General features: G+C 44.7%; 2 protein-coding genes and 1 long non-coding RNA gene across 9 annotated transcripts; 1 reads left to right on the top strand and 2 right to left on the bottom strand.

Annotated features, from left to right (window-relative positions):
* Positions 1–14,527: 14,527 nt before the first annotated feature.
* Positions 14,528–151,448, bottom strand: SNX9 (sorting nexin 9). Of its 4 annotated transcripts, none has more exons than XM_060283783.1 (18): positions 151,428–151,448; positions 67,420–67,506; positions 64,264–64,338; positions 62,919–63,041; positions 47,417–47,582; positions 45,460–45,610; positions 41,944–42,028; positions 39,773–39,898; positions 39,542–39,659; positions 33,530–33,660; positions 29,988–30,091; positions 28,443–28,546; positions 25,859–25,936; positions 22,853–22,929; positions 21,636–21,725; positions 19,663–19,777; positions 17,500–17,591; positions 14,528–16,188 (listed from the first exon to the last, which is right to left on the bottom strand). In XM_060283783.1, exons 1-18 carry the CDS (start codon positions 151,431–151,433, stop codon positions 16,141–16,143), a joined length of 1,776 nt encoding a protein of 591 aa, XP_060139766.1. In that variant the 5' UTR covers positions 151,434–151,448; the 3' UTR covers positions 14,528–16,140. The 4 variants fall into 4 exon arrangements, with proteins under 4 accessions (XP_060139766.1, XP_030708925.1, XP_060139767.1 ...); XM_030853065.3 differs by lacking the exon at positions 151,428–151,448 and adding an exon at positions 105,927–106,676; XM_060283784.2 differs by lacking the exon at positions 151,428–151,448 and adding an exon at positions 105,423–105,441.
* A 47,210-nt stretch (positions 151,449–198,658) lies between these two features.
* On the bottom strand, positions 198,659–475,535 carry ZDHHC14 (zinc finger DHHC-type palmitoyltransferase 14). Of its 4 annotated transcripts, none has more exons than XM_060283944.2 (9): positions 474,356–475,535; positions 302,762–302,934; positions 267,592–267,750; positions 238,644–238,781; positions 235,373–235,421; positions 220,523–220,625; positions 219,130–219,239; positions 214,228–214,330; positions 198,659–200,146 (listed from the first exon to the last, which is right to left on the bottom strand). In XM_060283944.2, the coding sequence occupies exons 1-9, from the start codon at positions 474,598–474,600 to the stop codon at positions 199,793–199,795; spliced, it is 1,434 nt and encodes a 477-aa protein (XP_060139927.1). In that variant the 5' UTR covers positions 474,601–475,535; the 3' UTR covers positions 198,659–199,792. The 4 variants fall into 4 exon arrangements, with proteins under 4 accessions (XP_060139927.1, XP_060139926.1, XP_030708930.1 ...); XM_060283943.2 differs by having other exon boundaries at positions 198,661–200,191; positions 474,356–475,533; XM_030853070.3 differs by having other exon boundaries at positions 198,663–200,146; positions 302,774–302,934; positions 474,356–475,532.
* Positions 475,536–476,514: 979 nt separating this feature from the next.
* LOC115851213 (uncharacterized) lies at positions 476,515–489,348 on the top strand. Its single transcript, XR_009558852.2, has 3 exons — positions 476,515–476,809; positions 477,704–477,872; positions 489,170–489,348. It is a non-coding gene; the product is annotated as an uncharacterized lncRNA (long non-coding RNA).
* Positions 489,349–510,988: the final 21,640 nt, after the last annotated feature.

Genomic DNA, 510,988 nt, shown 5'->3' with positions numbered 1-510,988 from the left:
GAGTCATTTTGAGCTCAGTGAATTGGTCCATTAACATCCTCCAATGGAGACCAATTCGTTTTTTCATTTTTCACTTTCATTATGAACTCATATTTGAGTTTAAACGGACTTGATGTGTCCCAGTCCGTCGCAGTCTTATCTTTATTGATGCTCAAAACGTTCCCTCTTTGGCCAGTGGGAGCATCTTTGTGGGATGGAACCAACCCCAGCGGGAGTTGGTTCCAGGGTCCTCTTGACAGGACCCCAGTTGGTTGGGATTGATTGGTTCCTTGCCTTCTCATGTGACCATATCAAGCTCATCTTGTACATTTTTTACTCCTAAGACCTGGAATTAATCGTTTCTTCAAGAAGCCCTGATTCTTTTTGGTGGAAAAAGGAATCTCAAGACCACAGTTGGTCATTTATAAATTTTAGCCTCATGATCTCATAACTTAACTACCTGTTAATCCAGGACAGTTTCACCCAGTTAAGCTCATTTCCTCTAAGACAATTGTTTCAACCTTCTCCTCCCTCACACACCCCATCTCCTTCCCTCCCTACTCTCAGCAGTTTAGGCCTCAATACCTCCTAGAGAGAGTAGAGCCACGAGAAGAGAATCCCCTCATCTTCCATCACCGAAGCTTCCCCATCGTCTTCTTTCCTGCAGTGACAGGGAGGAAAACTTGAACTTACGTCCTTCTCAATAAGCTCTGCAGGACGGAAAATATACGAACTTCAAACAGCTGCAAAAATAGTGTCTTGGGGGGAAAACAGAGTTTCTACATCAATACAAGTCCCTGCTTCCCTCCATGTGCTCAGACCCCGTCCACCTTCCCTTCCCAAGGACTCTGTTCCTTCTCTTAGCCCTACGGTCCCAGGTCACCCATCTCCCCTTCTCTCCTGGATCGTTCCCTGCAGGGTGCAAATGCGCTCCAGTGTCTCCCACTGTAAAGAGGAGACCCTCCCTCCACCCCACGTCTCCCTTACCACGGCCCTTCTCAGAGGTCATGAACTTCGAACGAAGCCAGTCTGCAGGATTTGGGTGGGTGGGGGGGTTCCCAGCACGGTTCAGGGGTGTTGAAGCAAGCTGGAGCTGTCCAGCTTCCACAGGTAAGTCTCACCTGGGCCCACCTCTCCTCCGGACCACTGCGACCACCCTTCCCTGGACTATGGCAGTAACCGGCCTGCTTCCTCACCCCACCTCCAGCATGCAGGGTGAGGCGTGTCACCCCCTCGTCCTGGCTTCTGACGGCACTTGAGTGTGGTCCCCCCTCTGCCCCTGCCGTCCTCCCACCCATGCCCCTCCTCCCCCGAGGAGGCATGCCACCCTCGAGCGGTCCCCTGACCACACCAAGCCCCAAGTCAAGGAGCCAGTGTGAACTGTCGTCCACTGTCTGCGTCCTTCTCAGCTTGCTTTCTTCAGCCTCCACGGGACCCCTCAGGAGGAGCCCACGACACTATTACCCTCCCTAGCAGGTGTCCCTATTCTTTCCCTCGGTAGCAGGGATTCACGTCTGAATCCTTCACACATCTGTGCTTTACCTGGTTACTGTCACTCCGACAGAATCCTGTAGGAGTTAAACGCCAGGACTCGGCAGCCTGACGGCCTGGGTTCGAATCCTGGAGCCACGCTTTCCACGCCGGGCGACCTTGAGCAATTTAATACGTAACTTGCTGCCTCAGATTCCTCACGTTTTATATGTGAGACTGAAGGACACTGTGGGCATTAAGATACACGTAAAGGGTGCAGGGCAGCGCCTGCCCCGCGGCGGGACTACGCTGGCGTTAGTCACCACCCCGCTCTCCCACTGTCCCACAGGCTTCAGGGCCACGTCTGTAGAGTTACTGTTGGATGTCCAGCACCTGGCATCCTGGAGTCCTTGTTGAGTGAGGGAATGAAGGACATGTGGACACCTGTGTGGAGCCGGCCGGGAAACTGAGCCTCTTACGCAGACACTGGGCCAACGGCAGCTCGGGTGATACAGGCCTTCCCTTTCGTTCCCAGAGGCTAGAACTGAAATACACAAGAGAAAGACAGAGCAGACACAGTCATGGGAGGAGTGGGAGGTTGGTCTGTGTTCTCTGTGGCCGGCAGCTCCCCGCCCAGGAGAACAGGGCTGCCCAGCTGTGAGGCCCTTTCTAGCTCTCTGGTGTCACCATCACAGAAACAGCTATGTGTTGGCCGCTGTCCATCCTGCCGGGGTTGGGAAGCCCCGCGGTGCAGGTGAGGTCTGCAGTCACCTGGCTCAGCTCCCCGGGGAAGCTTGCCTGGCTCTGCTGGCCTGGGCTGCGTGGCGGGTGTTGGGCACCATTAATAGGGGGGTGGCCTTGAAGTTCATTTTATTAAGGAATTTCTTTTGTAAACAAGGAGCATGAGGCACCGATATGTGTATCTACACACACACACACGCACGCACACACACACACACACACAAACACAAACACACACACACGACTGGACTTACGACCTCAGGTCGGGATAACTGGGTCCAGGCTCTCATCAGCTTTCCTCATAACCCAAGACCATGACCTCTTGGAGGGCTGCACCCGAGTCTCCCAGGCACCAACTGAACGCCCAGCAGAGTGTGCCCAGCAGCTGGGCGACCCCGCAGACGTGGCGAGCTCAGCAGCTCCAGCAGCCGCAGTGATGCAGGATCTCGCGTGTGTCTGTGTGGCGCCTGCCCTTCCTCCTGGTCTCCTACTGAAAGCCAGCGACCCCTGATGTTAGATGGGTGGATACAAAGATGGTTCGTGGGGGCACCTGTGGCCCTGGGGGTCAGGGAGCTTTATTCACTCCTGTGGCCAAGACCAAGCTCCACACACAGGTGTGGCAGCTGCCAGCCGGGCCTTGGGCCGCACCCAGCGCCCCAACTGTAAAAACAACCCAAGGCACAGCTGTCACAGGTCAGGGGCGGGGCCTTTCCCATGCCAAGAACAGTTAGGGCCTGCTGGTCCGTTGTTCAGTTCAATTCCACACTCAGGGAGAACCTACCAGGGGTGGGATGATTGCTCAGACTAATGAATAATCTGGCTGTCCGGCCACCTAAACAAGCTCTGACGGCGAAGCTCTGTCCCCCGCACGCCCCAGCCCTGCACAAGAGCTGGGCCAATAGATGAGCGGGGGCGGGGGCGCGGGGGCATGGCTGCCAAGCCCCTCCTCCCCAGCGTTCCTGCACGAGAGGAAGAGCAGGCCTCCCGAATGGGCTCCCACTTCAGGATGGGGAGGCCTGTTTCCCCTTCTATCCTTGACTCTTCTCCAGAAATACCCCTTTGCTGAGTGGGTTACTACAGGGGTCCCCAACCCCCGGGGCAGCAGACCGGTAGCGGTCCTAACGCTCGCCCCCCATCGCTCGCATTACCACCTGGACCATCCCACCCCCCCGCCATCTGTGGAAAAACTGTCTTCCACGAAACCGGCCCCTGGTGCCAAAAAGGCTGGGGACCACTGGTACAAGACCCATCGATGGAGAAAATGCCAAGTGTTTAATAGTAAGATTTGTACATTGTCACTCCAGAGAGCAGAGAAAAAAGTTACAGAGGGGTGAGTTTTGGTTCCACATCCAGAAGACCTTTATAGCAACTAGATGTGTGTAATAGTTTTGTCTTTTCTGTGTGTGTTTTTTTAAAAAGGCTGCCTGTGTAAATGTAAGCTCCCCATCCTTGGAGGGATGCAGGCAGAGGCTGGATACTGAACCCATCCTGTGGAAGTGTGAGAAAGGAGATACTTTCTTTATGTTTCTATTTTTCTGTATATTTGAAAACTTTCAAAATATAAATTTTTAATGGAATTAAAAATATAATAAAATATAACTTTTAAATAAAATACAAATTTTACAAATAAAATATACATCTAAAATAAACTGTTCTTTCAACTTTTCTGAATGCTTAAAAATTATCAAAATACAAATTTAAAAAAATTTGCTCTTAAATTTTGCTTTTTTATATAGTTTTAAAAATTAAAGTAAATTACTACATGGTGATTCCCTTTCGAATAAAATTAACTTAGTTAAATCTCTTAGTAACAACGTATTATAGCCAGTGTATCATAGGTACTTAGGAATGCTTTGGCTGGAAGTAAGAGAAAACTCAACTATAAAAGTCTTAAATAAACAAGAAGTCTCAAGGTAGGTCATCTAGAGCTGGGGTAGCAGCTCAGCAATGTCATCAAAGATCAAGGCAAGGTCCTTCTTTCTCTTCCATCATTCTTAACGTGTTGCCCTGTTGTCTCACAATCACAAAATGGTTGCTTCAGCTCCAGGCATTGCACCAATATTCAAGGTAGAAAGAAGAGAGGAATCTAGGTCAGCTGCATGTGTCCCTTTTATTGAAAAAAACAAAAAACAAAAAACGGCAAAAGCTTCTCCAGACACCCTGAACAAATTTCCACTTAAGACTCACTGGTCAGAGCTGTGTCACGTGAACCCCATTAGCTACAATAGAGACTTTTCCAGTCTCTTCAGTTGAAATGGACAAGACAGAAAGGGGCTGGGAAGGAACAGGTTTTGGGTTGGATGACCAGCAATGTCTGCCATGTCTAGCACAGCCAGCATCTGATTGTCTTGTTGTTTTAGCACAAGGCTTAATGCTGCCTAGAAAGTTATAAATTATTTTAATTTTTCCTTATGTCATGTATCTCCTCCCAAGGCAATCATGGTGAAATAGAAAGGACAGGAAAGTGACTTGCTCACTGAATACTGAAGTCCCGATAGGACTTGCTATTAGATACCAGGTCTCCAAACTTCTCACCCACAGTTTTTTCTGTTGGCTACACTGCCTCTGACTCTCTAATTTCATATTTTATCTATTTGAGTGAACTTGTTTTTCCACTAGGCTGCTGACAAATTTAGCAGGCTTAGGTGGTTTTCCTTGTCTGCTGAGAAACGCACAGATCACCGGTATTTTCAGCATAGCTCTGGAGCCTGGAGGCCAACTTGTCGCTGTCCCCATGGACAGGTTTCCACAGGGAGTGTAGAAGAAAAAGGGGGAGTCACATAAAAAGCTGACAGCAACCGAAAAAATATCACAGCATTTTTGCAGATCAAGCTGTGTGACTATTTCAACCACAAAAGTGAACACGAATCTACGTAAGACGTGACAAAAAACGGTAACTAAAAATGGACCTGCCACGGTTTAGTGAGCACAATAGAAAGAATAAAGGAGCTGTCACCTCTGGTCACCTGGCTCATCCCCATCTTAGGAGTCCTTACTTCTGTGGCTTCCTGGTGAATTGAGATTCTTCTGTGAGGCACCATCTGTCTTTGATCCTCTTCTTTTCCATGAGGTTAGCTCTGCATTTTTTTAGTGCCAGAGGAAATGTCTTTGTAGTTAAGTTTCCCCACCACTATTTTATTGAGATAGAATTGACAGATACCATTATATGACTTTAAGATTAGAAAAGGTATTCTGCTTGATTCTCCATGAGGACATGGCTCTTGTACTACGAAAATGTCCCAGTGTTTTGTTTTTAGGCGTATTTGTGATGTGTGGGCAGAAGGCTCCGAAGTCACCTCCAAGGGAACAGAGGGTCTTCAGTCACAGTGGCTATTTTCAGCTGGACTTGCTGGACTGCTGCCTCCTGATGCCCTGCGGACCCCCAGGGGCCCGCACGTAGTTATTTAGACAATAATATTGACTGGACAGCCAGACTTTTTTCAGTCTCTTTCTATCCGGAAGTTTGCTCACAGTTAGTCTAATAAGCTTTCTCTGCCTCTCAGTGCCAGGACTCGCCGGGAAGTAGTGAGGATATATTTATAACTTCCTCTCTCCTCTCTTTTCATTCTCTCTGCCACAACTTCTGCCCATTCCAAAACGCTTTATACAAAAATCTAAAACTCCACACTGAACCAAATAGGGCAGTCAGCTGTGAGAGGAAGGACTTCCTCTCCTCTCTCCTCAAGGCTCGGTGACTTTCCATTTCTCCCCTCCTTTGGCCAAAGGGTGACAGTAGGTCTTTGCTCTGCCATCACCTACCACGGTGGTTCTGAGTTTCAAGAGCCCCTGAGGACTTTGCACGACGATGGCTCGGATTAAAATCCTGTGTCCCGCTCAGACAGCTGACCTGGGTGATCAGCCTGAACCTCGACGGCTAAGTGGAAACTACCTCCCGTCCACTTGTGAAACTACTCATCCCTCCCTCTTCAGGACATTCCTTCATTTCCTGTATTATAAGAAAAACGAAAGAGAAGGAGAATCAATTACAAGAAAAAGAACAGGACTCGGCTGATGAAATGTGGGATGAGATTCTGTTTAGGTGAGGAAATTGATTTTGTCTTTAAAGTGAGTCACCTAGACCTTTAAGAATCTGAGGAGAGGTGCAAATCCTGTTCCCCAGAAAAAATGTAAAATACACACATAATATGCCTCCAATCGCATGTGATTCACTGACACACGCACCCCAGTAATACATGGACCAAAGGTTAAGAATTCCTCTTTCGGAAGCAAGTTAGAAGAAGCTGCTACCAAAAGTATCTCTTAAAAGTTCTCATTACAAGAAAAATAAAAAACAAATTGGTAACTATGTGAGGTGATGGATGTTAGCTAAACGTATTTTGGTGATGGTTTCACAATATACACGTTTATCAATCATTCTGCTGTACACCTTAAACTCATACGGTGTTATGTGTCAATTATATCTCAATATAACTGGGGGAAAAAGCACCTCTACAGGTGGTTGGGAAGTAAATCTTAACCACGAAGGCATTTCCTCTGGCGCCTGAAAAAGGCAAAGCTAACCTCATGTAATAGAAGAGGGTCAAAGACAGATGGTGCCTCACAGAAAAATTTCAGTTCACCAGGGTCAAGTCTCCTGTTGTAGACAAATACCTATAGTTTATGCTAATTTGTTTTCCATTCTGTTTAGATTTGTGGCAAGGGAAGTAGAAATCCTTCTGAATTACGATGGATTGATCCGTCTGGAAGTGATTTAAACACATCAACCAAAGAACTCAATCTCAAAACAATGGTCTGTTTCCTTTTGCAGTTTTGCTTGGTTTTGCTTCCTCTGGCTCCTCATTTTCCGGTGGACTGATAGTTTTCCAAAGGGTACGTTTTCAAAAACTCCTGCTTCATTCAACCAACATATTTGTAGACACGTGTCTAGGGTCAGGGTGGACGCATATTCCGGCTCAATAAAGAGGGATTATCTCAGGCAGGACAGGCTGGTGTAGTTCATGCTGCACAAAAAACAGCTCCAGACCTCAGTGGCTCCACGTGGAGGAGTCTCCTCCTTGCTCGTGCAAATTCTGCTGTGGGTCCCAGCCGCTCTCCAGACCACCTCTCCTCTGTGTGCTTCAACTTTTCCTCCCCCTCATGTCAACACTTACTCCCGCTGTCATAGCATGACGGAAAATAGGAGCTGAGAGATGAGCAGTAGGAAGTGTCCTCGATGCTCCCAACTACGTTTCTGTGGCTAAAGCAAGTCACACAGTGATGCCTAATTCTACGGAGATGGGGAAACGTGATCCCTCAGCGGGCGCAGAGGAAGATGAGAACAAAATGATGATGCAGGTGTAACGTGCAGGGACCGCTAGAACATGGCTGAAAATTAAAGTACATTTTGAGGAACGTGTGCTGAGATGTTCTCCGTGGATGGGGAACTACCCTCACCTCAGACTTTAAAAATAAATGACAGGCTTTCCACTTCCAGCCTTGATGAAGTAACAGAGGGCAGGTTACCTCTCCTTAAATAGAGAAAAACAGAATATATGAAAAATGGGTTCAGACTTTAGACAACAGGCATCACGGGACTCTGACCACTGAAAGAAGAGAAATAGGTGAGCCCCGTTATGGCCCCAAATTCTGCCTGAATGCAGAGTCTAGGCTCAGTACAGGGAGGGGGAAACCACATAGAGTTCTGTGGTCTCACTGAGTTGAAGAGACAGATCGGAGTTCTGGGAGAGGAAGGCTGCTAGGATTAGACGGGCGGAGTTCAGGAGAGAAGGGAGCTACAGAGAGAGACTGTGTTCTGGAGAGCTGCAGAACGGCTGCAGCTGTTAGCCGTCTCCAGCCCCTAGAGACAAGGCTCTCGCTGAACGTTGCCCCACGCGCCCCTGTGAGGACACCACGTGAGAACAGTGATGCAACCAGCAGAAATCAATGGGCCAAATGATTCCCAGGACTCACACGGGGCTGGGAATAGGTCAGAGAGGCAGCAGCTGCAGTGGGACGACATCCTGCCTCAGGCATCTGGCAGGGTCCTCAGAAAGGCACCCCCTCAGCAGGGGCTCACGCGCGTCCTCCACGACCAGTCTCCCATCTGGACTGGAGGGAGTGTCAAAAACGCAAGTCCACTCAGCGCTCCGGTTACTGCAGAAGCAAGGCCGGGGTGGTCAGCCCGGAGCCGGGCCATGTGTCGTCCCTCTGCTCACAGCCTTTCGGTTCTGTGCGTCCAGCCTGCTCTGCCTGCCTGCGGCCTCTCTGCTTGCTGTCCCTTGGCCTGACCGAGGTCCTCGAGGGCTAAGGCACAGCATCTCCTCGAGGTCCAGGTGAATCAGTAATCACAGCAGCCAACGTTATTAAACGAAGGAGTGAACTGAATGCAGCCTGAGATGTTTCTGTATCTGCGTGGGAAGGAGCTGGGGAGCAGGTTGACCTGGACCAAGGGGACATCCTACGTGCAACTCCAGGGGCAGCCCTGAGTCCAGACTTTCCATTATTAACTGCGCCCCTTCCCCTCTTCACTTGAGAATGAGCTACATCTGATGGCTAAAAAGCAAAATAGAAAGTCACTATTAGCCAAAAACGTATGGGTGCCACTCGGAGAACAGAATCGATTTAAAGAACAATCCACATTAGGCAGCAGGAGTGAGAAGCGGTGAGCTGACCGCTCGGCCGGCAGGAGGGATGGGCCCTGCCCCCAGCCGCGGGCTCGATTTCAACAAGGCCGCAGGCCTCACTCCAGGCCTGTCACATGCCTCACGTTAGCTTTCCAGCCAAAGTGCATCACATGATATTGGATTTAATGTTCAAATAATAAGCTCACAGTGTCTCCAAGATTCTCTGAGAGACAGTGCTGCTTAGAAGGAAGCTGCATGCCGAAGCACCAGCAATAACTTTTAAAGCCTTGGAGACAACCAGTCTCCTCTCTCGTAGCCAAACTAACACCCACACTAGGAAACAGAAAGATTACAGAACTCCCTCATTAGTTTAGAGGCTCATCATTTCATGAAGGCTCAGGGTTTGTCGAGGCAAAGGGCGCGAGTGAGTGCTGACTGATACTCGGAACTCAGAACGTGCTTGGCAGGTATGGGGCAGAGGGGGGTCACTCCTGCACTTCAATGGACCCATGTGTGACGACAGTGACAATGACCATTACAGAAGACAGAATCGACATCTGCACCTCCCCTCACCAACTGCTGTGGAGTCGATTCGCGCTGGCTGACCACTTTGAGATCAAGAAGGTTTGTAGGAAAAAAAGAGGGTAATCCGACACTCACCCTGGATCGCATCTGCTCATGAGCTCACCTCTGTCTCCTGCCAGGTGAGATGTGCCTAGAGCAGCAGGTGGAAGTTGGGGCCAGGTCCTGCTTTTGAATTGGCAGGGTTGATGAGTGATGAAGTTTGGGACACACGCTGCTCTGCCCTTAAACTCACTGGGACTGGGTCCCAAAGGGTCACTCGGGAGCCAGTCCAGGGGTGGCTGACCCCACTGAAGCCACGGGGTTGTGGGCCCACGCCCACACCCTGCCCTCGTGTGGGCGACTCAAGAAGGGCCCAGGGCTGGGAAGGGCTCTGGGACACATCTGTTCTTAGCCCAGCCACTCCGTGGCTGAGGGGACTAGGGTCCAAGAGAGCTCACATGACTTGTTCAAGGTGACAGATGTGTCAGACACAGCCCAGGGATCCGACTCATAATTCAGACCTCTTTCCGTTACCAAGGGTTTCCTTCACCAGGAGGAAGGTCTTCAAATTTTCGATGATTCCCACCTCACAAGGTTGAACTAGCAGATGAACTGAGGTCTGCACATACAGCGAGAATCAGCCCATTTCTAATGGGTGGTGCTAATACTGCCCAGGAAACAGATGGTTTAGGAAACTAGATCATTCTAACAGCTTACAAAAAAAATTTTTTTAGTAATGTCAAATAAATTTTTATTCATTTTCCCAGTTTTACAGAAAAATAATTGACCCACATCACTGTATAAGTTTGAAGTGTACAGCCTGATTTACACATATTATGAAATGATTATAATAGGTTCAGCTGACATCCATCATCTCATATGGACACGATAAAAAGAAAAGAAAAAAGGAAAAAACTTTCTCCTTGTGATGAGAACTCTCTGGATCTACTCTCTTTGACAGCCTTCTGGTATATCATACAGCAGTGTTAGCTAGAGCTACCATGTGGTTCACTACATTGTTTTGAATTATAATACAAGATCATCGTTAAAAAACTCAGAAAAATGTAATCTTATATAAAGATCACTCATCGTCTTACCCCCAAAGAACCACTGGAGAAGCTCAGTCTCAGCCCATGTGCTGCTTCCTGGTTCAGGTTTTGCATTCTCGGCCTTAAAGCCTCTCTGGGCACGCTCTATTCCAGCACTACCCTGGGCACTCCTAGATTTTATTGATAATAGGTTTTTATCCTCATCCACATGCATTTGTTGAGTGCCATCTCTGTGTCCTGAAAACACCTATCGGTCCCAAGGCAAATCACAGTTGTGTCTGCTTTAAAGCAGCGTTTCTCAGTTTGCGTACCGTTGACACTTTGGGTGGATAATTTTTCATGGGGGCTGTTCTGTGCATTGGAGGGTGTTCAGCAGTCGCTCTGGCTTCTACCCACCAGATGACAGTAAGTCCTCAGTAAATGTCCCCAGGAACTGCCAATGTCTCCTGAGGGCAATGTTACCTATGACTGAGAACCGATGCTCTCAGGACAAGTGGCAGGGCTATGTGTTCCCTCTGGGCCCAGGCATCTGACCGTGGGCGGCCGCCATGTCCATGCTCACCACCACATGCCCCGACACTGTTTTATACCCAGAGAAGTGCAGGACTCTGGCTTTCTGGTGAACCAACATCATTTTCAGTTATGTCAGTGGCTTTTCTCTGGAATTGATGACTCACCACCAACCCCACCTCCTGGGCCTCCCCAACTTTGCTCCAGGCACTCCCTCTACAGGGCAGCTCCCAGACATGAGCCAGGTGAGAAGCCCTCAACCATTAAAAAAATCCCAAAACCACAAACACCAGTGCTTCAAACTTAAAAGCAGTTGGTCGTGCATGGCCCAGGTTCCTGCTTCATGGCACACACATCTCTCTCTCTCCCCCTCAAAGAGTTCTGAAAACCCTACAAACTGATTGCTTAATTGAACTTTATCACTTTTTTTTTTGGCTTAAGATACGGATGTGTATTCCCACCTAAAGACCTTTGAACTTACTCTTGACTCAGAAGCTAAAAAATCTCACCCACTGTTGGCCTTTGAATTGTCAACAGCATTCACACAGCATGGGTACAGTTAAAATACTGTGTTATATATATGAAAGCTATATAAGAGGGCAGATCTTAAAACTTCTCACCTCACACACGCACAAGTATAACTATGTGAGGTGATCGATGTGTTCACTAACCTTACTAAGCTTGGCAATCATTTGCAGATATACACACATATCAAATCATGACGTTGTACACCTTAAGCTCACACAAGGTTATATGTCAATTATAGCTCAATAAAGCTAGGGAAAAAATCTCCTTCTGCTTTGCTAAAACTGTAGTTTGTTCCCAACTGCACCAATTTACATTCCCACCAACAGCGGAGGAGGGTTCCCTTTTCTCCATACCTTCTCCAGCATTTGTTATTTGTAGACTTGTTAATGATGGCCATTTTGACCAGTGTGAGGTGATACCTCATTGTAGTTCTCATTTGCATTTCTCTAATAATTAGCGATGATGAACATCTTTTCATGTGCCTCTTGGCCCTCTACATGTCTTCTTTGGAGAAATGTCTGTTTAGGTCTTTTGCCCATTTTTTGATTGGGTTTCTTATTCTTTGTTTTTAAAAATGTTTTACATTGGTGCAGCCACTATGGAAAACAGTATGGAGGTTCCTCAAAAAGCTAAAACTAGAGTTGCCATATGACCCAGCAATCCCACTCCTGGGCATATATCTGGACAAAACTATAATTCAAAAAGATACATGCACCCCTATGTTCATAGCAGCACTATTCACAATAGCTGAGACATGGAAACAACCTAAATGTCCACAGACAGATGAACGGATAAAGAAGATGTGGTTTATATATACAATGGAATATTACTCAGCCATAAAAAAGAATGAAATAATGCCATTTGCAGCAACATGGATGGACCTGGAGATGATCATACTAAGTGAAGTCAGAAAAACAAATACCATATGATATCATTTATATGTGGAATCTAAAATACGACACAAATGAATTTATCTACAAAACAGAAACAGACTCACATAGAGAACAGACGTGTGGTTGCCAACGGGGAGATGGGTGCGGGAGGGATGGACTGGGGGTTTGGGGTTAGCAGATGCAAACTACTGTATATAAAATATATAGACAACAAGGTCCTACTGTACAGCACAGGGAACTATATTCAATATCCTGTGATAAACCATAATGGAAAAGAATATGAAAAAGAATGTATATATGTATAACTGAATCACTTTGCTGTACAGCAGAAATTAACACATTGTAAATCAACTATACTTCAATAAATTAAAAAAAAAAGTTTTCCTACAGAAGTAACTGCTGGGTCTGGGATTTGATTTTGTTCTATTTACAAGCAAATTAGTTAGTCTGTTGCTGTTTCATGGATGCCCGCAGAAGAATGAAACCCCTGAGTGAGAGACAATGGGTAATTCAATTTCCAGCGGCACAGCCGGCCGGGGAGCTTCAGCTGACAGGCTGGTTCTCCCCTTCCTGCCTTGCAAGTCCATCAGGGGCAACTAGGGGGCGCCTGAGGGACGCCTTCTTGTGGAAAGGAACCTGGAGCTTGGGAAACCCGCATTTTATAGCAAGCAGTAGGAACACCTGCTCTTCTTCCTAGAAGACCTTTACCTCATCCACCAAGGCTGTTTGCTGCCAACAGTGCTGACCATCAGGCTAGGTGAAAAGCAGTGAGGACTCTGCATTCTTGGCATAGCTGGCAAAGCCAGCTGGAGAGCAAGAGGACCTTGGGAAAGGAACTCAAATTCTTCTTACTTTCTTGGAGAAAAGGATTTTAAATCAAACAGGCTGAAAAAAATTAAGAAACACACATAGGAAAAAAGTACCTTCCTCCCTCATTATTGTCATTAGTTCCACTCAGCAATTACTCAGCCATAAACATAGTCACTCGAGTGCTTTTACTACTTTAAACAATGGACATTCATAGTTTGGATTCCCAACCTTTAAGACAGGATCTCTTGAGTCCCTCCACTGCGGATGTGGACAGGAGTGTGGGGAAAGGCAGAGTCTCCCGGGCACAGTCTTTCCACTCCTGCGTGGCCACAAGAGAGTGAGCCTGGAACATCGCCATACATGGAGATAAAGAGCCCTCAGAGCCTGGGCAAGCCTCTTTACTCAGGAATGTCTTACCCTGTTCCGGGCTGGACGTGTGCTTCTTTGTTCTGCTCAATCGCCTGGCCAGTCCCACTGCTCCAGCTGTTCCCAGTGAGGAGGGTTGGAGTCCGTCACCTGCTGCAGTAGAGGGGTGGGTACAGACCATCTCCCGCTGGTCATGGGGACCAACGCTCATCACTGAGGCTGGTCTTACTCTGTCTCTTCTTTACATTCCATCCAGAGCCTGTGTGAGTTGTGTGTTTCTTGGTGACCTCAACACCTGCAAACCTTACAGGGGGTTGACATCCTGGACCTGGTGCTTCTGGGGATGGGCAACCAGTGTCACACGATCGACAAGTGGACTGACCTTTTCCTCCACCATGCCTTTACCTCTCCTCTCCAGACATTTATCTACTAGTTTTACATTGTCAAGATTTATAAAAATTATAAATAATTCTATAGTTAAAGCTCTTCTGTGATAGCTAAAGGCCCTGAAGGCTCAAGTGACACGAGGAAGTGGCCGAATGCCGCGGCCCCCACTCCCGCAACACTGCCTTCTCCTCCCAGCCCACACCTAAGGCCTCACGGGGAGCTCCCCGCGATGAGCGGCCGAGGAAGAGAAGACGGGCCTGGGCTCTGCCCGATGTGCGGACACCGCCCCCCCAGTGGACAGCTGCAGAGCCACAGCCCCTCCCTGGACACCCCTGAAGGACAAGGTGACGGAATTTACACCACAGAATTAAGATATGGAGTATCAAGAGAAGTAAACCTCACGTAAAGAATGAATACACACACGCCGTAGGTGCTGTGTCTCTAGAGAACCCTAACACACTGGGCAGCAGTAAGCAGTGTCCTTACTGCTCTCCAGGTGACTGTGACATGCTTCCCAGGTTGATAACTCTGATTTAAGGAACTAGCATTATTAATTCATGTCAGGAGCAATAAGTTTTAGGGCAAAACTCATTGCCTGCACTCTTTTCAGCAGCCGGCAGCAAGAAACAATTATCAAAAAAAAAAAACACACGAAAACACCAAAAAGTGTTTTGAAAAAGTGCTTGAGAATTTACTGTACAGTTTTTTAACAATTTATTTATATGTTGGCTTCTACATGCTCTTACATTTGTGTAAAACATTTATACATATTCTTTACAATTTGTACATACATTAAATGGCTGTAACATAAACACTGTTCTATGAGATTTTATAAAAGAAAAATCAAGTAGGGAAAATTTCTTATAAAACATTAACAAAAAACCCGTGATATTGAAGAGCAAGAAGTTCTCATATTCCTGTTCATTTGTTTTCCTCTGGTATTTATTTTTTGGTTTCACTTTATTTGTGCTGGCCCAAAATTTCCATTTTCTATCATGTAACTATCAGGTCAGAAGAGTGAAAGCAGGTGGAGAGGAGGCAGTAAGGCAGCTGTGCAGGACGCCGACATCTGCAGGAGTGAGACCGTGTCTGCGAGTGTCCAGAGTTAAAGCTGACGCTTTGCAAAGATCCTGTTTGGCTTTATGCCATTCAGGGAAGTATTAGTGATCAGGAAAATTCTGTCTGAAGTTTAGGGTACCGTCGGGAATAACATCGCTCTGTGCTTTTTCTCAAACATAAAAGCTCGGGATGACCGCACATTATGCGGGCTGCCGCCCTCCTCAGCCCCTAAACTCCTTCCATTTGGGGGGCCGGGAGAGGTTTGCTAACCTGTGCTTTATCTTTTCAGATAATTCCCACTGGCCCGCTAGTCTAAATCAGGTCAAGCGGCAAATCTCGCTTTCCCTGGCATGTTTCACGAGGTCTCACCGAACACCTCGAGACTTAAAAATGAGTGGAAAGCTCGGGAGGTACGTCTGCCCACAGGGCCGGCCCTCCCGGGTGCAGGGTCAGCACGGCCGCTCCTTCCCCGGGAGCAGAGGCAGAGGGCGTCCCCAGCTTTCTCGGCGAATTCTTCCAGCCTTGCCGGGGCTCGGGAAGAAGCCTGAGGAGGGAGGCGCTCCTCCCAGCAGACGGCACTTTAGGGTAGTGGGCACAGGGGCTCTGATCCCGGGGTTCGGCCAAGCTTTGTCCTCTGAAGGGACACGTGCGTCACGGGCATGTGAGGGGCCGCAGCCCCGGGAGCCCCTCTTTGCTTTCTCTCTCCAGAAAATGTAAGCACTTGAGTCATAAATATCTCAGCGAAAGGCATGTAGATCTTCCTAAATAGACAGGAATCCCAAAGGGCTGAAAAGAGTTATAAAAATATACAAACATATATATTTTTTACTCTGGCATATTTCCTATTTTTAAGAAAGCAATTAGTAATTATCTGACATTGGGCAAGAACTGGAAGGTCGTGGGTGACTCATCGATTACATTTTTATGTAAAATATCCCTGGGGAAACCCCTAATTTTCCATTCAAAATTCTGACAAACTTTAAGTACTTTCCAAAAATAGACAATTTCCTTCCATTGGTTTAAATAATGGATGTGGAAGTGAACAAAAGACTATCCCTAAAGCACTGATGCATTTAGGCGCTTAAAGGAAATGCAGTTTTTTCCAACTCTATTTCTTTTTGGTTTTCTTTCTTTCTTTTTGGATGACGGAGGGAGAAAATTAAACTGCGTCGCCCCGAGTCAGAAGGAAGCACTTCGGCGTTTCTTCACGCTCGTTCTGTTCTACATCACCGGGAAGCGAGCGAGGGCCTGCCTCAGCTTTTCCGCAATCTGGTGAAAAACAGAACAACTGTGAGACATCCCCCACCGTGACTTCATGGCACTCTATCATTTCCACGTCTTCTGAGTTAAACACGGCAAAAGTTTCAAATCCTTGAACTGGTCGATGCTCCTAGTCTCTCCAGCACCAACCCAGCCTCCGGGCAGTGGAGAGGCCTTCCTAAACCCCGGTCGCGGTGGTGCCCGGCTTGCAGGAAGCCCCGCTCCTTCCTTCCCACAGCGCAGCTGCTGCCACGCTGTGCAGCATCGTTCCTAGACCATCCGCCTGTCCTCCAGGGATCCGGGGGATCCGGTCTCCGTGCTGGCCCAGACTCCCCTGCCCTTGCGGACACCTGTGAACTCCTGAGACTCGGCGGGCGAGCGGCTCCCCACGGGGCCCAGCTGCTGCTACACAGTGTGGAGACAGGATGCGCCTTCAGCTCGTCTCGGAAACCAACTGTTTCCAACACGCAATGGACAATATGCACAGAGCACATCAGCCACAGCTCCCTTCCAAGAATGACTGTTGGAGAGACACGTGTGGCAGTGTCCACCCAAAGATAAGATGGCGCGTGCATGGATGTGGGCCTGGGGCTTGCCTATCATTATCCCTGAACATACATGAGATGACACCATGGAAACAGTGGAAAACTTAGTAAGAAACATGGCAGCCAACACACGGTCACTGTGTAAGTTACAGAACTTGTCTTCGATGTCTGAGTTTCCATTTATTCAATACATGCCAGATCTCTGTTTTCTGTACACTCTGGTAAATAACAGAATTGCTATGCTGAGGCACAAAAGTTAACATTTTCATTACTGGTTCCTAAGTGAAAATATCTATGGTTTCACCCTCCCTCTCGTTTTCGTTTTCTTTCTGAGATTCCTCTGGTACACTGCGAAAACCTCACTCACAAACAAAGCCAGTCTGTGCTGTCCTGCAATGGTGCCAGGCTCCTTCCCCAGCTGAGAGCCGGCAGGGACGGCAGGGTGACCTCATCTCATTCACAGTGTTCCCTGTGCACAGAGGGGCTGGAGGGAGGGAAAGGGACCACACAATAAGGGCTTCTTGGGGCCTCACAACCAGCATCCAATAATCTTCTTCTTAAAAAAATAAACCCCCTTTTAACCCAGTGTTACTCAAAGGAAAAGGCGGATTTGATTAAAAGAGATTGGAAAAACCCCTGCCCAATATTTAGCCACCTTTGGTTTATTAGTTAGGGTTAAAAAATACAAGCAGATTAACTTCATAGGGTCAACGTACGTGAGCAGGAACCCTGCCCTCCCCGTGTGCACAGAGGCCTGGGAGCAGGGCTGACTCACCGTCTCGTAGAACTGCACCTGCTGCTCCAGGTACAGGCGGATGACGCTGTTGTAGTCATAGATCCGGTTACTGTGGAAGTGATTCATCTCAGCTACAACCAAAACCAAGACAACAGTCAGTGCCCCCCGGACTTCAAACGGCCACAACTGGTGTCTCTGCTTGGTTATGATTAATCATCAACCGATTTAATCCGGTTGGCCCGTGACAGTTCCTGACAAAATGCTAGAGAGAGCCTAGAAAAACAATTTGAACAGTTAATGGCAAACAACGCTTTCCAGTAGATGGACAATTACTGTTGATTGGCACGTTAATAAAATCCTATAAAGCCCAATACAGATAATCACCCAAATGGCAACTCCTGTTTGAGCAGGAAACCGACTTGGTCTCACCGTCTACAGATGGCTGCAGCTCAGAACGTCAAGTCTGTTTACAGTGGACCTAGCGAGGCGCCCGCTGGCTGCCATGTCCCCTCCTGCACAGAGACTGCCCAGGCAGGTCTCCTGAGGGACTCTGAAAAGCTGGGCAGAGGAGTGAGACGTGAGCAAGGCCCTCTTCAGAGTGGAGCCTGGTGCCGCTGAGCACCAGGGCTGCCAGAACTCAGGCTCTCTCCAGGCAGAGGGTCACACGCCCATCCTTCCTGTTTGCTGAATGTACCGATTCAGCAAATGAATCCCGTCTCTAACTTTGCCTCTCAGCACCCTCACCCCATCACCAACTCTGGAGACGCCTCCTTATCAGGGCTCCTGATCGCCTACCCCCCTGCACCCCGTCTTTTCCCTTACTTATACTCCACACCTACAAAGCCAACCGCCTGCATAAATTCCTACAAAAAGCTCACTGTTCTGAGTTTTATGTTGTTACAAAAGTTGTACAAAGCCTCTCGTTTATTTATTTGGATAACCCCAAACACAAGTTCAAAACCAACTGCCCCGTTCAAAACCCTTCAAAGCCCAAAGCTTCAGTCAGGCTTCCCTGTTTACTTCTGGACGCCTTTCACACATTCTTCCCTTCTCCCACACCTTCCTTAGTCCCGAAGGATGTCCTTTAGAAAAACCCACAAATATCCTTCATTCTCTCCCCTAGCACCTCATCTTCTTCGGGTTCTCAAAATCTCAGATGGCAGGAGTCAGGTCTCTGGTCGGGCTGTCCGACTAACGTCAGCCCCCGATTTGCACACGCCCTCCCCCACTCACTAGCAAACCCTCTCCCTTGAGCAGTGCTTTTTTGTTTGTTTCATTTTTCCATCAAAACCTTTTAATGGCTTCTTAATGCCCACAGCAAGCCTAGACTCTTCCGCCTGGCTTTCGAGGCCCTCCACAATCACCAGAATTTTTCCCCTAATACTCTCCAAGTGTGTTTCATTCCCAAAGGCCAATGACCTAATCTGGTACCATTATTTTGTGTGCTTTTGTTCATACTGGAACATCCTTCCCCTTCCTCCTTTGCCCATGTATGTTCTATCCATCCACCAAAAGAAAAATCCATTCACTGCTCCTATCTGCTGGAAAACACTCAAAACATTAATATTTTCTCTTTATTTACAGTCAAACTATGCCAAAAATGCCATGTTCAAACTCCCTTCACATTCTATGGTCTCAGGAGGTTACATGCTGCTGAAAGCTGAACGCTGGAATCTAATCTGGATAGGGGCTGATATTAAAGGTTATGAAAGGAATCTTCAAGGTCTCCAAGAAATAATAAAAATGTACAGGTTTAATCAAGCTGTCATTCATAGTTATGTCACGTAAATGCGTGAAAAAGTAAATAAATATTACAGCTTTTCATTAACACTGGGATCCTGCAAACAACAGGCTTATGAAGATATTTTGAATCAGTTCTTATTAATTTTTTTTTTTTGCGGTACGCGGGCCTTTCACTGCTGTGGCGTCTCCCGTTGCGGAGCACAGGCTCCGGATGCGCAGGCCCAGCGGCCATGGCTCACGGGCCCAGCTGCTCCGTAGCATGTGGGATCCTGCCGGACCGGGGTATGAACCCGTGTCCCCTGCATCGGCAGGCGGACTCTCAACCACTGCGCCACCAGGGAAGCCCAGTTCTTATTAATTTAACTGCTGTTCACATTTGAGTTTCTCTCCAGCAAGGAAGATAGAAAATTTGCTGAGGAAAAAACCTCCACTAGTTAGCCACAGACCTTTCCTTCTTACCTTGCAAAGCATAAGACATTGTCCCAACACGCTTCACCATGTTCTGTTTGTCCTGTGGGGTGATCTTACTGGTTGCAACGAGTTTATCACTTTCTTTCACTTTTTCTATTGCTCCCTGTGAAATACAAAATGCAGTGGTATCAATAAAACAAATCTAAAAAGATCAATTATTAGTTTAAAATATAACAAAGCTAACATATTCTATAACTGACTTGCTACTGAATAGGAAAATGTCCCCACAAAATAAGAACATAAGGTAAGCATCTATATGTAACTTCCTGTAAGTCATTTGGAGACAAAAATGTTGCTATTCTTGCAAAATATAACTTAGCTGAAAGCTACAATTTTATGCTAGCACACAGCAGAAAACTAAACAGCACTCTCTTCTGTAATACGTATAAGCCACTGCCATGATACGAGTAGTACATGATGGGAAAACAGGCACTAGGTTCAGGAAGTCATCCGATCCAGGTGAGTCTAGCATAGGCACTGGGGCACTGTGTCTCTGTTACAAGGTAGAATACTTCATAAGCTGGTGCCTAAGTGGGCTGATCATAAGCTTTACTGTGATTTCTGTAAGAGGCACTGAACTAATTTTAAATTAATACTTAGACGGAAACAAGTGTAAAAGTTGCCGAACGTTTCCCACGCCCGTCTCAGCGCACTGCTTGCTGGCACTGTCTGGAGAGTATTAGCCAGGCTCCCTGCCTAGAATTCGGATGGCAGGCGCAAACTCCTACAACATGCTGACTGTTCTCAGATTTTTCCTGAGTTTCCGTTTTCATTTTATTTATTTTATCCCCTTCCCCCCGCCGCCAGTCTTACTGCAGTATAATTGGCAAATAACACTGTATTAGTTTAAGATGTACAGCATCATGAATGTGACACATATTTATAATGCAAAACGATTACTACGGCAAGTATGTTAACATCCATCACCTCACTGAGTCACAAACGTCTTTTTTCTTGTGATGAGAATTTTTAAGATCTACTTTCCCTGCAACTCCACTTCTGGGTATATATCCAAAGAAAACAAAATCACTATCTCAAAGAGATATCTTGCACTCCCATGGTCATGGCAGCATTACTCACAATAGCCAAGATATGGGAACAACCTAAGTGTCCGTTGATGAATCAGTGGATAAAGAAGATGTTCTGAGTTCTATACTAAGCTATTTGAAGTTGCATAAAGCTTACTTACCTATGCTACCCCTTCATGATACTTCAATTACAAAGCCAAATGCTAAAATGCCCACTTGCCAGCACTGTTAGGATCACAGACCAGGCCTTTGTAGAGAATCTCTTAATAAACCCAAGTGTATCACAATACTCTAGAGTACTGCAGTTGATAAAATACCCACAGTAATGAAGTAGTACACAGATTTTGAAAGAGAGAAAAATTCACAAGAATCAAAATCTGAGGACACCCCAAACCAATCTTTTATTTAGTTTTAAAAAACCTTTATGATGGGAATGATATAGTTTCCTTTTTATTAATATAAACATATAAAATTGATATTGACCATTTTGATTTTAATTGGGAGACCCTTCGTCAGGCTCGGGGACAGAACAACTTACTTCATCTGGACAGGAAAGGACCTTTGAGGACCTGCCCACCCAGCACACAGGGTCTCACTGATGAGGGAAAGTACCATTCCTGACACTGACTTGAATACCAAACACCACGATGATTATGCTGGATACCTGACCCAAGTATATCCATAAAGGAATATTTATCAGACTTTAGGTTCTCTCAAAATAATCTTTTTACGGAATAAAAGAAACTAAAAAACTATCCATGTATCTAAACATGTTAGGACCTCACTATTTATAAACACTCCAAGCCGTTCCAGCTGGTTCAGAGACCAGCTCCTGACTGCGGGGCACTGAAGGGTCAGCCTCAGGCAGGTGGCGGTGCGCCTGGGTTCTGATTCACCCGGGATGTCATCTGTGAACTTCTATGATCAAGTTACCTTGTGAGCGCCAATAATGTCAGGGAAGCAGCCAAGGAAACCTTTATATTCATGATTACATTCCATCAGGAAATGGAGATCTTTCTTTGGCTGTAACAAGACACAGACTGGTTATTATTGGCGGAGGAATTCAGACAATCAAGGAAGAGAAAACTGTTATATCTGAGGACTGTATCAGCCAAATCCACCAGGCACTACATTAAGTTACTGAGTGTCAAGCATTCAGCTTAGTCTTCCTATAAGAAAATAATCCCCGAGAACTATACTCTCATCACAGGTTGTGAAGAAAATGATAAAACAGAAAATTTTTAGGTTGGTTGGTAAAATTAGCTATTTTGAGGTGGCCCAAAATACAACACTGTGAGACAAAAAAAAAACTGGTTAATACTGTACGTTTACATACGAGCAAATAAGACCTTAGATAGTTTAATGTCTAAATTTTAGCAGAGAATAAAAATAATTATTAAAAATGTGGTAACCATTAAAAGTGGCAACTTTAAATTTTTCTATTTTTCTAGATTTAATTTTTAATAGTTATGGTATGCACAATTCTAAAAATGTATCTTTTTTTTTTTTTTTTTACAAGTATCAGGAGAGTAGTTAATGACCACATGAATGTACGTGCATACAAACATATATTTCAAGTCATCATCTGAAAAAAAGGTTTTTAAATTTAGGGATTTGAAACAACTTGGATGGTTATTCTCCTTAAGGAAACTTATTATCTGTTATCGATGAACATAATTGAAATCAGGCTATTAAAAGCTCCAATGAAAGCCGTGTGTCTGTAACAAAAACCTGCTCCATACTGGGAACTGCACCAGGGGCTTTCTCTTTATTAGCTGTTGGAGCCTGAGATCCTTTCCAGGTAGGTGCTGCCATCGTCATTTACCAGACCAGGAAACCAAGGCTCAGACAGTCTGAGCAAGAGTCCAAACAGGGACTTGAGCAAAGCTTTCCTGTATGTTTTAATCCCCTCATGGCTGAGAATGGATTCAAACCATCAACACTGGAAGGTATTTAGGTTTCATGATGATGAATTTATCCATCACTTTAGCTTGGCCTAAGAAATACTATTACCCAATGTAATTAACAAAGATACACAGGGATAGAAGAGAACAGCCATTTGGAAACTTTGCCTTAAAACAGGTTTTAAATTAAATATGTGGATGAGGTAGCATAAAGTCTTAATTGGAACTGTGGGGTTATGTCAATACCTGTTCTGCCACAAGACTGGCAATTTCTTCGTAAGTCTTTCCTGCTTCTGTTATTGCGTCATTGAGATCTGTTTCACCTGAAAATCATTACAGTTATATGAGTGGTTATAACTTATATTTCCTTTTCATTTATTTTATTTTAAAAATTTATTATGGAAAACTTCAAACTTTTAAAATCTACAGAATAGTATAACGAGCCCCCATTTACCCATCACCCGACGTCCCATTTACCCATCACCGACGTCCCAATTAACGGCTCACGGCCAAGCTTTTAGTCTCCTCCCTACCTCTCCCTTTCACTGGTCATTTAACACTTCATCCATACATTTTACCTAAAAGATAAGGACTCTTTAAAAAATAAGGACAGGGCTTCCCTGGTGGCGCAGTGGTTGAGAGTCCACCTGCCGATGCAGGGGACACGGGTTCGTGCCCCGGTCTGGGAAGATCCCACATGCCGCGGAGCGGCTGGGCCCGTGAGCCATGGCCACTGAGCCTGCGCGTCCGTAGCCTGTGCTCCGCAACGGGGAGAGGCCACAACAGTGAGAGGCCCGCGTACCACAAAAAAATAAAAAATAAAAAAAAATAAGGACGATACCAACCTCACACCTAAGAAAAGAAAATTGTTCCTGGTATAAACTGTCCAGCCAGTGTGTAGCTGCTTGGTATCTCCAATCAAGTTGGCTGCTTGAATCAAGATGCAAAGACAGCCCACATGGCACAGAGCTGATGTGTTTCCTACATAAGTTCTTTCTCCTCCATCCTTTTTTCTTGCAAATTTCTTTTTGGGAGGTGTATAAGCCAGGTCGTGTACCTTGGTACCACAGTCTGGGTTTTGCTGACTGAGTCTCGGTGGTGATAACACAATCCTCTGCTCCCTGTATTGCCTAGCTCTTTTATTTTGGTACAGGTCTGCAAACTGGTGCTATTCTACTTCTATCACTCCTTCTTTATTAGTTGAAATACTTCTATAGAGAGAAACTTCCCTTTATCAACTTTTTGGTTACCTTCAGGTATAGCAATAGGAAGAGCAGGTTAAATGCTTTTTCCTCTCTACAGTTTTCAGAATAGTAAGTTGATTCTCTCCTATCCTCCAAATGTAACTGAGATTAGCGTTTTAAAAAAGTATCATTGCAAAGTCTGAATTTAAACATATTTGATATGCTACATTCCACAGCAGTTATTATTTTCACTAATGCTCAAATTTTCTCTTCATTGGACAGCAGAAGGCTCTTCAAACTGACATCTGAGTTCTGCTAGGAGCTCTCGTTTATTTCAGGGGAACATAATGTTTAGAAACCGCCATGTGGGTGGTGCTAGGGGTGCTTCTCGTTACTGGATTGGATAATTGTTTCTAAGCCTTTCCAGTGAACACAGCCAAGCGTGTATCTGTTAATCCCAAAGTCCTAATTTATCCCCTCACCTCTCCCCTTTGGTAACCATAAGTTTGATTTCTATGTGTGTGAGTCTGTTTCTGTTTTGTGAATAAGTTCGTTTGTATTGCTTTTTTAGATTCCACATATAAGTGATATCATATGATGTTTGTCTTTGTCTGTCTGACTTACTTAGTATGATAATCTCTAGGCCCATCCATGTTGCTGCAAATGGCATTATTTCATTCTTTTTTATGGCTGAGTAATATTCCATTGTATATATGTACCACATCTTCTTTATCCATTCATCTGTCGATGGACACTTAGGTTGTTTCCATGACCTGGCTATTGTAAACAGTGCTGCTATGAACACTGCTGCTATGAACACTGGGGTACATGTATCTTTCTGAACTAGAATTTTCGTCTTTTTTGGATATATGCCCAGGAGTGGGATTGCTGGATCATATGGTAACTCTATTTTTAGTTTTTTAAGGAACCTCCATACTGTTCTCCACAGTGGCTGCACCAATTTACATTCCCACCAACAGTGCAAGAGGGTTCCCTTTTCTCCACACCCTCTCCAGCATTTATTATTTGTAGACTTTTTGATGATGGCCATTCTGACTGGTGTGAAGTGATACCTCATTGTAGTTTTGATTTCTCTAATTTTCTGATTTTTCATTTCTCTAATTAGTGATGTTGAACATCTTTTCATGTGCCTGTTGGCCACAAGATATGCTTATCTTTCTAGGCCTGGGGTTCCTCATCTCGAAAATGAGGGACCAGGCTAACGAATCCTCTAAACTCCCACCCAGACTAAAAGTTCTGATTATAAGACACAGTTCAGCCAGGCCAACAAGAAATATTCATATATGGGAGCCCCAGATCTTACATTTTGGTTAGAGACTAACTTCTTCTTCCTGAAAATACTCAGACACTGACCTCCAAAGACATGCCTTCTCTGGGTATCAGGATAAACACTACGGTGAAAATACTAAGTCTATCATTTCTGTAAGTGATAGGATGCCCTCAAATTGAATAGGTGTCACTCACCTGGCAAATACTTTTACTTCCTATCTGCTCCACAGGCCAAATTAAGAAAACATAAACCAAAATATAAAAGAAAACAGCTAACTTCTTCTTATAAGTGTTGTCAATGGAAATGCACAATGAACTCAAAATACCACAAGTAAGACATACGATATGGGATAAGTTGAAAGCAATTATGAGTTATGGAGAGACAAAAAGCAACATGAACTTGTTACTCAGTAAAAATTTTTCCTCCAAATACCTTGATAAGATCTGGCTTTTGACAGTCAGACTTGACTTCAGAGTTTGGCAGAGAGACGAAGCAAGGGCAGAGTGTCACATACCATAGTGGCCTGTTTTACTAAAACACAAGAGCTATCTGAGCCCAAGAAAGGCAAAGAAGCTAGTAAGAAAAAACAAAGTATAACAACCCACCACTTTTCTCAAAAGTAGTAAGGTGAGGTTGCAAAAGTCCTCAGTGGAGCAGATGAAACTTCATTGACGAGGGTGCTTAACTGCAGTTACTGTTTGTTTACAAGAGCCTGAGGAGGCCAGTCTGTGTGGATAAGACACTCAAGGCCCAAAGAATAAATAAATAAAGATGTACCTTGATAACCACTAGAGCTGAAGACTGTTGCTAAACTCTGTAAGGCCTTGCCTATCTTCTGATATTCCTTGGGTAATGCTGAAAGAGAAAAAGGAATAAATCATTAACTAGTCCTCTGAGCAAAATGAAATGGATCCAATTATTTTCTAAAAGTACTATTACAATAAAAGAAATTTGAAACGATTCAAAATAGTCTATATTCTTAATAAAATATTGATGTAAAATGATTGTTTTTAAAAATTAATGATTGTTTCTTCAATTAATGTTTTTAGTTTTAAATTAATCAATTGTTCAATTAATGGCGGACACTATTATTATGAACACCACCACCACCCACATTCTCATTCACTGAATGAACTCAAAGTGCACCAGGAGCTCACTTAGAAGATGACGTCTAGGTTAGAGTCCTTTCACGTATACCACCCCAGCTTGATCGTCACAACAACCTCCTCTACCAACGCAGGTACACCATCTTCATTTCATGGGTTAGAAGAATAAGGGTCATATGGCTAAATGGTGCATCTGGCACTTGTGATTCCTAATCCATTGCTTTTCCCACTCTGCTATGTACGTATGAATGATTATTTGCAAAACAAAAACAAAACTGAAAGCAATGGGGTGTGCAGAAAAATGGCAGTGGCACCTCACAGGATCAGGGAGGAGGGATTTCAGTTTTCTCATCTGTATAATAATAAGATTAACTAAATCATCTCTAAGGTTCTTTCTAGTGCTAAAATTCTAGGCTTCTGGGATCACTTTGGAGGACTTCCTAGAGAAGAGTCTCGTATCTTAGGCTACCTTTTTTGCATCTATACATAGTCCCCTGAAACACATCTGCTGCCTTTCAAAAGAAACCATTACTTTCATTTGAAGATAGTGTTATATTAATAAAGAAAAATGATTCAAATGTTTCTTTAAAAGAATCTAGGCCAGAGAAACTTGACATATAGTCTATAAGCTGTAATAATCAGGAAACACAAATTCAAACTATATCAGCTTGATTTTAACAAATTGTTCACCCTTTTGTAACTCAGCTTTTGTCTCCATACCAGGGGTTAAAAAATACTTGTCATGTGCTTCACCATGTGTGTGCTAGAGTTCTTCTTCACCAGAGTGTGTGCTACATTTCTCACTTCACAGATTAGGAATTTTAAAAAATTCTTTTGTGAGAAAGAAGAAATTATGCCTGAATCAAATTCTAAACAAAATACTTCCACCCCCTTTCCCCGCAAAAGAGAGCAGCCTAGAGTTACTACTATTTCATAAATTTGGCCCATGGATTTTACAGGACATGGAGCTGACCAGATGTTAGACATAAGGGATTTGATTCTTTAAAAGAAGCCATAATCCCAGATTTTTTGTGATCTCCTTAAAAAAATCTTATTGTAATATTTGCACTCACTTAAATTTTTCTTAAAAACAGGGAAACACATTGTAAAGCAATTATACTCCAATAAAGATGTTTAAAAAAAAAAGGGAAACAGCTGAGTTTACAGTTAAAATTATTTTAAAAATTAAATTACTTCATTTACATTTTAGAGAAGTGTCACTCCCCTTTTGGCCCATGAGTTATTCCCTGTGACCAAAGGCTTGAAACGGATTTTGTTTTCTGCTATTGCATTTGTCTACGTTATGTTTTCAGGCTCAGTTCTATTTTTAGTATTTCTTTGCCTTGGGAAAGGAGCAACTGTTATTACTCCTGGTGTCTGCCCCTCAAGCATGAACAGCTGGTACACGACAAATGGTTCTGTTGATATAAAATGTCATGTGAATGGTGGAGGGCCATTCAGTGTAAGGCCTGGCTTTATCCTCCAAAGGGCCAGATAGGAAATATTTTAGGCTTTGCCAGGTGGCAGGTTTCTGTTGAAAGTACTCAACTCAGCCACCCTCAACATGACAGTAGCCAAGGCCTGATCCCCACAGCTGGACACCTGACTGTGTGCGCTTCTCTCCCGGCCTATCTGACGCCAGGGCGGCGTGGGTTTGGGGAATACAGGAAACCAGTTCAGCAGAATGACGGTCTGCAAACAAAGGGAAGGGAGGGAGGACAGGAAGTTCTTGAGGATGTGGAACGGCAGGCAGAAAGCAAGGGTGACAGCGCCACTTTCTTCTCAGCAGTGTGCGAGTCTGACCCATGTACGCACTTTCTGCTATCACCTACCACTGGTTTTGCCTAAAAATTAGAGCTTTAGTCAAATATACAACTTACTAACATTCATCCATCTTACCAAACGGATGAATATTAAAAACTAAAATCATGAGATTAAAAATAACCACAGGCACTTTCTAAACATGCAGAAAAGATTAATCTTCCACAGACGACAAACCCCAAATAACTGGAAATCTTTAAGTGAACATGGTGTTTTCCACAGGAGCTCCTGAACTGGCTTTGCTTGAGCCAGTTTTCTGTCGTTTAACGAGGGCTGAGAAGTGAGGTTCCTCCAAGAGCTGTGGGTACGACGTGACTTTGGCTCACTAAGCGCATTTCTGTTTGAGGTGGTCAGCTTCCCCAGGGTGACAAAGGCCGTGGCGGAGGCCGCACCCCCACCTACAGAAGCCAGCCGCGGCCCAGGGTGGCACTTACGTCCCGTGCACCGCTTCCAGTGCTCCTGCCCCACGGTTAGCAGCTCCTTCACGCCATCATCCATGGCTTTGGTGAATTTTCCGACAGCATCACACTTCTGTTCTCTGTGGGGCAAAAACATGAGGAGGTGGGTCCTTGACTTCACTATCAAACATCCAAACCGTATGAGGTGTAAGGAGAAAAGTTCATGTGGTCAGGGGAGTTCACACCAAACGTGACCACGGGTACTTGTTTCTTGCTTTATAACAACTGCACTTTAACTAAATCAGTCTTAAAAACAGGCTGGGGCTTCCCTGGTGGCGCAGTGGTTGAGAGTCCGCCTGCCGATGCAGGGGACACGGGTTCGTGCCCCGGTCCGGGAAGATCCCACATGCCGCAGAGCGGCTGGGCCCGTGAGCCATGGCCGCTGAGCCTGCGCGTCCGGAGCCTGTGCTCTGCAATGGGAGAGGCCACGGCAGTGAGAGGCCGGCGTACCGCAAAAAAACAAACAAACAAAAAAACAGGCTGGATTTGGTTTTTAATGAACTACTTCAAAATCTGCCATTTATATTTTAACTCTGCTTCCTTCCCCCTTCAATTCCTTGTGAATTTTAACTAAAATTATTCTAAAGTAAATAAAATCTTCATTTCTTGAATATCTTTCTTAGTGAAATTCAATCACTGCAGGTACCACTGAATCTATAAAAACATAGTACAGGTTGCTAATGGTAGTTGTTCATTCATTCCAACAAGTACTTTAATGAGTCAGAGAAAATACCCCAGACGCATAGCATCTAAGTGATACTGAACATATCAGGTACTTAAGGATGTAAAAAGTTTTCACGAACTTGAAAAAATCATCACAATATACTTTTAAATGAAAAAAGCAGATTATAAAAGAGAATGCATAGTGTGAGGTCACTTTCGTTTAAACAAACAATTTTTCCTTCAGATACAAATGAACAGAGGAAGGTTTGGAAGACCACAGACCTAGGTCAACATATTAGCATTGATTTTTCTCTCTGGGTAGTTATAAGACTATCTATATATTTGGTAACACATAAGCAATGATTTTACATTAAGAAAAAAGCTTCTTAAAATTAAAAAAAAAAGCCTAAGATTTCTTTTTAGTCTTTACGCAGCAAAGGAACTACTCCAGATTTTCAACCAAGCCTACATTAAAAAGAAGATGACAAGATTAAAAACAGGATAGGAAAAAAACAGAAAAATCAGGTTTGGGATTGCCCCCTTCAAGGCGATGTTCAGAGAGATTTCTGTCTCGTGGACCATTCTGTGGGTGCCACCCTGTCTCATCATACTTTATTGGAAATAACTCCTAACCACAATGTCAACTATGAAATCACTGACTTCAAGGTCAAAGGGAAGCAGACTTTAACTGATGTTATGGTTAGAGAGACAGTGTTTCATGAACAAACGATGCTCTCCTGTCATCTGACTACAAGCCCCACTCATTTTACACACTCTAGTCTGACGACTGGCCGAGACCTGTAAGCAAAGGAGGCGGACTCAGTTTGGGGAGAAGGGAAGTTTGGCAGCATCTCTTACATTTCTACTAAGTCCAGGTCAGGTGCCTCTGGCTCCATGGTGGAAAATATCATAACTCCCACCAGCTCATCTTTCTCAGCCTTCCTTTTCCCGGTTTTCCATTCCTGTAAATAGGAACATTGTAATGTTAAAGTGCAGAGCAGAGCCACACTGGTCTTTCAAACTTCCCGCCTAGGATCGGCTCACTGTCATCTTTATCCTTCTAACTTTCAGGAAGCAGCGCCCACACCACCTCCCTCTGCAAACGCGCCAGGCACCTATACATCTCCAACGTCATCTCATACGTAAACAGTGTCACTGCACAGAACGGTCCTTATGAACCCAAGTCCTTCCAGAGTGAGGTGACCCAGCACCTTTCCTTTCCCAAGGCCCACCCATATAAACACATCCACGAATGCGACGAAGTGCCTCAAGTTTTTAGGTCGTTTTTAAAAAAAGATTAAAGCTTTTCTATAATATAAGATAGGAACCAATATTATAAACTATTAAAAAATTATTGCAAGTTATACACACACACTAAAGTACCCAAAGCAGAAATACGCACTGCAACGAATTCTCACAGAGTGAATTCCTGTGTAACTACCACCAAAGCCAAGAAAGAGAAAAGAGCTAGCATCTCCGAAGCCCCCGTCCTGTCCCTTCCCAATCACTACCCCTTCCGTCCCCTACGAGGGTGACCATGATCCACTCCTTTCTGGTTATCATTTCCTCACTTTATAGAGTTTCACCATCTGAGCCCCTACACCATGGTTTTGCTAGTTTTATTAACTAGCTAAGACGCTACCCTAAGCATTCTTTCGTGTCTGGCCTCTTTTGCTCAGCCTACGCTGAGACGCTACGTTCACACTGTTGTTACACTGCAGTTCATTCATTTCACTGCTGTATAATATTCCATCGAATGACTGTTCCCCGATTTATTTACCCCATTCTACTACTGGTAGCCACCCCCACTCCTGGCCAAGTTACGGATGAAGCTGCTGTGTACGTGTCTCCTGGTGCATGTGTGCATGCGTTTCTGTAGGCATTTACCCAGGAGTGGAAAGTTGTTCAAGTTTAAATAGATAATGCCAAACTGTTTTCCAAGCTTGTCTCATCAGCTTTCACACCCACCGGCAGTGTGCGTGAGTCCCAGAAACTCCTCATCTCACCAAGAAGACAATTGGTACAGTCAGTCTTTCTAATTTTAGCCTTCTGGCAAGTGTATTCACTGTGGTTTTAATTTGCATTTCTTATTACTCATGAGATAGGTACTTTTCTATACATTTATTGGTGATTCAGATTCTTTTGTGAGGTACGTTACCAAACCCCTATTTTTCTACTGGTGTACCTTTCTTATCAGTTTGTATGGGTTTGCCCATCTTCTAAAATCCAGCCCTTTGCTCGTTATACGTGTTCATATCTTTGACTTGTTTTTCTTTTTTAATGACTTACTGTGATAAACAGAAGTTCCTAATTTTAATGTAGTCTAATTTGTCAGTCTCTTCTTGTACCGTTAGTCAGTTTTGTGCCTTATTTCAGAAATCCTTCCCTACACTAGGGGTATGAAGATTTTCTCCTACGTTACCTTCTAGAAGCTCGATTGTGTTGTCTTTCACATTTAGACTTGTGAACCATCTGGAATTAATTTTTTTTTAAACTTAATACAATGGAAACTTTCCAGAAAAAAAAATAGAAAGAAAAGTACTTTAATAAACCCCTATAGATTCAGCTTCAAAAATTATCAACTTTTTACCAATCTTGTTTTATCTAGTCTCCCCCATCCTACTTTTTTTTCTTGTTTATTTTAATGCAAATCTCAGATATAATATCATTTTACCTGTAAATACTTCATTATATATCTTTAACAGATAAGGCCATGTTTTAAAAACATAACCACAATATCAAACCTAACAAAATCAACAGACTGTTGTGAGGCAGTGACCACATTTCATTCTTCCCAGTGATGCCATCCAACTGACTGAGCACCGCTGACTCAATAGGCTGAGCAAAAGAGGCCCGACACGAAAGAATGCTTAGGGTGGGTTCTCAGCTAGTTCACAAAACGAGCAAAACCATGGTGCAGGGGCTCACATGCTGAAACTCTATAAAGTGAGGAAATGATAACCAGAAAGGAGGGGATCATGGTCACCCTTGTAGGGGACGGAAGGGGTAGTGATTGGGAAGGGTCAGGACAGGGGCTTCGGAAATGCTAGCTCTTTTCTCTTCCCCCATTGTACTGAGCACCATCTTTGTCATAAATCAAGTGTCCATTCTATTCGGTTCTATTGGTCTGCTTTTAAAATTATTTTAGCTTTATAATGAGTCTTAATATCCAAAAAAGTCCTCTTCCCACTTCATCCTTTTTTAAGAGTAGCTTGGCTATTCTTGGAGCTTTAATTTTCTACATATGACATCTTTTCAGTTCTTCAATCCACGAAACACAGTATTGGAACACTTATTTAGGTCTTCTTTTATTTCTCTCAACAGTGTTTCATAGTTTTTTATGTAGATCTACATTTTCCTGTAGATTCTTTGGGATTTTCTACGTCCAACCATCTATGTGAGCTACCGTTGCCCAGAGAATCACAAGTTTTCATAACTTCCTAGTTTTATACTGTCATTTAGCAGATGAGGAAACTGTGGCCCAAAGACATTAAATGCTTTGGTCAAGGTCACAGAGGTAGTTAGAAGCAAACCCAAGACTAAAACTGAGTGCCCTGGCCCCAAGTTCGTTCTTTCTTCTCTTATATCAAAAACACCAAAAAAGGTCTAGATTTATTATTTTTAATAATAATATTCTGCATAAAACACAACCTTTAGAATTGCTTCCTAAATAGAATCCTTGACAAATCAATCGAACAAGCCCTTGTTAAAGAGCTATGGGTAAGCAGTAAGGCACCAACTTGGACAGGGTTCCCCGTAGTTCTTGTAACTCTATTACTTTTTCACATGTATCATTCACCACGAAATGCAAAAAGACTACAAATGTTTACGTGGAATGATCTCTAACCTATAAATTACACCAGGCATGACCAAACAAATGATCACATACAGTGGAAGACTAAGGTGACACACGGCTATTTCCAAAGCAGATAACATCAGTGAGGTGACAAGCAGCCAATTTCTTGCCGATTTGCAAAAAAGAACAGATAACTACTGGCAGAATGACTGCCCATGGGGCCGGGGCCGGGGCAGGGGCAGACTTGGACTGGAAAAACAACGTGGCTCTGAGAAAGCTGGTTCAATTCTGAATCTACCTTTCCCTTCATTACACTATTTACACCGCAAGGTCAAAATGTGACCATAGGAAATCATTCACACTATTTCCCTGACTTCACGCTGATAATATGCTACACAGTTTTGGGTCTATCCTATTTTTAAAAGCATCTAGGAAAAAGTCCCTTATTCTATCATATCCTTCAGCCCCGCCTTCACTGGGCTGATTTCCTATTATTTAGAAACAACCAACTAACCAACACAACTTAACTCCTTTTAGACAAAAAATTGGTGTGAATGTGATAATTCTCAACATCCTCTAAGATGATCACAACAAAATGTCCTACCTTTTCATCTCGGAAATTTAGAAATTGCTGGAAAACCTCACTTTCTGAGATTACTGGGTGACGACACATCCTGGTCATCCAGGCCTGAAGCCTCTCCATGCGCATCTTGATGAACTCTTCTTCAAAGCGACCTGCAAGAGACACGCCCGAGAGTGATGTGCAGCTCTGTCAAAGACGAATCGCTGTTACCCCAACTGAAAGACTGTTTATGTAGCTGCTGGCCACTTGTAGAGAGTTATTCAGTAAAAGATAAATCATGGCAATGTTTCACTAAGCTAAAAACACACAACACAGTGGAGCTCTAAGGCCCACAGGAAAGGTAACCAACAAATTTGAAAGAAAATTTTATCTCAATATGAAAACGTTTCTTTCTTATAAACTAACAAGCCAGTGCCTATGTGGCCACATGAAGCCTTATAGGCAAGAAAGGGGTGATAAAAATGGGAATTAATAAGCAATTCTTACAAAGTACGTGAAATCTCTACAGTTATAAAAATGTGTCTAAATGCAACATAATCTCAGATATACAAATTTAAATTCAGTATTTCTGAAAAGTAACTCAGAACTGTAGGTTTTTTTTTCCTGTTTTGTTTTTTAAACTACTTAAATGAAAAACAGAAAAAGCAATTTTTCCATGAATGCAAAAACGAAAGTGATCCCAGAACTTAATGACCATCGTAAAAACGGAGCTTAATGGGTGATATTTCTGTTCTAAAAGTGGAAAATCGGCTTAACAAACCTGACATACCAAACATCAAGAGAACAATGAGAATTTTTATAAGCCTAACAAACAAAATCACTATCAGTTAAAAGGCTTCTGGAGGTGGAAATACTGGCTACAGCTGAGTGCAGAGCAGGGGCAAGACAGGTTCCACCCACTTTCATGAGTTTGATCAAACACTGGACCTACTCAAGGGTAGAGAGAGAAGGCAACTTTCAAAGAGGAGCATATTCGCTACCAAATGTAAAATAGATAGCTAGTGGAAAGCAGCCACACAGCACAGGGAGATCAGCTCGGTGCTTTGAGACCACCTAGAGGGGTGGGATAGGGAGGGTGGGAGGGAGACACAAGAGCGAGGAGATATGGGGATATACGTAAGCATATAGCTGATTCACTTTGTTATGCAGCAGAAACTAACACACCATTGTAAAGCAATTATACTCCAATAAATATGTTGAAGAAAAAAAAAGGGGTATATTATTAAATGAGGCGTTTACTACACTCCTTCCTAAGAGCACCAGGTGGGGAACACGTTTTCTAAACTAGATCTAGGAAGTGGAATGTGGAATCAATCCGTCCTCTTCCCCTTAAGGGCTGTCCAATGGTTAATGAATTAAAAGAACGACTAAATGAAAGCAAATCCCACACACACTCCCCTGCCCCCCCCAAAAAAAAGGAAAAAAAAAAAACCCTAGAGATCCCAGATTACTGGACAGAGTGGAACCCAGGAGCAGCTTCAACAACCCAAATTAGTCTGTTACAGAGTCATCACAAGCATGCCTTGCTTTTAAACAAAATAATAATTTTTTTAAAACAAAAACTAATTTAGCTAATTGCTAAACCTAGTCCCCAGAAGCAACTATAAAGCTGGACAAAATCCACAAATATAAGGCTCTGGAAATCAACCAAAGGCAAACAGCCACGTGAGAAGTGTATACGCTCCCAAACAGCTGAACTTCAGGCCAGAACAGTGGGAATCTGTGGTGTTCTGGCCTGGGGCTGCACCCCTCTCCCCCTATTCCATTCTATTCCATTTACAGGAGAACCTTCCCCATGAAATTCTTACATATTAATCTAGGAGAACACGTGCAGAATCTGTACGCTGAAAACTACAAAACCCTATATGAAAATCAAATACGATATATGTATGTTCTTGGATTAGAAGAATGCACATTGTTTTCAATTCTCCCAAAATTGGTCTACAGAATCAATGCAACTCCAGTAAAAATCCCAGCATGATTATTAATAGATATCTGACTAGAAACAATCATGCTGACTCTTAAATTTACACGGAAAGGCAAAAGAAAAAGAACAGCCAAAAACGATTTTGAAATAGAACCAAGTTGAAGGATTTACACTACCTGATTTCAAGACTTACTGTACTATAAAGCTACACTAATCAAGACCGTGTGGTACTGGCAAAAGGACGGACACATGTATCAATGGAACAGAGTCCAGAAATAAACCCACACAAATGTGTTCGACTGATTTTTTAATAAAATGCAAAGTAAACTCAATAAAGAAAGGATACGCTCTTCAACAGATAGTGCAAGAACCACTAGACAACCAGACGTATTATAACATATACCTCTACCACCTCACATCTTATACAAACCTTGACTCAAAATGTATCGTAGACCTAAAACTACAAAACTTTTAGAAGCAAGTATCAGTGTAAACTTGGGTTAGGCAAAGAGGTCTTAATCGTGATGCTTAAAGCACAGTCCATAAAAGAAACAACTGACACGCTGGACTTCATTAAAATTAAAAGGTGTTGTTATGCAAAAGACACTGTTAAAAGAAAGGCCACATCTGGGACAAACTATTCACAAATCACATTATTTGTGAGAGGACATGTTTCCAGAATATATAAAGAATCTTGTTTCAAAATTCGATGATAAGAAAACAACCTAATAAAAAAATGGGCAAAAGATTTGAAAAGATACTTTACCAGAGAAAATTTATGGAAAAGAAATAAGCAAATGAAAAGATGCTCTACACCACCAGTCATTAGGGAAATGCAAATTGAGACCATGAAGAGACAACACCGCTAACATTAGACTATTATACTTACTAAAATAAAGAAAAACAGACACTATCAAAAGTGCAAGTAAGGATGTGGAGCCCCTGACAATCCCATCCATTGCTGGCAGGGATCCCAAAGTGGCACAGCCACTCCGGAAAACAGCCTGGCAATTTCTTAAACGTTCAATAGTATACACCTACCATATGACCCAGTCATTCCACTCCTAGGAATTTATCCAAGAGAAATGAAAACTTATATTGATACAAAAACTTGTATGTAAATGTTTATAGCAGACTTATAAATGGCCAAAACTAGAAACCCAAACATCCTGCAAAGAGTGAGTAGATAAGCAGACTATGGTAGAGCCAATACAGTGAAATACTACTCAGCAATGAAAAGAAACAAACTATTGATACTCACAACGAGAGATGAATCTCAAAGGCATTATGCTAAGTGAAAGAAGCCAGACTCAAAAGACCCAGAAGCCCGACGACACACACACTATCCGCTTCCATTTATAAGGATATTCTAAACAAGGCAAAATTATAGGGACAAAGAGCTGATCAGTGTTGCCATGGGTTAGGACTAGGGGGAGGGGCTGAATATAAAGGAACAGCACAAGGAAATTTGGGGGAGGTGATGGAACTTTCTGTACCTTGAATGTAGTGATAGGCCTGTGGTGGTACCTGTTAAAACTCTTAGAACTGTACACCAAAAGGAGTGAACTTACTATACATAAGTAACAAAAAAACACAGCCTGGATTTTCCCTAAGAAACTGCAAGTACAAATAAGTACAAGTTTCCTTTAATGAGAAGAGTATTATAAATCCACATAAATCAAAAACTCCTGGGCTTCCCTGGTGGCGCAGTGGTTGAGAGTCCGCCTGCCGATGCAGGGGACGCGGGTTCGTGCCCCGGTCCGGGAAGATCCCACATGCCACGGAGCGGCTGGGCCCGTGAGCCATGGCCGCTGAGCCTGCGCGTCCGGAGCCTGTGCCACGGGAGAGGCCACGACAGTGAGAGGCCCACGTACCGCAAAAAAACAAACAAACAAAAAACTCCTAAAAAGTGGCCATCGGACAGTTTCAGGGGTCTAGACCCTCCTGTATACTAAAACACTTCAAATTCTACACTTACTAGGGGTAGAGATTAAGCACTACAGAAGCGTAAGCTGTGCAGAAGATGGCCTACCTCATGGACAGAAAAGACCCTGTAAGTCAGCACGGACCTAAGGGCTATACTGAATTCCCCATTATGAGCAAGTAAATTATACCAAGAGTTTATAACCTACTCATTGGTTGGAATTAATTAATTACTGACTCTTATTCCTCCTGAAGCTTTTTCTGACACAGCTGGTTTATTTACAAACTGTGACTTCAGATGTTACCTTGTGCTTGTTAGGAATTTCCTATCAGGTTCCAGAGAATTAAAAAAAGGGAGAGGAGGGGATTTTTCCCTGGTGGTGCAGTGGTTAAGAATCCACCTGCCAGTGCAGGGGACACGGGTTTGAGCCCTGGTCTGGGAAGATGCCACAGAGCAACTAAGCCCGCGAGCCACAACTACTGAAGCCTGTGCGCCTAGAGCCTGTGCTCCGCAACAAGAGAAGCCACCGCAATGAGAAGCCCACGCACCACAAGGAAGAGCAGCCCCCGCTCACTGCAACTAGAGAAAGTCCGCGTGCTGCAACGAAGACCCAATGCAGCCAAAAAAAAAAAAAAAAAAACATAAAACTAAATAAAAAAGGGAGAAGAGGGATTTCCATCTCCCCATTTTCTAGGACCCTTACTTAGGTTTTCACTAAGTATGGGAATATATCAGTTTGGCAGCCAGAAATAAAACCAGATTCATTCACTATTATTCCACAAAGAACAAAATCTATAAACAAATAAAAAATCTTAGCTGTAAGCTTTTCATGGATGGATTATCAAGTCCACAGAAATGTCATGACATCATCTATTTGGCATTCCTTTTTCTTTTCTCCAGGATTTAAATGAGACAGGAACCTATATAATAATGATCCTGTGGGCATCTCAGGCAGGAGGCAAACAAGAGAAGGGGGAAATAAAGTGGCTCCTGGGCTTTTCAGTTTCCTCGGCACACGTCCCAGTCAGTGAATCAAAGCTCAACTTTCTTCAGACTGAGGAGCTGTTGCTTCCTTGCTTTTCTATGACATCCTCCTGGCTTCAGGCCTGACCTTTTTTTAAAAAAAATACAAACCTTACTGTGGGAGAACTGTGACTCTATGATGCTTTCAGATAGTCCTGGGTTATTTGATTCCGAATAAACAATGTATTAAAACCTAAAAAACAGGAGAAACCTCCACGACTCTAAGACAGCTCATCAATCCATTTATTTAAACACCACGGGGAACATATTATGCTAATCAAGTTGATAAAGGAGAGCTTAAAATTCAGGAGACAGTCTGAAATTTGAAAATGTGGAGAAAGGCAGAACTTAAGTTTTCATGGAAAGAAATCTAAATTTTTAAAAAGGAAGCTGTGACTTAACAATAAGGATGACAGAAAGGAGGGGCAGTGAGTATCTGAACAGAAGCAGGGGTGGGGGTGACACACGAGTGGCAGGAGGCAGCCATCTACGCCAACCCGGCCACCCCGACAGGGCCGCCACTCAGCTGCCCCAGCTCCAAGAGGGACTGCCTGGGAGTCACCCCATCTGAGGGTGAGGATGTGTCTGCCAACCTGGCAACGTAGTCCCCACTCTCCGTTCTGCTACGACACTTTGAAAGTTTTGAAAAGTTTTCTCCACAAAATCAAAATCCAAACAAGTTCTTTAAAAACAAAGTTCCCAGGGCTTCCCTGGTGGCGCAGTGGTTGAGAGTCCGCCTGCTGATGCAGGGGACGCGGGTTCGTGCCCCGGTCCGGGAAGATCCCACATGCCGCGGAGCGGCTGGGCCCGTGAGCCGTGGCCGCTGAGCCTGCGCGTCCGGAGCCTGTGCTCCACAACGGGAGAGGCCACAACAGTGAGAGGCCCACGTACCAAAAAAAAAAAAAAAAAAAAAGATACATATGTATACAGGAACTCTAACAGAAAATTTTATGACATAGTCTTGTTAGGTGTTCAGGTAACTTCCAAATACATGTACAATACATATATATATATATGTATATGGCTATCTTTAGCTGCTGTTTCCAAACCCCTACATCCTGTTCCACTAGAGGATGGACAATGCCGTTTCTGATTTACGTTAGGGTACTCTAACTGGAGTCTTTTTACTTGTCCTGAGTGCAGTGTCGCACATGCTCACCTGTGACTTGCTTATCTGGAAGAGAAGGGATTGGAATGGCTGACCCAAACTTTACCAGCAGACGCTCATATAACCAGTCAAAGTGCTTATACCTGTGGTTTACAGATCGATTAGTGTTCTACAAAATAAGGAAAGAGAAAAACGTTACCAATGCCAACTACAGGAAATGAAAAAAGCAAATTGTTCCTAGCGATGCAAGCATGATTCTGCTTTGAGAACTTGGATACTTACAGTAGGTGTTAACTGATACTCAATGTAGCTCTTCAGACCGTACATTTTGGAGCCTTTCCTGGGGTCTGCTACCACACAGTCGAATGTAGAGGTAGGATAAACCCACATCGGGCCGTAATCTCCAACCTACACAACATTGCGGGGAGAGCTAATTTTGTTACATGGAAAAATAGTAAGTATAATTGATATAAATCATCAAATGATTCTTTTTAGGACTAGAAGTCCCTAGGAGGGTCATTTTTGCTCTTCTTTGAGAAGTTATTTACATAAATGCTCTCTGTTCCTACTAAGGTTATATTTAAAGAAAACACTTAATGGGAGAAGCCATTCTGCTCCCATGTGGGCATCGCAGGCCACAGAGAGATGCCGATCTGCCTTTCCTCTAGAGTGATGGAACACAATCTCTCTCTAGTCCAGCTGTCTTAGTTATATGTAATGAGGGGCTAGTTTTTTAAAATTTCAAATCTACTGCAGACTAAGAGTTCTGTGAGATATAAAATTACACACTTGGATGTCTCAGCCATGCCAAAGTGCCGTCAAACTTCCTCTACACTTCCTCTCATTTTCTGTATACCTAATTCTTTATAGAGTTCTAATTCTTTTTAAAGGTGAAAGGAGAAAAAAGTGAGGTGAGGTATGAAAGTTCAGAGGCTACTAGGTCAGGACGGTAACTGAGGCCCAGAGAATTTTAGTAAGGGACTAAAGATCTCTGACAACAAGTTATTATAATTCTCCAAGAGGGAGCCCAGATCCAGAAAACTCTTTTAAAGCTGCAGAGCAGGAATCTTTAACAGGGGCGTCTTGGGAACCTCCCTTAGTGACTGGGACCAAGAGAGGCGAGTCTGATCAACCAGGGCCCAATACCCACGGGGTCACATTTTATTAGTGGGTAGGGGACTGCACCTTAAAAGCAAAGGACCAGGTCTCTACTTTCTCTTGGTTTTCTGAAGGCTCAATGGCTCTCCTCAGCTTCCTTTTCCACACAGGAAGCCCACACAGGCAAGCCTGCCTATGGGTCCAGTTTCACCTAAAACGTGCGGGACAACTCAAACACGGGGGTCTTTTAGATCTGTTCCAGGACTCTCCTGCTTATGACAAAGTCCCCTGTGAGAATCTGAGGGGCAGGGCCATGGGCTCTTAATTCTGTGGAGTTAAAGGAAAAAACTAAAATAATCTCTAACCTAACTACTCAGAAGATAATTATCCCAAGTTTGCTTTGAGGGAAGAAGGATAAAAGGGCTCTGGGTCACAACCCTTCTCTCTCGAGTTTTCTAGGATTTCAAGCTTTTCAAAGAAGTAGGAACAAGTAATATAAAAAATTCAGTATCATTCTTGAAATTTTATCGAGTTTCCCAGGACCCAAAGATTATAGAATAAGACCAGATCTTTCCTCCTTGTTTGAGTCCGTGGTGATTATATTCAAGGCCGCTTACCCTCCTGCCCTGCCCCCAACTTACAGTTACAGGATTAAATCAACAGGGTCAGAAGATAGCTATAGTTCTCTTTGCCAGAATTTCATCTGGAAATATACAGCTAGATAACATTTAGATAGAAAATCTATCAGCAATCAACATTTAGGTGAAACCACAGAGCCTGTGTCATGTTATGTAATAAGCTATTCAAAGACAGATATACTTAATGGTGCCATTGACTCCCAGCTTTTACGTACTAGCTCCTTATCACAACTCGACAGCTGGTTTATTGAAAGAAAACTATTACCAACATAGTGGAAAAGGCAACTTATTCTGATAACATGCATGTACTTCGCCAAGGTAGAAACCTAAATATTTGAATTGGGTTTTTTAGCTAAATATGTATGGCTAGTAGAAAAACAGCATGTAAAAGATACTTCAAGATAGTTTAGAAAAATTATTAAACATACGTATGTACTATGGGTGTTGTTTGTTCAATTACTAACAGTCTGAAAGGTAAAAGTAAAGAATATCTAAACAATATAATAATGGGCATTAATTCATGCCAATTATTTTTAGTACTCTTAAAATACTAATACACACTGTCAGTTACTTACTTCGAGCATTAAACGTGTTTAAAAATACTTTCCAAAAACAAAAAACTTTCCAAATGACTAATAACCCTCTTAGCTTTAAGGTATTATAAAAGAGCTTAATCAGAAACAAAGCCAAAAAAAAAAAAGAAAAGAACAAACTTACAATGATAGGAATTTTCTCTTTGGGTTTTGCTAGTTGCTTGGCCAACAAATACTGTTCCATTCCAGGTTTTGCAAATCCAGGAAATCTAATCATGAGGATAAATGCTTGTGAGTCTTATGCTTTTCCTTATAAGGATTCTACAGCGCTCATCACATTTACTTAATACGACAGTTTGAACTTGTTCTGTCTTTCACATGTACTAGAACTAGGAAACTCTGGTAAATGAAACCTAATGTAATCAGATTGTTCAATGGCCAATTAGTCATTTAATTAAGCTTTATCTGGTAAGAGGACAGTTTGACTCCAGAAGGTGTGATATTTATGGGCACTCTATTTGCTTGATCTGAGACACTCTATCACCACATGAAGAGTGAAGGGCAGACTAGAAAATGTCCCCCAGGTACAGAGGTAGAAAGTACTGAGCGCATCAATTTGAGGTGACCACATGGGGTGAAGGCCATACGCTGGCATTTTTATATTCAAATTAAAGCTGCCTTTCAACATTCTCCCTCGGGTGGCCACAATTATCCCAAAGAAACCGCCACTGTTCATAAATACTCGTGCCATTTTCTTTGGGAACTGCCTTGAGAACCAGTTTACGAGACACAAACAAAAAAACAGTCTCCTTAGTAAAGAGACTCTAAACATAAGAAACTTGGCCATTTCCAGAAATCAAATCTACATCCGAAGCGAAGTTCTAAAACTGAAGAAAAGCTGAAATAAATGCATGGCCATCCAAAGCGCTACTTCTAAAGAAGACAAGATTAATCTGGGTTTTAGAATTTTTTTTTTTTTAATAAACGGGGAAAAAATCCTCAGAAAGCAAAATACCTAAAATAGGAAAAGAAATCTTATTTCTACAAAAACCAGCTGTCTTACTTCTGATTTCATTCCTATACCAAGTTAAAGGCCAATGTGATGCTCTCAGGGGCTCATATCTTTACCTTCATTCTGGACTGACCTCCCTCCATTCTCTTTTCCCTGGACCTGCTTTAAAACACAGATCCTACAACAGAGTAAAAGGGGTATCTAGGAGCTTGATGGCCTTGGGTTTGAATTTCAAGTCCAACACTTCATAGCTATGTGACTTTTAGAGTGCGTCTTCTTATGTGAAGAATGGGACCAATACGACCTACCTTTAAGGTGGTAAGGGAATTAAATGAAAAGATTTAAGTAAAGAGTTATCTATATAAATCTAAGGGCCCTAGTACGTACTCAGAAATTAAAATGATTTCTAATGCCGCCACCGGCTCTGTGGAAGTGCTCCCTACAGCCTCAGGTGCAGCCTTCTCTGTGCTGCGTCAGTGTTCTGAGCACACTTCTGCTCTTCAGCTTATGGTGCTGCAACTGCCATGATCCATTTGCACATCACAGCAGACGAGAAGCACCTTAGAGAAAGCATTTGTATTTCCAGGACCTAGAGGAATTATGGGAATATACTAAATGCTTAATGAATTAATGGGCTAACCTGGAACACTTTTGTTAAAGAACCTACACTTTTGCTAGAAAACGCTGATGGAGAAGTTGGGGCATTGCACATAGCAACAATTCCTTGACTAGACTGTAAGCTTCCGAGTGCAGAGAGCACATGTCATGTTTCTTTTGGTATCCTAGTGACCACAGCAAAACTCTAGAGCTGACTACGCACGCATTTAATACTTACTGAACAGCAGTGCAACTGATTAATGCTTTCAGTATTATCAAGATGTATTCTTGTAATGCTCAAGTATACTTAAATGTCTGACCTCTGTTTCGAGCATAAGGTTTAGGCTCCATGACTGGAATATAGCTGTCATATAAAATGGATTAACCGCTGAAAAATGTTAATACCAAAAAAATTTTTACAACTGTTATAAGTAAGTCATTTATACATTAGGCTAGTTAAATAAAAATATGTAGGGTATAAACGGCTCCCAGCACCACAGAAAGCGAGGGATGCCTCCAAGGTGCAGGTGCATATTAGGACTCCTTCAATTTGGTTTCAACCTAGACTGAAATTTTAGAGCAGAAAGAATTCTTAATTAAAGCCAATCCTTCACTTTAGAGATGAAGAAAGTTGAGTTTGAAACAGGTCATCCAACTTCCCCACGATCATATAGCAAGCCAGAGAGCAAGCATGGAGCAGTGGAAACCACAGGAAAGTGGAGTCACAGGCCTGGCGCAAGCCAGAACCTCACGAACTGGCTACGAAAACTCAAAAATTCAGCTAGCCGTATTTGTCTCACAGGTCCTGCTTCCTCATTTTCAAAATGGGGCTGAGGGATACATTATATTAAAATGGGTTTTAAATATACTTTGTATTTAGGTTTAAAGAACAACTGAGGGTAAGGTACGTCACTACAGATCATACTGAGAACTTCAAATCTCACTTTAAGAAACAGGATACAGTCAATAATGACTGACTGTACTATGCATGCAACTGAGTACGAAAATACACAATGGAAGAAACTGGAGAGAAATGCAGGAGACGTGTGAGCTAAAAGATAACTCATTTAATTACCAGACGGTATTTAAATACTAAATACTAAAGGAGAACTTGCAGGGCTCATTAAGCTTATACACATGTACATCGAGACCTAGAAACTTGGTATCTAGATATATATCAAACATATTTACAATTTTTTTCCAGACATAGATTAACATTCCTTGATATCTGCTTGGAATCATGAACTTGGAACACTGAGAAAAAGTATGAGTAATTTTAGAAAAACTATTTAAAATATAACTGCTGTAAGAAGAGTACTTAAAGATAAATCATATGGAAGTCACAAACTACATCTCCTTCAAGCTACACTGGTGTAAACTACAGATGCATCCAGAACTCTCTACTAGGGAATTCCATAGGGCTGTGTCCATATTCACCCTTTCCCACATGCTTTCCTGCTAAGCACTGTTTCTACAAGGACCGTTCGAAACATTTTTTAAAAAAATATAAGAATAATCTAAGTGAAAACAAAGTCCTAAACACATTAAACATAGTAGTTGAGAGTGTGCTCAGGAAGCTGAGGGACTGGACTGGAATCCCGACTAGATCACTTACCACCTGTGTGAACTTGGGCAGTTACTTAACCTCTCTGGGCTTCATTTTCCCAGAGAAAACAGAGATTATATGTACCACAAAAGGGATATGAGGGTCGCATGAGAGAATACACACAAACTGCTTTGCACAAAGCCTGGCACATGGTAAAAGATCAATAAACAGTAAAACGTTTAAAAGGAAGCTATCAGGATTATTTTTAGCTTTCCTGTGACATCAGCAATAAAAACCTTAATATGTCATGAGTTAATAAAGGTAAAAAACAGTATTTAGCAGATGATTAAATGGAACATATATTTCACTTTAAAATGAAAAAAAAATTTTTTAAAAGAAGCTTCCAAGCTAGGAGCCAAATAAAAAATAAACGTGATCAAATCGCACCCCAAGCTTTGCAGATCACTGAAAAGAGAAAAAGCCTCTTTGTATCTTGTATCTGTTTCTACAGAGTGTTCACGTTGCCCCAACTCCCTTACACCTACTTGTTAAGCGGCAGCTTCATGGAGGAGCTGCCGGCACGGCTGTTTCCTCGCTGGGCACCGCCTGCTTCCGCTGCCTCTGAATCCTTGAAGTAGGGAGAAGACGACTTGGGCTCATCCCAGTCTTCATCCCAGTCATCATCGTCACCAGTTGCTGTAGGTGGGCACAGAAGATCGTCAGTAAAGAAAGACAAAAGAAAGATGGGATGACTTAATCTTCTGGGGAGGTCAGGATTCAAATAAAGATGTGAAGAATATAGGCTCTATAGTCAGACAGTTTGGGGGCTTGACGATTCGGCCTTTTAGCACAAAAGACAAGTTAGAAACAACTTCAAGAGGGCTGTTAGTCCAAGTAACTTCAGATAAATGCCAACTATAAAAACACTCTGTGGTATATAGGGAAGGCCTTCTAGAGGCCTATACGTTGATAAATCTAGCTTTATACACTTGCAACTAAGCAGATCAAATACACTTTAAGCCAAGAGACTGGGGAGGACAAAAGGGTGATAAGAGTTTTAAAAAGGAATTGTTGGGCTTCCCTGGTGGCGCAGTGGTTGAGGGTCCGCCCACTGATGCAGGGGACACGGGTTCGTGCCCCGGTCCGGGAAGATCCCACATGCCGCGGAGCGGCTGGGCCCGTGAGCCATGGCCGCTGAGCCTGCACGTCCGGAGCCTGTGCTCCGCAGCGGGAGAGGCCACAACAGTGAGAGGCCTGCATACCGCAAAAAAAAAAAGTAATTGTTTGACACTACTAATAATAAAGGTGAGAGAAGGACAAGGGGGTGGAGGAGAAAGAGAAAGAAACGAGAGATAAGTAGTAACTGACCAGCATGAGCAGCCTAATATTCTAACAACAAGCTCTGCGTCAGATGAGGAGCTGCCAGCTTTCCTCCCTCCCTCCTTTCTTCTTCCACTGTTCTGTGCCTCTGTCTCCCACCTCTGATGGCCTGAGGAGTCCCTTTAGCATTAGGCAGGAAATTGCCCTGGGATCTCTGCCCTAAGAGTGCCACCACGAGAAGCCCAGAGACAAATGCCAAAACGAAAAAAAGAAGAGAATAGAAAGTATTAGAAGGATCTGGGCCAAGAGTCCTGGAGCCACGCCAAGTTACTACAGAAGCAGAAGTCAGCAGTCTAGTCTCAACGTTTCTACCCAGCCCACGACTCCTGGTCCTGCAGCAGCCCAGCTCCTGTCCAGGAGTGGGAGCTGGGAACCAGCACCTGTGCCCTTTATGGCTCCTGCATGCAAGTCTCCTGCTGCTTAGCACATTCAGTTCTTGGCAAAATCTGCTCATACAGGGATCATTAAAAAATAACGGGTGGATCTCTTAATTCAGAACAGACATAAATCGCCTTTCTTAATTCCTGAATTGTTTCTCCTTTTAGAAATTCCTCTTTTGCCTCAGTATTTCCATTAAGAACCTGGGAGTCAAACAAGTAGTTAAGGAAAAGACAGAACAGCTACGTTGGAGGTCACCAACCATGTGGCCATAAACCACTGATGAACCATATTCAACCCGTGTGCACATTTTTGGGGCCCAAATGTATGTTAGTAGCTAAGATGTTAAAGTGGGAAGAGGAGATGAAAATCGAGATTTCTACTCTCTCTGGAACTGTGGTGGTCCAGGAGCACTAGCTCAGTTCTCCTGCAACGGCATCGACCCGCCGGCTAGAGCAGAGCTGCCCACCTCCGTCTTCCGCAGCCCCGCCCCACGGGGCTGCGCTGCTGTTCCGCTTTATGAACCTGGCCCCTGCAAGCGTCTGCATTTGGGACTCCTTGACAGGTAACTGAGAGTGGACTAAAGACCATAACTAAAAACTACCTACATTTTGACCCAGAAAAATAAGTTTGCTATTAGTGAATAAGAGCACCTGAGAACAGTTCCTTTGATTAAATCTATTTTAACTCCGATGCCCTTTAAGGGTGGGTGGGCTCCATCACCAGCAGAGCCCTCTTCCTCACCTGGTCCCTGGTAGGCCTGGGGATGACCAAAGGCAGTGTCCCAATTGTTGGAGGTGTTTCTTTGGGCTGCAGTCCCCTCGGGCTTGGCTCCCCAGCCATCCGAGCTTTCCCAGTTTCCAGATTTGGAAGCATTCCAGGCTGACCAGGGGTCATTGCCACTGCTGACCTGATGTTAGGGGTAAAAAAGGAGAGAGTATTCGTGACTTCTAGAAAGCATTACTCAATTCAGTAGGAATCACATAACAATTGAATTGGGGTGCTGAAAAAACTGATAGAAATTTAAAACAATTTACAATTTAAATAATAAAATTTTAGAAACACGTAGGAAAGCACAAAAGACAGGATCAACCGAATTTTATTGTTAACAGTTTGCCATATTTGCTTAGGAACTTTACAACAATAACAAAGAAACTCCCTTTCTTTTTCCTTCCCCCAAGTAACTACTTTTCTGAACCTGTTCTCATTCCTGTGCATGTTCTTATACTTCCACTGCGTATGTAATGGAATATGTACCGTATTCATAAATAACAAATGCTTTATATTTTTCAAACTGACCTGAACAACACTGTACTGTATGTAACTCTTTGCAAGCTGTCTTTTTCTTTCACTTAACATTATGTTTTTGAGATTATACTTGCTGGTAAGAATATGTTTTATTCACTTTAACTGCTTGATAGTAATCAGTTGTATTTTTAACTGTTTTAATTTTTATTTGAAAAGGTAATATGTTCCCAGTAAGAAAAAAATTCAAATAGTATAAAAAGATATGAAATTTAAAAAATATTCCTACCACCTTAAAAGGCCAGTCATTCTCTCAGAGATAATGACTCCTAACAAATTCCTTGTATATACTTAAACATGCCACGCAGAGAGAGCCTTTTTGCTTTTAAACGTATTATGTGAGCCCGAATTATACTTTCTGCTCTGCACTTTTCTTTTGTTTTTCTATTTAATAGCCTAAAACATTCTCCTAGGTACAGCAGCACATGGATGACATCATTCTTTTACATGACTCCCCAGAATTCCACTGTATTTATTTCCCATCATCTAAACAGCATATGCTGATGCTCATTTATCTTGTTTGCCGTATTTTGCTACTGTAAATAATGCTGCAGTGCACAATCTTTCCTCACATGTCCAATAGATGTATGTGAAATTCCCAGAAGAAAAATTGCTGGGCTAACACAAGTGTGCACTTAGAATGGATAGATTCTGTCAAACTGCTTTCCAAGGAGATTGTACAGTCACATTCCTACACTCCTTCTACACGCCAAGGGGTGGTGTCCTGCATAAAATGGGGCTACCATACTCCAAAACTATTTTTAAAATATTTTCTCCCATTATTCCTTAGTATAATTTTATAGTTTAATTATTAATATTATAAAACAATGTTGGAACGGGCACTACGCGGCAGCCAGTGTCAAGGAGCGCTGCAGCAGGGGCACCTGCAACCCACCTCTCACCCCTGGCTCACCCAGCCCTGAGGCAACCAGCTTTTTTTGTTTTTTGTTTCCTTAATTTTTAAATTTTAAATCTTCAACCTATATGGAATGTACTTCAGTATATGAAATAATATAGGAATCCAGCTTAATTTTTTCCTGTAGTCATTCTGTTGTCCTGACATCACTTAATGAACAATCCATTTTCCTCCACTGATCTGAAATTCACCTTTATCGTATACTGGACTTGGGCCTATTTCTGGACTCTATTCCATCCTAGGAATCTATTCATACTAGTACCACGCTACTTTGGAGTCCACTAGACAGAATACCGTTAGTACTTTACCATAACATCTTCTATTGGTTTATTTTTACACGTGAACTTCAGCATCAGCTTCATGTTTTAAAACTAAAACAATCTTTAGTTTTAGCATTAGCATGTCAAGTTTAAAAAATGTGCTGATTTTCATTTGAATCACCTTAAATTTACAGATAAACTCAGGGAAAACAAATAGTGCCTTTAAAATAATTTCAATACTGAATGTATTTATTCAAGAACATGGAATAGCAAATTTTTCTCTTTACTCAGGTCTTCCTTCTCACATAAAAATTTGGGGGTTAGTTAGAGAGAGAGAGAGAGAGAGAGATTGAGATTTGTAAGAAAATTACCCAAACGGCCTCATACACCTCTCTAATGTTTTAGAATGCTATCATGGTTGGTCTTTTTTTCACTCTTCATCAATTGACATACAGGGTGGATAACTGCCTGCCACCTACCAGAAGCATCAAAAACAGTATATGTTTTACAAAAGGAACTATGATTTCATTCTAACATCTCTATACCTTCAAGAAATATTAATGAAGTTACTAGTGATTCTGCCTGAAGTCAAATATTAATAGCAGAAAGACATTCATCCTTATGACTGTGGATTTCTCGAACATACGGCTGATGAGGAGTTACTCTCAAGCCACTCCAGGGCAGACTGGAAATGAAGGCTGCCGTGCTGAGGGCCTGACAATCACGCTTCATTTAAGAGAAGCCCTTCCTTCCATAGTTTTCTTTAAGTAGGGGTGTTTTATTCAGCAATATATATACTCTGTGCTTTCCAAACTAAACTATGAGGTTTTGTTTTTACAATTAAAAACTTCAAAAGGTACAGAAATTTTGGATAGTAAGATGACAGTAAGTACAGGCATTCATTGTCTAGCATTTCTATAAACTACTGAGGAAAAGGAACAGAAGGGCCATAACTAGAACAACAGGATGAGTAAAAGTTCAGCACTGCCATGACAGTAAGATCGTGTTAGCAAACTGTCAAAGAAGGTTTTCATCAATATTGAGGAAGAAATGGGATATGAAATTCATCACCAAGTAACCTTAAAAAACTAAAACTTATTAGGGCAGAAACACGTAACATGATAGTTCTTTTAAAAACTACTTTGTCTATACATTGTTTACAATAATTGCTATCTTATTTGGTTACGTGTACGATCTTAGCTCTCTACCTGGGTTATGAAATCCTTGTTGGCAAATCTAATAACTTTGCTTCTCTGTTTTTTTTCCTGGAACATTCCTTCTACTTTGTTTCCACTTGACTCCTACTGATAAATCTTTCAAACCCTGACCAACTGGCAATCTCTCCAGCTTCTATCATTGACTTTTTACTCACTCTCTCTCTCTCAGGTGACCTCCAGGGTCCCTCCTCTAATATCAATAACTAACAACCAGCTCACAAAGCCTTCATGGTCTGCTTCTCTCTGAACCCACCCTTCCTGCACTTCGGCCTCTGGCTCCTTTGCTTTCAACTCCCAATAACCTGTCTGTCCCTTAACTGCAGGCATCTGGTCACACAATAGTCCACGCCTCTTCTCTACTTTCTTCCAGCTTTCCTTCAATGTCTTCATCCTTTTCTTTCCCCTCCTTTCAGGGCACCAAACCCCTCCCGATTCTATCAACCACTTTAATTAAAAACCATTCATTAGACCTCACTGACCAAACTCCTTAGGCCATCAATTAAGATCCTAACTTTTCCTTCCATGACATTGCCTGTCCTCACTACTTGCCACTAACCCTCACTCTGTGCTTCAGCCCGCAGTTTCCCAGACTTTCCTGTGTCCTTGCCTTTGCTCAGGCTCTGCTCTCCATCTGCATGCAAAGCCTTCTACCTCACCTTCCTAGATTCTGGCCCAGTCCCACCCCACGGAGGGCGCTGGCCTCCGCCTGCTGGCTGACATTCAGTCACATCCTTCCACTTTCTCCCAAAGTTAGCCTTCCGTTAGAGTTATTGGCGTATCGGTTAGTCATTCCCAGTAGCAAGTCACGGGCAAACATCTCCCCTAAAAGATTCTCAAAGTGCCTTACATAAAGTGGCGAAGACTCAAATTTTTTATTTTTCTTAAAGTGGCTAACTGTGATCCTCTTGGTCATTTGTATGAAGTAGGTATTATTCTAATAATAATAGATTATTATATCTATGATTCTTTAGATATGCATCTAACCTTCATGACATTACTATTATTTCACAAAGAGGGAAATCAGATTTTCCTCACGTATACTGACTTGAGTCTCTTCTAGGAAAATAACCACTGTGGACGACCACAGAATAAGTGATTTTCAGCACTGCCATACGCTCTTAAAATAACAGTGCCTTCCCAGTTATGAAAGCTTATCAGTACCCTGTAGAAAAGCTGCAAGATGCTGACAGGTACAGATGGACAGAGGGACGGACATATGTGTGATGAAGAACAGTAACATGTTAATGGTAAAATCTAGAAGGCGCGTATATGATTATTCGCTATGAAGTTCACTTAACTTTCCTATGCTTTAAGTTTTAGCAAATGTTGGAAAATCCAACAAACAAAACTTGCATGTACAAACATCGTCTTCTGAACTCCATGAGGATGCATGCAAGGGACAAGAGAAGGTCTGTGCCCATCAGGCTCACCAGTGCTTTCTTGTTGCCTGTGAACATGGGGCCTACACTTAGTAAGCGTTTAGTAAATTACTTGCTAAATTAAACCACTCACAAACACTCACGTGTTTGTCTGGATCTCTATTATGAATGGATTTTCACCTGCCTTGCACTGGAACTGACTATGTCCGACTCGCCCCCTAACTCCCACTCTAACTAAATTAAATACTCCCTAATGCCAGAAGCCATGCAGTCAACACATTTGCTCCTTTAGCACTCTCATTTTTTTTTTACATCTTTATTGGAGTGTAATTGCTTTACAGTGTCTCGTTAAGTTTGTGCTGTATAACAAAATGAATCAGCCATATGCATACACATGTCCCCATATCCCCTCCCTCTTGCGTTTCCCTCCCACTTTCCCTATCCCACCCCTCTAGGTGGTCACAAAGCGCCATGCGGCTGCTTCCCACTAGCCATCCATTTTACATTTGGTAGCGTATATATGTCAATGCTACTCTCTCACTTCATCCCAGCTTACCCTCCCCACACCGTGTCCTCAAGTCCATTCTCTACGTCTGGCACTCTAAAGTTAAAAGCTATCCTAACCTCATAAGACAAAACAAAGAAATACATTTACATTGTCTTTACATCATGAGACAATCTGAATGTACCCGCTGAAAGGAGCCTGTAGAGCAGAAAGACAGAGAACGGAGTCTGAGCGGCCATGGAGGGGTGGGGAGAGAAGGGTATTCCTAAGATAATCGTAGCAAAGCTGTGCATCTTACAAATACATAGTATGGGGTAAAAGGGGGCAAGGATAAGAACATTGGTCCACTGGTTGAATTTTAAATCCCTTATGAAACTGTAGAAATTTGACTGACGTAAATTTCTCATGGGTGCAACGGTTAAGAGCTGAAGCTCTCGAGGCTGTCTATCCGGGTTTGAATCCCAGCTTTACCACTTACTAGCTGTATGAACTTGGGCAATGTACTCCATTTCTCTTAGTTTCCACTCTTATAGAATGGATATAACATCATAAACTTCCTCATAAGATTTCTGTAGGAATTCAATGACGTAATGCATATAAAGCACCTAACAATATCTGGCACGTGGTATGCATTCAGTAGTGGTTACCTTACGACACGGGGGGCTCATCTAGAGTATACAGAGAAGAATGAAGACTGGTCATCTTTGAGTAAATCCCCATTAGTTTATGCTTTAAAGGAAAAGATCAGTTATATTTCCACATGGCTTCAATGACAGATCACATTAATAGAGAAACTTTTAATTAAATAAGTGATTATAGGCACTTAGGATACTTTCTATTTTAGCCAAAGATCTGTTTCCTTCAGATACATAAGAGAAAGGGGAAGAAGACAGAACTGTTTTGCCATAAAGTTCCAAAGCAACTCATAATTCTTGGGGGTCTTGGCACATTTTCTGTGTGCTAAATGCTGAGATCTTGCTTTTCTTCAAAGCCTAACCCCCACTGCAACAAACTGAGCTACACAACGATTTGGTTTAATGATCCTTCGGCCTCTGACTTCTTTGCCGTCAATTCCAAGAACCCCTTTTGTCCCTCACCTGCAGACATTTGGTCGCACAATAATGCATTATGTCCCTCCGCTAAGGTTTCAAACTCTGAGGGAGCTCTCCTATCCTCTTCTCCCAGCCCCCCCACTCCTTTCTACTGAGCAATGTCATCATTCTCTTCTTTCCCCACCTTTTACGGTACCAAAGCCAACCAGATTCTGTAAACTCCGTGATTAAAAGTCCTTCATTAGACCTTGCTGTCCATGGAATAAATCCATCAATCGAGTCTCATCAAAAGTCTCCAAAGTATAAATCCCAATTGCCCTTCCAACTCCTATACGTCCCACATTCTATGTTGCCATGCCCCCAAGAAGAGCTTTAGTAAGATACTTTAGCTGAAACAATCACCTCACTGGGGAAAAAAAGGATTACTTCTAGGGGTTTTAAATGTTTATTTCCTCTTTCATTCAAGTTTGAATTTTACCTTATTTACGGAAGAAGAAGGAGAAGGAGAAGATGAAGAAGGTGGTGATTGGCTGAGACTTTCAATACAACCAATCTGAGCCAAAATATCCACCTTAAAATAAGAAAAGGTGCTCGGTAAACGAAGGGGAAAAAAAGAGTATATACCAAAGCTAACAGCAGCAAGTGCATAGCAGGGCTAAGTTCACCGGAAAATTCCAGCATGCCACCCATGCACCAAGATTACATGCAAAAAGCAAAGCCCTTCCTGTATAGCAGTGGTTTGTCTTCAGCGCATTAGTATATATTCTAAAGACTCTTGCTGTCATAACACAGTGTCACTGAAGCACTACAAATAATTATAAGCAGCACAGAAGGAATGGAACAAATATCATGCAAGTCATACAGCCAATGAAAAAAAACTCCAGAGGAAAAACATAGCCAAGCTTTTAAAAATGTTAGAATGTTGAACCAGGGCTTTCAAAGCCACCAAACATGTGAGATGAGCAAAGCTTCCTGCAACCACAGAGCCACGGAGAACCTACCAAGACCGGCTAAGAGCACAGAACAGTCCGCGAGGTCGTGAACTCTGTGTGCTCCTGAGCTGACTGCCTTGGTGTGCAGTGTCAACATGAGAACAGATAACTGATACACCCTGTGGAGCTAGGCAATGGCCAAATCAGCATCGCTATTAGGAGGACAACCTTGGAGCCCAATTTCCAGGCTTCGAATCCCAGCCCCACAACTCTCTAGTAGGGAAGTCATTACTATTAACATTTATATAGTGTTACGAGAATGCACTTTTCATGTACAACTTTCTTGTGAAGAAAGTTGTACCATTTGTAGATGTAAATAAACTTGTTTTTGGAAGTCAACTAGTAATACACAAAGAAGACAATCAAGATGGAGTAACTGGGATCCAGTTTACGTTTCCACTTAAAACTAAAAAAGACAAAATATGTGAAACTGTCTTCAGATCATTAGACGTCAGGCAATAAAGGACCTGACCTCTGCCTAGAGAGACTTTCCAGGCCATGGATCAGGGACGGGGAACCCATGCAGAGACCACTGGTCTCTGTGAATTAAGAAGACAGAGCTGGGAGTCTGGGGCAGAGTACTGAGAAGCAGAAAGCTACACAGAGACCTCCGGAGATGAGTGGGGGGCGGGACGGGACCCCGGGCCTTAGGTGAGTACTGATCAGCGTACGCACGTGAGGGAGCTGCCATATGAAAGGTTAAGTATCAACCCCTTAGTAGGATGGTTCTCACCAGCCAAAACGGAAAACCTCATGATTCATAAGGGTGACAGCAGGTACAGCGCTGAAAAGGCTTTTGCTTCAACAGAGGCAAAAATATCCCTAGACTGAGCATTGCTCTGGTCCCACTCTAAAAAGCTTAAACTGAAAGAATTAAACTGTTTCCAAGTAACTTTCTTTTAAAGAAAAACAAAACAAAACAAAACACTAGTCTGCAACTGCTGACCACAAAGACAATAGGTCTGGTTTTGTTATATTTTGCTACTTTGTTGTTACTTTGCTTCTTATATGACATCCTTGGGCCACCAGGATGAGTAAGAATCAAACTCTTACTTCTGACAATAGGCATCAATGAAAATGCAGTAAGACCTGGGCAAGGGCCTGTTTGGAAACGACAGTTAGATCGACTTGATTCACTGGTTTCCCAGTATGTTCTGCTGGTTTCAGGCGAAATAAGTTCTTCTGGTTTCCCAGTTCTTCAAGACATGGTCTAAGAAGAACTTTCACTGCACACATCATGAGACAACACTGGGAGAGGCTGGGGGCAGATGGAGAGATGGGCAACAGATGCCTTTATTTCTCTCTGTGCCCACTTGAACTAGTTCAGACTCCAAGGGTGATCTAGGTCTGAGAATTAATGAGAAAGTTAACTTATATTTCATCAAGGTTGCTTTCTGTTTGGCGTTCTACCAAACCAGCAAACAAGAGTACAAAGAATACATAAAGGTTCAAAAGATACTGATGAGTAGGTAGAGCTCCCGCTGCCCACCTGGTTCCTGACAGAGGATGCCCAAAGTTCAATACAGGTCAACACGGACCATTCGGTTTGACAAATCTACCAGGTAAGAAGAGTTGCTGATCACGGGCTCACTACCTTGCGTATTATCCTCTCAGGGGAAAGGCTCTGGAAGCCTCATTCGAGGGCCCCCCTTATTACCACACAAGGAAATCCTCAGTCACATACATCTACACCCTATCGGTTATGTTGCTACGGTCGATTACACTGCCATTCCCTAATATATACGCTTGGAAGGAAAGAAGGAGGGAAGGAACTTCCAGAGTAAGACTTCGGCCAGGGATAAACAACAAAAATGAATGGAAAGTTACTGGTTTTGTGAAAGCTGAGGTTATGATGTTTTTGTTTGTTTTCTGAACCTTATCTGCATGACTGAGGCATAACTGTCTTTATCTGACATTTCTCATTCATGAAATGTTTAATAACCATGTGCCAATTGTGTTAGGAAGTGGGACTAGAAAGCAAATAATGGGATTCCTCTATAAACCGAGAACATTTCAATCAGTTTCTGACAAAGGTTTCTCGTTCTCAAAAAGGCCTACAGAAGGTATACAATTGTCTTATGTGAAAAGCCTAATTATTTCAGCTCAAAATACAGACAGAATTTGTAAAATTTCCTGTTTTGTTATTTATAGATCTTTTGCTAAAAGCACATCATCTAATTCTACAGATGAACCTCTACTGATTTCAAAAAACCCCTTATAGAAATATAAAACTTGTACATTCTTTAAAAAATAAGGCTAGATCACAACAGATTAAATCAATTTGTAGCCAGTCACATCAATACTACTGACTGGAAATTACTTCCCAAAAAGCTTAAATGACTTAACAGATCCTTTATTAATTCACATTCTGAACCCACAGATGACAATTCCAGGTATTTATTTTTTTAATAGAGAAAACTAAAAGAATAAGATTTGCCTTAAAAAATGGAAAATATTTGTACTAGCTTTGAGAATTTACTTATTTTTTTAGCACAAAGTTTTAAAATAGGTAGCTTTATGTGCCAAACAGGATAATGCTATAAGTAGCAGAAGACAATATGATAGATCTGTCTAATAAAGGTCCACGTGAAATGGGCTTTTATAGACATTCCTCTGATGATGGGTTGGGCGTATAAGAATGCTGACTGGCCCTTCACCAGGGCAGTTATAAGGTAAAAACAAAACAAACCCTTTGCTTTTGTCATTTGTTTCCTGTTAGATAAAGCCAAATAGCAACAAAACATCCTAAAAAATAAATTTCGCCAGTGTGTATTTTTGAATGGGTCCCAGATGCACAAAGCTGTCTTATGTAAGGCAAGGGTCTGGGATCAGGAAAGCATGGAAGGTTAACATCACCAGCCTCATTCAGTTTTGAAGAAAAATGTCAACAAATCCTGTATACAGATGAGCACAACCCTCCTTACAATGCCCTGTAACTGAGTAAAAGGGATTCCTGTGTGGCTGGGAGACAGGGTGGGGAAATGGAGAGAACCTTTGCAACAGGGGTTTTGTAAAGAGAAAGTCTCAGTAAGCAATTATGAGAAGTCCACAGCATTACAGACCTTATTTGAGATAATGAAATAATAAGCCTTTGTGAAGTTTTCTTTTGCTGATTTATTTTTAAATGGACTACAAAATGGCCTAAAAATGGACTTTTTTTTGAGAAATGCGAAAGCAAAATGTAGTTCCAACATAAAATTACTATTTCCTTTCTCATTCCTTAATAAATAAAAGTTCCTTCATAACAAATACCATCACACTGAAAATCTCTACATAATCAAAAAGATGTTATGTCCCTAAATACCCACTTAACTTTGAGCATTTGTTTAATATCCAAACTGTTAAAAATAATTAAACCCCTACTAAGTGCCACGTATTGTTCTAAACACTTCAGAACTTTTTTCCATTTACTCTTTCCAACAATTCTTTGAGGTCTTACAGATGAGGAAACTGAGGCACACAGAAGCTAAGAAGCTCACTGTGAGTCACACAGCAAGTATGAGATCCGGGAATAAAATCTAGGCAAGGTCTGGGATTAAAACCGAGCATTTTCCTGCCCTTACACATCTAAAGGATGCAGGACACTCCTATCAATAACTATGGCTCGCAAAGGCACTCAGGGTTTTAAAGTGGAATGAAAAAGAGAGCATAGAAAAAAAGCAACCTTTCAGAGAAACAGAAATGGGAAAGTCAGGAAGAGAAACTAGATTTGTGGGGAAATAATGAGTGATTCTGTTCATGCAGAGTCTGAGATACAGAGGAGACAGGCAGATAGCGATGCTGAACAAGAAGCTGGAGACTGAGCAAACTGCAGAGAAAATTCAACATTGGAGAGATATTTCTAAGGGAATCTTCTGCACGGTTAGAGAGGGTAGAAGAAGGAGACAGGTTGGAACAAAAAAGGGTAAGTGGATTGAGATTGTTCCATGGAGAGGGAAGAGGTGAAAAAAGAAGGAAATATTTCTTAAATGTCTTCCGTGAGTCTGACACCACTTTATACCAGTGGCCTGGTCCTCCGATAGTTCAGGAAGCAGCCACGACTCTTACGAAGTGCAGCCAGACTGTCAACCCAGCTCTAACACCAAACGTTACACCAGGCTTCCCACCGCACCAACCCACGTGGAGAGGGGGAAGGATGGGATGAGAAACCGTGAAACAGAAGAACAGAGATATAGCTAAGGGCAACTGGGATACAGTGTGATAAGGAAAGCAACAAGAATTTTAACAAAAGGAGAAGCAGTTTATTCCAAGTATGTACACCTTTCTAGTTTAAAAAGCATAGAAAAATAAATCCCTCAAGTCAAAAACCTTCAGAAAAAACATCCAGGTTTATACAACTTTCAATTAATGTTTAAGCCCCATTGTTCTTTTAAAGGTACAAACAAAAACTTCCCATTAATTTCTCAAAAGTAAGTTCTGCAAAGAGGCAGTAATCTAAGAGTCTTTAAAAAAATCTACACTGAGAACCTTTTTATAATCAATGCTATAATTTAAACACTAATAGCTGGGAGAAAACCCAAATGAGGACGGCTATTAACACATTTCCACCAGCGGGTTAATTCATTCTAGCGGCACAGCTACTAACAGGAAATGCTCCTGAAACTGCAAAATATCAGATAAATGCCTAATAATGAAACCAGTAATAACCACTAAAAACCATTCTTCTTTTCTAAAGGTACTGCAATAGCTGTCCTCATCCAACTTAAAATCTGTAATAGAAAAAGAAAACAAGAACCTGACTCATTTCTTGGATATCCTTCAATAATTTTTCTACACAATTTGCATCTGTGGTGTGTATATATTTAAACACAATAAAGATAACATTACACATAGTGATACGCCTTTTTAAAAGCCCATTCATCCATATCTGTATATCTGAAGCTACCCTCATTCTTCTAAAAGCAGCCCTGCTTCCCATGGTGTGGCTGTCCTGTAGTCTATCTGACCAGCCCCTACTGATGAGGCACACATTCTAGGCTTTGTTGTTACAAGAGTGCTGCAGGAAACCTCTTCTGCTGCCCAGATGGCTGTGTTCTGAGAGTAGAGCTGTAAGATCAACTCAGAGTGCTGGGTCAAAGAGCAGATGCACCTCAAATATTAATATATATTATCAACCTGGCCTCCAAAACGCTTCATCGATTTATCCTTTACCAGCTTCATACCAGAATGCCTATTTGAACACGCCTTTCTTCACACTAGGAGTGAAAACATTTTAATTCTCTGCTCATTTGATAGAAGAATTTCAAAATGAGCATTTTCCTATGTTTATTGGTTCTTCGTATTTCTTTTCCAATGAAAAGTCTGTTCATATCCTTTGCCCTTTTCTTCTGAGTTGTTTACCTTTTTCCTACAGATTTACAAGAGTTCTTTGTATATTAACAGAATTAGCTGACATCTCTGGCATGTCAGAAATTTTTTTCCTAGTTGAACATTACTTTTTAAAAAAATTTTTATTTATTTATCTTTGGCCGTGTTGGGTCTTCGTTGCTGCACGCGGGCTTTCTCTAGTTGCGGCGAGCGGGGGCTACTCTTCGTTGCGGTGTATGGGCTTCTCATTGCGGTGGCTTCTCGTTGCAGAGCACAGGCTATAGGCGTGTGGGCTTCAGTAGTTGTGGCACGCGGGCTCAGTAGTTGTGGCTCGCGGGCTCTAGAGTGCAGGCTCAGTAGTTGTGGCGCACAGGCTTAGTTGCTCCGCAGCATGTGGGATCTTCCTGGACCAGGGCCCGAACCCGTGTCCCCTGCACTGGCAGGAGGATTCTTAACCACTGCGCCACCAGGGAAGCCCCTTGCTTTTTGACTTAAATATATCAATTCTTTCCTTAATGGCTGCTAGAAATTGTGCTGTGCTTAGAAAGACCTTCTATATTCCAAAGTTAATGAAAAAAAATGTTACCTATATTTTTTCCAAGTACTTAAAAAAATAAAACAGCTCTATCATTTTTCAAATTAAATTGTTCCAACACATTTAAAGAATAATGCATTATACTCCTTTGACATTTACAGTTCTCGTCTCTACCTTAGCCAAGTGGCTGGACTGTGTTTTACAGGTAAAGGGTTCCCGTACATACTAGAGAGGAAAGAAAGAGATCATAACGGGGGTTGGGATGATGCACCAACATTATCTACCTCTATACCAGTCACTGCACTTACCTCTGTGACTGCTCAGTAAGAAGCTAGAACCAGAAGGTAGCCCAAGCAACCTGAAATTAGGAGTTTTAAGAAAAACAAAAGGAAGTGCTATTTTACATATTAAGTTATAAATAAATGTATGAACTAATTACTGTGAAATGCAGTATAGCTTAAAAATACAAAGTCAGTGAAGACTCAGACAAATCAAAAAATAACAGGCTCAAAATAAGTTATTCAAGAACATCTGCAGACGGATGTTACCTTTTAGAGAGATCTCTCTAAAAAGATACGGTTTAAAAGATACAACAGTCAGAAAGCTGGATAACCAGTAGCTGAATGTGAGGCTTTAACCTGCCTGTGCAGGAAGAAGGCCAAACTGAAAACAAGTGGTGCTGAGGAGACTCAAGGGATACTGACTAGAGAGTGTGCACAGCGTACCGAGCTGAAGGGGGGCCCTGCCTGCCTGACGGCAGAGAGGAGAGGCCTGGCTCCTCTGACACACTTATCTCCAAATAAAACTGTCCTCTGGGAACTAACACAACGCCAGACTAACTAGAAAGGCCCAAGAGGCGTATCCCTGGAACAAAAATAGTATTTTCTTACTGACATTCAGAAAATGAAATAACGGGCACACCTGACAGCCGCATTTCTAAAAGCTGCCAATTAATAATGGCATTTATAGAACGTACCACAGTTTTGGCCCATTTAAGTTGTTCTCACATCCCGGATAACTGAGAGCATAGACGGCTGCTGAAAGTATTTTTATTCAAATGTTTTAATTAATTCATTATGGTCATGCCTTCTGTATTTTGTTACTCCTTGTTTTGGTTCATTTTTTTCTTTGCTTTCAAAGGATCTGATTAGATTTAATGTCAGATTGGATTAGTAAAACCTAACCTCAAAAAAAAGTCAGTTATATTTTCTTCAAGATAACCTGTAAGAAAAAAATTACACTTACGCTGATCAGTTTATATTGTTACATTTAAATACTGAGGAGTCTTCTTCGTAACATAAAATTTGAGCCTGATTTTGAATCTGTGTTTATGAGCTAAAGTACTTCAGTCTACCTTGAGATATTTGCAACAGGTCCCCGAATTAAAATAAGATGAATATTCCCATCTTTTGTTTCCTTCACTTATTCTATGATCATCTCATTATAATTCCATTGAAATGTCATTTTTACTTAATGCAAACCCTTTCACTGATGTTTTTGTAAAACTCAGTGACTCTCAGCTGGGTTGACTTTGCCCATTTGGCAACAACTGGAGACAATTTTGGTGACTGGAACCGGGGTTGGGGCAGCGGTGGGGGGAGGCAGGGAGAGCGGTGAGTGCAGGCCGGAGACGCAGCTAGTCATCACAGGGAGGGAGCATCAGGCCCCAAACGTTAACAGCTCCCAGGCTAAGAATCCCTGGTAAAACGCCAAGTAAGGGTTAGCTACTATTTCTTCACCCTTTATCATAATGGGGGTTGGGATGATGCAGCCACATTATCTACCTCTACCCCAGTCACTGACCAATATCCTTACGTATTACAGATTAACAAAATATGGGAGAATGCTCAACTCTGGTGATAACCTCGCCTCTGAATTTTAAATATCCGAGCCAGACAATGTGTAATTTAGGATGTCCACAAAAGCTATTTAAAAATGTATAAAATCTGCAGTTAACATATGGTAACAGTACTTTGAAAAACTCTCTTAAAAGGTTAAGATATAAATATGCTGTAAGCAAATAATCATAAGTGATATGATTATTAGGCTTTACCTAATTTAAAGCCTTTTATGTAGTTAAAAATGTCAAGAAGTAACATCTCCTAAAGGCCATTCATTTCTAAAGATGTAGGAGGCAGTAACACTTCCATATCCATCTTCTCAATTTTCTTACAGACACTGGCTCTGGATAATCATTGAGCAATAACCGAACCAGGCAGAGTCACCTGAACTGGTCAAATTCCTTAAAACTACTGTGAACTTGCAGCATAGTTTTCTCAAATTATCCCATTCTTCTCAGTTTTCTAGAAGCAGCACCATAACGGTACCAACTGCTGGATCTACAGCCACTTGTACATGCACTGCATCTGCAAGAGGGGGCTCGAGCTGAGAGTGCAAGTAACGTGCCAAGGTCACAGAAATCAGGTCCTGTTCCAGCCAGACCTTTGACCCTGACCGCTGCGCCTCAGCAGAGGACCCTTTTCCTTCCTCGCCCTCAAGTGAGAGGATATTCGCAATCTATGGGGTCTGTATTCATACCATGCCAGACTTTTACAAGCAACTCTCAATGAACACCCCCGCCTTCTAGTTAATCATCAACTCTAAAAACAGTCTTTGTTAAAACCCAGCAAGAAATGCCACACAAATAACACGTCAACAGCTACTCTGTTTACGCTTTCAAGGAATGGCAATAGCTATAATGCAGCACAAGCTTTCACAAACGTGCTTTGCGCTCAGTAAAGCCAGTCGCATCCAGCAGGATGACGGGGTAAGAGTTACCTGGTTGTTACTGGCAGCTGATGAGCTGGCTTGAGCTGTACTTGCTGAGAGGGAATCGAGGAAGGCTTGGTCGGCCACTGAATTTCCACAAGAAAACTGATCTTTTCCATCACTGGGCAAAATCTGAACATGAGAAAGAACCACAGTTATCTTCACAGATGAGAGTTATTTCAGAGTTAGAGCCCCTGAGGGCAAGCAAGAACTGTCAACTAACATGGAAAAGGGATTTCTATTCTTAAAGGGTTAGCAAGCCCAAGAAGATGTCATAATTCCTTTCTGTCAGTATGCAGAATTCTAGAAATGCAACTTATGCCAGTATCAACTTAAATTCTCCCATTTTCCTCATTCTTGTTAATTTTTAGGATCCTGAATGCACAGTGCACAGAGGTCAAACACGACATAAACATGAGACACGTGGACTGGGTTCAGGGGCCTGGGAACCCTCTGAAACTGTCTGGAAAAGGTGGGGTGTCTGAGATTTCATCAGATTCTCCGGAGTGTTCAAAACTCCCCCAGCCAACTCTCAGTCAGGAGCAACAGACAGCCTCCCCATTCTGCAGGCAGTGCCCAGCACACATCCTCCCAGGGCACTATTTCTCTCTACTAGAGGGGAGCTCAAGGCAACTTTGTTCTTCATCTCACTCCAACTTTACTCACAGGGCACCAGACAGTCTTAGTTTCTTTCTATCACCCAGGATGAGAGGCAAGCTCACCATGTACCCAGGACTCAGCTCAGTGACCTCTGGACAACCAGCAGGGGGTGCCAGGAGGCTGACTCAGAGAGGGTTTGTCAGCTGAGTGGGTGTGTCCCAGGCAGGGAGGGCTCATTCAGGGGCTGTGCACTATCCTTGGCATCTATCACAACAGAGCTTAAACCAGGCAATAGCTCACAGCAGCCCATCCAAGACCCTTCGTCCTTGGGAGTGGGAGAAGGAACTGAGAGAGATGTCCTAAATTAGCACAGGGAGAGGAAAGCTACTTCAAACAGTCTGCTACTTAAACTTTGTGAATCAATTCTACAGTAAACAGTATTGTAGGCAGCAGCTGCTACAAAATATTAGCAAAGGGAAAAATAGAGACTTTTATTCAGAATAATTAAAAGTTGCTATCCTTGAAAGGAACTTAATCTAAATATTTGAAGTCACTCTTTGGAGCCTAAGTCTATAGGTAATATTTCTTCTTGGTTCTACTTCAATGTATTTTCTACATTTTATATAATCAGCATGTATTACTCTTACAATGGAATTTTTTCATTATCTTCCAGTCCTGTCCTTTAAGTTGATAATTCATAAAAAGATATATGACAACGACCAGATTTAATTAATAAATGACAGTAAGCTCTTACCTCAACGTAGTCTGTGGGAACAAGCCCTCGTTCTCCTTTGCTGTTTCTTCCTTCCAGCCATCCTCCACCAACATCCTCAAAAAGGTTAAAAAAAAAAAAAAAGATTATAGTTGGAATTTCCTGCAGTTTCTTTTTCTTTTTTTGGGGCCTCTCACTGTTGCGGCCTCTCCCATTGCGAGCGCAGGCTCTGGACGCGCAGGCTCAGCGGCCATGGCTCACGGGCCCAGCCGCTCCGCGGCACGTGGGATCTTCCCGGACCGGGGCACAAACCCATGTCTCCTGCATCGGCAGGCGGACTCTCAACCACTGTGCCACCAGGGAAGCCCTCCTGCAGATATTTTGCTCTGGGAATTGTTATACATAAAAAAGTAGGGACTTCCCTGGTGGCGCAGTGGTTAGGAATCCGCCTGCCAATGTAGGCGACATGGGTTCGAGCCCTGGCCCGGGGGGATCCCACATGCCGCGGAGCAACTAGGCCCATGCGCCACAGCTACTGAGCCTGCGCCATAGAGCCCACGTGCCACAACTACTGAAGCCCACGCGACTGGAGCCCGTGCTCCAAAACAAGAGAGGCCAGCACAATGAGAAGCCTGCACACCCCAGTGAGGAGTGGCCCCCGCTCGCTGCAACTAGAGGGGGCCCACATGCAGCAACAAAGACCCAACGCAGCCAAAAATAAATAAATAAATAAATTTATTTTTTTAAAAAAAGTAATTAATATTAACCTTTTCATTCCTGCAGAGCTAACGTTGTTCAAATTTTTAAATTCTTAAGCCTTCTCTTTACATCAGAAAATGATATAATCTAAAAAGAAAACTCAAACTTGAACAACCGATCAAAAATTGAAAAACAGTCTATTAATAGAACGCCATCATTTTGTAGTTCCTTTCTATTTACTGGTCTGTGGTAGATCACAAAAATGGTTTGCAGCTCTGACTGTCGAGAGGTAGAAAGCAAAGGGGTAGAGGTAGAATGCACACCCCTACTTCTAGAATCTGGGCTGTCCTTTGTGACCTCTTTGGCCAACAGAATGAGGTGGAGATAATATGGGGTGAGTTCAGAGCTGGCCTCTAGAAGCTTTGTACACTTCAGCTCGCTCTTCTTTCCCAAAGAGCTACTATGAGGATAAATGTGAGTTGCCAGATGATGACAGAGACAAGGCCCAATCTCCCCGTTGCCAGCTAACCCCCAGCAGGAGAAATGCCAAACAGATGAGGCCATGTTGGAGTACTCTGCCCCCGCCCTGCACTGGGTGACTGCAGACCCACGGGCGAGCCCAGGTGAGGAGAACCACCCGCTGACTTGTGGATTCCCGAGCAACAGCCATCGATTATCTGTTTAAGCCGCTAAGCTCTGGGATTGCCTGTTGCTTAGGAAAACTAACTGGTCCATACTCCCTTAGCTCTCCTGGATAAGTAATATTAATAAACTAAATATCAGTAATAACATACTCTATAACAGGATTCCCAGTTTTCAACGTTACTTCAGCAAAGTCCTACTTTTTCCTCTTAAAATAGTAAGCGTTATCTTAAATTCATGAATCATACCCTAATTAGTTAATACCTACCTGAATCTAGATGACATATTCTTTTTAAAAGTCATTTTAAGCCACAACTTTGTCCATTTCTTGACCACAACAGCAACTTAAATACTATTTTACCAAGAAATGAAGAATGCTTCTTCATTTAAAAAAAAAAATCAATAGTAGATAAAAGAATCTTTAATCTCTTCTATGATTAAAAATAGAACCTATTTACTTATATATACCTGGCATATTATATAAAACTACGTATACTTTTTATAACCAGTAATTTTTTTTTTAATCTAAAACATACAAAATAGGTCTAAAAAAATACTATCAACATTAAGAAACCGCAATCCTCTTGGTCATTCCTTGTTCTCCTTCCTTGGTCTCTGTGCTGCCATAGTCCCCACTCCCTCCCACCTGGTGGAACAGGTGCATCTCTTCCTTCCTCTTCCAGAGTCTCCTTGGCCTTCCTGGTACCTTTCTTGACATGCTTGCTCAAAGATGTCCAGGGAGCCAGCCTATCTCCAGCCCTCAGCTCTAGCTCTGCAATTCTATTTCTAAACTGATGCAAAGCTATAGGACAGGGTTGATTATTTATTAGTCTTTAAACTCAACATTTAAAAAATAAGCTCTTCTTCCTGACTTACGTACTTTAATAAATTCATTTGCACCATTCTCTTGGGTGTGAAGGCCAAAAACCTCAGGGGGATCCCCGACTATTTCTCACCAATAGTATCTAATGAGGCACCAAGTCCTCCTGGTCTGACTCTCCAGAGCCTCCTGCATCCATCTTCTTTCTACTCCTATCGCTACTACCCAAGGTCATGATCCTAGGCTCCAGCCACACCAATTCATTCAATACACCTCCGCTAGATTAACTTCCTTGAAGTGCAGGTCTCATCATGTCACCTCCCTACAACAATATCAACAATAAAACCAAGCAAAACCCTTAGGTGAATCCACTGCTTCCCAAATGAAATCCAAGGCTGTAGCCTGGCTTCAGGTCCTGTCTGTTTGGCTCTAAGAGCCTGTTTTCTCAGCCCATCTCCTACTGGCGTATATATACCTGTATTCCTGGGACGCTTGTTTACTTGCAGTGTCCCCTGCAGAGAAGAAAAAGCAGGGCTTACAGGCCAGTGGATGTGGTTTTGAATCCCGTTTTGCCACTTACAAGCAGAAGGGTCTTGGTCGAGTTACTTAACCTCTCTAAGGCTCATTACCCTCATTTGTAAAAAGAGATTAAAAATACCTACCTCACACAGTTCACAGAGAAAATACATCAAAAAATATATGCATAGTACTTAGCCAAACACTTGGCTCACAGGCCATGAATAAATGGTAGCTGAGGCTGCTAACCAACACTGGTCACTTTCTGATCCCTATACCTGTGTCCAGCTGGGATCTGTCCCGGATGTCGCTCCAGTTCTGCCTGATGGAGCCCCATCCAGCTTTTTTTAGGGGGTCTTAATTGTTCTCAGTGTTTATGTAATAGATTATTACTTCAATATCAATACTTCACAAGCAACAGGAAAGAAATTCATGTGGGTCTGAATGATCAACCTGTTAAAAAAATAAAATCTTAAAAATAAGTCCTTAAGGGACCGATTTAAACCTAACAGTTCTCTTACCGGATTTGTAATTGTGATGATTTCTCCTTCATTAACTGTCAGTTCATTATTTCCAGGTTCAGCAGCAAAATCATACATAACCCGAGCCTATTGGAAGTAGAGAAGAAAAGAGGAAGTTACAAATGTAAACGTAACAGTCAAAAAAGAACCACCTATACCGTTCACTTCGTAAGTGTGCTGGTGTGAACAACACATCATGACCGTGACTGCAGTTGTTTTGCAAGAAAGGAAGACATAGTACCAAAATGATTCATCAGCCCTATCTGTGAGGAAGAATGAAACCAATGGTGAGAGCCCTGCTCTGCTCTGGAAACAGGGAAGGTTTCTGGTAGCTGCCCACACTGCATTTAGACATCGGCCCCCAACGTACTGAAAATAAACCCATTTCATCAAGCGGAAAAGAGCATGGCCTTTCTTTTAGGAGGTAAGAAGTAGAAATACAGATACTGTTCATTCTGGGAACACGCAATCTCAGGGCCTGAGGGATCTCCACGGACACATAAATAGGTACCCACATCAGATTCATCATCTTCAGATTAATCCCTTGCTATGAAAACTCTCACTGTTCTTTATCTAGGATAAATTTTGAGAGTGCAGCATCCCTGGCCAGCTAAACGCAGAAATGTAAGATGTGGGCAGCAAGATACGTCCATACTCTCCTACCAGAACACTTCCTACTATACGACGGCTTACCTAGGGCTCTTCTACCAGAACACTTCCTACTATACGACGACTTACCTAGGGCTCTTCTACCAGAACACTTCCTACTATACGACGGCTTACCTAGGGCTCTCCTACCAGAACACTTCCTACTATACGACGGCTTACCTAGGGCTCTTCTACCAGAACACTTCCTACTATACGACGACTTACCTAGGGCTCTTCTACCAGAACACTTCCTACTATACGACGGCTTACCTAGGGCTCTGGCATAGTGGTCGGGTAACCTGAGCAGCTGTGATTTTCACACTTCTCCTTGCAATGGAATCTGAATTTCATAGAAAACAGACTAAAGGGAAGCTGTTCTGGTTGATGTGAGGTGGGGTTGCCCTTTCAGGGTCTTCCTGAAGCGGATCCTTGAGGCACCAACCCAGAGATGTGGGTTCCTTGGAATAACTGCCAGGCACGTATTCCAAGAGAGACAACCACTGTTGTAAAAATACAAATACTTTACATATACTTTTATGATATATAACAAATATATTACATATATTTAATCCATTTCAAATTCTAAATAACTGTCTTTCATGGACTATCTTATAGAAGCAAGTCCACCTTATAAATTGGAGGCCACATGAACCTAGCTAACATGGTTTGTTTTAAAAGTAATTGTCCTATGAGGCAAAATGAAGTCTGCCTACAGGGCTAGACAAACTAGCCTAATGGAACTGCATTCCTTTAACAAGTATTTGCTGCACACCGACCATATGGCAAGAACTGTGCTGGCCCTTTTGCTGGCCAGGGCTCTTTCTCCACACCTGCTTAATGAGTCTGAAATCCTTATAACAGGAATCAAGGATTCACCTCCTGTGATAAAAGATTAGGGGGAAAAAATCCCCAATACTAATTTATTTTGAAATACATCAAAAATAATAAGATGAACTGATGGAGGAATATGTGATAAAGCAGGTACAGTAAGTAAAATGTTATTTATAGAGTCTACAAGATAGTGGATTTACAGTGCCCAATGGAAAATGAGTTCAACTTTTCTACATGCTTGAAATTTTTCATAATAAAATGTTGGAAGGAAACAAATGGTAGTGTACAGTCTGTCAGTCAAGAAATAGCATCAGGGATTCCGTGGTGGCGCAGTGGTTGAGAGTCCGCCTGCTGATGCAGGGGACACGGGTTCGTGCCCCGGTCCGGGAAGATCCCACATGCCGCGGAGCGGCTGCGCCCGTGAGCCATGGCCGCTGAGCCTGCGCGTGCGGAGCCTGTGCTCCGCAACGGGAGAGGCCACAACAGTGAGAGGCCCGCGTACCGCAAAAAAAAAAAAAAAAGAAAGAAATAGCATTAGATCCTTTACTGCTATAGGCTGGGAGGCTGGGAAGGGGGACTGAAAGCCAGGCTCAGGGACAGTGAGAATTCTGGAAGCATTCCAGCTTTCCTTAGGTCACTACAAAGGACAACGACACGAAGCCGAGGTATGTTCATCACACAGCTGCAAAAGTAGATAAGAGTTCTGCTTGCCACGTTGGGGACTATTTTTTTAAAACATGCCACACCCACCTCAATCCCTCGTGCAATGAGGGCAGATAGGAGATAAACGCCTGAGGAGGGAGACAGGGGTCCCCAGGCCAGGACTCACCCCCCAGGACAGCGAGCTTCCCGGGGAGGGGCGGGGCCTGGCAAGCTGAGGAGAGCCAGATGAGGAACCTGCTTTTTGTTCCTGTTCCTTAAGAATCCTGGTTAACAACTTTTTTGATCGGGTTAAACCCAACTAACCCGCAGATAGAGAAAACTAAAGCCTCTTTTTACTAAAGTTACAACTTGGTGAAACAGAATGTGAAACAAGCCAAAAATTAAAAAATGGAAACTCCCTTACACATTTAAGTATTACTGAACATTTACCCGTGGAAAATGTCTATAAACACTATAGGTTTATTTAACACGTTGGTTTAGGACTTTTTTTTTTTTAACCTAGAGATGCTTCTTAAGAATTATAACTGAGACTAACTTTGGAGAACAAAAAGATTTAAGGGCTTCCCTGGCGGCGCAGTGGTTGACAGTCCGCCTGCCGATGCAGGGGACACGGGTTTGTGTCCCGGTCTGGGAAGATCCCACATGCCCCGGAGGGGCTGGGCCCGTGAGCCATGGCCGCTGAGCCTGCGCGTCCGGAGCCTGTGCTCCGCAACGGGAGAGGCCACAGCAGTGAGAGGCCCGCGTACCGGAAAAAAAAAAAAAAGCACGTCCCCAAATGAGCGTGAATGTCAACAGGAAGGAAAAAAAAAGGCCATTCAGCCTATAAGAGTAACTCTTCTTACAAAGTTTAGGCCAGACTGGAAACCTCCGGCACCCTCCTATTATCCACTCCTTCTGTCTCCTGTCCCTCCTTGGCTTCCAGGTTTCCTCACCTTCCTGCCTTCACCGCCACTACAGGACCCACACAGATAAAGATGCTGACCTCGACCTCAACTGCCAATCTGCCCAACTATTTTCTGATGTGGTCTTTGAAAGAAAAGGTCATTTTTCTACACCGCCTTTTCCAATGTTAGCTGTACATTAAAAAATGACTCCAAGTATATCCAAGAGCTAAATTTCCACACAGTAGATAACTTCATACCGTATACTGAATACATACCGTCAACCACAATTAATCTCTTCAAACAGCGATTTCAAAAAGTATTACAGAGGAAGCGAATGGCTGGTAGATAGCAATCCTATATATAAGTTATTTTATCTAGATATAGTAAGATAAACAGTGGATTCACAGCTTTAATCTAAGTGTTCCAGGCGCTAAGCGTTCCAGAATTCTAAGTATGCCACACACACCTGTCTGATGTGTGCAGAACCCATCATCCTGAACATACCTCATTCTTTCGGACCCATGCTTTAAACATCTGTTACTTTGCTCCACATCCCTTCCTTTTGGAAACTTCCTGCCTGGCTCCAAATGACTGGTGAGCATATAAGCCAAACAGGGAAAATCAGAATGCGACAGGGATGCTGGGAGAGTGGGTCTTTTTCTCTGAAAATGTTGCCGGCGGCTACAAGTCTGAAGAATGAAGTGGGGGGAATGCAGAATGGAATGAGGAAGAGAAGCAGTATCCTGATGAGAGCACCTGAAGGACAAGCCCAAAGCCATTTCTCCCCTTGTGGACGGTTCACTCACAGTAACGAGTGCATCTCCTTTTGTGCTTATGAGTTCAGACTGTCAGTTGCAATCTAGAGAGTCCAAGTTGATACAAACCAATAATCCCAAACCAAAGAATTTTTTAAGAAAACATCCTAAATAAAAAAACACTGTACATAAGTTCATTGCTGTATTTCCTATTTTGAAGAATAAAACCTAAAATGTACAATAATAGAGAATTAAACAGTTCCAAATAGCAAAAAAACTGGCAGCAAAAAAATTTCATATGGGGGTTAGAAGACAAGCTCCCATTCTTACACATCTGCTTCTTTCACATAAATCACAATTAAATCTTGGGAAAAAGCAGTAAACCTTCCGCGATGCAGCTCTCCCATCTTTAAAGCAGAGACACTCAATCAAAAAAATGAGTAAAATATGTAAACCTTCAGAAATTCGGGGACTGAAGGATCCCTTATTAATCTGACACCCTTGAGAACTGAAGTTTTGCATGTAGGTGATATTTCTATAAAATTAATTTATCTTTTTAAATGGCAAGCTTGTTTTACTTCAAGATACTCTTGACACTTTATATAAAATTTACATATTTAATGACTTCCTATACCTTGTCTCTACCTAATCCACAAGATCATCAGAAGAAACAGAACTCACTCTAACAGACCCTGAGAGCATTATTATACCACTGATATATGTAGATGTATTTGTCTTTTTTATAAGTGGTTAAGGCGTAAATGCTCTTCAGTTTCTATCAATCTGTGATTTCAACAGCCGTTGCTAAATCCTGGCCTGTGCTTGTTCCCTTGTTATTTTGAATCAAATAAAGAATCTTAAATTATCCCCGTAAAATTTCATCTTGTTAGATTCAGCCCATTGCTCCAACCTATTAAGAGTTTTCTGAATTCCTAAACCACCATCCAATTATCCCTTATCCTTTTCTGCTGAGACATTAGAAAGCCTGATAAGCATGCTTTCCATAGTTTCACCTGTGCCATCAGTAAACTGTTAAAATATGGCACGGCTGAGGTCCAAGACAGCTGCACATGATAAAAAAACTCTTTCCAAGGAGACATGGATCAATTAATTATGTTTTGGGCATGTTGCTCTTAAAATTTCCAAGTAAGGAAATAAACTTGGTTTGTTTCCTTAAATGTTTACAAGCAATGTGCTTGATAAACTATTCAGGATTAGAGTGAAGATGATTGAGTTCTACGAAGGTTTTATTTTAACAGTTGTTCTAGTAAAAGATCTTTTCCCAGTAGAAGAATTTTCTAAAAAAGAACCGGTAGCACCCATCGAGAATGGCTGAAAATTAATTTTCTTATGTAAAAATTTCAAGAATAAACTACCAGTAAAATCGATATGTTCTTTTAAAAATGTTTTTCCTAAAATGGGTTTGTATCTGTCATCCTGAAATATGATGCACTTAGAGGAATGTTCTAACTGGTCAACCAGACAAGTAGCTTGAGAAACTTCCAAGGCAAACAGAAATGTAAACAGAAATTCACTGAGTGTAGGAATATATTTCCAAGAAACATTTAGAATAATCTTAAATCTGTGTGTAACAAAGGGCAATTATACAATCGCAAGGGGGAAGAAATCCTGAATACTTACAATAAACCAATCAAATTGTACCATCCACTTCCATGTTACTCCTCCCAGCCTCTATTCCACTCATGCACAACGATTCTCGGAATACTTGGACCAAGGGAATCCTCCGAACTGAGGCCATGCTGTAATCAAGCAGCTGGAGGTTGGGATGATTTTAAGAAACTTTCTACCCAAACTCACCCAGATCAAAGCTTCTTTATGTGTTTTATAGAAGAATAATCAGAAGAAAGCATTAGTTATTTGATGTGGTGGCATCAAACTGGCCATATCACACATACCATCACTTCCACCAAAAATCACTAAATATATAAAACATGAACTACAGAAGAATCTTTGCAATTCCTATCACAAAGTTTTAATCTTAAAAAGCATCTAGAACTCAAGAAAAAGCTCAGCAACCCATCAGAAAAAATGGGCAGAGGAATACACAGCTCATAGAAAAATATAAATGGCCCTTACACCATTTATGTGTGAAAAAAATGCTCAATTCCACACATAAAGGAAGACAAATTAATTTGGTAGATGTAGCCACAGTTCCCTCCACTGGGGACTGTACCATTTAAACCTCTGCCAGCAATATATATGAATGTAATGGTTCTCCGCAGTCTCACAAACAGAATCAATTACCCAACTTTTGCATTTCTGCTCATCTTATAAGTGAGAAATTCTACTTCAACAGAGTTTTCAAGATACATTTACCCTTAGATCCAGAAGTCGCATTTTGCGAATCCATTCTCTAGCTGCACCTGTGCACGTGTGTACAAGGTTATTATTTAGTGCAATATGCAAAAGCAAGGATGATCCTGAAGGACAGTTAATAAATGAAATAAATGAAAAAGGAATAATAGAATTAGAACATCGTTTTTCAATCCTTAATAATTTAATGCATCTAAGCACAGTGCATCCAAAAGACAACCAGACACTACTTGCCTTCTGATGGAATACAATGCCAGTCACATACTTGAAAAAAGAATTCGAATCTTATTGACCCTCTAGATCCTAGTACCAATTTACAAGACATACAAAGGAATATATTACACTCTGCAATGAGGATGCAGTAAGAAAATCCAGACGTAGGAAATCACAGAACCCATTTTCTCTAACAAACAAATCTCAAAGACAAAAACAAGCCCAGGTATGGGGGCAAAGAGGAAGGGAAGTGAGGGAACTTATAAATTGAGAGGCTTAGACAATTGATTATGACTGCTATATATACCTCATTTGGACTCTTATTTTTTTAAATCTATTTCTCTTCATCGTACTCGTTTTTTCATTTTTTAAAATTGCAATACAGTTGATTTACAATGTTTCAGGTGTACAGCAAAGTGATTCAGTTATATAGAGAGATTCTTTTTCATATTATTTTCCATTATAGGTTATTACAAGATATTAAATATAGTTCCTTATGTTATACAGTGGGTCCTGTTGTTTATTTTATATGTGGTGTTGTGTATCTGTTGATCCTAAATTCCTAGTTTGTCCCTCCCCACCTTATTTGGATTCTAAGTCCAACAAAATGCAAAAAAGATGATAATATTTGAGACAATTGAAAATTTGAACACTTAAGGGCTCTGAGATATTTTAAAGTAGTCAATTTTCAAGTATCAAAATAGTATTGTGGTTGTATTTTTAAAGGACTTCCCATCTTTAGAGATACCCATTAAAATATTTACAGATGGAGTGATAAAGTATCTGGCATTTCTTCAAACGTAATGCAAGAGCAAAGGAAGCTGATGGGGTCTAGACAAAACCGGGTGAGTCAACAGTTGCCAAAGCTGGGGGATGGGTACAGAGGCTTCATTATACTATCCTACTTTTGAGTATGTTTGACTTTCTCCATAATAAAAAGGATTTTAAGGAAACTATAAAAAGAACCAAAGGAAATCTTAAGTGAGTTTTTAAAATAATCTTGCAGTGGAGGAGGACTTTAAGTACAGAACAAAATCCTGAAGTCCTTAAAAGAGAGAGATGGAGAAACTCCTCTTCTCCCAAAATAACACATACCTGCCTTGCCCGGCAAGAGCCATTGTGAACAAGATAAAAAACAAATGACAAACCAGGAAAAATATTTACAGTTTTTATCACAGACTAAAGGTTGGTTCTCCTACTCCATGAAGGGTAACTACAAATCAGTGAGAAATAAAGGGCTCTTAAAAATGTAAAACCTCTTATAAAACAAAGACTTCCCATCTATCGACTGGCGAAAAACCAAAGCTCTGATCACAACACTGCGTGGGTGAGGGTGCAGGCGCAGGGAAACAGGAATTCTTACGTAGTGCTGATGGCAGTGAGAGGCAGCCTGGTAACGCCTATCAAAATCACAAACACGCAAACTCTCTTCCTCACAGACTCTACCTCCAGGAATTCCTCCTCTAGAAATACCCATTTGCAAAAGGTTATTCACTGCAGCACTGTTTACAAGAGCAAAGGACCAGGCCCAGCCTGAAAGGTAGGGACTGGTTAGTCAAGTAGGGCACCTCCATGGAACGGAATACCATGTACTCCAACAAAAAAGAAGAAGGGTTTGCTTATTTTTCACATGTGGAATCATCTCTAATGTACATATATTAAGTGAGAAAATAAAGCAAGGTATAACCATTGTGTTAAAAAAAAAAAAAGGAAGAAAATGTACCTGCTTGTGTATGTATAGGATATCTCTGTAAGGATACAGAAGAAATTGATAACACTGCCTCTGAGAAGACAGCTGGCTGCGGGAAGGGAGGAACAGAAGAGGAATTTTCAGTGTTATCCTTTTCATATCAATACCTTTTTAAGTGTGTGTGTTTTCTTAACATGAACTTATTGTTTAGTCAAAAAATAATTAAAAGCACTGCCTTGTATCTTTACCCAGGAAGCTCATAATCTTGTTGAAAATACCACACTCTATTGGAGAATGTTTCCCCAGTTACAACAGAACACAAAATGCTCCAGAGTTTAACTCAAAAGAAGGCAATTCGAGGGCTCCCCTGGTGGTGCAGTGGTTGAGAGTCCGCCTGCCAATGCAGGGGACACGGGTTCGTGCCCCGGTCCAGGAGGATCCCACATGCCGCGGAGCGGCTGGGCCCGTGAGCCATGGCCACTGGGCCTGCGCATCCGGAGCCTGTGCTCCGCAACGGGAGAGGCCACAACAGTGAGAGGCCCGCGTACCGCAAAAAAAAAAAAAAAAAAGGGCAATCCGAATCTGTATTAAAATCTACATATTTCTGGAGTTCTCATTCTGAGTACTGTTATTTCACTATATATATAGATACACACCCACACACACTCACAGGCACTTTTACAACAATAAAAAAAATATAATGAAGTTAAAAAAGGAAAAGTTAGAAAATATTCCTCTTCTCCCCAAAGGGCACAAGTACTAATACATTTGAAAGTATCCTTCAAAATGTTCTGCATTTGACATGTGCATTTGCACACACACACACACACACACACAGAACCCATCAGAACCACAGTACACGTAAGCCTCTATATTTCACGTTCGCCTCTACATTTCATGTTTTATTCAATCTTAGGATTCTTCATATCAGCACATCTACCTTGTTCTTTTTTTTTGTTTTAATTTATTCTTTGGCTGCATTGGGTCTTCGTTGCTGCGCGTGGGCTTTCTCTAGTTGCGGCAAGCGGGGGCTACTCTTTGTTGCAGTGCACAGGCTTCTCATTGTGATGAGCTGTTGCGGAGCACGGGCTCTAGGTGCATGGGCTTCAGCAGTTGTGGCACGAGGGCTCAGCAGTTGTGGCTCACGGGCTCTAGAGTGCAGGCTCAGTACTTGTGGCACGCGGGCTTAGCTGCTCCGCGGCATGTGGGATCTTCCCGAACCAGGGATCGAACCCGTGTCCCCTGCACTGGCAGGCGGATTCTTAACTACTGCGCCACCAAGGAAGTCCCCTACCTTGTTCTTTATCACAGCTGCAAGGTTACCAATCTACTACTCAACTTCCAGGGCAAAGCACAGGAAAACCTACTTAGCTGTGGTTAAGAAAATAACCTCACCCCCACTCCAAATTAAAATAGCTTTACTGTTTTTCCTGATTATAAAATGACATGTGCATTGTAGAAAAAAAGGTAAAAGTTTAACAGCAAACAGTACCCCAAATCCCAAACCTCAGAGACAACAGGTAGGAAACATAAACATTCCCAGGAACTGTGTCTGTCCCTGCCACCCCTGCCGCCCAGCACTGTGTGTTGACAATGTTTTTCATTTCTCCCCCAAAAGGGGGATGAAATGTAATTATTGGCAACACAGCAATTATGAGCTGGCTCTGGAGCCAGACCATGCAGGTTCAACTCCCCACTGTACCGTTTTACCAGCCTTGTAAACTTGGCTCAATTTCTTCAAGTCTCTGTCTCAGATTCCTCAAGAATATGATGAGGCCAACAGCATGTGCCTTGTGACACAAAGGGCTCAATTAATGTTAGCTATCATGACCTTTGGCTTTTTTGAACATTATATATACATTCTGCATGTGCTAAAAATTGTTGCCTAACTGTGTCTTCTTTCCAGCCCACCATGGGTTCTAGAACTGGCCTGAAAGCTCAAAGGAAAGAGCTGAGTGTCAGGTTACTTTTTCCCACAAAAGGCGGTTCTGGAGTCTGTTATTGCACCAGATTATATGAGAACCAGACCCACCTGAGGGGGGTCAACCAGAAACAGCACCCCCCCCATGTGTAATTTGTGTATGAAGGTAGGGGTGATCCAGTAATGCTGATGGTGGTCCACGAGGAATCCCTCAACCCCGAGCATTTGAAAAAATATTAGAATAATGAAATTCAATCAGGAGACCAATTTTAAAATAAAGTGGCAAAAATCAATAGTCTCTCTCTAAATAATAACTTGATTTTAAAAAACATATATATAAAAATATATAAATAATTGGGGGTTATTCCCAAGAGCAACCACAACAAAAAAATACAAAGCAGAAGCGATAACCAAAAGCATGAAGAACCTTAGTAAAGAAAATCTTATCAATAAATCACACCGTGTTCCTGAGAACAAAGGTAAAACACCATAAAGATGTCTGTCTATAAATATAATGCTGTTTCATCTAAAATCCCAAGGGGATTTTTTTTCTGAGAAATTGTGAATGAACTTGTCCCAAATGTATTCTGCTCACTTAAAAAAGGGTACCTGAAACATACCATGACTTGAAAAACAAAGAATGACAAAACTTCATTTTCTGCACTTTAAGGCCACAAACAAAAATCAATAGCCAGAGACCGTATGTTAAAGATTTTAAACTATTTTTTTTTTTTTTTTTTTTTTTTTTGCGGTACGCGGGCCTCTCACTGTTGTGGCCTCTCCCATTGCGGAGCACAGGCTCCGGATGCGCAGGCTCAGTGGCCATGGCTCACGGGCCCAGCCGCTCCACGACATGTGGGATCTTCCCGGACCGGGGCACGAACCCGTGTCCCCTGCATCGGCAGGCGGACTCTCAAACCACTGCGCCACCAGGGAAGCCCAGATTTTTAACATTTTCATCCAGCTCTTTAATACAAACTCAGCATAGTTTCCAAAATGGCACAAAGTACCTTACTTATTTTCCTCATTAGGTTGAAAGATTAAACTGTCCCATAAAACAAATTCCTGCTTTAGCTATTAGTCTCCTTTTTCTTATGCTAGTCATCACCAGCAAGTACTACTTAGCCCTTTACTACACTGATTACTTTGTACTGAATATTCCAACAATCCCATTTAGAAAAAAATACACTATCTCATAAAAGTTAAGAGAAATAAGTCCCCACAAAGGAATCTATCAAAATATTCTATTATACTCAGTGCTTCAAATGCCTTACGTGGACTGAAATTTCCCCTAAATCCATATTTTTCAAACAATACCGAGTCTCAGAAAGCTCGCTTGTGTGCCAGGGAAAGCACAGGAAGGGGGTCCACGCTACAGTGCAGTCTTTACTGCTATCTGGAGACCCTGTGGATAAACTGTGAAACACTGAACATATGCAAAATGGCAAAAAAATAAACTTGTGCCCTAGAACTTCATCATTTTCCTTGTGTAACCTGAATCAACCGAGGGCCTTTTAGGATAAAACTATTAAAAGGAGGGGTTAAAAAGGCTATAGTACAGACCAACTAAAATCAAAAGAGAAGAGAAAAACTAGAACATAAAATGAATAAGTGATACATCAAAATCTAGTAGTGAAAGCAACTAATCACGGGAACTCCCTGGCGGTCCAGTGGTTAGGACTCCATGCTTTCACTGCCAAGGGCCCAGGCTCAAGCCCTGGTCAGGGAGCTAAGATCCCACAAGCCTCACAGCACAGCCAAAACAACAAAGAAAACAACTAATTAAAATCAAAGAGCAAAAGCCACAATGGGGTAACTGGTATTAGACTTGCTCGGTTACCTCATACAGACAAAAACCTCTAGGAAACTGGGAAAAATACACAAAATAACAGGTTCCAGATACTGAGCAAAAGGGCCGCACGGGAGAGGGAACGCTGAGAGAAGGGGAGCATGAGATGAGCCCCATGAAGGCTCCAGCTTTCTGCTTGGTGGCACTCTCTGACACACATGCTGGGAGAAGCAGGGAGCTCCAAGCAGAAAGCATAGGTCCTGCTAACTTGAAGAGACAGAGACCAGAATTCCAGGAGGCTAAGGCAGCTGAAACCTGAGGACAAACTACCAGAAAGGAGCTACTCAGAGAAAAAGCTCTAGACACCTGCACAAAGGTCTCCTTGAGTCTGCTGATAGATACTGAACTGCACACAGTTGGACAAACTGCTTTAAGGCTGAGCAAAGAACAACTCCAGGGGAGCCGCAGGCTGAAAAAATTCTCAGAGGTCAGGCAGAACTGCAAGACACTAGAGCTCTGACTGGCCAGAGTGGGGAAATTCCACTGAATACACCCAAAGCATTCAAGGCAGAGACCCCATTCAGGCTGGGGTAGGGTGAAATGTACCTCAGGGTAAGGCTACTCGGGACCCATCCTAACAAAACTTAAAAGTAAGCCTTGAAAGAATCGAACTGATTCAAAGGTAACTTAATTGCCTACCAAAACACACTTTAACACCCTTTAAAGGGAGACAGCAAAATCCAGACACTCAGCAACATGCCAACACAATGTCTAGTATCAACAAGAAATTAATAGACAAGCCAATAAACAGAAAAATGTAACACAGGACAAAAACATCAGTCAATAGAAACAAACCAAGAAATGACAGACGTAAGAAAACCAGCAGACACTTCAGAATAACTATGATAAATATATTCAGGGACTTAAAGGAACACATGATCATAATAAGGAGAAAAATGCATGTTATAAAAAAGAACCAAATGGAATGACCAGAACTGTAAACTATAATTTCTCAAATGAAAGAATTTTACTGGATGGACTTAAAAGATGATTAGATACTCCATAAGAAATGATCAGTGAACTTGAACAGCAGTTGAAACTATTAGCAGAAAGAAAAGAGGATAAAAACCTGGGCAGTGGCCTGTGAGACAACAGAAAGCAGTCTAACATACATGCAACTGCGATGCCAGAGGGGTGGGGAGGCAGAACAGAAGGAAGAAGTATGATGGCAGAACGTTTTCAGTTTCATGAGAACACAACCCACAGACCCAAGAAGCTGAATAAATCCCACAAAACCCAACAAAAAACGACACAAAGAGATCTAATGAAATTGCAGAACATCAGCGATAAAGAGAAATATCTTAAAAACAGCCAAAGGTGGAGGCGGGAGCTGGCTACATGAACAAAGAATGACTGCAGACTTCTCATCAGAAACAATACAGACAAAATCCACCTTTAAAGTGGTGAAAAACAGCAAAAATATCAACCTAGAATTCTACATCCATCAAAAACATCCTTCAGAACTAAAGGTGACAGAAAGACATTTTCAGACAAACAGAAGCTGAGAGAATCTGTCACCAGCAAACGGACACTACCAGAAATGTTAAAGGAAGCTCTTTAACCAGAAGGAAAATTATACTAGATAAAAACCTGAATCTACACGAAAGAAAGAAGAGCATCAGAAATGAAAGTACGTGGGCCATATAAAAAAAAATGCTTGTTGTTTAATTTCCCTAAAAGATAACTGACTTTAAAAGGATAACTGACTTTTGAAACAAGAATAACAACAGTGTATTGTGGGGTTTATAATATTGAGAAATAAAATGCACAACAAAAAAACAGCACAAAGGACAGGAAAGAGATATATACTGTTACAGAGTTCTTATATGCAAAGTGCTGTAATGTTATTTGAAGTCAGAATGTGTTAAGATAACCAGTTCATTCGATGAACCTCAGGGCACTCATAGGGAGGGAGGGAGGGAGGGAGGGAGGGAGGGAGGGAGAGAGGGAAGGAGGGAGGGAAGAAACATGTATGTGTAAGCCAATGGTGACGACAAAAAGGAATACTATTAACTAATCTAAAAGAAGGCAAGAAAAAAAAGGAACAAAGAATAGATGGGGCAAATAAATAAAAAACAAACAGCAAGAGGGTACACGAACAAAATCAAATCAACAGTTATATTAAACGTAGTCTGAACACTCGAATTAAAAGAGAGATTGTCAACTTGATAAAAAACAAGACCCTGCCTATATGTTATCTGTGAGAAATGCACTTTAAGTATAAGGAGATAGAAGACTTAAAAGTAAAGGAATGAAAGGCGAGAAGAGATGGCAGTACTATTGCTGGGGCTCTAGCTCACATTAGGATACAGGATGGGGCAGCAGAAGGAAGTGGACGCAGACTTTCCACCAGGACTGAACCACCAGCTGGCAGGGTGACTGCATCAAATACATGCCTAATAGTAGAACCAAGATCCAGGATGTCTGAACGCCTGCACAGTTGACTCTGGATGTGCGTGGAAGAAGCAGGCAGGTAGGTGTCACTACAAAACTACCCCACACGAGAGACAGGAAAGGGTGAGCAGTGAAGACGGAAGAAGGACACTGGAGCCCTTTTTTTCTGAAGATAAGTTGGCCTTTTTCTGGGTCCAGTTAACAAAATATATACACTTCAGGAAGTAGACAAAAATTTCATAATAGATAGTGGGCAAAACTTCAATGTCAGAAAAAAATGGTACACCAGGCATTGGATATCCTCTCCAGCTTCAAATGCCTCAAACACTGAGCAAAATCTATGAAACAACAGTTTTCAGGCAATGGACAACAGGCAGCACAGGACAGCGATCCCTGAGAGATGGGGGAAAACCAGGCGAGCCCAAGAACTGCCACAGCTTTCCGGAAGCTCAGGGAAGGGAAACCCAGGCAAAGGCTGTCAACCTCGGCACTGCGGACGCAAAGATGGGAGTGAGGGGAGGCCCAAGAGGTGAGCGCTCACAAGGTAGGAGTGTGGGAGAGGAAAGAGCTGCACAGACACTGTTCTGGAGATCTGCAGAGGGACCCTCCCTCAGAGTCTCCAACTGAGACCTGATCAGCACATGCAGCAAATAAACTGCCCAAGGAAGAACCACCAGAAGGAGCAGGTAGGACAACCTCCACGAGTGTAATTAAGAAATATCTGGGATAACATTAGCATTTCGCAAAACAGAGTTTAGTTTATAAATTCAAGAGATTTATGATTGCCTGTAAAATAGTAAGTTTATGTTATATATATTTTACCATAATTTTTAAAGGTCCATACAAATAAATAATACAATTGTGGAAAAAGAATAATAATGGTACGCTAACTCCACTGGCTTCCTTCTACGGAATTAGCCTTCTGTGGCTGATGGTACACCCAAACACATTCACAGCCACCAGCAGCTAGTAGTAATACGGGTTGAAAAGTCAAAGAAACAAAGATATGATCTCAAAAGTGCTCTGCCAGAAGCCTTAAGCAAAGTAAAATACTTTAAATATAGACGCCAAGCAAACAGAGCAGATGTGATGAGCTTCACATTGTAAAACCACTTTAAATCTGTTGCTTTAGGGCGCTTTGGGGAGTTACATGTAAGCACATGACCTTGGCTCTAACTTCAAAAGACAAAATAGGAACTTCCCTAGCGGTCCAGTGGTTAGGACTCCAAGCTCTCACTGCTGAGGGCGAGGGTCCAATCCCTGGTCGGGGAACTAAGATCCCGCAAGCTTCAGTGTGGCCAAAACAAAAACAAAACAAAAAAAAGAGAAAGAAAGGAGAGAGGCCAGGAGAAAACTCCCTCAGCAAACTACAAAGATAACCACACCCTACACTGTATACTGGGAGGCTCTCAGCCAGATACACTTTCTAACTACTCCATGATTTTAAACTTCTCTGCTCTTTCCTTCCCATTAGCATTTAAACCACTCATGTCCATCACATCTTTAAAAAGAAAAAATTCCTACCTCAACCCCAAATATTCCTTTGACCAATGCCTTCTCTTAACATCTCTAAGAAATTTGAATTTTTTTATTACTTCAATTTATTTTATTTTTTTATTGACATATAGTTGATTTACAATGTTAATTTCTGCCGTACAGAAAAATTCAGTTATACATGATTCAGTTATACATATATATAATTTTTTAATATTCTTTTCCATTATGGCTTATCACAGGACATTGGATATAGTTCCCTGTGCTCTACAGTAGGACCTTGTCATTTATCCATCCTATATGTAATAGTTTGCATCTGCTAACCCCAAACTCCCAATCCATCCCTCTCCTACCCCTCCACCCCCTTGGCAACTGCAAGTCTGTTCTCTCTGTGAGTCTGTTTCTGTTTTGTAGATAAGTTCATTTGTGTCTTATTTTAGATTCCACATATAAGTGATAGCATATGGTCTTTGTCTTTCTCTTCCTGACTGACTTCACTTAGTATGATCATCTCTATCCCGACCATCCATGCTGCTGTAATTGGCATTCTTTCTTTTTCACGGCTGAGTAGTATTCCATTGTATGTATGTACCACATCTTCTTTATCCATTCAAAAGAAATTTCAATGTTAAGAAGCGCTGTCCGCATCCACTGTGTCGACCTCATCTGCTACTCACTCTTCACCCCACAGTAGCTGAGCTTCGCCCGCGTTACCCTGCTGGAATGGCTCTGCCGAGGCCACTAGCAACCCTCCTGTGGGGGCCAACCCAGTGGACCTACGTGGCCCTCAGCTCACTCCACCTCCTGGCTGCAAAGGACACCGCCATCCACTTCTTGTTGAAACACTCTTCCCTTTGTTTCGCCACACGTGACCTCTTCTGGTTTTCTGCCTTCTCTCCTTTCTCAGGCTTCTTTTTGGAGACAGGCCACCCTATAAAAGTTTATGCTCCCCAGGATCCTGTGCTCTTCTTACTGGACACACTCTTCCTGCATGATATTCACCCTGACAACTTCCACTTGCCATCTTTACACTGATGAATCCCAGACCTGTACATATCTTCCCTCTTTCTTCACCTGATCAAATCCTATTCATGTTTCATGCCCCTTAATTCACTTAGATTTCACTTGTAGGAAACATTCTGTGACCTCCGACATCTGCTGTGGATCTCTCCTACAGCCTGCCTTTGGGCCTACGTCGTACTTCCCCATGATTGTACTTACACGGTGTTATTTTTGCTTGTTTACCTGTGGTGCATTCTCTACTAAACTGTAAGTTCCTTCTCTATAGTGTTCAGCACAGTGCCTGACACAGCAATCACTCAAATGCATATTTGTTAAATGAATGAATTACAAATCCATTTACCACATAGTATGGTATCTACTACCTACTAGGTGTCTGATGTTCAAGTTAATGTTCAAGTTAACATTTCCAAATAAATCTCATCTCACTATTTCAGTTTTGAGATTATAGAAATCATAGTTTTCTTGGGATGAAAAACTTCATTTAGTCTAGGTTTACCGCCCCAGCTTAAGAACCAAAAACCATTTAACAGACAATCATACATCTCTTAAGTTTATAAACTAAACTCTGTTTTGCAAAATGCCAATGCTTATCCTGAACGTTTCTTAATTATACTTTTCCTAAATCTCTACCATGACTTTGGGGAAGAATTTCCCTCCAGCATCCTAGGTTTTTCTGCTTAAAGCCATCAGAGGCCATGTTTAGAGTCTGCACTCTCCTGGGATGCTCTGTGTTCGCTAAAGCTGATGGCCGGATACCAGACCGAAGCTAGGGGGCAGGTACGCATTCATTTTGTCAACAGATATGTAACAGGCAGTTACTACCACCGGGCTCCGTCGTAGGTGGACACAGTGGTGAAAAGCCTAAAGGCGCCTACCTTCCCTCAGAAGTGTTTGTTTTAGGAGGAGGAGACAGCCACTCAACACACAAGGTATTTGCAGGTGGTGGCAGGTGCTGGTAAAGAGCTTAGTCAGGTGATGTGATAGAGTAAGGGGCTGGCGGAGGTTACTTTAAATGAGGTTGCTGGGGAAGGTCACCTTGAGGAGGCGTCATGTGACCTGAGACCTACGAATGAGGGTGCCAGCTGGTGAAGAACAGGGACCGTGGGAGGATGCAAGGCCAGGTACGATGGGAGGAGCGGCAAGTGCAAAGGCCCCGAGGAAGCACCATGCAAAGCCAAGGGTAAAAATACAAATCAGAGGTCAAATAATACAAAGGTACATTTACAAAGAGTTTTAAAAATTAACGCTTTGTTTTTAGCAAGGCTTCTCTGCTGTGTCTATGTAAATAAACTAGCATTCAGGAGAAAAAAAAGTATATAATTTATATAAACTATGAATAAAATATACTGAAAAAGAGTTATAGGAATTAAGCACTACTAAAACCAGAGCAGAAGCCGTGTAGTATTATGTAGGCTTCCCTCCTTCTCCCTGGGCCCTTGGTACAAATGACTAATCTATCAGCACTGTCTGTACAGGGCCTCAGTCCCTCCCAGCAATGTCCTCCTAGCAGCTTCTGCTTGCCATCTCTGTCCTAAAAGTTCAATAATCAAAATGGATAAAATTTAAAAAAAATTTTTAAGTTAGAAAACTCCTGAAGACTGTATGCCTCGTGGTGCTTCTTTTATAAGTGTGATACATTTTCCTGGTTTCAAAAAGATTAAAAGTATAATTCATTAAGAAAAGTCTTTTCTTAATGACTTTTCTTAATGACTCAGAGTCTCCGTCCTAACCATGTATTATTGGATAAGACAGAAGACACTGGATACTTATTTTCTAGTTCTAGGTCTCACCTTTCACACATGAAAAATGACAGGACAACCTGCAAGTCCCTTTGGGCCTATTTAAAGAATTTAAATTAACTATCTTAATCTATTTAAAGGACACTACTATACGTAAGTGAAATGTACATATCTTTAAAATTAAACTCCTCAAAATGATGTTTCCTCTTAAAGTCATCTACATAAACACACATACAACTGGGTTACAGGAGGAACATGGGTGTCTGCTTTTAACTGACACTTGGATGAAGGCCAGTACTCTTAACTATGATTTATTTTCATCAGTGGTTCCTCTTCAGGGCAATTTCTCTTCTAAATTCATACAGCTAATATATAACTCACCACAGAACTACAGCTGGTTTTCATGGGATCACAAGTGTAAAGTTAAAGATACAGCAAAGTAAGACTGCCAAGGAGAATTAAGTTAGGGAGATACAATGTAATTTGAAGAGCTGACAGTGTTTATCACACCAAAAAATGGAAGACTGAATCATACTTAGTCAAATGAAGAGATTTAGACTAATCAGCGACCAAGAGACGGGAAAAATGCAGAACGAGGGAGTCATCACATGCGAAAATGGAGAAGCCAGAAACCTTCTAACCAGACACCTTCTATGACACAGGAAATGTACCTCCAACCAGGTTTTTGCTAGCATCCTCTTTTCTCTTTCTAGGTGGTCCTTCCTGCAACCTAAAAAACACTACAAAAAGAGAAAACCAGGCAGATGAGAAAGGTAAGGTGGGACTAACTGTTTCGAGGCAGGAGGTACTTCACATATGTCCTTCCTTAATTTTCAAAGCAACCCTCAATGGTGGTATCACTCAGTTCTGCAGGAGAAACAGCAGCTCATACCAATTACATATATCAAGTAACCTGTCTTGAGGTAGAACGCCCGACAAATGGGAGAAATGGAGTTTTAACCCAGCACTCTGCTCTGCGCCTTCTGTGATGTCAGTTACCCTGGAGTAGGTCGGATCCGCCCCTTAACTGATCTTCCTGCCACAGTCTTTCCTCTCGGCCAGTCAATCCTGCCCACCGCTGCCAGAGGCTCTCTCGATAAAACTGGCATCACGTCACGTATCAAGAAGTCCCAATGATTTCCTGTTCCCTAGGATCAAGTTCAGATCCATTTACCTGGCATTCACCATCCTCCATAATCTAACTCCACCCTAAAAAGCTAACCCTGGCTCCCACTCTGCAACACCAAACCCGTGCCAGTCCACTCTCTTCTCTCACCCAGTAAGACGCCGCTGGAATCAGCACGGTGGAATGCTCGCAACATTCACGCCCTCCGCTTCCCTCTTCACTGGGGGGTTAAAAAACCCCCTTTTGGGCTTCCCTGGTGGCGCAGTGGTTGAGAGTCCGCCTGCCGATGCAGGGGACGTGGGTTCGTGCCCCGGTCTGGGAAGATCACACATGCTGCGGAGCTGCTGGGCCCGTGAGCCATGGCCGCTGAGCCTGCGCGTCCGGAGCCTGTGCTCCGCAACGGGAGAGGCCACAACGGTGAGAGGCCCGCGTACCGCAATAAAACAAAACAAAACAAAACAAAACCCTTTTGTTCAGGTTTTCATCCCTCCCTCTTGTGAGTCAGGTAAGGTAACCCTATGTCTAGCTCTAGGGACTGATCTAGGCCTGATTAGCTGAAGCCAGTGTTTCTCCACAGTGGTGCAGTTAGCACTGGGGCAAGGGGAGGACAATTCTTCACATTGGGACTATCCTGCAAGTCATAAAAAGTTCAATATCCCTGCAAGGGATAAGATAGGCTCTGGCATAATTACAGATGAGGAACCATAGCCTGGAATGGTTAATTTGCTTACGGTCACAGAACCAGATAATAGCAGAGCTGGGACTGCAACCCAGCACTGTCCTTTCCAGTACACCCTGCAGGCTCCCAGCTCTTACTCAAAAAATCATCTACTGAATATCCACTACCAATCACTCCATGAGGATATGAAAACAAACAAGGAAGAGCCACTGCCCTCAAAGGCTAGTCAGAAAGAGCAACAGTTACAACAGCAGCAGTGTGAGACAGAGGACGCACAGGTAGAACAGAAGCACAGCGGGCAGAGAACTCAGCTGTGGGCAGGGCAGGAGGTGTCGGCAGGGAGGCACAGATCCGAGAAAGCCAGAGAGAGGGTATTCTGGGCCTTAAATGATTTGGCCAATATCTTTTATTTTCCCATTGAGTACGTACACTTGTTTTTTAAAACACTAAAACCACGAGGGCCTCAAGAATAGAAGCTACGTTTGTCTTTACTTCTTTTACAGCCTCTATGGTAAACCTAGTTACTTCAGTTGCAAATTATAATAAGCACTGAACATCGGCTAAATTGAAATGCAGAGAAAGATCATGTCCCATTACCACCAGCAGAATATATTGGTTCCGAAGGATTAAGTCTTCCCTACTTCTAGGGTAGAAGGAAAGATTAACAAAGAAACTGTAACTTGTAAGTTCTCCATTCTTGTAAGATCCTCTAAATTTAAAGAGTTATGATACCATTTTCTTTTGTAAAACAGAAACTGGCACATTACTTCAGTAAACTACATTTTGTTATTTTTTAGATAATTGTCTAATATCCATATTCACTGAAAATGTTACAAAAGTACTTCTGATAATTGTTTAAATCGTGATGTGGCACTAGGATACTGATTTACTAAAGGCAGCTGACCAAGTTAAAATAGTAAGGAACAAATACTGAATTCATCACACACCATCAATTCTCCTCAAAGCCAGATGGGTCCATGAGAACCATACTCTAACCTAAGCAATCCCAGGTAACCAGCCACAAATATCAACAATCTGACTTATTAATAGGAGAGTATCATGCAGCCTGTATTCCACACAACCCATGTGCCAGGTTTACTGACACGCTCTGTGCTCTGTATAAAACATGTGTCATGCTGAATGAACTCTTGCACTTAGCAGGCTACTCCCTAATATACAGGGGCAGTTCTGATCCCACCAGTTGCAGCTGTACTTAACTGCTGTAGCCAAGCAACTGAATTATTACATAAGCCAATGAAACAAGAGTGTGAAAAAAGAGTAATTATTTCTAAGAAAACTAAATTGAATGTTTTGAGGAGCCTTGATAAAAAAATAAGTTGCTAAAAAGCTTCCTGTCAAAGTAGGCGCAGCTGAGACAACAGCTGAGACAAATGGGAAGCAACAGGGTTTTTAAATCTAGGATTTCGTCTTCACAGGTACTTCGAAATTGTTTTTAAATTGTTTAAACTCTTTAAAAGAAACGGAAACCACAGGCAATGCATTACAGTATACAAGATGGACCACTCTGAACTAGGTACATACTCAAAGAAAAGACCTTGGCTTCCTATCAAGAATTGATAAATAAATGTATATTTACATATTTTAAGTTAAAATAAGATGGTTAGTATTTCCTTTTCAATCTTCATTTTCATCAACTTTTTAACCAACTACGGGTACCATCTGGAGGCTAAAGGCCAGGTATGTCCTTCTCACCTCTGATAAATGCGTACGTAACCCCATTCTTCTCAGCACTAGTTCTAAGCGTCCTCCAATTGCCCACACCAACCACACTGCACAGACAGGCTTCAGAAGGGCCTTGTCTGCTGAGGATTTTGGTTAAGTGTGTAGTTGGCAAGAGGAAAGCAACACACACACATACCCTAAAACCTTTAGGTACGTTAGCTGTAGTCGTACTACCTATGGCAAGATTCGTCTTACATCAACACTGGCAGATTCATACAAATGCCAATTATTAACAGTTTTAAACATCATCAACTAAGCATCTAACTAAACTAGATGGCACTGTCTTTACCTTAATGCATATCAAGCCACATAAATACAGCAACTATTAATTTATGAAAATGTTTACACTGCATACCATCAGACTGGATATTTCAAGATATTAAAGATTTATTCTGAATTTTTAAGTAGGATAACAGGAATTGTTATGTATTGGTATTTTAAAAATCTTGTTTTTGGAGATATACACTGAAATGTTTATCATGAAACAATATGTCTGGAAGGGGAAAATGGGGGAGGAAGGTTAGAGGAAACAAAATTGGCCAGGAGCTGGTAATTGCTGAGGCTGGTGATGGGTACATAGGGGGTTTACTGTACTATTCTTCTTTTGTCTATGTTGGAATTTTTATAAATAAAAGTTAAAATAAAAAATATTGAATTATGCCAAGCTATCCAGATACTATCTTTAAACCTCCCAGACATGGAGTTTTTAAGCCCAAATAATATGAAATTTCATTAATATATTTCATACCCAAAAAAATCACAAAAAACGGAAACACTTAACGGAACCAGGAAAAGAATAAAGATTCACTGAATCTCGAAATCCTAGGCCAGGACGATGCCGTTTCTTCTAAGCCCATGAGAACATTCTGACCCAATTCTCAGTGTACCAGTTGCTTTCTCACACTATTGTTCTCAAAATTGCTGAGGCTTTGCAAAGTTTACATAAGAAACTGCTTTAGCAAGCAGTGATTCCAGTTAGAAAAGGAATGAAGGGCTTCCCTGGTGGCGCAGTGGTTGAGAGTCCGCCTGCAGATGCAGGGGACGCAGGTTCGTGCCCCGGTCCGGGAAGATCCCATATGCCGCGGAGCGGCTGGGCCCGTGAGCCATGGCCGCTGAGCCTGCGCGTCCGGAGCCTGTGCTCCGCAACGGGAGAGGCCACAACAGTGAGAGGCCCGTGTACCGCAAAAAAAAAAAAAAAGGAATGAAGTTGGCTGTAATTGGTTATGAATATTTTTATACCTGCTTAAAATCTGCCAGTCTGGAACTATTTTACTTAGTCTCTGGGTGAACACCGGTCAAGTCAACAGGATGGTGAAAGCCAAACGAACTGCTTTATAGGCCAAAGGGGCAAATGGTCTGATAGGCGTATGTATTTAATTTCAGTATAACCAGGAGACAAGATAGAATTGAAAATTCAGTATGTTAGAGATGCTCTAAATTTTATTTAAAAATTATTTTCAAATGACTGGATTGGGATATTCATATATATATATATTTATATATACATATATAAAAGGATAATCTACTGATCCTTTTGTGCACTGATTGGCTTAAGTGGAGCACAGGATTTTCCTAGCATGATTTTAATTAGATAAAAATCAATTAAGTTTCAAGAAGGGATCAAATAAGACTTCAGTCCAATGTAAAAGTGAATAGAGCATTAACTCCCTACAGTTAGCTTTGGCTTAATAAAGGTAAGCTCAACTCAAAAAAAAAAGAAACGAAACGAAACGAAAGAAAGGAAGGAAGAAAGAGAGAGAGAAAGGAAAGAAAAGAGTCAGTTGCTCTTGGTGTGTTGGAAACCCTCCAGTGGTCTCACATCTCGTAATAAATGCCAAAGCCCTCCTCATCAGGCACACTCTGTGAGTGTGGACCTGAGGGTCCTCGCCACTCCCACAGCTCAGCTGGCCTCCATGACCTCACTGACCTCCAGGCACACTCTCCCTGAGGGCAATGCTCTTTCCTCAGAGGTGCAACTTACCAACCTTCCCTCAGGTCTGGACTTGAGGGTCACCTTCTCAGAGGCCTCCTTGGCCACCCCATCTAACAGTGTGTGTGCAAGCACATGCGCGCACACACACGTGCACGCGCGCACACACACGTGCACGCACCCCTTAGCAAGGTCTCTTCTCCCAGCTGTATGTTTCTCCTTATTTTATTTTTCTCCTTATTGACCTTGTTTACTTCCATCTCCTCCACTAGAATGCAAGGTCCATGAGAGCAGGGATTTTTGTCTGAGTGCAGGGATTTAAAATTATTTTCTTTAATGCTGTATTCCTAGTGGTCCAACAGTTTCTGGCCCATGATAGGGGCTCAACGATTTACTGAAGGTAACAAAACAACACAATGATCTACCACATGAGGATCCAATGAGATGTATTATCTGTGACCTCAGTAAACAGATCTGCTAAACACATGTAGTGGTTTTATAACACAGACTTTCCAGCAATGCTAAGGTGCTTTTAAATCTCATTCCTTTGTCTACGCCTCTAACATTCTGCCTTGTTTTTATCTTGTTTTCATGTATGAAAGGTAATTTACCAGAAAAAACAAGGCACACTGAGGCAATGGCAGAAAGAATCAAACTCAAATTGCCGGACACCCAGATTTGGAAAAGTAGGTTAACAAAGTCTGGGATAAGTAAGAAGCAGATAGAAAGTTCATCACCTCCGCAAGAGTAACTTGAAATTGGAGAAAGTTGTTACAACTCCGCGAACACAGTTAAGGTAGACCTTAGATCTTGGGGTCTAACAGATCCCAGTTTATAGTTTATTTTTATAATAATACAAATAACACCATCCAACCATAGCTACTATCCCCTGTTGTAAAGTCAGACACATCGGTAAGCCCTTTACATAAATTTTTACTTACTCCTTGAGATAATCTGGTAGAGATAATATTTTTGAAATGTTATTTTTTCATCTTTAGGGGGTTTTCTCCCCTTTTCTCCCACCTCCCCAACCCGAACCAGCAGTGCCCACTGTGTCCACTGTCCCAGGAGAGGTTATGACATGAGAGAACACTGTAAAGGGTTCCTGGCTGTGAGTTCCAAAGGCCCTGAGAATGGAGAGAACTCTGGGCTCCAGACAGAAAGCACTGGTGAGAAATACTGCAATGGGGAGACACAGCGTGGCCTCTGTTTCTCCCACCACCACCTCCACTCTCAAAGCCTGGACCAGAGGAACTGAGCTGGGGGAAAAGACAGTGAGGAAGTGCAGAGCGGAGGCCAGAGGCAATGGCGAGACCTGGAGAGAGCCCTCAGCCCGGTGCCAGAACCCCGGTGAAACAACAAATCGACAGGAGGGGGTACAGCTTGTACTGCATTAGGATGGCAAGTGTCTGGGTTTTGCAGCTTTGTGTCCCACTAGAGCAGGACAACAGCAAAATGGCTCCGGTTCCCTGAGGCACAGCAAGGGAGTGGGACAGAACTCCCCACCTGAGGGCGCAGACTGCAGGAGAGGCGGCTGCAGGGCAAGACACGACCCTCCGCCCAAGGCATTATGTAAGGATCCCCACCCTCAAATTATACCTAACCCTGGGCACGAGGAGGAGGCGGTGAGCTACAGGTTATAGCTGACTTTCCCAGTAGGATAAGGACATAATTCGCTGTAAATAGTTACAGAAAAATAAAATTCTGTTCTTTTGCCCTACCTGGATTGTGAAATGGAACTCACACCTGAGTTCCTATTATTACTTGTATTTTACAGATGAGGAAAACGAAGCATTAAGTAACTTGCCAAAGTGATATAGTTGGATTTGATTGGGATTTGAACCCAGACTCCCATTCTCTGTGCTATTCCACCACTACTGCACTGAAATACATAAATTTAATAATCACATAGAACTAATTTTTTCATTCATTGCATCTCTAATAGAAGACATGACAAAATTTCTTTTCCAAATGTAAAATTCAAGGCAAATCAAACAGCAATAACGGAAATGTAATAGCTTTTATGTAATAGCTAACTTCAATTAAAGAATGCCAACAACCTCAAGATCAATTCATTACATACATACATATGTCGCCCCACAAACAACAGTAAACATATAAAAGTACAACTTATTGAGAAATACTTAATGCCAAAGAGGTACTATGAAGTCATTAGCATTTTGAAATGTATCTGTATTTTATTACTAAAAAAATCTACATATATTTTAAAAACAGTATTGCAAATGTGAGGAAGATAAACAGTCTGTAACAATGTCTGCTCATTTAGATTTAAAGATCCCCTGAAAACTCACCAGCTGGGAATCTCTAATCTAGAATAAACTCTAGGTGTTGCAAGCCAGGCACATGAAACACTCCAAATACTTTAACTGAACTGCTAACCGGGAAATCGAAAGGAGCAGATCCGTTTTAACCATTCGCAGATGCTGTGTCCAAGGCCACAGTGATTTAGAAGGAGCCACGTCATAGAAACATTATCTGCATGGCACGTGTTGTTCACTGGTTCCCAAAAGTGGCTTCGTGTCTAGTCCCAGATAAAATTTTAGATCACAACTAGGCATACTGGAAATGTATGCCTTCTCTGAAATGTACTTTCTGTCCTGCAAGGGCAGTCACTATGATAAGGAACTGTTTGAAAGACCTCAAACTAAATGTGCCCTCACTTATGTAATACTACGCCCTCATCTCAAGCAGAGAAATGATCTTCTACACTATGGCTGACGTATGTCAGAGTAATTAACTAGTTTTTATTTTTACATAAGTTTTTCAAACTGTGGCCTCTTTACTGACATAAACTCAGTTTTACTCTTAAGTTTCCAATGACAGTAAATGCAGCAAAACAGATGAAAGGGTCTCATTTCCAACCCTAGATTCTGTGCCATCACTGGACATCGCATGTACTTCTACCACAGCAACGAGAACTCTGAATTGAAGAGATTCAAGTGCCTGTTTCCCCCATTAGACTACAAATTCTTTCAGAGTAGAAAAATGCATGCTCTGTTCACTTACAGTATTTATAAGTTCTGGAGAGAGACTGTTGAATGAAAAAACATGCTTTTGATTTTTGGTAGCATACTTAACATTTCCCGTAAATAACCCTTGATATTTATGTATAATAATATTCTGATGTTAACGACAGAATGTGAAAATCAAATGTATTCCTTCCATAACAGTGTATGCCATTTATAGACCAACAAAAAGACTCTGAATGGTATAAATGCCAAGAAGGATTTCAAAATATTTTTCTGCATTGTTCATATACAGACATACATTAACTCTTATTGATAGTGCATAGGCAAGTTGCATGAATACAGGCTATTTTCTAAAGCACACCCCTGCCTTCATACATGAGTCCTAGATCAATTTAATTATTCAAAGGTAGGTTCTTCTAGTTTAGGGACTATATTCATTGTTTTCTCTGGCTTTAAAAACGTCTGTCATTTTACTTCTTTGAGGCATCTAAGTGGGCAAACAGGAAAGTTTAATCTGGTGAAATTTAAATTCATCGAAATTAAGTATAGGTGCATACCACACAAGTAAGATAAAAAACTGGATTTACACAAATATCATAGATTATCTAAGTTACAAAATAATTAAAAAACAGGATTCTTTTACATAATAATCTTCCCTAGTGAATTAAAATTGTTCTCAATGGGCTTCCCTGGTGGCGCAGTGGTTGAGAATCTGCCTGTTAATGCAGGGGACACGGGTTCGAGCCCTGGTCTGGGAGGATCCCACATGTTGCGGAGCAACTAGGCCCGTGAGCCACAACTACTGAGCCTGCGCGTCTGGAGCCTGTGCTCCGCAACAAGAGAGGCCGCGATAGTGAGAGGCCCGCACACCGCAATGAAGAGTGGCCCCCGTTTGCCACAACTAGAGAAAGCCCTCGCACAGAAACGAAGACCCAACACAGCAAAAATAAATAAATTAATTAACAAACTCCTACCCCCAATATCTTCTTAAAAAAAAAAAAATTGTTCTCATTATACAACCACTTTAGGAACATGTGATACAAAGCACGTTAAGTCTGGACTGATTACTGTGAACTATAATGATATTCAAAATTGTAGGGCATGTTTTCTGGCTAACCAAAAAGCAACAGGAAAAGTAATAACGAGTCACAGTCACTTCACCACCGTAATAATCAGACTCTACTAGATTAAGCCATTTTGCACGTAACACAAATAACCAATCAATACAACACTGAAAACCACAAGCTGATGAGCAGCTTAACAGTTTTTGAGAATACCAGCTTTTAAAATTTTCAGCATCACTTGAGCTCAGTTAGATTAGAATACTTTAAGCAAGAACGAAGTATTCACTGCACACAGTGTGTCAGAGCCCACCAATTTTATAGTCCACAGATTCCAGAGATGAACCTAGGACCGAACCCAGGTTCTTACTTTCTTTTTCAATCTTCTGCAACATTGGTTCTCCAAGTGTGGTCCCTAGACCAACAGCCTCAGCATCACCTTGAAACTGGCAGAAGTGCATGTTCCGGGCCCACCTCCTGAACTAGAAACTCAGAAATCGCACAGCAATTGTGATTTAACGAGCTCTCCAGGCGGGGGACTGTGATGCAGCTGGGGTACCTCAGCTCCACCATTAATGCCTAAACTCAGGAAACATGATCACCACTCATAAAATAGTGATGCACTTTAGTAAGAGTCCAATTTCTCTCTTAGATGGAAGCTTATTACCATTGCCATCATCTTCCTTATAGCAGAGATTCCTAACGAGTCAGAGAAGAGGGGAGTTTGGGGGAACATATTTAGTACTCAAATTTTAGAGAACCATCTATCACTTGTTAAATACAAACTACAGGAAAAGCATGAGATGTTTTTACTTATCAAAAAGGGGAATGGGTTTTAAAAAACTATAAATATAGTGGTAAAGACTGGAACCAGAAGTAGCTTTAAATATTAGAATTTTAAAAAACAATCTCCATATTTTTTGGTATCATCATGGCTTTAAACGATTAAGATGGATCAATCTGATGTAACTACAGATCTCAGTAGTCGAAAGCCTATTGGTTATAAGAAATTGAATATACCTACTGGTAATAGCAATCACGAGACAAAGTAAGCCTGACACATCAACAAAAAGGCTGTAAAATCTTAAATTCAACTCCTGACTTTAAAATCTTATGAAGGTGGGGAAAGTACAAGAGTGATGAAACTGCTGCTGACTCACGAAGGAGTCCTCTGAGCTCCTGAGGGAACGCGTGCAGAGAGGCAGGTAAAACATAAATGTATTTAAAAGAGCAATTTTCAAGAACTCCAGGTTCAGTGCTGGTTATTCAGTAAGTTTTTAGGTATTTTTAAAAGTTTAAGAAGCATACTTTTTCTCCTTTGGAAGAAGAAAATATGGTGCTGAGGGAAGAAAAATAAATTTTAAGTTTCTTTTTGTAATACTGAATGCATTAGCATTTTCCTATTAAAGTGCCACTTACTATGTATAAGCATTAATTAAAACCTTTTTTTCATCTTAGCATAATTCAAAGGAAATTAACAGAAGATGGATAAATTTAGGAGTCTGCTTGAGAGGCCTGGCTAATGACAATAAGTTTTTGTTTTTGTTTTTGTTTTTTGCGGTACGCGGGCCTCTCATTGTTGTGGCCTCTCCCACTGCGGAGCACAGGCTCCAGACGCGCAGGCTCAGCGACCATGGCTCACGGGCCCAGCCACTCTGCGGCATGTGGGATCTTCCCGGACCGGGGCACGAACCCGTGTCCCCTGCATCAGCAGGCGGACTCTCAACCACTGCGCCACCAGGGAAGCTCAATACGTTTTTAAGTTTAAAAAAAAATTAACTTGTTTTCTTCCTTATTACAAAAGCAATAAATGTTCATTACTCAAAATCTTGAGAATACAAAACAGGCTTAAAGATGAAAAAGAAGTTCCTAAGTGTGAGATAGACAACTACTATTAACACACAAATTTACATTTTTAAGTCCTCTTCTGTGAATTTGCATTAGATATACATTAAAAATGGCATTTAACTGGTACATTTTAAATAGCTCATTAATTTTTGAATGTCTACTCTCTTAGGCAAGGATCCAAATCTTAGCCTTACATCCAGTGTAAGAGAAGCACAGAGGAACCGCTAAAACTGCCAAACTGATTATCGGATCCTACAAGACAAAGTCTGGACTTGCAGACTGTTAAGATGTACTATTTAAGTATTTTTTAAATGACTGATGTGATCAGATAAGGGTTAAAATTCACTCAACGAATTAAAGAAAAAAATATACATTTCAAGACTCAGCTCCTTGGAAAGCCTTGCTGGCCTGAGAAGCTGCAGCAGGAGGCCCCCGCGCCCTGCAGCAGACCTACCTTCAGCTAGAACAATAGAGCTTCAGGGTAAGGACAGGCCTTTCAGACTGACACTCCATCGTGGAGCAGAAGACCCGGCACTGAGCTCATTCGATACTCAAATGAAGCAGTCAGTGAATGATGATGGGTAACGGTTCCCAGAACAAAGTCCATTTTTCGCCTAGTTAACTAATGTCTAAAGTCACATGCCCCTTTGACTTATTGTCCCCCGTGACACAAACGGGTAACTTCTGAATCCTGCCTCTGCAGGTAATACTACTTACTCTATGACTCAGTTTTCAGATACTAAAAATAGCTTAGAAAAATTGAGTCATACTGAATAACATCCGCAAGCACTGTCTTTACAACACCTAAAAATGAATAAGATGGGCTAAATCGATCATGTGTTTCTGATAATCAAAGGGGGAGCAAAAATAAAAATACCAATTGGAAACTGAAATGCCCAGCCTGTTATTTTGATGGCTTAAGGTTTGGTTTCAACTAAAATGCTTAACAACTTTGCTTTTCCACCTTTCTCCCTCCAAAAAACAGATTAACACTTTGTGTGCAGATATTCCATTCCTTCACTTTACAGTCTGTTATAAAGATGCTCTGACTGGGATTTTGTTCCAGCACGTATGGTAGGCTGATACCATGAACCACCACCAGACTGAAACACTGAAGTGCTGAATAAAATATTAAAAGCAAAGACACACCCAAGCACACAAACACCTTTTAACACACACTGCTGAGTTAGCACAAAAGGAAAGGATCTAGAGAGGTCAGAGGATATGAGAGCAGAAACCCTGGAAGGAAAATGTTCTGAGATAGGATTCCACCCCAGGAGTCTCCTCTATGTCCCGGAGAGCCTGAGTTTGGGTCCTGCTCTGCAGGCTGCCCTGGGGAAGGCGGGAGGTGACAGACGAACACTCCTGTATTAAGCTCGAAGCTGGACCCCAAAAGGACCTCAACATAAGGAAAAAGAACACATTGTACAGAAGGGAACAGCAAGGAAACCTGTCTTATCTTTGACCCAAAGTAGGGGAATAAGGGAGATTTCCCCTGAGATCTGAGGTCCATATTTATGCTATAGAGTATGGCTGGAAAAACATTAAGCCAGGAATTAAAGTTACAGTGATCCCAAGGATGTAGTGTCCCCAAGAGACTGGCATAAGCAAGGACAAATTCTCTGTGTACGAATATAACTCAGTTTAGGGATCAAAACCCTTAGATGAAGTTCCAAGGAAAATGAGCAACTCACAGAAGAAAATAAAATCACAAAACGCACAAGAAAACAAGGCACCATGAGTGAGAATGAGTGGAGACAACTGCTGAACTAGACCTCAGACATTAGAACAGACACAAACAATCAATGTTTAATATGCTTAAAAGAAGCTTAAAGATATGAGCAATTAGAGAATATAAAGAATGATCAAGCAGATTTGAAACAAAACCAAATAACAATTTCTAAAAATAGAATATAATTGAAAATTAAATGCATCAAAGAACAGATTAGGCCCAACTAAAGAAAGAATAGTAAACTGAAGGTAGGAGTCAAAGAAATTATCTAGAATGCAGCACAAAGAAAACACAGCAGTTGAAAGTTAGGAAGTTAGATGTCTGTTGGACCTTTTCATGCTAATTAGGGTTCCAGAAAGACAGAACAGGGAAGAGGCAATATTCGTGAAACACAATCACTGGAAATTTTCTACAACTGCACTCCCCACTATGATAGCCAGTAGCCACGTGTGACTATTTAAACTAAAATGAAAAGCACAGTTCCTCAGTCACACTAACCACACTGCAAGTTTTCCTTAGCCATGCGTGGCAGGTGGCTGCCACACGGGACTGCACAGATGTAGGATTATTTCCATTATCACAGGAAGTTTATTTTACGGAACTGCACTGGTGCAGAAGTACTGAAACATCCATCCTAAGATCCAAGCTGCCCATAAATCCCAGGCTATATAAATAAAATCCACACATGAACACACTAAGGTGAAACTGTAAGATACTGAAGACGCGGGGAAGGTCTTAAAAACAGGCAGAGGGAAGTATCAGACTATTCAGGAACAATATTAGATGGCTGACTTCTGCGCAGTAACCCAGTAAGACGGTAGGAAACAGGGGAAATAACAGAACTCCATACCTAGAAAACTATCTTTCAAGCACAGGGCAAAACACATTTTCACACATGAGAGATTTACCAACAAAAAACTCTCCTTAATGGAAATTCCAAAGAATTCATTTCAGGCAAAAGAAAAATTATCCCGGAAAGAACTGAAACGTAAGAAGGAATAGGAAGCAAAGATATGGTAAAAGTTGATTAAATCTAAGTAAACATTAACTGTATAAAAAACAAAAATAATGTCTAATTTGTGGTAGAGAAGACAGAATGAAAATCCTGGGCAGTAACTGTGTTGGGAGAGATGACTGGAGCCGAGCTTCTTAAAGTCCCTGTAACCCAGGAGGAGGGTAATGATAGTGAGGACTTTTGGACTTTAACGTACAAATAGTAACATATACGCTTACGACAACCAATTGAAAAAAGTGACATACAGGCATACCTCCTTTTATTTGCTTTGCATTATTGCACTTTGCAGATATTGCAGTGTTTACAAACTGAAGGTCTGTGGCAACCCTGAGCAGAGCAAGTCCACTGACACACCATTTTTCCAACAGTACCTGCTCACTTTGTGTCTCTGTCACCTTTTGGTAATTCTCCCAATACTACAAACTTTTTCATTATTATTATATGTGTTATGGTGACCAGCGAACTTTGGTGTTACTACTGTGACTCTTAATATTTTTAGCAATAAAGTACTATTTAATCAAGGTATATACATTGTTTTATAGACATAATGCTATTGCACACTTAACAGACTACCATATAGTGTAAACATCACTTTCAAACGCACTGGGGGGCAAAAAGTCCATGCGATTTGTTTTACTGCAGTAGTCTGGAACCAACCCACAACATCTCTGAGGTATGCCTGTAAGGAACTAAACCTTCTAAAAAGTTGAGGGGCGGGAATCCTCAGTGAATCTATACGATGGTAGCCAGAAATCCAAACACATCAATAAACACAAATAAAGCAAACAAAACCCTCTAGCCACAAAGACTGCCAAACAAGACGAAAAGGTAAAATTCAGTTACAGGCTTTTATATACCAGGAAAATATTTACCAAAAGAAAGCTAGTGAAACCACATTAACTTTTAGACAAAACCGTCTTTGAGAAAAAATGCACTATAAAGAGGGTCATTTAATAATGATAAAAAGTTCAATTCACCTGGAAGATAATACTAATCCTAACCTTAGAGAGATTTTTTAAATTCACCATTTTAACATCTCTGTCAAGTAGACCAAAAGACATTAAGATACAACAGATCAAGTAGAATTAGTAAGGATACAGATGGGAACAGCATAGTTAATAAGTGTATATGGACATATACAGAAAATATACATACATTGATTAGGGAATATATATATTCTTTTTATGCACAGGTGGAACATTTATAAAAACTGACTATATACTGGGTACAAAGTTAGCCTCAACAAATTTTCAGGTATGGTTATTAGTAACAATCAGACTCCCTGACCATGATGAAATTAAGTTTGAAATCATTAACAAAAAGATAAATAGAAAAACCCTATACTTTTGGAAATTAAACACATTTCTAACAATTCATGGGTTAAAGATAACTCTTTATTTTATTTATTTATTTAAAATTTATTTATTTATTTTTGGCTGTGTTGGGTCTTCGTTTCTGTGAGAGGGCTTTCTCTACTTGTGGCAAGCAGGGGCCACTCTTCATCGCAGTGCGGGGGCCTCTCATTGTCGTGGCCTCTCGTTGCGGAGCACAGGCTCCAGATGCACAGGCTCAGTAGTTGTGGCTCACGGGCCCAGTTGCTCCGCGGCATGTGGGATCTTCCCAGGCCAGGGCTTGAACCCGTGTCCCCTGCATTGGCAGGCAGATTCTCAACTACTGCGCCACCAGAGAAGCCCAAAGATAACTTTTTTTAAAATCTCAGAAGCATTAAGTTTTTTCCAATTACCTTAAAACATAACCAATTTCTCAAGTAATAATTAGTAAAACTGATTTATTTAAAAAACATTGCCAATAACTGAGCTGTAGATGTCTATTTTCCATTGTGCATGCACACTTTTAAAAAGTTTTTACTAAAATGCACAATTAAAAGAAACAAGCTTACAGGTGGAGCTAAATAGTTTTAACAGCCACCTATCTCAATGGAAAATCTTTTTGCTTTTTCAAACTGGAGAGGGAGGAATAGGGACAAGAAAATCAACATTCATTCATGGAATAACAGTTTATCAAGAGCCTGGTCTGTGCCTGTCACATAAGATACACAGAGGAGCAAACACACAGTCCATCCTCCTGCGGCTGACAGCATCCTAAAGGAGACAGCCACTGGGCAGAGAAACACATGTAAAACGGCAGTCTGCACGTATGATGTGACCCTGTAACAGGGGTCTGGGAGATCAGAAAGCTTTCTGTAGGAAGTAATGCTTTCAGCTGAGACATAATGTGTAAAAGAAGGTATGTAGGGGAAAAGGCCAGAGAACAGCATTCCAGAAAAGAGGAACAGCATATGCAAAGTTACAAAGTTTTTGGTGGGCAATCAGAGTAAAAAACTAATTTTCAGATGGTCAACACAGAAGCAGGGTATAGTAGAAAACTTTGCAGAATTTTTATGCTTTCTCATCTATTCCTTCTTTAATAAGAAATCGGTTGATGTTCCTACTGTCATAGAATTTTTCTGTGACTACAGAAATACTGTCTAGATATTCTATTTATGAAGACACTTAAAAAATATTACTGTTATGCTAAACTGAATGCTACCATTTTCCATACTGTTAAAAAAAACTATCAAAAACAACTTAATCTTTAAGACGCTTTAGAAAGATATTTCTACTCTTTTCTTCAATAAACCTCTTCAAAAAAGAGGTTTTTGCTCAGGAAAGACTACAAAGTATGCTTTCTAAACTCTTCTCGCTAATGTATATCATTGGAACACTCCTGAGCAATTCACTCTTTTCCTACCGCTAATTTCAACATTCCACACTCACTTCATTCAACCAGACAAGCACTATAACACAAATATACAACTTTAGACATTGGAGATGGAAAGAAAAGTTAAAAAAAAAAAAAAGCATCAGGGACTCCTAGAATCTGGTTCTAATGATTACTCCTAAAAGTGACTACCTAAGCACAAAAGGATTTAAATTAGTTACCAAAGGTTAACGGTGACATGGAAATTACAGCTAAATTATATAGCTATGGATTAACTTCGTTAACTAGTTCCTTCCTGTCCCTTTTGCTATATCTAGCCCCCCCAAAAAAAAATTCCTTTCCCAAGACTTAATAAGTAAATAAATAATTTATTCCTAAGTGCACCATATGACAGTGTAAAAATACAACCTGTAGTTCCTATTGGAAGTCAAGGCTACACACTCATATTAGCCTTTCGTTGTTTTTACTAAATGAGACAAGACTGGGACTCAAAGCAAATTCAGCATTCTCCTGAGTAATGATTAGAAACAAAGAACAGATAATTTCTTTAAAATGTGCAGTTACTGATTAACTTTCTTTGGCAGTGAAGAACTACCTAATTCATTTTTCTTCTAAAAGATAATTTCTTTCTATTGTGAATATACCAGTGCAGTTTTTTAAAAAGGATGATAGTTCAAAGATAACTGCATCTTCAAGAAAATATGTAAGAGCAATACATAAGAAAATTATATCTGAAGAGAACTGAAGGTATTTTCTGGTTAATTCAAAGGGAAACCCAACACTACCTAAAATATCCAGATATTGTATTTATTTCTTATCACTTAATGCTTGTAGCAGGAGCCTGAGTGCCATATGAGTCTTCAATTTTAAAAAAAGTTAGATGTTATTACTTACTATATGTATATTCTCTCTTACTAAAAAGTACCTACCCGATTAAATTAAAGAAAAAAACCCAAACTACTCAGATGTTGGTAAGGGCAGGGATGGGAAGTGGGCGGGGGGGGGTGTAACAAAATAAGGACAAATTTACTCTCTGGGAACAATTAAAAAATGAGACTTTGGTTTGATGTAAGAATCATCAGGAAGTAGGAAAACCAGAGAACTGAGAAGGTTCCTATATAAGTGCTTCTCTGCTCTTCCTTTTTTTTAAACCAGAAGTGGTTTGTCACAGTGTAAATATGGAAAGGAGTACCGTGTGGAATAGTGATTATAAAGGTGAAAGAAACCAAGACTCAGAATTACTGGAATCTGCCTTTGGAGGAGCAGACAATAAAGTAGTAAGTGCGGGCTTCCCTGGTGGCGCAGTGGTTGAGAGTCCGCCTGCCGATTCAGGGGACACGGGTTCGTGTCCCGGTCCGGGAAGATCCCACATGCCGCGGAGCGGCTGGGCCCACGAGCCATGGCTGCTGAGCCTGCGCGTCCGGAGCCTGTGCTCTGCAACGGGAGAGGCCACAACAGTGAGAGGCCCGCGTACCGCAAAAAAAAAAAAAAAGTAGGAAGTGCTTACACATGCTTTAAGGCTTGTGCTTAGTGAGGACAGATGCAATTCAAGTTTAGTACAAGAACTATTCTCCTTTCTAATTTTATAGAAAAACTAAGTTCAGGTTTAAGTATCAGATAAAATTTTCATTACATATACCAGCACTAGTTGGTAAGCTGGGTCCCACTCAAAGGACAGTCTATCTAATATGCATCAGTAGATCACGGTGCAAAATACCAAAACACTGACCACCTCTGAATAGGTATCGACCACAAACAGCTTTTAAGGTTGCAAGATGAGTATAAAATAGGATGTGTAACTGGTAATTTCTGGAATGTTTGGCAACAAACCTCAAAATCAAATTTCCTTAGAAATCCCTGGCTTAAGTTTTGTTTTAAAAAATATCAACACAAAATGATATACGTTAAAAAGGCAGCAAGTTCTATCACACCTAATAAAACCAAGGAAGAGCATAGCCAATAATATATTAACAAGAAGGTAATTATTTCAGTAACAGCAGGCAACAGGTTCCCTTAAGAATCTCCACTTTAAAAAAAATAAACACTACACCTAGGCAGATACAGAACAAAATTCCACGGACTGAAATATCAATCTGATCTTTCAAAGGGATTTGAAATTTATCAGCTTTCAAAGTTCTCTCTCTACCAAAAACAAAAACCCAACAACAACAATCTAAGGTTTTCACCAACCCAAGAGAAGCTTCGAGGTTTCAAAAGTAAATATGGTAGAGGGTGCTGATGTTTATAAAGGGGACACTACTAAAACTATTTGCAAAAATCAATCAAATAAAAAAGTCAACTCAAACCCCATCACTGGCTCGTGGAGGGGAGCGTGGCTTTCCCATTACTAGGTGACATCTAGAACTAAAGAAAACGCCCCAGCCCAGGGAGCGGGAGATGGACGCTCCTGCAGACTCAGGTAGCAAGGGGTGACCGCTAATTCCACCGACAATACCGTAAAATAAGCAAATCAGCACTCCTGGCCAATTACCAAGCGCGAGTCAAAGTTCCACCACGTAATTCGGGCCTGGCCCTTTTTTTAAGCAAACACGTAATTGAAAGCAGAGTCATTTCCCTCTTTGCATTTTATTCATGCTGGAAATAACATTCAAACCAAAAAGGTAGCAAAACAAAAGAAAAAAAACAGGAAAACTGAGGGAAGTGGAGGAGCGGGGCGTTCCACTGTCGTTTTCCCTCCCCGGGAACCCTCGTTCACCGACCTGGATTTTAAATTCTCAGTCCTCCCCGGCGGGGGTCGGGCCCCCGAAAGCGGCCCGTGGAGCCGGGGTCCCACCCTCTGCGGAAGGAGGGGACGCTGCTCCCGCGGCGGCCGGACGCGCGGGGAGGTGAGGGGTGGACTCCACTCGGGAAAGAGTCGGGGCTCCCGGCTGTCAGGCGGCTCCTTGGAGCGGGCGCCGGGGCTGCGGGAACTTCTCTCTCTCCCGGCGGCCGCGGCCCACGCTCAGGCGCAAACTTTGCAGACGGAGCCGCAAGCGGCCGGGGTCCCGCCCCGAGACCCTCCCGCGCCGCCAGCCGAGCCCCCGGGCGCCCGAGCCCCGGCCACCCGCCCGCTCCGCGTAACCCGAGCCCTGCGGGGGCCGGGTGGGCCCCGGCGCGACCTCTCGGCCTCCCCGGCGGCGCCGCCGCCCGTGCCCGTGGGCACGACCCTCCCGCGCCGCTGCTGGGCCGACCGGCCGGCCGGGCCTGGGCCGCGCGCCCCTCACCTTGGTGGCCATGGCGGGCGGATCCCTGGCCCGGGACGGCCGGCTCCTCTCCCGCGCCGCGTCTGTCGGCCCGAGTCGGCCGGACGAGGGCGAAGGCAGCGGCGGCTACGGCTGGGCCCCGGCGCGGCGGCGGCGGCGGCGGCGGCTCCGCCTCGGCCCCGAGTCTCGGCTCTGGGCGACTCCAGCCGCCGCCCGCTCCTCCAGTTCCTGAAACTCCCCGGCTGCGCGGCCCCCGCCCCCGCCGGCCGAGCCTCCCATTTACCGCGGCGTGCGCGGCGCGGCCGGCGGAAGCGCGCCCGGTGCCCTCGGCCGGCCCGGCCTCCTCTCCCACTTTCCGCCCCCGCCCGGAGCCTCCGCCCCGGGCCGCGCCTCCGGGCGCCCTTTGTTCCAGCGCTCCGGGCCGCGTCCGCGAGTGGCGGCTGGGGCCGGATCACGGCCCCCGGCCGCTCCCCGCCTGGCCGCCCGTGGGGACGGTGAAGGGGACTGGGGACACGCTTTGAGGGAACGCCTGCCCGGGGAGCCGAGTCCCGCCCGCCTCCGGCCGTCCACCGCGGCTGAAGTTTCGGTGCGAGATGCACGGGGGTGCGACCAGAGCTCTGCGTCCCCCCGCGGGCACGAGTCACCGACGGGATCTTTGTCCCGCGTCGGGATGGCTGTGGGGCCGGTCGAGCTCTGGGCTGAGTGAAGTGAGTGTTCAATAAACAGCCGGCACGGAGCGGAGCAATGGCTTCCTAGTCCGACTGGCCCTCCGAGGAGGATCTGCCTCCAGCCTGCAGCTGACCGCGGGCTGTGGTCCCGGCTGGGGCTTCTGGGCCCGGACGCTTGGGAATTTCGTTCTGAGGCGCCCCATTAACCTCCTTCTGGGCTGTTGATAAATTTAAAAATGTCTCAGGGCCCCAGAGGTTTGGGGGAGACAACAGGTTTCTCGAAATGGAAACGAGAGGTCTAAAATTTTCCATTTTCTTATCAAAAGGTTTCTCTTCAGAGTCGGATGTATGGACTTTATTAATAAATGAATGACTTAAAATGAGCAGCAAGATTTTCACTCAAGTACAAAAGCCATGACTGGAAGACACATCTTGATGGATATATTAGCACAGTAAATCTTGTTTTTATCAACAGGAATATATATACATATATTTTTTAAATAGGCAACTATCAAAAATCAACTTCAGGCCAGGAAAGCGGTATTTAATGTCAAATTGTGTCCTCTCAAAAATACTCTGACTTCCAGAGATTTCATTGGTTATGTCCAACAATGGGGTTTAAAATGGATATGATACTACAATGTTTTCTGTGAATTTTTGTGTTTGCTGAGCTCAGGGCCACAGCTATAATCATCCTAATATTCATAAATAGTTGTCTTTCTAAGTAAAAGTAAAGTTGCAGGCTGACATTTATTGACAACCTACTTGCTATGTAGTAGACTTTTAACATGCCTTAATCTCACTTGATCCTTATAGGAAACCTTTGAGAAAGTCGTTGTTGGTCACTATTTACAGACATGAAGAAATCAAGTCTCACTTAAATAACTTGGCTGATTTGGTAATACTTAACAAAATTAGAAATGACCATAACCTTGGAACTAGCAGCTCTACTTCTAGGAATTTATTCTGCCAGCACACTTGTCTAAGTGAGCAAAGGTGCTTTCAGTAAAGCATTGTTCTATAATAACCCCAAACAGAAAGTAACCTATATGTTTGTTAATCTGACGGTTTCAATAAATATGGTATATCCATACAAATGAAATACTAGGAAGTCCATAAAAATGCTAACATTTTAAGAGGTATTAATAAAAGTAAAAAGAACATTAGGTATAGTACAATCCATTGTGTAAAAAATATGAAAATACATTGTATATGCCTAGGAAATTGCTGAAAAGATTCACCAGAGGCTAATGTCAGAATTTTTGAATATGTATATGTGTTACTTTATCTTAAAAAACAAGTTTATATTTTAACAACTAAATAGATATGTTGACTAAGAGTACACAGTGGTACGTGGGAAAGCCAAGATTTGAACTTGGGTAATAGTGTAAGTAATGAATTTTCCTTATTCTTTTAAATTTGAAAGCTGGCTACAGCTTCCTGCCACAGTTCAACAATGCATTTTTTTTTTAACAATGCATATTTTGATAGGAAGGTGCAAAGTCAGGTTCACTCCTGTGACCTATGCCTTTCTGCATGCAAGTTCTAGACAACCCATCAGCCTAGGCACCCAGCACCAAGAAAGCAGGACCAGGGACATCCCTGGCGGTCCAGTGGTTAAAGCTCCGTGCTTCCAATGCAGGGGGCCAGGGTTTGATCCCTGGCTGGGAACTATGATCCCACATGCTGCACGTGGTGTGGCAAAAAAAAAAAAGAAAAGAAAGAAAGCAGGAGGAGAGTTCAAGCTTTCCCTACTTGAACAATTTCTGTAACCCTGGCTTCATTTTTAGAGGTAACCAGGTTGTAAGTGTCCATCATCGGATGAATGGATAAAGAAGATGTGGCACATATATACAGTGGACTATTACTCAGCCATAAAAAGAAACGAAATTGAGCTATTTGTAATGAGGTGGATAGACCTAGAGTCTGTCATACAGAGTAAAGTAAGTCAGAAAGAGAAAGACAAATACCATATGCTAACACATATATATAGAATTTAAGAAAAAAAAATGTCATGAAGAACCTAGGGGTAAGACAGGAATAAAGACACAGACCTACTGGAGAATGGACTTGAGGACACAGGGAGGGGGAAGGGTAAGCTGTGACAAAGCGAGAGAGAGGCATGGACATATATACACTACCAAACGTAAGGTAGATAGCTAGTGGGAAGCAGCTGCATGGCACAGGGAGATCAGCTCAGTGCTTTGTGACCGCCTGGAGGGGTGGGATAGGGAGGGTGGGAGGGAGGGAGACGCAAGAGGGAAGAGATATGGGAACATATGTATATGTATAACTGATTCACTTTGTTATAAAGCAGAAACTAACACACCATTGTAAAGCAATTATACTCCAATAAAGATGTAAAAAAAAAAAAAGAAGTAACCAGATTGACATCAAACTGAGAATGACCAATGCAAATTAATGTAAGTATTTAAATAAAGGTGAGATCACTACCTGTGTTACTGAGGTGTAGTCACTGACATAATCCTCAAGTGAACCTGATCTCCAGCTCCATCTGCTACCACCCTCCTGGGGCTCTCCTCCGACGCATTGGCCTCTCACTTCCTCCTGACTCCTGACCTTCACACTGCCTTCCACGGAGAGGACCAGGACTGGCTCTGGGGCGTGTGACCTGTGCAGTCTCGCAGGGCCCCATCCTTGCGTTAATGCTCTGCCTGTGCCATCTTTAGATTCTTAATAGTTTTGAACAAGGGGCTTCACATTTCCATTTTGCACTGGGACTCTCAAATTATGTCGCTGATGTTGTTTCTTTGTCTGAAATACCTGCCACCCATCCACCATCCACTCCCCCTCCACCACACCCACACGCCTTGCTAACCTTCCACTCATCCTTCAGAGCTCCCCAGAACTGTCACAGCAGTTAACATTTGTCAGGGACATCTTCGCTGTCCCAAGTCTAAGTTAAGTTCTATTGATAGAAGTTTTCTGATATAAGTTTTCATGGTACTGGTTTCCTTGCCTTTGGAAACATCTCAGTCTGTAATTCGTTAGAGCGACCATTTGCCCGCCTCCCCCATCAGACTGTAAGTTAAGGAGAGGAGGCCCGGTACCCCTGTCTTGCACCTGCCTCTAGCATCACAACAAGCTCATAGTAAGCCCCCACTAATACTTTGTGAAATGAACGAATAAATGAATGGATGAGAGGGGCTGCAAATCACAAATAATAATCACAAATGCCTGCGTTTACTTTCAAACAACTCATAGAATTCTACGAAACATGTTTGAAAACCACCGTCTCTATCATTACCTAAGTTAATGTGAAACATTACACGATACAAGTTTTCTGAAAGTTTTATTACTCGATATCGTGTTTTTTGAAAAAATAGGGCTTCCCTCGTGGCACAGTGATTAAGAATCCACCTGCCAATGCAGGGGACACGGGTTTGAGCCCTGGTCCGGCAAGATCCCACATGCCACGGAGCAGCTAAGCCCGTGCGCCACAACTACTGAGCCTGCGCTCTAGAGCCCTCATGCCACAACTACTGAGCCCGTGCACTACAACTACTGAAGCCTGCGCGCCTAGAGCCCATGCTCCGCAACAAGAGAAGCCACTGCAATGAGAAGCCCGTGCACCGCAACGAAGAGTAGCCCCCGCTCACCACAACTAGAGAAAGCCCGTGCGCAGCAATGAAGACCCAACATAGCCAAAAATAAAAATAAATAAATTCATTTTAAAAAAAAGAAAAAAAATACTCTTCAGAAGTGTTAATCCTCTACGACAATGTTTTATAAGGTAATGTTGATTTTGATTGCTATAATTGAAAATGAAAATGCTAAATTAAGTAGTATTTACTGGAGATGGAGTACCCAATTCATTATTTAAAATGAAATAAATAAAGATTAAATTGTATTCAAGATAATACTCTTTAGATACTCTTTAGTGTGACATCATTGAAGTGCACATCTCCTGTGTACTTTCTAGTTATTGCTTGGCATTTGTCTTGGATGTAATTACCACGTACATGAAATGATAAAATGGCAATCCTCTCACTTATGGGTGTAAAAATGTGACCAGGGCGGTTAAATGACTTACCCATGGCCACAAATTAAGTCAGAGCGGAGACAAGAGCCCAATTCTCTTATCACAGGTCTCCAAAACATGTCATTTTCAAATTAAAAATATTTTAGGTAAGAGGTTTGAAGGGCGTTTTGTGACAGTCAAGGCAGTCACTGCTAAAAACAGGACAAGGACTCCTGAGCTGTGGTAGGAGCCACCCACCCACACTAGCAGGACAGAGGAGGTGTGGCATCCTTTCCTCTCACCTCATGGAGCCCAGCCACCCAGTGGGACAGGAGCTTCTCCCTAACTAGAAAGCTGACTGCACTCAGGATCATCATGAAGAGCCCTGGGCCAAGCTGGGAAGTAGGTGGTTTCCTCTTCTGCTTACCTTGATCACCCATTCATACCTCTTTCTTCTGTCCCTTCCTCCTCCCTAGACAGCCTTCCTCAGAGGTGGTGCCTTACATCCTGGCCCTCAGATCCCAGAACCCTGGCGTTGAGCCTGGCACAGGCCAAGTTCAGTTATTTCCTTTACAGCCAAGTTCAGTTATTTCCTTTACTCCTAGGGATGAGAACACAATTGATTAGTTAAGGAATTTGACTTGCATCTGCGGACGCTTTCAGTTATAACTCGATTGCACCATCAAAAGAAAAAAGAGCTGTAGCCAGAGCAACAGAGCCGCTCTGTTTGGGCTTTGCGCTCTTTTTATTATGCCCAGGAAAAGGGAGTGATAAGTATTCCTAGGAAGCCTGTGCTAGTGACACAGCTGGTGGCGATGGGTTTGTTCAGTAACGGTTGTATGTTATGACTATACACTTAGGAAGTTAAAGCACTTTGTTTTAACTGCAGAAATTAATATTAATTTCCTTGTTGAAGCTCAGAAACTCTCCAGCCCCAAACTCGTTGCTTTTCACATTGAAAGGATCGTTTTTAAAAGTCATCTTTCAAGAACTTGAAGTTTCTTAGATACAACTATGATGATTCAGCAAACCACAAGTACAGTCCCCATCCCACTTCCCTTCTCTCTTTTTTCCTTAGGACCCCAGACTTTGGTGTCAACAGATCTGGATTCTGTTACTTATATACCATGTGACCTTAGGTACATGACTTAACTTCTCTCATCCTCAGTTTCCTGAACTATAAAAAGGGGGTAACAGTAGTACCTACTGCATGGCTTTGTTGTATGGGTTAAACTAGCTAATGAGCTCATAGGACTTAGCAGAATAAGCTCTCAAGAAATATTAGTTATAATTCTTCTTGTTTCTTTCTTATGTCATAATTAGATTGTCCTTATGTTCCAATAACTCAAAGCCCAACTAAGTGCTAGGTCATGTGGAAAGTGAATGTTGCCTGCCATTCCACTAACCAAGGAATGTTACTGCCATCAAGCCTTCAGCCACTGCAGCTGCCCTCACCCCTCCACGATGCGCCCTGGTGGGAATTCAGGATGGAGAACAACAGGAAGCATTCTATGCCCTGGATACTGGCCCAGATAAGACACATATCTAAGGAATAATATCAATGAATCCACACTCTTGCATCTTCCCATACATAAAGCACTAAAATCATTAACTTGATTAACAGATGTTAATCATTAACACCTGTTATTTGTGATTAGCAGTAATTTTTTTTTTCAGTAATCTTTTGATTTTTTTCCCAGCAAAAACTCCTATATATCCTTGTAACCGAACTCAGGTCCAGCTGCTCACCACTCAAAAATCAATACCTGAGGGACAAATGTTGGTAGAAAGGAAAGTTGCTTTTAATCAGAAAGCCAACAATCTGAGGAGAAGGCAGACTCATGTCCCCCAAAAACCAACTCCGAAGATTCTGCTGAGCCATGAAAGTTTTTAAATGGGAAGGGGGAAGTAATCTCAGTTAATCAGTGAGACGGGGGATTAAACTCCTAGCCATTTACCACTGCGTGTGGGCTTGTCGACTCCTCATGATGTTTCTTTAGATGTTATCTTCTTCACACAGTCTGTTCGTGATATTACTGAAGGGGAAGCTAGGGAAGAGATCTGTTAATTACTTATTCTTCATTTCTACTTCTTTGATCTACGGAAAGAACCAACAGGTTAGGCAAGGTATTGTGTGATCCTAAGATTTGAAAAGTGTGCTTGGGCCAGAGATGAGCAGAGCACGGGGTGGGGGGGCGCCTGGTTTGAGGCTAGTTACAATGTAGCTTTGCTGAAGTGACGAGAAAAGGGGCTTCCTTCTGAGAGCAGTTTCCTGCAAAGAGCTGCTTACAAATCCCCCCCATCAGCTATCATTCCATTTCTCTGGGATTAGGGATGAAGGTCCATCTTCTGTAACTGCTTCATGCTGAGAAGGAGCGTGGAGGTCTTAGAGTGAGATATAGAAATGGAGTTGAAGCATCTCTTTGCTGACAGTTTTAGTTGCCTGCTTGCTTACAAATACAGGCAGAACAAGCTACAATTATTTTGATGCTCACAAAGAGATTATTACGAGTGTTAATCCCATACTCTTTTTTTTAGTTAATTAATTTTCTGGCTGAGTTGGGTCCTCGTTGCTGTGTGCGGGCTTTCTCTAGTTGCGGCGAGCGGGGGCTACTCTTCGTTGCGGTGCGCGGGCTTCTCACTGCGGTGGCTTCTCTGGTTGCGGGGCACGGGCTCTAGGCGTGCGGGCTTCAGTAGTTGTGGCACGTGGGCTCAATAGTTGTGGCTCACGGACTCAGTAGCTGTGGTGCACGGGCTTAGTTGCTCCGCGGCATGTGCAATCTTCCCGGACCAGGGCTCGAACCCGTGTCCCCTGCACTGGCAGGCAGATTCTTAACCACTGCGCCACCAGGGAAGCCCTATCCCATTCTCTTAAGGCCAGTTTTTGGACTTGTGCTACCCATGGACTCAGTACTGCTCACAATGGAGCCGCTTATGTCATGGCTGCAGTCTGGTCATCATGCAGTTCGTTTTTTCCCTGTGGCGGCAGTTTCAGTATCTGTAAAACAGTTCAGGAGTGTGCCTCAGACACTGCGTCTGGGACTCTATTGTCCTAATCATTAGCTGCCTGAGCCTGCTCCTTTGGGACTCAGGGAGGCCTGGGAGGCTTCAGTTTTCTACAAACAAGAGGCAGGGGACATGGAGGGCCTTTGTACTTGTCGGGGGAGGGGCACAGGGTTCTGCTCGGTTCCGTCCCAGCTCCTCTCTTACCTCTTCGGAGCAGTTCCTCAGATCTATCTGAGAGGCTCTCTTCCAGGCTATTGTCCTCAGTAAGGTCCCAAATAAAACTTAACTCACAACTTTCTGGTTGTGCAATTTTCTTCAGCCGACAGTCAAATAATGTGAAACTAATGTGGGAATATGAAACTGTGAAAAGTAATGTGAACAGGATGGTCACCTACTGTACATGTTGGAGGATGGGAAGAGTGGAGAATAGTACGGACCGCAGAGTCAGCCTGGGTCCGGCACACGGATATATCTTCTCCCACTTTATGAGTTAAATGAGGTTAAAGTGAACCTCAGGGGTGGCCTTGAAAATAAACAGCAGAAAGGGGTGCAACAGGTGCTTTTCCAATCACAATAAATGTTTTAAGCCTTCACCTTGTACCCAGCGTTGGGCACTGTTACAGGTGTTAGAGATAAAAGTCCCTGCTCCCTTAGAACTTACGCTCTGCAGAGGGTCGGGGAAAACAATAAACTACAAATAAGTATACAACATGTCAGGTGTTTTAGCAAGTCCTTTGAAGAAAAATCAAGCCAGGCAAGGATATAAAGAGAAGTGGGAGAGGTTATTCTATATTGATAGAAGGCTTGCCTTTGGTGTTAGGATAGCCCAAGGTATGAATAAAAATGTTGGGGTTTTGTTTTGGCTGGTTGGCTGATGGGTTGGTTTTAATTTTTGTTTCATTTTGACTACATCACTTCTCTCTCTTCACTGTTCGGAAGACTCAATCCATGCTATAATAATGGGACATAGTGTCCAGAACTGAAGATTTAGTGGGAGTCGGATTGCTAAGATCTGAGCAGGCAGGAAAGGGCAGGAGGTAATGGCGGGAAGAGGCTGGAGGTCGGTGAGGCTGCACAGATGGCAGGGGTGGCACGGGCAGCCAGGGTTGGGCCTCAGCAGGGACTGTTTGCTCTGGGATCTATAAAAGACTGCTCAGTTTGGATAGCCCTGATTCCCAGAAGGAAGGTTGGGACAGAAGAATGAAATCAGGGTAGTAATGGTAAGACTGGCGAACCAGTTGGCTTCCCAAATGAGCTCCTAGCCTCCAGGATCAATGGTGTTCCCTAAAACCTTACCCTAGGATGTCGCTTTGATTTTCTGACCTGTTACGGACGGACTCTGGTGTGAGTCCTCAGAAACAAACTTACACTCAGTGACTGGGCACAAAGTAGACAACAGTGGGAGTAGGAATAGTTGGGTGGCAAAGGACATTTTATTAGCTCATGTGTCATTGCTCAAGTCACAGGCTATGCAGAGTTACTTTAAAGCTAAAGTCCCACCTAACACACTAGCACACACAAACACACACTCTTATATTTCTTCTTTGTGAAAGGCAATTCTAGTGACAGTGGTTGTGAGACACAAGTGCAGGACATTTGCCACTACTACCCTTATTTAGAGTCGGGTGTTGTGAATTACAGCCTCTGTCCCTTGGAGTCCTGTTCTCCCCCAGGCCTTTGATCAGAAAGGCCACCGCTGCTGAGTGCTGAATGGTGAGCACATGGCCCTGGACTTGGACAGTCCTTGGCTTGAAGCTCATTTCTGCTGCTCACCAGCTGTGTGAATTTGAGCAGGTTATTTCATCTCAATCCTGAATTTTCTCATTTATACTGTTACTGCCCTGCAGCTTACTTAGCAGATTCTGTGAAATAGTTATCAATACCTATGCATTTGGTGGTCTTCACTCCTGGGTGTCAATTTCTTATTGTGGTTCTCAGATCTATAATGAATATTCTAATATGCTGACCCACAATGATTACAGCTGTTTTATTAGTCACATCCAGGACCTGTCTTTGTCGACTCCTATAGCACTTCTGTCTTCTTTGCCTTCCCAGTCATTCTTCTCTTTCTTCATCCTCACTGTGTTTCATTTAGTCATGTGATACATTTAATCTCTTCCCTAATGTGTCTAGCATCTCTACCCTAGTTTCTCAGAATTTTTACAGGCACCTCAGCAATTTTCTGCTTCTTAAGATCATTAATCTCTGATTAAGTCAGGAAATGTCAAAATGCAAAATATTCTTTTAAGTAAATAAGTGCACAGAAAAACTCACAATTCTTATAAGCTCTGCGTTAGTTTCAAAATAAGTAACCAGTTTTATGTTATACTTTGTAGGAATGGAGACATTCCAAGCTTAAATTTTTTAAGTATTAAATAAAGAATTGTTCGGAAACACATGTGGTTCTCATAAACAGTCGCTATCTACCAGTCACCTGTCCATGCCAACATCTGTAAAGTAACGGTGTGGCTTTCAGGGGGCGATTGTCAGGTCGTTGACTGGAGTAATGCACACAAGAGGCCAGGCCCAGCGCATGGCACACGCTAGGTGTTCAAGAAGCAGTGGCTCTTTTTAGAGCTAGTTTGGTCTATTAGCTGCTTTTTATTTCATTCAAAAAATATTTATTGAGAGCTATGTGCAAAGAGCTGCGGTAGATAAACTCAAAGTTATGAAAAATGCATTTTGTGCTCCCCTAGAATTTGAAATAGCACAAGGATACACCACAAGAAAGATCACAAGTGCTACCACACTCTGAGGCCCTAACATAGTCCTGGCTCTCTATTCACTCTTACTGGACAAATGTCCTCTGCTCCTTCCTAGAAACAATACTCTCATGTTATTGCCGTGAGAACCACTGGGAGAAATTCCTGTGTTTTAGAGAAGCTGTGGTTTCAGAAGTAAAAAGAGGGGAAAAGTTGTGAAAAGCAGAACAATTTAGGGGAGTCAGTCAAACCACACTGCTCCGACCTCAAACCCTAATACTCTCACTCCAGGGCTGGTGTGCTTTGCAATCATCCCCTGTCTCCCACTGGGACAATGAGAGACTAATTTAGCATGTTGTTTTGAAAATGTAATTGTTTTGGGGGAGGATTAAGGAACTATTGGTAACGTGGGTAAAACCAACCTGATAAATATTCAGTAGATAGAAGTCATTTAAATGAAGGGGAAGTGAATGATTTTGTAACACGGTTACTAACTCTGCTAGAAATCAGGTATCTGTGCTCTGAGCAGGACTGGGTCACCTGAAACAGGCATCCAAGTTCTCTTTCAGTGGGCACTGTTCTTAGGCCTGGCTACATAATTTGCAGGTCCAAGATCAAAAGGAAGATGTTCAAAAATGATTATGAATTTCAAAAGAGGGACTTCCCTGGCAGTCCAGTGGTTAAGACTCCACACTTCCAATGCAGGGGGCGTGGGTTCAGTCCCTGGTTGGGGAACTAAAATCCCATAAGCTTTGCAGCATGGCCAAAAAAATATAAAATAAAATAAAATAAAGAACAGGGACTATATCAAACTGAAAAGCTCTGTACAGCCAAGGAAACTACCAACAAAATGAAAAAGGCAACCTATGAAATGGGAGAAAATATTTGCAAACCATATATATCTGATAAGGCGTTAATATTCAAAATATATAAGGAATTCATGCAACTCAATAGCAAAAAACCAAATAACCTGACTTTAAAATGGACAAAGGGTCTAAGTAGACATTTTTCCAAAGAAGACATGCAAGTGGCCAACAGGTAGATGCAAAGGTGTTTAGCATTGCTAATCATTGGGTAAATTTAAATCAAAACTGCAATGAGATATCACCTCAGACTGTTTAGGGTAGCTATTATCAAAAAGATAAGAAATAACAACTGCTGGTGAAGGTGTAAAGAAAAGGGAACCCTTGTGCACTATTGATGAGAATGTAAATTGGTTCAGCCATTATGCAAAACAGTAATGGAAGCACCTCAAAAAATTAAAATTAGAACTACCATGTGATCCAGCAATCCCACTTCTGAATATACATTTAAAGGAAATGAAATCACGATCCCAAAGAGATATCTGCACTTCCATGTTCATTGTAGCATTATTCTAAATAGGCAAGATATGAAAACAACCCAAATGTTCTTTGACATGTGAAATGTGATATGAAGGAATATTATTCAGCCATAGAAAAGAAGGAAACCCTGACATGTGCAACAACATGGATGAACTTGAAGGACATTATACTACGCAAAATAAGCCAGACACAGAAAAAAAATACTGTATGATCTCACTTACATGTGGAATCTAACAAAGTTGAGCTCATAGAACCACAGAGTAAAATGGTGGTTGCCAGGGGCTGGGGAGGGGTTGGGATGGAGAATGAGGAGATGTTTTAGTTATAAGCTGAATGTGTTCTGTTGTGATCTAATGTACAGCATGGTGACTACAGTTAATGATACTGTATTGTATACTTGAAATTTGCTAATAGAGTAGATCTTAAGTGTTCTCAACACACACACACAAATGGTAACTGTGTGGGGTGATGAATGTGTTAATTAACTTGATTGCAGCACTAATTCACAATGTATACATATATTAAATCATTATGTTGTACATCCTAAATGTAAATAATTTCTATTTGTCAATTACACCTCAATAAAGCTGGAAAAAAATTTTAATTTAAAAATAAAGCTAAAAAAAGAGAGCAAATGTCTCAACAAAAGCACAGGGTGAACAACATCAGAAAATTCAGGACAGATTTAAAAGAAAAGTGGGATGTGATTAAAAAGGGAGTAGAGAGAATGTAGAAAGCAATTGATATTAGAAGTGAAAATCACAAGCATGGTCCAAATTGATGAAAGACATCAATCCACAGATTCAAGTAACTCAGCATCCCCTAAGCAAAGTAAATACACAGGAAACAGTAACGAGCTACACAAACTATGGTCTAAAAACAGAAGATAGCAAGAAAGACTTTAGAGACTACAGAGGGAAAATTAACAAGAAAAAAGCTGATACCTAAGGTCTCAACATAAATAAGACAGCTATCAGTGGAGCGCCATTTTTAAAGTGGCAAAGAAATCGCCTGTTAAAACAGAATTCAATACCCAGCAGCAATACTGTATAGTATAATATTTCCATTTTAACTATTCTTACTTGTTTGATTCAGTGTCATCAATTACATTCACAATGCTGCGCAACCATTACCACTATCTGTTTACAAAACCCTTTCCTAACCTCAAATAGAAACTCTGTACCCATTAAGCAATCTCTCCACATTTTCTTCTCCCCCTCAGTCCCTTGTAAATGCTTATCTGCTTTCTGTCTCTATACATTTGCCTATTCTAGATATTTTATATAAGTGCAGTTATTATACAATATTTGTCCTTTTGTGTCTGGTTTATTTCACTCAGCATAATATTTTTAAGGTCTGCTCAAGTTATAGTGCATACCAGAATTTCATTCTTTTTTATGTCTGGATGACATTTTATTGTATGTATATACATACCACCACATCATTCCATTTTATCTTTAGAATATACAATGGATGTAGTTTCAGAACAATAAATATAGTTCTACAATGATTTTTTTTTGCCTTTTAAAAATGAGAACTGTGTCAGTATGCAAAAGAGCGAGTATAATATATATGTGCATTTTAATTTAAAATATTTTAAAAACCTAAAGAGTTATAGAAATGGATGGCAGTGGTGGTTGCACAACAAGGTGAATGTGTTTAATAGCACTGAACTGTACAACTAAAAATGGTTAAGACAGCTAATTCTATGTTATGTGTATTTTACCACAATAAAAAAAAGAAAATTAAAAAATCCTTAAAAGCTAACACCACGCAGCTTAAGAACAGAGCATTCCCAGCACTCTGAAGCTATGTGCTTCATCCCAAGTACATCCTCTGCTTTCCCTCTTTGGCGTGTAAACACATATGTAAACATATGTGTGCTTTTTATAGTCTCACTCTAGGTAGGTATCTCTAAACAATATATTGTTTATTTTTGCCTGGTTTTTGTACTTTAAATAAATGAAATATATGTTTTCTAATGTGACTTTATTTTTTTAATGTTTTTGAAATTCATTCATAGCTATACCTTATTCATTTTCGCTACTATATGCTGTTCCATTGAATATACCACAATGTATTTATTAACTTTACTGTGAATGGACAAGGGTTGTCTCTAGTTTTGCTGTAATAAACAGTACTATTTTGAACTTTCTTGTACATGTATATACTTAGGCCTGGTACTGTTGGGTTCCAGAATGTGCATATTTTCAATTTTACCAGGAAATACCAATTTTTTTTCCCAAAAGGATTGTATGAGTTCTTATTGCCTCTGACACTTAGTATTGTCCAGTTACTTGATTTTTGCCAATGTGATAGGTATAATACAGTATTATAACTGTGTTTTTCATTTTTCCCTCATACAAATCAGGATAACCATGTTTTTTATTTGTTTATGGGCCATTCATATTTTCTCTTCTGTGAAATTCCTGTTTATTTCTTTGGCCCATTTTTCTGCTGGGATATTTGCTTTTTTCTTATTGATTCACACTAGATCTTTTTACTCTGGGAATCATCTCTTAGTCACATGTGCTACAGATCTCGATCCAAGGTGGGCTTTTTTCTCACTCTATACCTGTGGTTGAATAAAATTTCTTAATTTTAATGTGCTCCAATTATCTGGCTTTTTCATTTACAGTTTATGATTTTTGTGTCTTGTTTGAGAAATTCTTCCTTACTCTGACGTCATAATTTGTATTTTCTCCTAAAAGCTTTAAAGTTTTGCCTCTCATATTTGTGTTTGTCAGGGTATCCTATGCTCCACTGTAATAACAAGTAAGCCCCAATATTTTAGGCATTTACCACAATAAAAGTTTATGTATTGCTCACCCAAAGCCCAGTGTGAAAGATCCTGATTGGGTAGCTCTCCAAGGCATATCTGCTCAAAGTGTGACTCAGGGACCCAGGCTGCTCTCATATTGGGGTTTCTCCCTCTTGTCGCTTTGAGGTCACTATCATCCATCTAACTGATGGGGAGAACAACTGTTGGGGATGCCCACCAAATACTCAACCATCTTGTTAGGAGTGACATATTACTTCTGCTCATGTTCCATTGGCCAGAAATAATTATATGGCCAATCTAATTGCAAGGAAGACGTGGAAAAGTAGATGGGCACACAGATCATTGTGGTCCCTAACAAACAATAGCTGTGCTAACATTTAGGTCACTGTGAGATTGCTTTTGTGCATGGTGGCAGGAATTCATTTTCAATTTCTTAAATATGGTTAATCACCGTTCACTGACTAGGAGATCATTTCCTCTCTGATCTGCAGTGCCAGCTCCATCACACTACATGCATGGGTTTGTTTCTGGCTTCTCTATTCCATTCTCTTGGTGTACTTTCTATCTCTATTTCAATGCCACATTGTCTTAGCTACTCTATTTTTACAATATCATCTCATCTATTGTAGCAAATAACCCCCAAATCTCAGTGGATTAACACAGTTTACTTTCCCCACTCACCAAGATATGGGTTAGTTGGGAGTTTGGGGCACATCTGCTTTGCATAGTCCGTCAGGGACTCAGGCTCTTCTACTGAGTGGGTTTACCGTGCCCACTGGGTCCTCTGCATCTGCCTGGCATGTAGGGGAGGAGGGAACACATTTACACCCACTTTATATTGGCCAAATTCAAGCACTTGGCCTCATGTAATTGCAAGCAAGGCTGGACATGCAGCCGTGTGTGCCCAAGGAAAAAGGAAATGGGTTTGGTAAACTCACAGCCTCTGTCATAATCACATACTGGGACCAAAACAGTATATGCCAACACTGAATACATAACCCATCTTACAAAAATTTCTCCCAGTTTCACTCCCTTTTCTCTATTTCCTACCTTGTTCATTCATTGAACACATATTCATGGAGAATCCACTAGACCTCTAAAATAGCCCCCAGTGATCCCCTTCTCCTAGTATTCATTCCCCCGTATAATCCCCTCCCCTTGAATGTGGGCTGAATTTATTGATTTGCTTTTACTAAACAGAAGAGGACCAAAGGGATGGACGCCACCACGACAGTTAGGTTATAAAAAGTCTGTGGCTTCCATCTTGGGTGCTCTATAGCTCTCTCTCTCTCTTCTGGATTCCAGCTGCTATGTCATGAGGATATCCATGTCTGTGGTGAGTCATTTCCTCCTGTGGTTTATAATTTTTGTTTGTGAGTTCATTTCTTTAAGATTCTGTTTCTAAGCATGTCACTTGCATTTTTGACTAAGAAAATATCCCTGGAGAGTAGTTTGTATTTCTTCTTCTAGGCAACTGGAGATTTAACCAGTCTGAGACAATTTTCATACTAAAAGTTTAGTGTGGAAATTCCCACACAATGGAAGTATTGTAAATTCCAGCTCCACACCCCTGCATGGTGTAGCTTTGGAATTTCAATAGTTCATGGGAGGTGTTTTTCCTCCCAGGACCCTGGGCAGGGTACCCTTTATTGTTGCCTCCTTGGGAAAGCAGGGAGAGAATTTTAGGGCCCCTTTTAATGAAAGAACAGCTCATGCAGGACCTTAGTCTATTTAAGGGTCTAGTTCCAGCTTGTTTCCTCATGTGGGCCCAAGACTATATCTCCTGCCCTTGCGTGAGTGTTAAAATCTCACCCTAATCTTCAGGGCCTGTATCCAGATCAATTCCTGACTTCACGGTATAGTGAGATCTCAAGTTATAAGTTTCCCACTCACTTTGAAACCTGGAGCTTTTGTACCCATTTATGCATTTTAAACATCAGTACTTTTTTGTTATATTGTCTTTAATGGTTGTATGTGTTTGTGGAAATGAGGTAAGTTAGGAGTGGGGTCTACATCAGCTCAATTTGCCATGTTTCTGGAAACTGAGTTTTAGATCTTTCATCCTTCTGGAATTTACAACTGAAGATTTTAAGCCAGAGAGGGACATGATCAAATTTATTTTACAGTAACTCTGGTAGATCTAAGGATGAATTTTAGAAGAAAGTGATTCATGATAGAGGATCAGTTAGAATGATATTGCAAGAGTCAAGATTTAAAGATGGTGAGGTGTTGCAGGAAGAGGGACTCCTTCCAGGGCCCGAGAGTGGGCTGTTGTCTAACACTCGGAAATGAATTGTCCAAGGAGACACACGTGCTGACAAAACAAGAGACTTTATGGGGAAGGGGCACCTGAGCAGAGAGCAGTAGGGTCAGGAAACCCAGGAGGGGCCATGCGGGTCGCAGTCTCCGGTTTTATGGTAATGGGGTTGGTTTCCGGGTTGTCTCTGGCCAATCATTCTGACTCAGGGTCCTTCCTGGTGGCGCATGCATTGCTCAGCCAAGATGGATTCCAGTGAAAATGATTCTGGAAAGTTGGTAGGGGGTGGGGGTGTGGGAAGCTATCAGTTATAAGGGGAATTGATTTCAAGTTGGCTCATTAGTTACCAGGGAAACCAGCAGAGGGGAATGCCCCTCGCCACCCCTTTGATAAGCTATCATAGTGGAGATGTTCTGATCTAAAGCTAGAACAATCATTAGCTGGGGCCTGGGGCAAAGATGTGAGGTCAGTCATGTGAGTAGGTATAGGTGAAGTAAGCGCTGCTTCGGGCAGGACAGACAGAGAGCAAGAAAACAGCCATCTTGAATAGCCTGACCATACAAGGCGGAAAGCAGGGAGCAGTGGAACGTATTTGGAACAACCGTAAAGGAACCCGATTGGAAAGCCTAGTTAATTCTCTATAGAAATTCTCATTGTTGGTGATTATTAACAGCATTTTTGCAGACATTGTACTGGGCTCTGCCAATGCAGAAGCAAAAAAGGATGTTTTGTTTAGATTAACATAAGAAGGCAATTGGGTCCAAAAATTTAGTTGTCCCAATCTTCAGATCATACAAATGTTCTGTTGCCATCACAATCTGAGTTTAAATTTCAGAAAGAGAATAAATGTTTGGCAACTGATTCAAATAACCCACTTCCAACTACATCAAAACAAAGTGTTGGTGTAGTTGCTACCAGCTGCCATTTTTAAAAAATATTTAGTAGAGGGGCTTCCCTGGTGGCACAATGGTTAAGAATCCGGCTGCCAATGCAGAGGACACGGGTTCAAGCCCTGGTCTGGGAAGATCCCACATGCCACAGAGCAACTAAGTACATGCGCCACAACTACTGAGCTCACATGCCACAACTACTTAAGTCTGCACACCTAGAGTCCGTGCTCCACAACAAGAGAAGCCACCACAAAGAGAAGCCTGCACACCGCAACGAAGAGTAGCCCCCACTCTCGGCAACTAGGGAAAGCCCGCATGTAGCAACAAAGGCCCAATGCAGCCAAAAATAAATAAATAAAATAGATACAACATTAAAGAAATAAAAAATGTAAAAAAAAAAAAAAAAAAGGAGGGCTTCCCTGTTGGTGCAGTGGTTAAGAGTCTGGCTGCCAATGCAGGAGACACAGGTTCGAGCCCTGGTCCAGGAAGATCCCACATGGCGCAGAGCAACTAAGCCCGTGTGCCACAACTACTGAGCCTGTGCTCTAGAGCCCGAGCTGCGCAACAAGTCACCGCAATAAGCCCGCGCACTGCAGGGAAGGGTGGCCCCCGCTCGCCGCAACTAGAGGGAGCCAGCGTGCAGCAAAGAAGACCCAATACAGCCAAAATTAAATAAATAAAATAAAGTTTAAAAAAAGAAACTAACATTGTAAATCGACTACACCTCAACTAAGTAAATATTTTTTAAAAGAATATTTAGTAGAGAAGGATGTTTGGTTTGCTTTATATTTCCAAAAGGGAGATTGTTGGGTGTCTAGACAGAAACTTTAGGATATTTTCTTTATTTTTCCCTCTAAAAGTCACATAGCCAAGATTATACCCATGGAATAATGTTTCACAAATGTGCTTGTCTCCACAATTATCAGATATTTTGGAGAGCTTGAGTAATGGCTACATCTGTTGAAGACAAGTGACTCAGTAACCTAGGGCATATGTAGAAATGGAGAAATGAAAATAAGGAGACAGAAAAAAGCCTACATGATGGATTTACCACACTGAGCAGAAAAGGAAGCCAAGAGAAAGAGATGCCTTTTGTTTTTTTCTTTTGAAAATGACGAATAGATACAGAGTAGCTCAATTTTAGGCCGACACTGTTTTGGCTCTTTATCTGTCTTAATTGTCAGATGAAAGAGATAAACATGCCTTTATTAATTTTGTGCGTGTGGAGTTCCAATAAAATGTTTAAATCACAAATTTCAACTCACAGACTACCAGTGAGCTGGGTGTCTATTACCGCAGACACTTAATAGTCTTACCCAATACTGATGTATGTTCTTTGAATGATGTTTTCAGGAAGGTATGTGATAGTGTATTTTTTGAGCCTGTGCCTATTTGAGGCCATCTTTGCTGCTTTCACATAGGAATGACAAGCTGGTTTGCTCAGAGACGTGTTCTCAAGCTATTAATAGGAACTCCTAATGGAGGTGAGTCAGACCCTCCCCACTTTTTTTCCAGCCATCCGTTACTGTGCTGGTTTAGAGGACACAGAGGTGTGATTCAAAGGGGTAATTTTCAACCCAACCTCATCCACTCTGAAGATAGTGGAAATTTCCCCACATCTGGCCATGGTTTTCCCCCTTAATGTCCAGTGGTGTTGCCGGTTCACATATTTTTGGGTACATTCAGAAATATTCTAGTGGGAAGTTCAGAAAGGGTCTCACAAGTAAGCACTGGGATCTGCCACCATATTGCCCCCAACTGCTGGCACTGTGTTAGTCAGCTCTTCTGAATTTCTTAGCCTTATTTTCAGAGGCTATTTTAGATTCTTAGACTTTCTTCATGTGTATTAGTCAAGCTTCGTTGGTTGCAGATAACTAAAACTAACTTGACTTAGCATAAACAAAAAAAAAGGAACTATCATAGAATACAGGAGTTTCATGGAACCCAAGAGTAAAAAGGTAACTGGGTTTTAATACGGAAACGGAGAGTTCTTAGGACTCTCCGTTTCTTATTTCTATTTCTTGATGCAGCTATTCATAATGATTAATAGAAATTGTTGACGTCTACTGATTATTTAGTCTATGCTACAAGAGCCCTTGGAGAAAGTTATTTTTTATCATCTCCACTGTACCTATGAGGGAACTGAGACAGAAGTTAAGTTGTCCCATTGGCACCCCATTTGGAGGTTGCAGGCACAGAATCTGGACCTCAGCAGCCTGGTTCCAGAGCTGATACCCCTAACCTGTACCATACTCAGTCATCCAGATTAAGACGACGTCTCAGGGGTCACCCTCGCTATGGCCTCCAGCATCTATGTGAACATCTTCAAATGTGGCTGGAGGGGGAAGATGATCCCATTTGGGTAGCCTTAACTCAGCAAATCATTCTGTATATTGGGATCAACTCTGCCTCTGACAATTCTCCCACTGGTCAGTCTTCTGTCCCCTGCGGCCACCCTGAGCCCATCTAAACCTCAGTCTGCGCAACTACCTTTGATGTATTTGAGGATCCAACGTTGTGGCTGCTTTGGACTAGGCATCCTCAATTCCCTCAACTGTCCCCCAGTTTTTTAAGTGTCCCCGTCATCCTGCTTCCCATCTTAACAATGTGCCTCAGATGGTGGGAGCCATCTTTGATGTGACAATCAGTTATTTACGGTAGAGTACAATATCTGATCTTTATCAGACCCAATACCCACCTCCTTCTCACCACAAATATTCTGTAACACCTCCCCTACTCTCAATAAATAAAGTTCATATATATATGTATATATATAATATACAGCTGTATATATGAATATATATATGCAGCTATCTACACACATAATTAAAACAAATATAATGTCCTACTTAAATTAAGATTAAGGAGGAATAAAAGGAAAGTAATCTATGAAAAAATAACATGTACATGTTTAGGCATAGCTACATTAGAAGACATAATGAAATGGTTATTTGCACCTCCTTATAATCAGTGTTTGTATTCATAAGGAGTGAGAAGATTAGAAGACCCTCTGCAGAACAAGTACAGAAAATGAAAAAGTAAAGGGACAGGAATGTACTAGACAAATAAAGGCCAAAATTATTTAAATATGATGAAAGAAAGAGGGAAAAGCCTTATTTAAAGTCATGATATGTGGCATAACAAATTATAGACGGGTGAAATTGAGGAAGTATAATATTCTCACGGGCAAGCTGTGAATTTGCCTGTAAGTGTACTGTCAGAATAAACTCCTGCCTTTTGACATGGGACAGTGAATTGCCAAAAATAAATCTCCTATTTTGATCTCCTTAAATTCATTCTGTAGGACATAGAAAGGAAACTTATAGTTACCAAAGGGGGAAGGAGGCGGGAGGGATAAATTAGGAGCTTGGGATTAACAGATACACACTACTATATATGAAACAGATAAACAAGGTATCCTACTGTATAGCACAGGGATCTATATTCAGTATCTTATAATAACCTGTAATGGAAAAGAATCTGAAAAAGAATATATATATATATATATATATGTAACTGAATCACTTTGCTGTACACCTAAAACTAACACAACATTGTGAATCAATTATACTTCAAAATAAATTCACTCTGTAGTAACTGAGCCTTGGAGAACTCAGGCTTCAGTAGACAATGGGTAGGGAGACTGGATTGGAAAGAGAAGCAGTAGAGGGGACAGAGAGGCCCTGAGGTAGATCCCTGGGGACAGTGGGAGAGGGAGACTGAAAAATAATGGGCAGCTAAAGAATAAATCCTCTCAGTATGCAAATCCACAGTGTGTTTATTATCACTGAGTGAAAAAAAAATCAATATACACATGATAAAAATCCCTTGAAATATTCTGAAAGAATCCTTTTAGAGAAATTAAACTGGATCTTTGAATTAATGTCTCTAATTTAATAATGCTTTCGTTGTAAGGCAGTTAAAAGCAGACTCAAGACAGCTCAGTGACATAGCTACATATGAAAATGGCAAAAGCCGAGTGATGGACGTGTGTATATTGGCTACTCCAATACCATGGGCAGGCAGCATTGATATAGGTGACCTCACTTTTCCCAAATAGCAAGCAGCGTCTGGGTAAAGTTTCAAACAAAACATGCACAGTCTTCTCTTAATTTACATGGTGGATGCATGACTGGAAAATTCAGTGAATGTGGAAACTGTGGGGGAAAAGTACTTTGCGTTTATGTGCAAAGTGGAGTTCTAGGCTCAGATATTTACAAAAAGCTTTTTTCTCCTCATGAACACCTGGTGGGACACTTGAGATTCACGGAGACATGGGGGCAATTCTGTATTTCAGGGTGTGGTCCCCACACGGCAGGAAGTCTAGCACCTCCAGCCCTCCCTCCTGAATGCCGGTAATGCACCCCTTCCCCAGTAATAGTGACAACAGAAAAACGTCCCCACAAAATTCCAAACAGCCCTCAAGGGTGATGCTGCCCCAAGGATAACAACTATGTAGGGTAGTTGATTTAACTCCTTCTGCAGGACATGGGCAAGCACCAGCGTGAACAAATCCTTACAAACACACACACACACACACACACACACACACGTGCAATTTTGGTGTGGAGGACAAACTAGTTTGCATTTTAGTCTGAGCAACCATTTTAGTCTCTTTTTCATTTACCATTTTCCTAGCTTTTAAAAAAATATGATAAAATACATATAACATAAAAATTACCTGTTGTAAGTGTACAGTTCAGTGGTATTAAGGACATTCACGTTGTTGTGCAACCATCACCACCGTCTCTAGCTTTTTTATATTTGAAATTTATTTAAATTTAGAGAAAAGTTATAAAAATAGCACAAAGAACTTTTGCTCCTGAACCATTTAAGAGTAAGTTGCTGGGCTTCCCTGGTGGCACAGTGGTTGAGAGTCCGCCTGCCAACGCAGGGGACACGGGCTCGTGCCCCAGTCCGGGAAGATCCCACATGCCGCGGAGCGGCTGGGCCCGTGAGCCATGGCCGCTGAGCCTGCACGTCCAGAGCCTGTGCTCCGCAACAGGAGAGGTCACAACAGTGAGAAGCCCATGTACCACAAAAAAAAAAAAAAAAAAAAGGCAAAATTAGATAACAGTAAAACTGATTTTTCGAGGTTTCCCTGGTGGCGCAGTGGTTGAGAATCTGCCTGCTAATGCAGGGGACACGGGTTCGAGCCCTGGTCTGGGAAGATCCCACATGACACGGAGCAACTGGGCCCGTGAGCCACAACTACTGAGCCTGCGCGTCTGGAGCCTGTGCTCCGCAACAATAGAGGCCGCGACAGTGAGAGGCCCGCGCACCGCGATGAAGAGTGGCCCCCACTTGCCACAACTAGAGAAAGCCCTCACACAGAAACGAAGACCCAACACAGCGATAAATAAATAAAGCAAACTGTCAACAAGTAAAAATAAATAAACACAATTATAAAAAAAAAACCGAACAAACTGATTTTTCAGAGTAAAATACAAGAAAAATATTAAGAATTAATTGTAAACAAAAATTAAAAAAATACATAATCAAATTAAAAAAAAAAGCGCGCGCGAGAGAGAAACATTGTTTGTTTTTAGCAGTCTCTAGAGACAACGTGATAGTGGTAGAAAATAAAATACTGGCAGAGATTTAGAGAGGTAGAAGACCTGGGTTTAGTTCCACCTTTACGATGAACTAATGATTTGAATAAGTACTGTAAGTTCCCTAAGCCATGGTTTCTTTGTAAGGAAGGTTGGCCTAGTTGATAGACAAGCTATACAGGTAACATTCTATAATTTCATAATACCAGGTAACTGACAAACAATGAAACCCTTTTGTCCCTCCAACAAATATATCAGGTCTTAGGCTATCCAATGAGGGTTGTCTTCAGAGCAGGCCCTTTGGAGCCTGAAATGTTTTCCCTGATGCTGCCACTCCTCAAGCATTTCTGTAAATATTCTCAGAATCAGCTTACAAGCCACACAATAAAATAAGCACGACTACCTGGTGGCCATATCTTCTCTTTTACTTAGTGAGCATTATTGCAGATTTGCTGCTTACATGAAGAACTCACCTGGGCGTTGGGGTTGCCAAGGCAGCGTGGGGACTAAGATGAATAAAAGTTCTTGCCTGTTAAGAAACTGGCCATCTGGTTGGAGAGGGGGAAACAAGCACAAAACCATCAAAGGGAATGAACGAAAACTTTGGGGAATGGGAATATCTTCAGCATAGCATTAATATTCCTGAAGCTTGCGGCTTCCCTGGTGGCACAGTGGTTGAGAGTACGCCTGCCGATGCAGGGGACGCGGGTTCGTGCCCCAGTCCGGGAGGATCCCACATGCCGCGGAGCGGCTGGGCCCGTGAGCCATGGCCGGTGAGCCTGCGCGTCCGGAGCCTGTGCTCCGCAACGGGAGAGGCCACAACGGTGAGAGGCCCGCGTACCGCAAAAAAAAGAAAAACAAAAAAAGAAAAGAAAATATTCCTGAAGCTAAGATACGTGGGCTTGAGAAAGGGACCTCTTCGGTATGAAGACCATAACTCAATATTTTGAGGCTGATAAGGCAACTCTTTGATGTTAATCAAAAGTGATACTAGTGTCATCAGGCTAGCACTGGGTGGAGATATGAACAATAGCTGGAAGTTAGAAAGTTCAGAGCATCCTCTTGGCAAGGTTGAAGCCAAAACAAACACATTACACATTCAGTAATTTAAAAAATTAATAAATGCTCTTTTAAGAAGCAGGGACATTGAAGGGTTTATAGCATTAAGGAATTTTTCTACTTTTGTGCTTTCAGATAATCCAAATTAAATAACCTAGTGTTCAGGTGTCTTCAGTTGGGTTAGAGTTCTGTTGGATTATTTTTTCCCAAGACTTTTGTTAAATGATTCCTTCCCAATCATACCAATAAATATCTCTTACGGTGACCGGAAATTTTAGTAATTAGTTACTTGTTGATGTTACATGGTGCTGACTCTCAGCTAAGAAAGTGGAAAGAGAAAAGCCATCACTACCCCATGCGCTGCAGGAGCTTGTCCTGCTGGTCATATCAAGTGTCTCCCTGAAGTGGGCTGATAGTTGTGGACTGACTCCCAGCTGTCACCTTACTGATGTATCACCACAGTTTGTGCCAAGAAGAGAGGTGTCACATCGCCAAATGCTGGACGAGTATTTGTTGAGGAAGACAGGCACAGCTTTTCAAAAACATTAATTAGCATAATCATGATTCTCATTTATTTATTCAAAAAGTTGTTGAAAACCTACTAGGGACCAGGCCTAAGGGCTATGGTTTATGACTATTTCGTTGTTCTCAGTCAATCCAAACAGGAGACTGATTGCATAGTCCCAGAGGGGACTGGCTGACATTCAAAGACAGAGACTAAATTCATTTCTTGCTTCACTACTAGGAAAAGCAATTCCCATTGCATGTACTAAGACTACAGAGATTTCTTCTCAATAGAACAGACAATAGGGATAGAAGATTGTTATCAGTAATTTAGACTCACTGAATTAATTTAAACTGCACATGCAGTTTGGGAAGGTGAAGAATTATAGATGATGTCAAAGTAGTTTGGCAGCATAAGTAAGAACTCATAGATGCTCACTTAAAAAGTCTGTTTGTAAACAAAACAAAATGACAGAGAAAAAAATCTTACTAAAAAACCCACAATCATGGACCTAAAACACATCAAAGTGACTCCAATAAAATGTGTTCTCATCTTATGGTTTCCCAAAGGGATCCAACAATGATTATCGAAAGGATTAGGAGCTAGAACCAACAGAGTTTAAACTGATCTAACTATCCCACCCTTTGAAGCACCTAACTCTGCAAGCTGCTGCCACGCCACGTAGAGAGTGGAGAGAGAGCCAGAAAGGCAGACTTTCCTCCTCACGACCCACCCCCCGCTGCTAGTGGACAGGGACGAGGGGCAGGGCGAGGCGATCGGTGGCACAACTGGCTGGGGGTGGGGTGTGGTTGCAGAGACAAGCCCCAAGTGCACAGTGGAAGGAGAGCTCAGAAACAGGGCCAGGCTGCTCCTCTGAGATCTAGGCCATTCCCTGGAGTCTCCTTGCCGCAGCCACACCCACTCCTGCTTAGCTACTGCCGCCCTGGGTTAGGTCGGGAAGACAGGACCCGCAGCTGGGGAGATGCCAATGTCTCGATGCCAATGTCTCGTACTCCTTTGTAAATGGTGACAGAGAAGGAAGGCTGTTGGACGTGATTCCTGGGCCCCAACCCTCCCTGTCAACCTCACAACAAGCAGACCACAAATGAACAAAGTCCAAGAAACCACCTATGTGGCCTTAGTCTGCCTCTTCTCTTCTTTGTCGTGCTTTTCTTGTTTCAAATTTCCCCTTCTCTATCAGCCACCTTTTTACACTGGCTATGAGGAGATTTTGCTAAATTAAGGGGTTTTATTTTATTTTTAATAATTTTTGAATAGATTTATTTATTTTTATTTATTTATTTTTGGCTGTGTTGGGTCTTTGTTGCTGTGCATGGGCTTTCTCTAGTTGTGGCAAGCAGGGGCTACTCTTCATTGCAGTGCGCGGGCTTCTCATTGCTGTGGCTTCTCTTGTTGCAGAGCACAGGCTCTAGGCATGCAGGCTTCAGTAGTTGTGGCATGCGGGTTCGGCAGTTGTGGCTTGCGGGCTCTAGAGCACAGGCTCAGTAGTTGTAGCACATGGCCTTAGTTGCTCCACGGCATGTGGGATCCTCCTGGACCAGGAGTTGAACCTGTGTCCCCTGCATTGGCAGGTAGATTCTTAACCACTGAGCCACCAGGGAAGTCCAAGGGTTTTGATTTTAATATAGCAGGTTCTAGAAAGCACTGTTGTGTTAGGGACCTCTGGTTTTCCCTCATACATGTTTTTTCTCCTGAGTACTAGAACTCCCAGGGGAAACCCAGAATGACTACAACTCCCAGCACCCCTTGCAGCTCCCTGTGGCCATGTGACTAAGTCCTGGCCAATGGGAAATAAGCGGCAGTGGTGCACGCAACTTCCGGGGAAGTATCTCCAGAGGGAGAGAACATCCCCTTCCTCCCTGCCTTCCTGCTTCCTGCTGGCGGTAATGTGGAATACGGGCAAGATACTAGAACTCAAGCACCAGTGAGACCAGATGTTGAGGCTGGTGAAGCAACAAGCTAGAAGGAGCCTGGGTCCCGGCCAATTGTGGAGCTGCCCTAGCGACTCTGCCATAATTGACCAGAGGGCCAAATAAAGTCTCTCTTATTTCAGCCTTTGTCATTTTGGGTTTTCTGTTACTCAGACCTAATCCTAACTGATATATGTGGTGTAACTGGCTTTAAGTTAACAACTAACATTGTTTGAGCACTTAGTCTGTTCCAGGCAGGGTTGTTTTTTTGTTTTTGTTTTTGTTTTTTGCGGTACGCGGGCCTCTCACTGTTGTGGCCTCTCCCGTTGCGGAGCACAGGCTCTGGACGCGCAGGCTTAGCGGCCATGGCTCACAGGCCCAGCCGCTCCGCGGCATGTGGGATCTTCCCAGACCGGGGCACGAACCCGTGTCCCCTGCATCGGCAGGCGGACTCTCAACCACTGCACCACCAGGGAAGCCCCAGGCAGGGTTTTAAGAGTTTTACGTTTATTAACTCATTTAATACAACAACCCTATGAAGACGTACTATTATTACTCTCATCTCATGGATGAGGGAATGCAGTGATGCTAAGTCACTTGCTCCAGGTCACACAGCTAGTAAATGGCAAAGTCAGAACTTGAACCAAGGCGGTATGGCTCCCAAGCTCGTGCAGTCTAATCTTCTACAACAGAGGTGGCGAACTTCAGCCTGTGGTCAAATCCAGCCCCATGCCTCTTAGTGTAAATATATTTATTGGAACACAGCCACACACCAGACACACACCTCTCACACACACTTGGTGTTACTGTTGAGGTAGATATATATACACGTTAACATGAGCCCCAATAACAGATATTTGTGATCTCTTGAAGGCAGGAGCTGACGGCTGTGATGTCTAAATATCATGGTCCCGAGGTGGTGCTACTAAAACACTGTGAACCCTAGGGTTGCCGGATTTAGCCAAAACAAACAAATGAATTAATTTAAACAGGATGCCCAGTCAAATTTGAATTTCAGATAAACAATAATTTTTTAGTATAAGTGTTTTGCTTCTCTTACAACTATTGTATGAAGCGTACTTATACTAAAAAAATTGTATGGCATTGACCTGAAATTTAAGTTTACCTGAGAGTCCTGGCAAATTTAACTGGCAACTCCATGGTCTCCATTCAGTGCTGCCAAACAGGACAGAATTCTGGCCCTGTAAGGCCACCCTCATAGGGAAATGGGCCTCCAGTTGGATGTTCACAATCCTATTCCTGGGAGGAAGAAGCACACCCAGCTGGGAGGCCAAGTTCATGAGCAACTCGGAGAGTCTCCCCCCAGACGCTAGTCAAGAAAATCTTCCTTCTGAGAGGGCCTATAAAAATAACATTTAGCTTTACCAGGGGCTTTATGTATGAGTGTGCGCTATAATCACTCATTTGTCCATTGCCACAGGACCCTGTTGTGGTTGGTAAACAATTCTACTATCCTCATTTTGCGATGAAGTAAACAGGGACAGAGGGGGAAGCTGACTCACAGGGCAGCCCAGCCAGCAGGGAGAGGCCAGGCAGGAGAGCGCAGGCGGGGCCCGGAGTCTCGTGCTGTGGGTCGGCCGGCAGGCTCACCCACAGCCAGCCCTAGCAACGAGACAGCCCACATAAAAATCAGAGAAGAGGAAGAGAGAAGATGCTCTGAAACCCGTGAAAACTCCACATTCTAAACAGTTCCTTTGCTGTTAAATAAAATAGACCAGAACAAAAAGATGTGGAAAGGGAACTGTTGAAGGCAGATTTTTTTCCCCAGAGGAGGGATCCCTTGCCGACCCTTTGTTTCTCCCCAAGCAGCTGTGAATTTTCTTGTCAGTGCCTGGAAAAGGAAGATAATAAGAGAAGCAAAATTGTCCCATCTGTAATAATGAAGAGCATTAACTGAGTATCTCCTATGTCAGGCAGTCTACATGTTTGACGGAATTTAATTTTTGCAACAAGTCTGCATGTACTGACTGTCCCCACTTTATTGATTGCAAGATTTAAGTTCAGAGGGTCCACGAGATTTCGGAGATGCACACTGCTGTTAAGTGGAGGAGGTGAGATTCAAGCGCAGGCTTTGCCTGACTGTAGTGCATGTACCATTTTCTGAGTAGAACTTTCCACCCACATATGGGGAAAAAAATCAGTACACTCAAGTCTAATTAAATTATTTGACTTTTCTAATACTATTTACTTTTTATTTTTTAAAAAACTAATTAATTTAATTTTGGCTGCGTTGGGTCTTCATTGCTGCGCGTGGGCTTTCTCTAGTTGCGGCGAGCGGGGGCTACTCTTCATTGCGGTGCGCGGGCTTCTCATTGCGGTGGCTTCTCTTTCTTGCTAAGCACGGTCTCTAGGTGCACGGGCTTCAGTGGTTGTGGCTCGCAGGCTCCAGAGTGCAGGCTTAGTAGTGGTAGCGCACGGGCTTAGTTGCTCTGCGGCATGTGGGATCTTCCCGGACCAGGGCTTGAACCTGTGTCCCCTGCACTGGCAGGTGGATTCTCAACCACTGCGCCACCAGGAAAGTCCCTCTAATACTATTTAAGTTAATTTTTGTCTGTTTTGTCTCTTTCGTGAATTCTAAAGCAATCTCAGGGCAAGGGCCACGCACAGCCACCTAGAGAATCTTGCCAAAGCTCCTAGCTGTGTAATAATGCTCCCCAAACATTATCCTGGCAGGTCTCCCAACAAAACCAGTGAGCAGGTGTCATTATCTTCCTTTGAGAGATAGGAAGTTTATCTGCAGAAAAATTAAGGGATTTGCCTGATGTCACAAGGGCCAGAGATGGGACCAGAACACATCTTTTGACTCTAGCCATGTCCTTGTCAAAAGGTTGAGAAAATTACAGCAATTGTCCCGAATCTGCAATTTGAGTAATGCACATTTTTTCTCACATATGTTTTCTACGCCCTGTCCCATGACAGCTGGAGATAAGACTCTCTGCCAATTCACTTTCAGGGGCTCCCTTGTTCTAGCGACTCCTGGTGTGACATGGAAGCCCCCACCACTCTCCTCTGACCAACCCGTCCATCCTCGTTCCCTACCTTCCCTGCAGGAAGCTCTCATTCAGGCCAGACAGGTGGTGTCCATCCTCTACAAAATGCCCACACAACCCACCTCCACACTTCCACCCCGCTGTCTCCTCCTAGGTGCCTGTACAGTGCAGTGGACCAGGCTTGAAGCCAGATTGCTTTTGTATCCGTTGGACCTGGGTTCCAACTCTCTTTGCCACTGCCCAACTGTGTGACTTTGGGAAAGACACTCTATGTGGAGAATGCATTTTCTAATAGAGTAGAGACAGTGGGGGATTGGAGATCATGCATTTAAAACACCCAGCACAGTGCCTGGTGCAGAGCAGGTGATCAATAAATGGTTTTATTATTATGTCCTTAGCCTTATCTCTATTTAATTCCTAACCATGCTTCAAAATCCCCTACTCCTTCAACCAGCTCAAGACAATTTCTCCTTTATCTAGATTTAAAATGAATTTTACCCCTGTGGCACCCAGTCCTTGCTTCCTCGCTTTCTTTTTCGTAAATACAAGACATATTCACTAGGGAGTGTTGTGGGTTGCATTGTGCCCCCACCCCCCAAAAAAAACATATGTTCAAGTCTAACCCCTGGTACCTGTAAATGTGACCTTATTTGGAAATAGAGCCTTTGCAGATGTAATCAAGTTAAGATGAGGTCATACTGGAATAGATTCTAAGTGGATCCAATGACTGGCGTCCTTATAAGAAGAGGAAATTTGGACACAAACACATAGATACACAGGGAGGACACTATGTGATAACAGAGGAAGACACTGGAGGGATGCACCTTCAGGCCAAGGATTGCTGACAACCACCAGAAGATACGGTGAGCCAAGGAAGGAGTCTCCCTTAGAGCCTCCCGAGAGAACGTGACTCTGATGACACCTTGACTTTGGACTTCTGACCCCCAGAACTGTGCAACAGTAAACTTCTGTTGGTTGAAGCCATGGAGGTTGTGGTCATTTGTTATGACAGCAAAAGGAAACGAACACAGGGAGGTGTTTCTTTTATCTCTGCAGCCAGACAACAGGCTCCTTGACTTGGGTAAGGCCTGGCCTCCCCACATGTGGTCGGTGGTTAGCACACCTCCGAACTAGGATGAAACGTGAGCATGACCCTGACAGCTGGGTCCCGAGCTGCCCTGGGAGCCCATCCCACTTCAGAAGGAGACGGGGTGCTGGCCACCGGAGTGCAGACTCAGAGGGGAGTGGGCCCAAGTCTCACAACACCGGCCCTGGCCTGGAGGAGAAAGATTGACCAGTGCAAGCCTGTTTGGGTCCTGATTTTCAAAAAATGTCAAGGTGCTACGTGAAGAGACAGAAACACTCACACTGGAAAAGGCTGTGTGACAATGGAGGCCGAGATCGGAGGGCTGCATTGACAGGCCAAGAAACACCAGAGGCTGGGGGAGCGACAGGGGACAGAGCCTCCCTCAGGGCCTGCAGAAGGAACCAACTCTGCCGCTACCTTGGCTTCAGACTTCTGGCCTCCAGAACTATGGGAGAGTAAATCTCTGCTGTCGTAAGCCCCCTAGTCTGTGGTGCTTTGTTGCAGAAGCCCCAAGAAGCAAATACAGATGTGGTACAAACAGTATCACTTTACCTGTGAGATACATTTAGGGAAACACTGGCTTACATCAAAGAAAGGCAAACGCATCTTGGTCCTGAAAGACCCATGGGCAGCCCGCTTCTCTGGATGTGTCCCAGGCCGCTTCCCCGCCGTGAACCCCGCCGGTGACACCAGGTCACTGGCCCCACTCTCCCTCCCCCGTGCCCCGACCTCGGCCCCTCTCTTTACCTCTTCTCTTCTGAGGGACAGACACCAACTCCTTCACCCTCTGTCATAAGCAGAACAGTACAGCCGATTCCTAGCCTTGCCTCCTGCCCTCAGAGTCACTTGAGTGACGTATCAAAGGAATTGAGGCTGTTTTTAAGGAAATACACAGAGGTTCATGCAGATAACTGCATTTAATCATCCGTTAGCAGCTATTTTAAAAATACAGCTTAAAAAAATACACGTTGTTGAATGACAACAACACGAAAATTACAAACAGCAAGTAGGAATGACCTCCATTTACATGTGGGGAAACTGAGGCTCGGGCAGGTTAAACAACTTTCCCAAGACAGATCCGAGGTTTAAACCGAAACCATCTGACATCAAAGCCCTTCCTTTTAAGCGTATTACTAAGTCAACTTCAAAAGATGTAGCCTTGTAAATATTTGGAAGGGCTTGCCAGATTTCTCCTATTCTTCCTGTAATATTAGTATTTTTTTAGAAATTTGCTGCTGTAAGTGGATATAAGACACCAAAGAAACTCAGAGTGGTGATCTATAGCTCAGTTATTCTTAATACTTTATTTTCTCATTTAATAGTGAAAGTAGAGACTTCCCTGGTGGCGCAGTTAAGAATCCGCCTGCCAATGCAGGGGACGTGGGTTTGATTCCTGGTCCGGGAAGATCCCACATACCTCAGAGCAACTAAGCCCGTGCACCACAACTACTGAGCCTGCGCTCTAGAGCCCGTGAGCCACAACTACTGAGCCTGCGTGCCACAACTACTGAAGCCCGCGCACCTAGAGCCCATGCTCCGCAACAAGAGAAGCCACCGCAATGAGAAGCCCGCGCACCGCAACGAGGAGTAGCCCCTGCTTGCTGCAACTAGAGAAAGCCCGCGCGCAGCAACGAAGACCCAACGCAGCCAAAAATAAATACAATTTTAAAAAATAGTGAAAGTAATAATTATTATTTGGTCCAGAGCCTATAAACTCTCATAGCAATTCTATCTGTAGATGGTTCCTTGAATAATCAGTTAAAGGTGTTATACCTTAAATTTTGTAAAGGACTGCCTTTTTCTTTTTCTTGAAGTTCAAGCATAGGAATATTCATAAATTTTCTTTTAAACCCTTACAATAATAATTTTCTTTTAAGTACAAATTTAGTGTAGCCTGAGACTTTTAGCCAAATAAAATAATAAACCACTCATTTGAAAAACTATTTTCTGCCAAACGGTATACCCATTTAGCTTTGGCTTGAACGGACAGAATTTTTTAGCTTGCATTACTAAACTAAACGAAACTCGGGTGAGGGAAATTCCTGTTTCACTCGAGCAACAAGCTTGGAGCTCACGTTATTAAGATGCCCTCCGTCTCCTGACTGTCTCCAAGGCTCGTACACAGTGTGCCTTCTGTCTTCTCGCTCTCATGAACTTTAACCACAGACCTTTCTTGATGTGCTCGCAGACACAAACTGCACTGACTGGGACCCACCAAGCCTTCTTTAGATTCGTGTCCTGCCTGACTGGATAAATCGACAATCTCGATTTATCTTGGATAAATAGCCTTGGATGGAGTCCAGGTCGCATTAGCCAAGTGAAGATGCTGCACACACATGTAGCAGACATTTAGCCCTCCGTAGGACCGGTGATGTAATCTGAAGGCCTGGTGCAAGATGAAAAGGCAGGGCCCCTTGTGCAAAAATGATTGAAGTATTTCAAGACAGTGACAGCAGAGCCTTCGACCAAGTGCTGGGCCCTTCCAAGCACAGGCTTGTGCCACTGCACAGGCCACATGCCCATGAAGCCAGCCCCGCCTTAGGGGCTGTCCTTCCAGCTTTCAGACCCTTCCTTCTGCAGCCTACCATCTGGGCCCCCTCATCACCATATTCATTCAGTCACCAAGTTCTACTGGTTCTGTCACCTAGATACCTCGCAAACATGCCCATTTCCCCATCTCCCTCTCCAGACTTCTCTTCCCTCCAGTTACCCCCTTCCACACACCCCCGCCCTGCTCTCTGCAGCCCTACCCTGCTCACAGCAGAGGTCCCATCCTGCCCCCATGGACCAGCATGGGGTGGCTTCTCGTTGCTTTTGGTGGAAGCCCCCGAACCAGAACATGGACCTCCAGACCTCACCCATTCTGTCCCTGCTCCTTCCCCAGCATCCGTGGCTCATGCCTCGTTCTCCCTGGCCCTGGGTGGTTTAGTCACCTGGCCCTCTCCCCGCTGCCCCTCAAATAGGACGCCCCCACTTCTGGCCTTCCCACGGGCTGCCCCCTTGGCCTACGTCTTTCCTCCTGTCTTCACCTGCCTCACTCGTAGATGCCATCGAGTCTTGACTTACGTATAACATCCTTAGGAAGATTTCCCTGCCTCTCAGACAAGAGCGATCCCCTGGCTACCCACTCACCCGGCACTCTCTCTGCCAGTTGGCATAATTCATTACACTTGCCCAGTGTATTTTCTGTCCGTGAGGGTGTGGGTCCTCCCCTGCCTTGTTCCCAGGGTACCTGCACCGTCGTAGAAACTTTACAAGTATTTGTTGGTAGATGGGCTCTCACAAATTCAGCATCCTGGAGGAAGAAGACTGTGTACTGTCATTTAGTAACGGGCTTGCTGTTGCTGCTACCGTGTAAAAGGCAGCAGAGAGGAGAATGTTCAGCGCAGCTGGCGGCTCTGTTGAATGACAGTGTGACCCTCCTGAACAATTCCTGCTCATTGAATACATCCACTGTTTGTGTTGCTATTCGGCGTGTTTTAAAAGGTGACGTTCTGGGATTATGTGTGCTTTTTTTATTCGTCCTCTGTTTTTTTAGTTTGTGACAATATGCATGTATTACTTTGATCATCATAAGGAACCACCCCTCTCCAGCAACTTTTGCTTTAAAAAAAAAAAGTATCAGGCAAGAGGAATTTCCTTTGGGGGTTCATGTTCTTTGCAAATCTATTTCCTCTGGTGGGAAAGGGAAGACATCCTTCCGTCTCTGCTCCACACATCACCAAAGAAAGGGTATGAAGAGGAAGTTAACTCTAGTGTCGATGTTGCCAATTTTCTTTTAATAAATTGATGTAAAAGTACATCCATACATGAGTGCTTCTGGTCACCAGGGATGGTGTTTCCTGCTTCTGAGGTCCTGAGCTGTGAGAAAATTGAGGGCAAGTCCCTTCTAGTCCAAGGTCATGGCTATATAAGCAATGGTTAATAGCCTCACTGGTTATCTGTCCTCAAACACTTTCCCCCTCCTGTTATGTTTGTCTTCTGCTCTACAGATAAGAAAAAATAAGGAAGAAAATTTAAGAAAAATCTATGGAACAGATTAGTCAGGGATCAGAATGTCTAGGGAGGCTAAAGGGTTAGATGCATATGAGGCAGGTCAGAGCAGCCCCTGATGGGGTGACCAACGGTCCTGGTTTGCCCAGGACTGAGGAGTTATATGGTCCCTGGGCGTAAAACTGAGGTGGTCCTGGACAAAGCAGGATGAGTTGATCACCCTACCACCACCTGATGGCCTGTGGTTCTAGCATGCATCTCCCAGGCCCGGCTCACTGTGTGAGGCCCCCACTGTGATGCCACGTGGCTCAGTATCCTCCCCAGTCTCCACCTGAGGACCTCACAGCACTGCCACTTTCCAAAGCCATTTTGAGAATCAACTTTGGCCTGAAGTTGGGAACCCAGACCCTAGTTTTATCTTTAGCATGTCATTTGTTTTGTATTTTCTAGAATGAAACCCCTTTAGCTTTGTTTTAAAATGATTTGTGATTAAAGAGAAAATAGGATCCTGGTCTGAACTGAAATTCTAATACATTTGAACTGTCAAAATCGTTCTCTTTAAGTTGCACTGAATGCAAATTTCAGTTCCTAAAAAATCCAAATAATGCAACTCATATTAAGGGAAGGAGGTTTGATTTATCTATTTTCCTAAAATGATGACCTAATAGGAAAATTGCTGAAAAACACGCATGGCTGTCAGAATGATTTTTCTCTTTCTGCTGCTCTAGGTGGAAGATCGGAGAGTTAGGGTAAGTTCTAAGTGAGGACTGTCCTAAAAATAATTTGTGTTGAGTACCACTTCATACCTACTACCTCCAACATTTTCAGGATCCCATGGAGTAGATGACATTGTCATTCTGGTTCTACCAAGATAAAACTCAGAAAGTTAAGTGGCCTGAGGACAGGCATCCAGGCCTGGCCGTGTCCAGAGTCAGCAGCATTCCCGCTATGGCCAGGCTGCAGCTCCTCTTCCTGAGAGGGGAAAACATCTATTTCCTTCCTGTTTTCTAGCTCTCGTGCTAGATCAGCCAATCAGAGCTGGGAAGTTATATTGTCAGAGAGCTGAACACCTCTGGCTGAGTAAGAGAGATGTCAGAAACTGCTTGTTATTTCTCAAGAAAGATTCTCTAAGTATACCCTTTCTTTAGGGAATTGTTCTTTGTAGATTATGGAGAATTTTCACATTCGTTGGGAAGAAGGAGAGCAGGAGTAGTAATAACAGAAATAGTAATAATATAAGTGCCTGTTACACAGGACTTGTCTCATGTCAGGAGCATTTACCTTTTTTTTTTTCCCTAAGTTTTAAAACAATCTAATGAAAACACTGAGGCTCTGAGAAGTGACAGAGCTAGGACTTTAACCCGAGAGTCACCTCAAAGCTCAAGTTTGTTTTTTTTTTTTTTGCGGTACGCGGGCCTCTCACTGTTGTGGCCTCTCCCGTTGCGGAGCACAGGCTCCGGACGCGCAGGCTCAGCGGCCATGGCTCATGGGCCCGGCCACTCCGCAGCATGTGGGATCTTCCCGGACCGGGGCACAAACCCGTGTCCCCTGCATCGGCAGGCGGACTCTCAACCACTGCGCCACCAGGGAAGCCCAAAGCTCAAGATTTGTGTGCTTTATCACATTATCAATGTTTAGTTAGTTTTTCTCATTTTATAGGTGTGGAAACTAAGCTGCACTGAGGCTAGAAGACTTGCTGAGTTCACATCCTTAGAATGAACAGGCCCAGAACTCATACCCAAGTTGCCAGAAGCCTCTGCACAGAGAACTCAGAGGCAGTGACCCTGCGATGCTGCAAAGGCTTTAGATGCAAATCAGCCTGGAGCCCAAAGCCCCATGACATGATGTGATTCCCAGATAGGAATTTGTACCAGCTAGGAATCATTTGGTTGTGTGGGACAGAAATCATCCAGAGTTAAACAAGCAGGGAAAATGTAAGCTTTCAGGAGTGTCAGAGTCAGGAATGAGCTTGCAGCTGGGCCTTGGGGAGGAAGTGCACACAGAGAGAAATCAGGGCTTTCTCTCTGGGTTTTGCAGACCGACTTCCCCTGTTCCTCAGTGCACGGGTGGGACATGGTCCCTGGCTGTACCCACGTTTTATACATTCTAAGTACAGCTAATGGGAAAGATTTCTTTGTTCCATTTCATTTTCCAGGAGAAGGGCCAGGGAGTGAGTAAGCCTATGTGGGGTGGGCACCTCTGGTCCACACTGCTGTGGACAGGGGACGGGGGACATAGGACAAACAAGACCAGCCCAACCCCTTGGACAGGGATGAGGGTTACCAGAGAACTGGGCATCGCTGTAAACTGGACAGATGATCCAGCATGTGTCCAGGTGTCAGAATTCAAATGAAGTTAGGATGAAGCATTATAATAACATCTAGACAATTACCGTGGCACAGTTAAATGGTGCCTGAATTACTGACAAGATACTTAATCAACTATTTATTTCATCCAAATCTTCCAGAAAATATGTACTATAAATATTGTCTTTATTCTTGCCATGAACTGTTTCTAAATTTCACAAAAGTTTTGTAATGATAATATAGTGGGGAAATGTGCTAACCCAACTCACAATCAGCTACGAAGGTGGGCCCAAGACCTTGTGCCAGTTTCTTGGTACAAAGGAGTCTGCCGCGATAGACTTTCCCGGATAAGAGCCGACTTGTTTCCAGAGCTCCCTTGTGAATAAATATTACAGTCTTTTTGCAAGAGAGTCAGGATGGAAGATGAGCAGTTGTGAAATCTTTGTCTCCTGATGGTGGGTGCTGCCCAATCTACCCCAGATCCTCTCCCTCCAGGAAATTACCAAGCTACATTCAAATGATAAACAAATTAGGAAATGAACACCTCAAAGCTCCCACGGTTGTAGCTGTGCACCTCAGTTCATTTCTGCAATGGTTGGACTGGGAATATGGGCAAAAATACGTGCCCTTAGGGATCTCAGATCTAATTCTCTGTGGAGAGAAGGGTCAGAGTTGGAGGGTCAGCTGTCGTTGAATGGAGCAGATCCTAAAGGGCTTATTAGCCCTTGGCCTGACTCCTGGCCCCTTTTCAGAGAATCTATGTCACAGGTTTTACACTGAGCCTTTGTTACTATTTTAAGTTGAGTTGGATTATGTCCAAAGTCTCAAAGCATTGGTATCTGTAATTATATTCTGCAAGAGGTTTTAGGCGCCGCCAGCATGTTTTACAGGTTTAGGGTTGCAAGGCAGGAGCTGTTGGGTTTTGACACGTGGTTATTTAATTCCATACAGTACAGAGAAAGAGACTTAGTCACGTTTGGCCTCCACAAGGAGGTGCCAGGGTCATTCCACTCCAGCAACACTACTGCTCCACCAGGCACATTTATTCACATTTCGTATCTGCCATGTGATGGCCCCACTGATGTCCACAAATGATTCATTTTCAGCTTGAAGGGAAAAGCAGACTGTGTCGGAAGGTACCATATGGTTTTTTCTGCTGTCTACCGGGGAACCCTGACCTTATTATCACACGTTCGAGGTGGAAGTGTGATGTAACTTAACTGATTTACAAAAGCCACATACAGAAACCAGTGTAATTTTTTTAAGCCTCAGTGTGGTTAAGGTTTACTTCCTCTATACATTCATAGCGAAGGTTTTTGGACACGGCTGGGGGAGAGAGCCAGCTTCTGATAGAAGGTCTGTTTTCTGGTTATTGCTTCTGTAATTTACACTTTCCCCTCAGTATCACCAAGGAAAAGTCCTTCTTAGCCTCAGCTAAATGTGAAGGTTGTGTTTCTCTGCGTCCATTGGCCACTCCAACTTTGAAGGCCAATGAGCACGAGCAAAATAATGGTTTGGAAATAGGTTCAGAGAGGGCACAGGGATGGGGAATGCCACAGCACATTATTTCAGACCCAGAATACCAGAACGAAAGCTATCTTGATTCAGTGCAGCAACTGGCTCAAAACAGACCCCAAAATGCATATGCAAAGCAAGTGTAAATTTACATCACATACACATGGCGCTTTAAAGGTAGCCTGGACATGTCAGAGTGCTGATTTTCAGAAAGAGACCAGGGTGAGGTTAATGACCCTTGACACCTGCTTTGTTTTCTTCCTCTGCCGTAAAAATCCTGCCTGGTGAGATTCTGGCGTGCTGCATAGATACTATATTTGGAGAACAAGAAGCAGAGTGGCTGGTTGTTTGTGTAACCCACAAGACCGTGTGAGTCTAGATTTGCTAGTAATTAATTGGGGTACTTGGTCATGTTTCTTAACCTGCAAAGTTTGCCAGGATAAAATTTCATACTGGGCTTCCCTGGTGGCGCAGTGGTTGAGAGTCCGCCTGCCAATGCAGGGGACGCGGGTTCGTGCCCTGGTCCGGGAGGATCCCGCATGTCGTGGAGCGGCTGGGCCCGTGAGCCATGGCCGCTGAGCCTGCGCGTCCGGAGCCTGTGCTCTGCGGTGGGAGAGGCCACAACAGTGAGAGGCCTGTGTACCGCAATAAATAAATAAATAAATAAATAAAATAAATAAAAATTTCATACTACCTCACCTCGGTGTTCTGAGGAATTGCTGGTAATACAGATTGTCAGGCCTGTGGGAAATGTAGGCTGTTAACTGGCACGGTGGGCTGGGCTGCTGGAATCAGGCAGGTGGGTAGAGGGGGGTGACTTGTGGAGAAGGCAGGGTTCCACCTGGGAGCGGATCTTATCTGGTGTCTCTCCAGGTAGGAAAAGTGTGTCACTACTGCCAGGGAGAGGAATGTCCCCCTTTGCCCCTCTTGTGGCTGGACTAATAATAAAATTGACACAAGACTGGTTAACAGGAGAAGAAGGAAATAATTTTAATCACATACAAGGGGGTCTCATAGAAATGGGACCTATGGGAATTTCCTGGCGGTCCCCTGGTTAGGACTCTGTGTTTTCACTGCCAGGCCCGGGTTCAATCCCTGGTAAGGGAACTAAGATCCTGCAATCCGTGCAGTGCAGCAAAAAAAAAAAAAAAGAAAAACAAAAAAGAAATGGGACCTAAGAAGTAACCAGAGAAGGCAGCAGGCAGCTTTTATACTTTTCAGACAAACCATAAATTTGTGAGGAATTGACAGGACAAAGAAACTTAGGTTTTGGATGCTCAATTGGTCAATAATCTAAACAGAGTTTGGGCTGTGGTAGTAAATTAAAGAAGTAACAGGCTTGTTTATATAGGCTTCTGGGCCTGAATTCCCTATCTTTGGCGATAAGAGTGTCCCTCTACCTCCAGATACAGGGAGAGCACCTTTCACATGAGAGATTTATTTTCTGCTTTCAGGGAGAAAAGAAAGGAAGGTCAGAGTGGCCTTCTTGCATTGGCCATTTCTTAAGTAACTTTAATTCTAAATAATCAATATGCCATTGAGGTATACTTTGGGGGCAGCCTGCCCTGGGTCCCAACACTAGATTCACAGCTCTTGGCCTGACCTGCTCCTGGGCCAACCATCTGAAGCCCAGGACCGTCTCAAAGGCTTGTTTCTTCTAATCTGATTTGTCCTGTTCCCTTCTCAGCTTTACCCTGTTTATTAAGCATTAGATAGAAAGGGGAAACCCTTTTCTGTCTTTGCCTTTAGTTATTTAAATTCCACAGAGGAATATTAGAGCTCTACGTGGAAAAGCTCTTTCATGTTGGGAGGGTCTGACCTGGGAGCACTGGGCAGCTTCTCTGGCCCTCCTCCCTCCCTGTCCTATGGCTAAAGACCCCAGCCCCTGCTCAGCATCAAAGTAGGCAGATGGACCACGCCTGGGAGGGGCGACAGTATATCATCCTTCGTCACCGTGCCAACATCAGCACCCTCGGGAAATAACTTTCCATCCCTTTTCAGGTAGTAAAGAAAAAGCCCGTGTTTTACATTGCTGCATATAATCTGTGTAGAGTGAGTTGCAAAGAGGCCACTGGGCATTTTGTTTGTTTTCTTTTCCATTTGATTTGGGAGATTTGGTGGGGTTCATAGGATTTCTACCACCCTCCTTTCTAGGAGAACCATCCACTCTTCAAAAATGCAGCCAAGACAATGAAAAGACAAGAGGCTTCTGGTTCAAATCGAATCTGCCAGTTGGCAAGTGTGTTGGGACTGCTGCTCCCAGAGCCGCTTCTAGACCTGACTTTTCCTTCCCGACCAGACATCGCAGATGTGAGCCGGTGCGAGGTGCTGACCTACTACGTGATCACGGCTGCGTGGGGTGCGTGGGGTGAGCCCCACTCCGGGAGAGCCCTGACCTGTCTCCTTTCCCCACTGACCTGTTTTCCCAGTTTCCAAGTTCCAGTTTTCACTCTGATGTCCCCAGACATTTCTGAGCACACTGTATCTGCAGTGGAAATTGAAGTTGCCGATCTAAACCTCATTTAACCTCCTCAGAGAGGCTCCCTCTGGGCTCCACGCTCCCCCTTCCTGGATCCTGAGGAACTCACGCAGCACCAAGCTTTATGAGGTGCCTCACCCCTTCCTACACCTGGTCTCACCAGCCCCAGGAAGAAGCTGGTCAGGTACTGTTAACCCCATTTTACGAGCAGGAAAACTGAGCCTCAGAGCAATTGAGTAGAATACTTCTAAGGTCACACAGTTGAAATGCAAGAGAGCTTGCTTCTAGGTCAAACCTTCTACATCCTGTTTGCTTATGTCTTTTTAGAAAACCATATTTATGCTTAAAACCTCTTTCTGCTCTGCAGGGCACAATGCTAGAATAATAGGAAAGTGGTGATTCATAACCAACTTCTGACTTATCTTACGGCACATACAAAACAAGGCTGTCTCCCGATTCTTCCGAAGACCATATTACATTGTTCCGAACGCCCTTAAACTCCAAGCGTAACTGACAGCTTCTCAGGGACCCTTGATATATGTTGGTGTCTGAATGGAAAAACAAAACATGCCTCCAACACTCTAAAAATAAGTGATTCTATGAAACAAACACCGCAAAAAAGGAACTAAAGAAGTATGTGTCAGCTGTTCGAATACAATCAACTGATTACATAGAAGGTTCTCAAAAATACATGTGTGGAGGGTGCGTGGGAGGAGTCTGCCCCAAAGGAGGTGTATTTTATCACTGCCGTTGTTTAGAATTGCCACATCTGGCGATAATAATAAGCAGGCCTATGAGTTGGTTTTCCTCTAATTTGTTAATTCTCTACAGACAGTGCACCCCAGCACCCACGGCTCCCCCCGCCCCCCCGGTACACCGCCCAGTGTAACCCGTGATTCATGTTACCCATCAGATGGGATTTTTTTCGGAATTATTTTAATTGGTCTTTTTTCCCCTTAAATAAATAAATCTCACTTCCCCCTGCTTGGCTGCCAGATCCTGCCCTCCCTAGTCTGGTTTCCCCCAGCTGCCCTGAGGCTCCTCTGTCAGCCAGGCCTGAGGCAATGAAAACTGAAAAACCCTCAGGGCTGGGGTCATCTGCACCTGAGCCAGTGTGGGTGACCAGTCGACCATGCGGGCCTCTGCCCCCACCCTGGGTTTTTTCTGGCCCTGAAATCCAGCCCTGAGTGTCAGCACAGTTACTGGCACCCCAATCCCTGCCACCTACTTCCTCCCTGCCCCCAAATCCTCTGAACCCTCTCTGGCTGGCCCCTATACCAACCTGGAGAGAACTCTCTAGAAAGGCGACACGGGCGTCCCCCTGACGCTAAGAACTGTCCTTGTCTAAACACTCTGAGGTCAGCGCCTCCCCTACGCCAGCCTCACTGTGGTGACTGGATCAACGCCACTCCCTGAAGGGGAAGCCCGGGGGCAGGCAGCCGCTGGCCCGGTTTCAGTGGCGTGCTAGTAAGTGGCAACAACCAGCTCTCTGGAAGAAAAGAAGCCAGAACTGTAGCATTTGCACCCGGTATAAATACTTCCACCACGGCCAGTCTCAGGCCATCACCATGACATCACTGAACGTGGGGTAGGGAAGGTATGTACAGCAGCGCGCGGTTATACGGTATTTCTGCCATCCAGATGTCGTAGGTGTTAATAACCTTGACAGCTGAGAAAACAGTAAAATGTAAATAATCAGGAAGTGACGAGTTTTCTGTGTTTATAACTTTTGTTTTTAGTATAATTTATTCAATTTTCAGGTTTATATAATTTAGTTTTTAATAACGGCTATGTTTAATACCAGCTCTCAGAATTCCTGCAAGTGTGGCAGCTGGTTCGCTTGCTCCTGTCCGGGGTCTGCTGCTGCACAGCACTCCCCCGTGCCTGTGGGCCTCACCCTCCCACGGCTCCAGCTGTGCTTCATCTCACCCTGCCAGCAGTCTGCAGAATCTCAGTGTTCCTTCTAGCCAGGGCCATGTGACTTTTGTTCTCCCGGTTGCTAAATTCAAGGCATAAATTCCAGCTGTTATTCTACTTGGCCTTCCAGGGGCCTGTGACACCCCATCCATCTTGAAATTCGACACCATTCTTTCTTGCCATTATTTTTAAAACCTCTTCTGAGGGCTCCTCTTCCTCTGCTGGCCCTTTAACTGTTGATGCTTCTGACCATGATTCCTTTTGGTCTTCCCGTCTCCTTATTCTGAATGTGAATGTGGATGTTTCCCACATCCACACCTTTGGCCCAGATGTCTCTTTTGAACTCCAGTCTTATAGATGTAAATGTCTGCAGCACATCTTTATCTGACCATCTCATAAGCATCTCACACTCAGCATGTACCATCATTCCAACCCCTCCCCCCAAACTACTTGTTCTTTCTTTATATTCCTCACCCAGGCATTCATGCCATCATTCGTTCCGTAAATATTTACTGAACACCTACTACACGCTAGTCACTGTGCCACCTGCTGAATAAGCCACAGTCCTCGTGGAACTTATTCATCTCCATCCACCCAGTGACCTAGGCCAGAACCCTGGAGTCATCTTTGACCCCTGCCTCTCCCGCATCACTTATTTACTATCATTTGGTCAGTAAATCTAACCTCTTCTTCCTCCTAAACAAGTCTGGAACCTGTCCTCCTCTTCCATTCCCACCATGGCTGTCTTCTCAGGTCCTTATCATTTCTCTCCTGGATTATGCAGGGAGCCCCTCCCTGGTCTTTCCATCCAGAGACTTGCTGCATTCGAATCCTTTCTCTGTTACGCTGGCCTAACAATACTTCTGAAACCACACTTATGATATGGCCATTGCCCTGTATAACATTCTCCCAAACACCCTCTTAGCCTGCAGAACAAATCCTATGCTTCTTGGCATCATGAAAAGGCCATGTGACCTGGGCCCTGTCCACCTCTTGGTCTGCTTGTCCCCGTTCCCCTTGGGACATTTCTCAGACCCTTCCCTGTGCTGGCATCCCTCCACCCGCCCATGCCACCCCATCCCCAGTCCCTTCTTTGACGGGCTGCTCTTCCTACTCATCCTTCAAACTTGCTCCGATGCAAGTGTGCCGCTATGGCTGTTCCACAGGGCTGCTCCTGTCACCTCCTCCTGGAGGTGTTCGCTGGCCCTCCCAGGCTGTGTTTGGTGACTCCTCTCTCTGTCAAGTCTGTGTCATGCCATACGGTAATCATCTGTTTACCAGTCTCCATGCTTCTTTGAGAAACGAGCTCTTGCCGGAGGACGCTGTGTCTTTTATCTCTGAATTCCTGGCAACAAGGAGTGTGCAGGGCCCCAGTAAGCGATCAGTAACCTCTTGTTGAATGAACGAGTGTGACAGTGTTAACCCGGTGAGGTGGCCAAGGGCACGGGACCCCAAGTGAACCCTGGTGCAGCCTCTCCCGTGTAGAGTGACTGGGGCACAGCGCCCCACAAAGCAGCTACTTCAGACCATGAGTGTGAGGCTTATGAGACAAAAGTGGTTGTCCAGCGCTCCGCACGTAGGTAATAAACGGCAACTATTATAACGACTGAATATTTTTAGGCACTTAAGTAGCTTCTGTGTTGTGCTTTTCAGTTTACTTTTATGGACTCCTTTCATCGGCGTGTTTGTCATCATCTTAATCTTCCTGATTTTCACTAGAGAAGCGGCATAATCCTGATGTTATAGGTATTTTTAACTGCTGGCTCTTAGGGTGGGGATGGGGGCGGGGTGTGTGTGTGTATGGGGGCGGGGTTGGATGTGTGATTGAGTGTGGTGATGTGTGAGGTAATGTAGCATAGACACGACAGCTAAAAGCCAAGGGAAAGGCCGTCAAAGCACCTGAATTATCCCTCTATTCCCAAGCCTTAGGGCATGGAGCCCGGCCTCATTTGCATATTGGCACCACTTCCGCCATTGCTGAGATGCTCGGCTTCATCGTCGCTGCCCTTTGCTGGCTGCAGCCAGACCTCCCCAATGTGTTTGACTATGTTGCCCCCTTATGGATCAGGCCCAAGTTTCAATAAATATTTCCTCGCTGGCTGGACTATCTCCTACCTGTGCGCTGTTAGAAACTGCAGGGGTACCAAAGTGATGCCTACCCTTAAGGTATGATGTCCACGTTCAAGGCGGCAGGAACTTTGATAATCTTGGAAAAGCATAAATCAGAACCGAAAACCAGAAGAACCCCACCGTACAATGTAGTTATTGTGCCTAGAGGGAGACTGCATGGATCAAAGAATTGTATTCATGTACCACTTTGCAATTAACAGAGAACTGCAGCACACGTTTTCTCATTTAACCCTGTCAACCACACCAGTGAGGATGGTAGAGATAAAATATCATAGACCGACACGCTAGCGTCAGATGTGGCTACTGACAACCGTCTTGTCAGTCAGCTGATGTTACATCTCATCGCAAAGGTCACACACGAGACAGTCTAGTTTCAGAGGAAAAAAAATCCCATGAATATGACTCACCAGCATTATCTTTCCGTAGCACCTGAGCTTTCTACCCGCCTCACCAGGAACATCTGAGATCAAAGCGTGGGGTACAGATAGATGCAATTACTGGAGAGGTTTCCTGTGGGTGATTTTCAATTTGTGTCTTGCAACCAGGATCCTAGAAATTATGAAAGGGCATTTTCAGGATGAAAGGCATTCAGCTTTGCTTCTTCAAAGGAATGGAAAATCAAAATCATTCCGAAGCGTTTTTTTAAGATGTAATACAACTTTTTTCAAGCAACTGCTTTTAAATTCCTCACATTCAAGCTTAAATCACAGTTGACATTTGTCACATTATCATCTATTTGAGTGAGTTAAATCGAAGAGTGGGGAAAGGTCCTTTTCCTCCTTTAATCTTTGACCAAAACAAGGGCAAACTCCGAAATTGTGCCAGTCCGTCAGCAGCCTCTGTTGCTCCACACATTCAAAGAGAAATCGCCACAAAATCTGAGCTGGTGTTTTTCTATCCCAGATGCATTCTCTTCCCTACCAGGAATGACTAACACTCAGGAACACGGTGCCAAGAGAGGCCGCTAGGAAAGAGACAACTGAGAGAGAGAATTTCTCCCTGGAGATTGTGAGATACTCTTAATTTTCAGGAAAGAAATCGCCTTTCCCAGCAGCCCCCCGGCTTCCCTTACATCTCAGTGGTTAGGGCTGCATCACATGTCATTTCATGTCTATTGCTAAACCACCCAGTGGCCAGGGGAAATGGGTTACCGTGAGTGGACTGGACAATTCTTTTGGGGTAGAATGGATATTGGGGAGTTAACCACCATTTTGGATACTGTCTCTGGAAACACTGGTAGCCAGACCAGAAGTTTGTTTGGTTTTAGGCAGATCAGAGAGCTTTCCGCTTCTTATTGAAGGTCTTTGGTGATTAAATGAAAGCCAAAAAAGAGACACAATTACATTCGTACTCCAGATTTGAAGAGCAGGACATACCCTTTATATGCATGTGGACAATTTACGGTCTCATGGGGAAAATCTTCAATTCCAGGAGCCCTCTGGACAACAAGCAGGAGAGAGAATGCTTGCTGGGTTTCTCGCCATGACATGACTCTCCGTAACAGCGGAAAGATCCTCTCAGGGCATCTGGGCAGCCCCTGGGGCTCATAATGATATTGCCCGAATAATCAACCCAGATTTCAACTTTCAGCCAAAATCAAAGTCCTCTGATGTGGGGTCAGAAGAACGTTCTAAGTAAAATGAACCTTTTGACCTTACTTTCCAAGGGGCAGCCGCCGAACGCAGGACAATTAGCGTTTGTTTTCTCCGGGATCCATCTGCCTGGCGAGACAAGCGAGGTCCCTGCGGTTCAGAAGAATCAGGCGCGGGGCAGCACTTCCTTTCCCTGAGACTCTTACTCTTTCCGGAAATGCCTTCGCCTCCTGAACTAATTTCCCGGAAGGAAGCTGTAACTGGAGAACAGTCAGACTAGTGGAGATGTTTAACGCTGGGCAGAAGTGAGGCTTGTCGGCAGCCCAGGTGGGAGATGGGGAAGAAATTCCCTGAGTCTTGCCTCTGGGTCGGTCCTTCCAGTTCTGGTGGTCTTGGGCTTCAGTCTATCAAGGGATGAGCCTTTAAAACAGGCCCCTAGCAGTATGTCTACCTTCTCGGATGGCTGCATGTCCCCTTGTCCCCTTGCACTCTTATTCTGACTACAGCATTTGAAGCTTTGAGGTTCTGACAGCTGTAGAGTTATGAGGCAGAGTTCTTATTCAGAAATTTTGCTATAGATATTCAAATGCATAGGGCAGAGTTATGCCCATTTCACGTAACATTTCACATTTCATGCTATGTATGTATAGGCCCCGTTTCAAGAAAGCACTTTTATGTTTCAACTCAGAGTAGGCATCTGTTAAGTGCAGACATTGTTAGTAAGTAGCCTACCCAACTGCCAACCCTATTTCTTCTTTGCTAAGAGAACTGTGGTTGTGCCCAGGTCTCTGTCCGGTGTTTCCCATTTCCAGCCACAGAAGCAGAATCTTTATGACTCTGGGACAATTACAGTGATCCCAGTGACTGGGTTAGAGTGAATATATGACCAGTTCTGGCCAGTGAGACATGGGGGAAAATCTGGAGGCTTCTGGGAAGGTTAAGAAACAAAGGTTTCTTTGTTTCTTAAAAAACAGACATAGAAAGAGATAAACTCTCATCCTCCTCTAGACTTTGTCATACCTATTTTATTTGTAATCTTAGGATGCGGCAATCATCTTGTGAAGATGAAGGGAACCAGCCCGAGGGCAAAACAGACCTATTGAATATGGCAGACTAGAGAAATGTAAATTACTTGCGTCCTTGAGAATTTTGAGTTGCCGAATCAATCTACCGGCTCTACCTCTGAACTTCTCGTCATACGAGACTAAATATCCTTGTTGAGACTGTACTGAGTTAAATCTGAAAGCTTCCTAAATAATCCATAATTAGCTCTTGTCTCTATTCATAGGTGGCTGTATCCCTCTGCCCCTATATCATTTCTTCTACCCTCCAACACAGCAGTTTTTCTAAGATGTAGGGGTTCTCCACGCCTGAAGCCCACTTGGAAGAACAGAAATACACATGAGCACCACTGTCACCACTAATGGTAACTACTCCCATTTCTTCAGCATATCCTCGGTATGAGACCAGCGCTAAGCCCTTTGCATACACTATCTTAGTTAATTATCGAAAAGACCCCATGAGGTAGGGACTATATATTCCCATTTGATAGACGAGGAAAATGAAGGTCATAAAAGTTAAGTAATTTTCCCAAGGTCTCAAAGCTAGTAAGTGACGGAGCTAAGAGTCAAACCAGACTGGCCACACCCGTGTCCATTACCCTGAACTCTCCCCGACTCACTAATTGTGGGAACACTAGGCCGGCTTGGGGCAGAGGCCCCTTCACCCAGTGGCTTCTCAGACTCAATACACAAGTTCCCCGGGAGATGTGAAATCTAATTAGACTCTAAAGGTAATTAGAGTATATAAACTTCCTAGTTCCACATGAATTCTCTTGTGAGTTTTATCGACCCTCTCTGTACTTTAGAGCCTCTATCTGTGAGGCTGTGACAAAGAGACTTTCCACGGGCTACTTCCTCAGGATATGAGAAGATAAATGTGATAAAATTTATCTAAAAGCGTTTTGTAATATTGAGAGGAAAAGTACTACAGAAAGCCAGGCCACTGTTAATGTGATTTTAATAACTCCTCCCAACTCTTACGCTGTTCATAGTGTAATGGAACATCTTAATTTGTTGAAAAATTTCCATACGGCTCTTTAAACGCTCAGGAGGAAAGGCTCTGTGAAAATGAGAATGAGAAAACAGATGAATTTTCCGCTACTGGCCAAAAGTTCTTTAATGCACAAGATTTTGCACTGGACAGAAGACAAGGCTGTGTGAAGTAAGGGGCCATTGTTCCTACTGTACAGAGGCGTTTGTAAAATGTGTAAAGGATGGACCCTTTCTTAAAGTAAATATTTCTTACAGATATCCTGTGTCAACACAAATTAGTTTTTATTAGGTTACTTAAATATGAACAAATTAAACCTAGGTACAGAGACCTTATATTGGAAGATCTAGTATAATTATAAAACTGAGATAAACTTACAAATTCGGTAAAAATGAAATGACCAAACCAATAAAATTTGGACTACTAACATTAATTTAATATGATGGATGATGTTGTTTTGTTGAAATAAAAGTTTGACAGAGGAAAACTCTTGTTTGACTCTAGAAGTTTTAGAGTTCCAGTTCTAGACTCAGACAGGGTTAAAATCTCAACTCTGTCTCTTACCAGCTATGTGACTGTGGGCAAGTTATTTAATCTGAGATTCTGTTGTTGTTTTTTTTTTAACAGGAAAATGGAGATAATAACAGCAGTCATCGAAGAAAGTTCTAGTGAAGATTAAAGATGATAATGTTGGAGAGGGGGAAATTTCCCTCTCTCTCCCTCTTGAGCTCTGTGGCTGGACTAATAATAGACACCAGACAGATTAACAGGAGAAAAAAAAAATGTTTAATTCGTGCCCACAGAGGTGTCATAGAAATGGGACCTAAGAAGTGGCCAAAGCAGGCAGCTTTTATACTTTTTAGACAAAGAAACAATGAATTTGAGAGGAACCGACAGGACAAAGAAATTGAGGTTTGGGTGCTTAATTAGTAAAGAATTTAAGCAAAGTTTGGGCTTGGGTAATAAATTAGTGAAGAATCGACAAGGTTTGTTTGTAACAAGGATGTCTTTCTACCTCCTAGTACAGGGAGGGCAGCTTTCCCATGGGAGAAAAATATGCCATTGAGGCATATTTTGGGGGCACCTGCCCTGGGCCCTAACAGTAAAATCTATCAACTACTTAGCACAGCGTCTAGTACATAATAGGGGCTCAATAAACGTTAGTTGCTATTACTAATGTTATTTGTCTCACTTCATTAATGCTAATTGAGAAGATTCCTATTTTCCATAAGTGTGCTTTGTATGGAATTAATAATCTCAATACTTTGTTTTCAAATTCAAGATGGTCAACCCCGATATTTAAGCAAACTCTGTTAGCAAATAATCCTTGGGTGCAAATGTTGATGAGGCATCCCTCAGTAACAGTGTAAAACAGCCTTGTCTTCTGAAAATAAGCTAAACTTACAGCAGTATTAAAATTTGCCCTCACTCGAGTAGTTAATACAATTATTGCTGGAATTAATGAAAGAATAACTTTTCATTACCTATTTACTCTTGTACTTAGTGCAAACTGATAAAATGAAGAGGGAACAACAACAAAAAAACAACCCTGGCTGCTTTCAAGGTCGGGGCACCGACCACTGAATTCTACCCTGTGTGCTTGTGAAGGCGGAATTTGTTGACCACTTTTTAAAAAATGTGGAATTGCGATAAGGCATTATTTGGTCAGGTGTGGCTAAGAAATAGACTATTTTTGTTCAGTAAAAATGATGTGTGTGTTCGTTTTTTGTGTGTGTGTGTGGTATGCGGGCCTCTCACTGTTGTGGCCTCTCCCGTTGCGGAGCACAGGCTCCGGACGCACAGGCTCAGCGGCCATGGCTCACGGGCCCAGCCGCTCCGCGGCATGTGGGATCTTCCCGGACCGGGGCACGAACCCGTGTCCCCTGCATCGGCAGGCGGACTCTCAACCACTGCGCCACCAGGGAAGCCCTGTGTGTTCGTTTTGACCAGTTCCCTCAGACCCTTTTCTGTTCTGTGCTAGGACATTACTGTCTTGTAGGTTGGCCTTTATTTTGTGTTTCGGAGAATATGCTTTCTCAGAGTTCAAATGTCAAATAACAGTCTTTATTAATCTAATCACCAAGGAGCCTCTGGCTCCCTCCAAAAACTCTACAGAAATGTCTGCCGCTGTTACGGGTCCACCTGGAAAGGCTCCCCACTCTCCTGCTTGCCAGCCTCCTCCTCACTCTGAGTCTCACCCCGGGCCAAGGATGGGAGGGTGTTTTGTTGTTCTCCATTTGGTAGGAAGAGTAACTTCCTGAAAACAGATTACCCCAATGGGCAGAAACACAGCCCCTTGATACTCAGTATTTGAGGATAATATGAAGCACTGTGCCTGGAGACAGAAGCCCAGGAGGGTGACTGTTAACTGCTTATGCCAGCATTCCGTACTCTCCTTGACTACCACAAACCACCTGTTTTATATATTTGAATTTTTAATGCTTTCTTTTTAAGAAAGAGAAACAACTTGTGCCATAAATATTATATACAAGCGCAATCTTAGAATACTTCAGCTTTTAGGTGAAATGCGCCTCACAGGTTTCAGGGTTTTACAGGTTTATGTTAAAAAAAAAAAAGATATGTAATTGCAAATTAAAAAGTAACTCCCGGGGCTTCCCTGGTGGTGCAGTGGTTGAGAGTCCGCCTGCCGATGCAGGGGACACGGGTTCGTGCCCCGGTCCGGGAGGATCCCACATGCCGCGGAGCGGCTGGGCCCGTGAGCCATGGCCGCTGAGCCTGCGCGTCCGGAGCCTCTGCTCCGCAACGGGAGAGGCCACAACAGTGAGAGGCCCGCGTACCGCAAAAAAAAAAAAAAAAAAAGTAACTCCCAGCACACTGGATTTCCGGATCCCATTTGTTAATTCCGATATTTGGTGCCTTTTTATTGACTCCTGTTTGGGATTCTATATCTGTCTCTCCAGGACATCCTCTCCAGGACCTTGCTTTTTCACTTAGACATTAACACTTGGCAATCATTCCACATTAGTACACGTGAATCTCCCGTAAAAAAAATTTGTTCTAAAGTATGTTTTTGTTTGGGTGTGCCATAAGTTGTTTATCTAGTCCCCTAATGATGCATATATTTAGTTGTTCCCAATCTTTTATTATTAAAAATATATAATATCAATGGATTTACGTGTTTTTGATTTTGATAGTATTGCCAATTGCAACACCACTGCAATCACTTCTATCCTGATGTCCAGATCTCAATCATAGAGCAACATTTAGCTGTAATAGAAGCTTGGAAATGCAGCCTTTATTCCGGGCGGCGACGTGCCTTGTTGAAAAACTTAATTGCAACGGAAGAAAAGAGAACAGATGTTGAGGGTAAGAAACGATCCTCCTGCAAAGGTTAACTTCCTTGACTTTAAAAAACATTCTGTCCTTGTTCTCCTACTTTCTGAGCAAGTCTCTTGATTCTTCTTTGAGGAAGGGTCCTCTGCTTCTATCCTGTCCTTAACTGAGATGCCGGGGTTTCCAGGGCTTGATCTTCACTTCTCATGGTCCATGCTCCCCCTGGGCAGTCCAGGCATCCCCACTGACTTAACTGCCAACTGACTTTACGTCCCAACACACCCTGCCCCCACCAAATCTCATCTTTTTCACTGTCGTTAAATTTCCTTCTCAACTCTCAGATGCTGGCTGGCCCATCTCTGCTTTGAAATCAAATTTAATAAGAATATAACTAAATGCCTGAAAAATATAACATTAATTTTTTAAAAAAATATTTATTTATTATTTAGGCTGCAATGGGTCTTAGTTGTGGCACGCGGGATCTTTATTGTTTTATTTTTTAAATTAATTAATTTATTTTTGGCTGTGTTGGGTCTTCATGGCTGCACACGGGCTTTCTCTAGTTGCGGCGAGCGGAGGCTACTCTTTGTTGCAGCGTGCCAACTTCTCGTTGTGGTGGCTTCTCTTGTTGCAGAGCACGGGCTCTAGGCACACGGGCTTCAGTAGTTGTGACACGTGGGCTCAGTAGTTGTGGCTTGTGGGCTCTAGAGCACGGGCTCAGTAGTTGTGGCATGCAGGCTCAGTAGTTGTGGCTCACGGGCTCTAGAGCACGGGCTCAGTAGTTGTGGCACGCAGGCTCGGTAGTTGTGGCTCGTGGGCTCTAGAGCGCAGGCTCAGTAGTTGTAGCACACGGGCTTAGTTGCTCCGCACCATGTGGGATCTTCCCGGACCAGGGCTTGAACCAGTGTCTCCTGCATTGGCAGGCGGATTCTTAATGATTGCACCACCAGGTAAGCCCTAGCTTAACTTTTTTAGTAGTTAAGTTTAGTGTTTTTGAAGCTCTCAGTACATTAGAAAATTAGTTGTGGGTTAATTTTTTTTTTTTTACTTTGCAGAAATTCCTGAGTATCTAGATGATCTCCAAGAAATGATTGCTGACCCTAAATTAAATAACTTGAGCAAAACAAAAACTTTCAAAGTAATATGATAAAATTCTACTTAAAGTGGGATGTGGGTACATTTCAGTATGTGATGTGGGAAGCTCCAAAACTCAGAGTCTGAGGACCCAGGGTGATCTTAAAATGGCTGGAGCTGTGAGGATTAAGGGCTTTACGTATGTGATAAGTGAACTGTAGAAAAATGCATTAACTACTTGGAAAGATCTACAGAAGAAATGCCATTGACCCCAAAGGCCACCAGCCAGGAACCTCTGGGAACCACGAAATCGGTGGTTCCCAAATCTACTCGATCATTGAAATTGCTGGGGAAGAGAGTCGGGGTGGTGCCTGGGAATGGGTATTTTAACCAGCACTCCAAATGATTCTAACAGACGAGATTTGGCAACCACAGGACTTTAACCAGAGCTCCTCCCCCTCTCATTTCATTTCATTTTGTCCTTGGTTTGCCCTTTTGGAAAAGAACAGCTGAATAAATGTCATTTCTTCATGAACTTGACTGCTGCCAAGTCTTCCTCAGCCAGGTAGGGCAAGCCCAATGCCGTTCATAACAGTCAGACATGGCTTTGTCTCCAGCCCTTTCCTTCTCAAGCCCTCCCAATCCCTAAGAATTTACGTCCCAACACGCCCTTCCCCACCAAATCTTTTGCACTGTCCTTAAATTTCCTGCTCAACTCTCAGATGCTGGCTGGCCCGTCTCTGCTCTTGCCTGCTCTTTTGTTCCAAGTCACAGCTTCTGCAATATGTTTTCTATTCCCGTTTTGCAATAACGGGCAGTAGCAGGGATTTCGGGGTAAGAGCTCTATACTTGCTGGAGGTCAAGAGACTGGAAATAGGAAATAAGCAGTGTTATATCCTGAGACCATCAGCAGAGCCAAAGCTGTTGGGGGTGGGGGGAAGGGAAGAGGGGGAGGGAGAGGTTCGCCTGTGCTCTTCCAGATACTTCACCCTTTCCTGGGCAGGAAGTGAATTGGATGACAGAATTTTAGAGGCAGGTGGGGCCCGACTCTTTACTACTCCAGACCGGAGTTTGGAAGGAGGTTGTCTGCTGGAAATGTGATGCTTGGTAATTTTAGTAAGAGTTTTATTTTGGCTGCAAAGGTCGAGGTGACTGCCTTTCTCCCCTGGGAGAGGACTTCCGCCCTCGAGGTCCTTGTGCTCGGTTGACTTGCGCAAGGAGAATGACTGGAACTATTCAGCCTTTACCAACAGGCCCGTGGCATACCTCAGAAACTGCAGATTTCATTATTTTTAATGGGATGCAGCTAATGTAATGGAATTATAGGTAGATAATTAAAATTAAGATGAATTTTCTTATTGCGTGAGCTACTCAGCATGCTCAGATTTCGCCTTATAACTGCACAAGTAACACCACCGGCCGCGATGTGCTGTGCGCCAGTGATTTCTAGTGTCTGAAAATTGTCAAAACCCATGGCTAAGGCTGCGGCTGGCCCAGAAGAACATTTTGATGCCCCTCCCCTTTTTTGCTTTAAAAAAAATAAGGGATGTGGGTTTGTAAAAAGAAAAGAAAATCTCTCTCTATATATGTATATGTAGAGAGAGAAATACCCCCTGTGGGTCATTTTTAAAAGGCTCCAAACTGGGATCCAGATTTTAAGATTAATGAGGGAATTGTGGGAGGGAAAAACACTACGACAATGCAGATCTTATAAATGTGCAATAAAAGTATTTGTTTAAAAAAAAAACAACATCAGAATCCCCTGGGGTGGTTGTTGAAGATGCAGATTACTGGGCTCAGGTGCCCCTGGAATGTCTGGGGTGTGAGGCCCAGGAATCTGCATGCTTAGCTAGACTTTCAGGTAACTCTTAAGAATTCCAAAGAGTCCTTGACTGAGGACCTATTATGTGCTAGAGACATTATCTTACTAGAAAAAAATTTTCACAACAAGCTTATGAAGTAGATATTATCATCTCCCCTTTTCAACTAAAGCTTAGAGAAGTTGAATAACATTTCGAAGGTCACATAGCTAGGAAGTGGGAAAGCTAGGAGTCAAATCCACATCCACCTAATTCTAAAGCCTGTGCCCTTTCCAAATTGCCCCCGCATTTCCACAGAGGTCCCACGTCTGCCAGGCCACTGAAGTGGCCCGTGATATTTGTGGTCACAGAGACAGCATGGAATGGGGGCGGGAGAGCCCCTTCTAACTTTGTGGGAGGTATGGCAGTTGTGACCTCTCTTCTCTGTATTTTTTTCAGTATTTATTCTCCTTTTAACCGTGGGGGGCTCACACCTCCCAGGAGTCCATGCTCCCTACTGGACAGGGTGCTTTAGCTGACCCCGGACACCCGTCTTTCTCGGAAACTCTGAGGAGTAGAAGCAGAGTGTGCAGATGCTATTGGGAACCCATCCAACCCCCGTCTGCTCCCCTCCCAGTGTCGGGTGACCATGTGCTTCACGGAGGGACAGGGTCCCACCACAGCCCTGGTGCGTCACTCCTAATTAGCTAAATTACACTGGGAATTCTATCCTGCTTGCCAGTGATTCAGCAGTGGGCAAGTGACCCAGTTCTTGTCAGTGAGAGAGAGAGAAAGTCTGCCGGGAGGTTTCTGAGAGGGATTTCTGTTGGCTCTCTTGCCAAAAGCCGTTCGAGCTGCTCCATAGGAAGAGGCTGGGCTACTACGTTGCACAACGCTAGGGGGCGCCAGCACACGGGATTCTATGTGGACAGAGCCCCTTGGGATTGCACGAGGGATACTGCTCAGCCCGAAAGCAAGGCGAAGGGCGCCCCCCTGGAGTTGGGCAGCTTGGCTGTGCGTGGAGAGAGGGTTTCCCTGAAACTTGCATCTCCTGGTATTTCCAATCCCAGGTTTACATGTTAACGTCAACTGAATGAAGATTTGAAAACACAGACTGCGTAGGCACGGTAAGTAGGCCTTCTGGTTCAGCTGTGTTGCTCTCTATGTAACAACTGCCAAGTTCTGGAGTCTCCTACAGTTAGTTTACCCTGAAGCTCTCCTGAGACGACAAACATGTTGCGTTTGGAATCTTTGGGAGGATCTGGCGGGACCCTGGCTGCCCAGCACGGAGCAGTTCCAGGCAGCAAGGCCCACAAGGGAGCAGCTGGGCCCTGGCCGACCGGTCCAGCCTCTGCGGGCAGCGAGCTCAGCTTCCGCCCCAGACTTGCAAACCCCGGCTCTCCGCTTTCCTCATTTCCCCTCGGCCTTTAATTGTCGGCTTCCTCAAGACGTTCATCTTGAAAAGCCAGCTTCCTTGTCAGGGCAGGAGGTCTGCGAATCTCTGTGCCGCCACGGAGAGAACCTTCCCTGACCCCCACCCGACCCTCCACTTCCTGGCAGGCCTCTGCCAGACTGCTGTAGTTTCTCAGCCTGAATCCAGGTTAGAAATTCTTCTGAAAGATGCTGACTGCTTTCCTTGATCATAATACAATGTAGCAAACGATTTTTAAAATGGTTTTTAAAAATACACATTTCCTCTCCCATTAGTGCCAGTATACACGCTTAATGCAGAGAATGAGCAAACCATCAGAGAGGACCCATACGCAAAGGGAATCCCAAACCAAAGTAATCCTGACACCCAGAGGGGACGACTGCTGAGTAGTTACTCATTTATTTTCCATCTCCTCGGTTTAATATTTTATCACCATTAAAGTTGTTACCACTTATGATTATTATGACTATTATTGTTACTCATCATTATTTTTATTATTGTTCTTGTCATAGATAATTAATGAGGTGGTTGTTGTACAACATTAGGTAGAGTTTCTCTGTGCAGAAATGGTACCCGATTTAACAAAGATGATTAGGAGGCTTCCCCTAAGACATAGCTACACATCACGGGTCCCTGTCTGTCACTGTACCAACTGGTGTTCTTTTTGAAGGTTGAGACTCCTGAAATATTCCAGGTTCCTCTGGAGACGGGCCACCTCATGCTTGCAGAAGAGACTTGGGATGCTGTGTCCCTTCCTGAGCCTATGGAAACATTTAGAAGCCCCCTCCCCTCATGATCCTAGCAACTGTATTGTCAAACCAAACAAAACAAAAAGGCCCCCAAATGGCATCACTTGTGCTAAAACCCATGATACAAAACCTAGATTTAATAACCTAACTGCAGTTTTGACCTTCACCAGAAATGTAATCTTATCTAAAAAAAAGAGTGGATAGGTATAACTGACTCACTTTACTGTACAGCAGGGATTAATACAACATCGCAAATCAACTATACTCCAAAATAAATACACAAATAAATAAATAAAACCAATTTCAAAAAACAGAAGAAAGAAAGAAAAAAAGAAATGTAATCTTAATCAGCCAGTCTGGAATTTTCTGGTCGGCACCAATAGAGGAAGAAGAGGCATCTGCATGATAAAATCCTTGCTGTCCGGCGCCCCTACCCTCTGCCCACCCCACATCCCAACCTAAAAACAATTCTTTTCTTTCCCTAACAGCTCCCTTGCCCCTCCCTTCTTCCTGTAAAAACCTTCCACTTTGCATAATCCCTTGGAGTACCTTCTAGTTGCTAGATGGGATGATGCCCAATTGATTCATGAATCACCTAATAAAGACAATTAGATCTTCAAATTTACTCGGTTGAACTTTTTTGTTCGCTTGTATTAAACAGAGTATGCAGGCCTACAAGCCAAAGAGAGGGCCTCCTAGGACAAATCTTTCCAACACAAAATTCCTAGGTCCACTTGGGGCCCAGGAACTGCTCCTGCAGGTTTGGAGGGGTTGTGAATGGTCCCCTTGGCCCTCCTGAGATTCTGCATTTTTTCTAAATAAGCTTGGAGGCAAAGGAACTGCTCTTTATTACCTGGAATAAAGAATGTTACCTACCACCAGCACCTCCAAATATTTTTCTAAGTCAACTTGGAAGCCTGGGAGCAGCCATTGCCCACAAACGTGCACATTGGGTGTCTGTTCTAGGGCAGCCTGAGTCTTAGGAAACTTTCTAAGTCCCCTCAGGGGGCCAGACAGGGTTGGAGCTGTACTGCAAGACACAGGGAGGGCATTGCCCACTTGACCAACTTCAGAACTTTTAAAGTCCTGGAATATTTTCTTTTTAAAATTTTATTTATGTTGGGCTGTGCTGGGTCTTCGTTGCTGTGTGCGGGCTTTCTCTAGTTGCGGCGAGCGGGGGCTACTCTTGGTCGCAGTGCGCGGGCTGCTTGTTGCGGTGGCTTCTCTTGTTGAGGAGCACGGGCTCTAGGTGCGCGGGCTTCAGTAGTTGTGGCACGCGGGCTCTAGAGCTCAGGCTCAGTAGTTGTGGCGCACGGGCTTAGTTGTTCCGCGGCATGTGGGATCTTCCCAGACCTGGGCTCGAACCCGTGTCCCCTACATTGGCAGGCGGATTCTTAACCACTGCGCAACCAGGGAAGTCCCAAGTCCTGGAATTTTTAAAGGAAAACCTGGAACGAATGATGGCCGGGAAACACCAAGGACCATTCCCTCCAGCAGCCCGGGGTGGAGACTGGGGAACCAAGATGTCCCCACCAGGAGAGGCCCAAGAAGACTAGATGGCAGCAAGATTTTATTTCAAAAAAGGTTTGTGTTAGAACAGAAGAGCAGTTTCTTCAGCCTCTATAGTGAACACTTCTCTTTTCTTGTTTAACCAGCAATGACTGCCCCTTGTTTTGGAAACAGCACCCCAGGTCCCTTTTGGGCAGCAAGGCCCCGACCCCCTCTCGGAATTAACAGCCTCAGCTGGACAGGCAGCCCAGCCTCAGTCCCTGAGGATGCTGTAAATACAGAATCTTCAAAGGTGCTAAGTGCTACGAGAACTGCTTTGTGAAGTCCTATATTGCTGCTGAAAGGAACTGGCGACGTTCAGCTGTTGAACATGTGGTGTTTTTGTAGCGATCTGCAACCTGACCTCAGTGCTGGAACTTCTCAGTGGCCTCCCTCCCTCCCTGCATCCAGGCTCACCTGACACCAATCCATCTCTCCACCCAGGAGTCAAGATGGTCTTTTCAAACATAAACAGGACGTCTCTCCTTGAAACCCTTCAGTAGGGCCCTTCTAGCCTAGCTGACAAAGGACAAGGTACACATGTTCACCTTGTCACTCGTGGTGATTGGGTTCCTTCTGTATCTCCACCACACTGAGTTCCTCAAGGTCAGGGATCACAGCTGATTAGATTTCCATCCATAGGACTGAGATTTCCATTAGGAAACCTAGTCGGCCTCCCAGCTGTAAGGGCCCAGTTAAACACAGGACACGGGAAGCATATCTCTGAGAGGGAAGGATATCCTTTCTAGAATTTCACAATAGATGTCACAAAACCTAACATTTAGAAGACGGGTTAAATATAATCCGTGGGATTTAAACCGAATAGGGATCATCCCTAAGTCTAACCACTTGATCTGACCACCAGGTGCATCCCTGGAGGTCCCACTTACACTTCTTGTGAGTAGTAACTTATTCTGAGCGAACAGCTTCTTACAACATCTTGTAAACTGAACATGGAAATCACTCTAGTTGCATGTAAGAACCATGTTCTTTACATGCTTAAAGAAGCATGTTCTTCAACAAAACAAGAAGGTCGTCCTCAGAACCATGAGCGCACTCAGATCAAATTCCCACTTCTTGCTTCTTAGGAAAAGAAACCACCTTCCCTTTCCCCTCCCCCCCTTTCCCTCCCTCCCAATTAACACCTCTTTATTACAGAAAAATTTTGAAAATACTGATAAGTAAAAGGAAAATGAAACTCATCCATGTCCTTTACCCAGAGGTAACCACTACTGATAATCTGGTTTATATCCCACCATTAAAAAGAGCTTAATTGGGATATAATTCATGTACGATGTAGTTGACATTTAAAATGTATAATTCAAATGCTTTTAGTGTATTCAAGAGTTGTGCACCCGTCACCACAATCAAATTTAGAATATTTTCGTTACTGCAAAAAGAAACCCTGCACCCCTTAGCCCTCACCTCCCAACTCCCCACTCCCATCCAATTCTAGGCAAACAATAATCTACTTTCTGTCTCTATAGATTTGCCTATTCTGGACATGTCATGTCAAAAATACATGATGTGCTCCTTTATGGCTGTCTTCTCTCACTTAGCTTGATGTGTTTGAGGTCCATCCATATTGTAGCATTGGGGTGGGGTAGTGAGGTCATGCCTGGAAAGGCCTTCCTCATTCTCAGTTTATTAAAAGAAGCTATTACATTTTCCTCTAACCCTTTCACTGTTTTAGTGTTTAAACCTTTGTTTGACTTAGGAATGCAACTTTGTTTTGATCCATGTAAATAGCCATTTTCCTAACACCTTTGATTCTTTTGTTTTTAAAATTTATTTATTTTTATTTATTTTTGGCTGTGTTGGGTCTTTGTTGCTGCACTAAGGCTTTCTCTAGTTGCGGTGAGCAGGGGCTACTCTTTGTTGCAGTGCGCAGGCTTCTCTTGTTGCGGAGCACAGGCTCTAGGCGTGCAGGCTTCCGTAGTTGTGGCACACGGGCTCAGTAGTTGTGGAGCACGGGCTTAGTTGCTCCGCAGCATGTAGGATCTTCCTTGACCAGGGCTCGAACCCATGTCCCCTGCATTGGCAGGCGGATTTTTAACTACTGCACCACCAGGGAAGTTCCGCACCTTTGATTCTTGAATGATGGGAATTCTATCTTTATTACATTCTAAATTCCAGAATATATATCAACACTCTATGCTATCTCGTTAAGAGAGTTCCCACTTTAAAATTAGAAAGGCAAAGCAGGGAAGGATTTTGCATCGTGTCTTCTGTGCTGGGATTCGAACCACTTCAGCATGAAGGTAGGTTGCTCAAGGCTCAGTAAACACTGGAGTCACTGAAATTGTTTTTTTTTAATAAATTTATTTATTTTTTATTTTTATTTTTGGCTGCATTGGGTCTTCATTGCTGCGCTTGTGCTTTCTCTAGTTGCGGCGAGCGGGGGCTCCTCTTCGTTGCGGTGCGCGGGCGTCTCATTGCGGTGGCTTCTCTTGTTGCGGAGCACGGGCTCTAGGCACGCGGGCTCAGTAGTTGTGGCTCGTGGGCTCTAGAGCACAGGCTCAGTCATTGTGGCGCACGGGCTTAGTTGTTCCGCGGCATGTGGGATCTTCCCGGACCAACGCTCGAACCCGTGTCCCCTGCCTTGGCAGGAGGATTCTTAAGCACTGCGCCACCAGGGAAGCCCCTGAAGTCACTGAAAATTTTAACCTCAGGCTTCTAATAGAGCATTTTAAAGCAATCACCTTTGGAAGGGGTGAGAAGATTAGTAGGCAAGAGGAAGTAGCCTCAACGTCCCTCATCTTCACCAGGAAAAACAACCAAGGGCACAGCTGAAACTTTGTTGCTAGGATCACTGATTAACAGGCAGGAAGACCTTTAAAACCTGCTTGAAGCCCAGCGTCAGCTGTGCCTTCCTTAGAACGCTAAGGGGCTGTGGGGAAGACAACGAAGGTCCCTTTTAGAAGAAACCATTCTGCCTTCTGTAAATAGCAACGCAACATTCTAAACAAATCTCAGTGAATCCAGGACTCGTACTGGAGTGAGGAATTACAGGAGCAATCTAACCATGAGGGAGAAAAGATAATATTGCTGTGCAGGTGTCATATTTGCCGTGCAGAACAGATAACATCATGAATTTATATACTGCAAACGCTAAAAAAACATTCTCAGGGTAGATGCAAAGGCAAAGGTAAAAGTGTCGTTCAGATACAGATTAAGGCAGCCAAACCATGTCAGAGCGACAGATGCTCTCTGATCTCCCACCGCTCATTGCTGAGGCCACTAATTTGAGAATTAATTATGTTTAACCTACAGGTCAACTGGAGATGGCTTTATGCTTAAAGTTTTGAGTGACATTGACTTGTACCTCCATCCCGAGTGTAGTTGGAGACCTAGTATCCCTTTCAGGCTTTTTGAGGAATTCATAGGGTTAGGGCTGTAAGTATTACATTTCCCCTGGTCACCCACAGCTTTGAAATCCCAATGCCACAAAATCAATTCAGTTTATGAAACATCTCTTCATCCCAGCTTGCACCTCCCTGCCCTAACTGGCCGTGATTTGGGTAATTTTGTTTTCCAAAATGCCGTCGACCAAGGCTGTGTATGTAGCTGAATTTTGCTGACAGTTTGAGGTCATTGAGAGATTTATATCAGCATTGAGAGTTTTATATCAGCATCTCAGTCTAAATCTGAAGTCAAATCTAAATTAAATCTAGAACTGAATATAAGACATTCCAGGTTTGGTGTTTTGTCCATTTCATCAAGAGTTCTATGGGCTGTCTCACCACCCATATTTCTCCCCACTTCGGTGCCGTCACCCTTCCCTGACCTTCTCCCCTTGCTGAATTCACTTCTCTCCACTTTATCCAAAAGTCTCCTAACCTCTTACGCAGAGCACTTCGGCTCTGTTTTTTTCACTGCCTCTTCCAGACGAACAACTGAAGCCTCACTTCCCACCTAGAGTAAACTATCAAGGTACTTTGGAGAACAAAGGTACTTAACATTAAAACTATCAAGGTACTTAATTGAAAACTATCAATTCATAGATGCAAGAATTTCAACAAACCTCGAGCACAAAAAAAAAAAAAAGAAGAAAATAAAACACACCATAATCAAATTGCTCAAAACCTGTGATAAAGAGAAAATCCTAAAGCAGCCAGAGAAAAAGACACACTATGTCCAGAGAAGCAACGATAAGATAAAAGTAGATTTCTTGTCAGAAACAATGCGAGCTAGGAGTCAATAGGGCAACATCTAAAGTATTAAATGAAAAAAAAATCTGTCAACCAGAAATCCTATGCCCAGTGAAATATCTTTCAAAAAGGCAGGCAAAACAAAGATTCTTTCAAAGACACAAAAGTAACAGAACTCATCACCAGTGTACCTGTGCTGTGTCAAAGGATATCCTCCAGACAGAAGGGAAAAAAAATACCAGAGGGAAATAGGAACCTACACAAGAATAAAAGTGTAGGTTCTGGGAATGGGATCTATGTGACAGGACATAGGGATGGCTCGTCTCTGCTCCATGATGTCTGGGATCTCAGTATGGAAAACTCAAATGGCTGGGGGCTGGGAATGCTTCTTCACTCCTGTCTTACACCTGAGCTGGGAACGCAGTCTCGGCTCAGGTGGGGCTGTTGGCTGGAGCACCTGCATGTGGCTTCTCACGTGGGTCCTCACAGCCCGGCAGCTGAGGTTCCCAAAGGAAGCATCCCTAACGGAAGGGTGCTGAGAGCAAGCATTCTAAGAGAACGAAGGAGAAGCTGCATCGCTGCTTGTACACTAGCCTTGGAAATAATATCATACTTCCGGGACTCCATTGGTTGAAACAGTCAAAAGTCTACTCAGATTCAATGCATGTAGACCCCACCTCTAATGGGAAGAGTGTCAAATGCTTTTTTTTTTTTTGTGGTACGCGGGCCTCTCACTGTTGTGGCCTCTCCCGTTACGCAGCACAGGCTCCGGACGCGCAGGCTCAGCGGCCATGGCTCACGGGCCCAGCCGCTCTGCGGCATGTGGGATCTTCCCGGACCGGGGCACGAACCCGCGTCCCCTGCATCAGCAGGCGGACTCTCAACCACTGCGCCACCAGGGAAGCCCTTAAAAGGGTTTTTGAGGTGGCTTAAAATATTAAAGCATGTATAAAATAGGGCAGTGAAAACAGAGATAAGAAGAAGCTCAGAAGTCAGGGGCTAAGGGCAAGGTGGATGAATTTAGTGCTCATTCTAGAAGTTACTAATTCAGGACATAAAGGTGTTCATGACAGATTGTGCAGTTCATATAGCCTGATTAGAGAAAACCTTCTGGAGAGATGAATATTTTCCAGGCACTGAATTTTCTGAGGTTTCTTGGGGGGTCTTATTCCTCATATGAGGGGCATTGGAGAGTAGCTTGAATAATGTCATTGCAGCCACTTGGTAAAAGGTATAAAAACTTAAAAAAAGAATAGACAAAGAAAACTTGAGCGAGCCTTGGTGTTAATTTGCAAGATGAACAGATTCTTTCCTTCTCTGAGCTTTTATTCATTCACCCCTGCCAATCTCACAAGGCAAAGAGAAATCCTTTGCTAAAATTGCTGGATGAGAACAACAAAAAAAGGGCTGCAGGAGGAGCTGACAGTAATCCTTGGAGTTAAGAGAACAAGGAGAGAAAAGTGAATTTGTGACAAGTCATTATAGAGGATGTGAAGCCCTGTTACTCCCAGAATACAGATTTAAGATGGTGACCACAGACTCAGGCAAAACTTAAAAGTTTTTTGTCTAGAGAGCTGACACTGATTCCTCTAAAGGAATCCTGGTTAGGGAGCTCATTAGCCAACGGAGGTAACACAAATGGTTTTACCTTCACTTACACCAGCCAGGAAAAAGGAGGTAATTATTGGAGAAATAGATTTGACCTCTGGATAACTAAAAGTATAAGAAAAAATTGACCCTTTGCAGCTCAGGTTATAGGAAGAAAACATCACAATACTTTACCTCTTGAGTCTCAAGCATCATCAGATTCGATGGTTGTAAAGGATTTCCACCAGTGCCCTGTTCCCTGCAGGTGAGCCTTTGAAACTGTGGGCTCGCAGGCACTGCTGCCAGGGAGAGGCTGCAAATTTCAGTGCCTGGAATCACAGCCGTAATTGGGGAGAGCTGATCTGTCCTCCTGGAGAACTTGCAAAGGCTCCACTGAACAGGGAGGGACCACTTTGATCTCTGAAGTTGGGTCTTCCAGGATTTCTGCCGCTGCCTCGGTCTTTGCATTCCTAGGATTCGTTAATTCAATCAGCACATGTGTTTTGAGTATCTCTCTGTGACCAGGCATCGTGCGAGGGGCTCACACCACCAGGAACGAGAACAGACACATCCCTGCTCACTGTCACCACACTGGAGAGCCAAGAGAAGCACTAGGAAGCGCAAGAACGGGGTCCACTGAGTCCTACAGCACAGGAGCCGGAACTGCTGGGGTTGGGCTGGAGGCTGGGGTCCATGGGCAGAACGCCCTGGGGGTGAGGCGCTCCGGCAGGAGGGCTGCTGTAGCGTGAAGGGGAGGTAATGGTGGGAGGGACCGCATTCCCTGCCGAGTGTTCGCAAAGCCCACGGGGAGGATGGAGAGGATAGACTCCCCACAGGGCTTTATGGCTTCATCCCAAGGGTAATGGGACACCGTGGCAGTGTTGTAAGCAGGGGAGGGTATGATCAGATCGGGGTGTTGGAAAGATCACTTTGGCTAAAGTTTGAAGAATGAATTAGAGAAGGGCCTGAATCGGGTTACTTGATTCCTTTGAATACCTCTGATTTTACTTCTTCAAGCTTAAGTGATTTATTTGGATAATGCTGTGGTTTTTATCAGTTAGGGTCAGAGTGACCCTGCATCCCAGTTTGCCTACAGCAGTCCCCGTTTAGATCTGTGGTCCTGGTATGAAGGTTAAGAGTGCCTCTTTTAGTCTCGAAAGTGGATGAGTTTGGGCAATGGATTATATGCTCGCTCTTGGTAGAATGTTTCTAATCGCTGTTACGGAACACCAAACAGACCAGCTTGCCGCCGGCAAGGGCGATTCCTGGCTCTCCTTCCGAGACAGCCAGGGAGAGGGCAGCCGCAAGGTTGGCTGTAACCTGGTCCCATGGTGTCTTCACCATCCTGTGTCTCTACTCTGCCTCGCAGAGGGTGCGCACTGCCCACAGCCTGGCTTCCCTCCGGCTGACAACACTGTCACAGCTGTCTCAGAGTCCCATCCATGCAACACACCATCCAGAAAGACGGTCTCTTCCGGCAAATCTCTGCTCGTGTCTCATTAGCCCAAACTGGGTCACAGGCCACTGCTGAACCAATGCCGTGGTTGTCTGAATGCCACTCTCTGTGCCTGAACCCACAACTGCAGGGCGTGAGATAGAATTGTCCCATTCTCTGTCTCAGACTAATCAGGGCCCTCCTGATTTGGGGGTCCACCTTTCCCAAAGTCCCTGGGCTCCATGAGGTAGGGGAGGCTACCTGGATGAAAATCTGAATTCCCTTAGCAAAAGCAAAAGGGGAGGACGGATTCCAGATGCGATCAACAAAGGTGGCCCGCACAAGACATTAGGACAGGAGGACTCTTCTGTCGTCGAGGAGTTTGGAGGAGCTTGTTTGGAGGTCCTAGCATCTACCCTGGACAGAGGACGGCCCCTCTCTTTCGGCGAAGGTCATCCTCTTTGACTGAGTGCCTTAGGAAGAAGCAAACGGAGCAGGGGGGGAGGGAAGGGACACCTGCAGGCCAGCCAGATCAGCTGAATCAACCCTGGCGACCAACAGGGTGACAGATGTTGCGGCCAGATTGCCCTCACGTCTACTGTAGCGTTTTGGAAGGGGAGAGCTCTTTAAAGGACAACAAAATTCCTCATGATATATCTCGTTAGCAAATCTTTGTGAACAGACATACTCAAGAATATTCAAGAACACTCAAGAACCAGGAGACTTAAGTATCGACTCAGATTCATTTTGGAAGCTGAAATTCACTTCTGCGTTTTTCTTTCTATTGTTTCGGCATCACTGAGCTCCTGACATGGTATATATTTTAGCCCTAATAGTGACTCTGCCTTCACAACGTTATCTTCAATGAATTTTCTTCTCTCGGTCCCAGGAGACACTGAGACTGGGTCAGGAAAAGACAAACCTGAATCAGTATCTAAACGTGTTTGCCTCTGACTCTGAATCCTTGACTTAATTCCAAAATGAAACGTAAGCGCTTCAGGACTGACCATGATTTTGTATCTTCTGACTTTTGGCCCTTGTGCGTTAATACAACAGCTATAACCTCATAATCTGGGGGGAAGAATTAGACAGCTTTACCCTGAGCTTGGAAAAGGTTGAAGGCAATGCTTTTTTCTTGATCCCAGAGCCACTTCTGGAAAATCTTGCCTTATCATCCTTCTAGCTGTGCCCACCTGACATGAACGGCCAGAGGAGGAGAGGTCAACGCTGGGGTCTCTGCTCTCCAGCCAACAGGTGAGCATTTTTGTTGGGTCAAGGGACAACTGAGAGGCAGCCAGACTGGAGCCCTTTTGCTGTTGCCGTGGAAGCAGGAGGCTGCAGGATGTGCCCTGGGGGCAAGGCCTGGGGGGTGGTCCCCAGTGGGCCAAGCCGGGGGGGGGGGGGGCCGGGGGAGGGGGGGCTGGGGGCGAGGAGGCCCTGCAGGACTTCAGAGGAAGCACCGCCACGCAGCAGCCCCGACAGCCAAGGGGGGTTACGGTGGCACCTCTGCCTCTTTCCTCACTTCACAGCCGTTGGAAGAAGACGGGCAAGGCGGTAGGATGGGGAGAGAGCCAGCACTGCCCATCCTCACACCGGATCTCTGAAGTAAGGGCCTTGTCATTACTGGCAAGAAGGAGGTGCAGATGTGAAACAGAAGTGGATTAACTTGGGTCGGACAAGGGAATTCCCTGGTGGTCCAGTGGTTAGGACTCTGTGCTCCCAATGCTCGGGGCCGGGGTTCGATCCCTGGATCTCACAAGCCCCCACCCCCACCAAAAACAAAAACAAAAAAAACATGGGTTGGACAAGAGTTGTGTTTTTTAAAATAACCCTGTATTGGGACTTCCCTGGTGGCACAGTGGTTAAGAATCTGCCTGCCAAAGCAGGGGACATGGGTTCGAGCCCTGGTCCGGGAAGATCCCACATGCCGCGGGGCAACTAAGCCCGTGTGCCACAACTACTGAGCCTGCGTTCTAGAGCCCACGAGCCACAACTAATGAGGCTGCGTGCCACAACTACTGAAGCTCGTGTGCCTAGAGCCCGTGCTCCACAAGAAGAGAAGCCCCCGCAATAAGAAGCCCGTGCACCGCAACGACGAGTAGCCCCTGCTCACCGCACCTAGAGAAAGCCCGCACGCAGCAACAAAGACCCAACGCAGCCAAAAATAAATTAAAAATAAATAAATAAATAAGTAAAATAACCCTGTGTCATCAGAGATATAAGGAATCAGAAGAGTATCATTAAAGGACCGGAAATGTATGAGAAAAATAAAGCAATTCAATTTCATATTTGTTTAGTGTTCAATACTAAGTTAAGTTTGTTCAATGAAACAGTTAGCTACCCATGCCTAGTACGAGTGATGCCAAACCTGTCTAACTTTTATCGGAAACAGGATTTGAGTTCAAAGAAGCCCGTGACAAACTCAAGTGGCATCTCTGTAGCTAAGGCACACAGCTCCATCCCACTCAGCCTCAATTACTTGCATGTGACCTGTTTCTTTTTTTTTTAATTAATTAATTTTATTTTTGGCTTCGTTGGGTCTTCGTTGCTGCGTGCGGGCTTTTCTCTAGTTGTGGCGAGCGGGGGCTACTTTTTGTTGCGGTGCGCGGGCTTCTCATTGCGGTGGCTTCTCTTGTTGCAGAGCACAGGCTCTAGGTGCATAGGCTTCAGTAGTTGTGGCTCACGGGCTCTAGAGCGCAGGCTCAGTAGTTGTGGCACATTGGCTTAGTTGCTCCACAGCATGTGGGATCTTCCCAGACCAGGGCTCGAACCCGTGTCCCCTGCACTGGCAGGCGGATTCTTAACCACTGCGCCACCAGGGAAGCCCTGACCTGTTGTTTTAACAAAACATTTCTGGAGCACCTACTGTGTGCAGGGCTTCACATCAGGCACGACTGTTCCTTGCAAACCTGCTGCCTTCTGGGTGTTCCCCATCTAGGGAGCGCCAGGCGGCAAATGGAATAACAGTGCAAGGATGGAGCGACCACTGAGTCTGTCAGGGGGACAGGGGAGGTGTGGAAGGGGAGAGAAGTGTGTTTCTCCCTCCCCAGGCTGGTGATGGAGAGGAGGGCAGGGCATGCATTTGGACTTAAGGAAGGCCTGCCCTGCAGAGCACAAGCTGCTTTCGCCAAATGAGTAGGAATGATAAAGAGTAACTCCAATACCCTGCCTGCCACAACGGGGGTTCAATCCCCTAAGCTCTCCTCTCGTGAACTCAAGAAAGTGGGCGTTAGTGGATGGACCCCGGCTCGAGCCCTCCGGTCGACCATGTACGTGATGCCTCAGCTATTACTGTTCCGTCAGTGAAACGCCGAGATGGGCCGTGGGGGTGTCGGGCAAGATTCACAAAGACACTGGACATCGGATTCTTTGTGTTGATATTTTTTTCCTTCCTTCCAAAAAGAGGCAATAATGGAAGCACAGCATAAATCACTTACTGGCAAAAGGAGACAAATTTGTAAAATAGGCTGCAGCATGCAACCAATTTCACACCGAAAGCCGCTGCTCCTAAACGCTGAAAAGCCATAAATCAACAAGCTGAATGGATTTGTCCCGTCTATTCGATATCTTCTAGGGCATTGAATTTAGAATGTAAGGCATCAGCAGGGGGAAATCCCTCCAGCAAAGTGCACGAGCTTTGAACATTTTTGAAGTAAAATCCTCCAAGCTGAGAGCTCTCCGTCGTCCTCGTTAGGAGGCCTTGACCACTTGTCTGACGGCTGGTCTCTCCATCATCAGACTCAGAGCTCACCTACAGGAGCAGCGGAAAGGACACGGCTGCCTTGCAGTGACCCGGCTCTGTCTTTGAGCCACAGTTTTCTCATCCATCCAATGGACCAATAAAGGGCAACTGTGATTATGATAAACGTGATAAATGAGAAAAGCTTACAAAGGACTTAAGACAGCCCTTTCCTGAAAACATGGCAGCCATCATGATGGTTGTTTTTAAATTTAGGTCCCCTGCTCCCTTACCCACTTCTTCCTCTTGTCTGGCGAGAGAACAGGGGCAGCCATTGTTGCCTTATTCTTACCTTGCCTTCCCTCCTTTCTATGAGAGGGACAAAACCCACGAAGGAATGTCTCTGCTTCATTAAATAACAAAACACATGATGACTTCCTGTCATTTGCGGAGATATTCCCAGTGGGGAGGGGTCCACCCTGCTCTGGTTTCAGTTACACTTTGGACAGGGGATGGGTTCCCAGCATCCCAGTCTCCTTTTTTGGGAATGGCGGCCTATTCCCTTTGCTGGGTGGGGCTATTTTCCAGGCTGAAACAGCAGAGGTCCGCCCTTGATGCTCAGAGCCCAGGGTTCTCTCTGCAGGGCCTGGCCAGTTTGGTCATGAGGGTTGTTCTAGCTCACTGTTTGGTCCACTCAGCTGTGGAAAACAAAGCTGTGTTGCAAGATTTCTTCATTCCTTGGTCACACACTATCGAGTTACTCATGAATTTAATGTAACTGGAGTTTTTCTCACAGATGAGTCACACGGCAGAAACAGAAGAGCTGACCAAAACCAGACAGGATGCTTACTTTTCAGACTTCATCTTGATTTTTTTCTTCTGTTTATGGGTCATTTATCCCAGAGTCTTGACAAAAGAGAATAACAAAAACAGATACAGATAGGGTTTTTTTTTTTTTTATGGCAGTCGTACCCTAAGGCTTAGAAAGAGGTTTAATGCAGAAAAGCATTCTTTGTTTGTTTTTGTTTTTGTTTTTTTTGCGGTACGCGGGCCTCTCACCGCTGTGGCCTCTCCCGTTGCGGAGCACAGGCTCCGGACGCGCAGGCTCAGCGGCCATGGCTCACTGGCCCAGCCGCTCCGCGGCATGTGGGATCCTCCCGGACCAGGGCACGAACCCGCGTCCCCTGCATCGGCATGCGGACTGTCAACCACTGCGCCACCAGGGAAGCCCCAGAAAAGCATTCTTGATACAGACATTGGGCATGAGAAAAGCATAATGTGGAGAGAACATTTATTCACTGTCACAGTTCCTTCAGTCTTGGCAAGGGTGGTTTCAATGGAAGCCTCTATCCAGCTGGGATATGAGCACCTATTTCCTTTGGCTTAGAATGTACAGTGGAGGCCCATTGAAGGTAGCAGGCTAGACCAGGCATATCAAATTCACGGTATATGCCTTGTTCCTATGCTTTGCTCATGGCAGACATTGCAAATGGCACACAGCACTCTTTCTGGTGCAGCCTCAGAATCCTTCTCAACCCAATCCTTTGGCTAGTCACCAACAGTCCTTCAGTGTAGACATCAGGGATGAATTTCAGTCACTACCCTGAAGGCCAGACCATCATGTGAGCCTGGATTGAGGAGATGTTATCAGCTACCTTGGGGTACAGAATGACCTATTCTCTTCTAATACACAAACCATCAGCTGCTCTCACATAGCAGTTGACCCAGAAAACCATTTTAGAGAGGAGTTGATGAAATTGTTTTCTGAAGTCATGCATTCCCGATTAGTTAGGCCACTACAATTCCAAAGATAATACAGGCCAATCAAAGCAAAGCTCATTCAGGTAGGAAGCAGGCATCTGCTATCATTTGGGATGACGGTGTTGAGGGCTCCCAGGGCTGGGCACTCTGTCCTCTGGCACCGTTTTTAGATTGAGGCTGACCTGGTGGAGCCCTTGGCAGGCAGAACTTCTCTCCCAGGGCTGAGCTTCCACAAGCAATCAGAGGTGAATGGAAGTGTGCATGGGGGGACTACAGGATGAGAGACAGGGAGAGGTGAGCAGGTCCAGGCACAGCATTCCTCGCCCCTCCTGGCACAGCAGGTATTGTGCACAGCACAGCAGCTATGGGTGATGATAACGGGCTTAGTCCCAAGAGTCTGCCAGACCAGTCCCTGACCCTGACATTGCATTCCCTGCCATGAGTGCAAATAACCCGGACCCAGCGGCACTTCTCCTAGGTACAGACCACCCTGCACGGGAGGTCTCTTCTGGTCATCACAAGTTCCTGCTCAGTGACAGGCAACTCCCTTCAGCTTTGAGGCGGCTTCCATGATTGGGCAGCAGACACTGTCAGTCACCTGCCCAACAACCATGCTCCCTCCCTCCTTCCTAACAGAATCCAGTCTCAGAAGAGGATTCTGATAAACCTAATCAATCATGGTAACCCCATGCTGCTTGTCGGTGATTGGTCCATCAATCCAGGCTAGCCAATCAGGGTGCACCATCCAGTGAGATGCTCCTCTAGGGAAGGGATGTTTTGGGGTGAGCTATTTTGAGCAAGGTTTCCCCACTATGCCTCATACTTGCTTTGTCTTTCTTTCCCCCTCCACCAGTGAACAAGAAATGGGCACTAGACAACCTCTTTCTGGTTATCATGGCGTGGGCAGTGTCCGCCATAACCTAGTCTCAAGGTCTCAGAGGTTCCTTTAGTCTTTTATTTTTTTTAAGTTTTGTTTTTATTTATTTATTATTTTTGGCTGCATTGGGTCTTTGTTGCTGTGCGCGGGCTTTCTCTAGTTGCGGCGAGCAGGGGCTACTCTTCGTTGCGGTGTGCGGGCTTCTCATTGTGGTGGCTTCTCTTGTCGTGGAGCACAGGCTCTAGGCGTGCGGGCTTCAGTATTTGTGGCACGTGGGCTCAGTATTTGTGGCACGTGGCTCAGTAATTGTGGCTCACGGGCTCTAGAGTGCAGGCTCAGTAGTTGTGGTGCACGGGCTTCGTTGCTCCATGGCATGTGGGATCTTCCCGGACCAGGGCTTGAACCCGTGTCCCCTGCATTGGCAGGCGGATTCTTAACCCCACTGAAACCACCAGGGAAGCACCTCCTTTAGTCTTTTAAATCTGCAGGAGTTAAGGAAACGTTGGGGAGCCCAGCAGAGTTCAGGAAGGAATGAGTAAGAGAAACACCTCCTTCTTCCCCTGGTTACTTCATGTACAAGTGATTATTCTCCAGTGAGGAACCAACAAAGAGCGTTTGAAATGCAAGAAATGGATGAAGCTGGAGAAGCAGGACCTATATGTTGTCTTAGTTTCAATTACATAACAAACTGTCCCAAAACTTAGTGGCATAAAATAACTATGGTTCATTGTATTTCATAATTCTGTGGGTTGGTCGGGCTCATAAGGCAGGTTCTTCTGCTCCATGTGGTGCTGACTGCCTATAGCTGGGGTCTCAGGTGGAACTGAAACACCTAAATGGCCTCAGTCATGTGCCTGGTACCTTGGCGGGGGGCTGGATTGCTGGGGCTTACTGTGCCTCTCTCTCCATCAGGAAGTCAGTCTCCCGCACGGTGGCTCAGGGCTCCAAGAGAACAAAAGCAGAGCTGCCAGCCCTCCAAAGTTCAAGGTCTGGAATGGGGCAGTGTCCATTTGGGTGCCTTATGTTGGTTAAAGCAAGTCACAGGGTCAGCGCAGACTCAAGGGGAGGTGTGGAAGACCGTGCCTCTTCTTGGGGGAGCTGCTCATGTCAACAGAGGGGAGGGAATGTTCATAGACAATCCCACACACATGTCATCCTGAGGAGTTTGGAATTTGCCCTGTAGATGCCGGGGAGCCAGTGAAGGGCTTTAGAAGGGGAGGAACGTGGTCAGATTTGTGTTCTATGAAACCCATTCTGGCTGTAGTTTGAAGACTAGATTGGAGAGAATAAGATTGTGATGAGAAAGGGCCATGAGGAGGTTGCCATCTATGATTTAGGCAGGAGGTGATGCTGTGGGTTGAATTGTGTCCCTCTAAGATATACTGAAGTCCTAACCTCTGGTTCCTGTAAACGTGACCTTATTTGGAAATAGGGTCTTTGCAGATAATTAGAATCAGGGCTTTAGGATGGGCCCTAATCCAACCTGACTGGTGTCCTTATAAGAAGAGGAAGATGCCATGTGAGGATACAGGCACACAGGGGAGCACCGAGGGACAACAGAGGCAGAGCCGGGAGTGATACAGCTGCAAGCTAAGGAAGGCCACGGACTGATGGCCCCACCAGAAGCTGGGAGAGCCACGGGGGGATTCCACCCAGTGTCTCGGAGGGACACGGCCCTGCTGGCACCTTGATTTCGGACTTCTAGTCTCCAGAACTGTGAGCAGAAATCTCTGTTGTCTTAAGCCTCTAGGTCTGTGGTACTCAGTCACAGCAGCCCTAGGAAACAGATACAGGTGATGAAGGGCTGATTCGGCAGTGGGGGGGGGGATGGAGACGGAAGGACGGACAGCAGAGTTATTTCCGAGGCTGAGAGAACTCAGCGGCTGGCCGAGTGTGAGGGTCAGGGAGGTAGGTGATGCCAGGTTTGGGGCTTGGCTGCTCTGCAGGCTCCTGTTCTTTATTCAGCCCCAGCGTCAGTCTTGGCTAGTCCAAGTTAGACTGGTTAAGCTGCGGCATCCCTGAAGTTTTCTACTCACTAGTATCGCAGCTGTACATAAGGGAGTGCAGGGGACCGTTGCTGTTTTGTCTGCCCCACAGGCAGTGCACCTTGACTTTGCTTTGCTGAACCACTCTGAGAGATGGAAAGAGAGAGAAAGGTTGAGAAATCAAGTCTTTATGATGTCAACTGGGCCCTCAGCTCAAGCTGGTCTGACGCTAGATTATCCCTGTGAAGCAGTAAATCCTTTGATTTTGCTTAAGCAACTCTGCCTTGGGTTTCTGTCAGTTGCAACCAATGAACCTTAACTTACGTCCTGGCTAATGTGCTCACCTTGCTCATAATTGGAGGGAGGAACTGCACATTCCGGGGACCGTGGGGCTCCAAACTGCTCTTTCGGGTTCTTTTCCATCTCTCTAGTTATCTTCTGCAGATCCTTGGGGAGGGAGGGGTTCACCCAGAGGAATTTGCTAGAATCACAGTTCACCTTGTAAAGGCCTTGTTTCTTCATCACGATTTTCCTGTTACTCTACACAACCATTTTATCTTGTTTTGAAGTCAGAGACACTGGATTAGAAATTGAGGCCCACAGAATGAACGTCCGTCCACACACGTGGGTGGTGGTGAACGCACGCAGGGCGGGACCCCCGGTCCTTGAGCCCCACGCGCTCTAAGGGTGGTCTTTTCACGCTGTTGTGGCCTCTGAGAAGCAGGGACTTTCAGGACACGACGGGGGAAGCACAGCACTGGAGGACGTCTTACTCCCTTGCTAGGGATTTAGGAAAATCGAGTCATTTGTAGAAGAGAGTGTATTTCTGTACTACGAAGTTTCTAGAAAAACTGTTCTAAGGAGGCCTAAGTTGCAAAGGGGCAGGAAGGCCCTCACTTCCTCGCGGTCTTTGGAGGTCATCACACACAGAGGCGGGAAGCCTCGGCTCAGTTCCTTCTTCCTCTTGGAGCAATAGAGTCGTCACATTTTCCAAACACATTTCCTCTTAAGATGCCCTGAAGTCCTGCTACATCAGGCAGCTGGATGTACACAAGGCTAAATAGAGCTTTTACTCAGCAAAGGAAACCAAGCGCTGGAGAGTGAGCCTAAAATAGCCTCAACGCGGGAAACCCTGAGCCGATTTTCCTGACTGCTCGCTTATGCGGTGAACGTGTGCAGCTCCCCAGAGAGACACCCCATCCACCAGCCCATCTTCAGACAGGAACTAGGTACTAGCCGGGGGGTGGGGAGACGGGGCTAGTCCATGGGAAACAGAGCCTCTTGGTGCTACTACGGGCCTGACGCAGGACCGAGGCCATCTGATGGGACGTTCGTACCTGCCGTGACTTTGCGTGGAGAGGCCCTCGGGAGTGCCCTTTGCCGGCTTCGTGATTTATCCACTCTGTATATATTTGCTTTGATCACTGATAGCCTATCATTAATTTCTTGAAGATGTGGCCAGTGTTTGTCTTTTTGTCGGTTTTTGGGTTTTGGTTTTTAATTGCTAGACTTTAGTTTTTAGAGCAGTTTTCAATTCATAGCACAATGAGCAGGAAGTACAGAGGCTTTCCGTATCCCTCTGCCCCGACCTCCCCAGCCTCCTCCACTATCAACTTCCGGCCCCAAGTGGTACATTTGTTACAACAGATGAACCTGCGCAGACACGTTAGTAACATCCAAAGTCCATAGTTACCTTAGGGTTCACTCTTTATGTTGTATATCCTGTGGGTTTGGACAAATGTATAATGTCATGTGTCCATCATTATAATATCGTACAGAGTATTTTCACTGCCCTAAGATTCCTCTGTGTTCTATTTTTCCCTCCCTCCCCTCAACCCTTGGGAATCACTGGCTCTTTTACTTTGTCTATAGTTTTGCCTTTTCCAGAATGTCATATAACTGAAACCATACAGTATGTAGCCCTTTCCGATTGTCTTCTTTCACTTAGTACTGTGCATTTAAGTTTCCTCTTTGTCTTTTCACGGCTTGAAAGCGCATTTCTTTTCAGGGCCAAATAATATTCTGGCAATTGTGAGTAAAAATGCTATAAACATATGAGTACAGGTTTTTCCATGGACATAAGTTTAAAATTCATTTGGGTAAATACCAAGGAGCGTAACTGATGAATCCTATGGTAAGGGTATGTTTAGTTTTGTAAGAAATCACCGAACTCTTTTCCAGAGTGGCTGTACAATTTTGCCTTCCCACCAGCAATGCTAAGCGTTCCCGTCGTTCCACATCCTTTCCAGCCTTTGCTGCTGTCAGTGTGTTGGATACTGGCTGTCCTAATAGGTATGAAGAGGAGGCCAGCGTTTCCTCTTAATTACATTTTGGGCAATGTTTCAGGTTCTGACTTTGGATGCTGCAGTGGGATCATCTTGAATAAAAGTGTAAGAGAACTAACTCAGACGTCCATCATTCACTGACTACTCAAATACGGTTTTGAGTGACCTGGCACTGGGGATGCTCAGATAAAGGATGCTTTCTGTGTCCTCAAGCAGCTCACAGCCCAGTGGGGGAGAAGGACCAGAATGGAGTGACAATTAGCACCTAAGGGGTATGTGGCAGGGGAGTGCTGTACTAGCCTCAAAAAGGGGCTATAATCCGAGAAGAGGGGAGGGGACAGGGCGGGCCTGGCAGGAGGCAGCCCAGAGCCCTGAGGGAGGTTAGCGGCTAGAGGCTGGAGGTTGCTATTTCAGGCCTGTTGGAGTTTCCAGTTCGAGGATGCAGAAGCAAGGATTCAAACAGGGAAAGGACGTGGCTGGGTTTGTTCTTCCGGAGCAAGCAGGCAGGGAACTGTAGGTGTGGAGGGTGGGATCTGCAGATCACGGGCCCAGCGTTCCTTATCCAAATGCTTACGAAGCACTAGTCCCTGCCCTGCGAGGGCCTCTGCTCTAGCAGCAGATTATCCAAACTCTGGCTTCAGGGACAATTTAAACCTCTTCTCTTCACTCTCAGAGCTTGGCCAAGAGCTGCTGACAAGCTATTTCTAAGAGGCTGGGTTCGGGTTATTGATTCCACTCTCCCTGACTCACGCTCTGGTGGAGGGTCAATGAGTCGTGAAATGGCCATAAACAGCCGTCATGAGGGACCCACGCGAGGACGATGGCGGGGAGCTTCATCCTGCTTTAGGGTGGGAGATGGCCCCCACTGCCTGCTTGTTTTTGTTTTTTAAACTCGAACTAGCAGCATTTACATACCATTAAGCCCAGCAATTATGATGACTGTGCTAAAAATCCACAAAGGAGAGAAATGTAGAATCTTCCCCCCAGACGCAGGATGTTGTATTTCTCAAACTCTCCTGCAGTCAGTCGGGAAATTATACATTGACGGGCCTTCTGAGGTCAGAGCCAAGGGCAGCGGGACAAACACAGTGAGCGCAGCCTCCGAAGGATGGGCTCTGGGGTCTGTGCTCCTGTGGCTGTGATGTGGCGTTTCCTCCACGTGAAGGCCTTTCAGCCATTTAAAAACATTGAGCGCCTACTACGTGTCCGGCATTGCTGCGGGCACTGGGAATACAGCAGTGGGCAAGACACAGGCCCTGTTTTTATGGAAGTTATGTTCTATCGGGGGAAACAGGATATAAACCACTTCAATATCATATATAACATAACGTCAGGAAGCAAAAACTGCTATGAAAAATTTAAATAGCAAGGCAAGGGGCTGGTGATTGATGGGGTGGGTGTTTTAGAGACAGTGATTTGAGTTGAGGGAGTGGGGTCCCAAGCCCAGGGACCAAGGAGGAGAGGCTGTGTCACCAGAACAAGGCCAGGAGGCAGGGGGTTTGGGCAGGGAGCCTATTCGTCCCTGGGTTGCCCTGCAGCCAGTGAGGCAGCACCTCCACGTGGGGGGGAACCAAGCCCCTCTCTGTGGCAGGTACGGATGCCATAGTCACAAACCGGGGTGTAAGACGGCGAATTTCCAACTTCGAGCCCACAGCGATCCCACTGAAAGTACCTGGAGCTCCTCTAGAATCTGCGCGGCGTTAGTCGCGGGGACCTTGGGAACAAGCCTCTGGTCCTGGATCATGTCTCTGCAGAGATGTGACCCCCCCAACCCACGAGGTGTCTTTGGCGTCTCCAGCAGCAGCAGTGAGGCTGTGGCCCCTGCCTCTGGCTGTATCGGCTCGCGGTCGCCCCATCTGACCATGGGGAGGGCCACTGCCACCCTAGTGTCACGGTCACACCATAAACATTACAGATCCATGTGTTTGCTCAGAAGAATCTGTGGCATATGGCACTAAAACGCTGTCTTCTTGCAAAACCCAGGTTATCAGGAATTTCCCCAACAGATGGAGGAAATGGGTCTTGAAGGCACGTCTCCTGATCTATGCATAGATGCTCCACCTGGCTGGGGGCACAGGACACACCCAGCTGCTTCGCTGTGCTCCAGTGGGGCCTTGGAGTGAGGGCACGGGGCTCTCTCTGTGTCTCTGCTTTTGAGGACCTTCTGCGATTTCCACTAGCTGCTCTTATGCTGACCGGCAGAGACCAGCTGTCTCCTTAGAGCTGACCCAAGGAGCGAGGTTCCGGTCCCCTCTGCCCTCAGATTCCCCCCAAAGCCATGGACAGGGGCAGCTTCCTGTGCTGAGACCCCACCAAGGGTTGCCCTCCACTGCTCAAAAATCTCCCTCCTTCAGTCCAGACAGAATTCTAAACGCTTTTCCTTGTGGTGGAAAAAACTGGCCAGTTGGTATCCTCCTAAACCTTTGTTTATACCTGGACGCAGTGGGTCTTTTTCTTCAAGTTATTTTCTCTGCCTGGCCTTGCGGAAGTCTGTGTAGAAGCTCCAGGATAAGAACTGACTTCTGGGCACTTCCCGGGTGGTCCAGTGGTTAAGACTCCGCGCTTCCACGGCAGGGGACGCGGGGTTGATCCCTGGTCGGGGAACTAAGATCCCACATGCTGCGCACAAGGCGTGGCCAAGAAAAAGACAACAAAAGAATTGACTTCTGTCCTCTGGGCTGTGCCAGGATCCCCTGGAGGGACCATGGACACAATGAGTGGAGGGCGTTGGCACGACAAAGAATTGAGAAGAAAACACTTTGTTTTACACCCTGTAGATCATCTTTGATCTTGCTGTGAATTCTTCCAGGGATGAGTGGGGCACAAAGACATGACTGGTAAATGTAAGTCCTGCTCGCCCAGCACTTGTTGACACCCGATTCATGACGACACAATCTCAGCACACTGGCGACACCGGGTGGAAGCTGTGCTGGCGGTGGGTTTAAGTGGCTTTGGAGTCCATCCCCTTTGCTCTCCTCTCTTCCGTGGACTCCTCATCGCTCTGATTCCTGGCATCCCTCACCCCTTCCCCAGAAACAGACCAACCAGCCAGACTTCAGCGTAGCGGTTCTCAAAGTGTGGTCCAGAGCCATGGCATTCACATCACCTGGAAACTTACTAGAAATGCACATCCTCAGGCTGCACGCCAGACCCAGAGTCAGAAACTCTGAGGGTGGGCTCAGCAGTCTGTGTTCCATCCAGCTCTCCAGGGGATTCTGGTGCCCCCCCGGAAATTTGAGAGGTGCTGCTGTAAAGGACTGTGGCAGCAACTCCGGCTCGGCTCGCTGCCATCAGAGTCGGGCAGAGGGGAGCCAGGAAGTGGTTATACAGAACCAGACTGAGGGAGGTCGCTCCCTCTCCATCACAGGGAGTTCTGAAAGCGCCCCGTGCACTCCCGCCTCACCTGCCTTTACCCTCCGTGTGTCCCCCGTTCCTTGTCGTTGGCGCGTGACCGTCACAACAGAAGTTTTCAGTTCCCGAAGGAGACCCTTGGAATTAGAAGCGGTTCCCTACGCGAGCGGACTGTACAGGTGACACACAGGTCTTCCCCGTGTGCGTCCTGCAAGGTTCCGAGGCGTCATCCACTGAGTGTGGCCCGGCCATCAGTTTACAGCCAAGCAAGCTGCCACGTTTCGGAGCAACAAGAGGAAGACAGGTGTGGTCTGCAAAAAGTGGCCTCAAGGGAACCGACGTGCGGCCCTGGACTCACGGCTGTGGGCCCACCTCCCCCTGCCCAAGTTCGGGATCTGCCCGGACGCAGCCCCTCTGCTCTTTCCTCTCAGCTGACATCTTAAAACGCTAAGGCCTGCAACACCTCTTTACATTGTCAACAATTTATTTTTTTAAAGAGGATTTTATCATTTTCCCTAGAAAACTGGGAGGAAAAACCCCAAACAACTGCCTTTATTCCCCCTACTCTTTTATATTTCTAAATATGTTAAACTTGACAGTTGTTAAAAACAAACCAAGGTACATGCAATGTTTTCATGTGTTTTTTTGTTTTTTTGCGGTACGCGGGCCTCTCACTGCTGTGGCCTCTCCCGTTGCGGAGCACAGGCTCCGGACGCGCAGGCTCAGCGGCCATGGCTCACGGGCCCAGCTGCTCTGCGGCATGTGGGATCTTCCCAGACCGGGGCACGAACCCGTGTCCCCCGCATCAGCAGGCAGACTCTCAACCACTGTGCCACCAGGGAAGCCTTCATGTGTTTCTTTTTAAGCTAACAAATGAGTCTAGGTGTATAAAGGTTTTTAGGGTCAGCATTATGTTTATTTACATTTGCTCTGGGTTTATTTTTTTAATGTTTTTCTTCTCAAAACTCCCAAATTTCTGAAGTCTTACACCTCCAAAAAGTTTATCCTGCCAGGCCCTCATTTTCCTACTAAAACCTATTTGCCCTCTGCATCTTACTCTTTGCCAGTTAATATAATTTAATAAAACGTTTGCTAAAATATTTGTGACTCCTGTCATGGTCAGATAACATATTTGCTCCATGAGAGAGGACATCAGTGTCTGCAACACGGAATTTTAGGTGCTACGGCCTGTGTGCGGGGAGATGTGGTAGGTTTGTGGAGTCATTATGGGGCCCACGGTGAGAAAATATCTATATCGATGTACAGGTCCAGTGCATTGCTTGTTCTTGTTACAGGCAAAGCAATTTGACACTTCCAGGTCTAACCTTTCTAGTCTCATCCATTCCACCTAAAAGAAAAGTGAGTCTGGATCTGTTACTGGACCAGGTTCGTTTTGCCCCACACACAGCAGGCCCAACTGCTGAGATGCCGAGGTTTGCAGCAGAGAGACTTTATTCAAAAGGCAGCCAAGTGCAGAGACAGGGAACATATCTCAGATTCACGTCTCTGAACGCAAAGGGGATTGGGATATTTATGAGATGAAGAACAAAGCAGCAGGGCGATCTGAGGTGTGTGGGGTGCGGGGAGCATGGGGAGTGTAGGAAAAGGTGATTAGAAAAAGGTGCAATAATTGTTATTCTGCGCAGGTGTAACTAAGCTACGGCGGGGGGGGGGCTCTGACGTCAAAAGGTCACCAAGAGGACACTCGCGCATGCCCAGTTGGAGGGTCAGTGGTCCCAACCAGTCTTAACCAGCTCAGCTTGAACTAGACGCAGCTGACTCCAAGTTCCTGGGAAAGGACTCAGGCAAACATCTTATTGTTTCGGCCACTTGCTGCTTGGAGGACATGCAAAGGGACCTTGATTAGTGCAGGCAGGTTACAGGTGAAATCAATTTACCTGATGCTTACCCACGGTTGCAGAGCCACTAAACTGATTCAGTGACCTGCTCATGGAACCCAACGTGAGGTGGGAAACACTGCCTTAGGTGGTCTTTAAAGTGACTTCCTGCCACCACAGGGCCCTTGAACAAGACTCCCCTGTGTCTGAGCTTGGGGCCAAGTGAGCCGAGAAGCGGGAAATGGCTTTCTCGGGGCTGGCTGGGAGAGCTCTGAGGACTAAGACGCTCATAGCTGCTCAGCTCTCTATGACCGCACTGCATGGGAATCTTCTTCCTTTATGCCTTAGAACAAAAATTAAAAACCCAACCTACCTCAACATAATAAAAGCCATATATGACAAACCCACAGCCAACATCATTCTCAATGGTGAAAAACTGAAAGCATTTCCTCTAAGACCAGGAACAAGACAAGGGTGCCCACTCTCACCACTATTAGTCAACATAGTTTTGGAAGTTTTAGCCATGGCAATCAGAGAAGAAGAAAAATAAAAGGAATCCAAATAGGAAAACAAGAAGTAGAACTTTCACTGTTTGCAGATGACATGATACCATACACAGAAAATCCTAAAGATGCCACCAGAAAACTACTAGGGCTAATCAATGAATTTGGTAAAGTAGCAGGATACAAAATTAATACACAGAAATCTATTGCATTCCTATACACTAACAACAAAAAATCAGAAAGAGGAACTAGGGAAACACTCCCATTTACTACTGCAACAAAAAGAATAAAATACCTAGGAATAAACCTACTTAAGGAGCCAAAAGACCTGTATGCAGAAAACTATGAGACACTGATGAAAGAAATCAAAGACGAAGGGCTTCCCTGGTGGCGCAGTGGTTGAGAGTCCGCCTGCCAATGCAGGGGACACGGGTTCGTGCCCCGGTCCGGGAAGATCCCACATACCGCGGAGCGGCTGGGCCCGTGAGCCATGGCTGCTGAGCCTGTGCATCCGCAACGGGAGAGACCACAACAGTGAGAGGCGTAACACACACACACACACACACACACACACACACACACACACAAAGAAATCAAAGACGATACAAACAGATGGAGAGACATACCATGTTCTTGGATTGGAAGAATCAACATTGTGAAAATGACTCTACTACCCAAAGCAATCTACAGATTCAGTGCAATCCCTATCAAACTACCAATGGCATTTTTCACAGAATTAGAACAAAAAATTTTACAATTTGTATGGAAACATGAAAGACGCCGAATAGCCAAAGCAATCTTGAGAAAGAAGAACGAAGCTGGAGGAATCAGGCTCTCTGACTTCAGACTACACTACAAAGCTACAGTAATCAAGATAGTATGGTAGGGACTTCCCTGGTGGTGCAATGGTGAAGAATCCACCTGCCTATAAGCAGCTCATGCAGCTCAATAACAAAAAAAAAACCCAATCCAAAAATGGGCAGAAGACCTAAATAGACATTTCTCCAAAGAAGATATACAGACTGCCAACAAACACATGAAAGAATGTTCAACTTCATTAATCATTAGAGAAATGCAAATCAAAACTACAATGAGATATCATCTCACACCAGTCAGAATGGCCATCATCAAAAAATCTAGAAACAATAAATGCTGGAGAGGGTGTGGAGAAAAGGGAACCCTCTTGCACTGTTGGTGGGAATGTAAATTGATACAGCCACTATGGAGAACAGTATGGAGGTTCCTTAAAAAACTACAAATAGAACTACCATATGACCCAGCAATCCCACTATTGGGCATATACCCTGAGAAAACCATAATTCAAAAAGAGTCATGTACCAAAATGTTCACTGCAGCTCTATTTACAATAGCCCAGAGATGGAAACAACCTAAGTGTCCATCATCGGATGAATGGATAAAGAAGATGTGGCACATATATACAATGGAACATTACTCAGCCATAAAAAGAAACAAAATTGAGCTATTTGTAATGAGGTGGATAGACCTAGAGTCTGTCATACAGAGTGAAGTAAGTCAGAAAAAGAAAGACAAATACCATATACTAACACATATATATGGAATTTAAGAAAAAAAAATGTCATGAAGAACCTAGGGGTAAGACAGGAATAAAGACACAGACCTACTAGAGAATGGACTTGAGGACATGGGGAGGGGGAAGGGTAAGCTGTGACAAAGCGAGAGAGAGGCATGGACATATATACACTACAAAACGTAAGGTAGATAGCTAGTGGGAAGCAGCCGCATAGCACAGGGAGATCAGATTTGTGCTTTGTGACCACCTGGAGGGGTGGGCTAGGGAGGGTGGGGGGGGAGACGCAAGAGGGAAGAGATATGGGAACATATGTGTATGTATAACTGATTCACTTTGTTATAAAGCAGAAACTAACACACCATTGTAAAGCAATTATACTCCAATAAAGATGTAAAAAAAAAGAATCCACCTGCCAATGCAGGAGACACAGGTTTGATCCCTGGTCTGGGAAGATCCCACATGCCATGGAGCAACTAAGCCCGTGCGCCACAACTACTGAGCCTGTGCTCTAGAGCCTGCGAGCCACAACTACTGAACCTGTGTGCCACAACTACTGAAGCCCGCATGCCTAGATCCCGTGCTCCGCAACAAGAGAAGCCACCACAATGAGAAGCCCGTGCACCACAACAAAGAGTAGTCCCTGCTCTCCACAACTAGAGAAAGCCTGCACGCAGTAACGAAGACCCAATGCAGCCAAAAATAAATAAATAAATAAATTAAAAAAACATGATCATCTCAATAGATGCAGAAAAAGCTTTAAAACAATAAAAAAGAGAGTATGGTACAGATCTACAGAAGCTGAGAGTATGGTACAGATCTACAGAGTATAATCTACAGAAACATAGATCAATGGAACAGGATAGAAAGCCCAGAGATAAACCCATGCACATACGGTCACCTTATGTTTGACAAAGGAGGCAAGAATATACAATGGAGAAAAGACAGCCTCTTCAATAAGTGGTGCTGGGAAAACTGGACAGCTACATGTAAAAGAATGAAATTAGAACAGTCCCTAACACCATACACAAAAATACACTCAAAATGGATTAAAGACCTACATGTAAGGCCAGATACTATAAAACTCTTAGAGGAAAACATAGACAGAACACTCTATGGCATAAATCACAGCAAGATCCTTTTTGACCCGCCTCCTAGAGTAATGGAAATAAAAACAAAAATAAACAAATGGGACCTAATGAAACGGAAAAGCTTTTGCACAGCGAGGGAAACCATAAACAAGACGAAAAGACAACCCTCAGAATGGGAGAAAATATTTGCAAATGAAGCAACAGACAAAGGTTTAATCTCCAAAATATATAAGCAGCTCATGCAAGCTCAATATCAAAAAAACAAACAACCCAATCCAAAAATGGGCAGAAGACCTAAATAGACATTTCTCCAAAGAAGATATACAGATTGCCAACAAACACATGAAAAGATACTCAGCATCACTAATCATTAGAGAAATGCTAATCAAAACTACAATGAGGTATCACCTCACCCGGTCAGAATGGCCATCATCAAAAAAATCTAGAAACAATAAATGCTGGAGAGGGTGTGGAGAAAAGGGAACCCTCTTGCACCGTTGGTGGGAATGTAAATTGATACAGCCACTATGGAGAACAGTATGGAGGTTCCTTAAAAAACTAAAAATAGAACCACCATATGATCCAGCAGTCCCACTACTGGGCATATACCCAGAGAAAACCATAATTCAAAAAGAGTCATGCACCCCAATGTTCATTGCAGCACTATTTACAATAGCCATGTCATGGAAGCAACCTAGATGCCCATCGACAGATGAATGGATAAAGAAGATGTGGTACATATATACAATGGAATAGTACTCAGCCATAAAAAGGAACGAAATTGGGTCATTTGTAGAGACGTGGATGGATCTAGAGACTGTCATACAGAGTGAAGTAAGTCAGAAAGAGAAAAACAAATATCGTATATTAACGCATATATGTGGAACCTAGAAAAATGGTACAGATGATCCGGTTTTCAGGGCAGAAGTAGAGACACAGATGTAGAGAACAAACGTATGGACACCAAGGGGGGAAAGTGGTGGGGTCATGGTGGTGGTGTGATGAATTGGGAGATTGGGATTGACATGTATACACTGATGTGTGTAAAATGGATGACTAATGAGAACCTGCTATATAAAAAACTAAGTAAAATAAAATTCAAAAATTCCAAAAAAAAAAAAAAAAAAGAAGAAACTACAAATAGAACTACCATATGACCCAGCAATCCCACTACTGGGCATATACCCTGAGAAAACCATAATTCAAAAAAAGTCATGTAACACAATGTTCATTGCAGCACTATTTACAATAGTCAGGACATGGAAGCAACCTAATATCCATCAATAGATGAATGGATAAAGAAGATGTGGCACATATATACAGTGGAATATTACTCAGCCATAGAAAGGAACAAAATTGAGTTATTTGTAATGAGGTGGATAGACCTAGAGTCTGTCACACAGAGTGAAGTAAGTCAGAAAGAGAAAAACGAACACTGTATGCTAACACATATATATGGAATCTAAAAACACGGTACTGATGAACCTAGTGGCAGGGCAGAAATAAAGACACAGATGTAGAGAATGGACTTGAGGACACAAGAGGGGAAGGGGACGCTTGGATGAAGTGAGAGTAGCATTGACACATATACACTACCCAATGGAAAACAGATAGCTAGTGGGAAGCAGCCGCATAGCACAGGGAGATCAGCTCAGTGCTTTGTCACCACCTAGAGGGGTGGGATAGGGAGGGTGGGAGGGAGACGCAAGAGGGAGGGGATATGGGGATATATGTATACATATAGCTGATTCACTTTGTTGTGCAGCAGAAACTAACACATTATAAAGCAATTATACTCCAATAAAGATAAAAAAAAAAAAACAACCCAAGATATTCACGTGAGATCTTCACTGCTCATCACCACTACGTGTGTGTCAGTGACGTCCCAGGTCTGTGAATTGAGAAAAATTATCAACACTTGATTCTCTCCAAGTGTGCACCTGAGTCTTACTAAGAAAGTTTTCCACTTGGGATGACTTGAGGGCCTCATCCTTGGTTTGCGGCTAACCTAGTCCCCTCAAATGCATTTTCTTCCTTTCTCACCACGCAAATCATCTCCGAATGGAGTCTATTGTCAAACAGCTTCTGAAGCTTCTTGTGGATTACCTGTATACTCAATGGCTTTTCTATAAAACACTGAGAACTGACGCGAGCCTAGCAATGGCTTGGGAAGATTAATTTGCCTGGGTCTTACGGGATGGACAAGCAAAGGAAAAGATTTAAGAGTAGGAGCCCTCTTGGCAGCCATCATAACATTCTGGGGGTAGTCAGCGAAGGTAGAAATGCAGCGGGAAAGAAAATAGATTTGATGGATATTGTAAAGGAAGAGCCGACGGGACTTGATACCTGATTGCATATGGAGAGCACGGAAGAGTCAAAGGCCACTCCAGCGTTTTCAGCCGTGGTCCCTACTAGGAAAGGAGCAACTAAACTAAGGACTGGTTCGGGGCAAAGACGTTGAATTCAGTTTTAGGCATTCTGGGTTTGGGGTGATGAGGAGACACTAAGTGGGCACTGAGCCAACAACAGCATGGCGACGCAGAAGCAGCTCATTCACAGATCTGAAAACTAGGCTCAGAGGCTCTACCCCTTGCCCAAGGTTACAGAGCTAGTTGTAGACACGCTGGAGCCAGAATCACATCTGAAGCTCTCTCTCCTACCAGGCAGCTGGTTCAGATGCGGGGCCAGTGCTCCGGGGGAGGCGAGATGGAGATGCGGAGTTTGGAATCCACAGCAGAGGCGAGAGCAGAGGCGAGAGCAAAAGGCATGGCGGCGGGGAAGTCCCTGCAGGGGAATGACGGGAGAAGGGCAAAGGGCAGAGGGCGGGGACCAAGCCTGCCACGTGTCCTCGTTTAGGGGGCATGAGAAGAAAGCAGAGAGCAAGGAGATGCCGACTGGAATAAAGACAGTCCTGTCACCGAGCCAAAGGGCGGGAGCCCCGTGGAGAAGCACAGAGGGCTTGCGTGAGAAGGAGCCTTGAGATCCTCCCACCGTGTGCTTGCCTTCCCCATGCGGTTCACCCCACTGATGCCGCGCTGAGGTTCAGGGGCCTCCGAGATGTTAGAGAACGCAGACCGAGGCCACTGGGTTTGTCCACTGGAGACCACATCTCAGAAGTGTGCCATGCAGGGAAGCTGCGGATGAGGGTCAAGGAAGAGGTTCTTGGGTGTTTTTTTGGGTTTTGTTTGTTTGTTTTAAAATAAGAGATGATTTGGTGGCGTAGAAAAAGCAACTAATAGAAAGAAATTGAAGATGCAAGAGAGAAGGGGCTGGATCCTAGAGGTCATGGAAGAGAGGGGTCAAGCCTACTTTGTCAAGCAGGAACTCTCTCTAAAGGGAGAGCAAAGTGGATGAAGACAGCTCTTTTTGGTGGAGAAGCATTGAGAGAGCTCAAGCTGGAGGGGGAAGCAAGGTGATCTATTGTGATTATGTAGCAAATACTCATTTCCTCTTCTTCCTTACTAACAGAACCCCAATATTATTTGGGGCAGCCATGTGCCCAGCTGAAAAACCACGTTTCCCAGCCTCTTTTGCAGCTGGGGGTGGTCATGTGACTCAACTTTGGCCATGGGGGAATCAGAGTGGGTTTCTAGTAAAGTTCATTAAAGGGAGCTATCTGAAGTCTCATGTGTCCATTTTGTTCTGCTCCCTCTCTTCTTCTTTCCTTCCTGGAATATGGCTTTGATGGCTGGAGCTGCAGCAGAAATTCTGTGACCACAAGGTGACCTTGAGGCTGAAAGCCAGTGCTAAGAATGGCAAGACAGAAAGAGAAATAAGTCAGGACACTGATGATCTTGTGGAGCCATTACTCTGACCCTGCACTGCCTACCTCTGGACTTATTTTGCATGACAGGAAAGACATCCTTTTGTCTAAGCCACTGTTATTGGGGGGTTTTGTTCCTAAGAGCCAAACACGATTCCTATATGGTGAGTTTGAAAGTTGGTGTATGTGTGTGTGTTAGAAGGTGGAACATTGAACAAGTAGATTACGGGGTTTGAAGTTTGCATCGTTCTAAAGTCATTAGTAAATATAAAAATATGAGAATCACAGCAGTAGGAAACCAATCTGGATATCCATGATCAGAAAACCCCATTACATGTATTATCCAGATGGGTGTCTACACAGTGCAAATTCATTAGTGCAAGTCAATCCTCCTCTCCCATACACTTTGTTGAATACCCAGTGTTTATCCTATGAAGACTGAGGTTTACATTTGATGCCATTAGCAGTTTTTATTGAAGGAGGAAATACTTTCTTAATTCATTTCAGGTTTAAGATCAATTCTGCAAACATTGATTAAAACATGAAAGGCATTTAAATAGGCATAATTATCTCTGAAAACATGCAATGTTGTGTGTTATGTTGTGTTCAACATTGTTTAGATTTAGGGCTTTGAATCCACTAGAGTTTAAACTGCTTTTTTTTTCTTCTTCCATGCCAAAATGTTTGACTACTGTGAAATACTAACCCAGAATGCCCTGGGCAAATGATTAGCAAGGCTTCAACTCTTTTTTTTTTTTTTTTAAACTGCAGGCTAAAACCATCTCCATTTATATAGAACCCAGAAAACATGTCTCTTTAGATATGCCATACAGCCTCTTGATTTAACAATCCATCTTAAAATATCAAGGGCAATTAGAGTTTTTCACTCATATCTTCATAAGCAATACCAAGTACCTTTTAAAAAGTCAACAATTGATGGAAGAAAAGTCTTTGCCTTAGCACAAGATGCTCACTTTCCAATCCATTCTGTATGTAACTCCTGGGGTTTACGAGATTGAAAAAATAAAATAATTCCAGTTGAGGCCATTTATCTAGTTGTGCAGCAGCTGCAAATTCGGTTGCTCCAGAAACAATCCAGTCTCCAACCTCCCAGTTATTTTTAATCGCTGGATTAATGTACTAACCACTTGTATTTGAAAATCCATCTTGGCTGTATTATCAGGACCACGTACAATGGGCAAGTAGACAAGATTTACCGATTTACGAAACTGTTAGTATCTTTGACATTTTTTTTGCAAGAAAACAATGCTTCAGCTTATTTGATATTCCAATGATAACTTATTCTTATAAGACTGAGAGAGACACACATTTCAAGAGAACAAATGAGAGGCAGTTTTTTTTTTAACGAGGTAACATGGAAAACAACACACAACGCCATACACATGCCTCCGGGGCAGGTGCAGGGGGACCAGCAGAATTAAGAATTCGTTTGAAAGGCTCTCTCATTTGGACACGAACATGCAAGACTCACAGGAACTTAATAAAAAATGTAAACATCGATTTGATTTAGGCTCAGCTTCAAAACACTTGTAAGGCATTCATTAGAAAACTATATTTAACATTTATTCCCTTTACTCTCTTCTCTTACCTGATCAAGAACTAAACGGGCTAACCAGTGTAGATAAATAAAAGACAACTAACTTTAGTATATTCCTTATACTATTCGCTCAAACCCCTGACGCCTTTCAGCTAACTCAAAAACCATAAGGCAAGGCGGAGAAGCACGGGGTTGCTGGTGAAGAGTATGGTTTGTGGGCTGAGCTCTGGAAGGGAGCAGTTAAGTTACAGAGAAGTGTTTCTTGGGTGGGGCTCTGGGAGGCTCTGAGACCCACAGGGGAGCCCGTCACCACCTCTGCACCCACCAAAGGGCTGCGCCAGGGACCCCACACGGCTCGGGTTCCAGTATTTCCCTGCAGATACCACCACAAGCCCCAGCGCCGAGGACACCACTGCCAATTTTGGCAAACCCATTTCTCCTGCTGTTGAATCAGAAGACCCAGGCCCAGGGCATGAAGCGCTAAGTGCTTTCAAAGCCACAGGAAGGGCCTGACCCTTTCAGCTCTCAGTAGGAACACGGCTCATAATATGGGGTTTGCTTCTCGTTTTGAACCCTGGTCGACATCCTAAACACCACAGGGGAAGATCACAGTGCACTTAGAGGGGTCGGGCAGTGCTCCGAAAAGATCCGGGACCAGAACAGGTATGGGGCGTTCTGTTGGCACAGTGTGAAAATGTCCCATCGTTCTCACGGGCTGAAATAATTAAATCTGAAAGCTGGAATGAGCATTTTTCGAGTGAGCACAGCACAAATGCTGGGCCGAGTGTCCCGAAGCACAGAGTGACATGTCATCACGCCCTTTCAGATGCAGGCTCCCGGCTGCCCTGATGCTCCATCCCACAGCCTTTCTAGGGACCAGGGCATTCAGGCTAAATTCAGCCTTCAAGGGCCTGGGAAGCCTGAAGTACCCAAGCACTCCCAGGAGGTCGGAAGCAGATGAATTTTTAAACAACACAATGAGTGTGTTTGATAACGGTCCAAGCTTTAATAGCATGGTAAAATACCCAGTTTTTTCTTATAGCTAGCATGCAATCAATCCGTAACACACTGACAGGGTTTAGGAAGGTCAAGGTTTATTCAGCCACAACTAGATGGAACCACTCAATATTAAATATATTTATATATAAGCAGTTAATGGGAAATGCAGACCCATCGCTGGGCAAGTCAGTCTCCTAAGATCAACACTCCATCCATTGGGAAGAAGGAAGATCCTGGGAGCACGACTGTTCAACCTGTAGACTCTCTATTCTTTTTCAAGCCACAGAGGAAAGGGCTATGGGTATCCCTCTGGTTTGGGGTTTTAAGAGGTTAATTGTCTTAGCAAATTGGCCCCTTCAAATTAATCTTCCTCTGGGACCCTGAATAGCTTTGATTGGTGTCACCAATATCCCTAATCCCCTCTTTGATAAATGACATCAAGTGTGTACAGGGGATGGAGTTGAAGATGGGATGGAGGATTGACAATAAATATTAAGAAAATATTCATTATGTAAAGACAAATGAGTGAGGAGCCTTGCTTCTTGGATTTTTTTCACAATGAGGTGGGAAAAGGGCTGGTCATGGGAGGTTGCAGTCATTGAATTAGAGAGTGTTAGAGATGGAAAGGCCACTGTCTTTGTCCTCCAGGTGAAGAAGCCGGGAATGGATGTGGCCACATAGGTAGCAGTGAGAACTGAGCCACCTTTCTCTTCTCACCAGGCCCATTTCTCTCCTTGGGTCCCTGGGGAGCAGATGCAAGGAGGCAAAGTACAGAGAGAATTTGGGAAGTTGTGGAAGGCACACTGTGGGGCTGTCACTTTTTGCTCACAGGCACTGCCTGCAAGGAGAATCCCTACGTGTTGATGACCGTGAGACTGCATGTGTGTGGTCGTGTAAGGAGCTCTGTCCCCTTTAGTATAAGTTCCAAGTGGGTAAGTACTTAGGAGGTCCAGAAAATCAAAAATGGCTGCACATAACTTACCTTTCCAATTTTCTACTCACATATACAGAATGAATCATAAGGATGATTCGAAGATACCATGATGCAAGACTTCTGCAGTTATTTCCAGCACAAATTATTTTTCTACCTACGAAGAATTGGCCTTATTCCAAACAGACTTGAAATTGTGCTTTTCTATTTCTTTTATATAAAATGGCAACTCTTTCCCACGAGAAACAGCCTTTTTTCTTAAATGCAAATCATCCAGGGCTTCTGGTATCACTGATCAGTGTATCCTGCCTTTCATATGGCTGTGAGGAACAGAGCATGATTTCAAACATAAGTCGGTTTGGCTGTTGGGTTTATCATCTGGAAAGAAGGACCGAAGCCAGCTGAGTTCCGGCAGTTGCCTCCAAAGTGACTTACTCCCTAAGTACAGAGCCAGTGAGTTCCCTTCTAGATGATACATGAACATGGATGAAGCGGAAATCTTCTTAATTCCATTCTGGTTAGTGGCTAGGTAAGAATGACAATCTACGTGGTCTCTGCCTAAAATAAGCTGGTTTCTCCTCCTCTTTTCTGATACCTTTACCGGGACCTCAAGTTACCCTTGAGCTTTGGCAACACTCAAACACAACGCAGAGCAGAGCAGAGGCTCCAGAGCCCAGCTTCTCCCTGAGCCCAGCTTCTCCCTGAGCCCTCTCCCTACAACCCGCCGTAGATTCGCTGCCATGGGCCAATCTGTAAACGGGGAGTAAACTCCACTAACACCGTGTCGAAAAGAGATAACTAAAGAAAAGAAAAAAAAAAAAAACTGATGGAAAGTTGCTCTTTTACCTAAGAAATCATCCCATCGTTCCCCCACAATTCAAAGATTTGACGTTTTGACTGTTTGGGGACCATTCCTCCCTAGGGATACTTCAATAAAACTGAACTCCCCTCAGGCCATCTGGGTGACGGTGTTGTCATTTCAGCTGTTAAGGATAACTGTACACAGATCCAAAATAACAGAGGACGTCCTTTTATTGGCTGTCCACAGGAGTTTGGTCACACAAGGAGGTGAAGACTGTGGCAGGTGTGGTACAACACAACACCTTGGCTAACTACTAAACAGAAGGTTAACTGATGCTTGATGGGATAAAACCCCGGCAGCCCTCCGCAGCCCAGGCGCGCCACCTACCCATGTAGAATTAAGCTGAAGAAGCTGGCGACGGATGGCGTGGTCCATTAGTCTTGGTTTGTTGCACTGTCTTCCCATAAAACAGCACTTGAGAATTCACAAAATTAAAGAAAAAAAAAGAAGAAAGAAAGCAGCAGTTGCCTTTCAATACCATCACCACCGTGAACAGACTGCAGCGTGGCATGCAAGTCCACATCTGGTCATTGTTTCCCTTTAGGTTTTTCTTAAATTAACAAATGGAATGGCATGTCTGTTTCAAATATTAGTAGCATAACACTTAAGTGCAATTTCAGTCCGGCCACAAGTGTCATAAACCTTCCGTGTATCTGTCCCAGAACAGCAAGAGGAACGCCCAGGCAGCCTCTTCTCTGCCCAGACTCCGACTGGGGGCCCCCGGAGGCTCCTCCCTCCCCACGCCCACCCTCCATATTCCAAACACCTGAAAACAGCTACGTCTCTGTTTCCACCGTTATCAGAATGGTCAGGGTGGGGCAAAAATTCAAATGGAACCAAGCTGCTAGCCTTTGGGTCCTGCCCTCCTCTGCCATCAGAGGAGGATCCGATTTTTTCTCCCAGGGCTCTTCCTGCCTCAGGACCTGGAGTCGTCGTGGCCACCCCGGCACTGGGTCGCCGGAAGTCGCGGTGGGGCCGTCCGTCCGTCGCTCCTGCTGTCTGCAGCCCCCGGGCCGGGGCCCCGCGGTCACACGGAGCTGAGCTTCACCAGGCCGCGCACCGAATCCTCGTGCAGAGAGTCCTGGCTGGCGAGGCCCAGGACGTGCATGGTGCGGCTGTGTGCCAGCGGGCTGCCCGCCAACATCCCGGGCGGCGAGGGCGCTTCCTCCGGGGTCAGGAACTGGTGGCCCACGTGCTCCTCTTTCAGGGGCAGTATGTCTGTGAGCGCGGCCTCGGCGGCGAGGTTGGGCATGGAGGAGGGCGGCGTGGGCTGCCCCAGCGTCAGGCTGGCGCAGGGCGTGCCCAGGCCCGGCTTCCCGGGCAGGTGCAGCTCATCGCTGGCTAGGCTGGGCTCGCTCTGCAGCAGGGGCGTGGCCGCGGCCTGCAAAACGAATTTGGTGCTCTGAATGCACTGGTCTTGGTCGCACTGGAGAGCGGGAGGGAGCCAGCAAAGAGGAGGCGAGAGGAGTTGGCAAGGGGTGGGGAGGGAAGGGGGCACAGGGGGCAGGGAGGGGCGGGATACAAGAGAGAGAGAAACCCGTTAGTGACACCTGGGTCAGGGAGGGCAGAGAGGGTGCACAGTAGCTCAGTTCCATTTGGAGACACCTGGCTCCTGAACAGCTGCTCAAACTAATAGTCACCCACAGGTGTCCTGGGAGTACCACGCAGCCGCAGGCTTGACGCCCCGGCCCCTGTTCGCAGACAGGACCTAATTTAAAAACACTCCCGTGGACAGAGGCACGGGCCTTGCCACCTGCAGTGGCCTAAGGCCAGTGCTACTTCTATGCTGAAAACCACTTTTACCACATTGTTTTAAAAATACAGGGGCCTGTCCACCCATTTCCCAGCAGCATTATTCGCAATAGCCAAAAGGTGGAAGCAAACGTCCATCGAGAGATGGACGGATAAACAAGATGTGGTCTGTACAGACATGGAGTATTACTCAGCTGTAAAAAGGAAGGATATTGGGCTTCCCTGGTGGCGCAGTGGTTGAGAGTCCGCCTGCCGATGCAGGGGAGGCGGGTTCGTGCCCCGGTCCGGGAAGATCCCACATGCCGCGGAGCAGCTGGGCCCGTGAGCCATGGACGCTGAGCTTGCGCGTCGGGAGCCTGTGCTCCGCAACGGGAGAGGCCGCGGCAGTGAGAGGCCCGCGTAACGCAAAAAAAAAGGAAGGATATTCTGACACATGCTGTGGCATGGATGAACCTCGAAGACATCATGCTCAGTGAAATAAGCCAGATACAAAGGAAAAATACTATATGATTCCACTTATATGCGTTACCTAGAGGAGTCAAACTCAAAGACAGAAAGTAGAATGGTGGCTGCCAGGGTCTAGGGGGAGGGGTTGGGGAGTTACTCTTTAATGTATGGAGTTTCACTTTGCAAGAAGAAAAGAGTTCTGGAGATGAATAGTAGTGAGGGTTGGATAACAATGTGAATGTGCTTAACGCCATTGAACTGTACACTTAAAAATGGTTAAAGTGGTACATTTTATATGTATTATGCCACACACACACACAAAAAGAAAAAGACACGGTCAACAGAAGCCCCTGAGGGCCTGATCAGACTATTGGTAAAAGCCTTAGAATTCCTCGCTGCTAAGTTTTCAACAGCTTCGAGAACCATTAATTGAGCTGTTTTTTTTTTTTAATCTGTGAAAGAGAATGTCAACATTTTACAAAATATTTCATTTTCTTCGAAGTGTTCTTAAATCTTAATCTCGTGTCCTTTGTTTAACTTTACCTGCTGGGCAAAGGAAATAGTGGAAACACATTTTTCTAGCTGGGGGAATTTGGGTCTCTGATACCGTTGAAACCCTTCCCTTGAGCTGTGGGCAAGTTTCCGAATAACTCGGAGATCTTGAACTTGAGTCTGTGCGGTGACTTGTTACCGAGTTTCAGGAGCAGGTGTGGCTATTAGGGGAGCTTATCCTGACTACGTCTGAGCAATAAGCGAGGCGCTCCACTGTTTCTGAAGAAGTTCTTAGAACAAACACGTTTCCCTTCTTTACAGATGCATCTCGTATGGGTGGGTGCCTTGCTCAAGACCTTACAGATAAAAGTAGGGGATGGATCTGGGGTTTGGGACTGGGATCGTCTGACTGCAAACCCCTTTTTTCACCACCGCACATTCGACAGCTAGTAGGTGCTTAAGAAATGTGACTTGTCCATTATCCCCACTCTCTTTTTTCTGAACTCTAGAGCTACCATTGAACCACATACTCATAGCTTTGTGATGGAGGGACCTTGCCATCTTCCTGCCCAGACGCACACCTAGAACTTCCATCACTCACCGGCCTCCAGGCACAGAAGCAAACCAAACGATGCAACGCAGCCTTCAGGGGAAAAGAGAGTTTTCCCGAAGTCACACTTCTTTTACTTCTTCTGCTTCAGTGTGTGTGTCCTTCCTAGCCACGTGGGTTTCTTTCTAAAATCATGAGTGGTGGGCCATCCCCCAGCCGGCCCCCAATCCTCCAAGAGGAGGTGGAAGAGACACCGTCTCTAAGGAATTTGCGGGTTTTAGAAGTTCAAAGACCTTGGTTTCAGACAAGAGTAAAGCTCATGACGGAGCTTTAAAAAGGGAAAGCAAATCCTGGCTTTTCTCTGATGGCTTCATTCCAGCCAAGGGAACTTCAGGACGCTAAGAAGCTAGGAGAAGGGTGGGAAAGGGCTGGGGGGTGGGTGGAGGGCTACTCGGATGAGACAAAAATGCCATTAAAAAGTGCTTGAAAGGGGCTGATTGTTAGGCATTGACAGTCATTTAGTGTCTGCATTTTCCCAGTCGTCACCCGAATCTTTTGCCACACCAGTACTTATCCAGTGGGCAACTGCGTAGCCTTCTCTGCTCTTGCAGGGAGTTTCTGCTCGGGGCAGGGACCAGGGACCCTTGCTGCTGTGGGACAGCACAGCTGTCGGAGCTGCAGACAGCTCGGGTCCACTCACGCTCTCCAATGCTGTCAGTTCCGTTCAGCACATCGGCTCAGTCTTGACAGAGCAGAGGCGGAGAAGAGCAACCTTCCTGATTAAACATGCATCTTCTGGAAAGTCTCCCAGGGCTCTGAATATACTGTGCTTTGCAAAGAACATTTTATGAAAATCACCATTTATTGCTCTGGCGTTGCCTCCATTTTCTGTAGCTCAGTGCAGCCTCTGAGCCGCCGCCCCCTGCCCGTGACCCCAGGGCTGAGATGCTGCCCCAGCCAGAGAGCTCCTGCTCTCAAGCCTGGCCCCTTCCTGGATGATGGAATCTTGTTCTCAACTCTTCTTTCTGGAGCCCTCACTCATCCTAATACCTCGGTCCACACAACACGCCCAGCTCTGGGGAAAGATGAAACTGCAAACTAGATTTGCTGGTCTCTGTTGACCAGAAGAAAGCCTTTTTTTCTTAAATTGAAAACTGATTGGCAAATTCTATTTTAGGGATCAGCCCAAGCAATTCTGACTGGCTGGCTCCAGACTCACGGGAAAATATTGGGGCTGGCCAAAAAGGTCATTCGGGTTTTTCTGTACCATCTTACGGAAAACCCCGAATGAACTTTTTGACCAACTCAATAGATTAGAGGTCAGAGCTGGAGGAGATTCCCAAGGTCAGGCGGCACAAGCATACGGGGGAGAGGCGGGCTCCCCACTCTCTTTCTCTCTTTCTCCCTCTGTCTCTCCGGTCAGGTGTCCTTTCCCCTTCCCTGGTCACGCCTCTCCAGCCATGCCCTGCAGCAGAGCTCACGGGCACCCAGCAGAAAACCCTGGGACAAAAGGGCTGCCGACAGTGCTCTGTGAAGTTCCTTAGAGCTCACGTTCGCCGGGAGGTCGATGTGGAGTTTGAGGGGCCCTCTGAGATTTTGCCCTAAAGCATCCCCGCGCTGACTTAAACGAGACACCTGTGAAACAGCACAGCATAAACTGGTTTTGCCTCCTTAAATAGGCTGTTGATTAATCAAACAAGTTATTTACGGAGACAGCACTGCGCATGTGCAAGACGGGACCCCATGTCTTCAGGATGAACCCGGAACCGGGAATTTTTCACTTTATGGAACTCAGAGAAGTTTGTGGAACTCAAAGTGTTGCCACTGGAGCCCTTTGGGAAGTCAGAAGTCTTTCAATAAGGAAAACCTGGCTTCCAGCAGCAAGAGTAGCTTGTATGGACTGACTCAAGACTGGCCAAACAGCTTCCAAGTTTGAAATTCCCTGAACCCCTTAAAGTTCGCCTGAAACCTGGATGGAGGAGACAGATTTGAGTCCTGCCTCCTGTCTCCTTGAGAGTCAACCTTGCAATAAAGCTCTTTCTTTCTTCAAAAGCCGGTGCCATGGTCTTGGCTTCTATGCACATTGGGCAGTGAGTGAGCCCTTGCTAGGTAGCACCTGGAGGTGGGTTTACTCTGAAGCTATGAGCTTAAGTCCAGGGCCTTTTGTTTGCTTGCTTTCTAAGGCCTTGCTTGTTGTTTTGTCTTGCATATTATTTTCTTTTCTTTTTTTCTTTTATATAAATTTACTTATTTATTTTTAGCTGTGTAGGGTCTTCGTTGCTGAGCGCAGGCTTTCTCTAGTTGCAGCGAGCGGGGGCTACTCTTCATTGTGGTGCGCGGGCTTCTCATTGCGGTGGCTTCTCTTGTTGTGGAGCATGGGCTCTAGGTGCGTGGGCTTCAGTAGTTGTGGCAGACGGGCTCAGTAGTTGTGGCTTGCGGGCTCTAGAGTGCAGGCTCAGTAGTTGTGGTGCACGGGCTTAGTTGCTCCGTGGCATGTGGGATCTTCCCGGACCAGGGATTGAACCCGTGTCCCCTGCGTTGGCAGGCAGATTCTTAACTGCGCCACCAGGGAAGTCCCTCTTTTTTCTTAAAAAGGGCTCCAGATTGCATGACTCAGGCCCCTCCAAACCTGGGTCCACTCCTGCACACACCTATTGGTGCTTTCCTGCGGCCAAACCCACAACACGTTAAAACTGTAGCAAATCCGTCCTCAGCCTCATGGCCAGGACGCTGTTGAAAACGTGCTCCAGTTTCCCAGGAATAAAGCTTAAGGACTTAAATATGTGGAAGAAAACATTTAGCCTAAGCCATTTAATTTTTTTAAAAATCGAAATGTCACAAATCTTTTCAAAATGACTATTTTGAACAGTGACTTGTGTTATTTGACTTTAAGCACCTGTTCTACAGGGATTTGTTTAAATATTTTAAAAGATGACTGTCTGAGTATAGTTGTGGATATTTCCATTGTTATAGGGACTGCTTTCATATTAATAATGAACCTACTCTGTCCCCTCCTCCAGTTTACCTTGCGGCAAGATTGTATCAGTGAGAAGATTGCTGGGACCACCATGAACCTAAGTGTCTAAATCCTGCTGTAACCCATAGCTTTGAAAATAGTTTGCCACATTTAAACTGATTTCTATTTAGAAGACCATTCCCATTTGGGGCGCCCAGGGACCAGGCTTTCTTCCACAGGATACTGTGTTATAATCTTCCTATTGGTTCATAACAGGACACTAAAATGGGTTCCAATCAAGGAAAGTGCAATTAATTCCACTCTACCCAGTGGAACGTATAATTCTCATGATATTAACTTTGCATGTTTTGGACATCTTTTTAGAAGAAACTCAATGACTAGGGGATATCTGATTTAAAAAAAAAAAAGTCCAGCCTCTTCCTCATTTTGCACACTGCCAAAATTCCAAGGAGGATGGGCTAATAAACCATCATTGGTTGCAATTTCCATATGAGAACTTCAAGAACTTCAAGGGACAAAACAGCCAATATTTTCAGGGTTACTGTGAAGATGACCCATGAAAAAATGTCCTTACACCTTATTTGCCCATTCTAATCCTTATTTGCCCATTTCTTCTTGATTTTTCTACTTAATTTTTTCTCTCTGGCCTCACTAATTCTCTTCTCTTTCCCTCTCCATCTTTTCCTTCATTGATTTCCTTCCCTCTTATGCTTTTTCCCTCTTCTCGCTTTCTTCTTCTCCTCCTTTTCTCCCCCCCCCCCCCCCCCCCCACTTTTCTCTTTGACCTTTTTACGCCACCAACCCGCCTTCCTGGCTGTTCATTCAAGGACTCATATCTTCAACCAGTAGAGGGAGACATCACTGCTCACTTTTTTTCTCTCACAACTTGGAACAGGGCTTATATTCCAGCACTAACACCAAGAAGCCATGAGGTATATTTCAATGTATCTAACCAGTTATATAATCTTAAAGAGAAACAAGCAAGCAGCCAGAGATTGGACAGTGACAGTCCATCACTATGAAGAGGAAATTGAGAAACTCACTGTTTTCATTCCAAAACAACACTTTAACGGTTCATATTTATCAAATATTAGATTGAACCAAATGAAATTGTCATTTTTTAGGTCAAAAGTCATCCAAGTGCTGACTACTAATAGAACAGAAACATGACTGCATTTAAGAATGTCTATGGACAGACCCTTCTGTTGGCAGCATAAAACTAATACTGTCTGGAGTGCTGGAGCATTTGCTGTGGTTGCAGTAAGTCACTGACAGCTGGCTGACTTACTGCCCAAATGAAGCACTGGCGTTTAACTTGCAAAGAAGCTTATGGTTTCAGATGTTTGGATGTCACACACATTATCACTTAATGTTACAGTTTAAAAATACCATAGAGATAAGTTAGTTTTGTTTCTGCAGGTTTTCAAATAAAATTGCTCATGGTGGAATGCATTTTATTTCACTCTAGCTGACTTCTTGTTTGAAATAATCCTAGCATACAGATTAAAGGCTGCCAAAACCAAAGCTAGGTGTTTTCTAGATGGTCTTATATACAAACTAAGAATACGTAAAATTATTTACTTCTTTTGCTCCAATTCGTTCAAAAGTATTAGCATTGGGCATCAGTTATTTCTGCTTGGCTGTGAAGCTATGTTCTGGGGTCTTATGAATGCTCATTTACTTTAATAAAAACACTATAAATTTCTAAAATCCACCTAAAATATAGGTTAGGAGGAGTGCTTCCTCTTTATTCTTTTTTAAAACATTATCATTTAAGTTTGCTCAAGTTATTTTTTCTATTATATTTGATTTTTCAGACTATGCATGAAGAGTCCTTCTGTGAAACTAGTTTAATAAATCATGCAACTGCTAGGTTTAATCTTGTTTTGATATTGGATTAAGAGGATTTAAAATGAGGTTAAGTAAATATAGCAAATGATTAAAAAAAATCCAACAATTATGTACTATGTTAGGGTTAGGGTTAGGGTTAGACTATCTTTGTGTTTAGCAAGTGACCCCAAAGGATCACAAGTGCCGGCTTTAAACAAACTATGATCCTGATGTCATACAGAACTTAAATTATTTGACCATCAAATGAGATATGCACACTAAAAAGTGGACCATACCTGAATGTCATGACTGTGCATAGACACATTGTCATGGAAAGACCTTCAGTATAAGGTAATAATAAAAGCCAATAATGAGGAAAATAGGAATAACTAAAACATGGTCTTCAGTTGACACTGGGGTTATGTGCACAAAATTCCAGTGTGGATCCTCAGAATTTCATGGGTGTTCAGATGACAAGGGCTATACTGGGGTCACATGCACTATTTAAATACCTTAGATGTCACTTCATTACTTCTCTAACGTTTTCTTTCTTGGGAATCTGTAGTAGAGGGAAGATCACTTAGTTACTAAATAACCATCCCCATCCCCCAATTATGTGAGATGGTAAGTTAACAGTGAATTTTCCCATTTTTCAGATAATAAGACCTCTATGGGTACTTTGCTGCCAGCTATCTATCAATATTTACATAATTTTTCTGCCCTGCAATTATCAGTATGTTTATCTAAGGCTAAAGCCTTTACTTTTATTTCTAAAATAGTACAATTTCCCTAGGAACACTTTTCCTATCATTCAGGAAACGCCTTTCTGATCTAGACTTTAATAATAAAATAATAGGCAAAAATTTGGCCCAAGATACCTAGAATCTCTTTCCCTCCAGCCTTTCCTTTCTCTGCAAATGAACATGCCAAGTCTGGTGCTAAATATAAAGTCTCCAAATGCTCCTCCTTTGAGGTGAGCACTAGAAACACTTCTAGGTCAGAGGAATCATGTTCCACGGCTAAGTCAGTATTTACTGCTAGTAGAGCGGGTAGCAAAAATGGGGGAATACGGCAATGTTGGCTGCAAAATGCCCTTTAATCACAGAGATAAGGCTTCTATTCCCAGGAATGGTGGATAACCTACACTGGACTAGTACTGCCTCTGTGTACAAGGAAGTATATAAAACTGGCCAAAATACGTGAAGCAAACAGTTTCCAATAGTGCACAACAGACAATGCAAGGCTGCAGTCCCCGAGAGGAGGGAAACTCACAGGTGAGCCCCACAGTCAACCAGCCCTTTCCTTGGGAAGAATTTCCCAACCATGGTATAGGCTGAACAGAGCAGAGAAGTTCTTCTGAGTAGAGAAAGCAGAGATCAGAGGGTAAGGAAGCTTGAGTGGCTGGATCTGTATGGCAGGGCATTGCAGAAGACGATGCTGTGCAGAGAAGGGGGCCAGAAATGCTAGTAGGGGTTTCCCACACAAGTCTGTAGCTGTGCTGTGTATGTGCAGGAAGAGTCCCTTCCCCCTTCACCCCCCAACCCCCCCAACCCAGGCTTATGAGACAACAGCTATAACGGGGCTGAGAGAGGCATAGAGATACTAGAAGTTGAGAAAAGTAGTGCTGGGGGACATTGATCTCATTAACACCCCCAATACCTTGTTAACATGCCTGGCAACCAGCTATCACATTAGGAAGGCTATACCTTAGGAGTAAGAATCATGCCCTAAACTAAGACCCTAGACCGGCCCTAACAATGGCTAAATCAAACCCTGACAAGATCTTTGAGGGAGACAGAATTTGGAGGTTGAGCTCCTTCAAATTAGAGGGGCATGAGAAACATCTTGGACTTTCCATAAATCTGTACTAACAAAATATAATACAAGCCTACACAAGTTCAAGATGATTAGCCACTAATTGAACTGCCTGCTAAAACAAGGATCAACACTTCAGAAGATAACAAAATCCAGTCTCTACAAATATATTACCCAAAATATATCCAATAAAATATCAATATACATACAAATAAATAGAAAAATGTAACCTAGAGTTAAGAAAAAAAAGTGGTGAAAAGGCACCAAACCCAAGACAGCCCAAATATGCTTAGCAGATAAGGACTTTAAGCAACATAATAATGTTCAAATATTATAGAAAAATATGGCTTCAATGAGTAAATAGATAGGGAATCTCAGTAGAGAAATGAAACTCAGCAGATAAATTAAATGAACCAAATGAAAATTGTAGAACTAAAAAGTATAACAACCAAAGTGAAAAATTCTCTGGATTCATTTAACAGTAGATTGGAGAGGGCAGAAGAAAGAATCAGTGAACATGAAGACAGATCAGAAGAAATTATCCAATTTCTGGACCTAGAGTCTGTTATACAGAGTGAAGTAAGTCAGAAGGAGGAAAACAAATACTACGTGCTAACACATATATATGGAATCTAAAAAAAAAAAAAGGTTCTGATGAACCTAGGGGCAGGAAGGAATAAAGACACAGATGTAGAGAATGGACTTGAGGACATGGGGAGGGGGAAGGGTAAGCTGGGACGAAGTGAGAGAGTAACACTGACATATACACTACCAAGTGTAAAATAGATAGCTAGTGGGAAGCAGCTGCAAAGCACAGGCAGCTCGGTGCTTTGTGACCACCTAGAGGGCTGGGATAGGGAGGGTGGGAGGGAGACGCAAGAGGGAGGAGATATGGGGCTATACGTAAGCGTATAGCTGATTTACTTTGTTATACAGCAGAAACTAACACACCATTGTAAAGCAATTATACTCCAATAAAAAATGTTTAAAAAAAAAGAAATCATCCGATTTGAAGAGCTGAGAAAGAAAGTTTGAAGAAAAATGCACAGAGCCTCAGGGACTTACCCTCTGGGGCAATATCAAATGGTTTAACACATGAGTAATTGGAGTCCCAGGAGGAGAGAAAATGAGATGAGGCCCCCCCCCAAAAAAATTGAAGACATAATAGCCAAAATGTCCCAATTTGATGAAAAATGATAACTTGCAGATCCAAGAAACTGAGTGAACTCTGAGGAGTTTAATAGTGGAGATCACCCTTGGACTAGGTCAATAATTACTTGGGTACTGATGTTTCCACCTGGACAAACCTTTAACACAGACTAAAGTGCTGCAAAATGGTTTGGGCTTAGGGGAAGCAAGTGAAGAGAAAAAAAGAAGAGTTAATGTGTCATTGGTTAACACTGTCATTTGTAACAGAGCAGAAGCTGAAGTTTCATAGATATTTGCTTGGTCCAATTGTAGGTTAGATTATGGAGTGGTTACATTCAGTTCCACAGCTGGTTTTGTGACTGACCACAGCAGCTTAATCATCGTTCTGCATGGAAGCCCTGGGTGATGTGATTTCACAGCCCTGGGAGGAGACTTCATGCCGCTCTGCTCCGTAAGACCTTCCCACCTGGGAAACTTTTGGTATATGGTTAAAGAAGAGCACTTTCCTTAGAGTCAGACTGCTAAGGATGAAAACTCAGCCCAGCCACTGGTTAGCTATGTCACAAACTTAGCATCCCTGAATCTTAGTCTCCTCAAAGGGGCAATTAGAATACCCACATCAGGTGGTTCTGTGAGGATGAAATGAGATGATAATGTAGCCCAGTGCCTGGCACACAGTCAATTTCTCTCTCTTTCTCATTTAACCAACACTCACCGAGACCAACTACCATAGGAACTAGCCTAGACAATGGGGATATAGCGCTGAACAAACAGCATTAAACATTCAGTTATTATTTTATTATTGCCTGAAATGTTTTTAATAGAGGGTAAAAACTTTCATTCACAATTAAAATTCATATATCCTGAAATTCGGCTTAAATTCCCTTTAACGTATAGATGATTGATAACAGATCTTTTGCAAAGAGCAGATTTTGACAGGAGAGACAGGGTGAGGATAACGGGCTGTGGCGACTGAAAGCATATGGGAGGGAGTCACTCTACACACAGCATTCACGGCTACAGCGCAGCAAAGGGTAGGGTTGACAGCAGGGACTGTTGGGGTCGAAGTGTGAAGTTGGAATTGGCCAAATTTACTGAAGTTCTCTGTGCCTGTTTTATTCATTCTGTAAAATGGGGATAAAATTAGTAGCATCCTCACAGGGTCAGCGTGCGTTATCCATGTGACAGCCTTGGAAGGGCATGTGGTATGCTACGTGCTGGTAAGCTGTGGGATCTGGTAAACACTACGCAGTGGGAGCATGAATGAACTGGAGAGAGGGGCTGGGGCGGAGACACGTCCGGCTTCACGGTCTGCTTAGTGCCAGCCCTGCCCGTGCAGGACTGTCTCCTCCCCCTGCACTCCTGTTAACATGGTACTTATACCACCGAAGCCATAAAGAACAACGGAAACAATGGAAAGGCTCACGCTCTAGTGCCTGAATGGCCATAAGTGCACAGTAGAATGGACCATTATCTGGCACAGTGATGTTGCCCTGCTGACAAGGCCGGTGGCCTGGATGACAGGCTCTGAGTTGGAAGGAACCCTGAGGGTCAATGTCCAGCCCTCCCGCCAGTGCTGACTCCTCTGTGGCCACGTTGCTGGGGGTGCCACCTCCCCCAGCCTGAACACCTCTGTGGCAGGGGCTCCCGTCTGCCATGAGCTCTGGGTGTTGGGCATTCCCCTCTTGGATTGAGTACCATCTGCCTCCCGGGCCCACCTTCCGGTCCCAGTTCTGGCTTGTGGGACCATGAAGAACATATCTCATCTTACTTCCCCAAACAGCTTTCAGCTCCTGCCTCTCCTGAACACGTTCTGACGTACTGGGGGCACTCCCAGCAGTGGGTAGGCGCCTTGGGACCAAAAAGAGTTCCCCCAGCCTTAAGCCCAGTGGAAACCTGGGTTTCCCCTAACACAGGCAGCATGGCAAGACAGGAAGCGCAGGGCGCCCCAGGCAGTTAGCTTTTAAATTGATCTGTCTACAGGCAACTCACTGCTTTATAATTGGTAATGATTTCTCTGTAATCACATGTGTGCTGGGGAATTCTTATGAAGTGAGAAAAACCCAACCTACAAATCATTTCTAAGATGTAATGAAATTTTGATGAAAGCTAATTTTAACAATTAATGAAGTTGACATATTCATGGGTCTCATAGACATTAAACATTTATTAATTTTGATATTTCTGTTTTCTTTTCATGTTTCAGAGCTCATAATTTTTTTTCAGGACTTAAAATTTTTCATACTCCCCAGAAAAGCACACAGGTGCTTTGCCTGTGGTGTCTAGTGGGTAAAATGACCATGTCCTGTCTCTTGGCCCATGGGTTAATTTGATCCTACCAAGGCCATCACTTCATGAAGCCATGTTGCCATGTCACTGCATCAAAGGGAACTCCTTCCCTCTAGTTCCTAGTTCCACATTCAAGGTGGAGCCTTTTGCAGATGTTGACAAAATTGGAGGAAGAAAGGAATGAGGAAAGGAAGACAGGAACAAACTAATATTTATTCAGAACTTCCCTTGAGCAAGCCCCTGTGAGGGGAACTTTCAAATACATTCAGTTGAATGTTTAACCAGCACCTACTATGTGCCAGGCCCTTTGTTATAAAGTGGTGATGGGAGGGAGGTGAACATCATTATCCCCTTCTTCATTTTACAGTTTAGGAACTTAAGACTCTCGGGATGAAGTGACTTGCCAAGGTCACCCAGCCCCCAGTCAGTCACTGCAAGCCCAGGCTCTCTGATCCCACATACCAGCTCTCTGCCTTTCCCTGCTGTGTTCAGTTGTACTTAAATCTGTCCATTTGCAAAGCTTTTCCTTCCATTGTCTTCCATAATTATCCTGTTCTATTATCCTCACTAGTAGTATCCAATTAGATAAAGAAACTTGACCTGATGGGGGCAGAATTGGCAGGCATGGGTGGAGAGAAAGTTAGCAAAAGATAATAAATGCTGATTTCAAAAAATAATTTTCCAGGGGCTTCCCTGGTGGCGCAGTGGTTGGGAGTCCACCTGCCGATGCAGGGGACACGGGTTCGTGCCCCGGTTGGGGAAGATCCCACATGCCGCGGAGCGGCTGGGCCCGTGAGCCATGGCCGCTGAGCCTGCGCGTCCGGAGCCTGTGCAACGGGAGAGGCCACAACAGTGAGAGGCCCGCGTACCGCAAAAAAAAAAAAAATCTTCCAGCATGTGGGATGAAATCAGATTAATATCTCGGATGACAAACAGGAGCATGTCTTACAGTTTTTTTAAATGCTAGATCGACTGGATTCTAGGATAACTAATAAAATTGATTCACATCTCCAGTATTTCAAAGTGAATTTCTACCAACCATGTCATTCCTTCCTAAGTACGGCGAAGCAAACCTTCCCCGAGCTTTCTATATAGCAACCTGCAGGGCACCTCCCCCTATCCCCAGGCATCCGAGGGTACCCCATTTCTACATATTGAAATCAGCTTCCCCCTAACTGGTACCTCCTTTTATATCTCCTGTTGGTGATGTGTATGGTCATCTTGTCACCAAGCTGAAAGGCAGGAGGCATCCCTGGCTCCCTGCTCCCAGATTTCCACATCAGCTCCATCTCCAAGTCCTGGACTGTCAAAGCCTCTTTTCTGAACCCACTCTGCTGTCCTGGCCTGTTTGTCATGGACTCTGTTGTGGGTGATTCAGGTCTATAGAGAGCAAACAGTGGGCCACAAGACTGGGTCCCTTTCAGAAACACTTCTTTAGGGGAATTTGTTCCTGATAAAGAGAGGCCATTGACTTACAGACCACTGAAGAATTTTAAGGCACTGATGGTCGGGGCCAGCCAGACTGTGAGCTCAGGTGCCCATGGAAAGACTCCGTCCCTGCCCCGTCTCCCAGGTGCAGAGTGAAAACAAAGCATCCGTCCCACACCTCCACAGAAGCGTGACCCAGGGACCTCTTTGGAGAGGCACCAGTCAGTTTTTGCTGTCAGTGAATGAACAGCTTGTCTGATTATTTGCACTGAGGTGTGCATGGCTGATCTAAGGTTTTGGCTGAAAGTGGGGAGACCTGGCAGCAGAGTCCGCTGCACATTTAAAGAGGGGCTGAGGGAGCGGGTGCAGACTGAGGCAAAGGGACGGCACGGGACTCGGGGACTCGCCAGACAGCCAGCCCTGCTTGGGGCAGCTCTCGCTCACCCCAGACAGCAGCCCGGTTCTGTGTGAGGGGCTTTCCAGAGCAAGCTGCCTCAAGTTGTTTCTGGAAGAGATGTTGTGTAGCTCCCCGAGACAACCCCAAACAAACTGACCACGTGTTGGGCGGGGGGCGTAAGCCTTCGGCGGATATCGCCTTAATTTAACGCTTCCTTGCCCTCTCTGAGCCTGCCAGCCCAGGGGTGTCCCGGGAAGCTTTCTAGGTGACTGACTGTTACAGGTCAGTGAACACAGATGTGGGAGAGAAGCCTCTGTGGGGCGCTGCAGGTCCTACCGTATCACTCTGTGACTGTGTGGCCCCGTACGCGGCCATCCCGTTGGAGGGTGCGGCTGGCCGTGGGGTGTCAGGCTGGATGTACCCTCTTCTGTCAATGAGGCTGCAAGAGAAAACAGAACAATGCAGGGGTCAGAGAGCGAATAAAAAGCCCAAAACACCGACAACGCTCTCTTAATTTCCATCTCGGGGGTCCGTTTTCTGTGACGGGCCCCCAAGGCGCTTCAGAATACACCTCTGCTCGCCTTCATGTGTGGTCAGGCTCCAGAGTCTACCACTTCTGCCCTTAGAAACGCCTGGAGCATCTGTTCCCTCCCTGCCACCTGCTGCAGGCCCCGCACTCCGCCCCCGTCCTGATCACGTCACCCCTCCTGCCTGCACAGCCTCCATCACCTGCCATCGGAGCCCAGACCCCCTTGCTCGGCCTTCAGGCCTCACACAACCTGTCCCCAACCTTCCTCTCCGGCCTCAAATCCACATCTTGTCACACACGGCATTCACGGCTTCATTCCTTCAACAAGCGCGTCTGAGCACCTACTACGCGCCAGTGCTCTGCCCGGGAGCAGAAGCCACGCACCCGCTGTGCGTTCTCTGCTTTGTCGTCTCTGTTTCTGTTCAGGCTGTGGCTTTTAATTGCCCAAAGTCACTTTCCCTTCCCGTCCGCTGTCCATTCTTCTCGGCCTCCAGCCCCTGCTCTTGGCCCTATATCCGCTTTCTTCCCTCATCTGGCTTCTCTCAGCCCTGCCTGTGATCCTCCTGCTGGTACATGCCACTGCTGGCCTGATGTCACAGTGATCTATACGAGTGACTCCTCTGTGGAGCAGCCCGCAGGCCCCCGGGGGCAGGCTTCATCTCGTCTCCCCCACGGCACCTGTCCCGGAGGATCTGGCCCCTCTGGCCCGCCCTCGGAGCGCCGTGGGCGCCGTATCACATCACGCTGGCTCCACGTGTTTCCGTGTGCGCCTGTCACGAAGCGTAAGCACCACGAGGGCAGAAACGGGGTCTTCTTCATCATCATTACCTCCACAGCTGCCCCCCAGCGGGTGCTGAGCAAACGCTTCTGACTGAGCGAGTAAAAACGGGTCCTCGGTCTCCCACCGACAAGTTTCCTGAGCAATGTTTCTGTGTTCACTCTATGGCACTGTTGCCCAGGTAGGAGGTGAGGGTGAAGATTCCTTTGCCATCAAAAGGGTTTTTGCCTATTTCCTCCCTGAGTGAAGACTCCGTGTTGACCCCGGGTCTAAGGACAGAACTGCAAGGGGCAACAGGAGGTTCGGCCACTAAGTGGGGCTCCCGCCCTGGCCTCCCGTGGGGTGGGGCTGGGCCTCTGAGGGACGCCCCAAGCACATCCACGTGCCCACACGCTCCTCCTCCTGGGGGCGGGGCCCGGGCGGCTGAAGGCTGTTCCACGTGTCAGCTCGGCTTTCAGAAGATACGCGTTATCATCACAGCTACCACCTCAGGTCTTCCAGTGACAGACTAACAAGCCATTAAAAAAATACTTATGACAGGATCTGGAAGTGGGACTCTGCTTCAGTTTCAGTCAAATCCCCTGAGGTTTAGAAAAAACAAGAGGCTACAAGAACCTCCATCCTCCAAAGGGGAGGTGTTGGATCCCCATGCAGGACCGTCAAAGGGATTCTCAGACCAAGTCTGCGGCCACCTTCAAGGGTGTCCAAGAGCGAAGGAAAGGGCAAAGAAGGATGTCCTGGGGAGAGGGGTCACCGCTCCTGCCAATGATGAGATCCAGGGGTGGGGCCAGGCTCAGTCCCTGGGAGAGAGCTGGTGTGTAGCTGGCTCAAAGGGGCATGCCGGGGGTCAAACTGTTTGCTCCCAAAGGTATGCTGAAATCCCAGCCCTGGTAGGGATGAAGGGGTGGAAAATGTTAACTTACACTGAACTTTGAAGTTCCGGTTCACTGAAATGACACTATTTTGGAGGAAATGAAAGTGCCCCGAGTCTTTTTTTTTTCCACCTGACAGGAGAAATTAAGGGACTTGCAGGGGATTTCATCCAGGAGCAGAAAAAGAACTAGGTCATCAAAAGAGTGGGGACAGCAGGGATTATAGAAAAAGTTGTTCTTGGCCTGCTTCCCATGCGTTCAGCCTGTTCAGCCACGCGCCCAAGACTGTAACACTCTGCCCCAAGCCTCTTTCTGGCCCTCAGAATGGCCCTCGAGCCCCTCCTAAGCTCACCTCATCTCTTGCCTTGCCCCCCGGGACCCCCCTCACTCCCCCAGTTCCTCCTCTGACAAGCCGGGCTCTCCTCTCACCTCTGGGCCTTTGCACATGCTGTCCCTTCTCTCCTCCCACAATTCCTTTTCCCCAGTTCCTCCTGATCCTTTAGAATGGTTCATACCTTACATCCCCCTCCTCTGGGAAGCCCTGCCAGGTGTCCATGGAACCTGCACCCCGACCCCATCCCAGCCCCTCCCCCTGTGCAGACCTGCCCTGGACAGACCTGTATTGTTGACGTTCTCTCAGGCGCATCCCTGGACCCCAGCACACAGCACGTGCTCAGTGACAGCAGCCGAGTGAATTCTTACGACTGGCTGACCCACAGCAGCAGCCCGTAGGGCCTGACCCTGACCACACCTTGGGACTTTCTGTCTTTCCAATCTTCCATTCCTCCTGCCAGACTCGTTATGAGGACCCCCTCCCAAACCTGGCTGTTCCCACCCTGCTGCCCCCCCCAACCCTGGGGACACTGCAGGGAATGGGGCACGGGTCTTTGCCCCCGTGCTCCATGGCTCTCACGGGGAATCTTGAAGACACCCTCTCCCTCCCTCGTGAGTACATCGTCACACTAAGAATGCTTTAGAGGCTTCCCAGGCACGTGGCGCTGGGCACACAGGTGGTGCTTAGTCCCTGTCTGAGGCGAGGGACACTGCTCATTCTTCAGCCTGTCTGGGATGCCCGTGCAAGGCCCTGGTACTCTTTTAGTGCACAGGGGTTGGGTGAGGCAGGGCAGAGACAGCAGAGGGCGAGGAGGGTGACAGGAGGGAACAGCGAAGACAGACACCATGAGCCTGCCCACTTCTGCCCAGGCCAGCTCTGGGAACCTGTGGGCAAGCGAGAGAGGGCAGCGCCCCATCTTCCTGCACAAACCCTCGAGTGGTCAAGCTCTTCCGAGGGGAGGGCCGTCCCTGAGAAATGCTCCATCCAGAGGGACTTGGATTTTGGAAAGAATACAGCCTCAATTTAGCCAAACCAGCAAATTTAATCCAGTTGTGGAAGAAATAATTTCGCTATGACAAGACGATCTATAAACAACACAGAATGGCGCCAAATGCAAATCAAAGACTTGGGAACGGGAAAAGAGATTCGGGCAAAACGTGAGACTTCTACATTCCTTTCCTAGATTCAGGTGTCTATTTCAGAGACGGGGTAAGATGCTTGTTCATGTCTCTTTTGCCTCTTCTACTCTGTGCTTCATGGCCTGTCCCCACTATCCACAAATAAACACACACCAGGAGGAAACACAAAGCTAAACTGTGAAAAAACAAGCATTTCCAGAGGGTTTTTCTGGCCTAAAGAGCCCCAAGAGGGACTCCTGGGTGAGTCTGGAGCTCTCTTGGGGGAGGGGCACCCTCCAGGCATGACGGACACCCTGGCCTGAGGCAGCCCTTCCGTCCAGAGCCCTTGGCTGTCCCTTCCTGCTGTCCCTCCTCAGAGGAGGCCTGGGAGGGGCAGGTCAGGGGCCCCCGAGGGCCCCAAATTCAGGACGAGTGGCACACTGGGCTCCCAACTTTCTAGACCCAAACTGGAAAATGATCAATTTCTAATTACCCAATGGCACCAGGAACTATAATCCAGTACCAATCAATAAATGGCCTTGGAATATGTGTTTGATATTTTGGGGGGCGGGGTGGGGGAGGGAATCACTCTTCCTTCCCTAATGAAGCTTCACTCAGGCTGATGATCAAACCCAGTTTGTGTTCCACGAGCACAAGTCAGTGATGACTGACCGTGCAGCTCTAAGTGCACAGCGGGGCTGCTGTGGACACGAGCCAGTAGCTTTTGTGGTTTCTCTCCATGTACACAGTTGGAGGCCAAAAGCGAGGAAGGCTTGGAAACTCATTCTAGAAACCTGGAAAACTTGCTTAGCAAATAATGTTTGATTTGGCTAATCTGTTGGAAATATTCTACAAGAGCATAACTCATGAATAATCAAGACTAGGAGGCAGCTTCTACCATTGACACACACAGGTTCTGACGTCAGACGCCTGGGTTTGTGTCCTGACCAGGCAGCGTTTACCACCTGTGTGATCTTGAGCACGGTATTTAACCTCTCTGTGCCTTGGTTTCCTCTTCCATATAATGGGATATAATAGTACCGACCTCATAGGTACAGAGTGAGGTTTTAAAAGTTAATCCACGTAAAGCACATAAAACAGAGCCTAACACTATCCAGTAAATGTCAGCCATGGCCATTATTAACAGGACTGCTGTCTTATCATCACCACAATCTCCACTGCTTCAACCCACACGGATCTCTCCCTCTGAACTATTTTAGCGTTTCTATTCTGCACAACTCAGCTCTTAGCACTTATGTCTACAGGCTTTCTAATTGCTTCCTACCTTGTGTCCTGCTCCCTCATGACAGCTGGATGTTCAACATCATCTAATGATTCATGGGGTCACCTGACTCAGTGTCCCTGTTTTGATCCTGAGGGGATTTTCCCCAAACTTGACACAAATTCAGTAGAAAGTTATGCCAAGCATAACACAAGCCAGATCTCTACATCGTTAAGGCCACGTCTCCGCAGCACAGAGCGGCGTGCTGACCTGGCTGGCGGTCATTGCCGCCGGCCAGGTCACTGCTGCCCGAGGCCTGCGCTAACACACTAGGGTGTGTGCTTCCCCAGGTCTGTTATCGGGCATCGTGCCATCTGAATCTTACCTTGGAGAAATGGGCCCACACAGGGCAACACAGCAATTTGTAAAGATATTTCCGTAGCTGTAGGGGTTGTAATTCTCTTTACCTCTTTTATTTGACCAAGATCCTTTAATCTGAAAGAAAAGGATAGTCAATGACACAGTATCCATCACACCAATGTCACAGTTTGGGCCGATCAGAAGAAGCCTGTAAAGAATGCAATGATCTTTACTCATTTCTTCAGCAGAAGAAACGGAGGTTCTTTTCTCAAGGAAAACTGGCATTAACCCCAAACTTGGAAATATCCCCAAACAGCAGGTGAGACCGGGGAGAAACAACATTCTCTGGGGAAAATAGTCTCTTATTTCTACCACATGGTACTTAAAAGGCAGCTCACATGAGCCAGTGGAGATTCCTTGATGCTACGTTTAGTGTGTTAAATAGCCATGAAATGGACGGTAGCAGAGAGGAGTAACACACCTCCCCTAATGGCCCATTTTTTTAAAAAAGATTTTTTGATGTGGACTATTTTTTTTTTTTAGTCTTTATTGAATTTGTTACAGCATTGCTTCTGCTTTATATTTTGTTTTTTTTTTGGCCACGCGGCACGTGGGATCTTAGCTCCCCGACCAGGGATTGATCACGCACCCCTTGCACTGGAAGGTGAAGCCTTACCTATTGGACCGCCAGGGAAGTCCTTAATTGCACATTTATGGCCTGAATTCAGCCTCACCACATTGCAGAATAATTCTGCAGGGTATTTCTCGTGTTCTCAGTTAGCACATACACATAGCTGTCTTAACATTCTCGGAACTCATCTATCTCATCAGCACTGGTTTTTCTCAAGTCTCGGAGGCAACCTAATTCTGAGACATTGAATTCATGTACTGATAGAGGCTTCTGTCAGAATCCAAATATTCAGAGCAAAAAGGACCAGGCTCACGAAGAAACATTTTCCAGCATTACGTTTTCTGGTTTTGTATTTCCTCTCCATCTGCATTAAGTACAGGCAGATAATCCTGGATAAAAAGTTAAACTTTGGGTCAGTGCGATTGCCTCCCAAAATGAAATGGAGCCGTTATCTGAGAGAGGCCAGCCTGTGAGGTCTCTCTTCATCGGGGCAGGGTGACAAGTTGCTGATAGAATTATTGCAAAGGAATAGAACAGAATCCCTCCTCGGGCCTTGGAATTGGGGGGTCACTCGGCCGATCTTAGTATCTAAGTGACGTGGTCAGAGAGCAGGACAGTTCGGAGATTCGCAATAGAGAAATTGGAGACTGATGTCGGAAAATGCTTCCCGTGCAGGCTCTTTGCTCCCAGGGGCTCCCATCTGGAAAGGGAGCCCGGGCCCCTCACCTCTTCTTTCTCTATTTCCCACGAAAGAACATGCCCGCGTCCCACCCCACCAGGAACTTACGTCTTCATTTGTGGTCTGGTTGGAGCTGATCAGGTACGTGTGGAAACCCGAGAGCCCCACGATGGACCAGACGGAGAAGAAGCAGACCACGGCCTCCAGCACAGTACCCGGAGTCAAGGAGGTGAACCAGTAGGACCGTGACGTTCTTAGGGCCCCAGGGAGCTGGATGACTGAGATTTGGACAGAACCCGCCCCCAGGCCCTCACTCAGGCCCTTGCGTCCACCTAGCCTGGCATCAGTGGTCTTGTAGCCAAAGGAGACCCTCAGGGGCAGGCACGAGGCCACATTCTCCTTCACGGCACAGCGTTTGTGCTCAGTTAAGTGATCGGTGGGCTCCCTGAACAGGTCTCGTTCCTTTCTCATGGCTGACAGTTCCTCTGACTGTCCTTCCCACCCGACCTTGGCCCTTTCCTCATGACTCACTGTGTAGCCAAAGGCGGCGGCAGCAAAACCAGGAAGCACGCTGGCTGGAGCTGGCAGCGGCCCAGGCTTTTGATGAATGGACCCAATACTGAACATCACTTCAATCACAGGCTCTACCTTTGGCTTCTGAAAGCTGGGACTGTAGCACTGACAGGTTTCCCTCTCGACCCGATTTGAGGCTGTGACAGTCATTTGCAGGGCTGACCTCGGGCGGCTGAGACCAGGCGGGGTTTATCTTCCTGGCTTTCTCTCTCCCTGCATGGCCCTTCCACCCCCTGGCTGCCTGCCCCCACTGTGGATGGGCTTCTGACCCGGTGGGGCCATTTCTCGGTGTGGCATCAGGGTGAGCGGTATTTTTTCTTAGGGGACCTTTTCCCAGCCCCTCAGCCCACCCCGACACATAGGGCTGTCCTCAGCTATTGACAGGCAACTAGAAAACCTGGCTCCACACCAGACTGTGAGTGATGGGGAGTCTCGAGTTCCACAAGATGCACTAAAACCAAAGGAGAAAAAGCCTGGCATTCTTCAAGAGACGAGACAAATCAGCCAGGAGTGTGGCAATTTGAAAAGACTAGAGAATATTCCTGTCCCACAAATACTTATAAAATTCTATTTACAAGATAAAGATGTTTCTCAGGAAAAAATAATTCATCATAGGTCTGGGAGTTTAAATACCCATCATGCAGCCTCCATTGATAAATTACAGGCCAGAGAAAGTAAATACTCATGCTTTCCTAATGCTTCCAGGGATGGAAGCCATAGATCATGCTGTAATACATCACCATTGATTTTTTTTTTCAGGACTGGATATCATTTATCTTCAGAGCAGAGAAATGAATGTATCATCCGGTGCAGCACCGTCATCTGCCACGTCATGATTAACAAATGCCACTGTCCGGCATGTGGGGCTGCATACAAAACAGGGGGAACGAATGCACTTCCTGCTTGTTCACTGACTTTCAGCTTCGGGGTACACCACTGGGTCTGCTCTTGGAAAAGTGGGAAAATGCTGTATTTTTCTTTCTAAGGTTTAAATTTCTAGAAACTGCAAGGCCTCAGAAAAGCCCCGCCCAGAAATTAAAAGGACATCTCAAGAGGAGGATGTCCAGCTGGCCAAGGTGAAGACAGTGCAGAGCAGCGGGATCTTGCGGATCCAACACAGGGTGCCCCTGGGGGGTGGGAGTGCTGCCCGGTCCTCTCGGAGGAAAGAGGTGAACAGGCTGCAGGAGGAGCTGCACCTACCAAGAAAAGGAAGACTGAGGTGGATTCTGGAAAAGGGGATAAGTACGGAGGGGTTGGGAGGAGATGCAGAGAAGCAGGCCCCTCCTCAGGGCTGCCACCAGCCCTTCTTTTCTGCCAGGGTTACCCAGGGGGACAAACGGTTATGGCAGAGGCCTCGCTGCACATGGGGACACAGGGATGGTGGCCCAGGTAGCAAAGAAGATCTCATTCTCAACCGCCTCCTGACAGGTCGGGGCTCACAGACGCCCCCCCTCCCAGCCTCATCTCCCCACCCAAGAGGACACAGATGGGGGAGCAGCCACGTGGGAGCTCTGCCCGCACTGGCTTGAAAGCAGAGAAGTGGAGCCCAGGGAAAATGATGAGGAAGTAGTGGGAAGCCTGCGTCGGGAGAACCGCGTTGTATAAAGGGGGATGACACTGGCAGTGACTTTGCACAGGCTGGAAGGAAAAGACAAGAGGCAGAAAGGTCAAAGAGGAGGTGACAAATGGAATGGAAACAAGGGTAGAAAAGAGAGAATGAAGAACGAACCAAAAGATTTATTTACTGAATAATACACGAAGAGCCCAACTTCGGTCTCGGAAATACTTAGATGTCAACGACAGTTTACAATCCAGGCAGAATGATGGTCATGTCAAAACACATGTAACATCCCCACGTGTGAACCAGGTAAAAGCTGGCATGTGAAAGTGGAGGAGGCCACGGCATCTAACGTGGCTACGTCTCCCTTTGCATCTCCTGTTCCTTTTGCGGCTGCTGTTCCCTTTGTGATGCCACTTACATGATTACCTCCAAAAGGAGGCGTTGTTACCAGTGGATGTGGAGTTTTAAGTGTTTATAGCAACCCCCCAAATTCGCAGTGTTCTATATTAATATCTCATGTGCTTGGTAACATTTTATAAATAACAGAATGCAGTTTCACTGTTAGCTCACAGCTGTGTCCAAGTGAGGAATTCAAGGTAGGATGGAAGATGCAGCCCCCTCCGCCTCTCCCCTTACAGCTGCCGCCTCGCCCACAGGACGTCTGAAGGAATAATCATCATCATTCGTAACAATGGCTGACATCACTGGCTGTGTGTCAGGTCCTGTTCCAAAGGCTTCACGTGTGATGAACTGGGAGATTGGGATTGACATAGATACACTAACATGTATAAAATGGATAACTAGTAAGAACCCGCTGTATAAAAAAATAAAATAAAATTCAAACAAAACAAAACAAGAGCTTCATGTGGATTAATTCACTTAATCCTCAGAGCAACCCAGTGAGAAGTGTGATTCCCACTTAACCGATAGGGAAACCGAGGCAGGAAGCAGTTAAGTAATTTGTTTAAGAAATAGCAGAGCAGGGATTTGAAGCTTGGAAGTCTGGCTCTGCCAGTAGGACAGAAAAGCCATGGGCCGATTCCTTTCTGAATTCTTGCTAAGGGACACGTGGCTCTAGGCTGACCCCAACCTCTGCTGGGGGAGATCAGGACCCTCCTTGTCAGGGTTTCTTGAACCTATCGCACCTTAAGGAGTCCATCCCCCTCAAATTCACTCTCAGACAGAGGTACGAATATCTGAACAACACATCTTCTCACTGACCCGATAGCTTGACGTTGAAATTATCTATGCCATAGTAAGTTAAGAAACATAAATTTCTTTTTTTTTCATAAATTTCTTTTTAATGTATCAAAACCCACTTACTGATTTTTTTTTTTTAAAAGAGACATGAGTGGAAACAGGCCAACTCCAGTAGGAGCCAATTTAATAAGCAGCTGGATGTTTATTGCATCAGAGATGGGTTCCAAACCACAGCCATTACCACTGCCAGCCTCCATGTCTCCTCCCCAGCCCCCCAAAAAGAAAGGGAGCCCCCTCTGTGGCCAAGAGTATGGCTTTAGATTCCCCGCAGCCGCTAGCTCAAAGTGCTGCACACTGAGGTACTTGCTAGATGACTATGGAATTGAAAAAGACTGAAAAATGCCGGCAGGCAGGCGCCCCTCCCTTGGGTTTCCACGCAATCCCACAAGTGCCTGCTCTGTGCCTTTCTAGGCACCTGGCCCGGCACTCCGGACAGCAGACGGTGGGGGAAGGTAAGCTTCCCATCCTCAGGGTACAGGGGTCTGCTTGCCTGTGGGCAGGTAAGCAAGGGGAGACGACCTTGCAGGGACATGGAAATAGTATTGGGCAGAATGGTGAGGGCACCTCAGTATTTGGAGAATCGTAAAAGGTGAGAGGTAAGGAACCAAAGGTTTTTAACCTTATTGGGTTCCTACGCTTTTCTCAGAAAAAATGCACATAAACACATTTTTTTCCTTATAATTTCAGGAGGCTTAAAAACGCCCCTGATGCCTCTGCATGGATACACATGGACCCCAAGTTAAAATGTCCTGATTTATCCTAATCCCTTCATTTTACAAATAGGTAAAATTTTATGTAAAATGAAGGGTTAAGGCCCAGAGTAGTCAAGCCACTTATAAAAGCTCACATCGCACTTCACGGCAGAACAGAACTGGAACTTGGTCTGCAGACTTCTAGGACAGAAAGAACCCTTCCCAAGGCTCCAAGCTACGGAGTGTCACATGACAGGCCTAACTTTGGAGCCTCAAAGCTCACAACAGCAAGGCTGAGGCTGCCCGTGACATGCAACCTTGTCCATCAGTCCCACGGCCTTAGAGCCACCCCCGGGTGAAGAACTTGTCTCTGTTAATATGTCATCACCCATCTCCCCACATTCCAGCAATCAGGCTGGCGACAGGCTTTTTTGCCAAGTGCCAAATCTAGATTACAGTTTATTTTAAAAAGTCTGTATTTCATGTGGGTTTCCTCATCGACCCAAAATCCCTGGATTCCAGAATGGCCAGGGAATGCCAGAGTCCAAGGCTCTGCCTCGGGTGCTTCCGCTCTGAGCACTGGGCGTGTGTGGCCAGGGGGCTGGTCACACCGCACGGTGCTGAGGGGCCTTTCTCTGTGGGCACCAGCCAGGCACCCCTGGGTCCTCCTGCATCTTATTCTGCTTTAGGTCTCTGTCTGGGGTTCTGACATTGAAAATATAAGAAACAGATGTTGTTGGTAATCATCTCTTTCTTTCTTTCTTTCTTTTTTTTCCCCCTAAAAGTTACAGTAAGGTAGGCAATGCTCACTTACAGGAAGAGCTTTGATGGAAGGGCAGATCTCAGTGATAGACCCTTTGTCCTCTAGATTGAGGGTCTAAATCAGCATTTAATCCTTTTAGATATTTAGGTTCAGGAACTTGTCAGTATATTTTCCTCATCATTAGATGACCCTATAATCCTTAGACGGAGATAAGAAACTACAGCTTCTGCCCCTGTCATTAGAGGGCCCACCACTGTGTCTGGGGTGGAGGCTGCTGACTTCCCGATGACTTACATGACAACACACTTTGAAAATCAAGTTTCTGGGACCTTTCAGACTGGATCATGGGACCATCATCCTTCAGTCTCTCAAATCCTTTCTCCTAAATGCTTATGTACTGGGAGATAGAGGTGTGTAGTTGTCCCAAATTAAACCTATGAAGTCACTAGAACTCCAATCAAAATTCCAGCTGGAATTTTGAAAATGGAATTTGACAAAAGGACTCTCAAATTCATCAGGAAGAGGAAATGTATAAGAACAGGTGAGGAATTTTGAAAAACATCAGGGAGGTGGGAGCAGGAGAAGACTTTTCTCGTAAACAAAACAAGGTGAGAACAGTCTAAACAGGCCGTGGGCATGTGGGGGTAAAGAAGGCATTTCAAATTAGTGGTGAAGGAATAGACCAGTGGTTCTCAAAGTGTGGCCTGTGGAACCTTAGGGTCCCCAAGATCCTTTCAGGGTATCCTCCAGGTCAGAACTATTTTCCTATCATCACCAAAACATTATTTCCCAGCTTCACTCTCATCCTACCACGTGGTGGCTTCTTCTGGAGGCTGTGTGATGAAAGATGATGTCCTCATTCACTCTTATGCATTCTTGTGTTTTAAACATTTCTCAAAAAAAAAAAAAAAAAACATTTCTCAGTTTTAAACGCAGTATATAGAAATAGATATAATCTACATGAACAGAGGCTCTCTGGGGTCCTCAATAATTTTTGTTTGTTTGTTTGTTTTTGCAGTACGTGGGCCTCTCACTGTTGTGGCCTCTCCCGTTGTGGAGCACAGGCCCCAGACGCGCAGGCTCAGCAGCCATGGCTCACGGGCCCAGCCGCTCCGCGGCATGTGGGATCCTCCCAGACCGGGGCACGAACCCACGTCCCCCACATCGGCAGGGGGACTCCCAACCACTGCGCCACCAGGGAAGCCCCTCAATAATTTTTAAGACTGCAAAAGAGTTCTGAGACCAAAAAGTTTGAGAACTGCCAGAATAGATTAGTAAGTGGTATTGGGACACTTCACTCAACATTCGGGAAAAATGAAGTTAGAACTTTAGCTCACAACCCACACACACAATTCTATTACAGATCAATTACTGCGCCAAACTTAAGAAACAACATAGAAAGGTATTAGAAGAAAATAAAGGAAATACTTGCATCATTTTGGGGTGAGGATGTACGGAGCCATGTAGGATGAGATTTACAGATTGAATTTGTTAATAAATTACACTTTTTTGTATAAAAAGGTCAAGTTAAAAGGTAAGTGATAGGTTGGGAGAAAAATATTGGAAAAAGATAGTTATAAGATTATTATTAAGACTATATATAAAGAACATGTTAATAGGAAAAGAAGAAACAGCCCAATTGAAAAATGGACAAAGAGTTTGAACTGGCACATTGAGGTGAGAAAAAAAAAAGGCTAACAGTCACGAAAATACGTGCAAGCTGAATATTGTCCAGAAAATGGAAATTAAAACCGATTTTTTTCTCCCCATCAAATCGGCAAAAATCACAGCACTGACAACTCCAGTGTGGGTGAAGGTGGGGAGAAATGGAGCATGAATTGGTATAATATCTTTAGGGGACACTATGGTACATTATATTTAAAGTACACTTAGCTTTTAACTCAGTGACTCCACATCTAGTTGTCAATCCTAGAGAAATGCTTACACTTGTACACAAAGAGATACATACAAGAAAGTCCACTACCTCAGTTTCTGAGCAGTAATAAAAGAAGTCTAAATACTCATCACTAGAAGAAGACACTATGGTTCATCTATACTCTGGAATTCTATAAAACAGTTGAAAAGAGGATGGTGTACATCTATGTGTTGACATGGAAACGTCTTCAGGAAATATCTAAAAATCAAATTGTAGAACAATCCAAAGAGCATGTATGATCCCTTTAGGTAAAGTAGTCCCCCCAACTGTACATGTGTGTGTGTGTGCATGCACACATGTATGTATTTAAACTCTGAGAGGATCACCTGTAAAGACCCACAAAACCCGACAAGAACTCCTACAGAACGATGACGAGTCAAGAGCAACGCTTCCTTTTTACCTTGACGTTTCTATTTGAAATTTGTTACCGTGAGAATACGCTCTTGTATCACTTGGGTGATTTTAAAAACCAAAAACCTCCTCTCCCACTCTGTGATCTTCTGAGATCTAATCTATGCTTATTCTTCACAGAACTCCCGCAATCCACCTGGCCGGGGGCAGCGGGGAAGACTCTCGATTCCCTGGGTGGAGGGGCTGGGTTCTAGCTCTGGAAACGTCAGTGCGTCACCGAGCATGAATTGGGGTCACTTAACCTCTCGGTGAGGTCCTGCTGTGAGACCTCGGGCACTTGTCCCACCTGTTTCCCGGGGGCTCCCTGAGCACCAGCAGACACCAGGATGGACAGGCCCTGAGAGCTGGGCTAGTGAAGGCCTGTCCTGCCCCCATGGATTTTCCATCGGCCCCCAGTGTCCCCTTTCTGACAGCACCCAGGCTGACTCCAAGCCTTCTACCAAATTCCACTAAAACAGAACGATGCCCATGAGGCTGGGGGCGCCTGTCGACGGTGCCTTGAAATAAGTGCACACTGGGGGCAAAAAAGGCGTTCTGCCAAAAGCCTCCACCACGCAGAATCGGTGACCGTCCGAGGTACCCATCGTCCTTCTCGTTTTGGGAGAGCTGAACGATGCCATAATTAGAGATGAGTGTAACCCTTTGAAATGGACGTTAATGCTGCTACACTGAAGTGACCGTTAGTGGGCAGGCGTCCCCTCCCCCTGCTGGCCCTGTTCCTGAGGGGCTTCAGCTCCCTGAACCCCAGAAGTCTGCGAGGTGTGCCCGGCCATGTGGCTTCCCTGACTCTGTGTGACAAGTGACAGTTCCTAAGAGGCTGGAACATTTCGCTTCAGGCTCCCGGTTTTTTTTCTGCTTCCATATTTCACGCAATAACCACAGAGGACCCTAAAGACAGTCCAGGCTGACGTGGAGGTTCCATGTGCGACCTCCTAGATTCTGTTTGTACATGTAGCTCAGATCAAGCTCATTTCTCCCCAAACCAATGCTAGCTGTCTCCCTTTTCTGCTCTGCCCCTTTCCCCGGGTCACCTAGGGTTCGGACCCCCCTTCCTCCCTCTCTCCTCCCAGGTCCTATCTGACTGCAGATCTCCCCGCAGATCTGTCCCCTTGTCACCGATTTCAATTTCGGGGTCCTTCCTTTGCAAACATCTCCTCACTACCTCACTCCATCGTGTTCTTTGCTTCAAGGTGAGTATGCTTCAAGGCAAAACAAGAACAAAAAGCAGCTTGATTATATCATTCGCCTGCCAAAAATCATGGCTGGTTCCCCGGTGTCCGGGGGAAGAAGGCCGCTCGCTCTTTCACTGGTATTCAGTGCTGTTGGGACCTGCTTCCTGGGGGCGATTGGTCGTGACCTCCAGCCCCAGTCAGGGCTCAGCCATCCTAGCACCGTCCTCCATCCCCACCGTGTGTGTGTGTGTGTGTGTGTGTGTGTGTGTCTGTGTGTGTGTGTCTGTAAGAGTATCCGGGTGCTGACACCATTAGGGCTCCCGGCGCCCACGCTGCTAACCTTGCCGAGTGAAAGAGTGAACACAAGCCTGGCTCCAGCCCTCCAGACGGCCTGCTCTCCCCTACACACCATACACACCCGCCAGGCTTCTCCCCTCCGTGTCCCTGTTAGAACTCCACCTTTCCAGGCCCTGTGCAAATGCCACCTGCCGCCCGTGGAAGCCTCCTGACTTCCCTGCAGGAGATGCAGCCTCCTTTTGGACCCTACTCCTACCTCCAGTGCATGCTATGGCATTTTTATGTCACTTAAGACTTATTCTGCTTGTAGGAACCAGAGTCAGAGCTCAGATCCTGGCATCCACAGATGCTCGTTGAGAAGAGTGAGTCACCCCGTCCTTCATCGTTCCTCTGGCCTCTGGTTGATGTGCTTTGAAGCTCAAGGCTGACGGATCGTTCTAGACTTTGTAACCCTGGCATGTTTTGGGCCCAGGTGGTGGGCATTCAGTATAATGATTTTGAAGGAAGCAGAGGCTGAGTGGACCTCCTTTGTTGGACCTGCCTGGCTGGGTGGACTGAAGACCCAGTGCCACCCTTTTTGGAGAAGATTCTCCTTTTGTCTCTTTCCCCGGGGAAGGCCAGGGGGGCCTTTGAAAGCCCAGGCAGCTACCCCACTTCTCACTGAACCCCAGAAGCCTGCACCCCGCTGCCTGTGCTTCTCTGATACAGAGATGAAAGGAAAGAAATGGCCACAGTCACGGGGAGCCAGCCCAGGAAACGGGAGGTGAGAGGGGGCAGGAAGAAGAGGATGGAGGATGGGGCTCCGAGGCTGGACGTGCTCTTGCCAAGGGTGACCCTGGTGGTCGAACGTCCTTCCTCTTCCCCACCACAGCCCGGGAAGGGCCTGCTCAGTGCCCACAAGTGAGCCAGAGCCAGTCGTTCTACTCACAGCCACTTACGACGTTTCCCGCCGCCCCCGCCCGCTCCTTCTCACCTGTGTCTCCTTCCCACCTCCTCCCAGAAAGTCAGTAGAAGGGAAGACATCATAAAGATCAGAGCAGAGGGCTTCCCTGGTGGCGCAGTGGTTGAGGGTCCGCCTGCTGATTCAGGGGACACGGGTTCGTGCCCCGGTCTGGGAAGATCCCACATGCCGCGGAGCGGCTGGGCCCATGAGCCATGGCCGCTGAGCCTGCGCGTCCGGAGCCTGTGCTCCGCAACAGGTGAGGCCACAACAGTGAGAGGCCTGCGTACCGCAAAAAAACAAAAAAAAAAGATCAGAGCAGAAACAAAAGAAATAGAAATGAAGAAAACAATGACAAAGATCAATGAAGCTAAAAGCTGGTTCTTTGAGAAGATAAACAAAATTGATAAGCCTTTAGCCAGACTCATCAAGAAAAAAAGGGAGAGGACTCAGATCAATAAAATTAGAAATGAAAAAGAAGTTACAACCGACACCGCAGAAATACAAAAGATCATGAGAGACTACTACAAGCAACTCTATGCCAACGAAATGGACAACCTGAAAGAAATGGACAAATTCTTAGAAAGGTACAACCTTCTAAGACTGAACCAGGAAGACATAGAAAATATGAACAGACCAATCACAAGTAATGAAATTGAAACTGTGATTAAAAATCTTCCAACAAACAGAAGTCCAGGACCAGATGGCTGGTCACAGGCGATTGTATCAAACATTTAGAGAAGAGCTAACACTCAATCCTCCTCAAACTCTTTCATGCTGGAACTAGACACCGTCCCCTGGACACCTGGCTCACTTCCTGAATGAGCTGGTTGATGCCTTTCTCCTATAAAGTCCTGCTGGTTGCATGCGGGCCTGATGAAGAGCTTTTTACTTTAGCAATGTTCCCATCATTCATGGCAGTATTTCTGATAAGGAGTCCTGGCTAATGAGGCATTTTTGTTTCTAATCTCTCTCATTTCATCAACCACACCTTTTTGAGTTGGATATTTTGCAGATTAAATCCACGGTGAGAAACCTTTGCCTGTGCCCCCATTTGTCATCAAAATATTTTTGTATTATTGTCAGGAGATCAGATTGGAGGCTACTGAAGCATTTTAAATATATTTTCTTGCCCGAGAACACTCTGCAGGGGTCACTTGCAAAGGCTGCCCTGGACTTTCCTGGGCTCGGGCAATTCAGCCAGAAAACCTCCTCTTGTTTTAAGAACTTGGTACTTTGCAGATTCTTGCACAGACTGCAGGTCCGGAGCGGACGAGCCGTGGGCAGCGCTGCCATCATCAGAGGACGGCTTCTGTGAGTGTGAAACATCACAGATCAGTCTCATCCATCATAAATCGACCACCTCAAAAGAGACTCCCAGACTCTTAAGGCCTCAGCAGCAGAAGGGAGCTTAGAGCTACTGAGTTTAATGTTTATCTGATGCTAGAATCTCCTCCCACCCTAACCAGCAGGATGCATCCTCTTTCGGAGTGCCACTGTCCCTGTGACCCGTCCTCCCCAGGCCATACCATTCCTGAGCAGCCCCCGTGGTTAGCGCACCCATCTCGGGAGCTAAAAGCCGCCCCTTAGAAGTTTCCACCCGGCTATCTCCATGGAGCCTCCAAAGCCACACGGGTGTCCAGAGGAAAAGCAGGAGCCAGAAATAGCATCCTGACGGGACCCAACCTTACTTATCACGCATATGTTATCCCTTATAACCAGAACTCCTTTTTTCAAAAATACATCACAACCCAGTAGAAACTAAAGCATACTTCTTCTTCTGGAATATGAATTTATGATAAAGCATCAGAACTCAGCACTTCTTAACAGACTCACTCAATAAGAGGGCATCTTCCCCAAAGCATGTATTTAAACAGAAAACACGTGGCCAGAACAGACGGCCTTAGGTCTTCACACCATTGACTGGGGAGAGGCACACACAGAATGTTTCTGTGCTTTGTAATTAAAAACCCAGCACTGGGCTTCCCTGGTGGCGCAGTGGTTGAGAGTCCGCCTGCCGATGCAGGGGACACGGGTTCGTGCCCCGGTCCGGGAAGATCCCACATGCCGCGGAGCGGCTGGGCCCGTGAGCCATGGCCGCTGAGCCGGCGCGTCCGGAGCCTGTGCTCCGCAACGGGAGAGGCCACAACAGTGAGAGGCCCGCGTACCGCAAAAAACAACAACAACAAAAAAAACCCCAGCACTTTGCTTTCCTACGGGTGTGTCTGGCATTCCTGAAATTCTCCACTACTTCCAAAAATAAATAAAGAAGATCCGGGTTGGGAGTGTCGCTCCTCCCTCCCTATCGGCAGCTTTTCTTCACGTTCCTCCCGCGCCTTGCTCTTCGTTCTGCTTTTCTCCGAGAGAGAAATGGAGTGGTTTTATCAGAGGGTCTCTATGTTGCTGGGCAGCTCCCTGGGATATTCTGGCTTCAGTTTTAGGTCACCTTTTTCCAGGCAGGAGCCCAGCCTGACACTGGATCAGGAGGTGCCACAAAACCAAGTGGGGACCCAGTCAGCAGGAGTAAAGTTAGATAATAACTTCACCTATTAAACTGTGAAGGGTCGACTAATTCAACAAGGACCTCATGGGGCATTCTGTTAGCATTTTCAACCTGAACTCAGGGCAGGAGATATATGTGTGTGTGTATGTGTGTATTCTTCTATATGTGTATGTATACACACACACATATATACACATATATGTGCATACATGTATGTATATATACACATACACACATATACATATATGTGTGTGTGTATATTTATGTGTGTGTGTATATATATATGTATTTTAAAGCCCATCCATTTTTGTCTCCCATCCCCTCTCTCCTAGATTAACAGAAAGGGCAGAAAGGGAAGGGAGGGAATTCACAGTCAACTCAAGAAGTGACCTGGTGACGTCTAGTGAGCTTCCTGGATGGGTTCAGAGACAGATCCTCTCAAACCCACCTGCACCTGAGTGCCTGATTCCTGGGTACATCCTACCTGAAGGCCTGTGGGGTTGACAGGACAATGGCCTCCCCAAAGACGCCCTAATCCCTAGCAGCTGTGAATACATTATCCACGTGGCAAAGGGGAGTCTGTAGATCGAAGGTCATTGGTCTTGAGATGGGGAGATTTTCCTGAACGGTCTGGATGCGGCCACTCTTCAGAAGCAGAGAGGCTTTCTGGCTGAGGGCAGAGAGATGAGCGTTAGAGGCAGCGGGGACTCAGAGCGTGAGAGGGATTTGATCCCCTGTTGCTGGCCTTGAAGAGAAAGGGAGGAGTCAGGGAACGGAGCAAGGAGAGGGGCCCTCAGCCCTGCACCCCATGAGTTTAGTCAACTACCTGAATGAGCCGGAAGAGGATTCTCCCCTGAGACTTCAGATAAGAATCCAGGCTGGCGACACCTTGGTTTCCGCCTGGGACCCAGAGAAGAAATCAGCCGAGCCTACTGGACTTCTGACCTGCAGAACCGGGCGATAATGAAGTTATGTGGCTTTAAGCCTCTTTTTTGTGGCTATTCGTTACAACAGCAACAGGAAGCTAATACAGCCGGCACGTGCCAGAGCCGTGCTGGGGAAGGCCCTGGGCCGGATGTGCCGGGGTGCCCTGCAGCCGTGTCTGGAGGCTGTCAGGGGCCTGCCATGCGCTCAGAGCAGGCTGTGCTGCCACAGCTGCAGCTGCCAAGCTTCTGGATGTGGAGGACACGCCTGGGTAACACCTGTAAAGGAAAATGCCTGGCTGTGGGCTGAGAGGCTCAGCCCTGGATACGACAGCGCTGTTTGGAAAGGCAGTGGCTGCGAGTCTCAGGAGCTTTCAGGAACCGCGCCGTAGGAGAAACTACGCGGGCCTCTCACCATGGCGGCCTCTCCCGCTGCGGAGCACAGGCTCCGGACGCGCAGGCTCAGCGGCCACGGCTCACGGGCCCAGGCGCACCGCGGCATGTGGGATCTTCCCGGACCGGGGCACGAACCCGTGTCCCCTGCATCGGCAGGCAGACTCTCACCCACTGCGCCACCAGGGAAGCCCAGGAGAAACTCTTTACCTCTACCTGAGAATGCTATTTCAAGGGAAGATAAGTTAAAATTTGCTCTGAACCAAATAAAAGCATTTCTCTCCTTCGTCCGCTTTCCACACGAACAGCACAGTTTGCACACCGCTGAAACACACTGTCACTCCTCTCAGCAGCGTCTGTCTACTCCCCTTACTGGGGAGCGCAATGCTATTGATTACACAGACCATAAGCACAGCCAAGCCAGGAGCACGAGCAGACGCGTGCTCTAGAGGACGTTCTGGCAGAGCTGCCCCTCGCGTCCATCGCCACACATCGTCCAGCACGGGCCCATGGCCTCAGGAAAGGCACAGGTGCCTGGGACCGGGGAGGGGAGATGGCTAAGCCTGCCACACTCTTGAGGCTTCAGAAAGCATTCCAGCTGGCAGCCCAGACCTCAGTGCCGGTTCTGAGCTGCATTCATAAAACTTAACAAGACTAGCATGTTTTCATGATGGAACTGATATCCTGAAAGACTTAGACGAGCCTCTTCTTCAGGGAAGAAAAGACAAGGCTTGGCTGTAAGCTATGCCAAAGCAACATGCCTTGAAAACCGAAGGACACAGAGAAGCGATGATGGTGGAGGATGGTTACCCCTGGCAGGGTTGGGCAGGGAAACGAAGGAGGCATTTCCCATGGGACCTGCTTTTAGCAGCCACCGATGCTGAGAATTTCATTCCCAGCACAACCTTTCCTTCTGGCCAACTTCTAGCTAACTCTAGCTTCTCAGATCATTAACAGAAGACAGGACATACCTGTGAAATGTACTCTCCAAGAGCCTCTGTACATCTTCATCTGTCCCTGTGCCTCTTTAAGAGATCAGCAGCTGACTACAGAATCTGTAGTAGCCGCCAAAATTCTGTGCTGCCCATGAACACAGAGGGTCTGAGGACCCCCACATGGCGACTGCACCAAGACGGGACCCACACAGGGGCGTCTGTAAATATTCCGTAGGGACCACCCGCTGATCAAAATGTAGCCAGTTGGAACTCAGCCTGACTTCTCCCCAGACCAACCTGCTGTAACGCAAATCAGTGTGGGTTTCTGGGGGTGGGCAAGAATTCACACTTAGTTTTCTAGTGAAAGAGCACTTCAATTTAAACAAGGCTAAATGAGTCACTTCGACGTTCAAGCATTCAGAGGCTGTTACTCACACAAGTGAGTGTTCGGGAGTTCTCTGGATACTTTACAGAAGAAAAGGGAACACGATTTATGAAAAGGAAAGCCAAGGCACCACATGAAGAGGTTATTGAGTAGATGTGGCCCGTCCAATACTTAACACGTTAGCATTGTAAAAAACAACAGCCAGAAAGGATATCTTGCAGGACTGTCCTTAAGAGCATTTAGGAATCCTGCTTGCTGTGAACCTGTGGGAAGGAAAGCAGAATTTAGTATTCAGACATCACCTCCAGAAAACAGCCTTCAGGCTGAAAGCTCTCTCATCTACATAAAAATAATAGGTGTCTAAAGAGCAATTAAATAATTACATTTTGTGGTTCTGTAGAACCCAGTGCACTGATCAGAGATTGAGATTCCACTGAAGTTATTCAACTAGAAAGTGGCAGATTCATAAGCAGACCCGACATCTGCAGGATATTTCTTCAATAAAAGCAGATGGATGCCTGCATACTTTCCCGTAAATTATAGTTCTGATTACTCCTTTGTTTTCCTGATTTGAATGGGAAAACAGAATACTGTATGCTATTTTTTCCTCTTCTTTTATGAAACACTGTTTTCCTAAAGTTTGTTAACTTTTGACCCTGGGCATCTTGTAAACTAGGCTATGCATAAAAGATGTCTTTCTCTGCATCCCAGAGTAAACAAACTCACAAAGCTGAAGTTTATGACTGATTCCTTCTGGGTTTGAGACATATTAATACGAACTGTCTGCACAAGAAAACATTTCTTCAGGGGCCTGAGTAAAGATGCATCTGACAAGAAGCGATTTTTATTTTATGTATTGGTGTTAAATGCTTTTTAAAAAGAAAAGCCCCCATGGAGGAGCTCTTGGTGGTCCCACCTTGGGGTGGCGAGGCTGGGTCCATGTGTTTTGGGGACATAATCTGGCCCTGGGGCGGCTGTGAGATAAGCGGGGAGGACGGATGCCATGGGACCGGTTCTAGAGCATTCCGTGGCCTTGTCTGCTGGCGAGGCTGCAATGTGGGAGAGAGAGGCAGGGCCCCAGACTCCTCTGTGTAACTGGAGGCCAGGCTGGCTACTGGGAGGCTAAGGCTGGGACTGCTCCAGTTCTTCCTCGAGCTCCCATCCCCTCTGTGCCCACTGGCCACCGCGGGAGCACGAGGATGTGCCGTTTGCTAGGATGCCAACCAGTGGGAGAGCTAACGAGGAAAGGTGTTCTCTTCCATCCCTGCTAGGCCAGGAGGGTGAAGCCAGCACGTGGACAGATCTTAGAGCAAACACAATCTTGAAGCAAAAGGAGGGACGAAAAGAAATGATTTCTCTTTCCCTACTGAACCCAAATTGCATCGCTTTCCCAGACTCTGCTTCCAGATGTCACCTTCCCAGCAATCTCTGTGACCCTGGGCTTCCTCCCCGGCCACCCCTCGCTGTCCTGTGTCCCCTCTCAGAGCCCACTTCCCAGCAGGGAGGACTCAGGGGACAGTCCCCCCGCTGCTCTCTGCCTTTGCCAAGGCTTCCAGAATCTTAGGGGGATCACGGAGCCTCGTAAAACCTCTTGCCCTTCCCGAGAGCAAATCGGGGGTCAGGCAGGCTTGTTCAGTGGGGGCTGTAGTGAGGATGCAGAAGCAGGGGAGAGGAAAACCTTCATCTGCTTCTGTCCGAAACAGTCGGGTCACTTGCAGGCAGGTAAGTTCAGAATGCTTTCTTTGTGGAAGACCGGATTACCAGTACCTCAGCATAAACTACAGCAAAAGCTCCATTTTGCCGAAACCAGGGTGAGTAAAACTTTAGAGGAGATGAAAATGCCACTGTGGTGGCAGGCGTCGCTGTGTGTGCCTCTGCGTGTGCGTGTGCGTGTGTGCGCGTGTGTTTGTGTTCTCAGAGCTTATGTGCGAGGCTGAGCAGGTGAAAACTGCTTGATATCCGGAACGTAGGGGCAAGGCCAAAAATGAATGTGACTATAGACAGATAGATAGACAGGCATTTTGAAGTCGCTAAAGGATGTTAAAGACTATTTTTCAGTGCCATGAATATGCTGGAATATCAGTACTTCTGTCTTCTCTAGCTGTGTAAGCAATTGCTTCTACTGTCTATTAACACATACATAGGACCCTAGTTACACTTTTGCCATCTTGAGACTCTGAAAATAGAACAGGTGCCTCGGCAGGGCGCTGCGGCATCCTTCCCAGGTGGTGTGGAAGGGGTCTCTGATCAACGTTAATCCTCTTCTTCCCATCCCACCAAGTTATGGCTCTCAATCATGTATTACAAATTTGTGTCACGTTCAGATCAAAGGATTTCAGTCAGAAAGAATGGGAACTAGGATTTTAAATGCCTAAGAAAATTTGGGATAGGTCATTCATGTCCAAAATGGACCAATACTTAAAAAGAACTACTGTTAAACTTTCCATACCGTCCGCTTCCCCCAGCCCCCGTACAAACCCCACCAAGAGAGCAGCAGGGAGAATGCGCGTGTCCAAGTTCAGCCTTAGCACACTGTGGTTTCAGCACTGCTGCAGGGAAGCAAGTGAGGTGTGTGTCCAGATACTTCCGGAAACACTCCAGAGAGAGGCTCTGTACTCGCTAATGGGTGGGTGTACTTCAGGAATGTGGACAGAGGCCACGCTGGTCTTTAACGTTGCTAATGGAACCGTAATGGAAGTTTAAGGCTCACGTTTATAGGTCAAAGCCAAGTGGCTTCCTTCTCATCACTCCCTATTACAGGAAAGTGAGAGGCCAGGAAATGGAAGAAATTCAAAATTATGACCTTAGGAAGGGTAATGAAAAATGCCATTTGCTTAGGCAAATATATATTAAAGTCATGTATATCCACACTTCATTTTTAATAAAGTCGCTTCCTTCATATGCCAGGGGTAGCTTGCCAATGTTCTGGCAGGTAATTAAACATCTTATCAAACATACATCTTTAACATTTATAGATATGTGTGTAAGAAAGCTCAGTCTTTATCCCTATTTTTTTTTTTTTTAGGGAGGGTGACTATTCCTGCTTAAGTAGATATCATATTAAAAAAAAAAAAGCTCTGTTGTTCAATGGGTATCATTACAGCACATTATCCTTTGTGAAAACATGGGAGTAATTTTTCCTGGGGATCCATTAGCATAAGAGAAAGTGAAGTCACGAGGGTGGAATAGGGACCATGTATCAAGGAGAAGGTCTTGTAAGTGAAAGAGTCTGATCCAGGGGTGCCCCTGGCAACTGCTGTGGGAAGGATGGGGATGGGGGGTGGGAGGGAGAGAGGCAGGGTGACAAGGCTGGGGGGGAGGTGAGAAACAAAAGGGAGGCTGGAAGCGAGGAGGGGGCTAGGGAGAAGGGGAGAGAGAAGAAAGAGAGAGCCCGGAATGACCAAAATATTAAATCAAAATTAAATCAGAAAACTAAAGTCAGGCAAATGGTTACATACGTAATCTGATTTCGCCAGCATACTTACGAAGAATGACGTGGGTGATAACGAATGCAAATATAAAGACTGTCAGAAAAGACAGAGATAAAATAAACATATAAAAAAATCTGTAGTTTCTTTTCCCCACACAGTTGCCTACCCAGGGACAGTGGTGATCAAATCGTTCTGAAATGAGAGGCAGAAAAAAGAAAATGGAAATCAATTAATAAAACGTCTTTTTACTTGAGGGAGCTCCCCCCCAATACTCTAATAATATAACAAAATGGTATCATTGTATGTACGTACTTCCAAATTCACCACTCAGAGAAATGCTTACCGTTAAGACATTTCAAGAACATAATTATTCTTTCAACAGAGTTTAGCTGTTTTGAAAAAACAAAACGTGTGCATTCTATTCTCATTACAATAGAAAAGCAAAGATTTCCCTCTTTTGTACAAGAAAGCTCTTTGGTTCACAGAACAATCTTCCCTTAAGATGGTACCAACACTCTTGATGGTAATTGCTGGGCTGGGCTGGGCTGGGCTGGTCTGGGCTGGGGCTCAGTCTTTCATGGGTGTGTGGTACTGATTGACCATCTTTCATGGTAAGTGGCCAAGACAGAGGCCACTAGGGGCCTGGGACAGGACAGAGGGACAATCCCTTGTTCTCCCATCCCAGTTATAGTCGTTTTCTAAAAAATGTCTCTGCTATTTCAATAGTCGTAGAATTGATAGCATTTTAAAAATGATCTATGATCTTCAAATAATGTAATACACCTGATCTTTTAGTTCACAATTCTCAGCTTCCTTACCTGTAAGACAAGGATACTGTATAGAGTCTTGTGGGGCTAAATACCATCTGGGAAAGTATTTTAAAAAAAAGCAGTACGTGGTGCTTTAAGGTTTGTCAAGAGATGTCAGGTACATCAATACATTTGGCCCTGAAACATTCCTATGAGGAAAATGCTGCTGCTGCCCTATTTTACAGATGAGCAAACTGAGGCCTAGAAGGGAGACTGCCTGCAGGGGCCATACAGCTCAGAGGCAGTGGAACTAGCATTGAGGCCAGGTCTTTCTCTGGGCTGATCTTGTCTTCCCAACGCACAGGCTGCCTTGAGCACTTGGTAAATGACTGAGCACTGGCTTTGGGCATTTTTATACTGTTATCCCAAACCTGTGTCGTCTCACCTTGGGGATTTCACACAAAGTCTGCAGGACATTTGTTCTTCCCCTTGCAAGCAATAGCTAAGTGCTTCTCTACTCTTCAGCTGATCTATTCAGAAGGCCTATCGAGACTGTCGTTCTAACACACCCACTCATAGCAGACTGCCTGCCGCAGGTCGGGGAGGAAAATGCCACCCTTTTTCACTTGGGCTCTTATCCAAGCTTAGCTTTTACCCAATTTTCACATCTTCTCTGTCTACATGTGCTTTGAAAACACACAGAGAGGCCTCTGTGAGGTGTGACTCTGTAAACAAAACATCATAAAGTTATGCAAGGCAGTGTTTCCTTTCTTTCTGGTCACCTATCACACACCACTCATCTCATATTTTATGTCTAGTGCAAGCTTATTTCTTGAAAAGGGCACGAGGATGCCTGGAGACAGTGGTGGCAGAGGAACTGTAAGATCCACCGTTGTCTGCAAATGACATCAACAGGCAGCAGCCAGTCTGAGCAGAGGACAGCCAGAGAGAAATTTCAGAGCTCAGCACCCTGGTGACAACCTGATGGCCTATAAGATGCTGACATTCAAAGGAAAGCAACTCCCATTGGTGTGTCTGTGTGAGTGACACGTTAACATGTGTTACCAACCCCACACAGCTGGAAAAGTTAATCCCTGCGCAAAAACAACCTCATTTCCCCAAGTCACTGATCTACACAGGCTGTATAATGGAGAGGTCTATATGAAACAGGCAAAAATAAAAAAGAAATCAGAATCAGCGGAATTTTCCAAAGACTTTGAGGCTGTCGAGAAACCTCTTTTCTTCTTAACACACGCCTGTGGAAAGTGAGAATGACAAGTGGAGGCTGGGGAAGCCCAGGTTAGGTTGGCACCTCTGGTTCCAGCTGTGAAAGCTGATCTCCAGATGCCAAGCACGTGGCGGACTGAGCCTCCTAATTAAAGTGAGACTCGCCCACCAGCAGAGGAGACATCAGGGCTTGGGAGGCAGAATTAACACTGCGGATTCCCCCCAGGCCAAGTACCAAGGTCTTTATGGCTTCCGGTAATCATTTCTATGGGGGCAGGTGGTAGCTGTATTTTTAGCTTAGAAAGTTTACTATTAGCTAAGCTGAGATAACTGCTTTCCTGAGCTGCTAAGGAATGAAAGCAACAGATGGGGCACATGAGACCCTTGGGCACGGGGTCTGGGGGGGCTTCGGAGAAAACTAGTGCCGTCTCAGAATGGGTGCGAACACCTGGCTCTCTGGCAGCCCTGAGCTGGAAGCAGTTTCCATTGGGAAATTTGTCTTACTGAAAACTTTTTCTTGGCTGACGAAATTCCCACTAACAATGTAGGCTTGCGGAGAAATGCTTCCATGTAACGGTTTTCACGCTCTCCTTTGTGACTGTTGTACACGCGTTGGTAAATGAGCCTGAGAGCTGGGTGCGCATCTCTGTGGAAGAAGGGAGCTCAGAGCCCAGGGCCGCCTCCCGGACCCCGGTACCCTCCTCCCTCCTCCCTGACTTCCGGGGTGTCGGGGCGGGAGAGGGACTGCACCCGGGCTGGGTCTGCGCCTCTTCTCTGCGGACTCTCTCTCTCTCTCTCACCCAATAATCTTCTCCCCCCCCGGGGTTCAAATGCCAACTCTACACTGATGATGCCCAAATGGCCGCCGCCGCCTTCATCCACCTTCTCGAAAATAATCTGATTTATTTTTACTTGCTTTTACCTGCCAGCTCCACTAAGCCTTTAATAAATGTTTGTCAAGGACTGAATAAACCCTCATGCTACCACGAGGATGTCCCGTGAGCAAGCACGTTGCCCAGGGCCGCACGGCTAACGGCAGCCAGGCCGGTCCGGTTCTAGCGGCTTCCAGAACTCTCGCCCACCAAACGCCCCGCCAGCCGGGGTGAGCGTCCCCGTAAGCCCCGCGCTGTATCAAGCGCTGGGACCACTAAGAAGAGAAACAGCGGCGTAACGAACCCTCCACGGCCTCCAGCAATTCCCTGTCTCGTTGGCGACGGCACTATTTTCACAATCCAGAATATTCCTCAGACCCAAAGGATGAGCCTCTAACAGAGGAAAACCGAATTTAGCGAGAAAACCAGTCTGTTCTCTGACGATGCTGGCAGCACACAGCACCCTCCCCGATGGGTCGAGGAGAGAATCGGGGCGAGGGGCGCTCGCCCGGCCCTCACTGGCTCCATTCGGGAGCCGTCGAGGCCGCTGCGAACAGGGAAGCCTGTGTTACTGTTTCCAGGAGGGACAGCAGACAAGCGCCGGGTGCCAGCGGGCACACGGGTGGCTCCCTGGGACTGAGTGAGGCAGTGACTGGCCGGAGGGAGAACACCTGGAGCCGGGCTACAGCTGGCAACGTGGCCGCATGCAGCCGCACCATCTGAGATGCTTCAAACAACTGTTACGGGAGGGCAGACTGCGTATGTTCCGTGTGGAAAAACTGGAGGGTGTCCTATGCAACAGGGGGTGCGAGAGGAGTGTGTGTGACGGCGGTTCTTTAAAAAACCGCCTCGGACTTGCTGCTAAATCCCTCAACTCTGAAGTCTGGATCCTGCCAGAAAGGAGTGGTTTCTACACTGCAGCCTCTCTGGAGGGTTCCTTTAATCAAATGAGGAGCCGTTCCGTACACCAGGCTGTTGGGTATCTGTGCTCAGCTGTGCTAAGCGGAGGGACAGAGCCTCGGGGGAAGGGAATGGAACATGGGGGGCGGGGATTGGGGGTGATAACCTAGAAATTTCTCTAAAATAATGAGAGGTCTGAGTTCGCCAGCTGGGGTGCCCTGCCCTCACCCCAGTTAGCATCGCGCTGCCCTGGCATGGCTTATGGACTTATTTTCCTCTCCTTCCCCAGGTGAGGCCTTGCGGTGAGGAATCATCTCCAGTCACCTAATAGCCCTGGCACCTAAGTGCCTGGCAGGTAGCACACACTCGAAAAGATACACTAAGCAAAGGAAAAAATGCCATTAATTGCCTTGGGTAGTTTTCCGAGTGATCCCTGCTCCTGGCTGCCGGGTGGAGAGACTGGAAAATGCTGATGAAAAGATGAGATGTCAGGCATGCCAACTACAGGAAAGGGCAGGGCTCCATGAAATTTGAATATGTGCAGAGAAGGTTGAGGGTTGGAAGATGCGGATAGAGGCTGAAAGAGCTGATGGGACATCTGTTAGTGTGAATCAGCTCACGGAGAAGCAGCCTCTGGCCTGTCTTGCTAATGGTGGGAAGCAGAGGTGGTTTTATTGAAAGCTCCATAGGGTGCCATTGGGAGAGGCTTCAGGTGGAATTCGAGTCAGGGGGAATTCCAGGCAACTTCAAAGTCACCAGATCCTAAGCGGGGAAAGAAGGTTCCATTAAGATGGCCAGTGGGAACACAGTTTAGGCGAAGGAGTTATGATCCTATTTTGTTAACCCCAAACTCTAAATACTAATGAAAAGAATATTATCAATGATGATTAACGCTACCATTCACTGAGTGCCTCTTCCATCGTTATCTCATTTATCCTTGACCACAGCCCCATGAGGTAGGTGCTATCCCCACACTTTTCAGACGAGGGTGCCACTGAGCCAGGTGAGGTACCGCAGGTGCTGAGCTGAGGGATTAGGCCACTCCTCTGATTAAAGGAAGATTTGACTTCCTGGAGAGATGGAGTATGAAAAAGAGGCCTTAAAAATAAGTAGAAATGGAGACGTATTAAAATTGGGCAGGGAGAGAAAAATCCACTGAAATATTAAGGGAAATACTAATGGAAACGTATTTGTAAAAGTTGTGTTTGAAGGTTGCCAGAAAAGGAATAAAAGCATTTGAAAATGTTAAGCATTTGAAATCTCCCAGAAGTCAGGCCCTCAAGAGATAAATAAAATCATATCCTCTGGCCAAGCAATTCTGAGTTTTCCATACAGTGGTCCTGGGCTCTGTGGCCTGCATCTCCTCTCTGCAAGGGTGTCTCGAGAATCCTGTGAAAACTGCTATGTGAAACTTCTCATATAAATGTTAATTACATTTAAATTAAGGTAAATGTTTTTAAAGGCATGAAGGGGAAAATTACTTTTTCTTTAAACCTAGGACTTTTTTACCTCCAAAATTAGAAAAATGTTGCCTCATGAGGTCTCTTTTGCCTCTTTAGAATGATGAATGTTGAGATATAGTGGTACGTGTGTTATTACGTGGCCTTTATGGTTCCCACGTAATTGAAAAAGTTATGTAATAGGAACATTTAAATATGAAACTAGCTCAAGTATCAGAGGACCATATTCTTAGACACTAAATAATTCATGCTGTTCTAGATCTTTTGGTAAAATCTAATTATAGCGTTGCCACTGTGTTTAATGATTTCTGGAGAGCAACCTCACCTGCTAACTCCACTCCTTTTCTCACTTTTAACCAAACTTTATTGAGTCCTTGCTATGTGCCAGGCACTGTGCTAAGTATTTCACATGAATTGCATCACTTAATTCTCACGAAAACTTGTGAGGTTGATGTTATTATGCCCATTTTACAGAAGAGGAACGTGCAGACAGAGGATTTGGCATTGGAGCCCAGGTGTTAACATGTACTCTTTTTTTAAAAATTAATTAATTAATTAATTTATTTATTTATTTTCGCTGTGTTGGGTCTTCATTTCTGTGCGAGGGCTTTCTCTAGTTGCAGCGAGCGGGGGCCACTCTTCATCGCGGTGCTCGGGCCTCTCACTGTTGCAACCTCTCTTGTTGCAGAGCACAGGCTCCAGACGCGCAGGCTCAGTAGTTGTGGCTCACGGGCCCAGTCGCTCCGCGGCATGTGGGATCTTCCCAGACCAGGGCTCGAACCCATGTCCCCTGCATTAGCAGGCAGACTCCCAACCACTGCGCCACCAGGGAAGCCCCCTAACCTGTACTCTTAACCACCACCTGTTCCCGCCTCCTGTGCCAGTTCCCTGCTGGTCACTGTGCCAGGTGGGCCCTGAGGACCTGGCCCCTCCCTCCTGGGGAAGCACACTTGGGCACCCGCAGCTCCAGGCACAGCACAACAGCAGGAATGGGAACAAGAGTGGACCATGGCCACACCGGGACTGGCAGTTGTGTTGGTGGCCCCTTGGGCTTCTTCTGGTTCAGGGCATCTACCCACTGGGGGATGTGGAGAAGACCTAGCTCGTGTCTGGGTGCCCACCCTCAATCAAGAAGTAATCTAACCTGTGAAAAGATGGCCTAATTCTCAGCAAAGTGAACATCAGAAGAAGCGAGCTTGGGCTTCCCTGGTGGCGCAGTGGTTGAGAGTCCGCCTGCCGATGCAGGGGACACGGGTTTGTGGCACATGCCGCGGAGCGTCTAGGCCCGTGAGCCGTGGCCGCTGAGCCTGCGCGTCCAGAGCCTGTGCTACGCAACGGGAGAGGCCACAGCAGTGACAGGCCCGCGTACCACAAAAAAAAAAAAAAAAAGAAGCGAACTTCTTATGGAGACATACAGATTGGACAAACCTGCTTGCCAAACACTATTTATTGAGACTGTGTGGCTTGGGGGTTATGTGGGGCAAATGGATGTATCAGGGAAGGTTTCTTATGTCCCCCCTGCCCCAACATATCTTTGCTCCTTTTCTGAAAATGATTTCTATCTGTTTAATTTTATGGTGCAACAAAATCAAGAAATCATATTAACTAACTCTGTGGCCTTGAAGTATTAATACATCTCTTCTACACGGGGACTTAGTTTCTTTACATGTAAAAAGTTGGATTAAATAAGCTCCGAGACACCTTTGAGATGTAAAATTAAATGTAAAGCAACTCTGTTTTATTAACACCCGTAGGGATTCTTCTGGTCTTGAGTCCTTGCCAGTGTCCCATAAATTAAGATTCTGCAGCTTCTAGCTCCTTTTGTTAAAAAATCTAAAAATTTTCAATGCAAAACCAATTAGTAAATGTAGAATCGTTGTAACCTTTACACTACAATTTAACATAACCTTGGACCATACCCCCTACCCCACCCGCATGCTCTCATTTGCCTCTGCCCTGGCTTTGCCACTACCCGGCACAGTGCCGAGTCTCTTTGGGCATCAAATGAGGGGGCTTGACTAACGGCCAACTAAGGTTCCTTCAGCTCCTCAAAAGGGCAACTTAATATATTTCTGTTTCCTCTCATTTTCTAGGGTTGTTTACCGTTTGCTTTTAACTCCTGTTTCCAATGTTGGGGAAATTCTGTGCTTCTGGGAGGAGAGACAAGCATGCATGGGAGATGCATTTTGAAGCAACTTATACCATGAGGTAGATATGCTGATTAGAAACAAAGATGAAGCTGTTGAGAAAAGGGGTGGGGGGAAAGCTTTTTACAGGAAGCGAAGAGAAATAGTTGCTATTTCTAAGAAAGTGAGGGAGAAAAGGTTTAGTTTGTGATATAAATAATTTTTGAAAGGAGATATAAGAATGTGAATAGAAATGAGATTATTTTAAAAAGTAAATCAGCCTGTTGTGGTGCAGAAGGAAACCCTACAATTCCCAGGAGGGTCATCAAATGAAGAGTAAATTCTAAGGAGGCAGGAGAATTACCTTCCCTTGTCTCCTCCAGCCCCTCCCAGAGCTCTCTGTCTTTATCAGACTCAGAATTAGAGCCCCAGCACTGAGGTCTTTGAGCTTTCTGGAATTTAGTTGCTGGATTAGGGCTCTGCATCATTATGATAAAATGAGTAATATAAGTTCCAATTTGCACATCCTCAGGAAAACAGTCTTGTACATGGGTGGTCCTCAGTAGTTCTCCAGCTGTAACTTGCTAAGTTGTGAAACTCTAAAACAAGCTCCACTCTAAGCAAGGGCTTGAATGCTAGTGAGTCTGCTTCCGGGGCGGCCGCTCCCTGACCCCTCTGGGCCCCTCTCAGCATCCGCTCCACTCCGTCTCTGGGTTTGCAGGGCCAGAAACTATGCCTGCGAGGTCTCCTTAATTCTCCACAGAATAAAACAATTATCTTCTGAATCTGAAAAACAAGCTCATGCCATCAACCAACACCCCGCTTTCTCTAGAATTCTCTAGTCTCCATTCCTCTCTAGAAATTCCAAGCCTTGACATCAGTATCCACACCACCTTACATCACAATGGCTTAAACACCTGTAGGGCTTTCTGGTTTTCAATACCTGTTCACATTCTTTACCTCACGTGCCCCATACCGAACCTCTGACGTGGGCAGCACAGATTCCCAAGTACAGGTGACACAGAAAGTGAATCTCACACCAAATGCAATGGCCACAGGCCCAGGGCTCCTCCATGCTACGTCTGGGTCTAGAGCTGCTTCTAATGTCTACTCCCTGCTTCTCCCACTTCCCCACACTCTTTGGGCAGGTGTTCTTTCATGGCCAGTTACTATGTTTTTTGAAGCCAGTCAATTTATCCTCAAAGTGAAGGTTTCAGAACTGACTTATGCGTACATTATACACGTAAAGCTAGCAATTCTAAGGCTCTTCAAAACCTTTTAATTGGACTACAATACACAATAGAAAAATTATATTCCTGATGGGCACGCTTTTCCAAAGTAAGCCTGCTTCTGTGATCTTGCAGCAAAGAATCTACATCACCTAAGGTGCAGAGAGCTGTGCCTATGAGCAGGGCACAGCAGCCTAATGGACTGGATGACGCTTCCCTTGAAAAGCAAACTGCGATATGTCCAAAGTAGTTCTCTTAAAAAGATTCATCCAGAATGAGATCTCTTTGCAAAGCTTCTGAGACACTTCATTTTTCTTAAGTTGAAACTGTAGACCCACCTTCATTATGAGTAGTATTAAAATATAAGGCGAGCTCAAGGAAAGAAACAGTTACGCATTGTGCCTTATACAATTACAAGTGTAATTTCTCATCTGGTAATATAATTCTACACGTATTGTGTGTTACAAGGTTACGTAGTCAGATGTTGGATGGGAGAGTGAGAGGGGCACACCCTCCCCCTCTAACCCTTCTTCAGTATATGTTCTGACGGTCACCTGGAGGGCTTATTTTTATGAGGGTGACATTCACGTTTACAATGTTCATAATGGTCCTCAGTTTCCCGTTTCTAAAAGGTGGGCGTGGCCAGAAGACCCTCAGGCGCCCTCCCCGTCCAGCCCTCCCAGAGTCAGGAGTCCCTGTGGCTCAGGCCGGCTCTCTGCGAACAAGTCCTGGCTGCCCCTTTGTTGGTACAGGACAGAAGCAGAACTGAACTCATGAGCAGAAGAGGTGTTTGATGCTCAGAAGTCATCTGTAGGGCTTTCCAAAATCCGCACTGCACACTGACTCTGCCCAGACGTTCAGCCCCCTTGGAGTACCTGCTTCTCCAGCTGCCTGGGTGGCATTTTAGGGCATGTGCCCGAGATTCCACAATCCTGTGTCCCTTCGGCTCAGGGTTTGGTGATCTACTACAAACACCCAGGCTTGGGAGGGTGCCATTGGGAGTGGATAAGCCCAGTCATTCCTCTCGAGCACAAGGGTTAGCTTGTGCACCCTTGGGCTTTTTTTTTGTGTGTGTGTGGTACATGGGCCTCTCACTGCTGTGGCCTCTCCCGTTGCGGAGCACAGGCTCCGGATGCGCAGGCTCAGCGGCCATGGCTCACGGGCCTAGCTGCTCCACGGCATGCGGGATCTTCCTGCACCAGGGCACGAACCCATGTCCCCTGCATCGGCAGGCGGACTCTCAATCACTGCACCATCAGGGAAGCCCCACCCTTGGGCTTTTATGCTTCTCACCGATGTATTTTCCTCGGGTGAGTTCATGCCATCTTTCCACTGCCTGCTAGACGTTTCCACCTAACTGTCCCATAGCCACCGCTCATTCAGCGGGTCCTGAGCTGTGTTTATTATGCTCCCTTCCTGGTTTCCTCACGCTGCTGCTAAAGGCACCACCAAAGCAAATAAGACCATGGCAGCCCTTTGCTTGTATTCCCTGGGCAGCTCCTGCAGCCGCAGCCTTGATGTCTGCAGAGCTAATGCATTTCCAAATTGAGCTCCTTGGGTGCTGAAGGCCCACCTTTCGTTCCCCTTCAACTAGAGCAGTCAGATCTATATCTGTTTTCTATATTGGTTTCCTCATTATTTTCTTTTTCTAAAATGGCCCACTGTTTACAACCACCAGAAAAAAAAAAAATTACAATCGGCTAGTAAATGTTCACTGTAATTGTTCTAAGCAGTCCCAAGTTAAGTTTCAAGTATGTGATATTGCTCTGTTGGTGGTGCATTGTTGAAGGTACATTGGATTCTTAAGTTAAAGGCCCTGAAGTCCTCATCCTAAATGCCTATTTTGTGATGTAACCTAGGCAGGTTTCTGGGCCCCAGCAGTTGGATATGTCATTAAGGTTTCTTTCTCACTCAAACATTAGGATTGTATGGCTAAATAAAACTTTTCAAGAATGAAGTCCATGGCGTCCACTCTACACAAAATTAGGAAGTGCTGGCAGGCCTCCGCAGTAGAAACTCAATAAATAATTGATAAGAGCTAGCTCTCTTATAGACCCAGGTTAGACCCGGAGCTAACTGGTGGCCCTACAGAGACTACTAAGTACTACATAAATACTCCCACCACCAGAATCAGGTCAGCAGACTTCTTAGACTCTAGATATAGTGTGTTGTTTTCTTGTTTGTTGCTGTTGTTTGTACAAACCATGCCAGCACTTCACTGAGTTACCACAGTCTAGTCAGCGGATTGCTAATTACTTTTCTAAACACAGGCTCTCAAAAGAACAGGCCAAAGATTCTATCTAATAGTCAGGACTGGCTATGTACTCTGCGGGGCCCACTGCACAAGGAAACTATAGAGCATCATATTCAAAAATTACTCAGAATTTCAAGATGGCAAGAGCAGAGCATTAAATCAGCCTTGGTTCCTACATACCCACTGAGCTGCCCTGTTAACTGTTTACGGCCCGGGAATGTGGTTTTCTCATTTGTGGCAGATTAATGTCTAGAGGTTCTATTGGGTTGTCTGAAAGGATTTACAGAGAGCTGCTAAGAGCAAAGTATAGTGAGGAAATTACGATTATCTAAGAGTTAAGCTTAACAGTAGGTCAAAATCCCCATTCCATATGGAGAGCCTTAGGGCAAGTAGCAAAACCCTCCTGGCTGCCACTTGCTAGAGCTACGGAGCTCCACCCCGGGCAGGGCCGGGAGAGGCTCTCAGGGTTCCACTGGCCTGGGTGAGTGCGATGGGATGAGGGTGATGGAGGAGGACCATGTGATGGGGGACACCTGAGGCAAAGGCAGCAAACGCTGACACTGCACACCCTCTCATCTACTGTCTTCCACGAATATCAGAAGCTCTGTTTTTTAACCTCTACAGTACTGATTCTTAATATTTTATTTCCCAATGCTTTGAAAATCCAATGAAAATGACAGTCCCTCCCACCCTCATGCACTCACACCCAGCCTTTACATACAGCTTCCTGCAGCCTGTTCTTAGTTAACAACGGTTGACCTATTGGTTTAGTTTGCTGAAACTGAAGTCACCTATTTCAACAACTAATTTTCAAGTTGAGTTGTTCTAAGAAGGCAGAAAGGCAGGCGCCTACCTTTGATTGGCTTGCTCAATGTGCCCTCTCCTCGGGACCCGAAGGTACACACCCCACACCCTAGCCCCACTTGAGGCTGGTACTCTGCTCACCCAGCATAACTGCCAGTCATTGACCACAGGTCGGGAGCTGCTTTACATGCAGGAAGGGCCTATGTTTTATTCAGGGTTTTCCAAGCTAAGGGCTGTGATCAAGTAGTGAGTCATAAAATTAGTTTAGTTGGTCGTGCCCAACATTAAAAAAAAAAAGAAGAAAATAGAAAATATCAAGGCATCTCATATACTCAAGTACGGCTGCATGAAACTTTGAGTATCTGTGTAAACTGAGTCCCGATATAAAATGCATTTCTTACTGTGAGTTGCAGGGGGAAAAAATTTGAAAGCTACTGCTTTATTCAAATTGGCAGCTGGTACATGATAGGCCCTCAAATACTTGCTGAGTGAATAAATATATGTATAAATTATATCTGTAATAGGCCTAAATACATTTTGAGTCATTTTAAATTGTCATTTCCATCCTCCCAGAACTGTATCAGGGGTACCAGTTCCTGATCAGACTTAATTTAAAAAATTATCATTTCTCTTGGAGTCTAAAAATTTTCAATTGTACCGCTGGGAGGTCTGAGGGTGTGAGTGGTGAGTTTTGTTTAGACTGGGGGAAGGAAACTTTTTTGTTCCGGTTGAGAACAGTAACCTAGTCACTGAGAGAAAGGTACCCCGGAAAGATGAAGCAGATACAGGCAGAGGAGTATCCAATTCTCTTTTTCTCCTTCCTCCCTCCCTTTCGTCCTTCCCTCCCTCCTTCAGCACATGTTAACTGAGCAGCTGCAGGCCAGGGAGGTGCAGGTTGCTGAGAACACTTGGTGAGGAACAGACAGAGCTGTCCTCTTGGAGCTTGCACGTCCACCAGGCAGAGGTTTTCATCAAATAACCGGCCAGAGCTGTGAAGGCCGAGCACAGAAAACCCAGGGAGGAGTGTGCTTCCCTAGGAACCAGCCCAGAGCCCTCCGTGAGAGGACTTCACAGAGAAGATGTGCCTTTTTCCAGGAACTGAGAGGAGACTCTCAGGGCTGGAGTCCAGGCAGCAAGGCGTGAGGTACCACAGAGCTGGAGAGGGGCAGGGCACAGATCTGGTGGACCAGGTGAAGGATGTGGGCCTCCTTCCTGTGAGCCATCAGCAGGAAAGCACACTCAAGGAGAGAGGTGGCGTGCTCAGATTCTGTTTGGGATGGTAGCGGGGTCCACTAGGAGACCCCCACCCAGGCAAGGTGAGAGATGACGGTAGCTTGCAGTTGGCCATGCTAGTGTAAGGGGAGGGAAATGCACCCACCTAGTAAGAAAAAGTACAGGGCCTGGTGGTGTTTAGGGAAGGATGGGAGGGGAAGAAGCCAAATATGAAACATTTGGTGTTTGCCTCGTGCAACCGATGGACGGCGTTGGCGCTCCGCGAGGTGTGGGTCCCGGGGAATGCTGACTTGGGATGTCTCTGGGCTCTCCAAGTGGAGATGCCCGGAAAGCAGGTGCATCTGCCAACTCTGGAGCTCTGAGGAGAGGCCTGAGCTGGAGACATAAACTTGAGAGGCAGAGACAGACTTCGGGAAGGCAAAAGGCAGCGAGACCAGAGATGAGCACGCTGACTCCCCAGAGACGCGAAGCCAGGAGCCACAGACAAATCAGGGGAGGCAGAGCGAGCCAAAGAGGTACACATGCCGCGAGAGCAAGACAAACGGAAACTGACTTTCACGAAGTAGTTGCCTGTGGCTTTCTTGGGTATCGAAGAAGTGTTTTTAAAACAGAGCTGCCGTTGGACAATTACAGGCAGAAATGAGGTGAGCACTTCTTGGTCAGCTAAAAATAAAACCACGGTCAAAGATCACTTTTCTCTGGATTAGGTCCAATTTACCTTTGCGTTAGAAGTGGGCATGTGTGCAGTGCGTGGACCTGTGGTTGATTTCATGGCAGCAATCCAGGACCGGCTGAGAATGTGCCCGGATGCCCCAGAGATCCTGTGGTTGAGACCCTTCCTGTTGGTGAAGGACGCACTTTCCAAAATATAGCACCAGACAGACAGTCTCTTTCTTTTGTTGAAAACAGTTTTTAAATACATAAATGCACACAATAAGAAAAGATGTGTGTTTTAAAATTTACTTTAAATGCATTGTTTTAAACTATTAGAGTCTTCTAACAAAGCATTTTTCTGAAGTATACACGTAGACGGCTCCTGGTCTTACACGAGAATATCTGCCCCAAGTATCCAGAAAGCCGCCCCAGGGCTGGCCATGCACGTTCTGCTTCCCATGATGGTTATATTTCTCATTCTATGATTATAACTTAGCCTTCTGACTATGAATTGGCTGCCCAAGTAGTTGGACCAGTCATAGAGTCATTTGCTGAAGATGAACACGTCAGCATCCTGGCTTTGCTGGTTCCGTGTGAGAGCTCAGCTAACAGGGCCTGTCCCAAAGGGTGGCTCTGAACTCGACAGGCCAGCAAGCCAGGACCCAAACCTGCGAAGAGCAGGGCTGCTCTGAGGGGGCTCTGGGGGTAGCCCTGCTTCCCAGGGTGTGAGCCAACCTTGCCTGCCACTCCTCATTTATGTGTGTGAACGCTCCGTCCACCCCTGCCTCCCAAGGCTGTGGGAAGGCTTCCACGGATGTGAACAGAATCAAGCTCACTGAAACTTCACGGGGGCGGGCAGTTTACTTGATTGTTCTCACTCTAGGTCCAGATTCTTGACTCAGGTAGGATCTATCCAGTTCAGCCGCCTGTGGATAATGATACTTAAGGGAGGTGGGGTCATCCCTCGGGCCTCTATGATGCCAGCGAAGGACTCTGTTGGGAATGTCTGAGGTTCCCTGAGGACTCACCCTACAAAGCCATGGGCAGAAGTTCTACAAATGCACGTTATGATGTTATCTCTGAGTTTTTCTCTCCAAGGAAATGCTGAAGACTTTCAGCCAGCAAGTCTAGGAGGCTGGACCGGTCCAGCCAGATGCACCTCTGGGGTCCCCTTGCTGTTCCCTGACACCTTGAGGCAAGGCTCTCCTTCCCCCACACGCGGGGAAGCACTCGCCCCGAGCCCAGCCTTTGTCCGTGGACGGTCCCTTGTTATCTGCGGCTTCTCGCGGGATTTGCTTTCTCCTCTCGGCACTGTCTCCACCTCCTCTGTTCTCTGTTCTGAGGCCCCAGGAGAGGGGGAAAGACACTTTCTGTTTACGGCAGGATTCAAAGTGGACTCTTCGTTAGCAGCAGCCCGAAACATTTTTGACTAAAGACCATTCAACAGCCCACCTCACTCACCACGAAGCTCTCAGTTCTTCGTGACGTCACTTTGTAAACAGCTGGACAGCAGGGAGGAGGGGTCATGCTGGTGGTGGGGAAGGTTCTGGATAGGGGGCTGCCCTGTGGGCACAGCTGGCGTTCTGAGCAGCTGCGGGGCAGCCCCGAGCCAGGTGAGGCGCGTCTCACCCCAGCTCTGTTTCCTCTCAGCCCCGACGGCTCTGACCCAGCACCTTTGCTGCCACTTCCATCTCACTACCTCTCACTTCCTCTCCACGTTTGCCTTTCTTGCTCCCTCCCTTCTGTATTTCTTTTCCTACTATTTTCTAGCATTTCTTTCCTCCCCTTCCCCCCTTTTCTCTTCACTGTCTCTGACCTCAGACACCAGCCAACCACTCACAGCTGGACACACGTGGTACCCAGTTCCTTGAAGCTGACGTCACTGTCTCTGGGTCCTCATGTTTAAGTTGCTGCAGATCCAGTTCTGGACCAAGAGCCAGAGGGTTCCGGTGGTTACACTGAGTTATGTACTTTATAGACTCAGGTCATTGTGTCATGACTGACGGAAAATATGTGAACTTGATTTTTCTTTAAAAGCATTAATTTCCTAATATGGGGAAATAGTTATGCACTCAGGAGACAGAGGGATCGAAAACTCACTCTTCTTTGCCCCAAGTCCACGAATTTAATGAAGCACTTAGTTCCGTGGCTTCTTCCTCTGGAGGATTTCTGGGATCCATCCACGCCGTCTTTCCATCTCCACGGCTACTTCCCTAGTTATAGGGTAGCTGCAGCCCTCCTATCCATCTCCTTGGCCCTGTCTTATCACCACCAGTTCACCCTCTGCAATGCAGACAGAGAGCACTTTCTGAAACACACGGTTGATAAGGCCACTCCACTGTCCCTTGCCCTTGGGATAAGACTGAAGCCCCTCAGCGCGGCTTGGAAGGCGTCTTTCCTCTGGCTGCAGCCCTCTCTGCCTGCAGTCTCCACTTTCTCTAGTCCCATGGGTCTGCCCGCCTCCTGCTGCTCTGCGCCTCTGCACAGGTCATCCTCCTATGACGTGTGCATCCACTGGTCTCAGATGGGATGCTCCTTCCTCTGGGTTAGGAACCTCTCCCATACGCTCCCACATGACCCTGTACCACAGGAGTCTGTGAATCTGCCTGAGTTCCTCGGTAGGGAAGCTCTGCGGGCAGGGCTGTGCTGTTCACTGTCCCCATCGTCTCCCCAGTGCCTGCCTAGCACAGAGCCTGACACACCAGCAGCAGTCAGAGGATATTCCTTAAACAGGTGGGCCAATGAAGTGCTGACATGGCCATGTGCATAGCCCTAAAGGATTATTAGCCTAGAGGCTCCCCGCTTCCCTGAGCACAGCATTATAACAGCCCCAGGCACACATGCTGGTGATTTCCTGTCCTACAGCAAATATTCAGCATGATCAAAGATGAAAACAATGCATTCTGGGCTCAATTTATTGGACTGAAAAACAAACCCGTAAATCAGTAATAGGCAATGGTTTTTCAGGCACAAACAGCTTGATAGAAAACTGGTTACTTCTATCCCATGATAAATGGCAGACCACTCTACTGTGATATTGTTGTGAATTGAATGTGTAAGAGCCTACACTCTGTAACACTATCTTGTTTTTGCTAACTTTCAATGAAAATGTATGTGATACAAACCATGAGAAAACCCATGTGGGGCTTGGAAACAATCTTGGCTTCAAATTTCAGATAATATTGTCTTATTTTTTGAGGGAAAATTTAGATTTCTTTATACCAAGGGCTCTTATCTTCCCAATATTTCTCAGTAGCACAAACAGCCTGAGGCAAGAACAATGGGAAGGAGTAAATTCTCAGCAATTTTTAAGAAGGGCCCTATTTACCCAAGAACACAGAGCTGGGGAGGAGGCTGGGAAAGGCCAGCGGCACAGTCCTCGTCCTGCCCCTGAGCTTTCTGTTCTCTCCTTTGTAAGGAAAGGGTGACACAGATGCTCCCAGAAAACCACCAAGAATCTGTAGCAGGCTGGACACCAGGTTGGCAAGCACCCCGGGTGGGTGGGTGGCCCAGGCCTGACTGCCCGGTGCAGGAAGCTGTGTGTGTGTGTGTGTGTGTGTGTGAGAGAGAGAGAGAGAGAGTGTGTGTGTGTGCGCGCGCTCTGCACACCTGTGTTTGGGTTAAGAGCGAAAGAGGAAGAAAGAGAGGAAGGAAGAACAAGCCCAGTAAAGTTTTTCTTTTTTAAAAAAAGCAGCTTTTAAAAATGGCATTCTTGAAATAAACATTACTGCCGATTACTTGGAAAAAATCAACACCAACCCTCTGGTGGGGTGGAGAGATGTTATCTGTCACCTTAAGGAGTCTATTTTCTAACAACTGCAGAGTCTAGACAAGATTTAACCAGACTTTTAACTTAGTTTGTGTGCCATGAACCCTGTTAGCAGTCTCATGAAGCCATGCACCCTTCCACCTTATTAATGTTGAAATCCGTAATAAATGTCATCTTCAAAATAGTTTAAACTAGTTTCAAAGTTGTGACACAGTAGGATACAAGCTTATTTATTCATATGCCAAATAATAAGAGCTACAGTTTATCAACTACTGTGGTTTTGAAATAGCAAATGTAAATGCTCTATTTTCAATGTCTGTAATGTCATATGAAAATGTCTGTGGTTTCCAGTGGTGACGAATGCAACTAATGTGGTTTGTTGCCTGTGTTCATAATTGAACGAAATATTAAATTTCATTTAGAGGTTAGTGAGGTTAAAGATGTCAGAGTTTTCCATCCAAGCTCTTGGACCCCCTGAACCCCATCGATGGTGCCCAGGGCAGGAATCCCTGCACTAAGCAACGCTGAGAAGCAAGGGTCTCAGCGCCTGGTCAGGCCTGTGGTTGGAGGGAGTCAGGCCCAGGGAGTAGGCTGCACTTCGGCAGTAGGGCCACAGTCCTGCTGTGTGTCCTCGTGGCATCTCATTTCTTGCTCTGGGCCTTTTGGGGAACCTGCTCTGTCCAGGCCATGTGGTCAGTGACTTTCCTCAGGTTTGGGGCTCACTGCTTCCACTCAAGTTGCGGTGTCCCATCAGCTTTCCGGCACCTGCTGATCCATTAAACTCTCCCCTGGGATCTTAAAGCCTAACAGGAATGCTGGGGAGGAGAAGGCCTGATCCAAGGTACAGAGAGCCTCTGTTATACAAACACTAGGATGCTCAGGCAGTATAATTTCAGGAGGGGAATATAATCTTCATATACACCTATGAGAGATGTTTTAAAATTTAAAGTACTTATACATCTATCTTGCCGTGTTAACCTGATAATCCTGGGGAATAACTAGCAAGTTGAGCTTACTTATGACTTTGCTTGGGCCCGACAAGGTCGTGCCAGACACTTGCCTTCCCCACCCTCCCTGCAGCTTTTATAAGACTTTAAAGGCTGGTGACCGTGTGTGATTCAGCTTCCTGCTCTCTCTGCATGCTGCACCCCGGCCCGGGCCGGCACAGAGCCTCACGCATGGCGGACACGAACTGGTGGCTGATGAGCATTTCTCCCAGGCTGGAGGAGAAATTATTACATTGTCTCATGTGTTTAGGTCTTCCTCGTCCACCTGCTGCTGACTTTCAGGCCCAGCTGGGTTTCTCTCTGCTCTAAGTCTGTGGTTTATGAACTTTCACACAGTGGTTAGGAGGCTGCCTTCTGCTTCCAGCTGCTAGAGTCTTGCTGTGTGACCATGGACAGTTCCTGCCCTCTCTGAATTTGAGTTCCGTAGCACATGGGGGTGATACTCTCTACCTCGACTAATGCCCAGGCTGGTTGTGAGCAGCAAATGAGATAACATACACAGAACTACCTCCAAAAGTCAGAAGCCATATGCAAATATATGACGGCTTCATAAAATGAAAGTTATTTTAGTATAAAGCGTTTCTATGTATCCATTTCACTTCTTTTATCAAAAAAGACAATAATTACATTTTCATAGGTACTAGGTTCTTATATAAGTGAATCTTCTTCCTTTATTCCAATTTCCATTAGTCCTTTATTTAAAATACTTCTCAACCTTTTAAAAATAAGATAAAATTTAATCTGTTCCAACAAACCGAATTATTTTTATAGCTTTTTAAAAACAATGTCCAAACGTGTATTAAGCTTTCAAAACTAAAGCATACAGGTTATTTTTCACTATTCAAGTTTCCAACCTTTAACAGCTCAGTCCTGCCCAACTCCTACAAATAGTGGGTGGAATTTGGTGAAACATTTATTGTTTAACACCCAACAGAGAACAGCTGGATGGGCTGATACAGCCACAAATATCTTGGAAGAAGAAACTCTGGGGCTGGTAAAGTATGTTGCATCCTTAGCCCTCCCTAGTTCCCAAATCCGTTGCTGGAGCCCAATTTCAATTCTTGGCAACTCAAGTAAACAACTGATTGTTGGGCATCTTCTCTAAGGCGCCATCTGCTTTAAAAAGATGAATGAGACGCACAACTGCTTCTTAGAAAGTAACTGATCTTTGGCCTTCGAGTCTCCCTGCATGTGACAGATTGCTGTATTTCAGCAAATACTCACTACTCCCCTTCTTGAGGGGGCAGTATCCTTCCCTGCCCCACTGACAGGTCCTGGTCACGGTCATGTGCCTTGGTTGGCTCATGGAGTCTAAGCAGATGTGCCGTAAGCAGAGGCTGTAAGAGACACTGCATATTTTGGCCCCCATCATGTGGTCCAGTGACCACCCCCCACCGGCCCCAGTGAGGAGAACATGCCTGGCAGTTGCTGTCCCTTCCGCCGGGGTCCCAGAATCAAATCTGAGAAGCCTGAACCTGAGCAATGCCTGGAGCCAAACCCAGAGCTGCCCCAGGAGACCCACAGGCCCATGAGAAAAAGAAAGGCTGTTTGTTCAAAGCCACTGAGATTCTGGAGGGTGTCTGTCATACTGCATCACTGGCCAAGAGCTAACTAAGACATCTCACCAATTCACTTTACACTGATGTGTGAGATCAGACCATCTCAGGTTCCGGCTCGAGCATGAGGCACTAGTGGCTGAGTCTAGTTCCTCTTTCTCGACAGGCACCCGAGGGCTTCAGTGTGACTGCTATTGAATTTTTCCAGCCTTTCCTCCCATTTCTCCTCTTCATGGGAGTTGGTCTAAGATGACCCTCCTAAGATCAGACTAGATATCCTGAGTGCTACAACCTGGTCAAACAGTTTGTTTTTTCTTTTCTCTTTTTTTGGTTGCGCCGTGTGGCTGGTGGGAGCTCAGTTCCCCGACCAGGGATTGAAACTGGGCCACGGCAGTGAAAGCCTGGAATCCTAACCACTAGGCCACGAGGGAACTCCCTAAAATATTTCTTTATGATGTTAGTTCACTTTTCATGAGTCGGCAGAAAACTTGTCAAAGGCAGGAAGCCCATCTTAACACTTCTTTGCATTCTACTTGCATATACCAGCCAATGAAGAAATACTTTTGGATGCGTGGTGAACGCCTGCTTTACAGAGCTTTCTACAGATATGGCCTGATTCCTCCTCTTGACTCTCAACACCCCCCGCTGGGCCCTGGCCCAGCCACTCAGCTTGGTGGACTTCACCCGTGTTGTCAGGCCATGTCAATGTCCACCTCAGACACCCAGAGGGACTATGGCCCTAAGGTGAGTTACAGAAGAAGTACTAATACTGATGAACTTCCATTTGTAAAATGAAACTTGCAATGTATGGCTTCTAACAGGCTCCAAAGATGGTAGCTTTTTTACTAATATTAATTTCTTAAGGGTGCAAATCACCATAGTAGTGCTCTTCTGCAAGTGGCCGCCTCCCATAGGAGGCCTCCCTGCTGGCCGCTGCTCTCCACGAGAGATGAGCAATCCCCAACACCCCCAGATGGCTTGACCTCAGTGATGGATCCCGGAGAGGGTCACAGAAAGTCTGTTCCCATGGCTCTCAACCTTGACCATGCATAACCCCCACCTCCTTTTACTTTGCTACAATGCAGACTCCCAGGCCTGGGTACTCCATCTTGAGGAATTTACATCTACTTACATGTACTTATACCTATGACAAACATGTTATGAAGGAAATTCTTCTGAAAGTTGAGAGACTTTGTAGAATTTTATTTTATTTTGGTTATTGCCTCAAAAGCACCTCTAGACTTTCTTGATTTTAATTTTTTTGGAAGAAACTCTTGGTGGCAGAACACAGGGGCTCAAATTGTGGGGAGGACATGTTGAGAAAGAGAAGGGACCAGCTTATCTGGCTGAAACAAAAGGGTGTCTCCAGCTACAGCATGAAGAATCCATGGAGGATGACGGAGGCCAAGAGAAGAGCTGGGGGATGGCCAAGAAGAGGTTACAGAAGAACCAACAGAAGAACTATTGGCTCCCAGGAGACGGGAACCAATAGTGAAATCCAGGAAATGTGAACTGGTAGGAAGAGACAGAAAAAAGAACGTACTGACAACCAGGAAAGGTTTCAATTTGAATTAAGAGAAGATGAAAGTCTTCCAGGAAAGAATGACATTTTATGGTCAAATGAGTCAGGAAGGTTACTTGGAATTCTGCCATGTGTCACTTGAGCTAATAACAACGAATCATTGATAACGAGAGACTTAATTAAAACTCCCATCACTTTATGAAAAGGACTTGAGTTGCTTATAAGAAAACCGGGAATAAGTTAGTGCCAAAAATACACGCCCCAAAGTCTTTACATTGTTTAGAGGCTGCTACATTTGGCTCTGAGTTTCTTCATATCAATGAATAAAACCTTTTATGAACAGTCTTCCGCACAGACGTGAAATGAATTCCGGCTCTCTCCACAATCTTGCACAGTGTGAGTTACATGACAATGACAGTAATATGCCTTGAAGTTATCTGTCATTTTGCAAGTTTCATTAAACCCTTGGTGCACTACAATAGATTATCTGTGGAAAGAAAAACCTCCCAGTTTGTTTTCAGCTAAAAGATCCCACGTCTGTATTTATTCATTTCAAGTCGGAGGTGGAGACACAATTACTGCTGGTCTAAGGCAAACAGAAACTCTCCAGAGAGGTCAGTGAATGGGAGAGGGTGGAAACATGATCAACGTCTTGAATCCAAAAGCATTAATTAGGTTGTTTGATATATTTTTTAGTTACAGGACCTGTTGCTTAAACCAAAAAGGATAAAACTCCAGACACTAAGAAAAAAACTAAAGCAAAGATGAACACAAAGGGGCTGGAAGCCCTCAGGAGCAGAAGAACCCAGCCTGTGCGCCACCACGGAAAGCTTAGGGGCAGCCCTCACATGAACAGTAAACAGTTTCCAAAAATCCAATAATTTTCCCAAAATGGTATTGGTAGTCAAACTGTACATTTTTAATCTTGTCTCCTGCCTCAAAGTGCATTAAATTTATACATAAGTTTGTGGAGAGAATGTCTCACTTGAATCTGTTATTTCCATTTTGTTATTTTCTCTCCTTTGGTCTCACCAGAAGTTTATCTTTTTGTTGCTTACTTGCCAAAGAATTAGATCTGGTGTCATATTTATCTTTCTGTTTTCTAGGTTACTAATGGTTTTCTTCCTGTTTTTCTAAAGTTTATTTTGCTCTTCTTTTTTCTATCTTCTTGAGATGGCTGCTCTGTTCCTCTAGTTGCTTCTAAATTCGGTTTTGTTTTTTGTACTAGACTTCTGAAAACTTCTAATTTCATTGGCCGTCCACCATCCAAGTAAGCTTCCTGTTTGTGGAGAATCCCAAAATAGGTGGGAGGTAGGCCCCGCCCTCCACCCCTGTTACAGAAGCTGAAAGTGGGGCAGCTACCTCCCCTGGCCCGTCTCGCTGGCTGCTTGGGTGTGGAAATGAAACAGGCCCAGGGGCTCCCACCCCGCAGATCTCTGAATCCAGAGCCCATGGTCCTTGCAGACAGAGTCACAGTTCCGAGCTGATGGTAGCCGCAGAGTCAGAACTCAGGGGTGGTGTCACAAACATCTTGCTGTGGCGCTCGCGCCTCCTGGGACATCCTACTGCAGGAGCCTCCCCCGGCTCTTCCAGGCTGCCGAGCCTGGTTCTGCAGCCTCCTCCTTCCTTTCTATGAGCTACCTGATAGTTTTCCAGATAACTCCTTTTCTGCCTAGGTTAACTATTTTGTGCGGTTAGAATTTAGAATTCTGACTGGCATGAAGTTTTATTTTGCATTGTTCTTATTGTCATTTTCTAACTATTCCACAAGTGCAATTTTGAAGTCCCTGCCACCCAAGAGTTGATGAAAAGGTTCTTAAAAAACATTAAAATTGGTTAGGTTTGTGTATTTATATTTTTGTGATTGATTTCTAGTTTCATTGTTATGTCATTAGGTGACACAGTCTGTGTAATATCTGCTTTTAGGAAGTTAGGAATTTCTGTGCAGCCAGTATGATTAATTTTGCTAGTGTTCCACAATCAGTTCAAAAAGGTAAGTATACTTTGCAGAAACAAAGTTCAGCATATAGTTATTAATTATATATTCATTATCTTTTATTTTCTTACTTTTATTTTGTTTACCTGAGCCAACAAAACCAGAGGTATATTATTGTTTCTCACTAGCATTATGTTATACCAAATTATCCCTGCGTTTTCTAACAATCTTTACTTTATGCATTTTGATGCAATGTTATTTGATGCCTATATGTTGATGACTGAATTTTTAAATGTACTCTTTACTAACATAAAATTACTCTTTTTTTGATCCATGAAATATGATAAATACAATGCTTTCTGGCCTTGAATTCTCTTTGGTCTGTTCTTAAGAATCATTCTTGGGGACTGTATTTTATTTTGATGCATCTAGATGCTAGCACAGTGCCTAACACATAGGTGCTCATTAAATGTCAGTAAAAAGCAAGGATACTGGAAACTAGGAGGGGCACAGTAAATCCCTCGTTTTTTGGGGTCCCTGGGAGGCTATAAATGCCAGCTTGCTCCATTCCCTTCAAATGATATGCTTCCCTATGTAAAACTAATACCCTTCTCACCATACCCAAATCGTTTAAAAGAAATGCCAGTGTGCTACCCCACACCAGAAGGCAGCTGTGATTCTAAATCTCAGATATTTCAGACCTCTTAATATTGAGTACAACTGTGAAGCAGTAACTGGGCTCAGCAGAGGGTACGCAACAGACAAGACATCTGCAGTCTCAGCTCAGAAACCAATATCTCAGAGGAAGCAGCTGGATGGGTGGGTGGGGGGGGGGGGAGACACTGTCGGCTGGAAGGGAGAGCGTAGTACAGTGCCCAGGAGAGGGAGAGCGAGCTTTTGAAGACAACCATGAAGTTCTCCCAAAAACAAGAGTAAGTGGGCACTGAGTCCCTGCAGAGGGTGTCTGGAGGTTCTCTGCGCCATCCACGTCAGAAATGACAGAAGGGGACAGGTGAAAATGGGGCCAGGGCACCCCCCCTGCCCGCCCCCGATGAGGGAGGAGGCTGGTGCCGCCGAGAGCTCTGCAGCGGCTGACACAGCTCGAGGGCTTCGTGCACCACCTTCTCTGTCCTCACAGCACCTCCAGACATGGCATGGTGGAAGCAGAGATGGACCAGGCAGCAGGTCTGGGACCCAGGTGCTGCTGCCTCTGGGCTGGTCCAAGTCAGACAGACTCCCGTAGAGCAGGCTTGCAAACGCTTGCAGTGCTCCTTTTTAGTGTTTAGCAAACTTAGTTTAGTTCACCGTGCATGCATAAATTACTTTCAAGTAAATCGCATTTTATTACGGGTTTCGGTTGTGTTAAAAATACCCAATGCCAGGGAAAGCTGCTGGCTGTCTGGCACTGGGCCAGAGCCCCCCAAAGGACAGACTTCCCTGAAAGGGTCCACCCTGGTTGGGGCGATGTGGAAGGGGCTCAGCTGGGGCTGGAACATACTTAGTGAGTCTGAGAAGACCTCACAAGGGTATGTTTTGCTTTCCAGCTCCTTCTGTTACTCTTCCTTTAATGACCTGAGGGATCCTAAGGGTCTGAGCGAGCAGAGGTGGCTCCTTGGCCCCAGCTGTCAGTTGTGTAAAAATATTTTATAACGTCAAAAATTGCCTGGAAACACAGACCTACTAGAGAATGGACTTGAGGATATGGGGAGGGGGAAGGGTAAGCTGTGACAAAGCGAGAGAGAGGCATGGACATATATGCACTACCAAACGTAAGGCAGATAGCTAGTGGGAAGCAGCCGCATAGCACAGGGAGATCAGCTCGGTGCTTTGTGACCGCCTGGAGGGGTGGGATAGGGAGGGTGGGAGGGAGGGAGACACAAGAGGGAAGAGATATGGGAACATATGTATAACTGATTCACTTTGTTATAAAGCAGAAACTAACACACCATTGTAAACCAATTATACTCCAATAAAGATGTAAAAAAAAAAAAATTGCCTGGAAGAACAAACAACCCCCAATACTCTGTTTCAATCTGCAGAAGCGATCTGATGGCAACACAGAGAGACAATGAGAGAGAAACAGATTAAAAAAAAGACAAAGAGACAAAGAGAGAGAGAGGATATATTCATTCCTGCAGCTGCAGATCACCCAAAGCCTCCCAGATTACAGGAAAACAAGGGGACTCCCATCATTCTGTGAAGACCACGTTTGCTCTACGCAGTTCCCTGGGAGCAGCTCGGCAGCTCTCCTCCTGTTACGCACGATAACATCACTGGCGAGCCCTCTGTGAGCCCTCGGTGCGCCAGGTCTGGGCTTGCTCGGCACTATCTCACTTCATCCTTAAAAGAAACCTATGAGGCAGTACTAGGATCACCCCATTTTACAGATGTGGAAACCCTGTGGGGGTGGTCAGATAACCTGCCCAGGTTCCAATATTATCCAAGGACAGTACCAGGATTCAGTTCTGGGTCTGTCTGTCCCTACAGCCATGTCCCAACCGCCTGGCTTTGCTAACCTGTTCTATGTTAGCAACAGAGTTTGCTCCCCAAGAAAGCCTTTCCCTTAGTCCTCAACTCCAATTACACAGCCCCTACCATTCTGCTCTCATTTCAAACTTACTTAACAAAGAAAAATGTGCTTCTGAACTGCCTGGGAAGCTGCATTTTCCTCTCGCCCCTCCCAGTGCAAAGTGACATTTATTTGTGTGCCTAGGAAGGACCAACCCAAAGCCATTCATTACAAGGGAAGGGAAGCCACATGTGTAGACCCTGGCTTTCAGCACATCACTGTATTCTTTTTTTCCCGTGGCTGCAAAAAGTAGAATTCTTTCAATAAAAGCTTTCTATCTAAAAATAAAATAGTGGCAAACTCTGCAATTATACTTCTCAGTTGGAGACATTTGCTTTCCACTCTCTTTTCCCAAATGCACAAGGTCCAATTCGTTGGTCAGTTAATGGGTCACACCAAAGGTCCAAATGTAGTCTAATGAACTGGAAAACCAAAACTATGTAGTTTTGAGTCGTTGTGTCATTGTTCCCCGAGTGCAGTGAGTAGCTTTATTTTACATCAACTGTATGCTATTTATCTCACCTGTCCTCCACACAGTGGGGCCCTGATCAGGGTTTGCCAACCTCCAGCGCTAGGGCCGTCAAATGATGCTTGGAGGCAGCTGTTGTCAATGAGCTCTTCATCCAGTCTCCTCCTCTGAGCCTACCCCAACCTCCCCGCTTCCTCTCCTTTCCCTTTGCTTTCTGCATCTCCCCATGCTTGCTTGTGGAGTTCTGGATTAGCATGTGACTTGGATTTGTCAGAAAGGTTGCTCAGAACCTATCAGAAGGGCTCCTGGATATTACAGACTGATGGCTCTTATTTTCTCAGCTGGTAGTTTCTATAAGAAAGGGTACTATCTTATACCGTTATACTATAGGAGAAGTACACCATTAACTACATATATAATTCTGGTAAGATGATTTTACATCTAATTCATCAGGGTTCTTTAAGGAACATGTAAACCTATGTTTACCTATGGGTGATGGAGGGGACACATGAGGGAATTAGATGAACTTTCAGAAAGTGTTTTACAGTATGATCTGAAGAGAATTTTAAAATACTGTGAGATAGAGAGGAATGTTTTATCATGATTAGGAATCTAGCCTAGAGACAGAAGACAGAAGATTGAGACCAACTGACAGTCAGGTATCTAGTAATGGGTAAACATTTTTATAAATGATAAAGAGAAGGAGATGCCCCGTAAACTCTTCAGGTTTGTAGGAAACAACTCCCTTCCTATAAATGCCAACTGGAACAAGTCATTAGACCTCCAGGAGAAGACATGCAAAAGATTTTATGTGAACGAAATATATATATATATTCCATCATATAATATTTCATCATATAATATCAAAATTACAACCCAAGAAAGGGTTCTCTGAATCCCTACAGATTATTCCCCTGAAGACATTTAGGCCACGGTGCTGCTCTGGCTTAAAAGTATGCTCGAGAAGGGCATGGGATGGCCACTGGGGCTGAAGTCATCAGGAAGGGTATCACACAAAGGCTGTCATGTGTCCTTGTAGAAACCCTGGTGTGTGTCCTCACATAGAGGACCAGGTATAGGTTTGGTCACCATACCTGTAAAGGGATACAGTAGATCAAGAAATGGGCCAGAGAAAGCCAATCAAAAATGTCAAGGGAGCAGTAGTAATAACAGAAGAGCAGCTAACAATCACAGAGCATTTGCCCAAAGCCAGGCACTGGTCTAAGTGCTCTGCATGTGTTAACTCATTTACTCTGTTAACCATCCCATGAGGTAGGCACTCCTATTGACACCATTGTAGAGATGAGAAAACCAAGGCATAGAGAGTTGAGGTTGCTTGTCTAAGTCATGAAGCTAGTATTCGTACCCAGGCCACTGGGTACCAGATTCCAGGCTCTTAACCGGTTCTTACTACTTGGGAAAGACAACAAAATTCCATGCTGTTTTGCTACGGAGGCAAAGGCTAAAAGTAATTTTTCCAAGTGAATAAAACCAAAAAAAAGGCCTGAGAGGGAAAACATGGGCTTTCTACCAAACTGTAGATTATTAAAGTGAGGATAAAGTAAATTTCAGACAAATAAAAGGAAAATGGCTTTGCACAGCAGGAAACATTATATAACTTTTTTTTTTCTGAAGAAGAATTGAGACTACAAATTCTAATAGGCTCGAAAAGGGTTGGAAATTGATAATGTGTTACTAAGGGAAACAAGGTTTGTTCTGAGGCGTTCTATCCTTTCAGGTGTGAGGTTAACAGGATTTCCACGTCTATTCGCCCAGGAAAATCCCTGGTTATTCCTTTTAGAGGCAGGCTATGGGACTGAAGAACTGGGGGTCTCCCCCCGTGTGGCAAAGCCTCAGTCCACTTCTCACCATCCTTCCTGTCACTTGGGGCTTCCACCAGCTCCTTGCCAAACTCATCTCTGAGAAGCTCCATCCCAGGGGGGAAGATGGTCTCCGGGTGTGGGTAGTAGCGCTCAGTCTGAAGTGACAGGAAGTGCTGCCCAAGTAATTCCAAGGGGTTGGCACCCACGTCAGCTGTAAAAATCCTGCGCTGGGGTGGTGGCAGCCTAACAGTAGGGCCAAGTCTTACATTTGAGGCCCTCTGTGCTCCACGCTGTTCCCTTTGCCTGTTTCCTAGCCTGTTACGATCCTAACTGTAGGCCCAGAAGTCTCTTGGCCTCTCCCCTTTTCCTCTCCTTGGGCTTCAGATGCCTCCGGCTACCCAAGCACAATGCTCCTCTGAGGAGCTGGGAGAGTCTGGCTATGCCTGCAGCCAGCTCCTTGGGCAATGGAGGATCTAGGGGTGAAATGGTTTTATTTCAAGTGTCTGCCGACCGGCAGCTCCAAGGCACAAAGAACGCCCCCTCTGGTCTTGTGTACCCGGGAGGAGAAGGCCTAGGACGTTCTGCTGTCCTCGTGGTGTTGCAGGATGTAAAAAGAAAAAAGATTTGGCAACGCTAGCCTTGGTGAACGGGATCAGGGGCAGGAGGCAATACGGTTGAAATATTAACTATTATCGAGCTGTTTAGTTCTGAAGGATTAAAGAGACACACATGCTGACTCTCTTTAGCACAGGTCCATTCACAGGAAATCTCTACTCCATCAGCTACAGACATTTTAGCACAAACATTAGAGGTGGGACAGAGGCAATTTCTGGTTCTACTCACCTACGCAGTTATCGCAAAGGCTACAATGAGAGGCACGAGGGGGCCGGAAAATCTTGCAGGTGAAACAATATTTAAGTTTCACAGTCTGGCCATTGATGATGACTTCCTTGGTTCTGGGAGGTGGGCGGTACCCCCCTGAACTGGTGCCGTTTGCGATATCTGTGGAGAAAAGAAGACAAGAGCACAGGGGCTTAACATAGCACTTAAGCTCTGCAGGCTCCTGCACCTAGTAGGCCTGGAATCTGCATTTCCAAGTGCAGGGCCCACAGCCAGCGCCTTGCTGGGAGGCACCTGACCCCTAGACACACAAATGCGGTAGGACACCGAAGGCTGGCCGTCCCGCAACCTTCGTGCTCCTCGAGGGCTTGGGGCTGCGCTGACAATTCCACACACGCTGCAGTGGCCACGTGACTGAGTTCTGCCCAATGGGGTGCAAGTACACGTGGCCCCGCCCAGCCGGTGGGAGCCTCCCCTGAACCCCACCCACTGTCTCCCAGCTTCCGCAGGCCACCCTGGAGACATACACTGTGGCCCCCTGAATGACTGTGCACACATGCACGGGGATCCTACGCCAGCTAGCGCTGTCCTAATTAATACAGTGCGTGATATTTACATCAGGAACATTTCGCTTCTCCGACGCCGGCTCAAGAATCTCCCCACTTTGCACCTTGGCCTCCTCAAAAATACCAGATATTGGGTTGGGGGGTGGGGTATACAGATTTAAATATATATTTAAATAAATCATTCCATGTATATTTAAAAAAACAATTCCTATATTTTATTGTCTGAACAGCATTTTTAATTTTTAGAACCAGTTTTTTTAAATGTTGAAGAAAATACAAATATGTACTTTTTTTTGTTCAAGTTTCATTTTATCTTATAACCTGGCTCTCATCTCTGAGTTCACATTAGAATCACCCAGGGAGCTTTTCAAACTCCCCTAGTGCAGGGACCCTGCCCCAGACCCGATAAATCAGAATCGCCCAGGGTGATTCTAATGTGCTGCAGGGTTGAGGACCCTTGCTCTACAGGAAGATAAAACATTTCTTCTCATCTAGACCCCTCACAGCCACAAAGAATCGAGGTCACAAGCTGCGCCACAGGAACAGAAGGCCACGGGTAAATGGGGAACAGCAAGAATATCTGTGAGGGCTTCAGCTGGGACTCTGCGGCTGATAAACACAGGTGCAGCAGAGCCTGGCGGCTGGAGGAACTCTTGGGAAACTTCATGGTGTTCTTTTAAAACAGCGCTGGTAACATTGAATTCGTTTTAATTCATACACTGTCAGATGGCAACAGCTGCAACATACTTTCGGTAAATTTCCAAAGTGACAGGAATGAGTCCCAGCCTCCACTCAGCTCTCCCCACCCCCTCCCAGCCACGAACTCAACCTGGGCGAGATTACATGGAGAGCTTTCAAAACTACGGATGCTACTGTCCTGCTCGCAGATATTCTGATTTCATTGGTGGGGTGCAGCCCGGCATCAGAGGTTTTAAAAGCTCCCCAGGTATGGGAATCAGGGCCTTGTCCCTGCGGTCCATGCAGCATCTGAGAGCTTGTCAGAGAAGCACGTTCTCTCTCAGTCCCGCCCCAGAGCTCCCGAATCGGAATCTGCATCTACAGAGACCACCAGCCCCCTCCACTCCAGGGGGCGTCGTGCACCTTAAGGTTTGAGAACGCTGCTCCCGGACGCCTGTAAACGCTGCCCATCACACGTCACACGCACCTCTTCCTCTCACGTTCCTCGTTGTTGTGTACCCAGACACACTCACAGGTATGACAGAGAGCTAAACTTAGAGAACACAGAAACCTGGAGAAACTCTGCACACAGGAAGGGGCCGCTTCACAAATCACAGCCAGCCACCCAAGCATTTCCACGTGGAGAACCTGGTGATCAGGGACAGCCGATGGAATCTGCAGAGCTGCAGCCTCTGTCCCCCCAGGACTGCGCTCACTCACAGAATTCACAGCTCACAAGCCATGATTTCAGGGAGTGCCCCCTTTACCCCAATGTTCTTTTTTTTTGCGGTATGCGGGCCTCTCACTGTTGTGGCCTCTCCCGTTGCGGAGCGCAGGCTCCGGACGCGCAGGCTCAGCGGCCATGGCTCATGGGCCCAGCCGCTCCGCGGCACGTGGGATCCTCCCGGACCGGGGCACGAACCCGCGTCTCCTGCATCGGCAGGCGGACTCTCAACCACTGCGCCACCAGGGAAGCCCCCCAATGTTCTTTAAGAGGCTCTCTGAGGCCTGAAATCTGCCCACAGCCCCTTAGCCTAAGGCTTTGATATGTGTGAAGATACCAACCCCGTAGGTAGGGCAAACATTTTGAGTGGTTCCAAGCCATCTACTCTTCATGGAAAATTAAAGTTCCACAAGGAGGTTGTAGAAGGAGAGGTCAGAGTTCAGGAACACCTGAGGGAGAGAAGGCAGTACGGAGCGGGGACACGGAGAGTAACGAGCAGCCCTTCTGCTCTGCATCTCCGCTGAGGACAGTCATTCCACCTGAGTAATTAAACAGCTGTGGCACCATCCCAAGGACTCTGGCCAAGCAGGACACCCTCTCTTGGCATGTCCCCCACCTGCCTGGCGCCCCAAGTGGCTGCCCTATTAAACAGTGCTAAGTTCAGCAGGCATCTGGAGAGGGGCCAGCTCCCAAAGCACATACACGGGAAAGAGGGCAGCCTCTCAACTGATTCTGTGATAAGAAAACAAAGAGACGGAGTGGCTGCGCACTTCCTGAAGCATCAGGGTAAAAATAACTGGCTTTGAACACATCAAAGATAAGGTCGCAGCTCTTCCAGTGCCAACTGGATGCCGCCGAGGCCTAAATTAACTATGACTCGGTGCCTCGCTAGCCTTATGTCAGCTGTGAAACCCACTGCATCTATTTAGCTCTTGAAAACACGCGTAGGAAAACTAGAAAGTCAGATAGAGGTTTAAAAAGAACAATAACCCAATCAATAATAGTTGTGTTACTTTAACCAGAAGAGTTTAAAAAATGACTTGTCAAGAAAAATATTTTAAGAAGCAGGAATGACAAACTTATCCACTAGAGCGACTCCTAAAAAAAGCCTAGTTCTGAGTAACAATGACTTTAAAAAGTATTTACCCGCACTCCTTAAGACCAACTCTAGTGATCTTATAGTTCTAAAGTACATTTTTGAAAGATGAAATCATTGATAAAAATTTGAGCTGAAGCTGGAATTCAACAGACATGGTACCCTGAAGCTTAAGAATTAAACCCAAACCAAAAACTTTTTGACTGAATATTTGGAGAGCTCTTTATGTAAAAGAATGGAAGAATCAGAGGACCTGGAATCAGGGCCCACCTAGGCCCTGAAGGGACTGAAGGACCACAGAACTAAGGGAAAAAAAAAATCAACCGGTATTTATGCATTATTTACTTTATGCAAAATACTGTGAGGCGGTGGAGGACCCAGAAATGAACAGAGATGTCGTGTGGGGAGTGGTCAGCAAGGGGTCCTGCCGGGCTGTTTGATGAGCCCTGGGTCCCCTGACACACCTGGTCTGCTCTCCTCCTGGCCTTCAGAGCCTGCTTCCTAAGTGCAAGTCTGGCGAAGGAGAAACCCTGGCCTCTGGTGCGGTGCCCCAGGTCGTCCGTGTGCCCGCAATCTTACCCGGCCTGAGCCCGAGGCAGTGGCCTCCTTGCGGCCCCGGAGCAGGCATCGCTGTTCACGCTTCCAGGCATCTCTTCTCCGCCCGGGCCTCCCTGCCCTCCAGATACTCAACCTAGAAGGTCCGGTTCAAGCTTCTCCTATGGAAATGCCTTGAAAGCTGTGTCACTTCCTTCCTCTCTTGGGCTCTCGCTGCACCTAGCTCGTGCGTGTATCTAGTCAATAGATCTGTGCTGGGCTCGTAGGTGCCAGCCCTGTGCTGGCAGCTGCGGATGTAACAGGAACTAAACAGACTTGTCCTCTGCTGGTGGGGTTCACAGGCCCAAGGGACAACCTGGGTCCTCTGCCGGCGTGGTGCCCACGAGGATTTATCTCCGTGTCTTCCCCCAAATGCCGCGGCGCCAGGGCAGGGACCACGCCCTAGTGCTTTCATGTTTCCCCTGTCCTGCAGAGGGCCTACACACAGTAGGTCCCCAGGAACTGCTTGCTGAATGGAAGCCAGTTCTGGCAGGTAGGGAGGAATGATGCTGGGAAGCACAGGACCGGTGTCCCTGCTTCTCCACGCCCACCGGAGGCCAGTTCTGGCAGGTAGGGAGGAATGATGCTGGGAGGCGCAGGACCGGTGTCCCTGCTTCTCCACGCCCACCGGAGGCCAGTTCTAGCAGGTAGGGAGGAATGATGCTGGGAAGCGCAGGACCGGTGTCCCTGCTTCTCCACGCCCACCGGAGGCCAGTTCTGGCAGGTAGGGAGGAATGATGCTGGGAAGCGCAGGACCGGTGTCCCTGCTTCTCCACGCCCACCGGTCAGAGTCGCACAGCCCGGTGACTCGCCCTTCCCCAGGAACACCTCTCGCAAGGTCCTTCTGAAGCTCCTCTTTACGTGTCCTCTTTACAGCCTTTGCTGGTCCAAAGGCCCATCTCGCAAAGCTAGTCAGTGCCACCTGGGAGGGCCAGGCAATATGGGTAGCTGCCTACCTCAAGGTACCCCCAAATTGTCGTTTCTTTCATAAAATATGTTCAACAGTCGCCCCAGACCAAAGGCTTTCTGGAATGCCCACATCCAGGGCAGATGGCAATGGAGCCTTGAAACCCAAGGCTTCACACCCACACCTGAGGACAAAAGAAATGCCTCTTCGATATTCAGACTGGCACCAATGGCCGGTCGTGAAAGGCTTCTCATCCCCGAGGGTGACAAGCGCCCGTGGCCTGCGTCCCGGGGCCCAGAAGGTGGTGTTCCCATCCTAATCCTCAATTACTCTGTGGTTTGGGTTTTGGCTTTTGTTGTTGGCAACAATGGTGTCTCTGCTTCTTAGGGCTGCCCTTTGTGGTTTCAAATACAGCTGCTGAAAAAGAATAATCAGAGTCTGCAATAGCTAATGGATGAAGAACACTAGAATTGGGGGAGGAAAACCTCTTAACAGTTCTGCAAGCTTACATGAGTCAGTATTTTTCAAGGACACTTTTATACACTAACGTTTTGAAAGAAAACTTAAAAGGTTGAAGTGACCTTCTTCTTCATAAAGTCTCTCCACCTCGCCGCCTCCAAATTGCTGGAGTTGTTAGCACAGCGGCAGAAACAGTCACAGAATCTCCGTCCAACATTAACCTCACAGTCACCTACGGGCAAAGAATTAGGAGAGCTGGGGAGAGCGGAAGGGCAGCTGTTCCGTGCAAGTTCAGGGACACAAAACTGCCCGCTCACTAAGTTTTTCACTCAAAGAGAGATCCTGGGCTTGTCAGAGTCTCAGGTAAGTTGTTCGTTAACGTATGCACATTCCAGAGCCACTCTCCAACACACAAGTCACCTTTTCTTGGGAGGAATCACAGAGTGCTAACATTCTGAGAGACTCATTTGTCCGCCCCTGATTTAATCCTGCCCCAAATTCAGGGACAAAATTGATGAACTTTAACAACTGCTGAAATTCACCGTATAAGGTAATGGAAGTCTGCTTTTTTCAAAGGCAAAGGGAAAAAAAAAATCCCAATTTACAAAAGATGTAGATTAAGATTCTTTTCCTTTATCAGAAGGATGCAGAACAGTGTCATTCCCTGGTGCACTGCTGTTTCACAGACCATTCACCAGCTGACGGCACACCTGCCAGAACGGGAGGAAACTCTACTAATAGGCATTTAGCCGGAATGAAGATAAAGCACCGCTGCATTAGGATAGAAGTCACAGGAAAAGTGCGATTTGCTTTATACCCAAGCCTTCATGACTATATGGATTGCATGTGCTGGAGGACAGCTGTTGGATCCAACGAATCTGAAATTTTCATAAGGTTCATTTCACTGATGCTCTGAGGCATCTGGGACACAAACTACCCAACCTTGGAACGGTTGATCTATCGCAAAGGAAGATGGTTATTTTTAGAGCCATTTAAGACAATCTCTTAGCTTACAGTTCGTAAACTTCCAAGTTTATAGGAAAATATTAACAATGACTAAATGTCAGACAAGTCAACTTCTATTATTTTAAGTGTTTGCGGGAAAAGGTACAGCAAATTCTGGTCTACAGATACGGGTTATTTCCACTCAAGACAGTAAAAATGTGAGTATTTTCTCACGAATATATTGGGTGGCAGTAGCTTTGCCTCCACAAATGCTTACATACAAAAATGCAGATGAGGGCTCATGGAGGGGGGGACAGTCCCCTCCAGTTAAAAGCTTTGCCCAGTCACTTTGTCTTCAGTGCTTATCTTCAAGGACTGAAGCTGACGCCTCAGGTGAGGCTCAGGCAGGCAGAGTTTCAAGCCTGAGCCACGAGGTGGGTAGACAGGGGGTCTCCTCTGCTTAGGGGAGCTCATCCCAAGGTGGAGCAGAGAGCATCTGCAAGGCCACAGCAAGGGAAGCTGACGTGGGGGGAGCCACAGGCGAGGGCAGGCCGTACGTTGCTGGGACGAGTCCTACGAGGACTGGACGACAGACCACATTCAAGGCCCAGGTACTATTCCAAATCGTTCGTTCACTCTCTCAACACCTATGAGAGTTGGAGGCACCCTGGTGAGCAACACAGACCTTCGAGGAGACCTGGCCCCTGCCTTCAACGATTTACAGTCTAGTGGCGGAGACAGACACGAGTGAAATAATAGTACAACTACGTCATCATGACGCACAGTGTTGTTGCGAGTCAGAGAGCAGGGGAGGCTGCCTCTTCTGAATCTGAAGGACGACTGAGTAGGGCTTCCCTAGGCAACGTGCGTGGGAGCTCCTGCTTGTGTGTGTGTGAGTGTGCACGCACGCCAGGAGTGGGAAGCAGGGCATCTCAGGCAGAGGGAGCAACTTGTGTACTGCTCTCGGGACGGCAGGCAGCTGGCACATCCAGGACCGACGGGAGGCCAGTGTGACCAGGATACAGAGTGAACGGGAGACAGGCAGGGAGGAGGAGGGCAGGGGCTAGAGCGCTCAGAGCCCTGGAGTCAGGTTTGGGAGGTTGGCCTTCAGTCTAAGTGCAAAAGGAAGCTTGATCATTAGTTTCATGTCAACTTGGCTAACCTCTGTGCCCAGATGTTAGTCAAACACCAGTCTAGCTGTCGCTTCGAAGGTATGTTTAGGTGAGATTAGCATTGAAATCAGCAGACTTTGAGTAAAGCAGATGACCCTCCTTAACATGGGAGGGCCTCAGCTAATCTGTTGCACGCCTTAAAACAAAGACTGAGGTTCCCCGAAGTAGAAGAAATTCTCCTCCAGACTGCAATCTAAGAAACCCCGCCTGGGTGTCCAGTCTGCTGCCCTGAGTAACTGTGACTCAAGACTGCAACATCAACTCTTGCCTGACTTTCCAGCTTACCCAACAAATTTCAAACTTGCCACCCCCACCAGTGCATGAGCCAGCTCCTTAAAAATAAGGATCTTTTTTTTTTTTTTTTTGCGGTACGCAGCCCTCTCACTGTTGTGGCCTCTCCCGTTGCGGAGCACAGGCTCCGGATGCGCAGGCTCAGCGGCCATGGCTCACGGGCCCAGCCGCTCCGCGGCGTGTGGGATCTTCCTGGACCGGGGCACGAACCCGTGTCCCCTGCATCGGCAGGCGGACTCTCAACCACTGCGCCACCAGGGAAGCCCAAAACAAATAATTTTTAATAATAGATCTTAAACTTGGCTGATGATCAAGATCACCTAGGGCAGTGATTCTCAACCTATTTGTGCTGTGGTTCCAGGTGGCACAGAGAGAAAAATACCATGACAGACAATAGCTACGGTCTGGAGTGGAAGCCAAGTTCAGGTAAGAAAGGACAATTAAATTAAGTTTCATTAAAGGGGAGATTTCATCCTCCTTTGTGTGTTCTCCTACAGTTAAGGAGATGGCTACGAGGATGAATTTTAACTGTGACTACGGAGTGGTAAACATCAACCTTCATACTGTTGCAAAAATAATTCCATGACTAGAAATCCAATATTCTTCAAAATAATTCTGGGGACTTCCCTGGTGGTCCAGTGGTTAAGACTCCATGCTTCCAACGCAGGGGACACAGGTTTGATCCCTGGTCAGGAAATTAAGATCCCACGTGCCATGTGGTGCGGACAAAACAAACAAAAATAAATAAAATAATTCTGCAAGCCTACATTCCAGAAAAAAGGAACATCGAACGGCACTGATGAAGAGAGTGATGTTTTTTTGATCCAGTGGAGAAAATAGGCCTCAGTTTCTCCACATTTAAAATATGATAATTTACCTGTAGTTCAAGGGCATTGTAGTTCATGGAAACACCTTGAACTGTCAAATGCTATGATGTTGATAATTATCAAAATTTCTTTTTGGGAGGCCTGTCCAGATCCTATAGGGCAAAATCTATCTATCTATCTATCTATCTATCTATCTAGCTAGCTAGCTAGCTAGCTAGCTAGCTAGCTATCATCTATCTATCTGCATATATATATATATAATTCATTAATGCAATTAAAGGCAGAAGAAAAAGAGAGTGCTTAGTAGCTATGACCTTTTTAGTTTAACTGAGTTAATCCGAAACATGCTCAAAGAAAAATGAAAATTAATGGCTACCTTATTTTTTGCCACGATGTTTTTTTTCCACATGAATGCCAAAGCCTTGTCCTTAAACATAAACAAAATAAAGGTGGCTTTGTCCTTGCAAAGTTTTAATTTCCCTCAAATTTGGTCCGAGTTCTCTGAACACACACACAAAAAACTGCTGTGCTGCATAAATGAAAATCAATTCTTCTACTGAAGGCCAGAGCGAGAAACATTTGTGTGTGTTTCTGTTCCACGGGGCACAGTTCCTGCAGTGTCAGAAGCTACTACGTATTGTACAAGGATAGAGATCAATTTGGGTTGTCAGTGTTTGCAACATTGTAAGACAAGGAGACGAGAACAAAGGTAAAAACTGGGCACTAGAAATCATGTGAGGGCAGGGCGGTGCTTCACCTTCATCACCAGGAAAATCTGATGGGCTTTTATTGAAATTTGAGTGACATTAATACGAGGGCAGTAGCCAGGCCCTGAATGCAAGGACTGGCTTATAGCTCATTCTGTGTAAGATGTTGTAAGATTTTATCTTTAGCACTGAGGAAAAGAAAATTAAGGGTGCCAGTGTAGAACAAGTGGATACTATTTATAACTACACTATAATGAAAAAAAATGCCCATCTATTATGATCCTATACTTTTCTCTCTTTAGTCAACATAGACTGGTTAAAATGAATGAGAATCTTGAGTAAGTTGGCTATTATAAATCTATCTATCTGTCTATAAATTTCAGAAGTTTTAAAATATATATTGGCAGTAACCATTTGGAAACTATAAGGGGGTAAAATCCCATTTACAACAGAAAAAATAATCACAAAATTCTAGGAATTAACAAAAAAAATGGTAGGTAGGTCTCATATGAAGACAACTATAAAACAATATGGAGAATTTTAGGAGATTTTGAAAAACATGGAGAGACATTCTCTATCCTAGAGCGGAAGATCCTGTATTTTAAACACATCAGTTCTTCCTAGATGACTTTATGTATCTATTACACTGCTAATCAAAGTCCCAATATGATTTGGGGAAATTTTGACAACGTGGAAAAAAATGATTCTATGCTTCATCTGGAAGAATACACAGGTGACAATATTTGCAAAAGTAAAATAATGAGGGGAAATAATTGTCCTGGGGGGGAAAAATGAAACATTGAAACAAAATAGAACAATCCCAAATAAATGCAAATTCTATGGTTCCGTATTTGATAAATATGGAATTTCAAATCAGTAGGGGAAGCTTGGATTATCCAATAAATGGAATTAGGATAAACAGTTAATCTTTTAGGGGGAAAAAATCTAAAGTTGGAGCCATACCTCAAATCTTATACCAAAGATTTAAATGTAAAAAATAAAAAGGTACAAGAACTAGAAAAATATACATAAACTTAAGATTTGGGGGTTGAGGAAGACTTTTCTAAATATATGACAAGGCAGCATACATAAAGAAAAGATGGATAGTTCTGAATAGGGAACATTTTTAAACCTGTATGTCAAAAAATTCCATAAAATGCAAACAATAAAGTAGAAACATATTTGTGTCACATATAACAAAGGGTAATATCTTTAAAGAGCTCTTACAAGTGATTAGGAAAAAGACATACTGCAATAAGAAAATGGGCAAAAAAGATGAACAGGCAACACGCACATAGAAGGAAATATGTCAGTAAATATATTTAAGAAGTTTGTGATTTGCTCCCCCCAGTTTCAAACAAATGAAGTCAAAGGTTAGTTTTAAATGATAACATTTAGCATTGGTGAGAGTAGGGAGAATAGGCATCTCATGTACTTTTGGTGAGAATATAAATTAATACAACCTTTTGAGGAACAGTTTGTCTATATATCTCAAAACCTTAACAGCATACATATCCTTTGACCCAGCACTCTTAGGCATTTGACCTAAGGAAATTTTCATGCATGTTGATTGCAACACTGTTTTTTATTATTAAAAACTGAGAACAACTTAAATGTCAATAGAGGGCATTGGTTAAAAGAATTATGACAAAGGATCATATAACGGACTACCATACACCTGTTATAGATGGGGTCAAATGGTTTGTACCATATTAAGAGGGAGAAAAAAATCTGTTTCAAAATAGTAATGCACAATGTGAGCCCACGTTTGTGTAAAACTATAATACGCAGAGAAACAATACTAGAAGGATCATCAAATCTTAGCCATGGATATACCTGATTGGTAGGATTAATGAAATACATTCAATAAATTAAAATCTATTTTTCAGACTTCCCTGGTGCCGCAGTGGTTAAGAATCCGCCTGCCAATGCAGGTGACACGGATTCGAGCCCTGGTCCAGGAAGATCCCACATGCCGCAGAGCAACTAAGCCTGTGTGCCACAACTACTGAGCCTGCGCTGTAGAGCCCGCAAGCCACAACTATTGAGCCCACGAGCCACAACTATTGAAGCCCGCGCGCCTAGAGCCCGTGCTCTGCAACAAGAGAAGCCACCGCAATGAGAAGCCCGCGCACCGCAACGAAGAGTAGCCCCTGCTCGCCACAACTAGAGAAAGCCCGCGCACAGCAACGAAGACCCAACGCAGCCACCAAAAAAAAAAAAAAAAAAATCTATTTTTCTTTTTATGCTTTTCAAAGTTTCTGCAATCAACATATATTACTTTGTAAAGAACAAAAATGTTACTTTTAAAACAGAGTTTGGAAAGAGGCATAAAACATTTGTAAAGGGGTTGAGATGGCTTTGGCTCCCTACGTTTCATAAACTGAGATGTTGATGGAATTATGGATGTTGCTGCTTTGAAAAAGTTATGAATTCATAGGTTTCATCAATAATTTTTAAAAGATGTCCTTTCTACCTCTCCTAAAGACGGGTTGTAAGACATTTTTTAGATTTTTTTCATTCCTGAAACTCTATGAGAATGAGGTTATTTGACTCATCAGGGGCCACTTGCAGCTCTTAGAATTTTAATTCTCCCCCTGGTCCTCTGGCAGCACAGAGTGCTATGTGGGGCCAAGTCACAAAATTAGCTCAATCAGCACAGATTATCTCAGCATAACATTGATCTCTAGGAAAAGTGCTTTTCATGCTACTGGGCATTGCATTCTTTCATCTGCCAAAATAATCGTCCAGATTTGCGCCCTGAGGAAGCAAGGGGAAAAGTGCTTTTTCCTGGGAGTCAGGAGACCAAGTTATATTGTCCACGCCCTGCCATCACCAAGTGGCTTAACTTCCCTAGGTTACCCAGATCTGTATGAGGGGGCTGGAGAGATGACCAGTGAGGTTCCTAACTGTTTTGAGGTGTAGGGCTCAGAGTTGTCCCCCAACTTTCTGATTCCACTTTGCTTTGTGCTTTTCAACATGCATGTGACTGTGTTTGAATAACACTGAATAACTTGCCTGTGTTCTCCATGAACTCATTTTCTGTATTTCTGCTTTAGTCCCACAAGCGGGTGGTAAATGGGTTGAAGGCGCACTGTAGGTAAGCACTTAATAAATGCTCGTTAACCTGAATCTAGCCCACCATGAAACCAATAACCTCAATTCAACACCTTTCCACTTACAGCAATTAGAATGAAATTATTCAAATACTCTTACTCTGGGTTGCATCCTTGAGGACATGATGTGATCCCTTTACTAGTAGGAGCAGCACGAAGAGCTCGCCCACAGAGCGCCAGCATCTTGCTTCTGCTTGGCCTTGATGAGCCCAGAGCAGCCCTCAAAGGCCCATACCTATGAGTTCTCCAGAGCCAGGTCTGAAAAAAGGCCAAGCCCACGGCAAGTCAGGCAAGAAGAGCTACACTTGCCCCTAAGATTGGCAGTAGTGATTTTGCCCTTACTGGTGCTCAAAAGTCCTAATAAAGGACTGTAAATACCGTGAAATAAAAACGTGTAAGAGTGGAACAGAATTCAGGCAAATTAGCTATGAGCAAGCACCTTGTGATCAATGGCAGCATAGTCTAGATTTTGACAAAAAGAAAACAAACACTGTCATTTTTCTGTGTGTTCTCTCCAGTGCTTACAACGTGACTTGCAGCGCAAGTCAACAGCTTACTCAACGTCTGTTGGATTGGATTGGATGAGAAGGAAACTGAGCATCCAGTTTTAAAGATTAGCACGTAATGGTCACCAGCTTGTATATATTTTGAAAAATACATACGCATAATATAAAAGACAATTCTTAAAGTTCTCTCTCCAGCCACAGACATAGCAATACCTCTGAACGTGGCTATGTTTTTTTTCTCCCTTCTAGCAAATCAAGTGACTCGCTCAGGTCCCAAGCTTGGTTGGCATGAAGAGTGAGTTAGAATCTGACTCTATGCCTTTTGCCTCTGATTATCCAAGGGAAGCCCAGCCCCCATCAGCCGACAGTCAGCAGAGGCCAGCTGAGACCACCGCAAAAGAACAGTTTTAACTGTCAAGAATGTGATGTTTGATTTTTATTTTTTAAATTATCTGGTCAGCGGGGTAGCAGTTTCTCAATTCTTTTGTCAATTAGAAAAAAATATGACTGAGAAATTCTTCGAGGTTCCAGCCCAGTTTCATCCCTGCAAGGGCCCTGATAGTCTCAGAGAGAAGCACAGCGGGCTTTTCTGTTCAGTGGCCTTGAGCTGACCTGCACACTAACGACTTCTCCGCTGGACAGAGCTGCTCAGAAGGGCCCCTCAGGGGTCACTGGATGCCTGAAGCCCCTTAGCCAACCAGAGTACCTTGTGTTTCACTTTTATTCAGGCTTCTAGAAAAGCTGGGCTTTCAGAGGCCCTCAGCTGCTTGTTTTTGAAACAGAGTGGGTGACCGGTGGTGGACAACCCCCCCATCTGCTGCCCTCCCTGGCATCTGGGACACAGAAGCATCGGGCTGAGCCTCTGCTCCTCCTCAGCACTCAGTTCTGGACAGGCCAGCCAGGCTGTCCCTGCTGGCTGAAGGCAGGTCCAACCCACACTCCCATCTTTTTTTGCATCCAATGGAAAGAAATGGCCAAATTCGTTCTGGACATGTACAGTGTTAATAAATAGAGCTGCCTGGCCTGGGCAATTCCTTACTGGGTGTCTGTCTTATAAGCGTCTCTCAAGAACCAGGAACTGGACATAAGGCAAGAGCACATGCTCTCCCTTTACACAGAAGAAATTCTGCTGGGGGGCGGAGACACGCCCACCCACATGGTCAGAGCAGGGCAATGCAAGAACCCGCCACTCATGGGTGATCTCATGTCACCCAGACCTGCCCTGGCTCCTCTTCCAGTTTGGAGTCAGGGATGAGGCCGGTTCTTTCCCAGCCCAGGCTGAGCTGGGGGAGGGTATTCCCAGGAAGTACTCCCAGATGCTGCCATGTTGTTCCTTGGGGGGCAGGGGTTCCTCCATCCAGGCCTGGGTCAGCTCTCTGCCTTCCCCTCTAGACTCCTGGCTGGTAGTCAGGGCAAGGACTCTGCGCTATTCTCCTAGCAATCCCAGGGTCTGGCCCAGCACTTTGACACCTGGGAGACACTCAGTGGTCTTTGTAGAACTAGTGGGTCCTGAGACCATGTAGTGGTCCAGGCGTCTGCCTGCCTGCCTCATTCTCTTTCACCTCCTGGGCAGCCACCTGCCAGGAATAGAGGAGCTCCTGAGGGGAGCTCAGTCTTTATCCTGACTTGAGGGGTGTGGTGTGTATGAGGAGGTGGGAGGGGGCAGGAGACAATGGATGGGGTTCTCACTTGATGGCATCCTAGCTGATATGACCTCCATCCTCTGAGGGGGCATCAAATCCCCAGAGCTGTCTGAGCCTCACACGTGTAAGATGCTCCATGTGCGTCGATGAAAGGCAGTGAATCTCCAGTATTACTGTGTAAAAGGCTCACCTGGGGAATGTGCTAGAAGCAGACCCCCAGGCCATAGTCTCCTAGATGCTCTGATCCTTGGGTTCAGGATGAGCCCTGTCCATCTGCATTTCAACGAGCAGCTTAGGTGACTGACCCGGGGCTCAGCAGACCTCGCAGGGGCAGACAGCAGCTCAGAGACTCCTCTCCTGCTGTGTATGAGCAGAACAGCTTCCACGGACCCTCTCAGGGGAGCCCCCCGCCCACATCTCTCTAGAGACACTGCACGGAGAGCCTTAGTAGCAGCTGCTGCTGGACCCCCACCCCTCAGGCCCCTAACAGAAAAGTGGGGGCCAGCGCAGCGTGGGCGAAGGCGGGCCTCTCCCTGGAAGAGCTGCTGGCCGGGCAGTTAGGGGTCGGGCCTGGGAGCTGTGCTGGCCCTTCTCACAGCTCTCAGGGTGAGGGGAGCCTGGACCCCGTTTCCTTCCCTCGCTGCCCAGACCTCAGGTCTCAGTATCAGTGGTGGATCCGCACGCTCTTTGGTGTGCTCCGCCGCACGATTCAGTCTGCAGGTGCGTCATCTGAGGGCCTACGCACCTCTTTTGGACCCCTTCAAACTGAACCTTCTATCCCTTCCCAGCGAAAAGTCCTCTGAGCTGAGGAACTGAGACTATTTTGTTTGGTAAATTATAAGCACCCAGGTTTTTCTCACTTAACCCACAAAACCCTCAGGCGCTAAGAGAGATTCCAAGAACCTCTATACCTGAAGCATTTACATTATGCATTTATGTTTATGCTTTTATGTCCAACTCAACAGTCCGAGAGCTGTGTGTAAGAGCACCTACACTGTGCCAGGCGCATGTGTATGGTTTATGTCCCCTAGATTATAAACCGAGGGTAGCTGCTCGGTCATCTGTGTCCCCTAGAGTTTCCCTAGTGTAGGATAGTGGGTCTCACATTTGAGACTTTAAGACATTCATCTGCCTTGTGGGCAACCCAACTGGTGAGTCAGGATGTCCAGGGGAAGGTGTTCACGTGTGTACAAATACATTTTATTAGCAAAAAGGAAGACAGAATAAAGAAATAGCATGTCAAATTGTAAAACCTCTGTGGGGATTCTAATCTAAACCCTTAGCCCAGCCACGTCCTGGCTCAGCAGGTACCGATGAAAACTCGGGTAGTAAAGCCTTCAGGACTTTCTCTCCTTGCCACCACCGCCACCCCCAATCCATCCAGGGCATGCCTCCCCCGCCCACCCCCCTTCCATCTGTGCCACGCTTCTCGTAGGCACAGGCATGTTGTTATGAGAAGCAGAGCAAACATCAATTCACGAGCAGCTGCAAGACAGAACGGACTCCGAAGCCCTTTCCTATAAGGGACCATCCTCACAGCAGGCGGCTAACACACCCAAGGCCCCGAGGACCTGGCCCACCCGAATGTCTTCCTGCTGTGTGCATTCAAGTGCCGGCCATTTTTCAGCTTTAGTTTCTCATGGGTTTTGATTCTAAACGTGTCATTGTAGCCTTGTTCAGTTTCTCACTTCTTATGTTCTAGCGGATTTGCAATGAGACGCAATATCCAACACAAAGCTGCATGTTGTGCTTGTATAAGCAGCTGGCTGTTCTCACAGGCTCTCAGGTTAACGCATCCTTTCCTCATAATGCTTCTGTGGTCAGGCAAGGCCACTGGGTCTCGTTCCCGGATGAGGAAATGAAGCCCCAACAGAAGATCCGTGATTTGCCAAGGTCAGGCAACTAGTCTTAGTAAATGTTTGTTCAACTAGTCTTAGTAAATGTTGCAAGAACACCGACTAGAGTTTATGAAATGACATTTACTTTTTTTTCTGATTATAAAAGTAATATATGCTCATCATAGAGAATTTGGAATATCAGAAATACATGAAGAAAAAAATGAAAACTTAATTAAAAATGTGTGGTCAATCCAACTGCAGATATGTTTACATACCTTTCCAGTCATTTTGCTATGCGTATGTACATATTAACATTACAGGGGACATACAATTTTATATTTGGCATATTTTAATTTGACATTGTATCAAGATCATTTTCATAAGTCATTATATATTTTTGAAATCAATGTTTTAATGACTTCATAAAAGTCATCATAGAAACATTACAATAACTCATTTATCCATTTTGCTACTATTGTACATTTAAGGTGTTCCTAATTCTTTACACTGGTATAAATAACTCTACAATGAGCATCTTCATATTTATTTTTCAAGTAAGGTTTAAATTTTGCTCGCTGAAACTCCGTGAAGTGGGTCCTAGTTCAATTGCCTTTCAGATTGGGTTTCTTCCATCCTCTTACTATTTTGAATTTAGTTATTTATTTATTTATTTTTGGCTGTGTTGGGTCTTCGTTTCTGTGCAAGGGCTTCCTCTAGTTGTGGCAAGCGGGGGCCACTCTTCATCGCGGTGCGCGAGCCACTCACTATCGTGGCCTCTCTTGTTGCGGAGCACAGGCTCCAGACGCGCAGGCTCAGTAGTTGTGGCTCACGGGCCTAGTTGCTCTGTGGCAAGTGGTATCCTCCCAGACCAGGACTCGAACCTGTGTCCCCTGCATTGGCAGGCAGATTCTCAACCACTGCGCCACCAGGGAAGCCCCCCATCATCTTACTATTTTGGTTCGCACACTCAACTCTAAAACTTTTTACGATGTCGAAAGACACCTCCCTGTGCTCCTCCTACGAATTCCAGGCCTTTAAAAACTTTTCTTCCAGACTCTTTTCCAGGCAAAACTTTTATAGCCAGTATGCTACCAAACAGTATTCATGACAACCTGGAGCTTGACATGAGGGAACACAGAAGAGTGAAGTAAGTGGTTTGAATATGACCTTAACTGAGAAATGAGAAGCGTCCAGGAAACACCAACAGCACTTTTCTTCCAAGAAGGTGCCCTCTCTGATGCAGGGGGTCCAGCTCTCTCCGACAGACCAAGGAGAGGCGATCTGTCAGATTCCTCCCCCCAGCACAGGCAGGAACGGCTGCCAAAGCAGCTCGGAATCCAGTGGCCAGTCGCAGACACGGAAAGAGCTAAGTGGCTGAGTGGGGCTTTCGGTGCTCTTGCTGGGGAGCGAAGCTGTCTTGGCGAAGAGAGCGTCCAAGGGCAAGGCAGCCAACCTCTCCGCATCAGCTGCTCTACACCAACAGCCACTGCACACCTGCTTCAGGAGGTGGCCGGACAGCCAGGTGCCGGGGCTGAAACCTGCGTGTTGCTTTTGACGGCCAACTGCGTCCCGTGAAGCACCTCTGCAATCTGCTTCTGTAATCGTCATCAGACTCTCTGTGTCCATAATTGCCAAAATGTGCAAATGGTTATTAAAATACTGATGAAAGAAAACCAACAACCATTTATCATCCTGGAAGAGCAGTTGTTCACTGCTTTGATCCCGGGAGAGCTTTGTGGGAAGCCCGAGAATCTCTCAATCATCACACTGTATGTTTTGAGCTGTAATAATTCTGAAGTATGGTTAGACTCAGAAGTGCTCACTCTCCTTTCTCTCAGAGAGCCGGAGGGGAAATCCAGCCTCTGGAGGCTGGGAGCTGGGCCGCCCTCCCTGCAGGTCACATTTCCAGATGTTCTCTCCTGTCGCAAGCTCCTCCCTCTGTGCGTTTGGCCAGGAAAGAAAAACGAGCCTCCGGCAGGGAAGAGAAATCCCCATTCCGCATTCTTTGAACTCTGTTATATTGTTTCATACCCCCAGAGTTCACCTGGTGATTTTTGCAAAATGTCAACCCAATAATTATTATTTTAGCATTGACGCCCTTAGAACCACCCTGTGCGCTGTCAAGTGGAAAAATGGAATCAGAAGGACCTGAAATGAAGATCTCAGGCAGAAGAAATAAAACCGAAGACACAATTCGGAGTCTTTCATTGCTTTAGTCTGAAAACCATCTTTCTTTATGGATGGGCTGTTGCCTTTCTTATATTTGAAATTCCTTCTCACAAACTTGCGTTCCATTTTGGCCCCAAAGTTATTAGTTTTGTTTTTCTCTGAAGTTAGTAACGGCTGGATGTCAGCCCTCTGGATGGGCTGCTCTTGTCACTAAATAGCCCATCTGGGGCTCTCAAGGTGATGGATGGTTCGTAAACTCTTTCCCTCTGGCAATGCAAACTAGATGAGGTGGGAAATGAACCACAAACCTGCATTCATATCCACAGGCATCAGTCAAATGGGAACCAGGGTGATGTGGGTGTCACCAAGCTTAGAGTTATTACCAGCCTTTTTCTGGAAAGGCAGCCTTGCAGTTGGGGAATTTGCACCTCTGCTGTACAGCACGGTGGCCTCTGCCACTGTGGCTCTCAAGCATTAAAAATGTGGCTTGTCTCATTGAGATGTGTAAAGTACACACTTGATTTGAAAGATTTAGTAAGAAAGCAAGAATGTAAAACATCTCAATGCTCTCTCAATATTGATTAATGTTCAAATGATAATACTGTGAAGAATTGGCTGAAATACAATATCTTATTAAAATTAATCTCACCCGTTTCTTTTTACTACTATAAAGTGGCTACCAGAAAATTTTAAATGACACGTGTGGCTTGCATTTGCAGCTCAGAGTATATTTCTATTGGACAGCGCTGGTTTAGGCAGTTAAAACATTCATTGGAAATCAGTGAAAAAGCTCTATTTACATTATTTATTAGGGTGGCGATGGGGAGGGCAGTTCCTGATACTCTGCCCAGGTTTGCACAGCACGAGGCTTCACACTGGTGCGTCGCCTTCAGTCTGTATGCCCTCAGAGTCATCTGTTGTTCGCGCTTTTCTCAGCGGTGAGGGAATGAAATTGGGAAGTTTGCGGATGGAGGTGTGCCCAGCTCACAAGAGGCACCACAAACCCTTTAAGTGTCTGGATGCTGAACTTATTTTTAGAGCTAAATTCACAAATAAGAACAACCAAAGTCCTGCCCTTAGAAAAAAACTTTGCTTTTATCTCATTCTTCAACCTAACACGATACTGGACAACATCTAACCACGCACCTCCACCAAATGTGAAAATCAGCTGTTCAGCCCTGATGCTCAATTTCTGTCCATTTAGATAAAGACTGTTATGTACTGGATGACCCACTGGAGAAAAAAATCCCAACACGGCAAAAATCACGTTTCATTACTCTCTTATCAGAGTGGCACCGACGAACTGTAACAGCGCCATGGTTCTCTCTCCCAGAGCCCGTCCCGAGCAGACCCTCATCCCATTACTGCCATCCGATGGTGTCCTCGCGTTGGTTTGGCTCCAACTTCTTCCTCTCCAGCTGACCTCATCACCGTTAGGGCATCTCCCTCTGCTGGACTAGGCCTCACGTATAGAGTATCTCGTTTAACTGTTCCAATAACCCACGAGACAGGTTCCAGAGACGTGGGCCCCCAGGCTGGAGGGCTGAGCAATGGGCCTAGATCACAGCCGTGAACGAGGGAGCCAGGGTCCAGGCCCACGGCCTTTCCACCACGTGGCCTGTCTCATGGAGGCATCCCTCCACACTCAAGTTCCCCGACACAGGCCCAGCCTCATCTCCAATTCCAGCCTCCTTCTCCCAACAACCTTCCTTCTAGTTACCCCTGCCTCTTGCTGGCTTCACCATCAGAGTCCAAATTCTTCTTCGGCTCACCTGGGACCTACCTGGGACCCACCTTGGCCCGCCCGCACTCCGTGGCAGCCTTGTCTGCCCATCACCCTCCCCCCAGCCCAGGCCTCACCTGTCCTCTCCTGCTCAAAGCCCCGGCTCCAAATGTTCACCTTACTCTCCCTGTCCCGATTCCTGGGCTAATGGATCTGAGCTATCTGCTCGACACTGCTTCCCTTGCTTTCCTCTACAATCTGAGCATCTGTGTGACCCTTCCAACAAATTCCTGACGTTTTTGAAAACTAGGGTAGGGTTTTTTATTCCTTTCAAACCTTGCTTGACCACCTGGGTTCCAGACCCATTCCTGCCGCCTGGTGAGAACTCCATCACCCAGGAACCACGTGGACTAACCCCTGCCCCAGTGCCATGGGTGAGAGCATGGGCTTGGCGACTGGACAGGGGCGTAAACTGGGGCTCTGCTATTTACCGGCTGAGATTTTTGGAAGTTACTCATCCTCTCCATGCCTCAGTTTCTCCAGCTGTAAAGTAGGAATAGTAATAGCACCTGCCTCCTAGGGCTGCTGAGAGGATTAAATTAACATCAATAAGACAGTGCTCGGCGTACAGTGTATGCTATAAAAGCCTGAGTCATTCTCATTCTTTCCTGGTTCTATTTTCTTGCCTTTTGAAACCTGTATTGAGCGGCTATTACCCACCACAAACACCAGCCAGATTCATTCATTATTGCCCCTTACTCTTATGTACCACCCATGCTGGCCAAAGAAATCTTGTTTGGGTTCCTATATGCCTTTTTCAGTCACTACTTTCTAAAATGTCTCCCTTCTCCTATTCTCTGCCCACCTCCACCCCAGGGACCATGGACTCAGGCAATTCTTATCCTCTTGTCTTTTGAGATCCAGCTCAGATCTGCTTTTCCCAGACAACTCCCCGTGATTAATCTCTCTTGATTCTCTCCTAGGTTCATGGTTCCCTCAATCCTCACAAATTCAGTTTCTCCACCTGGGGTGATCTTACCTCCCAGGGGACATTTGGCACTGTCAGAAGACAGTTTTATTCTCACAGCTGGGGCAGGGGGGTGCTCATGGCATCTAGTGGGTAGAGGGGAGGGATGCCGCTACCCATCCTGCAAACTCAGGACGGCCCTCACCGCAAAGAATTCTCTGCCTCAAACTGTCCGCAGCGCAAAGATTGTAAACCCTGCATCACAACCATCTGCCCTTAATGATGTTCCTTTGTTTGCTTGTTTGTTTTAAAAAGCCTTCTTGGCCATCAGGCAAGCTGAGGACAAGAGGCCTCAGGAGAAACCAAACCAGCCGACACATTGATCTGGGACTTCCAGCCTCCAGAACTGCGAGAAAATAAATTTCTGTTGTTTAAAAAAAGAAGCCTCAGTGTTTTCACTCTGTATGCTAGCCTCCAGCTAGATTTTTGATTCTTCCATAGTTCTTAAGATAGTGCGTGCTTAAAATAGATTGACTGATAATGATTCATTTTCTAACTAAACAACCAGACGGGAATACTTTTCATTAAGTGTCTGGGATATGTCATCACAAGATAAAAAATAACCACATAAATGTTTGAAGCATTCTGTGCTCGTTCGGAGAAAAATGCAGTCATCTCTCTGTAGTCACCCAGCGAAAGTTTGTCCAACTACAGATAGCTTCCTCTCAACACTGGCCACAATCACACACCCACGTGACCTGTTCTCCACCGCTTTCATTTCTGGGTTCTTTTCTTAGAACTTGACGTTTTTGTTGGTATTCATGGGATTAATATCATATATGACAGCAAAACCTTCTCATCCGTATCTAAGAGAAAAATGTGTCCTTCTTTTTTCTAGAATGGCAGAGGCGATGAGGAAGGTGCCTCAGTGCTAAAATTGATGTACAGCGGATTAAGGCACAGGTGAACAGCATGCAGGGAAATAAATGAAACACCCAGCAACTGTCTCCTGGTCTGAAAAGATGGTAACAGGGAAGAAAAGACTATCACTCGCACCTCGGTCGGAAGTACCTGTAACTGGATGGGGGTTTATACGGAGCACAAGTGAGCGAGCCCTTAACCTACTCCTGCCCAGGTGAGGAAGCTGAGGAAAGCAGGCAACCACAGGCATTCTTGTGTAGCTGCTCTTAATAACCTCTCTCTGCAGAGCGGTGACCAGGAAAACAGAGGGGCAGCCCTGTCCCAAATGCCCATGCTTCACTCACTGGCTTGAAAAGCCTAGAATCCCAGTCCATCAAAGAGTCATGCATACGCTGTGGAATTTATAATAATAATCAGATAAAAAGTCTTGGCGAGAGTGTTACGTTGTCCTTTTAGACGAGGCTCATAGGACATTCATGTTCAATAAGATAGGCCTGAACCATGGTGAAACCGCACAAACTAAAAACAAACTAATTGGGACTTCCCTGGTGGTCCAGTGGTTCACCTTCCAATGCAGGGAGTGTGGCTTCGATCCCTGGTTGGGGAGCTAAGAGCCCACGTGCCTCGCGGTCAAAACACCAAAAACATAAGACAGGAGCAATACTGTAACAAATTTAATAAAGACTTTAAAAATCTTAAAAAAAAAACAACTAATTAAGGATCAGAAGCCACCTTTCAAGTGGGCCTCTTCTCCAAGTAATTTCCAACTTCAAATCAACCATATGACATAAGGAGTGTTACCAGGATCCAATCTGAAAGTTCTGGCCTCACTGACACTTGCGATGGCCCAACTCTCGCCCTCCCAAATGAATCCATTATACCTGAGTGAGTGCAGAAGAGTTACATCTCGTAAAATAATATATGCCCCAAGTGTCCTCCTGCTGGGATTTTTGGCTTTGGAGCAACCGTTGACAACACACACACCACACACGGGGAGGACAGTCCCAACAGCGAGACAACAGCTCCAGCTGGCTTTAGATAATCAGCAATCCTTTGATAGGAAGGGAAAGACAAACTTCTCCCATGAGGCACCAGAAGTAAACTTTTCAACAGCCTTCTGCTAGCATGTGGTACCCAGAGGCTTTGATAACCCTGGGATACTCTCACCCCAGCCCATGGGTGAGCTCGGGAAATCTGTGACAACTGTTAAATGACAGCTCCCCAGTCCTGAGGATCCATGCAGAGAGGGCTTAGCCTGGCCATGACCTGTGACACGGGTCCCCAAAGCATAAACACAGCATGCTTCCCTTAGATGAGTCCATTACCAGATCATTGAAGTCCCCGGGTATTGTTCTTAAATTTCCCATTTGAGTCACTATATTTGTATCTTAGGAAACAGACCACGGGAAAGCAAGCCACCCATTCCCCGACTAATTCCTTTGAGACGCATGAGTTCTGTGGTTGTTCAACTCTCCAGAGATGCTTGACTCTGCCTTCAGATATGTATTATGGAATACATAACAGGCGGAGGATCTCAAAGGAGGAATCCAGTGGTTATTCAAATGATCCCCAAACAAGATAAACAATACCAAGAACTCTCAGAGATTCCAATAACTATTTAGGCCCAATTCTTTGTTCTGTATGTTCATGTTGTCCAATATGGCAGCCACTAGCCATGTGTATCTACTGAGCAGGTGGAATGTGGCGCATCGGAATTGCTATGTGCTGTAAGTGCGAGATACACACTGAAAGGACTTCATACCAAAAAACCCACCAAAATGTAAGGGATTTTGTTGGTACTTTTTTATATTGAATACATGTCGAAATGATACTATTTTGGATATACGGGGCTAAATAAAATATACTATTAAAATTAATTTCACCTATCCCTCTTCACTTTAATGTCACTAGAAAATTTGCAATTACACATGTGGTTTGCATTCTATTTCTGTTGAACTCAGTATCGCTCCAAGCGTGTTCCATTTAGTTTTGTGAGGGCCACAGGAGATTTTAGCCTATTTCTGTTCTATTGATTTCTACTGAGTGCAAGGAGTAACCCATCCATTCACTCACTCAAGGACCCCTGGACTTCAAGTTTCTACCCTTAAAGGAAAATAAAGAGATTTTGTCAAGTGCACACTCCAGATTCTGATGGTATGAAGTATGGCATTCATCCACTTGGACTTCTGTTTTCTCTTAGAAAGTGTTAATCTACAGTTTCCAAATAAATGGTCTTCACTTCTGTCCACCTACATAAGCCAACTTTTTCCTACAGGAGCTTTGGAAGATAAATCTGGATACATGAAAAATGTTAGGAATTTTTTCTGTACCAAACATGGTGGCAGGAAGCGCCCCACCATTCTTCCAGATAGAACCACCTCAAGCCTTCCCTGTCCTCTTTCATGTACCTTCCAGCCTCTGAGTGCTAATGCCCATCACAAGCTTGGACAACACAGCTGACGTTAGTCTACTTATATTCTTAGGCAATGAGTCTTAGCCTCAGAACTTATCTACAAGAAACACAACAGTTGAGCTATCTCCCATAACCTATATTTGAGTTTTCTAGGACACAGGAGGGAAGGGAGATATAGCATGCCCCAGCCCCCCCAAACCAGCTGTAAATCCCTACACCGCAGCATTAAACTCCAAAGAAAGAGGAAGAAAGTTCACTTGGAAAACAACGGTGAGTTGGTTGGATTACATCAAGGTTTCAGAGGGTGATTATTATGACACAGTTTCATTGATATCACAGACCCCAAAGGTAACATGTCAACGAAGTTACACATTCACAGAGTATGCGAGTGCATAAATGACACACGGGCATCTGACAGGTGAGGGATAAGGCTAAGCAGAGGCAGTAACGAATGGGTTGCTTGGCAAGAGGCTCTCACTTAAATTGGATTCCTAATTTAGACTCCAGCCACAAAACGTGCAGGTGTTGGTTACAAAGCAGTATGTGGGATGACTCCCCGGGCTGTTAAAAGAAAAAAAAAAAGCTCTTCCCAAGAAAACGGCAAGGCAGACCTATTGCTTCTCTGACCACAGCACTCCTTCCTTAAATCATCTCTGCTGCTCAGCGTGGCGGGTAATCCTTTCCTGGACCTGCACCTGCTCGGCCTCTCCCGGCTCCTCCCAGCTGAGCCCCGCCCCACCTCCTTGCCACTCCATTTCCTCTCTCCTCCCAGAGTCCTTTGTTTCCTTTTATTCCTGAGCTGCCTTTCATGCTACTCTACACTTGTCAGAAGAAAATGCCTCCCACTTCCCAGCACAAAGAGCCTGCTCACTCTTCTGATTAACCTTCTCCGGGGGGACTTCTCTCCTGAAAGGCCATTCTCGCCTCCCTCCCCATCCCGCCCAACGCACACACCGGCGGCGGCGTGACCAGATCCCATTTTGCCCAACAGGCCCTGCCTGGATAAGTGCTTTAGCTTTGACTTCCCTCTAAAACCTACTGACTGGCTGACTCACTCCCTCACTCAGAGAGCTACTGTTTCATCAACCTACTTTACCCTCCCAAGCATACCAGTTAAAGTAATAATGATAGTAATATTCCAGTGAGTCATTTAAATATCTCGCTTATTTCGCAGCAACTACAGTTTACTTGTTGAATTTACATGGGTGTGCGTATAGCTTTGCATTCTAAAATTATTAACGGAATATGTCACTCCTGTTTCAGTAGCTGAATAGGCTTAATAACCTTCTAAAGCATTTAGGTTGCCAAATTTTCATGGTCAAGCAAAGGAGGAAGAAGGGTTTATTTCTAGAATCACAGAATAACAACACTAGAATGGATCTTTGCACTTAGTGGATCTATTTTATATGCATCAAAATCAAGGCCCAGAGAAGTTCAAACACTTCTCAGGATTATACAGCGAGTGGAACAGTTGGGATGCAGGCTCAATCAACTTATTGACAGAGCTGGCGCTCATAGCCACATACTTTACTGATGATGAAAACAGAGATGGACTTTGAACTCTGCAAAGCACTATCTAAAGAGAAAATATTTATTGATACAGTTATTTTCATAAGTAGTAATAAAGAATGTGAAGCACCTACTCAGATTTGCTGCAGGAAGTTGTTACACTGAATGCTCAAAGTAAATGAAGTTGTAGTGCGCCAAACTCCTGAAAATATGATGGTCCCGAGAGCTTAAGAGGAGAGGAAGCAAATACTGACTGTTGGAGAGGACGGTCATAGGTTTGGGCACCCGTCGCAGGGAGGGAGGTGGAAGGGCTTTAGGGCTGTGCTTCTCAGCTTTCATGTGAATTACCTGCGTCTGGTTTAAAGGACAGATGCTGATTCAGCAGGTGGGCTGGGGGCTGAGGTCCTGCAGGTCTACTCAGTTCCCAGGTGATTTTTTAAATATTTATTTATTTATTTATTGGCTGCGCTGGGTCTTCGTTGCTGCACGCAGGCTTTCTCTAGTTGCGGCGAGCGGGGGTTACTCTTTGTTGCAGTGCAGGGGCCACTTGGCTTCTCATTGCAGTGGCTTCTCTTGTTGCAGAGCACGGGCTCTAGGCACGCAGGCTTCAGTAGTTGCAGCATTTGGGCTCAGTAGTTGTGGCTCACGGGCTCTAGAGCGCAGGCTCAGTAGTTGTGGCGCACGGGCTTAGTGCTCCGCACCATGTGGGATCTTCCTGGACCAGGGCTTGAACCCGTGTCCCCTGCATTGGCAGGCGGATTCTTAACCACTGCACCACCAGGGAAGCCCCTCCCAGGTGACGTTGATGTTGCTTTTTCACGGACCTCGCTTTGATTTAGGATTTAGGGATTCAGTTTCAGAAGCAAAAAAGTCAAAGGAGAGGTATAGTACCTGCACGTGGCGTCAGGACCCCAGGGCTGGAGTCTCAGGTCTGTCTCAGATTCGCTCTGTGTGAGCATTGGCGGATTTGTACCTGTCTCTCTTTGAGACTTGTTTTACTCATCTGTAAACTAAGGGAGTTGTCCAGGACAGACTCCATGATTGCTGAGGTCCCTTTAAACTGGGACTTCCTATGACTCAGAGCATTGCAATGAACCAGCAGCCTACCTGCAGTTGGGGAGGTGAGCTGAGAAAGCTCTTGTATTACAGCCAGGAGATCCGTGAGTCAGCAGTCTTCTTAGTGCCCCCAGCTGGGTGAGGATGGGCCTCTAATTTCCATTAACAAGCTCCAGACTCTTGCTCTTTCCTTTGGCCATATTCCTGAACCACGTGGTCCCAATTTTCCCATCCCTTTCATGCCACTTGATCCTTTACTTCCCCTCCTTGCAGCACCTGGCTTCCGCCGTTCCCTTGAAGTTGACATTTTCCTCACCCTGGTTCTTTCATCATCTTTCCCCTTTTTGTGGCCTTGTATATGAGAAATGATTACAATTACAGTACTTTTTTTTTTTAAAGTAAAGCATGTCAACATTGCTCTATGTCATCACTTTGCTGATTTAACACAGACTCTTTAAAGACTGTGACATTGGTGCAGTGAGAGAGAGAGAGATTTCCCCTTACCTGAAATGAAGTGATAGCATTGCTTTTAGGAAGGAGTTCATCAGTTCTACAGAAGATTTTCCAATCTGTACATACATACACATATATAAGTCAAATCTTCAACTATATTGAGACACACCCAGTAGATTCAGGATGGGGACTACGGAGGTCACTAAAATACCTACGTAGATTTAGGAATTTAGGCTCAGTAAATACATTTGCATCAGAAACTGGCCTCAGTTCCAGCACACAGTACATTCCCAAAAGTTTGGACTTCTACAGGAAGAAGAAATAACATAGGCTTCAACGAGCATCCTGGATGAAACACACCCATTCTTCCAAATCCTTCAGTAAAACAAAATCTCCAGCTCCTTCCATCCCTCAGAACTAGACCCTTTGGAACCTTGTGGTATTTCCCCAAATACCATAATTCTGAACTGTGACATCTGGTTTCCAGCTCTCCCAGGGTGGGATTTTTTTTAAAAGAGACAATCAGGAAGTTTGACATTCTAAGCAACCACTCTGCATTTCTATAGGAGACTCACTACCCTTCCCTGGCATCAGTACACACTAGATGATTCTGGCATTTTCTCCTAAACAAGGAAATGCCTCTTCTAGAAGGTATTTCAGATATGGTAGGACACCCTGCCCCCCCTTCCCTTAACTCCTTCACAAGCATCAGGGAACAACTAGACATCAGCGAGGCAGCTCCAATAGGGCCGTCAGGTTGTCTGGAGTTTCCCTGTAGTTCTTCTTCTCCACCCACTTGGGCTCAGGATTTGAGAACCAGGCCCGCTAGCCACAGTGTGCTGGACACGGCTCTCTATTTCTGACCGTGGCTATGACAGGGAGACCCAGCCAATGGGCCAGGGAAGTTGGAGGACCAGATGATGCTGACAATCTGGGGCGGGGAGAGAGAATATAACTTACGGGCAAAGGGAAGTGCTACCTGCTCCAGGGGTCCCAGAAATTTCCCCTTGGGGCAACAAGATGGTGGGCAGTAGCAGGCGGTGGTTAATAGCACAGGGTGTCATGGCAGACCGACCTGTATTTGACTGCCAGCTCTGGTCAGATGACCTTCAGCAAATCTGAGCACCAGCTTTCTCTTACATAAAATAGGAACATTAATAGCATCTAAACATCATGGAGTGGCTGTGGTGAGTCTTAAATGAGATCATACATGGAAAGAGGTTAGCATAATGCCGGGCACAAGAGAAGTACTTAATAAAAATAGCTATTAATACTATTCTACCTTTTCATCGTGGACCAATAAACAAATTACTTTACAGGAAAAGGGCAGGGAATATTTTATTTCAGTGGACACAGGTAAATGCTTAAGCTGGTGCATAAAAGAGAAAGTCTAAAAGCTAATGAAGTAGCATCATAATAATGCTGGAAAGAACAGGGTAGAGAACAGGCAGCAGGGGAGAGCAAATGGGAAAGGCAGGAAGGAATCCCAGAGAGGCAGGTGCAGTTCAATTCTAGACAAAGTTCTTGGTCTAGCAGAATGTTCATGAGGTCCTGAAATGACCACACTGCAAATAAAAATTACACAAAGGATTAACTGCGGTAATTTTGGAGATGAGTAGGGAGGTGCAAATAAGAATAGGAGAAATGGACAGAAAATGTCACCTTCTGAAAAGAAAACTGGCAAAAATCAATCAAATTAACCATCTTTGATGCCTGCCTTTTTTCTTTTTTTCTTGCATATTCAAGTGTGGCTATCTAGTATACAGCATACAACGTGACTGCAAAATGTATGGGAAGAGGTCATCACAGAGCAATCACAGCCAATAGACTAGTTATAAGGCAAAAAATAAATGAAACCATCAATTTTAAAAGCAATTTTATGGTGAATATTACCAGTAGAAATAACTAACACAAAAAGAAGCCAATTATGGCTTAAAACATTCACACAGTAAAAAATTAAGTCACCAGGAAAATTTGTTGTAGTAGAAATAACAGTTCTATAAGAAAATCTGGGACTTCCCTGGCAGTCCAGTGGTTAAGACACTGCACTTCCCAGTGCAGGGGGAGTGGGTTCAATCCCTGGTCAGGGAACTAAGATCCCACATGCTGTGGGATGCAACCAAAAATTGAAAAAAACTGGAAAAAAAAAAAAGAAAATTCATAATGGCAGCTTTCATAATATTCAAAAAAAATCTTAGTTATAAATTTTACACAGAAAAGAAATCACTCCAATAAAAATAATTTTGGTACAATAAAAATGGCAATGAGAAAAAATTGGAAATAGTGTAGCTTTACAATAGAGAAAATTAAGGTCTTAAATTCGCTTAAGAATGTTCTCCTCAGAAAGCATTTTCTTCAACAAAACTCCATCGGTGTTATTAAAATTCCAATGAAAATGTTTCTACTCTTAAACATAGAATTAAGATGTCTTTGGGGAGAAAACTAACAAGTCAAATGGGTGGTGAACACACCCTGTTTCCACAGAGCCCTTGCAGGAATTGCACTCTCTGGGACAGTGTAGACCTGAGCTGCTGACAAGGCCAGTGCCTCCGTGGAGGCAGGAAGCTGACTGCTTGCTTCCTAGACGGCTCCTCCAGAGGATACCCAGCCCAAGGACGGCTTTAAGAGGCAATGAAAGATAAACTCCAGTGTTAGAAATGGTGACTGTTTCCGGGTACTACAAGGAAAATTCTTGGATGATGAGAATTTGACCAAAAGAGTATGGGAGAGAGAGAGAAAGAAGAAGAAAGGAGGAGGGAGAGGAGGGAGGAGAGGAGAGGAGAGAAGGCAGCGGAGAAGGGGGAGGAGAGGAAGAGGAGGGAGGGGAGAGGGGGTCAGAGCAGAGGGAAGGGAGGCGCAAACATGGGCACTGTCCAGCAGAGTGGTACTCTAGCCGGCCAGTAAAAGGTTCAGAGTGGAGACAATAATTCTTCAGATTCTGCCACAGCACAGGTGAATTTTTTAAAGGCCACCTGGCTTCCTTTAATCTGATTCCATCCTCACCAAGCAGCCATTAGATCACTTACTTGGGGTCGGGGTTACCGTGACACGGGGAGAGAGCTTCCTAAATAACTAGCCTTGCTTTTAGAGCCCAACAGGCGGAGTGCGTATTTCAGCTTACAGCTGCCGTCCCTGTCTGGGCAGCCTCAGGATGGGAAGAGATGCACACGGGACAGAAGGAAGGAGGGAGACCCGCCTCTTTCCCCTATTTTGATCCCTGGAAAGGTCTATCCCTAATTGAAATGAAATGCTTGGAGCCCGTGAAGGTGGTATCGTAATTTTTTCTAAGCCCAAATCAGTTGCTTAGTATCTGATCGTCCCCGAGTGAACTGAAAGAACTGAGTTTCCCAAACTAAAAAGTTTCCAAGCAGGACTCCAATGACCCCAGCAGGACCTCCCTGGACTCCTGTTGGCATTCTTGGCTGTCTTTTTAGCTGCCACATGAGTTATTGGGAAGGCTCTTTCAGAAGAAAGAAGTGTAAGGCGTTTCCGGAGACTTGGAACAGACTCTGAGACACACAGCCTCCTCTTCGCCACCCACTCCTCTCCAGAAATCTGAAGACGGGGTAGCTGGTCAGATGCTTGGCCAATCTTCAATCAGCTCCTCAGATGGAGGTTTCAAGTGGCTGTTCTGGGCTTCTACACGCAGAGAAATACAATGGATAATTGGAATCAACAGCCCTAATAATAAAAAGTTTCCAAATCGCATTTTTCATTTTTCCTTCTTTAGAGAGCACAAAATAAATGTGGTAGGATTTCATTGAAACATCATCTTATTTTCCACAGCCAAGTGATATACGGGAGAACTCCTTATAAAGCATTAGACCAGCTCTGCTGTTTATTTCCATCACAAACCGGGTCGCTTTTTAATGAGAATCTGTGTTTATAGAAGGTGAAGAGAGAACCAAGTGGGAAAAGAGGAGAATTTTTCTCAAAAATTTCTATGATTTACTGAGCTAATCCTGACAAGAACCTCACAGGCTCTGGGTCCTTATTCCCATGTTGAAGTTAAGAACATGGTGGGATGAGGTTTAGAAAGTGCACAACTAGCCTAAAGTCCCACAACCAGAGGACAGGAGAGCCTTCTTCCTTCTCCTCTCTCCTTTCTTCTCTTCCTCCTTTTTATTTTTGACAGCTTTATTGTGGTATAAATTACATTACATAACAGTTATCCATTGTAAGTGCACAATACAATGATTTTAGTAAATGTATTAGCTTATGCAACCATCACCACAATGCATTTTACACCATTTTCATCCCTCCAACAAGTTCTCTTACATCCACGTGTGGTCAGCCCTCAGTCCTAGCCCCAGCCTGGGCAATCCCTGATATGCTCTCTTTTCTGAAAGTTTGCCCTTTCTGGACATTTCATATAAATGGACCCACACAGTATTTAGTCTTCTGATTTGGCTTCTTTCAACCTGTGTCAACACTTTGCTCCATGTTACTGCTTAACAGTATTCCATTGTGTGGACTGACCACATACTGTACATCAGTTCACCCACCGATGGACATTTGGGCTGTTTCCTGTTTTTGGTTATTAGGTATAATGCACATACAAGCACGTGTATTTTCATTTCTCTTGGATATATACGGAGGCGTAGAATTGCTGGGTCATATGGTAACTTTAACTTCTTGAGGACTTTTGAGAAGAGTTTTCCAAAGTGGCTGCACCATTTTACATTCCCACCTGTAACGCATGAGGGTTCCAATTTGTCCACATCCTCATCAACACCGTCCGTCTTTCTGGTTGGAGCCATTTTAGTGGGTGTCAAGTGGTACTGCACTATGGTTTTGATTTGCATTTCCCTAACAACTAATGATGTTGAGCATCTTTTCATGTGCTTATTGCATTCATATATATGCTTTGAAAAAAATGTTCAATTCTTTACCCATCTTTTAATTGGGTTGTTTGTCTTATTATTGACTTGTAAGAGATCTTAATATGTTCTAGATACAAGTACGAAATGTTTTATCAGATGTTCGATTTGTGAATATTTTCTCCCAGTCTGTGGTTTGTCTTTTCATTTTCTTAAATGGTATCTTTTGAAGCACAAAAGTTTTTAATTTGATGAAATTCAATTTATCTTTTTCTTTTACAGATCACGTTTTTGGTGTCATATCTAAGAACTCTGCCTAACACAAGATCATGAAAATTTTCTCTATGTTTCCTTCAGAAGTTTTATCATTTTCGCTCTTATATGTAGGTCTATGATTCATTTAAAATTTATGTATGGTGTGAGGTAAGGGTTCAAATTCATCTTTCTAATATGGACGACCAGTTTCTTTACTTGCTATGTGTTTTTTCAGATTTTTTATTTCTTCCTGAGTCGTTCTTTTTGGTAATTGTGGCTTTCTAAGAATTTGTTCATTTGTCTAAGTGGTCTCATTTGTAGCATAAAGTTAAAATCCTATGGTGATGCCCCTGCTTTCATTCCTGATTTCGGTAATTCACATCTTCTCTCTTTTTCTCTGTCTTGTTTTGGAGTGGAAGGTCAGGGGAGTATAGTCACAGGTTTGTCAATTTTGTTGACCTTCTCTAAGGACTAACTTTTGGGCTCACTGATATTCTCTGTTGTTTTCCGCATTCTGTTTCATTGATTTCCACTGTCATCTTTAAGACTTCCTTACTCCTACTTGCTTTGAGTTCAGTTTGCTCTTCTTTGTCCAGTTTCTTAAGGTGAAAGTTTCAGTTTCTGGTTTTTTCCATGCTCCACTCCAAATCAAGTCAGCGCCTCAGACAGAGATGCTGCTGGTTTTCAGGGCTTGTCCTGTCCAGGTAGAACTTCCTCACCTCTGAACGCAGGTTAGCAATTAGAGCAGCCCCAGGACAGAATGCCACAGACTCCCACTGTTCTTACCCAGAGTTCGTCAGTTTTTCATGAATAACCACTCCTCAAATTCCAGAGTCATGAAATGATTGTTTCTGACTATTTTGTCTAGGCTCATCATTGCCTTTCAGGGAAGGATGTGCCAGGCTACTAATTTCTGCCATGCCAAAGCCCTGTCTCTACAGTCCCTTTTCTCTCCTTCACGGGAAACAAAATTTGGTTTTATCCTTTACCCCATCTAGTTCCCTCACAGAATCTGTGTCTCTGGGGGGCGGAGACATGGGGGCAGAGCTGGTTTTTAACAATTGCTTATGTTGAAAAATACTGCTCTGAGATTATCAACTTTAAGAAAAAAAAAAAAACTAAACAAAACAACAAAAAAATTGCACTTCAGTGAATCATTCAACTTCCTCAGTGTTAATGATGGAAAGTCTGTGCCTCTTAGAATCTGCATTCATCATAGAGAATTCCAATGGCACTCTTTATTATCCACTTTGTAAGGAAGGCAGAAAACCCCCCAGTTCCTGACCTTGCTGATTCTGCAGATGCTCCTAGCACTAACAGGGAGGTGGGAGGGAAAATAAGATCACAGCAGGAAAATGCTTAACGGCCAGTGTGGGGAGCTGGGCTGTCTGCACACTGCTTGAGAAGGAGTTTCGAGCTTGTCCCAGTTTGATATGGGCATAGACTACGCAGTTTCTAGAGGCCCCGTTCTATTCCTTGAAGGAAACTGGGCCTTCGAGAGCAAGAACATCCCTAAAGAACAACGGATGAGACCCAGGAGACCTGGGTTGAAGGCTCTGGCTCTGCCACTTTCTCCCATTTAACCACTTTGGGGCTTCGTTTTCTTATTTGTAAAATGGGTGTCATAATAAAGTCTTCCTCACAAACTTGCTGGAATGTGATCAAATTCAATGACCGTCATGGATGGCCTTTACAGATTATTAACAAGCTATAAATGTAGGCTTTAGATTATGAAATAATACCCTGTGTTCAAATCTCAATAGGTGGTGTCAAAGAAAGAGACTGTCTCCCCACTTCCCTACCTCAGGACACAAGGAGGCTGCAGCCCAGCAGACAACTCACATACACTCCCATAATCAACTCCTTTACTGCTTCCCTCCCAGGTGACAGGGATGAAGGATGGAAGCAGATGCTCAGAGAAGGACATGTCTGTGCTTCAGCACTTGGGGAGGTGGACCAGAGCAGATGGTACCTATCAAGACCCACACTTGTACCTCTTTATACTGTGGAAAGTGGGGGTCTTTCCTCTGAGTGGGCTGTGAACGGAAGCCCACTGGGAGAGAACTATTTCTGTCAAATGATTTTTCATGCCTAAACTTTATGTTCACACTGAGTCATCACAGCCCCCTGCCACGCTTGTCAAATTATCCCTGTACCACAGCAAGCCGCACATTCACAAAGGCAAACTTTTAAGAGGAAGCTCTCTTTTTAATTAAAAAAAGGACTTTAAGGGTTCTTTGTATGAGGGATTAGGATTGGTTTTAATATCTTTAAAATGGACTGCTGGAAATTTTTAATCCTAGGATTTCCAATATCTAAGGAAAAATAAAGCCATTCATCTCAATATATACCAGAAATATACATCTTTGTTATGCCTTAATAAAGGAAATGCTGGATCCTAGGCTGGATAAATAGGACAGCCGTCTAAGATGTAACGTTTCCAGGTTTACATCATGGAAACCAGAGTTCAGCTATGATGATGATAAAAGGGAATGAAGAGCAGCCACCAGGAACTACAGCTTTCACAACAGAGGCTCCTTCTCGGACGCTCGGGTTTCAAAGAGCTCGGTGGCAGCGGGCTGCCTGACGGCACCGCCAGCGTGCCTCCAGTGCACCGGTCCCTCAGCCTTACCTCCGACCACTTTCCATCCCACCTCCTACTCAGGTCATCCTCAGGCCAAGTGAATGAAAACTTCGGGACTCCTCCCCGGGGACTTGGCACCGTCCAGCGCCCAGCCCCTCCTGCACGGGCTCCGCGTTTGTCCTCCCGCACTGGGGCTGAGCACAGGTGGGCAGTGACCAGAGGCTAAGGGCGGACCTTCAGGGTTACCTATTTGCCTTTCCAGGTCGGCGGCTTCATCAGGTGTGGCTCGCGGAAGGACGCCAGGGTCGCTGAAGCTGGTGCGCAGCAGGGTCCCCATCACAAAGAAGAACAGAATGCCACCGACCACGGGGATAGCAGGGGTGATTTTCACTGCTAGATACGGACAGCTGCCAGCAGGTTGGGAGGCGGGGGGGAGGGGAGAAAGAAAGGAAATACAATGTCAGTAATCAACAGTGATCACTCTGTATTTTCCAAGAAACTAACGGCTTTTTTGGAGAAGCAAAATTGATTTCCATTAAAAATTCATCTATGTTTTAAGCATTTACATTTGGGGAGGTCTGCAATTCTCTCTTGTGGACAATTTAACCCCCCTTCTCAGCTACAATAATCCTCTGCTCCCACCGTGGTACTCTGGAAAGACACTGGCAGAAAAATTAAAATAATCCTGCTTGTACAATCCATGTAAGACGCACAGAGCTTGCACCCTTTGTCCTGTAAACAGAGCACATGATTTATGGGACTCTCCACCCATCTCTGGAATTGCATAACATAGGACGACACCAGCTTGGAACTGTCTTCATCACAGCCGGCCCTTCCTCCCTGGGTCAGACAACTCAGGGCACGGAACGCAGAGAACCACAAGCCACCCTCAAAAGGCAAGAAATCACTTTTTCAATATTTTGGAGCTAATCTATGCAAAAGAGGTTAATGAGCTATGGAAATGTACTTGCAGGCCGTTTCCGAAGAGGATTAAAAAGATTTAGGCAGCTGGAATATAATAGTCTCATGCTCTTCAAGAAGGCACTTGAGCTACCAATGGATGAACATGGCGCATCTCGATTCTATGAAACCCCTTCACTGTCCTGCAGTGAATGAACTGACACGCAGCAGGGGCTGTGATGAGTCAGGGAGAGATGCCCTTGGGACAGACTGACATCTATGCCAGCTGGCTCCAGGGATCCAGGAACCAGGCTTAAGCACCACCCTGGTCCACTGTCATTGCTCCCTGACTCTGCAGAGGCAGTGAGAGGCAGAGTGAAAAGTAGCTTGGTGCCTGGAGCTGGGTGAAGGATGGCCCTGCAATGACTATGGTCAGTGTATTGTCATCACATTCAGTAACCTCATGGGCTTTGAGGAACACCACACAGAATCATGGAATTGTCACATCCAGAGTGGAAAGCACCTCCCAGATGGTCTGCCTCACCAGGGGATACTCTTCCAGATACTCAAGACCACACAAAGAGAGGGAGCTGGAGAAGAAAGGGTTGGAAAGCTTTGCTCAAGAGGTGAGCCAGGGGGCTCATTCCTGGGGTGTTGGGGACAGCAGCCACTCCTGTGCAGTACTTGCAGGGAGGTGGCAAGGTCTCTGATGGGATGGCAAGGGGATGCTGGCAAGCCTCCAGGCCTCGGGGACCACAGGCCATGGTCCCCTTTGCTGAGACCAACATCAGGCAAGTTAGAGCATCTAGTTTTCCAGCGGCTGGTGACTCAGGTCTATGTGGAGTGGTTACTGTGAACTAAAGACCAAGGGCCTGTCCTGAATCCCCTGCTCTGCAGAAACCAGAGACTTTCCAGCCACTTTAAGAAGATGGAAGAGCAACCCCAAACATGACTAGGTAAGATTGCCCACCAGACAAGTGGACTGTGGTCTCCAAGAGAATCACCTGATTTAGAGACACAAAATATGTGACATTTCTAACTTGTTTCATCTTTCCCACACCAGCTCCCCTGCAGAAACAGAACAGAATGAACGACAGAAAGTATCAGATCACACTTGGGCTGGATTGCCTGTTGTGACTTCTCTTCACAGGATTCATGGGAAACCATAAAAAACTATTAGTTGTCTGTCCTGCATCAACGTCCCCGCCCAAACTCCCAGGCACTTAGAGCCTTTCTGAACATCGTCAGAGATTCTCATAGAAACGTGAATTTGGCAACGAGAACAAGAAGATATACAGAGATTGCTGTGGAAAAAAGGAATACAAAAGTGTCTAAGCTGAAGAAATACCCTTTGTGAAAGCATTCACTTTAACTATGGAAAGGACTTTTTTAATCCAATGGATTTTGTTGCATAAAAAAGAGTCACTGCTTTTCCTAGAGTGTTTTCAGACAAACACTAACATAACTAAACTGTTCAGTGGGTTTCCAATTTTCTTAAAAATTTGATTTTATAATTTTAGGTACTGAAAAGCTTCAAATGAAACACTTTCCTGCAACAGAGATCCACTAGTTCTGAAAATTAGAAAGAAAACATTTAAAAGATGGTGCTGCTTGGGGTGCCTCCTGTTTTCGTTTTTGCTTTGCCTTTGGGAGCCCTTCTTTTATTGGGAAATAAATACAGAGTCAAACAGGTGGGCCAGCCCTACAGCCTAACACAGAACTTGCATTTCAACTTGACACATGTAGAGAATAAAAGTCTTGTCAGGAAATGACCATCTTCCCTTTAAAGATTCAGTATAAAGTGACAATCAAAATCCCATTTAATACTGCCCTGAAATGTTCACATGGCTGCATCCCAGCTCTAGGGTACAGTGCAGTGCCAGGGGCTACAAAAACAGATACCTTTCCAAGGCGTGTCTATTATGTTAAATGGAGCATGTTTGGACTGTGATGTGGAGCTTTTATGAAGAGCTGGAGATAAATATCAGTTGCTGCAAGTCTATTGATTAAATCTCTGACTGTGATATCAATCAAGTTAATATCAAGGAACTCAAACTCCAAAGAACATTAGAAAGTATTTGTGTCATAAAATATGACTGACATTATCTTTGTTACTCTTATTGTCATATAAAAAGCAACCTGAAGTTGTATGAAGCCTTGAAAATGTGCTAGGGTACCACAATCAGAAATAAACACAGTCCATATTAAAGGCACAAAATTGACCCTGATACTAATAAACTTCAATTTATATAGATTAGCCTTAAAATTTTGTTTTAGTCCAAAAGAATCTACTCTAGGTGGGCCTCTTTTTTTTTTTTTTTTTTTAAACAAAATGGTTAGGAAAATGATCAATTGTGTAGAGGAGAATTTTTCCAGAACTGAAATTCATAATTCAACAGAAGAATGCCTGTTTGAACAAAGGCAGAGAATACAACAGGCCAACATTTTCCTCTTTCTCATTATTAATGAGTTTCAATAAGAAACAACTGGAACAGTTGTTAGGCAGCTGCACCCAGGTCACAGCTGGACAATATTACCTGGAGGGACCAGCCAGTAGGATGTGATCCACCTTGGGTGTTTAGGGGTGGAATTTATTTAGCTCCATTTGGCTTCTCCAGAGATGGATTCTTCAGTGCTGTTGGAACCCTCCTGTGGAGTTGATTTAGTAGATCTTAGGTTATGGTGTATTTGTTTTTCCCTTTTGGTTCTGAACTGTAACTTGGTTGACCTCAAGAGTTTGCCTGCTCACAGCAAGATGTCGTTAATGAGTAAGCCATGTCCTAAACGGTTTCTTGTTGTCCCAAGTGCACTGTATGTAAAGCTACCCACTGCTCCAGGCTGATGGCTCTGGAGGACTCCCACCGCTTCCACCCGCCTCTCCCCACCTCCCGCCAAGGATGTCTGCTGCCCTTGCCAATATCTGATATTCAGGATTAGAGATCAACGTCTTTAACTTTTCTGTCCCCTGGCACATTCTCATGGAGGAGACAAGACCCTGTGATTTAAGTTGTTTGCACTTGAGTGTCAATTCATTTATTCAGCCCTGGTCCGGGAAAGGAGGAAGACGAAGAATCTAGTTGATGGGTACATGCCTACCACCCTATGAAAAACTCAGATGGATCCTGACTTTTCTGGTCATGAGATGAAGGTAACAGAAAGTCCTTCAGTCACTTTAAGTGACAGACAGTCTCATTAACCATTTCAAAGTGTAACAATCCTAATTACCAGTGGAAATTTCTAACTTGGTTTTGTGTTAAACCTCCTCCCCCTCCCCAGCTGGCCAAGTGCCGTTTCTGGCCCCTCTGTGGCTGGAGAAGAAAGGACATGGGGGTAGGAAGGGGGCCGGGATTTGGAAGGTGCTGATTTGGAAGCTCTGTTACAAGGCGGCTTTGTGTTCTCTGGGTCTACCAGATGTTTAAACCTGTCCCGCTGGAGTCTGAGTCCTTCAGAAGCCCCCTGGAAGTCTAAGGGCGCTGCCCCGGGGGTACCCTTCTCCTCTCTCCCTCTTCTTGGGTAGAGAGGAGACAGCCTTCCTCCCGCCCTAAGGCCCATCCTTCCACTGCACTGTGGCCCCATTCCCCACCTCTCATGAACCTCAGGGGTACTGCCCTGAATTCCTCAGCTCCCTGCTTCTCGCCTGGGGGACAGAACATCCATCTCAGCCCTCTGCTGGCCCACTTCAGGTTACCCCAAACACACCGACACATCTCTGTTCCAAAGCCTGCAATGACTCCCCTTCTCCTGCCAAATCAACTTCAAGCTCCTTCTCTGGCGTCCATACCCCATGGTGCCTAGTCTCCGGTCTCCCCTTCTCATGTCCTGCTCTACCCCCCTTTTCACACATACGGGGACAGCAACCCTGACCCCTGGCCTTCCCAGAAAGGCGCCTGCCACCCAGCCCTGGTGTCTGGAACACCCTCACCCCTAACTCAGTTTGTTAAAGCTGCCCCAACTTTCAAGTTCGCATAAGGACTTGGTGAAAAGATTTTCTGGGCTCCACCCCCGAGCTAAAGTGCTGGCTTCTTTTCCTAAAGCTCCGTAATATTTTTGTTTGCTTCTCTTGATGGTACTTGTGGCTGTTTGTGGACATGCCTCATGAAACTCACTGGACTGGAAGTCCTGGAGGGTGAGACTGGGCCCTGGTCAGCATGTGTCCTTCACAGCACCGGGCACAATGCCTCGCACAGGGTAGCTATTTGACAAGTACTTGTTGAGCAATTGAATGAATGAGACCTATTCACTGAATTTTACAGTAACACAGAAAAGAGCAGGAAAGTCAAATCAGCCATATTCTCAACATTGACAATGTACCCTGAGTCTAGAACTTGCTCCTCTAACTTCTAAGCTTGCTGGGTCTTGTAACGTCCTTCAAACAGGTGCTAAGGATCTGCCCCGTTCAGGATGTTTCCGCCACCGAGAAAAGGTGGGATTGCACACACTGAGTTTAATGCATGCCACACACTCTAAAGTTCTAGCAGATGAAGCACCGTGTGTTGGTACAACTTTGCACAATACTAGGTGCTCTGTGACAGTCACCCATCCTACCAGCCTCTGTATTTCAAAGGACAATGTTGAGTTGCTCATTGAAGTCTTGGACATCGCTCTCTATAAAAGCAGCAGAATTCAGGCCCCCAGGCAAACGATAAGATCAGTGCTGCACAGACACATTCAAACCGCTGCTCAGAAAAAGCCAAGAGCATCTGCAGTCCCGCTGGTAAAGACAGAGCAGACGCGGCCCATGACGGCGGTAACGAGACCTCCGTAAGGAGGCGAGACTGATGGGAAAATCTCAGCCACCCCCCAGCAACTGGCACGACGTAATAGCTGAAGCGCTGCAAGGGACAAAGAAAATGCCTAGCCCGAGCTCAGACAACTTGAAAACGGCTCCTTCACGTTTCTGAGCAACTGCGGATGGGCGTTCCAATCCTGAGTGCCATCTGTGATGAGGAAGACTCCTTCCCCCGAGGGCCTGGATTTGATACAAGATGATGATGCAGCTGCCAAAGACATAAACCCCAAATGAAGTCCTCTTTCGGTCTGAAGAACTGTGACCTATAGACCAGCCAGGGCCGAGCGGATAATAGGTTAACAGCACCTTAGTCTTCATAAAGCTCAATGGGAAAACGACAGGAGGAAAAAAAAGAATCTGAAAGCACGCATTTTCATAACATAAAAGAAATGAGCTAATTTAGCACCAGATGCAACAAATGCTATGGTGATGAAAGCCTGTACAGTAACCCCTTCCTATCATACACATCAGTGAGGCGTTTGTCTTTATATATGATGATTAAATGCCTACTACTGACTGTCATCTCACTGTACATTAGTGGTAAAGAAAGGTCCTTCCGGGTAATAATTAGAAAATGTAGCATTGCCAAAAGATTAGAGGGAATTTTTTCAGTTCTAATAGTAATCTTCTCAAAACTTTAGAAAAAATAATTATTTGTATTTTGCTGTTTATACATGAAGGGTGGAACCATTTTCTGGGTGCTATATTATCTGAGACTATGCAATTAGTGTATTATGTCATTATTTATGACAAAATTATTTTACCATCAGATACTGACATTCCAGGATCAGCACTCTCATTAATTCTGTATTTCTATGTAGAAACTGGCTCGCAGGTTAGAATTTACTCTCAGTAGAATTGATTCCCTGGATGAAAGTCCTGGGGCTAAACTAATATCTTAAACATTTCAAATAGGAAATCTGGATTTCATTATTGGGTAGCTAAGTCTCTCTTTTTCTCTACAGGACATTCTTTGGGAGAAGATTAACTTGACTTGAAAACCAAACCAAAACAAAATAACATTAAGAAGATGTAGCAGAGACATTAAGTCCAAGTGCCCTTTAGAACAAAAAGTAGAGAATCTTTTGCCATTGATAACAGATGTGTAATCTACCTGCCCACAGGCCATGACTGACCCTTTGAAATGTAGGAAGGTGAGCAGAAAGACATAGCAAACATGTAATAGTAATAATATTACATAACAACAACAACAAAAGTAGAGAATCTTTTCCCATAGCAAAACAATTTGAGTCATCTTTTCATATTTTGCCTGCAAATGGGTATGCATAGAAAAAAACATCCCGTTAATTGTAGCTCATGACCTCTGGCTACAACATGACCTATGTTTGACATTTTTGTTCTGTCCTGTATATATGAAAGCATAAAGATGAGAATAACTATTCTTTATACATAGAAATGAGGCAATTAAAGTTGATAGAGGGGGCACGGCCTTGCTTTATCGATGCCACGCTCCAACGAAGGAGGTTTCTATATTTCAGAAATCACAAAGTTCGGCTATTATTTTAAACGTCAGAGTCTTGATTGCAATGCATTTCAATAATAGTTAAGGCAAATGATCATAAAGTGAAATAATCTGAGCCAATGACTCACACGTCTGAAATAATAACAGAGTAGCACTGTGAGAGTAGTAATAAAAATGATCTGTTTCCTTTTCATCTGAGTCACTGTAAAATGAATGTATTCTTCATTTATAGGCAGGAACATAAACACCATTACTTTTATGATTTGTTCCTTAATCACATATTTAGAAATAAATGTACCACTACAGGGCAAAGATAAGCACAATACTTGGAGACAAATAGAGAAAAAAGTGGACTCGGAAATAACATCCACTCACAACCGTGGAATGGGAAAACCAGACGATTTCATAGAGTGCTACCCCGCCAGACACCCCGCAGCAGCGCCCAGTGCTTGAAAAGCACCTTCTTAGCAATCGCACAAAGTGATGAATCTACCAATGTAGAAGGAGGGAGTTTGAATAAATGGACACGGGGACCAAAGGGGAAGAATATAACAAAAGGACACTGGAAGGAAAAGCTCAAACCCAGAGAGAAAGGACGGGGAGAGGCGAACTCCATGTAGGAATGTGTGGACCATGAAGAAGACTCACGGTGTCATCAGAGGCTCCACAGTTCATCTTTTCACCAGGCTATGGCTACTTTCTCATCGAGAGCAGTAGCTTTCGGGCTTACAAAGGGAAGAAGGTTGGTGAAGCTCTCCCTACCCAGGAAAGGACAGTAGCTAAGGGCTCCGCTTTCTCCCTGCAGGCCTCCTGGCTAGATGTCTGCACACAGGGATGTCTGCACACAGCACAGTCTCGCCTGAAGCCTGTGGAGCTCCTATGTGACAAAATCAGTGTCATTATTCTTAATTCAGGGCCTCCCAGGCCACCCAAGACAGGTCCAGCTATAGACACAGAACCTGGGAAGCTATAGTTTAAAAACACAGGCTTCAAATCACAGTGTGTAAACAGTTTCATTTCCCCATCTACTATTGAGAATGTGCAAGGGTTTGTTAGGGAAAATTGTGGTGTTTCAAACTTTTTTGGCAAAGTGATTTTGAGTTTGACTTAAAATTCCAGAAGGTCCCATGGTAAAGCAATTATACTCCAGTAAAGATGTTAAAATAAAATAAAATAAAATTCCAGGAGGTCAAAGGCTTCTGGCTAGTGTGTGGATCACGGGGAGGAAAGCCAGCATTTCTCTGCCCCCAAACTGGCTCTTTAATGACCTAATGGGATTACATAGGCATGGCAACCATACATCCACTATCCATGTACGTCCATGGATGTACACACCATACATCCATGGCAACCATACAAACAATAACTCATGATTGTGTCATTTTCAGGAGTACAGCTGCCGAACTAATTGGCCATAGTAACTCCATCACCTTGCTTTCAGTGCATCCTGGACCCATAAGAAATTAGCAGGGCAGGACTTCCGAGAAGATGGCGGAAGAGTAAGACGCGGAGATCACCTTCCTCCTCACAGATACACCAGAAATACATCTACACGTGGAACAACTCCTACAGAACACCTACTGAACGCTGGCAGAAGACCTCAGACCTCCCAAAAGGCAAGAAACCCGTCACGTACCTGGGTAGGGCAAAAGAAAAAAGAATAAACAGAGACAAAAGGATAGGGATGGGACCTGCACCAGTGGGAGGGAGCCGTGAAGGAGGAAAGGCTTCCACACACTAGGAAGCCCCTTCGCGGGCGGAGACTGCGGGTGGCGGAGGGGAAAAGCTTCGGAGCCGCGGAGGAGAGCACAGCCACAGGGGTGCGGAGGGCAAAGCGGGGAGATTCCCGCACAGAGGATCAGGGCCGACCGGCACTCACCAGGCCGAGAGGCTTGTCTGCTCACCCGCCGGGGCGGGCGGGGCTGCGAGCTGAGGCTCGGGCTTCGGTCGGAGCGCCAGGAGAGGGCTGGGGTTGGCGGCGTGAACACAGCCTGCAAGGGCTTGGTGCGCCACGGCTGGCCGGGAGGGAGTCCCGGGAAAAGTCTGGAGCTGCCGAAGAGGCAAGAGACTTTTTCTTCCCTCTTTGTTTCCTGGTGCGCGAGGAGAGGGGATTAAGGGCGCTGCTTAAAGGAGCTCCAGAGACAGGCGCGAGCCGCTAAAAGCGCTAAACCCCAGAGACAGGCATGAGACGCTAAGGCTGCTGCTGCCGCCACCAAGAAGCCTGTGTGCGAGCACAGGTCACTCTCCACACCCCCCTTCCAGGAACCTGTGCAGCCCACCACTGCCAGGGTCCCGGGATCCAGGGACAACTCCCCCGAGAGAACGCACGGCGCGCCTCAGGCTCGTGCAACATCACGCCGGCCTTTGCCGCCGCAGGCCCGCCCCGCACTCCGTGCCCCTCCGTCCCCCGGGCCTGAGTGAGCCAGAGCCCCCGAATCAGCGGCTCCTTTAACCCCGTCCTGTCTGAGCGAAGAACAGACGCCGCCCTCCGGCGACCTACACGCAGAGGTGGGGCCAAATCCAAAGCTGAGCCCCGGGAGCTGTGCGAACAAATAAGAGAAAGGGAAATCTCTCCCAGCAGCCTCAGGAGCAGCGGATTAAATCTCCACAATCAACTTGATGTACCTGCATCTGTGGAATACATGAATAGACAACGAATCATCCCAAATTGAGGAGGTGGGCTTCGAGAGCAAGATCTATGATTTTTTTCCCCTTTTCCTCTTTTTGTGAGTGTGTATGTGAATGCTTCTGTGTGAGATTTTGTCTGTATAGATTTGCTTCCACCATTTGTCCCAGGATTCTATCCGTCCGTTTTTTTGTTTTTTCTCTTAATAATTATTTTTTATTTCAATAACTTTATTATATTTTACTTTATCCTCTTTCTTTTGTTCCTTCCTTCCCTCCTTCCTTCCCTCCTTCCTCCCTCCCTCCCTCCTTTTTCTTTCTACTTCTACTAATTCTTTCTTTCCACTTTTTCTCCCTTTTCTTCTGAGCCATGCGGATGAAAGGCTCTTGGTGCTGCACCCAGGAGTCAGTGCTGTGCCTCTGAGGTGGGAGAGCCAACTTCAGGACACTGGTCCACAAGAGACCTCCCAGCTCCACATAATATCAAATGGCGAAAATCTCCCAGAGATCTCCATCTCAACACCAGCACCCAGCTTCACTCAACGACCAGCAAGCTACAGTGCTGGACATCCTATGCCAAACAACTAGCAAGACAGGAACACAACCCCACCCATTAGCAGAGAGGCTGCCTAAAATCATAATAAGTCCACAGACACCCCAAAACACACCACCAGACGTGGACCTGCCCACCAGAAAGACAAGACCCAGCTTCATCCACCAGAACACAGGCACTAGTCCCCTCCACCAGGAAACCTACACAACCCACTGAACCAACCTTAGCCACTGGGGACAGACACCAAAAACAACGGGAACTATGAACCTGCAGCCTGCAAAAAGGAGACCCCAAACACAGTAAGATAAGCAAAATGAGAAGACAGAAAAACACACAGCAGATGAAGGAGCAAGATAAAAACCCACCAGACCTAACAAATGAAGAGGAAATAGGCAGTCTACCTGAAAAAGAATTCAGAGTAATGATAGTAAAGATGATCCAAAATCTTGGAAATAGAATAGACAAAATGCAAGAAACATTTAACAAGGACCTAGAAGAACTAAAGATGAAACAAACAATGATGAACAACACAATAAATGAAATGAAAAATACTCTAGATGGGATCAATAGCAGAATAACTAAGGCAGAAGAACGGATAAGTGACCTGGAAGATAAAATAGTGGAAATAACTACTGCAGAGCAGAATAAAGAAAAAAGAATGAAAAGAACTGAGGATAGTCTCAGAGACCTCTGGGACAACATTAAACGCACCAACATTCGAATTATAGGGGTTCCAGAAGAAGAAGAGAAAAAGAAAGGGACTGAGAAAATATTTGAAGAGATTATAGTTGAAAACTTCCCTAATATGGGAAAGGAAATAGTTAATCAAGTTCAGGAAGCACAGAGAGTCCCATACAGGATAAATCCAAGGAGAAATACGCCAAGACACATATTAATCAAACTGTCAAAAATTAAATACAAAGAAAGCATATTAAAAGCAGCAAGGGAAAAACAACAAATAACACACAAGGGAATCCCCATAAGGTTAACAGCTGACCTTTCAGCAGAAACTCTGCAAGCCAGAAGGGAGTGGCAGGACATATTGAAAGTGTTGAAGGAGAAAAACCTGCAACCAAGATTACTCTACCCAGCAAGGATCTCATTCAGATTTGATGGAGAAATTAAAACCTTTACAGACAAGCAAAAGCTGAGAGAGTTCAGCACCACCAAACCAGCTCTACAACAACTGCTAAAGGAACTTCTCTAGGCAAGAAACACAAGAGAAGGAAAAGACCTACAATAACGAACCCAAAACAATTAAGAAAATGGGAACGGGAACATACATATCGATAATTACCTTAAATGTAAATGGACTAAATGCTCCCACCAAAAGACACAGATTGGCTGAATGGATACAAAAACAAGACCCATATATTTGCTGTCTACAAGAGACCCACTTCAGACCTAGAGACACATACAGACTGAAAGTAAGGGGATGGAAAAAGATATTTCATGCAAATGGAAACCAAAAGAAAGCTGGAGTAGCAATTCTCATATCAGACAAAATAGACTTTAAAATAAAGACTATTACAAGAGACAAAGAAGGACACTACATAATGATCAAGGGATCGATCCAAGAAGAAGACATAACATTTGTAAATATTTATGCACCCAACATAGGAGTACCTCAATACATAAGGCAAATACTAACAGCCATAAAAGGGGAAATCGACAGTAACATATTCATAGTAGGGGACTTTAACACCCCACTTTCACCAATGGACAGATCATCCAAAATGAAAATAAATAAGGAAACACAAGCTTTAAATGATACATTAAACAAGATGGACTTAATTGATGTTTATAGGACATTCCATCCAAAAACAACAGAATACACATTTTTCTCTAGTGCTCATGGAACATTCTCCAGGATAGATCATATTTTGCGTCACAAATCAAGCCTTGGTAAATTTAAGAAAATTGAAATTGTATCAAGTATCTTTTCTGACCACAACGCTATGAGACTAGATATCAATTACAGGAAAAGATCTGTAAAAAATACAAACACATGGAGGCTAAACAATACACTACTTAATAACGAAGTGATCACTGAAGAAATCAAAGAGGAAATAAAAAAATACCTAGAAACAAATAACAATGGAGACACGACAACCCAAAATCTATGGGATGCAGCAAAAGTAGTTCTAAGAGGGAAGTTTATAGCAATACAATCCTACCTTAAGAAACAGGAAACATCTCAAATAAACAACCTAACCCTGCACCTAAAGCAATTAGAGAAAGAAGAACAAAAAAACCCCAAAGTTAGCAGAAGGAAAGACATCATAAAAATCAGATCAGAAATAAATGAAAAAGAAATGAAGGAAACGATAGCAAAGATCAATATCACTAAAACCTGGTTCTTTGAGAAGATAAACAAAATTGATAAACCATTAGCCAGACTCATCAAGAAAAAAAGGGAGAAGACTCAAATCAATAGAATTAGAAATGAAAAAGGAGAAGTAACGACACTGCAGAAATACAAAAGATCATGAGAGATTACTACAAGCAACTCTATGCCAATAAAATGGACAACCTGGAAGAAATGGACAAATTCTTAGAAAGGCACAACCTGCCAAGACTGAATCAGGAAGAAATAGAAAATATGAACAGACCAATCACAAGCAGTGAAATTGAAACTGATTAAAAATCTTCCAACAAACAAAAGCCCAGAACCAGATGGCTTCACAGGCGAATTCTATCAAACATTTAGAGAAAAGCTAACACCTATCCTTCTCAAACTCTTCCAACATATAGCAGAGGGAGGAACACTCCCAAACTCATTCTACGAGGCCACCATCACCCTGATACCAAAACCAGACTCACAAAGAAAGAAAACTACAGGCCAATATCACTGATGAACATAGATGCAAAAATCCTCAACAAAATACTAGCAAACAGAATCCAACAGCACATTAAGAGGATCATACACCATGATCAAGGGGGGTTTATTCCAGGAATGCAAGGATTCTTCAATATACGCAAATCAATCAACGTGATACACCGTATTAACAAATTGAAGGAGAAAAACCATATGATCATCTCAATAGATGCAGAGAAAGCTTTTGACAAAATTCAACACCCATTTATGATAAAAACCTTGCAGAAAGTAGGCATAGAGGGAACTTTCCTCAACATAATAAAGACCATATATGACAAACCCACAGCCAACATCGTCCTCAATGGTGAAAAACTGAAAGCATTTCCACTAAGATCAGCAACAAGACAAGGTTGCCCACTCTCACCACTCTTATTCAACATAGTTTTGGAAGTTTTAGCCACAGCAATCAGAGAAGAAAAGGAAATAAAAGGAATCCAAATTGGAAAAGAAGAAGTAAAGCTGTCACTATTTGCAGATGACATGATACTATCCATAGAGAATCCTAAAGATGCTACCAGAAAACTACTAGAGCTAATCAATGAATTTGGTAAAGTAGCAGGATACAAAATTAATGCACAGAAATCTCTGGCATTCCTATACACTAATGATGAAAAATCTGCAAGTGAAATCAAGAAAACACTCCCATTTACCACTGCAACAAAAAGAATAAAATACCTAGGAATAAACCTACCTAAGGAGACAAAAGACCTGCATGCAGAAAACTATAAGACACTGATGAAAGAAATTAAAGATGATACAAACAGATGGAGAGATATACCATGTTCTTGGATTGGAAGAATCAACATTGTGAAAATGACTCTACTACCCAAAGCAATCTACAGATTCAATGCAATCCCTATCAAAGTACCACTGGCATTTTTCACAGAAGTAGAACAAAAAATTTCACAATTTGTATGGAAACACAAAAGACCCTGAATAGCCAAAGCAATCTTGAGAATGAAAAACGGAGCTGGAGGAATCAGGCTCCCTGAATTCAGACTATAGTACAAACCTACAGTAATCAAGACAGTATGGTACTGGCACAAAAACAGAAAGATAGATCAATGGAACAGGATAGGAAGCCCAGAGATAAACCCATGCACATATGGTCACCTTATCTTTGATAAAAGAGGCAGGAATATACAGTGGAGAAAGGACAGCCTCTTCAATAAGTGGTGCTGGGAAAACTGGACAGCTACATGTAAAAGTATGAGATTAGATCACTCCCTAACACCATACACAAAAATAAGCTCAAAATGGATTAAAGACCTAAATGTGAGGCCAGAAACTATCAAACTCTTAGAGGAAAACATAGGCAGGACACTCTATGACATAAATCACAGCAAGATCCTTTTTGACCCACCTCCTAGAGTAATGGAAATAAAAACAAAAATAAACAAATGGGACCTAATGAAACTGAAAAGCTTTTGCACAGCAAGGGAAACCATAAAGACCAAAAGACAACCCTCAGAATGGGAGAAAATATTTGCAGATGAAGCAACTGACAAAGGATTAATCTCCAAAATTTATAAGCAGCTCATGCAGCTTAATAACAAAAAAACAAACAACCCAATGCAAAAATGGGCAGAAGACCTAAATAGACATTTCTCCAAAGAAGATATACAGACTGCCAACAAACATATGAAAGGATGCTCAACATCGCTAATCATTAGAGAAATGCAAATCAAAACTACAATGAGATATCATCTCACACCAGTCAGAATGGCCATCATCAAAAAATCTAGAAACAATAAATGCTGCAGAGGGTGTGGAGAAAAGGGAACCCTCTTGCACTGTTGGTGGGAATGTAAATTGATACAGCCACTGTGGAGAACAGTATGGAGGTTCCTTAAAAAACTACAAATAGAACTACCATATGACCCAGCAATCCCACTACTGGGCATATACCCTGAGAAAACCATAATTCAAAAAGAGTCATGTACCAAAATGTTCATTGCAGCTCTATTTACAATAGCCCGGAGATGGAAACAACCTAAGTTTCCATCATCAGATGAATGGATAAAGAAGATGTGGCACATATATACAATGGAATATTACTCAGCCATAAAAAGAAACAAAATTGAGCTATTTGTAATGAGGTGGATAGACCTAGAGTCTGTCATACAGAGTGAAGTAAGTCAGAAAGAGAGAGACAAATACCGTATGCTAACACATATATATGGAATTTAAGAAAAAAAAATGTCATGAAAAATCTAGGGGTAAAACAGGAATAAAGACACAGACCTACTGGAGAATGGACTTGAGGACACAGGGAGGGGGAAGGGTAAGCTGTGACAAAGCGAGAGAGAGGCATGGACATATATACACTACCAAACGTAAGGCAGATAGCTAGTGGGAAGCAGCCGCATAGCACAGGGAGATCAGCTCAGTGCTTTGTGACCGGCTGGAGGGGTGGGATAGGGAGGGTGGGAGGGAGGGAGACGCAAGAGGGAAGAGATATGGGAACATATGTATATATATAACTGATTCATTTTGTTGTAAAGCAGAAACTAACACACCATTGTAAAGCAATTATACTCCAGTAAAGATGTTAAAATAAAATAAAATAAAATTCCAGGAGGCCAAAGACTTCTGGCTAGTGTGTGGATCATGGGGAGGAAAGCCAGCATTTCTCTGCCCCCAAACTGGCTCTTTAATGACCTAATGGGAGTACGTAGGCATGGCAACCATACATCCACTATCCATGTACGTCCATGGATGTACATGCCATACATCCATGGCAACCATACAAACAATAACTCACATGATTGTTTGTGTCATTTTCAGGAGTACGGCTGCCGAACTAATTGGCCATAGTAACTCCATCACCTTGCTTTCAGTGCATCCTGGGCCCATAAGAAATTAGCAGGGCAGGAGAGGTCCCTGGGGAAAGTTCCCTGCCTCGCGGCACGCTAGGACTGTGTGCTGGGCGAGGCCTCTATACAGAAGGGCCAGAGGAGAAAGCCGGGATTTGCTCCAGCCGTCAACAGAATTCCAAGGTATGGTTGCTTCTGACCCCGTTTTACACCTGAAAGAGTGTCCACTCTCCTTCCATTTTTGACAACTCTGTACAGGAAAGTCTCAGCGGGACCTCAGCTCTATTCGTAATTCCTGATTTCATCAAATCTAAGGTAGCCCAACTTGAAGATGTACCATTAAGGAAGAGTGTACCAAATAAGACAACATTCTCTAATCACTGGGAATCTTTATTTTATACTTATCGAAAGAGCTATTTTAGATTGATTTAGACACCAATTTTAAAATCATACACCAATGGTGCACATATATTTTTTTAAATGTGAATGAAATAAATTGGTCAAAGGATCCCTAAAACATCTTCATCGTTTTCTGAATTGCTCTTTGACTCAGCACGCGTCACTGTCTGAGGTTTCTGGCACAGCACCACTCTGATGGATCCAGAGCCATAGCTTCCTGACTCCCCTCCTTGCCTCCAGTCCTGCCCCACAGCCCATCCCATCTCTCACCTTCTACTCCACCCTCTCACCCATTCGTCCCTCCTCACGTTTCTCTGTGGCTCTTGGAACGTTCCAGGTAGCCTCTGCTCAGGGTTTCCGTCTGTGCTGTGCCCTCTGCCTAGAATGCGGCTCCTGAAAAGCCACAGAGCTCCCCCACCTCCTGCAAGTCTCCGCTCCAATATCACTTTCCCTGTAGAGCCTTCTCTGACCTCGTTTTGTAAAATCACAGCCCTCCTCACCAGCACTCCCTGCCCCCTGGGTCCCCTTCCGGGCTTTCCTTTTCCTCCCATCTTACCCCACCTGGCAGAATGTATACACACTCACCTTCATACTGTCTGACTCTCCCACTAGAAAACAAAACAAACCCTCCAAGCAATGAGGAATTCTGTCCACTTGGTTCGAAGATGTAACCCTGGTGCCTGGAATTGGGGCTGGCCCATAGTGGCCTTCGATAAATATCTGCTGAATGAACTGAAAACACAGGATACAAAATAGACTCGGGATGATCCCATTTTTGTTTCAAACACACATTTATGTTCATAACTGGAAGAACATGCCCTAAAGTATTACCTCACTTTCCATGGTGAAAGGTGTGAGGCTGATTTTGTGCATATGTGCTTTGTGATAGTTTCCAAACTTCTTAATAAAATGTGGCTTATTTTTGCAGTGGAAAAATAGGATTAAAAATAAGTGCATAAATATTCATTAAACTGAAAAAAGTGGGTATTGCCAAAATATTAAAATCTCTCTGTGCTTTTCAAAAATCAACTATCAATAAAAAAGATGCTAGACAATAATTCATGCTCTGGGTTAGATCAAAACCTCAGAAGGCTAAAGCCCTTGATTTCTGAAGGTTGTGTTTTGAGGTAGGGGGTATCATACCTTCAAGGATACAAAACTCAAGTTACCTCTCATCTCAACTTGAGTCTATACACAATTTCTTACAGGGATGTGACTGGAGGAAGTTCTTCTGTCATCATTGTGGATTTCTACCTTAAACTGGACATTTATAGATTAAAGGCAGAGAAAGCTATACCCTGTTGTCCCTATGTCACAGTGAAAAACAAAAAACAACCCCAAAGAGCCAGACACAGGCTCCCAGCAATGCTTCTGGAGATCCAGAGCCTCAGACTCACTGAAGTTTCCCTTTTCCTTTCCTTGGGTCGGGGGTGAGTCCAAGGGTAGCAGGAAGGGGAAGGGGATCTTTAGGAATGAGAAGGGATGAAAAGCTACACAATTTCAACCCCTAAACACTGGCAGTGTTCTTGGAGTTGAACCCGAAGGCTAGATATCTCAGTTACAAGCATAGCGGGAGAATGGATTATTCAACCCAGAGACGTTTTCAACTAAATACAAATTAGTTTGATCATTATGTGTTTGAGAAAACCTTTATGGGATGAAGATGCCCTGTCCTGTTTTAGAGTGCTCCGTGAACATCAGTGAGCCTTCTCCTGTCCTGAGACCCTCGGGGCATCAGGCTCTCTGCTGGGATGCGGCCCAGGGACACCTCGGGTGTGGTGCTGGCTGGTACCACTCAGCGTATAATTGTTGTTTGTGCGGCCTGTTTCCTCCTCCCTCCTGCTAGCTGTTATTCCCCGTGCTCCAGCTCTCAGCAGCTCCCCCCACCTCACCCAGGGCTTCGGTCGCCCTCCCAAGTTTGGTAAAGCAGTGAACAAGGTTTTACACATTACTGAGGTCTCTGCCATGCAGCGTGCCCCAGCCCTAACCATCACACTGGGCCATGTCCTCTCCTGCCAGTGTCCAGAAGTTACTGTGAAAAGTGGTCTTGGGTATTATGAAGAAGCACGAACTCAGAACATTTTGGTCTTTGGGTGAGTTTTGGAAAGTTTCTACAAAGATAGAGAGCAAGTACAGTGGATACTGTGGATACCCCATGTCGCTGAGCATCTCTCATTCCTTCAATCGCTCCACGCACTTTTCTTGAGGACCTACCACACGCCAACACACTGGACCAAATGCTTGGGACGGACACAAGATGAAGACAAGATCATTGCTCTCAAGCTATTCAGAGTCCAGTAGGAGAGACAGACCCCAAATCAGTAAACTACAAAGAAAACAGCACGTTAGGTGACACAGATAAAGACAGTGTACTGAGGGAAGAGTGAAGGGGATCAGCTCAGTGGGCCTGGATGGAATCAGAGAAGGTTTTCTGGATGGGGTGTTGATGGCTAAGCAGGAGTTAGACCAACAAAGAGGACGGGCATCAGCAAGGACATGGAGCCCCAAAACCCTTCACTGTATTTACTGTTTCCAGACCTTCCATGCTTGCCCAACAAGGGGTAAGATGGAGCCTTCTCAGACCCACCTGGACTGGACCCCACCGCAGGGGCAATTCAGCAGGAGGGGTCTTTGCAGGTTGTTTAGTCACTGCTGTATCCCCAGCCCCCAGACACTTCCTACGGCAGAGTAGGCCCTCTGCAAACATTTGCTGAGTTGAATTTGATATAATCATCAGAGCAGACCTGAGAGACCTGGGTCCATGCTGTGGGTGGTGAACTGCAAGGTGATTTGTAGCAAAGATGGTCGTGCAGTTGAAAAAATTAAAGAAAGCATATATGGAGATGAGCAGACACTCATTTCCGTGCATTCCCCACTCCTGCCGACAGTTCCCTCCTGCTCTGCTAAAGCTCTCCTCACCCAGGTGTCATGGTTAATTTCCCCCTATCACTGGAAGGGAAAGGGGGGCACCTTCTTCCTTTTGCAAAGGAAGAAGAATTACTAAGTAAGTTTTCCTTTATAATATTTCCCTAAGACTGCAGAGGAATTGCAGAGTGGTTTTTAACATACCCATCCTCACAAGCCTCTTAGAAGCAGGTAACAGGATAAATACAGGTTAGAAAGAGCCAATCATTTAGACAGAGATGCATGTGAGTTTGGATGCTTAAGCTATTTCACTCATAAGCTCATAAAACAATCCCTTTTTCAATAGCAGACAAACCATAATGTGAAACATAGTACATGATACTTATATAAAATGGAAATACGGTACTTTTGACTAGAGAAGAAAAGTGCTACGTATGCAATTAAAAAAAAAAAGTTTTTCCCTAAAGGAGAGAAATGAACACAAAGTAAGGGGAAGAGATTAACAAGCCCATGAACATTCTGACACCAAGGTGGAGGCCAGTGGGTCGAGACAGCTTCAGGAGCACGTATTTGGTAGGAAAGTGAACAACATGAGATTCACTAGGAGTTGTGGGCTACTGGGTTGCGGCTGGGGGCTGCAGATTTATTCTTCTAAAGGGGCAGATGACTCACTAACAGATGATTCCTGATTCCCCACCAAAACGCTGCCCATGGAATGGAATATTTTCCTTTGTCAAGAAAGTGCCTTTGCACTAAAAAATGCATTTCTCTTGCCCAATGGTGGGGAGGACTCCTACCATGTAATTATCCAGCCCATCAGAAGGCAAGGTCAGAACAGACAGACACAGAGGGAAGGTCTACCCTTGCCAGACACACAGATGTGGTCACACGGTTTCTAAAGTAACAGGCAGCTGGGCAGGGAGACTGCAGGGAAAGGATGAACATTTCCCGTTTTTGATCGAGTACCTGTGATTTCAAATAGTTTCACATATCGTATTTCATGTAGTCTTTGCAAAAAGTCTATGACCTTGGTATTTTTGAGACCATTTTACAGATGAGGAAACTAAGCCCTTAAGAGGCTCACTAAGCTGACTGAGGCCGTCCAGCTAGTAAATTTCAGGACCGTGTGGCTGTCTTCTAATCCCACGCGCCACGGCACATAATCTCAATTACACCCCAGTGAGGTCTGCATTTCCGATTTGCACCCTCTACGTTTTCTTGGGAGAATACAGGTTTTAAAAAGATTCTACCCTTTTATAATGATCTCAGTTACCCTCATTATGTACAATTAAAATGCCTAAAAAACCTGAAACTTGATTTAGCTTGAAGGTGCCTCACCCAGTTTGGGGTGAATGAAGGCTCTGGAGTCATGGGCGATGGTACCTCTCAATGATGGACTGCCAGCAGATGGACAAGAAAGGAAACGATTCGTTGTCCTGCCAGAAAGACAGCTAAGCACGGGATCCTGACTGCCGTGAGCAGGGGCTGGAGCCCGTCCAAGGAACGGGGTGGGGCAGCTGTGAGGGGTGGAGAGCCATGGCCACTCATGTGTGGGACACAGGACACCTTTTGGTTTCTGCACCTCCAGGGACACACAGGCTCTTACACCGTTCAGGACGCTCCCTGAGCTTCAGTGAAACTAATGAGGGACTAACACCTGAGCGCTCCAAGGTCAAGAACGTTTCTTTTGGGCTCTGCTTCCCAATTCCAGTTGCTAAACAACCAGCTCCGTAGTTTCTATGTAGAACAGAGCTTGTATTCCCAGAGTCCCTGTTAACCAGGCTTTGACACTGAATGCTGAAGACTGCTCCTGTTACTTCAAAACACCCTTATGCCACACAAAGGTAGTACTGGTTAGTTTTGCTTCAACATTGCGGGGTGGGGGGCAGGGGGCGGGGGCATGGATTCTGATGGATATAACGCCAAAGCTAAGTTTTCATTTATGGAAAAAGAGAAGCTTCCTAAAACCGCCAAGTTATGCTGAAGAAGTAACTTGCTTCCTGTGAGAAGAGGGTGGGGTGCAGAAAGTCCAAAGCCCCCCACTTCCAAAAAGCCAGTGTGGAACTTAACATACTGTGATATGTACTCCTGTCAAGCAGGTGAGATGAAGAACCTCAGAAAAATATAGGCGGCGGGTGCCAGGCAACACCTGGAAGTCTGAGTATTTTTACTGGATACTACTAAGTACAATGATACACTTTTTATGAAACTCTTTGAACTCACTGGATAAAAACAAAAACACAAACAAAAAAATACCACGCTGCTGTTGGCCAGTTAGTGCCTTAACCACCCTGCTCGCCGAATTGCGCTTTTCCAACAATATTCTTCTGTGATTAAACTTTCATGTTGTCTCTTGTTTTCTTTTAAGCCGCACACTTCTGAGATAAAAATCTGTTCATTTTAAAATATAACAGGTTCCTGAGGACTGCCCAGTGGCAAACATGACTATTAGTTAATTTTTAAAAAGAGGAGGTCAAAAGGCAGAATGACGTTCATGAGTTCTGCAGAAAATCGTGGAAACAACCTTAAGGGATCTAGTGGAGCCATATCTGGGAAAACCATATCTTATGAGAGATTCCCCAGCAGGGATTCAGGCAAAGGAAATCATGCCTGGCTCTTCCGATGGAACTTTTGGAAGATGTTACTATCATGAAAGGTACAATAAATTAAGTGACGGTGGCCGCATTCCTTGAATTTTGCCCAGCAGGTGGCAAGGCTGGAGAATCAACCGGGAAGCCGGAGAGTGATACAGTGGAGAGGGGAGAAGATCAGAAGGCATCATCTCCCACGGGACTAACTCCTCATTCATCCGGGGCTTGTGCCACACATCGTCCAGCTGGTTTAAACAGTCAGTAGAATTAGCAGAGCCCCAAAGAGCTGTCAAGTTCTGAGGATGGTCTTTTAGATTTCCAGAGACACCGCCTGAGAGAGCTGTCACTTGGCTGCCAGAAAGCCATCACTTCATGCCTTAAGCCCCTGTGAGACTCAACGATGTCAGATAGCAGAGCCCACCAAGCAAAGCCCCGGAAAACAGGGCTCTAAACGCTCCAGCTGTGCCTACGTGCTCAGGGGCAAAACCTCCCAGCTGTAATGCTATTCTGGCCATTTTCTTGAAGACTTTTTCAATCAGAAGTTTCCGTTTGGCTTTTGCCTCCTCTCCTTCCCTGAGTGGAATGTGTACGGCTGCACACGTGGAAGGATTTTAATGTTGTCTAAATACAACAGCAGGCTTTGCAAAGACACTTTTTTTTGAAGAGAAGCGCTCTTGAACAGGATGTCTGGGTTGCAACCAGGAAAACAGGGAAACTGAGCAAAGGAATAACAATGGTGGCTGTTCCACAAACGAGCTGAGAGCTCAGCCCCTCCTTCAGAGGAAGCAGGAGGAGCCGCTGGTCTGGGAGGAGGTGGGGACGCCCAGGCAGCAGCCCCGGTGACGGCGACCGGCTCTCAGCTGAGGCTTCAGCACAGCAGAAGAGGCCGAGCCTTACTCAGGCCATGTCTTCACCCGGAGCTTATGGGCTTCACCTCCAAGGGGTTTGTGACCCCCAAAGCTCCTGTTACGGAGGGAGGTAGGCGTGCACCCATCTACCTGTACAGGAGTGCTGAAGATGCTGTCGGGGAGCCTTAGCGTCCCCAGCCTCCGCTCGCTGCCCGAGCCCCTCCCGCACACACCGGGGGCCTCTCCACGTCCAGCAAAAGAAGCTAACGTCTGCCACGTCGGAGGCCTCCAGCAGTTGTTGAATAACTTGGCCGTCAGCTCTGCCTGTAGGTCTCAGGAGTGGAACCAGCCTCCCCAGCGAAGCCTTGGTGCACACTCAGGGGTCCAACCAAAGGCGGGTGCACACAGTCCTGAAGTAAGGGCAGGAGTGAAGCCCCTTCCTCATCCATAAGCCTGAGGGTGGGCAAGACGCCAAAATGCTGAAACGACTTGTGTGAAGAAGAAAAAGAGCCCAAGGCGAACCTGAGAATGTGAAGAAGGTTCTGGAAGAAACTGAGGAGAGCACCACCCCATCCCCAGGCTTGCCTGGAGTCTGAGAACTTCACCTTGGTGAGACCGGGTAGACTGACAGTTAAGACAAGAACCTCATCCACTTCCACACCAGAACGAGGGGGTGGGTCCAGAGGCCCATCAGGAAAAGTTCCATGGTGGGAACTCTTGTGGGAAGGCCTTGGGCCCGGAATCAGACTGACTGGCCTCTGCTCTTCAATCTGGCAGTAATTCTGTCAACTTGACAAAGTGACTTATTCTCCTGAGTCTTAGTTTCCTCACGGGGTTAAACTAGAATAATGTAAATTATAGGTGATGACAGCCCCATTGCAGTTTTGGTTTGAGAGCTGATGAGTTACTGTGTGGAAGACATTTAGCAGAGCCTCTGTGTTTCCATTAGATCCTCCCTAAGTATTATCCCCTTCCTCCTGTGAGAGCTAGTCTTGCACTTGCGTGGATCTCTGGTAATTTTCCACGCTTCCCTGCTGTTCCTCATTCTGGTTGAGTCCAGCTGGCTTCCCAGCAGTTTACAGTAAAAGCCTCTGAGAGCTGTATATCTGCTTCAGAGGCCAGTGAGGCTGGGAAGAAGTTGGGCTTCCAAGCTCAGAGAGGAATTCAAGCAGAAAAGCGACTGGTAGCCGCTGGAAGAGGGGGTGAGTGGGCCAATTCCCGAGAAGTCTGTGAGAGAGAGAAGTGTGTGGGGAAAGGGGGGGCAGCTTGAAACCAGCCACCTGCCCTGTGGGTTTAGCAGGCAGGAAACTCCATTCCCCACAGCCACTAAACAGTGGTGGGACTAAAAGGGGCAATATTTTCATGCCTTCTGATACCCAGAATCGTTATAATTGAAACTCCATGGAAAAAAGTCCTTACACGGCATGGTAGGTAGCCTCTTGGATGGCTCCAGTGATCCCTGCCTCCTGGTATTCACACTCCCGTTGAGTGGGGGTGGCCCTAGAGGCTTCTAGAAAATAACAAATGTGATGGGGCATCACTTCCAAGATGAGGTTACAAGATTGCAACTTCCCCCTTGCTCAATGTCTCTCGCTGCTCTCTCTGAGGGAGGCCTGATATCACGCTGTGAGCCGTCCCATGGTGAGGCTCATGGGGCTAAGCTCATGAGGGTGGCCACTGGCCAACAGGCACATGAGTGAGCCTAGAAGCAGACACTCCCCCAGGCAAGCATTAAGATGACAGCAGTCCCAGCCCCATCATGATTTAACCCTGTGGGAACCCTGAGCCAGAGGACACAACTAAGCTGCTCTGGATTTCTGACCCAGAAACTGTACGTAATAAATGTTTGCTGTTTTAAGCTACTAAATTCCGGGGTAATTTGTTACACAGCAATAGCTCGCTAACACACATGGCTCTATCAGGCACAAACTAGATTTGGAAACGACATATCCCAAATAAAATGGACTATTCTTCTTTTTACAGTGAGAGAGCAGAATCAGTGAATGAAATAAATCCTGAGCATCTTTCTACCTGTGATTTCCTCTGACTAGCCAAATGGTATATAGGGATTCTTCCAGATGTAAGGAAAACTTATACATTATTCATTTGGGTTCTGTCATTAATTAACTGAAGTTTCAGTTACCTCTCCATGGTCTACTGGCTGTGCTCAAGGAGATATGAGAATTTTACAGAAACAACGACCAAGAAAATTTGACTTCTTAATATGTAAAAAAAAGATACATATGAGGAACTAATATGGAAACAGAAAACACGCTTATGCACAACCATATGCCACAAAAAAGACCTTTAAGGAGCAAAAAACTGCTACCTATTAAAAGACTGCGAATAGAAGTGAAGTTAATAATAGAGTGAACACCAATAAACCATTCTGGCATTTCCTACAGATACTCTTAAATCTCTTTATTTACCCACAGCAGTTCTTTAATTCTGTGCTAGATACCACCAAACATCTAATTTCCTCCCCTCTTTTTATTTCCATCTTTTGTACCAAAAAGTAAGAGAGAAACATTTACCAGTGAATCTTTGTCTTTTAATGAGTTAAAAGAATAGTCTTTCTGGAATCAGGCAATGCCAACTTTTATGCCCCAGTGGTTTGAGATTATTGTGAGTGGCATAAAAGAAAAGAAGAAGAAGAAAAAAAAAGTCAAGAGTCTTTGTGGTGGGGAATGCCCCGCGGGTGACTACACAAGTCTGATACCCCTCCGCCCAACCTCCCACCAGAACCCTCATGATGACACAGAAAGGACAAAATGTCAGTAGCAACGAAGGCTGAAGATAAGAGCACACCACAGGCCAAAGTCCAGGGGGTTTCCATTAATGCCCTGTTGATGGTGGAGGGGGGCTGAGAAGGGCTTTTTTGGATCACACATCTCAAAGTCCATAAACCGTAAAGCAACAAAGCAGATGCCTGCCAAAGGGCAGGAAAGGACCTTAACTCAGAAGCAGAAATTAAAATGGCCATCAACCTCCCTAGCAAACAAAGAAAGGGAAATTAAAAATACCGCTTGTAGATTTACAATGACAAATGCCCCTAAGGCTTCAGGGTGGGGCATGGGGGTGGTGTCCTCCCTCCTGCGTGGCACTGTGGTCGGCCAAGCAGGCTTTTTAGAAAACAGTATGGAAATCAGTGCCCAGAGCCCGACAGTTTAAGGCCTCTTCTTTTTTAAACCTTTTCAGTGTGGCAAGAAGGAAGGGGGTGGGAGGATGGTGGAGGGAAAGAGAAGAAAAAAATATTACAGTGAGTAGACTTCTAAAAAACCATTTAAAAATTACTTTAAACTTACTTTTTAAATAATAAAAAAATTATTTTTAAAATGGTTTTGGTAGCCTTGTGAGAGCAGAAAAGAAATAATTTCCTCAAAATGCATACCATCAAAAATTAGACTACTGGGCTTCCCTGGTGGCGCAGTGGTTGAGAGTCCGCCTGCCGATGCAGGGGATGCGGGTTCGTGCCCTGGTCCAGGAAGATCCCACACGCTGCGGAGCTGCTGGGACCGTGAGGCATGGCCGCAGAGCCTGCGCGTCCGGAGCCTGTGCTCCGCAACGGGAGAGGCCACAACAGTGAGAGGCCCGCGTACCGCAAAAAAAAAAAAAAAATTAGACTACTGAACTTCCTTTTCTAAGCTGATATTTCCTATGTTTGTTATTTCTCTAAGATCACAGAAGCAGAAGAAAACAACACAACAGGGCCCCAAACAAGATCACACCCCTCACACATAATGAAAGAGCTGATGTGAAAACCAGTGACACGGTGTCAAATCTATTCCTGTTTGTGAACAGATTTACCAGTTTCTCACTAACATCTGAATTTAATTTGAGATCAGGCATCAAGTCTAAACGCTAATTATCTGATGGTAGAATTTCTTATTTTTAGTTGTTAAAGCCATTTTATCTGTTTGGCTTTTGACAAAATATTTGTTTTTATAAAGGCAGGATCTAATATTTTTAATGAACAGGTCCAGGGACCTGAAACAAAGACTGCACTTAATTGTCACAACAATCCTATGAGTAGGTGTTGTGATCAATGATGAAACAGTCCCTAAGCAAACTATCAAAGGCCATCTAGGTAGGAAGTGAAAAGGGCAAATCCAGGACCAACTCATGTCACAGATGGGTATCTCTGTGCAGCCCAGCTTTGTGACTTTTCAAAAAAAACAATTTTTTACATAGTCTAGAATTTTCAGGTTAATTAGGTTAATGCGACCATCTCAAATGTTCCCCCTTTATGACGTGGCCTTCCAGTTTCTAAAGCAAAGCATTCCTTGCTATGGACTGGGAGCACGGATCAGTCAGTCATCAATGGAGGAATGACAGCTCTCCCTGGCTCCCAGTAGGGGAGACGTGTGGCAGAGAAGCCAACGGCCCAACCAGGATTTCAGGTCAGCACCTTCCTTACCCTGTCGTTCCAGGAACCAGAGTAGGCTTTTCTCACACCTAAGATGCCTCCTGCTCTAAAGGTAAGGTTCAGAGTGGAAACCACAGGAGTCCCTTACCCAAGGTTTCTCTCCAGAATTTCCTGAGCCTATATTCCAGGATGGGCACGGCACTGGATTACTAATGACTTCAAACTTTGCTAAAATGCCTGACTCCAAACCATGAAGCAAAACGAAAAAGATCTGACTCCCTGTGTGGGATCTTGACTCTACCTCCCTGGGTGTCCACGTCTTCATCTGTAAATGAAGTTGGACTGACTGCCCCCCACCATGAGCCCTTGAATTTGAACATTCTATGGCTTCAAATATACATCTGCATGTACACTTCGTCTTTCCCTTCTTCTCCAATTCACTTACATGCTGGTAAACAGAGTGCAGGTACATTTTATGTGGATTTAAACTGATGTGAATTTGAAAGGTATATGATTATAAAGGTGTTAATAAAGCTTCATTTGATGTGCAAAAATTCAAATCCCTCTAAATTCAAAAAATTATCAAGAGCCGTTATCATTTCAAGGTTGGCAGGAAGTGAACTGTCAACTATGTTACACTACTGCCCCCTTTTAAGTACTCGTGCTATCCAGACCAGGACAGGGCTGGGATGGAACTCCGGAAACCTGACACCTCAATCAGACTCAACCTTTCAGATCCAAAGCGACCTTGTTCTGCAAATGCCCTTCCCTTCAACTCAGCTGAAATGTCACCCACTCCAAGAAGTCTTTCCTAAGCAACACTCCCAGCTCCTTAGTGCCCACCCCGGGCCATCAACATCCCCACTGCACTGTAACTGCTGATTTTCTCATTTCCCTTTCTCATCAGGACTCTGTGAGTTCCTTGGGGGCAGGGACCAGTTGGTTAGTTTTTCATCCCCAGGACCTAGCAAAGCGACACGTTCGAGTGGGCACCCTGTGGACTCCTGTCTGATCGATCAAACAGCTGAATCCTTTCCTTTTACAGAGAAAGATCTGAGAGAAGGGCCTTCCCCGGACCACACGGCTCCCAGGGACCAGAGCTGAGACCAGAACCCATGTGTCCTGGCTCCGAGGCCTTCACCTGCTGGTCACCTGGGACACGGACGGTTCTGAACCTTCACTCGATCAGTTTAAGTCACCTCCAGAATCGATGTAAAGGCAATTAATGTCTCTAGAACAACCAAGACAGTGCCTTTGAGAATATTATCTCTTCCCCACGAGCTCAAACCTCTGGACAAGCAGATAAAAGCTGCTCAGCACATACTCACTGAGCACCTTAAGATAAGGACTCAAATAAGCAAAGTTTCACTTTTTTCCTTGCAATGTCCTACTTGCCTTGGTGTTTATTAAAATCAGATATTGTTTCCTACGACTGTTTCAAAGCAAAATTTGTCTCTTTGCTTCTAGCTTGAAGTAAAGACATTATCAAAGTTTTAATATCAGGAATGGAAAAATACAATGTAGAAAATAGGACTGAAACTTAGTTGCTACTTTCCCACACTGCAGGGAAAACAACAACTCTGCCTCCACCCATGTGTCTGAGATGTTGCTAGCTCCTGTTGCCTAGCAGAACAGCTTCGTGGTGAGTCAGCCAACAGAACGCTAGTTAACACAGGGGAGATGTGGGTGCTGGAGGCCTCAACAGGGAGCAACAGGAGTGATGCTCAGGTAGGTCCCCATCACCTGAACAGACCTGCTCACACCGGCTGCTGTGCGGCTTGCAGCTCTCCTCTTGCTCTGTGTCCCCCGCCACCGCCCGGGGAAGCGGAGGGCCCCAAACCACACTGTAAACACTGTGTTGATCTCAGAGCACTGTGACGAATTCACGGTGGAAATCATCACTGAGACCAGGAGGTGGGGGGCAGGACGGGGGTCCACAAACGCAAGGGCTGTCTGCTTAAATCCAGGTTCCAGGAGATGCATTTTGAGATGGAGTCTAAAAACCAAAGCAGCCATGTTGGAAAAGACTGAGCACGGGCAAAGGTTTCGGGACTGGGAATGGTCTGGGAACAGGGCTGTGTCAGCTGTGGGCCAGGGGCTCTGATGTGACTTACACACAGAAGCAACTGGGGGTATTTCATCCCCTTTATGTCTTCTGTGAATTGTAACTCATTCCTCACCACAGCTTTCCGGGCCTCTACTCTACAAGCACGGAGCCCAGCACCACCTTGGTTTAGGTTGGTTGTGACATGCCCCCCACCACCCCCAGCTGCCCGGAGGAGCTGGACGGCCACACACAGGGCCCATAGGTGACCACCGTCAGGTACCACTTGCTTGAATCCCAAATGTAACTACTAGCGGCAAACCCGTCAGCTTGACTCAAGGAAGATCCAGCAGGAGCCAGTTCTTTACACTGAAGCAGGACAAGACTCCGGGCTGCAGTGAGATAAAAAGGGAAAGAAAAGCAATGGCAGGTGGGTGGTCTCCGTTCTAGCAGGCCTCCCACGCAGGCCAGGGAAGCTCAAACTCCAGGAAGATAAACAAAGCTGCTGCGGCCTGCTGTGTGTACAGAAGCCAACAAGGTCACTGACCCCTGCCTCCCCCCCAGCCTCCTACAGAGGGTGGGTCCGCATCCCTGAGTGCTAGGGTGTGTGCGCGTGCACACACACGTGCACACACACAGACACCTTTTCGAGCTGTCCACAGGTGATGACTCTTCCTACTGATCGGTTTCTTGTCAGTTGCCAGCTCAAGGCCAGTATGGGGGCTTTGATGACGAACACAGGCATTGCCTGCAGCAGCACGTTAAAGAAAAATCTATCCTCTCTAGGTGATGACATTATCTTCTTGAAAAATAAAAAAGGCAAAGCAAATGCCAGCACTGTTTCTGAAATGCAATAAGTGCTGAGACGGTAAGCGGCTGTGTGGATGAAGGATGCAGTGTGAAGTAGGGCAGGTACCTCCCCATGGACCCTTCGTTCAGGGCTGAGCCTGGTTGATTTCCTCAGGCTCAGAGGTCACTGCTTTGAGTGTAGGTGACAGAGTTTCAAGACGCACTGTGTGGGTGACTGCTTGGGGGGTACTTTAGGGGAGATGGTTCTTTGGGGTACAACCCTCCCCCATCACACCGCCTAGAAAGCAGCCAGTCCCACTAGGAAAGACAGTTCCCCACTTTTGGAGAACTGTTCTCGGCTCATGATTTCCTGAGGAAGGGCTCAGTGACATAGTGATCGAGGCAACAAAGGTGACAAGGAGCCCTGGCCTGCACCCCACGTCCACTTCGGTGCCACTGCCAGATGCCCAGGGACGCCTGCTTCCTGGGTGCAAATAACCCCTTTGCCCTCCACTCAGGACTCTCAGTACTCACTCTCACGACGTTGCGGCAGTTTTCAGAAAGGAAAAATAAAAGAGACCCTGCTGTCTCCTTTCCTCCCCAGACACCACCATGTTGTAGTGTCCGCGTACGGCAGATGGGATGGGTGCGTGGGGACAGGTTTCTTCTGGAAGACAACAGTTGCACCTGCAGTGGTTTGGATATTTATTAACTCGTTAACTCGATGCATCTCACTGTGTCTGGTGACTCACACGCTCCCAGGAAGGCGCATAGAGCCTCCGCATCTGCTAGCCTTTCAATTCTCTTGCTTTGTTGCACCTCAAACCTGATCTTCTTTCTCCTTGATTCAGCCTTCCTTGCACAATTCCTCTAGCGTGGTGGGACGTGGCAATAGTAAAACAGAAATTAGCAGCCTTAATTTTCATTTTTCATTGCAGCCCAATATTTTAGGTCCCATTCCCTCCTCAAAACATTCATTCAACTAATAATTATAGATTACTTAGCACAGGGGTCCCCAACCCCCGGGCCGCAGACCGCTACTGGTCCACAGCCTGTTAGGAACCGGGCCGCACAGCAGGAGGGGAGCAGCGAGTGGACAAGCGAGCGAAGCTTCGTCTGCCTCTCCCCATTACTCGTATTACCACCTGAACCAAACCCCCCCCCCAGAAAAACTGTCTTCCACGAAACCGGTCCCTGGTGCCAAACAGGTTGGGGACCGTCTGGCAGGAGAAGATCGGCCAGGTCCACAAATGGCACCTTGGTGTGGCAGTAAGAGCACTGAGAAAGGGCACTTGAGGTCTTGTAGCCTGTCCCCGGGGGTGACAGGAACATACTCCCAGAACTCTGAGACAAAATTACTTTAAGAGCAAACTTAGATAGATTCAAAATATAGTTGTTTTCCCCCAACGACATACACGAGATGTTCATAGCAACACTATAAGCACATCAACAGTAGGATGTATTCATAAATTATTACTATAATGACTATTATACAGCAATGATACCAATGCACTAATTCCAACAACGCACACATATCTTACAAATATAATGTTGAGCAAAAAGAGTACACTGTGAGTTTCATTTATATAAAGCTCAAAACAATCAGAATTAAACCTATGATTTATTAGAGGGGAGGACAGCATTTCCTCTTGAGAAGGCAGTGGCTTAGGGGGACATGAAGGGGACTCGTGGGGTGCTGATGTGTTCTCTTTCTTGCTCTGACTGCTGGTTCTAGGATGCCAATAACTTTTACTGAGCTGTACTCATAATCTGTACACTTTTCTATATGTATATGATATATCAATAAAATGTTTACTTAATATACGTACACATATATGCGTATTTGCAGTCAGTGCATATAGTAGGCAGCTTTGGAAGTAACACGAGCGACTGAAGATGCGCCGCGACAGAAGCCTGGGACGTTCCCTGTTCATCGTGCATGACCTGGCACAAGCTCAGAAAAGAAGGCCTAACTGTGATTATAATCATGCCGGCGGGAGTGCAATCAATTACCCTGGCTCCGCTCAAACAACAGTGAAAAAGATGTGGAGACGAAGTTTGCAATGTCTGTTCCTCACTGGAGGAGGGCAGGAATATTCTGGTCAGTAGAGATATGCTCAGTGGAGGGGGTCATCAGGTCTCGCCATTCTTGGACGATGTGTCATATAAGGTCATCTCTCCCTTCGCTCTCATTGCCCACTTGCCAACCGCCTTCCAACAACACATTCAATGTCCCCAGCCTGGCACACACTGGAGAGGTGAGAATATTCTGTCGCTATAAAATGGCCGCACTGGGCTTCCCTGGTGGCGCAGTGGTTGAGAATCTGCCTGCTAATGCAGGGGACACGGGTTCGAGCCCTGGTCTGGGAAGATCCCCCATGCCGTGGAGCGGCTGGGCCCGTGAGCCACAACTACTGAGCCTGCGCATCTGGAGCCTGTGCTCCGCAACAAGACAGGCCGCGATAGTGAGAGGCCCGCGCACCACGATGAAGAGTGGCCCCCGCTCGCCACAACTAGAGAAAGCCCTCGCACAGAAACGAAGACCCAACACAGCAAAAATAAATAAATTAATTAATAAACTCCTACCCCCAATATCTTCTAAAACAAAATAATAATAAAATAAAATGGCCACACTAATCGATTGGCATCATTTTGATACCACAGACACCTGAGAGGCTCCTGATGCAAACACTTCTGAAAACAATGACAAAATGGAGCTCCCGGACCTGCCGGGTCAAGATCCGGACCTTGGACGATGGAGATGCCACCAAAGCGTGGCTCCTCTGAGCCCCCGCCCCAGACACTCCCATCCTCTTGGAACTGGTTACTCAAGGCGTGTTTTCTGTGCTTGTATCATAGATGGCCACTCCCCACTGCCCTGAAGGAACAGAGGCTGGTCAACCTTCCCAAGGTCAAGGTCAGCAAGACTTTAGTGGTTAAGAGGCTTCAGGGCTCAGACAGCCAGAGTCAGGGATCTGTCCCTTGCCTCAGGGGTTCCTTCAAGTTGTGTGGCATTTGTCATAAATCACTCCTCTCTGTCCCGATGCCCACTAACAAACAGAGAAACTAAGTCCTACATTGGGAATCCCGGGCACCCTTTCCAGTCCGACTTCTCGCTGAGATCGGAATATTAAACAACAACAATCTCATCTGAGGATACTTTTTGCTGTACTGTCCCCTAAAGCAGAGCCCTCCATCCCCGCCCTTCTACAGGAAGCCCAAAGCCATGGCAGCCACAGGGGGGCATCCGGGGTCTGCTCTTTGCACAGCTGACCGTGAGCACAGGTGAAAGTGACCAGGGGCATGGAAAGAGGAGAGTTACACCCTGACAGCCTTCTGACCACGGAGATAGAAATCCCCACAGAGGAGACGGCAGGCGGGACCCCCCTGTACAGTGGCAGCGACTCCATCCTGGACCCCGAGAGGGCAGGGCAGCCGCAGTCAGTGCCGGCCTAACAGCCATGAGCTTGCTTGTCTGCTTATTTCCAAAGGAACTGGACAGCCCAGAATCCATTCATACCCGCTTGCCTTCAATATGTCACATCCCAGCTGTCTTTTAACCTCTGAATCTACATTTCTCACACTTGCTAATGAAAACTCAACTCATTTAGTTCCTATAGAAAGAGCCAATTCTGGTGAGGCAGATTCATTCAGGAAGACTGATGTGAGTATCAGCCACTGTCAGAGAAAGGGCGAGGGCTGTGACGTCGTGTCACAGTGGGAAGAGCATGGGGGTCTGAGACCTCCGACACGAGTGAGACCTTGGCCATGCTACTCTTCTCTGAGCCACGACTGCGCGTCCATAAAATGAGGGGCTGGAAAGCCATGCCTCTAACTTCTCCTCCAGATGCATGACGGATGGTAAGGAGCCTCATCTTCCGGTTATAAAAACCTGGATTCTGAGCTCTGATTCCATCACCAGCTGTGTGACTCAGGCAAGTTACCTAAATTCTCTGAAGCTCAGTTTCTTAATTTGTGAAACAAAAGCAATAATAATCATATATAATGATAACAGAGTATATAATATACAAATACTATAATGCTATAATAGTAATAATGAAGACTGGATGAAGTAAATATGTATGACATTTAGTGAGGTGCCCCGTACAGTGTAAATAATAAACAGCAAAAGGCAAAAAGAGCCGTGAGTCTGTTTCCATTGACAGAATCTCAAATGGGACACAGATGGTAACTGGGAGCAATAACAGCTAAAGTAATGGTGTGAATGTTCAGAAATGGCTGAATTACCATCAGATCTGACCCTGACTCTTTTTTTTTTTTTTTGCGGTACGCGGGCCTCTCACTGTTGTGGCCTCTCCCGTTGTGGAGCACAGGCTCCGGATGCGCAGGCTCAGCGGCCATGGCTCACGGGCGCATACGCTCCGCGGCGTGTGGGATCCTCCCAGACCGGGGCACGAACCCGTGTCCCCTGCATGAGCAGGCGGACTCTCAACCACTGCGCCACCAGGGAAGCCCGACCCTGACTCTTTAAGTGACTGACACTGGCTTTACTGGCAGCTGTGAAACATCTTTTCTATAGGCAATTCCTGAGATTTTAGTGCACATTTATGGAAGCTAATGACACCAAGAGAAGGAGAATTGTGCTGAATAGTCCATTTGTTTTCATCTTACAGAGAACAGTAAGCTATTAAGAGCAGTCTGTGCTTAACAGCAAGATGTGACAAACAAGCTGGGCCATCTCTCCTGGTGTCCTCGGCTCAAGGATCTCCTTAAGAATAACAGCATCAACTATGCCTTATTTAGAAGTGGATACATTATTTAATGACATACTGGTATAAGCTTTATTTTGGAACACTGATATGACAGTTATACACATGCCTTGGTCAATGTGCCAAATACTAGGATTTTGTTTGTTTCTTTTCTGGGTTCTTTTGAACTTTTTGTCATTGACAATGAAATACTAATTGTATACAAAGGCAGAAACACAGGCATTTCCTGAGGTTAGGAGAAATATTTAACTGTAATATGTAAAATACGTAACTCCTCAATAATGATGATAAGGAAGCTTTAAGAATATCTAGTGTAGTTGAATCCTATATTCTGATGAGCACAGAAATTAGAAAATACAGATGTTGAAAGACAGATATATTTTGGTCTGTTCCAACAAGTTCACCCACTTCAAAATAAGCAATTTATTTATTATTGCTCTCTTTCCCAAAAGCAGCCCATGGTGTGTGTCTGAATGTGTTTTGAACCACAGACTGTTCTACATGGTGCAGAAATGTCAAGCCAAGGTGAATTGTACAAATCTTGAGGAAATGGCCAAATCCAGAACTGAGCTGCCGATACTCCACAGGGATATGCAGCCACGAGCTAAGGAGGGGCTCTCTGGTGGGCAAGTTAGTGTGGCAGGGAGCCCACTGGTGTCTGGGTGGCCAGGGGCATGGACCCTGCATCAGGGTAACTGTGTTAAAGTCCTGGCTCCACACTTACTTGCTACGTGACTTCAAGTTATCTAACTTCCATCTGCTTGAGTTTCCTCAATTCTAAAATGAAGATAATAATCGAACCTATGCAGGAGGGAACTGTGTATTACTCAACACGAATAATGTACTTAAGGTAGCGCTGGTCACTGTCTTCCTCAATGTAGGTTATTATTACCTTTGAAACATTCTAGTTCATTGTCTCCCCACCTAGAGCATGTTGTCTGTGTATCTGTATCTAATAAATCAAGACCACTAACAGGTACAACCGACACCTTCTCTACCAGTTTTCATGAATATGATCAACCACATAGGCATTATTAAAATACGATTTGTTTCTGACATTGTTCTAGTTGCTGCACTAAACACACATACATGGGTCCTTTAGAAATTCACAACACGTAAAGAAATAAGGGCACTCAACACACGCACTAAACAAACATGGAAACTAAATCTGCAGGACATTTACAATATTTGCAAGTGGATGTACTATTATATACAATTTTTCTGCTCCTCTACTCGCTAACCACTAATTCCACTCCACTCCAAGCAGAATGATTAGCTATGTTTTCTAGAAAATGACACCAGGAATCAAATATATTAAGAAAGAAATATCTGGGCCAGGGTGCCTCCTCTTCTTGCTTTACACCTTAAAATTCCATCTGACCCCAGCAGTAAGTGGAACCACCATCCAGGTAGAAATGTGAGGTGAGTAATCCAGGCCGTTTTGCCCCACAGTGTGATCTGAATCTTAGAAGCAAATTCAGACAACACTGTATTAAAACAGGTAAGAGGCCTCGGCTCTGAGGTGAAGCCTGGAGTTGGTGAGGGTCGAGTTGGGGATAGTTACTTTCCATGATTTGACCACAAAGGTCAATTTTGATTAATTTTTTTATCATTTATATCATTCATTTTTTAATACTAAAAGAAGAAAAAAAATTGAAAGGAAATGGCAAAAACATAGGCAGCACGTATAAAGCTGAAACTACTGAAGTCTCAGTGGTTTCCGAGGAGGCGAGACACTGGTGGAAACCGGGGGCCTGGGGGCCGTGCCTGGCCCATGTTGAGCACGGCTGCCGGGCGGGGCGCTGGGTCACACGGTGGACGTGACGCATGTGCCGTGCCCACTGCTGTCGGCACAGGCCCATCGTCCCCCGTTGACCCTCTGCTTCCTGCAACACCTGTCTGAGTCTGCACGTGCTTCTCCTTTTGTAGACCGCAGAGCAGGCCAGTGGCAGAGCCCCGAAAACAGCAAACAGGCCAAGAAAGAAAAGTGACCATGAAAGAGTAGTCGGAAAGTAGGAGGAGAATCCAAGGGAACGGCAGCAGCACGAAGCCAAGAGGAGAGAGCTCAGGAGGAGAGAGCTCAGGAGGAGGCCATGCTGTCAAGTGCTCAGGGGTTAAGTAACGTGTGGGTGAGGGAAGACAGCTCACCAGAAAACCAACACGCACCGTGTGTGTAACCGTGCCTCTCAAGCCTGCGGGACTTCGGACACTGAGGATTGAGAACCTTTTAGGAGCAGGAAGCTCAGGGCAAACCAGACCTCTGCTGTCCTGGGTACCACTTCTCAAGGGCCTCATTCCCTCTGGGTCTATAGACACATATGTTTGGGGAGCTTTGCGGAAGCACAGTGGTATCTACTACCCGATATCCAGACAGGTTGTTTTCCTTTGGCTACTGACAATGGTGCACGCTGACATTTCCCCTGGGCCCGAATACAGCTCATCTATTGATAAGTTTTGCATAATTGAGCACATGAAGACTCACTAAAATTGATGGGCTTTTTCACACCCCATCTAAGTTCTATATCTAAAATACTCTGGAAAGACTCTGGAAAGGTCTAGTTGTCATTGCTAAGTTTACTATCATTGCGTGGTTCAGGGAGAAGTACCTGGAATATGACTAAAATGAATGAGAAATAATGTTCGCAGGGACTTACAGGGGTCTGTGTTATCTGAAGCACAAATGGCAGTGACAGAACAAGTAAGGTGAGCCTCGTACTGACTCTGGGAGAGGTGGGGTGGGACACGTGTCCCTTGACAAAGAGATTCCCAGAGTCACAGAAGCTTGGATTTCAAAGTGACCTCAGAACTCATCTAGTTCAGGAGTTTCTCAGTTTTTCTGGGTCTCTCCATGTATACACGTTACTGAACTTTGATTCTTCTCCTGTTTTTTAAAAAAAGGAAATTATCTAGTTCAACCCTTTTCTTTTACTCAAGGGGACATTGAGGGAGAGGCTGTCAAAATCACACTTGTCCAATGTAGTCACTTGTGGTTAGACAGTGACTTGAACACGGGCTCAGTCTAGACTTTACGTTGAGAGAGACATGGAAAGTTTCTAGAGGGACGTGGAAAGATTGTGCCGAATGACATCAGAAGGCCCACCTTCATGAGACACAGAACTTGTTATTTAACCATTGAGAGAGTCTAGGATAGAATATTCTATGAGAGGCTAAGTTGGCAAAAGCCCTTTACCGCATGAGCGACAGTGTTTTCCCACCAAGCATCAATGCCTGGGGGGAACTGAACAAGAAGTGGAAACCACACCCAGGTGTGCCAGCTACACGAACGCTCACCTGCCCTATTTCTGAGCCAAACGGGCCCCGCTCTCGAGCTTAAAGCTCACCCGCTCAGGGTTTCACCAGGCTGCACTCAGCACACCCTCTCACCATGGGATTCTCCTGCCTGTGCATTGCTCTCCCAAATCAGTCACTAAAAATATCCTATACAGCAAATACTGACTGGCCGCCACAGAAACGAAAAGCTTACACTTCTAGAGGAAGGCTCGTTTACTCATCTTTTTTCAAAACTCACTTATTTACTTATTTTTTACTTCTGATCCCTGTCTCCCTATCTCTGAGGAAACATTTCCCCAACCCACAATGATGTCAGGGTTTAATAACTCAAGATAGATAGCCTTTGTATATCTTAACTTACGCTAGTCTTTAATCAAAGGCTTTTTCCAAGGCCTAAACAGATGATAGCCGCTGTTTCTCCCCAACCACATGATTCATCAGACATGGTTTCCTCTTACAAGAATCATGTTACTTTGTCACTCTACTGCAACAAATCACGTTTGCTTAAGAGCTCAGGAGCCTATACTTTGAGAAGTGTTATGTAATCTTTGACAGGTAGAAATATAGATAGATGGATAGAAACAAAGTTATGAAGCCCCAAATAAAACACCCCAGTTTCTACCACCAGACTAAAGATTAGATCTCATTATCAATGCTATTGGAGATAACCTGATGCTCTTCCTGGACCCCACCTTCCCAGCTATCCTTCTCTTGCTTTTAAATATAGTTTTACCACATACGGATGTATCCTAACAATATATTGCTTAAATCTGCTTGCTTCTGAATTTTATAAACATGGTATTTCACTGTAGGTAGTCTTGGGCAACCTGCTTTCTTAAATTAAATACTAAGTTTTTAAGATACATCCGTGTTGCTGCATGCAGCTGTAGTTTCTTCATTTTCCACTGCTGCATAATAGTCTTTTATGAGAATATACCACAGGGCATTTATTTGTTCTCCTGTTCTGTGACTTTTAGACTGTTTTCAACTTTTTTGCTATTATGAGCAGTATTATAATGAACATTCTCAAACGTGTCTCTTGGAGAAATTGCAAAATTTTTCCTAGTTATGTATACCTATAAATGTGTATTTACCTTTGTTAAGTCAAAGGGTATATGCATGTTCCACTTTACAAGGTAGTACAAACTTTTCTCCCAAAGTGATGATGGTACCAGACGACACTCCCACCAGCAGTACATGAGAGGTCCTGTTTCCCCATACGCATCATCGCCAACACTTCATATTCTCAGACTTCTTAATTTTCGCCAGTTTAGTGGGAGTTTAATAGTACGTCACTGTGATCCTAATTTACATTTCCCTGAGTGCTAATGAGGCTGAGCACGTTTTGATGTTTTTAGATTGTCTACCACCTGGCTCCTAATAATTTTAGGCAATTCATTTTGTAGCCCTGCATATCAAACTATTCATGAGCCCAAAATCTTGCCTGGGAGGATGGATAATAAGACACATACAGAAAACACTGGTGGCTCTGAGTCTTCGTGTAATGGACCTTGTTGATGTTGCAATCATTCAGCTCCGCCCCTAGTAAGCAGCTGTCTGTGGCTTGGGGATTTGAGCTCAGCTCAAAAGGTAGCCATGCACGATCTAAGGGAATCCCACCCTTCTAGCCATTAATTGGTTCAGGAATGGAGACATGAAATGAGTCTGTCTAAGGAGATACAAAGAGAGGACTACTGGAGGCTTCTGGGAAAATACTTCCTTACACTTGCAAGCAGCAATGGGAAGCCAGGATCTAGCTGACACTAGATGTGAAACAGGAGGCATGTGGACCCATCTGCTTCCAGCAGCCACCCTGTGCCCAGAAGGCTAACCAATCAGAATAAAGTTGTCTATATGGAAGCAGAGCAGATAGGTGCAAACAAACTGAGTCCTTGATCCCACTGCTGAACTGCCAGATGAATCAACACAGAATCACTCAATCTCTGGGTGCCAATTTATACAAACCAATACGTTTCCCTATTGCTTAAGCTAATTGGAAACTGGCTTTCTATTACTTCAACCAGAAGCATCTTGAAACACGTGATGTGGTTTAAAAACAAACAAAACCAACAAAAAACTATGAGCCATGAACGGCATTTCTGACACTGGTAGAGAACTGGCCAATAAAAAGGTGGACTGATCCCCCACTATTGTCACCATGTTGGTGGACCGGTGGCTGATGGGAGGTGGGGATCTGGTGCAGGGATGATATTCGGAAACCTGGGATTACAGAGCACAAGCTTTATCACCAAGGCAGGCTTTGAAACCTCCTGCAAAAGCTCATTCAGGATAGTTGTTATTAAGTAAATTCTACTCAAGGTAGCTCCTGGAAGAGCTGACTAATGCCACCGAAGTCTGACTGCTCTCTTATCCACTCTCTCTCAGCACTTATGTGAAGCAGGCAGCTCATACTCACTCATGGTGTTCTTGCTTATATAGACTTGTCTTCTTGAAGTTTCATATAACTGCCTTCTGGGTCTTCCCTTCTAGGGTGTATATATCCTAAAGGAAAGCATTATACTGTCTTCCACTTTGCTCCTACTTTGCCCTACTTCCTCCTTTCCCCCCACCGTGGACATTGGTCCTGCTGGCAACTCCCTTGGGCCCTAAGAGAGCCATTTACTCTCTCTCAGTTTCATTTACTTTCTCTGTCACAGAGCAACATTGCAAGAATGTTGGGTGGATTTGCAACAATACATACTAAGTGGTCAATAAATGGGAGCCCCTGTTGTTAATGACTGATGTTGTGTAAGTGCCCAACGTTCGTAGTGGCCACGTGCGGTCAAAAGCTGAGTTTTAGCCTCAGAATCCCTTCCAGCCCAGAACAGAGTCCTGTGTCCTAAAGAGTCCGGAAATGTCTTTCCTCTTTGGGAGAAGTAAAACCTTATTAAATTATCAATAAAGGAGAATCTGAGCAACATATACGTCAGCCGAAGAGCGATGATCTTGTTATCAAATCAGATCCATCATAAAACCAACCATTGATACTCTGTTGCGGGCAAAGCTACCAGCGCCATGAACCAGTAAATGGCTAAATCCATGATCTGTGCACGAGGAAACCAGTCACAGGGGGCTGGTCTTGTCTGTGCATCCCCAAATAAAACAACATTGGCTTTGGCCACCCAGGAGCACTCTGAACATGACTGCACTCTTTCTAACTTCATGTGTTCATGGATATAAAACAAGAGCTGACACAGTTTTAATATCAACATTTAAGTATTGCATTTCATTCAGTGCAATTAAATGTATCTAATAGCAGGCTATAAATGGAATCTTAAAGAACAAAAGAATACTCAGCTAATTTAGAGTTGAACAGATTCCTGGGATGATTATTTATTCAGAAAAAGATCAAGAAATGGTTAACACCCCCCAAATCACATTATTTCAATTTTGCACATTTTTTTTTTACAAAAGTATCCTAAAGCAATAGCATAGTTGTCTTAGAAAAATTTAGAAACCATATAATGTATGTTGAATTATTTTTTGCAGGGGAAAATTCTGATAATCAGCCATGGAGGAAGGAAGGAATAATAACAGAACAAAAGGAAAGGAAACAGGAAATCCAAAATGAGTCCACCCAACACTGAGCTGAGATTTAAAATTTCACATGCCAGAACTGAGGAAAGAAAAATCGGAATTTTCATTATTTGCTTCTTTTCACCATTAACCGTCCTGATTCTGTCTAGGATTCTTATCCAGCAGAAGAAACTGTAAATTAAATTCAGTCTTTCCAATACACTAAATAATGAACTTCTTAATGAGCCCACCATAATGGGTCTCTTCTTCCTGGAAATTGCAATTTACTTTCTTTTTCTAAGGAACATCTGTTGTGGTTTTGAAAGGTTGCTAAGGAAAGGTTTTTTAAAAGGCGTTACAAAGCAAGCAAAATCTTTATTCTATTCTTCACCAAAAACCTATCATATTTAAAAATTAAACTTTTATTTAAAAATTCAAAAGCCACTTAAGGCTTTGATCATTCTTCATCTTCATAAAGGGGCCATGGACTCAGCTACCATGGGTCACATTCACTCTGGGGCAATGGGGTGGGGTGGGGAGGGGTTAGTGACTGTGGCCCGTGGGCATCACTAACTGGAGAATAAGAGTAAAACTGTTCCCCTGGTAACCACATCCCACATTCGCCCACCAACAAATCGCGTCAACCATCAAAGTACTCCTCACTCCCACTGCTCCTGTGTCCTCCATCACCAGCCCCAGTCAAGTCCACCCTCATCTCTCCTCTGGAATCTTGCAATAGTTTCTGCACTTCCCTGTCTCCTCTCGTGCTCCCCTACACTCCACTCTCCATACAGCTGCTAGAGTGATTTTTTTTTTAGTGACTTCCCATTATACTTAGAACAGAATCGGAATCACCCTCACCGTGGTCTCTAGGGCCCTCCCTGAACTGGCCTCTGGCTATGGCTCTGGCCTCATCTTTATCACTTTCTCCTTCATTCAATGCACTCCAGTCACAATGACCTTCTTACCGTTCCCCAAACAGGTCAACTTCATCCCACTCAGGGCCTTTGCACTTCCTGCCCCCTCTCCCTAGAATGCCCTTCCCCAACATATTCAAAAGTCTGGATCCCCACTTCTTTCATATTTCTGCTCAGTGTTACCTCTTCAAAGATGCCTTCCCCAACTATTCCATCTGGAACAGCCTAATCTCCCCACGGCATTGTCTATTTTCTTACCCTTCGTAATTTCCACTAACAGTCATCATTATCATGCGATATCACATTACACATCTATTCGTGGATTTGCTGTTACCCATATTAGAACGTAAGCCCACTGAAAGTGGAGACTTTGTCTCCTTCATTGCTAGCACACGGTCCTAGAACAATGTCTAGTCCTCACTAAATATTTGTCGAATGAATGAACGAATCTATTGGTCTCCTAAAAGCTGCAGACCTAAGAGCTGCAAAATGCAAATAAAATCTCTACTTCTTAAATATTATATTATACCATAATTGTAAGCAGGTGGCCACCTGTATGCTTAGGGTGATCCACGTAGCAAAAACCAGTCAATCATGCGACACGGCACACAGCCTTCATGCCACTCTTATCCCATGAACCTCCCGTAAAGACGTCCTTAAGGAATGCCAGTAACTGAAGCCTCTGGTGAGCTCAGTCTGGACTGATGGGGTCAGACCAAATGCTGCTCTTTGGCAAAGGACCCCACAGCAGTGCCCATACACCAGAAGTGTTCTCTGATCCCCAGGGGAAGTTTAACTGCAAGAGTTTTATGAGCTGTAGGAGGCGAATGGGATTAAAACTGGGCAGGTTGTCAGCATTTTCCGTTTTTTTTTTTCTTCAAGTTTTCAGAACTGAATACATCATCTAACCACAAACAAAAACAGTGTCAAACACAGTTCCACTTTACCAAAGCTATTAAGAACCCATGAGAATCGAATTAACATTGAATGGGGTCAAAATCTGCTTGGCTATCCCTGTATAACAGCCATTGAAGTCAACGCAAAGTAAACTCAGATAAAGGCAATGGGTAGTTTTAATCTATGAATAAAGTCCCAAGTTTAAATTAACAGACGTTTGGGCACTATTCTTTGCATATACTACCACCTTTATTTGAATTCTCCACTTTTTATTTTTACGTTTTCTATATGCAAAAGAAATAAATAAGGACAAGAGGGCGGATGAATAAAGTGCCAACATCTTTTACAGTAAAGCGCTTTTTCTTACTGCTCAGTGGGGCAGACATTTGCCAAGAGATTCCAGAGATTATGTGCCTTAAAGAACTTTCATAAATAAAAAATAATCATCTGCGCAATGATGATATCTACAATGGTGCTTTTCTGCCCCAAGTCCCTCGAGTCACTTTGACTTGGACTTGACCTCAAATATTGGCTGGAAGAAGCACAGTAACTCCCATCCCAGCCAAACTGTCAGCTGATCAAAACACTCCCCAATTCACACTTTCCCAACTCTGCTCATGGTCTTTTGTCCTGGACACCCCTCCTCAGCCACAAATGTCTCCTGTCAAAATTATACCCGTTACAGGGCTTCCCTGGTGGCGCAGTGGTTGAGAGTCCGCCTGCCGATGCAGGGGACACGGGTTCGTGCCCCGGTCCGGGAGGATCCCACATGCCGCGGAGCAGCTGGGTCCGTGAGCCATGGCCGCTGAGCCTGCGCGTCCGGAGCCTGTGCTCCGCAACGGGAGAGGCCACAACAGTGAGAGGCCCGCGTACCGCAAAAAAAAACCAAAAAAACAAAAAATTATACCCATTACAAAGGCTGCACTCTGCCTCTTCAAGTCTACACCAGTTCCTCACTTCTCTGAATCCCTTACTGCTAATAATATTTCTCCAGTAATAGTGCATTTTATAGCTTTCAAAGCTTTTTCATATCACTAGTGCAGAAGACAAGACAAATATCATGATTCCAGGATATAGATGGGAAAAAGACAAGTTTTCTGAGTCTTCCGGTGTAAGGGATCGACAGAAGGCCCTCTTGCCTCTGTTGCCCTACTGTCTTCAACAAACAAACTCTGGGAGATTGGCTTTGCCCCTTTGATGAGGCTATAGGCTATGAAAAGAAGAAAGTTGTATCTCACAGTGCTGGCCACACGGTAATTACTTTAAAATGTTTGTTGACTGGGATGGTAGAAGGAGCCATGAAAATTGGATTCTGGTTCTGACTATTATCAGTATAACTGGCGGCAAGTCACCGAGATTCAGATTCCTCATCTGCCGAAATGACAGGGAAAGCTGAAAGCTGGCACTAACTCCCTGATCCCATAATTCATGAGCAGTATGCTCACACACTGTTTCTCCTTGGTTCATGCCTTCTGGCAGTACCATCACGAGATCTCCACAAATCTCAAATGGTCAAATCCCCAAATTCAAGAACTCCTAAAAAAAAAAAAATCTCCTGTAAATGTGACGGAGGTTCAGGGCTGCCATGGGCCCACTGGAATCTAATCCTCTGACGCCTTCCTTTTGGGATTCACATCATGAATGACACCCATAATTCTGACCACATCACACATGAGGGGGTGTTTTTAGACCCATCACCACTTAGTATAGATATGGCCCTTGGGGAATACTCACAGGAAGGTAGAAAACTCTTAACCCTAATCCATGAATGCCAAAATCCCATCATCTTATCAAATAATTGTATATACCTTTCAAGCTCTCTATAACTACTGAACTTCAAGAGACTTGAAAACTCCACCTTTTCCAATTCCTGAAGTTAATAGTGTTGGCAATGGAACCCACAATTGTTCCTAAAATGGAAATTCCTTCCCACTTTTCTCATTACCGGCATCATACTCACTCTCCAGGGCAAGGAATAATTTTCAAAACTAGACAGGCTTGAAGTTCAAAGTCATGAAGTTATTCTGTATTTGGGCCTCAGTCTCCTTCCTTATCCGACTCTACTCTGAGCAGACTCTTGGCTTCTTTCCATGCCACTCCCACCCAGCCCCACACCCTCCGAGGCCCCTGGTGCCTGGTCCCCACTGTGGCAGCAGGCTTCCAGCAGCTCTTCTCCACTTTCCCTAGTCCATCCTACCCACAGCAGAGAGAATAACTCCTGGATTTCTGCTTTGCTACACCGTCCTACCTCTACACCCACAAAATGTTTTATGTCACTGTGTTCACAAGAAGGGCAGATAAGAAGAAGAGATAAAGAGGAAGTGGTGAAGGAAATAATGAGTCTGGTGTCTGTGATCTGTGTCAAAGGAAGCCCTTTGAAGGCTTATACACGTTGGCAGGTATGTTTCCTAGGGCTGCCATAGCGAAGTACAACAAACTGGGTGACTTGAAACATCAGAACTTTGTTGTGACAGTTCCGGAGGCTAGCAGTCTGAAATTAAGGTGTCGGCAGGGCTGTGCTCTCGCTGAAGGCTCTAGGGGAGAACGGTTCCTTGCCTCTTCTAGCTTCTGGTGTTTGCCAGCGATCCTTGGGGTTGCTTGCTTGTAGATGTTTCACTCTTAGCCACATGGCCATCTTCTCCCTGTGTCTTAGTCTATTCAAGCTGCTATAAAAATATTCCACCAACTGGGTAGCGTGTAAACAATAAATTTATTTCTCACAGTTCTGGAGGCTGCGAAGTCCAAGACCAAGGCACCAGCATGGTCACATTCTGGTAGGAGCCCCCCTTCCTGGTTCATAGCCAGTCCCTTCGTCCCTTCTCACTGTGTCCTCACGTGGCGGAAGCCTCTTTTATATGGGCACTAATCCTGTTCGTGAAGGCTCCACCCTCTTGACCTACACACCTCCCAAAGGCCCCACCTTCTAATACCATCACACTGGGCAAGAGAATTTTAATATATGAATTTGGGGGAGGGGTCACATTCAGACTATAGCACCCTGTATGCCTTCAGCTGGTCTTCCCTCTGTGAATGTTTGTGTCCAAATTTTCCCTTTTTATAAAGATACCAGTCATTATGGATTGGGGCCCAACCTAATGACCTCATTTTAACTTGATTACCTCTGTAAAAAACCTTATTTCCAAATAAGATCATGTTCGAAGGATTAGGACTTCAACTTTTTTTTTGAGAGGACACAATACAACCCTGACAGCACCGGGGAAGGCAACTTACTCTCCAGCGTGGGAGTGGACCAGCCCTTGATGTAACTCCTCCGCCCACATACCCTATGAGCCACACACGATCTACCTACATAAGCCCGGGGACAGTCCCGGGTGAGCTTGGCTTGACCTTCCTTCCCTCAGTATGACACTAGGGAGACAGAGCTGGAGTCCCAGAAGTTGTGGGGTACTGTTCTGTGATTCTTGGCTCCAAGAAAGAATAGAGCAGGAAGAGAAGTCAGTTTTCCCAGGAGAACAGGCATTCCTGCCCATGAAAGGTACAGGCTTGATACAATGGATACAAAGAGATGTGCTGTAGGAGCAAGAAGACCCCAGATGCTTTTTCATGTGGCCTTGTCTCTGGTCTGGTAGAAGCATTTGCTGGTGCCTTCTTACTAAAGCAGCCCCTTCTGGACTATACCAGCTCCGATTCAGTAGGCATTGTGGTGATCTGTGCGGCCTCTTCCCTTTCACAGGCATTCTGTCGTGAGTGGGAATGTTTAAAACACCCTCCACCCACACGCTGCCTGACGGGTGGGGAACCATCAAAATGGCATTTCATTCTTTTATCTTTTACTGAGAGAGAGAGAAAAAAAGAGGCAAGATGAAAGCCCCAAGCTTGTTTTGTCTTCTCAAAGTGCAGCCTTTACGGGCAAAAGAATATTATAGATGTTAAATAGTAAGAATGTTAGTTACTTTATTTGCTGAGTTCATGCAAGTTTGCTGAATAATGCTAATAAATGCAATTTGTCCTTAAAGCAAATCTCATATTAAGACAGTAAACATTTATTGCACACTCAAATAAAAATGAAGCCACGTAAACACTGGTGGGTTCATTACAGAACGTTTATAACAATAATGCAAACTTAGAGCTCACTCTGAGAAAAACATTTTTAAAAGGTCTCTGATCCCTCCTTGGAAAAAAAAAAACAAAACAGTGGAAAGAAACATAAGCTTATACTTGTCTCAGGACTTTGTCCAGAGTTCCACACACAGCAGCGATACACAAAATGTTGACTTGCTGAAAGCGTGTCTACAAAAATGACTATAGAACTTGAGCATTTTAAATTTAATTCAAAATGTATTTTGAGGTTTAGAATGAGAAAATGTTAAAGTCTAGCTCATCGTCATTAGATACATTTTTGAACACATGGTTCATAATGAATAGCAAGGATTCAGGCTTCTCTTTTGTCAGTGTTTTATGTTGAAATCTCCTTTTTTTTTTCCTAGTGAACACACTGCTTTAAAATTTTAGAATGCTGTTTTTCAGAAAAGCTTGTCTAGTCTAGCAATCCGTAAGCCCATCCACCACCTAACACACTACAGACTGCTTATCTACCGGCCCTCAAAGTTCATGTGCTGAAACGCAACCCCCAGTGTGATGGTATTTGGAGGCAGTTCCTTTGGGAGGTGCTTAGGTCATGGGGGTGGAGCCCTCATGAATGCGGTTAGTGCCCTTCGAACAGAGACCCCAGATGGCTCTCATCTCTTTAGCCGTGTAAGGACAGAGCAAAAAGAACCAGAAAGTGGACGCTGACCAGATACCAAACCTTCTGTGGCCTTGATCTTGTGCTTCCTAGCCTCCAGAACTGGGAGAAACAGATTTCTCTTGTTTGTAAGCCCGCATTCTGTGGTATTTTTGTTATAGCAGCCTGAACAGACTAAGACGCAACTTAAGGAGGACGATGCTAGAAGACAGCACCCTGGGAGGTGCTCCCCGTCCAGCCCGGGCTCCCAGAGCCTCCAGGCTGCCTGCACCCCCCACCACTGATACGCCACGTCTTGAATCAGAGGAGAGCCCGAAGCAACACTGTGAGCTGAGTGCCCACGTGGGCAAGCGTGGAAGCAGAGGCCAGCAGCCCAAAGGCGGTGCAGAGGTGGTCCCTGTCCTAGAAGGCCCGTGGGTTAGTGAACACACGGCTGCTGTCTACAGCCTTTGGTCTGCGTGCTCGACCAGGCCTGCACCCTGCAGTGACCCCACATTGCCTCCTCAACCCCTCGGAGCCTTGCAGCTCCCCATCCTGTCCCGTGCTTTCCTTGTCCACATTTCCCCTCTGTTATCTCATCTCTTCTCAACCACACTCCTGGTTACCTAACCTCAGCAGCCCCTTATAGCTGGTTCAGCTGAGTCCCACAGACCCCTCTTCCTCTCCCTTGGGGCTGGTCCCAGCAGCAGAAAACCCATGGCCCAGGCGAGGTTAGGGCTTCAGAACCAAATCTCTCTCACTGATGTTGATTGTTATTCCCCTATTATTTCAAACCCTCCAACTGTTCCCCGCTGCCAGGTAAGGCACAGACTCCTTGGCTTTCCTTACACACCAACCTGCTTTCCAGTATTACCCCAGTTAACAACAGTTATTAATCCAGACTTCTCAACACTTCCCCCAAATGCTGGCACTGTCCTCCCTCTATACCTTTATTAATGTCATTCTTTTCCGCTTCCTCCTCTTGATAAAATCCTGCATCGCTCCAGAGGGCATCTCCACTATGCCTCCTTCTCTGAACACTTCAGGGCTCATTCAGCAGAAATATTTGTTAAACAAATGAAACAGGAGAAATTTTCTATTAAAATTTTAGGCTGTTTTAAAAAAAAAAATCTCATAGTTACCTATGACAACAAAATCAGAGATGATTTAAATACTCCAAAATATATAGGTTTGCACTTTGGTGCTCGGCAAGAAATCTACACGTGGAAGCTTTGGACAGGGTGGCGGGATGTTTGTGAAAACTCCCCATCTCTTGGGGTACACTTTTCCCAAATCCATTTTAAAAGGAAAGAAAAACAAACCCAAAGAGGCACTCTAGGAGGCCCTAACCCCATATAATAGTGTAACACAGCTATAGAGAAAAGCTGAGATACCAATTCCAAGTTATGTTATTTCTAGGGAAACATGAAATAGGAAAACACAGTCTTTTTGTGGCCAGGAAGATGAGAAGAAACTTTCAGGTTGTCAATGAGCATATCATCACTTGTCGATTGGTTTGGCTGTTCCTGGTATTATTTAAATGCAGGATATGTATTCAGGATATAAAATGCATTTGAAATTATGCACTTAGGAAATGAAATAGATTTGAGAACTTACTGCTTACAAAATGCAATTTAACATTTTCTCTCTGCAAATTTATTGGATTTTTAAAAAAGTTATTTCCTTTTGAACTTCCTGAATGAAACAAAACAAACTGCTTTGTCACAAATGATTTGACGGGAGTGAGTGTTCTCAAAGGGGCCCCAATCCGTAAGGAGAATGTTACGTGCCTCTTTATAAAAATCTGCCTACAGTTTGGGGCCTCTTGCGTGGATTTGCAAAGAACTTCAGGAGCCCGGGATTCCAGTCCACGTGTTGCTTCCTGGCTGCCCTCTCTAATCCTCAGATCATCATCTTTCAAATGAAAGAATAACAAACTCCTGGCCTGCCCCTCCAGACTGAAAGATTCAGAGAGGACAGACCCGCGTTACCGTTGTCACAGCCATTGGATGTCTACACAGAGGCCTGCAGAGCCTCCAAGGAGGGTGGGGGCAGAGGAGGGGGGCAGGGGGCCCAGGAGAGGCCAGGGAAGGGACAGGCATCCGGGGACCCTGTGTCTCTTCTGTGGACGAGCTGGAGGGCAGGGCCCAGCACTTCACAAAGACCATGAGGGTGACCTCCCACGGACTCTGGCCTTTTAAAAATTTAAGGACTTTAAGGTACCTTAGAAATGATTGGGTCCAACCCACTTGTTTTAGAGCTGAAGCAACTGAGGAAATGTCCACAGCCGCCGGAGAGTCAGCACCCTGCCAGAATCCTGCGGGGAGCACACATCTTTACAAAGGTCCACAGAACCATGTGAAAACCCACTGCCTGATTCTGCTCTTTTCAGGCATTAAAGCTTTGATACCTAAGTATGCTGCTGCCGTGGTTTGACGATTAGAACCGCGGACCGCGCTCGGACAAGAGGAGCCGCTGTAGTCGCCCGCGAACGAGACAACTTCCCAAGGCTGGCCAGCTCGAGGACGGGGCGTCTCCCTGTGTGGCAGCCTATCGCCCACACCCAACGGCCAGACCTGGAGCTGCAGACACCGTGGGGCCGCCTCCCAGGAGAGGCTCCTGCAACCCAAATGCCCAGGACCCCCAGGATGGCATCCCTGAACTGGGAGGGAAGCCGCCTGGCAGAACTCCATGAATTTACTCGGAACTCCTCCCGGCGGTGGCCCCGGCCCCAGGGTCACGTCCACAGCTCAAGCTTTTCTGTCGTCTCCCACAACAGCGGGTCCACCAGGGGGAGGGCTTTTATTTGGGTGGCTGTTCTCCCTAGAAAATGTTTGATCAACACACTCTGGGGAGTTTTGAATCCCCCAGCTGCGGGAGAGGATGGTATCGCTAAGGCACCCGGAACAGAGCTCCCTCCTGATGGCCTGATGGCCACTGCAGAGCCCCAGCCGGGGTCACGGGCCTGACTTCCATTCTCTCTTGACCTGAGCAGGGCCCTGTGGGGTAGAGCGCCAGCCCCACCCTGCCCTCTGGTCCACAGGGGATGCGGTTCCTCTGCCGCAGGGCCTGGTACCCGCCTCTTGTGGGGTGACCTACACTGTGGGACTGTAACCCCCGCCCTGACCCCGAGCTTCCTGCTGGCCTGCCACCTTCTGTGGGACCCTCGATGGACAGCGGTGTCCATTTCCCCCCAGCTGGGGTGCGGTTGGGCCTGCCCCGGAGGAGGAGAAAGAGGAGAGGCCTCAGGAAGGCTGCCCTCTGTCCTCTACCTACATGGCGGCTGCTCGGAGAGAGGCAAGCAAAGGGAATGGAAGTTTCCATGCGTATGTCCGAAACCCAAACACAGCTGGAAGGTCTAATTTAAGCTACAACCCTGATGGGACACAGAACGCACTTGGCAGATTTCCTAAAAGAAGGGAGCAATCACACGTCACGGGGTGACATAGGAAAACAAACACTTCATCAGGAGGTTTTTCCTGTGTTCCAGAAAGTAACGTGGTGGACGGGGGAGATGGAAAGGGAGGGAGGGACAGCGGGAGAGAAGAGGGAAAAGGTAGGGGAGACAGGGAGCGAGCACGCACATTTGTGAGAGGACTGGAAGTGACGGGCAAAGACAAACTCGCACCTGCACTTGGAAATCCCACTGCTCCTGCTGCCCCTGAAGCCATCCTGGGTGGGTATGCGGGCAGAGCTCCTGGGGTGAAGAGCGCTGTCCAAAGACACTCACCACCCACGAGATGTGGGCACGTTTCTTAACCTCTCATTCTTAAGCCTCATTCAGCTACTCATTCATTCAAGCGTTTGTTGCAAATCTATGTGCCAAACACTGTGCCAGGCTGTGGAGGTATAAAGGCCGACACTGAAGGAGGAGGGGGATGGAGAAGGGGAGGCAGCAGCTCAGCTCTGACGCAGCTCAGTTTGATGAGACAGACTTAGCCCAGCAGTCACGCTAATTAACAGATAAGCAAATACTGACATTAAGTGCCCTGAGGAAAGGGATGTTTCTTTCAGTGTGAAACCAAGAGAGTGACCCAGACTGGAGGCGCAGGGCACTGGGGGCCGAGCGTGTTCCCTAAGGAGGCACGCTTCAGGGGTGAAAGATCACAGGGAGAGGCACAGAGTAAAATACCCCATTGGATCACCAGCGATCTGCAGCTCCTCTCATCCTTGACTCCATTCCCACACCCACATCCAATCCCTCGGCAAAGCCTGTGGCTCCACCTCAAATCGCACCTTGCGCCGGACGGCCTGCCCAGACTCGGCCCGGCCCGAGCTCCGCCACCTTTGCCTGGACTGTTGCAACAGCACCTCAATAGACTCCTTGCTTCTGCCCTTTCAAGGGCCCGAGAAAACTTTAAAATCCTCCAATGGCTTCCCATCCCGCTTGGAATAAAATCCCAAACTCTAACTCTGACCCACAGGACTCTGTCCTGCCATAATGTCCTTAGGTCCTTTCACGGCCCCCCTCCCGCCTTCTTGCTGCTCTGAGAATATGTCAGGCCTTTGCTTTTTTTTTTTTTTTGCCTTTTGTGCATTATTTTATTTAACTTTCAGAAAATGCTGTGGTTCTTCTTCCATTTGCTTAAGTCAAATACGTAATTAAGGCATTCTTTCTTTTTTAATTCAGATATAATCGACATACGACATTGTGTAAGTTTAAGGGGTACAATGTATTGATTTGATACATTTATATGTTGCAATATGATTCCCACTGTAGGGTTAGCTAACGCCTCTATCACTTCACATAATTATCATTTCTTTTTTGTGGTGAGAATATTTCAGATCCAGTCTCTTAGCACCTTTGAAGTTTATAATACAGTATTGTCTGTAATCACCAAGCTGTGCTTTAGATCCTCAGAACTTACTTATCTGCTAGTTGTAAGTCTGTACCCTTAAATAACATTCCCCCATGTCCTCACTGCCAGACCCCTGGTAACCACCATTCTACTCTGTTTCTCTGAGTTTGGCTTTTTAAGGTTCCGCATATAAATGATCTCATACAATATTTGCCTTTCTCTGTCTGGCTTATCTCAGCACAATGTCCTCAAGATCCAACCATGTTGTCACAATGGCAGGATTCCTTCTTTCTCACGGCTGAATAATATTCCTCTCTCTATATATTTATATCATTATATATGATAAATATATATCACATCTTCTTTATCCATTCATCCATTGATGAACACTCAGCTTGTACTGCAATAAATACTGGGGTACAGATAGCTCTTTGATATTTTCATTTCTTTTGGATATATACCCAGAAGTGGGATTGATGGATTATATGGTAGTTCTCTTTTTAATTTTTAAAAGACCCTCCATACTGTTTTCCACAGTGGCAGAACCAACTTACATTCCCACTAACAGTGCATAAAGGTTCCCTTTTTTCCAAAGCCTCTCCAACATTTGTTATTTCTTGTCTTCTTTTTTTTAACATCTTTATTGGAGTATAATTGCTTTACAATGGTGTGTTAGTTTCTGCTTTATAACAAAGTGAATCAGTTATACATATACATATGTTCCCATATCCAGGCCTTTGCTTTTAACCACGGGCCCCACCCAGAGCATTCCCTCATTCCACATAGGTCCCTATGTAAGGCCTCCTCCACGCCTTTTCATGGCCACCCTGGCTGAAATGCCCCTCTCCTGACCCCCTACTCGAAAGCACCCCACCGGCTTTAATTTCTTTCGCTCAGCTCCTGCCTGTCCTGTCCTGAATTTCTCTGTTGTCCTAGATTGTAAGGTGCACAAGACTGGGGTCTTTGTTGGGTTCCCTGTAATATTCCCAGCAGCTACAGCAGTGTGTCACATCACAGACACTCAGCACATGAATTAAATGGGTGAAGAATGGTGCTTCCTTTTAGGTATCAGCTGTCCAATCCACACAAGAGCAGACTCTGGCCCCAAGGCTCACTCCCCCACTTCTAGAACTGGCTGAGCCTCCCCCACCTCCCCCCGGGAAGGGAGAGCTCCTGGCAGGGAACAGGCATACAGGCAGTCAAAGCCCCAAGGCGAGAAGCAGCAGCAAGGCTTCTAGAATAAGAGAAGGGCAGGAACTCAGAGTGAGGGCAGGGGAGGCAGGCCAAGGCAGAGGAGATGGCCCAGACGGGGCCCAGCACCTCTCACGAAGGAGCCACTGCAGGTTCTGAGCAGGGCGGTAACACATGGGGCTTGACTATGGAAAGGCCCCACCCTGGCTCCAGAGTGGAGGTGGGCGGACCTGTGCTTAGGAGAGAGGTGCTGGTGGTTTTAGACGAAGGTGCTAGGAGAGGAGATACGTGAGGGGCTGTTTTTCTTCCCCTGTGAGGGAGGGCCTGCCTGGAGGGCTGCTGCCCGGAATAAACGAGGTGACACTTAGCCCAGTGGCTCAGTCACGGCCAGTGGTTGATATTAGAGTTAAGGGGAAGGTGGTACCAGCAGGGAGGTGTGCCCTGGCTTCTGCGAGCGCGCCCCCATGCCATGGTAGAAACTGAGGAGCCCCTGCAGTTGCAAAGTGGGTGAGCTCTGAGTGCTTCTGAAAGTGGCAAATCAGCACGAGAGATAATTCGATAATCAAAATAATGAATCCTCAGAATTACAACTGAGATGCTTGCCACTTACAGACGCTGTCATTACAACCACTCTCAGCCTAGCCCACGTCCATTCCAATTCCCTTTTATTTGCCCATTTATGGAGCCAGTGCTGTTAGTGGGGTGACAGCCAAGGGTACTTGTCAATAAAGCGCCCGCCTGTTTCTAGACGTGAGCCAGATGGAGGGGGCCCGAGGCCTGGGGACTCCCCACCAAAACGGCTGATTTGTGCCTTTGATTTCTGAGTTGAGAAAATTACATTTTAATATAGAAATTCACATTCAGCTCAGTCACAGAAGTTGATTTAAAAAAGTAAAAGAGGAAACCTATATGATTTCATTATAAATGTATTCATCAAGTCCCACGGTTTTTCCATTTACGAAGCCTTACCATCCTCTCCTTTCTTTCCGTTTTCAGGGACACTGACCTAGTCCAACCAATCACCCCATAAATATTTATTGAGTACCCACTGCATGCAAACCAGTGCGCTGGGGCCAGGGGCGGGAGAGAACGAATGTGGTTCCTGCCCTCGACTCTGAGAAGAATACAGAAAGAGCTCCAAATGTGGGCTCTATCTTCACCAAAAGATAACATCTCACCAGAAGAGAACGTGATGGGACCTTCTGCGCGCCTGGCCTTGCTTAGCACAAGCCTCCTCTCACGTGCACGTCCCCCCTGCAGGTGGGCACACACCCCTGAGTGCGGCAGTGTAGCACAAGGTGACAACTCATCGGGACCACAACTGTGGCCGCTGCACCTCAGACCCTCAGGGGAGGCCCTGCCCCCTCTCTGGTCCTCCTCCCTCACCCACTTCCCCCAGCTCTAACCACGCACAGACCTATTGACCCCACGCATCCCTGATTTCTGCCACCCCATCCACCATCTTTTCACACGGAGCAAGGCAGTTCAGGCAGAAAGTGGTAAAAGACTTTCTGGGAGTAGGCCGTCACTGTAGGGTGATAAAATAGGGCAGGTTCTAGGGAGGTGGATGTGGGGAAATCCAGGTGGGAGCCGGGAGGGTGGGCGCTGCAGACAGGCCAGTAGCATGAACACAGTTTCAGGGCAGCAGGCTACACTCTGACTGGCACTGAAGGGCCCGGCCAAAGCAGGGTTTGCTCAAGTGACATCACAAAGCACTACCGCGTGCAGGCTCCCTACTGGGGGCTGAGGAGCGGAGGGCGGACACAACTGTGCAGGCACCAGGCAGACCCGGTGAGAAACGCTGGATGAAACCAAGAAGAGGGTCACACTGTCAGTACTGCATTGGAACTTGCAATTTAAACGCTGGACAGGCATTTGGAAGGCTTGGGCATTTCTTTTTTAAAAAAAAAAAATTATTTATTTTTGGCTGCGTTGGGTCTTCATTGCTGCGCACGGGCTTTCTCTAGTTGCGGCGAGCGGGGGCTACTCTTCTTTGCGGTGCGCAGGCTTCTCATTGCCATGGCTTCTCTTGCTGTGAAGCACGGGCTCTAGGTGCCCGGGCTTCAGTAGGTGCGGCACACGGGCTTAGTTGCTCTGCGGCATTTGGGATCTTCCCGGACCAGGGATCAAACCCGTGTCCTCTGCATTGGCAGACGGATTCTTAACCACTGCACCACCAGGGAAGTCCCTGGGCATTTCTATTATAAACAATACTTCAGCGAAACGCCTCGCCCATATCTCATTGCTCACTTGAATTACAGTATTTTCTTAGGATAAATTCCTAGAATGGGACGTTTGGGTCAAGGATATGCTTTTTTGTCTTTTTACTTTTGATGGACATTGTTGAATGCTCACCAAAACAGCTGCACCAATGAATTTACCCAGGAGCAGTGCACATCTCCCCACACTCTCAACACTGGTTGCGATTATATGGTCACCTGTTAACCTTTATTTGATTATTAATAAGGTTAAACAGTTTCTCTCATGTTTAGTAGTCATTTGTATTTCTTTTGTGTGTGTGTGAGCTGGCCCATACATATTCATACATACCCGTTTTTCTACTAAGTGAATGTTTTTGTCTTATTGGTCTCAGGATATTAATCTTTTGTGTAACAAGTATCTTGCAAATACTTTTCCATCTTTGTTGTCCTTAAACTTAACAAGGTCAGTTTCTACACAAATTTTAAACTTCCTGTAGTAAAATTTACCAAACTTTTTTGGCTTTCATGTAATACTTCCCTTTTTCACACCCAATATTATATAGTCGCTGCTGTTTTTCTACTGTTTTTCTATATGTTCTCACTTATTTAAATTAAAATTTTAATCTATCTAGATTTGATGTAAAGTTCATCGTCAACCTATGTGAGGTTATAACAAACTAAATTCTTACATATTCTGTCAATAACTTTTCTGTTTCTCCTGGAAACAGAACCACACAGCTTTAATCACTATTAAACTAATAACCTAATCATTTTTAAACAAAAATGCCCCCATCCTCCCATTCCTCATTACTTACCTTTCAGAGTTATTCCAAATATGCTCATAGTTTTTTTTCTTTCAGATGAACCCAAGAATTATTTTAAAAACCCGCCCTGCCCCACCACAAAATATCATGCTGTAATTCAACTGGAATTCTGTTAAATGTATAGATTAATTTTGGGGAGAATTGACATCTTTGCTATATTTAATATTCTATCTAAATACCTAATATAATTCTCCACTTATTCAAATCTGCATTTATATCCCTCATTAGGTTTTATACTTTTTTTTTTCCCTAGGAGTACTGAACATTTCTTTAAAGATTTTCCTAGGTTTAAATTACTTAGGTATTGGGTTAAATTTTCAAATCATTTTTATTATATTTTTCATTAGTCATATATTAAGGAAGCAGTTTTTAAAAGTCTATATAGGGCTTCCCTGGTGGTGCAGTGGTTGAGAGTCCGCCTGCCGATGCGGGGGACACGGGTTCGTGTCCCGGTCCGGGAAGATCCCACGTGCCGCAGAGCGGCTGGGCCCGTGAGCCACGGCCGCTGAGCCTGCGCGTCCGGAGCCTGTGCTCTGCAACGTGAGAGGCCACAACAGTGAGAGGCCCGCATACCGCAAAAAAAAAAAAAAAAAAAAAAAGTCTATATAACTAGCCATCGAGGTATCTCTTATATCATCTCTAACAGTTTTGGTTCTCTTGAGTTTTCATTCTCTTCCTGGAAAAAAGACAATCACATCTTTGGCAAATAATGATAATTTTGCCCCTTTCTTTCCACCACATTGTATCTTTTATTTCCTTTTCTAATTGAATTGGCAATCTCTTCCACAACAACTTTAAGTGACAGCACTCAAGGGAACATCCTTGTCTTGCCCTTAACTTTATTGAGAATGTTTCGACATTCTATGATCACCTGTGTGATCATCCAGCCTGTATTTTTACCACTTTATCTATATGAATGTTATTGGCCACAGGATTATTGTTTTATTGTGCTGCTTTAGAAACTGGAAGTTTTTGAATTACTCACTGAATTAACTCCAAACTCAAATCTCCTCAAACTAGCCCTTAGGGAGCTCCAGCGATGGAGCTGCTGCCCCTTCCTTGTGCAAGGGTACCATCTTCATCTCTTCCTGCAGTTTCCACCATAGGCCCTCTTCTCATCAGCAAGAAGTGAAATCACAAAGGAGTAAGGCTAGAGCCCTTGCTGTACAAATCATCAGTTACCTGACGCTGGATAATTTATTTCTCCTTGTTTTTCTTATGTGTGAAAGACAGACACATCTTGCAGTCGTACTTTAAGATTTAAATGAGATAATGGTTGCACTGCTCCCACCGAAGTGGCTGGTGTTCACGGGCATTCACTAACTGGCAGTTATTCCTATCATTCTCATCACAGCTTCTCTCAAATCTGCTTGTCTCCCTCTCTAAGGCTTTTTTTTTTTTGGCTGCGCAACATGGCTTGCAGGATCTCAGTTTCCCAACCAGGGATTGAAGCCAGGCCACGGCAGTGAAAGCTCGGAATCCTAACCACTAGGCTACCAGGGAACTCCCTCTGTGGCTTCATTCATGCACTTTCTCTCCCCTCCACACCGCTCACCCAAGTATCTTAACTTTCTTGTCCTCCACATGAGGCAATAGACAACGTTTCCTTCAAAGTACAACTCATGACCCAACTGCCCCAGAGCCCCTTCTTGACTTAATGAATGTGCCCAAAACTCTTCTGTGTGTGTGTTCTCTCAACATTTTATATACAATCCATCCTACATTAGGTACTTGATTATCTGTTGCCTTTAGAATCTTCTAGATAATTGTAAGTGGTTATTACTTGTTGGTTTCATGTAGCTACACCTTGTCTTTCTAATTAGATTAAAAGTTTTTTAAGGCCAGGATCACATCTGTTGCTTCTTGATTGCCCACAGACCCTGGTGCCTTGAATGGGACCGCAGAAAACATGCTTGCTTAATTACTTTTTACATTTATTAAGTGGGTAAAAGGACCCAAGTGATTTTCCTAATTCAAATGTAAGCATGTAAAACAGAACTGGAGAACTGTGAATACACAGTGACTCTATCTGTAGAGAGACACGGAACGTAATTTTTGAGACACCATAAATCTTCATCTCCCCCCAGTGCCACCCACCAAAGATCTGTTTCTGCTCCTCCAACTTCCCCATTTCAGTAAATGGCATAACCATCCACTGTGTTTCTCTGTCTAGAAACCTACGGGTCACCACTGATCCCTGCCTTTCTTTCACTTCCCCATCCATTCCACTGACATCAGTAGACAGATTCTACCTCCTGGGTCCGTCCACTCCTATTCATTCACCTCCCCCGCCAGCATCTCGTTAGGTCAACGTCACCCCTCCCGTGACGGCTGCAGCAGCCTTGCAACGTCCCCTGCAGCCCCTCTTCCCATCCAACCCACTCCTCACTCAACAGCCAGAGTGAGCTTTCGAAACCACACGTCTGACCCTACCACTTCCCCACAGAAATCCTTCAGTGGCTTGCCATCCTCCTGGGAGGAAAACCCACATTCCCGAGTTCTGTGCTCTGGCTCCAGCCCCGGCTCCTGTGCTCTCTCAGCTGCCACCACACTGCCACCTACCAGCCATCACCTTGCAGCTGCTCCTCCTTCAGGCCTTTCCTGTTGATTATCTGAGGTCGCTCCCTACTCCCCCCCGCCCCCCCCCCCCCGCCCAATATCTGTCTCTATGTCAACGCCATGGGAAGGTTCCTTCTCTCATCGTGTTGTCTTCCTCACTCTCACTCTGTTTCTCACTGGACTGTAAGCTCCATGAGGGAGTGGATCACGGGGGTCTTGCTCCTCCTACCCGCCCAGGAGGCAGTCAGTAAATCTCTGGTGAGTGTACGAAGATGCTCAAGCTGTGAAAGCTCGTTCTCATGGAGCGGGGAGCCTTGCAGGGCGTTTGGACAGTGGGCTCCTCAGCCTGGGACAGGCCCACTTTCTTTACAGGCGTAGTTCCTGGCACGTGATATGCTCAGAGAACGTTTGTGGAATGCATGTAAGAGCACCAGTGCATCCAAGCCTTGTAACGGACCAGTCTTGGAGGTTTGAGAAAGCCAGCTGGCCTCTTCGAGCCGGAGATTCAGCGCATACAAACAGAGAATACCTGCTCGGACCACCTCGCCAAGGATGTCGTAAGGGCTGAGCAATAACTGTTCACGACAATGTTCTGAAACACACGTGGCTGTAAACAAGGCAAGGTGTTCTGTCCGGATCCTGAGCATTTTCACACTTGCCCCCGTGTGCCTGGCTGGGCCTGCTGTAGTCAGGCAGTGCTTTGGGTTCTAGATTTACCAAATCCAGCCCCTTTCCCAAGAATAACCACCACCCCCATTTCAAAATCCAGATGCCACCAACACCGGAATGCCTCAGCAAGATTTACATTCTACGCTGAACACGCTTTTAAAATTTAAAAGTCTAAGAAACGAGAACAATATTACAACATTTTTAAGCCATTCAATGAAAACAGTTAAAAAAAAAAAGGTGTTTAAAAACACTTGTCCATTTTTGTCTTGCAAATTTCAAAAACTGACCCTTCTTGTCAGGGGATTTTCTTTGGTGCGACTTCAGGCTATTACAACTTTTACAAAGGAAGCAGCTACGACATGAGTTTGTTTTGTATATCAGGTTAACATTACAATTTAAGTCTCCAGCAACGTTTTCATTTTCTAAAAATTTCAACTCTAAATAGTCTTTCTTGAGAAAAGCAAGAATAAAAGTAAAATGAGCAATCTGAGATTCCCTCTAAGTTTTCAGAATTAGTTGTGAACCGGATGAGGAGGGCTGCTTACAGCCTCAATCTGTAAACATCTTTACTCTTCTGGACAGAGTTCTGCTGAGAGCTCTCCCACCCCATGGGCGTGTACCAAACACCAGCAAGCGATGAAAGTAAACAAACACAGCATAGTGTCAGGTTAGCCTGTAAATCCATGAAAACGAGTAACAATTCTTCCTCATGCTCACAAGACACACATACTCAATTAATTTATGGAAATTAAATAGGTGGCATGACCACTGCTCAGAATGCAAACTCCTGGGAGGGGAGAGGCTGCTCTGGGCTTAGCAGATATGACCATCCAGGCAAATGCATGTGCTATTTTTAAAGCACAACCTACATAATGAAAGAAACTCCAAGATGTTTTACCAGGTCCAATCAGCCTTGTGGACAGCCATGCTCTACCTACCTGAAGACAGATAACTACTACGTGGTAGTGAATGCTGAAATGACACGGTGTGACCCGGGGACCCTTCACAGGAGGGCCAAGGAGGAAGGGGTTCTCCCCCTGCAAAGCCAGGCTACACACTGCAACGAAAGAAGTGACTACTTGGGATTTGACAAGTAAGCTCTTAAATACCCCTAAAAGGGTATGCTATTCAGACATCTTGAGCTAAACTTTCTGGCTTTCTCTACAAGATGATAGCGCCTATTAAATAAACATGAGCTCCACACCCTCTCCTAGAACCTACCCCAATTCAGGGTTTGGGGGGGCCACAGGGGAAGTGGATTTCAGATGCAAAGACCCCCTAGAGAGTGTGCCCTGAAATCTCTGAGCTCAAGTCAAGGAGCAGCCTGGCTCCATGGGCCCCAAGGTGGGAGGCTCCTGGGTCTGAAACCCAATCACAGAGTGGAGGAAAGAAGGGCAGCAAACACTTTCTCCAAACCAAACCCTCTTTCACACTCCTGCCCCTAGAGATGAAGTAGCAAGTCAGGTGCCAAAGGCCCGGTGAGGACTGACTGGAAAGAGGGAACTGGGTGCTGAGGTTGCCCAGGAGGTGGTGGGGATGTGTGGCAGGGACTGACGGCCGTCCCCCTGGGAAGGGGCCGTGTGGATCTCAGATCCCACGAGGACTGCAAGTGGGGATGGTCCTCTGGTGCATGGCCCCCAGCTCAAGGCATCTTGTAGCTGGATAGGCAGAGGAAATGCCTGAGGGAGCCTCTGAGGCCCGGAGGGAGGGCGAGAAAGCAGCCCTGGTGCACCTGCCTGGGGTGGGCGATGCTCCAGGGGAAGAGAAAATCCTTGGCTGGCCATCCCAAGGCTGCTAGCCTGGGTTCTGCCATCTTCCTTCAGCTCCTGCCTGGCTCTCAGCCTCTGTCTAATAATACTGAGTAATAATAAACAACTGTAATCATATTGATAGAAGCTCTAACTCCCAACCATGCACCAGGCCCCATGCTTCTAGAAGGCAGTGGGCATAGAGGTTAAAAGCTCTGATCTGGGTTGAGTCCCAGCTCCACCATTTACGAACTGTGTGGCCACAGGCAAGTTAGTGTCTGTACGTTGGGGATGCTCACTGTTTCTACCTCACAGAGTTGTGAGGATTAATTGGCATAATACCAGCAAAGGCATGTAGTAAAGGCTCAATAATTACAAGGTGATGTTACTTTTTTCTTTCCTTTGGATTTTCTTTCATCCTCACACGTCTGCCAAGAAACTGAGGACTGAGGTCACAAGAAAGGCTAATGCTGGTGGGAGACAGAAGACCAGGTCTGTGGGACCCTAAATGCCACTCACGCTTTCTCCAGGGCACTGCTGAAACTGAGTCCACCCCAGCAGAACAGACCAGCTGACCCAGATCACTTGCCCTTTTCCCACCAACCTTCCTACCTAATTGTGTCACCGTCCTCCTTCCCGAAGTCCTTCTGAGATCCACCCCATCACCTCCAGGTGAAACCCACATTCCCAGCAAGGCAGTCAGGGCCAGGGGGCAAAGGGGTGTTTCTGCATCCCACATCAGAGACAGACAGAGACACAGAGACAGACAGAAACAGAGAAGGAGGGAGGGAGGCAGGGACAGAGAGAAGTCTGCACGGAGGAAAGAGCTCGAGGACTGGTCTCACAAGACCCAAGTTCAAATTCCGCTCTTTTAGCTACTACTTATGTGTCCTTCTGGAAGTTACTCAACCTTTCTAAGTCTCAACATCTTCATTTGCAAAATGACACTCACCCGGATTATTTAACTCAGCTGAGGCACGCAGTAAACAGCAGCCACTGTAATCCTGATGTCCCAGCCCCACTCCTGCCATTCTCCCACGGTCACCTCATGCTGACGTGGAGGGGCAGCACCCCAGTGCATGTCCTGTCCCCTGAGCTTCACCCGTCCTTTCCATCCCAGCCCTACTTCTCTACCTGATTCAATTGTATTTCTCTTTCAGGATTCCCCTCCAGCATGACCTCCTCTGGGAACGGTTTCCCTCCAGCTCCCTGAGCGTCCCAGGGAGTCAGCCTCATGCTGCTCTCTGGATTGACTGCACTCCCCCATTCCAGAGGCTGGTTTTGTTCCTGTCTTCTCCACTGTACTGTGTTCCTTGAGACCACAGCTGCCATCTCCTGCTTCTGGACCCCAGTTCCTAGCACTCTCTGCATGCTTGTTGACGTGAGAATGAAAATTTATATAAATAGTTCAAGGGCTTCCCTCGTGGTGCAGTGGTTAAGAATCCGCCTGCCAATGCAGGGGACACGAGTTCGAGCCCTGGTCTGGGAAGATCCCATGTGCCGCGGAGCAACTAAGCGGCTGTGCCAGAACGACTAAGCCTGCGCTCTAGAGCCTGCGAGCCACAACTGCTGAAGCCCGCGCGCCTAGAGCCCGCGCTCCGCAACAAGAGAAGCCACCGCAATGAGAAGCCCGTGCACCGCAACGAAGAGTAGCCCCCGCTCGCCGCAACTAGAGAAAGCCCACGCGCAGCAACAAAGACCCAGCGCAGACAATAAAAAAATTTTTAAAAAAAAGGTTCAAGATGTCACCGGGAGAATTAAAGCACACAAAGAAGAACAAGAATCAGAACTGTAGAACTTCACAGCTGGAGGGAATATGCACACTCATCCTGTCCGTTGCCTTCATTTTATGGGAAGATTTGTCAACTGGAGTTTGTCAGCTGTGCAAGATAATAAAGATAGGAGATGCTCGGCCTGGCAAGTTTAACCAGGACACAGAGCTCTCCAGTAACAGCTGAGTATCATCGTGTGGCCAGGCTTAGGAGGATACGCTTAGTGATGTCATTGGCTATAATGACTGATGGCTCTTACACAAGAGAGGAGTCACCAAGAACACACTAGGAGTCAGCAATGCAGAGACCCAGGCCACTCATGTAACTGACAGCGTCAAACAATAAATACCACTGGCTGGAAAACAGATGTGGTCACCTCATTTCCTAGGTGCCAAAACAGAAAAAGAAATCAAAAATAGGGGAGAGGGTATGGATTTGAAATTATAAGTTTTGAAAGGTTTAGCTTTTTAAGATTTAGTCACTGGAGCTGTGCACATCACAGACAGAGACACAAAATCGGTGTGGGAAAAGCATGTTTTTCAGCCCAGGACAGGCCAGGGAGAGCCAGAAAAGCAGAACAAAAAACAAGAACAAAAACCTAACCACATAAACAAATGGGAATAATCTAAAGAAATAACATTTTGTCTAAGGCTCGGGAAGGAACATTTTAAATACAAGAAAAGATACCAGTAGGACAAGGGAAATTATATTCTAAACTTTCTTCTTTTTTAAAATATTTATTTATTTATTTATTTTTGGCTGCGTTGGGTCTTCGTTGCTGTGCACGGGCTTTCTCTAGGTGCGGAGAGTGGGGGCTACTCTTCGCTGCCCCAAAGGAACCAAATCTTCCCACTTCTGTCAGCTTCACTATCCCTGATTGTAATGTGGTGAATTTTCAAAGGGAAGGTTCCTGGCCACAGTTTTGTTCCGTTGTGTCTGTGCCTCCCAGATCCTTGGGTGCCTTTGCATTTTTCATTGCACAGAAAGATTTTTAGCAGATAATAGAAATAAAGAGAACACTAAGACAGCATCTCAAAGGCCTCCAAATAAGGCAGCCTGGGCTCCTCGTGGAGAAAGTGGGTCTACACACACAGCAGGGAAGCGAAGTGGGGTGCACAGCCTCCCTTCCTGACCAGCTCCTCTTAGACGTACTTCCAGCAGGAACAGTAATCATCGCCCTCCCAGCAGATGGGATTCTAGGACTGGCCGGAATGAGCGTGAAATGGTTAAACGGTGGTACTACATCTCAGTCGAGGACCATCGTTATTATTATTCCTGTGAGCCCACAGTCACTTGGACATCTTCCCACCACGATTCTGTATAAAAGAAAGCAACTTGCCAGTTCAGAAAAAAAAAAAAAAAAGTTTGAAGGACACATTTCATCCAATTTTAAGGGTTGTTCTCTTATGAAGATGAACTTCATGGACAAATAATGCATGGCCGGAGGCTCCCAGTGAGATGCCGTGTATGAGAACTGCTGTTTTGTTAGCCATAACCTCCTGCAAAGAACAAGGCTTGCCCTGAAATGCTTAACAGAACATCAGCAGGTAGGGAGCCAATATTTCTAAAAAGGAGTTGATTAAGGAAGGGCTAGGATGGCGGGATTTGCTTTGCTTCTGTGCAAGAACACACTATTTCCGGACAGTCTGGATGCCCTGCAAGAGGAGCGGGCTGGAAGGGCTGCCAGAGTGAATGAAGAATGTGATTACAAATGCAATCAGCGTGCTTGCGGCCGCCCAGCTACGGGCTTTCGCTCACACCCTGCTTCATCCTGCCTGGGTGCACTTTGAGAATCATTAGATGTCATCACATCTAGACTTGAGAATGGAGCACACTGTTCACACTGAGAGCAACAATTCAGGCCAATTAAGCCGGGGTGCTGACGGGCTGTGAAGAGAGTGTTGATTAGCTTGAACGTAGGTAGATTATTTTAGGGGAGAAGCAGCGCATGAAATACAGACGTTAGAACATTCTACACGCTCGTTAGGTGTTCTCACTCTGCTTCAGGCATTCTAGCCAAACATTTCCAGTTTTCTACTATCAGAAGCTAAGTTTATATTTTGGCATAATTTCCCAGAAAACCCCAACTCCCAGAATATAAAGATCGTGAAATCACTTTTTTGTGAGTGTTCTCTATGGGAAGTAGTATCCGTGGGAATGTCACGTGCCAAGAACTGATCAAGGTATGAAAAAAAAAAAAAGGTTGCCTTGCTTAATCAGTTCATTGAGATTCATTCTCTGAACTCCGATCTTCTCTGCCCGCACACATCCTAATACCAGATTCAGGGACACTGGTGATGATGTGGTGAAAAGGGAGTAGTCACTATTAGATGCAGTTTCCATGACACGTCTCTACAATGCCCTCCCTGGCAGCACCCTCAGTGGGACCAAAACATGAGCATTACAGAAAACAGTCGGTCAACCCCCATTAGGAGGATGCTTCATGGCCAACTCATGTATACATTCAGTCTATTAGTATTTATTGAGCCCCAGCCGTGTCCCAGGCACAGTTCTAAGGGCTGGCATTGAAGCAACGAATAAGACAGATAAGGTCCTTGCTCTCACAGGCTCCAAGAAATAAGCAGTGAACCCAGATTCATTGGACTAGTTCAATTATAATGATGGAGATTATTGGGAATAACCAATGTCTGCAGGGTGAAATTTGAAAGGCAGGAAGAGAACACCATGACATGGCCAGTCTAACCTGTACAAGCTGCACAAACCTGAGGCAGAGCTTATAAACATAATTCTTTTCACCACTCTAATTTCTAAACAATGAGATAAATTAAAAGCAACTTAAATAGCACCATCAAAAGAATACTGTGTTGAAAGACACATCAACATAACAACGAGCTTCAAGGTCATGCAGAGGTGTATGGTACTTTAGGGAACTGTGGCGCCAAGCTCAAGGGCGGAGAACTCCCAAAATGGTTCAGCATAAGAGGAGGAGGTGTTTTGCCTGGAATGCAAGGTCAGGAAACTAAAGAAAGTGCCAAAGTCCCACTGCCTGTCCTGGAGAGACAGTCACCTCCGTGCTGGCGGCTACTGTCATTACCCAATCAGCCACAATCAACCTTCACAATGTACCCTAAACCCAACTTCTCTCCCTGCATCTCCACTGTCCCTACCCAGCCCCTAACTGCCAACATCTCCCACCTGGGATATTGCAGCACCCTCCTACTTGATTTCCTTTCTGCCACTCCTGTCCCCTCTATGGGTCAGGGACCCAAGGGGAAGCATCTGGCACTCAAAAAGGGGTGCTGGGGACAGTTTAACGAAGGGGCTCTTAATGTGTAGGCAGAATTAAGGGACCAACTAGAGAAGGTGAGGGGCCCAGGGCTGGCAATAACAAGAAGCCATTCTAAGCCCTGGGCCAGAGGCGGAACAGAGGACAGGCACTCAGGGACTGGAGGCACAGGGGAGGCCACCTGCCCGGCTGTGGCCTGGGACAGACATTCAACTACCGCCCAGCTGCTGCCCACAGGGAGAGACGCAGGAATAACTCCCCCGACTTCTCTTTCTTCCTGCGTCCAGTCTACTAGCAGTGCTTCCCACTGGTCCATTCCACTGAAGCCACAGGACCAGTAGCCCTGGTGACATAGTCACAGAGGCCAGCACAGTGGACCGGGTCGGTGTGACTCGGGAGAGGCAGACAGACAACAGCTCGCACACGCGCCTATAGATTTGATCGCCACACAGTAGCCACAATGATCCTTTCAAAACCATGAGATGGCTTTTCATCCTACTTAAGATAAAATCCAGACTCCCAAGCACAGCCCACAAGGCCTTCCCTGACGGGCATCTTCTCCCACGGCCACCACAGGGCTCCGTGCTCCAGCCACGGTCCTCTCATCCCCGTCTGTCCCGGGGGCATGCAGCCACCCACCCCTACCTGGAACACCCCCAGCTCCACACACAGCCCCTCTCCTCCTTCACACCCACTTTAAATGACATCACCTCTCCAGGAGGACTTCAGGGACTCTGGAGCCCAGCCCCCCGGATGTTCTCTTTAGCATCTTGTTACACTTCCTAGTGACTCTTCTCATGGGTTTTAACTACAGCCCGGCCTCCTCAGTTGTTCAGTGACCGCCCCTCTGACCGGAGTGTAAGCACCGTGTGGCTGGGACCCCTGGCCCCTCGCACAGTGTTTGGCCTCTTGAAGGGCCTCAATCTTTCTGGACCACACCCGTGATCACACCTTTGGTAAAACTGCTCTGCTCTAGGAAGACCCACAGCGGCTGCCAGCGGAAGAGGAAACACTCCAGGCATCCTCCGGTCCAGTTGCTTTGAACCGGGGGCAGCACCCTTGAACACACACGCACAACCTGCCCTGGGGCTTGTAGAGCCTGCCAAGCTCCCCCCCGCTCTCAGAGCTCAGGGTCACGGGGGGGCTCCCAACAGGAGGGAGCCAGAGACTCCACCTGTGGAGGACAGAGCCCCCTGGACTTGCTCAAGGGATGGCTGGGGACCACATCTTATCCAACCTAGGCCATACTGTGGATGAAAATAAATGAATAACCAAGCAAGCAGGAGAGAAGCAAAAGGAATGAAAACTGTTTCCTAACTGACGGGTTCACGGGGACTTATTACACTCCTCCTTCTACTTCTGTGTATGTTTGAAATTTTCCATAATAAAAAAGTAAAAAAAAAAAAAAACTATCTACAAAGATGTTCTTTGCAGTACTATTTATAGTAATAATAAAAAAGGAGATAATAAACTTAAGAATTCCAAATTAATAGAATATTTAACACAATGGAATACCGTGCAGCCAGAAAAAAAAAAAAGAAAAAAAGAAATGAGACTGATCTTTATGTAATGATGAGGAGAGATTTCCAAACTTACTAAGTAACACAAGGTAGGTGCAGAATAATGTATATAGTATACACGCCATATATGTGAGGGAAAATGAGTGCACAAAATAACATACACATAAGCTTATCTATATATGTATATATGTGTATGTTGAGATATGCCTGAAATACAGCTGAAAAAATAAAAACCGTAAGAAACTAAAAAAACAAACACTGTTTCTTCCTTGACAAGCTGGCTCAGGGCTGTACCTGCAACCTGAGGACTAGTCAGGTATCGTGGTGATGAGCGGGCACGGTCAACGGGGCCTAAGGCACATCTCAGAAATGAACGTGCTTGTCCAGCTGAACAAACGTAATCATGGAACTGAGACCGGCTGGGTTCCCGCCGGCTACCAGGAACCGTGCTCGGGGCTGTGCAGCCGTGGGCTCTTGAGCTCTTGAAAGCCCAGCTTCCCGGGAGGGCAAACGGCTAGACGCCAAGGCCTCGGCCAGGACCCCAGCCCCTCGCCCAGGGCAGAAGGAGCCCCCCTGGTAGCTGTGGCTGAGAGGCAGGCCCATGGGCGGAGGGGTGCCCTGGCTGGCGTGAAGGGGAGCCCCCAACACCCTGAGCTGCCCCAAGTGAAAAGCCACTGAGGCTGACACTGACTGGGGATGCCCCAGTCACCCTGGCTCCTTCCTCACACCTGTCTGAGTGCGGCTCCCAACACAGCCTGGCTGGTCCCACGCCCTGTGTGGCCTGCGGGTTCCGCCTGCCTGTCCCCCAGGGTTGCTGCAGACTCTGGTGCTTTTACCTGGGATTATAAACCAGAGCAACTCTCTCAAGACCCTCAGACTGGACGCCTGTCTCGGGGCACAGCCCAGTCCCAGCTCCACCCTCTGACCTCAGCCCCACTCTTGAATCAAGGGCATCTCTCTTCAGGACCAAGCCGTGTACCTCGTGTCGCTTATGATTTAATGAGAGAGAGAGAGAGAGAGATGATTGACAGATGATAGATAGTTGATGGATGACTGATAGATAGCTAATTGATAGATAGATGAGATACACAGATGAAGACAGATGACAGGTTGAACAGCAATTCCAAGCATTGGGTACTATCAACACTAGAGATGGTGCAAAAGTAGGTAATAATGGAGTATCAAGAATTAATACTTGCTTCCATTTGGAGTGAGCAGGGAGAACTTCCTGGAGGAAGTGACAGTTGTGTTAGGTAAAATTACTAGAGGGAAATTTCTACAAGTGCATGTGGTATGGTTTGGGCAGGAAGGGAAAAGGGAAGTAATGGGGGAAACAATTCTAGGTGTAGGACAATGTGAACTATGTGGGAAGGTGTCGGTGTTCACAGCTTGATGACTAGAAGAACTCCTTAGAGCAGAGGGTCTGCAGAGTACAGGGGGTGAGGCCAGGAAGATGGGCAGGGCCTGCTGTTGACTAGCACTTCACTGTACAACTGGTTACCCCAAGTGTGGAGACAATCCACTTATGACCCCTCAAACTCTCTCTCGTTAACGGTCCATTTTCTGTGTAGACTTTAAAGAAAAGGAAGAAAAAGTAAGAGACACAAGTTGCTCATCTACATAAAGTATTATCTCACATTTCCAGAGATTATTTAGATGAAACACAATAAAAATATCAACTCTCTACATTTTACATGGGAAAAAATGGTGGGAGTGTTGAAACATGTACGTATACACAGAATGTCAGAGCTGAGAGGGCTCTGTAGCTGACAGAGGTTAGCTCCAGGCTAGAATAGAAAATCATGTTTTCGGTTGAACAGTCCACTGTCAGGGTTTTTCACCAGCCTGTTTCAACCTACACAGACAATTTTATGATTCTCTCTCCTAACAAAATAACATAAAAATAAACAATGCAAAACAAATTTTATTTCAAACTCCTATAAAATTTTTATGTTCAAGGCTGGAGAATAAGGAATGTATAATACTTACACCTTTCTTCTTGTAATACGAAAATTGTCTATTTTATCACATAAAAAATGATGGGGAAGCCTGTTCAAACATGTAACTTCTGCATCTGAGCACCTGACGCAGAATTAGGAACACCAAGTGGGTGCTATTTACACTCGCAAGAGGGCTAATGTGCCCAATGACAGTGCAGCTACCCTCGGAGAGGGCTTTTCTTAAAACCACTTTCCTCAGAGGGCCCTTCAAGAGCATCTGATCCAGAGAAACCTCGGGTACCAGAGTGGGGACGGTCGGCCTGGTGCAGCCATAAGCAGGTTCACCGTCCGAGAGGAATCTAAGGTCAATCCTGAACCCGACTGAAAGCCTCTGCTGCCTGGCACTGCCACAGGCAGGCGATTTGAAACAGTAGCCGTGACAAAACTCTCCCCAGCCTTAGGACCGCTCCAAAGCCCACACTTGGGACACCATGGAACCCAACAGCCCGTCGCTCTTAAAACAGTTCATCTGCTCTTCCAGCAGCCGGTGCCAGAGGCAGAGAAGGAACCACCAGATGAGCCCCATGTGAATGAAGCATCAGCTGCAAAATGCTTCCTCTGGATCCCAAAGCAAGTGTAGGAGGCTCCTGCCCTGACTTTTCACTCCACGGGGCTGCCTCTCTGAGGTCAAGTGAAGCCGAGCTCCCGGGAGCGAGGGGACCAGCAGCCTCCACGCGCACTTCTGGAGGCCGTCCCGCTGCCACCTCTCCTTGCTCCTCGGCCCCTGGGAGCCACGCTGCTCCTGTGCAGGTGGCCCTCCCGCAGCTGCCGGCAAACCAAGCCCCCTCGCTCCCTGGAGAAGGCTGGCCGCTTCTCCTTTTTTCTCCTCCTTTCCTGAGCACAGTCTAACTTGATAAGGGCCTGTCTACTCACAGATGTAGAAAGCCCTTCAAGAAAGAAAAGCAACCTCCTGTGAGCTCAGAAGCCTCAGGCAAAAGCAGTGGCTAAAAATCTATTTAAACTCTGAGAGATTCTTCTGTGAAACGGCCTGGGGGAAACTTAGAAGGGGCCAAGGAAGAGGGGAACAAATGCCAACCCCTGGAGTCTGGCAGGAGGGCGCTCCCAGGGCCCTGAGAGAGGCCACCTGGGGTGCCTGCGAGGAAGATCCCCTCCACCCCTGCGGCTGGGCTGTAAGTGTGAGGGAGCCATTTCCCAAAGATGGTGACAGCCAACTAAAAATATGAACACCGTAAAAAAACCTCGTTCGGCACATAAAGTAATAGCAAATCCTGACACTGCACTTAAGATGTGTCAGTCACAGTTCCAAGAGCTTTACATAACTGTACTCATTTAATCCCCAAAACACCCCTATCAGTAAGTACTTACTACAGCCCCATCTCCCATGACGGGAAACGGGCACAAGGAGGTTAAGTAACTTACCCAGGATGACACAGCTGGTTAGCGACTAAGACAAGACCTGAACCCAGGACGCTGGACTCCAGGGTCCATGCTCTTAACCCCAACACCACGCTACCTTTCTGACGGATGGACTATAGAGAGATTACAGAAGGAGAGGTCTCCAACCCAATGCAGGCTCCCCACAGACCACCCCTTGGTGCCACTGGCTTGAAAGAGTCATGGATTTGACTCACTTGTACACCCTTCATAGTTCACAGTTTATAAACACAGATACATGCAGTATATACGTTTGACTTCACATGCCCAGACTGATCCTAAAGGAAATGGTATTGAAAAGGTCCTCTACCTAAATTTTTTCTATGAGCATTTATTAAATTATTAAATATAATGGACATTTGCTGAGCCTTTACTAAGCCCCAGGCATGTTCTAGTGCATCCGATACTCAGAGAGTTACTAACAGCAGATTTAAGAAATAGGAACTTCACTACAACCTGGACAAATAGTGTGCTTCACGGAAACTGGCCAGAAATAAGGCACCATTCTTTGTCCGTCTTGTGTGTGTACAAGGCTAGTAAAAACCAGTGATCTAGGTGTATTTCATCTACTTCATGGAAAGTCATCTTCAGCAAAATGATTCAGAAGGAGAAGTGAAAAGAAGTCTCAGATCTGAATCTACAATTACCTTCTTTAAAAAAAATAAAATAAAATTAGCCTTGTGTTTAACTCTGGGGAAAGGTTAAATAGGAGTCTAAGGTTGTGAGATTGTTGTAAGAGAAGCACAGCCTGTTGGTAAATTTCTAGTTCTTAGAGCAGATGGTAGATTTATGAGTGTTCATTTTATCACTTTGCCTCATAACTTACATATATGCTATCAAATAATACATGGTAATACAAAACTCCGTGATTGTCCGACTTTTCTGAATCATGACTGCTACTGACGACTTAATATATTGAAAACTCCTGAGCAAAGTTCTCCAAGTTTCATGCAAAGTTGTCCAACAATGTGCTCCTAAATTAGAACCTTTTCATTAATCCATGATGTGGCACTGAACTGTTTTAATTACCTAGGAGCTCTGTGTTAAAGTCAAATTAATGTAAATAGACAGATATATTAACTGAACAGCAAAGGGTATTTAATTAAGGTCTAGTAGGATAAACATCACAGCACCAAAACACAATAGGAATTGCTAATTATTTTGCCTATGTCAAAAGAAAGTTAACATCGATTGTACGACAGTATGATAAAACTCCTAGTACATTAATGAAAAGAGTGGGAAAAGCCCTTCTTCCTTTTTTGTTGCAGCAACATAAATAAATGACAAAGATCCTAGAGCCACAAGACAGTATTACAAAATTCCTAAATGTAAATAAACATGACAGCTATGTGATCCAGAGTTATGCTGACGTTCCATATGGGCCTAAAATAGAGAAAAAAATTCAAACAATTATTTGGAATTTTATCTTTACTGGAATCCATCTTTGCTGACATCTGCCTAATATGGACTGTTCAGCCCAAACAGTTTTTTCTTATAAGTGTAAAAGAAAAAAATATGTATGTAATGAAAAAATATAAGAAATTTCCCCAGCATAGGCCAAGGAAAACAAAACACAAATGGTCTGGGGGAACTGCTACATTTATGGATTCCTGGGAATATATTCAGAAATCAAAAATGAATACAAATCTTAAAATGAGCCATAGCTTTTCAAAAGCACCAATCATCTTGTTACCTTTGCTTTCTCAAAGCACAAAATATTAATTTGATTCAGAAAAGCAACACAGCATGACATGGTCCAGCACAGCACCTCCGATCAACGCTGCCAGCTATAAACTTGGCACTTGTTTTGTCTGAACCTAGTTCAATAAATGCTGGAAAACTTGAAAAATTCCTAAGAGCAAAGCCGCCATTTTATACACCTGTAAGGACCAAGTAAGTGCCTCTCCCATTAGTCCCTTCATCACTTTTCTGTAGCAAGTTTGTGAAATGCGCTACCGCCAGAACATGTGTTTCCAATTGTCTTTCCTAGAAAAGTATCATCAAGCAAAGAGGCGGGAATAACAAAAAGAGAAAACCACCTCTGGATTGATTTTTTAAAAATTCACACAGTAAATGTAGATTCTGGCATTAAAACCGTGTTTTCTACCCCCAGGAGCGAGCCTCCACTCCACTTATTTGCTGGGTCAAGCGGGACAGTCTGAGGTCAAAGCAGGAATCGCAGCTCTCGGTCCTGAAGACACACACAATAATTTAATAAACACTTACCACTCTGTGTAAGGCCCGTCACGGCCCCAGATGGATGCTCTACACGCCCAGTTGACGTTATGCTGGTTTTAAGCCTATATTAACTGCCCCAGGTCTCCTCCCAGGCTGACGGACCAGCGGCCGTGGGGCATACACTTCTGTCCCGTGTCCTCTGCCACATTTCGGCCCCTACCAGTTAGAGGGCTCAGGGGCCCCTCTACCCCTCCAGCCAGCTGCAGACAGGAGCCGCCCTGACTAGAGGCTCCTTTGCTGGTGGCAGAGCGGGCCGGGCAGCGATGGGAGTGCTCTTTCTATGTCTGGGGAGACTGTCTGCACCTTCAGGAATCCCACCTGTGTTCGCTAATCAGAAAAATAACAGCGGCATGGTAAGCGTCGTCTACAGCATTACATTTGACCCACGAGGGTGGCACCCTGATAAAGCCCATGTTACAGATGAGGAAACAGACACAGAGGGGCTCTGAGCATCTTTGAGATCAGCTCTCCTGTGTCCGACCACAAAACGTGCACGGCGCTGGCTCCGAGGGGTCATTTTCCAAGGCTGAAATAATTAAACTTTTGTTTCCTTCCCTCGTCTACGACTTCCAAGACGGTCTTCTCTCCCCGGGTGCTTTACAACCACTATGCTCAGCAAAAGAGGTTCAGCTTCCTGCACAAAAGCAGCCATTTCCCCAGCTATTTCCAGCCCTCAAACTCTTAATTTTAAATAGCTCCCTCCTGGGATAATCTCCCCCTTCTCATATGAGACGGATTTAACCAGCGCAAACTCACTTCAGTGCGTCTGCTGGAATCCCTTCGTGGGGGCCAGTTGTGCAGTGTAAACCCCGTGTCCCCGGGGAGCCCCAGGGGAGAAGCAGGTGTGTCTGGGGGGCCAGGTCTTAGGAGGGGGAGGCTTGGAGGCCAGAGGTCCAGCAGACAGAGAAATCACCAGGAAAATGCAAGAACCAGAGATTAGCAGACAGCGTTCAGAGCTAAGTTCCTCACAAGTCTTATTAGTTTGTTCATCTTGCAAATAGATCTCGGAGGCCTTCCTGCTGAGCACAAGCTACAGAGCATCGAAGCAGATTCCTGGACCTCACTCCAGACTTTCCGAGTCTAAATCCTGGGTGTGGAGATGCACAAATCTGAGCTCTAAATTATGAGCTCTAAATTAGCTCTATATGTGAGGAGCACAGAGCTACCCCGTGTCAGGTCCTGGAACAGACCCGAGAATCACAGAAATGAAAAGGACACATTTCTCACACACAAGGCCTTCATGTCTCTGGGGGAGACCCACATGGCAACCCACCAATAATTACCAAAGGCAAGTGATGCCTGTTAACTCAGCTCTCCAGGCAAGGTCTGAAGAGCTTTCCTCGTAAAGAATTTTTCAGGTTGCAAAACTCTACTAGCCCTGCTCACATTTGGAAGTCATCATACTCTGTGTGTGCACACCCTTTACTGCCCGAAGATGCTGCTCTATTAGTTTTGCTTTCTACAACATTTTATTGTATCTCTGGCCCAATTTCTGCCACTGGGTTTGTTAACAGGAGATAACCTATATAGCACAAGTCTACTGTGGGATCGATGTATCTAACTTTAAATTTTCTTAATAATTTCTCAGTGGATCAATAAATGCATTTAGGATGCTCTTCTGAAATTTCTCTGTCTGTAAAAGCCACTGCACTGGGCCCCTCAGGCCCAGTGTTGCCAGGTTTTCAGATTTTTTTCAGGAAAAGCCAGAACACTTGAGTTTTAGCTGAAATTTTCCTACTTTGGTTTTCGTAACTAATTCAATATTTTTAAAAACCAGATGTGACTTCTGCCCTTTACTGCTTAGTCAGCAAATACTGCCTGGATGGCTACCGTGTGCTAGGCACAGGCCCAGTCCGGGGATGCACCTGGGACGGGGCTTCAAGGAACAGGCTCTCTTTTTATGTGGACAATGCTATCATGGAACAGATGGCACTGGGCAGTATGCACTGAGCTGTCCCAAGAGTGTGGCATGGCAAACTGAGGCCCTGGGTTGCCATGGGAACCAGTGTTGCTGGCAGAGAGGTTCACACAGGCAGATGGGAGCCAGCAGCCCGGAGGCTGCAGAGGCCTCTGACCAGCTCTCCCTCAAAGAGGTGTGAGTGGGCTCAGAGGTAGCTGTGGACCAGGCCAGGGCAGAACAAGCCTAAATGCCTAACTCAGGCTTTTGGAGAAAGACTGAGGCACAGAGGCGGACCTGCCCTCGGGGATAGAATATCTTAAGCACGTTGCATTTTTTTTTTTTTTTTTTTTTTTTTGCAGTATGCGGGCCTCTCACTGTTGCTGCCTCTCCCGTTGCGGAGCACAGGCTCCAGACACGCAGGCTCAGCGGCCATGGCTCACGGGCCCAGCCGCTCCGTGGCATGTGGGATCTTCCCGGACCGGGGCACGAACCCGTGTCCCCTGCATCGGCAAGCGGACTCTCAACCACCGCGCCACCAGGGAAGCCCAAGTATGTTGCATTTTAACGACAGCCTCAGAACACCTCGTGAAAGACCAACCTTGGGAGATTTCTATTTTTCTTACCCTCTCTTGCTAAACAGAACGATGCTAACTCTCCGGATATCATGGTTCAAAGCAGCTCCTCCCAGAAAGAAGGGCTCTGACTAGGCTGTTTTATTTCATTTCACAATGTTCACGGGGGAAATGTGTGATTATGGGGGTGGTTACTGTCTTGATGGGTTTGGACATTTTTACTGCATTCTGCTCCCTAGAAGTTCTGTTCTCAAGGAGGAAATTCTCAGAAAGGTTCTCATGAATAACAGTGAGTCAGGACCTCAGAACTGATGTGCTGGTATCAGTTTCAAAGCGGGCACCTAAATGTACTCTATTGGGCTTATGACAGGTTAGATATAATCTAAAAATGCCATAATCTAAAATTTAATGGTGCAATGGGAGAACTGAACATGTGTGTACTTTTCTAAAACAAACAAAAAGTCTCTCTTCATTAATTGGTCCAACCCAATAAGCAAACATTAAAATGTTTTTTTTTAAATGCTACTTTTCACCATGTCATGTGATAGATTAAAGATGGCTGCATTCTTTGCTGCCCCTGCCACTGAGGGATAAAGTGTAACCACTCTCCCCATGAATCTGGGTCCATTTTACTGACTTGCTTGACCAAGAAAATGTGACAGAAGTGCTGATCTGGGATTTCCAAGGCTAATTCATAAGAAGTCTTGCCGCTTTGGCCTTCGTTTCTTAGAATGCTGCCTCTGGAGTCTGACTGCGCAAGACCACCAATCTGTAAGGAAGCCAAGGCTAGCCACGTGGAGAGGCCACGTGGAAACACAGCCTCCCACTGTTCCAGTCATATCCACACAGGAGTCACTCACACACACACACACACACACACACACACACACACGAAGAAGCCATGGGCTTCCAGCCCAGTCAATTTCAGACTGAAACTGCATGAAACATCCTAACCCCAAAGCAGAATCTGGTCAACCAAAAGAGCCACGAGGTAGTATGACAAAATTTGTTTTGGGCTACTAAGTTTCGGAGTGGTTTATTAAACAACAGTAGATAATTTGAATAGGCAGGAAAAGAGAATGTGATTCTTTTTCATAAATCTTCCTTCACGGTCAGAGGAAAATATAGTGGATTTGGACAAATAATAGTTTCACATACATTCACATTCATTTTCTGAAGTAAAATCTACTTCATAAGTTATAAATGTAATTTGAAGAGTAGAAGTCATCATTAAAGCAGTCAATAATATTTATTGAACACCATTGTGTACAAACTGGCAAGTGGAATATCTAATCTGAAGAAAAATTTAACAATTCCTGGCCTAAATGAACTATCAATATATGTAGTCATAGAAGTAGAAGAGGGTAAAGAAATGAATTATTTGAAAGGTGAGGGGAATTACTCAGTATATATATTTAAAGAACAAAGTTACAAAAGTACATGTGTTAAAATATACATACAAACTGAATACTCCAGGTTGCAGTCTTATCCAGAGCTGGGAACGATTCTAATCAATCTCTAGAAACTTCAGAACTTCCAGATGAAAGAAAGATTTGCAACATATGTTTGTGACTGTAATGATGAAATATTTAAGCATGGACTAAATTTCTATTACTGCTTTGAAAAGATCTTTGTTTACTGTGATTTTTAATGGTTTATCATTAGTGGGTTTTTTTAATCTGATCAATAATAGTTGTGGAGGGTGAGGGGGAGTGAGACAAAGCTCCAGGAACATCTCCTTGGCTTCAGAATTATTTTACAACTAAGAGCATATCAATCCAAGTGGCCATCTTCACCTAGAAGAATCTAGAGTGGGAAAGCTGGATGGATCCATTGGATTATTTCCTTTCTGGATGATTCTCTCTCTAGGATCAATAACTATTTTCTTCTGGTGAGGTGTTGGGCAGGGAGTAGGAAAGCAGTTTAATAAAACATCACTATTAATATTCAATAGTATAAGATCAAGGTTGTGGGCTTGGGAAACAATTTTCAATGGTCGACATCCCTATTTACGCCATATTCCAAACACCAAAGAGACAACCGTGAGCTGTGACGTTTTCTGTTTTCATATCGTCGCAGGTATCCACGTTCCAAACTAAGCATTTCCCACTGAAGGATCTAGTTTCCAGCCATTTCACACGCTCTTGTGCGTGTCTGCATATCTAATGACTAATATAATAATTAATGTTCTCTCATATAATGTGCATCTACCTACTTGAACTCAGCTGCCACGAGACTCACTCTGGAAAAGACACTGCTACCCAGCATCACTTATCTTCATGGGATTTCAGGAAATTTCGTTAGTAAGGAAATTGAACCATTTTCTTCTTAGTAATTGTGTGAGGGTCGCAATTAAACTAAGACAGCACCAACTAATCTGTACTGCACAACACACATCTGGCACCTCACAGTGGGTGACTCCAGCTCAAATCTGGGCGCTGACCCCTCCAAAGCACAGCAAAGCTACAGGACACCCAGCCAGGAACTTCAACAGCAGACATGTAGAGGAAGATTTATAAACACAATCAATCGTTTCTGGGAATTATATTGTGCAGCAAAGCAAGAGTATGCTTAATCTTCCAAAGAGGTTCTCAAAGAGAGCTTTAGAAGCCAGAGTATATACAAAACTACAATGAGGTATAACCTCACACTGGTCAGAATGGCCATGATCAAGAAGTCTACAAATAATAAACGCTGGAGAGGGTGTGGAGAAAAGGGAACCCTCTTGCACTGCTGGTGAGAATGTAAACTGGTGCAGCCACTATGGAGAACGGTATGGAGGTTCCTTAAAAAACTGAAAATAGTCACCATATGATCCTGCAATCCCACTCCTGGGCATATATCCGGAAAATACAAAAAACTCTAATTCAAAAAGATTCATGCACCCCAATGTTCATAGCAGCACTATTTACAATGGCCAAGACATGGAAGCAACCTAAGTGTCCATTGACAAATGAATGGATACAGAAGATGTGATACACACACACACACACACACACACACACACACACACAGGAATATTACTCAGCCATTAAAAAAGAATGAAATAATGCCATTTGCAGCAACACGATGAACTTAGAGAACAACATACTAAGTGAAGTAAGCCAGACAGAGAAAGACAAATATCATATGATATCACTTATATGTGGAATCTAAAAAAAAATACAAATGACTTTATTTACAAAACAGAAAGACTCCCAGACATAGAAAAACTTATGGTTACCAAAAGGGAAGGGCAGGGAGGGATAAATTAGGAGTATGGGATTAACAAATACACATTACTATATATAAAAACGATAAACAACAAGGATTTACTGTATAGCACAGGGAAGCATATTCAATATCTTGTATTAACCTACAATGGAAAATAATCTGAAAAAATATATATAACTGAATTGCCTTGCTATATACCTGAAACTAATAAAATATTATAAATCAACTATACTTCAATAAAAAAATTAAAAAAGAAAGAAGAGAGAATATAAAACTTCTTTCCCTAACCAAAAAGAGTCAGACATTTATAAAAAGTCCTGGGAGTCTGCACCTTGTCAGTAAAAACTCGGAGAACAAAAGACTGCCCTGCTTCATTTCCCTGATGTGGTAGAAGACTGAGTAACAGCAACAAAGAGAAAGAAAAATAAGACTTCCTTATAAGTCAGAACATAATACAGGCTTATGGCTTTGAGGTAATTTTGCTGTTGAAATTCTCAAAGGATCCACAACTGTGCACGTAACATTAGAGGTCATCTCATGGAAAGCTACAGTCAACACCAGTAGAAAATATGGTAGGAAAAGCATAGAAAGGGTGAACACGGTATGCCCACCACCTCTGAAATCACAGAGCTAAGGAGACCACTTTGAAGTGAAGGAGGTAAATTTAAGATAAATAAGAGAAAGAGGGCTTCCCTGGTGGCGCAGTGGTTGAGAGTCCGCCTGCCGATGCAGGGGACGCCGGTCCGTGCCCCGGTCCGGGAGGATCCCACGTGCCGTGGAGCGGCTGGGCCCATGAGCCATGGCCGCTGAGCCTACGCGTCCGGAGCCTGTGCTCCGCGGCGGGAAAGGCCACAACAGTGAGAGGCCCGCGTACCGCACAAAAAGAGAGAAAGAGCTGACTTTACATGGTGGTGGAAATGCCAGGAAACTCATTGCACAGGAGACTGAAGAGGCAGACACTATACATAAGCTCAGAGAAGATTTAAAATCAGGGATCAGACTTCCCTGTTGGTCCAGTGTAAGGACTCAGAGCTTTCACTGCAGTGGCCCAGGTTCAGTCCCTGGTCGGGGAACTAACATCCCCCAAGCCACCTGGTGCGGCAAGAAAGAAAAAGAAAAAGAAAATCATGGATTTACAGTGAGTTGTACCTTTTTAACTTGGTTTTTTTCCTTTGAGTTTTGCTATTTTTTTAAAACTGTGGTAAGAATGCTAACATGAGACCTATTCTCGTAACACATTTTAAGTGTATAATACAGTATTGTTAACCACAGCCCAATGTTGTTCAGCAGATCTCTAGAATTTTTTCATCTTGCATAACTGAAACTTTATACCCATTGAACAGCAATGGGTGTAAAGTTTTATGCCCATTTCCCCCTCCTCCCAGCCCCTGGCAACCACCATTCTACTCTCTGCTTCTATGAGTTTGACTATTTGAGATTCCTCATATAATTGGTATCCTGCAGTGTTTGTCCTTCTGTGTCTGGCTTATTTCACTTAGCATAACATCCTCCAGGTTCATCCAGGTTGTTACATATGGCGGGATTTCCTTCGCTTTTAGGCTGAATAATATTCCTTTGTGTGTATATACCACATTTAAAAATCCATTCATCCATCGATGGACATTTAGGTTGTTTCCATATCTTGGCTATAGCGAGCAGGGCTGTGATGTAGGTGGGGGTCATATCAAGGGAAACCAGGCTGCTGATGGGCTCCCCCCCAAAGCTGTCTTTGGTGCCATGTCACCTGCTGGACCAGGATCTAACACAACAAGGCTTTTTTTTTTTTTTTTTTTTTTGCGGTACGCGGGCCTCTCACCACTGTGGCCTCTCCCGTTGCGGAGCATAGGCTCCGGACGCACAGGCTCAGCGGCCATGGCTCACGGGCCCAGTTGCTCCGCGGCATGTGGGACCTTCCCGGACCGGGGCACGAACCTGTGTTCCCTGCATCGGCAGGCAGGCTCTCAACCACTGCACCACCAGGGAAGCCCCCACAACAAGGCTTTTAAAATTTTTTCTAAAGCATGAAAATTTTCCTAAATTATCCTAATTATCCTAAATTATCCCAAATTATCCTTCTGCCTCTGCCCTCTTTACCTATCTTTCACAGCAGGGAGGTATCCAGCTATGGTCAACAGCTCCCTGCCATGCCCTCAGATCCTGGAGAAGCACTGCCATTGGTACGCACATTCCCAAACTACAACAGGTAATCCCGTATTTTTATTTCATATCCAGAAAGAAAATGTGTAAGGGCGGGAATGGGGGCCTCCAATTTAAAGACCCTAACTCAAAATATAGCTGCTTTTACAGAAATAACTAGAAACTAGGAGGCATGACTAGAGGGCATGCTTTTAACCAATCCAAATGCCTTTGCCTTTGGGGATGCCATGAGCCATGGGACTGGGGCCGGTAATAAACTGCACATACCATGAGTTCAGGAAAGCAAAGTTTCAAAACCCACAGTGATCTGCCTGACTCCTATGTCTTGCTACAGCTGTATCCTAACGTCCCTCTTAGGGCTATGTTTAGTAACAGTCATTATTCGACAAGGAGGAAGAGAAATTTATATCAAATATATTCACAGAGGCCCAGGAGACCATGCCCGCAAGTGGCATCTTTCCCCAGATAGATCCCGTAGATTAGAAGCCTGAACCCCCTACAACAGCTTAATGAGATTCAGTGAGATAGTGTTTATGGTGGAGGCCACCTGGGACTTTCCCAGGCCCCTGGAATGCGTGTGTTATTTCAGACTCCAAAAACCGCCAAAGTGCACGGCAATGACATCAGATTCTCCACTACAAATTGCATGTGCCTTTTAGCCAGCCCTTAACTTGGCTTCTTGCTAAGCCAATCACTGTGGCTGGTAGTCAGGAAAAGGAGCTTTCTTGAGCACATGCACATTTTATTCATTGTCCAAACAGGAAAAAATAGAGACAGGAATTACTCACCTACCTCCTGTTGTTACCAACCTCTGCTAACAGAGAAACATCACTGAGCAGAAAACCATGGTCCAAAGGCGCATGGCCAGTACTCCGTGCTGCACTGTGCACACTGGCCACGCTCCTTTGAAACCCTTCCCCGCTCCGTTTTCCTAACGCCTCCCCAGTCATAAGCAAATGGAATACGCTTATATACGGGCCCAGTTTTAGTCACATTATTTTCTGCCTCTGTGTGACTCAAGTGTGCGAGTAACAACCGGCGCTCTTGATTCCAGTTGATCCAGAGCTCTTGGAAGATTCCAGACTTCTAGGAAGGCTTTCCATAGAAGGATTTCTGCACAGGGTGGGAAACTGGATTGAATGACATCTAAATGACTCCCTTCTGATTCAGAGTTTGTATTTTTATTCCTCAAGCGGCAAGCTTCTTCAACACTCCTCGTCATAGGAATTTAAGAATTGCTCTGTGGGTGCCAACAGTGACCTTTGGAGAAGCAGACACAGGAAGACATCTTTTTAAAAGACGTCACAGCTCTATGTTGATGGACTGACCTGCAGGAAGGAAGAAGTGGAGGCCTTGCCCATTAACTGTGCCCCTCTCCTTGCCACCTCTGCACCCGATTTAGGGACGCATAGGCCACCCTCCCCTGCCAGGCTCTCTAGGCTTACTCATTCTGGAGATTCCAATCCCAAGGTTCCCTCTAGTTGCCTCTGCCTCAAGCTCCCCAGAAACCCCAACCTTTCCCGCATCAGCTGATGGGCAGCATTCATTAGTGAATGACTCCCAGGCATGACGAAAGCCTGGTCAATCTTCCCTGTCAAAGGATGGAAGGTGTCTTATTCTTCTGTAACTCCCATTGCCCCTTCAACAAAGTTTCCACACTTCCAGTCACCACCGGAGAAACAAGGAATTGTCCCCCGCTAACACTTGGGAAAATCTTAAAAGCTGCTAGGGAAGGGGATCCAGGGAGAAGCCAAGGAGAGACTAACTCATTCTGCTTATAAGGCTTGCGGCCACCATCAAACAGTAATCCAGAGTGCTGTCATTTAGAAACAGCAGGAGCTGTACAGCACATTTTCTACATTATAAGAAACGTCAGTGTTTTCCAGAAAGTTCTTTCCATAGACAGTTTTGGAGAATTCCTTTATCCTACATATCTCTAGGTTTAGATATGGATCAATACTACTCTGGTAAATAGTTCAGAATAATGGTTCCTGACCATTTCAAGGATAGAAACTTTTTTAATGTTAAAAGATTATGCATCTCCCTATGGTAGTAGTTGTATTTTATATCTTTTGATTATTGAGAAAATACATAATTATAGAAGGTGATCATGAATTCACTAACGCTTCTAAATTGAATTGTTTTATTAGTCACAATGGGATCTACACGCACTTGAAAAAATGTAATAGCACACACACATCCATAGGGTATCTAATTACTGTTTACAGACAACGCTGGATTCTTTTCCCCTTGCAGTAACCCCACCTCCGCCAGCCTCCCCCAGGCTAAGGCCCAGAGACTGAGAACCTCTGTGGTCTATGTACTTTTGAATTGAATTGAAGTGAAGTGAATTCCCAAACCCAGCATTTCACTAGGTTATCCCAAAGGAATTTGGATTCACATTTTCAAGAGGAAATCAAGCAAAATCATTTACTGTTAATTTTGTTTCCTTTCATGGTGCCCTTATATTCCTGTTATATTAAGCAACGTAACAGATATCAACAGAATAGATCTGCTACCATTTTATGTAACTGTCAACAAACATTAAATAAAAGAAGATACTTACAAATCACAACACTCTCTGCTCCCAGGGACTATTAGAGTCTAATTAAAACCCACAAGATCAATGCTACACTGAACGAAAAAAATCAGCATGAGAACAACGAAGGAAAGAAGACTTTTGTTAGCAATCACACAGAATTACCCTGAGTAACACTCCTTCCCTTTATCCCCCCGCAAAAACACTCCTCTAGGCTTAAATATAAATAAATGTCAATAACCAGACTCTCATAAACACTGACTGCAGAAAGAGGAAAAAGAGCCCCAAGTATATGAGGTGGGAGGTGGAGAGACAGACACCAGCTGTTTCGTCATCTTTCCCGCAAAATCAGTCTCAGCAGATGTACTCACGAGTGTTTTACGAGTTGGTTTCTTTGGTCTTGTGTTTTAACTTGTCCAAATTTGCTCTTTATCACCAGGATGGAGACAACCCTAGGCCCCCACCTGTAAAAGCTCAGCAGGGAGGTTCAGGCTCTGTCACTGCGCTCCCTCCCTCAAGGGTGCATTGGGCTGGGAGGGAGGAGGAGGGGCTAGGCAGCGCCCACTGGATGAGACCCCTCAGAATAACTAAAACCGAAAGCACAGACTCTATGTGGAATCAGATCCCAAAGAGATCCCAGGGCCAAGGGGAATCCACTTCCAAGCATAATCTTTGACATGAATATCACCTACTAGCAGTTAACAGAAAAATCACATTTCTATAATTTCAGGTTTATAAAAAAAAAAAAAGAAGCAGCAAAGATATAGCATGTAAATGATTGGTAAGGATTCCGGTGAATATCTTTACTTAATTCCATGTACTCCTGCTTGCTGGCAAAGGCTAAAGGGAGAAGAGTGCAAGTTTTATTTCCATTTTAAAACATTATAGGATAGTTCTCCTCTAGAATTCTTAGAGCAAAGCACCAATTTCATATTCCAGTTACAGAAAATATCATTCCCAAATGACCTTGACCAACTCAATGTACAAAACAGATATTATGACACCAACTAATATTCTTGCTCTGAGCTCCAGAAATGGCCCTGGACTCCCTTTATGTTCCATGTGGTTAAAGACGCCCAGGGCCCATCACCTTGACCACTGGACACCTCGACCACTGAGTCCCCACCTGTGGTCAACTCAGCCGCCAATCAAGTGTCAATGACAACTCAGTCTTTTTACTAGCGTAACAGAATTACTCATGACAACGTTATTCATGATAATTTAAAGCAGAGGTGGACAGAACCAAAATGGTTAAGTGAACTCTCCAAATAATTGTAAAACTCTTCTTAACCCTCCTCCTTCCTTGGCAAACTTTCAAACTTAAAAAAAAAAAAGTGATTAAATAGCAGAATGACTGGATGGATTCCTTCCTCTACCCATACCTGTACTCTGAAGACGTACAGATGGCCAAGGTGGGGGTGACAATGCTTTGCCTTTCTTTAATTCTTTTTTTTATGTATTTATTTAGTTAGTTAGTTTGGGCTGCATTGGGTCTTCGTTGCTGCGCACGGCCTTTCTCTAGTTGCGGCGAGCGGGCGCCACTCTTCGTGGCGGTGCGCGGGCTTCTCACTGCGGTGGCTTCTCTTGTTGTGGAGCACAGGGTCTAGGGGTGTGGGCTTCACTAGTTGTGGTATGCGGGCTTCAGTAGTTGTGGCTCGCAGGCTCTAGAGCGCAGGCTCAGTAGTTGTGGCGCATGGGCTTAGTTGCTCCGCGGCATGTGGGATCTTCCAGGTCCAGGGCTTGAACCCGTGTCCCCTACCTTGGCAGGCAGATTCTTAACCACTGCGCCACCAGGGATTCTTGATGGTTTTAAAGTGGTCTCAACTAAATTACATCATGGCACGTGCTTAGCTACTCTGGGTGCTACACTGAGCAGATGCCATCCTTTCCATTTTGTAGAAACCAAGTTTCACACAGTAGGGGACTCACCCACAGTTACATGGCACTACTCCGGAGAACCAGGCCACTGGCTGGGCCTCCATACTCCATCCAGTGCTCTTTCAAATACAGGATGAGCAAGGGGAAGGCTGCATGAACCACGAACTACAAAATTGGCACCTGCATTAAAGTGAGTCAACTGAAAGTATCAAGAGTATTTTTAGGCCCTTGAGATCGACTTCAAAATCAGAAGGCTAACAGAATCAACACACGACTGGACTGGTCTTTGCTCAAGCCCTAACCCAGCACCTCCGTTCAGAATGAAGGGCCACAGGCCTGCGAGGCTTCCTCAGGAAGCAGAAATCAGGAAAAGCTGCCCGCCAGCAGCAGGCCTCCTCCTGAAGCAGAAGAGGATGTGTTTTCACAACAGTGGCAGCCATCTGCAAACATCAGTGAACTCTAATGAGACCAAGGCATCGCCAATACAGCGAAACTCCCATTTCTTCTGTTCCTTCTCTGATGCCATCCTTCTCCCACTGCCTCGGTTCCTTCTCTTCTTTTCCCCAAGAGTCAGATTAAGGGGGTGGGGACTGGTACGTGGTAGCTACCAAAGAATGTCATTTGACACTGAGATAAATGCTGGGGAGAGCTCCGCTCAGACACACAATGGGCCAATGTGTTTCTCTGATTCCCCATCTAAAACTAACTGCTTTATCCGAGGGAAAAGGCTGTGTTCCGCAGTCATTTTCTTTCTAACAAGAGCTGCTTGTATCCCCAGCTGACTGTAAGAAAGATTACATTCTGTTACTCACGAAGCAAATCACAATGGCCCCTACATGGCCCAAGCCCTGCAGAAAAGAGCAGCGGACGAGTGGAGAAGCCACGAGCTCTGACACCCCTGCCCAGGAGCCTGGCACCCTAGCTGCGCCTCTGGGAGCTAGAAAACACAACAAAAACAAACGAAAAGCCAGCATCATCGGGGCCTCCAGACTTGAGAAATAGCCTTTGAGAAAAATCAGTCTCTACAAGAAGCCTAGTGGGGATTTCACATGTGATTCACCTGCTTCATTTGGGGGGTGCAGGGCGGTGATAAAAAGGGACGACAGCTCAACATGAACCCCTTATGCCACCATGACCCTTCAAGGCCCAGATGCTTTCTTTCCCTGCTTTTGTCCTTTTTGCTTCCTGAATCCTCCTCCCCTAAGACGCACTCACGGATCACTCTGCCCTCTTTACGGCGTCTCTGGCACACTTCTGCTGCCCTTATAGACGATGCATCTTCAGGAAGATCAAGGCTGTCTGCATCAAGTGGCTGTCAGAACCCCTGTGGTCCTCCTGCAGCCTGCCAGTGCAGACTGGGAACTGCTTTGAGAACTTAGGAAGAAAGTGATACTGCAGTAAATACCCAGCTCAGTTCGCTTCTAAAAGCTTTCTGCTGCCTTTCAAAGTGGCCTGTCAGCACCTCCCAGGAAACATTAGGCCATGGACGTGCAGCGAGAAAGACGGCATGGACAAAACTCTTCAATCTGCGATAAAAAAGATTGTTGAGATGGTGACACCTAAACTGAGGCCTGTTTTCAGCTCAAAGTAACCAAGGGCATCATTCCCAGGGCCGTCAAAGGCACTCACAAAAGGATGTTTTCTGGTCCGACTGAAATCAATATTGTGCTTTTGCTGTGGCTTAGAGAGCATTTAAACCTGATGTCAGTATCAAATATAGCATTAGCAAAAGAAAACACCAGCTTGGCCTGCAGGTGACATCAAATAACTCCTGCGTTAGTATGTAGAAAACTACCAAAACTTTCAGAGACATTTTAACATGCTGGAAGAAAAATGGGAGCATTTATTTCTGTATTTGCTTTTAATTTTGTTAGTTTGTGTTTAAAGATACATTAGAAGCATTTTAAAAATTAGTAATATTATGTTGCATTTTTCTTCTTTCTTTTTTGGATAAACATATCTTATATCTAAGGATCTTCTGGAGTTAAAGAGGGTGACTTGTTACCACAGAGTATTTACAGAAATGGCAGAGAATTACTCTGTGATATTAGAAGAAAAGAACATTCATAAGTAGCAAAGATTGAGAACATGACAGGAAAAATAAGTAGACAGTGCTTTAAAAATGGCTAGTGCATATATTTTAACCTTATTTCTTTGACCCGTAACCTTTTGGGTGGCTGAAATGCAGATGTGATGGCTGGAGCTGGAGCAGCCATCTTGGACTACAAGGAAATCTTGGGAATGTAGGCCAGCTACAGGTAGCAACAACAAGGAGTCTGTGGCCTTGAGGACTTTGCAAAGTAAGTGACATTTTCCTATTGCTCACAAACCTCAAGCTAAGTTATACATCCCATATTAAAACCCTTGAGATAAGCATAAGGTTTGGAACAACAGCTGTCAACTAATAAGCAGGGCTATTTTCGGAGCCAGAATTGAAAAGTATGCATTGGCCACCAAAAGTAAGTAGTAAATATGTGGGTCAACCATGGTCCAAAAACAAAATAAGACAGAACAACAAAAAAAATGGCCGTAGCATGAATGAAATCTAATAGAAGTTCAAGTGGGCCGGCTAGTCACCCATCTGGTCTTTGAAGGAAAGACGCTGTACCTCTACTACCTAATGCTGTGTATGGGACACAGTAGGTGCTCAATAAATACCTACTGAATGAATGAAGTTGAAGTCAAGGATAGCTAGTCAATCTAAAATCCAAGCCCAGGGGACCAATTATTAGAAGATCCCTTTCAGAACAGAGCAAAGTAATAAAATGTCAAACTCTCAATTTTGTGTGAAAATGTGCCTTAGAATCAAAGCCCTTTGATGGTTCAAGAGTCACCACAGTGGCAGGAGAGAATAGAAGTTAACAGTTCGTGAGAATTTAAAGCTTTATTCTGAGGGATCTGAGAAGACTGAATCTACAATTGTCAAGGTTTCTGCGTATGGATATCCTGAAATTCTGATTTCATAAAGCTTAAAAATAAAAGAGCAACACACAGTGTCCGTCTGAATTGAAAGAACACAGATGAAAAGCAGAGATCCCTTTGGAATTCCTGCCTGAAGAAAATGCCCCTTAGAACCTGGAGATACCAAGATCAACAACACCTGCTGTTATCCTAAATAAACCCAGCTCATAAGAGAAGCTCCGCAGAACAGGAGATTTCTACCATGTAAAAAACTAAATATAACAGATAACTGGGGAGGGGCAGGAGAACAAAGATATTGAGCTTATTACCCTCCCTAAGGACCAACTGCAGTTTCTTTATTAAAAAGAACACTTCCTACGTTTTAGCGATCTTTTATGAGATTTGTCAAACATCTTGATTTCTAATTTATGTTATAAAATCTAAGCCCATTTCCTTGACAGTAGAGAAAATTAAGAAATCACAAATTCTATCAAAAGCAAAGACTGAAATTATAGCATTTAGAAAATGGGGGGTACTGTATCTTAAAATTAGCATAAGACCCTGAAACTTTAAACAAAAATAAAATCCATAATTGCGTTGAGCAATTTCCATATGAGATCATATACAACACACACATAGACAAATACTCTTCCAAAAAAAAAAAGCTACATCAGAGATATTACTGCTTAGAGACAGAGGAGTTCCGGCAAAGGTGGGATATTTGAGGTTGTAGACTAGTAAACCAGTGTTTCCCAAAGAGTGACTCATAAAGCAGATGGTTTTAAGTGATTCATGGACAAAGTCCTTAAGTCCTTGCAAGTGAGTCCGTTTGTAGGGAAATACTAAGCGCATTAGGAAATTAGTAGTACAGGTGGTAGGTAGGCAGTTTACAAATACCAGTAAAATATAAGTCAGAGGCTGGAAATCTGTCCAGTCCCAGGTCAGGTCTGGGTGGAGCGAGGGGCTCATGAGGCACCCCGACCTCAGCCTCAGAACGCGCTGACCAGGTGTCAATACGGTGCTGAGTCGGCCAGTAGCACTGGGGCCATCCAACCTTCTGGACGACTCACAAGAGCTCACAGGACCCCAGGACCGTCAGCATCCTCTGTGGTCCCCACAGTTCCGGGGACCCCATTCACCCCGGGGATCCCAGCAGGCACCTTCCGTTCCCTTACTCTGCTGTTTCGTCTCCCCTTAAAAGTATATCCACCTTCAATAGCGAACAGCCAAGAAACAAGGCTTCCAAAAAATAATCTGAGATTTTAAAAATTTCTCTCAAATGCTTCTTCTATTACCCTAAAGAAACGAGTTTGGTTTAACCTGAACCAAATGCTCCCTGAAATAATCTTTTTGACTGTAGTCCAGCAATAGATAAATCTATTAGTTCATTATTCCATGTATTCATTTATTAGTAAATGCTCACTGAATGAAGACATATTTATTAAAACAATAGAGAGCCTACTATGTGCCGGGCACAGTTGCCAGGACCTGGGGGTACACTGCCCTTGTGGAGCTCACAGTCCAACTCATAGAATGACTCTGCTTTCTAGTTCAGGTGCGGGTCTGGACTTCAGCTTTCTCCGTCCAGACAACACGCAGCAGGGAAAACGGACAAGGTCTTTGTTCTTCCATTGGTCACTTCTCCAAATACCTCAAAAATTGTTCTTATTTCTGATATCGATTTGTGCTAATTTTATCAAAGGAAGATGCACCAAGGATTAGCATTTGTAAGCTCTGATGAAGGTCAAGATCACAGCGAAGGTTAATTGGTTTCTTTGTAAATCATAAGCATCGGCATTCTAGCTCACCATCTCAACATTCCACCCTGACGGGAGGTCAGATCACACCCAGAAAGAAGGGCGCGATCAGCCTCTGCAGGCATGCACAAACAGAAGACCGGATTTTTGACATCAAAGTCTCTCCCACAATCGACAAAAATTATGAAATAAAAGCACTAGCACGTTTTTGCATGTAGGGATCCGTAATATTGTAAGTTAAAATACGGTAGAATCAAGTGCTGATCACGGATATGTGCCTCGAGGAAATCTGACTCAAGAATCTCTGTGGATAATATTTATGAGAAGCACAGGTGCCTTCTGCTTTATTGCTCTTTGCACACCTGCATTAGCTGACCCGAGTCAGAGGCGAGGAGGGGTGTTGAAATCCAATTGTCAAGAGGTACAAATAGACTTGCAGTAAATATATGACTTTTTCAGAAGCTGGTTTGGTTTTTTTTATTTATCTCTTGAAGTAATAAGGTTGATCTATTCACGGGCTGGTTAGTTCCAGCCCTTCAGTTTGCAAAGAAAATAGTCTACAAAAAAAGAAAGGAGGAGAATATTGAGTGTTTGGGAATTCCTGAAGTTCATGAAACAAGTTGGTGATTTACTTCTTTTTTAGTTCTTAACTCAAGTGTATTTCATGGACTCGGAACTATTCTTCTTCACATACATTTATTTGCTAACATTTATAAATATTTACTGGAGTTGTTACCATGTGTCTCAAAAGCATCATCAGATAAGGGTCACGATCTGTTATGGAAAAATCTGCAAATTTGTTTGGCTTGAGAAATACTATAAATGGGTCATTTCCTTAATGACTCATCAGAGGCCTCCAATTAGACAGAAAGGAGATATAAAGGCTGTGTCGAAATAATAGTTGTTATGTGTTAATTCTTATGATGTGCCGCCTTCTGCTAAGTGCTCTACCTGTGAAATCTCATTTGGTTCTCAAAACAATCCTCTGTGGTATATACTATTATTATCCCCATTTAAGAGGTGAGAACACCAGGGCCCAGAGAAATTAAACCTGCTCAAGATCACATGGTTACAAAGTGGAAAAGCTGCAATTTAAACCAAAAATCTGCCTGATGACAAAGCCCATCAATGCACACGGGAAAATTCAGGGTAGTGGTTTGCCTGAATTTTCCCATGAATTCGGGAGTGAATTTTCCCGTCCATAAGAAGTCAGGAGGCAGAGTGGAGCCTTCTGATTCCACTGGAGAGTAAAGCGTAGTTCATGTGCCCCGAGGACTAAGAGACTAAACGTAAAAACAATTAAAAGTGGGCTCAAAGTAAGTAAAAGAAGCCAGACACAAAAGACCATATCTGCTATGATTCCATTTCCATGGCATTCTAGAAAAGGAAAACTAGAGTGATACAGTGAATCTGTGTTCGCCAGGGGCCGACGGAGGGACTGACTTCTAAGGAGCCCAAGAGATGACAGACGGATGAGTCTTCATTATACCTGTGGGGACGTTTTCACGATTGAACGTATTTGTCCAACTCATCCAGCTGCACACTTCAAATGGGTGAATTTTATTTTATGTAATTTTTACCTCAATAAATATGATTATGTTAAAGTGGGCTTAAAAGGAAATTGAATAATAGTCATATAATATACAATGTATATTCTTTCTATTTCTTTTTAATCTAACTTTCAAGTAAACCTACCTTTGGTGGGAAACTCTTGAATATATTTGAAGAACCAAAATCTTTCATGGTTTGAAGCTTCCTAATTCTTTATGAACCTAACCTCACTGCACAGGAAATTTACCTTTCTCTGACAAATGTTTATGATTATTTATGATAAGACTGTGGTCCTGCATGTGGTCCTGCATGATTGTGGAGAGGCAAGGTAGGTGCAAAGAGGCCTCAAAGTCAGATGACTTTCACTCTTGGCCTGGCCCTCTGAGTCATAGCTGTGTGACCCTGGGCAAGTCACTAAACCTCCCTGAGCCTAAATTTTCTCTTTTATAAAATGGGGATAATAGTGTCTCCCTTTAAGGGTTTATGAGAATGAAACGGGCTAATTATAAATAAAAGCACTTTCGTTCTTATTATTTTAATGTTAATAAGTTCTCACATAAAAAAATAGGAAAATAATCTCTTCAAGAAACTGACAGTCCACTATAGTACCAATAGTTGAAGCCATAAAATCTAAAGTTTCATTAAATTTCTTATCTTTCATTGTTCCAAGCACACAACTAGAATCTGAGCAGGGACCTTGTGTATTGTTCACGGGGCCTGACCACGTGCTCAGCACGCTTAATAACAACTCCTGGGTAATTAACAATAAAAGATGAGAATCGGAGGGGAGATGGTAGGATCAGTATATGCAAGTAGAGGGGAATGCGCTGTAGGTGGAAAGAAATGGTTTCTGTTGAAATTAAGTGCATGTGGAGCAAAATTTCTTTTTATTATTTGTGCGGTTGCAGTATTCAATGTAGTCATTTAATAGATATAGTGAATTTTATCCCCCTACCACACATACTCCAGACAGGAAAAAATACTCATTTGGTAGAAAAATAAACTTCATGGTAGAACAAAGTTTCGCTCTGCAATTATCCCAAGTGGCGCCTTTCAGTTACTTGAAGGCAGAACTTAGCACCACAATTAAAAGAAATTTAAAAATATTTTTAAACACTGCTGCAAAAAGCTTCTAAGTGTTGTTGGGGAGAAAAGCTCCAACATCTGTGGTGTCTATACAAGAGGCCCACTCGCCCTATGCCTAAAATGCAAACATTACAAAGCAAGGTTAAAACTCAAATGAAATGGCTGCAGCCTCCTTTCTTGACAAATGTTCTCCACGTGGACCTGGAAGGCCAAGTTCCGATTTAGGATTCTTGGACTCCCAGGCACTTCTAGCCCAGCTCCCAGCCCTGGCCTCCCTCCCCTCCCCGCCTTGTAGCCCCATTCCCCGTCCCTTGCGTGGGGACAGCCCAGCCTGCACGTCCAGGCGCTGTTCCCCCGACCCACCCTCCCCAAGAGCTACCCTGACCCCCAGGGTCCCGCAGTGACACCCCTGAGCACGGGGAAGAACTTGCACAGTCTCTGAAAGTGGGTTCGAGACCATTTGGATGAGGAATTCCGGGTCCTGAGTACCCAGAGCACGGTCTACAAGAAAGGGGAGGTGTGTCTATCTGGCCCCTCGGGCTCCTGACCCCATGGGGAGACACAGAGCAACAGGAGGGCCTCAGCAGAGACCCCTAAAGCCAGGACAGAGGCCTCTCTTGCCCACCCTGGAGACTAAATACACAAATAAAACCTTCAGCAGATTAAACAGTATTTTATTCAGACAATATATATTTATAAATGTATATATGTGTGTGTATATTATACACGTGTGTATTATATGCACATACATAATTATATCAGTATATAATCCTGATACAGCAAGTCACGTGATGCAGACAATACAACAAGGAGTTACAAAATGAAGCGATATCTGCCAACCGAAGGGTCAAGAAAGACACTTCGGATGAGATAGGGATTAAGCTGGGTTTACGAATGGATCGAATCTGGCTGTGGACAAGGCTTGAGGTGGATAAATGGTAACTGCAAAGCTGAGTGTGAACGCAGCGTGTGCGTTAGGTAATAAAGGATGAGTTTCTGGAGATGGTTATCTAGATAAGAGGGTACCCAGATCCAGGTAAGAACTCAGACAGACGCCACGTATTCCTAACATAGTGAATACCACCACATTCAGACCTGGGTGCAGCAAGTAAAAGGGAAGGACGGCCACTCCAAATTCTTTTTGGAGTAAGGTTATAAACAGAGGCGTATGATCAAATTAAAAGGTAATCACTAAAACCTACAGTCAGGGGCTTCCCTGGTGGCGCAGTGGTTGAGAGTCCACCTGCCGATGCAGGGGACACAGGTTCGTGCCCCGGTCCGGGAAGATCCCACGTGCCGCGGAGCGGCTGGGCCCGTGAGCCATGGCCGCTGAGCCTGCGCGTCCAGAGCCTGTGCTCCGCAGCGGGAGAGGCCACGGCAGTGAGAGGCCCCCATACAGCCAAAAAAACCACACACACACAAAAAACAAACAAACCTGCAGTCACCCTCACGCACTCCATGCCACGCACTGACCCAGTCTTCTGGGTCAGCACTGTATGTGGACACGGAGCTGGTGAAGGGGCACTGGCCCCAGAGGTGCCTTGGCGCCGGAGCAATTGCTGGGAGAAGGGGATCAAGTCTGATGTCTTGGTTTCATAACTACTAAACTCTAGGCATTTGGAAGCTTTTAGTCTCACACCCTAACCCCACCCCCCTCTCAATCAGGCTTTTTCCAGACTGAAACCATCTTGCCTCCATTAATTTTTTTTCTGCATCTAAATATAGTTTTTAAAAAACAACAACATTAAAGGCCTGGGATCAAAATGTGGAAGAGGGATGTTTCACTTTCAGACCAGGCTCTATTTTAATAGACTTCCCAAATAACGTCTCCAGGACATCGGGCGTAAGAGAACTCGTCTCCACCCCACACCTGGTGCCCTGCACTCATGCGGCCCGTTCTCCACCCCAAGATGGCAGAAGCCGTGAGGGGACACTGGGCCAAAGCCGGGTGCTGCACCCCGGGCACACCCGCGCTGGCCTCTCTAACCCAAGCCTGAAAGCATCCTCTGTTGTTTTAAAAATAGAAACCGTTTTGGCCAGACAACTACATGAAACGGAGATGTAACAGGAAGACAGGGGCAAGACAAATGAAGCAAGGTTTCATCTCTTTCCAGCCCAACCTGCTCTTGTTTATTTTTAATAAACTGTGATGGCCTTCTCTAATCAAAAATGCTGCAAGAAGCTGGCACAGGCAAAAGTAGCTCTTAGAATCCCTCATCCCTCTGGGTTATTTCTCCCCGTGAATTCGGAGCTATTGTTTCCAACAGTTTTATACGAACTGTAGAAATAAACTCTCTGTGTGTCTGTATGTGTGCGCGCCCTTTGTAGGAGTCACTGGAAGCGTCTCCTGGGCCCTGCCCCAGGCTCCACCTCTGTCGACCTGCTCAGAATTGCTGCTCTAAACCCGTTTCCACAGGGACTCTTCTCCCTGGGGGCCCTTATTCCCTCTGTGTTGAACCCAGCTTCTGCCTCCGTGTTCCCTTCGGACTTTGCCTTGATCACTGCACTGATCCTCCTGCCTGGCCCTTCTCTGACCACCAGCTCCTCCAACACCTGCTTTGGTCTCATCCTTGTAGGATCGACCAGGCGCTGAAGGGACCCTCAATGGGGAAACGATGGCCTGTGAAGGCCTTTTTACCAAAGGCTGCCCATAAAATGTCTTCTGCAACTGAGATGGGAAAATTTTCACTGACTCTCCTGGACTTAGCAAGAAGAAATACATCCTCTTACTGGAGTGTTATCTCAGAGTCTTTTTCATTCTCAGAACTGCTTGACTCAACACTGGTTTCCTGGTGCCCACAACCAAATCTCCCATCCCGTGACAGGAGTGGAAACAGAGACTAGTGCCCTGAGATTCTGCCGTCAGCCAGGTTGTGCTCACTAATGGTGGTTTCACTGTGGATGTAGAGACTGTCCATGATAATATTCTGGAAGCGTGGAACTTGGAATCAGAGAGACAAATGAAAACTTTTACTCTGCCACTTATTCACTGTTTGACTTTGGACCCGTTCCTTGACCTCCTGGTCCTCATTTTCTTCACTTATAAAAAATAAAGCTCATGAGGGCTTCCCTGGTGGTGCAGTGGTTGAGAGTCCGCCTGCCGATGCAGGGGACACAGGTTCGTGCCCCGGTCCGGGAAGATCCCACATGCCGCGGAGCGGCTGGGCCCGTGAGCCATGGCCGCTGAGCCTGCGCATCCGGAGCCTGTGCTCCGCAACGGGAGAGGCCACGGCAGTGAGAGGCCCCCGTACCGCAAAAAAAAAATAATAATAATGTTAGCTGACTCTGAAAAATAATAAAATAATATGTATTTATTCATGCATGCACGTATGCATTCATTCAGTGCATACAATACGCCAGGCACTGTTCTAAAAGTTTTGCTTTTTTAATTAACTTTTTAATTAAAAGTTAAGACATTTAATTTCAAACATAACGCTAAAAGGCAGATATCTGCACTTTACAGAAGAGAAAAACTAAGGCCCAGAGAGGTCAGGGTGCTACCCAAAGTCACACAGCTAGTAAGAACATTAAGTGGTATTCTAACACTAGCAATCTGGGCAGAGCGCTATCAGATCAATAGGACCCATACATATCCCCAAGCAGCTAGTCCATCTTGGCTTGCTGGGTTGGAAAAGTCTCTCAATCGTTCACGGTAAAGCTGGATGTGTGTGGATTCTCTTCATGTGGATGGGTTTCGCCATCACTGAGAGCAGCCACTGTGGGTCAGTGAATAGTCCTGGTGGTGCCCTGGCTGCTGTTTTGGTCTTGTTCAAAGCCCACAACCTGGTTTCTTTTAAGTCCGTGTTCCTCTCGCTGGAATGAACGCTGAGGTTGGGACACGAGGGGCTAGAGCAGAGCAGAGGGGGTGGGGTTATGGGCAGGATCTGCAGGGCTCTCCCTCGCTCTGGCGGTGGGACCCTAATCCGAGTGACCTGTGGACAGTTACCTGAGTTGGCCTCAAACTAGTAACAGAGGAAATGACTCCCTCACTTTTGCCCAATGATGTTTTTTGACCGAGTTCTGGATAAATCCTCCTTGAAAAAGCCTTAGAATTGTTGCTTTAAAAAAAAAAAAAAAACCACCAGGAGCCTTGCCGGGGCAGCGGATGCCTCTAAGAGGGCACCTGTTGAGGACCATCCAGAAAGAGGGGAGTGAAGTCTTCCTCAGGGGGTACCTGACTGAAGGGTCTCAGGCTGGGGCGATTGCAGGCTTCTTCTGCAGGGGCAACAAAGCATATTATTTGGTGCCCTCCAGGGAATGCTTTCTACATCAGGATAAAAGAGCCCTGGGCAAAATGCCAGGAAAATGATGTATTGCAAACATTTTTTTTTTCTCTTTAGTTAATGGAAATAATATTTACTTGCCCATGGACAAACAGGCGACCAGGAGAAAGGGGCGTAGGAACATGTGAGGAGTTTTGAAGGCAGCGGAAAGAGGGCTCTTGTCCTCCCTCCCTCTCTAATCTACTCATCTTTCTTCTACCAAACTAATTTTTGATAACAGCCATAGTTCCTGCGTCAGTAATGAATGTAGCATGTGGACGTTTTCAAGTAACTTCATGCAATTATGTGTGCCTTCAGCAGAGCACTGCTTCTACTGTTCTGAGGCTGGATAACAAGTATCGCTTCATCAGTTTTACAGTCGCTAAAGCTGAGGCACCAAGAGGATGAAGGATTTGAATCGTGAGTTAACCGTGATGCTAATGCTACACTTGCGCACTCTCGGTGCTTGGACGGGTACTGCCCCTTTCTATAAACTTTGTCTTCTTACGTTATTTAACTGGAGAGCAAAGACTTATTTATATTGCCACAAAATACTTTTCCTATAGTATATTGAGTAATAAAATCTTCGTACTGAGAAACGAACAGGTTCAGATGTAACACCTGTTGGAGGATCCAACAGGATGTTTGCAGCACAATTCACTTGTAATGTAATTTTTATTAACTCCAGTGCCCTGACTGTGCTTCCCTCCTGGCCAGCACCCAATAAGTCCTTTCAACCCCAAGCTGCCTCCCTTCCCGGCTCTGGCTCTCTCAGTCCAGGGCCACGTGATGCCTCAGCATGTTGTGAGCACATAGTCATCCAAAAACTTGGGCCCCAAGTAGTCTGAAAGTCATGGTCACATGTCTCAAGTCAAGACAGTTCTCAGCGCTTCTTATACCAGAGACTGGAGAATCCATCACTTCGCCGTTTCCTACAGCTCCTAAAGCAGCTCCCAAAGCGAGTTCAGATACCGGAAGTGAGGGCAAGGAACTGTGAACTTAGCTGCACTGAGCATATTTGCAAATCAAGATCAAATATCTAAACCACGGTGGTGACATCGTGCAGACCTCCCCCCCTGACGCGGGCAAAGACAAGGTGCAGACTGGCAGCTTCTCCAGGATAGACCACGCCTTCCACTGTCCCCATCCCCAGGAAGACTGCACACCACATGCCCTTGTCACTCAACCTGCAATGTGTCCTGGTAGCCAGAGTACACCTCCAGCCCCACTGTCCAGACCAGCCATGAAACTCGTTTTGGCCAACAGAATGCAAACAAATGTGGCACTGGCCACCTCAGAAGAGGAGCTTTAAGTTCAATGCTGTGGTTCTGTGTGGCACCCTGCTTCTGCCTTGTGCCGTAAGAACAATCTGTCCAGACAAATGCTACTCCTGGAATGAGAAAACCCACCTGGGGACCTGCAACCCAAAGGGCAGCTCTGAGTTACGGGAGCAAGAAATAAACATTCACTCTTGAAAACCATTGGACTTCCGGAACTGTGTGTTACAGTAGCAAGGCTAACACATTGGCCTAAGTCATCAGAGACACATAACTAGTGGGTTTGATCTTCACCTTCCTTGCACATGTCCCGCTATGTGGCTCGCTGGAAGGGCCCAGGGGACCAACAGTGACACTCAACATGCTTGAACTATTTTCAGTCACACAGAAAACTGGATGGTCACCAGGACTAATGATTATCAGTAACTGATGGCGTTTATTACTAAACAGTTGGATCTGAAATATTCTTTAAACAGGTGCACTGCTGGATTATTTGGGCCAGTTTGTGCTGAGTAGAACTGGATTATCTGAGCTTCGTTTCCAGTTTAATCTGGACATTCTGGTATTCACCATTATCAAAGCTTGTTCATGAAAAAATTCATTCCATAAGTATTTACTAGGCACCACTGCATGCCAGGAACTGTACTAGGCTAATCTGTTGCTGTAAGCTATGTAAATTTCACTATAATCAAAGGTTATTTCCATTTTTTGCAAAGTAAATGGTACTCTAGCTGTGTGTGTTTAGGTGTACAGAGTCGTGAAGCAGGCCAGGGAGAGGTGATAAATGCAAAATACTTTCCACATCACTACATGTCTTTTCCCTACATACTGGGGAAGCAGCGTAGTGCAGTAAGTACGAACACAGCCTCTAAAGTCAGACAGCCAGCTTTGAACACGTAGTGCTACTACTCAGTGTCTGTATGACCTTGAACAAAGACCTCTCCAAGGGACTTTCCTGGTGGCGCAGTGGTTAAGAATCCGCCTGCCAATGCAGGGGTCACGGGTTCCAGCCTTGGTCCGGGAAGATCCCACATGCCGCGGAGCAACTAAGCCCGTGCCCCACAACTATTGAGCCTGTGCTCTAGAGCCCGCAAGCCACAACTACTGAGCCCACATGCCACAACTACTGAAGCCTGCGTGCCTAGAGCCCATGCTCCACAACAAGAGACGCCACCGCAATGAGAAGCCCGTGCACCGCAACGAAGAGTAGCCCCCGCTTGCCACAACTAGAGAAAGCCCGCGTGCAGCAATGAAGACCAGACGCAGACAAAAAATAAATAATTAAAAAAAAAACAAAAAAACACCTCTCCAAGCCTCAGTTTCTACATCAGTAAGAGCATCTACCTCACTGGCTTTCCACAAGGAATAAACGAGAAAAGCACATAAAGCTCCAGGCACAGATCCTGGCATTGAGTATGAATTCAACATATATTATTGAGTTTTATTAGTTCTGTACCCATGGTCCTCAAGTAGAGCTGCTTCATCTTATTTTTCATTTAACAATTTTACTTCTCCCAATGTTCTACATTAATAAACTACTGTGGTTGAGATACTGAGGGACCTTATCTCCTAATTAAATCCTACGTATGAGGGAGAAGGAGATAAAGTGCATACGTGTTTTGAACATAGATTTCCATGAAACATGGGGACTTTTCTGTATGGAAATAACACACACACACACATACACACATACACACAAGAATGGAAACGTGTTTTTCTTCTTTTACGCTTTACTTTTTTATATAGGAGGCTGTGTCTAGATTTACGTGTGCTTGTCAGAGAGAAATTAACACAGGGACCCCCCCTTTCCTCCCCTGCTGCAAAGCCAGAAAGATCCGAGCCCTACGTGATCCTTCCAGACAAAATGCTGCATCTATTTTCCACCTCTGCCATGATCTCCACCTTCTAAAAGTTTTGCTAGGCCCCTCTTTCCAACTTCCACTAGCAACTTACTCGAAGACACAAAACTATTCCAGACACACAAAAAAAGGGGCAGAAACAGAAACCTAGGAACTGTGTGTTAGGTTCACTCTGGGTTGGCACTGAAATGGTCAAAGACCCTGGAACCAGAAAAGACTCCAATAAGTCAATGGCCCAGTTCTCTCCCTGCAAACAGGTCAACTTCCCAACCTGGAGACTCTTTGCCCTGTTTGCAGGGACCAAATATTCACTGAGGACATACTGCATGCCAGGCAGGGTGCCAGCTTCTGCAGGAGATACAAAAATGGGTGCATCTCATTAACCATCCATGAAGCTGCCCTCAGGGGACTTATACTGATTATGAACAATATTACTAATCATTTACTCAACAAATATTTATTGAGCACCTACTGCATCAAGGTCCCATTCTTGATACTGAAGATTCAGTCGAGAATAAGAGAGATTTTTAAACTTCTGCCCTTGAGAAGCATACATTTTAATGGAAAGAGGTAATAAGATTAAAAAGTAAGGCATATATTATATTAGACAGTGATCAGAAGAAAGGATTCAAAATAAGTAGGGAAAGGGCTAGGAAGTGTAGGGGGATCTCCACTTCAGGCAGGGCAGCCAAGGGGTGGAGATGCAACAGGAGGTGACATTTGACTGAACCCCTGAAGGAAGACAGGGAATAAGCCGTGTGTACAGCGCTGGGGAAAAGACTTCCCAACGAAGGGAAAAGCAAGTGCCCGGACCCCGAGGGAGAGTGGCTGGGTGCTGGGGAGCAGCTGGGAAGCCAGGGTGGCTGGAGCAAATGGGAATGGGAGGGGGTGGGGGGCTGAGGCCACCTGGGGCAACTCCGTCACGTAAGCTCACACAGAACTCCCAGACACCGTAAGGGCTCTGACGATTCTGAGCAGAGGCACGACATGATCCGACTTTTGTTTTAAAAGATCGCTCTCGTCGCTGTGCTGAGAACGGGGCTGGAGATGGGGTTGGGGGAGCGGGGAGACCCATCAGGAGGTAATGATGATAGGGGCCTGGATGCAAGGCAGCCTTGGAGGCTGTGATGATGTCCAGTCGCATTCACACGCACGTTCTCTAATGTAGGATGAAGCAGAGTGAACGCAACAGGGGGAATGCCAAGGGCCATCACTCCCCAGAGTTGGGAATGGAGGACGTCTCAGTGTTAAATCACTGGAAGACAGTGTGGAGAAGGGAGGCCCATCTGGAGTGCACCTGAGAACCCATTTCCACATTTATAAAGCAGGGACAATAATAATAATAGTGATCAGACCTGACGATGACCATGGGCATTGGTGAACACCACAGGGGCTACTAGAGATGACTCTCTAAGACGACCCAGGCCCTCTACACACAGAACAGCCTGGTCAACGGCTGAGAAACAAGAAGGCTCTTTCTGAGTCCAAACTTCAAGGTGACTGTAACTCAGCAATAAGATGCTCTTTAAAGAAAAGTTCAAGCCACTAATTGGAAAAGAAGAAACCCTCACACACCTCGAGGAAGAGCAAGCCCGCGGGTCACCATCTTTTAGGTTCCCCGTTGCCATGGCTACAACAGCCTCCGCAATCACTTTTACTGCTCTGCTCTGGACAATTTCATGTCACCTTTGAAACTGAATAACAAAACCGAACATAATATTCTGATAAGAGCCTGATAATGGCCACAGGGAAGATAACTCCCCGATCTGGCCTTGTCACGCTGCTATTAATATACTGAGTACATTTGTTTCAAGGAAACCCCACAGTACTTCATTGGCATCCAGCAAGATGGCCCGACCTCTCAGAGCATATCTGTGACCGTGCCAGTCTCTCCCCATCCCATGTAGCAGTTGTATTTGAACTAGTCTCGGTCAAGCCTCTGTTGTTTTGATTAAGAATTTCTAATACATAATTTTCAAGGCCACTTTGAACTCTACTCTCATCTTTCACAATACTAACAAATCCACCATGGTGTTATATGTAAATGTTATAAACATGCTCACCTTTATTTCATCCAGGTTACCAAAAATATATTAAGTACCACTAGCCATGAGTGCACTTTCAAATCCTAGGTCACGTAAAAGTGTTCTCTTCTCCTGCATGAACTACAAACGAAAGAGGTGCACACAGCTCCTGATATCGAGGGCTTCACCACCATCAGAAGACAGGAGGGGCTCTGGGAGAGGCACACAGCACAGTGGCAGATGCCTGGGCTCCGCGGCCGACCACCAGCTCCACCACTCACATCAGGGCAACCTTGGAAGTCGTCCAGGGGAAGTGGCCCACTCTTCCCTTCACTCAGATTCCCTATCTGCAAAATGGGGGTAACCCCAGGACCTGCACATAGGGATGTCCTGAGGATGAAATGAGTTAATACGTAGAAAATATTTAGCAGAGTACATCTGAACTCGATAAATGTATATGCACACTCAACAAATTTCTTAGCACTTGTGGACCAAGAACAATGCTAAGCTTTTTGCATGATTTTCTATTTTTTTAAACTTTTTATTTCCAAATAATTATAGATTCACAGGAAGTTGCAAAAATAGTCCAGGGAGGTCCTGTGTACTCTTCACCCAGTTTCCCCCAATGATAACTTCTTACAGAAGCTTCATCTTTTTTTAATCATCACATTTTATGAGGTTAACATCATTATCAGCCCATTGCACAGATAAGGAAACTAAGTCTTAGGGAAGTTAGATAACTTGCCCTGGGTCACACATCTGTCAATTAGGATAATGCTAGAAACCAGACTCTCGCTCACCCAGCACATCACACCGCGTGCAGAGAGGGATAGAGGGAGAAAGAAGGGCACCGTCTCCCTTACTCTGATGCAGACTGCCTGCTCAGATAGTTCTTCCTTTGTGCAAATCTGAGGCATGAGGAAATATCCCTCAAGAAATAAAATAACCAATATTTGGCAAATGTGGCATTTGGGGGAGTGAACACTCTATAAATACTCGTGTTGAAATTTCAGAACCCTCAGGGTGACAGCTAGTCTTGTAGGCCCCTCAATCCACGTGGCACAAGCTTTGCAGAGGTTCCCTGGAAGAAGCCCCTGAACTCTGAAGATCAATAAGCTAAACACACTCCTAGCAACAGGGGCCTTAGGTAGGAAGTCAGGATTTCTTTTTTTTTTTGCGGTACGCAGGCCTCTCACTGTTGTGGCCTCTTCCGTTGCAGAGCACAGGCTCCGGACGCGCAGGCTCAGCGGCCATGGCTCACGGGCCCAGCCGCTCTGCAGCATGTGGGATCTTCCCGGACCGGGGCACCAACCCATGTCCCCTGCATCGGCAGGCGGACTCTCAACCACTGCGCCACCAAGTAAGCCCATGAAGTCAGGATTTCTTGATGAACATGATGAGGTTACAAAATAATTATAATTATAGCAAATATTTACATGCTACACACTGTGACCAGGGCACTTCACATTTTTTACCTGATTTAATCCTTCAGTAACCCTCTTAGGTGTGTCCTATTTTTATCTGCATTGAGGTACGCAGTTCACCTGAGGTCACACAGCTGGTAAGTGGTAGGCCTGGGATTTGAACCCAGGAAGCCTGGATGGAGAGCTCGGGCTCCTGAGCTCGGGCTCCTGACCACTGCTCCTCTCTGAAAACTAGAAGGACCACGTGAACCCCAAGTAGATGGCTGCTACTCCCCTTCCCACACGGCTCTGTTGGATCCCAAGGGATTTTAGCTTTCGTTATTCTACTGGTCATGCACTACTACTTTGTCTTTTTGTAGGCTCTATGCGGGACTAGGAAAGAATCCTGCTTTCACTTTCCTGTCCCTTCCGCAGGGCTTAGTCCAGTGAGGAGCATTTTCTGAGTGGGGAAGCTCCACGTGTCTCTCCTATGGAGACACCGGGTTAGGCTGGTACCTTCACCTCTTCCTGGAGTCCGGGTGGTAAGTCTCAGGCCCCTGTGTGCAGATGGCTTACTTATGTAACTTGATGCCTTCCCCAGTAAAGTTAGACCATAAATCAATACCCATGGGGAGTTCTCCTTTTCTTTTTAAAAAGAGATACCTTAGAATCAGTCCCTCTCCAATCTTACAAATCTTCTCATATCTCCTACAAATTCTTAAAAATAATTTCTAGTGCTCTGCAATTGTAGTTGACGTTTCCTTAAGGGCCCTAAGATGTTTTACAAATGAAGAAAGGAAAAATTTAGCAGGGAATAAGAGGTGTAAATGGCTCCATTTAAATGGGCAAATGACAACGTTTCTTTAGATGTGGAACTGTACCAACCCTAAGTGATAGGGTGCTCCCTGACCCTCGTAATTCACTGCAGTGAAGACTCTCTGTTGGCAATATGATTCTTTGAGAGGTGAAGCAGCTAACTCAGCATGAATGCCCAGTTCTAGATGAATTCAGCTCCTGGAACTCACTACCGTCTGGACAATATCTTGAATTTATCACTTATAAAATATATTTGGCCAATGCATCCCCTACTATCCCCCTGAGCCAAATACATCCATAAATTCCATAACTTTGGCTCAAACTGCTTTTGGAAATAGTATTCCAGCTTCCTGATACCAACACCAATATTTTGGCTGCTTCTAATATGACATCCAGACTTTTGGATTTCAAAAACAATGCCTGGGATAAGGGAGGAATATCCTGTGGTAGAGCAGAAGGGAAACTATCACTTTATTCCCTGAGAAAGGCCTTTCACAAAGGCACAAGCATCTTTTACTAACAACGTTAGAATGTGAAGTTTAATATAGATGTTACTGTGGTGAGCCTCACATTTGCAAATTCACACGGGATTTTAGCATCGTGCTGTACTGTGGATAAACGTGAAGATAATTTGTTTACTTCAGCTGATGAAAAATACAGAGATTTCTCTACAGCTGACATATGTTTTCAAGAGTTTCACTGATTTTCCATACTTCCAACTGCAACTCAAAGCCCAGATTTTAATCCTACCATCTCTAAAATGCTCTTCACTCGGCTACCTTAGAGATTTCCTTACTCCTCTGGTTAAAAAAAAAAAAAAAAAAAAAAACTCATTCCATACAAAAAAACTAATCCTATTTCTAGAATCTTTGAGAACTTCCCATAAGCATTCTTATCTTAATTCCTTGCTTTCCTCTTGCCCAGGGAAGCCCAAATTTGTGACATCTTAGCATTCAGTTCAAGAAGTCTATTTTTTCCGGGTAAATACGTTCTTATACTCTTTCCACTTTCTCATATCTTTCTGAAGATTTAGAAATTTTTCACAATAGAATCAAAACTATATGCAATCCTTAATGTCACTGAACTGTACCCTTTAAACTGCTTGAAATGGTAAATTTTATGTTACATATATTTTACTTTAATAAAAATTATACAATAGTTCAGTACACATAACTTTTAACTAGCTTAATCCCTATTTAGAAAATCAAATAATTTATAAACTAAAGAGAAATTAGACCTGGCTGTATTTTTTTTTACTGTACCATCCCAGAGAAACACTGAGGTCTATTAATTCAGTCAACCTGTGCTTTCCTTCTCCTGCAAAAATCTGGCCTACGCGACCCCGTAATTTCATATGGGGAAGAGAGAATCGTAGCATTCACAGGACTGTTTTCCCCAGTTTTCAATATACACATTTATTACCCCCTCCAATCAACTCTGTAATTGTCTAGAAGAGCCAGTAGCCGACAATAATGCACATTTGAATGTATCTTACCCTGACACAGAAGGTCATTCTACTAGTGATAATGAAATGCTGAGACTGAGTCTTTAAGGGAAAGATTCTTAAACTGGGGTCTTCAGGGGCTCCAAGAGCCCACTGGATTGACCCAAGCACTGTATATAGGCACAAACAGGAATTTTTCTGGGAGGGGGGCTCATTACCTCCTTTTAAAAATATTAAGAACCTAAATCTCACTGCAAAGACAAACCCATTCAAGGCTGGGGCGAGAACAGAATGAAGGCCTGTCCAGGAGGCCCGTGAGCATTGCTCAGAGCACAGAACGCCTCTATAAAGAGAATCTAAGTATCCTCTTGAGGGGACGTGGCCTCCTTAAGGAAGGAAGAACACATCCATTAGCCTAATTCGGTGTCCCGCATTGTCTGTGTGGATGCCATCTGAAAGTGAAAATGTGCTGTCCAGTATAAAGCTTCGTGTGACCAGAAAACAATGAACCTTCAGCAAAAGGCACTTAGTGGGGTTCCCGATGCAGCACCCCAGGCTCCCCAGCCCTCTCGTAGGCCACTCTAATTATGGGAAAGGCCTGGGTTGCATTGGGAAGACCAGTGGTCATCGGTCGGGGCCACATACGCAGGGCCAGTTGTTGTCACCATGTCACAGGCACAACCACAGCCCTCTGCCCTTTCTCAGCCTCTTCTGTTCCCCCGTCCCTGCCACCTGCCACTCCAGCCCCTTCTCAGGAGCTCAGACCTGTCCTCAGCCCCCCCCCCCCACATTGGCTCTGTGCAGGCGATTTCCCTGTGGACTCACCTGCCCGACCCTCCCTCCAGAGTTCTAGAATGGCATCTACTAACTCGCTGGAACTTCTAGATCTGCAAAGTCCACAGGCACCACGGAACCAACACAACCCAAACGGAACACATCACCTGTCCAAAACAAACCTGCCTCGCTCCTCTCTTGCCATGAATAGATCGTCATTCCCCTAGGGACTCAGATTCCAACCTTCGCCCTTTCCTTTAGTGAGTCACCAAGTCCTATAGACTCAGCCTCCATGAGGTCTCGGGCACCTGTACCCACCACTACATTCTTCCCAGAACCCCCAGTTCAAGTCCTCGTGACTCCTCACCTGGGCGGGCCACTCCAGTGCCTAGTAACTCATCTTTGCATCCCTGTGGGGTCTCTGCCTCTACTCCAAACCATCCTACTGCTGCCAGATTTATTTACCTAAAAGCTCAGCCCCAATCACATCGCTTCCCCAAAGAAAGCAACACTTTCTCTATGGCTAGTGAATTAAGAACAGCAGTAATAGTGAACTGCAGTCAAGCACATTCCTTACTGTGAGTCAGATCTTGTGTTACTTAATCTTCCAAACAATCTCAAGAGGTTGTCCTTCATTATCTCCATTTGCTGACTAAGGAAGAAGCGGAGAATTTCTTCCACTGCTAACCAACCCCTGGCAGGACTCTGAGGACCAGCCTCTAGAGACACTTTAGCCCTTGCCCTGCCTTATCGGATACTCCTTGTACCCTCTCCTTGCCCAAGATACCAGGAAGAATAAACCAGACTCTGTCCCGTTCTTCACACCTGTGCTATTCTCCCTGCCTAAGACACCCTCCACGTCTACATCCATGCCAACTGCCCATTCACATGTGGACCGCATACCCGCGTGTGCCAGGCCCTCTGCCACACCACCCGGCCCTTGGGATACAGTGCAGAGACGGAAAAAAGGAATGGGGCAGGGGGACTGCCTACTGAGCTCACGGTCTAATGCCAGAGTCAGACACTGGCCAAGAAAGCACATACCTGTCTAGGCCCTTGCCTTTCCCCACGGTTCATCCCAATGTCACCTACCCCGTGAAAGCTTCTGAAACACCCCCTTCTCTCCCTCTCTCACTCACATCTCCACATGTGCTAGCATCTTCCCCGATTTACATACTTACCTAATCTCCCTGGATTAGGAGGCAAGCTTCCCACGAACAAGGGGTATGTAGTCACATCCTAGACCTACCTCTTGCTACCTAAGGTGACTTTACAGATCCTTAGCTCCCCCATCTGTAAAGTTCTTAAAAGCAGTATGAGAATTAAGAGGGATAAATGTATAGACCACCTGGAAGACTTGATTCGGCAACTCCTTCCCAGGTGAGCACGAACTTTACAAGCACCAGGGCAGAGATCCTCTGCTCAGTGATAATGCAGAACAACTTGCATTATGTCTTTGTGTGAAGGTCAAAACAAATAAGCCTCTGGAGAAACCCAGGAAGCTCATGCTCTAAAGGCTTTGCTGGCAGCCCAGGAATGGAAACTCCGAGTAGGTCCACTCTCCCAAGACTGCAGCCAACCCTGCAGGCCTCTTACGAAACATGTCACAAGGATTCTCTCTGCTGTGGAGCAGGTCCAGTTTCATCAAGCACATGGCTCCAGGGAACTATAAATGAAGGGAGGAGGCCGGAGCCCTTTTTTTTTGGTAACCTGGCTCTTCCCTATATCATGTAAAGCTTGTTGAATGTATATCTTCATGTGGCCTGATCCACACGGACCAAAATTTGATAAACTGAATAAAACTGGGTGAAAGATCTATTTTGAAAGTACCCAGGGGATAGTAAAAGAAAGCCCTATTGCAGCTATTACTGTAGCCTAAATGATTCATAGAAGTGTGCTTTCAGTGACCCACATACAATGTTTAAGGGCACCTAAGAGCATCACAAAGGGAGCTAACAGGAAGTGGCACCAAGTTGAAATCATTTTATCAGATAAAGTCTTCACAGGGACTTACGGGACAGAAGAAAGGGGAACGCAAGGGCCACTCTGGCCGTGGTTTAGGCTGACATGAAACACCAGCCAGCCCAGCGTAAGCAGGCCTCAGCTCCCGGGGGCCCTCGCCTGGCTTTGCGGGGTGGGGAACGGGGGGGATCAGCCATGCTCTGACTCCACACTCCCCCCACCTCAGTCTATTCAGAGCATCAGAACAGCTCCGTGACCCTGAACTCAAAGTATAACAAAGCTATCATATATAAATATACATTTCATAAGCTAGCCTCTCTTACTTTTAAATTATCGGCAAATAATCATATGTGAGATTCAATCCTGTTTTCCTTTCCTAGTTTCTTTTTGTTGTTGGAGGTTGTCTAATCTCGGAGGCGGGTTTTTCCAAAATCCTTTAGCACATCTGCGGACGGCGCTGAAAACCTCATCCCCAGGCACTGTCTCTGGCATCACAGGGGCCTGAAGCTATTTACGACGCGTGCACTTGGCTCAGTCACAGACTGATACAATTGCCGGGAACAAAGTGCTAGCGTGGAGGGGAGGGACCTTTTCTTTTTCCCCAGTCGCTGCTATTTCCTGTACCCACAAGTCCAGTGCTCCCTCGGGAAAGATGCAAGCCGGCCAACTGGAAGATATCAAAGCATCCTCCATTTTCACAGCACATGTCATGTCACAGCTTGTTAATGTCTCCCTCTGAAGGGACACTTGTCAAGGTCACTGAGGACCACCAGCTGTGCTCTGAATCATGAGCGGGTGCATCTGTGCACGTGTTTGCACACGCCACTCTGCCCAGCTGCTATTACCAAAACCTGCCCTTCCTGGAAGCACAGTCATGCAACCAAAGAGTCTTTAGAGCCGAAGAGGCCCTGGGTCCACTCCCCGCACTGTAACCCGGACAAAATAGTGCTGTGGAGGTTAAGTGGCTTGCCCAGAAGTTAGCTGTAGTTAGACAGCTGTTCTCGAATATCTCACCCCAGGCCAGCCTCTGAGAGCCCTAAGTCTCTGGCTTTGTCTTAGTTACTACTTTTGCAACCTCTTCCTTCCATTATTTACAGAACATCTATGAGTTTCTGCATTTAGGCAAATAAAAAGCATTATTCAAGAGGGGGCTATGGGCTTCCCTGGTGGCGCAGTGGTTGAGAGTCCGCCTGCTGATGCAGGGGACACGGGTTCGTGCCCTGGTCTAGGAAGATCCCACATGCCATGAAGTGGCTGGGCCTGTGAGCCATGGCCGCTGAGCCTGCGCGTCCAGAGCCTGTGCTCCGCAACGGGAGAGGCCACAGCAGTGAGAGGCCCGCGTACCGCAAAAAAAAAAAAAAAAAAAAAAAGAGGGGTCTATAATTACTCAAAGAAAACTACCCTCTTTTCATGCTCAGGAAAGACACACAATGGTATTTGGCATTTCGCTTGCAAACGTGTGCCCACATGAAATTAAAATAATTAGGTATAAGGGCCAACTTAATTCAATTATAAATTCTTATTACCCAAATAAGTCTCAAGAAATAGAGTGATCGTGCCAGCAGTGTGCTAGATTTCATGCCCAAATGCAAACTTGCCATCTGCTAAGGCACATGACAGGGTTTTCAAAGAAAAGTGACCTCAGGCCATTTAAAATTTTCATTAGAAACAGACACACTGCATGTTGGAGGTGAGGTGCTACAGCCCCATGACAACAACAGTAGGACTGCCCTCCAAAGTGGATTTTAATGCAGAAGGAAACCTTTTTCTTTACTTCCCACTTGATCAGCAGGGACAGTGCTCCTTTTGGAACAACCATCTGGATTCAAAAACATGAAAATGGTCCCGAGAAACTGCACATGCTTAAATGTCAAGAGTATATGGCAACTTTAAGAAGCGTGGAAAAGATGCTCTTCCTACTACATTTTTCTACATTACTTTATTAGTCACCATGGGTTGAAACACTTGGCTCGTGTCAGTGGCTTAAGTGGCATGAAAGCCATTTTGCCATTCATAAAATCACGTGCAAATAGCTTTAGTTAGATTTCTAGTACGAAATAGGTCTGCCTCCATGCAATTTTAACACCTTTTATTCTACCTCGCAGGAAGTCAGATTTAAATTAAATTATAGGGACTTCCCTGGTGGTCCAGTGGGTAGGACTCTGTGCTCCCAATACAGGGGGCCCAGGTCTGATCCCTGGTCGGGGAACTAGATCCCGCATGCATGCTGCAACTGAGAGTCCACATGCCACAACTAAGAAGTCCACATGCCACAATGAAGATCCCACAACTAAGATCCAGCGCAGCCCAAATAAATAAATATTTTTTTAATAAATTAAATTATCCAAGAAACTACCAGACAAAGAAAATAAATTGTTCAGGAAAGCAGCAACGCAGGTAAATTTCAGTTGACTTATGAACTCTTTCTTAAGCTTTCCACCTTCTATGCAACCACTCACATCCCTAGAAAAAGCACTGGGCAAATACAGCTGCGAGACAGGAAACTCCTCGAAGTAAGGGCTCTACCCTGTTCTCTTCTGTCCCCCACAGCCTCTTACTCAAATGCTATTTTATTACTAAAGGAACGAATGATGTGACTATTCATGCAACACAGTTGTCGAGCATCCACTCTGTCAAGTACTGCAGACACAAAGATGAGTAGGCCGAGGTTCTTCTGTTTGCCTGAAATGTTTTCCATTTACTTTAAAAATCAAACATAGGGCTTCCCTGGTGGCGCAGTGGTTGGGAGTCTGCCTGCCAATGCAGGGGACATGGGTTTGAACCCTGGTCTGGGAAGATCCCACATGCCGCGGAGCAACTAGGCCCGTGAGCCACAACTACTGAGCCTGCGCATCTGGAGCCCGTGCTCCACAACAAGAGAGGCCGCGATAATGAGAGGCCTGCGCACCGCGATGAAGAGTGGCCCCCATTTGCCGCAACTAGAGAAAGCCCTCGCACAGAAATGAAGACCCAACACAGCCATAAATAAATAAATAAATAATTAAAAAAAAAAATCAAACATATTACAGCACAAGAAGCCTCAAACTCAAATTTCACCACAAACAGAAAGAAACTTCAAGTGAACTCTGCTTCTTCCCATGGCTTCCTACAAAGCCAACTTGTGAGCCCTTTCAGTAGATTGTTACTGGCTGAGCATTTCCAAGAGTCCAAGGGCGAAAAATTAAAGGAACATTTCTTTTCTTTTCTTTCTTTCTTTCTTTCTTTCTTTTTTTTTTTTTTGGCTGCACCACGTGGCATGGAGGATCTTAGTTCCCCAACCAGGGATCGAACCCAGGCTCCCTGCAGTCTTAACCACTGGACCACCAGGGAAGTCCCTAAAGGAATATTTCTTTAAAAAGCCAAAGGGATAGCTGATTCATTTTGCTGTACATTAGAAACTAACACAACTTTGTAAAGCAACTATACTCCAATAAAAATTAATTTAAAAAAAAGCCAAAGGGAAAACGTCAAGTAACTTGTTTGGTTTATTGTGACCACCAGTTCAGACTAAATTTCCTAAGGAGTTGAAGTAACCCTGGATACCCTCAACAGTTAAGAGATTTCAACATAACCCGTACTAGTAATAATGTAGAAACTTGCTCCTTAATCCCCATAAAATCTCCTAAGGTCACTGATCCTCAGTCATCAAAACAAAATTCTCATCCACAGAGCAACTCCTTCACCCTTTCCCATCACTGACACACTACCTTGCATTGGATATAGATGCTGGTACTATCATCCCCTCTATGGAGGTGGGAAACCTGAGTACACAGTTGACCCAACAAAGAAACATTCCCGTCCAGGGCTAGGAGCCTGGGACTCATCTCCCCTCTCTGTGGTTCCCAAGAGGAGAACTGTAGGGCTGGAACCCAGGCCCTGCCACTGAGACCAGTTGAGTCATCTACTGGATGAATTACTAGTCCCCCTGAGCCTTGCTTGCCTCTTCTCTAAATAGGGACAGTAATGGCACCAACCTCAGACAGCTGTTCTGAAGATTAAATTCAAATAACACTGCTCAGAGCCTGAGGCAGGCACTCAGTTACTACTACCCATACTCACACCCCTTTCACCCCGTGTTCTACACACAATCTGGCAGATGGGAGTAGGTGAGCCAGATGAAGAGAGCTGCTATTTACAATCAACTTCACTGAGTAGATCAGCAATACTATGACAGCTTTGCAAAGTACCACACAAGAGCATCCCACAACCCGGCTGTACAATTAACCCAGCCAAGCCAGCTGTCAGACCAGCCTTTCCCCTGGGACAACTACCCTGCTCCGTATGAATGGAACTATTTATCACATCCGTGAGATGCTCATGGCACATATGCCCAGCCTGACTGTACTCCACATAAATACAAAAGCTTTGGCAGGGGCCACCAATGATGGGCAATCTTAGAATGAACCATATGTGGTAGGCAGAATGCTGGCCCCTACAAGATCATGTCAACATCCTAATGCCTGGAACCTGTAAATATGTTAGATTACATGGCAAAGGGGGATTAAGATTGCAGATGCAATAAAGGTTGCTAATCAGCTGATAGGGAGATTATCCCATCTAGTTATATCCTAGATGTAACCTCTGGGTCCTTTAAAGTGGAAGAGAAAATTGGAAAAGAAAACCAGAGAGAAGGCAGCGAGAGAAGGCAGCAAGAGAAGGACTCAGTCTGATATTGCTGGCTTTGAAAACAGAGGAAGGGGGGACTTCCTTGGTGGTCCAGTGGTTAACAATTGGTCTTGCAATGCAGGGGACACCAGTTCAATTCCTGGTCGGGGAACTAAAATCCCACCTGCTGCAGGGCAACTAAGGCTGTGAGCCGCAACTACTGAGCCCACACGCTCTGGAGCCTGCACACCACAACTAGAGAGAAGGTTGCGCACCATAATAAAGAGCCCGCACGCCGCAACTAAGACCTGATGCAGCCAAATAAAATAGAGGAAGGGGCCACAAGCCAAGGAATGTGGCAGCCTCCAGACGCTGGAAAAAGCAAGAAAAAGATTCTCCCTTAGGGGTTCCAGGAGGAATGCAGCCTGCCGACATCTTGATTTTATCCCAGTAAGACCTATTTTGGACTTCTGACTTCTAGAACTGTAAGATAATAAACGTGTGCTGTTTTAAGCCGCTACATTTGTGGAAATTTGTTAAAGTAGCAATAGGAACTTAATACACTGTATTCCCCAATCAAGATGTCTTCAGCAGAGATTACATACACCCTCAGCAAGAGAATCTTCTCAGACACTTCCTTTGCCCCTGATGATCCTCTACTATTCTGATCTTTGGCTGTTTGGCTTGGAGCTGCTTACCCTACCCATCCTTATGGAGTCTTCATTGAGTCACTTTCCAGATCACTCAGGAAGTTGTTTTGAAAAAGGATGAGAAGAGAGATGGTTGCTGACATCCTGGCATGAGCTTGAGGAATGAAGTATGATCCCCCGACCTGCCTTATTCCAGCCCTTCAGGTCTATGAAATCAGAGTTTTCTCCCTTTCCTCCTTTTTCCTTCCCCTTCCTTCCTTTCTTCCTTTTTCTTTTTTTTTTTTTTTTGAATTTTATTTTATTTATTTTTTTATACAGCAGGTTCTTATTAGTTATCCATTTTATACATATTAGTGTATATATGTCAATCCCAATCTCCCAATTCATCACACCCTACCCCTGTCACTTTCCCCCCCTTGGTGTCTATACGTTTGTTCTCTACATCTGTGTCTCAATTTCTGCCCTGCAAACTGGTTCATCTGTACCATTTTTCTAGGTTCCACATACATGCATTAATATACGGTATTTGTTTTTCTCTTTCTGACTTACTTCACTCTGTATGACAGTCTCTAGATCCATCCCCGTCTCTACAAATGACCCAATTTCGTTCCTTTTTATGGCTGAGTAATATTCCATTGTATCCTTTCTTCCTTTTTCTTCTCTTTCCTTCCCTTTTTTCGTCCACAAATAGCCATCTATCAATACCTAAGTACTTAACATATGCTACATATAGCTAGAGGCAAGGGAATACAAAAATGAATAAATAGTCCTCAATCCTTATCCAAAGAGCTCATTAAAAACAACAATTCATCTAGAGCAGTGGTTTTCAAACTTTTGGGACCATTAACCATAGCAATAAATGCATTTTTACATCACAGTCTAAAACACACACACACACACACACACACACACAAAACTGAAACAAAATTTTACGAAACAATACTTAACCTTTACCAAAGGAGATGTACTGTATTTTTTTTAAGATTTTTTTGATGTGGATCATTTTTAAAGTCTTTATTGAATTTGTTACAACATTGCTTCTGTTTTATGTTTTGGTTTTTTGGCCCCGAGGCATGTGGGATCTTAGCTCCCGACCAGGGATTGAACCCACACCACCTGCATTGGAAGGTGAAGTCTTAACCACTGGACTGCCAGGGAAGTCCCTCTATTTTCTATCCTTTTCTATTCTATTCTATTCTATTCTATTCCATTCTTAATTCTGACCAGCAACTTATTAAATTGATTTCATGACCCAGTTTTGGATTCCACTTCTCAGTTGGAAAAATGTGACCCAGAAGTCTTGATAGCAGTGTCTAGGTGTTCATTATCCAGACCCAAGGAAGGCAGCCTCAGAAACCTCCTCAAGGTCTTAGTCAACCCCAGCCCATTCCTTCCCTGCCTACCACCAACCACGCAGGGTGAGATGACTCAGACTCATTTAGATTCCAGTCATTCGACTGAAGCTGTCACCCACCTCTCCCCTCCCCGCTCTCAGGCACACACACACAATCTCATCACCCCTTGAAGGGAAGGAATTAAAGGTACCAGACGTGGGAAACCGTGACTCACTGTTCCTGTCACCCAGGTACACGACTATGAACGTCACTCAAGCACAATGGAAGCCAGGGGCCAGAACAATGAATAACAGCTCCTGGAAAACAAGTGCTGGGCGTGGAGACCTCTGACTGTTGAGACCCAACCAAGGTCAGGACACAACTAAGGTCAGGAGATGAGACTTGATGTAGGGAGACACACAGAACATTTGCCAGAACAAATGACTAAAAGGTGCTATGATTAACCTCAGGAAGCACCCAGCACCGACGGGAAGGTCACTAGTGAACACGCACCAGACCTGCCCTCCGTCCTCCTCCTGGGCAAGCCTGGGCTGAAGGTGGCAAGCAAGGCAGAGGGGCCTCTCCCCGCGCTCACCCACTGGGTACCTCTGGCCCGCAGCTTCAGGGTCCCGCTGTAAAGAGCAGCTGAGAAAGTCCCCCCACCCTTTTCTTTTATGTAAGAGGCCTGATTTGTACAGAGATTTTTTTTTTAATGAGAAATTTCCCTCTCAATTACTTGTCATTCCACCTAATGACACATATTAAAGCTTATCTTTTCACAGGATAATTTTAGACTGATACCAGTTCACAGATCACTGGTTTTATCCTGCTCTGCAAACCCAGTCCACTCTCCCTGGCGGCTTCCTACCACAGAAGAGCTGGCCAGGCCGGGCCCACCAGAGAGTGGGAGCAGGCCTGGGCTGTGTGGTGGGCGTGCAGCCCTCTCCCCTCCTGCTCTGTGCGCTGCCGCCCACACGGGGGGAGAAGCCAACCCCACTGTGGCTCTCTCAGTGTCTGGCCACATTGGAACATCACCCTTGCAGAGGTCTCTTAGTCTTACCAACAGCTGTCCTGGGAAGGCGCTGAAAACAGTGCACATCAATGGCAGAGCAAGCCCCCGGAAAGAACTCAGGATTCCTCTAATCACATTTCCCCCCTTCCCGGCAGTGTCTTATTAGATTCACCATTTATGCTATTACTGAGAAAAGGTGGAAGACTAGAGCACCCCCTCCACGCGTTGTCCTCAGGGCCTATAACAGGAAAAACAGGATCTTGATTAAAAGATGTTTCCGGGCTTCCCTGGTGGTGCAGTGGTTAAGAATCCTCCTGCCAATGCAGGGGACACGGGTTCGAGCCCTGATCCGGGAAGATCCCACATCCCGTGGAGCAACTAAGCCCATGCGCCACAACTACTGAAGCCCGCGCACCTAGAGCCCGTCTCCGCAACAGGAGAAGCCACTGCAATGAGAAGCCTGCGCACCGCAACGAAGAGTAGCCCCTGCTCACCGCAACTAGAGAAAGCCCACACGTAGCAACAAAGACCCAACGCAGCCAAAAATAAAATAAATGAAATAAATAAATTTAAAAAAAAAGATGTTTCCACATTCTAATGGGAGGTGGGTCAATTTCATATCACATTTCTGGTTCTCACTCCTGCAGGATTAATAACCCTGGTACATCTGCTCTCTCTGAAGTGTACTCCAATTCAGCTCTCATTCTGATATCTCAACATACACACTCCCCAGGCCTGTGGACCCCTCTATTCTCCTCACCTCCCTCTGCTGGCCCAGACCACACGCTTCATCACTTTGGTTTCTCTCTAGCCATCGTCTTTGGCTTTCCAGCCTCCCGGTCCTGCATTTTCTCTGCTAAATAGTCCATCCCTGAATGAATCGAGCCAACCATCTCCATCTACACAGCTCCACGCTCCTAGCCCCTGCTGGGGAAAACCAGAGCAGGGAGCAGATTCCCCCAAACGTGAGCGGTCTCCAATCCCAGAGGCCCAGGAATCCTGCCATGCCTTTGGAAAATTCCCTCCCTATTTCACTAAGGGACACTTCGCAACGTGGAACCCTCAACCCTCACAGCTCTTCTCACTTGGCCTCTGACAACACCAAGAAAGTCAGGGCCATGAGGTGAGAACACCCTCAGCTGCCCTTCCACCGTCCTCTCTCCTGTCTCCCTTTCCTCCTGTCTCCGCGCAGGGGTGGCCCTCCCCAGACAAAGCTAATACTCCCCACCTCCTGCATTGGACGCCTTCCTCCCCTCCCTGCATCCTCCCTGGGGCCCCTGCTGTCCAGCTCTTCCCTCCTTCACCCACTTGTTCCAGCTTTTCCTCTACACTGACTCTGCTACCTTCTCCTCGGGATGCTGTCTGAGCCTCCTCCTGCCGTCAGATGAGTAGGAACTGCAGCCCCCACCCCCCACCCCTCAGCCCCCAGCTGTTACTCTTCACCCCTACAAGGACGTCCCCACTTCCACTGAAAATGCTCTTGCTGAGGGTACCGGTGACCTCCCAGCTGCCAGCACAGTGACCCTTCCGCCCCTTTCCTCGCTCGCCCCTCTGTAGGACTTGACTCTGGGCTCCACTTCCCGCTCCGTGGAATGCCCTCCTCCTGGTTCCCAGGTCCCCATCCCCTTCGTTTTCCTCTTCTCTCATCATCATTCCTTCCAGACTCCTTTGCAGGCTCTGCTCCTCCCTCACATGAAAAGTTGTTTTCCTCCAAAATTCTCTGATTGGCTCTTTGACATGCTCCTTGGGTTCTCCCCATCCTAACCCGCAGCAGATGACTCCCCAGCCAAGCCCTCCCCCCAGCTCCAGACCCACAGACCCAGAGACACGCCTTACTCCTCCCCGCCTCGGGTGCCCTATAGGTCCCCCCAACTCAGCAGGTCCACAGCTCCGTGTCCGTCATGTCACATTGAAAACTGAGAGCCTGGCACAGCGCCTGGCACACTGAAGCCGTTCCGTAAACGCTTGCTGGATGAATGTCCAATCCCCATCTCAGCGCGTGGCATCAGATCACGCAAGAGGTGACCTCAGGGCACACCTAGATGTCCCTTTCCTGTCCCCACCTCTGCCTCCATTCAGTGGTCGAGCCGTAAGCCCCTACCTCCACACCGTCTCTCACGTCTGTTCCCTCCTTCCCACCCCCGGGACCATCACCTGACGCCCAGGTCTCATCATTAGAACGTGAACCCGCGTGATGGCCTCCTCCTGACCTTCTACCCCTGGTCTGGCCACCTGGGACTCACCGCCCGAGGCACCTCATGACCTGACTCTGTCTGGCTCTCCAGGAAGGGGGCAGGGCACTAGGGGGACAACCACTCTGGCTGAGGAATCAAGGAGGCTTCCCTGAGAGAGTGACTACTGAGACGAGCTCAGAAAGATCATAGGAGCTGTTCAGGCAAAGACATCTGGGGTGAGAGAGGTGGAGCAGTGAGCCTTACGGGCAGAAGAAACAGGTGTCCAAGCGTCCTAAGTTTGGAAGGGGCAAGGCATTCTCTAGAAGCATCTGGCTAGATGAGGCTGAGGGGCACCAGGCCCTTGGGACACAGGTGAGAACAGTTTCCTCCTCGGAGCAATAAAAAGCGGGGGAGTGACATAATCAGGTCAGAATTTTTAAAACCACCCTGTAAAAATTCTTCATTAATGAAGTAATAATGGATACTTCCCTAACATGATAAAATATAGCTATCTTGACCTGAAAATCCGCATTTAGAATGGGAACACTAGTAGCATTTCAATACTCAGGAATAAGACAGAATGTCCACTATCACTGGTCTCTGAGAAGCTGGCCAACGTACCTGAGTGGGAGAAAGAAATCAGAGATTTAAAAAATCAGGAAAAGAGAGGTAAGAGTGTCACTATTTGCATGTGATATTCTCATACAGCTAAAACCCCCGAAGAATCCACTAAGAAACTATTCAAACCATGAGACAGTTCAGTAAGATGGCAGGAGCAAAAACTTGATTGTAGACAAACAATGACCAGATAGAAGAGGTACTGGAAGCAAAGGCCTCCATTTATAATAGGAACAACAGAGTGAAAATCTTAAGAATAAATGTAACAAGAATTGGACAAGATCCATATGAACAGAATTTAAATTAAGCTGGAAGACACGAAAGAAGACTTGAAAAGTCTGTTCCTGGACAGGAAGATTCAACAACACAACTATGTTGATTCTTCCTACATCAATCTATAAATGTAATGTAATCCCGATAAAAATAATGCCTCCTTCTTTTAAATTAAGAACAATGTGATTTCAGAGTTCATATGAAAAGATCCCTCTAGCTATAGTGTGGCTAGACCTTAAAGAGTGAAGTGGATGGGGTTGGTGGGGACAGAAGGGGGTGAGCTAGACTTTGCAGTGGTCCCAGCGAGAGCTGAAGAAAGCTGGGCCTGGGCCCGTGAAATGCAGAGAAAGGGTGTATGTGACAGATATTTACTTGGTGAAATTCACAGGACATGGTGATGGACTGGACATGGGAGGTTCACAAGAGATGGCCAATGATGACTACTGGTTTAGGGTTTGCATATTTAATAATTAATCAAATCTCCTACAAATATATCCCCTCTTTACTAAAAATCGCTGCTTGTGGTGGTATTTCTGGGCCTTGGGCCTGGAACAGATTTAACAAGGTCCTGCATAAAGGCTTTGTAACTAGCTGTTTGTCCACAGCAGAAATAAAGCACCAGTTTTGCTTTCTGACTCTGTTAATTAGGTGTTCGGCACAGATCTTGGGTGGACAGAATGGGTCAGCCTCAGAAAGGCTGCTCACCCTGTTCTTTCCCTGTCTGCCTTTTCTTTTCCCTTGTAATTCAAAATTGTGCTAGAAGAAAATAGGGCAGTGATTATGCTTCAGTTTGACCTCGTTGGACTCAATGTTTACTTTCGCTGGGGCTGGATAACATCTCCACCATATCTTTACCCTTCCTACCTAATAAACAGATAAATCCTTAATGTTCAACAAAAATCCTCACCTCCACCGTCTGTCATTCTGTCAGCGGCAGTCTCCCTTGAAGGTTTGCTTTTTTCCCCTGTTCAGAACTCTTTACAACATATTTTCAGCAGAACAAAGTGAGTTTAAATATATCACACAGTGGTTGCCTCTCAAACATCTACAGAAATTATTTCAGTGAATGTGTTGTTTGATATGAAGAAGTGGATTTGTTTTCAGCAAAAGACATGTGTCTGTTACAACTCAGGTGAAAGAAGCCAGTGCCTTGGATGGGACAAGTTCAGACCCAGCTTACCTCAAAGGTCTGCCAGGTTGGGCTCGAGGTGCCTGGGCTGGCGCTCTGAAACTTGACCTGCATAGAGATTGCTGGACCTGCACACAGATTGCTGGGGGTCTTAGTAAGCGCAGATTTCGAGTCTGCACGTCAGGGTGGGGCCTGAGACTCTGCATTTCTAATGAGCTCCTAGGTGATGCCATCCTGCAAATCCACAGACGGCACTCGGAATACCTAGAGTTTAGACAGGCTCAGCAACTTAGAAGCTGTATTTCTCAAAAGTTAACCTGCAGATTGGAAGTCATTCTCCTGATTTACAAAACGGAGACTTTGCCACTATCCTATGTCAAAGAACCTCAGACATAACAAGTGAACGCTTTCAAGTCTCTTCAGACTTCCACCAATATTTACAAGTCAGAATACTCCATCCCAATCTAACCTAGATGTTATATTTGCTAAAAAGAATCATATCCAGGGAACCCTGCAATACTCAGTAAAGCCTCACCCATTTGAATTAAATAAAAGGGAAGCTTTAATTATGTATTTAAAAAATACAATCAGGCTTATTACGTTCAATTTCAGAGGGTAAGCAAACTTCAGGAGTTTGAAGAACAGTTTGCTCTTTTAACTATTTCCTATACTTCCCTATGGATCATGTTTGTCCTATTTCATTTACAATCTACAAAAAACTGAAATGTCTCAGTCTTCCCAGGCCCCATATGAATTATCACAAATTCTAAATAGAGGAAATGGAATTTCAAAAGTCCTCCTGCATGTAAAATAAAAAGTCTCCAACACTTAATTATCAGTGTCAGTTCCTTCATTAGAAACCATTCCTGTCAGCTGGCTTCATTTGACCCGTTTTTGAGGTGGGAAAAACTAAGGCCTACAGTCACAGGAGAGGTCAGTAGAATTCAAGGCCAATGCCATTTCCAGGACCTTATGAAGCTAAGGAATGTCAATGGCAATCAATTCTACCCACTCAAGTACCAGCTGCCTTGAGGGAAGGTATGTGTGCCTCTTGACAAACACATAATCTCATAGCCTAGTTGCTTGGCCTTGAAAAACATTTCCTTATCAACTGAACAGAGGAATGCACGAGAAAGTAAACTAACTGCTTTTTAAAAAGAAGGAGGTGAAGCCAGTACAGTGCACACATTTAAATGTGTTTTTCCTAAAAGTGCACAGATCCGTGCTCCTGCGCACAAACGGCCACCAGGGTAGTCAGATTATGGAAAGAGCTACTCTGTTTTACAAGGAAATGTGCAAAAGAGGGACTAAAAAAGGTACAAAATAAAAGAATACAAAATAAAAATACAAGAAAGCACTGAATAGGTCTATGAAATGCCTTATACATACTATTACTATCTTTTCCTCTTCCTGGTTACCATGAATAGTTTATCCTGCCCTCTCTGATAATGGGGCGTGGGGGGAATCTTAAAAACATGAAACAACTTTAAAAATCATTAAATGAAAATAGACCACATAGTATGCTCAAATAATAATGAGCCATGAGAAGTTTTTAATTAACTTGGGTTTTATTAAGACTAGTAACCTTCCACTGAACATCTTCCCACCATATAGTCAGGTCTAATTGCCTCCCTGGGTAACATGACACCAGAGGCCAGGTGAGATTAACTCCGCAAGAGTGAACTGGCCTCCTACTACTCATTTAAATCTGGGATGGGTGGGATGGAGGTGCAAAATCCAGAAACGGAGATGCAGTTTAAAAATAAAAATCCTGGAACATGCATTAGACAGGTATGGGAAACGTCTGGCAAAGAAAAATAGTTTGTAGTGCTTCCCCGACGGTAACGCTTCGACGGATATCCACATTCATCTTAACAACATGGAGAGTTTTCTGAGGTTCCAACCTCAACCCACCCTCCTGTGCTACTGTTATCCCTTTAATTAAGAAGGCTGAGCTAAGAGCATCCCGAGAAGGGTCTCTAGCTGCCTGAAAAACAGCTTTTCCCACCAGGCTGCAGTGTGGCCTGCTGGAAAGGGCTCTGTACTGAGAACCAGACGCATGGGTTCAAGTTACCCCTCGCGCTCATCCGTTTTCTCACCTCCACAGTGGAGATGCATTACCTCCCCCTGAGAGTTGTTATAAGGCTCTTGAAACCTAGAAGGGGTTCAGTAAATGCTGAATGAATGAATGGTCAGATGAGACAATTATGTCAAACACAACCCAAATGTCAGTTATTATTGTTCTTTTAATACTTTTCCATCAAGCCCTCAAAGCACATAATATTCCATTAATTCACAGTCTACTGAGCGGGCAGTTTACTTGTACCTTAGTTTATAGAAAACTTTTTAGACTCCAAGTTCTTTGTACAAAGTCTTCCTAACTTCTATTCCAGGCTCTACAATACCAGTAGCACTGATGATAGACTGATTCTAAATTGAAGGTGCTCAAACATTGGAACATTATGCATTTGTCAAAACCCATACAACACTTCAACAGAAAGAGTGACTCATAATATAAACTATGTACTTCAGTTAATAATAATGTATCAAAATAGGTTGATCACTTGATCAACTGTAACAAATGTACCACATTGTCATCACAGACCAAAAATTGGAGGGACAACCCAGGAGGAAGAAGCCAGAAAATTTAAGCTCCTTATTTTTGCCCAGCGGGGAAGCCCACCACCCCAAGACCAAAGAAACCCTTGAATTTCCAGGCCTATTCCAAGCCTGCAGCTCCACAAAATGGGCTCCAAGCTCTTGAGAACATTTTAAATTTAGCACAAGGACTACACTATGTATGGCATCCTAGAATTTTAGAGTTCAATCACTCAAAGTCCTCAATAGACCAATGCAGTGATCTAATAACTAAAGCATCCCCCCACCCCCTCCCAGGACCCCCTACTCAATTCAGTGCTCTTATCTTCGACCACATGTGTGGGGCTCTGACGGGCACAGAAACATACACCTGGTGAATTATTCAAAGTGGATATCTTTGAAGAACTCACTAAAATGCTTCTGGAATACTGAATGGAGATGGGGAGAGGGGAGGAGAGCAGGATGGGCATAGTAGTCTGTTTTTCATTGTGCAGTAAAGAGGCACTCAAAGTCATGGAGTATTTTGTATATCAATAATTTAAAGGCCTCTTTCTGCCCTTGAAGTATGAATAAGTCTTGTCCACCCACATGTCCTGTCCTACAGTTTTTAACCTGTCATTTTTCCCTACTGCTTTGGCCATCCTTTCTAGATAAAGGGCACACACCCCTGATAATGAACAGTTAAATAAAAACATGTCAGGTTTCATAGACACGCTACAAAAACCAAAGTGCAACACTCTCAGATCTATAAATCACTTCCTGAACAACTGCCTAACCCTGATTTATGCCTAAGGAAGTATAAACTGGGGCCACATCTTCATAAGGCAGTTTGGGAATATACTGCAAAATTCTAAATTTAGCATTAAAATTGCTGAACCCCTAATCCCACTTGTGGGACTTTATCCTTTCAGAGAGTATGAAAGTTGACCTCTCAACATACATTCTCCCTGTGGTTGGTGAGCGGTATAAGAATGGGTAATGGGACCGACTAGGCATCTTCTAGGAAAGGCTTCCCCACCCTGGGAAGGACATGCTGGAATTGACGGTCTCACCGCTCCCCTGGATGTGTCCCCTGGAATCAGTGTGGCTATCCTGGCACCACGCAGAAAGTGAGTGCAGAGGAGGAAAGAGCCTGCGCCCTTGAGACATCACAGAGCTTATGGACAAAGACGCCCTGGAGGCTGCCTGACCTCGACTTCTTCTTGTGGAGATAACAGATTTCTTTATCACATAAGCCAATGCAAGGCATCATTTTCTGTACCTTGCAGCTGGAGTCATCTGATACAGTCGTATCGATAAAGTCACACCTATGTGCCAATGTGTATGTACAAGAATGTTTACTACAGCCTAGTTAATAATAGCTTTAAAAACTTGGAAACCTAGAAGTCCTTTCTGGCTAAGTAAATTATGGTCTATCCCTACTAGAGAATGCTATGCAGCCCCTAAAAAGAGAGAGGGGCTCTATAAATGGTGAGGGGAAAGATACCCAAAATATATTTGTTGACAAAAAACAAGGTACAGAACAGTATATATGGTATGATCTCATTTGCACAGTATATATATATGTATATACATACATACACATATGCTTTTACATACGTGCACACACATACACACACTTGCATGCACATTTCTGGAAGGACACTATAAAACTGCTAATGGTTACAAACGGGGGAGAAGCAGCAAAGGCAAGGTGAACTAGTTTTCATTTGACAGCCTCTGGGTTGTTTGAATTTTTTACCATAGCAGGTACTACTCATAATTTCTTAAATTAAGATGAAAAGTGCTTTCAAAAAGACCGAAGGACTCAATCAGACAATCCACAGAAATTCACATGGAAAATATACATATAAAAAATGAGTGCCTAGAAGTTCATCCGAATCAGACGTCACGCACGCTTTCTAAGGTTAGCCACAGAAAAATGTTCATTTTTTTAGCCCTTTTACTACCCGTCCTCAAAAACCTTATAATCTTTCTAGCTACCTGCTGTCAGTATGAATCAGGGAACTATGAACTAATTTTCACATAGCCTACGCAAAATAGAACTTAAAAGATACAGTCCAAATGCCCACAAAGTCCAAAGCCAAATATAACTTTTATCAATGATCCACACCACCGTTACCCTCCAAGAAACGCGCGTGGCCTATAATACTAATGTTAAGACAATCCAGGTTTTACTTGGTTTTCCATATTCACCCTTAGAGCCCAGCTTATATATGGGGCACTTATAACGACCTTTACTCGGCACAGATACCAATTTTGAATTATGCTCCAGTGGAGTTATTATAAAGAAACTGTGGCTCAGCTCACCACCACGAAAAGTAGTCCTGCCCCAATGCATAGTAACAGTCAGCGGGGCGGGGGGCTCTGGTCTCCACTTTGCAGGCAGCTTTCCTGACTGAAGCTTCCTCATCAGCTTTCTCATGAGAATTTCCCTCTCTCCTCTGACCGCATGCCTTTCCCTGGGCGTCACCTTCTCCCAGGAGCCTCTCCCCGCCCCCATCTCCAGTCTAGCTCTCTCTAGTTCTGCGCTGTTCGTTTGTCTGCACCTCCCTCCCCTCCTCGACCACCGCACGGCTCCACTGGGGGCCAGGGCTTGTCCTGTTCCCCGGGGTGTCCCTGGAACCCGGCACGGTGTCTGGCACTTTGCAGAGAGACAAATCTGCGACAGATTCTGAGCCCACCCCTCACAAGCCCAAGTGACTCTGGATGAGCTCCTTGGTGACTCTGCGCCAGGGTGTCCTCATGTGCCAGACGGAAGTAATCATATATTGTTCACAGTTGGTCCCGGGGGTGACGGTAGTAGTAGTAAAGGTAATAATGAAGATAATGACAGCTGCCCACTGAATAAACTCATCTGAATAGCCTTGAAGCTCATACAGTTGGGGTCAACTATCCCACTTCAGCCAGCGGGTCCATCACATCAACAGGAAGCTCAGTCTAAAGATTCCTTAAACAGATGGTCCTGGCCACATGAAAGTAACTGACTCACTGTCCAGCCACACTGAAGGGTATATAACACGTGCATCTTCCTGCAGAGCTCTGGTCTCAGCCCTCCAAAGCAGTGTGACCTCTTCAACAGTTTTTGGTTTTTCTTTCATTGGTTTTATACTTAAAATCCTGGCTGGCAAGAGCTGCTTCTCTAGCCGTCGTCGAAGAATGGTGCGTGGGCCTTAAGGAAGCTCTTTTGAAAGCCGAAAGGCATCTTTCCCCCAAACCCCTCCCCTTTCCTACCACACCATCTCCCATCGAAGTGAAATTATTTAATGTATAGGATCTTTAGGAATAGAAGGAACAACCCTTAAGAACACCACGTGGGTCCTTCTGAAACAATTACTCCCATAGCGGAGAAGAGGCAGGCAGAGCTGTACCCTATATACAAGCGTGACCTACTTTACGGCTTTATATAGGTTCACTGTACAAAGAGCTGACCTGCCTCCTCACAGTACCTTTCAGTGATCCGAAAAAATAAACAGTTTTGAAAAGTTGAAAATGTGTGCCTGCAAAAGAAAAAAATCTCCCAAGGAAACAAGACTGATTTGAATGTTAAAGAGGGGAAGAGGAATTGAAGAGTGAAAGGAAATAGCAAAATGCAATTTCTTTTTTTTAACCACAATGTCATCCACTTTGATGAGGCCTAGAATTTCAGACCCTGCACTCATGGCTTCATGAACCACAGAGGCAAGCTCCCTGAAACCCAGGGCTCCCTCCTGTCCTGCCATGCCATCGGAATCAACAAGGGACTGAATACCTTGTCTTTGGTATTTTTCAGGTTAGAAAATTATACCTCCCTTGGAGTCCTTTTGGCCACCAGCTTTTACTCCATCCTTCTAAAGCCATCCAGGATTTTAAAAAATGGACATCAGATTTCTGGCAAGTTCTTTTCTGCTAAGTTTTCTCTCATGAAGCATATCCCACCTGTTCTATAAAAGCCTTAATATGACCCAGTTACCATTCTTTATTCAATAAGCATGTTGGAAGGGTCTGTTCATTCTTTATTTACCACTCCCCTTCCCTTTCTGCCTCTATCAATTCACCTGAGAGTGGTGGTTTTTAATACTTTCCTATCGCTTGCAAAGCTCTTTGATAAACAGGCAATATCAATAAATTGTTTTGACAATAGTAGAGGCCATTCAAGCATTTTACAGATCAAGAAAGCAAAGCCCAGAGAGGGAAAGGGAGCTGGCCACGGGCACACAGGTGGGCAGCGACAGGGCCAGGACTGGAACCCAGTGGTCTCTCAAGTGTCTGAAGTCACTTTAGGTTTTATTCTTAGAGAAACAGGCCAAACACTCAATGCTCCCTGCCCAGTGCCTGATGTCCCAACTTACGAAGCAATCTCTAGACCTGCTCGCTTACTTTTTTTTTAATTGAAGTATAGTTGATTTGCAATGTTGTACTAATTTCTGCTGTACAGCAGTGACTCAGTTATACACGTATATATACTCCTTTTCATATTCTTTTCCATTATGGTTTATCCAAGGAGGTTGGATATAGTTCCCTGTGCTATACAGAAGGACCTTGTTGTTTATCCATTCTAAATGTAATAGTTTGCATCTACTAACCCCAAACTCCCAGTCCATCCCTCTCCCTCCCCCCATCCCCCTTGGGAACCACAAGTCTGTTCTCTACTATGTCTGCATCTGTTTCTGTCTTGCAGCAACATGGATGCAACTAGAGATTATCATACTCCTTTACTTTTGAAAGAAGGACAAGAAGCATAGCTCAGAGTTCTGTCACGTTAACAAGCCCAGGTCTTTGGTTCCTGGAAATCGATGGGCTGATCAAGGTGGTTGAAGTTTCTATCCCAGGTGATGACTTTTCCTCACAGTCAAGTCAGCCCAGGCAAACAAGACAAGCAGCTCAGTTTCCACAAAGAAGGCCCTCACCCAAGGCAGGTGGGGGTGCCTGGATGCCTCTCTGCAGAACCCGCACAGAATTGATTCACCACAGAAGCTTCCGGCAGGTATAAGGGCAATTCAGCCTCAGCCCCAGGTTCATTTCAAGCTCAACAGTGGGGCTTCCCTGGTGGCGCAGTGGTTAAGAATCCGCCTGCCAATGCAGGGGACATGGGTTCGAGCCCTAGTCCAGGAAGATCCCACATGCCCCGGAGCAACTAAGCCCGTGGTGCCACAACTACTGAGCCCACGAGCCACAACTACTGAGCACACATGCCTAGAGCCCGTGCTCCGCTACAAGAGAAGCCACAGCAATGAGAAGCCCGCGCACCGCAACGAAGAGTAGCCCCGGCTCGCTGCAACTAGAGAAAGTCGGCACGCAGCAACAAAGACCCAACGCAGCCAAAAATAAATAAATAAAATAAATAAATTTTAAAAATAATAATTAAAAAAAAAAAGCTCAACAGTGACCCCCACCCCACCACCTGAAACCAGGCTGGTGGGCAGAAGGACAACTGGGTGAAAGTGGATGTCTGTATGCGTGTTTATGCTCTCTGTTCTGGTCAGTCCGAAATGGTCCACCACATTCCTTTCCTTCTCCTTCTTTTTTTACTCCCCTTTCCTTGGTTAACACTATTAACATTTAGTATTTAAAGGTATAGCTGTAGAGTTTAATTTTGTCCAATGCATCCTCACCGATGTTAAAAGCTGCAGGAAATACTGCCCCAAAAAGCACAGGATCATTTCCTCATACGCAGTTGGGTCTATGCACTAAATATGAAACACTGTTATCATCATTCAGGCTAAAGTCCAAGGTAAATGGACCAGGTCAGAGAGGGCATATGAGAACGTCACGGGAATTTTAAAGTAAACCTTTGAACACTGTCAGCTCCATATTTAGAATCTGTCTTTCCCCGAGTCTGCTCTGGCTACACGGAGAAGTGTCCCTCTTCCCAAGGCCAAGCCCTCCACCTGGGCTTTGGGCCCCACCCCACCCCTGTCCTCTCAGGAACCCTGCAGTGCCAAATAAAACGACTCTTGCTCAGAGTCAACTGGATCCTTGTAAATGTACTTCAGTCTCTACTGTTTAAAAAAGAAAAAAAACAAAAAAGGCCTTTCTCACCTTCTGAGATGGCCCACACTCTGTGGAGTGTATTTCTCTTTAAATAAATCCACTTCTTACCTATCACTCTGTCTCTCACTGAATTTGTTCTGCGATGAGACATCAAGAAGCTGAGCTTCATCAAGTCCTGAAACCAGGTGCTGACCGTTTATTCCCAACTTACAGCTAGACCAACTCCACCGTCAACACCACTGGGGACGTCTTCTGTGCCGTTTCTTTGCGAGAACTTTTTGGGCACTAACACCTGGTTGGGAGACTATCTTGGAACAGATAGCATCTAAAATCATACTGAAACCCCTGCCAGGTGGGAGAAGTTAACTGCATGCTGCCCACAAGCACGCAGACCCCAGACCGGCTGGAACCAGAAGGCTGATGATGCTGACTCCCACTTACCTCCCCACCAACCAATCAGAAGAAATGTCCGCCAGCTGATCACGCCCACCTCTTTGAACCATTACTATAAGACTCCTCACTACCCCCTCCGTGTTGGAACACAGTTTTGAGGGCATGAGCCTGCTGTGGCCCCCTTTGCCTCGCAAAGAAATAAAGCTATTCTTTTCTACTTCACCCCACCCCCCCGCCCAAAAAAAGCCTCTCAGCCTCATCCCCCTTCCAGCTGCGGACCTATTGCTATTCCTCCCTTCATGGCCAAACTCTTAAAGAGTTGGTTGCTCCCACTAATTCCTCAGCCCACTCCAATCTAGTATCCCCATGCTTGTTCCACCAAAACAGCCCTTATGAAGGTCACCGCCATGCTATCCAAGCCGGCAGTCCTTTCCAGCACAGCGCTCAGTTCTGCTGACCACCCCTCCTCGAAACATTCCCTTCCCCCATCCGTGTCCTACAGCAGCCCCGCCTTCCCCTCCGCCTCCCTCTCTGCCACTTCTCAGTATCTGCGACATCCTCCTCTGCTCAACCTCTCACATCCCAGGGGGCCTCGCCCACATTTGAAACTCTCTCCTCAGATGCATCACTTCCTGCAAGACACAGATAACTCACAGGTTAGACAAAAGCATCTCAAGCTCGACAGGTCCAAATGCTTGCTCTCTCTCATGTGTGCTCTCCCCTTCTCTCCCTCTCCCGGCCCCTACCACCGCCACTGTCCACCCAGTGCTGCAAAGCCACAACCTGGGAGTCGCCCCTGACCCCCAGCCCCATATCCAATCTCAGCACAGTCCACTCTCCCTTCTCCAAGAGGTCATCACCCCTCTCCATCTCCTCTGCGCCACCTGGTCCATGCCCACCTGGTTTTCCTCGACAGCCTCCTAATTCTCTCTCCCACCCCCTCCCCACTCCTCTCCTCTAATCAGCTCCCACACTTAGACCAGAGTCATCGTTGCAAAGTGCCACAAGGAGAGCGCTCCTCCCTCCCCAGTTTTCCTAGTTAACACCTCTGCATTCTTCAGACCTCAGCTCCCTGGGGGAAGCCTGCCCTGGCCCCGCCCGCTCTCCTCATCCCCCATTCCTCCCCCACCCCACCCCCACAGGTTAGATAGACCCAGGGCACTCTCCTAACACTGGATGCTTCTAACTAACACTGTGTGCTTGGCTTTTGCTGGAGTTCACTGCAGCTCTAATTTTACATTTTTTCATGTGTTTTTTTTTCATTAACATCTACCTGTCCCATGGCAGCCTTGAGAAGGCACTTCCCACACAGGGAGCATACTGGACTGAGGAGAGCCCCAGCTGCTGCCCTTGGAAGTCCAACTGGGTGTGGGCAGGCCGGGGGCCCAGCTCCTAGGGCGCTGTCCAGTGAGTGACCAAGAGCAACGAAAATACTAAGACACACCACATCCTGGGAGACCTGGCATCCCCTGTCCTCTGACTTTGACTCAAAGCCTCTCCGACAGCTTTGCCAAACCTCCCTAGACCACACAGGATGCTTCTACGCAAGCCTCTCTCCCTCTTGCCTTCACTGGGGTCAGACCTACAGGTCCAAAGACTCTCCCATGTTTCTGGCTCCTTCCTCATTTTCTCCCGTTAGGGCATTTTCCCTAATAAAATCCTTACACTTTTGATCCCTTTGCCTCTGCTTCTCCAAGGACGCAGACTAACACAACCCTCAAACTCTAAGCCCCATGAGAGCAAGGACCTTGCCTGTTCTGGTTGCCAGCTGACTTCCAGTGCCTCTTGCAAATAACGGCACACGCGTACTTGTGGAGGCTCCTAGAATACCAACACCCAACACCTCCTGTTGACTTTATGCCTTTACTTAGCGCCACAGGTATCTACACAGAACACTGAGCAAACGTGCAAGGCAGTCACTGAGTGAGGGCAAGTTCCCAAGTCACTGGCAGGGAGTCACAGTGGAACCTAATCTGCCTGCCGCGCTACAATGTGAGCGGTGCATTAGTTTCTACGAACAGTAGACAAGCACAGAAGGAAATGCATCGGGTCACCTTCACGGTGTCCTCCACACCGCCAGCACGGCCTTGCCTTTCCTGAGGGCAAGGAACACGGTGGCATTTAATAGACAGAAAACTTGTGACCCACAGCAAGCGGAGCGTCCATGAGAAACCACCACTGGTGGAACCCTGAGTACAGGCACAACATTTCTGGAGAAGGAAAAGAATGATTTGGGGGTAGAGAAGAGTTTTGAGGTTCCACGGAGACAGAAAAAGACATTTCAGAAAAAGCATTGTAGAAAGCTCTCCATCACCCACATCCTTCCCACTAAGTATCGGAATGTGAGAAGGTTTTGGCTGCTTTCTGACTTGAAAAAAAAATGCCCTAAAAGAGATACCTTAAAAAGAATTTTAAAAAACATCATTCTGAAAGAACATTGCCTGCTCTTTCAGGTAATTTTAAAGCTATGAAATAAGAATTCCCCCTCCTGAGGCAAGGTGTCTAAGGCAGTGACATCATACCTTTGAGTACTGGTAAAACCAAATCAGAGAAACTGTAAGCGCCCACGTGATAAAAATGTTGGGATGTGAAGAGGGGGTGTCCGTCGGCTCTCTCTCTGCACACAGATCTTTGGTAGCATCTCATGAGCAAACCTCTGTATTTTAGAGAGGTGTCGTCCAGGGGTTGGATGCAGTGAACACGAAGTCTCGACCTTATAGGCAGGACAATTATCGGGCTGCCCCTCCCCTCCCAGCAGGACCCCATAACCGTTGCTTCTACAAAGATTTAGTGAGTCTCACTCTATACCAGGCACTGCTCTTGGCATTTTAAACATTTCCAAAAAAGAGGATTCTCTCCCTCCCTCGTTCACTCTCACTTCACTTCTAAAACTTTATTCCCTGAAGCCTCACTTTAATGTCTCTCAGAAGCGTCATCTAATCTCTTTCACTTTGGTGACAATCCCAAACAGCTAACCCACTGGGGCTCTAAAACACACAGATTTGGGAGCTGTTACGTCTGTAGCCTTTGGGGCAAAAAGGACTCAATTCCATACCCTTTTTCCTTTGCTAGGGACCTCCTTTGCAAGTCTTCATGCTCACTGGACTGGCTGCAGGGCTGGCCGTCCTTCAGAGTGACTCCCAGAGCTGCATGTCTAAACCTGACATGGGGCTCTGCTCGGATTCCAACCAGTTGGGCTCTTTCCACTCCGAGCTCTTCTTCTTACGACCCTTCATTCTCCAGTCGACCTAAGTCACTTTAGTTGTACCATCATTTTCACCTGAACTTCAAGGGTCATGATCACTCCAAGCTGAGACAATTCCCACTGCAAAGCGTATTCCATTACACAGCCATTGGTAACATATCCAACAAACTTAAGATCCAAGACTAATCTTCCTGCCTGTGCCCCCCCTGCACTTCCACACTAATCCACCCATAGCCACCAAGGGCACACACATCCGGTGGCTGTGAGCTCTAAACCAGGGTTGCACATCAGAGGCACCTGCAAAGTTCTTAACTTTTTATTCTGAAATAATTATAGACTCACAAGAAGTTGTAAAAATACTGCATAGTACTCAACCTCTTCATTTCTCTCTTCTTGTTTCCCTTAACCTTCTTTTCTCAGAAATTATTTTCTGTGTAAAAAATGTACCCATCACCCAACCTGCCCGATAGTTACATCTGACAGAACTAAAGGAAGGCGGTCGGCACAGTACTATGAACTGGACTACAGACTCTACTCAGTTTGTGCCATTTTTGCATGCATTCGTTTATTTCATGTGTCTTTGCATATAATTTTATGACATTTTATCAGATGTACAGATTAATCAAGATACAGAACAGTCCTGGAGACACAAAGGAACTCGTCCTGCTGCCCTTCACAGTCACAGTCTCCCTCCCCATCCCTAACCACCTGTCTCTTCATCTCTATAATGCTGTCATTTTAAGAAAGCTGTGGGCTTCCCTGGTGGCGCAGTGGTTGAGAGTCCGCCTGCTGATGCAGGGGACACGGGTTCGTGCCCCGGTCCGGGAAGATCCCACATGCCGCGGAGCGGCTGGGCCTGTGAGCCATGGCCACTGAGCCTGCGCGTCAGAGCCTGTGCCCCGCAACGGGAGAGGCCACAACAGTGAGAGGCCCGCGTACCGCAAACAAAAAAAAGAATACTGTATAAATGGCATCATACAGTATATAACATTTTGAGACTTTGGAAATAATTTTTTTTTTCAGGGTCCGTGGTTTTTTTTTTTTTTTTTAATTTATTTATTTATTTATTTATTTTTGGCTGTGTTGGGTCTTCGTTTCTGTGCGAGGGCTTTCTCTAGTTGTGGCAAGTGGGGGCCACTCTTCATCGCGGTGCGCGGGCCTCTCACTGTCGCGGCCTCTCTTGCTGCGGAGCACAGGCTCCAGACGCGCAGGCTCAGTAGTTGTGGCTCATGGGCCCAGTTGCTGCACGGCATGTGGGATCTTCCCGGACTAGGGCTCGAACCCGTGTCCGCTGCATTGGCAGGCAGACTCTCAACCACTGCGCCACCAGGGAAGCCCTGGAAATAATTTTTGATAGCTTTTAATAAATAGCATCTCCTGAGTTTTATCACTACTCTCACTATGCCAACCCAAGCCCCAGGATTCTGATTCACTAGGTCTAAGGTGGGACCCAAAAGATGGCATTTTAAAAAGCTTCCCATATACACACTACTATATATAAAATAGATAACTAATAAGGACCTACTGTATAACACAGGGAACTCCACTCAATACTCTGTAATGACCTACATGGGAAAAGAATCTAAAAAAAAGTGGATATGTGTGTATCCATAACTTTGTATATAACTATGTATAACTGATTCACTTCACTGTACAGCAGAAAGTAACATAACACTGTAAATCAACTACAGTCCAATAAAAATTAATTTAAAAAAAAAAGTTCTGCTCACATTTGCATGGTCAAAGCAAGTCACAAGTTCTGACTTCTGAGGGGTCGAGAAGTATAATCCTCTCCCAGGAGGGAAAGCAGATATTTGGTAAATAAAAATGAAATTTACCTGGATTGCCAAGTCAGAATCTAAGAGGACATAAACATTTAAGTTGCTCTTGGAAAAAGGAGTATCTCTGAAGAAAGCTGAGCAGGAGTGGACAAAAATATAAGTGGAAAACACAGGGAAAAAAAAAATTCTTCCCAGGAATCTTTATCAACTGTGGAGTATGAGCCACTGCCCTGGGCCATTTCCCTAGCTAATGATGTTGAAGATGGAGTCAAGTATCTTGCTAAAAGGCAGACAACATTACACCCATCGCTTCCTTCACCTGCCACACCACACAGCGCTTCCAAGAGAAATAGACTCGTCTGTGGCACTACTTCCTCACTAGCTATTACTTCAGTGCCTGTTCTTTTTCTTTTTTGATTTGAAAGTGGACCATTTTTTTGTAAAGTCTTTATTGAATTTGTTACAATATTGCTTCTGTTTTTTATGTTTTGGTTTTTTGGCCACGAGGCATGTGGGATCTTAGCTCCCCAACCAGGGATCGAACCCACACCTGCAGGTAGGCAAACCCACATTGGAAGGCGAAGTCTTAACCACTGGACCGCCAGGGAAATCCCCAGAGCCTGTTCTTTCTAAGCTGCCTCATAATTGGGTTTGTGATAAGGGCTTTTTTAAAATTGTTTTTAGCTCGAAGGTCTGCAAACTTTTATACATAAATTCTTACTTTTTCACTCAGAAATCATTTTTTTGAATGCATTGTAACAAATCCAGCCAATTTTACTAGACAAGTAAGTATCACCATGTCTGAATAGCACTAAAATGATGTGGCACGTCCTACCCTTACTTGTTTTCCCACCTTCAGTGGAAGATGATTACAAAGTAAGCACAACAGATTTCCTGAGTGCAGTTTGGCTGACATTTGGGATCTAGAGGATCCCAAACCAGAAATGAAAAACAGATGCCCTAAGGCCAGGCAGTCTCCCGGCCACACACAGAAGCCTCCAGTGAAGTGCTGACAAGCCAGGCTTGCTCCACGGAGGCACTGGCGACTCTTAGGACAGCAGCCAGGAGGAGAGGAACCCTCTCCACGGGGCAGCCACCGCACCCTCAGAGGAAACAGGGAACCACGGAGAAATGCTTTCATGGGATGATGGTGGAGGTGAAGAGAAGGAAGAAATGAGAAGGCTGAGGGCAATTCATTCGCTCCTTTACTCCCCTGGATTCCGGAGCCTCCCCAGTGCGATGTGAGCTCCATGACAGAGGCGCGGTGTCTTCTGTCACCTGCTGTGCTCTAGTGCTGGACTTACGTAGCTGCTTAGCATCCACGGAGGAAGGCATTTACTACAGGAGTGGCTGGGCACCCCTCAAACGCCTCGCCGGAAGAGAAAAGGTCACCTCAGAGAACAGGACCTGCACTGATTCTGCTGAGAAGAGCGAAGGGGAGCAGTTTCCTGCACCAACCACAGTGGAGGGTAACCTGCTACTGCCTGGTCTCTGGAAGGTGGGATCCAATCAGAGCTTCCAAAACCAGATGCCTGGCTGGGCCTTGGGGTAGGTTCTCTGAATGCCATGTGGCTGACAGGGTCTGGGTGCTCCGGCCGGGTGTCAGGCCTGAGCCTCTGAGGTGGGAGAGCCGAGTTCAGGACATTGGTCCACCAGAGACCTCCCGGCCCCATGTTATATCAACTGGCGAGAGGTCTCCCAGAGATCTCCATCTCAATGCTAAGACCCAGCTCCACCCAACGGCCAGCAAGCTCCAGTGCTGGACACGCCATGCCAAACAACTAGCAAGACAGGAACACAACCCCACCCACCCAGAGAGGCTGCCTAACATCATACTAAGTTCACTGACACTCCAAAACACACCACCGGATGCGGCACTGCCCACCAAAAGGACAAGATCCAGCCCCACCCACCAGAACACAGGCACCAGTCCCCTCCACCAGGAAGCTGACACAAGCCACTGAACCAACCTCACCCACTGGGGACAGACACCAAAAAACAACGGGAACTATGAACCTGCAGCCTGTGAAAAGGAGACCCCCAACACAGTAAGTTAAGCAAAATGAGAAGACAGACAAATACACAGCAGATGAAGGAGCAAGGTAAAAACCCACCAGACCAAACAAATGAAGAGGAAATAGGCAGTCTACCTGAAAAAGAATTCAGACTAATGATAGTAAAGATGATCCAAAATCTTGAGATACAATGGAGAAAATATAAGAAACATTTAATAAGGACCTAGAAGAATTAAGAGCAAACAAACAATGATGAACAACACAATAAATGAAATTAAAAATTCTCTAGAAGGAATCAATAGCAGAATAACTGAGGCAGGAGAACGAATAAGTGACCTGGAAGATAAAATAGTGGAAATAACTACCGCAGAGAAGAATAAAGAAAAAAGAATAAAAAGAATTGAGAACAGTCTCAGAGACTTCTGGGACAACATTAAACACACCAACATTCAAATTGTAGGGGTCCCAGAAGAAGAGAAAAAGAAACGGTCTGAGAAAATATTTGAAGAGATTGTAGTTGAAAACTTCCCTAACGTGGGAAAGGAAATAGTCAGTCAAGTCCAGCAAGCACAGAGAGTCCCATACAGGATAAATCCAAGGAGAAACATGCCAAGGCACATATTAATCAAACTATCAAAAATTAAATACAAAGAAAAAATATTAAAAGCAGCAAGGGAAAAGCAACAAGTAACATACCAGGGAATCCCCAAAAGGTTAACAGCTGACCTTTCAGCAGAAACTCGGCAAGCCAGAAGGGTGTGGCAGGACATATTTAAAGTGATGAAAGGCAAAAACCTACAACCAAGATTGCTCTACCCAGCAAAGATCTCATTCAGATTCGACAGAGAAATTAAAACCTTTACAGACAAGCAAAAGTTAGCACCACCAAACCAGCTTTACAACAAATATGAAAGGAACTTCTCTAGGCAGGAAACACAAGAGAAGGAAAAGACCTACAAAAACAAACCCAAAACAATTAAGATAATGGTAATAGGAACATACATACCCATCATCACCTTAAATGTAAATGGATTAAATGCTCCAACCAAAAGACATAGACTGGCTGAATGGAGACAAAAACAAGACCCGTATATATGCTGTCTACAAGAGACCCACTTCACACTTAGGGACACATACAGACTGAACATGAGGGGATGGAAAAAGACAGTCCATGCAAATGGAAATCAAAAGAAAGCTGGAGTAGCAATTCTGATATCAGAAAAAATAGACTTTAAAATAAAGACTATTACAAGAGACAAAGAAGGACACTACATAATGATCAAGGGATCAATCCAAGAAGAAGATATAACAACTGTAAATATTTATGCACCCAATATAGGAGCACCCCAGTACATAAGGCAAACGCTAACAGCCATAAAAGGGGAAATCGACAGTAACACAATCATAGCAGGGGACTTTAACACCCCACTTTCACTAATGGACAGATCATCCAAAATGAAAATAAATAAGGAAACACAAGCTTTAAATGATACATTAAACAAGATGGACTTAATTGATAGATAGGACATTCCATCCAAAAACAACAGAATACATGTTCTTCTCAAGTGCTCATGGAACATTCTCCAGGATAGATCATATCTTGGGTCACAAATCAAGCCTTGGTAAATTTAAGAAAACTGAAATCGTATCAAGTATCTTTTCTGACCACAACGCTATGAGACTAGATATCAATTACAGGAAAAAAAACTGTAAAAAATACAAACACATGGAGGCTAAACAATACGCTACTAAATAACCAAGAGATTACTGAAGAAATCAAAGAGGAAGTCAAAAAATACCTAGAAATAAATGACAATGAAAACATGACAACCCAAAGCCTATGGGATGTAGCAAAAGCAGTTCTAAGAGGGAAGTTTATAGCAATACAATCCTACCTCAAGAAAGAGGAAAAATCTCAAATAAACAACCTAAGCTTACACCTAAAGCAATTAGAGAAAGAAGAACAAAAAAAACCCGAAATTAGCAGAAGGAAAGAAATCATAAAGATCAGATCAGAAATAAATGAAAAAGAAATGAAGGAAACAATAGCAAAGATCAATAAAACTAAAAGCTGGTTCTTTGAGAAGATAAAAAAAATTGATAAACCATTAGCCAGACTCATCAAGAAGAAAAGGGAGAAGACTCAAATGAACAGAATTCGAAATGAAAAAGGAGAAATAACAACTGACACTGCAGAAATACAAAGGATCATGAGAGATTACTACAAGCAACTCTATGCCAATAAAATGGACAACCTGGAAGAAATGGACAAATTCTTAGAAAAGCACAACCTTCTGAGACTGAACCAGGAAGAAATAGAAAATATAAACAGACCAATCACAAGCACTGAAATTGAAACTGTGATTAAAAATCTTCCAACAAACAAAAGCCCAGACTCAGATGCCTTCACAGGCGAATTCTATCAAACATTTGGAGAAAGCCTAACACCTATCCTTCTCAAACTCTTCTGAAATATAGCAGAGGGAGGAACACTCCCGAAATCACTCTGTGAGGCCACAATCACCATGATACCAAAACCAGACATAGATGTCACAAAGAAAGAAAACTACCAGCCAATATCACTGATGAACATAGTTGCAAAAATCCTCAACAAAATACTAGCAAACAGAATCCAACAGCACATTAAAAGGATCATACACCATGATCAAGTGGGGCTCAACCCAGGAATGCAAAGATCCTTCAATATATGCAAATCAATCAATGTGACACACCATATTAACAAATTGAACGATAAAAATCATATGATAATCTCAAAAGATGCAGAAAAAGCTTTCAACAAAATTCAACACCCATTTATGACACTCTCCAGAAAGCAGGCATAGAGGAAACCTACCTCAAGATAATAAAGCCCATATATGACAAACCTACAGCAAACATCATTCTCAAGGGTGAAAAACTGAAACCATTTCGTCTAAGATCAGGAACAAGACAAGGTTGCCCACTCTTACTACTATTATTCAACATAATTTTGGAAGTTTTAGCCACAGCAATCAGAGAAGAAAAAGAAATAAAAGGAATCCAAATCAGAAAAGAAGTAAAACTGTCACTGTTTGCAGATGACATGATCCTATACATTGAAAATCCTAAAGATGCCACCAGAAAACTACTAGAGCTCCTCAATGAATTTGGTAAAGTAGCAGGATACAAAATTAATGCACAGAAATTTCTTGCATTCCTATACACTAATGATGAAAAGTCTGAAAGAGAAATTAAGGAAACACTCCCATTTACTATTGCAACAAAAAGAATAAAATACCTAGGAATAAACCTACCTTGGGAGACAAAAGACCTGTATGCAGAAAACTATAAGACACTGATGAAAGAAATTAAAGATGATACAAACAGATGGAGAGATATACCATGTTCTTGGATTGGAAGAATCAATATTGTGAAAAGGACTATACTACCCAAAGCAATCTACAGATTCAATGCAATCCCTATCAAACTACCAACGGCATTTTTCACAGAACCAGAACAAAAAATTTCACAATTTGTATGGAAACACAAAAGACCCCGAATAGCCAAAGCAATCTTGAGAAAGAAAAATGGAGTTGGAGGAATCATGCTGTCTGACTTCAGACTATACTACAAAGCTACAGTAATCAAGACAATATGGTACTGGCACCAAAACAGAAATACAGATCAATGGAACAGGATAGAAAGCCCAGAGATAAACCCACGTACATATGGTCACTTTATTTTTGATAAAGGAGGCAAGAATATACAGTGGAGAAAAGACAGCCTCTTCAATAAGTGGTGCTGGGAAAACTGGACAGCTACATGAAAAAGAATGAAATTAGAACACTTCCTAACACTATACAGAAAAATAAACTCATAATGGGTTAAAGACCTAAATGTTAGACCAGACACTATAAAAGTCTCAGAGGAAAACATAGGAAGAACACTCTTTGACATAAATCACAGCAAGATCCTTTCTGACCCACCTCCTAGAGAAATGATAATAAAAACAAAAATAAATAATAAACAAATGGGACCTAATGAAACTTCAAAGCTTTTGCACAGCAAAGGAAACGATAAACAAGACGAAATGACAACCCTCAGAATGAGAGATAATATTTGCAAACGAAGCAATGGACAAAGGATTAATCTCCAAAATATACAAGCAGCTCATACAGCTCAGTATCAAAAAACAAACAACCCAATCAAAAAGTGGGCAGAAGACCTAAATAGACATTTCTCCAAAGAAGATATACAGATGGCCAAGAAGCACATGAAAGGATGCTCAACATCACTAATCATTAGAGAAATGCATATCTAAACCACAGTGAGGTATCACTTCACACCAGTCAGAACGGCCATCATCAAAAAATCTAGAAATGATAAATGCTGGAGAGGGTGTAGAAAAAAAGGAACCCTCAGGGGTTTCCCTGGTGGCGCAGTGGTTGGGAGTCCACCTGCCGATGCAGGAGACACGGGTTCGTGGCCCGGTCCGGGAGGATCCCACATGCCATGGAGCGGCTGGGCCCGTGAGCCATCGCCACTGAGACTGCGCGTCCAGAGCCTGTGCTCCGCAACGGGAGAGGCCACAACAGTGAGAGGCCCGCGTACCACAAAGAAAAAAAAAAAAGGAACCCTCTTGCACTGTTGGTGGTAATGTAAATTGATACAGCCACTATGGAGAACAGTATGGAGGTTCCTTAAAAAACTAAAAATAGAACTACCATACGACCCAGCAATCTCACTACTGGGCATATATCCTGAGAAAACCATAATTCAAAAAGATTCATGTACCACAATGTTCATTACAGCACTATTTACAATAGCCTGGACATGGAAGCAACCTAAGTGTCCATCAACAGATTAATGGATAAAGAAGATGTGGTACATATATACAATGGAATGTTACTCAGCCATAAAAAGAAACGAAATTGAGTTATTTGTAGTGAGGTGAATGGACCTAGAGTCTGTCATACAGAGTGAAAAAAGTCAGAAAGAGAAAAACAAATACCATATGCTAACACACACACACACACACACACACACACACACACATATATATATATATGAACTTTGAAAAAAAAAAACGTTCTGATGAACCTAGGGGCAGGACAGGAATAATGACACAGATGTAGAGAATGGACATGAGGACACAGGGAGGGGGAAGGGTAAGCTGGGACGAAGGGAGAGAGTAGCATTGACGTATATACACTACCAAATGTAAAATAGATAGCTAGTGGGAAGCAGCTGCATAGCACAGGGAGATCAGCTCGGTGTTTTGTGACCACCTAGAGGGGTGGGATAGGGAGGGTGGGAGGGAGACGCAAGAGAGAGGGGATATGGGGATATATGTACACATATAGCTGATTCACTTTGTTATACAGCAGAAACTAACAACATCGTAAAGCAATTACACTCCAATAAAGATGTTAAAAAAAGAAAAAGAATGAAAAAAAAAAAAAAACAGATGACTGAGGAGCTGTCACATTAATGCCACAGAGGGCCCACCTCATGTCTCACCCAGCCCAGTTTCAGAAGGTGCCACCCACTGCCACCTTGTGAATTCAACACAGCCACTTCCCAGGACCCAGAGGCAGGAAGACTGGTTGTTCCTCAGCATCGGTTTGCCTCTTCTTCCCCAGTAACAGGAGGTTGAGCAGGGCACACAGAAGCTCAGAACAGACTCGTTTCCCAATTGCCTTTGCAGTTAGGTAGGACCAGGGACCCAGCAAATGGGATATGCATGGGGAGGCCACAGAGCAGCTCTAAAGGAGGCAGCTGGAGGTTCCTCTTTGCCCCTTCTTCTTCTTCTTCTCTTTTCCATCCTGGTGCCTGGAACTCAGATGCAACAGCTGTAGCTCTGGCTGTCACCTTGGTCACAGGAACAAGGGTCACATCCCAATGAATAAGGAAAGGATGAGAGGAAGGAGCTCGGATCTCCGTAGAACTTGTGGGACAGAGCTGCCTGGCCAGCCTGCACTGCCGACCTCTGACATTTTACATGGGAGAAAAATAAACTTTTATCTTGATTAAGTCAGTTATTTGGTGTGTTTTCTATTATCCACAGCAAACCTAATCCTAGCTAAAATTGATGTATAAAACAGACATATACCCTACATATCAGATGCTGCCAATGAAATGACTTCTTAAAGATTTAACATCATTCATATATCTGACTCCTTCTTGGGCCTAGTTCCACGTTTGGCCCTTATCATTTTTTGAGGAAAGACTCTCAGATTTCGTAGCAACATGACAATACTTACAAGAGCATATAGGACTCACATAAAAACAGCCTGCGTCCTGATTATTTGATTTCTGAGAAGCAGATGGTGAGCTTACTTAGCCAGGGGACCCACCCAATCAAAGTTTATTTACTTCTAAGTTCACATGCCATCCTAATCAACCTGAAATAAATATGGAACACGGAGCCAGGCAAACAAGAAGTGTTTGTTCCAGCAGATGAATTAAATGAACATATAAGCACGCAGGTCTGCCTTTCTTGAGGATGAAAGTACACCAATTTTATTATAATCATGCGGCCAAAGCCCCCAAAGTTCATCCTTTTTTTTTTTTTTGCTTTTACTTTAGGGCTGAGACAGCTACTGTGTTCTCAGATGAAAAGTGGCTTGGTCTGGGCAGTCTAAAACAATTATCTGGAGAATTTAATTTCCTAATGAGAAGAACACTACGAGTTAGTTTTCCTTCTAAGGGATTGCTGGGAAGTTTTCCTGCATCCAATAAATTTTGGCTTAACAAAGGGAAGTCAGGCCAGCAAAACCTAGGAAGAATATGAAATGTCTGGGACCTTTATCCAAGTGATGACTGTAGGGTGGAGGGTTCCCTATCCAGAGACCACCTCTGGGATGCAGCCTGTACTCACTGGCGATGCAGGAAAGGGGGAGGCAAGGCACTACCCTGGTCCCAGAGGTGGGACCGCAGGGCAGCCCAGCCTTGGAGAGTTGGCACAGGGTGGGGAAGGCAGAGTGAAGCTGACAAGGAATGAGAGCACGTCTGCAGCCCCATGGCCTAAACCCACATCCTAGCTCTGCCACTTATTAGATGGGTGTCTCTGAGCTAATTGCCCACCCTCTCTGAGCCACAGGAACTGCCTGCATTGCAGGGCCACTTGTTGGAAGGATTAGTGATATGTATCCAAATTCCTGGCTCATAATGGGTGCCTGTTACACTTCTGGAAATATTATTATATATCCAGGGCATTTCTAATCCAAGGTTTGAGAATGATGGTGCTTAAATGAAAAGCCAGTACATATATTAATGACTGACACCTGGGTATTTGACCAGCGGGTATTTCCTTCTCCCAGCCTCCCTTTCTGACTTGCACACAGGCACAGGCTTTTCTGCACTTCAGGCTGTTAGGTCAGCGGGGACTCAGCATTGCCAAAGAAATGGAGAAAGAGGAAGACTGGAGAAAAATGGAGAAGGGCCACATGTCCAGTTGCACAGTTCGTGCAATGAACAAAAGCATTACAATTAAGAGGCACTATTTACACTGCAGATATCATAGAATTCTATCTTTATTTTGATAACTTTCCAGCACAGAAATATCTTTGTTTTAATAAAAATATTAATGTAATGATAATTTCCTGACAGCTGGAAATAAATCACCTTGAAGGAATGACTTTCTCAAGTTTACACAAAAGTACCATATAAGTTAGTGATGGAGCAATCAGGATGCTGCTGGGGAACTTCTGGCTTAAACAGATATTCCTTCTGAGTCTGGTAATATGCCATGCCCTCCACTCACTCAGCAAGTCAAATTCCAACCAACTCTTGGAGCTAACTTTTTCTGAAATCATATTCAACTAAAGGCATATGAATTCAATGTCCTAGTCTACCAATATCATAAACTCAACGTGATAATCATGATCCCACTTATAACAAAACCTGGGACCCATCATAGGGTCAGGAATGGCAAAACAGACACATGGGTCCCTTTGACTCTGGAATCCTTTCCCCCTTCTTCCTCTTTCCTATACACCTCTCAGCGCCCTTCCCTCCCTAATTAATCTCTGCACCATCCCTCACCATCCCCCAAAGCAGCTTCCTATTTAGAGCCTCAGACCTGGTGAGAAAGTGATAAGCTAACACACACTCTGGAGCTGGCATGATACAAACTCAATGTATTACCTCTCCCATTGGGAATTAATATTTAAAGGAGCGTGCCCTCGAAAGGCCAAGGCTTAACTCAACAAATGATGCCAAGGGTGGCATATTCCAAATAGAAAAGGGAACAAAGAGGAAAAGATTGGGGTCAGAGTGTGGATGGGGCTGGGGAGTAATTACCCAGAATTCTCAACTGATACCCCATCTAAGACTTAATCTTCATGTAGCAGTCCACGCCCACCTTCATAACACTGAATTATTACAAAATCATGATAAAATGTCTTTGTACAGTGCTTTATTTTTCAGTTCGATCATCATGTCTAAGCACTGAACCACAGCCCCATTTGTAAAGTGAAAGCACTGCTAGGCTGTTATAATAAAAAAAAATCATTTCTATTTGAGTAAATCGTGGCTCAAAATTCAGTTCCTTATGCAAATATGTAGTGTAGTTATTAACAACACAACCTACTTTCTAAATCATTACCATCATCCATATAGACTCTTGGTCAGGTTTACTGGCCAAATTTCCACACCCCAAATGAGGAAAGAACATTAAAAAAACAACATTTTTGAGCCTACTTGGGGAAGGTTTTGCACGGGATCTTGGCGATGCAAAAATGTTTCCAGATGGGTTTCTCTCCTTGTTTCACATTTCTGGATTCAGACTCTAGGATAAAATATTCCTGAGCTACTTCGAATATATTTTTTCAATTAGCCAAGAAAATAAATAAATGAAACAGAAGAGATTCAGTTTTGTTGCTCTTCTCACTCCAAGTTTGAACTCCACCACCTCTGAAGGCGTATGGGTAAGAATGCACTGCATGGACTGACTTGGGAGAATTGTCTTTTTCACCCACCGCTTCTAATTTACTTGTATATATCTTTTTTCCTGAAATGCCAGTAGTGCATAAAGAATTCATTGATGAGCTCTTAACTCCTGATGAGAAAAATCTATCAATGTCTAAAGAGCATGTGAAAAAGAGGCGAAATACGAACAAGCAAACTGAAAAGTTACTTATTTTCACAATTTTTCTGTAAATCTAAAAATATACTAAAATTAAAAGTTTATTTAAAAACCAGTCATCTGTGTCTGTGAGTTAAACACAGTGTTAAATGCTCCAGAAACATTTTCTCCACCAATCGCTGCTAGGAAACTGCCAGAGGCTACTGTTATTCCATTTTTAGAGGAGAAAACTGAGGGTCAGACAGCTGCGCTTTTGAGAGAAATGGGAAAGACTCTCAATAAACCAACTCAATACCTACTAAGGCTTCTGTCGGCACTGGGGCGTCTTAAGAAAGCAAAGAATATTGAATAATGGCACTGCTAATTAGTATAGAAGGACACCAACTTCCCCCTCCAAAAAAAGAAACATCCACCTGCCACTTTCAGCAAATACGATTTTTATGGACAACAGGCTCTAATGATCTGTGACTTAATCTGTTTTCTCATCTGTAAAATGGGACTGATTTAACAGTACCTACTGTCGAGGTTGTGTGAGGATTAAGTAAGATAATGCACGAAAGCCCTTGGCAGGCACCTGGCACTTACAGGCAGGCCCAGTGGGAACCATCCTCAGGCTATGCCTTTGTGCTGGGCAGCGGTCTGGGCGCAGGTTGGCGCTGGTCTGGCAGGAGCCCAGGATCTGCAGCCCCGCAGCACGCGAGCCACCTTCCTTGGCCGCCTCTCATTCTCCCTGACCCAGTAAGGTGGTTGAGAGTGTGCGTGTTATGCTGCCACTTTAGCTAATGAGATCATACTGGCTAAACGAAGCTAAGCTAATGAGCTCTGCTTAGCTCATCAGCTCCTAAGAAATGAGCTTTCTTTTCTGGTGAACAGACAGTCCCCAAAGTTAATTCCCACGTTGGCTGTCTGAAAGTGGGAATGTGTTTTCCCACAGAAACAATGCGATAAATGAAGGCAGAGTTCTCAGGCCAGTCCCAATCCTTAAGGCAGGGAACAATAGTGCAGGAGTTCTGGGTCCTAGGAGCCATGGGTCTGTGGGGCAGGGAAGAAAGAAACAGACTCTTTCACAGGTTGGGTAAGGGTGAAAAAATGGAAGAAAAAAAGAAAGAAACATCAACGACTATTTCATTCCAACCCAACTAAATGACCACAAATTTCACAAAATGTATTCTTTGGTTCATCACCTAGAAGGTTATTTACTTTCCTCACAGCTTGTGAAACATCAAAATGGTATCTGCTGGAAGGACAACACAAAGAAGTTTTGTTAAAACCCCTTTCCCATCCAAGAGTGCGTATCAGGAACTGCATTTGTGTTTTCTTGTATGTGCTTAGACTTTAATGAAAGCAGGTGCTCTAAAATAAAGCCAAATCTATGAACTCAGGTGAAGATGAACATAATTTTTTATTGTGCAATGCAACAAATCAGTTCAGAAAGCAATAGTATGTACGCATCACCAGTCTGAGAATATTAATACCTTCAAATGAGGGATGAAATGTGGCTCACTCATCACTTTTCTCAAGGAAGACATACAAGCTTAAAATGAGAAATTCTCAAAAGAATTTCACGTTGAAGATAAGATCTGTTGATAGTTATGAGGATGGAGAAAATCACAACTCCCTTTCACTACCTCCCTTAAGTCAAGAGCAAGGGAGCCCCAGACTGGCAATCAGCGTACGTTTCCACCCTGCTGTTAGGCCTCTGTGTTACCCTGCATGAGTCATGTAGCCTCATGGTCCTCAGTTTTCTCATCTGCAAAATGGGGGGATTTTTACCAGTTTTGCCATTATATGATCGGAAGTAAAAGAAAAGGATTCCTGGATATAGCTAGTAAAATTCTAGAACACAGTTTGCCAAGAAATTGACCAGAGTCAACATTAATCATGAAAAAAGCATTATTTTGAAAAGCACCTATGTTTACATATTTCTGTGCTTCTAAAAAATTTTTTTTAAGTCCATTATTTGAAACACCCACGTTTCTATGTCTTTGACCTCTATGTCTAAACGTTGGGTTACTGGTAAGAGTTACTGCAATGCCTCTTGAGAAAAGGCTTTAGCATCTGACCCATAAATAATGAAGGCGGTTAATGCAAACACTCCAAGCCTGGACGGGAACTTGGAAATGGATGTAGGAAGATTGGAAGGCAGGTTTCTGTTGGCTCCTCCAGGAAAGGACATTATTGTTTTAATGCAGTTATGCGAGCACTGATTTAGTACCTACTGTGTGCAATCCACTAGTCCAGATGTGTGGGAACAGAAGAGCAGTGGGACAGGCAGTGGGACAGCTGTGCGCTCAGCGAGCTCACAGCCCGAGGAGAGGAAGGCATGCACTGCGCCCCTCCAGACACGCGGGAAGAGTCACTGTTTGGGACGTCAGGAAGGCTTCGGGAAACACGCAGCCTTGAGTTATAGCAGGGAAGATGGGCTGTGCACGGCCTCACGGGTGCAAGGTTGGAAGTGGGAGGCACAGCGCGGGTGAAGACAGGAGGCTTGGGGGCCACGGCAGCCGCTGCATGTGAAGGGTGCGAGGCTGTGGTGCAGTGTTTCTCAGTGTGCGGGCTGTGGGTCATGAAATCAATTCAGTGGGTCAAGAAGCATTTTTAAGTGAAATATTCTAGAATAAAACAACAGAGTAGAATAGAATAGAGCTCACTGCACATGGTCAGAGAAGCGCTGCTTTGTAAAATTTTCATCTCTGTTTGTGAGTGTGTGTGTGTGTCCTGGATCTCAATGATGTACTGCTGGGTATAGGTCACTCCCTTAATGTTTGAAAAAGCTGCAGTTCAGGGTGTTGGGTGCACCCCCATCACCGCCTTCTGGGTCGGAGTGCAGTGGTGGCAGGAGGACTGAAGCCCAGGAAAGCCCTGCACTGCTGGCCCCTGGCTCCACCCTGACAACTCTCCACAGTGAGACCTCCACCAGGTTACCTCGAGGGCAGACCACACAATGGTTTGGGAAGTCCATGGGACAAGGGAGTAAAAAATGAGAAAAGTTCAGCTTCAGTGAACTTCCTCAGAATTTTGGAATTGGAAAAATATGTTTTTGTGTCTTACAATTTATTTTGGCATATACATTACTTTTGGTGGTGGGAAAGGGGGTTGGCCACATAAACTTCTTAGTGTTTCTGGCTTTTGAAAGCCTTTAATCCAGCCCTGATGGTGACAACACAATTGATTCTGAGCAAAACTCTCCTTGCACCAAATATCACCATCCCGTGTCCCTTTTCAAAGTAATCTGACTAGTGCTTGTGGGGAGCCCACCGTGGGCCTGGGCCTACAGTGGGCACAGTGTGTGACGTCAGGATCAGGGCAATGCAGCCAGCCTGTTCCCTGGGAAGGGGTCCTTGGAGAAGGGGGAAGATGAGGCATGGCCTCCTGCAAAGGAATGAGCCTGTGGGAGACCCCTGGTCTGGGTCAGTGTCAGCCGGGCAGAGAAGTCCACACCAGTGGTGGAAAGTATACAGAAGACAAAAGATGCTGGTTCCAGATCTTTCTTCATCACAAACCCATTAACCTTCTGGGGGAGTCTGCTTTCTTCATGAGTGACAATAACAACTGCCTTTGTACCTTTGAAACAAGAATCTTAAGAGAGAAAAGGCACAAATTTATGAGAAGAGGTCTAAGCCTAGCTGAAGAAACGGCATATACAATCGTCCCTGGATATCCATGGGGGATTGGTTCCAGGGCCCCCAAGGATACCAAAATCCCGGGATGCTCAAGTCCCTTATATAAAATGGTGTCATATTTGCATATAAGCTGTACACATCCTCCTGTATCCTTTAAATCGTCTCTAGATTACTTATAATACCCAATACAATGTAAATGCTAGGTAAATATTTGCCAGTGTGTGGCAAATTCAAGTTTTGCTTTTTGGAACTTTCTGGAATTTGTTTTCTAATATTTTCTATCTGCAGTTGGTTGAATCCATGGATGTGGAATCTATAAACACGTATGAAGGACCTACTGTACATACAACTGCACATGGAAGATGATGCAAACACCTTTATTTCTTATCTCATGGCACGGTGCTTATTCAAGATACTGGAATATGGTAGTTCTGTATTCTAAATATAGAAAATACTAACCTTGGCCCTGACAACAGATAACAGCACCCTAATTTACCTATATATATCTCTTATATATATCTCCAACACATGGCTCCTTGTAATTGGCATGCAATAAATACTCAAATATGTCTTGAGTAAAGAGACAAAGAAATACTAGCAAAAGTAAGAGTGAAATATTCATGAAGAAAGATATGAAAAAATAGGTGGCCTGAAGGAATGGAAATGAGTCTCCTATTAAGAGGGATGATTTTATCTATTTGCCTAAGTGCTGTAATCAGGAAAGTAAGGTCTGGGCTTCCCTGGTGGCGCGGTGGTTGAGAATCCATCTGCCAGTGCAGGGGACATGGGTTCGAGCCCTGGTCCAGGAAGATCCCACAGGCCGCGTAGCAACTAAGCACATGAGCCACAACTACTGAGCCTGTACTCTAGAGCCCGTGAGCCACGACTACTGAGTCCGCATGCCACAACTACTGAAGCCTGCGGGCCTAGAGCCCGTGCTCCGCAACAAGAGAAGCCACGGCAATGAGAAGCCCGCACACCACAATGAAGAGTAGCCCCCACTCACCACAACTAGAGAAAAACCCGCAGGCAGCAACGAAGACCCAATGCAGCCAAAAATAAATAAATAAATTTGTTAAAAAAAGAAAAAGGAAAGCAAGGTCTGATCAACCAGTCTGGCAAAGAGAAAAACCTTAGGTTCCCTCCAGAAAAATCACATAGGTTCATAAATGTCTTCATTATGTTGATTAATGTGTTAGGTCAGACACTTCAAGTAAAACCATTTTTCTTTGGAGCCTGAATTAACCTGTGGACATTGAGAGAGTAAGCAAGCTATCTGGCAAACCTGCACTTTATGTTTATCGCACAGATACGTAGTCAGAACTTTTCCTCTTCCCTTGTGCCGGTCAATGTAGATGCAAAGTGCAGCCTTATTGACAGTGGAATCATTATAACTACAAAATGCCTTTCTCTAGCCAAAACATGGAAAATAAATAACAATGGCGATATTTGTTCTAAAGTGAAGAAGAAATAGTTTCATTTGATACAATGTACTGTGTTCCTATAAAATATTTCCACAGCCTTCCTCACTCAGAAGAGAAAGTTCTTTTTCAAGTCTTTTTCTAGAGCATCACTAATTACTCCCATTATCCTGTCTAAGGTAGAAAGAGGGGAGGAAAACAATGAAATATTTAAAAGCCTTCTTTGGGGGAGACAAGTCTATCATACACTGAGAAAGAAATGCAGTTACATGCCAAGTTCAGCCTGGTTTCTAGCCTCATGTCCCTTTTCTACCCCAAACTCAGCAGGCCCTTAGATGCAGCCCCAGAGGGCACAGAGCGGCAGCAGCCCACCATCGGGGGCTCTCCCCTCTGCCAGCCGACTGCCCCTCCACCCTGACACCGTGTCCGGTCCTAGGACTACATCCCCACCCTGGGCTCATCAGGTTCCCTGTGCTTGAGGCCCTGATCTACGGTGCTCCAGAACTGGAGCCTCACCTGGCACTTATGCCCCACCAGCCCCGTCCCCACCCACCAGGAACAAAACTTCTTGCTGAACCTCAGTCTTGGGCCTGAGACCCTGCCCTCCACTGACACACCTCTCTGTCTCCAAACTCCACAAGATTAAATCACTGGGCCACCCCGATCCCATCTGCTGCCTGCCAGGCTGGATTCCCTCTTACCCCTGCAATTGGTTTGTCCCCCAAAGCCTGGGTCATCCCACTAGGCAGCTGACCCATCTGCAACATTCAGTTGTGCCTAACTGTAGTGGATGCTGTCGTCAGGCAGACAGATAACCACCCCCAACCCCTGACCGCACCCCACCACCTATTCTTTCAGGACAGAAGCACCCATTCCCCCAGCTGCGGGGAACGTTGGCATCTGCCAGCTTTCAGCCGAGTCTCTCTCAGAAAACTGCCTGCAGCTGGAGAGAGTGGTCTCACCGGAGATCTCGCCCCCTTCCTGGGGCAGCTGACATCTAACGCTGGTTAATGCAGGGGTAGAAAGACCCGTTTCCTTGGCCGGCAAGATCGGCGGAGACTTTATAGTGACTTGTCTGCCCGGTGCTTCTCCCTTTGTCCCCCGCAGGTGTTGCTCCCCAGTAGGTGTAGCTTCCTGCTAAATGTTCTACAGTAAACCTGTAGAGTCGGCTTCCCTGGGGACCCTCCCTGTGACATTAATCAGGTGCGTCAAGTTCAGTCCATCCCTGAGATACTCTGCCTCATCTCATTTGGAATTCCTCGGAATTCTGCAAATAATCAAGGGGTCCGTTTCATGCACCCACTTTATGATGTCTGATTAACAAGCCCTTCTCTCTAGGGTGTATAAAAGTCTTCAGCATTTCAAGTCCAGCTTAACATGGAAACTACAAGGACTTGGGGTGTAGCAGACAGAATAATGGACACCCAAAGACATCCGTGTCCTAACCCCTGGTATTTGTGAATGTGTCACCTTACATTGTAAAAGGGGCTTTGCATCTGTGATTAAATTAAAGGCCTTGAGATGGGGGGGTTACCCTGGGTGATCTGGGTGGGCCCAATCTAATCACATGGGCTCTTAAAAGTGGAGGGCCTTTCCTGGCCGTCGGCAGAGGGAGGTGTGATTACAGAAGGAAGGCACCCAGAGAGGGACTGTGGCTGGCTTTGAAGGCAGAGAGAGGGGCCACAGGTCAGCTCTAGAAGCTGGAGAAAGCAAGGGGATGGATTTCCCTTAGAGCTGCCAGAGGAGAACACCCTGCTGACACCTGGATTTTAGTCCAGGGAGACCCGTGTTGGACTTCTAACCCACAGAATGGTCGGATAATAAATCGGTATCATTTTAAGCCACTAAGCGTGTGGTAATTTGCTTTGACAGCAATAGAAAACTTACGTGCGGGAAAGGGAATGAGGTGAAAGGAATGCGAGTCTTCACTTATTTCCACACTTGAACTCTCCCCTTTTATGCTTATTCGGGGCTCCCACTCAGGAAAGCTTAAGATCTTTCTTGAAAACAACTAGGGTCAACTCTGGGTGATAGGAACAAACCCACACAACACTGTGAAATCAATAATTTCACACCTTCTTTAGAATGAAGAAGAATATTAATCTCACGTTCTAGGAGATGACATTTTCCCGATCAATCGTAACCTTCCATAGCCAAGAGGTGGAAGAGTTTAGTTACAAATGAGTGGGACTCTGTTTGGCTGCCACTTCAACGTCTAAATAAAAAGTAGAACGGAAATAGTTTCCTACTTCAATAAAGGCATAGAGCTTTAAAATAATACTTTTTACCCTTTTTAAAATTATGAGTCAAAGAAGAAATAATTTCTTTTTATACAATGTTAATCCTGACTAAATAATAATGCTGTGATGAAGAGTTCTCTAACTTTCAGTATCTATTTATTTTTAAAAAGGCAAGAGCATACCTTTTGAAATAGCTGTGTAAAATATGCTTAAAGCTAATGGAATAGGAAGAGAAACACAAACTCAGTAGGTCTTCTAAACGGAGTAGAAATCATCATTTAAATGTGTGTGTTGGGACCATTGTGGAATTTAATTTGCATAGGTTGCTGTCTTAAAAAGAAGCAGGAAAATTTAGGGTTTCCCTGGTGGCGCAGTGGTTGGGAGTCCGCCTGCCGATGCAGGCGACACGGGTTCGTGCCCCAGTCCGGGAAGATCCCACATGCCGCGGAGCAGCTGGGCCCGTGAGCCATGGCTGCTGAGCCTGCGCGTCCGGAGCCTGTGCTCCACAACGGGAGAGGCAGCAACAGTGAGAGGCCCGCGTACCGCAAAAAAAAAAAAAAGAAGCAGGAAAATTTATATCAAGTTGGTAAGTATGAGATAATCTGAGTAAAGAATTCTTCTCCCTGGTTATAAAGACAAATAGACTATATATAGCTGCAGGATTTAACTTGACTTTGGCTTATATGTTCGAATATGCCCTTATCTGTTATCAAGAATGTGTATATGGGAAATTCATGGCATTAAAAGACCCCAAAATAGTACCATTCAAGATGATAAATGGCATTGATTATATAAATCTGAAAGATCAGATCGCTGGGAGTCACTGGTTGTCTAGTGCCCACTTCTGGGGCAGCACAGCTCTGCAGATACAAGGTCACCACAGGCCGTTATTGGAAAGGCCTCAGTAGGTCAGAAGCATGACAGGCAGGCGAGCCAGGTCCCTGGCCTTCTCAATAACAGGGAAGAGTGGACATCTAGCTCACAACAGTGTCAGGGAGGCATCCCTATCGGGGCCGTGTTTCCACATTCAACCCTCTCCAAAATGAACAGACAGGACTGCTCAACACAGAGCTCTTAGAGAATAGAGGTTCTCATCTATACTCAATAAAGCGGGAGAAATCCAGAAAGTCCTTGAACACCACGTTTTAAGTTTTGTGTGAATTTACTTTTCCACATAATGGGCATGTAAGTCTATCACTATAAATGCAACGAACACAGCATGGAAGGGAACTTGAGAAAGAAAGCCGGTAGTGGCCCAGGGTGATGAGGGCCTAGACCACTGGGACTAAACTACTCTCCCACCAGGACACATGTGGGAGACACAAGGGAGATCCGGGGTTGGCACACTTTTGGATGCCTTATCTAGCTGCAACTCCTTTCTCTCCTGCTCAAGGCCACGTTGGAATGGAGGTAAGTGAGAGGAACTGGCCTTGAATCCACTGTAATTAAAAACAAATTCTCTAACTCCAGCACTGAGTGTTGTCAGTCACACACTGATTGCTGCATGCTCCAACCCAGTCTCAACACTTCATGTGAGAAATTCTGGGGGTGAAGTATTCCAGTTACTATGGCTGTCTAATAAACCTCCCCAAAGCATACTGGCTTGAAACAACATTATTTTGTTCACGAATCTGCCATGTGGGCAGAGCTGAGCAGGGATAGCTCATGTCTGCTCCTTTCAGCTTTGACCAGGGTGGCTCAGAGACTGACTGGGGAGGCATGGAATGGAACCATGTGAAGGCTCACACGCTCACATACCTAGCCTCTGAGCCATAAAGACTCCAACAGCCAGAGGCTAGAACAGCTGGGCATCCGTGGGCACCTCTGTCTCTATATGGCCTGGGGTCTCTCCTCATGGCCTCTGTATTATATAGCTAGACTTCTTACATAGCAGCTCAGGGCTCTAAGGTACATGTCCCCAGTACGAGAGAGCAAGAGAGAGAGAGAGAGAGATGGCCCATGTACCAGGTGGAAGCTTTACCACATTTTCTAACCTAGCCTCAGAAATCACACAGCATCACTTCTGCCATGTTCTGTTCTTTAGAACTGAGTCTCTAAGGCTGGACCATATTTGAGGGGAGAATTACACTCCATCTTTTTTTTTTTGATGGGAAGAGGGTTAAAGATTTTGTGAATATGTTTGAAACCTACTACCTAAGTATGGAAACAGGAAGAATACATCCTAAGAGACATTAAAGCAAAAGATTAGTAAAGTGTGGTAACTGACAGTATATGAGGAAGGTGAAAAGAGAGAACACTTCCAGGATGAACTCTGGGGACGTGGAGTGTTTTCTTTAATGAGAATGGTGGAGCCATGGGCAATGCATTTGGTTTTCAATACCTTGCTTTCTGGGCATCAGAGGACATCTGGGTAAAGGTCTCCACAGGCAAGAGGAAATGCAAGACAGGAGGGCAGGTGCTCTAAGTAAGGGACAAGAGACAGATGAAGTCACATTGGAAGAGGTAAGAGTGTCACCATGGTGGCTCAGACTTGCTTGAGAAAGTAAGAAAGGCAGACAGGAAATGGACAAAGGTAATTAAGGGCAAGGAGGACACAGCAGATATAATACAGGGAAAAAAGAAGTAACTACAGGTAAGTAGAAGGTGAACATCCTAAAAGCTAAAGGAAGAAAAAGTTTCCAAAAAAAAAAAAAAACGTACTCACAGGCTCTTATACCACTGAGGGAAAAGGAAAAAGAAAAACGGAAAAAAAGGGACACTGGATTTTGTCAAGGAAGACAAAATCTACTATCTGTACAAGGAGAGACAGTAATTTCCCATCACAGTAAGTAGGACTAACGCCTCTAATAGACTCCAGTGTTCTGTGTTAAAATAAGCTGTTTCATGAGAAGCGCCTGAAAACCATCAAAAGATAGCAGACTATAAAACTTAAACTCTTTCCCAAGTGAGTTAGACAGCCAGCCGTTCCTCCACCGATAAGACTATCTCCAGGCCAACCACATCCACCCTAGGGGGCCGTTGGCTACACCCTCCTCTAACAGCCACCTTGCACAGCCTTGTTGCATTCCAATGGCCCTCAACAGCAAGACCAGCCCCCGTGGTCTCTGAAGTCAGAAGTTTTGAAAGCCCAGTTTGAAGATGTATGGAAATTCACACTTCTTAACGGTTTGTTCTCTCCAAATACACCTAAAATGTTCTGAAATAAAATAGTCTCCTTATAGTTGAAAGCCAGTCTACTTCAAAAATCTCTGGGGGAGACGGGGGAACAAGGAAGTCTATTCTAATGGCATGACAGCTCTCAGCTGAAAGGTCAAGGAGGTAGGGGCCGAAACAGGCCAAAATTAAGGATAGGACAACCTCTACAAATTGGAGAAATGGAGTCGAGGGAAAGAGACACACACACACCACACACACACACACACACACACACACACACACACACACACACAGCCATCACATTTCTCTTCATCCTGGGCCTGATCTTGGCAGGGGAAGAGATTTTTCTCTCTCAAGTAGAGCAGGGAGACTGACGAGTCTATACGAGAACAGGGCTGGCTGGTTCAATCAGAAATCCTTCTATCAGGACTGTCAATGAAAACCAGCTACATGAGAAGAGGCTGGTAACAGAATCTTAATTACAGGTACTCTGAGGGGCTGTATCTAAGTTACACATGAGATGAGAGAAGAGTTTCCAAACCCAAAGTATTATAAGTGAGGGGAAAAAAGTTAAAGTTTTCTCTTAAAATCAATGAAAAACTAATGCCAAATTAACCTATGAAGATGAAGGTGAAATTTGTGATAAAGTACCTCACTCATCATAAGGATATATATTTCTTTAAACCTTGCTCTTAATTGTATACAACTTCAATGACTAGTTGATAGTCATGATTTATCATTTTGATAAATATTTTATCATGTAAAAGCGTAACAGATTGCATCCCATGCTAAACTCTCTCAGTTATCCAGGTCTAAGCATTTGGGTCTAGACACCATAGTCATTGCCAGGACATCCTTAAGAAGAAATCAAAACCTATGCAGAGGCAGCCTTGCATATTCTACCCTATAAAGTGATAGTAAATGCCAAGAATCAGTGAGAAGTCAAAGAAAGAAACATTAGAAAGAGTATAAGGAATACATTGAGCATATTTAACAAACCAAATATTATAGCAATAAAAACTAATTACATATATATGCAACAGCATAAATGAATCTGAGAAACACAACATTAAGCTAAAAAAATCACAAGTTGAAAATTGTAAGAGCAATCACTCCCACTCTAACAATGAGAACAAGCCAGATTAGCTACAAAGCACAGTTTTTAAAATATATCACGGAGCTGAGGATGCAAAGAAGCCTAAATGTGTCAGGCCATTCCCAGCTTTCATTCCTAGCAAAGTGGCAGGAGGAACAGGAATCCACCATAGACAGGAATAAGGAGAAACCGGCAAATTTTTAATTAAGTTAATGGCTACAAGTGGACTGCTCTATGGATTAGAATTCCAAGAAGACACAGCCACAGGGTAGGGCTACGCCACCAGCCAACTCTTCCCCATGGATCTTCACCAAACACATAGCAAGAATACACCAAAGGCTTAGATAGGGCAGGAGTGTCGAGAGACGTCCGCCCTGACACCTATGGGACTGTCCCCAAGGGTAAGGCAGGGGTGAGAGCATAAAAATATAAGAAAATCTCTCAGGCACTTCAGGCCGTCACTCAGGCCACTCTGCAGTGATCCAAAAGCGGAGACTGAACAGCCGGGCAAAAAGAGATGTCCTAGGTATAGAGAGCTGGGGCAAGACTGCAAAGAAAACTCTCCTGTAACCCAAAAAGCTGGCAGTCTCGCTGAACAACAAATCTTCCCCAGTAAGCTGGTGCTGGGCTGTGATGCGTGAAGAGTTTTGCCAGGGATAAGATCCCAATCCCTGCTAAAGGGAAAGTCCTGATTCTTCCCTCAAAACATCTAAAGTCAGGGATGAAATGAATCTAACTAAAGTGTCACCAGAGCACACACCCATCTCAATTACAAATGAGACTGACTCAGCCCACACTCTACTGGCCTGAAGGAAGGCCATGCCCTTTTAAGTTACTGAAGGGTCAACAATTCTTTTACACACAATATCTAGCATGTAATCACAAATTACGAGAAATACAAAGAAGGAAGAAACTGTAAGCCACAGTCAAGAGAAGAAATAGGCAAAAGAAGCATATCCAGAGATGACAGATGCTGGCATCATTAGGCAAGGATGCCAAAATAACTACAGAAAATATGTTAAAGTATCCAGTAGAAAATATGGACATAAAGAGACTGGTTCAAGGTGGCGGAGTAGAAGGACGTGCTCTCACTCCCTCTTGTGAGAGCACTGGAATCACAACTAACTGCTGAACAAACATCGACAGAAAGACACTGGAACTCACCAAAAAAGATACCCCACATCCACAGACAAAGGAGAAGCCACAAAGAGACGTTAGGAGGGGCGCAACCACCATAAAATCAAATCCCATAACTGCTGGGTGGGTGACTCACAGAGTGGAGAACACTTATACCACAGAAGTCCACCCACTGGAGTGAAGGTTCTGAGCCCCACATCAGGTTTCCCAAGCTGGGGGTCCGGCAATGGGAGGAGGAATTCCTACAGAATCAGACTTTGAAGGCTCGCGGGATTTGATTGCAGGACTTTGACAGGACTGGGGGAAACAGAGACTCCACTCTTGTAGGGCACACACAAAGTAGTGTGCGCATCGGGATCCAGGGAAAGGAGCAGTGACCCCATATAAGATTAAACCAGACCCACCTGCTAGTGTTGGAGGGTCTCCTGTAGGGGCGGGGGGGGGGGGTGGCTGTGTGTCACCGTGAGGACAAGGACACTGGCAGCAGAAGTTCTGGGAAGTACTCCTTGGCGTGAGCCCTCCCAGAGTCTGCCATTAGCCTCACCAAACAGCCCAGGTAGGCTCCAGTGTTGGGTTGCCTCAGGCCAAACAACCAACAGGGAGGGAACCCAGCCCCACCCATCAGCAGTCAAGCAGATTAAAGTTTTACTGAGCTCTGCCCACCAGGGAAACACGCAGCTCTACCCACCACCAGTCCCTCCCATCAGGAAACTTGCATAAGCCTGTTAGATAACCTCATCCACCAGAGGGCAGACAGCAGAAGCAAGAACTACAATCCTGCAGCCTGTGGAACAAAAACCACATTCACAGAAAGACAGATAAGATGAAAAGGCAGAGGGCTACGTACCAGAAGAAGGAACAAGATAAAACCCCAGAAAAACAACTAAATGAAGTGGAGATAGGCAACCTACCAGAAAAAGAATTCAGAATAATGATAGTGAAGATGATCCAGGACCTTGGAAAAAGAATGGAGGCAAAGATCGAGAAGATGCAAGGAATGTTTAACAAAGACCTAGAAGAATTAAAGAACAAACAAACAGAGATGAACAATACAATAACTGAGATGAAAAATACACTAGAAGGAACCAATAGCAGAATAACTGAGGCAGATGAACGGATAAGTGACCTGGAAGACAGAATGGTGGAATTCACTGCAGCAGAACAGAATAAAGAAAAAAGAATGAAAAGAAATGAAGACAGCCTAAAAGACCTCTGGGACAACATTAAACGCAAAAACATTTGCATTATAGGGGTCCCAGAAGGAGAAGAGAGAGAGAGAGGACGTGAGAAAATATTTGAAGAGATTATAGTCAAAAACTTCCCTAACATGGGAAAGGAAATAGACACCCAAGTCCAAGAAGCGCAGAGAGTCCCATACAGGACAAACCCAAGGAGAAACACACCGAGACACATAGTAATCAAATTGGCAAAAAATTAAAGACAAAGAAAAATTATTGAAAGCAGCAAGAGAAAAATGACAAACAACATACAAGGGAGCTTCCATAAGGTTAACAGCTGATTTCTCAGCAGAAACTCTACAAGCCAGAAGGAAGTGGCATGACATATTCAAAGTGATGAAAGTGAAGAACCTACAACCAAGATTATTCTACCCTGCAAGGATCTCATTCAGATTCGATGGAGAAATCAAAAGCTTTACAGACAAGAAAAGCTAAGAGAATTCAGCACCACCAAACCAGCTCTACAACAGATGCTAAAGGAACTTCTCTAAGTGGGAAACACAAGAGAAGAAAAGGACCTACAAAAACAAACCCAAAACAATTAAGATAATGGTAATAGGAACATACATATCGATAATTACCTTAAACATGAATGGATTAAATGCTCCAACCAAAAGACACAGGCTCGCGGAATGGATACAAAAACAAGACCCATCTATATGCTGTCTACAAGAGATCCACTTCAGACCTAGGGACACATACAGACTGAAAGTGAGGAGATGGAAAAAGATATTCCATGTAAATGAAAATCAAAAGAAAGCTGCAGTAGCATTACTCATATCAGATAAAATAGACTTTAAAATAAAGAATGTTACAAGAGACAAGGAAGGACACGACACAATGATCAAGGAATGAATCCAAGAAGAAGATATAAAAATTATAAATATATATGCACCCAACATAGGAGCACCTCAATATGTAAGGCAGCTGCTAACAGCTATAAAAGAGGAAATTGACAGTAACACAATAACAGTGGGGGACTTTAACACCTCACTTCCACCAATGGACAGATCACCCAAACAGAAAATTAATAAGGAAACACAAGCTGTAAATGACAAAACAGACCAGATAGATTTAATTGATATTTATAGGACATTCCATCCTAAAAGAGCAGATCACACTTTCTTCTCAAGTGCACGCGGAACATTCTCCAGGATAGATCACATCTTGGGTCACAAATCAAGCCTCAGTAAATATAGAAAAACTGAAATCATATCAAGTATCTTTTCTGATCACAACGCTATGAGATTAGAAATCAATTACAGGGGAAAAAAACGTAAAAAACGCACACTCACAGAGGCTAAAAAATACATTACTAAATAACCAAGAGATCATTGAGGAAATCAAAAAATACCTAGAGACAAATGACAATGAAAACACAACAATCCAAAACCTATGGGACGCAGCAAAAGCAGTTCTAAAAGGGAAGTTGATAGCAATACAAGCCTACCTCAAGAAACAAGAAACATCTCAAATGAACAACCTAACCTTACACCTAAGGAACTAGAGAAAGAAGAGCAAACAAAACCGAAAGTTAGCAGAAGGAAAGAAATCATAAAGATCAGATCAGAAATAAATGAAATAGAAACAAAGAAAACAATAGCAAAGATCAATAAAACTAAAAGCGGGTTCTTTGAGAAGATAAACAAAATTGATAAACCATTAGCCAAACTCATCAAGAAAAAGGGGGAGGGACTCATATCAATAAAATTAGAAATGAAAAAGGCGATGTTACACCAGAGACCACAGAAATACAAAGCATCCTAAGAGACTACTACAAGCAACTCTATGCCAATAAAATGGACAACCTGGAAGAAATGGACAAATTCTTAGAAAGGTATAAACTTCCAAGACTGAACCAGGAAGAAACAGAAAATATGAACAGACCAATCACAAGTAATAAAATTGAAATGGTGATTAAATATCTTCCAACAAACAAAAGTGCAGGACCAGATGGCTTCACAGGTGAATTCTATCAAACATTTAGAGAAGTACTAACACCCATCATTCTCAAACTCTTCCAAAAAACTGCAGAGGAAGGAACACTCCCAAGCTCATTCTATGAGGCCACCATCACCCTAACACCAATACCAGACAAAGATACTACAAAAAAGAAAATTACGGACCAGTAACACCGATGAATATGGATGCAAAAATCCTCAACAGAATACTAGCAAACAGAATTCAACAGCACATTAGAAGGATCATACACCATGATCAAGTGGGGTTTATCCCAGGGATGCAAGGATTCTTCAATATATGCAAATCAATCAATGTGATACACCATATTGACAAATTGAAGAATAAAAACCATATGACCATCTCAACAGATGCAGAAAAAGCTTTTGACAAAATTCAACACCCACTTATTATAAAAACTCTCCAGAAAGTGGGCACAGAGGGAACCTACCTCAACATAATAAAGGCCATATATGACAAACCCACAGCAAACATCATCCTCAATGGTGAAAAACTGAAAGCACTTGCTCTAAGATCAGGAACAAGACAAGGATGTCCACTCTCACCACTATTATTTAACATAGTTCTGGAAGTCCTAGCCACGGCAATCAGAGAAGAAAAAGAAATAAAAGGAATACAAATTGGAAAAGAAGAAGTAAAACTGTCACTGTTTGCAGATGACATGATACTATACATAGAGAATCCTAAAGATGCCACCAGAAAACTACTAGAGCTAATCAATTAATTACGTAAAGTGGCAGGGTACAAAATTAATGCACAGAAATCTCTTGCATTCCTATACACTAATGATGAAAATTCTGAAAGAAATTAAGGAAACAGTCCCATTTACCATTGCAACAAAAAGAATAAAATACCTAGGAATAAACCTACCTTGGGAGACAAAAGACCTATATGCAGAAAACTATAAGACACTGATGAAAGCAATTAAACATGATACAAACAGATGGAGAGATATACCATGTTCTTGGATTGGAAGAATCAATATTGTGAAAATGACTATACTACCCAAAGCAATCTACAGACTCAATGCAATTCCTATCAAATTACTAATGGCATTTTTTACAGAACTAGAACAAAAAATCTTAAATTTGTATGGAGACACAAAAGACCCTGAATAGCCAAAGCAGTCTTGAGGGAAAAAAACAGAGCTGGAGGAATCAGACTCCCTGACTTCAGGCTATAATACAAAGCTACAGTAATCAAGACAATATGGTACTGGCACAAAAGCAGAAATACAGATCAATGGAAAAGGATAGAAAGCCCAGAGATAAACCCATGCACCTATGGTCAACTAACCTATGACAAAGGAGGCAAGGATATACAATGGAGAAAGGACAGTCCCTTCAATAAGTGGTGCTGAGAAGACTGGACAGCTACATGTAAAAGAATGAAATTAGAACACTTCCTAACACCATACACAAAAATAAACTCAAAATGGGTTAGAGAGCTAAATGTAAGACCAGACACTATAAAACTCTAGGGGTAAACATAGGAAGAACACTCTTTGACATAAATCACAGCAATATCTTTTTTGATCCACCTCCTAGAGTAATGGAAATAAAAACAAAAATAAACAAATGGGACCTAATCAAAAACTTAAAAGCTTTTGCACGTCAAAGGAAACTAAACAAGATGGAAGAATGGAATAAAATATTTACAAATGAATGGAAGAAAATATGTACAGAATGGAAGAAAATATTTACAAATGAATGGAAGAAAATATTTACAGAATGGAAGAAGATATTTACAAATGAATCAATGGACAAAGGATTAATCTCCAAAGTATATATTAATATATATTAATCTCCAAAATATATATGCAGTTCAATATTAAAGAAACAAACAACCCAATCAAAAAATGGGCAGAAGCCCTAAATAGACATTTCTCCAAAGAAGACATACTGATGGCCAAGAAGCACATGAAAAGCTGCTCAACGTCACTAATTATTAGAGAAATGCAAATCAAAAGTACAATGAGGGGTTTCCCTGGTGGCGCAGTGGTTGAGAGTCCGCCTGCCGATGCAGGGGACACGGGTTCGTGCCCCGGTCTGGGAAGATCCCACATGCCGCAGAGCGGCTAGGCCCGTGAGCCATGGCCGCTGACCCTGCGCGTCCAGAGCCTGTGCTCCGCAACGGGAGAGGCCACAACAGTGAGAGGCCCACGTACCGCAAAAAAAAAAAAAAAAGTACAATGAGGTATCATCTCACACCAGTCAGAATGGGCACCATCAGAAAATCTACAAACAACTAATGCTGGAGAGGGTGTGGAGAAAAGGGAACCCTCTTGCACTGTTGGTGGGAATGTAAATTGATACAGCCACTATGCAGAACAGTATGGAGGTTCCTTAAAAAACTAAAAATAGAATTACCATATGACCCAGCAATCCCACTACTGGGCATATACCCAGAGAAAACCATAATTCAAGAAGACACATGCACCCCAATGTTCACTGCAGCACTATTTACAATAGCCAGGTCATGGAAACAACCTAAATGCCCATTGACAGACAAATGGATAAAGAACATGTGGCACATAGATACAACAGAATATTACTCAGCCATAAAAAGGAACGAAATTGGGTCATTTTTAGAGACATGGATGAATCTAGAGACTGTCATACAGAGTGAAGAAAGTCAGAAAGAGAAAAACAAATATCATATATTTACACATATATGTGGAACCTAAAAAAGTGGTACTGGTTTGCAGGGCAGAAATTGAGACACAGATGTAGAGAACAAACGTATGGACACCAAGGGGGGAAAGTGGAGGGGGGTGATGGTGTGATGAATAGGGAGATTGGGATTGACATGTATACACTAATATGTGTAAAATGGATAATTAATAAGAACCTGCTATATAAAAAAATAAATAAAATAAAATTCAAAAAAATTAAAAATAATAAATAAAAAGATACATGCAAAAAAAAAGAAAATATGGACATAAACAGGTAATTTCAGAAGAATAGAAATTATTTTTTTAAACTAATGTTAAAAAAACTAGTTTTTCAAATACAGAAATGCTCAAAATAAAAAATAAGGTATCAAAGAGGCCTCATCATAGACAGGACACAGGAGAGAAAAAGATCAGTAAACTTGAAGACAGACCAATTGGAATTAATCAAACTGAAACACAAAGAGATAAAAGAAAAAAACAGAAAAAAATTTTTAAAAATCCAAGATGTAAGGAACTATATAAAATGGTATCATATATAAATAGATGGAGTTCCAGGAGAAGAGGGAGAACAAGACAAAAAAATTTTTGAAGAAATAATGGATGAAAATTTTCCAAAACTTCAACATATCAATCCACAGATCCCCAAAGCTTTAGTAAACCTGAAGTAGGATCCATATAAAGAAAACCACACCTCAGTTATGTCCTCATTCAGCTGCTGAAACCAAAAAACAAAAGATAAAGAGAACATCAGCCTGGGAAAAAGTTCACCCGTTACATACAGGAGGAAATGCAAAAAATAAGAGCTAACTTCTCACTGGAAACAAAAGAAGCCAGAAGACAATGGGCCAACATCCTCAAAGTTCTGATAGAAAAAAACTGTCAAACTAGAGTTCTATATCCAGTGAAAATATGAAGGCAAAATAAACATTGAAGGTAAAATAAAAATGAAGGCAAAATAAACACTGTCAAAACAAAAACTAAGAGGACTTGTCACCGGCAGACCTGCATACAAGAAACACTGAAAGAAGTACTTTAGGTCATAGGGAAATAATACAGATGAAAGAAATAAAGAGTACCAGAAATAGTAAACATGTGAGGATAAATACAAAATTCTATTTAAAATTATCTCTATTTCATATATGTACAAATGTATATGTGTCTTAGATTTTATATGTTTGTATAGGTTTTATTTTAAAGTATATTTATTTTATATATGTATATACATTTATGTTTCTTTTAAATACTACTGACTGCTTTTAAATAATAACATTACTGGACTTGTATCATACACAGATATAAAATATATGACAATAAGAGTTCAAAGGGTGGGAAAAGTGGAATTATAACATTATAGGTTTCTTTATTATTTCTGAAGTACAATATTACTATTTGGAGGTAGACTATTAAAGAGTAAAGATGCATATTCTAATCTCTTAAGCAACTACTAAAAATATACAAAGAAACATAGCCCACATTTTTTTAAAGGAAAAAAAATGGAATACTAAAAATAGGCAATTCACCTAAAAGAATTCAAGAAGGAGGAAAAGAGAAAAAACATATTAGATAAATAGAAAACAAATACCAAGATGATAAACTTTAACCCACCAGTACTGGGACAAAGGCAAAATTTGAATGTGGATTATTGTATCCATGTTAAATTTCCTGAAATTGATGCTAATACTGTGTTTGTATAAGAGAACACCCTTTTTCTTAAGAATTACACGCTGAAAAATATGGATATAAAAGAGCATGACATCTGCAACTTACTCTTCAATGGGTCAGAGAGGGGAAGGAGAGAGGAGGAAGAGAGAGTTTTTTTAAATAAAAGATTTTCATTATTTTTTTATATATAGAAGAAAATTTTCTTTATATTTTTTATATAGAAAAATAAGCCAAACTAAACAACCTGTTGTTTGGGAATGCATACATTCAACAATCTTGAGGAAAATAGGGCAAGGCATTAATAATGACTAGCTCAGGTAGTGATGACCTCAGGGAGGGGCAGGAAGATGGGACAGGGCTGAAACCCAAAGGATATAAGTAGATTCAAAAGTCCTGGTAATTTTTTTTTTTTTTCAAAAGCCCTGGTATTGACATGGTTCTTGAGTGAGTGGTAGTTTCATGGGGGCTCTTTATACTCATGAAAAGTATTTTATTTCAAAATTGCATGTGTGTTGTTATATATAATCTTCTATATGAATCTAATATTATATTTTTTAAATGGGGGGGAATTGGAGAAATACTAGAAGATTATCCAGTTTATAAAAATTAGTTTAAATTAGGACCAACTTTTATATTTAGTGAAGAACTAAACAAAAGCATTAAGAAAGTCCCCAACTCTTACTTGAACCAACTGACATTTTATCAGATCCATATTTCTGGGTGTATCTAATTATAAGCATCTATTGACCACCACTGTTTTCCCTTTCCTAACAACCTGAGCTACAAAACAATGAACATACTTCCTTGAAACCCTTAATTTCTCTTGCTAAGACAGAATAACTCTGCCTTGAATAAATTATGTGTAGCATTGTACTGCAAAAGAAAAATCTGCAGGTTATGTAGATATAGCCCAATAAATAATTGATCATCATTACCCTGTTATAGGAACCTACAAGAGTCCTTTCTGCATAATTTGATGTCAGTTCCCAATAGCTGAGAGAAGACAGTGAAATACAAGTAGTCAATAGAATCCTTAAAAGTCCTACTATATAAATTCAAGTATCCAAAGACAAGAACCTATAAGAGACAAAATTACTCTACATGTTGGTGGTTGTTGGGTAACCATATATACCACAGAGTGCTTTATCTGTTTAAAGTGTTTAGTTACAAAATAAAGGAAGGGCTTCCCTAGTGGCGCAGTGGTTGAGAGTCCGCTTGCTGATGCAAGGGATACGGGTTCGTGCCCCTGTCCGGGAAGATCCCACATGCCGCGGAGCAGCTGGGCCCATGACCCGTGGCCGCTGAGCCTGCGCGTCCGGAGCCTGTGCTTCGCAACGGGAGAGGCCACAACAGTGAGAGGCCCGCGTACCGCAAAAGAAAAAAAAAAAAAAAGTGGGCTATATGTGTGTGTAAGTCAGAGAGAAAGAAATTGATAATGTTCACTGATCTTTTCAAATGGCAATTCTGGGGTGTGTGAGAATGAGGACATTGTAGGGAGTCTTTGATGAGCCAGCCCCTCAGTAAGTGCAAGGAGCAGTGATATGTCTCCACAGCACTGCAACCAACTTCCACCCTTCCCTCTTAAACACAGCCATGTAATGCTGTCACTTTGGACCAGCTACATATGTTGAATAGAAGACATCTAAAGATAAATAGCCCCGCCCTACTTGACAAAGACTGGAGGGTTGCTTCAGGTTTCTTCTAGTTGCTTTATTACTGTCTTCTCGATTCTGAGACGGCAGCTCCAAGGATGGAAAGGAGATGTAGTTCCTGCTTCTTGTAGGCTTGCTCACTGCCCTCGCTCAGGGTCTGGATAAAAGGCGCAAGAGCAAAGCTGCCCCTCAGACTCACGCCAAGGTCTCTGTTCAACTGCAGACTACACAGTTCCACATTTTTTCCGCCCTAATATGCTATCACTGTCGTGCCTGCTTCTTAATCCACATACTCCGTCCTTCACAGGTTCTCAGAAAGGGGTGACCAGCGTCCTTGGGAGGCTATTTCTAAGTTCTGCTCTAATAACATGTACCATTTAATGAGTACTATGTATCAGACACTGGACTAAATACACGTCATTTAATCTTCACAACGTTTAAAGGTAGATATTATTAATCCCATTTAACAGACTGGGAAACCAAGGCTTAGAAAAGTCAACTAATTTGTCTAAGGTCATACTTCTGGGAAGAATTTTGGGATCTGTCCTTCCGAAAGGCATACATGCCTGTAACCACTATCCTATATTTGGGAGAGGAGCAGCAGAGAGCATCAGAAAGGTCACAGGCTTTCCAGCCAGAAGCCTGGCCACTAATTAGTGTGTGATCTTAGGTGATTATTTAACCTCTCCAAGCCTCTATCACTTCATCTTCAAGGTGAGAAAAATCATTCTACCCTGCCTTTCTTCCACGGTTGAAGAGAGTATCAACACCTGTTGCTGCATTCCAAGAAGTCCACTTCTCTTGAACAAAGTTCCCTGTCCATCTCTTCAAGATCAGGAAGAAGAGGTAGGGTGGAGAAGAGTTGCAGGAAACGGAGGTCTAAAACTAAGTTTAGAAGTTATATGTCTTATTTTCAAATTTCATATTTGCCTTTGTGTTACAGTATGGAAAAACATGGACCCTCGTGTTTAAAAACAAATTCTGCTAATATTAAAGTTATCTAGACATGAAATTAATCAAAATAGGCAACCACATAGTATATGCTCAATAAATAACTGAAGGAATGGCAGAAGGAAGGCAGACAGAGAGCAGACAAAACTGGCATTCTCTCTTGATCTCTCCTAGCCTGTTGGCATTTCATTTCCCGTGCATGTGACTAATTGGGGCGCTGAGTCTCTATCAAATTAATTTGGTCAAAGTTATTTAATTTCACCCTGGCATTAGCAATGGTAAAGAACTTAAAAGCAATACAGTGACAAATATTCTTGCTAAAGCGTAACATTCTATGATTTGAGCAGCCCTATGATTTTTTGTAACTGAGGCATCATGTTACGATGAGCCTATTTTCTTGAAACTTCAAATTGGCTAACTGAAGCAACACTCATGGACACCAAAGACACACATACATGTAGAGCTGATCTAAAACTGAAGCTGCTGACAGTAGCTAATAAAATCCCAGTGCACATGTTTATTCCTACAGCCATCCTTTAACACAACGCTGACACAGAAAGATCCCTAACAACCTGCTAGTGAGGACTTTGGGGAACTCTTGGAAGAAACACACAGAGATGAGGTGAAAATGAACTTATGATGGTTTGGTTAAAAGCAGTGTTTGAAAGAAGAAAGTAAAAGAAAGTAAAAGTAGAGTAAAAGTAATAACTGCAGGGGACCCCTAACCATACAGTGGGGATTTGGGTGTTTAGAGAAAATGAAATAGTCACGATCCTAAATGAAACACACTTGTGGCTGAAGCTCTGCCACACAATCACAAAATTAATCCATTTTCTCCACTCTTAACACAGCTAAAAAAGCGCAGAGATGCCAGTATAGATCCATTCAAAACTCTGGTAACATGAGGAACATAGTGAATATGCTCTACCTAGGGGAACACCTGTAATGAAGCCACCATTGGAAGGATGGCATTTCTGTTCTACCGTATGACATCACCATGTCAGGGCCGGGATTTATTATGACTCAGACTGCAAAATCACCCAGAACCTCTGGCCCCTTCCCCCAGTTCCCCAGGTCTGTAAGGACAAGAGGGTGGCTCTGGATGGGGGCAGGGGAGCAGCAGCAGGAACAACAGGGCATTTCTCCCATCATTCTGAAAGCCTCTGCATACCCCGACCCTCCCGTTACCAGGTCCCCAGACAGGCTCCACCAACTAGCCTCAAATGTGCACCAACGTTAACCTTCTAGAAGAGACCTGGAAATTTTACATAGTCAGAAATGGAGTTGTTGTCTGTAAGAAAGGCTGGGGGAGTTAAGGAGCATATAGCTGAGATCTCTCTCCTCACCTGTTCTCACTCAATCCCATGAAAATTGTTCATCACAGCACAATGTTCAGACACAAAATGTTTCCCCTCAGAGTCAGAGGGCTTTAAGTGAAAAGTATTACACTGTCAAGAGATCATCCATTTCTGACTGAGACAGCATTTGGAATATCAAACACCAGGCACAAAATCAGAACCTATTAATACTTACCACAGACAAAAGTAAACATACACAAAAGCTTTTAATTAACCCTATCCAACAGAAGCAGAAAGAGTATCATGCCCCATAATAGCTAGGAAAAGCAAAGAACTCCCAATAAATATATTGCTTTTTTTTCAATGGGAGGGGGTAGTAGCTATAAGTTTCATCGAGCATAAGATACCAAGAATTACACAAGAAGCTGCAATGCAAATGTTGGACCCAATAAGAGCAATTGAAGTGGATTCTGAAATGTGGTTAAACTACTTTATCTAATACTATTAACAAACAAGAAGATCTTTAGTTAGTTGGCAGGAAGATAGTTGCTATCAGCCAATTTGATTTTCCTGAATGGAGAAGACGTGCATGCACTTTTTTCCCCGATAAAAGCCCTAAAGTCCCAAAGTTTTGTTTCTGGAATCATAAGTTACTATGCAGTGTCATACTCTTCCTGACAGGCCTACAGTCTCCTTTTACCTGTTCCCCAATATTGGGAGGGGAGGGGAAAGTGTTTGCTTGGAGCATTTTTTTTACTGAAACCTGTTTTTAAAGTGAATCGTTTAGAAACCTGATAGTAAATCAGAAATTGATCAAGAGTGAACATCTAAGGAGAACGAAAAATGAAATTATCCTTCCAAGTCACATGGAGTGGCCAACACTCTGAGACCTAAAATAACCAAGATTTCTCGTTAGTCAGGGAAGGTATGTAGAAGATTTAGTCAACTGAGCTTCACAAGATGCCCTACAGCTCGTGAGCACGAAAGGAAGTCGATTCTGTTTATCCCTGACTTAAGGATCTGCCTCATCCCCGCTTCCCACAGAAAGCTACATCTGGGCTGGTTTGCTAGTCTCCAAACTCAGTAGGGCCCGCGCCAAGAATCAGTCACCTGCAAGGTGCCACTCAACCCTTGGGTGCAACAAGGCCGGCACACCTTCCAAGTGTCCTCTCTCCCTTCTCCTCCACTCCCAGAGCCCGACCCAGAACTGCATTATCTCCGGGGACCGAAAAGCAAACAGACCTTTTAAAGAAAAAGAGGGAGTGCGGGGTCTGTATTATCTAACAATATACAATAGATAAGGCTTCTAGAAAACGAAAGTAGCGAGGGGAGAGGGACAGGGATCGGGGAGGCGAGGGGTGCCAGGCGTCGGGGAGCTTTCGCCACCACTTACTCGAAGGCGAAGAAGAGTCCGCTAGTGACCAGGATGAGGATGAGAGTCAGGTAGAAGACGCCCGTCTGCCGGGCCATCATGATCCTCCCGTTGCAGAAGAACTTGTTTCTTCCCGGGAAAACCTCCCATTTCCTCCGGGCCGCGATTTTCTTCTTCTTGTGGGGCGACTCCATGGGGGAGGAGCTGTGGGTGCTGATCTGACTGTACTCGCAGTCTTTCATGGGCCCGCCGCCGCCGGGAGGCATCCACGAGGGCAGCCGGCTGGGGGCGCACACCCCCAGCAGCCCCCCGGCCGCGCGGCCCCCGCCGAGCCACGACCGCCGCCGGCCGCCCGGCCGCCCCCAGAGCCTCGGCGCCGCGGCCCCTACGCGGGCTCCCGGCTCGGCGACAACTTTGCCGAGGACACCCAGGTTAACCCTTTGGGGAGCCCAGCTGTCATAGCCGGATCCCCTGCCTAGAGGGACGGTGCTCGCCCGCAGCCCGCGGCGGCGGTCCTCAGTCGCTTCCAGCCCGCGTGCTGGGGCTCCGGGACCCCGCGGGGCGCGGGGGGCTGCCCAGTCGCCCCAGTGCTTGCCGTGCGCCCTCTCCCTCGCACAGCCGCTCGCTCGGCCCCGCAGACCCCGGCCCTCCGGCCGCGCCTCGGCTCTGGCCCGCCGACCCCCGAGCGCTGCGCCCAGAGGCGACACGAGGCGGCGGCCCCGGCGCCGGCTTCCTCAGGAGCCACTTCTGCGCCTCGGTCAGGTTTATTCTAATCCTTCCTCCCGGCGGCGGATCCTCCCCAGGAGAGAGCGATGGAAACTGGGAGGCAGCTTGCGGCCCCAGCAACCCCTCCCAGGGGTGGGGAAACCAAGCACGTTATTCTGTCAGGAGCGGGCTCGGCGACAGCCCGGGCGCTGCTCGCGCGGCGACCCCGCGCCGGCGCGCCTGGCAGGCGAGCCGAGTCCGCGGCCCCCGCGCTGAGCTGCCGGGGCCGCCTGGGCTGAGGGTCGCGGCGGCGGCTCGCGGGCTGCGCGGCCAGAGGCTCCCTGGTTCCCTCCGGCCCCATAGGAGCCAGGCCCGGCGCAAGGAGGGCCGCCGGGAGCGGCGGAGCGCGTCTCTGGGCCGCGGGGCGAACGCCACAGACACTTGTTTGCGAGGATGAGCCCCGGCGCGCGCGCCTCGCTCCGAGCTGGTCCGCCTCCTCCCGGCCCGGTGGGCGGCGGCCGGCGCCTCGCCCGCCGGGCTCCTCCTCCGGCTCCTCCTCTCGGGCGAAGCCCGCACGGGCTCGGAAGGGTCCCCCGCCCCCGTGCCCACCAGCAGGGCAGGCGAGGCCCCGGGGCGGGCGCTGGACTCCCTCCGGCATCGCCCAAGGGCCTCTCCGGCCGGGCACCCGATGCCCCGCCGCGCGCATTCTCACAGACTTCTGTCCGCTTCCCGGCTTCTCCCGGTTTATTCCCGGCGGCCGCTGCCGCCTCGGGACACACATTTACGCAGCAACACGCAAACCCATTCTGGCTACTCCTGGGGACCCGAGGAACCGGCGCGGAGTGGTGACCCTCCCCTGCCCGCCCCGACTCTTCCTCTCCCTCCCCCAGCAGGGCGCGTGCTTGAGTGGCGGGGGCTCTGCTGCTGCCCGGGAGTGGGTTGGGGGTGCCCCGGCGACAGGATGGGGAGGCGCTGCACGAGGCGGGCCGGACTCCGGGATGGGGGCTGCGGGCGGGAGTCTCCGTGCTCGGCCAGCTTCCAGGCTTCCCGCGGGGAGGAGGGGACAGCGAAGCGCCCTGGGTCCCTCCCGGAGGACCAAGCCCCGTGGCAGCCAGGCTCTGCGTGCGTTGCTGCTTCCCCTGCCCTTTCTCACTTCTCCGACACGGGCGCTCACAATTTGCTCGCTTTATTTCTCTCCTTTCCCCCCGCGAGCTCCCACGGCGGCAGAGGGGCCACCCGCTGTGCTCTCCCGCCCCGCCCGACTGTCCCCACGGATCTGCTCGTGCGCTCGGCCCTGGCTTTGCAGCGGGGGTCTGAACCCTCCCGCCGTGGGCACAGCCGGTGGGCCGCGAGAGCGAAGACGGGGCGGGGACGATCGGTTTTCCGCGCCCCAATTTCCTTTCACGGCCTATTGGGACGTGTAGTTCTTCCTCTCGCCGTCCGGCTCCGAGAGGAAACGCAACTAGGGGACCAAAAAACTACAAATCCCTGCATCCTCCGCGACGAGGGCGGGAGAGGCGTGGTACTGAGCGTTCTGGTGCTGTTTGGTTGGAGATGGAAACCAACAAAGGGAAGGGCTGGGGTTCTACTGCGCCTTTTCGGTGCTGGGCGCTTCACACGTTACGCACGTTCTTTATCTAATCTTCACGACAACCCTGCGAGGCACTATTGTATCCAGCCGACTACTTGCCAGAGATCACAACCGCCCGGGTGGTCGAGATGGGATTGAACCCAGAGCCCTGAGAATTTCACTCATTAAGCGCTGCCTAGGTGAGCGGTGTCAAAGGGAGATGAGATTGGTTTATCCAAGAGAGGAAAAGAACTAGGGGCAGTTGGGAAGAGCTTCCTGTAGTAAGGAAAAAGTGGTGGGAATGGCAATTCGAGTAGGACATGAAATTATAAGGAGTTATGAATAAAAATGGTATTTACCAGGATCCATCATAAAGCAGGTTAGGGGAATGGGTAGGACCTTAGTTAGAAATGGGTCCGAATGGTTTTAGATATTGTATGACCAATGAGCACATTGTAGGGACAATTCAGTACTCTGCGGCTGTACTGATTTTTAAAAAAACAACTGGCAAACCTCAGACAATTCAAATGAAAACTCTCCCATGCTCTCCTATCCTTTAGCTCATGGGATCAACAGGATGTTATTTGATTTATTTCAAGCACCTTTTCTCCAGGTGTCCAGTTAATATACTAAATACATTGACTTGGTTGCTTGAAAAAAAGACTCCTATTCTTGTTCTCAATTAAGCCCTTAATTTTTCTGGCATCGTGGTTATGCTTTTTAATAGTCCTTCTCTGTTAGAGAAACATACAAAAATATCTGCATGTGCTTTAAAATAGTCCAGCCCATCCACCCCCAAAAAACACGAGGATATAGATATTGGCAAACTTGAAAACTGTTCATGTTGGGTGATAGATATATCTTTATTAGTTATCTGTGGCAGCAAATTATCACAAACCTAGAAGCTTAAAACAACACAGATTTATTATCTCAGTTTCTGTGGGTCAGGTGTCCAGGCACTTGGGTCATCTGCTTAGGGTCTCACACCTGCCATCAAGGTGTTGGCTAGGCTGCATTCTCATCTGGAGGCTCAATTGGAAAAGAAACAGCTTCCATGTTCACTTGGGTCACTGGCAGAATTCATTTCCTTGCAGCTGTAGGACTGAAGACCTTGGCTTTTGCTGGCTGTCCACTGGAGACTGTCCTCAATTCCTAGGTGGCACCTGGCATTCATGGGCCAGCACGGCCACTTACTTCATCAAGTCAGCAAGGAGAGTCTCCAGAGCAAACCTGCTAGCAAGATGGAATCTCATATAACACAAGGTAATCACACAGGGGTGACATCAAATGTGCCGTACTCTGTCCGTTAGAAAGCAAGTCACAGGGGAAGGGATATTACAAGGGTTTGAATACTAGGATAAGCGGCTACCCTAGGGTTTGTCCACCACCGTGCACAAGAGGGTCCATGCTTATGCTTGAAATTTTCCATAATAAAAAGAAATGAATTACATCTTTAAAAATTATCTCTAAATTTCCCACTGCCAGCAAGTTTCTAGATAAGCTGATATGATTGTTTGCAGTTGTCTTCCTAAGAATTCCTTGTTTCTTCCTACTCCATGTTTACTCAGACCTATGGCAATTAGCTTAGGACATATACTTAAATTCACTAGAACCTGGCATGACAGCCATGGATTTTAACTCACCACCTAAAAACTACTCTGTAAGGTGTGGTAGAGTTTATTCAGTCATTTCTCAATTATTTAGGGGTGTAGTTTGTGCGAAGTATTTTTTGTTGCAGCAGGGATATAAAAGGATCCAAGATAGAAGTTTATATTTGGGGGCTAGAGGGAGAGGTGGAGAGAAAAAACAATAAATGCAAATAAAATGCACACCAAAAAAGGGAAATAAATGACTAAATGATAAGACAATTTCAGAGAGACGTGACATGAACAAAAAAACAGAGCAGGGTTGTTGGATAGAGAGACTGGGGTGGGGTGAGAGACCTCCGTGGAGGAGACGCTTGAGCAGAGAACCAAATGGTAAGAAACAGCAAGTACAAAGACCTCAAGGCAGATCAAGCTTGGAAAGTTCTAGGGGTGCAAAGTAAACACAGTCTGGCTGGAATGGAGTGAGGGACAGGATGAAAGCTAGAGGAAAGGCTGGGTGAGGCATCTGGACTCTATTCTCCGTGCACTGGGAAGTCACTTAATCTGTGACCACCATTATAGTAAGTGAGGAAGGATCAGGAGGAGAGTAACATACAGTACTTGCCCTCAGGAATATATAGCTTCCAAACTTTAATGCTAGAAGGACCTCGGTGCATCTAAAATTATAGACCAAAACATTTCTTTTTTATATGGGAAAATTTGAGGCCCAGAAAAGGAGTTACCTGCAAAAAATTTCTTGAGAATGCCTCACAATAACAAATAATTCATAAATGAACCTCGAATTGAAAGAGTGCATCCTCTGATTTAAAGCTTTAGAAACCTGATAACTAATGATTATTTAGTGCCCGTCATGTGCAAGGCATTGTGCTAAAGAAGTTGAATATGGCAGAGAAGCTACAGCCTAGTTGGGAAAGCAAGATGGAGACACATAAGAAAGTAAGTAATGGAAGAAAATTATGTAATAAAAATCACTATCATTTCTGGAATAGCTTCTTGTATTAGACAATATCCTGATTCTTTACACATTTAGCTTATTAAATCAAAAGGACAACCTGACAAGGTAAGGAATGTTACCTTTCTTTCACAGAGGAGAAAACTGAAGATCAGAGAGGTTAGGTGATTTGCCCAAGGTTTCATAGCTGGTAAGTAACGGAGTCAGGATTGATGGCCAGGTGTGCATGTCTGATTCCACTACACAGTGGAGGAGTATACTGTGTCTGACTCACTGCCAACTGAGTAGGGAAGAGTATCTTGATTTCAGTGGAAAGGGAGATCTATGAGGCCTAGACTGTAGCAAAGTGAGATCCAGGACTCTGACAATATGATAGGCAGGACAAGAGGGGTTAGGATCTCAAGGAGATGGGAAGGGTGGGAAAACACATGATGTTTCCAGTTAGAGTGGAATTGACAAGGATTCAAGAGCAAATACTTTACTTGGGAGAGGATTCCTTAAAATGCTGCTGAGACAGGAAGTGAGCTAGGGAGGGGTGAGCCTGTAAAGCTTGCGTGGAGAAGCTGCCACTGTGGGTGGCTGGAGCTCAGACCCTCCAGGCAACTGTGGGAGGTGGTACAGACCCTGCCTCACAGTTTCCCCACCTGAAGGGCGAGTTTGCTGAACTTTGTCCACCAACCCATCTGTTATTAGCTGGGAGCCCCTTATGGGAGCACTAACTCTTCATCTTCTTTACATTGGGCCATGCTCCTAAAGCTACCACAGCCGTGAACCCTAAGAGCACCAAGCTGGCCCTCCCTTGAGTGTTGGTGGTATCTTTGATTCCAGCGCATCGTTCCTTGTTCTCATCTGCCTCAGTGGGTTTACCGACAACAGGGGTTACATTATTAACAAAATTAGAGCTTTGTTCCTTTCATCTGAGCATTCCACAAACCCACCTCGGTCATTCTCAGAATACCTCCAGGCAGCCAGGAGAAAGTACGGTCTTATCCACGGTGAAGGGGGAAGACATTCAGATCCCAAGACAGATGATTTGTATACCTTTCGAGGCCAAGATGAGTGTGCACCTGTGTGGTCAAAGTACGTAAGTCAAAGGGACCCAGTGCTAGAAGGAGAACTTTGAAAATGCCAGAAGGGGATTTCTTTTGAGAGTTCAGGGCTGGTAATTCAGGAATTAGCTCAGGAAATAATTGCCGAAGCTCCCATAGCAGACAAAATTCCTCGGAAAATCAGGCACCCTAATTCCTTCCAACCCAGAGAGTTTGCTCCAAGTTTTACATGTGCTCAGCACATCTGGGAACATCTTGTGTCAAAACACGTAAGATGTTTAAAGTAATAAACTCAGCACTGCAAGGAAAAAATTGGATGAGGCAGGAAAAATTTAATCCAAAATGTACTTATAATTTCCCCAGTGACTTTTTCTTGGCTCTTTTAACACCAAAAAGTTACTTTTTAGGATTTTAATAAAAATAATTCATGTGTATTGAAACCATTGTATTACAAAAAATTTTCTTACACATAAATACGAAAAATGTAAAAGTTTTCAAATTCCCATTACCTTAAGATGACAGTCATTAACATTTTGTTGACCATCTGTTATGTAATTCATTTTATCCACACACATATCATGTTTTTTATATATAAATTTATTTTATTTATTTATTTTTGGCTGCATTGGGTCTTCGTTGCTGTGCACAGGCTTTCTCTGGTTGCGGTGAGCGGGGACTACTCTTCGTTGCAGCACGTGGGCTTCTCATTGCGGTGGCTTCTCTTGTTGCGGAGCACGGGCTCTAGGCGCGCAGGCTCAGTAGTTACGGCTTGCGGGCTCTAGAGCACAGGCTCAGTAGTTGTGGTACACGAGCTTAGTTGCTCCGCGGCATATGGGATCTTCCTGGACCAGGGCTCGAACCCATGTCCCCTGCCTTGGCAGGCAGATTCTTTTTTTTTTAAATAGATTTATTTTATTTATTTATTTTTTGGCTGCGTTGGGTCTTCATTGCTGTGTGCGGGCGAGCGGGGGCTACTCTTCGTTGCGGTGCACGGGCTTCTCATTGCGGTGGCTCCTCTTGTTGCAGAGCACAGGCTCTAGGCCCGCAGGCTTCAGTAGTTGTGGCACGCGGGCTCAGTAGTCGTGGCTCACGGGCTCTAGAGCGCAGTCTCAGTAGTTGTGGCACACGGGCTTAGTTGCTCTGCGGCACGTGGGATCTTCCCGGACCAGGGCTCAAACCCGCGTCCCCTGCATTGACAGGCGGATTCTTAACCACTGCACTACCAGGGAAGTCCCCACACACGTATCATTTAATAAAAATGGAATCGTGTCATGCGTCCTGTTCATCCTGTATGGTTTTTTAAAGTGTCATCCCTAACCCCTACTATTTCCCAAGTAACCAATGTAAACAATTTAGTATATATCCTTCTCCAGGCTCATATACTTATAGGCAAACTGTATATACACATATATGCAGTCCATAATCCAATTTCATCAATTGTCTGAATAATATACTTTATAATTAATCTTTCCTAGTTCATGATCCAGCCCAGGTTTCATACCTAGCACTTACTCTTTCAATAGGGAACAGTTCTACCTCCTTTCTTTTAGTTTCTTGATCTTGACATTTTAGAAGAGTTTAGGCCACTTATTTTGTACAATGTCAGTCCATTTGGGTTCGACTGGCATTTCTTCACAGTGTAATCCACAGTGGGGCTCTCATCAGGTTTCAGCCACAGGCATGAAGTCAACGTTGCTGAAACTACAAGATACCTGCGTGGGTCACACCTGCTGCTGCCTCTGGGCCTGCAGTTCCTCACAGGATTTCGAAGAAGCATGTCCATACTGCTTCCAGCTGCAGGTGCTGGATAAAGCTGGAATGTGTCTCCAGCCCAAGGCTAAACTGACACCCCAAAGTACAGACACTTATTAATTGAGAAGCAAAATAGATATGCACTCAGGTTTAAAGAAGCAAAAATTATGAAGAAGTAGAAAGGCTCCAAAACTGTTTTGTTGATTACTTGTAAAATATGCATCAGAACACTAACTGGTAAAATAACGGGAAAAGGAGAAGCATCCTATGGACGATGAGAAACGATTCTACCACTCCTCAGATTTAACCCTTGCAGGAAGACACAGAGACTAAAGTTCTGAGTTCTGCAAGTCTGGTTCCAATGGCGAGAGCCCAGCCTGGTTTTCAAAACACCTACATCTGGACAGTCAATACCCATTTGCTCCTCAAAGGACATGAGCAAAACAAAGAAACACTTCTCTTAACTAAAAATGCAGCTTAGTCAGAAAGAATTCCAAAAGAATCCAAAGTGGATTTCAGAAATTTCTTGTCTCCTCTGTAAAGAATGGATTTCGAGAAATGTGTAATGCTATTTCGGAACTAAAGCTAGTCAGTAAAAAACTTGTTTGACTTTTATTTATTTTCTGAATACATGGAAACCAAATCCAAGAACAAACTTTCCTTGACATCCTTGGCATTTGTGGCAAATAAAAACCTCACTGGAATGAATAACTGAAACCTACCCACCTCAAGTGTTGGTTGTGAGATCAAAAAAATATGTGAAAGTGCTTGTCAGTAGTAAACTCATAAGCAGGTATTACTGGTATTCTTATTATTTTCCCTTTTCTCATCAGTTTTCACCATTTATATCATTCTCTTTCAAAAGGAGATTGAGACCTTTATAAGCGTGTCTACTTAGAAGGACTTCTTCGGGGGGTCAATAGCCTGACTGCTAATTCAGAAAACTGGTGTGTCCTTTTTCTCCTACAAACATCTGCATAACTGTACATTAGTGAAACCTGAAGATTATCCCTATTTGGGGTGTAAAAATATCCGGGATATTCTTAATTATAGATGATCTAATAAGATAAAGATACAAATATATTTTACAGAAATTTTCATTTTTATAACTTTCTGTTGTTCCTGTAGTAATATTTCACCTTAAGAGACAGTTTAATTTGTTCTAGTACAGACTTATTTCTGGGTTTAAAATTATTTCAAAATGTCAACTTTTACTTTAGCTATCTTACATCTTTTCTGGAACAACATAGGTACAATTTGGTTTTTGTTAATAAGCTAAGATTGTTTTCCACCTTTCTATTTAGCTCATTTAGATATGTTGAAGAAAAATCAGGTTATGCATTTTTGGTGGGAAGTGATGTGTCTTTCTCAGCATCAGGTCCAAAGGTCCATGGTGCTGGTTTGTCCCAATATTCATGATATTCATTTTGATTCCTAGGGTAAGGAGGTTCCACTAGGTTTTTCCAATATAAAGTTGTTATTTTCCTTTGTAGTTAATAAATACAAAGACTGCAAATGTCTTGTTCTTCATCAAACTCTCCCCTACTAATTTTAGTATCTATTGATTTCTTGATTCTATTTCCTTCCCTTTCCTCCCTTCCTTCCTTCTTTCTTTCCTTTATCTTTCTCTCTCCCCCCTACCCACTTTTGTTGGCATAAGAAAGACCTTTCTTTCCTTCCCCATTTATTTATTGATTCACTGGTTTATTTATATCAGTATGGCCTCATAGATACTTTTATTATTCAATGAGATATAATCTATTGTTTTTTGTTTTTAATTAATTTATTTATTTTTGGCTGTGTTGGGTCTTCGTTTCTGTGCGAGGGCTTTCTCTAGTTGCGGCGAGCGAGGGCCATTCTTCATCGCGGTGCATGGACCTCTCACTATTGCGGCCTCTCTTGTTGTGGAGCACAGGCTCCAGATGCACAGGCTCAGTAGCTGTGGCTCACAGGCCCAGTTGCTCCACGGCATGTGGGATCTTCCCAGACCAGGGCTCGAACCCATGTCCCCTGCATTGGCAGGCAGATTCTCAACCACTGCGCCACCAGGGAAGCCCTAATCTATTGTTTAGTTATAAATAACTACAACTATAATCTGTCAGTAGTTATTTTGACATTCAAACTGTTCCAGGTTTGGCTAGCATGAGCCCCTTCATGCTAACTCCTGTGAAATTTGACATGACCCAGTCACTCCTTGAGCACTTGCTTCCCTAACTGCCTCAATCAGATGTTCCAGGGTCCCCCTGTACTTTTCCTGTCCCAGCCCTGCAATCTGTCATTTCTCCAGGGGGTCCTAGTTCCTTTTAGTGGAAAACACATATGTGTTTATATATCTCTGTCTATTTATATATCTATTAAAACATAGGCACAGATATTTATTTTTCTCAATGCTAAAAACCATGTTTTCAAACTGATAACATGCACTTCCAATCAAAAACTACAAGCTGTAATGCATGCTTCTCACTTTCCATATCTGTAGCTCATTCCTTCCATTATTCTCAATGTATTTGTTCATTTCTTGAAGTCTAGAGTACAAAAAAGTTTTGGAATTGCTAACCCGTGCCACCATGAAAAGCAAACCAGCAAACTAGAGTTAATTAATTATTTACAGTTCTTCTGTTTTGTTTTAGAAAAAAAAAAAAGTGTACATCCTTGCATGTTCCCAATGTTGGGGGTAAAGCAACAACTATGTCATCATTAAATGTGATGTTACCTTTGGGATTTTTATAGATGCCTTTATCAGGTTGAGGAGGTTTCCCTCTACTGCTGGTTTGCTGAGAGTTCTTATATATATGGATGCTGAATTTTGTAAGATATGCTTTCTGCCCCTATTGAGATGATTCATTTTCTCCTTTATTCTGTTAATATGACGTATTACATTGATTGATAATTGAATGCTAAAATTTACATTTCTAACGTAATCCTCATTTGGTCAAAATGCATTGTCCTTTTCATATATTATTGGATTTGGATTACTAATATTTTGTGAAAAAACTTACATCTATGTTAATGAGAGTTATTGGCTACTGGTTTTTTTTTTTTTTTTTTTTTTTGCGGGGGTCAGGGGAGGTCATGTCTTTGTCAAGTTTGATTTCAGGATTCTCCTGACCTCATAAAAACAAAATGGGAATTGTTTCTCCATCTATTTTTTTGAGAAGGTTTGGTAGGGTTGGTATTGTTTACTTATTAAATGTTTGATAGAATTCACCAGCTAATTATTTGGTTCTGGAGTTCTATTTGAGGAAAAGATTATGATATCAAACTCAATGTCTTCAAAGGATATAGAACTACTCTTATTTTTTAGTTCATCTTGTGTCAGTTTGGGTAAGTTATACTGTTAAAGAAATTTTTCTATTTCATTTAAGTTGTTGGATATATTGGCATAAATTTGTTCATAATATTCTGTCATTATTTATTTAATGTCCATAAGATCATTTATTGTAGATACTGGCAATTTTCTTAATCAGCCTTGCTAAGGGTTTATCAATTTTATTATTTTTTTTCAGAAAACCAAATTTTTGCCTTGTTAATTTAAGCTATTGTTTATTTTCTATTTCATTTATGTCTGTTCTTACCTTTATAATTACCTTCCGTCTATTTACTTTGGGTTTAATTTGCTCATATTCTTCTAGATTCTTAAGGTAGAACCTTAGATTGATTGTAAACCTTTTTTCTTTTCTAATATAAATATTTAAAACTATAAATTTCCCTCCAAGAATCTCCTTAGCTACATCCCACAAAATTTGATATGATGTATCTTTATTATCATAATTCAAAGTATCTTCTAATTGTCCTTGTGATTTCTTCTTTTATCCATGGTTTATTTAGAACTGAGTTGTTAAATTTCTAAGTATCTTAGAGTTAATGACTTCTAATTTAATAATTTTGAGATCAGAGAATGGGCTCTAAGATTTCAATCCTTTTAAATTTATTGAAACTCGTTTTATTTTCAAGCATATGGTCAGCCTGTTACGATTCCAGGTGCACTTGGAAAGAATGTGTTTCTGCCATTCTTATGTGTGGTGTTCTTTAAATGTCAACTGGTTCAAGATGGTTGATAATTTTGCCAGGTCTTTTATACCCTTACTGTTTTCTCTGGTTGTCCTAACAGTTACTGAGAGGTAGGTGTTAAAATCTCCAGCAATGTTTTGTCTACTTTCCCTTTAGTTCTGTCAGTTTTTGCTTCATGTTTTTGAAGCCTTGTAATTAGGAGCATATACATTTATAATTGTTTAACTGTTATATATTCCCAATGAATTGGCCATTTTGTTGTTGTAAGTGTTCTTCTTTTCTCTGGTTATATTCCTTGTCTTGAAGTAATTTTTTATAGTATTAATTTGCCAGCTCAGTTCTCTTATGTGTACTGTTTGCACGGTACATATTTTTCCATTATTTGACTTTCAACTCCTCTGAAACTTTGCATAAAGGTAATTATTTTAAACAGCATGTACGTAGGTCTTGCTTTTTTACCTTGTCTGACAGTCTCTGTTTTTAATGGGAGTGTTTAGTACATTTATATTTAATGTAATTACTGATATGGTTGGATTTAGGTCTACCATTTTTATTTGTTTTCTATTTGTCTGATCTGATATTTTGATTCTTTGTTACTACTCTTGGTTTTATCAAAAAAAATTCAATATTCCATTTTAACTCATCGATGGGCTTTTAACCTATTCCTCTTTGCCTTAATTTTTAGTAGTTTCTCTAGGGATTAAAATATGCATACTTGTCACAGTCTTTATGTAAATGATCATGATGAAAAACCACGATTGAAACAATACCACTGTTGGTGAGGAAGTGAAACAATGGAATTCTCATATACTGCCTCCATCTAGGCCTTTAGTACTATTAGGAGGAAGACAGGTACAAGAGCATTCACTGAAGCATTGTTGTTGTTGTTTATTTTTATTTTCTTATAAAGCTTACCTTTTAAAATATTTTTATTTATTTATTTTTGGCTGCATTGGGTCTTCGTTGCTGCATGCAGGCTTTCTCCAGTTGCAGCGAACAGGGGCTATTCTTCGTTGCGGTGCACGGGCTTCTCATTGCGGTGGCTTCTCTTGTTGCAGGGCACAGGCTCTAGGCACTCGGGCTTCAGTAGTTGTGGTTCGCGGGCTCTGGAGCGCAGACTCAGTAGTTGTGGCGCATGGGCTTAGTTGCTCCGTGACATGAGGGATCTTCCTGGACCAGGGATCAAACCCGTGTCCCCTGCATTGGCAGGTGGATTCCTAACCACTGCGCCACCAGGGAAGTCCTGTTGTTGTTTTTTAAATAGTAAAAAAAATTAAAACTTGAAATAGCCTATATGTCCATTAATAGGGGATTAGATAAATAAATTCTGAGCTATTTATTCAATAGAATATTACATAGAGTGAAATGGAATAATTAAAACTATAATAATAAACATAAATTTCAAAAAATATATTGAATGAAAAGAGAAATTTGCTGAAGGTCACAAAAATATATCTTTTCTATGAATTATAACAGGATATACTGTTTATGATTATATACATATATAAGTATATACTAAAATTCCCCCCAAAACCCTAAGGCATGCTAAACACAAAATTCAGGGTATTCTTTCTGCAAGAGAAGGAGGGAGGAAAGGAGAAAACGAGGATCAGGAGTCCAAGCTGCATGGCTGATAGGAGGGAGTTTTTATATCTTTATTGTATCATTATCTAAACTTTTTTATATTCCTGCAGTATTTCTTAATATTTTTTGGAAGAACAGGATTACCTTTTTATCTCCATACCCAGTTTATTTCGAAATGAATAAAAGAATTTCCAAACAATATATTTTTCTCAGTTAAAAATCTATCTGGAAACCACCAAATGTAAGGGACTTTCTCTTTTGACATTTCCTATTCTATAATTAGTGAGAATTAGTTATAATTCTCACTTTGTGGCTTTGTCCTCTGTTGATGAGAGACATCCACATACTCAGAATAGCACTTTATTAGCAAGGTTGATTGTTGAGGTTTAGGCAAAATATGGGCATTATCAAGCACAGGTAAGAAGAAATGGAATACCTGGAACAGGAGAAGACACGTTTAATTTACTAGAAAAATGTAAATAGGTTAAAGTGCTAAGTTACACATCAGTATCGTCGAGGCCCCATGATGGATGGCTCTGTCTACCTGTAAATCCATCATCACAAGGAAAACTTACCATGATCTCAATCAACTCTTCTCTGGTAAATGATTATCATCCTCCTGGCAAAAGGGAAAGTCAGTAATAAAAGTTCCTTTTTTTTAGCTTTGGTATCTTAATAGTGAAACAAATCTATCTAGATTAACACAGATGTTAAGTGAGCTTGAGGCAAAGCTTTGAAAAATCTCTTGCAGGCGGAAAAAAAGACTGTAGAAGAGGAGATGGGGAAGAGAAAAGGAGACAAGAGGAGTCTAAATGATATGAAAAATTTAAGGTTTGAACCTTAAAAGCTTTGGGCACCCAAGATAAATTTGAGTGATATTGATGAACTATATCTTACCCATCTATCCTCAGAGTCCCAGGCATGTGCTAGACTATGGGAGTGCAGAGACGGGTAAGAACTAGTCTCTGATTTTTTTTTTTTTTTTTTTTTTTTTTTTTTTTTTTGCGGTACGCGGGCCTCTCACTGTTGTGACCTCTCCCGTTGCGGAGCACAGGCTCCAGACTCACAGGCTTAGCGGCCATGGCTCACGGGCCCAGCCGCTCCACAGCATGTGGGATCTTCCCAGACGGGGGCACGAACCCGTGTCCCCTGCATCGGCAGGCGGACTCTCAACCACTGCGCCACCAGGGAAGCCCTCTGATATTAAATGTAGCATCCAGAAGGTAACTAAAGACACTCCCATAAGGCAGACAATTGCCACAATGATTGTACACACAATAGAGCAAGGGGTCACAGATAAAGGAATACTGTAACTAGTGTGGAATCTGACATTTGGTCTGGATCTTTATTCATCCTTAATCAAAGGCAAGAAAGGAAAATTCCAAAACCAAGGAAGAAAGACAACTCTCATGGCATTGTTTAAATATTTGGGAAAAAAATGGTATGAATGAAGAATTATTTTTTAAAATATATGTGCTGTGGGCTGAAGTGTGAACCCTCACACCCAATTTCATATGTTGAAATCCTAATCCCCAGTACCTCAGAATATGGCTGTATTTGGAGATATGACCTTTAAAGATGCTGGGCCCTGATCCATTTTCATAGGCGTACGTACACAGAGGAAGATCATGTGAAGGCACAGAGAGAAGATGGCCGTCTACAAGCCAACGAGAGAGACCTCAGAAGAAACCAACCCTGCTGACACCTTGATCTCAGACTTCTAGCTTCTGGATTTGTGGAAAAATAAATTTCTATTGTTTAAGCCACCCAGTCTGTGATACTTTGTTATGTCAGCCCTAGCAAAGAACTAATACACTTAAATATGGTCCACTTAAAGTGATGGCAAAAATCCTGTGTTGACCTACAGTATTCAAACCGTACTATAGATTTAAACACAAGTATAGAATGATCCAATTTTATTTTATTTATTTATTTTTTTTTGCAGTGCGCGGGCCTCTCACTGTTGTGGCCTCTCCCGTTGCGGAGCACAGGCTCCGGACACGCAGGCTCAGCGGCCATGGCTTACAGGTCTAGCCGCTCCGCGGCATGTGGGATCTTCCCGAACCGGGGCACGAACCCGTGTCCCCTGCATCGGCAGGCAGACTCTCAACCACTGCGCCACGACAGGAAGCCCCTAGAATGATCCAATTTTGATAAAATCGTGCAACTATGTGCATAAATATAGATAGACGATAAATGTCACCTTTAATGTTTTGTGTGTTTTTTTTTACTTTCTCCGTTAGGCTTTTCTATATTGGTCCATTATTTTAATAAGCATGTGAGTGGATGGATTCAAGTGGGAATAAATATATAGAGCAAGGAAAGAATGTAGCTCAGGGCAGAACCTTGGGGAATGTTGATATTTAAGGGACAGAAGGTGGGAGTGAGGAAAGGCAACAAAGGAGGATCGTCCAGAGAGGAAAAAGACCTGGAGTATTATTCCAAAGAAGCCAACGAAGGGCAAACTTTTAGAAGGAACAGGGCATTACCCAGTGTGAAACGTTGCAGAGAAGGTCTGCACAGAGTCTAGCAGCAGGAGGATATTGCACTTGGAAATGAGGAGGTCATGCTGTCTTCTGAGAACAGTTTGAAGGAGTGGTGAGGCCAGTTTGTAGGGGTTTGTGGAAAGGATGGGCAGTGTGGAAGGAATGCAGCAAAGTCATGAAGAGTGACAAAAATTACCAATCTTCAGGTATAGCCACAGACTGTCATCATCATACTAGGAATAGCCTGAATACAAACCTGGGCATGTCAAGATGCCTATTACCCTAGAAACCCAGAGAAGAGTACCTTAGCAACATGTACCAAGCTGCTGTATTCTGCGTGGCGCCTGAGATGTTTCTGGACCCATTCTAGTGTGTGATGTCAATTAGCCTGTAGTCTTTGATTAATGGCAAAGATGTTTCTATAAACCAAAGGCCTTGACAATGAGATCACTTCATAGCCCCTCTAGAACAGCACAGGGAATGACAGCAGCCAGCAAGTTTTGTTATTGGAAAGGCTCCCAATGTCGCAAGAAAATGTTTATAAGCTTATTTGACTACTAGGGAACATGCTTTCTTGTCTAGTTTCCCTACCTCTTAGCCAGGTTCCCTTGGCTAAGAGGACACAATAAAAACTAAACAGACAAAAAGAGAAGGAAGAGGACACAATAAAAACTAAACAGACAAAAAGAGAAGGAAAGAGAGAGGGAGAGGTATGTGTTTAGAAAGTATGTCAGGCACTGCTCTTTCTTCTTTCACCTTAGCCAGGTGGCCCTGGAATGGCATATCATCAATGTATGGCAATCATATATATATATATATATATATATATATATATGATTATATATATATAATGTGTATGTATATATACATATACACATATGTAAAACAATACATGTATTGGAGTATCATGTGCCAAGCAGCATACTACACACTTTACTTAATTTTTTATTTAATTTTTATATAATCCCCAAATCCCAGTTAGGGGAGTATTTTTGTTTGTTTGTTTGTTTTGTTTTTTTGTGTGTTTTTTTGCGGTACGCGGGCCTCTCACTGTTGTGGCCTCTCCCGTTGCGGAGCACAGGCTCCAGACACGCAGGCCCAGCGGCCATGGCTCACGGGCCCAGCCGCTCCGCGGCATGTGGGATCCTCCCGGGCCGGGGCACGAACCCGTGTCGCCCGCATCGGCAGGTGGACTCTCAACCACTGCGCCACCAGGGAAGCCCAGGGGAGTATTTAATATTCCTTTTTTATTGAGGAAACTGAGGCATAGAAGAGTTACCTTATTTGCTTGAGATCACACACGTTATTTGATTTAAGGTCATTTCTGGATCTACAGAGGACACAAAGTAACTTTAGACATTATATCTCCCCCTGAGGAACCTGCACCCTGGTAAAACAAATCAGGCACACAGAGAGTTATCAACACCTAACTGCGGCATGTAAATGCTGTATGAGAGGGTCCAGGTGTTCACTCCTAGCTGGGGCAACCAGAAGTTGTCTGAAAGGAGGTAGCTTTAAACTTTAGCTTTGAGGGGGTAGGAAGAATTTTAATAAGTGGAGATTCTTTTCACCACAAAATCAAAATAACAACTCTTTTCCACCTTCGTTTCTTTGTGTTATTCCTTCCAGCTCTTTTCAGAGCTATCTCTAAACAGCAAAGCATCACCAGCACCAACCTCTTTTTATTCCCATCATCTCGTATTTCCCTCAGGGCACTGAAATTCTTTAGCAATAGCAGACACAGCTGGGCGTGCACAGATGCTCAGATGCCAAAGCAGGTTTTGATTGCCGAACAGCTGTGGCAAGGACAATAGCCCACTTCCCTTTGGACAGGTATCTCTGAGTGCTGTTTTGACCAGCTTCTAGGAGAGGCATTGTCTGAGGCAACCAGAATTCACCCTGGAGTCACTTCTGAGCACATCTTTGTCCCATGATGGAGGTGTTATTTGAATTCACCTTCAATTGTTGTCTGTTAAATAAAATTCTGAAATTCTTTGTCTCTTTAAAGTTGGAGGATAGAGGGATTGAGTGGTCAATTTCACACCTGTGATTGGGTGACATGAGCATTGATGAGAAAGTTCATTCGTCTGTACATTCTCCCAGGACTCTCTAGCTCCCATATTTGACCCTGCTTCCTCTAAATCTGTCTCTAATTCCTCCACCAGAAAGCAGAAAGTAATCGTTAAAGTAAATCAGTTTTTAAAGTATTAGCAAGGCTTTTCACATTGCTCATAATCAGATGTCTGTAATTCTGTGATCAGAAGGGAGAGGACATGTTTTTAGAATAGTTCTTTAAGCAGAGGGTAATTTCTGGATACCTGTAGAAAGCAAGTCAAAAATATTGAAGAAAAATTGGAGTCATTTGCTCTTATCAAAAACAAGTTATTTCTTTTGAGAAGAAAAGCTCATGACTGTTGGTTAATAACTCAGCCAGCTGAAAGAAACCTCAACAACTTAAGAAAACCTTTCAATAGACAAAAGATTGGAACATTTGATTTCAGTGTCAGTTTCATATTTTTGACCTATAGGAAAGGCTGAAGATATTTCAGTACCTTTTTCAAGCACATGCAGGTTACAAGGAACTACCTCTTCTCCATCTCTTCAGAAGAGGAGTTTAATTATAAGAACAGTGAAGATTACATAATTTGAAAAAAACCCTTATCTCTAAATTATGATCATAAAATAAGATACTAAAATGATTGCAATTTTAATTGTTCCTAAGAGTAGGGTGGACTACCACGCACTCACACCCCTTATTCCCCGCCTCCCCACAATGCATTACATGAACACTGGAGTACGATCCACTTTGTGGTTCCAGGTAATATGATCTAAAGAATACAGCAAGGACGCTGTAAAATCAGAATATAGCTGAATCTTCAAACATTTCCTCTGTTACTCTGTGTTATTTTAAAATCTGGATACCAAAGTGTCATTTCTTCTCAGTTTAAAAATAATGCTATTTTTATTGTTGTTTCCTATGGAAACAATTTCCCTAGGCACAGCAACGGCCATATCTTAACAGGGAATTATTTATTTAAGCCAGTTGCCCTTGTTGCATTTTGGATGACACAAACCCGTATTTTATCCCAGTGGAGTCTGCAAGGGGAATCCCTGCCCACTCTTGGAGGATCATCTATTTCTCCATAGCCACACTCCCAAGCGGCCACAGAAACCATTCTGTTCTCTAGAGATCAGATTGAGGAACTTCAGGTCCCCAGCGACTAATGGAACGTTACAAAAGCTGTGACCAAATTGTCAGAACTCTCCAGGTCTGCCTAAGGTCAAATGACAAATAAAGCAGTGAGGCTCAGAAGAGACACAAGCATCTCAAGAATCCTTGCACAGGAACAAAAGAATTGAGTGACGCTTGCACAAGGGCAAAAGAACTTTCCCTTTGCACAATACATATTTCTGACAACACAATATTCTTCTTTAAACATTAAGGAATGGGAAACTTCTATCACACCTATAAATAAGTAGCTTGTATCAGACTAACTCTCCCACAAAAACAGCTATAAAAACACTCCCGTGCTTCCCTGGTGGCGCAGTGGTTGAGAGTCTGCCTGCCAGTGCAGGGGACACGGGTTTGAGCCCTGGTCTGGGAAGATCCCACATGCCGCGGAGCGGCTGGGCCCGTGAGCCACAACTACTGAGCCTGCGCGTCTGGAGCCTGTGCTCCGCAACAAGAGAGGCCGCGACAGTGAGAGGGCCCCACACCGCGATGAAGAGTGGCCCCCGCTCGCCGCGACTAGAGAAAGCCCTCGCACAGAAACGAAGGCCCAACACAGCCAAAAATAAATAAATAAATAAAATTAAAAAAAAAAAACCACTCCCTCCAAATAAAACAGCTATTAAAACAACAGAGAGTAACCAAAGCAGCCCGGACTGAAGGGGTCAAGATCCTGGAGAGGAAAAAAAATGCACTGTGGTGAGCCAGATAGCTGCCACTGCTATTTTCCCCAGGGAATTTGCTGAGGTGTAGAGGATAGATAGATAGATGGATGGATGATCTAGTGTTGCAGGAGTCTCACTGGGCTGCAGAGACACAAAGTGGAAGTCAGGGCTATCAAACTGAAAGGATTTGAGGAGCCAGCCCATTTTCCCTGTGCGATTTTCCCTCAAGACATTGACATATTCCTAAACTAAGTAGGCACAGTCCAAGAGGAAGAAACCAAGCAACCATCCAACAGAGAGCTTCTCAGGCTAAAAGGGTCACCATGGTCTTAGGGGTCTCCTGGTACTAGGAAGACAAAACTTGGAGTTCAGGACCCTCCAAAAATGAAGGGTCCTGGCACAGAATCTAAACTTTCAATTGAGACCTCTGAAAGGTCCCACCCTGCGAGGAAGGGTATGATAACTCAGAGATAAAACAGCCCTTACAAAACCTGAAACTCACCTCCAGTCAGGTGAACTCCTGATTGGACCAAGTTGTCAATATAAAGTAAATCTTCTCTGTGGGAAGGTAATCGTCATTTAGAGTCTCTATAATTGTTTATAGACAATGTGCATCATTAAATCCAAACTACCAGGCATGCCAGAAAATATGACCCATGACCAAAATTCAAGAGAAAAAGAAAGCCAAAACAATAGAAAGAGTGATCCAGACGTTGAGGTTCTCAGACTCACACTTTAAAATAACTATGATTGACATGGTCATGGAAACAGATAAAAATGCGGAGAATTTCGCCAAGAACTGGAGTCTATTAAAAAAGTATTAAATGGCAGTTCAAGAACTGAAAAATATAACTGAATTGAGAATTCAAAAGCTAGATTTAATTATAGATTAAAAGCAGAAGAGAGAATTAGCAAACTGGAAGATAGGTCAGTTCACAAAGCCAAATTGAAGCACAGAGAAGGAAAAAAGAAAACTAGAGAAAAAAGTGAAAGAGACACATGGGACATGGTGGAAAATTCTAACATATGTGTAATTAAAATTCCAGGAGAGGAGAAAGAATGGGGCAGAAACTATTTCCCCAAACTGACAAAAGACATCAAGCCACAGATTCAAGAAGTTCTATGACCTCTAAGCAAGAAAATACAAAAGCAAGCCACACTTAGGCACATCATATTAAGACTGCTGAAAACTGGAGTTAAAGGGGAAAAATCCCAATAGTAAATAAATAAAAAAAATATTACCCTCAAGAGGCAACAAGACAGTTCTGAAACAAACACTCTATTTCTTTATGACGGAAAAAAAAAAAAGGGAATTTAAAACACAATACCATTTACAATAACAGCAAAAATCATCAAATGGATAGGAATAAATCAAACGCACAGGGTCTCTTCACTGAATACTACAAAACATTCCTGAGAGTATTTTAAATAGACCTAAATAAATGAAAGAATATACCAAGTTCAAAGACTAGAAGACCCAAAATTTTAAGGGTTAATTCTATCCAAAACAATCAATAGATTCAATGCAACCCCTCCCCCAAAATGCCTGTAGGTCACTGACAAGTTGGAAATTGACAAATTGATTGTAAAATTTATATGGAAATGCAAAGGGCCAAGACAAGTGAAAACAATCTTGATGAAGAAAAAAAACTTGGAAGACTTCCATTACCAGATATCAAGATTTATTAGAAAGCTAAATTCAATAAATGTGGTATTGGTGAAAGGATATAAAATAAATCACTGGAATATACTAGAGAGTTCAGGAAAAAAATGTACTCTTTTCAATAAATGGTGGTGGATCAATATGGGAAAAAATTAACCTTAATCCTCTACCTACACCCCAAAATCAATTCCAGATGGATCATAGATCTAACTGTGAAAGGTAAAATAATACAGCTTCTAGAAGTTAATAATATCTTCATCACCTGGGGTAGGCAAAGAGTTCCTAAATAGGACACAAAAAACACTAAATGTAAAGTAGAAGATGAGAACTGGACTTTATTAAAATTAAGAACTTCTATTTATCAGAAGTACCATTAAAATAATGAAAAGGCAAGCAACAAGCTGTGAGAATACATAAATAATGAATATATATGTATATATGTGTGTGTATCCTATAAATAATTGAGAAGGCAGATAATTCAATTAAAATTGGACAAAGGCTTGAATAATAGGCTCTTCCAAAAAAGTATATTCAAATTGATAATCAACACATGAAGGGTGTTTGATAGCATTAGTCGCCAGGAAAATTAAAATTAACAACACAACAAAATGCTACCACTCACCCAACAGAATGGCTAAAATGAAAAGGACCGGTAATACCAAGTGTTGGTGAGGACATGAGCAACTGACCTCTCATCACTGCTGGTAGGAGCGTAAATTGGAACAAATACTGTGGCAGATTTTAAAATGGCCACGAGTTCTTCCCATCTGTGTGTGCATTTGCAACTGACACATATGATTTGCAACTGACTTTGCAGTTTCTCCCTCCAAAAGGTCTGTGGAGATTCCTTGAAACGGGGCTTGGCCGTGTGACATGCTTTGGATGATGGGACATTAGCAAATGTGATACCAGAAGAGGCCTTGAGAAGAGCTGGTATGTTGGAGTTTGCTCTCATTTTCTGCTCTTGGCAACCCTGCTACCACCACCAAGTAAATGAGCCCAGGCTGGCTTGCCAGAGTGATTCGTTGTCCAGTTAGCTCCATCTCTCCTACAGACAACCAGCCAACTGCCGGAGAAGTGGATGAGGCCCCCAGCTGACTGCTAATTCCGGACTGAACCCAGCCCAAACACACGGAGCACAAACAAACCATCCCGGATGAGTTCAGTCCACTCGGCTGACCCAAAGAATAGTGAGTTGCTGTTTTAAGTCACTACATCTCCAGGTGGTTTGTGATGCAGCAAAAGTTAACTGAAAAAACCACTTTGGAAAATCGTCTGGCAGAATCTGTTAAACACATACCCTGTTCTCCAACACTTCCACTCCTAGTTATGCACCCAACAGAAATGCGTCAAAAGACACGTGCAAGAAGAATGTTCTTTGTAACACTGTTCATAATACCCCAAACTAAAAATAACACAAATGCACATCAAGAGTAGAATACATAAATATAATGTGGGATAGGCATGCAATGGAATACTATATAAAAATACTATAAAACACTATAAAAATGAGCAAACTATTGGTAAATGCTCAGCATGGATGAAACTCACAAATACCATGTTAAGTTTAAAAAAAAAAACACAAACCCAAATGCAGATACAAAAGAATACATACTGCACGACTTCATTTATAAAATTCAGAAACTAGGAAGAATCAGCAGTGACGGCAACCAGAGTAATCATTACCTTTGGAAGGGTTTTTGGCTGGCAGGAAGCATAAGGAAAGTTTCTGGGTGACAGTAACGTTTTAGATCTTTATTCAACTGTGTTTACTCTGTAAAAATTCATTGAATTGAGTATCGAAGATGTGTGCCCTTTACTGTATGTTATCCTTCTATTTTAAGCAAACTATTTTTTTTGGCCGTGCCACGTGTCTTGCGGGATCATAGTTCCAGAGATCGAACACGGGCCCCAGCAGTGAAAGCACTGAGTCCTAACCACTGAACCACCAGGGGATTCCCTATTTTAGAAGTATAAAAATATAAAATAATAAGGAATTATTCTCAGTTCTTTTCTTTGCAATGTTTCCTTCAAGGAATTTATCTAACCCCACACACTTCTGGTTACTAGATTTTTGCTGATTGACTTAAATCTCTGTCCTCAGGCCCTGTCACTCTCCAGTCCTTCCATAGCCATTTGTCCTTACATGATCCATTAACATGGCAAATGCAGAGTCTAAAACTGAACAAACCTCACCGCCCCCACGTATTTGGGTTCACGGAGCTCCTCATTTCCAAGTACCTTCTCAGGCACCTCTCACTGCCTTGTCTCCACATCATAATGTCAAGTCCTCTCATTACTTCCTTTGGATTTTCTTTCAACTGTCTCCCTTTCTCATTTCCACTGTGTCAGGGTTCAGAGCCAGGAAACAGAAACCACTGTTATCTTAAGCAGAAAGAGATTCAGTACAGGGAACTCGGGCTTAAAGAATTGTTGAGAGGCTGGAGTTGCCTTCTTCAGGCTGACCTCCGGGAATGACCCCCCAAAGCAAGACCACCAAAGTGGATCTCCTGGGGGGTTCTATCTCTGCCACAACCAAGCAGGTGGACTGCAGGAGTCCGTCACTGGAAGTGTTGAGTTCAAAAACACCCCCCATCCCGGCTGCAATTCAGATGTCAGGGAACCAGCCAGCCATCTCACCAAGGCACTCAAAACTGGTAACGCTAGCAACTGGGTGCTTGAGAATAAACCCAGACTACGCACGACTCTGCTTGTCAGCGGTAACGACCGACACGGGAAAGATGGCCCCCATCTCACTTCCCACCCCAGGAAAGTGCATCTAATTGGTAGATGAAAAAGATGGTCTTACTAAAAGATTTTTTTTTTTTTACTGTCGAGTACATTTTTTAAAAAATTAAGATAACCATTGGAAATCCTTAGATTGCCTTCAAAAATTACAGACATGTTTCCTATCAGTTATAGCAAGGTAGTGCTTCTCAAGGATATGAGTGTGTTTTGGAAAGTCTGTTCAGATACATATCAATTATACCACGCCAATTTGGGGTCTAAACTAAATTATACTGTCCATGGGGGAAAACATCTTTTACTCAGTCCCTGTCCCATTTAATTGGAATCCACATAACTTAGGTTTTATCTTTGCTCAACTTAACTAAAATCACTACGTGGAGGGCATTGTGCTTGCTTCATCATAACCAGCTCTGAGACACCAGATGTAACCCCTTGTGTCCAAGCACAGGTTCTTACTGGGTACCTACCCCATTGATGTCACACTTGTCCTGACTTGTGGCGCATGTTTGGAGATGCTGCTTGTAGTTTATTTATCCAGGTGTGAGTGTAGCTGGAGATTCCAGTAGATAACTGAGATATAACTGCTGTGTCATTCTTACAGTACTGACTCTTCCTTTTGGGGGCTGTTTAATTCCTTGGCTCAAAATGTGTCACTCCGTTTCTAATTACTGCCAGCCAGATGAGTGTACCTTCTGTTATGTCCTGTCAGGCCCCAGATCTGTGCATCATTAAAAGCTGAGTAATGCTCATTGTCTTTAAAATACAAATTATGATTCCTTTAGACCAGCTACCACATGAACTGAAGGCAGAGTTAAGTGGTGATGGTGTCTAGACAAATAGCAACAGCTAATATTACTCTAGGGCCAGAGTTCTGACCTAGGCAAAAGCGTAAAGGGGGCAAGTTTGTGGGTGAGGGTGATGTATCAGGCGTAGTCTGGTTTTATCCAATGCTGGCCCCTGTCTCTGAGGATATTTCTTTTTAGAAAGAGTATGTGTGGCTTTCTTGAGTTCACCTGCCCCAGAGGCAGAGCCAGATCTCCTTTTGACCTTGTAAGCAGTGTAAGTCCCTGATCCCTTCTAGAGAGTTGGTGGCATATCTCACTGCCTGTCACCAAGACCTCGTGGGCAGCCCCTCCACTGATTTCATAAAGCCACAGGGACCCCTGAGCCTCTTGGGACGTTAGGGAATTGGAAAGGAGGAAGCCATGCCAGATTTTCAAACAGAGTTTTCCTTGCACCTCCGAGTTCAAATTACAACTCAGTCCATTTATACATGTAGTAAAACAAGAATAATTAATTTCACTTTTTCTTTCATTAATGACCAATTATATCAATTACACAGACTAAAACTCCTTTAAAAAATCACTCCCATTTACATGTTGGTTAATTAAATTCCCTCAAATATGTAAAACTGCAGTTATAAATTTAATGTGTTCAGTTTTCTTTTGAACTACTTCAAATGCCTATCCTAAGCAGTAAAGCCTGTCCAAGTACTTAAACAACTGTAATCAATCTAACAAATTAAACCTATAAATACTGTGATTCTCAGCTCACTTAAACATTCCAATACTGTTTATAAATTTAATCAAATTTTTGTACTTAATTTAAATCACAAGTCTAAAATCAATTACTTAATTACACATTTAAAACTGAAATCACAAACCTAGTCTGTCTTTGTGCTAATACATCCAATTCCTTCATGACACACAGTGAAATCTAAGTACACCCAGAGTTCCTCAATGATTTCAGATGTATTCCTGAACTACACAAAAGTATGAATATGATGGTTTGATTTACTTAAACAGATCCATGCCTAATTCTAAACTTTCCTAGGACTAGAAATATAGCTCACCCATTGAAGGAACGACTTCATCATCCCCCAAAACCTGGGTTGTCTTCTCAAGGTGTCGGAATCACTTATTGGCCAGGCAGCGTGTCCCAGAGGAGCCTGCGTTTGTCAGAGCCTGCGTTTGCCCCAGACAATCCTACCTGCAGCCCTGGTGGACCTGTGAGCTTTTGTAGTCAGACACCGAGGGACTTCAAGTCCTCACCTTACAGAGAGTGTTAATCTTGAAGCCCTGGCTGCCTGGGTTCAAGTGGAAGCATGACCTAATCTTCCAAATCTTCTTTCAACGTTACTGCCTGATGGGGTGTGATGGAAACCTGCACCCCCATTAAGGTTTCAGTTAACCTTCTCTAACCCCTCACTGCAGGCCAGAATTTGAATTCTTTTGATCTTCCTTATGGCCAGGCCACAACTCTTACAGACATCTAAATGACATCCGGTTGGTTCTGCATGTGTCATGCCTCCATCTGGCTCTGTCGTCATGCTCATGACGCTGGCCCCGCTACACAGCGCCCTGGCAGAGCCGTCTAGTGGGCTACTAACCTTAGCCATCCAGGCCAGAAGTGACAACCTTTCTCTGTGTTCAACTGCACCTCCAAACCACTGATCTAAAGACATTTAGCTAGGCTTTCCGATGATGAGAGGGAGCACGAGGTGACTGGGCGAAAGAATGCAAGTTACAAACATCAGTTCTATCAGGTGCCAGTCATGTATTTGCTTGTGTGCCAGGGAGCATGGAGACAGGGATGGACGAGACCCACCGTGTTCCTACTGTCACCCCAGAGAGAGAAACCAGATGATAACAAGCAAACCACTGGGTGCCTCAGTGGCCTCTCAGATCCGCACAGCCCTCCTGTGGCTGAGGACCCCAACACCCGCCCCAGTAGCCTGGGCATTAGCACGGTGGGCACACTGTTTTTTGGCAGCACTGCACCAGTTCCAGCAGTCTGCCCTCCAGTGACAGAAGCTGCCCTCCAGTGACAGAAGCTTCCACTCTGGCTGGCTATGTGATCTGGAGCAAGACAGGAAGAATTCCTTGGACAACAGTTTCCTCCTATGTCAAATGGTGCGGGGATTAAATGCGCTCGTTCAGGTAAAGCACATGGCAGTGCCTGGCACCGAACATGTGCTTGATAAACAATAGCTACTACTGTCTTCGGTAGATGCATTTTTAATTTTAGGTATGTGCCTTAGTCAGCTCCGGCTGCTGTGATAGAATACCATGGCTTAACAGCAGTAATTTATTTCTCATAGTTCTGGGGACTTGGAAGTCTGAGATCAAGGTGCCAGTGTGGTCGGGTTCTGATGCGGGCTCGCTTCCTGGCTTGCAGACAGCCACCCTCTCACTGTGTCCTCACATGGTGGAGAGAGAGAGCAAGCTTTGGTTTCTTACTCTCCTTACAAGGACAGTAGTCCCATCAGGAGGGTCCTGTTCTCATGATCTTGTCCAAACCTAATTACCTCCCAAAGGCCTCCCCTCCAAATAGCATCACACTGGGAGGTTAGGGTTCCAACCTATGAATCTGTGGGGCACACAAACATTCAGTCCATAGCAGTGCATTTCTCTGAGACTCCGGTGGGCTTGATTTTTTTTTAGTATCTCTTGAAAATGATACATTTCTGAAAATATACTTAGATGAAACTTGAGGATGCATAGCTGAGCATTGCCAAAGTTGTCCTCGATGTGTTATCTCCTTTCAAAGAACAAAACAGGGCTTGCCTGGTGGCGCAGTGGTTGAGAGTCCACCTGCCGATGCAGGGGACACGGGTTCGTGCCCAATCCGGGAAGATCCCACATGCCTCGGAGCGGCTGGGCCCGTGAGCCATGGCTGCTGGGCCTACGCGTCCGGAGCCTGTGCTCCGCAACGGGAAAGGCCACAACAGTGAGAGGCCCGTGTACCGCAAAAAAAAAAAAAAAGAACAAAACATCCCTTCAGGGAGGGAGATGGTCATTCTCCACTTGTGCCCTCAGATCCATTCCTCACGCTTCCTGCCTTTCTCCATGCTCCGAAGAGCTCTCGAGGGGTCCCTTTTGGCTGGTTTCGGATAGGATTTGGCAGTGGGAGGCACTGGAGGACACTGGCTGCAGGAGGCAGGGCAGTTTTTCCCTGTTCCCTTCATGCTTTGGTGCCTGGCTCAGCAAGTGGCAACATCTCTCCATGACACTCCTTCTGCCAGGATGAGGACCTCCTGCCTGAGTCCAGATCTCGCCGGGCCCCCCGTTTCCCTTCAGGCCAGGGTCTATAACAGCTTCCCACTGTTTTCATTTCTGGTGCCTTGACCTCTCTTAACCCTGCCCACTCCTCTGTAGAGTCCCTTCATTAAGGAATCTTCTGTTGAACCACCTGAGAGGTTTTCTATGTCCTTCTGGGACCCTGGGTGATAGATGTAATTATAATAAATTTCAATATTTTCCCATGCAACCTACTTCCCTATCAGTCATGCTGTTAGTTTAATAACATATTTTCCATCATTAAAAAAGAAATTCTGGAGAATTTCCAGCTGGCACATGCAAGGTCATGATTATAATTGCCTTAAGGGAAATAGTCATTTTTAGTATTGCTTGGAAATGAGATTGGGAAATACAGTCTTTGCTCATGGCTTGAGGTATTAAGAAATATGCTAAATGGGAAATTAGAAGTCAGCACAGGAGTTCACAGGCTCGAGTTATCAAAAGATCATTTTGTGATCCCTCATTTGCTTTCCCAGTGTAAGGCAGAGTCCTAATTATCTTTCTATAGGAATCCAACACCTCCCCCTCAGCCAATATTTAGGCGCGGCAATGAGGCATACCCTCATCTCCCCCCAGAAGCTCGGAAATCAGATTACTTTCAGAAAGTTCAACTTTAAATAACTGGGACTGGATCAGAACAAAGAAATGCAGTTACCTTAAAAGCAGAAGGACTCTTAGCTGGCCTGAAAACATTACACGATCTAAAGCAAACATATGTCTGTCAGAACAGGCCAGCCGAGGGAGAAGCACAGAAACAGACATCAGCTGTGTTCAATGAATTATCTTGCAGAGGAACAAGCTTGAGTAACTCAGAATGTTCTGGTAGCCTTATAATGAGACAAACACCTCAGCTTATCTTGGCCAGATGCTATTAAATAATCAATCCTAATTCCCTGTGTTTCAACTCTGTGCTCACCAAGGAATATTCTTACAGTAATGATTTTCTTATTTCAAAAGCAATACATGTTTATTACAGAAATAATCAGAAAATGTGGGCCAGGCCCAGAGATAATGTTAGTGTCTCGATACATTTTCTTCCATGCTGTTTTTCACACACAAAAATACATAAACATACATATTGACAAAAATAGAAATCTTTCATCCTTACTAAAGTGCTTTGCAACTTACTCTTCACTTAATGACGAATAAGGAACATCTTTGTGTGTCCACAAATATGCCTCTACTACAGCAGGTTAATGGATACATTGTTTAAGGTGGGCAATCCTATAAATTTACTTAACCAGAGCTGTATTATTGCGCATTTCTGCCATTTGCATCATTTTGCAATTACCAACAGAACCGCAGGAGACATCCTTGTAGCAAACCTTTGGACCTCTTTAACCATTTCTCTGCACAGATTCCCAAAGAGCATGGACATTCCAAGACATTTGAATTATTTTGCCAGATTGCTTTCCAGAAAATATCATAATTGTTCCAGTGTTTGACAATTTTTATAGGTGCTAAATCATTAGATTATTATTTTAACTTAAATTTTTCTGAGTACTAGTGAAGCTGAAATTTTTTCACAAACTTATTAGACATTTGAACTTTTTAATGTTCCTATTCATATTCTTTTCCATTTTTCATTCATCTATCTCTTATTTATTATAGAGCTCTTTACATCAGAAGGGATATTAACTTTCATGACATATTTTGCAAATATTTTTCCCAGTTTGTTATTTGCTTTTTATTGAAATATGGTATTTTGCCTTAAGCTCAGACTCTATTAGGAATGAATTTTAAGTAGCAGAGAAACCAACTCTACTGGCTTAAACAAAGAGGACTTATTATTTCACATAACAAGCACCTCATAGAGACGAAGTTGTTGGAACTGGTTCAAAGAGTTGACAATGTGAGGGCTCACATCTCTGCCCTCTCTTGGCCTCCTCCTGCGTGTCATCTTAAGGTCACTAAATGGCTGCTGCAGCACTAGCCATCAGGTCTCTGTTCTAGGCAGAGGAGGAAGAGACAATACCAGCTGACTCTTACTTATGCCCATTGAACAGAACTGGTCACATGGCTACTCCCAACAGCAAGTGAGGGGCAGGCAAGGGTGAAGGGGAGATGGGATTAAGTGAAAAATGTGCACTGTCTACTGTAGAGCAGTTTTAAGTTGTATATAGTCAAATTGGTCTATATCTATTTCTTTGCTTTCATGCTTAGAAAGTTCTTCTCCAGCTCAAGGATGTATTCCAGTAGATAGTCATCTATATTTTCTTTCATTACTTGTATGGTTTCATTGTAACATGAGATAGAAATTCAACTTTTTTTTCCAGATAACCAGCCAATTGTCCCAAAACCATTTTTGGACTTTCTCCACTGATTGGAAATATCTTAATTGTTTACTAAGCTATTAGATACACTTCTATTCTGTTCCACGGATCTAGTTAGCTATTCCTGTTACGGTTAGTACTTTAATTAATGTAATTTACCATGCATTTTATCATTTCAGGGCAAGTCCCCCTTCATGGTACTGCTTTTTCAAAAATTTCTTGACCTTTCTTGAATGTTTATTATTCAGATGAATTTTGAGTCATCTTGTCAAGTTTTTTAAATGATCCTATTTGGATTTCAACAGGAAATACATTAAATTTATAAACTGAGAAGGATCGACAACTTGTACAGGTAAGTTTTCTGAACCAGAGACGTGGTATATTCAAGTCTTCTCTCATACGTCAGTAAAGTTTTGTGACCAACACATAGTAGGATCTTTTTTCTCTGTTCTGTACTTTAATCAGTTATAGCTAATATACAGGAAAGCTAAAGATTTTTATAAGATTGATTTTACAGCCAGTCACCCTAGAGAACCCTCAATTCATTCTAGAAGTTTTCCTTACTTGTTATTTGTGTCCTTGATCTGCCGGAGCCTGCAGAAGGGGGGTGTCACACTTCACCTCCTGGCTGTTACCTGGCTTCCTGTCACGGTTCTTACCATATTTCTCATTACGTAGTATTAAACTGGCATTCAGACTCGTGAGCCTGATTAACGTGATTCTTCCCTGAGGGATCAATCGGTTCTTGCTCTGCCGACAAAACCAAGTTTCAGAGATGGCAGAGCTGAGTTGGCCCATGTCCTGTGACATAAGCCTTCTTGCAAGTTCTAACCTGTCACGAGGGCAGGAATTTCTTCTAGCTCGTCTCCATCAGATGTTAATCCGGCTTCTGTTCAGAAAGTCCTAGGGATAGGAGACAGTATAATTCAAGGTTCCTAATTCCATCTGGGGGACATTTCAGAGGCTCTTATTTATCGTGACGAAATCTACCTAGTCTAGCTTCTCCCTGTGTCTCTGGGAGATTCTACTTCCTCCTTTAACACTTTCTCTGATCTATTTCTTCTTCGATGACATGGTTAAGATTTCCCTCCACCGCAGTCACCACCCCCGTAAATGGGGCTCCTGTTTGGCAGAGTTGCTGACCTACGGATAACAGCCTTTGGATCTGGTGGTGATCCTGGTCCGATGTGCTTTGGCCAGGGCAACTGGGTCACGTGATCATGTGACATGAAGCCTCTGCGAGTGGAACTCCTTTGGCCATTTTCCCCAGAAGCTGAGGCTGTGATCAGCATACAGCACACCACTGGGTTTCTCCAGTATGTGCTACACTCATAACCACAGCACATGGCATTCCTTTAAGAGAAATTATGTATAATGTAGAAGAATGTGCCTAAGCTAACTGGTTACCTTACAGTCAGGAGTCAAGATGGACCTGCTGCTGAATCTGTAATTAGGAGAATCTGAGTGAAATCCTTCCTGGATACAAGATGATCTGCTACGTGACCTCTTAAGGTCACTCCTATTTCCATAGTTCCATGCAACTCTGTTAAAAGCAACCAAATAAGGATAAATATATAGCAGGGCTTGAAATAGTAAATCTAATTCTACCATAAGTCAGTCTATTTTGGTTTCTCAACTCTACCAATTCAGAATGTGCTTTGGTGACTGCGTTTTTCTTCCTAATTGATTGGAATGAGTAGATTATTCATGACCCTTTTGGCTTCCCCCCTTTACCCCCCAATAAATAGCCCTTTTTCTTCTCTCTTAGAATGGGAAGAATAGCTCTAAATTTGACTTGGGAAAGTGAGATGTTATTTTTGGCTCAAGTAGAATTAGAACTTAGACCCCTGAGTAAAATCTGGTCTTCACTAATCCAGCCACCCTTTGGGTTCAGACTAACTGCTGGGTGGAGACCTTAAGTTCTAGATCTGACCTTGAGCTGTAAGAAGGGTAGGCATTGCTCTCTGCCCCCTAAATGAAATAGCCTCATTTCTCCAAACTTAGCTAGCATCATAGAGTTGGGGGGGGAGGGGACGGATGGTAGAAACAATCCTAGTGAGCAGCTGGTTCAGAATTTCTCAAACTATAAAGTATACACTATGCTCCTAAACAAAGGGTTCCATGCTCAGATTCCCTGCAGAATCATTGCTTACTGTGTCCTCCTCTTGAAGACTCTGGGAAGCCCTACAGCAAAGCAACTTGTTATATCTTGTTTGCCAAATTTCTTTGAACACATCACCCCCACCCCCAGCCTTTTTTTCCAGGTAGCACCTAACAGCTCTGGAACTGACATGCCATGAAACGTATTTTGAAGAGTGCTGATCTATTCACTCATTTTACGGAGGAGGACAGTGAAGCCCCTATTAAGAGATGTGGAGACAATCATTCCCCACGCCTGGCAGGGCTGGGAACTTGACCCTGGCTTCCAGACAACGTATCCAGGCTCTTTCTCTCACCTTGAAAGAGGAGTCATTAATGGTGGCAGCTTTGAGGTATCCCCTAGCACATTTTCATTGTCTGGAATTTGAGGTTGTATTTATTTATAGTTCACTCAGCAATGAATCCATCAAATGCTCTGAATGTTTCTAAAAGGGCATTGGGCCCTGTACAGCTGACCTAAATGAAACACTCTCTTTTAAATTGCATGTAATTTACTATATAGTGAAATATTTTATCATGCTATATCGTACCATTCTAAGAGGTTATTATTTTTATATGAAAAAGTAAATCAAAAGCATCAAATCTCAGTAAAATATGTCACTAAGGTGAAAGTGTATGGCCCAGTGAGAAGTAACCACAGACACTTCTTTTTTGTTTTTGCGGTACGCGGGCCTCTCACTGTTGGGGCCTCTCCCGTTGCGGAGCACAGGCTCCGGACGCGCAGGCTCAGCGGCCATGGCTCACGGGCCCAGCCGCTCCACGGCACGTGGGATCCTCCCGGACCGGGGCACGGACCGGCGTCCCCTGCATCAGCAGGCGGACTCTCAACCACTGCGCCACCAGGGAAGCCCTAGACACTTCTTTTAAACACAGAGCACAATAGTTGGTGAGTCAAAATTATAAAAAGTTGTCCAAAGGCCACGTGTATATTTTTTCCAATTGTGTAAAGTCAAGTAGTTTGAGCATGCTAGCACTCTTTGGAAGTAACATTTTTCTGACTTATTCTCTGAATTTCAAAGGCACTTTGAATCTATATGCGTTTTAGCACTTCTTTAGCCATACAATTGTTTATGAGACTCTAGTCCTGGATACTTTGAAATCTTTCTCAAGATTTTTTTTCTGCCTGAATACACTTAAGGTAAGAGATATACTCCCATCAGCTGGGATATTTTAAATTGGCTTCTAGCTTCTGAAAATCAAGTTTCCAAATATGTTTCCAAAGCTAGTACTGACCCATGTGATACCTTTTTGTGAATGAGAAAAAGTGCTCCTTCCTGGGGGCATTTGCAGCTCTGCACTAGGGCACAAGTCCTGGTGAGCGGACTGCAGGCTGGATTCCAGTTCCACCTGTCCCCCCAGATGGAGGCCCTCGTGCAAATGAACAAGTCGCACAAATAAAGCAGGGGTCCTGTCTGCTTCCCTTCCTCTCCTCCAGCCCTCCACGCCTGTAGGGCTGAAGACCTGATCAGGCTCTATTTACGGAACTTTGGGCCTCTCACCTCATCTTGCTAACTCAGCACAGAGTCCTGCTGACTCTCAGTGCTCCGGATCTGATAACTGGGCTCCTGACCATGGTCTCTTTTTTGGTGCCCTTGCTATTTTAACTGGGTTTGTGCCTTGCAGTGACCAGTTACCATCTCTGGGTCTTCAGTTCTGCCCAAGGTCAGGACCTATTATCCGTGAACCAATCTCTTGGTAATGCCAGCCTTCCTGCCTGAGGTTCTGAACTCTCTCCCCTGCCCTGGATCTCATGATGTCATATTCATGATTGAGAAATCCTCCCACTTCATCTCACAACTAGACCACCTGAAGTGAAGACCTCTCTTGCAGTGACCCCTTAGGCATGTGCTTTGTCCCCCAGAATAAGCCCACTTGCTTCTGAGTCATTTGTTGGGGTCTCAGTTGCTGGGCCTACTTCTGGGAACTAGCCACTTACTCGCATGCCCCGCTCTGAATTCCAAGATCCCACAGTCCAGATTCAGTACAAGTGCTGACCCATCTCCTAGGCTCTCTATAGCCACATGTGCAATAATAGTTAATATTCAGAGGGGTGACCTTGAGCAGTGTAGATTTCGAAAGCAAGAAATAAAAATGTTGCTTCTGTCCTTATTTTACTTTTTAAGGCAGAAAGTAGAAGAAATATAGGTAGAAAGAATATCAACTACAAAAGTTGAAACAAAAAAATGCCTTGATGAAATTCTTACTTACTTAGAAAATTGAGGGCCATGGAACTATATGCTCCAAAAAACCAAGAGCTGTGCCTCTTGACTTCACCACAGTAAAGCCAGGGCCAAGACCATAACAGGTGCTCAGTTAATACTTGCTGAATGAATGAAACTAAAATCTATCTAAACATAGTATTTAGTCAAGAAAGTTTTCTTCTTCTAGTTCATATAGTCACTCTTCTATCATACATGTAATAGAACCTGTCTTTTTAGTCATTTTGTAGTTTATGATCTTTAATACATCAGAATAAGAGGGGATAATTAATAAAAATAAACACAATACACATAATAAGCACTAATGACACTAGTGGTTGATATCATGGATCTCAGTAAACGTGAGTGAAACGTGGGGCTGTATACGAAATACTGGCAAAGTGATAATACTGGCATAAGTGGAAAGATATTTCACTTTTGGCAGTGTTAAAGGGTTTTCTACGACTGGGATACACACACAGGACTAAAAATAATCATGCTTTATGTTGCCAGAATACTTGACAATTTACAAAATACTTGAACAAATGTGATCATATTTGATCCTCACAAGAAAGTCGAGGAACATAGTTAAAAGAAATTATGTGCATCATTTTTTTTAAAGAAAATATCTAGTGGTTGATGAAATATAATACCTTTCAAAAAGATTTCTGGTCTATCAATAACAACTCAACTGATAATGTAGAAAAATATTAAAAAGATACTCTAATAAAGAAAAAATGAAAGGAAGGAACCTGTAATGGCAAATTTCAATTACTGTGATGAAGATAGACTTATATTATTCAACCTGGGAGTTACAGACTGCAATTCTAAGAGATAAGGCATGAAATGCTGGAAGTGAGTAATGAGACTCAAGCTTTGGAAGTCTAGTTTCAGCTCACTGAAGAGGAATTATTACCATACTTGCCATTTATATTACATGATATTGATTGTTGTGCACTTCAAAATAGCTATAACTTTGGGAATCCAGAGCAGATATTGGGAAGCATTCAAGAGGCTCTGGTAGTCCACCAGGGGATGCAAATACCATGCAGGGTTCTCAGCCAGCCTGGAGTCTCTCCTTCTGACACATGCTTCTCACTCTTGCTTCCTTGCTTTCCAAGAGTGTTGTCCCTGGATATCCTGCTGGAGAGTCTGGTGAGTAACTCTGGAAACCGACATAATATTTCTACTTAGCCAGAAAAATCTATCTTTTAAATAAGGTGATATATTTTAAAGTATTTTTATTGTTTTCTTTCCTTTTTTTTCCCTTTTCATAAAAGTAACAAGTCCTTTGTTAAAAATGATTCAAACATTATAGAAATATGTAAAAATGTTGCTTTGGTCATCATTTTACTTATTAAGGTAGAAAGTATAAGAGATACGAATAGAAAACTTTACCTCCCCCTTTGCTCAAGGTAACCTCCATTAATAAATCAGTGTAAGATCCAGTGGATCTTTTCTTCTATGCACACACTTAATTAGGCAATAATTTTTAATCTCTGCACTACATTTTTGACAGCTATCTTATATCAGGAAGTAGTGAGAAGAATGATCCTACTAAGGATCCTATGTGATCCTTATGAGATTTTAAAAAGAATTCAACCTCATACTTCAAACAGGGAGAAATTGAATCTCTCAAGAAATATTTTTAAAAACTAGTTGGGGGAAAAAGCCCATCAGTGTTTGGAATTAGCTAGAGCTAGGGCTACCCAAATTCTGGGAACTGCAATGCTAACAGGTTTCTAGCTTTCACAATTTGAGATAGAATCTACAGGGGCCAAAAGGTTTGAAATAAGAATGTGGTCAGAGGCATCACTGGTATGGACTTTGAGCTGACTAAAACAAACACCAAAATAGCAACAGAGTCTGTCTCAGATGAACTTGCTTTCCCAGCATGCTCTTTTGCTTGTGAGACAGTTCTAT

The sequence above is a fragment of the Globicephala melas genome, chromosome 14 (genome assembly GCF_963455315.2).
Source record: "Globicephala melas chromosome 14, mGloMel1.2, whole genome shotgun sequence".
Classification (NCBI taxonomy): domain Eukaryota; kingdom Metazoa; phylum Chordata; class Mammalia; order Artiodactyla; family Delphinidae; genus Globicephala; species Globicephala melas.
This window is presented reverse-complemented; position numbering and strand designations above follow the sequence as displayed.

Bases quoted from the DNA above. Each gene is read 5' to 3' on its own strand.
- SNX9 (XM_060283782.1), bottom strand. From the start codon at position 72,865: ATGGTACAATTTGATTGGTTTATT. The intron at 25,937-28,442 runs GTAAGTGCCACC...TTTCTCTTTCAG, and splicing joins CTGGAAGCGGTGCACGGGAC to CATTACCCAAGGAATATCAG. The intron at 17,592-19,662 runs GTAAGAAGGAAA...TTTTGGTTGTAG, and splicing joins AATGTCTTATGCTTTGCAAG to CTGAGATGAATCACTTCCAC.
- ZDHHC14 (XM_060283943.2), bottom strand. From the start codon at position 474,600: ATGCCTCCCGGCGGCGGCGGGCCCATGAAAGACTGCGAGTACAGTCAG. The intron at 238,782-267,591 runs GTGAGTAGAACC...CTCTCATTTCAG, and splicing joins CCTTTGCGATAACTGCGTAG to AACGATTTGATCACCACTGT. The intron at 219,240-220,522 runs GTAAGTTCCTGG...CTTTTCTTTCAG, and splicing joins ACCAGACCACAAATGAAGAC to ATTAAAGGATCTTGGTCAAA.